Source organism: Salvelinus fontinalis, chromosome 13, assembly GCF_029448725.1.
Source record: "Salvelinus fontinalis isolate EN_2023a chromosome 13, ASM2944872v1, whole genome shotgun sequence".
Lineage (NCBI taxonomy): Eukaryota > Metazoa > Chordata > Actinopteri > Salmoniformes > Salmonidae > Salvelinus > Salvelinus fontinalis.
Genome location: NC_074677.1, coordinates 35,148,543 through 35,725,258, shown reverse-complemented (window position 1 = coordinate 35,725,258; position 576,716 = coordinate 35,148,543). Strand labels below are relative to the sequence as shown.

The following is a 576,716-nucleotide window of genomic DNA, read 5'->3' as shown; positions in this document are numbered from 1 at the left end:
GAATATGCCGATTTGGCTCTTGCCTTCTCTAAGAAGAAGGCGACTCAATTACCACCCCATCGACGGGGGGATTGTGCGATAAATCTCCTGGTAGACGCCTCACTTCCCAGGAGTCACGTTTATCCTCTGTCACAAGCGGAGACGGTGGCTATGGAAACATATGCCTCCGAATCCCTGCGTCAGGGGTACATTCGGTCCTCCACATCACCCGCCTCCTCAAGTTTCTTTTTTGTGAAGAAGAAGGATGGAGGTCTGCGCCCGTGTATTGACTATCGAGGTCTAAATCAGATCACGGTGAGATACAGTTACCCGCTACCTCTCATCGCCACAGCGATTGAGTCAATGCACGGGGCGCGCTTCACCAAACTAGATCTCAGGAGCGCTTACAACCTGGTGCGTATCCAGGAGGGAGACGAGTGGAAGACGGCATTCAGTACCACCTCAGGGCATTATGAGTACCTCGTCATGCCATGCAGGTTGATGAATGCTCCATCAGTCTTCTAAGCCTTTGTAGACGAGATTTTCAGGGACCTGCACGGGCAGGGTGTAGTGGTGTATATTGATGACATTCTGATATACTGCGCTACACGCGCCGAGCATGTGTCTCTTGTGCGCAGGGTGCTTGGACGATTGTTGGAACATGACCTGTACGTCAAGGCTGAGAGGTTCCTGTTCTTCCAGCAGTCCGTCTCCTTCCTAGGGTACCGCATTTCCACCTCGGGGGTGGAGATGGAGAGTGACCGCATTTCAGCTGTGCGTAATTGGCCGACTCCCACCACGGTAAAGGAGGTGCAGCGGTTTCTTGGGTTTGCCAATTACTACCGGAGGTTTATCTGGGGTTTTGGTCAGGTAGCGGCTCCCATTACGTCACTGCTGAAGGGGGGCCCGGTGAGTTTGCAGTGGTCGGCTGAGGCAGACAGGGCTTTTGGTCACCTGAGGGCTCTGTTTACCTCGGCTCCCGTGCTGGCCCATCCGGATCCTTCTTTGCCGTTCATAGTGGAGGTGGATGCGTCCGAGGCTGGGATAGGAGCCGTGCTCTCTCAGTGCTCTGGTACGCCACCGAAGCTCCGCCCCTGTGCCTTCTTCTCGAAGAAGCTCAGCCCGGCGGAGCGAAACTATGATGTGGGGGACCGTGAGCTGATGGCTGTCGTAAAGGCTCTGAAGGCGTGGAGACATTGGCTTGAGGGGGCTAAACACCCTTTTCTCATCTGGACTGACCACCGCAATCTGGAGTACATCCGGGCAGCGAGGTGGCTGAACCCTCGCCAGACAAGGTGGGCCATGTTTTTCACCAGTTTTGTGTTCACCCTTTCCTACAGACCAGGCTCCCAGAACGTGAAGGCAGACGCATTGTCCCGGCTGTATGACACAGAGGAGCGGCCCATGGATCCCACCCCCATACTCCCAGCCTCCTGCCTGGTGGCGCCGGTAGTGTGGGAGCTGGACGCGTGTCCCGCTGGGCGTCTGTACGTCCCGTCTGCTGTCCGTGACCGGTTGATCTATTGGGCCCACACGTCACCCTCCTCTGGTCATCCTGGGATCGGTCGGACAGTGCACTGTTTGAGCGGGAGGTACTGGTGGCCTACCTGGGCTAAGGACGTGAGGGTTTATGTTTCCTCCTGCTCGGTGTGCGCCCAGTGTAAGGCTCCTAGGCACCTGCCCAGAGGGAAGCTACACCCCTTACCCGTTCCACAACGGCCTTGGTCGTACCTGTCGGTGGATTTTCTTACCGATCTCTCCACTTCACAAGGTAACACCGCGATCCTGGTCGTTGTGGATCGGTTCTCTAAGTCTTGTCCTCTCTTCCCTCTGCTCGATCAGCCTTACTTCGGAGTTTCAAACAGAGAGTAATGGGCAGATGGAGAGAGTAAACCAGGATGTGGGCATGTTTCTGCGGTCTTATTGCCAGGACCGGCCGGGGAAGTGGGCGGCGTTCGTGCCCTGGGCCGCGATTGCACAGAACTCGCTTCGCCACTCCACTAACCTCTCTCCCTTCCAGTGCATACTGGGGTACCAGCCGGTTATTGCGCCTTGGCATCAGAGTCAGACCGAGGCTCCTGCGGTGGACGACTGGTTCAGGCATGCGGAGGAGACATGGGAAGCTGCCTGTGCCCCAAAAAAATAACACAGACGGTCACCGCAGTGAGGCCCCGGTGCGAACACCGACCCGAAACCTGCCCCCCCCGCCTTCCCTGCCGGAAGCTGGGTCCGCGGTTTGTGGGGCCATTTAAAGTCTTGAGGAGAGTGAACAGGGTTTGTTATAGGTTATAGCTTCCCCCCGATTACCGTATTAACCCCTCGTTCCATGTGTCTCTCCTCAGGCCGGTAGTGGCTGGCCCGCTCCAGGAGTCTGAGGTGCGGGAGGTTCCTCCACCCCCTCTGGACATCGAGGGGGCCCCGGCGTACTCTGTTCGCTCCATACTGGATTCGAGGCATCGGGCGAGGGGCCTTCAGTATCTCGTGGAGTGGGAGGTACGGTCCGGAGGAGAGGTGCTGGGTTCCGGTCGAGGACGTGTTGGACCCTTCAATGCTGCAGGAGTTCCACCGTCTTCCTCCGGATCGCCCTGCGCCTCGCCCTCCGGGTCGTCCCCGAGGCCGGTGTCGGCGCGCTGCTGGAGCCGTGCGTCAAGGAATGGGTACTGTCACGACTTTCTCCGAAGTTGGGTCCTCTCCTTGTTCGGGCGGCGGTCGGCGTCGCCGGTCTTCTAGCCATCATCAATCCACTTTTCATTTTCCATTTGTTTTGTCTTGTCTTCCCACACACCTGGTTTCAATCCCATCATTACATGTTCTGTATTTAACCCTCTGTTCCCCCCATGTCCTTGTCCGTGATTGTTTATTGTAAGTGCATGTGCACGTTTATCTGGTGTGCGACGGGTTGTGTACCCATTGATTGTTTGTTCTGATTCCGGTGTTTCTAATTATTAAACTGCTCCGTTGTAAACAAAGTTTTTGTTCTCCTGCGCTTGACTTCTCTGCCGCCAGTACGCACCCCTTACATGGTTTATAAGATTCATCCTTATTACCTTTACCTTGTATGTTATGCAACATGATTATAATGTATCTCCTTTGTTGCAGAACCACACACAAATCCAACTTTACCATGTCCCACCACAAGTCCTTAGTAAATATGTGGACTTTGGCACCGTCTCTGTTCTCTGATTGCTCTCTGACCGGAGCCCCTAGTGACATTTATCCAACCAATTACCTATCTTGGGTCTCTTAGCCTATTTTCCAATGGGCATATTGGAAATCACTGCCAGGAGGGTAATGGACTAAATCTGCAATCGCACTATAGCCAAAAATACTTATTTAGACATGCCCTTGCTGTGTGAATTGGGTAGCTCTATCACAAATTCCAAAACATTTTCAAGTAGACGTGATGACCTCTGAAATATTGTCTATTTTATCTGTGAGGTTTATTTAGTGGGTAGATAACTAACAGGAAGTTTGAATGTCAGCCATTTTATAAAAATGGCCACCCTGGTTAACTTCTTGAGAATACAGGGGGTGCTGTTTTCGCATTAGCATAATTTCCTCTACAGATTAAACTGCCTCTTATTTAATTATTGCTCTTACTATATGCATATAATTAATACCATTGGTTAGAATCTATAGTTTCTAAAACCGTTTCAATTTTGTCTCTGAGTGAAACAGAAGTCATTTGACAGCACTTTCCCTGACCAAGAAGAAGAATGCAAGATGTGTATGCTCGCTTCAACGCTCTGCCTATATATGGTCACGCCACCTATGACCCGAAACACACTTCATTTGTCTTCCTCTGGGTGTCAAGAGGACGTCAGAGGAGAATTTTTTTGTTTATCTTGTACTGACGTGAAATAAGACCTATTTCTTTGGCGTGACCGACAACTTCCGGTTCTCTGAATCGCGCGATTTGTAGGTGCGATTGTCTTCTGTTTTGCTGCCGTTACGGATGAAAACTATCTCCGTCTCGAAGTTTGTTTGATACATGTGACCATATCATCTTAATGTATGTTTTTTCAATATAGTTTAATCAGATTATTTGAATTTTTTCGGGAGTTTTGTCGTGTTCCGTTCTGTGACTTTTTTTACTTTGGCCAGTCGACCAGTACATATGCTAAATGAAGAGGGAAAGTTGCCATTATGAATGGATTGAACGACTCATCAGGACTAAGGACACCTTGATCAACATTCTGATGAAAGATCAGCAATAGTAAGACCCAAATTACGATGTTATTTCATATATCTGTCGTGCATGTGAACTGGTCGGGGGCGCCCAGCTGGTTCTGGCTGGCGTGGCTATGCTAATTTAGCGCTACATTTTGTTTTCGCTATAAAACATTTAATAAATCAGAAATATTGTTTGGATTCACCAGATGTTGGGCTTTCAATATCTGTACACTGTGTATTTTTTCTGAAATGTTTTAAGACAAGTAATTAGTTATATGACGTTGGTCTCTGTAATTGTTCTGGCTGCGTCGGCACTATTTCAGATTGCAGCTGCAATGTAGAACTGTGATTTATACCTGAAAAATTCACATTTTTCAAAAAAAAACTATGCTATACCATAAATATGTTATCAGACTGTCATCTTATGAAGTTGTTTCTTGGTTAGTGGCTATATATATTTTTATTTAGTCGAATTAGTGATAGCTACTGACGCAGGAAAAAACTGTTGGAGTAAAAAAATTGTGTCTTTTGCTAACGTGTTTAGCTAATAGATTTACATATTGTGTCTTCCCTGTAAAACATTATAAAAATCTGAAATGGTGGCTTTATTCACAGGATCTGTATCTTTCATTAGGTGTCTTGGACTTGTGATTTAATGATATTTAGATGCTACTATTTAATTGTGACGCTATGCTAGCGATGCTAATCAGTGTGGGGGGGGTGGGGGGTGCTCCCGGACCCGGGGTAGGTGCTCGGTAGAGGTTAACTGACAGTCTTCCCAGGCTGCCTCCAATCTTTAAAATGTTCCTTAAGGTATTTAATATTAGTGTACCAGGTTTGATACTTGTATCATAAAATGGAACAATTATTTCACCTGCCCTCTGGACTATCAGACCTAGCTAACTATTGTGTTTTGTAGCTAACTGAGTGCAACATTTGATAGCTTTATAATAATGGTCAACACAATTGTCAGTCCAAGCTTGTATTGCATAGGCTTCAGAATTGTTACATTGTGGAACATTTACAGTGTCTTCAGAAAGTATTCAAACCCCTTATTGTACTTTTTGTGTTACAGCCTGAATTCAAAAATGAATAAATATAATTTTCTCACCCATCAACACACTACCCCATAATCACAAAGTAAAAACATGTTTTTAGAAATGTTTGCAAATTTATTGAAAAAGAAATTTACACCCGTGTCAATTTCTAGAAAAACCTTTGGCAGAGATAACAGCTGTGAGTCTTTCTGGGTAATTCTCTTTCCACCTGGATTGTGCAACATTTCAAAATTATTCAAACTCTGTCAAATTGTTTTTTGATCATTTCTAGACAACCATTTTCAGGTCTTGCCATAGATTTTCAAGTAGATTTAAGTCCGGAACATTTACTATCTTCTTGGTAAGCAACTCCAGTGTAGATTCTGCCTTGTGTTTTAGGTTATTGTCCTGCTGAAAGGTGAATTCATCTTCCAGTGTCTGGTTGAAAGCAGACTGAACCAGGTTTTCCTCTAAGATTTTGCCTGTCCATTCCGTTAATTTTTTTATCCTGAAAAACTCCCCAGTCCTTAAGAATTACAAGCATAGTGATAATGTGATGCCAACACCACTATGTTTGAAAATATGGAGAGTGGTACTCAGTAATGTGTTGTATTGGATTTGCCCCAGACATTTTATTGAGGAAAAAAAGTGTATAGCTTTGCCACATGTTTTACATGAATACTTTAGTGCCTTGTTGCAAACAGGATGCATGTTTTGGAATATTTTTATTCTGTACAGGCTTCCTTCTTTTCACTTAGTCAATTAGGTTAATATTGTGGAGTAACTACAATGTTGTTGATCCATTGTCAGTTTTCTCCTATCACAGTCATTAAACTCTAACTGTTTTAAAGTCACCATTGGCAGCATGGTGAAATCCCTGAGCGGTTTCCTTCCTCTCCGACAAGTGAGTTAGGAAGGTTGCCTGTATCTTTATAGCAACTGGGTGTATTGATACACCATCCAAAAGTGTAATGAATAACTTTACCATGCTAAAAGAGATTATTTTTACCCATCTACCAATCGGTATCCTTCTTTGCGAGGCATTGGAAAACCTTCCAGGTCTTTGTGGTTGAATCTGTGTTTGAAATTCAATGCTCGACTGAGGGACCTTACAGATAATTGTATGTGTGGGATACAGAGATGAGGTAGTCATTCAAAAATCATGTTACACACTATTATTGCACACAGTGAGTCCATGCAACTTATTATGTGACTTAAGAACACAATTACTCCTGAACCTATTTCGGCTTGGCATAACAAAGGGGTTGAATACTTATTGACTCAAGACATTACAGCTTTTCATTTTTTATACATTTGTATAAAATGTGAAAAACATAGTTCAACTTTGACATTATGGTGTATTGTGTGTAGACCAGTGACCAAAAATCTACATTTTATTTTCAGGCTGCAACACAACAAAATGTGGAAAATGTCCAGGGGTGTGAATACTTTCTGAAGGCACTGTATTATTAATTATTCGTAGGCTAAATTCTTATCATTAAAATCACACTCAAAATGTATTGAAGTAACCTAATAATTAAATATTGTAAAACGAACACACTTTTGCTCTTGTTTTTACTTTGCAACTTGTATAATTTTGCCAATAAGTTAAGCACTTTTGTCTTATGTATTGAATACAAGATTGTATTTTGTTTGCAAGAATAAAAATGTATCTAACCAAACTGCTATATTCTCCCGCTGGCGCAAAAATGTTTGGGTTATTTCAAGCAACTATTGGATTTATAGACAATTTCATAGTGTGTTACGTTTTGTAATCATGCCTAGGTTATAGTTTTGACAGGTGAGGAACAAGAGTTATGCAATGGAGCAGTATATTGCTACCATCATTGTTAGATAGCCTTATGTAGACTTGATTCTAAACTGTTGTCTCTGCTGTAAACTTCAGTTCTGTCCTCTGTCTTCAGCAGACGGTCAACTGTTTACACACAACATTGAAAGTATGTGATGACTTTGTAACCCATCCCCTTCCTATTAACTACTTATAACTTGCCATAACCCCTTTCTCCTATTAACCACTTATAACTTGTTATGAGCTAACATTTAAACATTTCGTTCCAATGTCCCTTCAAGCCTTATGGACATGGAGGACGTATGTGGTGGTCTGTGATCTCTGTGCCTAACCAGCTGGGTGTGGACTGTGTTTTCCTCCTCTGTTAGATCAGCTTGACCTCGGAATGAGCCTCCCTCCTCACTGGAAGGTGATATGTTTTTTCTTTGTGTGGTGCATGAGGGAACATTATCTGACGTATTTCTGTCAGCTGCGGAATGTCCAAACATGCAACTGTATTGCCAAGATCAAGCTCCCTGCAAAATGATCCAGTTTCTTAATAGCTTATTAAATTTGACCATGCACTTTGTTGCTTAAACTAAAGTTATTAAACTGCCGTTCAAATATACACATGTGCGTAGAGTCACTCAGTTGCTTGTTTACTGTAGGCCTACAGTGCATCTGTTGGTGTTTTGTTTGTTGCTTGTGTTTGCATGAGCCATGTCCTATTTTTAGACATACCGCACAGTGTCTTTTTTATTTTTATTTATTTAACCTTTATTTAACTAGGCAAGTCAGTTAAGACGGCATTCCCCAGCCAAACCCTCCCCTAACCCGGACGATGCTGGGCCAATTGTGCCCCACCCTATGGGGACAGCCGATCACAGACGGCTGTGATACAGCCCGGGATCGAATCAGGGTCTGTAGTGACGCCTCTAGCACTGAGATGCAGTGCCTTAGACCGCTGCGCCACTCGGGAGTTTCTGTCTATGCACCGGTGCCGGATCTGAGCTCACTTCCTCCTCTCCTCTCTGCCAGTTCCTGTTTTAAGGCAAACCATGGTAGTTTCCTGAAACCTCAACCTGACAATGCCTGTAGTCACTCACCTCCATATGAGTTTGCGTGGTTTAAGCTAAATCTCTACATAAGTCAGATGGAGGCACACATAGCAAGTGTTGCACTGAGTGTCTCTGGAGGACAATCCCATGGACAGGGGGAGTGAATGACACTCCAGGAAATAGGCTTTTGTAGGGAGTGGGTGAGGCTTCAGAGGAACAGCTCTATTGTTTTGTCAGGGAGATGGTGCCTTAGGCTGAGTGGAGGTAAAGAGGGGGATTAAAAGGGAGAGGGAGCAGATGGGGGCTGTGGGAATCCAACACAGATGGACAGCGAGCAGTAGAAGGTGTGTGATACTGTAGACTCAGACTAGACAGAGCCACAGGCATAGTAGCAAAATTATTATTTTTGCGGTTTACACAACCTCACAATGACCTCCTTTCTAATGCACCTATAACCTTTTTTCTGGACAAAGCACTTCTCTCACAGAACACTGTTTAAGCTTCAGTGCTGTATAATACATTAACAAACTGGGTGAAGGGGAGTAGGAGTGGCAGAATAAAGGCTGAGAGAAAGGGAAAGATGTCTAGCAAGAGTTGGCATGTAGAGATCAAGATGAGCTTACTGCTCTGTGCCAGGGATTATACCCGATACTCATTAGTCTACCTCTTTTACGCTGTCACCACTCACCACACATACATTGTGTGTGTGTACTTGTGTTTGTGTTACTGACGTCCGTCTGGTCTTCCTATTAATATTTTATGTATAAAATATGTGTGTGTGTGTGTGTGTGTGTGTGTGTGTGTGTGTGTGTGTGTGTGTGTGTGTGTGTGTGTGTGTGTGTGTGTGTGTGTGTGTGTGTGTGTGTGTGTGTGTGTGTGTGTGTGTGTGTGTGTGTGTGTGTGAGAGAGAGAATGACATCCAGTGGGATAATCCCCTCTGTCCTTGCTCAGTCTTCCCCGCCCCAAATGATCATTATCATTCCTCCATGGTTCAGCATGCCAGTGATGGAAAACGGCAATAAAAACACAATGAGGGGAAAGAGCATGTCCTGCTGTTGTAGTGTAATAGACTATAGGCCTAAAGCCTATCAATGCTGTTTCATGTAGCTTTTATCAACATGTGTATTTGTTGGATATAGAGGCTACAGTATCATGCACAATGTTGCTGTTTTTGAGTTGGTCATGTAATTATGTGTCATTTCACGAGTTCCAGTCAGGCGGTTGGCAGACTATGCTACTAGGAGAAGGACTGAGCATAAAGATCAGGAGGTTATTTAGGCACTATTCTGTTATGTTAAAAAGGGTTTTAAAGCATTGTTGTTTATTGTTATTGCGTGAAAAAGGGGTGGAGAAATATCATGCACTGTGGGTCCCTTAGGATGGGGTGGAGAGATATCGCTCACAATTCTGCACACCACCCTTAAGTGACCCTGTTCAGAGGGGAACAGAGAGAGAGAGAGGCTCCATCTGGAATACATTATTCAAATTCCACAAGGCTGGATATCTGATGATGTTGGCAAGAGAGAGAGAGGGAAGTTGGGGGGTGTTGGGTAGAGAGAGAGAGAGGGAAGTTGGGAGGTGTTGGGTAGAGAGAGAGGGTAGTTGGGGAGTGTTGGGTAGAGAGAGAGGGAAGTTGGGGGTGTTGGGTAGAGAGAGAGGGAAGTTGGGGGGTGTTGGGTAGAGAGAGAGGAAGTTGGGAGGTGTTGGGTAGAGAGAGAGGGAAGTTGGGGGGTGTTGGGTAGAGAGAGAGAGGGAAGTTGGGGGGTGTTGGGTAGAGAGAGAGAGGGAAGTTGGGGGGTGTTGGGTAGAGAGAGAGAGGGAAGTTGGGGGGGTGTTGGGTAGAGAGAGAGAGGGCAGTTGGGGGGTGTTGGGTAGAGAGAGAGAGGGAAGTTGGGGGGTGTTGGGTAGAGAGAGGGAAGTTGGGGGGTGTTGGGTAGAGCCCGACCGATTAGCCTATATCCGTTCACTGCTGATATAGGTCTTTAGGACAATAATTCCACCGATAACCAATATTTAATAAATAGGATGAAAAAGGTAATCACATGCTTATCCAAACACTTTTCTAAAGATGTCATTATCACAATGTAAGGAATCATCATTTGAGCATATTTCTTGGACAATACCTCTTTTGGATGGCAATTTATTAGGGCTGGGAATTGCCAGGGACCTCACGATACAATATTATTGTGGTACTTAGGTGCCGATGCGGTATGTAATGTGGTTCTCATGATTCTACAGTATGTGTATTGTGATTAGTGATGGGGGGGAAATCGATACAGTTACATATGTATCGATTATGTTTGACGATGTATTGTATCATTTTGAAAATATCGCAATATTATTGTTGTGCTAGTTTGCTGTTCTTGCCCCAAAATTCCAGTATTTCTCCTTAATAGCTTGTTCTCCATCTTATTTTTAAACAGGGAGCCAATTTGTTATTCCCATGACTAATCAAAACTAGTTTTCTCATGGCTCTCTCTTGTCCATCTGCAGCAGCAATAAAAATAAAGCCTTTTGTATATTAACACTCACACTTGATTATTTTCCCTCTTACTAGCTAGCTCTGATAGCCGCTTTATTGAGGAAAAATGTACTTACTATGACAGTGCATTAATTTTAAGATCACAAACTGTAAGTCACTCTGGATAAGAGTTTCTGCTTAACGACTAAAATGTAAATGTAAAAGATGGAGAACAAGCTATGAATGAAAAATACTGACAAGTTTTTCCCCCATCACTACAATTTATGAGAACAGTGTGGGAAAATGACACTTTGTTATCAGAAGTTTTGCTCACCAAAAAATCTGAATCAGTATCGGACCCCAAAAAACATATTGGTTGGGCTCTGGTGTTGGGTTTTTAAATGATAGTATTAGTAACTGAAAATCATACCAGATATGGAGGCGCTGTCCTCAAATGGTCCCTGCTATCCGGGATCTGACATCACCACATTGAAGTTGACATTTAAAATAGTTAAGGTTATGGTTAAGTAAGGGTTATGATTAAGGGTAGGGTTTAGGTTAAGGATGTCCCAAGGATCCAAGATAGTACTAACCATCCTCAAACTGAAGTCAGGGGGTGAGGTCACTGTAGAGTGAAAGAGACTTTCAAATAAGTGCACTGCTGCTCCACTATGTGTATACTGTACATATGGGGTTAGTGGATATATCACTAACACACTCACAAAACGTGTGAACAAATGTGTGAATATATACCAGTACTCTACGAACATATTTCATATATATAGATAGTGGCAGAGTAGTTACATAAGCCTAAAGTAATGAGATATATCTGCGCTGGTGTTGTTGTAAGAGAGTGATACATCTTGTGTTTGCATAGTTTTTTTTCCATGGATGGGAAGAGAGCCAATGAGAGGGTTAGGTATGAAATTCATCTTGTTGGTGTGACAGTTCTATTGCTATTATCGCCTATGAATCTGTCTCAGCTTGTAAGAGAAGAAGAAGAGAAGGAGGGAAGGAGGGAGGGATAGAAAAAATGCACTCGAGCCACGTCATGTGATTTTTGTTTGTATCATTTTTTATAGAGTTTCAAAATGGTTACATGTTTCTTAACGTCCATGGGCTGTTAGCAGATTTTTCCAAACCTTTTGAACTCTTTTCTTTGGCCCGGCTCAGCCAGCATACTTTCCCTCGTCTTTTTTTTTCTCTCTCTCTCTTTTTTGGAAGGTGCTCCGGTCCAAGTGTGTGACGTGTTAGCGGAGTTACAGCCTGTGTTTCACAGTGGTGATTTAAGGACTTGCGGACGAATGGAGGAGAGGATGTTTACTTGACCTGTCAATGGGACTACAGGGCTGAAGTTGTAAACAAGTTGAACTGCTGGTATTTATTTAGGCTTGACGCTGTGTGCTTTGTCCTCATAGTGTGGCACAACGGACAGAGAGAACAGCGGGAGAGCATGGTGTGAGGGTGTGTATCTGTGTTTGGAAGAGAGAAACAGACTGACAGAAACAGAGACAGCATGTAGTGTGTGTGAAGGAGAGAGTAACTGTAACCTGGATCTATTGCTCATGGACAGAGGGAGGTAGATGAGCCACTAGAACCCCTAGGGAGTCTTCCTGATTTTGAGGGAGGACCACTGACGCCAGAGAGGACCAGAGAGGGAGATCAACAACACTAAGCTAGGACAGGATGAGGTACCGAGGCAGGGTAAGATCCTTATCCCTTCTCTACATGCTGCTCATAACATGTCATAGGTGTGTGTGTGTGTGTGTGTGTTGTGGGGGGGCATTTTGTCAGTCCCCACAAGCAAAAAAGTGGGGACATTTCATCAGTCCCCACAAGGAAAAAGGCTATTTTAGGGTTAGGTTTAGAATAAGGGTTAGGTTGGGGCTCCCGAGTGGCGCAGCGGTCGAAGGCACTGCATCTCAGTGCTAGAGGCATCACTACAGACACCCTGGTTCGAGTCCAGGCTGTATCAAAACCGGACGTGATTGGGAGTCCCATAGGGCGGCGCACAATTGGCCCAGTGTCGTCCAAGTTTGGCTGGTGTAGGCCGTCATTGTAAATAAGAATTTGTTCTTAACTGACTTGCCTAGTTAAATAAAGGTTAAATAAAATAAAACAATTAAATAGGCTTAAAGGTTAATGCTAGAGATCAAATCAAACTTTATTTGTCACATGCGCCGAATACAACAAGTGTAGACTTTACCGTGAAGTGCTTACTTACAAGCCCTTAACCAACAGTGCAGTTCAAGAAGAGTTAGGGAAAATAAGATTTTGAATGGGAATCAATTTTTTGGTCCCCACAAGGATTGTGAAACAAACATTTGGACTATAGTTCTCCCACCATTACTATGAGTCATTGCCTGGGTCTGGGACTAGGCTCTCCTGGGATATACTGTAGCTGGTGGCTGGTATTTTTCCACTCTGTCCAGTGCTAGCACATCCATGCTGGAGAGACAGCTGTGGAGCTGGTGTGTGTCCACCCATAGTAGGTATGTCTGGGGACGGAGCAGAGGGGCACCTTATAAGGAAGAGACTGAGGGGAATCAGCCCAGCGCTGCTGACTTAAGGGGCCCAGAGCCAAGTCCCGCTGAAGCCTCCCTGCTGCCTCTCATAGATGCACCACTCACAACCCTCTTGGCTCCATAGGACTACATAACCCTCAACCCTCACCTACTTGTTGTGTGAATGTACTGACATGTACAGTATGTGGAACTGATAGATGCACACACACACATACTACATGTTAATGTTTTTAAATGTATGTTAATTATGAAGTATTCTGTCTAATGCATTTCTCATTATGTGTCGGACCAGTAAGACTAGCTGTCGCCGTTGGCGTCGGCTAATGTGGATACTAATAAATCAAATCAAAATAGGACTACAACACCCACACGACTCTCTACTCCATAAGACTAAAACACTCACATCCCTCACTACTACGGGTGCGTTCATAAATTCTTGCTGGAGTGCCAGAGCGCCCTCAGAGTGTGCTCTGGGCGTTCGTAAATTCAGAGCGTTGTCAGATTGTCCGTTCGTAAATTCAGAGTGTTTCGCGCTCTGAGCGTTTAGAGCACACACTGGAAGCTCTGGCCAAGGAGTAGGGTTGATCCGAGCGTTCTGACCCCACAGCGGCAGTCAAGCACCCAAGTTAACTGGCTAAAGTTAGCTAACTGGCTAGCTACTTCCAGACATAAAGACAGAACTGACTTTGTCCATTTTATTTGCCCTAGCAGAGCTATTTAGGCTGTTTTCATGTTATCCAGAGGGTTTGTGACTGTAACTGTACTGCTGGCAACAATTTAATTACGCTTTTTTGCCAACGTTTAATGATACCGGCCATATTCAATGGGTGTTGAGCGTTCGTAAATTCATCAGTTATACGAACGCACCCTACATAGCACAGTATTGCAGCAAAAACAGCCCTCACCGCTCTATTGGACTACAACTTCCACAATCCTCACTGCTTTTCAAGACTACTCCACTCACAGCCCTCACTGCTCCATAGGATTGCAATACACAAAACTACAACACCAACGACTACAACACCTACAGTTGAAGTCAGACGTTTACATACACCTTAGCCAAATACATTTAAACTCAGTTTTTCACTATTCCTGACATTTAATCCTAGTAAAAATTCCCTGTTTTAGGCCAGTTAGGATTACGACTTTATTTTAAGAATGTGAAATGTCAGAATAATAGTAGAGAGAATGATTTATTTCAGCTTTTATTTCTTTCATCACATTCCCAGTGGGTCAGAAGTTTACATAGAAAAACTGAGTTTAAAATAGTATTTGGTAGCATTGCCTTCAAATTGTTTAACTTGGGTCAAACGTTTTGGGTAGCCTTCCACAAGCTTCCCACAATAAGTTAGGTGAATTTTGGCCCATTTTCTCCTGACAGAGCTGGTGTAAATGAGTCAGGTTTTGTAGGCCTCCTTGCTCGCACACGCTTTTTTAGTTCTGCCCACAAATATTCTATGGGATTGAGGTCAGGGCTTTGTGATGGCCACTCCAATACCTTGACTTTGTTGTCCTTAAGCCATTTTGCTACAACTTTGGAGGCGTGCTTAGGGTCATTGTCCATTTGGAAGACCCATTTGTGACCAAGCTTTAACTTCCTGACTGATGTCTTCAGATGTTGCTTCAATATATCCACATAATTTTCCTTCCTCATGTGGCCATCTATTTTGTGAAGTGCACCAGTCCCTCCTGCAGCAAAGCACCCCCACAATATGATGTTGCCACCCCCGTGCTTCACGGTTGGGATGGTGTTCTTTGGCTTGCAAGCCTCCCCCTTTTTCCTCCAAACATAACGATGGTCATTATGGCCAAACAATTTTTGTTTCATTAGACCAGAGGACATTTCTCCAAAAAGTACGATCTTTGTCCCCATGTGCAGTTGCAAACCGTAGTCTGGCTTTTTTTATGGTGGTTTTGGAGCAGTGGCTTCTTCCTTGCTGAGCAGCCTTTCAGGTTATGTCGATATAGGACTCGTTTTACTGTGGATATAGATACTTTTGTACTTGTTTCCTACAGCATTTTCACAAGAACCTTTGCTGTTGTTCTGGGAATGATTTGCACTTTTCGCACCAAAGTACGTTCATCTCTAGGAGACAGAATGCGTCTCCTTCCTGAGCTGTATGACGGCTGTGTGGTCCCATGGTGTTTATATTTGCGTACTATTGTTTGTACAGATGAACGTGGTACCTTCAGGTGTTTGGAAATTGCTCCCAAGGATGAACCAGACTTGTGGAGATCTACAATTTTTTTCTGAGGTCTTGGCTGAGTTTGAAGGTAGGCCTTGAAATACATCCACAGGTACACCTCCAATTGACTCAAATGATGTCAATCAGCCTATCAGACGCTTCTAAAAACATGGCGTCATTTTCGGGAATTTTCCAAGCTGTTTAAAGGCCCAGTCAACTTAGTGTATGTAAACTTCTGACCCACTGGAATTGTGATACAGTGAATTATAAGTGAAATAATCTGTCTGTAAACAATTGTTGGAAAAATGACTTGTGTCCTGCACAAAGTAGATGTCCTAACCGACTTGCCAAAACTATAGTTTGTGAACAAGAAATTTGTGGAGTGGTTGAAAAACAAGTTTTAATGACTCCAACTTAAGTGTATGTAAACTTCCGACTTCAACTGTACATCCTCAAAGGTCCATCAAACTTCATTACCCACAGGGCCGATGGATACTCTACACAGAGGCTTGTGCTTTTCTTATATTATATAGAACACTCATCTCTTCTAAGGGCCACAGGACCCTGTTCACGGGGCCACAGTAACTAGGCCTACACTACTTGAGAGTCCACTCACAACCCAACCTCTTAAGGATCGGACCCTTTTTTTCAGTTTTCGCCTAAAATGACGTACCCAACTCTAACTGCCTGTAGCTCAGGACCGGAAGCAATGATATGCATATTCTTGATGCCATTTGAAAGGGAACACTTTGAAGTTTGTGGAAATGTGAAATGAATGTAGGAGAATATAACACATTTAGATCTGGTAAAATAAAAAATCTTTGAAGTGCAAGAGAAAGGCCATAACGTACTATTCCAGGTTAGCCACAGTTTAGATTTTGGCCACTAGATGGCAGCAGTGTATGTGCAAAGTTTTAGACTGATTCAATGACCCATTGCATTTCTGTTCAAAATGTTCTATCAAGACTGCCTAAATATGCCTAATTGGTTTATTAATACATTTTCGAGTTCATAGCTGTGCACTCTCCTCAAACAATAGCATGGTATTCTTTCACTGTAATAGCTACTGTAAATTGGACAATGTAGATAGATTTAACAAAAATGTAAGCTTTCTGCCCATTTCAGATATTTCTATGTCCTCAGAAATGTTCTTTTTACTTCCAACCTCATGCTAATCACATTAGCCTACGTTAGCTTAACCGTCCCGTGGTGGGGGGGACCGATCCCGTAGAGGATGAGGCAGCATTTTAGAGAAACACACAAACAGCCAAACACACAAAAGACACATTCAGTGGAGATCCTTGAAGACCTGACCCTAAGCCTGACTCTAAAATGCCTTCGGGAAAATCACTATACGTGTGTGTGTGTGTGTGTGTGTGTGTGTGTGTGTGTGTGTGTGTGTGTGTGTGTGTGTGTGTGTGTGTGTGTGTGTGTGGGGATTCCTCTGTGTGTTTTACTTTCTGCAGGAAGGCCACCTGCAAGAACAATGCTCTGAGGTAGAGGGGGGCTGGGTAGGAGTGCAGAGTGGAAGTGTCTCCTGGCTTTCCCCTGCTCATAGTTCTTGGCTTCACTCCACTGTTGTCCTTGTGTTGTTTCAAGGATTTTCCACCATTAAGCGTTCAGAGATAACGACCAGTTAGTGACATTAACCAACCCCTAACGACACCCCTGAGAGGACTGTATGTTCCCAAAGCCCCTGGCCCCATTGTTCCTCTCCCAGTGTGTCTTGGTGTGTGTGTGTGTGTGTGTTAGGGGGCTTGCTTACGCACTTCAAATGATTACACCTGATACAGTGAGTGATCAAACAGACTAGAGGGTGATTGGTTGTAGTAGAATGGTACTGGAATGCAGGATGTAGCCTAGGCATTTCTGTTCTGTACTGGTGGATAATAGTAGTCATAACTGGATAATGCACACACCAATTCACGGTAGGTATATTTTTTGTGTCTGTTCTCTTCTAATATTTTCGGATTAACATGTCGGTGAATTTCTCTGGATATTATTTCCCTGTCTGTGCTCTGTTTGTCATCAGAATACCAGGGTTTACATGTACACACACCTCTTTAGCAGCATTGGTCAGAAGCTGATTGGCGCTAAAGCCTGTATTTACTGTATATACATCCCAATACGCTATCTCACAATCACACAATAGAGGATCTTAGAGACACTGTTTATATTAAGGATTATTGAAATGGCTTCATTGTTTGATTTATGTTCTGCATGTCTGAACATCCTCTGTGTGCTTTCCTCTGGTTGATATGGTTGTTCCTGCCTCTTGTGGAGGTGTTTATTTGCAGTGCTGTGGTGTTGTCATAATACGCCCAATCCCAACTCGACCCTCTGCCCTACCCTCCATGCACTTGTGTAGATCTATGAGGTATGGGTAGGTGTAAGCGATATGAGGAATTCCTCCTAGCCTATCAAAAGGGCAAGGTGAGGATTTTTACATATTGCTTATACCTATCAAATTATTTCAGGTCGGCCTCCTGAGTGGGCAGCAGTCTAATGCTTGAGGCGCCACTACAGCCTGGAATTCGATCTCAGCCGTCTGTGACCGGGAGCCCCAAAAGGCGGTGCACAATTGGCCAGCACCATCCGGGTTAGGGGAGGGTTTTGTCGGCAGTTCTTTCCTTGGCTCATCTCTCTCCTAATAACTCCTTGTGGCAGGCCGGGCGCCTGCAAGCTGACCTCGGTCGTCAGTCGGACGGTGATTTCTCCGACACATTGGTTGGGCTGACTTCTGGGTTAAAGCTGCAATATGTCACCAAATCTGACAAAATTCACAGAAATGTGAGTTAGAGATATGCCATTCTCATTGAACGCAAGTCTAAGAAGCGGTAGATCTGTTCTATGTGCTCTATTTCTATGCTTCCCATGCTTAAGTCTCGTTTTTGCATCTTTTACTTTTGGTTGTGTACACCAGCTTCAAACAGCTGAAAATACAATATTCTTGGTTATTGAAAATATATTTCACAGCGGTTTAGATGGTACAATGATTCTTTACACTCTGAATGCTTGTTTTGTCACATACACTGAAATTAGGCAAACTATTCGAATTTTAGCAACCAGGAAATGGCGGAGCGATTTCTGCATATTGCACCTTTAAGAGAGTGTGTTAAGAATCAGCTCGTCTTGGCGGATCATGTTTTGGAGGATGCATATCTCAATCTTCGCCTCTCCTGATCCCGTTGGGTTGCAGCAATGAGACAAGTTTGTAACTACCAATTGGATGTCACAAGATTGGGGAGAAAATGGGATAAAAATAAATAAAGAACAATTTTTCAGGTGTAGTTGAAGTGCATAGTGGTGGGTTTCAATTTGGATAAAAGCGTCTGCTAAATTGCATTTTATTATTATATTATTATAATAATATATATTATATTATTAATATATTATTGTATGTATCTGGGAAAGAGCGGCAGGCAATGATGTCTCCCCCTTCTATCCCCCTCCCTTTCTCTCTCTCTCTCTCTATAGGAGGTGGGAGGTGAGGGCAGAGTTCATAGAGTTATGGAGAGTACTCTGACAGCCCGGGACAGGGTGGGGGTGCAGGACTTTGTGCTGTTGGAGAACTACACTAGCGAGGCGGCCTTCATTGAGAACCTGCGCCGTCGCTTTGGAGAGAAACTCATCTATGTAAAGAATCATATAATATAGGCTATATGGAAATCTTATCATAAAAATGTCTCTGCATACAGATGTAGGATCTCAATTGGATCACTCTTTTGTTGCTGAGAATTTTCCCGCTCGGCAGGAATACAAACCTGTAGTGGATTCGAGGTTTAAAAAGGCTTCTAAAGTTTGTATTTTCCACTTAAATTGTTTTGACTTGATTTGCCTTGTACGCTACAAGAAATGTCCAATAATTATAATCCACAGAATAATTCACATTTCCTGTTGCCGCAGGATAGTTTTCCGGCTGAAATGAAGATCCTACATCTGTAGCTTTAACTTAATGTTTGCTATTGGTTGATTTTTTTTATATCAGTGTTTTTGTGGGTTTTGTATTAGAGGGGTTGGTGATTGTAGTGTGCGGGTCTTGTCTCCCTGTCAGACCTACATAGGGTCAGTGTTGGTATCAGTGAACCCATACAAGGACCTGGAGATCTACTCCAAGGCGCACATGGAGCGCTACCGAGGGGTCAGCTTCTACGAGATATCACCCCACATGTAAGTCACCCTCTGACCCCTGATTAGCCACAATTTAGATTTTGGCCACTAGATGGCAGCAGCGTATGTGCAAAGTTTTAGACTGATTCAATGAACCATTGCAATTCTGTTCAAAATGTTCTATCAAGACTGCCTAAATGTGCCTAATTGGTTTATTAATACATTTTCGAGTTCATAGCTGTGCACTCTCCTCAAACAATAGCATGGTATTCTTTCACTATAATAGCTACTGTAAATTGGACAATGTAGTTAGATTTAACAAAAATGTAAGCTTTCTGCCCATTTCAGATATTTCTATGTCCACAGAAATGTTTTTGTTACTTCCAACCTCATGCTAATCACATTAGCCTACGTTAGCTTAACCGTCCCGTGGGGAGGACACCGATCCCATAGAGGTTAACCTTTCTCTGACCCAGCAGGACTAGAATGAGTGTGTGTATATGTGAATGTGCTCTGGAACATTACATTTACAGTATGTAGTCTATGTTTACTATCAGATGGTGGTCCACTGTATGTGAATACACCAATATGAGCCCAATCACTAGCTGACATCATGTTTGTATCCCACCCCTCTGTTTCTCTATCCTGTAGCTATGCGGTGTCAGACAACACGTACCGAGCCATGCGGACTGAGAGGAGGGACCAGTGTATCCTGATCTCTGGGGAGAGCGGAGCAGGGAAGACCGAGGCCTCCAAGAAGATCCTCCAGTACTACGCCACTACCTGCCCTGTCACTGACCACATGAGTACGATCCGGGACCGGCTGCTGCAGTCCAACCCTGTTCTGGAGGTACACACCCCGCCCCCTCCCAAGATCCCCTTCCCAGGATCTCTTCCTATGAGCACCTCTATAGGCTCTGGAGGAGGAAGGACATTTATAGCAGGGTTACTGAGACTGGTGTAACATTAATTGGCCTCCCGGGTGGCGCAGTGGTCTAGGGCACTGTATTGCAGTGCTAGCTGCGCCACCAGAGTCTCTGGGTTTGCGCCCAGGCTGGGCTGGGTTCGTGCCCAGGCTCTGTCGCAGCCGGCCGCAACCGGGAGGTCCGTGGGGCGACGCACAATTGGCATAGCGTCGTCCGGGTTAGGGAGGGTTTGGCCGGTAGGGATATCCTTGTCTCAGTATGTAAAATGTAATGAAATGTAAAAATTGTAATAAAATGTATACACTCTACTGTAAGTCGCTCTGGATAAGAGCGTCTGCTAAATGACTAAAATGTAACTGTAAATTAATGAGATAAATGAATGGCCCACTACAAAATTATGTTCCTTCAAAGAATTAACTCTATAATTGGAAGGGGGAAAGCATGTTGATCCATTGCATATTTTGAACCAATCTCTGACAAAGCCATAACAATAGATAGGTGCTGCTGTGAAGATGCTATTACTGTACTGTTAATGTTTCCTCTCTCTCAGCTGTGTTTGATCTTATCTTTGTTGTTTCCCACACTGACTTCCTCTCTCTCTCTCTTTTCCTGTCTCTCTCTGCAGGCCTTTGGTAATGCCAAAACATTGCGAAATGACAATTCCAGCCGCTTTGGAAAATACATGGATGTCCAGTTTGACTTCAGGGTAAGCCTATTTTCCCTTCCTTTAGCTCCTGGATTGAGGGATTTCCCACACATAGGTCTACCATCGCTGACACTCATGCCATACTATCTCTACAGCACGCCATTCCATCAAAAGATTGTGCATGACTAATAAATGTGACATTCGTGGCTTACCATACAGCATATGAATCTAAAACATGATGTAGCTAAAGAAGCTCTAGTAGGACCACACTCAACAGTACCTTGACTGTCCCTGTCCCTGACCTCCCCTAGGGGGCGCCAATAGGAGGCCACATCCTCAACTACCTACTGGAGAAGTCTCGTGTGGTGCACCAGAACCACGGAGAGAGGAACTTCCATATCTTCTACCAGCTGCTGGAGGGAGGAGAACAAGACCAGCTCAGCAAGCTGGGCCTGGAGAGAAACGCTCAGAAATACCACTACCTGGTCAAGGTGTGTGTGTGTGTGTGTGTGTGTGTGTGTGTGTGTGTGTGTGTGTGTGTGTGTGTGTGTGTGTGTGTGTGTGTGTGTGTGCGCACAGTGATTTGAGCAGTGATGTCCTGTACCTCGCAGGGTTGCTGTCCCAGGGTGAGCTCCATCAATGACAAGAATGACTGGAAAACAGTGAGAAAAGCCCTGACCGTCATCGGCTTCCATGAAGAGGAGGTGGAGGTCAGAAACACTTTAGTGTACATCAGAGGAGGCTGGTGGGGGAAGCTATGGAAGAACGGGCTCATTATAATGGAATGGGTGGAACAATATCAAACATATGGAAACCTCATGTTTGACTCTGTTCCAATTGTTCACACCCAGCTATTACAATGAGCCCGTTCTCCTATAGCTCCTCCCACCAGCCTCCACTGGTGTACATACTGTATATCACTGCAAATACCCACCCAAAGTTTCACTCTGAAAACAGTGAGAATGTCATGGTTTAAATGTGTCTCTTCTCTCTCCCTGCTAGGATCTGTTGAATATAATCGCAAGTGTCCTTCATCTTGGGAACACTCAGTTTGGAGAAGGGGAGGATGGAGATACCCAGATCACCACTGAGCCACAGCTCACATATCTGTCCAAGGTTAGAACTTCTAACATGAACTCTACCCAGTCCTACAGACTGACACATTCCCTAATTCTCCATTTTAAAGGCAGATGCTGATTTTTTTCTTGCTTGTTCTGCAGCTGTTGGGTGTGGATGGACCAGCGCTGAGAGAGGCTCTCACTCATAAGAAACTCACTGCCAAAGGGGAAGAGGTGAGTGTCTGGTGGGATGTTTCACTTCATACAAAACTATGCCTATAGCCTGCAAATATAATTTTAATATAGTTTTATATATATTTGATATAATCTAATATCCCACTTACCAAGAAGTAATACAGTATGCCACTGATGTGTATGGCATGAATATTTTGATTAATTTGTTTAAAAGAGAGGGTACTGATATAGTACAGCTGAGCCCAGAAATAACATGAAAGTATTTTATTTCAATGTGTGTGTACGTATATGTGTGTACTGCGTACTTATGTGTGTGTATGTTCCAGATGATAAGCCCGTTGAGTTTTGAGCAGGCTGTGGCAGCCCGTGATGCCTTGGCCAAAGCAGTGTACGGCCGTGCCTTCACCTGGCTGGTGGCGAAGATCAACCAGTCTCTGGCTTTCAAGGTCTCTCACACACATCAATCATGATTCACTTATTATTTACTCTTAGTTATTGCTCTCTCTCTTTGCCAGCTACCGTAATGCTGCTTGCTACCTCCAAAACTGAGTGGATTGTGTTCTATTTACAGGATGAAGTGTACAACAGCAGTAAGGGCTCGTCATCAGTCATAGGACTGCTGGATATCTACGGCTTTGAGGTCTTCCAACACAATAGGTACCTGAAAAGATTCTAGCTGTCAACTTACTTTGTGTGTGTGTGTGTGTGTGTGTGTGTGTGTGTGTGTGTGTGTGTGTGTGTGTGTGTGTAATGTGTGTGTGTGTGTAATGTGTGTGTGTGTGTGTGTGTGTGTGTGTGTGTGTGTGTGTGTGTGTGTGTGTGTGTGTGTGTGTGTGTGTGTGTGTGTGTGTGTGTGTGTGTGTGTGTGTGTGTGTGTGTGTGTGTGTGTGTGCCATTTGTTTGTACAGTCAACCCAATTCTGATATTATTTCCTCTAATATTGGTCTTTTGACCAATCACATCAGATCTTTTCACATCAGATCTGATTGGTCTAAAGACCAATTAGTGAAACAAAGATCTGAATTAGGCAGCCTAATAAAAATATTGTAGCACAGTTGTTTTGTGCCATCTTTCTAATCCTAACCATCTCCCTGTAGTTTTGAGCAGTTCTGCATCAACTACTGCAATGAGAAGCTGCAGCAGCTGTTCATCAAGCTCACCCTCAAGTCTGAGCAGGAGGAATACGAAGCAGAGGGCATCACTGTGAGTCTGTGTACTCAGAGAAAAAGACAAAACAAGAATAGAGATATACTAGTGATGAGGTTGTAGTTCATTAAATGCAACTGTGTATTTCAGTGGGAGCCGGTGAAGTACTTTGACAACAAGATAATCTGTGACCTGGTGGAGGAGAAACACAAAGGCTTCATCTCCATCCTGGTGAGAATGACATTCACTTCAGTTTAGTAGTCTTTCTCCTCTCTCTAGTATCTCTCTCCCTCTGTCCTCTCCCTCTCTCTATTTGAATGTTAATGTATAAATGTGAAATGTGTTGTAGGATGAGGAGTGTTTGAGACCAGGGGAGCCCAGTGATATCTCCTTCCTGGAGAAGCTCGAGGACACTTTGGGAGGCCATGCCCATTTTGTCACGTGAGTCCAATCTTTCTCTTACACACACACACACACATGTCATATTTTGTTTGTGTATTTGCACCATCTCCCCAAAATGTATTTGTGTGTATATTTGTGACTCTGTATCTAAGATATGAATTGTCTCTATGTCTGTCAGTCACAAATTGGCGAATGGGAAGACACGCAAGGCGGTGGGCAGGGAGGAGTTCAGACTGATTCATTATGCTGGAGAGGTCAACTACACTGTCAATGGTGAGCTAGCTAATCAATCAGTCAATAGTAGAACTACTGGTTCCGTGTCAGAGGAACCAGTTCCGGTGGCATGCATTGAAACGCATCGCCTTATCGTGGCTTTCTTTTGCAAATGACTTTAAATTAACTGACTTGTTTCCTATAACTTGTCAATACTAAACATCATATAAAGGTGTGGGACATTCATTGTGTGACAAGAAATAACTAGCAGGTCTATTTCACTTCAGCAACTAGAATTTGTCCATCCACAATTCAACTGTGGGAACATGGCGGTTTTCAACACCAGACAACAGGAATAGCTGCTTACTAAACGAGAGATTGTTTGTGTGGAAATGACCTCTGCACTCGACTTACAATTAAAACCTGTAGATGAATCATTGGCAGTGCTCACTGCTGAAGTGGATACCTTTTCAACTAAAGTGAAAAGTCTGGAGAAGACAGCCAATGCGACAGAGGTACGACTCATGATCTGCAAAAAGCGCGAGCTAAGTTGGAATGGATAATCAAACTCTTAAAAGAGAAAACGGAATCACTCAAAAATGTACGGGTCACTGGACTTGAAACTGGTGTGAAAGCAGGCAACCCAACTTTCTTCATGAGCAGTCTTTTCTATTAAGTGTTCTGGTACTTTCTTCATGAGCAGTCTTTTCTATTAAGTGTTCGGGTACTTTCTTCATGAGCAGTCTTTTCTATTAAGTGTTCGGGTACTTTCTTCATGAGCAGTCTTTTCTATTAAGTGTTCGGGTACTTTCTTCATGAACAGTCTTTTCTATTAAGTGTTCTGGTACTTTCTTCATGAGCAGTCTTTTCTATTAAGTGTTCTGGTACTTTCTTCATGAGCAGTCTTTTCTATTAAGTGTTCGGGTACTTTCTTCATGAGCAGTCTTTTCTATTAAGTGTTCTGGTACTTTCTTCATGAGCAGTCTTTTCTATTAAGTGTTCGGGTACTTTCTTCATGAGCAGTCTTTTCTATTAAGTGTTCGGGTACTTTCTTCATGAGCAGTCTTTTCTATTAAGTGTTCTGGTACTTTCTTCATGAGCAGTCTTTTCTATTAAGTGTTCGGGTACTTTCTTCATGAGCAGTCTTTTCTATTAAGTGTTCTGGTACTTTCTTCATGAGCAGTCTTTTCTATTAAGTGTTCTGGTACTTTCTTCATGAGCAGTCTTTTCTATTAAGTGTTCGGGTACTTTCTTCATGAGCAGTCTTTTCTATTAAGTGTTCTGGTACTTTCTTCATGAGCAGTCTTTTCTATTAAGTGTTCGGGTACTTTCTTCATGAGCAGTCTTTTCTATTAAGTGTTATGGTACTTTCTTCATGAGCAGTCTTTTCTATTAAGTGTTCTGGTACTTTCTTCATGAGCAGTCTTTTCTATTAAGTGTTCGGGTACTTTCTTCATGAGCAGTCTTTTCTATTAAGTGTTCGGGTACTTTCTTCATGAGCAGTCTTTTCTATTAAGTGTTCGGGTACTTTCTTCATGAGCAGTCTTTTCTATTAAGTGTTCTGGTACTTTCTTCATGAGCAGTCTTTTCTATTAAGTGTTCGGGTACTTTCTTCATGAGCAGTCTTTTCTATTAAGTGTTCGGGTACTTTCTTCATGAGCAGTCTTTTCTATTAAGTGTTCTGGTACTTTCTTCATGAGCAGTCTTTTCTATTAAGTGTTCTGGTACTTTCTTCATGAGCAGTCTTTTCTATTAAGTGTTCTGGTACTTTCTTCATGAGCAGTCTTTTCTATTAAGTGTTCGGGTACTTTCTTCATGAGCAGTCTTTTCTATTAAGTGTTCGGGTACTTTCTTCATGAGCAGTCTTTTCTATTAAGTGTTCTGGTACTTTCTTCATGAGCAGTCTTTTCTATTAAGTGTTCTGGTACTTTCTTCATGAGCAGTCTTTTCTATTAAGTGTTCTGGTACTTTCTTCATGAGCAGTATTTTCTATTAAGTGTTCGGGTACTTTCTTCATGAGCAGTCTTTTCTATTAAGTGTTCGGGTACTTTCTTCATGAGCAGTCTTTTCTATTAAGTGTTCGGGTACTTTCTTCATGAGCAGTCTTTTCTATTAAGTGTTCTGGTACTTTCTTCATGAGCAGTCTTTTCTATTAAGTGTTCTGGTACTTTCTTCATGAGCAGTCTTTTCTATTAAGTGTTCTGGTACTTTCTTCATGAGCAGTCTTTTCTATTAAGTGTTCGGGTACTTTCTTCATGAGCAGTCTTTTCTATTAAGTGTTCTGGTACTTTCTTCATGAGCAGTCTTTTCTATTAAGTGTTCTGGTACTTTCTTCATGAGCAGTCTTTTCTATTAAGTGTTCGGGTACTTTCTTCATGAGCAGTCTTTTCTATTAAGTGTTCGGGTACTTTCTTCATGAGCAGTCTTTTCTATTAAGTGTTCGGGTACTTTCTTCATGAGCAGTCTTTTCTATTAAGTGTTCGGGTACTTTCTTCATGAGCAGTCTTTTCTATTAAGTGTTCTGGTACTTTCTTCATGAGCAGTCTTTTCTATTAAGTGTTCGGGTACTTTCTTCATGAGCAGTCTTTTCTATTAAGTGTTCGGGTACTTTCTTCATGAGCAGTCTTTTCTATTAAGTGTTCGGGTACTTTCTTCATGAGCAGTCTTTTCTATTAAGTGTTCTGGTACTTTCTTCATGAGCAGTCTTTTCTATTAAGTGTTCTGGTACTTTCTTCATGAGCAGTCTTTTCTATTAAGTGTTCGGGTACTTTCTTCATGAGCAGTCTTTTCTATTAAGTGTTCGGGTACTTTCTTCATGAGCAGTCTTTTCTATTAAGTGTTCTGGTACTTTCTTCATGAGCAGTCTTTTCTATTAAGTGTTCTGGTACTTTCTTCATGAGCAGTCTTTTCTATTAAGTGTTCTGGTACTTTCTTCATGAGCAGTCTTTTCTATTAAGTGTTCGGGTACTTTCTTCATGAGCAGTATTTTCTATTAAGTGTTCGGGTACTTTCTTCATGAGCAGTCTTTTCTATTAAATGTTCTGGTACTTTCTTCATGAGCAGTCTTTTCTATTAAGTGTTCTGGTACTTTCTTCATGAGCAGTCTTTTCTATTAAGTGTTCTGGTACTTTCTTCGTGAGCAGTCTTTTCTATTAAGTGTTCTGGTACTTTCTTCGTGAGCAGTCTTTTCTATTAAGTGTTCTGGTACTTTCTTCGTGAGCAGTCTTTTCTATTAAGTGTTCGGGTACTTTCTTCGTGAGCAGTCTTTTCTATTAAGTGTTCGGGTACTTTCGTCGTGAGCAGTCTTTTCTATTAAGTGTTCTGGTACTTTCTTCGTGAGCAGTCTTTTCTATTAAGTGTTCGGGTACTTTCTTCGTGAGCAGTCTTTTCTATTAAGTGTTCGGGTACTTTCTTCATGAGCATTCTTTTCTATTAAGTGTTCTGGTACTTTCTTCATGAGCAGTCTTTTCTATTAAGTGTTCGGGTACTTTCTTCATGAGCAGTCTTTTCTATTAAGTGTTCGGGTACTTTCTTCATGAGCAGTCTTTTCTATTAAGTGTTCGGGTACTTTCTTCATGAGCAGTCTTTTCTATTAAGTGTTCGGGTACTTTCTTCATGAGCAGTCTTTTCTATTAAGTGTTCTGGTACTTTCTTCATGAGCAGTCTTTTCTATTAAGTGTTCTGGTACTTTCTTCATGAGCAGTCTTTTCTATTAAGTGTTCTGGTACTTTCTTCATGAGCAGTCTTTTCTATTAAGTGTTCGGGTACTTTCTTCATGAGCAGTCTTTTCTATTAAGTGTTCGGGTACTTTCTTCATGAGCAGTCTTTTCTATTAAGTGTTCTGGTACTTTCTTCATGAGCAGTCTTTTCTATTAAGTGTTCTGGTACTTTCTTCATGAGCAGTCTTTTCTATTAAGTGTTCTGGTACTTTCTTCATGAGCAGTATTTTCTATTAAGTGTTCGGGTACTTTCTTCATGAGCAGTCTTTTCTATTAAGTGTTCGGGTACTTTCTTCATGAGCAGTCTTTTCTATTAAGTGTTCGGGTACTTTCTTCATGAGCAGTCTTTTCTATTAAGTGTTCGGGTACTTTCTTCATGAGCAGTCTTTTCTATTAAGTGTTCTGGTACTTTCTTCATGAGCAGTCTTTTCTATTAAGTGTTCTGGTACTTTCTTCATGAGCAGTCTTTTCTATTAAGTGTTCGGGTACTTTCTTCATGAGCAGTCTTTTCTATTAAGTGTTCTGGTACTTTCTTCATGAGCAGTCTTTTCTATTAAGTGTTCGGGTACTTTCTTCATGAGCAGTCTTTTCTATTAAGTGTTCGGGTACTTTCTTCATGAGCAGTCTTTTCTATTAAGTGTTCGGGTACTTTCTTCATGAGCAGTCTTTTCTATTAAGTGTTCGGGTACTTTCTTCATGAGCAGTCTTTTCTATTAAGTGTTCTGGTACTTTCTTCATGAGCAGTCTTTTCTATTAAGTGTTCGGGTACTTTCTTCATGAGCAGTCTTTTCTATTAAGTGTTCGGGTACTTTCTTCATGAGCAGTCTTTTCTATTAAGTGTTCGGGTACTTTCTTCATGAGCAGTCTTTTCTATTAAGTGTTCTGGTACTTTCTTCATGAGCAGTCTTTTCTATTAAGTGTTCTGGTACTTTCTTCATGAGCAGTCTTTTCTATTAAGTGTTCGGGTACTTTCTTCATGAGCAGTCTTTTCTATTAAGTGTTCTGGTACTTTCTTCATGAGCAGTCTTTTCTATTAAGTGTTCTGGTACTTTCTTCATGAGCAGTCTTTTCTATTAAGTGTTCTGGTACTTTCTTCATGAGCAGTCTTTTCTATTAAGTGTTCTGGTACTTTCTTCATGAGCAGTCTTTTCTATTAAGTGTTCTGGTACTTTCTTCATGAGCAGTATTTTCTATTAAGTGTTCGGGTACTTTCTTCATGAGCAGTCTTTTCTATTAAATGTTCTGGTACTTTCTTCATGAGCAGTCTTTTCTATTAAGTGTTCGGGTACTTTCTTCATGAGCAGTCTTTTCTATTAAGTGTTCTGGTACTTTCTTCGTGAGCAGTCTTTTCTATTAAGTGTTCTGGTACTTTCTTCGTGAGCAGTCTTTTCTATTAAGTGTTCTGGTACTTTCTTCGTGAGCAGTCTTTTCTATTAAGTGTTCGGGTACTTTCTTCGTGAGCAGTCTTTTCTATTAAGTGTTCGGGTACTTTCTTCGTGAGCAGTCTTTTCTATTAAGTGTTCTGGTACTTTCTTCGTGAGCAGTCTTTTCTATTAAGTGTTCGGGTACTTTCTTCGTGAGCAGTCTTTTCTATTAAGTGTTCGGGTACTTTCTTCATGAGCATTCTTTTCTATTAAGTGTTCTGGTACTTTCTTCATGAGCAGTCTTTTCTATTAAGTGTTCGGGTACTTTCTTCATGAGCAGTCTTTTCTATTAAGTGTTCGGGTACTTTCTTCATGAGCAGTCTTTTCTATTAAGTGTTCTGGTACTTTCTTCATGAGCAGTCTTTTCTATTAAGTGTTCTGGTACTTTCTTCATGAGCAGTCTTTTCTATTAAGTGTTCGGGTACTTTCTTCATGAGCAGTCTTTTCTATTAAGTGTTCGGGTACTTTCTTCATGAGCAGTCTTTTCTATTAAGTGTTCGGGTACTTTCTTCATGAGCAGTCTTTTCTATTAAGTGTTCGGGTACTTTCTTCATGAGCAGTCTTTTCTATTAAGTGTTCGGGTACTTTCTTCATGAGCAGTCTTTTCTATTAAGTGTTCGGGTACTTTCTTCATGAGCAGTCTTTTCTATTAAGTGTTCGGGTACTTTCTTCATGAGCAGTCTTTTCTATTAAGTGTTCTGGTACTTTCTTCATGAGCAGTCTTTTCTATTAAGTGTTCGGGTACTTTCTTCATGAGCAGTCTTTTCTATTAAGTGTTCGGGTACTTTCTTCATGAGCAGTCTTTTCTATTAAGTGTTCGGGTACTTTCTTCATGAGCAGTCTTTTCTATTAAGTGTTCGGGTACTTTCTTCATGAGCAGTCTTTTCTATTAAGTGTTCGGGTACTTTCTTCATGAGCAGTCTTTTCTATTAAGTGTTCGGGTACTTTCTTCATGAGCAGTCTTTTCTATTAAGTGTTCTGGTACTTTCTTCATGAGCAGTCTTTTCTATTAAGTGTTCGGGTTCTTTCTTCATGAGCAGTCTTTTCTATTAAGTGTTCGGGTACTTTCTTCATGAGCAGTCTTTTCTATTAAGTGTTCGGGTACTTTCTTCATGAGCAGTCTTTTCTATTAAGTGTTCTGGTACTTTCTTCATGAGCAGTCTTTTCTATTAAGTGTTCTGGTACTTTCTTCATGAGCAGTCTTTTCTATTAAGTGTTCGGGTACTTTCTTCATGAGCAGTCTTTTCTATTAAGTGTTCGGGTACTTTCTTCATGAGCAGTCTTTTCTATTAAGTGTTCTGGTACTTTCTTCATGAGCAGTCTTTTCTATTAAGTGTTCTGGTACTTTCTTCATGAGCAGTCTTTTCTATTAAGTGTTCTGGTACTTTCTTCATGAGCAGTCTTTTCTATTAAGTGTTCTGGTACTTTCTTCATGAGCAGTATTTTCTATTAAGTGTTCGGGTACTTTCTTCATGAGCAGTCTTTTCTATTAAATGTTCTGGTACTTTCTTCATGAGCAGTCTTTTCTATTAAGTGTTCGGGTACTTTCTTCATGAGCAGTCTTTTCTATTAAGTGTTCTGGTACTTTCTTCGTGAGCAGTCTTTTCTATTAAGTGTTCTGGTACTTTCTTCGTGAGCAGTCTTTTCTATTAAGTGTTCTGGTACTTTCTTCGTGAGCAGTCTTTTCTATTAAGTGTTCGGGTACTTTCTTCGTGAGCAGTCTTTTCTATTAAGTGTTCGGGTACTTTCTTCGTGAGCAGTCTTTTCTATTAAGTGTTCTGGTACTTTCTTCGTGAGCAGTCTTTTCTATTAAGTGTTCGGGTACTTTCTTCGTGAGCAGTCTTTTCTATTAAGTGTTCGGGTACTTTCTTCATGAGCAGTCTTTTCTATTAAGTGTTCGGGTACTTTCTTCATGAGCAGTCTTTTCTATTAAGTGTTCGGGTACTTTCTTCATGAGCAGTCTTTTCTATTAAGTGTTCTGGTACTTTCTTCATGAGCAGTCTTTTCTATTAAGTGTTCTGGTACTTTCTTCATGAGCAGTCTTTTCTATTAAGTGTTCGGGTACTTTCTTCATGAGCAGTCTTTTCTATTAAGTGTTCGGGTACTTTCTTCATGAGCAGTCTTTTCTATTAAGTGTTCGGGTACTTTCTTCATGAGCGGTCTTTTCTATTAAGTGTTCGGGTACTTTCTTCATGAGCAGTCTTTTCTATTAAGTGTTCGGGTACTTTCTTCATGAGCAGTCTTTTCTATTAAGTGTTCGGGTACTTTCTTCATGAGCAGTCTTTTCTATTAAGTGTTCGGGTACTTTCTTCATGAGCAGTCTTTTCTATTAAGTGTTCGGGTACTTTCTTCATGAGCAGTCTTTTCTATTAAGTGTTCGGGTACTTTCTTCATGAGCAGTCTTTTCTATTAAGTGTTCGGGTACTTTCTTCATGAGCAGTCTTTTCTATTAAGTGTTCGGGTACTTTCTTCATGAGCAGTCTTTTCTATTAAGTGTTCGGGTACTTTCTTCATGAGCAGTCTTTTCTATTAAGTGTTCGGGTACTTTCTTCATGAGCAGTCTTTTCTATTAAGTGTTCCGGTACTTTCTTCATGAGCAGTCTTTTCTATTAAGTGTTCGGGTACTTTCTTCATGAACAGTCTTTTCTATTAAATGTTCGGGTTCTTTCTTCATGAGCAGTCTTTTCTATTAAGTGTTCGGGTACTTTCTTCATGAGCAGTCTTTTCTATTAAGTGTTCGGGTACTTTCTTCATGAGCAGTCTTTTCTATTAAGTGTTCGGGTACTTTCTTCATGAGCAGTCTTTTCTATTAAGTGTTCGGGTACTTTCTTCATGAGCAGTCTTTTCTATTAAGTGTTCGGGTACTTTCTTCATGAGCAGTCTTTTCTATTAAGTGTTCGGGTACTTTCTTCATGAGCAGTCTTTTCTATTAAGTGTTCCGGTACTTTCTTCATGAGCAGTCTTTTCTATTAAGTGTTCGGGTACTTTCTTCATGAGCAGTCTTTTCTATTAAGTGTTCGGGTACTTTCTTCATGAGCAGTCTTTTCTATTAAGTGTTCTGGTACTTTCTTCATGAGCAGTCTTTTCTATTAAGTGTTCTGGTACTTTCTTCATGAGCAGTCTTTTCTATTAAGTGTTCGGGTACTTTCTTCATGAGCAGTCTTTTCTATTAAGTGTTCGGGTACTTTCTTCATGAGCAGTCTTTTCTATTAAGTGTTCGGGTACTTTCTTCATGAGCAGTCTTTTCTATTAAGTGTTCGGGTACTTTCTTCATGAGCAGTCTTTTCTATTAAGTGTTCGGGTACTTTCTTCATGAGCAGTCTTTTCTATTAAGTGTTCGGGTACTTTCTTCATGAGCAGTCTTTTCTATTAAGTGTTCGGGTACTTTCTTCATGAGCAGTCTTTTCTATTAAGTGTTCTGGTACTTTCTTCATGAGCAGTCTTTTCTATTAAGTGTTCGGGTACTTTCTTCATGAGCAGTCTTTTCTATTAAGTGTTCGGGTACTTTCTTCATGAGCAGTCTTTTCTATTAAGTGTTCGGGTACTTTCTTCATGAGCAGTCTTTTCTATTAAGTGTTCGGGTACTTTCTTCATGAGCAGTCTTTTCTATTAAGTGTTCGGGTACTTTCTTCATGAGCAGTCTTTTCTATTAAGTGTTCGGGTACTTTCTTCATGAGCAGTCTTTTCTATTAAGTGTTCTGGTACTTTCTTCATGAGCAGTCTTTTCTATTAAGTGTTCGGGTTCTTTCTTCATGAGCAGTCTTTTCTATTAAGTGTTCGGGTACTTTCTTCATGAGCAGTCTTTTCTATTAAGTGTTCGGGTACTTTCTTCATGAGCAGTCTTTTCTATTAAGTGTTCTGGTACTTTCTTCATGAGCAGTCTTTTCTATTAAGTGTTCTGGTACTTTCTTCATGAGCAGTCTTTTCTATTAAGTGTTCGGGTACTTTCTTCATGAGCAGTCTTTTCTATTAAGTGTTCGGGTACTTTCTTCATGAGCAGTCTTTTCTATTAAGTGTTCTGGTACTTTCTTCATGAGCAGTCTTTTCTATTAAGTGTTCTGGTACTTTCTTCATGAGCAGTCTTTTCTATTAAGTGTTCTGGTACTTTCTTCATGAGCAGTCTTTTCTATTAAGTGTTCTGGTACTTTCTTCATGAGCAGTATTTTCTATTAAGTTTTCGGGTACTTTCTTCATGAGCAGTCTTTTCTATTAAATGTTCTGGTACTTTCTTCATGAGCAGTCTTTTCTATTAAGTGTTCGGGTACTTTCTTCGTGAGCAGTCTTTTCTATTAAGTGTTCTGGTACTTTCTTCGTGAGCAGTCTTTTCTATTAAGTGTTCTGGTACTTTCTTCGTGAGCAGTCTTTTCTATTAAGTGTTCTGGTACTTTCTTCGTGAGCAGTCTTTTCTATTAAGTGTTCGGGTACTTTCTTCGTGAGCAGTCTTTTCTATTAAGTGTTCGGGTACTTTCTTCGTGAGCAGTCTTTTCTATTAAGTGTTCTGGTACTTTCTTCGTGAGCAGTCTTTTCTATTAAGTGTTCGGGTACTTTCTTCATGAGCAGTCTTTTCTATTAAGTGTTCGGGTACTTTCTTCGTGAGCATTCTTTTCTATTAAGTGTTCTGGTACTTTCTTCGTGAGCATTCTTTTCTATTAAGTGTTCGGGTACTTTCTTCATGAGCAGTCTTTTCTATTAAGTGTTCGGGTACTTTCTTCATGAGCAGTCTTTTCTATTAAGTGTTCTGGTACTTTCTTCATGAGCAGTCTTTTCTATTAAGTGTTCTGGTACTTTCTTCATGAGCAGTCTTTTCTATTAAGTGTTCTGGTACTTTCTTCATGAGCAGTCTTTTCTATTAAGTGTTCTGGTACTTTCTTCATGAGCGGTCTTTTCTATTAAGTGTTCGGGTACTTTCTTCATGAGCAGTCTTTTCTATTAAGTGTTCGGGTACTTTCTTCATGAGCGGTCTTTTCTATTAAGTGTTCGGGTACTTTCTTCATGAGCGGTCTTTTCTATTAAGTGTTCGGGTACTTTCTTCATGAGCAGTCTTTTCTATTAAGTGTTCGGGTACTTTCTTCATGAGCAGTCTTTTCTATTAAGTGTTCGGGTACTTTCTTCATGAGCAGTCTTTTCTATTAAGTGTTCGGGTACTTTCTTCATGAGCAGTCTTTTCTATTAAGTGTTCGGGTACTTTCTTCATGAGCAGTCTTTTCTATTAAGTGTTCGGGTACTTTCTTCATGAGCAGTCTTTTCTATTAAGTGTTCCGGTACTTTCTTCATGAGCAGTCTTTTCTATTAAGTGTTCCGGTACTTTCTTCATGAGCAGTCTTTTCTATTAAGTGTTCGGGTACTTTCTTCATGAGCAGTCTTTTCTATTAAATGTTCGGGTTCTTTCTTCATGAGCAGTCTTTTCTATTAAGTGTTCGGGTACTTTCTTCATGAGCAGTCTTTTCTATTAAGTGTTCGGGTACTTTCTTCATGAGCAGTCTTTTCTATTAAGTGTTCGGGTACTTTCTTCATGAGCAGTCTTTTCTATTAAGTGTTCGGGTACTTTCTTCATGAGCAGTCTTTTCTATTAAGTGTTCGGGTACTTTCTTCATGAGCAGTCTTTTCTATTAAGTGTTCGGGTACTTTCTTCATGAGCAGTCTTTTCTATTAAGTGTTCCGGTACTTTCTTCATGAGCAGTCTTTTCTATTAAGTGTTCGGGTACTTTCTTCATGAACAGTCTTTTCTATTAAATGTTCGGGTTCTTTCTTCATGAGCAGTCTTTTCTATTAAGTGTTCGGGTACTTTCTTCATGAGCAGTCTTTTCTATTAAGTGTTCGGGTACTTTCTTCATGAGCAGTCTTTTCTATTAAGTGTTCGGGTACTTTCTTCATGAGCAGTCTTTTCTATTAAGTGTTCCGGTACTTTCTTCATGAGCAGTCTTTTCTATTAAGTGTTCGGGTACTTTCTTCATGAACAGTCTTTTCTATTAAATGTTCGGGTTCTTTCTTCATGAGCAGTCTTTTCTATTAAGTGTTCGGGTACTTTCTTCATGAGCAGTCTTTTCTATTAAGTGTTCTGGTACTTTCTTCATGAGCAGTCTTTTCTATTAAGTGTTCTGGTACTTTCTTCATGAGCAGTCTTTTCTATTAAGTGTTCTGGTACTTTCTTCATGAGCAGTCTTTTCTATTAAGTGTTCGGGTACTTTCTTCATGAGCAGTCTTTTCTATTAAGTGTTCGGGTACTTTCTTCATGAGCAGTCTTTTCTATTAAGTGTTCGGGTACTTTCTTCATGAGCAGTCTTTTCTATTAAGTGTTCTGGTACTTTCTTCATGAGCAGTCTTTTCTATTAAGTGTTCGGGTACTTTCTTCATGAGCAGTCTTTTCTATTAAGTGTTCGGGTACTTTCTTCATGAGCAGTCTTTTCTATTAAGTGTTCTGGTACTTTCTTCATGAGCAGTCTTTTCTATTAAGTGTTCGGGTACTTTCTTCATGAGCAGTCTTTTCTATTAAGTGTTCTGGTACTTTCTTCATGAGCAGTCTTTTCTATTAAGTGTTCGGGTACTTTCTTCATGAGCAGTCTTTCTATTAAGTGTTCGGGTACTTTCTTCATGAGCAGTCTTTTCTATTAAGTGTTCGGGTACTTTCTTCATGAGCAGTCTTTTCTATTAAGTGTTCTGGTACTTTCTTCATGAGCAGTCTTTTCTATTAAGTGTTCTGGTACTTTCTTTATGAGCAGTCTTTTCTATTAAGTGTTCTGGTACTTTCTTCATGAGCAGTCTTTTCTATTAAGTGTTCGGGTAGGAGAAGCTGGGTCCCATGCAGCTGATAAACTTTGCTCACGCACTGATAAACATTGCACACGCACTGATAAACTTTGCGCATGCACTGATAAACATTGTGCACGCACTGAACATTCACAACGGTTCATTTGGAAGGGATGTGAATACAGCACTAATTTTCCTTTTATAAAAAAAGGTACGGACTCCATTCAGTGTGCTCACGATTGCCCTCTAACTTTGAACTATTTTCCAAAAATTCTGTCGTCCTGTCTCAAAACTTACTTACCCAAATTGGTACATCCAGACAAAAGCCAGTTTGTTAAAAAACAAGATAACCTACATGCTTCATCAGAAACCAAATGCAGTTCTATCTCTCAACGCAAAAAAAAAAACGTTTTATAGACTAGAATGGTCATAACTTTGTTCTGTTTTGGAGCATATGGGACTTGGCTCCAATTTCATTCATATGATTAAAATACTATATGCCAATTCCTTAGCCACAGCGATAACAGGCTATACCTGCTCTGCTCTGTTCAGAATAAGTAGAAGTAGCAAGGAAGGTGACCCCATCTAACCTCTGCTATTTTTATTAACTGGGGTGGGAAACATGGTTTCCGGGTGAGGAGGGAATATGTGGACTGGTGGATGGGGACTGAGGGGGGAATGGGTTGGGAGGGGGAGACTTTTTTGTTTATTTTCCTTGCATACAAAATATTACAAAACTGTTGATACTGTTCTTTATCTTTATATTCATTTCTGATGTGTTTTTTTCTTCTTTCGAGTGTCATGATAACTGAATATATCTGAATGAATATGACTTTGAATGCTATACCTGTACCTGTAACCCCCCCCTTCTGAAAAAATGACAAACTAAATAAAAAGTTGGTCACAGAAATATTTGGGATATAACTGCAAGAAATAATTCACTGATTTCAACCACACACATACGGTCTGTATTATTTTATGTTCCTCTGCATCACAGGTTTTCTGGCCAAAAACACAGACCTGCTCTACAGAAACCTGAAAGAGGTGAGGCTGGAGTAACAATAGAGAAATGAGAACACAGACCACACTCTCACACTCACCACACTCATCAACTCTCTCAGAACTCCCTCACACTGTTTATGTGTGTACACTACAGTAGGTATATACAGTATAGTGTCCATAGGTGTGGTGTGGTGTGTTTATATGGTTCTGTGTTGTGCTTTCTCTGTTCAGGTCATATGCCAGTCAGATAACCAAATCCTGAGTCAGTGCTTCCACAGAGAGGAAGTGACCACCCAAAAACGCCCAGAGACGGTGAGATACGCGCACACAGACATACACACACACAGATATACACACACAGCCGACTAAACTCAACTCCATGATTTACATTGGAGTTGAGCAGCGACTAGAGTGGGCGGACTGGATTTCAGCACCCAAATAATTATTTTACACAACAAAGAATAGCACACATTTACACGGGACAATGTCATGTGTAAATGCAGGCTTTTCTTTGGGTGCTGACATGCACACAAATACAAACAGTTTGATATCGCACCTCACTGCTGCCCTCTGCAGGCTGCCACTCAGTTTAAGAACAGCCTGGCCAAACTGATAGAGATCCTGATGTCCAAGGAGCCATCCTATGTGCGCTGTATCAAACCCAACGATGCCAAGCAGTCAGGTAATCATACACTGTAAAATCAGTCAATCAGTCAATCAGTCAATCAATCAGTCAATGTAATATTCTTTCTCAACAGGGAGGTTTGATGAGGCTCTGGTCAGACACCAGGTCAAATATCTGGGTCTGATGGAGAACCTGAGAGTCAGGAGAGCTGGCTTTGCCTACCGCCGACGCTACGAAGCCTTCCTACAGAGGTATGTTTGTCTGTATACAGTGCATTTTGAATGTATTTAGACCCCCTTGACTTTTTCCACATTTTGTTACGTTACAGCCTTATTCTAAAATGGGTAAAAAAATAAATTTAAAAAATCCTCAGCAATTTACACACAGTACCCCATAATGATTAAGCAAAAACATTATATTAGACATTTTAGCAAATGTATACCCAAAAAATATCTGAAATATCACATTTACATAAGTATTCAGACCCTTTACTCAGTACTTTGTTGAAGCACCTTTGGCAGCGATTACAGGATTGAGTCTTCTTGGTTATGACGCTACAAGCTTGGTATTTGGGGAGTTCCTCTCATGCTCTGTCAGGTTGGATGGGGAGCGTCGCTGCACAGCTATTTTCAGATCTCTCGAGAGATGTTCAATTGGGTTCAAGTCCGGACTCTGGCTGGGCCACTCAAGGACATTCGGAGACTTGTTCCGAAGCCACTCCTGCATTGTCTTGGCTGTGTGCTTAGGGTCGTTGTCCTGTTGGAAGGTGAACCTTCGCCCCAGTCTGAGGTCCTGAGTACTCTGGAGCAGGTTTTCATCAAGGATCTCTCTCTACTTTCCTTTGTTCATCTTTCCCTCGATCTTGACTAGTCTCCCAGTCCCTGCTGCTGAAAAACATCCCAACAGCATGATGATGCTGCCACCACCATACTTCACCATAAGGATGGTGCCAGGTTTTCTCCAGGCGTGATGCTTGGCATTCAGACCAAAGAGTTAAACCTTGGTTTCAACAGACCAGAGAATCTTGGTTGTCATGGTCTGAGAGTCCTTTATGTGCCCTTTGGCAAACTCCAAGCGGGCTGTCATGTGCTTTTTACCCGAGGAGTGGCTTCCGTCTGGCCACTCTACCATAAAGGGCCTGATTGGTGGAGTGCTGCAGAGATGGTTGTCCTTCTGGAAGGTTCTCCCATCTCCACAGAGGAACTCTGGAGCTCTGTCAGAGTGACCATCGGGTTCTTGGTCACCTGCCTGACCAAGGCCCTTCTCCCCCGATTGCTCAGTTTGGCCCGAGAGGCCAGCTCTAGGAAGTCTTGTGGTTCCGAACTTCTTCAATTTAAGAATGATGGAGGTCACTGTGTTCTTGGGGACCTTCAATGCTGCGGAAATGTTTGGTACCCTTCCCCAGATCTGTGCCTCGACACAATCCTGTCTCAGAGCTCTACGGGAATTAATTCGACCTCATGGATTGGTTTTTGCTCTGACATGCACTGTCAGCTGTGGGACCTTATATGGACAGATGTGTGCCTTTCCAAATTATGCCCAATAAATTGAATTTACTCCAATCAAGTTGGAGAAACATCTCAAGGATGATCAATGGAAACAGGATGCACCTGAGTTCAATTTCAAGTCTCATGGCAAAGGGCCTGAATACTTATGTAAATATTTTTTTTAAATGTTTTTATGGTTTTAAAATTTGCAAAAATGTTTAAAAAAAAACTGTTTTGGCTTTGTCATTATGGGGTATTGTGTGTAGTTTGATGAGGAAAATTGTTTTTTTAAATCAATTTTAAAATAAGGCTGTAACGTAACACAATGTGGAAAAAGGGAAGGGGTCTGAATGCTTTCTGAATGCACTGTATTATGTGACTGTTTACACGTTTCTATAACCACAGTTTCTATATTAACCACATACATTTATTTAACTACAGGTACAAGTCTCTGTGTCCCGGGACGTGGCCTAACTGGCAGGGCAGACTGACTGATGGAGTTGCCACTCTGGTCCAACACCTGGGCTATAAACCAGAGGAATACAAACTGGGAAAGTATGTACACACAGAGAGAGAGGGGGAGGGAGGGAGAACAGAAAGTAAGGGGACTTCCATTTGCCTTAGTCATGTTATGAGGAGAAACATGAGACGGTATGTTGTTGATGTGTAATTCCCTATATCTTTGCAGGACCAAGATCTTCATCCGCTTCCCAAAGACTCTGTTCACCACTGAAGATGCCTTGGAGGCCAGGAGGCCCTCCCTCGGTAAGACTATACAGCAGAGAGGATGATGACAAGGCTGTTTAGTTTGGGGAGAATTCATGTATTGAAGAAAATAACATGATTAACAGCAGAGTAGCAGTAGAAAACAGTGAACTGCCCTTGGCAGAAGTATGAGGATGTATAATACACTAAGCAAATGTAATAAGGATGTAATTGATATAGTCTGTTCTGTGGTCCACCATTTTGTCTCCTCTGTTCCTGTGCTGTTCTAGCTCTCACCCTACAGACCTCATGGAGGGGCTACAGAGAGAGGGCCAAGTACCACCGCATCAGAAACGCAGGTGAGGGATCAAACAGCTCACACTCTTACCTGCTTCTCAATTACTGCCTCCTCAAGCAATTACTCTGCAGCCACTTTCTGCTGAATGAAGTAAGGCCGAGAATATGATTTTGTTTGTTCTTCTGAGCTCTGCACAGTTGTAGCTTGTTGGGGTGTTTCTGGGATATGACTGATTGTTTTCTCTCTATATAGTGCTAGTGATCCAGTCTGCCTGGAGAGGGATGAAATCCCGCCGTAAGGCAAGGCGCCGCAGACACGCTGCTGAAATCATACGCAAGTTCATCAAGGGCTTCATCTACCGCCACTATGAGCGCTGTCCAGAGAATGAGTACTTCCTGGACCATCAGCGTTTCTCTTTCCTGATGACGCTGGTTAGGAACCCGCCCAAGAGTGTCCTGGACAAGAGCTGGCCCGTCCCCCCACCTAGCCTCACTGAGGTACTGCAGCCCCACAGTACACACACACACACACACACACACTGAAGGAAATGTAGCATAAGCTAAGGCTAAGGTGTGATGGTGCAATGCGTCTGACTGTTGTACATACAATGTGTCAATGTTTTATTTGTATCTGTCCCTATGTCTGTGTAGGCGTCAAAGCACCTGTGCAGGCTGTGTATGCAGAACATGATGCGGGCCTACTGCAGGAGGATCCAGCCAGAGTGGAAGAAACAGGTAGACTGTCTGTTACTGTCACTCACCTAACGGGAACACATAGAAAGGATATTTCTGTCCACTTTATTAATTTTATTCTCTCTTACACACACACACACTCTCTCTCACTCTCTCTGTCTCCCTACTCCATTCCTTCTCCCCTTTTCTCCTCCTGTCTCTTTCTCCAACTCCACATGTATCTCTTCTGTGTCTCTATAGATGGAGCAGAAGGTGGTAGCCAGTCAGATCTTCCAGGACCAGAAGGACAGCTATCCCCAGAGTGTCCCCAAGCTGTTTGTGGCCTCCAGACTAGGTAGGGCACACACACTCCCTGACACACTTGGTACACACCTCAGGCGACTGGTTGCACCTTAATTGGGGAGGATGGGTTCATAGTAATGGTTGCAACGGAATAAATGGAATGGTATCCAGCACATCAAACACGTGTTTGATACCATTCCATTTACTCCATTCCAGCCTTTACTATGAGCCGTCCTCCCCTCAGCAGCCTCCTGTGGTACACAGACTTCAAAACTTCACAGACCTGACAAACACACCACTGACAGATGCTCTTTCCTGTACACAGACAGTGAGGAGCTCAACCTCAAAGTGATACAGACTCTAGGCAATGACAAAGTGAAAGTGAGTAACATGATGTTGTAATACTATCCCCCTGAGTGTTTGTGTCAGTTTGGACTGGAGTCTACCATGACCCTTCTCACCTCTGTCACTCTCTTGTTGTTGGTTGAGTACTTAAATCCTGCTAATTGGCTGTTTCCTGTGTACTGTGTCTACAAAGTCATATATTGCTTTGAATCTATATTGATACAGAAACTTTGACAACTTTTGGTTTTTATGACAACCCCTCCCTCTCTCTCACTGTCACTCTTCTTTCTTTCTCTCTCCATCCCCCTCTTCTTCTGTCTGTGACAGTATGGAGTTGCGGTGACTAAGTATGATAGGAGGGGTTACAAGGCGCGGCCGCGCCAGCTGCTCCTCACCTCCTCCTTTGCCGTGCTGGTGGCTGAGGCCAAGCTGAAGCAGAGGATCGACTATGTGGCCCTGAGGAGTAAGTCTCTGCTGGGAGCCATAGGGGATTGAGGGACCGGGGCTGGTGGGCCAGGGGTGAGGGCAAGCCTGGAGCAGGGGGCAGGGGGGTTGAACTTAAATGGTTAGGCCTCAGGAGTTTTTAGTAACATTGCTTATAAGGTAGTGGTAGTGTGTTTGCAGTGTATAACAGGGTGCCATTCCTCTCTTTCCAGGCATCTCTGTGAGTTCTCTGACTGATGGGTTCATGGTTCTGCACGTGCCCAGTGAGGATAACAAGCAGAAGGTAACAGGATGACCTCATTCTGGTTATTCTATCAAGCAGTTGTCATGGGGACTTACTGCCATGGTGCCATAAAGTACAGTACCTAACCTCTGACCCCTTGTCTGCCCTGTAGAGTGATGTGGTGCTCCAGTGTGATCATGTGATCGAGGTGGTGACCAAGCTGGCCACCATGGCGGACAAGAAGAACAAGGTCAACATCAGCCAGGACAGGTGGGTCTGGCTCATAGAATTAGGAATTAGAATAGGATCTCTATGGTCGAGCTTCTCTGATCATCTGGACACTGGATAGCTTAATTACCTTTTTCAGAGAATTTTTGCCAATCCTTTCCAAATGTCATCCGCTGTTTGTGCTAATGACACCTTTCTATTTTATTCCCTCCTCTCTCTCATCCCATCTCACCGCCATCACTCCTTTCCTCTCTCTGATCCTCTCCTCCTGTCTGTGTGCAGTATTAAGTTTGCGGTGGCTCGGGGGAAGGAGGGGGTCATTGATTTCACCAGTGGACCAGAGCTGAAGGTAGCCAAAGGCAAGAAAGGACACCTGCTGGTGGTGAGTCAGGAGACGGGAGAGGAGGAAACGTATTATTATGAGGACAGTAGGGCTTGAGGAAGGGAGGGTGAGGACTTCTAGATGGAGGACGAGGTGAGCTGGGATTGTCAAATGGAAAGCAGTAGAGTATTAAAGATAGCTACTTCTTTCATCTCTATATTTTCACTGGAAGTTTTGACCAATAATCCACATTAGGGACTAACAATGGCCTTGTGTGAATTGACTTGTTTTGCAGACGGCCCCTCAACTCAACCCAAGATGATGACCTTGCTGTAATCCACAGAGAACCAATCATTCCACAGGATGATTTCCTGCTTTAGCCAATCAGATTATAGCCACACAGAAGTTATTTTTCTCCATTAAATGTGAGACCACAGCCATACACTGCCTACTACAAGATAATAATTATTTTCTCCATTAGCACAATTGAACTTATAAATCTTAATTTAGATAGTTATTGATTTAAATTACATTATCATATATAAATGGATTCAGAGGTTTTGCCGGGATTCATAATACTTTGTTGTTTATTAACAAAACTCGTATTAAATGAAACAACACATTTTCAATCTTATGCTTCATCTTTATTTTGTAGTCCTTTACAATATATTTGCTCTTGTATGTAAAAAAAAAAATATATATATATATTTAGATTTCCATAATAACAAAAATAAACACCATTTTACAAATAAATAAGTAATAAATAAGTAAATAAATAGGCAAAAAGGCATCTTTGGAAAGTACAGTGAAGTGAGGACTGTTGAGAAAGGGGATGTTGGGTAGTGTTTCTCAACACTCTTCCAGCTCTCAGCTGTTAGAGTCAGCGAGAGAGAGAAAGAAAAGAAGGAAACTCAGGGAGAAACCCAGAGTAGAGTAAGGCTGTAAGACATACAGTAACACTATGCGTAAACCTGGTTTCAGTCTAACAAAGTCAACCGAGCATCTCACAACAATGACAAATCATGATCTTAGGGAATAATAGAAATGATAAACCGGGTAGTTTGGCTCCTGGATGCTGATTGGCGGAAAAGCCGTAGTATATCAGACAATATACCATGGGTATGACGCAAAACTACTTGTTTCTGTTCTAATTACGTTGGTAACCAGTTTATAATAGCAATAAGGCACCTCTGGGGTTTGTGGTATATGGGCAATATACCACAGCCAAGGGCTGTATCCAGGCACTCTGGGATGCGTCATGCCTAAGAACAGCCCTTATCCTTGGTATATAGGGCCATATACTATACCCCCTCGGGCCTTACTGATTAATTGAACCCTATCATTAATGCAGTTGAAATAACAACAGCAGGTATTGACATCACTTGGCAATATTGAGTCACAGTACTGTATTTCTGTCATAGTAATACTGAATGAAATATATCATTATTATCACCTTATAATAACGCTGATTATTATCATCATAATGAATAATACTAATATCATTATTATTGGTGTTATTAGCTGCCTTGTTACTGCTGAAATAAACTGTGTGCATTGACTACATAAAATACTGTTGTGTTATAATTCATAATACTACAATTTGTAAATTCTCACATCCAACAATGTCCCTAGTCCACAAAATAAGTTAAAAGCCACTCTAACCACAACCCGTCACAGGCTAGTGCAGTACTAGTTTGCATTATGAATATGAATCCATGCATACCATGTCTATCTGCCCCTGGGCTAGGTACCTGGAGGACCTCTGTGTTTGGTCTTCAGGAGGATGAAGTCTCTGGCCAGCTTGGTGAGGTAGCGCTCCAGGTCCCTGAGGATGACGTAGCCCTCCAGGCGGCTGGTCCACAGGGACTTTGATGGGGCCTGGTGGCTGGAGGGAGGGCTCACTGCACGGGTCAGGGCTGGGGGAGAGGTGGGGCTCACATTGGAGCTGTTCACACATCTCAACTGTAAAGACCACAGAGAGGTTTATCAGACTGCGCTCATAACATTTCTCCACAGTGTATATACAGTAGCTACTGAGTAGCCATAGTGGGTAGCTACATTAACACCTAATATAGTGCGCAGAGAGAATAAGTATACACTTCGTTCATATATATGGCGCACATTGTCTGTACCTGAAAGTTGACTTTTGTCATGAGATCCCGCAGGTCTGTCTGAATGTGCTGTATTCTCTCAGGTATGCTGGGTTTAGGCTTGCCTCTGCTCCCCATCCTGTGGGCTGCCCCCTGTCCAACCTCCTCCCTCTCCATCTCCCTTCTCTTCATGTCCAGGTGAGCCCAGAAGGTGTGCAGGTCTAGAGAGGCAGCACTCAGACGCTCCCAGTCCTGTACATTGCCAGATCATAACATTATTCACAATATCACAATCTCCTATTCTATGGTAAATTTTTAAAGCATTAAACCACAGCAGGTTAACAGGTGGTACAGGTCACACACAAACCTTCATCTGAAGCCAGTGGTAGAAGTCTGTGGAGAGAGAGGGTAGGGTCTGCCACTCCAGACTTCTGTCCTCAAACTGCTTGTTATCCAACTGCTCCTCCTTCTGGCAAGACAAATGAAGATACATTATGATAACAGCCTGTAGCAGGGGAGGATAGCTGTTATCTCTGGGCATACAGAATCTCTAGCAGACTAGCCACCAGTAATAGAGGCTAGCAGAGGAGTCAACTCACATATCTCCTGAGCAGCTGCTGTACCCGAGTGTGGGTGCATCTGATGGATTTGAGGGAGTATGAGTAGGACTTGAGTAGGCCTGGAGGGGATGCACAACATGGGTACACACAGCTCAGGGTAAGGAAAAACTGGAGAAACAGAACCTGCCACCAAACAGACATCTGGAAGAGACAGGGACAGGATGAGTGATTGCTAAATCATGTCAACATTTGTCAATGAATGAAAGTCGACATGCAGAACAAATATAGCCAGCCTTATCTGAATCAATTCTCAATACATGTTGGTAACTTGTGGAACTCTCTTATATGTATTACTTAACAACCACAATACAAATGTTAGATCCAGGACAATTTAGCACCAGCCTTCAATCGAAAACTGGAGAATTTACCAAGCTCCATATTCCTTGCTTTCTAACCGGGGCTCTATTTAATCCATATCGCTGAAGTTTTAGTGTGATTGAAATTTAAAGGGAATGTTCCCGAGTTAGCAGACTGCATTCACGGTAAAAGCTGCATATTTCGGCTCAATTGGAAATTGCTTTTACATTTCTATTGCATAATCTGTCATGCTTCAACTATACAGATTGACTTGAGCAGCTAGTATCATTATCTCATCACACTAACACAGACTTCTTAGTATCTAAACCAGCCCTATAGAGATAAAGGAGTTTACCACCGGTGGTCCAGCTATGGAACATCTGTACTGCTCAACACTAGCTAGAGTGAGATGGACAGAGACAGAGTAGACTTACCTTGTAGAGATAGCAGTCTGTGATTGACACATCCTAGCTGCATCCTTTGATATTTATATATGTCTTCAGTTTCTGTTGTGGTCTGGAGTTTTTCTCAGCAGCTCGTGTAGCGGTTTCAGCAATATGATTCATTTAACCTGCCCAATTGCCTAAGTGTAGAGGTTAGTAAGCACATAATTACATTTTTCATTTTTCGCTATCATTTTGAGGTGAATAGGGCCTAATATGATGATTGTTCATTTACATTACATTTACATTTAAGTCATTTAGCAGACGCTCTTATCCAGAGCGACTTACAAATTGGTGCATTCACCTTATGACATCCAGTGGAACAGCCACTTTACAACAGTGCATCTAAATCTTTGTTCATTGTTGTAGAATTACTCAATGTTATCATATTTTTCTCAAACTGTTCTGTAACTTTTTACAGTGTAAATGCAATCTAGACAAATTAGTCATTATATATGATATTCTGCTGAGTTTAGTAGACATTTAACATTTTAGTAATTCCACAGATTCTCCTATCCAGAGCGACTCAAGGACACGTGAACAGATTTTTCCCCTAGTCGGCTCGGTGATTTGAACCAGCGACGTTTTGCTTACTGGTCCAACGTGCATAACAGCTAGGCTACCTGCCCTTCATCAGTTACTGGTCCAACGTTCCTAACAGCTAGGCTACCTGCCCTTCATCAGTTACTGGGATTCAAATATCTATAATCACTCCTTTATACTTTACATTAGTAGCGTGTGAAATTATTTTCTAACGGGTTTCTATTGTAGTATAAACTCAAAATGAATAGTTAACAGTTTATTTACAAATCCCTTCATACTTACAAACCCCTTTATAATAGTGTGTATGTATGTATGTATGTATGTATGTATGTACTATTATACCTTAATTTATATGGATGCTATAGAAGAAGATTATGAAACAACATTATTATCTCAATTACAGTATTTTGTTCCAGAAATAGAGAACTTACCACTGCCTAAAATAGTCCCGGAAATGAAAATCCCTTTGCGCAATCTTTTTGGTTGTTTCTTTTCTCTACTCTCATCGACGACACTTTGTGTTGTTGTGGCGTGCTCTATGGGGAAGCACCCCAATGTGTCAACTGTATAATCAAAACCACACTATCCTTGTGACATTTTTAATAAGTGGGTGGGTTGTCCAAGCTGAGATACTACACACTTTCTATATTCATTTTTATTCCTTCAGGTTAACTTTTTTTCCAAAGTGACTTATATTCAATAACACTTTGATGTATACTGCACAACCCACCTAGGCGGATATATAGTATGAAAAGCATTTCCCATACAATGCACACTAGAATACAGTAAGTCACTACTTTGAGACTGACAGCACAGTTAATCAAATGGTACACATGGCAAGTAACAGCAGTGTACGCTAGCCTACTGCACAAGTCATATTGAAGTCTGCCTGACATAGTCAAATCAATGTGTAGAAAGCAGAATTTTTGCTTCTGCTTTCTCAACATTGATTTGCACAAATTGAATCATTGGATTCATAAATTGAACTTGCATATCATGATTTGAATGAATATTGCATTTAGTTTGACATATATTGAATATATATTTAATATTTAAATAAAAAATGCATATATTCAGTTTCAATATGGTAGTCATTGCATTCATTGTCTGTGTATCAAGTTTACAATCTATCATTTGAAGTTTACCAAAGTTTCATATATTCAACTCCTCAGATGCATTAAGATTGGTTTTGAATCTGAATTTCGAGAACTGAATTTGAAAACATAGAGACAACATCCTGGTACTTTGCCAGCCAGGAATGGTAGAAGAGAACAGATACAATCAACCCGTCTCAAAATGAGTGGTTTCTAGAGGTTAGTGCCATCTTGAGATTGCATTGCGTCACCTCTGTGTGTTATACACAGTCTGACTGAGTAATAGTTGTCTCTCTTCCCTTTCTCTTCTCTCTCGATAGAGAGAGAAAGAATTAACAGGAAAAACTACAAAGCAATGATCTTTCAGAAAAAGTCCAGATCTCAGAAAAGTAGATCATTTCACCCTAGGAGAAACAACCCTGAAACACCACCAGCTATGCTTACCTTGGTCTGACTAGAAGATGATCTGGCCAGTTTGACATGGCCATAAAGTCTCTAACAGATAAAGCACTCAGAGCATATTTTGCAATTAGAAAGACCCTATATAAATTTAACCCACCAATTAGAATTTGGGTTAAATTATTTGATTTATTATTTGTCATAACTCCAATCCTTCTATATGGCAGAGAAATTTGGGCCCCCCTTTACAATTTAAAATATACATCATGGGATAAATGCCCCACCAAAGTTTTACACCTGGAATTTTGTCAAAATATTCTAGGTGTGCCCAGAAATGTCCCAAACCTAGCCTGTAGTGCAGATCTTGGGAGATTCCCCCTGGTATTCCAAATTGAGAAAAGAGACACAAAATTCTGTACTCACCTAACACACTGTGATCCAGAATATTAGAATTACAAGGCTTTTTTATACAAACACCGTAACCAGCGTGACCCTTCAGACTAGCAAACGCACCAACTAAATTCAACCATTCAACCACAAATAACAACATTAGATCGAATAGAAATCTCAATTTAATCACAAACTTCAATGTTACCAAATTCTAAATAGAGATATCAAATTTTCACAACACTTTGTCAAGATCAAAGAATTCAAAGAAAGACATTAGCAGTGTACAGACTCAGTGACCATAGCCTGGACATAGAGACAGGACACCATAGAAAAACATGAAAGGTTATAGAAGAAAGACTATGCAAGCACTGTGGGTCGGGTGATGTAGAAAATGAGCAGCATTTCCTACTCCACAGCTTCTAATATCACTCAATCAGAAGTATTTATCTCCTGAAATTTAAAGAAGAATTGCAGGTTTTCTTGAACTGCCTGTTGAGGAGAAAATCTTCGTTTCGTTAGGAGAAAACGTAGAGAAAGTAGATCTTGCAGCAGATTATGTCCTGGCCTGTCATAATATATGAGAGACAATAGCTCCCACCATGTCATACACATTAGCCCTCGTAGATTTACTTTCTCAATTGTTGCTGTTGTTTTCTTTCTGTGTATATTTGTCCATGTATAATTGCTTTGGCAACAGTGACAACCACCCATTCATGAGAGAGAGAGAGGCCTGCTTCCGTATCCAGAAAATGACTCTCTCTCTCTGGAACCGCCTTATACGTGACATGGTCAAAGGTATGTGGACACCCATTACAATGAGTGGATTCGGCTATTTCAGTCACACCCGAGCTCAGTGACTTTCAATGTGGCATCGTCATAGGATGCCACCTTTCCAACAAGTCAGTTCAGGAACTTTCTGCCCTGCTTGAGCTGCCCCGGCAACTGTAAGTGCTGCTATTGTGAAGTGGAAATGTCTAGGAGCAGCAATGGCTCAGCCACGAAGTAATAGGCCACACAAGCTCACAAAACGGGACCGCCGAGTGCTGAAGCTTATAGCGGGTTAAAATGGTCTGTCCTCGGTTGCAACACTGTTCATAGCTTCATGAAATGCCAAGCGTCAGGTGGAGCGGTGTAAAGCTCGCCGCCATTGGACTCCGGAGCAGTGGAAACGCTTTCTCTGGAGTGATTTAATCTAGCTTCATCATCCGGCAACCCGACGGTCTGACTGCGAGTCAGGCCTAATCGCCCAACATCAGTAACTGACCTCGCTAATGCTCTTGTGGCTGAATGGAAGCAAGTTCACGCAGCAATGTTCCAACATCTAGTGGAAAGCCTTCCCAGAAGAGTGGAGGCTGTTATAGCAGCAAAGGGAGGACCAAGTCCATATTAATGCCCATGATTTTGGAATGAAATGTTCAACAAGTAGGTGTCCACATACTTTTAGCCATGTCATGTATTTTCAGAGAATTTGGATAATGACTTTTCACTAGTTTTAATTTTTCAAATTGTGCATGACTGAACAGTTATTTTGGGGGGGCGGGTTTAGAGAGCGGGGGCAGAGGGCGAGTGATGATGAGAGAAAGAGCTTAGTCATTTTCTTGATTGCGGAAGCATGCCATTTCATCACAGTTGTGCAGAGAGTGGAAGGTGGTTACTGGTTGGCATATTCACCATTATTTCACCATGACAGAAATAGCAGAGAGAGGAGTTTCTGTGCTGCCGATCTCCTGGTGATGCCCCAGAATTAACCGCCTGGAGGGGGGCAGCCCTGGGAATGTCTCAGAACTTCATCGTCACTATTTTTACCATAATTACCGCCACCATCATGACCATCATGACTATCCATCCCACTTTCTGTTATTAAGAGCCATAGTAGAGATGAAATGGCACTCTGCCATTACCCTAAGGCCCATGGTCCTAAATCACTATAATCAAACGAGAGATATACATTTACTATTGAGATTTTGGAATAGGAAAATAAACAGAAGCTGCTTAATCGACCTAGGGATCAGTCAAAATCAGCCAAGTAGTTTTGTACACAGCCTTGGTACTATCTGAGTGTGTATCTGTGTAGTTACTGTTTATGCCCAACTGGCACATGCACACAGGTCAGGTTCAGACCTGGAGAGAGGAAGTGGGCAGTGAACTACAGGTCAGTGGTCTGGACAATAGTCCTGATGGACAGATACAGTACCTACTTCCTCTTTTCATGAGCAGAGAACTCTAACAGGGATGTGGTCTCGGGAGTATGTTGGTGTATGTTTGTGTGTGTTGTGGGGGAGAAGCTCTATATGCATCACATACTGTACATACTACCCCTTTCAAATCATGACTCTCCAGAAGGGCTTCCCTCACTCTGGTGACTTCCCCCTCTGCTCTCACAGTTAGGAGGAACACTGACAGATTACCCATCTCTTGGTCACTTTTTAGTTTCAGTACTTTTTTTTTTTTTCATTACCTTTCCTTCCCAATTTTAGCAATCGAGAGGGTACTCACGATACCACGGAACACTGAAACTTTTGCTCTGCTCTTGTAACGGATGTGAAATGGCTAGCTAGTTAGCGGGTACGCGCTAATAGCATTTCAATCGGTTACGTCACTTGCTCTGAGACCTAAAGTAGGGTTTCCCCTTGCTCTGCAAGGGCCGCGGCTTTTGTGGAGTGATGGGTAACGACGCTTCGTGGGTGTCAGTTGTTGATGTGTGCAGAGGGTCCCTGGTTCGCGCCCGGGTCGGGGCGAGGGGACGCCGTAAAGTTATACTGTTACATTGGTGCCGTGACCCGGATCACTGGTTGCTGCGGGAAAAAAGGAGGAGGTTGAAAGGGTGTAACGGATGTGAAATGGCTAGCTAGTTAGCGGGTACGCGCTAATAGCGTTTCAATCAGTTATGTCACTTGCTCTGAAACCTAGAAGTAGTGTTGCCCCTTGCTCTGCAAGGGCCGCGGCTTTTATGGAGCGATGGGTAACGACTACTGTTACACTCTGCTCTATTGCAGTGTGTGGACAGTACCTGACCACAGCAATCCATTTCCTTAAATCTCGGAAAAAGAGCGCCATCATGTGGTGGTCTCCGAAAGAGGTGCCGGTTTAGATCCCGTGACTGTCTCGGCGTCACAGTTTACATATATAGATCTACACGTGTTCGTGGGTGGAGTCTGTTTTTAAGAGTTGCGGACTCTTTTCGTTGCATTCCACCCAAAGAGGAAATCCGCCTTGTTTAGTGTAATACCACACGGCGCTTGGGGAGACTACCAAGCAAGCAGTGCTGAGGCATTCTTTTTGACTCTAGTTAGCGATGACATTTGAACTTTAGGCTGAGGTCAGGGTTTGGAAGTCTACCTCAGCTATAAGAAGTCCCAAAGTTAATCTCTAAAGGCTAGGGAGAGAGTTTGAGAGAGGGTTCTGAGAAGTACTCATGGCCAATTGTAAGGGTATTCTACAATCTCAATCTCCCACTGTACATCGATACTCTGCCATATTATTTGGAATAGAGAAGCCCTAAAGACCATAACAAGCATAAACTGTCCACATTCATTTGGATACTAATTTTGATCCCACTCCGGGGGCTTTGTAACAGTGAGAAATGTATTGGGAAAACGTTTAGTACAAATCATTGTGGAGTTTCTGTCAGTTGTTCTTCCAGTTGAGGGTCCAAATGCTGAAGAACAGTTGAGTCTAAATCCATTGAGGGGAGTGCTGGAACCATTTCAGTTTGATTGCATACCCGAGCCGAGATGCACTAAGATAAACTCTTCTTGTCCGAGAGATAACTTATTATTTGGACATGATCCATTCTCTCTATATGCCAGAGGCGACTGAATTTTTGATTGGCAGTACTGTCTGATATTTATCCTGTATAAACGTTGTACATGTACACATACTACTAACTATAACAGTATTTGTATTCCATCTATTACAATGTATGCAGAATTGAATCCAGAGTCATGTCAGATCATTGATTAAAGACCACTCAACACGCTGTGTTACCTGAGCTGTGGAGCAGTGAAATGTGCTGTACGTAAAAATTAGATCTCACCATTTTACCCACTTTTTCAACAAATCCTTTTAAGTTGAAGATTTAGTCGAATGTAACCCCTTCAGCGATGTGACAATAATCATCCTCTCAAAGGAAAAACAAATATCTTGTCTTAAATTGTTTAATATTGTTTGCTGTAGGGAAACAGAGGACAGACAGCAGGATGACAGAGGGCCGACCTCATTTGAACAGAGCCTTTAGTGTTTGGATTGGAAGCCCCCCTAAGTTCTTCAGAGGGGGGCTGGATCTTTCACGGCCACAGAGACAGAAACTGCACAGTAAGCACTATTAATATAAGGGCATGAAAAGGTTGTTATCAATAAACATCACATTGGTAAGGTTTTAGAAGAACAAAGGGTATGTATTTTACACAGTTACACAGTTCTATTTTGAAAAGTGCACCATGTTCTATGATACCACACAATTTATTGTTGAAAGGAAATCAAAATACATTTATGAGCAAGCAGTAAGCATTATTATAAATTGGTCTTTGTTGAACATGGCTTTCATTATGAGCTGAATATTGGCTCATGGCTTACAAACTAACTGGGTTGACTGTACCCAAGGAATCATAGCATAGGTTCTATAGCACTAGATGCTGACAGGACAGTGGATTCACAAGGACAGAACAGGAGACACAATGAAAAAGCAGACCATTGCTCCACAGTGACTCCATGTGGCTTGTCCTTAAGTCCTTGTTTATGCAGATGTTGTTTGTCAGGGTCCAGGTGGAAGAGTCAGCCAGTTTAAACCACCCCCGTCTCTTTCCACAACATCCTTCCATTGAGACAGACACTATGGGGGTTGGACCCATGGAGGTGTTCTGTTTAATCCTGTGGTTAGACCCGATAAAAAGGACCAGTGTGTCCATCCATCCTGTCACAGTACCTGAAACCACTTGGAGTCGTGATCATCCTTTCTGAGTTGTGCAGTTTGAGTGTTAACCTCAGTCTCCCTCCAAGAGAAGATGCAGGCCTTTGCTGTCGCTGCCCTCTCCATCTGGCTGTGTCTGGGTGCCACCACCCTGGCAGAGTCCCACGGCCCACAGCACTGCAGTAAGGATCATCTGCTTTATATCTTGTTGAGGCTCATGTTTGCTGTGCACTGTGTGGAAAACTGCTGTTACTTGTATGACTATTTTGGTAATATTGTCAAGTTTTATCAAATCAACAGTCTCTTCTAACTTAAACTATACCTATATGTCTACACATGATCTCTGAGTTTGAAAATCTGTCTAACTGCCGGCTTTGTCTTTTAGCATCACCTAATATGACTGGGGTCCTGACTGTGGTGAGTAGCCCTCTTGTCCATTAACCATTATCAATATCCAGTGTAATGTTAGGACACTGTGTGGCTATATTGCATTATTTCTAAACCAAACCAGACTCTCCTTTCAGGCAACCCTGGTTTTATCCACTGATGTTTTCTTCTAAAAACAACTCTATTGGCACAGTTGGCTTAGTTTTTGCAGGTACAGAATTGGGTCATATTAATCTCTCTATATATCGTTATCTCTCTCTTGATCTATTTTCTCTCTTTATAAAACAGCTGGCCCTTACAGGAGGTGAAATCAAGGCAACTGGACACTACAGCTACGACTCTACGGACAAGAAGATACGTTTCACTGAAAGTGAGATGCACCTCAACAAGACTGAACATCTGGAGGACTACCTGATGCTATTTGAAGAGGTAACACTGACAACTGACAGAAACATATAAGGCAAGATTTCAACCCAATTGTAATTCAGAATAGCTGCTTTATAACATCACATGGCCTACATAACAGTTGCATAACCCACTTGTTACTATGGTTATGACACAGCATCATCATAACCGATGCTTCCTCCATCTCTACCATCTCTCTCAGGGGGTCTTCTATGACATTGACATGAAGAACCAGTCCTGTAAGAAGATGTCTCTGCACTCTCATGCTCACGCTCTTGAACTCCCCGCTGGTGCAGCCCATCAGGTTGAGCTGTTTTTGGGGAGTGACACTGTTCAGGAGGAGAACATCAAAGTGAACATATGGACGGGATCCGTGCCAGAGACTAAGGGTGAGTATGATACGCATTAGGAGTCAACCTGTAAATGTGATTTTTATTAATGAAGTATAATGTTGGAAGGCAATGGTGTAAACATGGGTTTATATAGTGAAGCTATTAAGATGTATCAAAGCATCTGTCTGTCTTCCTGATCTCCAGGCCAGTATTTTTTGTCTACTACTGTGGGAGAATGTCTACCACTCAGCACTTTCTACTCAACTGATTCCATGACACTCCTCTTCAGGTGAGTGGCATACTTTTAACTTGTTTAATGCAGCTGTAGGGTCACTGAAACCTTCTTGTGCAATGGATAATAGCTACTACTATATACTTTGGTATATCATAGTACTAGATGCATTTGAGACATTTTGGAGATTTTGTTTTGTATGGTCTCCCACGGGAGAAACCAACATCTTGACTGTTAGACCTAGAGGAAATGTCCTATTGGGCTGAAGATGACACTGATTTTGAAGTTGCAGGGAGGGCTACTATATCACGAGACAATGAGCCTGACTCATGTCCGCTACACTTGCATGCCCAAAAAGTTAATGTTATTTTTCTCTTCTTCTCACAGCAATTCCGAAGTGGTCACTGAGGTGAAAGCCCCTGAAGTATTCAATCTGCCGTCTTTCTGTGAGGGTGTGGAGCTGGAGGAGGCTCCTGAGGGCCAGAAGAATGACTTCTTTAGTCTGTTCAACAGTGTCTAAGACAGTGGCACCAGGACCTCCAGCCCCAACCAACCAAGAGCGTGGCCAGCTAATCCTTCTAGATGTTTCTCTCCCTCTCATAACTACATTTGAGTGTTTCATTGCAATTTCTTCTCTTCTGTTAGACCAGATATATATCATAATATACTTTCTTTGATTATTCCTCTTTGAAGACATTGCATAAAGATTAATCAGATGAAAAAAGGAAAGTTAATGTCAAGTTGTCATGTTAATGTAATCTCTACGTTTGAACGGGATATAAGGGGATATAACGTTTGTCATTTACACTATTAATCTGTCACTTAAAGTTGCTAATGCGTAGGAGGTCTGCATAGGCAAATGAGATAATAAAAACTCAACATCTTTTCGAGTCTCCAAATGTATTTGTTTTATTGAAAGGGGCGGCAGATAGCCTAGTGGTTAGAGCGTTGGACTAGTAACTGAAAGGTTGCAAGATTGAATCCCCAAGCTGACAAGGTAAAAATCTGTCCTTCTGCCCCTGAACAAGGCAGTTAACCCACTGTTCCTAGGCTGTCATTGAAAATAACTTAACCGACTTTCCTAGTTAAATAAAGGTAAAATATATATATATTGTTTTACCAAAGTCATCCTCAAAGACTAGAAAAGGCCATTTCCTAAAGAAAATGTGTGCTTGATATTTTATTAAGGTTTGAGAGAATTTGAAGTGAGGATAGTTTCAAAGGTTTGCAGCTGAAATGGCCAAGGAGCTGGACCATTTTGGATAGCTACCACTCTACTCTTATGGTTCTCATTCAAACCCATGTTAATTTATGCAAATGTTTATAGTTCAAAAAGTATGAATAGTATCAAAAATCTTTGGCAAGCAATCTAAGTTGAGTCAGTCTGTATGTAGGTTTGGTGCTATTAGCTTAAACGGTTGAAGAGCAGTGCTAAATCAAAAATGTACAATTCTAGCCAATAGATCTTCTATGCCAATTTTAAATGGTTATAGTTCAAAAAGTATAAATAGTATCAAAAAGCCTTCGACAAACAATATAAGTTGGGTCAGTCAGAACATGTCAATGTTGGTTTGTTGTTGATAGCTTAGATGGTGTAAGAGGAGATGCGTGCCCAAAGTTTCTCCAAGTAAGTCTATGGCACTTTTATTGCAATTGAAATGCATTGTGAGCTCATTTAAATATTGTTGTAGTACAAAAAGTGTAAATGCTCTCAAAAACTTTTTCTCAAGAAGTCTAAGTGGGGGCTGTCTGCACATTTAAGTTGGTTTTGTGTTTACAGTTTAAATCATTTGTACTAGTGGGCAGAATAATATGAATATGTTAGAATTCTAATGGTCTTGCCTTCAGCAAGCACATTAAATAACTCAAGCTCGCTCTCTGAAACTCTTTGTCTGTCAGTATTTTTGGGGCTAGGTTTACACAAATGTATTTCACATTTACACACGGTCACTCGTGGCCTGCAGTAAATGGGATTTGAAAGAACTTTCAAACTATTTCTGGTTAATAGAGGGATGGATACTGGAAAACGTGATGCAGTCACAAAACCCAAAACAAGCACGGAGACAGTAAACCTTATCTGGGGTGAGTTTCTGAGGGAGGCCAGCTACTGCCCGTGGTGCTGCACATGCCGTGCCGGGTCTAGGATAGTCCAACACACTGGGGACCTTCAAACATTCTGAAACGTGTACCTGCCCATCAACACCATCACACGAGCCGCTGCATGGCAACAGTTGCAGCAGTGGAAAAAACACTATTCTGTGTATCAAATAAAACTGTCAATGCAACGCTAAGAATTGACCTACCTAATTTATTTCTGGAGAAGATAACACTCAGTCAGTGCATGGCCTTGAGTGCATATAAGGCCGTGGCCCTAGGCAAGGCACTAGCAGTCTGTCACTGCTCTTCCATTGTTAAAGAAGGATTGCCTATAGGCCCCTCAAATTCAACTCTGGACATCGAAGCCAGTGCCACTGCTTTTTTTCATTGATCCCCTCTAAATCAGTGACTGCTTTAGACCTGGGACACCAGGTGTATGCAATTAATTATCAGTGGAACAGAAAACCAGGAGGCTCCGAACCTCGTAGGTTAGAATTGATTACCCCTGCTATAGGCTGTGCATGTTGAGACGTGTCACTTGTCGATGGCTCCTTTGCCGGTAGCCCATCCGTGCAAGTCTAGACCATGGCTGTGTTTGAATACCCATACTAACATACTGTATACTACATACTTAATGAGTATATACTACATACTATTAGTTCATTTTAGTGTACTGTAAACGAACAGTATCCTTTCAGTTGAGCATACTAGTGCTACGCCTGTTGCTATGCCTGTCTACTGGAAGTTGATGCTGTTGCTATGCAGCTTCTTGCTAGATCTTTAGCATAAATAAAATATCGAAAATAGATTGTTAGCATAACAAATTACTAGATAGACATTTTATGAATTCGAGTGTGTTCTAAATTTAATCTGGAGTGCCAGAGTGCGCTCATATATTCAGAGCGGTGTCATATTGTCCATTCTAAATTCTGAGGGTTGCCCACACTGGCTGACACGAGCATTCTGACCATCACAATGGCAGTCAAGCACACAAGCTTACTGGCTAGCTACTTCCAGACACAGATGAGAGAACACCTCACTCTGACCATTATATTCGCCCGGGCAGAGCTGGTTAGGCTGTTTTCATGTTATCCAGAGGGTTGGTGACTGTAACTGTGCTGCTGGCAACAATTTAATTATGCTTTTTTGCCGACATTCACTGACACCGGCCATATGCCTAGTTAAATAAAACAATATATATATTCAATGGGTGTTGATCGTTCATAAATTCATCAGTTATTCTGCGCTGTCTGGCACACAGACGAGTATGCTCTGAAATCGGAGTACATAGCCAGAGCGAATTTATGTCCATTGAGAACGCACCACTATACCACTTAACTAAGAATGGCGTGAATAAGTAAATAAACGTTGGGTAGTTAGTTAGATAGCATATTGTTAATATACTGGCAAATTCGATTTATTAGTAGCCAACTACGTTAAAGGAGGTAACGTTAGATAACAAACTGGTACCTACTTCTGTAATGATATGCTATGCGGTTCTTACGGATAGCGTAAGCAACACATTGTCAGCCAACATAAGGTGTAGCATAACTTATTTAAAAAGTCATAACTTTTTTACATAGCTCAACATTTTCTTAACCTGTGTCACAATTAGTTAAGGCAATTAATTTGTATCCGCTGTAGTCGGATTTCGCTGCATATTTCCGACATTTTCTTCAAATCTGAAAACGTTGTGAAGCAACGCCCATTTAGGAAGAATTGCATTATGGGCCCTAAAAGCACGGAAATAGTGTCCACTGCTTGTATTTTTTTACTTAATTTTTTTTTTTTTACAACAAATCAATACAGAAAGTACATGAGGGAACACAAGTATATATAGATTATATACAATGGACAATCGAGCTAGGGGGTACAATATCACATTACAATTACACAAGGACCTTAAGGGACATACATACACTTATAATTCTAACAGCTTTTTTGTTAGTAGAGTATTTAATTGTCTTAAAATACAGTTCAATTTATTTTTGTAGATTAAGAAAATTAGTTTTTTTGTTTGTAAATTTATATTTGTGTATATGACATTTGGCCAAAAGAATAATGAAATGAATTACATAAAAATGTTTCAGCTTATTTCTATCGTATGTAAAGAATCCAAGGAGTACATCTCTCCGCAATAGTGTAAAATCTTCATAAATGTGTTCAATTATAAATCTACTGATGTCTTGCCACAGTTTTCTTACATGAATACAATGTCAAAAAAGATGCAACACTGTTTCTGGGTGGTCATTACAAAAAGAGCACTGCTTGTATACTTTGTATTTTCGCGAATGTAGTACGACATCCGGGAACTTTTGGTATACTAACTCTATCCATACTATGGCCAATAAGCATAATACATACTCAATTTACGTCACAAATAATACGATTAGTATGAGTATTCGAACACACTTAATGAGTCGGGCGTTATTGCATGCACTTTCGGCTCAGTAACATGTTTGTTAACTTCATTTGTCGAGATCTATATAGAAAATAATGTGACTAAAAACTTGGACAAAGCGCGGCTTGTTTTTTAGATAATAGATCAATTGTATTAACTGGATAACTATTAATTTTAAATTTGTTACACTGACTATTTCACATTGAATAATGGCGATTGCACACGTTGCAACAGAATACGTTTTCTCAGACTTTTTATTGAAGGATCCAACAGAGTCGAAGTACAAAGGGGTGCGTCTGGAGCTTGCGGTAGACAAAATAGTCACTTTCATTGCAGTTGGTCTCCCTTTGTTACTCATCTCCCTCGCGTTTGCACAAGAGGTGTCAGTAGGTGAGTTGAATTACTGATAGACTATCAGAACTAAAACTAAACTAACATGTTCAAATATATCGAATAAAAGCATCAGGGTCAAACAGAAATTGATAAAATAGTATTATCTCTAGCCAATTGAATTGAGCAGTAACAGCAGAGCAAATGATCGGTTTCTCTCACAAACTCTGGCTTTCTGTTTTTGGTTTGAGCAGTCAAGGACTGAATAAAAACCTACTTCAATTGTTTTAGTTAGTCTAAAACGAATGGATTTTTTGATTCTCATTAGATAAACTCGTAAACATGTCTAATCCCTGGGTCGTTCTTTGTCTGCTCAATAAACCTCATAACTGCAATTTCTACCGCCGTCTGTCAACGGGAAACAGGCTAATTGCATTGTATTTGTTTCGCCCCGGAATATCCTGCCCTGTATTGCAGAATTATTAATTTATTGGAAAAGCTGAGTTGCTTGTCTCTCAATATGCAGTTGTAGTAACATTGTAGCCTTCGTGTATTGTCTTGAGTTCGAGATTAGGCCCACAGCGCTGCCTGCCCCGGTGAAGAAACCGTTACATTGTAGATCTTTGAAAATGACTCCACAACAGGGTTGGCAGGTCAAGTTCCATGTTTAGCTCATTGACTACTGAAAACATGAATGACCGAAAACTAGACACCATTTTTTTTCACAGCAAGAGGGGTGTTAGCATATTTATATAATAAACCCATTTTCCATAACGTTATTGAGCCAATTAAGAAGGAATATGATAGTAATTTGGGTTCCAGGAGTACCTGGATTTAGCCGTGGTATTTACATGTTTTATTTTAGAAGGCAGTTACAGTTAAGAACAAATTCTTAATTACAATAACAGCCTAGTGGGCGAACTGCCTTGGTCAGGGGCAGAACGACAGATTTTTACCTTGTCAGCTCAGGGATTCGATCTAGCAACCTTTCGGTTACAGGCCCAACGCTCTAACCACTAGGCTACCTGCCGCTGCATATTGGCCATATACCAGACCAGACAGCTATACCCAAACCCCGAGTGTGCCATATTGATATTATAAACTGGGTAGCAACGTAATTAGAACAGTAAAAAGTCATGTTTTGTTATACCACGGCTTTCATCCAATCAAAATTCAGGGCTTGAACCAGGTTTATAATTGTAAATAAATCCCCATTACTTATGTGCATAACTATAGATAAATCCGACAGGAGAGTGATGAAAGTTGGACAGAGGTTCTCAATCTCTGAGTATAAAACACTAATGCTAGGTTATTTTCTGGCAATTGTGCTATTATTATGTGCCAGATGTTGAGACTACGAACCATTATAAATGGCCCATTTGCGAGATTGACTTGTCATTTCAATAGGCATAGGCTACAGTCTAAAATCTGGTTTATGATTGTCATTCAATTTTGCCATGGTTTGCTTGGATAAAGGCAGGTATCCTATAGGCCTACATCTAATTTCAGATAGTTTACATTAGCCTAGACAAGATGTAGGCAAGATGTAAATGGAACAATTTAGCAGCTTGCTTAGTTCAAATTAACAGACTAAATTATTCAACATGAATAGCGAGGTGATTTCGAGGTAGCTGGAATAGGCTACTGAGGATGGGGTCATCATTTCAATCCCTGAATTAAATATGAATAATATGTATATGAACTGAATATGCTTGTCAACAACAGCCAGTGTTAATTTTTTCAAATTTGTTTTACCTGTAGCCTAATCTGACCACTGTTTCATCAATCTAATCCGTTCTAACATCTGATTGGCAATTGCGATAGAGTTTTGATAATTTCCAATTTAATTAACTAAACATGTCCATTAATAATTGCATAATAACACAAGTCTACAACAACAACAAACTGAAGTTTATAGGCTATTTATTCAATTGGTTTGTCAGGTAGGTTACACAAGTGGCACACCACTCAGTCACTCAGCAACAGCCTGCCACACTGCCAGACAGTCAGCACCAGGTCACAGTGAAATGTTTTTAATGGGAAATGCCATGACGGCCACGGTGCAATTTAAAAGTAGACCAAAAACGCGCAACCAATACATTTTCACCTGAGACATCGTTTTCAAAGTTAGCCCAATTTGTACAAAAACAACGAACACAGCAACACTGCTCCACAACCTCACATATCCACGCCCCTCGGCTGTTATATTTTATCCTTAAAAGGTATTAATAGGGAATAGTGACTGAATAGAGGTAGCATAGGTAATGAAACAGGTTTGTGGCAGAAAGATAATTTGATTCATAAAATCACGTGAAGAAATAATTTCAAATCAAATTTATTTATAAAGCCCTTCTTACATTAGCTGATATCTCAAAGTGCTGTACAGAAACCCAGCCTAAAACCCCAAACAGCAAGCAATGCAGGTGTAGAAGCACGGTGGCTAGGGAAAACTTCCTAGAAAGGCCAGAACCTAGTAAGAAATCTAGAGAGGAACCAGGCTATGAGGGGTGGCCAGTCCTCTTCTGGCTGTGCCGGGTGGAGATTATAACAGAACATGGCCAAGATGTTCAAATGTTCATAGATGTCCAGCATGGTAAAATAATAATAATCACAGTGGTTGTTAAGGGTGCAACAGGTCAGCACCTCAGGAGTAAATGGCAGTTAGCTTTTCATAGCCAATCATTCAGAGTATCTCTACCGCTCCTGCTGTCTCTAGAGAGTTGAAAACAGCAGGTCTGGGACAGGTAGCACGTCCGATGAACAGGTCAGGGTTCCGTAGCCGCAGGCAGAGCAGTTGAAACTGGAGCAGCAGCACGGCCAAGTGGACTGGGGACAGCAAGGAGTCATCAGGCCAGGTAGTCCTGAGGCATGGTCCTAGGGCTCAGCTCCTCTCAGAGAGAGAAAGAAAGAAAGAATTAGAGAGAGCATACTTAAATTCACACAGGACACCGGATAATAAAGGAGAAATACTCCAGATATAACAGACTGACCCTAGCCCCCCGACACATAAACTACTGCAGCATAAATACTGGAGGCTGAGACAGGAGGGGTCGGGAGACACTTTGGCCCCGTCCAACGATACCCCCGGACAGGGCCAAACAGGAAGGATATAACCATCAATTTACCATCCTGAGACAAGGCCGAGTATAGCCCACAAAGATCTCCGCCACGGAGATAAGTTTAGCCTAATGCTGAGTCATAATTCTCACATGGCAGTGTGGGTATAGCCATGTATAAAACATTAGGACCACCTGCTCTTTCCATGGCAGACTGACCAGGTGAAAGCTATGATCCCTTATTGATGTCACCTGTTAAAGCCACTTCAGTCGGTGTAGATGATGGGTTAAAGAAGGATTTTTAAGCCTTGAGACAATTAACATTGGATTGTGTGTGTGCCATTCAGAGGGTGAATGGGCAAGACAAAAGATGTAAGTGCCTTTGAACTAGGTATGGTAGGAGGTGCCAGGCGCATCGGTTTGAGTGTCAAGAACTGCAGCACTGGTGGGTTTTTCACGCTCAAGTTTCCTGTGTGTATCAAGAATGGTCCACCACCCAAAGGACATCCAGCCAACTTGACACAGCTGTTGGAAGCATTGGAGTCAACGTGGGCCAGCGTCCCTGTGGAACGCTTTCCACACCTTGTAGGTGTTTCTAGTGTTTTGTACACTCAGTGTATATGTTCAGTTTAATTCTGTGGTATAAGCACTGTAAAGAGTCCCTGCTTTTTAATCTATTCCCCAGCAGACTACAGATATGATATTTGTTACATGACAGTTTGGGCAGAGGTCAATGGAACTTGGGTGGCAGTGACTGACTGTGCTTTCCATAGGCCATCCAGGCAATATGTTTCACCAAATTGATTTGTGTTGTGGATGTGCAGTCCAAACATGTGTAATAACATAGATAATAGCCTATTATTACTAACAATAATTAAAACATTTCAGTTGTTAAATAAAGGTTACACATCAAGCAAATAACAGTGAAATCACAAATTAATTATTTTATGCCATACACTATGGGACAACCACATAAATAACTGGAGGGGACAGTTACTCACAAACTCAATGTCCACTGGAAACTGGGAGTACATAACAGCTGGAGCCCACACTGGTCCTATTTCCTGTCTTAGGCTGTGTACACTTACTAGTCTTTCCACTCTGGACTGGCCCATTCTAACCCTGTCCAATCCCTTTGGCTGAATGCAGGTACCCAGATCAGCTGTTTTGCCCCTACCAACTTCTCTTGGCGACAGGCAGCCTATGTTGACTCCTTCTGTTGGGCGGCGGTGCAGGAGCAGCAACTCAGCGTTGATGGCGTCGAGGGTGCCCCCCTATGGCTGCACAAGGTACAAGCCCTCAGTTAGCCAAAAGGGCAGCTCCAGTCAGTGGCCAGAGGGCAGCTCCAGTCAGTGGCCAGAGGGCAGCTCCAGTCAGTGGCCAGAGGGCAGCTCCAGTCAGTGGCCAGAGGGTAGTTCCAGTCAGTGGCCAGAGGGCAGCTCCAGTCAGTGGCCAGAGGGCAGCTCCAGTCAGTGGCCAGAGGGCAGCTCCAGTCAGTGGCCAGAGGGCAGCTCCAGTCAGTGGCCAGAGGGTAGTTCCAGTCAGTGGCCAGAGGGCAGCTACAGTCAGTGGCCAGAGGGCAGCTCCAGTCAGTGGCCAGAGGGCAGCTCCAGTCAGTGGCCAGAGGGCAGCTCCAGTCAGTGGCCAGAGGGCAGCGCCAGTCAGTGTGAGATTGATCTGTTAATGTGGCTCTAACAGTTATGGCTGCCTGGGGAGTTGGGGAATAACACTCCTCATTGGCAATCATGGCGCAGCATCACATTTGGCATATTTATGATTGAGATCCCCTTTTGGAGCTCTCAGGAGTAAGCCATACTTTAAATCAGACCAGACTGTCAGAGTAGTCAACCTCTTCATCTACATGAAAGCCCTTTACAATTATAAATATGCAGTCTTTTCTCAGACGACTGGGAGAGATACTATTTCTTGACGAGGTGGATGATATCGCCATAGGTCCAGGTGTATAAGCATAGCCGCGGGAAGTAGGGGTGCTTATAAATAAAAAAATAAAAATCCCCCCGTCTACAAAATGAAAGCACACCCACCTCTAAACATCTTCCTGCGAACATGTGAATGAGTTTGGTTTACTTGGTATGTCACAAGGAAGCTCCCAAAAGCCTTGTCACCACAATGAACTTCTGTGTGTCATACCAATGTGTGGCACACCAATGTTCTGTATTTTCTACAATCAGTTCATGTGGATTGTAATCTTCCTGGTCCTTATTTCTCAGTCATGCAATTCTTGCTTTTGTCTTCTCTCTCTCACCCTCTTTTATTCCTCTGCCCTCCTCCTCCAGTTCTTCCCTTACATCCTTCTGTTGGTGGCAATCCTCATGTACATCCCTGCTCTGTTCTGGCGCTTCACGGCCGCCCCACACCTCTCCTCTGACCTCAACTTCATCATGGAGGAGCTGGACCGCTCCTATAACCGAGCCATCAGACTGGCCAAGAGCCTGGCCTCATCTATAGACACCAAAGATGTCTCTGACGACTCCCCCAGGTAAACACTATGAAGGGCCTTATTCACTTCCACTTTAGATGACTTGTCTTCTTTAGATTATTTATTTGTCTCTTCCACCTGAGCTCAAAGACTCCTAGTGGCCAAATTTACTAAGTGTTTGCATTAGACGTCGACCGATTCAGATTATGGCCGATTACATTGCAATCCACGAGGAAACTGCGTGGCAGGCTGACCACCTGTTACGCAAGTACAGCAAGGAGCCACGGTAAGTTGCTAGCTAGCATTAAACTTATCTTATAAAAAGCAATCAATCTTAACATAATCACTAGTTAACTACACATGGTTGATGATATTACTAGTTTAACTAGCTTGTCCTGCATTGCATATAATCAATGCGGTGCCTGTTAATTTATCATTGAATCACAGCCTACTTCGCCAAACGGGTGATGATTTAACAAAAGTGCATTCGCGAAAAATGTACGTAACCATAAACATCAATACCTTTCTTAAAATCAATACACAAGTGTATTTTTTTAAACCTGCATATTTAGTTAAAATAAATGAATGTTAGCAGGCAATATTGACTAGGGAAAATGTGTCACTTCTCTTGGGTTCAGTGCAAGCAGAGTCAGGGTATATGCAGCAGTTTGGGCCGCCTGGCTCGTTGCGAACTGTGTGAAGACCATTTCTTCCTAACAAAGACCGTAATTAATTTGCCAGAATTTGACATAATTATGACATAACATTGAAGGTTGTTTAATGTCACAGCAATATTTAGACTTCGGGTTGCCGCCCATTCGATAAAATACGTAACGGTTCCGTATTTCACTGAAAGAATAAACGTTTTGTTTTCGAAATAATAGCTTCCAGATTTGACCATATTAATGACATAAGGTTCGTATTTCTGTGTGTTTATTATATTATAATTAAGTCTAGGATTTGATTGAGCAGTCTGACTGAGCGGTGGTAGGCAGCAGCAGGCTCGTAAGCATTCATTCAAACAGCACATTCCTGCGTTTGCCAGCAGCTCTTCGCAATGCTTGAAGCACAGTGCTGTTTATGACTTCAAGCCTATCAAATCAAATCAAGTTTATTTTATATAGCCCTTCGTACATCAGCTAATATCTCGAAGTGCTGTACAGAAACCCAGCCTAAAACCCCAAACAGCAAGCAATGCAGGTGTAGAAGCACGGTGGTTCCTTTTAACATGAGTCTTCAATATTCCCAATATTATATCAACTCCCGAGATTAGGCTGGCAATACTATAGTGCCTATAAGAACATCCAATAGTCAAAGGTATATGAAATACAAATGGTATAGAGAGAAATAGTCCTATAATTCCTATAATAACTACTCAACTGGGAATATTGAAGACTCATGTTAAAAGGAACCACCAGCTTTCATATGTTCTCATGTTATGCCATTTTTTACATGGCACATATTGCACTTTTACTTTCTTCTCCAACACTGTGTTTTTGTATTATTTAAACCAAATTGAACGTTTGAGACTAAATTGATTTTATTTATGTATTATATTAAGTTAAAATAAAAGTGTTCATTCGGTATTGTTGTAATTGTCTATTATATGTCGGCCGATTAATCGGTATCGGCTTTTTTTGGTCCTCCAATAATCAGTATCGGCTTTTTTTGGTCCTCCAATAATCTGTATCGGTATCGCTGTTGAAAAATCATAATCGGTCGACCTCTAGTTTGCATCAGGTGCAGAGTTTACCCAAAAAAATCATAGTGGGAAAAGAACAAAAAAGTAAATAAAGGTTAGACTATAAGATGTTTAGTGATAACGGCTGGTACAGAATGACAAATAATGGAATCTAGAGAGATAAAATGAATTTTAATTTGCTTAGGCTAGCCCACTAGCTATGCAGTCAAACGGGTTGATCTAGTTAGAGTAGCAAAGAGAGGCCATGCTGTGTTTGTCTGCTGTTTCTACACCAAGCCATACTATTAATGAAACTAATGGGGGAGAAACCGCAGGTTCACCATCTATAGAGTGTAGTGCCATGAGAGGACAATGAGTTCATATCAGTAACCAGGTTTCCATCCAACATTTCTATGCGAGTAAAGTACATGTCAGATACAAAATGTCATGACAGGCCTGATGGAAACAGAACATTTGTCTGAAAAATGACCAAATGTCAACAAAACAAAATACGCTAGACAAGGTGGAATTTTTTTTGTCTGTAAAATAAATTCTGCGAGAAATGTCGGAAATATTGATATGATAACCATCATATCGAAGTAAACACATGTTGTGTGGTCCTCCCACTATGACTCGTCGGAAAAGCATGCAGTTTATTAGGCTACAGATTAAATTAATGATGAACTTCACAGGATGGTGAAGCTTGATGCTCCTTTCCAATAAATATAGAGGGTCTTATTCTGGTGACATGATCATCTATGCTTGGCTGCCGTTTGACAAATAAACAATCTCACTCTTTTGTCCATAATAATCTCATGTGGGCGATACCCGTACTGTTTTTGCCGAGCTGTTGGCCAGAGTGCACATGCCAATACCAGAGCGGGAACACTCGCTATATAATCACACAGAAAACACTGGTACATGGGAATAGAAGATGAGATCAAATGCTCTATTTTCATTGAGAGGCAGAGGGAGAGCGAAACCTTATTAGCTAGAAGCACAGGTAGTGACGAATGGACTAAATAGGGAATTTTTTTTAATCGTTTGACTTCGCACTGCTGGAGACTAATCCTGGCTGGGGTCAGCAGTCAAATACAGTGTGTATCTGTCTGAACTGTGATTATAGGCAGAGCTGTTTATCAGATCAGTAATGGGCAGTGGTAGAATATGCTCATTTATTTTCTTCAATAAACAGTTCTTAAAAGTGCAATAGTGCAATTATTTAAAAATGATCCAGCACTCACTTGAAGTTGACTTTTTCTTTATTTTTCTGTACACATACGTACATACGCTAAAATTAAGTTGATGTGTGTCTGCTCGGAGAATAAAAATACGCAAAATTGACGCAACTGCATCATGAGTGCTGGTCCCATTTTCTGGAACTTCTACTGTCCTGTCCCACCTAATCTCCCTGTGTGATGGCAGTGCCCTGGACCTGACCGAAGGCTGCTTTAAATACCCTCTGGTGGAGCAGTACCTGAAGACCAAGCGTTTCTCCCGCTGGCTGGTGGTGAAGTACCTGGCGTGTCGTCTGTTAACCTTGCTCACCCTGCTGCTAGCCTGCCTCTACCTGGGCTACTACATTCGCCTAGCCTCCATCACCGATGAGTTTGCCTGTGGTGTGCGGACAGGGGTGCTGAGGAACAACAGTGCGGTGTTGGTGCAGTGTAAACTGGTGGCGGTGGGGGTGTTCAGGCTGCTAAGCTACATCAACCTGGGGGTGTACCTCCTGCTGGCTCCCCTGCTGGTGTACGCTGCCCTGGGCCCGGCCAGACAGAGCTCCCGCTTCCTCCGGCCCTACGAGATGCTGCCGGCCTTCGGAGCTCTGGACCTGGACACACCCTTCTACAACGACCTTAGCGTGTACCTGCTCTTCCTGGAGGAGAACCTCAGTGAGCTGAAGTCCTATAAGTGTCTGCAGGTGGGTAACAACACTACTATACATGTTTAGTCATATGATAGGCCGGTGGTCATTCAGCAGTGACCATATGTTGCCCATTTTAGGTTTTTAAGTAATAACTTACAAGCATTGTGCTCCAACTAATTGAGTCATTGTAACCACAATGGACAACTTTGGGTAGTGTCCACTTGGGAAAATATGCTTGGAATTATGTTATCCCAGAGAGACATTATGTCTGGTATTACATTGAGGTATCGGCATGTCTATTTATGTGAGGTGTATTGCTACAGGTGCTGGAGCTGCTTAGGGAAGGAGGCGGTGAGGCCTTTGACACTATGTGTCTGCTGCAGACTCTGGGCCAGGTGAAGACAGATGTGGTGGATGGGAAAAAATCCACTTCATACAAGGACAGCAAAGACTGCACCAAGCCTGGAGAGGAGGACACAAACTCTTCTGAGCTGAGAGGTGTGTGAGTGGGTGGGTAGACTAGGTTATTGGTTCACAAATTGATTGGTATTATTATAGATTCCCCTGCCTGTGAGTTTTATAACTTCATGCAGTTCACTCCACCCATCTCCTGACGGTGCCAGAGAGACTATGAGGATCATACAACTGTCTCCCCAAATTCCCAGTGACCTCTGCTACTAGGGGGCAGGACACCTGACAGGTCTTCTGCCTGCTCAGGTCAGAGCCTCTTCAGTCTCTCTCCAAGTGGACAAGAGTGCGTGGATAGAACCAGATCCATCTCATATGTCCCGTAGAAATAAAGTTCTCTGAGGTTGCCTTGTTCTTCTGACCGGGAAAGGTGTCAGTGAGTCACAGACCAGCCCAACTGGATAGTCGCTCTCTTTCAGGTATGGTCAACCTCCTCACACCATAGGCCAGATTGAGATGTTCAGTCTGATCTTTTTGTTTCCTTTCAGATGTTTCTACATTGTGGCTGGACGACGGGCTGAAGAAAGACAACAAGGACAAGACCTGCTGTGGTGGAATAGACGTACGTCAGAGAGTGATCTGAAGTGTGAACTAGGGTCTTTATCTTTTCAGTCATTTAGCAGACGTTCTTCTCCAGAGTGACTTACAGAAGCAATTAGAGTTAAGTGCCTTGCGCAAAGGCATGTCATCAGATGTTTCACATAGTCGGCTTGGAGATTGGAACCAGCAACCTTTCGGTTACTGGCCCTAACCACTAGGCTACCTGCTGATCAATAGCTTGTTTATTTGTTATTTTTTTAAGTGCTGTGTTGCTATGTTACCGTACCTACCTTAGTACAATAAAATTGTACCTTTTGTTCTTATCAGGATCGATCAAGCCCCTACTAATTTGTTCTCTGGAATTTAAACAAATGTTGTTTATAGAACTCTGGTCCACAGTTTCCCCATAGAGATGCTCTCTTTCTGTGTTTACTGCCAGAGATACAAGGTGTTTGTCAGACTGGGTCATTATTTATTAAAGAAGCTGTGATTAGTTATCTAATATTGCTAGCGACATAAACAAAGCCTTGCCCTCATTTTAACCAGCAAACTTCAGCCTCGGTACCTAAGTGGTAACGTATTTATATTGAACCATTTATTTTCTAAGGAATAGCAGATTATTTTATTCTTTGGGGATCTGAGTAACTCAATACGTCTAAGGGCTAGATTCAATCAGTTCTGCGTTAACCCGCTTAACCGACAACTGCATAGCACTTTCATTGTTTTTAGGCGATGTCGGAGGTGTAACGACGTTGGAGGTGTCAAATCAGCAAGCGGCTCCCCGCATTCTACCTGTTGCGGACATTGCCATTGGATGCAATGAGTTGTATTAATAATAATCCCATGCAGGCTTGTTACAAATTCGAACACAGGAATGTGTGTTATAATCTACACCTTGATTAGGCTGATATACACTAAGTGTACTAAACATTAGGAGAACCTGCTCTTTCCATGACAATCATTTACCAAGTAAATCCTGGTGAAAGCTTACGATCCCTTATTGATGTCACCTGTTAAATCTACTTCAATCAGTGTAGATGAAGGGGAGGAGACGGGTTAAAGAAGGACTTTAAAGCCTTGAGACTTGGATTATGTATCTGTACCATTGAGGGTGAATGGGCAAGACAAAATATTTAAGCTTTTTAAGATTTTTGAATAGGATATGGTAGGTGCCAGGAGCACCAGTTTGTGTGTCAAGAACTGCCATGCTGCTGGGTTTTTCATACTCAACAGTTTCCTGTGTGTAACAAGAACAGTCCACCACCCAAAGGACATCCAGCCAACTTAAAACACCTGTGGGAAGCATTGGAATCAGCATGGGCCAGCATCCCTGTTGAACACTTTCAACACCTTGTAATGTTCATGCCCCGATGAATTCAGGCTGTTCTGAGGGCAAAGGGGGTGCAACTCAATATTAGGAAGGTGTTCCTAATGTTTTGTACACTGTGTAAATCCTTATTTAGTTTAATGATTTTCAATTTGAGTGTCATTAATTCTATATAGCCTACACTTTCTCCTTCTGAACTTCTAATGTAAGTGGGACTAGTGTGGCTTCGTGACAATGACCACACGAGCAGCCGCTCTGATTTGACAGCTCTAATGCAGTTCCACATCCGACACCGCGAAAAGACCAGCTATGTGGGTGTTAGCTATCGCCGGTCAACACGTGATCTGATTGAATCTAGGACTAAGTATCTAAGGCTGCATTCAGCCCAATTTGGATCTTTTTTTTCCACTAATTGGTCTTTTGAGCAATTGCATCGTCTCAACAAAACAAAAAAATCAGATTAGTTTAAAGACCAGAATTGGGCTACCTGTGTAAACGCAGCCAATGTGCATTGAAGTATAAAACATGTTTGTGTGTAAAGTGCATGTGGAATGGAAGAGACTGTAGAGAAAGTCGCTAGTGTTACTCTAATGGTGCAGTATATGTTAATAATGTTATTTAGCAATACTTCAAAGCAATCCTTGAAAATTAGTATGAGATGTTGCTGTTAGTCTGTTTTCATACAGTTTCATATTGATTGATGTTAGATATTAGTTGCTATTTATTTCAATTGCATATTAATGTAGATGAGGGTCCTGTTGGTTATTTTTGTGTCTTATATGCCACAGACAAAATTATGCACTGACTGTCCCAACTTTATTGTAAAGTAACATCACCACGCACTTTTGATTTCATAGGTAATGTACTGTATGACAAAGGATATTCACATGTTTTAAACATGTTTTTGTTCTTTTAAATAAAAATAGAGGCTTATTGAAGTCTGATTCAAGTTTTTCATTTTGATTATGAAATCACCCCACACAAGCATAAAACTGACAGCACTACAGCATATCAAAAGGGTATTTATGGTTGGATGTTCAGTTATTCATAAGGAATGATAAGACAGTGTTTGGGCAAATAAAATAACGGCAGATGGACTGAGAATACATCTCAAGCAATTTCAAATGTTATTAAAGCTACAATGAATTCAAAACATCAAAGTTGGGGGTAAAAAAAACATTTTGTTATAAGTTACAGTACCAGTCAAATGTTTGGACACACCTACAGTACCCCAAAATCTCAAATTTGGACAGATTTCCACCGGTCTAATGTCCGTTGCTCGTGTTTCTTGGCCCAAGCAAGTCTCTTCTTATTATCGATGTCCTTTAGTAGTGGTATCTTTGTAACAATTCGACCATGAAGGCCTGTTTCACACAGTCTCCTCTGAGCAGTTGATGTTGAGATGTGTCTGTTACTTGAACTCTGTGAAGCATTTATTTGGGCTGCAATTTGAGGTGCAGTTAACTCTGATGAACGTATCCTCTGCAGCAGAGGGAACTCTGGGTCTTACTTTCCTGTGGCGGTCCTCATGAGAGCCAGTTTCATCATAGCGCTTGATGGTTTTTGCGGCTGCCCTTGAAGAAACTCAAAGTTCTTGAAATGTTCTGTACTGACTGATCTTCATGTCTTAAAGTAATGATGGACTGTCGTTTCTGTTTGCTTATTTGAGCTTTTCTTACCATGATATGGACTTAGTCTTTTACCAAATAGGGGTATCTTCTGTATACCACCCCTACCTTGTCACAACCAATGGCGACCCGTCATTCAGGGTAGGTGTGGCTTGCCTGTTTGGCATGTTATGTTGGCATTAATACGTGTCACATATCAGTTTGCAAACAATGTAAAAAATAATATATATCATTGAAAGCCGCATACAAACAGGTCTCTTTTTTGTTTTCTTGAGTAAGGCAGCTCCAAAATGCAGGTGTTTCAGCCTAGCTCAGTGCTTTCTGTGGTGGTGGGGCAAGCCAACAGAAAATACGGAGCGTTGCGCTGTGATTGGCTCAGTGTTCTATCACTCATGGGGACTTTACATCACTGCCATGTGTAAGAGGAGACCTTGAACATTTTAGCCCTTTGGCTGCTGCCATAAAAGTGCCCATCCAAGAAGGCTCAAGGTCATTGGCCACAGATAAATGACGTCAAATCACGTTATATGTACAGTAGCTTTGATTGGACTGATCATATCAACATCATACTTTCACAATCTTAGCTAGCAGTCATCATCATGAATCAAGTCGACAATTTACTGGCAAATCCTTTTTAATCTGTGTCATATGAAGAGAAATAATGAAGAGAAATTATAGATAAAACGTATCATTGCTCATTGGCCATTGGACATTACACAACAAGTTGGAAATCTCAAATTCAACGAGTGGTTTGGAAGGAATCAGTGACAGTGGCTGTGTGGTCCCAAATCTGGGATAAAGGGGCTTTTTTCCAAGTTTAGAATGATAAACATTCAACATTGGCCATGCTGTCAATGAAGCAGGACTTGTATTGTATGCTGCTTCGTAAATGATGTAATATGCCAGGGAGATATGTATACTGTAGCTAAGAAAGTTACTAAGTGTATGTTGTGTAGTAAGATGTTAGTAGCCCATGTGCCTCACCCTAATAATTTGGTATATTTACCCCTCTTAATTTCGACTACTGTTCTGACTGTTCTACTGTAGTCTTGAACCTGTTTTAGAGAAATGTAATCATCAAATATTGTAAGAGCTTTCATTGTCTGCTAATATGCCCCCTTTATTTATCCTACGGTTCTGACTTAGTGTACAGGGAGAACACTGCAAGAATTGCCCATGTTCTGAATTCTGTCGCTGTACATTTCAAAAGTGGTAAATAAATAGTTATATTGATGAACATTACGTCCTAGCTCGCTCATTAATGTCTTAATCGAAATAACGGATTTCCTCTTATCCGCTTGTCATCCCCTTATGCCATAGTTTGTACATCTCTCTCAATTGTCTTCAGAAACCACATTTGTTTAAGCAAGTCAGCCATATCAGTAAATGAGGCTGATTGAACTGTCTCGCTGCCAGATAAGGCTCCGCTGATGGCCAGGTGTAGCAGCGGTAAGATGTTGGGGCAGCTTCATGTTGGGCCTAACAGTTTTTGGGGCACCGTTTGTCACCTTTATTGTGCAATTAATGTATTGTTTAGTGTTGTGTTGTGGCTTTTCTGGCATGCATTCCACAATTATTATTTTTTCCCCCACCAAGACTTACATGCCAAAATCGCCACAACATAACTGATTGGCTCAAACTCATTAAGAAGGAAAAAATTCCACAAATTTTTTATTTTATTTTTTAAATTTTATCCCCTTTTCTCCACAATTTTCGTGGTATCCAATCGCTAGTAATTACTATCTTGTCTCATCGCTACAACTCCCGTACGGGCTCGGGAGAGACGAAGGTCGAAAGCCATGCGTCCTCCGAAGCACAACCCAACCAAGCCGCACTGCTTCTTAACACAGCGCGCCTCCAACCCGGAAGCCAGCCGCACCAATGTGTCGGAGGAAATACCGTGCACCTGGTCCCCTTGGTTAGCGCGCACTGCGCCCGGCCCGCCACAGGAGTCGCTGGAGCGCGATGAGACAAGGATATCCCTACCGGCCAAACCCTCCCTAACACGGACGACGCTAGGCCAATTGTGCGTCGCCCCACGGACCCCCCGGTCACTGCCGGCTGCGACAGAGCCTGGGCGCGAACCCAGAGACTCTGGTGGCGCAGCTAGCACTGCGATGCAGTGCCCTAGACCACTGCACCACCCGGGAGGCCCCACAAATTAACTTTTAACAAGGCACACCTGTTAATTGAAATCCATTCCAGGTGACTTCCTCATGAAGCTGGTTGCGAGAATGCCAAGAGAGTGCAAAGCTGTCAAGGCAAAGAGGGGCTACATTGATATGTAAAATATAAAATATATTTTGATTTGTGTAACACTTTTTTGGTTACTACATGATTCCATATGTGTTATTTCATAGTTTTCATGTCTTCACTATGTAGAAAAGAGTAAAAATAAAGAAAAACCCTGGAATGAGTAGGTGTGTCCAAACTTTTGACTGGTACTGTATTTAAATTAGTTATTTCTGTATTTAATTTTCAATAAATTAGCAAAACATTCTAAAAGCATATTTTGAATGTGTCATTATGAGATTTTGTGTGTAGATCGGTGAGAGAGAAAAATAAATTTAATCCATTTTAAATTCAGGCTGAAACACGTTGAATAAATCAATTGGTATGAAGAAACAATTGGTATGAAGGCACTGCAACTACCTCAAATACTCCAGTATCCCTGCACAATGTAAATGTGGTACTGACACTGACCCTGTATATAGCTTTCTCTCTTATTTCTTATTTTATTACAATTGGTAGGGTTGGGTAGGGTTTGCAAGTTAAACATTTCACTTTACTTGAAACTTAATTATTATAATTGAAGGTATTATAATCTGACTCCAATTAATATCTCTGAATTTCAGTGACTCATTACCAAATCTAGGCCAGTGGCTCCTTCTGCAGGTATTTGTTCATTTTGATAGTCCAATCACATAAGTACACACACACACTGTGAAATATTGTAAATTGACTGACTTCACCATAACATGAATAAATCTAAATATATTACATGTATTTCATTATCCCATTAGATAATTGTACCAGGGAGGAGGACTAGTCACCTGCAGCTCAAAGCAGTGGACAGGTGTTGGAGTTTGGGTGGCCATTCCTATGAGGCATATTACATGTAATACAGTCGTGGCCAAAAGTTGAGAATGACACAAATATTAATTTTCACAAAGTTTGCTGCTTCAGTGTCTTTAGATATTTTTGTCAGATGTTACTATGGAATACTGAAGTATAATTACAAGCATTTCATAAGTGTCAAAGGCTTTTATTGACAATTACATGAAGTTGATCCAAAGAGTCAATATTTGCAGTATTGACCCTTCTTTTTCAAGACTTAATTAATGTCAGTTGGCTTTTCATAGCCGATCATTAAGAGTATCTCTACCGCTCCTGCTGTCTCTAGAGAGTTGAAAACAGCAGGTCTGGGACAGGTAGCACGTCCGGTGAACAGGTCAGGGTTCCATAGCCTCAGGCAGAACAGTTGAAACTGGAGCAGCAGCACGGCCAGGTGGACTGGGGACAGCAAGGAGTTATCATGCCAGGTAGTCCTGAGGCATGGTCCTAGGGCTCAGGTCCTCCGAGAGAGAGAGAGAAAGAAAGAAAGAGAGAAAGGGAGAATTAGAGAGAGCATACTTAAATTCACACAGGACACCGGATAAGACAGGAGAAGTACTCCAGATATAACAAACTGACCCTAGCCCCCCGACACAAACTACTGCAGCATAAATACTGGAGGCTGAGACAGGAGGGGTCAGGAGACACTGTGGCCCCATCCGATGATACCCCCTGGACAGAGCCAAACAGGAAGGATATAACCCCACCCACTTTGCCAAAGCACAGCCCCCACACCACTAGAGGGATAACTTCAACCACCAACTTACCATCCTGAGACAAGGCCGAGTATAGCCCACAAAGATCTCCGCCACGGCACAACCCAAGGGGGGGGCGCCAACCCAGACAGGAATATCATATCAGAGCACCAGTAAGCCAGTGACTCAGCCCCTATAATAGGGTTAGAGGCAGAGAAGCCCAGTGGAGAGAGGGGAACCGGCCAGGCAGAGACAGCAAGGGTGGTTCGTTGCTCCAGAGCCTTTCCGTTCACCTTCACACTTCTGGGCCAGACTACACTCAATCATATGACCCACTGAAGAGATGAGTCTTCAGTAAAGACTTAAAGTTTAAAACCGAGTCTGCGTCTCTCACATGGATCAGCAGACCATTCCATAAAAATGGAGCCTTATAGGAGAAAGCCCTGCCTCCAGCTGTTTAGAAATTCTAGGGACAATTAGGAGGCCTGCGTCTTGTGACCGTAGCGTACATGTAGGTATGTACGGCAGGACCAAATCGGAAAGATAGGTAGGAGCAAGCCCATGTAATGCTTTGTAGGTTAGCAGTAAAACCTTGAAATCAGCCCTTGCATTAACAGGAAGACAGTGTAGGGAGGCTAGCACTGGAGTAATATGATCACATTTTTTGGTTCTAGTCAGGATTCTAGCAGCCGTATTTAGCACTAACTGAAGTTTATTTAGTGCTTTATCTGGGTAGCCAGAAAGTAGAGCATTGCAGTAGTCTAACCTAGAAGTAACAAAAGCATTGATAAATGTTTCTGCATCCTTTTTGGACAGAAAGTTTCTGATTTTTGCAATGTTACGTAGATGGAAAAAAGCTGTCCTTGAAACAGTCTTGATATGTTCGTCAAAAGAGAGATCAGGGTCCAGAGTAACGACGAGGTCCTTCACAGTTTTATTTGAGACGACTTTACAACCATCAAGATTAATTGTCAGATTTAACAGAAGATCTCTTTGTTTCTTGGGACCTAGAACAAGCATCTCTGTTTTGTCCGAGTTTAAAAGTAGAAAGTTTGCAGCCATCCACTTCCTTATGTCTGAAACACAGGCTTCTAGCGAGGGCAATTTTGGGGCTTCACCATGTTTCATTGAAATGTACAGCTGTGTGTCATCCACATAGCAGTGAAAGTTAACATTATGTTTTCGAATGACATCCCCAAGAGGTAAAATATATAGTGAAAACAATAGTGGTCCTAAAACGGAACCGTGAGGAACACCAAAATTTACAGTTGATTTGTCAGTTAACAAGATAATCACTGACATGATGTCAGCTGGTCCTTTTGTGGCAGGGCTGAAATGCAGTGGAAATGTTTTTTGGCGATTCAGTTCATTTGCATGGCAAAGAAGGACTTTGCAATTAATTGCAATTCATCTGACCACTCTTCATAACATCCTGGAGTATATGCAAATTGTCATCATACAAACTGTGGCAGCAGACTTTTTGAAAGTTTATCTTTGTGTCATTCTCAAAACTTTTGGCCACGACTGTACACTGCTGAGATTGTAAATAGGAGATCAACCAAATGTAATTTGGCAGGTTTTTCTGCTGCTAATGTCATTGATATTATGCAAAATAATACAATACACAATTACCACAGGATCTGTGATACCACATGTCCTATCCGAGGAACAGCTGAGAGATTAGTGAATGATTGTGAACTTTGAACACTTAAATTAACGGTACAGAAAGAATTTGCCTCACCGCTTAACTGCCTAGCCAGTTGTAGTTCAATCTTGGGTGCAATGATCACGTTCCAGCACTGACTGACTGTGTGGAGGATCATTGATTTAACGTTACGTTAGACTACATGATACACCAGTAAAGTAATAAAATATATAGCTGTCGGCTATATTAGCCACGACTTACCGTTCTTTGTGCAGCTTCAAATGTCGAACAAAGTTGGAAATTGTTGCGCCTCCGTCTGTAATTTTCTTCCCGCATGTTTTGCAAGTCTTGCAATCCGTTTTTTGTTGATACAGCATCTTCTTTATATCCGAAAATAATAATTTTAGGTATCATCTTTCCAAGGGCTCCATCTGAATTCACCCACCAACGTTCCTCTGCACTGCCGCACAACTTTTTCTCAGCTGGCACAATTTGATTGGCTGCTGTCCGATTCAAACTGTAATCCGTTAAATGAAGAGTTGATGCGCTGCACACTTTTTTAAATATCATCATTTTTAGCATTTGGGCTTGAGGAGGGTATCAAGTCAGGTCGAGTCATAAGGCTCAAGTCCAAGTAAAGTCATGAGTCATTGGTGTTAAAGTCAAAGTCAAGTCATCATATTTGTGATTCGAGTCTGACTCGAGTCCAAGTCATGTGACTCGAGTCCACACCTCTGGCCTACGCTTTCTCGTACGGAAATTCTAACGTAAATGGGACTGGTGAGGCTTCGAGTATGACCTCCAGCCCCCTAAAGAAAGGGAAAGTGGTTGAATGAACCATCTGCAGTAAGCTGGTTAAGGTGTTTATTGTTGTTCCTCCCAGGATGCAATTACGTGTGGTAATCGATATCCACAAGGTCCATGCACACCAAAGAGTCTTGCTTTGATAGCAAAGTCCGAGAAGGACTATGGGTACTTCAGGGAGATTATAGAATAGGATCTTGAGTTTCTCATTTGGAAAGTTAATATGGTTCATATTAGGACAGTTCCCTCACTGTTTTGTGAAATGGCCATGGGATCCCGTAATCAGTAGCATACAATCTTGTTTAATGCCATGATAAATTATATATTGGGACTGGAACAACATGAATAGACATGGGCCGATTGTACATAGTCTAAATAAGATACTGATGATTTGTCGCCACAGATGGTTTGTTTAGGTTTTTTTTATGGTTGTGGCTAGATGGAGTAGCCTAAATCTACTACGCCATCTAGTGGGCGCATCGGGGACAACAGTTGTTGATAACAGCATTGTAGCTTTTTATAACATTTTTTTGTAACCTTTATTTAGCATTGTAGCTAACCCTAAACAATTTCCTAACCTTAACCCCATTTTCATAACCTGCTACCTTAATTTACATAACCAGCTGTTTTAGTTCTCTAACCTACCATGTTAGTTATCCTAACCTACTATGTAAACAAAGGAAAGGTCAGCATTAAGGTCGGACGGTCATTATTACAGCGTGATTGAAATTGAAAGGCAATGTTCCCACGTTAGCGGAGACTGCGTTCACGGTAAACGCTGCATATGTTGCCTCAATAGGAAATGACCTTCTGATGTCCATCGTGCAATCTATAACACTTCAGTGATACAGATTGAATAGAGCCTTAATCAGAGTTCAATCCCTACTAGGTGACACTTTTCTTTACCTTGGTGTGCCTGGGCAAAAACCAGTCTATGAGGAGTGAGGAGGTAATAGTAGAGTTTAATATGCAGGAAAAACATCTGAGTTTGTTGTGGTCTGACAGAGGGACCCAGGTAGTCGAGGAGGGACAGACATTAGATCACTGTGGTCTTACTGTAGCTCAGCCTTGATAACTCAGAAAGGGGAAAGGATACTGAGTTGGAGAGAGACCGGCCAATTGTGTTTCAATACAAATCATGGAATCCCTTTCCTTTTGTAATACTGAAGTACTCGGCTAAGAGACATGTAGTGTCTGGAAATGATTGGCTCTAAATTGGTAAACTTTAGCAATGACCTTGGTAGGAAAAACCCAACATTTCCACCAAATTGAATTTGTTTTAACATTTGATTTAACTGTAAGTTTAACAATTTCTTCGCTTTTTAATGGCATTGCTCCTACATCTAATTGGATTCTCTGCAAAGAAAGTTAATGTAGTGGTGATTGTCTTTGTAGAAATGTGTGTTTTGGTGAAAAAAAAGCTATTTGAGAAAAGCTATCCTAATTTCCCGGCTTCATTTTGAGAGTGCCAAGACGAATGTCAGAGAAAAACGATTAGATGGTTGCTGTTACCAAGGTAAAGTTGGTTTTGTTTGGGTATTGAAAGATACCAGAGGGTGGATAACAAAAAAAAGCACTATTATGGGTATTGAAAGATACCAGAGGGTGGATAACAAAAAAAAGCACTATTATAAGAGGTAGATGTTACATGTTTGGTTTTTGGGCTAAATGTATACATTATGATTTGCCTCTGAACTGTATGTGAACCCCGCTGCAATCTACTGGCACTAACCATTAAAAACTAGGACTTCAACCAGGCTGTCCCTATGCTCTTTGCTCTCTTAAACTGCTTGCACAAAGCCTATGTGAAATTTGTTTTTTCACAAAAGATCATGAAAAACAAAATCAACTGTCCCAAATCAGCTGTACATAATTCAGCAGAGAGGTGTGCAACTACCACACATTATACTACGTCACCTACATAGGTATTACCAAATCCCTTTCAATTCTCATTCCTTGCAGAAATAACTATTTGCAAACTTTTTAAAATGTCCAGAAAGACAGTGGTCTTAGAAGGGTATTTATACTTTAAAATACATATTTTATGTGAATGGATGTGGATGAAAGAATTCTGTCAGTGTTTTAATGTCCTAGTTTCATATTTTTTTCTTTACCTCCAAATCTATATATGAGTGAGCCTATGAGGATCTTGGGGATCATATTTACCATTATACTCATTGATCAAACGTATAACAGACAGACACTGGTCAAAAGGAGTTGTTTATGATTTCTACACTCAGTTGCCACTTTATTAGGTTCACCACCCTATTCACGAAAATAAATTGCTCCTACATACACCAAGTCCAGTGGTCTTGGCTTGCTAGACACTAAAGCATGAAGAGAAGTATTCAGGTATTCTGTTACTGTTTGAACTTTAGAATGTGCAAAACGACCGCACAGTCTGTGATGGTCTTTTGTGACCAGAAAAGTTCCAAAACTGTTGTAATAATTCCAACACTCAGTTTGTACTGACTGTAATAAACTCCAACTGGATGTCACAATCGTCTTGCTGAGAGAGAGTGGACCAAGGCGCAGCGTGTGCAAAATACATTCTCTTTTATTTTAGAGAAAGGAAAAAACACGCAACGAACACTTTAACAAACTGAAACAAAACAACAAACGATCGTGAAGCTATAGACGTAAGTGCACACACAAGCTACAAACGTACAACATAGACAATTACCCACAAAACCCAAATGCCTATGGCTGCCTTAAATATGGCTCTCAATCAGAGACATTAAATCACAGCTGCCTCTAATTGAGAACCAATCTAGGCAGCCATAGACATACAAACACTTAGACAAGACACTGACCCATATACCCTACAAAACCCCTAGACAATACAAAAACACATACATTCCCCATGTCACACCCTGACCTAACTAAAATAATAAAGAAAACAAAGAATACTAAGGCCAGGGCGTGACAGTACCCCCCCCCCCCCCCCCCCCCCCCAAAGGTGCGGACTCCGGCCGCACAACCTGACATTGAAGGGAGGGTACGGGGTGGGCCTTATTATGGCGGCGGCTCGGGTGCGGGACGTGGCCCCCACTCCACCATTGTCAATACCCGCTTTGGTGGCGCCTCTGGAGCGGCGACCCTTGTAGCAAGTCCCGGACTGAAGACCATCCCAGAGGGCGCCACCGGACGGATGGGTAGCTCCGGACTGAGGGGTGGCAGCTCCGGACTGAGGGACGGCAGCTCCGGACTGAGGGACGGCAGCTCCGGACTGAGGGACGGCAGCTCCGGACTGAGGGACGGCAGCTCCGGACTGAGGGACGGCAGCTCCGGACTGAGGGACGGCAGCTCATGGCTGGCTGACGGATCTGGTTGCTCATGGCTGGCTGACGGATCTGGCTGCTCATGGCTGGCTGACGGATCTGGCTGCTCATGGCTGGCTGACGGATCTGGCTGCTCATGGCTGGCTGACGGATCTGGCTGCTCATGGCTGGCTGACGGATCTGGCTGCTCATGGCTGGCTGACGGATCTGGCTGCTCATTGCTGGCTGACGGATCTGGCTGCTCATGGCTGGCTGACGGATCTGGCTGCTCATGGCTGACTGGCGGCTCTGGCAGATCCTGGCTGACTGGCGGCTCTGGCAGATCCTGGCTGACTGGCGGCTCTGGCAGATCCTGGCTGACTGGCGGCTCTGGCAGATCCTGGAAGACTGGCGGCTCTGGCAGATCCTGGCTGACTGGCGGCTCTGGCAGATCCTGGCTGACTGGCGGCTCTGGCAGATCCTGGCTGACTGGCGGCTCTGGCAGATCCTGGCTGGTTGGCGGCTCTGGCAGATCCTGGCTGGTTGGCGGCTCTGGCAGATCCTGGCTGACTGGCGGCTCTGACGGCTCGGGACAGACGGGCGGCTCTAATGGCGCTGGGCAGACGGATGGCTCAGATGGCGCTGGGCAGACGGATGGCTCAGATGGCGCTGGGCAGACGGATGGCTCAGATGGCGCTGGGCAGACGGATGGCTCAGATGGCGCTGGGCAGACGGATGGCTCAGATGGCGCTGGGCAGACGGATGGCTCAGATGGCGCTGGGCAGACGGATGGCTCAGATGGCGCTGGGCAGACGGATGGCTCAGATGGGGCTGGGCAGACGGGCAGTTCAGGCGCCGCTGGGCAGACGGCAGTCTCTGGCCGGCTGAGGCGCACTGTAGGCCTGGTGCGTGGTGCCGGAACGGGTAGTACCAGGCTGGGGACACGCACCTGAAGGCTAGTGCAGGGAGAAGGAACAGGGCATGCTGGACCCTGGAGACGCACATTTGGCCTAGTGCGTGGTGCCGGCACTGGTGGTACCGGGCTGGGGACACGCATCTCAGGGCTAGTGCGGGGAGCAGCAACAGGATGCACAGGACTCTGGAGACGCACAGGAGGCTTGGTGCGTGGTGCCGGAACTGGTGGTACCGGGCTGGAGACACGCACCATAGGGCGAGTGCGTGGAGGAGGAACAGGGCTCTGGAGACACACTGGAAGCCTGGTGCGTGGTGTAGGCACTGGTGGTACTGGGCTGGGGCGGGGAGGTGGCGCCGGAAATACCGGACCGTGCAGGCGTACTGGCTCCCTTGAGCACTGAGCCTGCCCAACCTTACCTGGTTGTATGCTCCCTGTCGCCCGCACGACCAGTGCGGGGAGGTGGAATAACCCGCACCGGGCTATGTAGGCGAACCGGGGACACCATGCGTAAGGCTGGTGCCATGTAAGCCGTCCCGAGGAGACGCACTGGTGGCCAGATGCGTTGGGCCGGCTTCATGACATCCGGCTCAATACTCAATCTAGCCCGGCCGATACGAGGAGCTGGTATGTACCGCACCGGGCTATGCACACGTACAGGAGACACCATGCGCTCTACTGCGCAACACTGTGTCTGCCCGTACTCTCGCTCTCCATGGTAAGTACAGGGAGTAGGCGCAGGTCTCCTACCTGACTTCGCCACACTCCCTTTTAGCCCCCCCAATACATTTTTTGGGCTGACTCACAGGCTTTCTACCGCGTCTTCGTGCTGCCTCTATTCGCTGGTGTCCCTCCTCGCACTGTGCCAGAGAATCCCAGACGGGCTCCGGCACTCGCCCTGGGTCGATCGCCCACCTGTCGATCTCCTCCCACGTAGTGTAGCCCATATCCTGCTCCCTTTGCCATAAATCCTGTGTGTATTGCTCCTGTTGCCGCTTGACACGCCGCTTGGTCTGATTCAGGTGGGTAATTCTGTCACGATCGTCTTGCTGAGAGAGAGTGGACCAAGGCGCAGCGTGTGCAAAATACATTCTCTTTTATTTTAGAGAAAGGAAAAAACACGCAACGAACACTTTAACACACTGAAACAAAACAACAAACGATCGTGAAGTGCACACACAAGCTACAAACGTACAACATTGACAATTACCCACAAAACCCAAATGCCTATGGCTGCCTTAAATATGGCTCTCAATCAGAGACAATAAACCACAGCTGCCTCTAATTGAGAACCAATCTAGGCAGCCATAGACATACAAACACCTAGACAAGACACTGACCCATATACCCTACAAAACCCCTAGACAATACAAAAACACATACATTCCCCATGTCACACCCTGACCTAACTAAAATAATAAAGAAAACAAAGAATACTAAGGCCAGGGCGTGACACTGGACTTAAAAACAGTCTATTTCCTTTCCCAGTTTCATCAACTGTTTTGAATTCACACTGTTCCAGATGCAAAGGGGGTTGTACCTAATAAAGTGATGACTGAATCTGTAGACTTTCCAGAATGTGTTCTGGGAATACCCAGGGTATTAAACATTTGGCTGTAAGTGTTGAACCGTTGAATCTATTACCAGGAAAAAAGCCTGAAAAAGGAAATACTGATACGGTTCAATTGTTGTGAAGAAGGCTTCAGAGCGCCCAAGAAAGTCCAGCAAGCGCCAGGACCGTCTCCTTAAGTTGATTCAGCTGCGGGATTGGGGAACCACCAGTACAGAGCTTGCTCAGAAATAGCAGCAGGCAGGTGTGAGTGCATCTGCACGGACAGTGAGACGAAGACTTTTGGAGGATGGCCTGGTGTCAAGAAGGGCAGCAAAGAAGCCACTTCTCTCCAGGAAAAACATCAGGGACAGACTGGTATTCTGAAAAATGTACAGGGATTGGACTGCTGAGGACTGGGGTGAAGTCATTTCTCTGATGAATCCCCTTTCCGATTGTTTGGGATATCTGGAAAAAAGCTTGTCCGTAGAAGACAAGGTGAGCGCTACCATCAGTCCTGTGTCATGCCAACAGTAAAGCATCCTGAGACATTCATGTGTGGGGTTGCTTCTCAGCCAAGGGAGTGGGCTCACTCACAATTTTGCCTAAGAACACAGCCATGAATAAAGAATGGTACCAACACATCCTCCGAGAGCAACTTCTCCCAACCATCCAGGAACAGTTTGGTGACGAACAATGCCTTTTCCAGCATGATAGAGCACCTTGCCATAAGGCAAAAGTGATAACTAAGTGGCTCGGGGAACAAAACATCGATATTTTGGGTCCATGGCCAGGAAACTCCCCAGACCTTAATCCCATTGAGAACTTGTGGTCAATCCTCAAGAGGCGGGTGGACAAACAAAAACCCACAAATTCTGACTAACTCCAAACATTGATTATGCAAGAATGGCTCCCATCAGTCAGGATGTGGTCCAGAAGTTAATTGACAGCATGCCAGGGCGGATTGCAGAGGTCTTGAAAAAGAAGGGTGAACACTGCAAATATTGACTCTTTGCATCAACTTCATGTAATTGTCAATAAAAGCCTTTGACACTTATGAAATGCTTGTAATTATACTTCAGTATTCCATAGTAACATCTGACAAAAATATCTAAAGACACTGAAGCAGCAAACTTTGTGAAAATTTATATTTGTGTCATTCTCAAAACTTTTAGCCACGACTGTATTTCTAAATCCCACATGGTGATCTCATGGAACCTTGCTGTTTTTATGTCTTGGCCACTAGGGGGATTTGTTATTTTTATTCTGCATTAGCCTAACAGGAAATATAGAAAAAAGGAGGGAGATTCTCAAATTTACAGTAGCTTACAACAAGATTGACTAGGTATTTTCCAGGTAAACTTTTGACTCCAATGGGTCGTATAAAACTGAAAGACAATCTTTGGCGAACCCTTTGCTACAGGGTGTGGGAAGGGGGCAAAGCACAGACAGTGAGAGAACAATGTAGTATGCAACTGTGAGGGACAGATTTTGTCTTTGAAGCACAACTTTTTGAACTATGCGTTCCAGAAAGCATCTTTAAATGTGTCAACAATGCATAAAAATGTGGTCCTCTTTTTTTCCAGTCTTCAATGCGAAGCAAGACTGCTCAATGTGTGCTTTGCATCATCCAGAGAAAACTGATGAACATCTGACCAAATGGGTTTGTTTTGGTGTAATATAACAGCAGGCTATGAAAACTCATGTAGTTTCATCCTTCAAGACATTTAGAAGTATGAAACTTTGTCTTGACACTTTTTTATCAGGGTTATCCTTGTGTTATTGCTAGGGTTGCACATTTTGGGGAATATTCAGAGGTGGAAACTTTCCATGGGAATTAACGGGAATATATAGGAATATATGGAAATTCACGGAAATATATGCAAATTAATATTAATACCATTTAAATGTAGATGTTTTTTGCATTGGATATATTTACTATATCATATGGAGACAAAAACATAAACCTTTAACCTTATCATAAGTAGACAAATTGCAAATTATTAAATCCTTCCAATAGAAAAAAAAACTATTTAGTTACGAATTGAACTTTAATTAAGTGAGTTGACTCTTCACATGGGATGATTTCACTGAACAACAAAACAAAGGGAATATTGAATGATCCCCAATGATCCATCGTATCTCCCAAAAACATTTTTAACATACATCTGTAAAATGATAGTCTCGAAACTAAAGCTTTGGTTGTCTTCCTCTCAGGCTTCCATGTCTTCTCCCTGGACCTCATCAATGTCCACCTCTTGAATATCAGACTCTGAGGCCTCATCTTCACTGTCACTTTCCAACCTTGTTGAGGATGGCTCGTTGTCAGGCTTAAAAAGCCTCAAATTTAACAGGACGGCCACCAATTTTTCAACCCTTGTATTGGTCAGCCTGTTGCGTGCTTTGGTGTGTGTTCCCAAACAAGGACCAGTTGCGCTCTGAGGCGGCTGATGTTGGTGGGATTTGGAGGATGATGGAGGCAACAGGGGAAAGAGCCTCAGATCCACAAAGTCCCTTCCACCAGGTGGTTGATGAGATATGTTGGCACAACTGCCATATTGCATCTCCATCCCAAAGCCCTTGCTTGGAAGTGTACTTTGCAAGAACCTTGCCCTCAACCAGGCCAAGGTGGCCAGACATGGTAGTAATGAAACCATAGGCCTTGTTGATCTCTGCACCAGACAGGATGCTCTTGCCAGCATACTTGGGGTCCAACATGTCTGCTGCGGCGTGTAGGCAGAAGTCTTCACGCTTTTTGATGTATTTCAGAACTGCAGTTTTCTCTGCTTGGAGCAACAGTGAAGTGGGCAGGGCAGTACGGATTTCTTCTCTTACATCTGCAAGCAGAGTCTGAACATCAGACAGGATGGCATTGTCTCCCTCAATCAGTGCAATTGCTACTGCTATAGGTTCCAGGAGTTTCAGGCTGCTTACAACTCTCTCCCAAAATACATCATCCAGGAGGATCCTCTTGATGGGGCTGTCCATATCAGTAGACTGTGATATGGCCATTTCTTGGAGAGACTCCTTCCCCTCCAGGAGACTGTCAAACATGATGACAACACCACCCCAGTGGGTGTTGCTGGGCAGCTTCAATGTGGTGCTCTTATTCTTCTCACTTTGCTTGGTGAAGTAGATTGCTGCTATAACTTGATGACCCTTCACATACCTAACCAATTCCTCGGCTCCCCTGTAGAGTGTATCCATTCTTTTCAGTGCCATGATGTCCTTGAGGAGCAGATTCAATGCATGAGCAGCACAGCCAATGGGTGTGATGTGAGGGTAGGACTCCTCCACTTTAGACCAAGCAGCCTTCATGTTTGCAGCATTGTCTGTCACCAGTGCAAATACCTTCTGTGGTCCAAGGTCATTCATGACTGCCTTCAGCTCATCTGCAATGTAGAGACCGGTGTGTCTGTTGTCCCTTGTGTCTGTGCTCTTGTAGAATACTGGTTGAGGGGTGTCTGCAACAAGTGACGAATAAACTGATTTGGACTTCAAAGACTGCCATTATTGTAATGTTTAATATTACAACATTGATGTGTGATACCTTTTTATCAACACATACGTTTTTGCAAATGTATGCCTTTATTACTATCTGATTTATATTGACTGAATTTATATTGACTGAACTCAACGATGATTAACACCACAGTTATGTGTGCTTCTGTCAGGGTTGTGGTCAAATGCATGTCATTTAAAGTCAATTGAACAATTTAACAAAAATCCAATTCAATATGAAAATGTTCCTAATTGCAAAATCATGTAACAGAATGTGGGTATTCCAGAACTGTAATTTACATGTAAATAAACATGACCCTGTTTTATGTGTTTAATACTGCAGATAGAATGCTCTGTGTGCCAGAGATGGTACCATTCAGTTTGTCTGGAGATGACAAAGAAGGACTTCAACAAAGGCAAAGTAGAAAATTATTGGAAGGGGCCTCTTTGCTGTTAAATTAGAGACGTATAAATAAATGACTGTTGTGCCTTGAAACTACTTTAAAATGTGGAACTGTTGCACTCAAAATGCGAAAATTGATTTGGCATACAATTTAAGATTGTAAATATTGTACAACTTTATGTAAACAGTGTCTAACTTCATATAGAACAAATTGCATTTGAAATTAAAATTTCTTTAAAGTTATTGCAAATGTATTTTCACTTTTTTTCTGAGACAATCACTGAATTAGATTTCTTCATCTTTAAATGCAATATTTGAGATTTTATGTATTTCTATCAAATCAAAACTGAAATTTATACTAAAAGCAAAAGTTTGTAAAAGTATACTAGACATTTATAGACTAAATCATACTTAGTTTGATATTTATTTGACAAACAGTGAATTAGTTATTGATTTATACCGCTTTAAATGGCATTTTATAGGTTTTATGTATTTATATCATGTCAAAACTGGAATTTCTACTCAAAATAAAGGTTGTAAAAGTATGCTAGACATTTATAGAATAATTCATACGTAGTTTGATGATTCTGTCATAATCAGTGAAAACATTATTGATTTATAAAGCTTTAAATGCCATTTTATTTGTATATATTTTATTTAAACTTTATTTAACTAGGCAAGTCAGTTAAGAACAAATTCTTATTTACAATGACGGCCTACCAAAAAGCAAAAGGACTCCTGCGCAGACGGGGGCCTGTAACGGCTGTCTCTCTCCTCATCCTCGGACGAGGTGAGGAGAGAGGGATCTTCAGACCAAAATGCAGCTTGAGGGAAATAAGCCATCTTTTTATTTATAACGCTGATGGCAAAACAAAACACTTTCAAAAATACAAAAACAAGAAAACGACGTAGACGAAACCTGAACATAAACTTACATAACTAACACGTAACACTTACGGACAGGAAACATACTACATCGAAACGAAACGAACAACCGAAACAATCCCGTATGGTGTAAGACATAACACAGACACAGGAGACAATCACCCACAAACAAACAGTGAGAACGCCCTACCTAAATATGACTCTTAATTAGAGGAAAACGCAAACCACCTGCCTCTAATCAAGAGCCATACCAGGCAACCCAAAACCAACATAGAAACAGATAACATAGACTGCCCACCCAAAACTAACGCCCTGACCAATTACACATACAAAAACAACATAAAACTGGTCAGGACCGTTACATAACCCCCCCCTCAAGGTGCGAACTCCGGGCGCACCAGCACAAAGTCCAGGGGAGGGTCTGGGTGGGCAGGTGACCACGGTGGTGGCTCCGGCTCTGGACGCTGTCCCCACACCACCATAGTCACTCCCCGTTTTTGTCTTCCCCTCCCAATGCCCACCCTAAAACTCACATCCCCTAAATAAACATCCAGCACCAGGAGAAGGGGCAGCACCGGGACAAAGGGCAGCACCGGGACAAGGGGCAGCACCGGAACAAGGGGCAGCACCGGGACAAGGGACAGCACCGGGACAAGGGGCAGTACCGGGACAAGGGGCAGTACCGGGACAAGGGGCAGCACCGGGACAAGGGGCAGCACCAGGATAAGGGGCAGCACCGGGACAAGGGGCAGCACCGGGACAAGGGGCAGCACCGGGACAAGGGGCAGCACCGGGACAAGGGGCAGGTCCCGGCTGATAAACTCTGGCAGATCCTGGCTGAGGGACTCTGGCAGGTCTATGCAGGCTGACGGCTATCGACGCTCATGGCAGGCTGACTGCTCTCGACGCTCATGGCAGGCTATCGGCTCTCGACGCTCATGGCAGGCTGACGGCTCTCGACGCTCATGGCAGGCTGACGGCTCTCGACGCTCATGGCGCTCTGACGGCTCTCGACGCTCATGGCGCTCTGACGGCTCTCGACGCTCATGGCGCTCTGACGGCTCTCGACGCTCATGGCTCTCTGACGGCTCTGGCTGCTCATGGCTCTCTGACGGCTCTGGCTGCTCATGGCTCTCTGACGGCTCTGGCTGCTCATGGCTCTCTGACGGCTCTGGCTGCTCATGGCTCTCTGACGGCTCTGGCTGCTCATGGCTCTCTGACGGCTCTGGCTGCTCATGGCTCTCTGACGGCTCTGGCAGATCCTGTCTGGTTGGCGGCTCTGGCAGATCCTGTCTGGTTGGCGGCTCTGGCAGATCCTGTCTGGTTGGCGGCTCTGGCAGATCCTGTCTGGTTGGCGGCTCTGGCAGATCCTGTCTGGCGGGCGGCTCTGGCAGATCCTGTCTGGCGGGCGGCTCTGGCAGATCCTGTCTGGCAGACGGCTCTAGCGGCTCCTGTCTGGCGGATGGCTCTGTAGGCTCATGGCAGACGGGCGGCTTTGCAGGCTCATGGCAGATGGGCGGCTTTGCAGGCTCCTGGCAGATGGATGACTCAGACGGCGCTGGGGAGACGGATGGCTCAGATGGCGCTGGGGGGACGGATGGCTCAGATGGCGCTGGGGAGACGGATGGCTCAGATGGCGCTGGTGAGACGGATGGCTCTGGCCGGATACGGCACACTGTAGACCTGGTGCGTGGTGCCGGAACTGGAGGCACCGTGCTAATGATAAGCACCTTCCTACTAGTGCGGGGAGCAAGGACAGGGCACACTGCATTCTCAAAGCCCACTCTATACCTGATGCGAGGTACCGGCACTGGTGACACCGGGCTGAGGACAAGCACATCAGGATTAGTAGGGGGAGAAGATACAGTGTGTTCAGGGCTCTGGAGACGCACAGGTGGCTTAGTGCGTGGTGCCGGAACTGGAGGCACCGGGCTAGATACACGCACTACAGGGCGAGTGCGTGGAGGAGGAACAGGGCTCAGGATACGCACTGGTAGCCTAGTGCGTAGTGTAGACACTGTAGGTACTAGGCTGGGGCGGGGAGGTGGCGCTGGAAATACCGGACCGTGGAGGCGTACTGGCACTCTTGAGCATTGAGCCTGCCCAACCTTACCTGGTTGAATGCTCCCGGTTGCCCGACCAGTGCGGGGAGGTGGAATAACCCGCACCGGGCTATGTAGGCGAACCGGGGAAACCATGCGTAAGGCAGGTGCCATGTATGCCGGCCCGAGGAGACGCACTGGAGACCAGACGCGTTGAGCCGGCCTCATGACACCTGGCTCAATACCCAATCTAGCCCTACCAGTGCGGGGAGGTGGAATAACCCGCACTGGGCTATGCACTCGTACAGGAGACACCGTGCGCTCTACTGCGTAACACGGCGCCTGCCCGTACTCCCGCTCTCCACGGTAAGCCTGGGAAGTGGGCGCAGGTCTCCTACCTGCCCTTGGCCCACTACCTCCTAGCCCCCCCCCAAGAAATTTTTGGGAATTACTTACGGGCTTTTTGGGCTTCCGTGCCAGACGCGTTCCCTCATAGCTCCGGTTCCTCTTTCCGGTAGCCTCTGCTCTCCTCAGTGCCTCCAGCTGTTCCCATGGAAGGCGATCTCTACCAGCCAGGATCTCCTCCCATGTGTAGACACCTTTTCCTTCCAATAAATCGTCCCATGTCCATTGCTCCTTCTTCTCCTGTCCCTTACTCCGTTTATTTTTCCCTTGCCGCTTGGTCTTAGCGTGGTGGGTGATTCTGTAACGGCTGTCTCTCTCCTCATCCTCGGACGAGGTGAGGAGAGAGGGATCTTCAGACCAAAATGCAGCTTGAGGGAAATAAGCCATCTTTTTATTTATAACGCTGATGGCAAAACAAAACACTTTCAAAAATACAAAAACAAGAAAACGACGTAGACGAAACCTGAACATAAACTTACATAACTAACACGTAACACTTACGGACAGGAAACATACTACATCGAAACGAAACGAAACGAACAACCGAAACAATCCCGTATGGTGTAAGACATAACACAGACACAGGAGACAATCACCCACAAACAAACAGTGAGAACGCCCTACCTAAATATGACTCTTAATTAGAGGAAAACGCAAACCACCTGCCTCTAATCAAGAGCCATACCAGGCAACCCAAAACCAACATAGAAACAGATAACATAGACTGCCCACCCAAAACTAACGCCCTGACCAATTACACATACAAAAACAACATAAAACTGGTCAGGACCGTTACAGGGCCTGGGATTATTATTATTATTTTTTTTTTAATACAATATAAATATATGACAAAACACACATCACAACAAGGGAGACGCAATACTACATAAAGGGAGACCTAAGACAACAACATAACAGCAAAACATGGCAACACAGCATTGTAGCAACACAACATGACAACAACATGGTAGCAACACAATATGGTAGAAGCACAAAAACATGGTACAAACATTATTGGGCAAAGTCAACAGCACAAAGGTCAAGAAGGTAGAGACAACAATACATCATACAAAGCAGCCACAACTGTCAGTAAGTGTGTCCATGATTGAGTCTTTGAATGAAGAGATTGAGATAAAACTGTCCAGTTTGAGTTTTTGTTGCAGCTCTTTCCAGTCGCTAGCTGCAGCGAACTGAAAAGAGGAGCGACCCAGGGATGTGTGTGCTTTGGGGACCTTTAACAGAATGTGACTGGCAGAACAGGTGTTGTTTGTGGAGAATGAGGGCTGCAGTAGATATCAGATAGGGGGGAGTGAGGCCTAAGAGGGTTTTATAAATAAGCATCAACCAGTGGGTCTTGCGACGGGTATACGTAGATGACCAGTTTACAGAGGAGTGCAGTGATGTGTCCTATAAGGAGCATTGGTGGCAAATCTGATGGCCGAATGGTAAAGAACATCTAGCCGCTCGAGAGCACCCTTACCTGCGAATCTATAAAGTATGTCTCCATAATCTAGCATGGGCAGGATGGTAATCTGAATCAGGGTTAGTTTGGCAGCTGGGGTGAAAGAGAAGCGATTACGATAGAGGAAACCAAGTCTAGATTTAACTTTAGCCTGCAGCTTTGATATGTGCTGAGAGAAGGACAGTGCACCGTCTAGCCATACTCCCAAGTACTTGTATGAGGTGACTACCTCAAGCTCTAAACTCTCAGAGGTAGTAATAACACCTGTGGGAAGAGGGGCATTCTTCTTACCAAACCACATGACCTTTGTTTTGGAGGTGTTCAGAACAAGGTTAAGGGTAAAGAAAGCTTGTTGGACAGTAAGAAAGCTTTGTTGGAGAGCATTTAACACAAAATCCGGGGAGAGGCCAGCTGAGTATAAGACTGCATCATCTGCATATCAATGAATGAGAGAGCCTCCTACTGCCTGAGCTATGTTGTTGAAGTAAATTGAGAAGAGCGTGGGGCCTAGGATTGAGCCTTGGGGTACTCCCTTGGTGACAGGCAGTGGCTGAGAAAGCAGATTTTCTGACTTTATACACTGCACTCTTTGAGAGAGGCAGTTAGCAAACCAGGCTAATGACCCCTCAGAGACGCCAATACTCCTTAGCCGGCCCACAAGAATGGAATGGTCTACCGTATCAAAAGCTTTGGCCAAGTCAATAAAAATAGCAGCACAATATTGCTTAGAATCAAGGGTAATGGTGACATCATTAAGTACCTTTAGGGTTGCAGTGACACATCCATAACATGTGCGGAAACCAGATTGCGTACCAGAGAGAATACTATAGACATCAAGAAAACCAGTCAGTTGATTATTGACAAGTTTTTCCAACTTTTTTGATAAATAGGGCAAAATAGAAATAGGCCTATAACAGTTAGGATCAGCTTGATCTCCCCCTTTAAATAAAGGACAAACTGTGGCTGCCTTCCAAGCAATGGGAACCTCCCCGGAAAGGAGAGACAGGTTTAAAAGATTGGAGATAGGCTTTGCGATGATAGGGGCAGCAACCTTAAAGAAGAAAGGGTCTAAACCGTCTGACCCAGCTCCTTTAGCACCTCGGACTCAGTGACTGCCTGCAGGGAGAAACTGTAGTGGAACAGGGGAAAAAGAGGGAGAAGCATCGGGGATAGTTGCATTAGAAGGGGTGGGAGATGAGGAAATGTTGGACAGGCAAAGAGGCATGGCTGAGTCAAATAGGAATCCTGACTTAATAAAGTGGTGATTAAAGAGCTCAACCATGTGCTTCTTGTCAGTAACAACCACATCATCAACATTAAGGGACATGGGCAGCTGTGAGGAGGGTTTATTCTCCAGGTCTTTAACAATGTTCCAGAACTTCTTGGGGTTGGACCCACAGAGAGAGAACTGCTCCTTAAAGTACCTAACTTTGGCCTTTCGGAAAGCCTGAGTGCACTTATTTCTCATTTGCCTGAACAATAGCCAGTCAGCCTGAGTATGCGTGTGCCGAGCCTTTCGCCAAATGCAATTCTTGATGTGGAGTAACTCTGCAAGATCACGGACAAACCAGGGGTTAAACCAGGGGCTGAACCTGTTCTTTATGGGGGTGTTTGTACCACTGAAAATATCAAAAAAGAAGGTCCAAGCGTCTTCGACAGAGGGGATCAAGCTGATTCTATACCATTTTACAGAGGCCAGTTCATGAAGGAAGGCTTGCTTATGAAAGTTTTTTTAGCAAGGGTCCATGACAAATCAGGACAGGTCATTTCACTGAGCAGCCATTACGAACACAGGCTGTAAAACAGTGATCACTAAGGTCATTACAGAAAACACCAGACTGATACCTATCAGGATTATTTGTGAGGATAACATCGAGAAGAGTAGCCTTTTCTGGGTGTTTGGAGTCATACCTTGTGGGATTGGTGATAATCTGAGAAAGATCTAGGGAGTCCCATTGCTTTAGGACTTGGTCAGGTTGTTTAAGCTTGTCCCAGTTTAGGTCACCTAGCAGGACAAATTCAGACTTAGTGTAAGGGGCCAGGAGAGAGCTTAGGGCAGGTAGGGTACAGGTCGGTGCTGATGGAGGACGATAGCACCCAGAAACAGTCAACAAAGAGCTATTTGAAAGTTTAATGCTTAAAACCAGCAAATCAAATTGTTTGGGGACAGACTTGGTAGAGACAACCGAGCACTGAAGGTGATCCTTGGTAAAGATTTCCCCTCCCCCACATTTGGAAGATCTGTCTTGCCGAAGAAGGTTTTAACCAGAAAGGTAAACATCAGTGTTCAAAACACTCTTCCTTAACCATGTCTCAGTAATGACCAACACATCTGGATTGGAGCTGTGAACCCACACTTTCAATTGATCCATTTTAAGTAATAAGCTTCTAGTGTTAACATGCAGAAAACCCAGGCTTTTACGAGAGCAGAAATCAGCGAAACAGGTATCAGAGCACAAGTCAGAATTGGGGCTAGCAACAGTAGAGGGGCCTGGGTGTACATGCACATTTCCAGATATCATCAACAGTAATACAATCAAGGCACGGCATAGTACAGGGAGAGCTCTGCAGTGCTGATTTATGATAATGTTCATCAGATGGCAACAAGATCATATTGTACAGCAATTTCACCAGGTAACATGAATATAAAAGTTGGCGAGAGGTGGTTAGAATAGGATGGGAGGCCAAAAGTCCATGTAACCAATAGAGAGTCTGAGTCATGGAACATAGTCTGTCCCACGGTTGGGTAAAGAAAGTTTGTAGTCAACAAAGTATGCAGGGGTTATGAGGCAAATAGCAAAATGTACAAGAAAAAAATATATATATAATGACTTGGGGCTAGCCAAGTTCAGAGTCACTCGCCCCAACAGTGAGTGTGTGCTGGAGGTGAGAGAAAGCTCGGGAGAGAGGGGTGAGTGTGGTGGAGGTACCTGTACCAGATTGGTGGAGACAGGCCAGGGCAGACGGTGAACAGATCCCCAGGTGGAATCCAAGCAGCAGTGCAGCAGGCAATGGGAGTAGGTGTGTCACACACCCACTTGGAAGAAGCTTTCATTTCTGGATGCAGATTTCTTGTAGATGTTATGTATTTCTATCAAGTCAAAACTGGAATTGTTCCTCAAAACAAAGGTTGTAAAAGTATGCTAGACATTTATAGAATAAATCATACATAGTTTTATGTTTCTGTGACAAACGGTGAATTAGTTATTGATTTTTACCGCTTTAAATGGCATTTTATAGATTTTATGTTTTTCTATTAAATCAAAACTGTAATTCTTCCTCAAAACAAAGGTTGTAAAAGTATGCTAGACATTTATAGAATAAATCATACATAGTTATGTTTCTGTAACAAACGGTGAATTAGTTATTGATTTATACCGATTTAAATGGCATTTTATATCTTTTTTTTTAAAGCAGCAAATCGTTTTATGATTAGTGATCATCCTTTGAGTGAAAGTGAAAGAGAACAAAAGAGAATATAATGATTCCTATACATCTGAGGACTGTGGGTATTAGAATACCAAAGATTATCAGTCAAAACTTTTTTCTGTTAAGTGACAAGGAAAAAGCATACTGTCCTCACCTACCAAAGTGCATGGTTAGAGAATAAACTGAAGTGAATTCGCTCTTATTTTATTTCCATTTCCTCTGAAAATGGTTGAAAACCTTGTTTACTAGGTTAGCAAAGTAACATTGTACATTTACTGAAAAACATAATTGAACAAACCAAAACATGGGTTGCATTCAGCCAGTAAACAATTTTGCTATGTTTCGCCAAAAGACATACTCCCATACTCCCGAAAACAGTGTGTACCATTCTTTACTACTACCACTGAAGTAAGTAGAAGATGAAAGCAGGAACCACATGGAATGAAGTCCAGAAAACCGCGTAGAACAGAGTTCACTGGAGTGAAGATGAACCGCTGAGGACCTTTGCTCCACTAGGAGCTGAAAAAGTATACTGAACAAAAATATCAACATGCAACAATTTCAACAATTTTACAGTTCATATATGGAAATCAGTCAATTGAAAAATTCATTAGGCCCTAATATATGGATTTACATGACTGGAAATAGAGATATGAATCTGTTGGTCACAGATACCAAAAAAAATAAATTGGCCTCAGGATCTAGTCACAGTATGTTTGAGCATTCAAATTGCTGTGTATGGTAGCTTATGGTAGAGAAATGAACATTCAATTCTCTGACGGACATTCCTGCAGTCAGCATGCCAATTGCATGCTCCTTCAAAACTTCAAATCCATCTGTGGCATTGTGTTGTGTGCCAAAACTTCACATTTTAGAGTGGTGTTATTGTCCCCAGCACAAGGTGCACCTGTGTAATGATCATGCTGTTTAATCAGCTTCTTGATATGCCACACCTGTCAGGTGGATTTCTTGGCGAAAGACAAATGCTCACTTACATGGATGTAAACAACTTTCTGCATAGAATTTGAGAGAAATACGTTTTTTGTGCGTATGGAACATTTCTGGGACCTTTTATTTCAGCTCATGAAACTAACACTTTACACATTGCAACCAACACTTTACATGTTGCGTTTATATTTTTGTTCAGTATATATACAAATATACAGATGCTTTCCATTTTCACCATGAGACAAAATTATTTCTGGCAAGTTTAAATTCACATGCGAGAAACCATACCTTTGCTCTAAAAAGACCATTATTCAGTGGGAACAGCTTAGCAGACAACAGTTCTCTTTGAATCTTTTAATGTTTCTCTGCAATGTTGAACTGTGTGGTGAACAATATCAGCCTGGTCTCAGACATTTACATTTTTACATTTAAGTCATTTAGCAGACGCTCTTATCCAGAGCGACTTACAAATCAGACTAGACATAACATAGCAAATATAAATCCGGGACACTCAAATTAGTATGTCACGTTACATTTAAGTTATGCAGAGCGACTTACAGGAGCAATCACGTTTAAGTGCCTTGCTCAAGGGGACAAAGATTTTTTTTAACATTTGGTTACATAGTTACATAAGACAGGTTACTTGAGGCAAAAACTAAAAAGGAGGGAGGTTGGTCAGGGCGGGGGCGTAGAAAAACAAACGTCTAGCAACCCAAAGGTTGCGTGTTCAAATCTCATCACGGACCACTTAGGAATTTCAATGAATTAATACATACAGTATGTAACATATACTAAATGTATGGAGACAGATTTACATTTATTATGTTACTTCTACCCCAGAGTCCTAATTCTGGGCTCACAGGCGTGGGCTTGATTCAATCAGATCCTCCTTAACCCGTGATAACTGACAACTGCATAGCAGTTTCATTGTTTATTATTTAGGAGATGTTGGGTGTGTAACTGTGTTGGAGCTGTGAAATCAGCAAGTGGCTCCCATTATACCTATCGTTGACATTGACATTGGATGCACAAGTCACATTAGGATAAATCCCACGCAGCCTGTTACAAGTTCAAACACTGGAATGTGTGTTGTAATCTACACCTCAATTAGGCTGATATCAACCCTTATTATGTTTCACGATTTCCATATAGCCTACACTTTCTCGTTCTGAACTTCTAACGCGAGAGGGATTTAAGGACGGATGTGGTTTCGTGACAATGACAAGAGCAGCCGCTCACAGATTTGATAGCTTCAACGCAGTTACACCTCGACATTGCCTAAATAATAACAATGCAACTGCTATGCAGTTGTCAGTTATCCTGGGTTATCTCCAGAACTGATTGAATCTTAGCCTAAATTGAACATAAACTTCACTTCAGTTAGACTTAACTTCCTCTACAGAAAGGCTTGAACCTCCTCTTCATCTCCTCAATTAAAAGCCCTTGTTTTTTTTAAAGGACAGAAAAAAAGGCTTGCTGCCGAGCTTTTAATGGAAGTCATTGCAGAATTCTAACCCGGGCACAAAGCTGAAATCATTGAAAAAAGCATCAAGGCCCTCTCACAGACATAGGGTTTTCTTTTTTGTTGTTGTTTATTAACATTGGCGCTTAAAAAAGGTAAAAGTTAAATAACAACAAGTTGACATCGATGATGTCACTATTGCAACCATTCCTTTCAGGGGTGGAAAATTATTATACACGAAACAAAACTAGTTGAAATTTGTTTTCAGGTCAGGCATTAGATTACTTTATATACAGAGGATTTTGTGCGTGTTCCATGTCAACGGATGACACCATTCTTCAAGCTCACTCAATGTTTTCAGACCAATCTCTATCACGTCCTCCTTGTCCTCTTAGAACTGGGAACAGAGCAGAGAGAAATGGAACACCTTCATAGCAGAGCTGCAAGTCCTACTTCACATATTTCTCCATGAATTTCTTGTGGAACTCGGAGCGCAGAGTGTCGTTGACAAAGCGTTTCTCCCGGCGTGCCTCATCCACTCCCTTTGCACAGTTCTTGAACACGACGTCATCGTCCCACCTTAGAGAGAAAGAGACAGGAGAGGATGTAAAACAACAGTCATCCACAGCCATGCCCTAAGCAGTGGTGTGTGTGTGTCTCTCAACACCTTCTCTTGACGCTGAAGGCAGTCGGGGTGGGGACTATCTGTTGTTGCTGCTGCTGCTGCTGCTGTCCAGCCAGGTTGAGCAGAGGATTCCCACTAAGGATGTTCTCCATGCGGATCCTCTCCTCCTCTGCTTTCTGCTCCCGCTCCTGGCACAGGACACGAAACATGTTGGTCAGAGAGGACCAGGTGCAAAGCTCTCATTCGCTGAAGTATTGCTCTTAGCAACGCTTTCTGATTGGCCTTGATTAAAGATGATCTAATAAAAAAATTATAAAAAACTGATCTAATAAAAAATTTAAATCTACAAAAAAGGTCAACATGTTTAACGCTAGAACTGCTAAAGCGGTCATTTGGACTGCTCATAAACTACAACTTTTAAAAAATAAAATAAAACAATTAATTTTACCCCCTTTTCTCCCCAATTTCGTGGTATCCAATTGTTAGTAATTACTATCTTGTCTCATCGCTACAACTCCCGTACGGGCTCGGGAGAGACGAAGGTCGAAAGCCATGCGTCTTCCGAAACACAACCCAACCACAACCCCCTGCTTCTTAACACAGCGCGCCTCCAACCCAGAAGCCAGCCGCACCAATGTGTCGGAGGAAACACCGTGCAACAGTGTTTGGTTAGCGCGCACTGCGCCCAGCCCGCCGCAGGAGTCGCTGGAGCGCGATGAGACAAGGATATCCCTACCGGCCAAACCCTCCCTAACCCGGACGACGCTAGGCCAATTGTGCGTCGCCCCACGAACCTCCCGGTCGCGGCCGGCTGCGACAAAGCCCGGGCGCGAACCCAGAGTCTCTGGTGGCACAGCTGGCGCTGCGATGCAGTGCCCTAGACCCACTGCGCCACCCGGGAGGCCCAAACTACAACTTTTTATTACTCTAAAATGTTTGAAGTCATGATTTTTCCTAAATAAGTCTGTATAACACACTGTCGTTAGAATATTAATATCACAAACAGAACTGGAGCTATAACCAGTTTTAGGAGGGCAAGTCATTTTTTTAAATGGGCCCAAAGGCACTCCACGAATAAAACTGATTGAACACTTGAATCTTTGTGTTTTTAAACATAGTCTACAATAACATAAACTAATACAAATACTAGTGTTATTTGAAATATATATATTTTTCAGATTCTAATGTTACCTAAGACCTTCATAAACACAGCCAAATTATTATTTCTGCGATAGCATATATGAAATGTATTAATTACACCGTTAGAATGTTACAGTTCACATGATCAAATTATGTTCGATATTTTCAGACCTCAAAAGTGATCTAAATCAATTATGATTTCACATTCCCCACAATCTGTTTTATAACTCTAGCTAAATGCCTCAATCCCAAATGAATAGGTAAAATAGGCTGGATCTACACAACAGATGCACATCTCTACATTAGATGACCTTTAAAGTCTGAAAATGTCAGAGATAATATCAAACAAAACAATCCATTAATTTAACAAGTCAATAGAGCCCTATTTGCTGCTCCTACTCAGCAACACCTGAAAAATCAATTTGCACTTGGTTGGACTCAACTGGCGTGACTGACCCAGCAGCGATTGATTGTCTTGTAGCAACTTACCTTGCGTTCCTGCTCCTCAGCCCGCTCCTTCTTGATTTTCTCCAATTCAGCCAGCAGAGCCGCAGTGTCATCGTCATCACTGTCCTCCTCAGAGTCATCATCCTCCTCCTCATCCTACACCACAAAACAATGAAGGTTAGAGGCTGAGCTTTCAAAAAAAGCACAGACTTTAAGGTGACTGGTGGATGAACAGGTGGCACCTACATCAGTGAGAGGGTCATCTGCATCCAGGTTGGCAGCAGGGATTTGATCTAGTCTGGGCCTCTTAGAGGATGAGGATGTGGTGTGTTCTGAAAATTGAAAAGAAACAAACCACCATTTTAATGATGCTGGTTTGAATCCCCTGCAGATGACCTATGTCAACAAAACAAAACAAACTTTGGGCATAATAGTATGTCAGATGCAAAAATCCCATTGATCTTCTTTACACCCAGTTAAACACAGACATATTTTACGTTCAGGTCAAAATGTATCTCGGGTCTGGGTTTATTTGTATGCCTGGAGACTCACCTCTCGGTCCCCTCTCTCTAGTCTTCTCCCGGACAGCAACACGCTCCCTCTCCTCCAGCTCCCTGCGGAAGTCCCGGGCACGCACCTCCTCGGGGGCATCCTGGGTGAGCTGCCTGAGGGGATCACACAGGGAGACATACTGGATGAGACAGCACATTATCTTTAACCAGAGGGACCTGTTCCCAACTACTGGTGCAAGACTTAGCCATAAGGGCAAAGACTGATGCCAAGATGCCACAAGGATAGGTGGTGTTGTGTCACTCACCTGTACTTGATCTTAGTGTGACCAGGCAGATCTCGGCTTGAGTACTGTTTGGACAACGCACTGAGATCGCCCTCTCCCTTCCCTCTCCCTCCTCTCGCTGGCTCAAACGTCGGTCTCGCGGCTGTTGTCATTTTTGGTGGCTCTGTAATATTGTGTAAGTGTATTATTTACGGTTCACTTTGTTTATCCATGTAACTTGCTTTGGCAATGTAAACATGTTTCCAATGCCAACAAAGCCCATTGAATTGAATTATAGCTGGCTGGAACAGAGGGCAACAAATATAAATAGATTCAATATTTTATCAACATATTATGTCACGTTAACAGAAATCAATCCGTATTTAGCTGGCTAACGTTAGCTAACTCGCAATGAGAAAAACAACCCGGTGGAAGTCTGCGATGAATTAGCTAGTAGCCAGACACTAACGTTAGCTAGCTAACGTTACTTAATCAAAATATCCATATAGGCTTGCTATATAGTTAGCCAATCGACCAAGCTAGCTATATTAGCTAATTTACAAACGATTTCACCATTGTGTGGGTTTTATTACAACATCGGTATTGATTATTGCTGAGAAAACACCAACACACTTGTCTACGCTAACGTTAGTAGTTACTGTAGTGTAGCAAGCATTCTTACATGCTGCCAGCTAACGTTAGTGTGCTGGAAGAATAACAGTCATAAGGTAATGCAAGTTACAGGTTTACTAAAATAATATCATAACTAGCTATATTTCTCTTTCAAAAACAACTAGCTAATATGGAATAGTTTTCTGGAAATGTACCTTTTTCCTCACACTATCAGAAGAAAAGGGCCCTTTGCTTTGGATTGTAGACGCTGTTATCACAGCTTATGAACAACGCCTACGGAACTCCGAAAGGTCAGACAGCAATATTGAAACGTGATTTTGCATTAGGCGTGTGAGAAACGTTTTTCAAATAGCCAAATTTGCATTCAATAGTTTCAGTGGTGGAAAAAGTACCCAATTGTCATACTTGAGTAAAAGTATAGATACCTTAATGGAAAGTTACTCAAGTAAATGTGAGTCACCCAGTATAATACTACTTGAGTAAAAGTCTGAAAGTATTTGGTTTTAAATGTATTTTTGTATCAAAAGTAAATGTAATTGCTAAAACATACTTAAGTATCAAAGGTAAAAGTATCAATCATTTAAAATTCCTTATATCAAGCAAAGCAGACGGCACCATTTAAAAAAAAATGTATGTATAGCCAGGGGCACACTCAGACATTATTTACAAAAATGCATTTGTGTATAGTGAGTTCGCCAGGCCAGAGGCAGTAAAGATGGCCACGTGTTCTCTTGATTAAGTGCTTGAATTTGACCATTTTCCTGTCCTGCTAAGCATTCAGAGTGTAACGAGTACTTTTGGTGGTCAAGGAAAATGTATGGAGTAAAAAGTACAATGTTTTCGTGAATGTAGTGTTAGTAAAACGTTTACTGTTGACAGGAGAACAAGAGGAGACAATAGGACGAGGTGGATAATTGTATAATAAGGCAGATTTATTCAAGTGTAAAGATATTAGGCAAAGCGTGCGGCACGGCTCTTTCTGTCTGATTTGTATGAAATCGTCCGGAAAGAGAAAGTTTCAAGACTCGTACAGTATTATATAGACAATAAGCAAAGTAGGTAGATCTGCGAGCCTGGCCTTCCGATTGGTCGATCTGGGTCTTGGGTAGTCCCGAACAGGCCTGGTGTCCACGTTCCATTGGTTCCTGAGACAGTTCTTTGTCCTGAGCTCCAAGCATGTGTTGTGAGTGTTCTGTGGTTATTATGGGGGAGGGGAATTATGTGTGTCTGTAGTCGGTGTCTTAATAAGTCCAGCATATATCCAAGAGAAATGAGGAGTATGTGTATTTATGTATAAAATATGGCTTATGTTGAAATGTAGTTATTACTAGTTTTCAATCTCTATTACAATTTCTTACAGTAGTGAAATAAAAGTAAAAGTAGTCAAAAATATAAATAGTAAAGTACAGATACCCCCAAAAAACTACTTAAGTAGTACTTTAAAGTATTTTTACTTAAGTACTTTACACCACTGCACAGTTTTTCGATCTCAAGAATGAGAAAGTGCTTTCCTCACATCCTTAAATAAGCATGCCCCATTCAAAGAATGTAGAACTAAGAACAGATATAGCCCTTGATTCACCCCAGACTTGACTGCCCTTGACCAGCACAAAAACATCCTGTGACGTTCTGCATTAGTATCGAATAGCACCCGCGATATGCAACTTTTCAGGGCCCACTGCACCCAGGATAGGAAACACTGTTACCACCGATAAATCTACGTTAATCGATAGTTTCAATAAGCATTTTTCTACGGCTGGCCATGCTTTCCACCTGGTTACCCCTACCCCGGCCAAAAGCTCTGCACCCCATGCAGCAACTTCCCCCCCGCTTCTCCTTCACCCAAATCCAGAGCTGATGTTCTGAAAGAGCTGTAAAATCGAGATTTCTACAAATCAGCTGGACTAGACAATCTGGACCCTCTCTTTCTAAAATTATCCGCCAAAATTATTGCAACCCCTATTACTAGCCTATTGAACCTGTCTTTTTTATTGACTGAGATCACCAAAGATTGGAAAGCTGCCGCGGTCATCCCCGTCTTCAAAGGGGGAGACACTCTAGAGCCAAACTGTTATAGACCTATATCCATCCTGCTCTGCCTGAAAGTCAAGTTAACAAACAGATAACCCACCATTTCGAATCCCACCGTACCTTCTCCACTATGCAATCTGGTTTCCGAGCTGGTCATGGGTGCACCTCAGCCACGCTCAAGGTCCTAAACGATATCATAACCGCCATCGATATAAGACTGTACTGTGCAGCCATCTTCATCGACCTGGCCAAGGCTTTCGACTCTGTCAATCACCTCATTCTTATCGGCAGACTCAATAGCCTTGGCTTCTCAAATGACTGCCTCGCCTGGTTCACCAACGACTTCTCAGATAGAGTTCAGTGTGTCAAATCGGAGGGCCTGTTGTCCGGATCTCTGGCAGTCTCTATGGGGGTGCAACAGGGTTCAATTCTCGGGCCGACTCTTTTCTCTGTATATATCAATGATGTCGCTCTTGCTGCTGGTGATTCTCTGATCCACCTCTATGCAGACGACACCATTCTGTATACATCTGGCCCTTCTTTGTGTAACAGTATAACTTTAAACCGTCCCCTCGCCCTGACACGGGCGCGAACCAGGGGCCCTCTGCACACATCAACAACTGACACCCACGAAGCGTCGTTACCCATCGCTCCACAAAAGCCGCGGCCCTTGCAGAGCAAGGGGCAACACTACTTAAGTCTCAGAGCAAGTGACGTAACTGATTGAAATGCTACTAGCGCGTACCCGCTAACTAGCTAGCCATTTCACATCCGTTACACTCACCCCCCTTTCGACCTCCTCCTTTTCCGCAGCAACCAGTGATCCGGGTCAACAGCATCAATGTAACAGTATAACTTTACGGCGTCCCCTCGCCCCGACACGGGCGCGAACCAGGGACCCTCTGCACACATCAACAACGGTCGCCCACGAAGCATCGTTACCCATCGCTCCACAAAGGCCACGGCCCTTGCAGAGCAAGGGGCAACACTACTTAAGTCTCAGAGCAAGTGACGTAACTGATTGAAATGCTACTAGCGCGTACCCGCTAACTAGCTAGCCATTTCACATCTGTTACACTTGGACACTTTGCTAACAAACCTCCAAACGAGCTTCAATGCCATACAACACTCCTTCCGTGGCCTCCAATTGCTTTTAAATGCTAGTAAAACTAAGTGCATGCTCTTCAACCGATTGCTGCCTGAACCTTCCCGGACGACTAGCATCCCTACTCTGGACGATTCTGACTTAGAATATGTGGACAACTACAAATACCTAGGTGTGTCTGGATAGACTGTAAACTCTCCTTCCAGACTCACATTAAGCATCTCCCATCCAAAATTAAATCTATTTCGCAACAAAGCCTCCTTCACTCATGCTGCCAAACATACCCTCGTAAAACTGACCATCCTACCGATCCTTGACTTCGGCGATGTCATTTACAAAATAGCCTCCAACACTCTACTCAGCAAACTGGATGCAGTCTATCACAGTGCCATCCGTTTTGTCACCAAAGCCCCATATGCTACCCACCACTGCAACCTGTATGCTCTTGTTGGCTGGCCCTCACTACATATTTGTCACCAAATCCACTGGCTCCAGGTCATCTATAAGTCGTTCCTTGGTAAAGCCCCGCCTTATCTCAACACCCACCCGTAGCACGCGCTCCAGCAGGTATATCTCACTGGTCATCCCAAAAGCCAACACTTACTTTGGCCGCCTTTCCTTCCAGTTCTCTGCTGCCAATGACTGGAACGAACTGCAAAAATCTCTGAAGCTGGAGTCTTATATCTCCCTCTCTAACTTTAAGCATCAGTTGTCAGAGCAGCTTACCGATCACTGTACCTGTACACAGCCAATCTGCAAATAGCACACCCAACTACCTGACTAAATACTTTTTTGCCCCACTGTATTTCACCTCTATGGCCTATTTATTACCTTACCTCCCTACTCTTCTACATTTGCACACACTGTACATAGATTTTTCTATTGTGTTATTGACTGTACGTTTGTTTATGTGTAACTGTGTTGTTGTTTTTGTCGCACTGCTTTATCTTGACCAGGTTGCAGTTGTAAATGAGAAGTTGTTCTCAACTGGCCTACCTGGTTAAATAAAGGTGAAATAAAAAATAAATAAAAAACATTTTTATGATATTAAAATGTTGACTGATGAAACAGATTTGATATGTAGCACACATACCGGTATCATAGATCAAGTTACCAGGATGTTGATAAATCAAATAAACAGAACACATATGTAGATGTATTTCTTAACTTCTTTATTGTTTTTTTATTTCCTTACAGGCACTGTGTGAAATATCGTTTCAGTTGTTCAGTTTTCATTTTACAGTTGTTTTAATTGAAAAATGACAATGTGGCTTTGATAAAGAAGACACGACCTCCCAAAACTATTGCAACAATCTTGAAGCACAATCTCGGTAAGAGAAACAAAAGTGCAGCTTTAAATTTCAGACCAGTAGATTATAATTTTGTCAAGTTTAGACAACTCAGTGTCCATCTTCATCGGTTATAATTCGAATGATACATTACCTAATTGTTCTTGTTAATACAAGTTGTTAATCCCCCCAATTAAAACACTATAAAATATAAGGTAGGTTGGCAAACAGTAAATAGTACTTTGGTGAATGGCATCTGAGTTCACAGAGATATATTTAAATAATTTGATCAATACATCTAAATGATCTAAACCTTCACACAAATGGGGGGAGGGGTGCTAATATTTAACACATTTCGCATGTGAGACATACAATGCAATGTCTTAATATTTGAGAAAGATTAGAGAGAAGGGAGAGAGGATTTAAGGAAATACAAAAATTTCTTGCATATTTCCAACTGGGAATTACCAACGTTCCAACGTGCAGATACAGATGTGCAAAGAGCAACAATCATTCACAAAAGCACCACGACTTTTCCAACCGTACACTGATGAAGAAATAAGCATCAAATAAATGCTGGTGAGACTCAAAGTTAATTAACAGTGCAAATTTTAGGGTTAGGCATTTGCACGTGGTGATTCTTCAAAACAAAACAAAAACAAAGAGCACATTCCCAGCACTACTGTAGCTTATCTCAGTTCTGAAATGTACTGTTCTTCCTAATGGAATATACATTTATTTTCATCTTAAATGCCTCATGGATCTAACATCTGTACTGTACACTGCATCTTTGAAATAGAAATATAAACAAGTAGGCAAGATGAATGTCTTACAGATCCTTTTAGAAACATTTGGCACAGAAATATGTCACAAACAGGATGAGAGAGGGAAAGCAATACCTCAATAAAAAAAATCATACAATTGCTGATAATGTTGCTTGTGCACTCCCCGCTGTGATACAATCTCTATTAGGACAAATATTGCAGAGAAATAATTCTCAATAAATATTTTAATTAGACAAATTTATTGACAAAGGTCTAAATATACTGAAAAGCATAAGTATTCTGTCACAGCCTTTTAAGTTGCAAAAAATAAAAAAAAAGGTAAGAAGAATGAAGACCATATTGCACTTTTTAAAGTATCTGAGTGCCACCAAAGGGCTTGCTCTGTCAACCAGATAACCTTCTAATCTTGTTTCTGATATTGGTGGCTCTGTCTCAAATCAAGGCATTACATTCAGAGGTATATTCTTGTGTAACACTGTTACTGGCTATTCATTATCCTCCTTAGAGCTGGATTTCAGTACTTTGTGAGGTTGCTTGGATAAACAATTTCCAAAAGTTAGTCATGAACTCCAACCCCTTCACTGCATGTCACTGAAGCCAAACTGCCATTATGATTTTGGCAAAGGAGGATGATAATAGTCAGTCATGTGCACCTGTTTTCACTTGCATACACTCACAATAGGATTTCCTTCATCTTCACAAACTTCCTCTTTACAAGGGCATTAAGCTAAAAAGACCTCAAAGTCCCCACCCAACCACACAGTAGGAGGCCAGTTTTAGAGTCATGTGCCTGGTAGAGAGACAATTTTCTGGTTCCAAGAGGCCTCGTTCCTGGGGCTGTGGAAAGGGGAAGGCCGGTCGTGGTGTTGGGGGAGGTGGGGTGATGAGGACTGTAGAGGGCTGGGGTTTTCTATTGGTCAGTTGGAGAAAGACAACCCGCTGTGGTCGGTCAGGTCATGTAACGTGTGATGGCGCGCAGGGTGTATAGCAGTTCTGCCTGCATCCTGGCCTCCATTAGGAGTAGGTTCACATGGACCTGGAGCGGGACAGGGAGGCTGAGGATTAACATACCATACAGTACATACTATAACACAGTACAGTTACTTTATATAACTGGCATGGTATGGACTGCATTATGGACAGCCACTGAGCTGTTAAAATGGATATGCATTCGCAGAAAATAGACTACAAAAGACATCTCACTGAGTCTCATATGTAAACGTAGTGAGAGATTTGGTTCAGACAATACTTTTTAATGGGGGCCAAAGAAAAAGCTGTTTGTACAGACATGATAATTACTAACTAAAGTGAATGCTGCTGTCCTCATTATGTCAGAGATTAGATGTTTGTTCCTGGTTGTCTTGACATGAGCTTTAAGAACAAGACAATGACCCTTCTACCCTGCTGGTCCTAATGATACACGGTGTAACTTTCTCGTCTTGCATCTCTTTCAGCCCAGTCAGATTCCAACAGGGGGCCTCTCTGCAGAACAACCCAAACACAATAACAGCATGTTCCTGCAGCCAAGAGCTTCATTTTCTTCAGCTCTGCTCAATAGTACTAGTGTACTCATGAGCCAAAGCCTCCTGCACAAACACAATCAAACAGCATGACCAGTCCTGCCACTGAACTCTGGCCTATTTACAAAAGCATATCAGGATTCACAATCTCATTTTTGTGGCTGTGGACAGTGAATGCTTGATTGCAAAGAATACAAACAACATAGGACTATGCTCTCGCACGAACACAAGCCCGAGCATTGACAGTTTTCTAACCTTCTCGGAGTGGCGGAACTGGCACCAGTAGCTGTCGTACATGCGGCGAGTGGTCCTCTCTGGATAACATGTTACCGTCTTTATATAGACCTTCAGACTGCGTTCCAATAGCTGATTCACCTCCCCATAGTCATAGTCATCATACCTGCAGACAGGACATCAAATAAATAATACAATAAATAATATAATAATATAATAATAATAATAATATAATAAATAATATAAATAATAATAATAGAATGGAGCATCACTTTACTGTCTACTAGGCCATTTATACTGTACTTCAGGGACTATTCTAAGGCTTCAACAATCACTTACACACTAATTTAAATATAATAAGTATCCCACTAACTTGACACTAAGTGTCCACACTTGATAGTGCATGAGAAGTGTATGTGACAAAGGATAGAAGGCGCTGTCTTACCTGATGCCATACATGCAGTGCACGTAGTTGAAGAGTGCACGTCGGAGCATGGTAGTGTCTACGTCCTCGTGACTGGCCATGTTGTAGTAGGTCAGGTCACACGCTGTCCGGAACTTGTCATCCAGCAGCAGCCCGATGTCTGAGTACAGCCTGTTGACCAGAGAGAAACCATGGTCCTCCCACGAGTAGTCCTGCAGGCAGGCAGGCAGGTAGACAGACAGACAGAGACATTTAGGTGTTAAGAAGTGACTGTTAAATCTATAGATCTTGCACTTATAGTATGATAGTGGAATTTACATTCATTTGATCTATAATTATCCCCCACCTGTGCTCTAAATGTTGGTGGGTTGTCCTCTCCATGTCGAGCAAAGTGCTGGTACCCAAAGGTGGCATCCTCTATAAACCGAGACACTTTGGATGTGGGCATCACCTCATCCTTCATATCTGCAGTCACAATGGAGATGTATTATAATCAGTCATGACTTCACTGACAGGTTTACATTAGTACTCAGTGAGAAACAGACAACAGGAACAGGTGTGGTTGCAGTACCCCCAGAGCCCACCAGGAGGCTCTCTTTCTTCTCTTTCTCGAAGCGTGTGGCCATCTCTTCCTGCGAGGCCTCTTCCTCCTCTTTGTCCTCCTGCATCCTCTTCATTCTGTCCATAAGTGCCTCTAACTCACTGACCGAGTCTGTGGTCTGAAAAACACACAACAAACCAGAACTCTATTAATGTGACAATAGAGTTAAACATACTTAGATACATTTCCAACACAATCCCTCCAAACACACATAGCTAAATCAACTCAGTAAAGCATAGATCAACAGTAAGTCATGTATGTCATTTCACCACGAGGCTGGTGCTGCTGAGGTCTCGGTCCAGGTGATGGTCGCTGGCCAAGTCACATGTACAGTAGTCACTGATGTAAACGGACTGGAAGCCATTGGCATTCTGTGGATCCACCTGGGGGTTGATACCACTGCCAAACACAAAGCTGGCCAGGGAATGGAAATGGGCCAATATGACCACAGCATGGACCAGCTCTGCCAAAGACCAACTGTGCTCCCCTGTCTTCACCAAGTTCTGAGGTAGAGGGAGGAGAGAAAAACGTTTAGTGGGAGTTACTTTATATGTGAGTACGTGGATAAAAGTCATGCATACGTGTGTGTGTGTGTGTGTGTGTTAGTGAATAGATATATATATATATTGTATGTGCATATGTAGATAATGTACTTGAATATGAGTAGGTTTTATGCACGTCTGTGTTCTAACCTGAATGTGCTCTTTGGTGATGAGCCAGGGCCTGTGTGCTAGGATCTTGTTGATCTCGTTGAGGTTCCTCAGTCTCTGAGGGGCGTACTGTAGACCCTTCAGCCAGTCTAGACACATCCCCATCCTGTAGAACTCACGCACATGCAGAGACACCAGGAAGGAACACTGGTGACGCGCTGCAGCCTGGGGACACAGAGGTTTTTTTATTTACATGAATTCTAGCTCACTGTGAAAACTCTTCCTTCACTGTATGAACTGTGTATGTTTATTACTGTCTAAACTGTCTTTATATTAATGTTCTATATACCGTCTTCTGGGTAGCACTCTATTCGACAGTCCAGTTTTAGCTGGCATTCAGCAAGTACTAAATCGTACAAAGTGTTGCTTGTTTCAAATAATTTCTCAAAAGACTAAAATGTCATCATTATGCAATTATTATTTTACTCTGTAATGTCTAAGTAAATAAGCAGACTGTAAAATAAAGCATGAATCTTTTCTGTAAAACGCATGACCTTTAAATGAACGTTTTACAGTATATGCATATTGTATTTGTCTAAATTCTAAACATGACCTATTTTACTCTGTACATTAAATGTTTCCACATGGTTCTTTAACACTGCATTGCATTCAGCTGTTCCTTATGACATAATATACTGTGTCTTTAAGAGTGAGGGGGCTGACATTGACCTAGTTGTGGAGGGGCCACATCAGGAAGAGGGTGAGTTGGAAGTGGGCTGGGGCCGGGGTCGGGGGGGGGGGTTGGTAGGACCATCTGAGTTTGCTGCATACCAATGCTCCACAGGTGTGGAGGCCAGTGTGTCTGAGCACAGGGCAAACACTGCCCTGCTTAATGTCTCCACTACAGAAGCGTCCTCAGTCCAGCACCACCCCAGGGTCATCTCAGTACTGAGGCGAAACTTTTAACATCATACGGAAAACATCATCCGTCACTCCGGGAAAGAGCCATTGGTTGTTATGGAAATGGGTCATTAGAGAAATATGAATATGGGTCAGCAGGAGATTTGTGTTAGGTAGGTCTCCTGAGCAGGGAGAGGGAGGCTTTAAGGGAGGATGTGTATATGCAGGAGACATTTTCTCCCAGCTATCCCGTACCATGCAAATGCAGGTAGAAGCTGCCCGTAGGATCAGCTTACCTTACCACCATTCCTGACCTCAACCCTTACAGCACAGGTGTCAAACTCATTCCACAGAGGGCCGAGTGTCTGCGGGTTTTCGCTCCTCCCTTGTACTTGATTGATGAATTAACATCACTAATTAGTTAGGAACTCCCCACACCTGGTTGTCTAGGGCTTTATTGAAAGGAAAAACCAAAAACCTGCAGACACTAGGCCCTCCGTGGAATGAGTTTGACACCCCTGCCTTACAGGGAACAACGGCTGCATTGGAAATGGCACTCTATATATTGTATACTCCTTTAGGGCTCTGGTCAAAAGTAGTGCACTATATAGGCTCCTGAGACCCAGCAATTCATTTTGTCCACTCTAATGGACATTCGTGCCACTGTGTTAAGTCCTGTTGTACCTTTGAGAGGCCATTCTGGGCTTTTCAATGATATCACATGTATGTATGATATCACATGTATGTATGATAACTTTCTCTCCCTGTGTTAGCACATTTATGGAAGGGGGAAAGGTAAATGTGTGTAATTATAAAAAATATATATATAGTTTTAACCCCTTTTTCGTGGCATCCAATTATTAGTAGTTACTGTCTTGTCTCATCGCTACAACTCCCGTACGGGCTCGGGAGAGACAAAGGTCGAGAGCCATGCGTCCTCCGAAACACAACCCAACCAACTGCTTCTTAACACACCGCGCATCCAACCCGGAAGCCAGCCGCACGACGTGTCGGAGCAAACACATTACACCTAGTGACCTGGTCAGCGTGCACTGCGCCCGGCCCGCCACAGGAGTCGCTAGTGCGCGATGAGACAAGGATATCCCTACCGGGAAAACCCTCCGTAACCCGGACGACACTGGACCAATTGTGCGTCGCCCCATGGTCCTCCCGGTCACGGCCGACTGCGACAGAGCCTGGGCTCGAACCCAGAGTCTCTGGTGGCACAGCGATGCAGTGCCTTAGATCACTGCGCCACCCGGGAGGCCGTGTAATTATAATTTATTTGATATTTTAATTGTTTCTAATAAATATCTCAGGAATAGTTTGCTAAGTTTTCAGAGCAGTGCTATCTTTTTTCACATGAAATAAGAGCTTTATAAATGTCCTCTGTAGTGGATATCAGGATGCGCTAATTAAACTTAACATGTGTAAATATTTGTATGAACATAAGATTCAACAACTGAGACATAAACTGAACAAGTTCCACAGACATGTGACTAACCGAAATTGAATAATGTGTCCCTGTACAAAGGGGGGGTCAAAATCAAAAGTAACCGTCAGTTTCTGGTGTGGCCACCAGCTGCATTAAGTATTGCAGTGCATTTACTCCTCATGGTCTGCACCAGATTTGCCAGTTATTGCTGTGAGATGTTACCCCACTCTTCCACCAAGGAACCTGCAAGTTCCAACAGGTCCCAGGCGTGCTCAATGGGATTGAGATCCGGGCTCTTCGCTGGCCATGGCAGAACACTGGCATTCCTGTCTTGCAGGAAATCACGCACAGAACGAGCAGTATGACTGGTGGCATTGTCATGCTGGAGGGTCATGTCAGGATGAGCCTGCAGGAAGGGTACCACATGAGGGAGGAGGAGGAGGTCCTCCCTGTAACGCACAGCGTTGAGATTGCCTGCAATGACAACAAGCTCAGTCCGATGATGCTATGAAACACCGGCCCAGACCATGACGGACCCTCCATCTCCAAATCGTTCAATTGCCAGGTCGCAATTGTAAATGAGAACGTGTTCTCAATTTGCCTACCTGGTTAAATAAAGGTGAAATAAATAAATAAATAAAAATCGATCCTGCTCCAGAGTACAGGCCTCGTGTAATGCTCATTCCTTCAACGATAAACATGAATCCGACCATCACCCCTGGTGAGACAAAACCGCAACTCGTTAGTGAAGAGCACTTTTTGCCAGTCCTGTCTGGTCCAGCGACGGTGGGTTTGTGCCCATAGGCAACACTGTTGCCGGTGATGTCTGGTAAGCTGTCCGTCCTGTCTCCCTGTAGCGCTGTCTTAGGTGTCTCACAGTACGGACATTGCAATTTACTGCCCTGGCCACATCTGCAGTCCTCATGCCTCCTTGCAGCATGCCTCAGGCACGTTCATATTTTTTTTGTTTTTCAGAGTCAGTAGAAAGGCCTCTTCAGTGTCCTAAGTTTTCATAACTGTGACCTTAATTGCCTACCGTCTGTAAGCTGTTAGTGTCTTAACAACCGTTCCACAGGTGCATGTTCATTGTTTATGGTTCATTGAACAAGCATGTAAAACCCTTTACAATGAAGATCTGTGAAGTTATTTGGATTTTTCCGAATTATCTTTGAAAGACAGGGTCCTGAAAAAGGGACGTTTCTTTTTTTGCTGAGTTTAGGGTTTTCACCTACTGTACCCATTTACTGTATGTTACATTTTTTATATTTACTATCAACCGATTCTTTATTTCCACTACAGTGCACATAAAATAAATAAAATGTTCCTTAAAAAAAAACAATTATTTGTCAAATGTGATTTTAAAAAATATATAAAAAAATATGAATTGTCGGGTCTCAGGAGGATAGGGAAATAGGATGTAATTTCAGACACACCCAATGACAATCTATAGGTTCATCCTATATCATCCTATACCATGATGGCAATGTAGTGTCGGCAGTGGAGAGGCAGGGGGCCGTCCATCCTCAGCAGGTAGAACTGGCTACGCAGGAAGGACTCCAGGTAGTGGGGGTGCAGTCCCATCACCTGGGTCAGATGGTCCACGTGGCCCGACAGAGAGTAGGCCTCAGCCAGGATCTGCTCTGTTTGGGGGTCCACCTGGGACGCCTCCACAATCTGGACCCAGGGAGGAGGGTTGGGGGGATGGATCAGACAGGACCGGGAAGAGAGGGGTTTCAGTCAGGCATTGTGTATTGAACCATTTTACAGTAAAGCTGCTGCTGCTGTAATCTGAAATGTGTTTTATACCTCTGAGTTCAAGGCAAGGTGAAGATAAAGACAAGGGGGGAAAAGCGAGAGAGATTAAACGGAAGTGACAGTGAGAAAGAACGAGAGAGAGAGTCGGCTGGACAGGAGAAATATAGCCTCAAGGCACAGAAAGAAAGTATTTCTCACCTCCTCTTCTGGAATGAAGGCACTGGGTCCACTGGAGAAGGGTCGCGGCACCCTGACTCCTTTCTGCTGAGACAAGACAAGAGCAGCAGAGAGGGAAACGGGGTTAGCTAAGGAACTATACAACACAAGGAGCTTAGATGTACAACCCCACTTTTGGCACAACCTAAATGAACTCTCAGCTATGTTGGCAAACACAAGAAAAAAACATCAAATTAAGAGATAAAAAGAGGGCATGTATTGAAGTGAGGTTTGATATGTAACAGCCAGGCCTTTGTGTGTCAGTCCGTTTGCTCAGAGGTAAAGTAACCCCCTCCTCCTGTTATCTTTTGAGATGAGCAAACAGCCTGTGTGCACACACATTAGCCAGGGAACATTGGAAACATGGCCTGGGCAGAGGAAAAGACGGTAGATTTATGGTTCACCGTCTTTTATGCGTGTGTGAGTGGGTGTTGAAATGTACATTTATATTAGGACAGTACATCTATTGAAGTTAATATACTGAGAGCCTGTAGGAGAAGGATGGTAAAAATATCTCTATAAGAGGCAGGAAGTCAGACAGGCAGGCATATAGCCAGATAGGTTATATGGAGTGATCAATGCTGGGCTAAGGAGAGTGAGCCAGTCCTCCTTCAGGTGCAGTTGAAATCGGAAGTTTACATACACTTAGGTTGGAGTCAGTAAAACTCGTTTATCAACCACTCCACAAATTACTTGTTCAAACTATAGGTTTGACAAGTCGGTTAGGACATCTACTTTGTGCATGACAGAGGTAATTTTTCCAACAATTGTTTAGACAGATTATTTCACTGTATCACAATTCCAGTGGGTCAGAAGTTTACATGCACTAAGTTGACTGTGCCTTTAAACAGCTTGGAAAATTCCAGAAAATTATGTCATGGCTTTAGAAGCTTCTGATAGGCTAATTGACATAATTTGAGTCAATTGGAGGTGTACCTGTGGATGTATTTCAAGGCCTACCTTCAAACTCAGTGCCTCTTTGCTTGACATCATGGGGAAATCAAAAGAAATCAGCCAAGACCTCAGAAAGAAAATTGGAGGCCTCCACAAGTCTGGTTCATCCTTGGGAGCAATTTCCAAATTCCTGAAGGTACCACGTTCATCTGTACAAATAATAGTACGCAAGTAAAAACACCATGGGACCACGCAGCCGTCATACCGCTCAGGAAGGAGACGTGTTCTGTCTCCTAGAGATGAACGTACTTTTGTGCGAAAAGTGCAAATCAATTCCAGAACAAAAGCAAAGGACCTTGTGAAGATGCTGGAGGAAACGGGTACAAAAGTATCTATATCCACATTAAAATGAGTCCTATATCGACATAACCTGAAAGGCAGCTCATCAAGGAAGAAGCCACTGCTCCAAAACCGCCATAAAAAAGCCAGACTACGGTTTGCAACGGCACATGGGAACAAAGATCGTACTTTTTGGAGAAATGTCCTCTGGTCTGAAGAAACAAAAATAGAACTGTTTGGCCATAATGACCATTGTTATGTTTGGAGTAAAAGAACACCATCCCAACCGTGAAGCACTGGGGGTGGCAGTATCATGTTGTGGGGATGCTTTGCTGCAGGAGTGACTGGTTCACTTCACAAAATAGATGGCATCATGAGGAGGAAAATGATGTGGATATATTGAAGCAACATCTCAAGACATCAGTCAGGAAGTTAAAGCTTGGTTACAAATGGGTCTTCCAAATTGACAATGACCCCAAGCATACTTCCAAAGCTGTGGCAAAATGGCTTAAAACCTCACTAGGGTACGCTAGCGTCCCACCTGGCCAACATCCAGTGAAATTGCAGAGCGCCAAATTCAAAAACAGAAATACTCATTATAAAAATTCATAAAACATACAAGTGTTTTACATTGGTTTAAAGATTAACTTCTTGTTAATCCAACCACGGTGTCAGATTTCAAAAAGGCTTTACGGCGAAAGCATACCATGCGATTATCTGAGAACAGCACCCAGTAGACAAATCATTACAAACAGTTACCAGCCAAGTAGAGGAGTTACACAAGTCAGAAATAGAGATAAAATTGGGCCTCCCGGGTGGCGCAGTGGTCTAGGGCACTGCATCGCAGTGCTAACTGCGCCACCAGGGTCTCTGGGTTCGCCCCCAGGCTCTGTCGCAGCCGGCCGCGACCGGGAGGTCCGTGGGGCGACGCACAATTGGGCCAGCGTCGTCCGGGTTAGGGAAGGTTTGGCCGGTAGGGATTTCCTTGTCTCATCGCGCTCCAGCGACTCCTGTGGCGGGCTGGGCGCAGTGCGCGCTAACCAAGGGGGGCCAGGTGCACGGTGTTTCCTCCGACACATTGGTGCGGCTGGCTTCCGGGTTGGAGGCGCGCTGTGTTAAAGAAGCAGTGCGCCTTGGTTGGGTTGTGCTTCGGAGGACGCATAGCTTTCGACCTTCGTCTCTCCCGAGCCCGTACGGGAGTTGTAGCGATGAGACAAGATAGTAATTACTAGCGATTGGATACCACGGAAATTGGGGAGAAAAGGGGATAAAAAAAAGAATTAAAGAAAAAAAGAAAAAAAAGAAATAGAGATAAAATTAATCACATACCTTTGATGATCTTCATATAGTTGCACTCACAAGACTCCCATTTACTCAATAAATGTTTGTTTTGCTCGATAAAGTCCCTGTTTATATCCAAAAACCTCCGTTTTGTTTGCGCGTTTTGTTCAGTAATCCACAGGCTCAAACGCAGTTACAACAGGCAGAGAAAAATCAAAATAGTATCCGTAAAGTTAGTAGAAACATTTCAAACGATGTTTATAATCAATCCTCAGGTTGTTTTTAGCCTAAATAATCGATAATATTTAAACCGGACAATAACGTCGTCAATATAAAAGGTAAACAAGAAAGGCGCACTCTCAGTCGCGGTTTTCACTCTCATGAAAAATCTCTGGGACACTGTAGGGTCAACTCATTCAGAACTGAAAAAGTGTGTGCGAGCAAGGAGGTCTACAACCCTGACTCAGTGACACCAGCCCTGTCAGGATGAATGGGCCAAAATTCACCCAACTTATTGTGGGAAGCTTGTGGAAGACTACCCGAAACGTTTGACTCAAGTTAAACAATTTAAAGGCAATGCTACCAAATACTAATTGATGCTACCAAATACTAACTTCTGACCCACTGGGAATGTGATGAAAAAAATAAAAGCTGAAATAAATAATTCTCTCCACTATTATTCTGACATTTCACATTCTTAAAATAAAGTGGTGATCCTAACTGACCTAAAACAGGGAATTTTTACTATGATTAAATGTCAGGATTTGTGAAAAACTGAGTTTAAATGTATTTGGCTAAGGTGTATGTAAACTTCCGACTTCAACTGTACATACATCGTCTGACCTAAATCTCTGAGAAGAGGAGAGAAAACACAGCTGCGTCTACAGGACAGTGAGAATTACATCACAAGTGGTCCAAAAAAAATTAAAAAAAATCTTGGTCACCCTACTTCCTTTTTAGAATTAGAACACTCATAAACACTTTACATAAAGAGAGTCAACATTCCTGACTTTTGAGTGTTTTAAAAGTGTGTCACTTCAGTAATAAAAATGCTTCTGCTAGAACATATAAATGGCTTGCAGGTGATATGGAGTGTGAGCTTGGAGAAACTGCCAGTTAGGGTGTATTTTATTGTATCTTCAATATACACTGAGAGTACAAAACATTAGGAACATGACAGACTGACCAGGTGAATCAGGTGAAAGCTGACCCTTATTGATTTCACTTGTTAAATCCACTTCAATCAGTGTAGATGAAGGGGAGGAGACAGGTTAAAGAAGGATTTTTAAATGAGACAATTGAGACATTGAATTGCACACACAAAATCTAGAGGGTGAATGGGCAAGACAAAATATTTAAGTGTCTTTGAACAGGGTATGGTAGTAGGTGCAAGGCGCACTGGTTTGTGTCAAGAACTGCAACGCTGCTGGGTTTTTCAAGAATGGTCCACTACCCAAAGGACATCTATCCAACTTGGCACAACTGTGGGAAGCATTGGAGCCAACATGGTCCAGCATCCCTGTGGAACGCTTTCAACACCTTGTAGAGTCCTTCCCCTGACGAATTGAGGTTGTTCTGAGGGCAAAATGGGGTGCACCTCAATATTAGGAAAGTGTTCTTAATGTTTTGTACCCTCAGTGTATATCAAACTAATGTATAATAACTTAGACAGTTATTTAAGCAATAATACATGAGAGGCCATGTGTTATGACATTTTTTATAGTGTTTACAAACTTTATAAATTGCATGGCTGGGTAGTGGATCTGTAAAAGCAGCAACAGTAGCAGCAGCAGTAGCAGTAGCAGTAGCGCGTTGCAAGGTAACGAAGTAAACAATGACACTTTTTATGAATCTACTGGCCATGTGTATGTTGTCTAGTATATCATGGGCAGGATAGGCTCTAACAATGGGAATTCCAAACCACCTGTTGTATAATAAACACTAGACTGTGGTTGTCTGTGTATTTAGCTGTCTTACAGTACATCTCCATGGTAATAATATTACATAATGGTTAAGGGCCTCAAGTTCAAAGGTGGGAAGAAGGTTTATAGTACAAATGGATAACAAAGTTACATAAACACCAAAATATACAGTAAGACAATGTAGTTCTCTATGGGTGAGAAAGTGTGTGCGTGCGTGTGAGAAAGTGGTGTTTGCGTGTGCGTGAGAGAGAGAGTCAGACAGAGACCCCTCTCTGTTCTAGTGGCATATGTCTTGCTACATAACAGACGTTTGAATGTGCGCTCTGTCAACAGACCAGCCATTTCCTGTGAATTTAGCTAATTGGGTTGAAGCCCTGTGACTCCCACTGCTACCATGACACAGACAGGCCTTCCCTGGGCTGCAGACAGTTTCACCCTGGTATTAATCCCTCCCTCTTTTCCTCTCTCTCCATCCCTCTCTCCTCCTCTCCTATCATATCTCCTCTGCACCCTCTGTCTGTCTGGCCCTTTGTGTGTGTTGGGTGATGAATGTCTGTTGTTGGGGCAACGTGGCTGATGCAGTTAACTGAGATTCCATAGAGAGAGGTGGCTCCAGTGCTCCTCTCTACCTGCCTGTGCAGATTTAAAGAAGAGCCTGGACCCGTCTGTCTCTATCATCTCCATCACAAAAAGCAAATAGCCTAAAGCCAGTTTATAAAAACAACAATGCTTTTTGAAGAAAGTTGTAATTGTGGAACTAGTATGATAGATAAGTAATAAAGCATCAAAAACCAGAATCTTACATCATAATTAATGATAAAGTATGAATTTACAGTGTCATCGCTCTCTCAGTATACTGTAATTTCCAACCAAGAGAGTTTCTGTTGAGAACAACCTGTATGAAACCTCTTGGATTCAACCTACAAAATTAAAGATCTATACTCTCTGCCTTTACCAGTATATTTCTATGTGATCGTGGCATTGTGTATTTACCAGTATCTATTGGTAACTGTAGACAGCAGACATAAAACAGTACTTTTTTCTGTCAGTGATGTTTGTCAGGAAAGGGCTGACTCTGGTGTGCAGACAGACAAAGCTGTCTCTAAGCATTGTAATCTATGGATGTCCACTCCTCATGTTTTGTTGTTACAGGGTTGCTCCACGTCAAAAAGCACAAGAAAGAGGATTTCGACACCCACCATCTCAGATTGCTCTGAAATTGTTTCTGTTGTTGGAAACAGATAAGATTGGCATTCCTGCAACATAATTTTGTGGAAATAGAATTTGATCTCTGAGAAATTAAGCTAATTGATTGTATCCAAGTTGGCCATTTTAATTTATAGAATTCATATAATATTCAATAAATGTTGTACCTAACATCCGATTTGGCCCAAACCTTTTTCGAACAATGAGTCAGACGTGAGGAATCTAAAGAAATTGTCAAAAGCCCCCCACGGACCCCCCACACTTCACGCCAATCCCACCCCAACAATGAATATATAGAATAAGTTCTCTATATTTGACTAGTAGTATGGAGCTCCAGCTCAGAGTATTGTCTCTTCATCCTATTTAATGTATTCTCAGTGAATTTGGTGACATTTTTCCCCCTGTTCAGTTAAATTAGTCATTGAAGTTGTTAGGTTGATGTCCCATCCTACATCCTGATATTACCAGGTTCTGACCACTAGATGGTGCTGTTCCTGCTGTTAAGTGAAATGAATCTCCCCCCATTGTTAAAGGGATGGTTAACCCAAATGACAAAATTACATATTGGTTTTCTTAACCTGTAAGCAGTCTATGGACCAGGTATGACAGCAACCAATGCTTTGGTTTTGTTAACCTGGCCACTGTTTCAAATGCAAACATTTTAGCATTTGTGTCGTAAATCCAATGCAAGTCAATTTGTACCTACGTTAGCATTTTCACGCTTCATATCCAAATCATCTATAAGTAACATAATTGAGTTACACATACGTTTTTTTAAACATTAGGATGCCTTGGACATGAAATGTGAAAATGCTAATATAGCTTTTTTTTGTTGCATTTTCACACTTCATGTCTAAATCATCCTAAAGTATCAAAACATGTATTGTGTAACTCAATGATGCCCTGGAGATGACAGAAACGGACCTCCTCTTCTGCCTTGAGACCATCCTACAATGACACCCTATCAAAAACTGGGTCATATGTACCTAGACTAATGGCTACTAATAATAGCAGTCAGACTCAGAAAGCAGGGCACTAGAGATATCCATGTTCTTATTAAATCATCAATCTATCCCCCAACTTTATCGCTATCATCCTGATTGACGACCATCCTGGGAATTAAATGAATCCAAATGGGGCAATCTGTTGCAGATAACTGTACATTATTAGGTTTGAGGTGGTTAAACTAGGCCTAATTGGAATTACAAACGATTCTGAAGCAATTCTATAGATGATGTTGAAATACAGAATGCAGTTGAATGCACAAATATCAGTAAGGCAAGGAATCGCGATCCTGCAGTCTGAATCACTAGATAAAATGAAAGTATACTAGGGCCTAGGCTACTACTCCTGCAGGATCGCAGTGACATCTTCATAAGATGCAACGATATTTTATCTAAATTGGAAGGAATAATAAATAGGCCTGACTGATCACCTTGATAAAACATGATTTTGGTCGACTAGTAAAAGTAACAATTGGAGAAATCAAATCAGGAAACATCATACCTTTTTCCTTATCACCTTCTGACAGATGTTACAGATGTGAAATGGGTTGGAGGTGAAAGACTCCGCGCTGACGTTCATACTGGCTGCCACTTTAACAGTCCTAGACACCGTATTTTGAAGTTATTACTCTAACATTACTTTTTCTGTACAGTTAAATTACAGTATATCCTTCACTTGTAGGTGCGGCGGCAGCGGCGGGTTGGAGATGGGGAGACCGAAGAGCTGTTAAATTACGAAGCCTTTCTCGAGAGTTCTATAGGCTCCGTCCTCCCCAGTCTCGCTCACCACACACAACGTCAGGCAGTTTTAGAGCGAAATTCTAATTTTGCTCTGCCGAAAGTAGGCACGCCCAACAGCCAATTGCCGCAAGAGGGGTGTGTTTGCTGAACAACAAAAAGGTTCCACAAACGGCACTTTTTAATATGCCCCAACAAAACTAAAAAGTACCTTGAATCCGTAACAATTTCAGCAAACAATTTCAGCAATAGAAAAACTATCATATGAGTTTTGTTTGTGTCACCCAGTATAGAATAGTCTTTAGGGTTAAATTGCAATAGCCTACATTTGCCATAGGTAATTTAAATTGGATAGAACATGATATATATAATATACTCAGGTCTCCAAGGTTGGTTTTACTAATAGGCTTCAGAAAGTTCACACCCCTTGACTTTTTCCACATTTTATTGTGTTACAGCCTAAATTTAAAATGGATTAAATTTAGATTAATAAAAAATGAAAAGCTGAAATGTCTTGAGTCAATAAGTATTTAACCCCTTTGTTATGGCAAGCCTAAATATGCCAAGGAGAAAACATTTGCTTACCAGTCACATAATAAGTTGCATGGACTCATACCATGACGAGATCCTGACGACATCACCTCATGTTTTACCATGATAATGCACGGCCCCATGTCACAAGGATCAGTACACAATTCCTGGAAGCTGAAAATATCCCAGTTCTTCCACTTACATTTTAGTCATTTGGCAGACGTTCTTATCTAGAGCAACTTAAAGTAGTAAGTGGATACATTTTCGTATTAGTTTTTTTTATACTGGCCCCCGTGGGAATCGAATCCACAACACTGGCGTTGCAAGCGCCATGCTCTACCAACTGAGCCATACGGGACCTATGGCCTACATACTCACCAGACATGTCACTCATTGAGCATGTTTGGGATGCTCTGGTGTGACGTGTTCCAGTTCCTGCCAATATAGAGCAACTTCGCTCAGCCATTGAAGAAAAGTGGGACAGCATTCCACAGTCCACAATCAACAGCCTGATCAACTCCATGCAAAGGAGATGTGTCGCACTGCATGAGGCAAATGGTGGTCACACCAGATACTGACTAAATTTCTGATCAAAACCCCTACCTTTTTTTAAGGTATCTGTAAACAACAGATACATATCTGTATTCCCAGTCATGTGAAATCCTGAGATTTTTTTGTTACTGGCCTACACACACACAATACCCCATGAAGTGGAATTATGTTTAAATATGTAAAAAAAAAAAAAAAAAAAAAAAAAAAAAAAATCTAATTAATAAAAAATAAAAAGCTGAAATGTTTTGAGTCAATAAGTATTCAACCCCTATGTTATGGCAAGCCTTAATACAAGTAGTGATGAAGTCAATCTCTCCTCCACTTTCAGACAGGAGAGATTGACGTGCATATTATTAATATTACCTCTCTGTGTACATCCAAGGGCCAACCGTGCTGCCCTGTTCTGAGCCAATTGCAATTTTCCTAAGTTCTTTTTTGTGGCACCTGACCACACGACTGAACAGTAGTCAAGGTGTGACAAAACTAGGGCCTGTAGGACCGGTCTTGTTGATAGTGTTGTTAAGAAGGCATAGCATAGCTTTATTATAGACAGACTTCTCCCCATCTTAGCTACTACTGCATCAATATGTTTTGTCCATGACAGTTTACAATCTAGTGTTACTCCAAGCAGTTTAGTCATCTCAACTTGCTCAATTTTCACATTATTTATTTCAAGATTTAGTTGAGGTTTAGGATTTAGTGAGTGTTTTGTTCCAAATACAATGCTTTAAGTTTTAGAAATATTTATGGCTAACTTATTCCTTGCCACCCACTCTGAAACTAACTGTAGCTCAGGACCTGAAGCAAGGATATGCATATTCTTGGCACCATTTGAAAGGAAATACTTTGAAGTTTGTGGAAATGTGAAATGAATGTAGGCGATTATAACACATTAGATCTGGTAAAAGATAATATAAACAAAAAACCATGCGTTTTCTATTCTTTTTTTTGTTCCACGATCTTTGAAATGCAAGAGAAAGGCCATACCTTCAGATAGGAGTCTAGGTGTAATTTAAATGTTGGCCACCAGATAACAGTGTGTGTGCAAAGTTTCAGACTGATCCAGTGAAGAATTACATTATTGCACAATATTATGTATCAAGTCTGCCAGGAGTTTGTCCAAATGTTCCGAACTGGTTAATTGATACATTTTTAAGTACATAACTACAGAGAACATACAAAAATGCTATGGTAAGATTTATTTTTAGTTTACACACTCCCAGGAATGTCATACATGATGGATCATTAGCTTACACACTAACTTTCACACATCTAGATGGCAGGGAGGGGTGGGTGTGGAGCAAGAGACAGCAGTGGGGTCAAACTGTAGACACCAGTTCCTACATTTAAACATAAACATTTATTTGATCAAACAAAATTATGCTACATTTTATCTTTGGGACCCTCGGGATGACAAATCAGAGCAAGATTACTGAATGTAAGTACATTATTTACCTTCAGAGGTGAATGTATCAAACCAGCTTCCGTGATAAAAGCTTGTTGTTGTGCACTCTCCTCAAACAATAGCATGGTATTTTTTCACTGTAATAGCTACTGTTAATTGGACACTGCAGTTAGATTAACAAGAATTTAAGCTTTCTGCCCATATAAGACTTGTCTATGTCCCGGAAAGTTGGCTGTTGTATACAACGTCATTCTAGTCATATTAGCGCACGTTAGCAACAACCGTCCCGGTTTAGGGACACCAATCCTGTAGAGGTTTTTAACAAGTCACATAATACGTTGCATGAACTCACTATGTGTGCAATAATAGTGTGTAACATGATTTTTGAATGACTACCTCATCTCTGTATCCCACACATACAATTATCTGTAAGGTCCCTCAGTCGAGCAGTGAATTTAAAACAGCGATTCAACCACACAAGACCTGGAAGGTTTTCCAATGCCTCGCAAATTTGCCAATGCATGTGCCAATGCACATTTGTGGCCTGCTGGAGGTCATTTTGCAGGGCTCTGGCAGTGCACCTCCTTGCACAAAGGCGGAGGTAGCGGTCCTGCTGCTGGGTTGTTGCCCTCCTACGGCCTCCTCCACGTCTCCTGATGTACTGGCCTGTCTCCTGGTAGCGCCTCCATGCTCTGGACACTACGCTGACAGACACAGAAAACCTTTTTGCCACAGCTCGCATTGATGTGCCATTCTGGAGGAACTGCACTACCTGAGCCACTTGTGTGGGTTGTAGACTCCGTCTCATGCTACCACTAGAGTGAAAGCACCGCCAGCATTCAAAAGTGACCAAAACATCAGCCAGGAAGCATAGGAACTGAGAAGTGGTCTGTGGTCACCACCTGCAGAACCATTCCTTTTTTGGGGGTGTCTTACTAATTGCCTATAATTTCCACCTTTTGTCTATTCCATTTGCACAACAGCAGGTAAAATTTATTGTCAATCAGTGTTGCTTCCTAAGTGGACAGTTTGATTTCACAGAAGTGTGATTGACTTGGAGTTACATTGTGCTGTTTAAGTGTTCCCTTTATTTTTTTGAGCAGTGTATATATATATATATATTTTTTTTTTACAAATGTTAGAATTTTTCTTCCGCCTTCATCCAAAATTGACAATTAAATCCATTTGAATCCCACTTTGCAACACAACTAAATGTGGAAAAAGTAAAGGAGTGTAAATACTTTCTGAAGGCACTGTAACTGTGCTAGAAACTTTTATGTAGTTGTGTGTGTGAATGTTTGTACACAAAAACGCTGAAAGATGAAGGCTAAGTCATTTTCAGAGCAAAGCAACACAGGCCTTCAGCCCAATAGATCTTCATGGTTACAACCATTCTTTTCATCTTTATACTGAAAAACTATGAACAAAGACATAAAGGAAGGATTTTGCTTTTGTTTTCGGTGTATGGGGCCATGGTAGTGCTGGTAGGCCTGGAGTGAGACACCTATTTTCTGCAGGTATGCTGTAAATTCTCTTTCATTTCAAACGAATTTATAGTTCAGAGGAAGCAGGAAACATGAACTGCATACAAACACAACATTGAGTCAGCAAACTGAAAGAGAGCAGTGGTGGTAACAGAACCACTCAGCAATAAATCCTGACCAAACCGGCACCCACAGACATGTAAAGACGTCACCTCATCTCTCTTTTTCCTTTCAAATGCCTCTCACCCAGCAACAACAACATCGTATCAGCTGAGACGCATCCTGTGACCAATTAAAGTGCTGGATAGCTGGCTGCATGCGCAGGGTTAGTAGTGGGCGCATTTGAGTGGTAAGGCGAAAGCAACCGACAGTAGACAAAAGATGAGTGAAGTCGGGGGAGGTGCATCTGCGACAGCCAAAAGTCAGACACTAATGTGGTTCTCCAACAGCAAAGCTCAGATTACTATGGCAGTGTTGCCATTATTTATAAAAGGTGTTCTTTATAATGTCAAAATTAACATGGCTCCAACCCCCACATCACACACTGAAATCGTATGTGTGTACATTGTACAATCAATCAGTGAGAGAGAGCATCAAATATCACATTCATGTGAACTATACACTGTATACATCGTGGCAAAGTTGGTTCACGGTTTCAGTCATGTCTTTGGTCACATTTGCGTGGGTCAAACAAAACACCCGAATGATTGGATTGCCATAGAGCCTCCCATAATGCAGGCGATGAAGTTGGTAAAGAGCAACTGCAGAATTTTGCAGTCGACTGCAGTCGAAACTTCATGACCTTTGATCACATGATTTTTGTAAAGTTCATGCAGTCGATTTGTAGGCTCAAGTCGGACAATTTTTAACCCCATAATGCAACACACTTTGAACGGCGGGGAACAACGATCTTCACCATCTTGACAAAAATGATCAGCTCGAAAATGCTCAGTGTTGTTTCCCTAGTTATGGCTGAAACACTGTCCTCTCACGTCCCCTTCACTCACCACAGAAGTCTTTTCTGTTCAAGAGTCACGCAAGTAATGCCTTACTAGTGTGATTTGACAAAATAGGTTTTGCACATTCAATACAAGACATTTATAGACACAGGCTGGAGTTATAATATTCCAAGAAAATAAACAATGTGTTCTTTGTGTTAAGTTTCTCTCTACATTGGACATTGGTGCCAGTACATTTGTAAAATAGAGTATTGACGTACTGTACATGATAAACTAATTGTGAAGAGTAATTTGACTCTTTTAATTTCTCTATGATATCTCTTACCACTGCCCTCTCTAGTTTACTGCCTCTTGCAGTAAACTAGAGAAATTATCATTTAAAAGGGATATGAGTTCACAGGCGTGATAATGAAAGAAAAGGCAGCTTACACTGAGGCTGAGCAAAGATGTGAGTCTTCATTTATGTTGAAATGTCATCTTCAGTGTTGGGGAAGCTACTCTGAAAATATAGTTTACCAAGTTACCTTCACAGAGGAAGAAGTTATGCTACACTAAAGCTACCCTAAATATAGTTTACTTAACTAAAGCTACTTAGCTAACTAAAAGTACTAAACTACATTCAAACTACCTTGTGAAAAATAATCTAAATCTGAAATGTCATAGGATACACATTTCAAGAACAGATCACAGAGTCCCACCTGTTTTGAGCCCCACATTTTTTGCAAAAACAATTAAATACATGTTTTTGGGGGGGCTTACCTTTTTTGCATGTTATTTTGGCATTAATACGTGCCACATATCAGTTTGCAAACAATGTAAAAAACAAATAAAAATCATTGAGTAAAGCAGCATACAAACATGGTCTCTTTTTTGCTTTCTTGAGTAAGGCAGCTCCAAAATGCAGGTGTTTCAGCCTAGCTCAGTGCTTTCTGTGGTGGTGGGACAGCCAGCAGAAAATACGTAGCGTAGGTATTGGTAATATTCTCTAGTTGCGCCATGATTAGCTCAGTGTTCTGTCACTCGTGGGGACAGTACGTCACCGCCAAGTCAAAGGGTAGACCTCGAAAATTCAACCCACCTGGGTGCTGTCATAGAGTTATATTAGAAGGCTCAAGGTCATAGGCCACAGATAAAATTAAGTCAAATCATATCTACAGTAGCTTTGATTGGACTGATATTTTCTAAATCTTAGCTAGCAGTCATCATCATGAATCAAGTCGACAATCTACTGGCAAATCATTTTTAATCCTTGTCATAATGAAGAGAAATAATGGAGAAATTATAGATAAAACGTATCGGTGCTCATCGGCCATTGGGCATAAACATTGCACAGCAAGATGGAAATCGCAAATTCAACAATGAGTGGTTTGGAAGGAATCAGTGACAGTGCTAACTGCAAGCTTTGCAAAGCAATCACTAGCCTGCTATTCAGTGAAGTTGCTGTGTGGTCCCAAATCTGGGATTAAGTGTCTCTTTTCCAAGTTTAAAATGATAAACAGTTAACATTGGCCATGCTGTCAATGAAGCATGATTTGTGCCACGCTCAAAACAACTGTTAACTCGGAACTGTGAAAACTTCACTTCAGTGAGTTCAAGACAACTGGGAATTTAGGAAAAAACGAGCTCTGATTGGGAAATAAGTTTTGAACGGTCATCCAACTCGGAATTGTAAGTCTGGAACTTGGGCCTCTTTCTAGAGCAATGACCTGAAGATCAATGACGTCATCATGATTCAACCTTGTTTTTTTCCGAGTTCACAGTTCTCTTGAAAGCACCATAAATCCAGAGAACGCCAGACTTTGATGCCAAATTTGCTCAAGAAAGACCCCAGTGCCACCTTCCTGTTCAAGTGAGCACAGCACAACAAGGTGAGTCCAAAAATGTCTTGTATGCTGCTGCATAAATTATACACTGCTCAAAAAAATAAAGGGAACACTTAAACAACACAATGTAACTCCAAGTGAATCACACTTCTGTGAAATCAAACTGTCCACTTAGGAAGCAACACTGATTGACAATAAATTTCACATGCTGTTGTGCAAATGGAATAGACAAAAGGTGGAAATTATAGGCAATTAGCAAGACACCCCCAAAAAAGGAGTGATTCTGCACGTGGTGACCACAGACCACTTCTCAGTTCCTATGCTTCCTGGCTGATGTTTTGGTCACTTTTGAATGCTGGCGGTGCTCTTACTCTAGTGGTAGCATGAGACGGAGTCTACAACCCACACAAGTGGCTCAGGTAGTGCAGTTCATCCAGGATGGCACATCAATGCGAGCTGTGGCAAAAAGGTTTGCTGTGTGTGTCAGCGTAGTGTCCAGAGCATGGAGGCGCTACCAGGAGACAGGCCAGTACATCAGGAGACGTGGAGGAGGCCGTAGGAGGGCAACAACCCAGCAGCAGGACCGCTACCTCCGCCTTTGTGCAAGGAGGAGCACTGCCAGAGCCCTGCAAAATGACCTCCAGCAGGCCACAAATGTGCATGTGTCTGCTCAAACGGTCAGAAACAGACTCCATGAGGGTGGTATGAGGGCCCGACGTCCACAGGTGGGGGTTGTGCTTACAGCCCAACACCGTGCAGGACGTTTGGCATTTGCCAGAGAACACCAAGATTGGCAAATTCGCCACTGGCGCCCTGTGCTCTTCACAGATGAAAGCAGGTTCACACTGAGCACATGAGCACATGTGACAGACGTGACAGAGTCTGGAGACGCCGTGGAGAACGTTCTGCTGCCTGCAACATCCTCCAGCATGACCGGTTTGGCGATGGGTCAGTCAATGTGTGGGGTGGCATTTCTTTGTTGGGCCGCACAGCCCTTCATGTGCTCGCCAGAGGTAGCCTGACTGCCAATAGGTACCGAGATGAGATCCTCAGACCCCTTGTGAGACCATATGCGGACACATGCACATTTGTGGCCTGCTGGAGGTCATTTTGCAGGGCTCTGGCAGTGCACCTCCTTGCACAAAGGCGGAGGTAGCGGTCCTGCTGCTGGGTTGTTGCCCTCCTACGGCCTCCTCCACGTCTCCTGATGTACTGGCCTGTCTCCTGGTAGCGCCTCCATGCTCTGGACACTACGCTGACAGACACAGCAAACCTTTTTGCCACAGCTCGCATTGATGTGCCATCCTGGATGAACTGCACTACCTGAGCCACTTGTGTGGGTTGTGGACTCCGTCTCATGCTACCACTAGAGTGAGAGCACCGCCAGCATTCAAAAGTGACCAAAACATCAGCCAGGAAGCATAGGAACTGAGAAGTGGTCTGTGGTCACCACCTGCAGAATCACTCCTTTTTTGGGGGTGTCTTGCTAATTGCCTATAATTTCCACCTTTTGTCTATTCCATTTGCACAACAGCATGTGAAATTTATTGTCAATCAGTGTTGCTTCCTAAGTGGACAGTTTGATTTCACAGAAGTGTGATTGACTTGGAGTTACATTGTGTTGTTTAAGTGTTCCCTTTATTTTTTTGAGCAGTGTATAATATGCCAGGGAGATATGTATACTGTAGATAAAAAAGTAATACTAAGTGTATGTTGTGTAGTAAGCTGTTAGTAGCCTATGTGCCTCACCCTAATAATTTGGTCTATTTTCAACTCTTAATTTCGCCTACTTTTCCGACTTGGGTGTGCAGATGTAGCCTATAACCTGTTTTAGAGAAATGTAATCATCAAATGTTCTAAGAGCTTTCATTGTCTGCTTATATGCCTCCTTTATTTATCCTATGGTTCTGACTTGGTGTACAGGGAGAACACTGTAAGAACAGCCCATGTTCTGAATTCTGTCGCTGTACATTTCAAAAGTGCTGAAAAAATAGTTATATTGACTACGTCCGTCCTAGCTCGCTCCTTAATGTCTTAATCGAAATAACGGATTGCCTCTTAACCGCTTGTCGTCCCCTTATGCCATAGTTTGTACATCTCAATTGTCATTAGGAACCCCATTTGTTTCAGCAACTCAGCCAAATGAGCTATGTTTTTTTGAAAGGCAGTAAATGTGGCTGAATGAACTGTCTTGCTGCCAGACAAGGCTCATCTGATGGCCAGGTGTAGCATTGGTAAGATGTTGGGACTGCTGTTGGGAGAGCTTTATGTAGGCCCAAACAGTTTGTGGGCATCATTTGTCACCGTTATAGTACAACTAATGTATTGTTTAGTATTGTGGCTTTGCTGGCATGCATCACTCATTTTTTTTTGCCCCACCAAGATTTACATGCTAAAATTGCCAATGAACAGAATGTGTAATTTATCCTATTAAACACAAAAACAATGTTTCAAGTGAGAATTAGGCAGATCTGATACCAAAAACGAAAGGAAATTATTGACTTAGAATTTAGTTCAACTACCACCAAGCTTCTACAAAATGTAGCTTAACTACTAGTTGACACTAGTCATCTTATAATGAGTGGCACTGTACACTCTTAGTGACAGTTGTGGCTGCTTCACGTGACGTATTGATGTCTCTACCTTCTTGCCTTTGTGCTGTTGTATGTGCCCAATAATGTTTGTACCATGTTGTGTTGCTACCATGTTGTTGTCATGTGGTGTTACTACAATGCTGTGTTGTCATGTGTTGCTGCCATGCTATGTTGTTGTCTTAGGTCTCTCTTTATGCAGTGTTGTCTTTCTTGTCGTGATGTGTGTTTTGTCCTATATTTTTACTTGTAATCCCAGCTCCAGTCCCCGCAGGAGGCCTTTTGCGTTGTGGCAGGCCATCATTGTAACTAACTTGCCTAGTTAATTGAAGGTTAAATAAAACATTTAAAAATCAGCTTCTCCCTCACATTCTCTTTTGAAATTACTGTATCTTTTTTGGAAATATCGACATTGTTTTTTTTACTTAACTGATTAAAAAGCAGACAGATCAAAAGGTAGCTAGGGACAATCTCCTCCACCTCAGTACCAGGGAGTCTCAGCAGGCAATACCAGGGCCCGTATCAACAAAGCATCTCAGAATAGGTCCTAGGGTAGCAAGCATGAGATTTTAATCACCAAAGTAATAACACAGTGTGGTAAAAGACTTAGTAACTTAGTTGTAGACACAGTCTGGTTACCTATAACTACAAACATAGTTATGTTTTTTGTTTTTTTACATACTTCTTAATGTATTACCCACAATGCACTATTTCTCACATCATATCAAGAATCTACTCTGTTTATTTTAAGATGAAAAAAAACTCTAAGCCAGGAGTAAAATCAACTCATAATAGTTTATCTCAGCTGGTAATCACAACAGTTTGAGGTAGCCTACTGCAAAGGAAAGCTAGTGATGATGCTCATTGAAATCTTTTTGTATTTTTTTTGTATTTTCACCCCAATTTCGTGGTATCCAATTGGTAGCAGTTACAGTCTTGTCTCATCGCTGCAACTGCCGTACGGACTCGGGAGAGGCGAAGGTCGAGAGCCATGCGTCCTCCGAAACACAACGCAACCAAGCCGCACTGCTTCTCTGACACAATGTTCATCCAACCCGGAAGCCAGCCGCACCAATGTGTTGGAGGAAACACCGTACACCTGGCGACCGTGTCATCGTTCACTGCACCCGGCCCGCCACAGGAGTCGCTAGTGTGCGATGAGACAAGGATATCCCTGCCGGCCAAACCCTCCCTAACCTGGACAACGCTGGGCCAATTGTGCGCCGCCCCATGGACCTCCCGGTCGCGGCCGGCTGCGACAGAGCCTGGACTCGAACACAGAACACATTTGTGGCCTGCTAGAGGTCATTTTGCAGGGCGCTGGCAGTGCACATCCTTGCACAAAGGCGCAGGTAGCGGTCCTGCTGCTGGGTTGTTGCCCTCCTACGGCCTCCTCCACGTCTCCTGATGTACTGGCCTGTCTCCTGGTAGCGCCTCCATGCTCTGGACACTACGCTGACACACACAGCAAACCTTTTTGCCACAGCTCGCAGTGATGTGCCATCATGGATGAACTGCACTACCTGAGCCACTTGTGTGGGTTGTAGACTCCGTCTCATGCTACCACTAGAGTGAGAGCACCGCCAGCATTCAAAAGTGACCAAAACATCAGCCAGGAAGCATAGGAACTGAGAAGTGGTCTGTGGTCACCAAGTGCAGAATCACTCCTTTTTTGGGGGTGTCTTGCTAATTGCCTATAATTTCCACCTTTTGTCTATTCCATTTGCACAACAGCATGTGAAATTTATTGTCAATCAGTGTTGCTTCCTAAGTGGACAGTTTGATTTCACAGAAGTGTGATTGACTTGGAGTTACATTGTGTTGTTTAAGTGTTCCCTTTATTTTTTTGAGCAGTGTATATTATCATTTTACATACATTCATAAGTGTAATAATTTTTTATGACATACTGTGAAAAACTCTTGGCTGCTGGCTCTGTCACTTTCAGATATGCGCAGAGCAGACTGAAAAGGGAAGGGTAGCTCTTGACTTGAACCACAGGGATTCTCTGTAAAGATAGAGTAATCCAAAAGGCACAGACACACCCCTTGACTTTCAACTGGCACCGTTGACCTGTATGTATTCTCTCCTGATTGGCTCTGTGGTGCACAGTCTGGCAGTCTGACTAAAGTGCCAGAGGTATGAGGAGAGACATCCTCCTTTGTATTTATGGGAACAAATATTTCCTAACACTTTGGATCCTATTCTTGGACAGTTAGAAGGCACAATGCATCAATACATTGTTTTACTAATTACTGTCCATAAGTAACCTCAACCTTGTGGGTCTATGGGTGTTTGGGCCAATAAAGTGCCAACTCAATTCTACCAGTGACGAGTCTCTCATGCCCCTATGAACGGGGACACAGGGCAGTAGTTTTTAATCTAAACCAGACCTTTTTTACTAGAGTACACTAACCCCTAATTGGGGCTCTTTTCTTGACACACAGTAGCAGTTTACCAAATAAGAAGTCAAGAAGATCAAAAAGTAGATTGTTGTTCAAAAAGTAGATTGTTGTAAGGGTGTATTATGTCCTGTGCTGGCCACATTGTCATATCCATTCTGGATTCTGAGTGGTAAAATCATAGCTGAAAAATGCCTCTATTTATGTGTATACATTTTCCCCCAAGACAGAACTGCCAAAGGGGGTGGAGTTGCAATCTACTGCAGAGTTCTGTCATGTTATCCAGGTCTGTGCCAAAACAGTTTGAGCTTCTACTTTTAAAAGTCCACCTTTCTAGAAATAAGTCTCTCACTGTTGCTGCTTGTTACAGACCACCCTCAGCCCCCAGCTGCGCCCAGGACACCATATGTGAATTAATTGCCCCCCGTTTATCTTCAGAGTTTGTACTGTTAGGTGACCTAAACTGGGATATGCTTAACACCCCAGCCGTCCTACAATCTAAGCTAGATGCCCTCAATCTCACCCAAATGATCATGGAACCTACCAGGTACAACCCCAAATCCTTCAACTCTGGCACCCTCATAGATATCATCCTGACCAACCTGTCCTTTAAATACACCTCTGCTGTCTTCAACCAGGATCTCAGCGATCACTGCCTCATTGCCTGCGTCCGTAATGGGTCCGTGGTCAAACGACCACCCCTTATCATACCACCCCTCATCATAGTCAAACGCTCCCTAAAACACTTCAGCGAGCAGGCCTTTCTAATCGTTCTGGCCCGGGTATCCTGGAAAGATATTGACCTAATTCTGTCAGTAGAGGATGCCTGGTTATTCTTTAAAAAGTCCTTTCCTCACCATCTTAAATAAGCATGCCCCATTCAAAGAATGTACAACCAGGAACAGATATAGCCCTTGGTTCACTCCAGACCTGACTGCCCTTGACCAGGACAAAAACATCCTGTGGCGTACTGCAATAGCATTGAATAGCCCCCGTGATATGCAACTTTTCAGGGAAGTTAGGAACTTATCGACAGACTCAACAGCCTTGGTTTCTCACCAACTGCCTCGCCCGGTTCACCAACTACTTCTCAGATAGAGTTCAGTGTGTTAAATCGGAGGCCTGTTGTCCGGACCTCTGGCAGTCTCTATGGTGGTGCCACAGGGTTCAATTCTCGGGTCGACTCTCTTCTCTGTGTACATCAATGATGTCGCTCTTGCGGCTGGCGATTCTCTGATCCACTTCTACGCAGACGACACCATTCTGTATACTTCTGTCCCTTCTTTGGACACTGTGTTAACTAACCATACAACTCTCCTTCCGTGGCCTACAACTGCTCTTAAATGCTAGTAAAACTAAGTGCATGCTCTTCAACTGATCGCTGCCCGCACCTGCCCGCTCGGCTAGCATCCCTACTCTGGACGGTTCTGACTTAGAATATGTGGACAACTACAAATACCTAGGTGTCTGGTTAGACTGTAAACTCTCCTCCCAGACTCACATGAAGCATCTCCAATCCAAAATTAAATCTAGAATCGGCTTCCTGTTTCACAACAAAGCATGCTTCACTCATGCTGCCAAACATACCCTCGTAAAACTGACTATCCTACCGATCCTTGACTTCGGCGATGTCATTTACAAAATAGCCTCCAACACTCTACTCAGCAAACTGGATGCAGTCTATCACAGTGCCATCGGTTTTGTCACCAAAGCCCCATATACTACCCACCACTGCAACCTGTATGCTCTTGTTGGCTGGCCCTCACTACATATTTGTCACCAAACCCACTGGCTCCAGGTCATCTATAAGTCTTTGCTAAGTAAATCCCCGTCTTAACACAGCTCACTGGTCACCATAGCAGCACCCACCTGTTAGCACTCGCTCCTGCAGGTATATTTCACTGGTCACCCCCAAAACCAATTCCTCCTTTGGCCACCTTTCCTTCCAGTTCTCTGCTGCCAATGACTGGAATGAATTGCAAAAATCACTGAAGCTGGAGACTCATATCTCCCTCACTATCTTTAAGCATCAGCTATCAAAGCAGCTTACAGATCATTGCACCTGTACATAGTCATTCTGTAAATAGCCCATCCAACTACCTCATCCCCATATTGTTATTTATTTTATTTATATATATATTTTTTTTTTTCTCCTTTGCACCCCAGTATCTCTACTTGCACATTCATCTTCTGCGCATCTATCACTCCAGTGTTTATTTGCTAAATTGTAATTATTTCACCACTACGGCCTATTTATTGCCTTACCTCCCTAATCTTACTTCATTTGCACACACTGTATATAGACTTTTCTATTGTGTTATTGACTGTACGTTTGTTTATTCCATGTGTAACTCTGTGTTGTTGTTTGTGTTACACTGCTTTGCTTTATCTTGGCCAGGTCGCAGTTGGAAATGAGAACTTGTTCTCAACTGGCCTACCTGGTTAAATAAGGTTTAAATAATTGTATTTTTATTTTATTTTTATACTGTATGTGGGAATGTCCGTCCTACATGTAGTGTTGGTACATGGAATATTCCTAAACTTTATATATCATAAATTGCTATTGCAAATAGAAGTATTATGTTCAACAACTGACTTTTTCAGATATTATTTTGACAAACACACTTTGGTGCTTACAATTCATTCTCTCTTGTCATAGATTTGGTGAGCACTGTCATCTGTGATCTTTGTGATATGACTTTCTTTAAGCACGTACTAATGAAACTGTCACTTAATTTATTTATTTTAAGTCTACAAACGCTCTACATTTATTCACTCTGTGATAGGGTTGGATCCTATATGCTACTTTTATTAATGTCCTGTAAATGGTTCAGTGCCTATAATTTAGGCTGTGTGTAGAATGGGACATAGAGGAAATTACCTCTACTACTAGATTACAGTGATAAGGAAAACAGCATACAAATTTGGCTTGTGTATTCATTTGCCTATAACTAATCAGAATTCCATTATGTTTACATAAAAAAGAGAATACTTCAAAATGAGAAGATCCTGCCATGGAAAAGACAACTGGGTGGACATAAAGTGGAAAGGAGGGGAAATAACTCACACCATGCAGCAGGACACCTTCAGCTGCGGGGTCTTTGTAATGCAGGTTTGATAGTTACACTTTCAATAATGAATGGTTAGCTGTTATGTGACAATTAGGTCAAAGGCGTTATTTTTTGGTGTAGATGGCCAAGGAAGTTGCACAGAACTTCCCCAACATCCCCTCCCAAATTGATATGGAACATTCAAAAACACATGGAGCAACTGTGAAAAGAAATGGCTGAGGATATACAAAAAATGTCTGGTATGTAATGACATTTAATTCAAAGTAAATGTACGTTTATTTTTATGTAGTTGTGTCGGACGGCCATATGTTCAGTTCATGCCTATGATTTCAGAGTTCAACAAAGCCAACAACTGCTTCATGTGTGCCACTGATAAAGAACCTGGATGTGGCCCAAAGACTGACTGGGTTAGTAACTTTATTTAACATGTTTATAATCTTTTGACAACAGTGACAGCATGTAAGACAATTTATGATATAACACAATGGATGGCGAATTCATCATTCGTCATACTGCATTGATATTTGATATTATTTATAACGTATTACGCTTTGTTTTGTTTTAGATTGAATGTTTTGCATGCCAACAGTGGTTCCATGTGCTCTAACTAGGAATGAAGATAAAAGAGTTCAACAGAGTAATGAACACAAACTGGAAGTGCTGTCTTTGTTGTTGAAAATGTATGCTATACCCCATCCAGACTGAAGAGGCTCTGAAATGTACATCAACCAGGGATAAAGAGAAAGTTAACACGGTGAAATGTTTCATACTTATTTGAAGTTGACATGTTGGAAAAGATTAAAGGTCTACAATTTCGGTTTAATTTGTCAACTTTACATTTTTATTCATTGATATACTGACCACCATTACTGTGGTTACATGTTCATTATATGTATTGACCAGCAAACCCACTGCAGCCTACATCACTAGTTCACTCTCCATCCCTGCTTTGGACAATTAATAACATGACTCTCGTACTTTGCCGTTTTCCTTTATGGTTGATATTAACGACGAAATGAGATATTATCTGTCTTTCTCCTATTGTGTACTGTTACGCTGTTAAATACTGTGGGGGAAAAAACTGGGAAAATAAGTACTTAGAACTACCATTTATTATAGATAAATATTAAAGAAAAGGGTAAACACAACACTGGACTGAACCCCTAATTGTCAAACTAATATTAATGTACAACAATATAGAAGAGACATAACTAGAGGTTATGCAATATGGGTGTATATCCCCTGCACACTTCTTAGGTGTGTAATTGACATGACCAAGGAGCTATTCATATTTAAAACTATGAAAAGTGTACGTTAAACCGCGTGATTTTACAGCACACAAACAAGAGTGTGCAATATAGAAGGGTACATTCTGTTTGAAGTCAGTAGGTCACATGACCAAAGAGCTATTGAAAAACAAAATTTAGAAAAATGTATGTAAATTCTTGTGAGATGGAAATGGACTAACTAAAGGGTGTGCAATATAGAAGGGTAGTCAGTGGACATTCTGAACCTTGTTTGAAGTCATTAGGTCACATGACCAATGAGCTATTAAAATTCAAAAATGTAAATAAATCATTTAAAATAGTGCAAGATGTAAATTGACCAAAAATAAATGTGTGCAATGTGTGTCTATGCCATCGGGTTAGCTAGAACCAGTATTGAAAGTTTTAGGAGTAATGGTTAAATAGCTATTGGAATTCGAAAAATGTGATTTGTCACTATTTTGATGGTCCCTAACTGCTGTTGGTGGACGTAAGGAAAACTACAGGCGAATATCCAACCTGAAACTGTCTTTACCTCGGTTATATCAACACACTAATCCCTCCCATTTAACAACTCTAAATCGCCTTGGCATAGTATGCATCAAGTCACCTGCCAATAAAGTTGCATACAACGTTTTAAAGGTTTATCATTTTCATCAAACACAATCAAAGTTAACATATGCCTTAGATGCCTTCAATTGCCCAATTTGTAGGCATCTTTTTTTTTAACAACGTGATGTTGCTCTCCAATGGGATACTTGAAATAACAATGTAGGTAATTAAATAATCAAAAGAAAAACATGTTCATTTATTAGCCTAGTGGTTATATGTATTTGGGCATAACATGTGAAATAGACATTACGTGAAATCACTGTTAAAGACACAAGAGGTCTCGATTATTTATGGTTTGATTTACATGTTACATATTAGACATTTAGCAGACACTCTTATCCAGTGCGATTTGAATAAGCATTGGGCTTAAGTGCCTTGCTCAATGGCACATCGTCGGATTTTCCGCCTAGTCGACTTGGGAATTCGAACCAGCGACCCTTTGGTTACTGGCCAAATGTTCTTAACCACTAGGCTATAGAAACATCAAAACGTTATTTTAACAACTCCAAAGCAATTGTTTGTGTATGGCGCAGGAACCACTGACTCGCTGTATTTTTCTATTATCAAGACACCTGCTGGTAACTTTTAACTAGTTAGGATAGCTCATGAGGTATCCTAAATACTGTATCTGCAGACTAGGTGTGACTCTTACGCTTGATCCGAAAATGTGATCGGAGGCGCGGTATGGATCATGTGAGGCAAAGCGGAGCCTCTGGAGGCACACAGAGGCCAAATTGAGCACAGTACCGCATCGCTGTGCGCCTCACATTGTGTAACAATGCAGAGGGCTCCATATAGCTCCGCATTGACATGATTGGTTGACGGTATGTGGGGCTTTACAACTTCCTTCACAGCAGCTCTGCAGGACTCCTATCAGCACAAGAAGTATGAATGCCCTGACTTCTGCAAAGGCCCAAGTAGTATGACCATTTACGATTAAAGAGGCTTCATGAATATCTTTCAGTGGTGTAAAGTACTTTAGAAAAAATACTTTAAAGTACTACGCAAGTTGTTTTTTGGGTTATCTGTACTTTTGCCAACTTATACTTCAATACTTTCCTAAAGAAAATGTTATTTTTACTCTATACATTTTCTCTGACACTCAAAAGTACTCCTTACATTTTGACAATTCACACACTTATCAAGAGAACATCCCTGGTCATCTCTACTGCCTCTGATCTGGAATACTCGTTAAACAAATGCGTTTGCAAATGATGTCTGAGTGTTGGAGTGTGCCCCTGGCTATCTGTCAATAAAAAAAGACAAGAAAATGGTGCCATCTGGTTTGCTTAATATAAGGAATTTAAAATTATTTATACTTTTCCTTTTGATACTTAAGTACATTTTAGCGATTCCATTTACTTTTGATACTTAAGTATATTTAAAACCAAATACTTTCAGGCTTTCACTCAAGTAGTATTTTACTGGGTAACGCAGTTTTACTTGAGTAATTTTCTATTAAGGTATCTTTACTTTTTCTCAAGTATGACAATTGAGTGCTTTTTCCACCACTGCTAGCTTTTATTATAGTAGTAAAATGTCTCTATTCTCAGCACTAATTTTCTACTCTGAGACACTGTGGATACTGAATGGTTTAATTAATGATCATGAAAACAATGTAAACCGCATGCCATGACCGTCTGCCACCAGATCTGAGCACAACTGAACACTTATGGGAGATTCTGGAGCGGTGCCCGGGACAGCATTTTCCACCACCATCAACAAAACACCAAACTATGGAATTTCTTGTGGAACAATTGTGTCTCATTCCTCCAATAGAGTATTACCTAGACAGTACAGGCTTCCACAGTTTTACAATGGAGTGTACCTTGTATCTGTACTTACCCTCCAGAAATGAAACATCCAGATTATTTCTATCTTTTCCTCAAGACTCAAATATAAACCCGTCTGGTGTTTAAGATGTGTGCTACACTATATAACCCCTCTATACGGTCAACACTGCTGTGTGTCTAATATAATCCCTCTGGCATTGAATCTAGTTTGTGCCTTCGTGTCCTTTTACCCTGTCACTATACACATGTGCTTCTCCATTTGATTCAAAAAGGTTGGTATTATCTGTCCACCTTTCTTCCAGTTCCTTTGTAGCTGATTTACTTTCCTGGCTGTGGCTAAAGCAACAGACTGATTCCCAGTCCCCTTTAACTAGGTGTTCTGAGGTTATATGGAAATGGCTTGGCTATATTGCAATTCGCGTGTATGCATTTTACAATCTGCCCCACAGATATGTAGTACAGTGACCATACCTAACTGCTGATTAAGATATCTTTTTAAACCAACAGAATCTTTTTTTCCCATTGCTTGACAGTGACACAGACAGGAAGTTCAGATTGGTTGCAGTTCTTATTATACCTCAGTGGCCAGTCCCCAAAGAGAGCCTGTGACTCGACTTCCGCTTTTGGATGTTAACAAGGAGACACTCCATCTTAACTCCTACTCCATATTTACTGGATTGGTTGAACAGTGCAGAAGAGAACCTCCCCTGACAGGCTCTCTTGTTCAAGCTGTGTTTAGAATCTTCCAAAACATTATGGCTTTTGTCAACGTGATTATGTGAATTCCTTGCCAGTAATTATCTTATTATTCTTACATTATTAGAAGGCTGAAAGAGAAAATAGTGTATGATCTAATCAACAGTAAATTGCACAACCACCATTGTAAAAGTGTGAAATGACACAGGTGGAACTCTTTCCATGAAGGGGGGATTTCTGGAATTGTAAAGGGCATTATAAAACAGCATCTAAAACCATAAATGTGGGACCACATATATTGATCGGGTCTAAGTCATATATAAATATACTTTACATAAAATGTAACTTATTTATTTTAAGACGCACAAAGAAAAAAAACAGACCTCCTAAAATCCCACGTATTGAGATGATATTATCATGTTCATCACAGAATGTGCCATTGACATCACCAATAAACTCTGACAGGAAGAATAGGAAAGACGAGAGAAGAGATAACCATCCATAGAGATAATACTACCTCATACAAGAGAACCCAGGTGCAAACCGTTATGCATTGTTCCACATTCATACTTGCATTGACCAACATTCTGGGCTGTTGACCCTTATTTCAGCCCAGCTGACCCTCCTGAAGCCTTCATGTCCTTCAACCGGGCAAATAACAGATTAAAACACACTGTTTTGCAATGAAGGTCTACAGTAGCCTCAACACTCTGTAGGGTAGCACCATGTTGTAGCCAGAGGACAGCTAGTTTCTGTCCTCCTCTGGGTACATTGACTTCAATACAAAACCTAGGAGGTCTGTGGTTCTCACCCCCTTCCATAGACTTAACCAGTAATTAGGACAACTTCCAGAGGATGTCCTCCAACTTATCAGAGCTTTTGAAGCATGAACTGACATGTTGTTCACCCAATCAAAGAATCAGAGAATGAATCTAGTACTGAAAGCATAAGCTACAGCTAGCTAGCACTGAAGTGCATCAAATGTGATGAGTAGTTGACTCAGAGAGACAAAAACAATAGTTACAGTTTCATTTCTTAAAATGAGGTGCAAGAGAAAGAGAGATAGCTAGATTTTGTTGTATTTTTTTCACTTTCACTTACTTAGCTAGCAAATGCATCTAGTGCAGGAGGTTGGTGGTACCTTAAATGGAATGGTATCAAATACATGGTTTCCCTATGTTTGATGCCATTCCATTTGCTCCGATCCAGCCATTATTATGAAAAGTCCTCCCCTCAGCAGCCTCCACTCACATCTAGCTAGTTTAGCCTACTCAAACACCGAGCTCAAACAGAGAGGGATGCTATGTTAGCTAGCTGGCTGTGGATCTTCAACACTGGAACTCTTTTAAGTCAAGGTAAGCTTTTTGTTTTATTAATTTATTAACACCGGGGGCGGGGGTTTAACTACTAAACCGCTTGCTGACTGTACACTGTACTGCGTGATTGTAGCAGGTTTACTAATGCATTAATTCTATTAGCTATGTTGATTATGACTTTAGCTAATATGGTGACAACGATGTAGTCTGTGTGTAGCGGTTATAGGTTATGATATGAAGGTTTGGCTTGGAAAGGTTTTTTCGCCTGGTCACAGACATCTGATGTGGTGCACTGAAGTCCACAAGCAATGGGAAAAGGTCAGAGGAGGAGAATGCGTAGATGCAAAAAGGAATTATACAACAATCAAAGGGATCATGCTGTTTGTATGTGGCTGCTATGAAACTGTTTGCATGTGATCAGGGATCACACGCAACAGAACAAAATGGGGATAAACATACTTGAATTTGTCCACTAGAAACTCTAGTTTGCAACTGTTGGACTAATGACTTGCCTAGATCAGCTAGATGCAGGCAAGAGCGTGCAAGACGGTATTAAATGTGTCAATGTCTGTCACCTTGATTACACAAATTTCTCTCGACCTGTTCACCTACGTTGTAAACGTTCATTCAAAAGCTAGGTTGTAGCAACCTCATGATGGGGTATAGGGAACATTTGAGAATCAAGTAGTAGCCTAAACTAATCAATGTTACATTGAACTGGGGGAATGGAATATGAATGACAGTCATTCAATATGCTGTAAGAGAAATAAGGCCATACTCGTAAAAAAAAAATCATCCTCGCTCATCTTAAGGGCTAGGCCCCTTTTTTCTCAATTTCCGCCTGAATGACATGCCTGAAGTAAACTGCCTGTAACTCAGGACCTGATATGCATATAATTGGTACCATTGGAAAGAAAACACTTTGAAGTTTATAGAAATGTTAAAATAATGTAGGAGAATATAACACAATAGATATGGTAGGAGAAAATCCAAAGAAAAACCAACCAGAATTATTTTTGAGAGACCATCCTCTTAGAAATGCAAGAGAAAGGTCATATTGTAAATTCTCCCTTGATGCAGTTCCTATAGCTTCCACAGGGTGTCAGCAGTCTATGTTCAAGGTTTCAGGCTTGTAACTTCATAAACGAATAAGAAATAACAGTTTTAGTAGAAGGACACAGTCTTGGAAATCCGTGTTTGCGCGTGCCCTGAAGAAATTACGCACTAGCTAAAATCGGTTTCCTATTGAACATACTTCCGGAAGAAATATTATAGTTTGATTACCTTTTATGGTATCTGCTGAGTAAGTAGAAATGTATTTTCACTTGTTGAAACCAAGTTTAGGGGTAGATTTTTGGATTCCTTTCTCTGCAAGTTGAACGTGTGGATTACTCAAATCGATGGCGCCAACTAGACAGACTTTATGGGATATAAAGAAGGATTTTATCTAACAAAACAACACTACATGTTATAACTGGGACCCTTTGGATGACAAATCAGAGGATGATATTCAAAAAGTTAATATTTAATCTTTATATGTGAATGGATGAAACCCGAGCCGGTGAAAAAATATTTTGATGTGGGGCGCCGTCCTCAAACCATTTTCGCTGTAATAGCTACTGTAAATCGGAGAGTGCAATTAGATTAACAAGAATTTAAGCTTTCAGCCAATATAAGACACTTATATGTACCTAAATGTTTAAAAACCATAATATTTATTTGAATTTATTTGAATTGCGAGCCCTCCAGTTACACTGGAAGTTGTCCCGCTAGCAGGACCCCAATCCGTACTAAATGGCACCGACCACCACTGGTTTGCACATACCATTTAGAACACCAACTCATTCAAGCGTTTTATTTTTTACTATTTTCTACATTGTAGAATAATAGTGAAGACATCAAAACTATGAAATAACACATATGGAATGTAGTTACCAAAAGTGTTAAATCAAAATATGTTACTTTTGAGATTCTTCAAATAGCCACACTTTGCCTTGATGACAGCTTTGCACACTCTTGGCATTCTCTCAACCAGCTCCATGAGGTAGTCACCTGGAATGCATTTCAGTTAACAGGTGTGCCTTAAAAGTTAATTTGTGGAATTTCTTTCCTTCTTAATGCGTTTGAGCCAATCAGTTGTGTTGTGAAAAGGTAGGTGGGTATAATGAAGATGGTCTTTTAAAAAATAAGGCTAAGTCCATATTATGGTAAGAACAGCTCAAATAAGCAAACAAACGACAGTCCATCATTATTTTAAAACATGAAGGTCAGTCAATATGGAAAATTTCAAGAACTTTGAAAGTGTCTTCAAGTGCAGTCACAAAAACCATCAAGCGCTATGATGAAACTGGCTCTCATGAGGACCGCCACAGAAATGGAAGACCCAGAGTTACCTCTGCTGCAGAGGATATGTTCATTAGAGTTACCAGCCTCAGAAATTGCAGCCCAAATAAATGCTTCAGAGTTCAAGTAACAGACACATCTCAAAATCAACTGTTCGTGGTCGAATTGCTGCAAAGAAACCACTACTAATAGGACACCAATAAGAAGAGACTTGCTTGGGCAAAATAACACGAGCAATGGACATTAGTTTGGTGGAAATCTGCCCTTTGGTCTGTAGTCCAAATTGGAGATTTTTGGTTCCACCCGCTGTTTCTTTGTGTAACGCAGAGTAGGTGAACGGATGATCTCCATATGTGTGGTTCCCACCATGAAGCATGGAGTTGGTGTGATGGTGCTTTGCTGGTGACACTGTTGATGAATTACTTAGAATTCAAGCACACTTAACCAACATGGCTACCACAGCCTTCTGAGCTATACGCCATCACATCTGGTTTGCGCTTAGTGGGACTATCATTTGTTCTTCAACAGGACAATAACCCAACACACCTCCAGGCTGTGTATGGGCTATTTGACCAAGGAGAGTGATGGAGTGCTGCATCAGATGACCTGGCCTTCACAATCAAACCACCTCAACCCAATTGAGATAGTTTGGGATGAGTTGGACCGCAGAGTGAAGGAAAAGCAGCCAACAAGTGCTCAGCATATGTGGGAACTCCTTCAAGACTGTTGGAAAAGCATGTCAGGTGAAGCTGGTTGATAGAATACCAAGTGTGCAAACTGTCAAGGCAAAGGGTGGCTACTTTGAAAATTCTCACATATATTTTGATTTGTTTAACACTTTTTGGGTTACTACATAATTCCATGTTATTTCATAGTTTTGATGTCTTCACTATTATTCTACAATGTAGAAAATAGTACAAATCTAGAAAAACCCTTGAATGAGTAGGTGTCCAAACTTTTGACTGGTACTGTACACAAACGTGACCTAAGACTTGACTGAAACAGGAACCAACTTTGCCGCCATTCATGTTTAGTGGATATATACACATTAATGTGATATGAAATACTCACTAATTGATTGCACAACATACACACATTTGATTTCAGTTTGAACGTGATATGGGGGTTAGAGGCATGTTTATTCCGACATTCTAAAGAAAACAACATTGCCATGTTGATCTGACCCTTGCTGTTGGAATACCAGTGTCTGACGCTCGGCTGTCGCAGATGCACCGCCACCGACATTTGTCTAGTCAGATGCTTCAACCTTACCACTCAAACAAGCCCTTTGAGTCAGCATGTCAGATCATATAGAGTAAAGCAAATTAACGAGTGCTACCTAGTGGTCAAACATGGAATAGCCATTGACAAAGAACCCAACTCTGGTGGAAGAGGAAAAAGTACAGGCAAAATCCAGGCTAGAATGGGGTTTGTGTGGGGTTGACACTATTATAAGAGATTACTACAAAGGCCCAATAGTAGAGCCACTCCTTGAGATAATGGTAGTAAAATAAAAACACAACATATGTTTAACCAGATTTAATATTTTTGAAACAATGGGTTTGGAAAAGTACAAAAGTGATCAGTACGCCACAGTATGAAACCAGCTCAGTTTGGTGCAGAGCTGAAACGGTACGTTCCTTTAAAAAGCGTATTCTACAGATGTATTTATATCATTAACCAGCCTTACCTGACACACACACACTCACTAAAACCGATACAAGTTACACATTTTAAATACATAGGCTGATCCCTGTAATACCTTTACACTTATTTAAAAAAGGCTGAAAAAGTACATTACAGCAGGGGTTCTCAACTTTTTGGGGCCGGGGACTCTTGTCATAGCAAATTCATCAGGGACCCCCTCTTAACCAGAACACAACTCGAGTGAGAAGTAGCAGCATACAAGCTAATACCCTACAAGCTAATGTCCTGCAATTCTACACATTTTACTGAGGCAGAGAACTTTAATTACAGTGCATTTATGTTCTGCATTTTCTTGGGTGAGAAGTAACGAGTTGAAAAATAGATCACTGGTGGAGTACTGTGGATACCAATATCCCTGTGAGCCTCCCAAGGCCATTCTGCCCAGAGTTAACAAACCGTAGATTAATATTACATTTTATAATACCCTCTAAACTTAATCCACGGATCCCGTCACCAAACCTAATTTAATAATTAATCTGTTAGTAATATTAATGATTTTTTTAAATTAAATTTAAAACAAAAACTGTTATTTTGAGATCTGGCCGCAGAACTCCTGCATTACCACCCCAGGGGCCCCGTGAACCCCAATTTGAGAAACCCTACATTATAGTACAGGAGACCACAATGCTAACCTGTATATGTCAGTAAGTCATGCAGTATTACAAATCGTTCCACTACAGAAGAACAGCAAAGCACTACAGCTGTCACACAGTGAGAAAGAGGGCAGCCGTGAAGTGTCTCTACAAAACAAAGTTTAAAAATCTCTCAGAGTTGATGGTTTTTGGACTTTAACATCTAGAGAGAGCTCTGCTGCTGTCAGTCACCCTTTTGACATTTGCATACATAGGAAGTTGAGAAGGGTCTCCAATAAGAGGAGGTTCTCTTCCATAATTACGTCCATTTAGAAAAATATAATTAATATGTTACGAGAAAGTTGCTGTTGAAGAAAACAATTCTCCCAAATCTGGGAAACGCTCTGAGTATGTGGTGAGAAAAAGACCAAAAGCTACAAAATTTAATTGAATAAATAAAATTGCATGACATCCGTAAAAATCAAGTGGGATCTGTGATGTTGACAGAATCGTATCCACCTTGCGCAAAACATGCTGCTGGACCCGGGCAGTGTTAACGAGGCTCTCTCCTCACCCACAGTCACATCACATCCAGTGGCAGAGTAAAACTCAGGGTTAGAACATTAAAAACATGTTGAAATTGAGGATGCGTCCTTATTTTCATGTCAACATGAAAGAGGATTTCCATGTATAGCATGGTCACCTGTTTTCCAACCAATAACATAACTGAAAAGATCAAAATGATTGAGAAAACACAGGAAGGAGGGAGGGAAAGGTAGAATGGCATCAGGCTTTCACAGTGTTAAAACAAAGAAGCCACTGAGCCGTGGTTGGGTGGGCTTGTCGTTACGGTAACAGTAGTGAACTCCCTGTCCTGTCAAACTTCTTGCCCTTTGAGAGGGCGGCCACTTGTTTCAGCAGCTCCCGGTTTTTAGCCTGTGGTAAAAGAAAATAAGTGAGTATGTGACCATCTATGTTTAATGAAAGCCTTTACCACAAGCTAGGAGCGCTTGATTATAGTGCCTTCAGAAAGTATTCACACCCCTCGACTTTCTCCACATTTATGTTGTGTTACAGCCCGATTTATTTTATTTTTTAAATTTAGTCTTTAGTCAAAAAGTATTCAACTCTTTTGCTATGGCAAAAATGTGCTTAACAAGTCACATGGGCTCACTGTGTGCAATATGTGTTTCACATTTTTATTAAATGACTACTAATCTCTGTACACCACCAGAGCATGTGAGGGGAGTTGAGCAGTTGGAAATCCCACTCATTGGAGTGGTGCACCACTCCGGTGCTCCATGTCTTTCCCTACCGCTCCGCTAAAAACCACTCCGCGCTCACAGAAAAACAAACTGCCGCTCCAAATTCACTCCATTCAAATCACAATTTAACCAACACCCATCTATTTTTGTGACTACCTAGATCTACCAATTGGTTTGTAAGTATTGAAACCAAACCATATGGATTTTAATGAAAAGCATTTGAATAAATATGAAAAGGTGAATGAAAAGAAGCTAACATTTCAAATAGACTAAATGTCATATTAAACAGCATATAAACACTAAATAGGCCAGTAGCCAGACAGGGAGCCTAATAAGGAACTAAAATGAATTTTTTAAAGCCATATTATTTCAAAGCTATAGCCTACAAAGAAATACATTGTGAAGCATTTGCGAGTGCGACATAATAGGCTAGTAGGGACAAACATTTTGTTGTATTAAATAATCAATCTATAAATTGTGCATATAGGCTGTGACTTACTTAGAATGAAATAAAAAATCTTATTAGAAACAAGTTACGCCAGTCTGTGGCTTCAGGCTCATGTGATGACTGGAGAGCCGGCCAGCAGCTGAGAGTATCCTCTCCACACTTTCAGAGCCACTGGGGATGCTAAACACCCTTTGGCCACTCTTGCCAGGCTGGACAGAGATGCAGAGTTTTTTTCTGGAATATGCCACGTTCAATTATGGCCTATTGCATAGATAATAGAACGCAAAGTTTAAGAGATCTGATTTTTAGGTAATAAATACTTTGCTACAATTACAGTTATTTATCAACCTCGTTCGTTTCTTTTAGCATGTGTACGTAGTTAGTACACCATCATGCTTTCGGGATACGTGTCTTTTCAGATTCCACATGGATTCTTTAGTTGTGGACACTACATCACCACACTCCCTCTCTTGGTCCTCATCTTTGTAAGTCACCTTGACTTTACACCAGTGTGTTTTATCAGTTTCTTTATGAAAATATTTAGTGAACTCCATGACAGTAGCTAAAGCAAGGGGCTATAGCAGCACAGAAGAAGACTACAAATGCATGTTAGGCCAGCCATGTCCTGAGTTCGTGAAGTGAGCGCTACTGGAGCGGGCGAGAGGGCCGACACTCTAGCCTTTGCTCCACTCCGCTTACATACTCTGTATCCTACACATACAATAATCTGTAAGATCCCTCAGTCGGGCAGTGAATTTCAACCACAAAGACCAGTGAGGTTTTCCAATGTCTCAAATAAGGGTAGATGGGTAAAAATTAAAAAGCTGACATTTGAATATCCCTTTAAGCATGGTGAAGTAATTAATTACACTTTAGATGGTGTATCAATACACTAAGGCACTATAAAGATACAGGCATCCTTCCTAACTCAGTTGTCGGAGAGGAATTAAACCGTTCAGGGATATCACCATGACAGTTACCGAGTTTAAATGGCTGTGATGGGAGGAAACTGAGGATGGACCAACATTGTAGTTATTACTCCACAATAGTAACCTAATTGACAGCATAAAAAGGTGGACGCCTGTGAAGAATTTTTTTCTCTTTCAAAACATGCATCCTGTTTACAACAAGTCACTAAAGTAATATTGCAAAAAATGTGGCAAAGCAATTCAGTTTTTGTCCTGAATATAAAGTAATGTTTGGGGCAAATCCATTTTTATTTATTTACATTTTTTATTGAACCTTTATTTAACTAGGCACGTCAGTTAAAAACAAATTCTTATTTACAATGACGGCCTACTCCGGCAAAACCTGGACGAGGCTGGGCCCAATCATGCGCCACCCTATGGGACTCCCAATCACAGCCGGATGTGATACAGCCTGGATTCGAACCAGGGACTGTAGGGACACCTCTTGTACTGAGATGCAGTGCCTTAGACCACTGCACCACTCGGGATAGCGCCATAGTATTATTGGAGACCTGGATAACTTAATTTCTGTCAATTTTTTTGTGGTACATTTAGAATGAAAAGTTAAGATTGTAAATGTGGTGGGTGCTCCTGGGTGGGTGGTAGGATGGGAGGTAGGGGCTACAATCAAATGTGATAAACTTTTCCAATCTTTCCTCTCTGTCTAGCCTATGTGAAAGTGTTTTCTGGTCAGAAAGAACAGTGGTCATGATGAAGCTGTATGCCACGAAGGTGCTATCGTCTTTGACATTGTCTTAATATAACACATTACCGAGTACCACTCTCTATATTTTTAAGCATAGTGGTGGCTGGATCATGTTATAGGTGTGCTTGTAATCATTAAGGACTGGGGAGTTTCAGGAAAACATTTTTACAGAATGGAGGTAAGCACAGGCAAAATCCTAGAGGAAAACCTGGTTTAGTCTGCTTTGCACCAGACACTGGGAGATGAATTCACCTTTCAGAAGGACAAAAACCTAAAACACAACGCCAAATTCTACACGAGTTGCTTACCCAGAAGACTGAGTGGCCGAGTAATAGTTTTGACTTAAATCTGCGGCAAGAACTGAAAATGGTTGTCTAGCAATAATCAACAACCAATTTAACAGAGCTTGTAGAATATGGGGAGGGGAAAAAAGAAAAAAAAAGGGCAAATGTTGCACAATCCAGGTCTGCAAACTCTTACAGACTTACCCAGAGACTCAAAGCTATAATTGCTGCCAAAGGTGCTTTTACAAAGTATTGACTCAGGGGTATGAATAATTATGAAGAAACATGTTTTCACTTTGTCATTATGGGGTAATTGCGTGTCGAAAATCTATGTAATCCATTTTGAATTCAGGCTGTAACAACAAAATGTGGAATAAGGGGTATGAATACTATCTGAAGGAATGGTTCATCCTACTGTGTCTAACTTGTTGGGAAGTTGTTTAAATCCCATGTGCTTGAGAAGCAACAGGTCAACATATGAGGTCCTCCCACGACAACTCAGGAAAGCATGCAGTTTATTAGGCTACAGATGAAATAAGATGAACTTCACAGGGTGGTGAAAGTGCACGGTGATGAGCTTGATGCTCCTCTCCAATAAATGTCAAGGGTCTTATTCTTTGACTAATAAAAATGATCTTGCCTGCATTGTATCTGCAAACTGTTGGCTAGAGTGCACATGCCAATACCAGAGTGGGCACATTCACTATAGAGTGCAAAATGTTGAGAGAGAAAACGATCAGTAGAGTTAAAAATGCAATGGAAACCCATTTAACTTGTATTTTTAATCGGTACATGGGAATTTAAACGCAAAAGGTATTTTTATGTGCACTACGTCATCACGCACAGCCTTTTAGACCAACAAGTCAATTTGATGGAAACATTTCGGATGGGAAATTGTGCGTATTATTGTTATGCAGATTTTAGAATATTCACATGAAACTGTGTTGCCAATTGGATGGAAACCTAGCTAGGTGCCCACAAGATGTCTGGGATTTTTTCATGTCTGTATGGTAATTTTTACTCTACCTGTTGCTGTTCCATGGCCTCTTTGTGCGCCTTCTCCATGTTGTTCATCTTTACCCTCATGTTGGATTCCTGGTACTGGAAGTCTGCCTTGAGTTCTGTGAGCTGGAAGTACAAAACAAAGAGACAATCTGGTGAATACAACCAAAAGTCACATTGAACATAGCAAAACGGATAGTTTGTCAAATCAAATCGTATGTCACATGTGCCGAACACGACAGGTGTAGTAGACCTTACTGTGAAATGCTTACTGACAAACCCTTAACTCTTTTTTCTTAACTGCGTTGTTGGTTAAGAAAATATTTACTAAATAAACTAAAGTAACAATAACGAGGCAATATGAGTCAATGTGCGGGGGTACAGGTTAGTCATGGTAATTTCAACATGTAGGTTGACTATGCATAGATAATAAACAGTGAGTAACAGCAGTGTAAACGCAAATAGTCAGAGTGGCCATTTGAATAATTGTTCAGCAGTCTTATGACTTGGGGGTAGAAGCTGTTAAGGAGCCTTTTGGTCCTAGACTTGACGCTCCAGAACCGCTTGCCGTGCGGTAGCAGAGACAACGGTCTATGACTTGGGTGGCTGGAGTCTGACAATTTTGAGGCCTTCCTCTGACACCGCCTAGTATATAGGTCCTGGATGGCAGGAAGCTTGGCCCCAGCGATGTACTGGGCCATACGTACTACCCTCTGTAGCACCTTACGGTCAAATGCCAAGCAGTTGCCATACCAGGCAGTGATGCAACGGGTCAGGATACTCTCGATGGTGCAGCTGTAGAACTTTTTGAGGATCCATGCCAAATCTTTTCTCCTGAGGGGGAATAGGCGTTGTCATGCCCTCTTCACAACTGTCTTGGTACAATGATAGTTTGTTGGTGATGTGGACACCAAGGAACTTGAAGCTCTCGACCCACTCCACTACAGCTCCGTTGATGCGAATGGGGGCGTGTTCGGCCCTCCTTTTCCTGTAGTCCATGATCGGCTCCTTTGTCTTGCTCACATTGAGGGAGAGGTTGTTGTCCTGGCACCACACTGCCTGGTCTTGGACCTCCTCCCTATAGGCTGTCTCATCATTGTCAGTGATCAGGCCTACCACTGTTGTGTCATCAGCAAACTTAATGATGTTGGAGTCATGCTTGACCACGCAGTCGTGGGTGAACAGGAGGTACAGGAGGGGACTAAGCACGCACCTCTGAGGGTTCCCCGTGTTGAGGAACAGCGTGGCAGATGTGTTGTTGCCTACCATTACCACCTAGGAGCAGCCAGTCTCAGCAGTGGTCGTTTAGGGGCATGAATTACTGTGAAGATACAATTAGGTGTGTACCTTTCGGTCCTTCTCCAGTATTGTCTGATCCCTCTGTTGAAGCATTCTCTTTAATGACATCACTTCTTCTTTCAGCTGACTGATCAGAATGAAGTTGTCCGTTCCTCCAGAATCCATAGATTGGGTAATGGAACTACTGATGGGAGAGAGGACAAAGAACAGGGAAGAAAAGTTAAGATGTTAGAAGAAGGAAAGTACCTTAACTCAGATCTTTCACACTGACCCACTTTGTACCATTCCCTGCTCCAACACACCTTGATGGCATCTATCACAGAGATGTGTGTTAGAACAATGAAGGTCAAAAAAGTGTCAGTAGGAACCTACTGGATGTTTTCCATGTTTACTTCAAAAGTTAGAGCTGGCTTGTAACTCCTTACATGTGATTGAAACTCCTCTCGTACCTGTCCCCGTTGGATGGCTTCACCTCCAGTTTTGGCTTCTTCTTTGGGGTCTCCTTCTGGATCGAAGACGATTTATGGCTGAGGGGAGAACCCAGACACAACTTTAGCCACTGAGGCTCTCCATCAGACCTGTGAAGTGTCCCAGAGTATGCCATAGCTGTATAACTAGGCAAATATACTTGTCATAACAGTCAATCAAGACTGGGGGGGTGGGGGGAATACACATCTTACCTCTGCTTCCACAGTCCCTGCTCCTGCTCTGGACTTAGGCTCCCACTGAGTCTACAAAAAGACAACAAAGAACAAACACCAAGTTATCAGATTTTTTCCCTTCCAACATGTTCCTTCAAATATCTGACACATGCATCATTACTCAGAGACCACAACATCACTCCAAAAAGTGCCCGTTCAGCACAATATATATACAGTATTGTGACAGAGTAGAGACCTGCAGAAGATCCGCATCACAGAGGAAGTAATGGTCTAACAGTTAGAGGATAGGGCTGTGGCACAATGGCCTACTTATGTGAGCTGCTGTGTCTGTGCTGCTGGTGGTGTTGATGATGATGCTGCTGTCTGGAGTGGTGGTCCTTCTCATTGAGCGAGGAGTTAGAGTGGGAGGAGCTGAAGCCTTTCCTTTGCTCCTTGGTCTTCTGCAGCACACGGCGGTAGGACAGAGTGCATAGCCAGCACAGCAGCTTCCCATCCACCTGACAACACACACAGGACAGTGGAACATGGTAAATACGCAACCCCATGAGTGCTGGACAAAGTGTGTTAGGGTATCAATGCAGCGGGTGTGCGTGCCTACCTTCCTCCTACCCTCTTCCTTGCGGTCAAATGCACACTGTTGTTTGCACTGCTCACAGGTCTGTGGAGGTCCATACTTCTTCTCTGAGTTAGTGCAACGCTGACACTTTGTTCCGATGAAAGCAGCAATGATGTTACAATACTGGCAGGGTTTAGGCTGAGTGGGGAACAGAAGAAGATTTGGCAAACATAACCATAACGAGGTCAATACATGCTGTAAAATTATAACAGAGGCGTCAATTCAAGTCAAAACTTACCGTCCCAAACTGCTTTACATTCTGGGCACATTTCTTGCAAATTGTATTTGTTTTGCTGGAATAGAGAATGTGAAAAAGAAAATCGCATCAACATCCTGGAACCAATGTTATCACTATATTACATGGTGATGCCTTTGGAATAACAATACCATGCACAGTAAAGGTGATGGCGCAAAACTCACCTCTCCTGCTGAAACTCTGATCTGCAGTACGTACACTTGACGATGGGATGAGCGATGCGACACTCCTGTTGACACAAGAAACAAAGCATTTGAGGGATTCATCTGTTGGAGTTTATTCAGCCCTTTCAAGTCCATTTGCTTAAAAATAAATGCAAACCGATACAATGTAGGACATAACATTTTAAGAATTCACTGAACTCTAAATCATGAGTTTGGTTTGTCTCAAATGTCAAAACCCCTTTGTATGGCGTTATTTAGTGTTATGCATTTGTTTACAATAATTAACCATGCATGGAATAGTGTTCTTACCTTTTATTCAGACACAGGTTTTCAAGCCTTCTACAGTATGTGTGTGGTGTGCTTATTATGGCAAGGTGAAATATGCATTTCCAACGCACCAGCATGAATAGAAAAATGTGATCATTTGCAACGAATTATAACTTGATTTTTGCCCATTGCATGAAGAATTTATGTGGAACATAGCCTACACTACTGGCCGAAGAGGGATGCTACACTGAGCCCCTAGAATTCAATTTTGTAGCTGCCGGTAGGTTAAAGACACCGACGCCGTGGCTAAATTGATGATAAATTATACGTATTTGTAAAGGGAATGAAGTGTAAACAAATGCTAAATGAACAGGTCATGGGAGGCGTAATGTGAAAAGATCTAGCTAGCTAGTTAACCAATGTTCATCTGACGTTATTTTGTCTGCTACACCCAGCAGACACTGCATGAATAGAAAAAACATTTCTCGAATAAATTATATCGTCCTGCGTGTGACATTATCTAACAAGGTGGCCATTTGCGTCCCAGACAGGTTGCAAGGATAATAGTTAGTTGTTACATAATCTATCATCAAAGCCATCGCTTGCGATAAGTGCTGAATGTGGCCAGAGACCTTATAATTAAACATCTAGGGAGCAGTCGAAATGCATATGAGCCTGTAGCAGTTGCTTTGTAATCTATTCATATTGCAAAATGTGGTGCTAGTTAACTAGCTAACTATCACCCAAACACTTCCAGTCCAAACCTTGCACAGTTGCTGTCCCTGCGACAGTTCTTCGAAAGGATACCGCTGGTTACACTTCGTACACGCGTACAGGGCCGATGTTGCCATTATCACCAAGATCAAGAAAGAGTGAAAGATAAAAACAAATAGAGTGAAATAGCTAGTCACCCAGACAATGTGTTGTCAAACAATTTCCTGGTAGCTAACGTTAGCTAACTAAGCCTGTAGCTAGCCAATAATAGCTAAGCTAATGCTAAATAAATAGCTAAATATTCTTAAATATCTATCATCTCTCTCTGCTGTCTAGCTAACATAAGTTACTTGACATAGGTAGTCAAAAATACTGATCTAGCATCCGCAAAATAGATAAACAAGAGTAAAATGTCAATCTTTTTTTCCGCTGTTCTTAGCTAGCTATTCCTATTTTCCCTTTCTCTTTTTTGTATCCGCAGCGTCGTCATTCAAACCGGATGCGGCCAACTACAGAAGAAAGAAAAAGAAGCCAATCATGACATATCATTAGTGCGCGGGACTTTGTATTTTGAAACACAGAAGCCAATCACAGTGCAAAACAACACAGCGATTAGGTTCCATTAAGCTGCCTCAATTTGTATCACTGTGATAAGAGGAATATGGAAACAAAGTAACTAGAATGTACATGTGCAGTGTTACTGTTAAATATTTTAATTATAAAAGCTAGCTACATGTAATTAAATGTCACTGTCAGGTGGCTGGGGATAAAAGAGAACAATATATTCATACCATTTTGTACATTGTCAGAGTCATTCTGAAAATATTAGGCAATGCAATGGTACTATGAATTCTCATGAAGATTGTGTTCACAACACACATTTAATTTGTGGTGATCTTTTATTTATCATTAAATGAAGTCAACAGCAACCGGCGTCAATCCCGGATCAAAGAGCAAAGTAAATCCAGGCTGGATAAACTGCTGACGTGCTGGGCCATTTGCTGTGGTTCACAGGCAATATAAAGTACTTCGTCATGTTGTATCTACCTACCTACTAACAATCTATTGGTGATCATAATATATAAGGACAAGAAAAAGGTTTATTTCCTATTTTGCAAATTAACATTTAAACAAAAACAAATAAATTATCAAAATATCATGGTCAAACGTGTATTGTTGACAGGCATGGGTTACAGTCCATGGTAGTCACCTTGCTCTAAGTTAATAGCCTGCAATTAAATTGACCATAACATTCTTACCAAATTAATTATTCTACTAACACATAAATATTAGTTAAACAGTTACTGATTTATATTGATTAAGGATGTGCCCTTGTGAGGCCATGAAAAAAGCCACTTCATCATTGCACTAGTGGGGAATGAGCCTCAATACTTTTCCTCTGGTTAGTAATCAGATCACCTTTCAAAGACAAAACCCTGTTGTGACTATTTATTTTAAACAACAGTGCAAAGCTCTACATCACTGTGCCTGTGAGAGGCGTTGTTGGCGAGTCTTAACATCTTCCATGGAGAAATGGTTAGTGCCATCTGTGGCATTCAGTTTCTAGTTTCTGTAGAATTTGTTATTCTATACATATGCAGCATTTATTAACAACCTGTGGGTATGACCTTTCAACTAAACCATGTCATGCACATTGTCAATTTTACTGATCTGTTTTCGGTAAACAGTCTGCAACGTGACGTACACGTCATCACCAAAGCCCTCAAGTTATCACCTAATTATAACGGAGACTCAGAGCTCAGTATTAACCTAAAAGTGTATGGTATAAACTGTACACACAATCTAGGCTAAGGGAATGGAAATAATATGTAGTTAATTTGCTAGTAAAAATAACTCAACAGCTTAGAAAACATCAACATACTGATCAGATGGAATGTCATACATAACTATACACCCACATTCATTCATACCTATTTGGTCAAAATATGTGTCCATTCAGTAACTATTTTCTCAGCTTCAAAACCATTTGCAGACATTAATGACCTCAAAACCTATGTCAAGTAGAAATAAACAGAAAATTGCTTAAATAGCATGTCTTTTTTTCTTTCTTTTACAATTCTCCACCTCGCTTTCACGACGGAGAAATTCATTGAGTATGTTCGCTACTTGTTTTATCCTATTAATAATTTAGTTTACTTATTACTTTAGAATAAACTAATGCATTAATACTGGATGTAGTTAAGCCGATATGCAATAGCATACTTGTGAGCGATTATTTGATGATCATTATATGTTACAGTACTCGTGACCCTGGTAGCAGAGGTCAGCAAAGTATAGTATGGCTATAGTGAGGTGGTCTCAGAGATAAATAGAGGACTCATCTTTATATATGTGCCATTATAGCATGCGTGACAGGATAGGCAGTGCCATTGAGGCTACAACCCATAGGAATCCCCACCCTATTGAAAACGTTGATTACTTTAAAATGGCAGAAGCATGGTGGAAGCCCTTAATGATGTTACCCATGCTAAAACAGCCTTTTGGCTACTAGAGGCCTCTGTTATTGTCTATGGGTGGTCTGAAACAGAGGCAGCACTTCTTTTTGGTGCATAGACAATATAGGGTTCTGACCATAGGCATATAAATTCATATTCTTATTCTATTTCTATGGGTCTGACCCTGTACGACCTCAGCTGTTGGACAGTGATATGGAACAGCCAAAGGCCAATACATGGTTTCTACAGACACTTGGTGGTTGCGTTGCTTCCTACAGGAGTATGTCATGTTAAGCAGGAATGTGTGACATAGCAAGTCCCCTGCAGTGCAGTCTATTAGTTATGGGCATGGCACCTTATCGTTGTGGGGCATCAGTCCTCAGCCTTACTCTATAAGCCCCCTGTCAAACAATGTTTGTCAAACAAAGGTCTGAACGGGAGTGATGGAGCGGGTGGGCGAGCCCGCCCTCTCAGTGGAGGAGGCAGAGCGATTGGTCACGTCTCGCTGCAGCTCCTCCACCCTCTTCTGAAGCTCCGCCCGCTTGGCCAGCAGCTCCTTGTAGCGCTGGTGAACAGGCTCCTGGGAAGAAGGTACACAAACAGTAGTGGTCAACACTAGAACATAACTGTGCTATAAACAAGCATATAAACTGCCATTTATACTCATAATAACAAGGCAACAGTAAACATGTCGTCCCCCACAAATTATGCAGCCCCCCCCCCCCCCCCCCCCCCCGGCCAATTGAGATACTGTGTGTGACTAACAGAACCCGCCTTGGACCAGTCAGTGTAATTTTGTAAATGCCGGATCTTTATGGCAAGACGCAACATTCACCCAACTTTGGTCAAAATTGGGCTAGTGCTGTAGGAGATATCGCGTGTGACTAACATACTAACGGGCAGAGAGAGATCCATAGTTCCCTTCTCAATTTCATTCAGGGGGACAATTATACAAGATAGCATAAATATTACTACTATCAACATCATTACTACTACTATGAAAGTGAGGTAGTTTGCCCAGACCTGTGGCCTCATGCGAGGGTTCCAGCGGATGTAGTAGCCCACCCAGAGCTCCAGGTGGCGCATGCTGACCACTGGGAACAGCACATGGTTGGAATAGTTGACATAAAGAGGGTTGGTGAACTCTTCTAGCTGGCTGTTGATGTAGGCCCACAGAGAAACTGTCTTCTTAGGCAGCTCCTGCAGAACAATTAGATGTATGAGATGTTGGTTTTAATGTTAGCAAATAAAACATATTCCTATTAGCACTGTTATGACAACTGTGTATGAAATGTCATCCATGAGAGACAGTCAAATAAACATTGAGTTTAGTTTCAGGTTTTCTGAATTGCACTCCATCCAAGTGGTGTTTAAACCTAACATAGTCTGCACTCTCACCTCCTTCACCCTTTGCTGTTCACTGTTACACATGAATGTCCCAAACAGGCAGCTGTACATGTGGTCCAGGATGGTGACCAGGAAGTACTCGTTGAACTCAAAGGCTGCAGGAAACTAGACAGGAACAGTTAAATTATAATCCATATACGATCAGGAGAATCCGGAGGGATTATGTACATCAGTAAAACATCCCGTGTAATGTGTGTACCTTATTACTAAGCCTGGATTTTTTGCTGGTCAGGTCACATGACTACCCATCAACACCCCCTACCAGTGATGTCCCTCACCTGTCGGGTAATCTGCCACACACAGTCAATGAACTGCAGGAAGACAGGCGAGCGGTCTGCGTCTGTGTGGTTCTTATCCCCATGACCGATCCTCTGGAAGGAGAGTGGGGAAGGAGGGAGAAGAACAGAAAGTCAAGTGACCGTAACGGCTGAACAAAACACAAGAAGGGTAAAGCTGTGCCATGGCGATGGTTGACCCATGTGAGTCAGGAAATTAGGAAGTTTCAAACCATTTTAACTTCTCTTACCACATTAGAATATCCCGAGCATTTCCAAAACGTAAATGAGGGTTTTAGCTTGGTATAAGGAACACTACACAGTGAGAGGGAGTAAAGGCTTATTTACTAGCTGGAAGCGGTGGCCAAAGCTCAGCCACTCTTTCTCCAGCAGCACCTGGAAGCCACGGATGGTGCGGTAGTGTCCGTCCAGCATCAGCATAGCCAGAGAGGTGAGCTGGGCAGTACGGTCCCATCCATCACTGCAGTGAACTACCACTGAAGTCTTCCCAGACTCTACCTTGTCTGCAATACGCAGCGCCCCAGCCAGGATCAGCTACACAGGGAACAGAGAGACAGGTTCAACAAATAATCACAACCTTGATTTTCTTCTCTCCCTTCTGTCCTCACCTTGATGTGCTCCAGCCAATGAGTGGACTCGAGGTTGGAGAGCCAATGGGACTCCTCGATGTTGGGATAGACCACCTCCTTCAGCTTGCGCAGTGACTCTCTCATCACATGGATGTTGTGGATGTCCAAGAACACCAGCTCTGCATTCTGATAGGCATCCTCACTCTCATAGCCACCCCCTTTCATCTGAGGAGAACACAGGGAATGCAGTCATCTCTTGGAATTGAATATACTCTTTGAATAACACTGAATAGTTTTCATACTTACAGAATGTAATTATCTGTGAGAGGAGATCAAAATCAAATCCAAAGAAAATAACGCTATGGGTTGAGCATTGAACTGTATAGGCATTGTGTGTGGGAAATGCACTTTGACTCGAAATAAAACATGATTATTATTACTAACTACATACCTTGTTGGCGGCAGCATTGACGCTAGGCCTGGCATCGAAGATGAAGAGCTTGTGGGACTGAGCATTGGCATCCATGATGGCCTGGAGGTACTTCTCATCGTCTTTGCTACGCTTGCCGTTGACCCCGACCATGGGCTGACTACAGCGGGTCACTGTGGCCTGGCTCTCTGGGTGGATCCAGGACAGCACCTGCAGAGCGACAGCAGAGGCATTGGCACGGACATTAATACAAGACCGCAGGCACTACATCAGCGTACTACTACAGAGGTACCGCAGACAGTTAAAGAGTGGGGAAAGTGTGAAGTGTAAATGCTAACTCACAGGTATCCTGCCCTTGGCTCTGAAGGCAGCCACTCTCTTCAACTCCTCATCTGGTATGTTGACAGGCACCACCAGGTTTGATGGGTAAGTGTCACACACTTCGTAGTGATCATTCACTTTAGTTATCCTCCAGCTCTCGTTGGGTAATCCCTACACACACATACAAGCATAAAAACATTTAAAAATAGCTTAGACCTAAAGCCCAGATTTTTTAAATCTTCCAAATACCTGTCTTTTGTATTCCGCTTGAGCATCATACACTTTCCAGCCATTTTCAGGATAGACCTGCCCATACTCAAAGGCAAAGGTTGGCTGTGGATGACAGAGGGGAAAAAATAGTCGGTCAGTTGGCCCTGGGCCTTTATAGTACACAGTAGCAGAACATGGGCAACAGACCTAGTGACTCACTCACCAAACCATTGGAAACAGGAAAGGCAAATTTCATCAGGATCTCGAAAATTGACTTCCTGAGTGAGTCCTCCATCTGCTTGTGTGCAAACCGCAGATTACGGATATCCTGAGAAGACAGAGTGACAGGTCACTGTAACCATTGTCATTTACACTCAGGGAAAGAAGAAGCACTAGAATGCAGTGATTAGAGGCTGAAGCATAAGCAAAATGCCTGTTCTCTTTGAGAGCAACAAAGATATTATATATTAGTATAAACATCAGGTAAGGGATGTTCCAGACATTTTTTGGGTGGTCACTGCTCACCTTGCAGACCAGCCCGTAGGAGACCTCACCACGGCTAGATGCACCTCCTATCTTCTCCACGCGGCTCACTACCCCCAGGGGCAAGTCCAGCACAAACGCTGGTTCCTAGGAGACAAAGGAAATAATAAGAACACTGATTTGACATCCTGAAGATTGGAATGGAGACAAATCGAAAGCTGAAAAGCATACCCTGTCCATGCATCTGAAGAACAGTCTGTAGTTAGTGACAGTCAATGTCCCCCTCAGTGCACCGATGTAAGGACAGATGTAGGTGACGTCTTTGGCTGTTAGAAAATACAAATAAAAGTTTAAGCAGGTCATTCCATTAAACCCAAAATAACCCATAGCTGGGGGGTGGGGGAGATGACCTACCCATGTCTTGCACACTTTCCTTTGGTAGTAACTGTGGTTCTTCTTTGTTTGAATCCCTGAGCACCTGAATATAAAACAATATCCAATGTATAGGTAAAACATACAGAGTAACCAACAGCACAAATCAAGTTGATTATTTTTACTTAAACACCAACGCAAATCTTTGAGGGAAGAGGGATGGAAGACTATACCTTGGCAGCTGCTTTAGGTCTGCCCTGAAATCATTAGGAGAAAAGCGAGAGGGTTAACCGCAGACATGCTTAAGATGCTATTGCTACATTAGTAGAACTGAATCTATGTAAAGTTGTAGGTAAAAATCCATGTACCAACCCGTAGTTCTGGGGAGAACTCTGTTGAGGTGGACACATTGTCAGAAGACATCGCATAGGGGGTCTTGGCACCGTGAGTGGACCGGTCAGAACGAGACGTGGACGTACTGTCAACAGAATTGCAGAATACGTGTACTATAGGATAATGAGCAGTGAGAAATAATACCATACCAAAATTGCTTGTTAATTTGACAGCCGTGTTCGCTAAAGCAGAAACTAAATGGCTGGCACCTAGCCCAGGGGACTGGAGAATAGATCCACTCTGTATGTCACAGACCCTCTCTGATTTTCAGTCCCCTGGGCTATTTGTACCCAGACTAGATGGCTATGGAATCTGACATTATGTCTAGCTAACTAGATGACGTTAGTAGTATAAACTAAGGCTTGCTTTCTTGGGCAAACTGTTTACCTTCTCGGCTGCCTGCTATAGCGACTATAGCGACTTGTGTAACCTGAATCTCCCAGTAAGGTTTAGCTGATACTTCAACATCTTTCATTGAATTACACTAGTATAATTCAATATCTTCATTATCGCCAATTTTTAGCCACATTTAGATAGCAAGTAGTTAGACAACTAAAAAGCTCCTGTCAATCGACTACACAGGGAGCTAGTTGAACGAGACCCACCTGGACAATGAATCAACACTGGCCTGCCTTGACGAGGAATGCTTCGAACCCAGACTATCAATGCTTCCGCTCTTCTCCATGGTAAATCTTAGTAAAGTTTTAAAATATATGAATTTGAGGCGATTGGGCAGATATCTACATGCAACTGTTTTGATTCCGTCCCTGGTGAAAAGTAAATCCCAAGTACAGACAGGAAGCTGCCATCTTTTCCCAGAGTTCCCAATCCATAATAAACAAGGGAGTGGTGTTTGGAGTTGGGGTAGCGCCCCCTGCCGCCATTACTGGTTATTACATGTAGCCCAACACTATCTTCATTATTAACAACAGCAACATGCTTCAGGAATACAGATTTTTAAAGATAAATATGTGGAGAGAAGGTGAAGATGTGGATTGAGAAAGGACACGTACTCAATACATTGTGTGAACAATATTTTACTTGTCCACAACTATTAATTAAGAACAAATGTAAATATCCAGTGCATGATGTTAACATGTAGATTCAGAATTCACAGAATTATCTCTATTATTTGGAAATAGGAAAATGCAAACATACATACTGTACAGTACATCAACATAATAACTGAATATAGCTGTTCCAAAAACAAAAAGCATATAGACCCTATGCCATTTGTACCTGTCACACATTCAAAAAGCAATGTCCAAAGGGTGAGATGATCAGTCCCAGATTTAGACCAAACCCTGAAAACAACATTTGGGGTTCTACAGGCAATACAGGGAATCCCCAAAGTGGTGGTAACGCCAATTCAACCATTTACATGTTAAGACAAATCTGTGCGCTATCAACTAGTACATTTCTAACAAAAAATATACAGTTTTACAGTATTATGTATTCCAATCACTAACATTGTTATATACACAATACCACAAAGTATCAATCCAGCAGTTTCTCACATTGAAGGCAACTTAGACAAAGTAAGGCAAGCTTGTAACATTCTGTTTATAATGTACATGTTTTGACCTGGTAACCTTCAATACCTGCCTGTAAAGATTCACACAAAGTTAAAATATCATTGATAGAAACTCCAGGCAAAGGGGAAAAAAAATAATTTGAAAAATTAGATCAAAGCCATCAGTATTGTCTTCTACAATGATGTGTAATCAATCCTTTTCTGTCTCCCCCTGCTATCTGCATTGTGTTGCTCTATACCTGCTGCAATGTGACACACTCTAATGATCATTTAGATTTCTGTATCAGCAACAACACCACACAACAACCTGTAAAATAGGTGTATTTTCAGGGGGAGGTAATACATTACCGATGATGTAGTTGTTAGTTTGTCTTGCTGTGTCGGAGGGCTACCATTGGTCTCATCGTCCCTTCCCTGCTCTGTCTGTCCGTCCTGTTCTCCCTGCTCTGTCTGTCCGTCCTGTTCTCCCTGCTATGTCTGTCTGTCCGTCCTGTTCTCCCTGCTCTGTCTGTCCGTCCTGTTCTCCCTGCTCTGTCTGTCCGTCCTGTTCTCCCTGCTCTGTCTGTCCGTCCTGTTCTCCCTGCTCTGTCTGTCCGTCCTGTTCTCCCTGCTCTGTCTGTCTGTCCGTCCTGTTCTCCCTGCTCTGTCTGTCTGTCCGTCCTGTTCTCCCTGCTCTGTCTGTCTGTCCGTCCTGTTCTCCCTGCTCTGTCTGTCCGTCCTGTTCTCCCTGCTCTGTCTGTCTGTCCGTCCTGTTCTCCCTGCTCTGTCTGTCCGTCCTGTTCTCCCTGCTCTGTCTGTCTGTCCGTCCTGTTCTCCCTGCTCTGTCTGTCCGTCCTGTTCTCCCTGCTCTGTCTGTCTGTCTGTCCGTCCTGTTCTCCCTGCTCTGTCTGTCCGTCCTGTTCTCCCTGCTCTGTCTGTCTGTCCGTCCTGTTCTCCCTGCTCTGTCTGTCCGTCCTGTTCTCCCTGCTCTGTCTGTCCGTCCTGTTCTCCCTGCTCTATCCGTCCGTCCTGTTCTCCCTGCTCTTTCCGTCCTATCCATTCTGCTTTTCCTGTAGCTGCTCAAACTCTGCATCTAGGTAATCCAGAGAATCGTTTCCCGGCTTGTGAGAGACCTTGCCCCACTGTTCTCTATTGCTAGCCACAGTGTCATACAGCTCTGCCGACCTGGGGAACAGGTCCTGGAGGAGTCTGCAGGAGAAGGGAGCAAAGCCGGGAGGAAAGTATAGTCAGACACAAGCTAAGTAGGGACCACTAATATGCATATACAACACACAACAGTTCTTATTGTCTGATATAACAATTACACCACTCATCTCCTAGATATGGGGGTTACAGATCAGTCAGAGGCTCACTTGTAGATGGGCATGGCTATGTGCTCCATGAAGCCTGTCTGTAGCTCTGGGATGTAGGCCTTCTCTCTGTCCATCATCTCACTGGGACGGTTCCCCATAGCCTTCTCCTGCAGCCACAAGCACAGGGACACATACACACAGGAAATTGTAAAGGTTCCTGTACTACATGGACACAGAGAACAATTCGATGGATACAATGTTTGGCATTCATAAAAAATTGCATACATACCAGATCTCCTTGAGAAAAGAATTCCTTGTAAATGAGCCCCTGTCACAAAAACAGACATGAGTTTCATGTTAGCATACTACATGGAGGCAATCTTACTAAGAACAATAAAATGTATGTAAATGAAATAAGGAGGAGGAGTGAACACAGTTGGTTTAGCGGCGGCAGGTAGCCTCAAGGTTAGAGCATTGGGCCAGTAACCGAAAGGTTGCAGGTTTGAATACCAGAGCCGACAAGGTGAAGCATTTTTTAAATCTGTCGCTGCACCCTTGAGCAAGGCACTTAACCCTAATGGCTCCAGGGGCGCGACCCCACTTCCTCCAAAAACATTTCCATTACATACAAGTATAAAAGGACAAATATAAGCACCCCCAAAATTCTTATTAGAGGAGTCAGATCTGAGTGGGTACTTACTGCAATCTTCCAGGTGGTCTTCCAGTCCTTGGTCTGGTCAGAGAGGTCACAGGAGGTCATGATCAGGCACAGTAGCAGGTTATGGTGCTGAGGTTCTTTGGTGTTGTAGCCCACTGGAAGACAAAACAGACAATATGATCTAATTAAATTTTTATTTAACCTTTATTTAACAGTGGGGTGGCAGGTAGCCTAGTGGTTAGAGCGTTGGGCCAGTAACAGAAAATTCTTATTTACAATGACGGCCTACCCTGGCCAAACCCTAACCCGGACCAATTGTGTGCCGCTCTATGGGACTCTCAATCACGGCCGGTTGTGATACAGCCTGGAATCGAACCAGGGTCTGTAGTGATGCTTAGAACACTGCACCACTCAGGAGCCCTAAAAAGAACTGGAAGAGCTGTAGAAATGAAGATATACCTTCCTACCGCTCACAAGACACTCAGACAGGATGTATGGGCCGGGGGATGACTTACCATCTGCCATTTTCTGTAGATCCTTCAGGATCCGTAGGTGATGAGCCAAGTCTGTGGCCAGGATGATGTCCCTCATCAGGTCAAGCATCCTCTGGTAGTCCTGGCAACCAAAAACACAACACAGAAACAGAGTCAAAATAGTACAAAACCAACTAGAAAAGAGGAATGTTCTTACATTGCCTTTGTCTTACTTTTCTGGAGAACTTCTCAAAGATATTGCAGCCCTGGGTGTTGAGGATGGCGATCGCCTGAGCAAAGTGGTGTCTCTGGAAATGAAAGCCAATAGTCAGCGGTGAGGCTGCAATTACATTTCATATCCACTAGAGTACAGCAAATACCCAGTGCGCAATCAACTCATGTTTTTACCTTTTACCTTTAAATGAAGTACACACATAATACATTTCTGTTCATGAAACTTTGTGTTTACCTCCAGCACAGATCCCTCAGAACTATACAGGCCAGCCAACACAGATTTCTGGAGAAGAGAAGACAAAACAGATTGTTTTTTGTAATGCATGCTTCTGTGGCAGTTTGTGTGACTCCAGTAAGCAAAATTATGTTTATTTGTTGGTCATTGATTCTATGGCTAAATTTAAAGGGAAACTCCGGCGCTTTTAACATTTGGGTTGTTATTAAAAAGTATTTAGTAATGTCTTACACAGTGTGTAGTATTGTGATTTCATGTCTATTGGCTGTTTAATGATGAGCAAAATTGGAAATTGTTTCTCTGTGAAGTTTTCAAGTAGAATCTCTGAGATGACTAATAAAAGTTTTTATGGTCAGCCATTTTCAGCTATCTATATAACTCATCTGCAGTTTTCTGATCATATTGGAACTGCCTGCTATATGTTGCTCTGGTTGTCTTAAAAACCTATATAATTATATTTATAGTCAGCTTCCTCCAATAAACTCCCATGACTCCATTTGGCCAAACCACTCTCACCATCACAGATAAAGTTGCAACTCCGGCCATTGCATCCTTTCCAAATAGCCTATATTTTTGTAGTGAATTACTTGTTAACTTCATACTTTTTATTAGTTCTACAGTGTGGTATTTGGCTGTTAATGTTGAAAATACTTTAGATGCAGCAAGGTTGGCTACTTTACTTAGCTAGCTAGCATTGCTAATGTTAGCATCAAAGATACAGGCTTCAATCATTAGAGACTAGGATTCTGTAATGATTAGCCTGTAAATGTCATGATAAATGTTGTGTTCTAACAGGCCTACATGTTGTTTAAGACAGTCACTAAGATTAAGCTTGGCTGTTATTGTTGCAAACACTATTATTTTGGGTGTAGCAGTCGGGCTAGCTAGCATGCTAGCTAACCATCAGATACAGTAACGTATTGTTTAGCTTTTGTTTGCATCTAAATTTGAATGGTTCTTTATTGTAATGCAGTTGATTGGTGACAATACATAAACATATATTCAGCATGATATGCATGCAAGCATTATAATATGATTACAACACAAAAGTAATGTGAAATGCACTCATAATTTATGACATAAGCTTAAAGCCAATATATGCTTGATCTGAAAATGTGTTCTGGAGGCACCATATGATGTGAAGCAATTTCGAAGACTTCGGGGGGTTGCGGAGGCCAAATTGAGCTCTGTACCGCATCACCATGTACCTCCCAAATTTTGTAACAATTACATGTGTAACAATATAACTTTAAACCGTACCCACGCCCCGACACGGGCGCGAACCAGGGACCCTCTGCACACATCGACAACAGTCACCCACGAAGCGTCGTTACTCATCGCTCCACAAAGGCCACGGCCCTTGCAGAGCAAGGGGCAACACTACTAATAGGTTTCAGAGCAAGTGACGTAACTGATTGAAACGCTACTAGCGCGTACCCGCTAACTAGCTAGCCATTTCACATCCGTTACACATGATTGGTTGACAGTAGGTGGGGGCTGTATAAACACACATTCACTTCCTGACAACTTCCTTGATGATAAACATGGAACTTTGACCAAAGGCTATCAGAACAAGTTCACAAATAAAAAACATATTCATGATACCTTGTGTAAGGAATTTCAAAGACACAGAAATTTAGTAAAGATCGGGGATACAGTAAAGAGGTCAATGGAATGCAGGCCGTGGGATAGAAGAACACTGGATTGGTGCACATTCAACCAATCTGATCTGTGGTTATTTGTCAAATCCGTCATAATTTATGTATTGTAACAGGCCCACAATGTGGTTTCTAAAATCGGATTATATTTGGCTGTTTTCACTGCATAACATTTAGAAGTTGTCCCTTTTCAGGTTTAGAAAAACGAACTCCCATTCGTATCAGCATACAAAAATCGAAAGTGGTAATCAAAGTCGTTTTTACCCGTAATGCAGTTGATTGATGATGATGACATCAATGTATTTGGGTTGACAGATTTGGACCTCAACATAGTGTGGAATACACATATAAACAATAGCCTAAATTTAGAATTGTTTTGCTGTGGAGCTATGAGGAGATTCGTGGTGGGGAAACGGTGGTCGTTTTACATCATGCTATCTTGGCTGAACTCCTGAACTGGGAAACGGACTCCAACATCTCAGAATAGGTAAGGTCTGGTCTTTTCGTTTAGCTAGTTGCTTGTAGCTGGATGGCTATAGAGATTAGCCCGGAATCACTAGGAGTGGTGCAGTGCAGAACAATTTATTGGCTGCGTATGAAGAGCTCTCTGAAGCGCAAGAAGTATGAATGCTTTGACTTCTGCGGAGGCCGCATCTCAGTAAATGCTGTACGGCCACTGCAGATGTTGGATTGACCATGCATAACCTTTTAGTTTGGGCTTGCTAGCTAGCTAAGCTAACTGCAGACTGGGCAATGCATTGCATCCTGGGAGGTGAAATGCACCCTGGGAATTGTAGTATACTGTATATGAGGGCAATACAGAAGCTTAAAAAAATGACAAAAACAAGAAATCGTGCAGAATGACTAACAAAAACGATAAAACGTCAAAACGCGTATTACATCTTACAGTAGCGCATATACACCGAGTGTTCAAAACATTAAGAACACCTGCTCTTTCCATAACATAGACTGACCAGGTGAATCCAGGTGAAAGCTATGATCCCTTATTGATGTCACCTGTAAAATCCACTTCAATCAGTGTAGATGAAGGGGAGGAAACAGGTTGCGTTACAGGATTTGTAAGCCTTGAGACAATTGATGTGTACCATTCAGAGGGTGAATGGGCAAGACAAAATATTTAAGTGCCTTTGAATGGGGTATGCTAGTATGTGCCAGGCGCACCAGTTTGAGTGTGTCAAGACCTGTAACGCTGCTGGGTTTTTCACGCTGAACAGTTTCCCATGTGTATCAAGAATGGTCCACCACCCGAAGGACATCCAGCCAACTTGACACAACTTTGGGAGGCTTTGGGTCCACATGGGCCAGCATCCCTGTGGAACACTTTCGACACCTTGTAGAGTCCATGCCCCGTCAAATTAAGGCAGTTCTGAGGGCAAAAGGGGGTGCAACTCAATATTAGGATGGTGTTCCTAATGTTTTGTACACTCAGTGTATACAGGTACTTACAGCATAATAACTGGTTATAAAGTGGTGGAATTGTCCTTCAAACTGCAAATACATTCTCAATGAAGTAAGCATTATATCACAATAATAATGTTTAAATCAATTTAATATAGGAAAGAGGAGCCAACTGAAGAGTGCAACATATAATATTTATTATTGCTCCTATCTGTCACATGCACTTATGTTAAAACTGGCAGCGAGGATGTTCAAAGTAGTCCAAGCTACAAAATAAACCAACAGACCACTTCAAATACAATAAAACTCTCATTTACGGTTACAGAATTTTTTTTGACTGTGATATGTTATTGTTTATCTACCTTAGTTGAATGCACTGACTGTAAGTCACTTTAGATAAGCACGTCTGATGAATTAACAAAATGTAAGTGTAGAAACAAACACTTGCTGGTCATGCTGGATATTATTATAATGAGCTCAGTCCCCAAATAAGTACAAATTTGGTCGGTCCGGACCAGACCAAATCTGAACAAATCCTAGACATGTAGGCTATGTTTCACAAGTTGAACAGCATAGTACAGTACGGCACAGTTCAGTACAGAAGAGTACAGTAGAGTACGGTACAGTGCAGTTTAATTCAGTAGAATAGAGTACAGCAGAGTACAGTTTAGTAGAGTAGAGTACATTAGAGTAATGTAGGGTACAATACACTACATTATACTGTACTATACTGTGCTGTACTATACTGAGCTATACTTTACTTTTCCTTACTTTACTGTACTGTACTCTACTGTGCTCTACTGTACTGTGCCGTCCTAACTTGTGAAACATAGATGTCAATGATTGGTTCAGATTTGGTCCAGACCAGAGCAAATCTATGTTTGGGCCAAATATAGGCCAGTTCGGACTGAACGTGTCCGGATGTTGAAATGAAGGCTAGTCCGGACCAGAAGAAATCTGAACCAAACATAGACGTCTATGATCTACTTTGGTGGACGTTGAAATCAAGGCTTGTCAGGACCGCACCAAAAAAAAATAATAATAAAGACGGTTGGTCCAGACAGGACCAAAAAAAGACATCCAAAAGATGTCGGTGTCAAACTGTGCTTAGTGGGCTATAGAACGGCTACATATAACATAGGAGTCTGTGTGTTTGTGGTATGTGGGATCTTACCGATGCCACCTGGAAGGAGTTGTTGGTCCCTCTGTGGTCCAAGTCATGACACATGCAGGACACAAAAAGAGCAAACATCTCGATGTCCCTGAAAGAGGACGATGCAGTGTGAGTTGAAGTGTTAATGAGGGTGTTTCACTTTACCCTAACAACGTTTTTAAATGCATTTCTCTGTGTGTTCTTACTCTAGGTAGTTGGAGAGCTCCAGGTTCTTGCAGAGGAGGTAGCAGAAATGAGAGACTGAGAACGCGTGCATCCAGTTGTGATATGGAGGATCCCTGTAGCCTCTCTTCACCATCAGACAGAACCTGGCCAGCGTGTGCATGTTGATCTTGTAGGTGTTTATGAAACCCATGTCCTCAAACATGCTGATCACGGCCTAGGAACAGGAGGTATAATCGAGAGACATGAGAAAACAGAAATAATACACACTACCAGTGTCTTTCTCCAAGAGTGTGTGTTGATTGTCTCACTGTGGGTGTGCTGTCGTCTGACAGGGAGCGAGGTGTGTAGGTGAAGCTGGAGAAGCTGGGGTGTATTTCTCCTACAGCCTGGATGCCCACAGTCAGTAGCCGGGTGACTTCCTCGTCTGACACCTGAGAGACAGGGTCAAAGGTCAGGAAATTAACTGCCAAATATAACAAAATGGCTGGATCTACATTAATAGATTTAAGAGACAAGTTGAATAGGTTGAAGAAGAGCTCTGATTGGATGCTTTACCATCATGTGGTACTTCATCATCTCATTGGCCAGCTGACTCCTAAACTGTGCTTCATCGACCCTCTTATACAGGAGGGACTGAGGAGGAACAGAAAGCACAGGAGTCATTCAACATGATGACAATATTGTTGATGACAAATTAGTGTTAAACAATTTATCAATATCCACACTAAGAACGATAACTTTAACTTTTTGGTATTTATTATTGTTCTAATTCAAGTGAACAGGAGCGTTCACAGTACAACGACAACTACAAAAAGAGTGGGGAACGATTACAAGAGCTATCGTTTGGATCACTTTCAGAGCGATTTCTTTTCCATATCCCTCTGATGATAAAAAATTGACAACCAATCGAAAAAGCATTCTATTGAACTATTCTTGGTTCTAGGTGCGCGAGGCTGCTCGGGGAGGAGAGAGGGCTGAGTGCATGGTAAGCTTGCCTGAATAACTGGGCATGTGTGAGTATATTGGTGGCCACATTAATTATAGGACATCTTGGGAGAATGATGATCCACGACAAACAGCGCATGAGAAGTCCATATTTTAAAAAACATTTATCATATTTTACAATACACTCTTACAAAGTACACACTATGACTGGCCTACTAATATGCCTTTCTGGACTTTGTAAATGTCACGCCCTGACCTCAGAGAGCCTTTTTATTTCTCTATTTGGTTAGGTCGGGGTGTGATTTGGGTGGGCATTCTAGTTTTTCTATTTCTTTGTTGGCCGGGTATGGTTCCCAATCAGAGGCAGCTGTCTATCTTTGTCTCTGATTGGGGATCATACATAGGCAGCCTTTTCCACCTTTAGTTTGTGGGATCTTGTTTTTGGTTAGTTGCTGTGTTAGCGCTACAAAACTTTACGTGTTGTTTATTCTTTCTTGTTTTTGGTGTTCATTTAATAAATTTATGATGTACACGTACCACGCTACACTTTGGTCCAATCCATCTCTAAACGAACGTGAAAGTAAACTGTTGAGAATAGACCAATAACTAATCGAAAGGGTTGCATAATCAATGACATGATGTAAAAGATGTGCAGGCTAAACGGTGTTTGTTGTTGAATTACTACATTTAAATATGAGTTTCAATATTACATGTACACCACCATTCAAAAGAGTCACATACAAATTTCCTTGTTTTGGAAAGAAAAGCAAAAAAATGTTGTCCATTAAAATAACATAAAATTTATCAGAATTACAGTGTAGACATTGTTAATGTTGTAAATGACTATTGTAGCTCGAAACGGCTGATTTTTAATGGAAGATCTACATAGGCGTACAGAGGCCCATTATCAGCAACCATCACTCCTGTGTTCCAATGGCACGTTGTGTTAGCTAATCCAAGTTTATCATTTTAAAAGGCTAATTGATCATTAGAAAACCCTTTTGCAATTATGTTAGCACAGCTGAAAACTGGTGTTCTGATTAAAAAAGCAATAAAATTGGCCTTCTTTAGACTAATTGAGTATCTGGAGCATCAGCATTTGTGGGTTCGATTACAGGCTCAAAATGGCCAGACACAAATAACTTTCTTCTGCTAATCGTCAGTCTATTCTTGTTCTGAGAAATGAAGGCTATTCCATGCGAGAAATTGCCAAGAAACTGAAAATCTTGTACAACGCTGCGTACTACTCCCTTCACAGAACAGCACAAACTGTCTCTAACCAGAATAGAAAGAGGAGTGGGAGGCCCCGGTGCACAACTGAGCAAGAGAACAAGTACGTTAGAGTGTCTAGTTTGAGAAACAGACGCCTCACAAGTCCTCAACTGGCAGCTTAATTAAATATTACCGCAAAACACCAGTCTCAATGTAAACAGTGAAGAGGCGACTCCGGGATGCTGGCCTTCTTCTTCATGCTTCTAGGCAGAGTTGCAAAGAAAAAGCCATATCTCTGTCCAGTGTCTGTGTTCTTTTGCCCATCTTAATCTTTTATTTTTATTGGCCAGTCTGAGATATGGACAAAAAAATTGCTTTTCTTTCAAAAACAAGGACATTTCTAAGTGACCCCAAACTTTTGAACGGTAGTGTACATTGAAGCACTGAATGGTCTTATGTTACTACCTTATTACCAGGCCTACAGCGTGCAGTAGTATGCGTTAATCAGCTGATCCACAGGTGTACTGTAGAACGATTAACGGTCCGCTGGTGTGGATGCTCAAAATATAGTTATGTATAATTTATCTTTATAATTATTGTCCTTGGTGTGGATGGCCCTTTACTCTATACAAAGAAACATCATGCCAGGTAATAATCAGTTATAAGGTCAATAGGATAAGCAAATGGGATGCCTGTGCACTTACATGAGCGATGCTGATGCCACAGTATATGGAGAAAGCTGTGGCCAAGTCCTCATCCAGGCGGGTGAACCATGGTCCATTAGTCTTGTTGACCAGCTCAGCCACGCCAATCACTTCTGAACAGAGAGAGAGAGCGAGATAGATGAGCGATATACAATTATCAGTAGATAGATCAGAAATAGGGAGATGGGGAAATGGAGAGAGAAAGAAAGATAAACGGGCAGAAAAAAAGAGAGACGGAGAGACAGACCTCCATGTTCGTCCTTTATGGGGAAGCAGAGGATGTTGCGTGTTCTGAAGCCTGTGCTGTCGTCCACGGCGCGGTAGAAGAGAGGATGGGAGTAGGCATCTGTGATGTTGAGGATCTTCCCTGTGGTGGCCACATGGCCTGCTATGCCCTGGTCAGCAGGGATACGCAGCTCTGTCTGAGATGACAAGAAAGAGGCCATTACACTATGGAAATAACAGTCATATACAATACCATTTTGTCTAAGATAAATCTGTGGATTAGAGATTTGGTGGGAGTGAGTTTCGGATGATGACCCACCTCCTCATCGATAACCACTCCTCCATTAAACACCTTGGCAACCAGTTCATGACTGACACTGTCCAACAGGAACACAGAACAACTGGAGGAGAGATAGAAGGGTCATATTAGTCAATGTTAATAACGCTTTTGTTACCATCCTTGTCATAGCCTTATGGTAATACAGTACTTACATTTCTGCACTGGTGAGACTCCTGGCTTCTGCAATAATCTCTTTCAGCAGGACTGATACATCATCTGGAGACAGAAATAAATAACCGCTATTATAACAACTGACATTGTGCCACTAAAAATAGGTTAAGTATGATACTCACCCAAATGTGTGAAGAGGTTTTTGGCGACCTGAAGCAGTGCCTATATGAACCCAAACAGACACAGGTAACAGTTGAGAAGACCTGAAGTGTATTTGTGCGTTAGCTAAAGATTCACACCAGGTTATGGATTGTTATAGACAAAGGTCAGTCGAGCAGAGCGAGGCTAGCACAGTACAGTATTGGCTCAGTGGTCAATGAATGCAGTCAGGTAGCGTCTCCTTACCTGACATTCATACTTCAGTCTCTGTTCCTTCTGGAAGGCCAGTGTGCTGGTCAGTACTGAGGATGTGTAGCGGAAACAGTGCTGCACTATGTGTTCATCCACCTCTGTGTGTCTGAAGGATGACACACACACACACACACACACACACACTATTTTACAGTAAGACACAGATGCAGCTATCCATGCACACAGGCATACACTCACAGGCAGCAGTATGCATGCTTACGCTAACACACATAGATATATACCTGTCTGCTCCTTTTTTGTTGAAGGCACAGGCGAGGGCCACAACCTTGGTGGTGGCCCGACACTCAACAGGAACACACAGCATAGAGAGAACTTCAAATCCCAGAGTGCTGTTCAGCTGCTGGTGTTCCTCCTACAGTATCAGCCCAGAGAAGAAGGGAAAGGGGCAGAGATGTAGAGAACACAAGCATCAAAGACATCCAAACCTACTACTTACTGTAAGACTTCAAAACACCACAATACTGATCAGGAACATTTCAGTGTTCTTACTGGAGTGACGTCTTCCAGGGAGGTGCTCTTCCTCTTCTCCACAGCCTGACCAAGGTGGCCAAACGTCAGCTGGACCCCAGACAGATAGACAGGGTCAGGCTGAGTAAGGGGCAGCAGCAGGGGCACAGGTGGTAATGTCAGAGGGGAAGAAGGGCTGTGTTGTGTAACTTACTGGGAAACTGATCTCCGCCTTCAGAACCTTGTCTCCAACTACCTGAGGAATAACAAAGACATCCAACAAACTTGTTTTTGTTGTTTATTTTTGCAACTTTTGCTTCATTTTAGAATATTGAATATTGTGTGTGTATGTGTACCTGACAGAACAGCTGTTGGTTATCCTCTGATACCAGAAGTAAACAGCAGGACAACGATTGAGTCTGCTCCTCCAGCTGTGAAAACAACAAACAATCAAAAAATCAACCAGCTCTGATAATTCACAGTTTATTTTTGTGTGTAGACTCACATAACGAATTACTTTCAGTTGTAGAGAGGCAGCGTCCAGGTCATACAACTCTCCTATAGTAAGAAGGTGAAAGAATCAACATGAAGTCATTACTTTATATTATTTTATAATATATTCTTATCTATCATTATCCAATACTCAGCATTGATGTATCTACATTGGCAAGAAAAAGTATGTGAACCCTTTGGAATTACCTGGATTTCTGCATAAATTGGTCATCAAATTTGATCTGATCTTCATCTTAGTCACAACAATAGACAAACACAGTGTGCTTAAACTAATAATACACACATTATTGTATTTTTCTTGTCTATATTGAATACAAAATTTAAACATTCACAGTGTAGGTTGGAAAAAGTATGTGAACCCCTAGGCTAATGACTTTTCCAAAAGCTAATTGGAGTCAGGAGTCAGCTAACGTGGAGTCCAATCAATGAGACGAGATTGGAGATGTTGGTTAGAGCTGCCCTGCCCTATAAAAAACACTCACAAAATGTGAGTTTTCTATTCCCAAGAAGCATTGCCTGATGTGAACCATGCCTCAAACAAAAGAGATCTCAGAAGACCTAAGATTAAGAATTGTTTTTGAATAAAGCTGGAAAGGGTTGCAAAAGTATCTCTAAAAGCTTTTATGTTCATCAGTCCACGGTAAGACAAGTTGTCTATAAATGGAGAAAGTTCAGCACTGTTGCTACTCTCCCTAGTAGTGGCCGTCCTGCAAAGATGACTGCAAAAGCACAGTGCAGAATGCTCAATGAGGTTGAGAAGAATCCTGGAGTGTCAGCTATAGACTTACAGAAATCTCTGGAACATGCTAACATCTCTGTTGATGAGTCTACGATACGTAAAACAGTAAACAGGAATAGTGTTCATGGGAGGACACCACGGAAGAATCCACTGCTGTCCAAAAAAACCATTGCTGCACTTCTGAAGTTTGGAAAGAGCACTTAGATGTTCCACAGCGCTTCTGGCAAAATATTCTGTGGACAGATTAAACTAAAGTTGAGTTGTTTGGAAGGAACACACAACACTATGTGTGGAGAAAATAAGGCACAGCACACCAACATCAAAACCTCATCCCAACTGTAAAGTATGGTGGAGGGAGCATCATGGTTTGGGGTTGATTTGCTGCCTCAGGGCTGGACAGCTTGCTATCATCGAAGGAAAAATGAATTCCCAAGTTTATCAAGACATTTTGCAGGAGAATGTAAGGCTATCTGTCCGCCAATTGAAGCTCAACAGAAGCTGGGTGATGCAACAGGACAGTGGCCCAAAACACAGAAGTAAATCAACAACAGAATGGCTTCAACAGAAGACAATATGCTTTCTGGAGTGGCTCAGTCAGAGTCCTGACCTCAACACGATTTAAAGTGCTGTGGCATGACCTCGAGAGCTGTTCACACCAGACATCCTAAGAATATTGCTGAACTGAAACAGTTTTGTAATGATGAATGGTCCAAAATTACTCCTGACCGTTGTGCAGGTCTGATCTGCTACTACAGAAAATGTTTGGTTGAGGTTAGTGCTGCCAAAGGAGGGTCCACCCTACACTGTGAATGTTTACACGGTGTGTTCAATAAAGACATGAAAATAATTGTTTGTGTGTTATTAGTTTAAGCAGACTGTGTTTGTCTATTTTTGTGACTTAGATGAAGATCAGATCAAATGTTATGACCAATTTATGCAGATATACAGGTAATTCCAAATGGTTCACATACTTTTTCTTGCCACTGTATAGACAACAAAATACAGGTGCATGTCTCCCATCCCACTATCATACCGCAAAGCCTCAGGATCTGATGATTCAGTGCACTGTAGTCCACATCAGGTGTTGTCCTCCTGTTCAGGGATAGACATGGTGTCCTGTTGACCTCTGACCCCTGGGTGAGCTTTTGGCCCTGCAAAGCCTGGACTTTCTTACAGGCTATGGTGACCTGTGAGGGACAATCAGAGTTATACCAGCAAATGTCAGCTACATTCAGAGCAGGCCTGCTGTCCCCGAATGTGATCCCATGAAAGGACCAGTGGTTCTGGAGAAGGCATTTCAGACTCACATGTTTCTCCAGGACATCAAGGCTTTGTTCCTGAGCTATAGTGGGCAGTGTACAGCAAACCTTTTAGAATAGAGAAGACACAGAGTCTTTAGAAAGTATTATCTTTCACACTGTAAGGCAGAGAGGTGAGAGGGTTCAGTGGAGCATGCTCACCAGGAGGAGGGCGGTAGCTACGCCTTGGTCCCGGTCCAGAATTGGAATGATCAACACTGGGGTGGAGGGGGAGAAGATGGAGAGAAAATTATAGAAAATGAGAGGGTGGAGAGGAGGGAAGTATTAGCCTGGAGGAGGACTGTGCACTGTTTTGAACTCTCTCAAATTGTTTCAAGTATATTTGCTGTTGTTCACGCTGCAACCCACACAGATACTGATACTGGGAGGTAGGCAGCCTAGAGGTTAAAGCATTGAACCAGTAACAGAACGCTTGCTAGTTCAAATCCCCAAGCCGACAATGTGAACAAATCTGTAGATGTGCCCTTTAGCAAGGCACTTAACCCTAATTGCTCCAGGGTCACCCTCTCAGAGAGTCTCTCAGGTAGATTTGGTATATGCAAAAATCATATTTTAAATTTACACATGTGTGAAATAGGACAATTATAAGCACCCACCAAATTATTATGACAGATAGACAAAAACAAACACACACCTCTTTTGTCCTGCTGCAGTGGTTCTGTTAGTCTCTCTCTCTGTTGCTCCTGCAGCTCTGAGGAAGGAAGACCCTCCCACTGTACTCTCCTCTGCTGGACAACCACATCCCTGAGAGAGACAAAGATTTTATTGATTGGTCACACTTTATTTGGATAGTCCGGATTTTCCATCTATAGATGCCCTACAGATGGTCATACTATCTGCAAACTATCTGTTGATGAGCAACTGCTTGATAATGTTACGGTTAGGTTTAGAATAAGTGTTACGGTAAGGGTTAAGTTTAGGTTTAGGATATGGGTGAAGGTTAGGATTAGAGCTAGGGTTAGGGTAAGTAGATAGCTCGTTGAAATGTTATTGATAGTCAAATAAAGTATTCCCAATTTATTTAAAGGGTAGGAAGCATGAGTTTTTACTCACCAAAGTAACAACACAGAGTGGTCAAAGACTTAGTAACTTAGTTGTAGTCATGATCTGGTTACCTATAACTACGTTTTTACATATTTATTAACTTATTTCTGGATATCTTCAGAACTACCCACAACGCACTATTTCTCAACGTCATATGGAGAACCGGTGCTACCTAGCTAGTTCCATCTGGCTAACGTTAGCTACTAGCCATGCTAGCATGTAATTACATTCCAAACCAAGTGTTGGGGCTAGTGAGCTACTATGTACATCCACGCAGAAGAAAACATATAAATAATGCAAAAAACTGCATCTACTCTTCTCCTGTGCGTTTGGTAGTAGTAGTCGAGTGAGCAAGTAAGTGTTGTAGGTTTTTGCTTTGTCCGTAGCTAGTGTTCGTTTTCATTTCAGACCAAACAGCTTTTTTTAAAGTGCAACCCAACATGTTTTTTAGAAGCTAAATATTCCAAGTAGGTGTGTTGTTGCTGGGTGCAGTAATGCCCACAAGGACTGTCACGATCGTCTATGGGTGAGCGAGAGGACCAAGGCGCAGCGTGTGAAAAATACATCTTATTTTATTTAGAAGAGAGAAAACACAAAAACTATACATAAACTAACAAAATGACGACCGTGAAGCTATAATGAAAAATAGTGCTGACAACAAACACTACACATAGACAATTACCCACAAACACCTAAACGCCTATGGCTGCCTTAAATATGGCTCCCAATCAGAGACAACAATTAACAGCTGTCTCTGATTGAGAACCAAATCAGGCAACCATAGACTTTCCTAAACACCTACACTGAACACTACCCCATACCTACTACAAAAACCCCTAAACAATACACACACCCTAAACTAGACAAAACCCACAAACATTCCCCATGTCACACCCTGACCTAACTAAAATAATAAAAAAAACAAAGAATACTAAAGCCAGGGCGTGACGAGGACAAGGTTATGACTAATTTGTGGCCCAAAAACAAGAAGCTAGCTTTGAAGTGGGACTGGTTTGTCCGGTTGAAGCGAGCATATTGGAGTAAGGGAACCGGGGGCATGTCTACTGTATGTTGTACTTATTTCACCCCAGAGGATTTCGATGGCTATAACCAGTGGAAGACAGGATTCGGTAATGAGACCGACTGAAACCAGGTGCTGCGCCGAGCGTGAATGTGAAGCCTGCAACCTGTTTCCTACCGACCTTCAGCAGTGATGGAGATAAACCGGGTAAGTTCATTGTGGTAAACCTCTAATATAGGTTATCTAGCTTGTCAACTTGTGACTGTGTTCCAAAAACATGTTGACACATTGCTGGGATTGAGACATGGGAGCCAGCTTGCCTAGGTAAATAACTTCATCTTATTTTTGACGATGGTTCTGTTGGTCAATGTCATTTCATTGGATTCCAAAAAATTGTCCCCTGAAAGTTGAGTGCCAAAAATTGTCCACCAAATTTGGTCAATATCATTGCATTGCATACCAAAAGTAGAGCACCTAAAATGTTCTGCCAAAATTGTCTGCCAAATTAGTATACCAAAAGTTGGCTGGCTATCTAGGTCAATCGGTAAGTTAGCTAGCTAATTCACTTTTAGCCAGTTAGGTAACAACCAAAGCCATCTAGATAATATAACATATTATTAGAGATATTTCCTATATTATAGAATATTGCTTGTATGTCATAAATGACAGGGAGTCTTTATAAAAAGACACCATGCGTTTGGCTGATATATTACATTACAAACAATGTCCCTAGAGGGAAAATGAAGACTCAATTATGACTGTCTGAAGTACAGGTCAACTGGGCACCACATCAGCCTGTTACCTGAGTTTCCCCTCCTTCTGTAGCTCATGAGGTGGTTCTTCACACCACAAGCATCCTGTCTCTGCATCTAATAGATAGACGTATACACTGTCCTATAAGAGAGAGGGGGGGAAGTCAGCCTGTTAATGAGGGGGTTAAAAACCACATGCACTCCCCTCCGTCAGATTTTGTTTGAGGGTATTTTCAAACATATCTGTTTTGAAAGCACTTTCTGTTTCTAGTCCCCCCCATTTCAGGAAGTCTACAATTATTTGGACAAATTCACTTATAGTGTATTACGTTTAGTCAAAAGTTTGTATTTAGTCCCATATTCCTATCATGCAATGACTACATCAAGCTTGTGACTCTACAAACTTGTTGGATGCATTTGTGGTTTGTTTTGTTTGTATTTTGGGTTACGTTTTGCCCAATAGGAACTGCATGATGAATAATGTCTTGTGCCATTTTGTAGTCACTTTTATTGTGAGTAAGAATCGAATGTGTTTCTGAACACTTCTACATTCATGTGTATGCTACCATGTGTATGGATAATCACGAATGGGTTGTCAATAATGATGAGTGAGAAAAATGTTACAGAGGCACAAATATTATACCCCCCAAAAATGCTAACCTACCATGTTAGTGGTAATGGTGAGAGGTTAGCATATCTTGGGGGTATGATATAAAATGCTAACCTACCCTGTTAGTGGTAATGGTGAGAGGTTAGCATGTCTTGGGGGTATGATATAAAATGCTAACCTACCCTGTTAGTGGTAATGGTGAGAGGTTAGCATGTCTTGGGGGAATGATATAAAATGCTAACCTACCCTGTTAGTGGTAATGGTGAGAGGTTAGCATGTCTTGGGGGTATGATATAAAATGCTAACCTACCCTGTTAGTGGTAATGGTGAGAGGTTAGCTTGTAACATTCTGACTCATCATTATTCACTGTTCATTCTTAATTCTTCTTAATCATGGCATTATCATGATTCATTTAGTATTCAGAAACATCTTATCTACTCACTTAGAAAAAAAATGACTCCGGTCATCATTCACCGCAGTTCCTATTGGGCAAAACATAATCCAAAACAAACCGCAAATGCATCCAACAAGTTTGTAGAGTCACAAGCTTGATGTAGTCATTGTGTGCAAGGAATATGGGACTAAATACTAAAGTTTTGACTACTTTAATACCCTGTAAGCACATTTTTCCAAATACTTATGACATGGGTGGAGTAGATACTGTACTTAAAGTGCTTTCCTTTCTAAACAGTGAAACAGATATATGAACATACCCTGAAATAAAGGTGACATTCTGTACTGTTGTCTGATATTAAACATTTTATCTAAATTCCAAAATGTTGGTGTATAGAGCCAAAATAAAATAAAAATAGCTTCACCGTCCAAATACATATGGAGGGCGGTGTATGTATGCTTTAAGCAGGAGAAAATATGGTTGGAATATTTCTGACATTTTCTTCATTACTTGGTCAAACATGTAGAAGTGGATGGTATTTGGCCTGTTTTGTGTCATTCACTTGGTTTCCTGTTTCTCTGTAAGCCCTACCCCAGGGAGAATACAGTATGTTGGTGAGTAGGATGGAGAGAGACTTTAGATATAAATCATGACGGAGACAGTAGAAACACACCACTTCAGAAAGGACAGCCTGGAGAGCCTTTCTGATGGCATCCCGCAGGGAAGAGGAGTCTGTGACTGAGGCCAGTCGGAGCAATGCATCCTGGGAAATAAAGTAAAGGGAAATAATCATTTATCATGGTGACTTTGATGCAAAGATACACAGAGGAGAAGGAGCAGGAATGGGCTCTGGATGTTACTCACACAGAACTGCCTCTCCAGTATCTCATAATCACTGGAGACACATGCACTGTAGAATACAGCCAGACCGACCGGTGACACACTCACTCACAACACACTCACTATTACAGCAATCAATGCTAAATATTAGGATATCTCTCAAAGGATGTACCCGGGTCAATTCTCTAACTGTCAAACTGTTACTGGCAACCAAGCCAGTAGATTTGGTCATGTGTCAAGGGAAGAATATTGTATGCCTGTTGAAGGGAAATGCTGCATCTGTGGAGGTGAACATGAGCCTAAATTCTTTGAGTGTCTTGTTAGGGTGAGTGAGAATGGGGTGGCAAGGGTAAGAAGTGTCCAGCGTGTCTCCTATCTGGAGGCGGTGAGAAGATTGGAAGGAACGAGTGGCGGGGAAGAAGCAATGGTAGTAGAGCCACCAAGACCAGTGAAGGTTTCTCATAAACCGAGGGATAGTGAAATGATACATGTTAAAAAGTGGACTTTGTATTATTTATTGCAGTGTTCATAATCTGTACAGCACAAGTGGAGAAGAAGTCGAAGTAAATAGGAATCATTGTGAATGCCGCTGAACATTTTTTGGGTCTTCAGGATTTCACAGCCGAGGCCGTGCAAGAAATCGTGTCCAAATCTAATTTATTGGTCACATACACGTGTTTAGCAGATGTTATTGTGGGTGTAGCAAAATGCTTGGGTTTCTAGCTCCGACAATGCAGTAACATCTACAACTAATGTCTAACAGTTTCACAACAAATACCCAAAATACACATAAATCTAAGTAAGGAATGGATTAAGAATATATATACATATACTGTATGTCAGAGCGGCATTGGACTAAGATACATTGGCATAGTATAGAATACATATGAGATGAGTAATGCAAGATAAAGAGACATTATTAAAGTGGCTAGTGTTTCATTTCCTTAAAGTGGTCAGTGATTCCTAATCTATGTCTATAGGCAGCAGCCTCTGATGTGCTAGTGATGGCTGTTTAACAGTCAGTGGTGTAGTATAGAATACTATACAGTATATACATATGAGATGGGTGATGCAATATGTAAACACAATTTAAAAGTGACTAAGATACCGTAGAATAGTGTGGAGTGCAGTTTATACAAATGAGATGAGAAATGCTAGATACGGAAACATTATTATAGTGGCTAGTGATCCATTTCTAAAGTGTCCAGTGATTCCTAATCTATGTCTATAGGCAGCCGCCTCTGATGTGCTAGTGATGGCTGTTTAGCAGTCTGACAGCCTTGAGATAGAAGCTGTTTTTCAGTCTCTCGATCCCAGCTTTGATGCACCTGTACTGACCTCGCCTTCTGGATGATAGAGGGGTGAACAGGCAGTGGCTCGGGTGGTTGATGTCCTTGAGGATCTTTTTGGCCTTCCTATGGCATCGGGTGCTGTAGGTGTCCAGGAGGGCGGGAAGTTTGCCCCCGGTGATGCGTTGTGCAGACCGCACCACCCTCTGGAGAGCCTTGCAGTTGCTTGCGGTGCAGTTGCTGTACCAGGCTGTGATACAGCCTGACAGGATGCTCTCAATTGTGCCTTTGTAAAGGTTAGTGAGGGTTTTAGGTGCTAAGCCAAATTTCTTTAGCCTCCTTAGGTTGAAGAGGCTTTTGCACCTTTTGCGCCTTCTTCCCCACACTGTCTGTGTGGGTGGACCATTTCAGGTTGTCGGTGATGTGTACGCCGAGGAACTTGAAGATTTCTACCTTCTCCACTGCAGTCCCATCGATGTGGATAGGGGGGTGCCCCCTCTGCTGTTTCCTGAAGTCCATGATCATCTCCTTAGATTTGTTGACGTTGAATGAGAGGTTATTTTCCTGGCACCACACTCCCAGAGCCCTCACCTCCTCCCTGTAGGCTGTCTCATCGTAGTTGGTAATCAAGCCTACTACTGTTGTATCATCTGCAAACCTGATGATTGAGTTGGAGGCGTGCTTGGCCACGCTGTCATGGGTGAACAGGAAGTATAGGAGGGGGCTGAGCACGCACCCTTGTGGGGCCCCAGTGTTGAGGATCAGCAAGGAGGTGTTGTTTCCTACCTTTACCACCTGGGGGCGACCCGCCAGGAAGTCCAAGACCCAGTTGCACATGGCGGGGTTGAGACCTAGGGCCTTGAGCTTGATGATGAGCTTGGAGGGTACTATGGTGTTGAATGCTAAGCTATAGTCAATGAACAGCACTCTTGCATCCCCCATAGTTAATGCCGTCTTTATTTTATTACTCATCGTTAATGCCGTTTGTGACTCATCGTTAATGCCGTCTTTTGTTTTCTTTGGTGTGCTTATCAATGCGCAAGCACCTTTTTTCCCCATGCCTATTGCTATGTTATCATTATTAAGTCATACAAAAGTGTTACATTATTTGAAGTTTAAAATGCATTCTGTCATGACTAAATGTGTAATATGATACATTTTAACATTACTATTTTTTTTACACACAAAAAACATTTAGTTAATAAAATATTTAATCAGTCTTCCTCAAATTATATTTTATTTTATTTATCTAGGCAAGTCAGTTAAGAACAAATTCTTATTTACAATGACAGCCTAGGAACACTGGGTTTACTGCCTTGTTCGGGGGCAGAACAATAGATTTTTACCTTGTCAGCTTGGGGAGTCGATCCACCAACCTTTTGGTTACTGGCTCAACGCTCTAACCACTAGGCTACCTGCCTCCCCCACGGGGATGATGATGCAATATTTGCAAGAGGGAGGGAATCTGATTTCATTGGTCCTCGGCTCAGGTGAGCCACTTTCGTAACACTGTTTATTCCGAGTTGAACTCAGAGTTGACCAAAATTACCTTGCTAATTCCTTAAACCTGCTTCATAGAACACTCCTCTGGAGTTTGCTAAACGGCGCAGGCACTTGGATTAGAACCGGGTGCTATGGTCAGATGAGACAAAAATAAAGCTCTTTGGCCACGCACACCAGTGGTGGGTTTGAAAGAAGGATGCATATCAGAAAATAATCTCATATCTACTGTATAATATGGTGGTGGATCTTTGATGTTATGGGGCTGTTTTTCTCTTGTTAAGGTTAACGGCATGGTGAACTATACCAAGTACCAGGACATTTTAGCCAAAAACCTGGTTGCCTCTATCAGGAGGCTGAAACTTGGTCGCAAGTGGATTTTCTAGCAAGACAGTGACCCCAAGCACACAGCAAAATCCACCACGAAACCACAAAATCAACATGCAATAGCCATCTCAGTCTCCAGACTTGAACCCCATTGAAAACCTGTGATTTGAATTGCAGGGGGCAGTCTGTAAGCGCAGAATGAAGCATATCAAGGATCTGGAAAGACTCTATGTATGAATGGTCTAAGATCCCTCCCAATGTGTTCTTCAATCTCATAAAACGTTATAGAAAAAGGCTAAGTGCTGCTATCCTCCCGAGGGGAGGATGCACAAAGTATTGAAAACGGGTGCCAATAATTTTGACATCTTTTTTAGATTTTATTTTTTTACTTTTGTATTAGTATAATATAATTTTGTTTGAGCATACCATATAGCTCAGTATTTGTATTATTTGTCTTTTTTGCCATCTTTATGCCAATCATTTCTGTTGTGGCTGTATGTTCCCTTTCATTGCATTACCAAAGAACATGTGGCTTTATCCGTGCCTTCATAATTTTGCACAATTAAAATGGAAGCTGGTTTTAATATTCTTTTATAGCTATGTTTTTCAGTAATATCAACAACTCTTTAATGTTCACACGCATAGGGAATGCACCTGGAGAGGATCCCTGTTTTATAATGCATGATCATTTATTGATGAAGTTCATAAACTTGGACTTATATCAGCTCTCTGGGCCAGAAGAATATGGAACACCAAGAATGATTTAATATTTGTAGTGAAGTGATAATTCGTTTCAATCTTCCACATATACATACACACCACAGGAGGCTGCTGATGGGAGGAAGGCTCATAATAATGGCTGGAATGGAGTGAATGGAATGGTAGCAAACACATGGAAACTATGTGTTTGATGTGCTGGATACCATTCCATTAATTCCGTTCGAGCCAGTACTATGAGCCCGTCCTCCCCAATTAAGGTGCAACCAGCCACCTGTGGAACACACATACTTGCCACACAGGAAACCTTCACTTGCCTTAGTCTAAGTTACAAACAGGTCTGGAGAAACAACAACATCATACACAGTGATCATCCTTAGTCCCAGAAACCAGACTTCATGACGGGCCGCCCCCAGGTGGTGAGGGTAGGAAACATCTCCACCCCGCTGATCCTTAACCCTGGGGCCCCACAAGGGTGCGTTCTCAGCCCTCTCCTGTACTCTCTGTTCACCCATGACTGCATGGCCATGCACGTCTCCAACTCAATCGTCAAGTTTTCAGACAACACTACAGTATTAGGCTTGATTGCCAACAACAACGAGACGGCCTACAGGGAGGAGGTGAGGGCCCTCGGAGTGTGGTGTAGGAAAATAACCTCTCAATGTTAGCAAAACAAAAGAGATGATCGTGGACTTCAGGAAACAGCAGAGGGAGCACCCCCCTATCCACATCGATAGGACAGCAGTGGAGAAGGTGGAAAGTTCCTCAGTACATATCACCGACAAACTACAATGGTCCACCCACACAGACAGCGCCTCTTCAACCTCAGGTGGCTGAAAAAATGTGGCTTGTCACCAAAAGCCCTCACTAACTTTTACAGGTGCATAATTGAGAGCATCCTGTCAGGCTGTATCACCGCCTGGTGCGGCAACTGCACCGTCCACAACCTCAGGGCTCTCCAGAAGGTGGTACGGTCTGCACAACGCATCAGCGGGGGCAAACTACCTGCCCTCCAGGACACCTACAACACCCGATGTCACAGGAAGGCAAAAAGATCATCAAGGACAACAACCACCCGAGCCACTGCCTGTTCACCCCACTTCCATCCAGAAGGCGAGGTCAGTACAGGTGCATCAAATCTGGGACAGAGAGATTGAAAAACAGCTTCTATCTCAAGGCGATCAGATTGTTAAACAGCCACCACTAGCACAGAGAAGCGGCTGCCTACCTACAGACTTGATATCATTGGCCACTTTAATAAATGGAACACTAGTCACTTTATTAATGCCACTTTAAGAATGTTTACATATCTCGCATTACTCATCTCATATGTATATACTGTATCATTCACTATCTATTATTTACTATCTATTGCATCTTAGCCACTCTGTCACTGCTCATCCATATATTTAATACTTACATTGTAATATATTCTCATCCCATTCCTTTACTAGATTGTGTGTATTAGGTTTTGTTGTGGAATTGGTTAGATATTACCTGTTAGATACTGCTGCACTGTCGGATCTAGAAGCATAAGCATTTCGCTACACTCGCAATAATGCCTACTAACCATGTGTATGTGTCACGCCCTGACCTTAGAGATCCTGTTTATGTGTCTATTTTGGTTTGGTCAGGGTGTGAGTTGGGGTGGGTATTCAATATTCTATTATTTTGTATTTCTATGTTTTGGCCGGGTAGGGTTCTCAATCAGGGACAGCTGTCTATCGTTGTCTCTGATTGAGAACCATACTTAGGTAGCCCTTTTTCCCACCTGTCTTTGTGGGAAGTTGTCTATGTTGTTGGCACTATAGCCTTTAGCTTCACGGTTGTTTTCTCGTTTGTTGTTTTGTTGGCGTAAAGAAAATGTACGCTCACCACGCTGCACCTTGGTCCTGTTCATTCAACAGCCTTGACAGTATGTGACCAATAAAAATTTTGAACAATTTAAACAAATGTATGGCGATTTGTTGGCTCAAATCGCTTAGCACATTTGCGAACTTAAAAGCTTTAACAAAGATGTGAAAACATGAAGCTGACAGAAATCACAGTTTGTATTAATGAAAGCATGTGCTAAACACTTGAAAACAACATGTACCAACTTACAGACATCTTTCCAAGGCCAAAACAGGAGCAGATGGGAAAGATGAAATCTAAATAAGAACGATCTAAATGAAAATCACTTCATTTTTTTTTTTACCAATAGAATTGACCAAATAGGTCTATCTTCTGTATACCACCCCTAACTTGTCACAATACAACTGGTTCAAATGCATTAAGATGTAAAGAAATTTCCCAGATTGCCTTTTAACATCGCACACCTGTTAATTGAAATGCATTCCAGGTGACTACCTCATGAATCTGGTTGAGAAAATCTGGCCAAGTGAATCTGGCCAAGTGAATCTGGCCAAGTGTGTGCAAAGCTGGCTACTTTAAAGAATCTCAAATATAAAATTTATTTTGATTTGTTTAACACTTTTTTGGTTACTACATGATTCCATATGTGTTATTTCATAGTTTTTATGTCTTCACTATTATTCTACAATGTAGAAAATAGTAAAAAAGAAAGAAAAACCCTTGAGTGAGTAGTTGTGTCAAAACCTTTGACTGGTAGTGTATATACGTATAATACATTTTTACACACTTGTATTTATTTTACCTTATATTTCTTTGTTGTAAATGTTTTGGCGCCAAACTGGTGTCAGTTGTGAAAAACGTCTATATTTGGCAAAGTTAATTGAAAATAAGTTAATTGAAAATAATGCCATTGTTGATTAGATGCTATTTTCATTAATTAGGTTATTTTCTCTTGAACCATATGGTCCATTCAGTAGAATTATGGACACATAAATACTATATAAGAATACACTTTTTAAAAGTTATTCAAGTAGAAATTACCAAAGTTAACATGGATTACCTGTTAATTACCAAAATGACTGAAGATTCCAGTAACTTTAGTAAATTACCAGTAGCTTTGCAACCCTAAACCAGAGTGAGTTAAGGCACAGTGCATTCGGAAAGTATTCAGACCCCTTGACTTTTTCCACATTTTGTTATTTTACAGCCTTATTCTAAAATGGATTAAGTTAAAACATTTCCTGATCAATCTACACACAATACCCCATAATGACAAAGCAAAAACATTATTTACATAAGTATTCAGACCCTTTACTATGAGACTCGAAATTGAGCTCAGGTGCATCCTGTTTCTACAACTTGATTGGAGTCCACCTGTGGTAAATTCAATTGATTGGACATGATTTGAAAAGGCACACACCTGTCTATATAAGGTCCCACAGTTGACATTGCATGTCAGAGAAAAAACCAAGCCATGAGGGCAAAGGAATTGTCCGTAGAGCTCCAAGACAGGATATTGTCGAGTCACAGATCTGGGAAAGGATACCAAAAAATGTCTGCAACATTGAAGGTCCCCAAGAACACAGTGGCCTCCATCATTCTTAAATGGAAGAAGTTTGGAACAACCAAGGCTCTTCCTAGAGCTGGCCACCCGTCAGTAATGCATCTGAATTCCCCCAGTAGGGTGGGTGTGTGGAGGGAGGGAGGGAGGATGTGGAGCGGAGCACCCATTGCGTCTGGAGTCATGTGTCTGCTGGGTGAATTGATCTATGCTAAAGGTCACAGTAACCTTACGGAGAATATAAGCACTGAGTAATCACATCACCTGGAAAGAATAGGCCTCCACCTACACTATATGGCAGGCCTCTGCTTTACAATACAGTCCTGCTTCAACTCCTGAGCTGCCTCATCTGAGGTAATTAACATCCGACTTTCGACCTGTGGCTACGCAGGCCAGCCTGGAGGTTACCTCTGTCCGAGTTTGAGCAGAATTGAAGTCTCTCTTCTGTCACTTCATAGGTAGCATAAACACTATCATTGCTGGAAAACAAATTTCAAATAATTTATGAAAGAGGGAGTGCTTTTGTTCGCTCTACATCTCAACACTTTCATATCAAAGCCTAATCATATTTATTGACTGCTGCTACTAGAGCCAGAGTTGGCTGGTAGAGGTGTCGGATGAAACAATTATAACACAAGACCATGCAAGACCTACTGTGACGATTGAGTGAGCATTACCTTTTCTGATTACACACGTTCGTGCACACGCACACACACAGAGTAAATGAGTCCACTCAGTGTTTATCTTAAGACAGTGTTCAGACTTTGTCCTATAAACAGTAGCGATGTGTCTTGTAGTCTGCTCCCATTAGACTCCACTCTAGTAGGATAACACTGTATGGAATAGGATTCATACAAGTATTCCCGCTTTGGCCTCAGTGGACCTTTGTTCACTGTGTCTGCTTTATGTTTGGTACTGTGTGTATAGAAATGTACATAAAATAGGTCACGGGTCAGGAGGTTGCTGCTATGAGATGTGTGAAGCAGGCTATGTATGATACGTTAATAAATGAGACACACAGAACTAGGGCAGACTTCGGGGTGACAGAGGGATCCCACTTGTTAAAAAAGACTACGTTGGGATGAGAGAGAGCCTGTCCAGTATTATATACATGGCTATGATATTATAATTTTACAGTTATTTGAGTGCATTACACCTATATCTAAATAGGCCATCAGGAGGATAAACAAGGGGACATTCACCATACTACAGTCTGCCTACGTAGGATACTAGCTTAATCCACTGGGAAGTTGTAAACCAGATGTATAGTGTATACGTGGTGAAATACCTCTTTCATCACATACAGACAATAACAGTGGCACACAGACATGCCAAAACATCCCCACCATCCTCATTGGGAATGTCAACACTATGACTCTGGCCTGTATTAATTTGCTTGCCAGATGCACTCATCCCTGGACATCAAACACCTGTCTTTTACCCTTTGACAGGTAGCTTACACTCACAATCTGCTCTTTTCATCAGCCACAGTTTATTACACTTAGCGTTATCTGCTGCTAATATGTCAGTGTTAATATGGGGTGTTGAGACCTTTGGTTCAGCCTTATGCCAGTGGAGGACTGCCTGAAAGCACTGGGACTGAGCAATCTGAGGGTGTTCCTATAGAAATAGCATAGTAGTAAAAGCATAAGTAGCTCATTTGAATGGTTTTCAGCCTCATTCCATGTGAATAAAATATAGTTGTGAGAGAATGTACTGTGGATACATACAGAACCAGTCAAAAGTTTGGACACCTACTCCTTCAAGGGTTTTTTCTTTATTTGTACTATTTTCTACATTGTAGAATAATAGTGTAAACATCAAAACTAGGAAATAACACATATGTAATCATGTAGTAACCAAAAACGTGTTAAACAAATCAAAATATATTTTATATTTGAGATTCTTCAAAGTAGCCACCCTTTGCCTTGATGACAGCTTGCTTTGCACACTCTTGGTATTCTCTCAACCAGCTTCACCTGGAATGCTTTTCCAACAGTCTTGAAGGAGTTCCCACATATGCTGAGCACTTGTTGGCTGCTTTTCCTTCACTCTGCGGTCCAATTCATCCCAAAATATCTCATTTGGGTTGAGGTCCGGTGATTGTGGAGACTAGGTAATCTGATGCAGCACTCCATCACTCTCCACCTTGGTCAAATAGCCCTTACACAGCCTGGATGTGTGTCGGGTCATTGTCCTGTTGAAAAACAAATGATAGTCCCACTAAGCGCAAAACAGAGGGGATGGCGTATCGCTGTTGAATGCTGTGGTATCCATGCTGTTTAAGTGTGCCTTGAATTCTAAATAAATCACTGACAGTGTCACCAGCAAAGCACCCCCCCCCCCCATTCTTTACAGTGGGAACCACACCTGCAGAGAACATTCATTCACCTACTCCGCGTCTCACAAAGACACAGTGGTTGGAACCAAAAATCTCAAGTTTGGACTCCTCAGACCAAAGGACAGATTTCCACCAGTCTAATGTCCATTGCTCGTGTTTTTTGGGCAAAGCAAGTCTTTTCTCCTTATTGGTGTTCTTTAGTAGTGGTTTCTTTGCAGCAATTCGACCGTGAAGGCTTAATTCACAGTCTCCTCTGAACAGTTGATGTTGAGATATGTCTGTTACTTGAACTATGTGAAGCATTTATTTGGGCTGCAATTTCTGAGGCTGGTAACTCTACTGATCTTATCCTCTGCAGCAGAGGTAACTCTGGGTCTTCCTCTCCTGTGACGGTCCTCATGAGAGCCAGTTTCATCATAGCGCTTGATGTTTTTTGCGAATGCACTTGAAGAAACTTTACAGTTTACGGATTGATTGACCTTCATGTCTTAAAGTAATGATGGACTGTCGTTTCTCTTTGCTTATTTGAGCTGTTTTTTCCAATATATGGACTTGGTCTTTTACCAAATAGGGCTATCTTCTGTATACCACCCCTACCTTATCACAACATAAGTGATTGGCTCAAACACATTAATAAGTAAAGAAATTCCACAAATTACCTTTTAACAAGGCACACCTGTTAATTGAAATGCATTCCAGGTGACTACCTCGTGAATCTGGTTGAGAGAAGAGTGTGCCATGTGTGGGCAAGAATGTCATCTAGGCTAAAGGTGGCTACTTTGAAGAATCTGAAATATAAATCATATTTTGATTTGTTGAACACTTTTTTGGTTACTACATGATTCCATGTGTGTTATTTCATAGTTTTGATATCTTCACTATTATTCCACAATATAGAAAATAGTAAAAATAAAGAAAAACCCTAGAATGTTTCGGTGTGTCCTAACCTTTGACTGGTACTGTATACTGTAAATATCAGTGCTCCAGTGATGCAGATTTAGGAACTTTATCTTAACAGGGAAGTCTGAATATATACACTGCTCAAAAAAATAAAGGGAACACTTAAACAACACAATGTAACTCCAAGTCAATCACACTTCTGTGAAATCAAACTGTCCACTTAGGAAGCAACACTGATTGACAATAAATTTCACATGCTGTTGTGCAAATGGAATAGACAAAAGGTGGAAATTATAGGCAATTAGCAAGACAACCCCAAAACAGGAGTGATTCTGCAGGTGGTGACCACAGACCACTTCTCAGTTCCTATGCTTTCTGGCTGATGTTTTGGTCACTTTTGAATGCTGGCGGTGCTCTCACTCTAGTGGTAGCATGAGACGGAGTCTACAACCCACACAAGTGGGTCAGGTAGTGCAGTTCATCAAGGATGGCACATCAATGCGAACTGTGGCAAAAAGGTTTGCTGTGTCTGTCAGCGTAGTGTCCAGAGCATGCAGGCGCTACCAGGAGACAGGCCAGTACATCAGGAGACGTGGAGGAGGCCGTAGGAGGGCAACAACCCAGCAGCAGGACCGCTACCTCCGCCTTTGTGCAAGGAGGTTCACTGCCAGCGCCCTGCAAAATGACCTCCAGCAGGCCACAAATGTGCATGTGTCTGCTCAAACGGTCAGAAACAGACTCCATGAGGGTGGTATGAGGGCCCGACGTCCACAGTTGGGGGTTGTGCTTACAGACCAACACCGTGCAGGACGTTTGGCATTTGCCAGAGAACACCAAGATTGGCAAATTCGCCACTGGCGCCCTGTGCTCTTCACAGATGAAAGCAGGTTCACACTGAGCACATGAGCACATGTGACAGACGTGACAGAGTCTGGAGACGCCGTGGAGAACGTTCTGCTGCCTGCAACATCCTCCAGCATGACCGGTTTGGCGATGGGTCAGTCATGGTGTGGGGTGGCATTTCTTTGTGGGGCCGCACAGCCCTCCATGTGCTCGCCAGAGGTAGCCTGACTGCCATTAGGTACCGAGATGAGATTGTCAGACCCCTTGTGAGACCATATGCTGACACATGCACATTTGTGGCCTGCTGGAGGTCATTTTGCAGGGCGCTGGCAGTGAACCTCCTTGCACAAAGGCGGAGGTAGCGGTCCTGCTGCTGGGTTGTTGCCCTCCTACGGCCTCCTCCACGTCTCCTGATGTACTGGCCTGTCTCCTGGTAGCGCCTGCATGCTCTGGACACTACGCTGACAGACACAGCAAACCTTTTTGCCACAGTTCGCATTGATGTGCCATCCTTGATGAACTGCACTACCTGACCCACTTGTGTGGGTTGTAGACTCCGTCTCATGCTACCACTAGAGTGAGAGCACCGCCAGCATTCAAAAGTGACCAAAACATCAGCCAGGAAGCATAGGAACTGAGAAGTGGTCTGTGGTCACCACCTGCAGAATCACTCCTGTTTTGGGGGGTGTCTTGCTAATTGCCTATAATTTCCACCTTTTGTCTATTCCATTTGCACAACAGCATGTGAAATTTATTGTCAATCAGTGTTGCTTCCTAAGTGGACAGTTTGATTTCACAGAAGTGTGATTGACTTGGAGTTACATTGTGTTGTTTAAGCGTTCCCTTTATTTTTTTGAGCAGTGTATATATAAACAAAGTTGTAGAGGGCTTAATGGGAAGACGGAAGTGAGATGTACACAGTGAGACAGGACATTAGAGTGCCTCTAGCCTCCACTGTAGTCAGAAAAACACTGTTTGTTGGTGTCTGTAAACAGCAGAGGGGTTTGAGGGTAAAGACCAGGGGTCTGACAGATGGTTGCTGATGTAAATTGATCCTTATTGATTAGCAGCATGCTAGTTGTGACCAGAAATACCTTCCCTATTTTTACCCTATTGCATGCGCACACAGTACGTCAGAGAACTGACAGTGACAGTCAAAAACACTGAGCGCTGTCCTCACCCTAACTGTGCTTTGACGAGCAGCTCAAATGCCAACACCAGCCTCCCAGCAGGCCTGTCTCCATCAGCAAACAAGGCTGTGGAGGATCTTAGTTAGAGCTGAGCATCACCCGCATAGAAAGGCACCCCACTGACAAGTGCTGTGTAGAGACAGCTACGCATCAGAGTTAAGAGTCCACTGTGGCATCACTAATGGGCAGAGACATCATGGGGCTCTATGGTCAACAACATCCCTGACTATCTCTGAAGCTGAGCTGCCTTGATGCCTTGCACAGACACAGGCCTGCCTGTCTGTCTGTCTGTCTGTCTGTCAGTTTGCATAGAAGACCAACTGAAACTGACAGAGTACTCATGGGAGGATGCTGTGGACATATTCAGCGATTACAGTGCTGAGTGGGAAGAAGACAAGTCGCTGATATAAGTTCTACACAAATAAAATGAAGTGCTTCGTAACACTAAAACTAGTGGCAAATGAGCTACCACCACCTTAAAGGAGATGAAACATAAACTTTGCTGGAGTATTTAAACATACGATTGTGAGGGTATTGGGACAGATTTAAGGTGTACTGAAACATTCATCCTGAGGTGTTCTGAAACATGACATGGTGTTTTGTAACCAAATAATCAAAAAATGTGCAGCACCTTGTCAGAGACTGGGAGCACGAACACTGAGAAGGTTGAAAACACTATTATGGCGTTTTGAGTTCTGTTTAGTGCAGAATTAGATCCCTTCTCTTCTGGTGCTCTTTCCTCTCTCTAAAGCTTCTAAACACTATTGTGGTGTTTTACATCCTGTCTAGTGCAGGAGTTTCCAAATACTGTAAACGAGAGTCCCTTTTCTCAGTGTATATTCCCTGATCTTATATGGTGCATTTACAAACTCATCAGTAATTCCAAAAGGTCAAAAATGTTCATTATTATGCTCAAAGGACAATGTATTAATTTGTTTTCACAAAACTAAGTTTGTCCAGAATAATAACTAATGAGTACAAAATTACTTTTCAATAAATAATTTTGAAGCTTCAAATGCTTTATATTTCATTGGCAAATTATCAAATGAAAACATTAACAGGTATACAATGTTTATATTGATAAAGTAAGACAGTTCAAAGATCGTTTTCAGTATAATAACACAGAGGCTGTCTACTTACCTGGAAAGGAACAAGTACATTGATACATCTGTACAGAAAGCAGGCATTCCTGGTTTCTCTGGTTGCCTGGAACATACTAGTATGATTTGGCACCAGATCCAAACAGCTAAGAAGAACAAGAGAGACCTCTGTCATCTTCCTCGACCTGGCCAATGCCTTTGGCTCAGTTCCCCATGAACTCCTCTGGGAATCCTTCAACTTTTTCCACGTACCAGAACCCATCACTACACTGGTAAAGGCCTATTTCCAAGACCTGCAATTGTGTTTCACAACACCTGACTTCACAACAATATGGCAGCGCTTGGAAGTGGGCATAGTGGCAGGCTGTACAATTTCACCTCTGGCCTTCACTATGGCCATGGAAGTCATCATCAGGGCATCGAGATGGGTGGTCGGCGGTGAGAGAACTAAGGAAGGGCTCCGTCTCCCACCTATCCGAGCATACATGGATGACATGACTACACTGACCACCACTGCAGCATGCCCCAGGCGACTACTTGCAAAACTGCAGGATAACATCAAGTGGGCCCAGATGAAAATCAAGCCAAGCAAATCTCGAAGCATCTCCATAGTCAAGGGACAGCTTAAAGATGTGAGGTTCTGCATTGGAGATGACCCAATACCAACGGTGTCTGAGCAACCCGTCAAGAGCCTGGGTAGATGGTACAACGAAAGCCTCCGGGATAAAGATCAAGTGCAGCAAGTAAGACAGGACATCGCCGACGGTCTTGAGAACATCAACAAGACCCTACTGCCTGGGAAGCTCAAGCTTTGGTGCCTACAGTTTGGACTTCTCCCCCGGGTAATGTGGCCACTTACCGTCTATGAGGTCCCAATAACAACAGTGGAGAAGATGGAGCGAACCATTACCTCATACGTGAAGAAATGGCTGGGTGTCCCACGATGCCTGAGTAACATCGGCCTCTATGGCAAAGGGGTCCTTGAACTACCTCTTACAAGTCTAACGGAGGAGTACAAGTGCTCTAAAGTAAGACTTCAGATGACATTGAAGGACTCCAAAGACCAGACCATTAGCAAGGCTGCACCTCCTCTACAAACTGGACGGAAATGGACATCATCCAAGGCTGTGCAGCAAGCAACATCAGCCCTGAGACACAAAGACATTGTGGGGAATATCCAGCATGGAAGAGGAGGCTTTGGCCTGGCAGCAAGCAAACCAACGTTCCATAAGGCAACAACATCTGAACGCAGGAAGCTGGTGGTCGAGGAGGTGCGCAGACAGGAGGAGACTGCAAGAAGTGCAAAGGCTGTCTCTCTTGCTAAACAAGGGCATTGGACGCGGTGGGAAGGCCTGGAGAGGAGAAAGATCAACTGGAGTGAGCTTTGGCAAATGGAGGCAAGCAACATCAGCTTCATCATAAGAGCTGTTTATGATGTGCTTCCATCACCAAAAAACCTACATCAATGGTATGGCGAGGACCCAACCTGCCCCCTCTGCCCAGCTCCAGCGATTCTCAGGCATATAATGACAGGTTGCAAGACCAGCCTCTCACAAGGCCGCTACACCTGGCCGCTACACCAATCATTGGCTGATTGCTCCCAACTCATAGGAATCCCCACCCAGTTGACTACTTTAAAACGGTGGAAGCCCTGAATGACAATGTCCATGCTAAAACGGGTTATAGCAATGATGAGTCCTCTATCTATGACAACAAGCACAATTCCGATATAAAGTTGTTTTGGGGTAAGTTGACGAAATGCTACATGCGTCCTCTTATATCAGTGCATTTGTAACAACCTAACCATTACAAAACTTATCTTCGATCAAATAAGCTTCACGTAGCAAGTTAGCAATTCCCCCCAAAAATGGACCAAAACACTCTCTCATTGACCACCATACAAAAATTCCTCACTTCGTGGGCTAATTTTCATGGACAGATTTTGGGCAGAGTAAAACGTCTCGCTTCACCTTTTCCTGTGAGCATTTGGTGTGCTCTCACCTGTCTGAGTTCATGAAGGACCCGAATACAAGGGAGGCATCCACAAACGTGCCTGTTTTTTACTCATCCGTAGAGTTTGCTAGAGGGCACAGCTGCCACGAATGCCCTTTCTTCACCTCCATGCCTCAGACTGGGGGAATTCTGACAACCCAGTATCACAGATTATTTTGAAATAGACACAAATAGCTAATTGGACATTTGTGACAGGTACACAAAGAAAAAAACATATTTTGTGTGCTGTACACAATTTTATATAGAGTGTGCAGTATAAGATTTTGTATACAGTGCATTTCAATCACAGATAGTAGGTTACTTCAGATAGGAGGGAGGTTGGTCGAGAGCCTAACGTGAATGTCTAGCAACCCAAAGGTTGGGTGTTCGAATCTCATCATGGGCAGCTTTAGCAATTTTACAACTACTTTTAAAAAATCTACTTTGCAACTACTTAGCATGTTAGCTAACCCTTTTCCCTAACCTTAACCATTTAACCTAACACCTAACCTTAACCATAACTCTAACTCCTAACCCTAACCGTAACCCTTTAACTACTTAGCTACTGTAGCATGTTACCTAACCCTAACTTTAACCCTAAACCTAACTTTCACCCCTAACCCTAATCTTAACCCTTAGCCTAGCTAATGTTAGCCACCTAGCAAGCTTAGCTAATGTTAGCCACAACTAATTGGAATTTGTGTAATGTACACAAATACGTTTTGAAGAAAGAAAATTGTGTAATACACAATGGACTGTTTTGTGTGTGTCACAACTTTCGCCGAAGTTGGTGCCTCTCCTTGTTCGGGCGGCGTTCGGTGGTCGTCGTCACCGGATTTCTAGCTGCCACCGATCCACGTTTCTTTTTTCCATTTGTTATGTCTTTATTGTACACACCTGGTTCCCATTACGTTATTATCATTTCCCTATTTAACCCTCTGATTCTCATTATGTTAATTCTGTCACGTTCGCTGGAATAATTATCAGACCAAACTGCAGCGCGATATGGTTTCCACATAAGATTTATTTGAAAAGGCACAAAACAACAAAGAAAGAACCAAACAAACAACGAACCGTGACTACAGAGGTGCTACGTGCACTAACTCAAAACAATATCCCATAAACACAGGTGGAAAAAATGCTACTTAAATATGAACCCCAATTAGAGACAACAATAGCCAGCTGCCTCTAATTGGGAATCATACCAAACACCAACATAGAAAAACAAAGGCTCTCTGTGGTCAGGGTGTGACAGTGTGCCTGCCTGTCATGAATTTCAAATAAGTAATTTGTGTCTTTCACAATAAGCTATGATAGTGTGTTGAATTCTGAACAGCATGGCAGCACAATGGTTGGAGTTTACATTTTTCCTTTAATCTAAACATTTGTATTCTGATATGGGGGACCAAGTTCCTCATATGGTATGAGGCTGTCTGGTTGTGGGTAACATTTCAAATACATTTGCCATCTTACTGCCCCAGCATTCAGGGGTTACATTTCTTGCCTCCCCTGTCCAACTTTCACTCCATAATAAAGGTGGAATTTCACAAAAATCTATTCTCTATAGGCCCTATTCAGACTTGAGATAAGGTGATTTAACATGACTTGAGTCCATGTTATGTCTACTCAACTCAAGTCTGGAACGGGCTCCAGTGCTCAGTGTAACAAGGGTGGTTTAGCACACCAGTTTAGTCTTGAAGATTGGCTGAGTGCACTTAGGCAGTGTTTTGACAAGTTGGAGACCCAGTTTCACAACTACCTTCTTACATGAATGCCATTAATGAAGGCCCACTATACACATGTGACCTCTGCTATAACCTACATAACCCTAAACATTTTGATTGTAACATTATTTATAATCTCACAATGGGCCTGGCAACGGTAGCCTATAATTAGTGCCAAAGTCTACCCTGGAAAAATTATTCAATTCCCAGTGTCTTCTTTAAAATGTTAATCAAAATATTTAATGAAATCCTCAATCAATATTTATGCTATAAACCATTTACAATTTGAAACCATTTGATTGTATGGGAGACAGTCTGCCAAAACGTATTCTTAATGTTTTAATGTTGCCTTTTAAATGCACTGAAACACCAAAAGTGTTTTCCCAACACTCACTTAAGAACACAATTATTCAGATTAAAGAACCAATTTGGGTGTTTCAGAGTACTTCCAGTCTATTTTTATATACATTCAGTGTATCATAACATTTACATTAGGTTTACATTAAAACAGCAGATCTCACCATAGGTGCACTACTCTTTATGGTTTTACTACACAATGATGGTGTTGTGAGTCTTTCTATTTTAAGTGTACACTCCCAAAACAAGAAAACAGACCAGTGAAGAGATTGTAATACAAGGGTGGGGTGGAAAGGTTATGATTATAATTGCCCAAATGAGGTAGCCTTGTAATTACAAGACTGTGCAGTGAACATTCATGTAAGCTTGCGAGATCGGGAGGCTTGCGAGGCTAGAAATGAGGCTGAGAACAGATGAATCCATTGCTCTGTTGACTTACTGGGATACTTCAAAACAGAATCAATGTACAGTAAGCCCTTTCATGAGTAAGTACATGTTTGCTCTCAGGGTTTGATACTCAGTTCAATCACAAATAGAAATGTCATGTGTAAGTGGCCCTCATGCTAATATCCTTGCTTCTGTGCTAAACAAACTGTCCTTCCCTAGACAATGAGCTCTACCCTGTAGGGAGAATCATAATAACAGCCTGTCAGCCAGTCATGGATAATTAACCTTTCCTGGTTAATTCACCTTGCCTGGTGGGACCCCAGGGACTGAGGATACTATCACTGTCTGACTATCACTGCTTGTAAAACTAATAATATCCTCCATCACACTGACTGCTGCATTTCAACCAGCCACTGTTCACTATGAATAAAGCTAAAATAAACACAATCGCCCATGCAGACACACACAAACACTGAGCCAAAGCTGCTTTCTTATCTGACAGCTATGAACGCCCACTAGCCAAACAAGTTTCCTCAGCACAGCAATAAGGACCAGGCTAATGATGCAGACAGTCAATATGGAAGAGGGGCAGCTTCTACACTAAATGTACCAGAAAGAGAGAAGGATGACATTAAACAAGTTTTAAAAAGCTGAAATAAATTACGAAAAACATTACCAACACTGAAAGTTCACTAAAATATTATTCTGTGGCTGTAAAAGAGCTGGATCTGATATGTTCTCCTGCAGCTCTGAAGCCTGTGTATGAGGGTCTGACGAGAGTTCCTTGTGAATTCTCCTAAAACTAAAATAGCATCAGAGGGCCGAAGGAAGTCATATGCAATATTTACACTTCACAATGTTACACTGTTAACTTCAAATGAATGTTACAATAACTACAAACACAATAACTACATACAATAATAGCTTTGCACACTCTTGGCATTCTCTTAACCAGCTTCATGATGTAGTTACCTGGAATGCATTTCAATTAACAGGTGTGCGATGTTAAAAGGCAATTTGTGGAATTTCTTTCCTTCTTAATGCATTTGAGCCAATCAGTTGTCTTGTGACAAGGAAGGGGTGGTATACCGAAGTTACCCCTATTTGGTAAAAGACCAAGTCCATATTATGGCAAGATCAGCTCAAATAAGCAAAGAGAATTGACAGCCCATTATTACTTTAAGACATGAAGGTCAGTCAATACGGAAAGTTTCAAGAACTTGGAAGTTTCTTCAAGTGCAGTTGCAAAAACCATGAAGCGCTATAATGAAACTGTCTCTCATGAGAACCGCCACAGGAAAGGAAGACTCAGAGTTACCTCTGCTGCAGAGGATAAATTCATTAGAGTTAACTGCACTTCAGATTGCAGCCCAAATAAATGCTTCACAGAATTCAAGTAACAGACACATCTCGACATCAACTGTTCAGAGGAGACTGTGTGAATCAGGCCTTCATGGTCAAATTGCTGCAAAGAAACCACTACTAAAGGACACCAATAAGAAGAAGAGACTTGCTTGTGCCAAGAAACACGAGCAATGGACATTAGACTGGTGGTCTGATTTTTGTTTCCAACTGCCGTGTTTTGTGAGACGCGGAGTAGGTGAACGGATGTTCTCCGCATGTGATTCATGGAGGAGGAGGTGTGATGGTGTTGGGGTGCTTTGCTGGTAACACTGTCAGTAATTTATTTAGAATTCAAGGCACACTTAACCAGCATGGCTACCGCTACATTCTGCAGTGATACGCCATCCCATCTGGTTCGCGCTTAGTGGGAGTCATTTGTTTTTCAACAGGACAATAACCAAAAACACACCTCCAGGCTGTGTAAGGGCTATTTATTTGACCAAGAAGGAGAATGATGGTTTTGCATCAGATGACCTGGCCTCCACAATCACCCGACCTCAACCCAATTGAGATGGTTTGGGATGAGTCGGACCACAGAGTGAAGGAAAAGCAGCCAACAAGTGCTCAGCATATGTGGGAACTCCTTCAAGACTTAGCACACTCCAAGAGTGTGCAAAGCTGTCATCAAGGCAAAGGGTGGCTACTTTAAAGAATCTCAAATACAAAATATATTTTGATTTGTTTAACACTTTTTTGGTTACTGCATGATTCCATATGTGCTATTTCATAGTTTTGATGTTTTCACTATTATTCTACAATGTAGAACATAAAGAAAACCCCTGGAATGATTAGGTGTGTCCAAACTTTTGATTGGTTCTGTACATTTGGGGTTGGGGGCCCTCTGAAGGTCGCCCCCATAGAATTAGGAATTAGAATACTAGAATGGCCATGAAACTTCTTATGATGGGATTAAGGTCAGCCATTTTGGTCAGGGAGTTGTTCAACCATGGTTTGCCAGTGCTGTGATAAGATATTGTGTAAAATAATGAATTTGAAGAATTTATCTGCACTGTATGTTTGTTAGCTAGGTAGCCAGCCAGTTTTATAGGAATGATTCCATTAAGTTTTCAAATTAACTGCCATTATGACAACATTCCATTAAAACAATGCAGTCAATCCACAGCCATACACTGGCTGGAATCAGTAGATGATAGGACTTAGATAAGTACTGATATTGCATCATATAATAACTCTCAGCTTTCCAAGAATACAAAAATGTGAACATTTATGGTCTTTGTTTTACTTTCCTGCATAAATCAAATCTGGATTATGCCTCTACTGCCATTTATTCCAATTAGACTGGGTTGGATTTCTCCCTGACCAATATGGCTGCCATTTTCACCCCATTCTGGAACTTTGAGGGTTTATGACATGGCCCCTCTAGTATTTGAATTGGACTTCTATGGTAGGCCCCCTCTCCGAACAGACGTAAGAATATAATAACAATTGCTGTAACACTGTAAAATGTTCTCTCAGCATCATGGCAACATGTGTAGAATAGCAGGAAAATATCTTTAGAAATGCTCAATTATCTCTGCCTCATTACAACATGTGTAGAATAGCATGGGATTAACTATAAAACTGCACGTGTTCCTCTCTGCCCCATGGCAATATGTGTAGAATTGCAGGAAATTAGCTTAAAAATGCACAACTCTTTTAGAATAATCGCAAAATATGTAGAATAGCATGAGATTAGCTATAAAACTGCAAATTGTTATCTTTACCCGATGGCAAAATGTGTAGAATTTTAGGGGGGGTCTAACAGGTGGCTAACGTCCCTCTAACACACAGACTAAGACATAGATACACAAACACTCCACATTGCCACCAGTAAAACATGAACCATTTGGTCAAATCGGAACGTCCACCTGCATTTGACAAATCTAAACAGCACAGACATACCAGATGCCTCTACCAATCAGCTGAGCATGGAAATTATAAACACTTCCAACTCTGAGCTGGTGAGAATCATCTCTCTCTCACATAGATTTACTCACTACAGCATGCAACGGATTTTAGTTGAAACATTATAAAAAAGAAGAAACCCGCACACTGCTGTTGACTGACAGCTGTCACTATGGTGACTGATCATATCTCACAGAGACTGTCATAAGCCAGTCCTTAAGTTTGTGGACTACAGATACTGGTGGCAGGAGACAGACGGTGTGAGGCTGGGACACTGGTTAGTACTGTATGTCCTGGTGCTGGAAGAGGGCTGATAAGGAGAGCAAAGTCTTACCTGTACGGAGTTTGAGTACGCCGCTCTCTCCTCCACTGGCGGGAACACCTGCCGTCCTGCTCCCCTGAAGAAGCGAAACAGGGCAATAAGAACCCACCGCAGCATAATGCCTGTGTTTCTATTACTTCCTCCTATCTCTCTGTCTCTCTTTCTTTATCTCGTTTTCTATGTCTCTGTCCTTCAGCCACTAATAATATCTTTCTATCAGTCTCTTTGGCTCTCTTCATCTACAACTCTGGTTGTCAGAGTAAGTGGAGACAGTCTCAGTACATAAACAAGCCTACACATTTCTGTGCATGCTCCAGGTTTCTCTCTCGGTCTACCCCTCTCTCTGTCTCTCTCTCAAGACTCTCTTCAAATCTCCTCCCCTCCAACATTCTCTCCACTCAGCCCCGCCCCCCTTGTCTGTCATAATAATACTGTGAGTGGGGTTATTATGTTGTGTGTGTGTGTGGTTTAGGCAATCCGTATGTGCACACTTGTATGGAAACTGCATGTTTGTGTGAATGTCTGTGAATATCCTCAATGTCATCCCCACCTGCTCCAGAACAACTGCAGGGTTCCAAAAACAGACAGAGGGGCAAAGGGGAAATACCTTCAGAAGTATCTCTCTCTCCCCCCTCTCTTTCGCTCGCTCGCTCTCTCACTCACACACACACACACACACACACACACACAGTGATATTGATCTTTAAATGCCGGTGAGTGAGAGAGATATTGTTTCAGAGCGGCTTGCTGGCTCAGTGGGGGTTGCCTTTGTGCAAGCTCCTGCAACAGAAGGCTTCATGGAGCAACATTCTATCACACACACAAGTCTATTAGGTTAGAATAGCACTATCAGGTTGGTCTGTAGTGTACTGTAGGTAGCCTATGATAACTGGTTGGTTTTAAATTTAATTAAATGAAGGTATTAACTAAGTTTTAATAAAGAATTTAATAATCCAGGAGGATGATTGTTACATCAATGTGACATCAATGATGATGTTTGGTCCCATGATGAGGCATCTCTATTGACACAAGATCCATTTGACTCTGAGTCATGTTAGCAACAAAACAGTCAAGAGGTGGTAGCATCACATGACTTTCTAGATTAAAGGTTTGGTTAATGATAGGCAAAAGCTAGAACATCGGGGGAATAGTATGCAACACAATGTCCTTTATATGATAATGAGGGCAAATAACAAAGACCCTGATATCATAACGGGCCTGTCCCCTGTCAAGACTTATTGAAAAGATTTTGAGTTACCTAGTGAAAAGCACAGCAAAGAAAAGAACCATAAATCCACCAGCATGTGGCATAACTTTGAAATGAGACACAGAAAATAAGACAAAGAAAGGACTCCCGAGTGGCGCAGCGGTCTAAGGCACTGTATTGCAGTGCTTGAGGCGTCACTACAGACCTGTGTTCGATCCCATGCTGTGTCACAACCGGCCATGACCAGGAGTCCTATAGGGCGGTCCACAATTGGCCCAGCGTCGTCCGGTTAGGGGAGAGTTTAGCCAGGGTGGCTTTATGTAGCTCATTGAGCTCAAGCGACTCCTTGTGGTGGGCCGGGTGGATGCAGGCTGACGTCAGTTGAACAGTTTTTCCTCTGACACATTAGTCCAGCTGGCTTTCGGGTTAAGTGGGCAGGTGTTAAATGTTCTTATGGCTCGGGGGCAGTATTGAGTAGCTTGGATGAATAAGGTGCCCAGAGTAAACTGCCTGCTACTCAGGCCCAGAAGCTAAGATATGCATATTATTAGTAGATTTGGATAGAAAACAATCTGAAGTTTCTAAAACTGTTTGAATGATGTATGTGAGTATAACAGAACTCATATGGTAGGCAAAAACCTGAGAAAAAATCCAACCAGGAAGTGGGAAATATGAGGTTTGTAGGTTTTCAAGTCTTTGCCTATCCAATATACAGTGTAGAATTTGGTCCGATTGCACTTCCTAAGGCTTACACTAGATATCAACAGTCTTTAGAACCTTGTTTCAGGCTTCTACTGTGAAGGGGGAAAGAATAAGAGCTGTTTCAATCAGGTGTCTGGCAGAATGCCATGAGCTCAGTCAGGCGTGCGCCCGTGAGAGTTAGCTGCGTTCCTTTTCCTTTCTAAAGACAAAGGAATTGTCCGGTTGGAATATTATTGAAGATTTATGATAAAAAACATCCTAAAGATTGATTCTATACATTGTTTGACATGTTTCTACGAACTGTAATAGAACTGTCGTCTGAACTAAGTGCCTGCGCTGTGTGAATTCGGATTTGTGAACTAAACTTGCAAACAAAAAGGAGGTATTTGGACATAAATTATGGACTTTATCGAACAAAACAAACATTTATTGTGGAACTGGGATTCCTGGGAGTGCATTCTGATGAAGATCATCAAAGGTAAGTGAATATTTATAATGCTATTTCTGACTTCTGTTGACTCCACAACATGGCGGGTATCTGTATGGCTTGTTTTGGTCTCTGAGCGCTGTACTCAGATTATTGCATGGTGTGCTTTTTCCATAAAGCTTTTTTGAAATCTGACACAGCGGTTGCGTTAAGGAGAAGTTTATCTATAATTCCATGCATAACCCTTGTATATTTTATCAATGTTTATTATGAGTATTTCTGTAAATTAATGTGGCTCTCTGCAAAATCACTGGATGTTTTGGAAGCAAAACATTACTCAACATAATGCGCCTATGTAAACTGAGATTTTTGGATATAAATATGAACTTTATCGAACAAAACATACATGTATTGTGTAACATGAAGTCCTATGAGTGCCATCTGATGAAGATCATCAAAGGTTAGTGATTCATTTTATCTCTATTTCTGCTTTTTGTGACTCCTCTCTTTGGCTGGAAAAATGGCTGTGTTTTTCTGTGACTAGGTGCTGACCTAACATAATTGCATGGTATGCTTTTGTCGTAAAGCCTTTTTGAAAAATCGGAAACTGTGGTGGGATTAACAACAAGTTTATCTTTAAAATGGTGTATAATACTTGTATGTTTGAGGAATTTTAATTATGCACTTTCATAGTGCATAATTAAAAGTACCCGCCAAACCCTGCACTTTCACTGGCTGTTGTCATATCGACCCCGTTAATGGGATTTCAGCCAAGAAGTTATTAAGGAGCATGGTTTGGTAATGTTTCGGAGCACTCTTGTCTCAACCTTCGCCGAGCCCTTTTGGAAGTTGCAGTGATGAGACAAGATCATAATTGAAATTGTGAGAAAAAGGGGGTATAATTGTCAGGTATGCGTAAGTGGCTGCAAGGAAGTCAGGCGCAGGAGAGCAGGTAGCTATTTGGTAGCACATGGAGCCTTTTATTCAGGCGAACCAAAAGCACACAGCACAATGAACACGAAATACAAAACGGGTACACATAACCCAGCGCAACCAGACTAACGTGCGCATACATCAACACAGATAAACAATACCACACAGAGACATAGGGGAAACAGAGGGTTAAATACACAACACATAATGAGGGACAATGAGAACCAGGTGTGTGGAAAAATGAAACAAAACAAATGGAAAATAAAAAATGGATCAGCGATGGCTAGAAGGCCGGTGACGTCGACTGCCGAACACCGCCCGAACAAGGAGAGGGGCCGACTTCGACCAAAGTCGTGACAATAATAATAAGACAAATAAAACGTTATAGGCTCGTGTGATTCTATTAGCTCTGAATAAAATAAACTCAATCTTCCATCAAGCATAAAAACTGAATTACAGTATATGGGTCTTTCTATAAACTAGATTATCAGTGACGATTTCCTACACTAGACAACTTGTTACAGCTGTTGATAAGTAATTGATAACAATCTGACAATTTTTTTCATGTCATTACATTAAGACATAAGGGGGGATCATAGCTATATTCAATGAAATTCCCAAGTTGATTTAAAACCTGTTTAACCCTTTATCATGGTTGGTGTCTTGGCAGATTTGTCCAAAATCGTGTGACATAATGTCACGTTCTGACCTTAGTTCTTTTGTTATTTCTTTGTTTTAGTATGGTCAGGGCGTGAGTTGGGTGGGTTATCTATGTTCGTTTTTCTATGTTTTTTTTCTTTTTCGTTTGGCCTGGTATGATTCTCAATCAGAGGCAGGTGTCGTTAGTTGTCTCTGATTGAGAATCATACTTAGGTAGCCTTTTTTCACCTGTGTTTCGTGGGTGCTTATTTTCTGTCTTTGTGTATGTCACCAGACAGGACTGTTTCGTTTCATTCTCGTTTATCGTTAGTTTTGCTGTTTTGTTCGAGTTTCGTTTTCATTAAAAGGCATAATGAATACTTACCACACTGCACCTTGGTCCTCCGATCCTTACTACTCCTCCTCATCAGAGGAGGAGGAAGACAGCCGTTACAGAAGCACCCACCAACAAAGGACCAAGCAGCGTGGTAACGGGCAGCAGCAGCGATCGCAGGACTCCTGGACTTGGGAGGAGATTCTGGACGGAGAAGGACCCTGGGCACAGGCTGGAGAATATCGCCGCCCCAAGGCTGAGCTGGAGGCAGCGATAAAACCAACTATTTTTGTCATTGCATTTATGGCAGTGTAAGTATTTATTTCATACAGTATATTAAGCATTCATTAGTTAAATTAGACATTGAACTTGAACCCTGTAACACATATGGAATCATGTAGTAACCAAAAAAGTGTTAAACAAATCAAAATGTATTTTATATTTGAGATTCTTCAAAGTAGCCACCCTTTGCCTTGATGACAGGCAAATAAATCACTCCACAGAGCTGGGATTTATGGAAGAGTGGCCAGAAAAAAAGCCTCTGCTTAAAGAAAAAGGCATGTGGGAGACTCCCCAAACATATGGAAGAAGGCACTCTGGTCAGATGAGAAAGAATTTAGCTTTTTGGCCATCAAGAAAAACACTGTCTGGCGCAAACCTAACACTTCTCATCACCCCGAGAATACCATCCCCACAGTGAAGCATGGTGGTGGCAGCATCATGCTGTGGGGATGTTTTTCATTGGCAGGGACTGGGAAACTGGTCAGAATTGAAGGAATAATGGATGGCGCTAAATACAGGGAAATTCTTGAGGTAAACCTATTACTGTCTTCCAGAGATTTGAGACTGGGACAGAGATCACCTTCCAGTAGGACAATGACCCAAAGCATACTGCTAAAGCAACACTCGAGTGGCTTAAGGGGAAACATTTAAATGTCTTGGAATGGCCTAGTCAAAGCCCAAACCTCAATCCAATTGAGAATCTGTGGTATGATTTAAAGATTGCTGTACACCAGCGGAACCCATCCAACTTGAAGGAGCTGTAGCAGTTTTGCCTTGAAGAATGGGCAAACATCCCAGTGGCTAGATGTGCCAAGCTTATAGACATACCCCAAGAGACTTGCAGCTATAATTGCTGTAAAAGGTGGCTCTACAAAGTATTGCCATTGGGGGGTGGATAGTTATGCATGCTCAAGTTTTCTGTTTTTTTTTTGTCTTATTTCTTGTTCGTTACACAAGAAAAAATATTTTGCATCTTCAAAGTGGTAGGCATGTTGTGTAAATCAAATGATACAAACCCCCCCAAAATCGAGGTTGTAAGGCAACAAAATAGGAAAAATGCCAAGGGGGTGATTACTTTCGCAAGTCACTGTATGTGTTGTATAGGTGAGGCCAATTTGCATATATTCACATTTATTCCTCTGGGTACACATGTGGAACTGCATGAACATTTTTATTTTTGTTTCAAACCATTTTGAAATGTTTATCTCAATGTCACACATTAGCCCCATTGTTTTTAGAAAGGCCCATATCTCTAAATGGTTTAGTGGAAATGATGTGCATGATAAAAATAAACCAACTACCCCTGAATGAGAGCTGACTAGCAGAGAGTTAATACAAATATTCACTTGAGCAGTAAGCAATTTATTGACATGACCAAACATGAGATTTATACAAGCAATACAAATTATTATAAAAGCTGAGAAAACATTTGATAAATGTTTTTCTTCATCTACCGGTATTACATTTAACTGTCTCTCTATTCTGGACAGTACTTTGTTATGAGTGGAAACTGAGTGGAATACGTCAGTATTGTAACGGAAATGGTTAGCATGCCATTAGATAAACACCTCACTCTTATTTTGTCCTTCAGAAAGCCTTTAAAGATTCATGACACCAGAACACTACCAGAGAGATCTATTCCTTCTTTGGTTTCTAATCTAGCTCCATGATGGACCACTGAAAAAGTTATTCTAAAACATTTTGTACCAGCAATTGGCATGCAGGGCTTCCACTTCCATTAAACATAGAGACATTTTTAAATCAATGTCAGGTAATTAAATGATAGACCAGTCAGCAAGATCTAAATGTCTGCAGGATGGGGAAGTGAGAAAAGTTGCTCTAAAATCTAAGATTCCATAATGAACGTAGCATTTGTGTGTCAAGTATGAGCAGGTTATGGTAACGTTGAAGCTTAATGGGGGTGGTGATGTAAGAACTGGGGGTGAATGGGAGTGCATGGTTGTTACCAGGGGTGACTGAGCCACTTCACCAGCCCTGAGTTCCTAATGTAAAGCCATTACCCACACAGCCTCACATCTAATGACATACAGCTGAAAAATAAAAGGATATTAGAAAGCCTTTTTATTGAGCGAGAGGCACTTAGCCCCACAAGAGCACCAATAAAACTTTATGGGCGATTGAGAATGGTGGTGGTTGGGGGGCGGGGGGGTTTAAATGTGCTGTAGCAACATGCCAGAGACCCAGTCTTAAACCCTTTAAGGTACATTAACATTACAATATAACCTAAGAGAATAATAATATAATGACTACCTAGTACAGTGTTTTAGGAGAGCCATATTTCCACACATAGACATATCAAAGGCTAACACAAACAATTTGCCAACAGAGATCTAGGGTGTGCCAATAATCTAATTTTGTGTTTCTATGATGATACAGCTCTGAAGGAGAAATCCTCAAAAACTATCTGACAGCCCTTTTATTTCTGAGCATCTTCTACAGTAGGACTGGATATATTAAATTGTCAATGCTTTGGCTTTTTATTTTATTTTATTATTTCACCTTTTATTTAACCAGGTAGGCCAGTTGAGAACAATTTCTCATTTACAACTGCAACCTGGTCAAGATAAAGCAGTGCGACAAAAACAACAACACAGAGTTACACATAAACAAACGTACAGTCAATAACACAATAGAAAAATCAACCAAACAAGTCAAACAGGATGTAAAGTGCCAAAGCATCCTGACTTCAGACATCAAAGGAATGGTAGGATCAGGATTTTAAGAAATATAAAAACTATACACATTGTATTCAAAAGACACAGTTTAAATGTTGAATGACATACAATGATATCAACATTGCTTAATCACAATAAGTTATTCAGATAACAATTCATAATCAGCCTAGAGAAAGAGAAACCTCTTGGGGATCGACCAGCCAGGCACTGGACAACAGCAACAAGATCAGTCTTCTTTCCCTGATCTGGCTGCTCTAAGGGCGGTGTCTAGCTAGCCTTCCCTCAGATTCATTTTTATGTTAAGGTACTGTTAAAGGATTAGTCAATGAATGAAAGTGATATAAAGTGCACATCACTGTAATGCAACAAGCTGTGGTCTTGAGTAATGACAGGGTTAAATCCTGCTCTCCAATCATTACTGACCACCACTGTTACCATAGTAACATGAACAGAATGCTCTGTGTCTAAACTTAGAGGGCTTTACGACTGCAGCTCTCCAACCTTGTCATTATGTCCCAATCAAAGGGAACTTCAAAGTCAACATGGCGTTTAGATTATTTTTCTCACGTGCCTCTAATATTTTTGTTTGAGTTTGTTGTTGTAGTGTAGTTCTATACTGCCTCCCCTACTATTACCCTCAGGCCTGTATGTTTTCATTTCAATATACTGTAGAATGAAACTGTCGCTGCTCTTGCTGAGTATAATGGGTGTGGGTGAGGGCTATACTGTAGAATGAAACTGTCTCTGCTCTTGCTGGGTATAATGGGTGTGGGTGAGCGCTATACTGTAGCTGTGGGTTATAAATAGGGTCAAATCAACCATTATAACAGAGAAAGACATACTTTGTGGTTATTAACTTAAAATAAAAACTTGTTTAAAAATTGTTTTGAGAAGAATTGAAGATGCGAAAAAGTATCTGGAAGATACTTCTGGGATGGAAAACCAGGTTTAGGTTATTTCCCCTTCTGCCTCAGATCAGGAATCTGGCCTGGAAGCTGCAGGCCACAGGTCACTATTGTGCTATATGAAAAAAGAAAATGAAAAAAAGAAATCAAATAAAGAGCTGAGGAAAGTAGAATGTTGTAGTGCACACAAAAGGACACTACCTGGAGGTTCATAAAAGTGGCCAGCCACTCGATCAATTCGTTCTTTGATTCACAGCACAGGTACCTAAGAAGATTGCGAGAGGGAAGACGGAGGGGGTGAGAGATAGAGAGGCTATACCTTTACCATGATCCTCAGTGCACTAGTCACTAGGTTTTACCTATCTTTAGTTGCTACTAAAGATACCCACCACTGCTGTTTGTCTCGTTCTGCCTGCTCACACACTACAGTCATCCCCCAGCTAGAAGAGGAGGAAACCTACATGATATGGACAGCTGATATGGAACAACAAATAGCCAAATGGCTAAGAAAATAGACTAGTAGTCATTGGAGGGTTGCTGGTTGACTCTCACCATGATGGTGGCTGTAGCCTCTTCTTGATGCCATAGTAGACTTTCAGAGCATGGACTTGACATTCCCTCTCAGGCTGAGTACTCTAGTAAAGAGTAAAGATGGACAATTGTAGCTATACTGCCACATACTGTAGGTACTTCATACAGTCACAGAATAGGCCAACACATCCTCCTTACTTCCTCTATTACCTTTACTTCTTTGTAGAGCCTGAGAGAGGTGCCATCGAGTACACAGAGGCGTCTGCTGAAGGTTCTCTTCCCCCTTTGACCCTTCTCATCCCTGAACTTAATCATGCTGTTTCTGGACACGTCTACCATGCCAGCTGTGAGAGGGGACATCCAACTCTAATTCACTTCACTGTGCTGATTTTCAACCATATCATTAATGAACATGTTGCCTTCCCCCTTCCCTCCCTTCGGATTCCTTTTCTGTTGTCAATACTATTCTTTACAGAAAGTATCTACAATATGTAATTTATTCAAAAGTGCTCTTGACTGGGCTGGAATAATAATATATACACCGGTAATCATGCATTTACCTATGTAGATTAACATGGCATCCATGTAGCAGTTCCTCTTGACCACCAGGTGGCAGTCTTTACCCAGAGAGAAATAGATGGCCAGCGCTCGTTCCTGGTAGTGCAATGGACGCTCTGTTGGGGGAATCAGAGAAGACATATCGCATTTTACCACTAGTTTGCAGTTGAGCATTAGCGTTCATCGTCAATATAAAGATATCACACTTCATTAACAACAGCTGTCCTACTTCAGCTTATACATTTAAAAAGGGACTTGGCAACTTTAACTGAGGTGTTCTAAACCATTACCCATCTCCTGGTTGTCGTTGACCAGGAAGCAGCTCCAATACTCCTCCTGTTGTGTAGGGATGTTCCCGCGTCTCAGGACCTCACACACTAGCTCCTCAGCACTCACTGCCTGGGAGATCTGAGGGAGAAGAACAGGCAGGGTTAGCGTTAGGAGCGTGTAGGGTTAGGAGCGGGCAGGGTTAGCGTTAGGAGCAAGCAAGGGAACTTATATGATCATCTGGGCACAAAGCATTGCAGAAGAACACCCCATACTGTCGCATTTGGATTCTAAGGTGAAAGGTGAGAGTGCACATGGAGCTGACCTGAACCAGCAGCTCAGAGCCCTCCTCCTTCCTCTCCAGGTAAACCCCACAGATGGTGAGAGGTGAGGGGGTCCCCTACAGAACAGAATGAAGAGAGACACATCAGGCCAACAGCCATCCTCAATCCAGCAAATAGTAAGAGATAGACAGGTCATAGAAGGATTTAATCATTTCAGTTGGGTGGGAAACTGCTGCAAGGGGTTCTGAAAATGTCATCATGCCATAGGTATATGCTCACCTCCTCGGTGTGTTCTTCTTGTGCTTTGATGACATGAGAGATCATGTCCAGCTGCTTCTGAAGCTGCTCGGCATTCACCTGCCACACAGACAGACACATCCATCCAATTGAACAGAACATTTAATTTTGCTTCTTGTAACAACACAGTACATTTCCCTCCATTTATCTTCTATAAATCAGTGATGTCATCAGTGTGAGACAGACCCACTCACATTGAAGATATCCTGGTAGTTCTGGATGAGCTCCTCTACCACCTGTCCTGCGCTGTTATCAGTGCCGTCCGTCTGGAAGAGCGTGGGACCAAACACAATGGCCAGGTTGTGCATGTTCATCTGATTCTCATCTGCAAAGCACTGGACGCTTTGGGAACAGAATCGACAGATTTGTACAAGAGATTTCTCAACAGCGATGCATGTCTTGAACTTTCAAAGACAAAGTAGTCAATTATCTATATATAAACAATAAAAATTCTACATACAGGTCAATAAAACACAACTGTCCCATATGTAAACTCATATTCTCATCAGGTTCAGTGGAAAAGAGACAAACAAGAATGAAGGGAAGAAAAGAGAAGAGGACAGGCGGACAGAGGTGGCGAGTTGAGGCTAACCAGTAGAGGTGGTTGATGACAGCCCCCAGAGTGGCTCTGTTGACTAGGGGGAGGCTGTGGAGGAGGGCCTTGTACTGGGACACTCTCTCTCTTCTCTCACTGACAGCTGGTGAACAAAAAGAAAAACACCTACACATTACAGCACAAAACTCCTTGTCATAGGGCTACCAATGATACGACTACCAAGACGAGCAGTGAAAAGCAGTGGTGTGGTCATTGTGGTCCACCAGTATTAGAATGAGGGTAGGCCAGACTCACTAGTGGTATGGAGCCATGGCAGAGAGGCCTGATGGCCATTGAAAACCCCCTCTCCCACTTCCCTGAGGAACCTCTTCAGGACGTTGGCCACATTATCCACCTGGCGCTCCCCTTCACTCAGACGAACCTGACGGGGGTCATGGCGGAGAGAGAACAGCAGGGCGGCGATCTTAGAGTTCACACCAGACCTCCGATAGATGCCCTCTGACTTCAAACCTAGAAAGGGGGAGGAAAAACCCCCATAAACAAACACATAACCACTATATCATTAACACAGGCTTACAAAGACACTGATAGAATCAAATAATGGAGCTGGTAAGAGCACATAATTTGTTAGGTATCTGTCCCAACCGATGCCATGCTAGGTCCACTTACCATGCTGTGTGATATAGCTAATGCAGCAGTCCACAATGACAGGGACTTCTGTCTCAGTAAGCTGCTGCTGGTCCAGGGGGCCGTCTCCTCTCCCTAAGCCCTGCTGGATGCCACTCAGCCAGCCCTGGAAGTCAGGCCTCCTGTCCCCCTCCAAACGCAGCCTCCTGCCTCTGTCCACCAGCACCACAGCAGCAGCTTCTTGCTCCACGGCTGGGACAGCACATCACATTACATCACACACTGTCTACATCAATTGTCAACAAAAGTAGTTCTATTAAAAAGTTATTTATATGTCACTAACATTCTTGGTCCACCTAAATAAAAACACTTCTCCCTCTACAGTACTTCCTTAACCTACAGTTAGGGAAAATATTCAGACCCTTTGACTTTTTCCATATTTTATTCCATATATATATATATATATTATATATTATATATATATATTATATATAATATATTCCATATTTTCTTACGTTACAGCCTTATTCTAAATGTTTTTCTCTCTACACACAATAACCCATAATGACAAAGCGAAAATCGTTATTTTTTGTTTATTTTTCAGCTCATTTATTTTTAAAAATGGAGCTCAGATGCATTCGGTTTCCATTGATCATCCTTGAAATGTTTCTACAACTTGATAAATGTCCACCTGTGGTAAATTAAATCGATTGGATATGATTTGGAAAGGTACACATCTGTCTATATAAGGTCACACAGTTGACAGTGCATCTCAGAGAAAAAAACAAGCAATGAGGTCGAAGGAATTGTCCGTAGAGCTCCGAGACAGGATTGTGTCAAGGCACAGATCTGTGGAAGGGTACCAAAACATTTCTGCAGCTTTGAAGGTCCCCAAGTTTGGAACCACCAAGACTCTTCCTAGAGCTGGCCGCCCAGACCAAACTGAGCAATCGGGGAAGAAGGGCCTTGGTCAGGGAGGTGACCAAGAAATCAATGGTCACTCTGACAGAGTCCAGAGTTCCTCTGTGGAGATGGGAGAACCTTCCAGAAGGACAACCGTCTCTGCAGCACTCCATCAATCAGGCCTTTATGATAGAGTGGCCAGACAGAAGCCACCCCTCAGTAAAAGGCACATGACAGCCCGCTTGGAGTTTGCCAAAAGGCACCTAAACACTCTCAGACCATGAGAAACAACATTCTCTGGTCTGATGATACCAAGATTAAATGATTTGGCCTGAATGCCAAGTGTCACGTCTGGAAGAAGCCTTGACCATCCCTACAGTGAAGTATGGTGGTGGAAGCATCATGCTGTGGGGATGTTTTTCAGAGGTAGGGACTGGGACACTAGTCAGAATCGCGGGAAAGATGAATGGAGCAAAGTACAGCGAGATCCTTGATGAAAACCTGCTCCAGAGCGCTCAGTACCTCAGGCTGGGGCAAAGGTTCACCTTTCAACAGGACAACGACCCTCAGCACACAGCCAAGACAACGCAGGAGTGACTTCTCGGAATGTCCTTGAATGACTGCGCCAGAGCCCGGACTTGAACCTGATCAAACATCTCTGGAGAGATCTGAAAATAGCTGTGCACCGATGATCCCCATTCAACCTGACAGAGCTTGAGAGGATCTGCAAAGAAGAATGGGAGAAACTCACCAAATACAGGTGTGCCAAGCTTGTAGCGTGATAACCAAGAAGACTCGAGGCTGTAATCGCTGCCAAAGGTGCTTCAGCAAAGTACTGAGTAAAGGGTCTGAATACTTACAGTACCAGTCAAATGTTTGGACACACCTACTCACACCTACTCACTCAGGGGTTTTTCTTTATTTTCACTTTTTTCTACATTGTAAACGAATAGTGAAGACATCAAAACTATGAAATAACACATATGGAATCACGCAGTAACCCAAAAAAGTGTCAACCCACCCATTGTTTTTATTTTTAGATTCTTCAAAGTAGCCACCCTTTGCCTTGATGACTTTTGCACACTCTTGGCATTCTCTTAACCAGCTTCACCTGGAATGCTTTTCCAACAGTCTTGAAAGAGTTCCCACATATGCTGAGCACTTGTTGGCTGCTTTTCCTTCACTCTGCGGTCCAACTCATCCCAAACCATCTCAATTGGGTTGAGGTCGGGTGATTGTGGAGGCCAGGTCATCTGATGCAGCACTCCATCACTCTCCTTCTTGGTCAAATAGCCCTTACACAGCTTGGAGGTGTGTTGTAATCTTGAAAAAGACATGATAGTCCCACTAAGTGTAAACCAGATGGGATGGCGCATTGCTGCAGAATGCTGTGGTAGCTATGCTGGTTAAGTGTGCCTTGAATTCTAAATATATCACTGACAGTGTCACCAGCAATGCACCCCACACCTCCTTCTCCATGCTTTACAGTGGGAACCACACATGCTGAGAACATCTATTCACCTACTCCGCGTCTCACAAAGACACGGTGGTTGGAAACAAAAATCTCAAGTTTGGACTCATCAGACCAAAGGACAGATTTCCACCAGTCTATTGTCCATTGCTCATGTTTCTTGGCCCCAGAAAGCCTTTCTCCTCATTGGTGTCCTTTAGTAGTGCTTTCTTTGCAGCAATTCGACCATGAAGGCCTAATTCACGCAGTCTCCTCTGAACAGTTGATGTTGAGATATGTCTGTTGAACTCTGTGAAGCATTTATTTGGGCTGCAATTTCTGAGACTGGTAACTCTAATGAACGTATTCTCTGCAGCAGAGGTAACTCTGGGTCTTCCTTTCCTATGGCAGGCCTCATGAGAGCCAATTTCAAACGACCTGCCCTCTAGGACACCTACACCACCCGATGTCACAAGAAGGCCATAAAGATCATCAAGGACAACAACCACCCGAGCCACTGCCTGTTCACCCCGCTATCATCCAGAAGGCGAGGTCAGTACAGGTGCATCAAAGCAGGGACCAAGAGACTGAAAAACAGCTTCTATCTCAAGGCCATCAGACTGTTAAACAGCCACCACTAACATTGTGTGGCTGCTGCCAACATTCTGACTCAACTCCAGCCACTTTAACAATGTAAAGATTTATGGAAAAATGTATCACTAGCCACTTTAAACAATGCCACTTCATATAATGTTTACATACCCTACATTACTCATCTCATATGTATATACTGTACTCGATACCATCTACTGCATCTTGCCTATGCCATTCTGTACCATCACTCATTCATATATTTTTATGTACATATTCTTCATTCCTTTATACTTGTGTGTATAAGGTAGTTGTTGTGAAATTGATAGGTTAGATTACTCATTGGTTATTACTGCATTGTCGGAACTAGAAGCACAAGCATTTCGCTACACTCACATTAACATCTGCTAACTATGTGTATGTGACAAATAACATTTGATTTGATTTGAGCATAGCGCTTCATGGTTTTTGTGACTGCACTTGAAGAAACTTTAAAAGTTCAAAGTTCTTGACATTTTCCGTATTGACTGACCTTAATGTCTTTTAAGTAATGATGGATTGTCGTTTCTCTTTGCTTACTTGAGCTGTTCTTGCCATAATATGGACTTGGTCTTTTACCAAATAGGGCTATCTTCTTTATACCACCTGTACCTTGTCACAACACAACTGATGGGCTCAAATGCATTAGGAAGGAAAGAAATTCCACAAATTAACTTTTAACAAGGCACACCTGTTAACTGAAATGTATTCCAGGTGACTACCTCATGAAACTGGTTGAGAGAATGCCAAGAGTGTGCAAAGCTGTCATCCAGTCAAAGGGTGGCTACTTTGAAAAATCTCAAATATAAAATATATTTTGATTTGTTTAACACTTTTTTTGGTTACTACATGATTCCATATGTGTTATTTCATAGTTTTGATGTCTTTTGATGTATTTTTCAATGTAGAAAATAGTAAAATTAAAGTAAAACCCTGGAATGATTCGGTGTGTCCAAACTTTTGACTGGTACTGTACATAAATGTGACATTTCAGTTAAATTTTTTATAAATTAGCAAAAATGTCTAAAAACCAGTTTTTGCTTTGTCATTATGGGGTATTGTGTGTAGATTGATGAGGGGAAAAAACTATTCAATCCATTTTAGAATAAGGCTGTAACGTAACAAAATGTGGAAAAAGTCAAGGAGTCTGAATACTTTCTGAATGCACCGTATGCCCCACTGTGCCAGGTTCAGGTGTGACTCACAGAGCTCCTGTAGTTTTCGCAGGTCGATGTTATCCGCGTGGTCTTCTCCGTGGAGGAGGAAGAGCAGTCTGGAGCCCCCCAGGGAGAACCAGCCCAGGCAAGGACAATGGAAGCTCTGGCCCGCAGTGTAGCGCAGCCGGCCCACCCGCTCAAAGGACCAGCCCACCAGGTCCTCTGCTACAGGGGGGACCAGGGCCTGACACACAACAAGACAAGGCAGGAGATATACATAACTGTATAGCTATACAGTAGCTATACATAAAACTACCATTTACCAATCTATCATAATACTAATTGAAATCTAGTTTTAAAGAGGTGTGGTTACCTTGCCAATGGCCTTGATCCACTCCCTCACCGTGTCAGGGGAATCCTCTCCAAACAGGTAGACTCTCCCAGAGTCATGGTACAGCTCAAAGGAATGACCATAACTGACTCAGCAGGAAACACAAATAGAATATATACTGTACAAATATAAACATTCTTCTGAAGCTCACACTGTTTTGGATTAAAACACTATTGTGTTGTCTTACCCATGTTTCCCTTGGGGATTGACCACCAGACAAAGGACATCCCTCATCTTCATCTGTCCACTCTGGCTGGAGCTCTTCTCACTCTCATAGTAGCTGAAGTTACCTTGGTTCAAAGAGCACCAGCGACGACTAAAATCTACATGTTCCAAAATGCTACAATTAGCTTACGGTAACTGAATTTACATTAAAACAATGTCACTTACCAAAAAGGAATATCAAGTTCGAAATTTGCAAGTTGCTCACTAGTTCATCTGAAATTCAGATCTAAAGCATGTCCAAACAATTCACAAAAAATGTAGTTTACAAACAGAATTTCAAGAATGACCCACCTCCTTTAGATTTGCGCTCTGTAACTGCTCGTGTTGAGGAGGCAGTCTTGAACAGATAACCAGTGTGTGAGATGGGGAGAGCAGCCTCTAAGATTGTGTGATCTCCAGCCCTTGACCCTGGGAGCTCTGGAGAGAGAAAAAACATATAATACTGATGATGTCACCTCTAATGAACAATGACATACAACCCATACATTTGTGTTCAACACAAGTATATGATTGATGTAACATTGCAGGCATGGATTACAGAGAATTTGATGAATGAGGCTGGTTTCATTGCTCCTACCTGTGTTGTGGTTGTGAGTGAGGAACTCCACCTGAAGTGTCTGTCCATAGTGCTGGGCAATGGAAACAGGGCTGGGCAGCTCTGGATCACCTGTATAACAGTTCACATCTGCTCCACAGAACACCAGCGACAGAGTCTCCAATACATCACCTGTCTGAATGATGTTGCACAGAGCCTGAGAGATAGGGAGAAGGACAGAGAGGGGAGAGAGAGGAGGAAGCCAGAGAGAGAGAGTGAGAGATAGAGGGGGAGGTAGAGAGAGAATCAGGGAGCAGAGAAGACAAGTCTGAACTTTTGAGAGCAACAGATGGAGAGAGAGCAAATTAGAGAAAATCTGAGTGCCTCACTTTGTTGAGGGCTTCCTGTTGGCCAAACAGTGCATGGTAGCGGCGGTATTTCCCCTGGCAGTACTTGGCAGTAACAAAGCGCTGGCGCTCCTCACTGTCACTTGATGGACAGAGCATCTCACTTGGTGGAATGTTAGCTGCCCAGAAAAGGTTTACTTTGTCGTTACCTAGCAACAGGAACCGCTGGTGAACAGGGAGTGACATTAGAACCTTGACCTGAAAGACTAGTCCTTTTATTAACAGGGTGAACAATGACAAGATCTAATTTTCAAAGACAACATTTAATACAATTATACAAATAAGATAGAAAGCATAGTGTGAGGAACATAAACAGAGGAAACCAGTCATATGGGTGGTGAGAATGCAATGTTACTAATCCATGTAATAATATAATAGAATACAAATATGAAACTGTACCTACCTGATTTTCAGTCCACACCTTTTCATCCATCTTCAGACTGCGGACTTTGGACACACTCTGACCCAGACCCCTGTGCACCCCTAAACCACAGAGAAATGGATTAAAGAGTTAGATTTCAATATCCTCTACCAGGCACTGTTATCTAACATACCAATGTGATACCATTTTTGTTAACCTGACATATTTGAATATGATCATTATAGCATCTAATCAAAGCTCTTGAGTCTTGATCCATTAGTTTCCGAGGCTGGACTGACCTCTGGAAATGGTTCTGTACCTGCACAGCATTTGCAGAGGACCACACACAGGTTGACAGAGGCCCAGTCTGGGTGGGGGGCGCCACAATCTGCACAGCGCTGGTTGGCCTCCTCCGACCAGATCTTCTGGGCCACCGCGTTGCTGGACAGAGAGTGACTGACACAGGCCTGCAGGGCCTCAACCCACTGCTCCCGCTGCTGCTCCGACTCGGCCACAAAACTAACCACACAGAACAGAGGTCACAGGGGTTTCACTGTGGGATGTCATTAAAGGGTCATAGGTCAGTTTCACTCACCTGAATGTCCTGTAGAAGGTGGTGAGGTTGAAGGACCGTTTGTCTGTGCCCTTCACAGTACTCAAATTCATCTCAATGGAGGTGATGCCAACACCCTGGCTGTGCTCCTGATGACATGAACATCACAGTTAAATTTTTTTTTTAAATTATCAACTCAAAAATGTAGCTAGTCTTAGCTGTTTGAATGGCAGCCTCATCACATAAATTGGGAATTCACTGACTGGCTATAGCTAGATCATCTATATCCTTATCTGCATGAGTAATCATTATTGATATCAATGTTTATTCCCCAAATATACAAGTGTCTCCTCACAGTATAACTTGTTTAATTTCTGATCCAGAAAATTACTCATAAAAGCCATATCTGTAGCTATGTCATCCTTGAATTGTACAGACAGAAAATGACATCTTCATCAAAAAGTACAAATGACAGCCAAAATGTAGTGATAAACAAAAATGTTGTTGAGGCTAATTTAATTAAGCCTAAATTAGCATTATTATTAAGTGTTAGGATTTATATGGAGACCTTTGCCTGTCACCTTTAAGAATACATAAAGGACTTTCATGCACGTTACAAAAAATATATTTCAGAACAAATGCATGCACACATGCACCATGGATACACACCTCAGCGTTCCTATAGAGGAAGACACTGTTGGCACAGATGACTACATAGAGCTTGGAGCGCAGTCCACTCATCTCCAGGTATCCTTGCTTACTAATGAGTGAGACTCTGCTAGCACGCTGTCCACTCGTATCACTGAAGTTCATAAGGGACATCTCCATGCTGTTACAACGCTGCTGAATAGTCTCTTTCAGTACTGACACCCATTCCTCCCTGACGGCTGAAAACACACACACACACACATCAAATCAAATTGTATTTATCACATGCATCGAATACAACTGGTGTAGACTTTACATCAATAACGCCCACAAAGTACTCATATTTCCTCATTGTGACCATTGTTATTTAAGGCTGAACACCTACTGTTGTTCTCAGCACGGAACAAGAATGTCCTGTTCCTTGTCACCACCTCAAACTTCTGCCCTCCAACATTAAGCACTTCAGTGACAGACAGTATGGCTATGATCCGCTTTGAGTAGACCCCCTGAGGAAAAGAGAGAGGACGAGGAAGAAGAGGAGGGGCTATAATAAGTAAGGTATTACACAGTAGACAGTGTGATCTGTGAACCTATGTGTGGCTCTATGGAAGACGTCTGGACCTTCTCATTTTGAAAGTATCGAAGATACTGTGCATCCAACATCACCCAACGCTTCTGGAAAACAAGGGTCCTGCAGATAAAACAGAGATTACTTACACTCTCATGCATACACACACACATGCATGAACCAACACACAAATGCACGCATGCATGTACAAGGCACACACGCACACACCCGCCTCTATCTTACCCCTGAGGCGGGGTCTTGTGCAGCCAGCCCATCTTGATAACAGGAGAGTGGTGAAAATCAGAGTCATCAGGGTTGACTGATCGTGACAGTGTGCAGCCAAGATAGATACTGTCTTCATCAACAGATGTTCTCCTGAGATATTAGACACCCACAAAAGCAGAAAGGACATGAATGTTCCCCTTATCTCATCATGTTTGCAATAACCAAAACATGTAGACGAAGGCTTCATACACAAACTCACACGTAAAACAGTTCAATAGAAACACACCTGTTTTCCTCAATGTCCTCGTACTCAGCCTCATCCACACTAAACTGACTGTGGAAACAGTTCTGCATGGCCCGCAATGCATCCTCCTATGGTGCAGAATACAAAATGCAAACAATGGATCAAAATATCATCCTTCACACTTTAATAACTTGTGTACAAAAATAACTCTGGCATGTGTACAATCGCTAACATAAACGCCCAACACTCAATCACTCTAAACATCTGTAATCACACACAAAAGAAGAGGCAAATAGTACATTCAAGTAGTACATACACACCCACACATACAGATGTACAGTATAACTTACATTGTTTGCCATGACATCTGTGTCTGGCCTCTCTTAACTCCAGAACAGCTTTACAGGTTAGCTGTGACAAAGAGGTGGAGACGAACAACTGACGCCAAAGGATTACAGTAAAGGAATCGTTTCTCTGTTATGCTGCGTCACAGATCCCAATGAAAAAATGTGCCCGGACAGGTTTACCTGACGATACTGAATAAACTGTATTACATACATCACATGTCAGCTAAAGTCGATTGTTTACATTTTACGAAAGACAATAGCTGTATGACACGTATTACCCCTGCATTTTGACTCTCACCAAATAATCATACATAAAGTCAGAACTATGAACAAGTGTAGTAACCTCACAACTGCTGGTAAGGAAGTAAATTAATACAGTAACTTTATACAATAATTCAATAATTATTCCCAAAGTCTGAGAATAGTTCAAATAGATAAACTAACGGGGTTCAAGTAAGAAATGGGTACTATAATCTGGCCACCTGCTTGGGATGGTGAGCCCCATCCCTGTGACAATGGCCCTTTCATCACAGCAGGTATAACAGGAAATGGGCTTAAGAAACTGGCATCAGAGAGACTAATCTTCCTCATGAAACTGCAATAACCCTGAACAAAGAGACTTTATTTGATATTTACAGCAGCTTCTCCATGACTCCTAATTCATGTCATGGCACAGGACCACAGGCATAAGAGTAAGGTATAATAATTTACATATTGAGACAGTGCAACTACAGGTGAACCTGTACAGTCTGACCTGTCCTGTATCTTCTGTAAATTCTACAGTATATTATAAGGAATATAACTCATTTTAATTCTATGAAGAATACCACTCGTTTTTGAAAGTGCATTCATGACAGTCAATTTTCATCAGAAAATATATGATTATTATAGAAGCAGATCTGCGAACACAGCAGGCAGGTAAAGCATAGCGGCGAGGGGCAATCTGTGACCTTACCTGTAGCTCTTAGACTCTTGTAACTCTCTGCTGAACTGCTACCTTTGTACATAAGATGTTGGCGATGCAATGACAAATGCTCAGTAATATCAATGTACTGGAGTGATAATATATCCCCCAAAAAGTAATTTTCCTTTGCAATAGTAAAGTTTAGACTCACCGACCTTAATAGTCTTCTTCCCTCTTCTCTGGTGAGTGACATGAGAGAGGTGAGAACATTCTTCTCTGTCTAAATTAGGAAATTATGGTAGTGTATTGAGAAAGAGGGTGTGTGCGTGAGAGAGAGAGAGAGAGAGAGAGAGAGAGAGAGAGAGAGAGAGAGAGAGAGAGAGAGAGAGAGAGAGAGAGAGAAATCAATGTCATACCATAACAATAAATAATAGCGTCATCTTGCTGTCAGTTGGGATAGCTGGCCAGATGTTCGAATATGACTACGATAATGCCTTTGGCTGCTAGACAATGAAAGAAAGTTGAAAGAAAATCAATAGAACAGGAGAAAGCGTATGAGTAAGTCTTTATAAAAAAAATCATTGCTTCTATGGTGAGATTTTTGCTATAGGCTACCTTCAAGTAAGGAAAGACATGCCTCATAAAATGAAGTAAAACGTCCAGGTTTAAAATAATTAAGGAATATAAAAAATACAGCTATGTTAATGGTAGGCCTAACCATCTTCTGGTAAATGGAAAGGCTTTCCCAAACATCTTCTCTATGAAATGCTAACTACAGTAGCTACAAAGCAGCCTAGCTACCTGTCAGTATGATATCATAATTATTTGCATCAATCCAGTAGCCATTTATTTTTCAAACTCCTGTACTTTACTTTACTATTTATATTTTTGACTATTTTTACTTCACTATATTCCTAAAGAAAATAATGTACTTTTTACTCGATACATTTTCCCTGACACCTAAAAGTACTTGTTACATGTTGAATGTAAAATGGTCCAATTCACTCGCTTATCAAGAGGTCAACCCTGGTCATCCCTACTACCTCTGATCTGGTGGACTCACTAAGTGCTTAGTGAGTATTTCACAGGGTGGTAAAGTGCACAGTGATGAGTTTGATGCTGCTTTCCAATAAATATCTAGGGTCTTATTCTCATGACATGATGATCAATTCCTGACTGCCGTTTGACAAATAAAAATATTATCGCTCTTATCCATAATAATCTGATCATGTAGACTAGCCCACCAGCATTGCCATACCAGCACTGTATCTGTGAATTGTTGGCTAGTGCTCACATGCCAAGACCAGAGTAGGCACCACTGCTATTTAATGCAACAGTTTTTGTGACAAAACAATCAGTAGAGTTGAAAATGCTATGGAAACACGTTGAACTTTAGATTTGTATTTGGTGAATGAAAATTTAAGCGAACATTTTAAAGTTGCGTGCACTACGTCATCAGGCACTGGTTTTTATTTGGTGGAAACACCACTAATGGGAATATTTGCATATTTTCTATATGCAGCTTCTAGAATATTCGCATGAAAATGTTTCGCCAACTGGATCGAAACCTACCTTTTGACTGTGATTTTTCATAGAGAAATTCCTTTACCTTGGCTGGTTCCTCCCACTTAAAATATTTTCCACTTGATAATACACCGCGCATGTGCAAAATCGATTCAAAATGCGATTCGTTTGAAATATGTGGCGGGGAGGTTCGTTGGCGTTACGCAGTCAAAGCGAAGCACAGGCGAGTCCCAATGCAACACAAATGAAATAATCCAAACAAAACGAACTGGCAATACAATGGACAACTCAAAACACCTAATTGCGAAGATGTCGGAGAAATTGGAGAAGTAAGTTTCTAAAGAAAAAAGCCTGCTGAATGCTAACTATTGCACGTTTAGCATCCCGTCCAATACAATGTTAGCTAGCTAGAGAAGTTCACCCTCGCTAGAAATGATGTTGCTAACTTGTTAGCTACTGTAGTTGTTACTAGATAACTTATTTTTTTGTTAGCTACTGTAGTTGTTACTAGATAACTTATTTTTTTGTTAGTTACTGTAGTTGTTACTAGGTAATTAACCTTTTTGGTTTAACTTAAGTATTGAATAATTCAGTACGGCTAAATGGTTTGTAACGTAAATTTGAGCTGTTTAGCTAGCTAAATACGTTAGCCAGGGAGGAAGAGGCGAAGTCAGTAGCTAACAACGTTAGCTATAGATAAATCAACTTTCTTACACTATAGCCACATTCAGTCAAATATCCAGATAGTACTGTAAAGCTGACCAACCCACATATTTGCCAGCATGGCCGACCCACTTGTTTACAGCTGCACTAGGGTCAGACAGGCTTCCTGTGTAGCTTAACTAAATCACTGCTAACCCGGCATGGCTCAGAAAACATGCATCAATCCAGGGATGAGAAATGTGTTGTACTCCGAATTTTCCTATTTATCCCAACTGTGTCACTGGCAAGATTGAACGACTGCTAGTTTATTCTCGAAAACTGACCTCATTGTCCTCATTCTAGGTAGAAGCCACAGCAGCCGTTTTGGCTCCTTTGTTGTTCAACACCAGGTGCCATTCCTTAATGCAGGGGTGTCAAGCTCAAATACCCAGTGGGCCAAAATGTAAAACCTGAACAAAGTCGCGGGCCAACATTGAACAAATGAACCTTTTAATATAGACCCAAACAAGTTTTGCTTTAACATTTAATATGGAACAAGCATCGCTTATTGCCATACAATATATAATTTAATAGTGGAGACATGCAAAATCGAATTTCAAATGAAAAAACACATCAATGGCATTAATTTATTAAATAAATACAATTGTAATAAAAATCGTATGCCTCTTTTCTATTTGGAGCCTTCTGATTTACATACCAAAATAAACTTTTTCCACTGGCTAATAATTTTACAAATAAAATGATAATAAATCAATCAACCATTCAAGCCCATGCCTTGTAGCAAGTAAAAGTGCACAAAGAAAACGTTAATTATTGCACACTGATCTAATCTGATGTGCCCAAGCCAGATACCTGGCATCTCTTCTTGGATGCTAGTTCATCAATGTCTGGGCTCAGGCTCTGAGCTGAAGAAATCCTCAGTATCGAGCGAAGGTGTTCGTCAGTCAGACGTCTCCTGTGAGTTGTTTTGGTCATCTTCATCGAGGAGAAAAGTTGCTCGCATAGATAAGTGCTGCCGAACATGTAGAGCAGCTTGGGTGCGGAGCTGAGGCATTGTGTCAGGGATGAACCGTGGAAACTGTGCGGCGCCCACAGCATCATACTTTGACTTCAGCGTGTCGTTGCACTGGAGTTCAATCAGCTCCATTTGGGTGTTGGTTGGTGCATTTTCCACATCAACTGCGAAGGGATTACTAAGCAGTTCAAACCTACATTTCTTGACATCGAAGTCGGCAAATCGCCGGCTAAACTCAGCGGCGAGAACACTGAGTTTTTCAGCAAACTGTGCGCATGGGAACACGGCGGTAGAGATTCATCATGCACTTTTTCACCAACTCTCCCTCATTAAAGGGCCGGGCTGATTTTGCGATCTCTGCTGCCACTATATAACTAGCCTTTACAGCAGGCTCACTTTGATGTGGCTTTTTTGAACATATTCTGTTGTGAAACCAAACTTCTTTTCATCTCCTCTACTTTCTGGCTCCTTTGAGTCATGTCCAGGTCCTTGTATTTGTCATGGTGTTTCGTTTCATAGTGTCGTCTAATGTTGTACTCCTTACTTACAGCCACGTTGACTCCACAAACAAGACAAACAGGTTTGTCTTTTACATATGTAAACAGATATTCTGCCTCCCACTTGTCCAGAAAGCTCCTGTTTTCTGCCTTTCTTTTCGCAATTTTTGGGAAGGGGTAGCGCGCTAACAGTTGTAGCGTCTATGTTGCTATGACTACTGTCACAGAGGAGAGGGCGTTTCTGGGTCCTGTCCTGATTGGCGCGCGAAAACAACAGCAGAGCATTATGGGATTCGTAGTATTAGCGGTGAATGCGCTGTATAATACCGGCGAGCCAGCTCTAGTAGTAATCTGGTATTGTCTCGCGGGCCAGAGTTTGACACCCATGCCTTAATGGCTACTGCTAGCTAGCATGAGGACGAAAACTATAGTTTACAACAAAAAAGTAATTAAATCTTCTCGGTGTAACAGTTGGGATAATGGCACAATTCGAGTACAACACATGTCTTATTCCTGGATTGAGGTACGTTTTCCAGACTGTCTTTATCTACAAAGAAAGCCTGTAGAAACCTAGTGCAGTTTTAAGCAAGCAGGGCAGGTTTGCTGGCTAAATCCATAATATTAAGGTGTTGGGATGTAATGTTTCAGCGACGTGCATCGGTCCCCGATTCAAACGTTTGAGATACTGCATCTGTCCGCGTACCCCAAACCGAACCAAATGTAGCACACATTGGTCAGAAAATACATTCAAACGTTACGAATCTCCGATTCACTAACCGAGGTAAAGACAGTTTCAAGTTTTGACAAGATATTCGCGATTTCAAACCTCAATAGCTTCCAAACCACTTGAGCCACAGACTCCAAATAAGTGTCATGATGTTGGAAAAATTTCGCATACCATTGCACAGGTCTTATTTTCACGATTTGGACATGAATTTGCTTTCCAAAGCTAATTAAAATGTGGCAATGTGAGCGGAATTTTGTATTCCTAGTTGAATTAGTTAGGGAGCGTAAACAAAGTAAATCTTTCTGAAATCAATGTTAGTGCATCGAATCACCTCGATTCATTCTCAAATAAAACCACATCGCACTAAAACGTATTGTTCCTGTATCGGGGCCCATGTATCTAGATAGGTATCCAGTCGTCTTGAAAGGGAAAGATGCACATCCCTACTAAGGTGCTAATATTATGCTTATTTTATAGGTCATTGTCAATGGACACCGAGGAGATGGAGACCTACCAGAGGTATGTGGGAGGAAGATTATCATTTTAATGTCTTCAGAACACAATTCTGAAGAATTTACACAAATATTGCTGTTGTAGCTCTTATTGCGGGACTTTGTGTGTGGGAAAATCACCTCACTAGTCAGCCTATTATATGTATTGAACATTCATATTGCACTGTACACACAGCCTTACCTTTGGATTGTGGATCTATGAAATGGGGTATCACTGTCTCCTCAGTTACACCCGCAGAACACAATTCTGAAAAGCTAAATAATGTTAGCCTAGTAGTAGTGCTTTATTTTGGGACTATGACTGTGGAAAATCACCTCTAATCAGTCTATTAATTTATATGTATTGAACATTCATATTGCACAGTACAGCATTACCTATGGATTGTGGATCCATGACATTGAGTCAGTCTACTCAATGACACCCACAGAACACAATTCTGAAGAGTTTACACGTATTAGTGTCGTAGCTCTTACTTTTCCTATGGGAAATCACCTCTCTAGTGAGCCTTTTATACGCATTGAATGAATGTTCCATATGGTATAATGTGTATAAGTATGCCCCTTTGCAATTATGGAGTCCTCCAATATGTCCACAGTGAGAATTCAATAAAAAAAATACAGTTTAGACTATACATTGAATTTACTGTAAAACGGATGCCCCGCTTCACATTTCTGAAAATAGTAAAACAATTATTTATTTCATATGAATCGATTCTTTTTGACAAACCTAATGATTCACTTTGTTCAATCGTGGTGAATCAAATCATGGGAATCAAAATAATAATTTCTGAATTGAAAACAGTAAAAGAAAAAAAAAAGTTGGATTGTGTCATAGCAAAACTTATTTTGTAGATATTTTTAGTTGATTGGGACATTCAGTTTATTGGGCACTGCAACTAAATATATGCTAATAGTCAGCCTAAAGTAAGACAAATATAGGGCCCTATAAAATCTGTGATGCAGAAACTCATGCTGAAACAGTAATTTCTAAAGGTTGTCCACCAAAAACTTCCCAATTAAATGTTGACTGCAAAATAGGCCTACCTGGCAGAATGATGTCTATCAATTGGGTACGCATTTGTTTAGCAAACAATGCCATTGCATGTGCAGTACAGAGACACTGCTAGTAACGCAATGGTCTCTTGCTAGGTGCACAGTTGAATTAAAGGGAACTACACCCTCAATAATTTTCAGAAATATTTTTCCCATTCCTCAACTGGTCTTCTGATGTGGTTAAATCTTATTGTGTACTTAGAACATCTACTTTTGTTATTGTTAATGAAATTAAGAGTGAATCTGAAAAATGCCAAACCTGGTAAAATCAAGCTGAATTTGGGTGATAATCTATTGGGTTTTATAGGGCCCTATAATTGACTAAAATAGAATATGCACATTTCCTGAAGAAAATGTGTGCTTGCTTCACCTGTCAAAGCCTTTGTATGGTAGTTTGCTTTGCCTCTTCTTTGTCTCTTGACGGATTTTTAAGGAAGTTCCTTTCCATTGGCAGGTTGTTGTTCTTTCCATTTGACAATACACAGCGCATGTTCAAAATCGAAACGTGATTTGTTTGAAATATGTGGCGTAGAGAACTGTTACGCATTCAAAGCACAGGCGAACAGGAAATGCTGAGTCCCAATGCAACATCCAGGCAACACGTAAGTGAAATAATGTACACAAAATTAAACGGCAAGACGGACATCTCAAACTACAGCTGTCTATTTCTCAGAAAACTGTCATTTTCGTGCTATGTAGCAGAAGCCACAGCAGCCATTTTGACTGAAACTGCCTTTCCAATCAGCTCCTTTGTTGCTCAACACAACATGTTAGCATGAGGACGAAAATGGCAGTTTACTTAACAAGCGGTCGTTAAATCTTCTCGGTGTAACAGTTGGGATAATGGGACCATTCTGAGCCGCCGTTACTATTCCCACCAAGTATGTCAACCCTATTGATGCGATGTGGATGGTGTTTGCCTTTCACATCAGTGACTTGGGTTCTATTCCCTTCCCTGCCCTGCGTTCGCTTGAATACCAAAAGGCAAACATTTGTTGGTGAGGTCTCTAGATGTTGTACTAAGGTTTAGTATTATTACAAAGGGTACAACTTAATTTATTATGCTATAATTAGTATTTCTGCTTGCCCCACATCTCAAAAAATGAATTTTATTTTACTAGGCAAGTCAGTTAAGAACAAATGATTATTTACAATGACGGCCAAACTTGGACGGCGCTGGACCAATTGTGCACCGCCCTAGGGGACTCCCATTCACGGCCGGATGTAATACATCCTGGATTTATGCCTCTTGCACTGAGATGCAGTGCCTTAGACCGCTGCACCACTCAGGAGCCCTTAAATTGGTTACAGTTAATACATTTTGCATGTCTTTCTTGTAAAATTTGTGCATTAATTATGTAACGACATTCTGACCTTGTTTAGCATTTTCTAGTGAGCCCAATTGTGGCATGATTCCATTATTTGTATCTGTTTGCATCAGTTTCGGTGGCAGACTTATTTTGAAGGCAAACCGCTAATTCCACTATTTTTACTAATCACTAATGTTTTTCACATCGGGGTTCTTCATACCACCTCAGTGGTGAAGATTTTGAAGTTAACTATGCCCAGGGTAGGGGCAGCAAGTCAGGTACAGACAGAAAAAGCATTGTTAAAGGCCCAGTGCAGTCATGTGCGTTTCCTGTGTTTTATATATATTTCCTGAGGTTGGAATAATACTGTGAAAAATGTGATAATGCAATTTTAGTGTAATGGACCATCTGACATTTCTGCCTGTTGTGGTGGGATGGAGTTCTGGTCTGCCTGATGATATCACCTGGTGGTAAATTAGTTAACAGACCAATAAGAAAGAGTTCTAAACCTCTGCCAATAGAGGCTAGGTTTCAGTTTTCCCCTCCTCACTCAAACCAAACCCAGACAGTCCTAGCAGAATTTATTTGATATTGAGATAAAAATGGCTGTATTGGACATTTTTTAAGCAACAAAGATAGTGGTCCTCTGTAGCTCAGTTGGAAGAGCATGGCGCTTGCAAGACCAGGATGGGTTTGATTCCTGGGACCACCCATGGGTAAAATGTATGCACGCATGACTAAGTTGCTTTGGATGAAGGCATCTGCTAAATGGCTTATTATGGTTATACACTACCGTTCAGAAGTTTGGGGTCACTTAGAAATGTCCTTGTTTTTGAAAGAAAAGCAACAACAACAAAAAAGTTAATTTTAAAATAACATCAAATTGATCAGAAATGCAGTGTAGACATTGTGAATGTTGAAAATGACTATTGTAGCTGGAAACGGCTTTTTATTTTATTTTTATGAAATATCTACATAGGCGTACAGAGGCCCATTATCAGCAACCATCACTCCTGTGTTCCAATGGTGCGTGGCTTTTTCTTTGCAACTCTGCCTAGAAGGCCAGCATCCCAGAGTCACCTCTTCACTGTTGACATTGAGACTGGTGTTTTGCGGGTACTCTTTAATGAGGCTGTCAGTTGAGGACCTGTTTCTCAAACTAGACACTCTAATGTACTTGTCCTCTTGCTCAGTTGTGCACCGGGGCCTCCCACTCCTCTTTCTATTCTGGTTAGAGCCCGTTTGCACTGTTCTGTGAAGGGACTAGTACACAGCATTGTATGAGATCTTCAGTTTCTTGCATGGAATAGCCTTCATTCCTCAGAACAAGAATAGACTGATGAGTTCCAGAAGAAAGATCTTTGTTTCTAGCCATTTTGAGCCTGTAATCAAACACACAAAAATGCTGACGCTCCAGATACTCAACTAGTCTAAAGAGGGCCAGTTTTATTGCTTCTTTAAAATCAGCACAACAGTTTTCAGCTGTGCTAACATAATTGCAAAAGGGGTTTCTAATGATCAATTAGCCTTTTAAAATTATAAACTTGGATTAGCTAACACAACTTGCCATTGGAACACAGGCCCATTTATCAGCAACCATCACTCCTATGTAGATATTCCATTAAAAATCTCCAGTTTCCAGCTACAATAGTAATTTACAACATTAACAAGGTCTACCCTGCACTGATCAATTTGATGTAATTTTAATGGACTAAAAATGTGCTGCTTTCAAAAACAAGGACATTTCTAAGTGACCCCAAACTTTTGAAAGGTAGTGTTCCGTCTTTCGGATGGGACGTTAAACGGATGTCTTGGCTCTCTGTGGTCACTAAAGATCCCATGGCACTTATCGTAAGAGTAGGGGTGTTAACCCCGGTGTCCTGGCTAAATTCCCAATCTGGCCCACATACAATCATGGCCACCTAATCATCCCCAGCTTCCAATTGGCTCATTTATCCCCCCTCTTTAACTATTCCCCAGGTCGTTGATGTAAATCAGAATGTGTTCAGTCAACTTACCTGATATATATATATATATAGGGGAGGAGAGACAATACAGTATGAGGCTTTGTAGAGGAATGTAGAATTTTTGGGGGGAATGCAATTGACATTTGAGTCAATTAGCAGGTGCTCTTAACCCCAATTGCTCCTTTAAGTTGCTATGGATAAGTGCCTTGCTCAAGGTTTTGCTGCAGTGCTCCAGACAATTTTTTCTTCTTCCATTGCTAGGTAAGTCAACTGAAAAATATGGCTTTCATCTAGCATAATCCAGGGAATGCATGATTGATATTTTGTTTGTCAACCTGTCAAAATAGTATCCAGAATGGTCAGAGTGCTTTTTGTGCATATAAGGCTTAGGGCTATGCTACATAATTAACCACCTGAGGAAGTGGGAACTTTTGCAAACTTTAAATATGAACCATGTAATTAATTCATCTCTAATGTCCTACAAAACCTTTCCAGCGCTAGGCCTGAGTTACTAGATATAGTCACTGTAAATGTCCTGCAAAACAAGCCTACTCAGATTGTAAGGTGGTGCCATTTTCTTAATGTTGAGAAATAAATAATATAGTCACCGAAGGCATATATGTACCTCTAACAAAAACAACCGTAGTTGTATCTCTCCCTCTCTGTGCGCGCAGCACCTCGCTCACACAGCAGTGGAACAGGGACCGGCTTGGGCTGCATGATAAGGGCAAAAATATATAGAGATTTTTATTTGGGATATAGATCAATACACTTGGGTGAACTGTTGGAATCATTGAAATGGAATGATTTATATTAAGGAGCTAGGTGGAATGCAGCATTGTTCTGGTTTGGAACAATCTTTTGACTGCATTTGACCTAACCGCATGCAAATTTATAATGAATCTAATAGCAAGGAGAAGGAACTGTGCTGCTTGATTGACAGGGGGCAGGGCTTGGTGTGTGTGTGGGAAGCAGCCGCAAGAGGAGAGGGCTGACATGCGGAGTAAACTATACTGTCACACATGGCTTGGTGGTGTTTCAAAATATTGCATGGAATTTGAATCTCTTGCTATGTAGATATTACATGTCAATATTGCGATTTCAACGTAGTTCTAATTCAGCCTTATACAGGCAGATCATTTCATAGCAGGAATCAATATAATGCACAAGGCTACTGGTGACCAAATAATGTTTTTTGAGCAAACAAACCTGCAATAACTTTCTATAGCATAATCAACGAAAATTACAGATCAAAACAATTTTGCTTGTGTAAGAGGAAGGCAATGTTGGTAATTTACGGTATATCCTTCCGGCTCTAGGCTGAGAAGTGGAAACTGGTCTTAATGACGAGATGGAAATGTCTGCACTGCAGACATTTTGTCATACATTCTTTCATACCAAGATTTTAACTGCTGCGGAGCAATGCTTTTTGTGCTGTTTTTCAACAGCGGTATCATACACGAAATACTATTATGATATAGATTACTGACTTGTCTAATTCAACACATTTACAAGTGTTTTCTTTCTTTTAAAGGTACATCAAGGATGGAAAAGATGCTGCCAGACAAGGAAATATGACAAAATCATTGGAATTGTTCAAGCTGGCCCATGACATCCACCCTGGTGATAAACTTTGGAGCAGGATAAAGAAACTTCAGGAGGCTATAAAAGAGATGGCACAGCAAGGCTCAGAGAGTGAGGATGAAGATTTTGTCAATGTCAACAACAGTGGTCTAATGCTTTTCAAAGAAATATATGACAAACTGTATGATCATCAGCAAGAGGGGGTTGCTTTTTTGTATGGTCTCCACAGAGATGGTCGTCAAGGAGGAATCCTAGCTGATGACATGGGCTTAGGGAAGACAATTCAGGTCATATCGTTTCTCTCTGGTATGTATGATGCTGACTTGGTAAAGCATACCCTGCTCATCATGCCAACCTCACTCATCAAGAACTGGACCAAGGAATTTGCCAAATGGACTCCTGGAATGAGAGTCAAAGAGTTTCATGGCACAAGCAAAGTGGAACGCAACAGGAACTTGGAGAAGATTCAAAGAAGAGGTGGTGTCATCATCACTACATACCAAATGCTGATCACTAACTGGGAACTTCTCTCGTCTTACAATGGTAGAGAATTCAAATGGGATTATGTAATCCTAGATGAGGCACACAAGATCAAAACCTCCTCAACCAAGACAGCCAAAAGTGCACATGCGATTCCTGCCAGGAATCGTGTACTTCTTACAGGCACCCCTGTACAGAATAACCTGAGAGAAATGTGGGCTCTTTTTGATTTTGCTTGTCAAGGGGCACTTCTTGGTACTTCTAAAACCTTCAAAACAGAGTATGAAAGTCCCATCACCCGTGCAAGAGAGAAGGATGCCACCCCAGGTGAGAAAGCCCTGGGGCTCAAGATGTCGGAGAACCTCATGGCCATCATAAATCCATACTTCCTAAGGAGGACAAAGGCAGAAGTACAGAGAAAAACACAAAACCGTGTGATAGCCTGTGAAAAGGACCTTGAAAACGAAGTCCCAAGTAGTAGTCGTGGTGGTGGTGGTGGTGGTGCAGAAATGCCAAACCTCACCAGGAAGAATGACCTAATCATTTGGACATACTTGAGCTCAGTTCAGGAGGAAATCTACAATCAGTTCTTATCCCTAGAGAACATCAAGGAGCTGCTCATGACCACCAGGTCACCGTTGGCTGAACTGAATATCCTGAAGAAATTGTGTGACCACCCAAGACTTCTCTCCGCCAGGGCTGTCGCTCAGTTAGGCCTAGAAGAAGGAACAAGTGCAAACTATCATGATGATGAAAATGAATCTGCTGCACACAGAATCGACAACATATCTGATAAAACACTAATATCAGAATCTGGAAAGATGATGTTTCTCATTTCACTTTTGGAAAGGCTTAAGGAAGAAGGCCATCGCACACTTGTTTTCTCTCAGTCAAGGAAGATGTTGGACATTCTTGAACGGGTTCTAGTGAACAAGCGTTTCAAGATTGTGAGACTTGATGGCACAGTAACACACCTCACAGAAAGAGAGCGGCGCATCCAAATGTTCCAGACCAACAAGCAATACTCAGTCTTTCTCCTAACCACCCAAGTGGGAGGAGTTGGCATTACATTGACAGCAGCAAACCGAGTAGTTATTTTTGACCCCAGCTGGAATCCAGCCACTGATGCCCAGGCCGTTGACCGGGCCTACCGCATTGGACAAACGGAGAACGTTGTCATCTACAGACTGATCACTTGTGGCACAGTGGAGGAGAAGATCTACAGACGGCAGGTCTTCAAAGACTCCTTGATCAGACAGACCACCGGGGACAAGAAAAATCCATTCCGGTACTTCAGCAAACAAGACCTGAAAGAACTCTTCACGCTACAAGACACTCGATCCTCATCAACACAGCTGCAGCTGCAGTCATTGCACTCGAGACAAAGACTCACAGATCCAAAATTGGATGAACACATCGCCCAACTTCACTCCATGGAGATGTTTGGAATATCTGATCATGACCTCATGTTCTCACATGAAGTAGAAAACAACGAAGATGACCCTGAGGATCAGGAAGCTCACAAGTACATAGAGAACAGGGTGCAGAAAGCTCAGGAGCTGATGAAGGTGGAGTCTGAGTTGCAACAGCAGCTTGCTGAGCGCATCGAGTCGAACACTGAGCCGGCACATCTGCGGAAACCACCTCAACACAATACAATTGGGTCAACTGAGAAGAAGCCAAAGTATGAAAAGCCCAGCCCCTCCTATCCTAGCCATAACCACAACTTCAACTCCCCTGTGTTGGTGGATCTTACCCATTCTGGGTCTAGTGACGAGGAAGATATCCACAATCTGAGTAACAAATTCATTGATCTAGCTGTAGATGAAAGCATTGAGATTATAGGGCACACTGTGACACTTGCGACTGAGGAACAGTTCATAAAGAGCAACCATCTTTCTCCCATAGACAAGTCTCTTGAGGTGTTGTTGGATGGTGAGCCAATTTACACTTCCGCTCAAGAGATTTTGGATGTGTCATCAGAAGCAAAGGATGATATTGTTGCCGTAGGATATGTTATCTCTGAAGTTGAACAAGACAACCAGCCAAATGGCAATGGTTCCCCACAATGGCAGAACTTGTCACTTCACCAAGACTTGACAATGGACCAGAAGATCTCACCTGTCAAATCCCAGAAGAATCAAAGACTTTCTATGCTACTACAGATGTCCAACAAGAGCCTAGAAAGTCATGCAGAAACATCCTCCAAAGTTGATGAACTTGAGTCTTTTGAAGGAAATTTCAATCTACAGTTAGAGGACAGCGCTAGTGATATGTTTCCAGAGGAGGAATCCGAGTCCATCGTGGGAAATTCAGGTTTCCAGCTAGAGATGGATGTCAGCTTAAATGCAGATGACAAGCCTTCTGTGACTGGAGCTGTTGAACAGAATGGAGCAGATGTTCATGTCAATTCCCCTGTTTCTGAAGCAGATGACACTGTAGATAACTCATTCATTACTTCTTTCAAGAAAAAGAAAAAAGTTTTAATTTACAATAGTGAGGAGGATGACATTGATGAAGATGAGAGGCCTCATTTGATGAACAGGAAATTGGATGAAGAATTCCATGGTATTGGGTCCTCCACACCAAAATCTGTTAAATCTGGATCCATTTCCTTTAAAACCAGGAAAAGCTTTGGAGTGAACACATCTGTGGCCTCAAGACGTTCCTTTGTGGATTCCGTGATTGAGCATGTAGAGGACCTTGATGAGGATATGAAAGCTGAGGTTTTACAGGTGCACACTGATGCAAGTGAGGAAAGTGAGGTGACTGGATCTTGTGAGGCAAGTGAGGTGACTGGATTTCATGAGTCTCTCATGGAAGAGGAACCCACAGGGGAAACCTTAAACACTGAGAACGAAGAGGAAAGTGAGGAAGGTGGAAGTGAGCCAATGCATGTTGAAGAATCTGAAATGGGAGAGGAGGAAGAAAGTTCTTTAGAGGAATCTACCGGTGATCATGAACTTGTTTCTAGTGAAAGAATGGACCAATGTGCCAGTGGAAAAGATTACACATTACAGACTGTGGAATATGTCAACAACAACAGGGATTCCTCAGCTATGACTGAAGAAAAGATGTATGAAAACTATGTGGAAAATGGAAAACAATCTTTCTCTGAGGGGAAACTTGATGATGCCTTGAACTTCCTTTTGAAAGCAATTGACATTAAAAGTGGTGATCCTGAAATTCAGTTAATGACAATTAAATTGTACCGTCGGCTCGGTGAGAGAGGAAAAAAAGTGAAATATTTCTGAAGTGTTAACTCATTGCTGTCATCTACATGTACACACAATGTATCACTCACTGATAGGGGTGTCTTTTTGAAGGTTTGTTTTGGAAAACTATGTTGAAACACATGGTTAAAATATTAGGCTAGTTAGAAATGTTTTTTTGATCAATTATTTTCTTAATTGTATTTTTGCATGCTTTTGTAATGTGTATATAATTCATAAATGCAAGTAAAAACTAATGTAAAAGTCTCATTTGTTTTGAAGTTTCATTGTGTAGTTGCACTGTGGAGGTTTCAATCACTACTCAGCCCATTAAATAGTCAATGGAAAATGGCATTGCATTTAGTGCTTGCTATTTTGGTTTGATGTGTATGTTTTGTGAAGCTAAATACTCTTATTACTTGAGCTCTTATCTGAGCCAAATATTGTATAATGATGACCATATCACACCATCAAACAGCATGTTCGGTTTCCAATAAATTGAGCAATATCATTTTATTTATATATTATAGTACCAGTCAAAAGTTTGGACACCTACTCATTCCAGGTGTGTGCAAAGCTGTCAAGGCAAAGGGTGGCTACTTTGAAGCTACTAAAATATATTTTGATTTGTTTAACACTTTTGGTTACTATATGATTTCACATGTTATTTCATATTTTTGATGTCTTCACAATGTAAAAAATAGTACAAATTAACAGACCCTTGAATGAGTAGGTGTGTCCAAACTTTTGACTGGTATTGTCAACTGTGGGACCTTATATAAACAGGTGTGTGCCTTTCCAAATCATGCCCAATCAATTGAGTTTACCACAAGTGGACTCCCAAGTTGTAGAAACATTACAAGGCTGATTAATGGGAAAGGGATGCACCTGAGCTCAATAGCAAACCTCAATAGTTATTTGTAGAAATGTCTATTAACCTGCTTTTGCTTTGTCATTATGGGGTATTATGTGTAGATTCAGGATAATTTATTTAATACATTTTAAAATAAGGCTAACATAAAATAATGTGGATGAAGTCAAGGGGTCTGACTACTTTCCGAATGTATTGTGTGTAGAGCAGTAATTTTTTTATATATATATTTTTTTTTACCCCCAGTTGTGCTCCCCGTGGGTCTCTCGGTCGCGGCCGGCTGCGACAGAGCCTGGACTCGAACCCAGAATCCCTAGTGGGACAGCTTAGACCACTGCGCCACTCGGGAGGCCAGCATTAGTTTATATACACTGCTCAAAAAAATAAAGGGAACACTTAAACAACACAATGTAACTCCAAGTCAATCACACTTCTGTGAAATCAAACTGTCCACTTAGGAAGCAACACTGATTGACAATAAATTTCACATGCTGTTGTGCAAATGGAATAGACAAAAGGTGGAAATTATAGGCAATTAGCAAAACACCCCCAAAAAAGGAGTGATTCTGCAGGTGGTGATCACAGACCACTTCTCAGTTCCTATGCTTCCTGGCTGATGTTTTGGTCACTTTTGAATGCTGGCGGTGCTCTCACTCTAGTGGTAGCATGAGACGGAGTCTACAACCCACACAAGTGGCTCAGGTAGTGCAGTTCATCCAGGATGGCACATCAATGCGAGCTGTGGCAAAAAGGTTTGCTGTGTCTGTCAGCGTAGTGTCCAGAGCATGGAGGCGCTACCAGGAGACAGGCCAGTACATCAGGAGACGTGGAGGAGGGCAACAACCCAGCAGCAGGACCGCTACCTCCGCCTTTGTGCAAGGAGGTGCACTGCCAGCGCCCTGCAAAATGACCTCCAGCAGGCCACAAATGTGCATGTCTCTGCTCAAACGGTCAGAAACAGACTCCATGAGGGCCCGACGTCCACAGGTGGGGGTTGAGCTTACAGCCCAACACCGTGCAGGACGTTTGGCATTTGCCAGAGAACACCAAGATTGGCAAATTCGCCACTGGCGCCCTGTGCTCTTCACAGATGAAAGCAGGTTCACACTGAGCACATGTGACAGACGTGACAGAGTCTGGAGACGCCGTGGAGAACGTTCTGCTGCCTGCAACATCCTCCAGCATGACCGGTTTGGCGATGGGTCAGTCATGGTGTGGGGTGGAATTTCTTTGTGGGGCCGCACAGCCCTCCATGTGCTCGCCAGAGGTAGCCTGACTGCCATTAGGTACCGAGATGAGATCCTCAGACCCCTTGTGAGACCATATGCTGACACATGCACATTTGTGGCCTGCTGGAGGTCATTTTGCAGGGCTCTGGCAGTGCACCTCCTTGCACAAAGGCAGAGGTAGCGGTCCTGCTGCTGGGTTGTTGCCCTCCTACGGCCTCCTCCACGTCTCCTGATGTACTGGCCTGTCTCCTGGTAGCGCCTCCATGCTCTGGACACTACGCTGACAGACACAGCAAACCTTTTTGCCACAGCTCGTATTGATGTGCCATCCTGGATGAACTGCACTACCTGAGCCACTTGTGTGGGTTGTAGACTCCGTCTCATGCTACCACTAGAGTGAGAGCACCGCCAGCATTCAAAAGTGACCAAAACATCAGCCAGGAAGCATAGGAACTGAGAAGTGGTCTGTGATCACCACCTGCAGAATCACTCCTTTTTTGGGGGTGTCTTGCTAATTGCCTATAATTTCCACCTTTTGTCTATTCCATTTGCACAACAGCATGTGAAATTTATTGTCAATCAGTGTTGCTTCCTAAGTGGACAGTTTGATTTCACAGAAGTGTGATTGACTTGGAGTTACATTGTGTTGTTTAAGTGTTCCCTTTATTTTTTTGAGCAGTGTAGGATGAGTCATGACTAGAATACAGTATATACATATAAAGTGGGTAAAACCATATGTAAACATTATTAAAGTGACCCAGTGATCAATTACTCTATGTACATTGGGCAAAGCAGTCTCTAAGGTACAGGGTAAAATACCGGGTGGTACCGGCTATTAACCGTGACTAAGGGCAGGGTACTGGGCGAAGGCCGGCTAGTGGAGACTCTTTAACATTCTGATGGCCTGGAGATGGAAGCTGTTTATCAGTCTCTCGGTCCCAGCTTTGATGCACCTGTACTGTCTCCTAGACCTAGATGGTAGTTTGTGAACAGGCTGTGGCTTGGGTGGCTGAGGTCATTGATGATCTTGGCCTTCCTGAGACACCGGTGATGCGTTGTAGTCTACTATCAGCTTCTTTGTTTTGTTGCTCTTGAGGGAGCGGTTATTTTCCTGCTACCACAATGCCAGGGCTCTCACCTCCCTGTAGGCTGTCTCGTCGTTGTTGGTCTTCAGGCCTACCACTGTTGTCATCTTCAGCACACTACACAAAGGTACATAGGTGTCTTCAGATACTATAACATTCACAACTTTTAAGTTAAAATGACTACTGATACAACTTCTCTCTTCTGCCAGCATTTACTATTTCTTTCAGTAATTTACACACTCAAGTTGGCTGCTTTCAATATATGTGGGAGATTGATCATTCAAGCAGCTGTTTAATTTTCCTATGTTGAAAATTTGAGGGAGAGAAATGTCCTCCATTACCAGTATTTTCATTCACAATGCAGCAGAGTGTAATGTCTGAATATCGACTTAACTGCAATGTATATTTCATACTGTAAAATGTATTGCTTAGTCTACAGGGATCTTGTATTACATTATGACCCACCTCATTCACAAGTGTAGACTAGAGTCAGATGAGATTATTTACTTATAACTGGTTGATATGCTTATGCGTATAAAGTGACAATATTATCAAACCTAAATTAAACCAAAGCGTCAAATAGGCATGGTCTTCAGACCCATTCTCATTGGCTCCGAGAGATGGACTCATATGACGTAAAGTTTCCGGGTTGTCTCCTCTTCGTTGGAGGTTACTGTCGGTCATTCATCCTGGCGTGGTCCCGCTGACGTCTCGGGTTCTGAGGTAAGTATACTAGCTAGGGAAATGTCTAAGTAAACTGCTAGATCATCTGTTATCATCATCATCTTATTTACATACATTTGGCAATATTTTATATATCCAATGTAAGAAAGCTATCTATGCCAACTTCATTCATATATTTGTTTATGATGCTCGCCCCAATGGTAACTTATCTGGCCAGCACACGCTGCCTCGCTAGAAGCCACAATGTGACATTGTTGTTGCTAATATGTTTTATTTGCTAGGCATCCGACAAAACGTCATAGTAATTTTCTCGGAAATGTCGTTTACATTTTTATTCAGCAACGACACCTATTCATATCAAGTACATGAAGCACATCATGGGTGTCTTGCACAGTGCCGCGTGGGTCTCAGTTTTCAAACATCTCATTGGAGTATAACAGTTGCCCGTTTCTTTTTAGATATGAGAACAATGATCGTACATTTGTTGGGATTAATAGCACGACTATTAGATACGAAGCTATGTCAAGGGAGTTGACAGAGATTACTCTCGGTCAGACACGGATATGGCTACACTCACTGGACCTTTTTTTAATGTATATTTTATAGATGTCCATCTCAAAGTCATGTACCATTTCCCAATAGTATACAACTAATGAACGTTTGAACAAACGATTTGATGTGGGTTATATACAGGTTTATATATGGGTTATGTATACACCACACGTGATGATGATATGGTTTATTCACCAAGAACAAAATGTGATATCAATAAATGAATTTGCAGTACCAGTCCTAATAACAGGAGAGAAAATGAATGCCATGGTCTGGTGGGCACACTTAAAATCAGTCATCACCCTCAATTGTTTTGATAGGGTGTTTGTGTTACAATTCCTACTGATGTTTGATGTAGACTTGTGTTTAAAGGCTTGAGCTACAGTACAAGGCTTGCATAGCTGGTTTTGTCGTTTTTCTGTCATGTGTTTTTATAGACACAGCAGTAGCATTGATTATCCTTTCTTACAACACAGCCTTGCTATGAGTCTTGGTCACATGTTTCATGAGTCACACAGTATTCTTCAGTGTGTGAAAGGTCATTGACATCAACTCAAGGTGAATATATTTACCAATGACATGCTTTTACGCAGTGGTGTAAAGTACCTAAGTAAGTCTTGTCCTGTTGTCCCCTCTACGACTGTAGAGAGGAACCTCATCACTTCCTGTCCAATACACTCCTATTGGATTAGAGTAGTTGTGGGTGGTAGCAGAAGAATGTATGTTAGCTCTGTGAGTGCAGCTGAGTTGACCAAAGAGCTGAGACCAGGGGTGAAGAATCTACAGTCGTCTTGTGTACAATAAACATTGTCTGGACTAGGCTATTTGTTCAGGAAAAGAGGAAGACCTGTGTTTTGTTAGCGTGCCTTGGAACAGTAGGTAAGGTAACCAATTTCTTCTCTTGTTCATTCTCTTGAAAGGGTTGCACTGTTTCGGGCTGCTCTTCACTGGTGTAGTGTTTTTCAGAAGTGTGTGCATGTGGTCAGAAGTGTGTGCATGTGATGCTCTCCCACAATTCTGATTCTGTTTCAAGGGCTGATATACCTGATACCTGCCTTTTTTATAATGGATATTTGAAAGTGGTAGGAAGATATTTTTTTTCTCACTGAATAAAAAATATTGATTGAAGAAGGAATTTGTCATGGCTGATTCCTTTCGGGGATGTTATGCCTGAGCTTTGTTGTGCCTATGTAGTAAATGGAATTAGGCAGATCAGTGGCACATGAGCACTATAAGCACTTGAGCCTTCATTAGTACATCAACAGGGACTGTCTGGAGGGATGTCAAGTGACAAGCATTTCATCATCAGGGCAACATAGCAGATCATGATGCAAGCATTACAACATGAACATTTGTACAAGTTCTGATCCTGTCGAGGCATGCTCAGCTGCTAGTTACAGTAGCAACAGTAAGATCAATTCGATAACCTTTTCAATGGAATGTGGGTCTTTTGGCACTGTGTTCCCCTTACCTCTGATGTCAAGCTGACCTCCATTAGGCTACATTGTGGCTCTCATTGTATTATACGTGGTTTGATATGGTTTAGTCTAAATGTTTTACTGAGTAGTGGATATAAAGAAGAAGATGGACTTGAGGATGGGGCTCAACTCTTTTTTTTCTTTGTTCAGGGCTTAAAATACTATTTTTGTTTAGGCTAGGATAAAGTCCTGAATAACATTCTGTGACACTTTTACACTTTCTAGTGTGCTGGTATTGCTCTTGCCAGTTGCCATCTTAGAATCTTGCGCAATGAAATAATCTGTTCTTTGGCTTACATGGAATCTGCTTTTGATATACTTGTATTTCCTTTATTTTGGCAGTTACCTTTAGGTCCAAAGGGTTGCCAAGTGGCACCAGAAATTTGGCGAAAGTAAAAGCGAAGTAAGAAAGTAAATGAATGTGTTACTGATATTACTTACATGTTTAAAATATTTTACTAGTAAATGGTTAAGGTTTCATGTTATGCTGTCAATCTCCCATTTAACTTAACCTAGCTTAACCTCTTTGGCTTTATAACCATTCTGCTGAGCTCTGTCTTCTTTGTATTTCAGTCTTTTCATTTAGGCCTACGTCATTCTCAAGGGGTATTTTCCTAGGGTAGGCTAGCGGTTAAAGCATTGTGCAAGTAACCGAAAGGTTGCTATTTCAAATCCTAAATCCAATAAGGTGAAAAATCTGTCAATATGCCTTTGAACAAGGCACCTAATCCTAATTGCTCCAGGGTCTCCGTTGATAATGGCATACCCTGGCCGTGGCCCCAACCTCTCATGGAGAGTTGGGATATGCAAAAACACATTTCCAATTCACACATGTATAATAGGGCAAATATAAGCACCCAAATTGTTATTAATATTATTTATTTACAACTTGTGTTGATCATTCTGATTATTCTACCTTATAATTGTTTCTCCGTCTTAACCAAGGCACCACCAATTGGCATAAATAAATACAGGTGTTCATTCAGCTTTTTAAAACACTGACCTAACATTCTTCCAGTGCTAGGAAATGATTGCACACTGCACGCATCAATTATAGATAAGATAAAAGATTGGTCAATGTTACTTAAGATTTGACAAACATGGGCCTAGATGTTTGTGAACAGCTGCATCAGCCATTGCAGTGCTCCATTGAAACTCAGCTATTTTGTCCAGCAATATAAAAACTATAATGATATATATATAAAATGCAGCTAGGTTTGATGCATTGGAATATATGCCTTGACATGAAACGCATTCAAAAAGCTTCTGAAAACAAATTAAGTCATTCAGTGTGGCTAGTCTATAAATTAGATTTTGCATTATGCACAGTGCATACTTGTGGCAACTAGCTAGCTCCTAGCTGTAGTGCTTCAATATGACTAACATGCTTCTCTCTCTCTCCAACTCTCTCTTTCTATCCATTTTTTTTTCTTCTTCCCCTATGCTGAACAATTTTTGACCAATCACCCTGCTGTCTATAGAGCTAGCATCACAGACCTCTTGTGTCAAGCCTTTCCATTGAGTCGTCTGGGTGCATGTGCTGCTACCTGTCCAATCTGTAATTACCGCCACCTGCCGTGGCAATCTTTCCATGACCTGAGAGCTGAACCGTCTGAACTCTCCCTGAAGCAGACACTTCTCCCTCAAGTCTCTATTTCTCTCCACTTCTGCCTCACCTTCAACCATGACGTTCAAAGTTGACATGCATTACGTAGTCTTCTTGCCTGTGTACCTATTGATGTGGCTGTACACTCTCATCACGTTTATCCCATGGTATTTCCTCACTAATGCTGGGAAGAAGAAAACCATGGCCAAGCGAGAGAAAGCCAAGTCCACCACAGGCAAAGCAGAGGGCCCCTATCGTTGTGTGGAGAACTTTGACAACCTGGCCCGGGAGGACTTTGAGGGAAAGGACACTCTAGACAAGCTGTTTGAGCATGCAGTGCAGCGCTTCGGCAACGCAGACTGCCTGGGAACCAGGGAGCTCCTAAATGAGGAGAACGAGATGCAACCGAGTGGCAAGATCTTTAAGAAGGTAGAGTGATCACACCCACTCCATCGCACAAGAAACTAATTAGAGTGCAGTGAAGATTCTGTGAAATAAGTTACTTCAGTTATGCAACCTGAAGTGGGTTTGTATAACTTCATATAAAATCTAACTGTCCTAGATGAAATCCCCTCTTGTAGAGTAATTGACTTGAATGTCATAAACGGTTTCACTGGAAATAACTTGATTTGACTCTCCAGTGGGATATTTTCCCCAGTGAACTGAAGGCCCTTAGTAGAACTAACCCTAATAGCCTGTTCCTGTGCTCTCTCCTCTGCTGCAGCTGATCCTGGGGGAGTACAGGTGGCTGTCCTATGATGAGGTGGACCAGATCATCAGTCATCTAGGTAGTGGACTAGCAGCCCTGGGCCAGCAGCCCAAGAGTACCATCGCCATCTTCTGTGAGACACGGGCAGAGTGGATGATCACTGCACAGGCCTGCTTCAGACGCAACTTTCCATGTAGGCGTTGACTGCAACATCTCCCTCTTTGATAATCTAACACTAGCAGATAAAGTGCCACTATATTGCATTATAAAGATATATCCTGTAAGAACAGTAATATATGTGATAACATTGTGCTGTGTGTTTGCATTTAAACAACATGTTTGGTTGTGTTGCAGTGGTCACTCTGTATGCCACCCTGGGGGAGGAAGCTGTGGCCTATGGGCTTAATGAGTGTGGGGCCACACACCTGATCACCAGCGCTGAGCTACTGGAAACTAAACTCAAGGTAGGAGTTATTAGTGGAAATTAATGGTTCACATTCCAGCCTAACTACACACTGCTGTTCTCAGCTCCTCTCTGCGGGAAAGAGAGCTGGGTCGTTCCACGAAATGGGTGCCTTTGCGTCCCTTTGATATTTTAAGTAGAAATTGTGCACCACTATTACATTTTAAAAGCCTGTTATATTAAATGAAGTGCCCTTTAATATAGACCACATGGATAATTCAATAAATCTGAATAAAGGCTTGCTAAAGTGCCAAAATTATACATTTTGACACGTCCCTCTGTCCACCCTGTGCCACATCTAGGAAGATTTCAACTCATGTAATCCAAACATTTCAACAAGTTTCACCATCAGCCCTACTTATTTCTGTTGCTTTGATAAAGGCCCAGTGATTCATTTGTTTTCCTAATTTTAAGGTGAACCCTATTACATGAACTGAACTCTTGTTTTAATATGGTGAAAAAATTACTTATTTTCTTTTTTAAAGAAACATTGAACATCTAATAGATATATCACAGTGTAAAAGCAGGTGAGCTGGTTCTACTCTTTTTGGCCATTTTCTGATGTTTTGTGGTGGAAAACTGAGTGGGTCGATCACACCACATCAACCCTGTTATCATTAGATAGACTAGAGATGTTTTAGCAATATTTTTTGGGGGGTTGAAACTTGCATTCAATTGCCACTCAGTGTTGCACGCAAGCTTCCATTCCTCCTGTCACGAGGGGATTTATGGCTGATTTAAGATGAAATCGTCAACTCTGTTGCAGTCAACCCTGTTACTTTATTTGGCCCTTACTATTGTAATGTTTGTTATTTAACCTCTTGAGATGGAAAAAATGTGTTTTTTTAATGAATTTGAATATGTGCTCTTTATTACAGAATGTTAAAATTAGGTGAAATCCAACATTTTTTTTGTTTTACCAAGTTACACTTCTCAAAACGAATGACCCAGCTATCTTCAGACAGGATGTGTGTAATCACCTCCGTAGGTGAAGGAGGAAGTTAAAAACACATGGGGTGTTTGTGTGTGAACTGAGATGTGTTGTTCACCTGAAAAACAAACCCCTGATATCATAAAAACTTGAATGAACCCTAAAGGGCTGAGATTACTCATGTCCAAAGTCATGCCAAATAATGTCTTCCTATGTGTCTGACAGAATGTTTTGCCAGATATGCGCAACCTGAAGCACGTTATATATGTGGACAACAAGAGCATCAGCAGGGCGGGCTACCCTGAGGGCATTCAGATCTACAGCATGCAGGCAGTACAGGAGTTGGGAGCCAAACCTGACAACTGTATGTGAAAACACATCAACAGCACTTTTCATATACAAAACACACAGGTCATACTGTTGGGTCACTGTTTTAGGACACCCTGTTATGTCAAACAGTGTTTGCACTGAAACTTGAGTTTACATATGGCCCAAATGCCATTGTAGAGATGGTAAAATGTATAAGCAGCTAAACAAAGTCTGATGAAGTACAATATGCACATATGCTGGAAGTTTAGTTTCCCACTGTGTAGTAAAGCATGTACTGGCTTGGACTGTACCATTTATTTTCTAAGTATTATTAAGTGATGTGTCCCCCTGTGCTCCTGGCAGTGAGTGTAGCTGTGCAGCGCCCCCAGCCCACAGATCTGGCCGTGGTCATGTACACCAGCGGCTCCACAGGACGACCCAAAGGAGTCATGATCATCCACAGCAACCTGATCGCTGGCATGACGGGCCAGTGTGAGAGGATCCCAGGACTGGGGTGAGCAGAGCACTCTACTGCAGCGACTTTATCAGTATATAACCAACATTTAACTAGGCTAGTCAGGTCTCTGCGTCACATTCCCATGTCAGACACAATGTTTTGAAACAGCAGACAGTGTAATGTACTGATGATACCCTTGCCTGAACATGATTAATCATGCACTCTTTTGACTAAACTTGATAATTAGATAAACAGTATTGTCGAAGTGCATAACCACTGTGGTGCAGTGTTACAGATATTGATGATGTAAAGTGTTGTCTCATCTTCATATTGCCAAGTTGTGTTTGTGTCCATGTGCAGGCCAAAGGATACCTACATTGGCTACCTGCCTCTAGCTCATGTGCTGGAAATGACTGCTGAGATCTCATGTATGACGTATGGCTGCAGGATTGGCTACTCTTCTCCACAAACACTCTCTGACCAGGTAATAGACTCAGCAGTTTGATCTAAACCGATAGAATTGATCATGCATATTTAAAACTAAAACTATATATTTGTTTTTGCAATGTGGGCAACAATCTAATGTTATTTTTATATCTTCTCTTTTGCAGTCAACAAAAATCAAGAAGGGCAGTAAAGGAGACTGCTCTGTGTTGAGGCCTACTCTGATGGCAGCTGTACCGGTAAGAACTAGCATCCTTCCTTTAAACTTTCTGCTTATCGCTGATGTGTTAGTGTTCTATGAAAAGGCTGGCTCCTTTAGAGATTTTTAGAAGTCTGCTTTAGAGGACATCTTCTAACAGGTAATTATGTTGGTTCTTTCATAACTATCCTGCAGCATTTATGTCCTCTGTAGACAGTGGAAGCAGAGATATAAGATGTTTATCTGTTATCTGTCAGGAAATAATGGACCGAATCTACAAGAATGTGATGAACAAGGTGCAGGAGATGAGCTATGTGCAGAGGACACTCTTTAAACTGGGCTACAACTACAAACTGGAACAGATCAAAATGGGCTACGATGCCCCACTCTGCAACATGTGAGTACACAAGGACACACACACACACACACACACACACTGCAGCATGTTTCTATCTACCATACACAATCCTGTTACATGCACATAGCTGTCTCTATAGGTCAGATCCCTGATACAAGATTAGTGCATAAATAAAATGTAATTGGTCATATGCGCCGAATACAGCAGGTGTAGACTTTACAGGGAAATGGTTACTTATGAGCCCATTCGCAACAATGCAGAGTTAAGAAACGAAGACAAATATTTGCTAAATAAAAAAAACGAAATAGTAACACATTAAAAAACAGTAACGAGGCTATATACGAGGACTACCAGTACCAAATCAATGTGCAGGGGTATGAGGTAATACAGTATGTACATGTGGGTAGAGGTATAAGTGACTAGGCAGTCAGGATAAATAATAAACAGAGTAGCAGCAGTTTATGTGAAAGTGTGTGTGTAAGCATATTTATGTTGGAGTGTGTGGGTAGAGTCTAGTGAGTATGCATAGAGCCTGTGCAAGGGAGTCAGTGCAAAACAATTAAGATAAAGAAAATAAATATTAAAGGAGGTCGAGGTAAATTGTCCGGGTGGCCATTTGATGAACTGTTCAGCAGTCTTATGGCTTGGGGGTAGAAGCTGTTCATCTGGGATGATGGTGTTGATGTGAGCCATGACCAGCCTTTCAAAGCATTTCATGGCTTCAGATGTGTGTGCTACAGGGCGGTAGTCATTTAGACAGGTTACCTCTGGAATCTGTGTATTTTAAGTGTACTGTATGCTTGTGTGTATTTTGACTGGTTTTGGAGGAAACCATATTTTTATGTCTGCCAGTCAATGCTGCTTATCAGATATCAGGGTGTCCTTCTGACTGATAAGGGTTGATTACGAAATAGCTCTATTTGATATCAGAGTGAAATTGCATCAGTAAACATGAACTAATGGTTAAGTTCGAAGTTGATTTCCTTCCTCTGTCCTGTCCGTCAGGCTGCTGTTTAAGAAGGTGAAGGCTCAGCTGGGAGGGAACATCAGGATGATGCTGTCAGGAGGAGCGCCCCTGTCCTCCGCCACCCAGCGCTTCATGAACATCTGCTTCTGCTGCCCCGTGGGACAGGGCTACGGCCTCACAGAGACCTGCGGAGCAGGTACCATCACAGAGGGTGAGTCAGGGCAGGCACAGCCATGGACTACTACTACTGGGGTCAGGGCATAAAATTAACACCTGTCAAATGTGGGTAGATTTTGGTATTGGTGGGTAAGAATGTATATTTCACCAGCCACATTGGTGGGTGGTCAATGTGCAGGGCTCTATAGTGAGAGCATTACATTTGCGATAAAAATAGTAAAAAGTCAAGGATGAGCACATGTAGAGTTAGGGTTAGAAAAATGCTGCAGTATCTGTTTTCAAAGTATTTTTTCGGTTTTGTTTCATAGCTGCTAATTGCATGAAGACATAGGAAACCTGTATATCCCATCTCGTGTAAAAAAACATTGCCTGGCAGGGGAGCTGTGCGCAATGGGTGAAGTGCTGATATATTCAATTTTGGAGGCGCTACAAGTTTGTCTAATTTACTCAAAAAGTCTACAAAGTAAAGTGAGACTTTGTCCTTGTGTTTCTTGGCTATTTACATTGTGTTCACAAGCTTGGTTGTTTTTAAACATTAGTTTGAGTCTGCTGCATCAACTTATAGCAAAGAGACGCCCTAGTCAGATCCTAAATCTCACAGACACGTGACAGGACTCGAGTGGTCACGGTACCACTGTAACCCCCCGCCCTTAAAGGGGCAGCTGAACATTTTGATCCTGATATTTGGATTGAAAGACTCGGGTCACAAAAAATGAACTGAAATTGAGCAATATACCACAGTACTTCTTACTAATACATTTCTTGTTTTAGAAACATTACAGAGCATGGTCATCTGTTTGTGTTTGTTTATTTATGTAATTATGGGGGGGAAATATTTTGGTTGGTAAAAAATCTGAGTGGCAGGTAGATGTTTTAATCGTAGTAGTAGTGTGTAGGAGAATGGTGGGCGCTCTGTCATTTGAGAGTCTTCACCATTGTGTTTTTTGTTAGGAAATTATATTATGCATAATTATGCATGCTATGGCAATTTGGGCTTTAGCCAAGACAGGTCTTTGAGAGCATGCTATTGCTCAGGCTTCTTTTTAATCTATTGAGTTGCCCTGAGAGTTTCATGTCTTTAAACACACATACTCTGAGGTAAATGTCTTTGTTCAAGCCCCAACCTGTGAAAGGTTCTGTGATACTGGGATTGTTGATGGCAGAGGAATGGCAGCTATACTAATTATAACTATTTTGCTTCAATCGGCTTTGCCGTTTAGGTCACGCAGGTATTTCTCACTTTTCAGTGGATTCTGAATGTGGAAGGATATGCTTGTGAGACGCTATGCAGCAGTATTTGAGTGTGAAACAGTTTGTCAAATGATGCCAAATAACCACTGGGGCCGATAAGGCCATATCATTTAACAGGACTTCAGGACATTGATTCTTGGAACTTTCTTGGAAGGCAGAGGACAATGTACAAGTTCTTAGTTTAAAAACAAACACAATATTATATTTGATAAAACAATGTATTGTGTTTGCTATGATTTGATTTTCCTCATAGATCAAAGCAGTGTATGAACTTAACATGACAGTGTTGAAATTGTGAGCTTCCGCTCTCTGGTCAATCTGAAGCACAAGTATGTCTGTTGCTTTATGCCCCAGGTACATGAGCACTGATGCTTATTCTTTAATAAGAAAATCTTGATTTGAGAAATATTCCGAGACTCGTTTTTAGTAGGCCATGTTACAGCCTACTACTGGCATCAAGTATTAAACTCTACGTGGTGTCTTTATTTATCTGTGATTGTGTGTTTTGACTCCAGTTGCAGACTACAGCACTGGGAGAGTAGGAGCCCCCCTCATCTGCTGTGAGGTGAAACTACGAGACTGGGTTGAGGGTAAGACATTAAGCCTATAGAAACACACACTTATTTATGAACATTTTTGATAAAGTGTACTGCACTGTTGAGGAGAGCTTTCAAGTAAGAATTTTACTGTATTGTTTACACCAGTTTTCAAACCTTTTCAGCAGGGACCCCAAATTTTTTGCCATTATTTCTCGGGACGCCATTTTTTCCCGCCAGATCTTCTGGCGAACACAACCAAAATCAAATAACAAAGCCTTAAAATCTGTACATTTTGATTTTCACATCAACAAATAACGTTTGATTCATTACATTTTCTCTCTAAGAGAACCAATACATACAGTGACTTTAGAAGGTATTCATACCCCTTGACTCGTTCCACATTTTGTTGTTACAGCCTGAATTTAAACTAAAATAATTCTCACCCATCTACACACAATACCCCATAATGACAAAGTGAACACATATTTTTGGACATTTTTGCAAATGTATTGAAAATTAAATACAGTTATCTAATTGACAGAGTGAAAAGAAGGAAGCCTGTACTGAATAAAAAATATTCCAAAACATGCATCCTGTTTGCAACAAGTTCTAAAGTAAAACTGCAAAACATGTGGAAAAGCAATTCACTTTTTGTCATGAATACTAAGTATTTGTTTGGAGCAAATTCAATGCAACACATTACCGAGTACCACTCCATATTTTCAAGCATAGCTGCACCATTGGCCTCATGGTAAAAATCCATGAGCGGTTTCCTTCCTCACTGAGTAAGGAAGGACACCTGTATCTTTGTAGTGACTGGGTGTATTGATACACCATCCAAAGTGTAATTAATACCATGCTCAAAGGGATATTTAATGTCTGCTTTATTTTTACCCATCTACCAATACTACAGGTGCCCTTCTCTGTGAGGCATTGGAAAAGCTCCCTGGTCTTTGTGGTTGAATCTATGTTTGAAATTCACTGCTCGACTGAGAGAGCTTACAGATAATTGGATGTGTGGGGCACAGAGATGAGGTAGTCATTAAAAAAATGTAATAACACTATTGCACACACTGAGTCCATGCAACTTATGTGGCTTGTTAAGCACATTTTTACTCAACTTATTTAGGCTTGCCATAAAAATGGGGTTGAATACTTAATGACTCAAGACATCTCAGCTTTTCATTTAAAAAAAAATTGAATTTGTAAAAATGTCTAAACATATTTCCACTTTGACAATATGGGGTATTGTGTGTAGAACAGATACCAAACATCTCTATTTAATCCATTTTAAATGCAGGCTGTAACACAACAACACGTAGAAAAAGTAAAGGGGTGTGAATATGATGTTTTCCACACACATATAGTATGCATATCATGGATGACCTGGACACCCTCGTTCAGTAGCTGCCCTGTTTGCCTCCTTTGCTTGTTGTTACCGTATTTGCATGTGGCTCTCATTATGTGCCTTGATTAGTTTCCATGTGGTTAGTTTCTTCCTGTTCCAAACAATCCTTTTATTCAGCTATTCTCTCCCACCATGCCTCACTCTTATCTGCCCACTGTGTTTCCAAGGCGGATACACCAGCCAGGACCAACCCCACCCCCGTGGAGAGATCATGATTGGTGGGCCCAACGTTACCATGGGTTACTATAAGAGCGAGCACCTGAACAATGACTTCTGGGTAGATGAGCAGGGCCAGAGGTGGTTTTGTACCGGGGATGTGGGGGAGATCCACTCTGATGGCTGTCTGCAGATAGTGGGTGAGTGGCTGAGAGGAGGTGGAGAACATCTGAATAATATCATCAGTGCTCACTGTTCATTGCACAACAGCTGCCTCTCAACACTTTATGACCATGAAGTAATACTGTCATAAACTATTCAAATTGATCTAAACAATGCTAACTGCCATAAAACCTCTCAGTGCTATCCTGCCATATTTCAGTCTTCTCACTGACCCTCTCTGCTTTGTTTGTAGACCGTAAGAAGGACCTGGTCAAACTACAGGCTGGAGAATACGTGTCCTTGGGGAAAGTGGAGTCTGCTCTGAAGAACTGCCCCCTTATTGACAACATCTGTGCATATGCAAACAGGTAACTCTTCTGTCTGCTTTATTATACCACATACACTACTGGTCACTTAGAAATGTCCTTGTTTTTTAAAGAAAATCTAATTTTTTGTCCATTTAAAATAAGATAAAATTGATCAGAAATACAGAGTAGACATTGTTAATGTTGTAAATGACTTGTCGCTGGAAACGGCTGGTTTTTAATGGATTGTCTACATAGGCGTACTGAGGCCCATTATCAGCAACCATCACTCCTGTGTTCCAATGGCATGTTGTGTTAGCTAATCCAAGTTGATCATTTTAAAAGGCTAATTGATCATTAGACAACAATTTTGCAATTATGTTAGCACAGCTGAAAACTGTTGTGCTGCTTTTAATGAAGCAATAAAACTGGCCTTCTAGACTAGTTGAGTATCTGGATCATCAGCATGTGTGGGTTCGATTACTAGCTCAAAATGGCCAGAAACAAAATTCTTTCTTCTGCTACTCGTCAGTCTATTCTTGTTCTGAGAAATGAAGGCTATTCCATGTAAGAAATTGCCAAGAAACTGAAGATCTTGTACAACGCTGTGTACTACTCCCTTCACAGAACAGCGCAAACTGGCTCTAACCAGAATAGAAAGAGGAGTGGGAGGCCCCGGTGCACAACTTAGCAAGAGGACAAGTACGTTAGAGTGTCTAGTTTGAGAAACAGACGGCTCAAGTCCTCAACTGGCAGCTTCATTAAATAGTACCCGCAAAACACCAGTCTCAACGTCAACAGTGAAGAGGCGACTCCGGGATGCTGGCCTTCTAGGCAGAGTTGCAAAGAAAGAGCCATATCTCAGACTGGCTGAAAAAATTAAGATGGGCAAAAGAACACAGACACTGGACAGAGGAACTCTGTTTTCAGCTGTGCTAACATAATTGTAAAGGGGTTTTCAAATGATCAATTAGCCTATTAAAATTATTAACTTGGATTGGCTAACACAACGTGCATTTGGAACACAGGAGTGATGGTTGCTGATAATGGTCCTTTTTAAAAATGTATTTATTTCACTAGGCAAGTCAGTTAAGAACAAATTCTTATTTTCAATGACGGCCTAGGAACAGTGTTTTTTTTTTTTTTTTTACCTTGTCAGCTCGGGGATTCGATCTTGCAACCTTTCAGTTACAAGTCCAACACTCTCACTTGGCTACCTATCTACATAGGCCTCTATACGCCTATGTAGATATTCCATAAAAAAATATGCAGTTTCCAGCTACAATAGTCATTTACAACATTAACAATGTCTACACTGTATTTCTGATCAATTTTATGTTATTTTAATGGACAAAAAATTAAATTAGCTTTTCTTTCAAAAAACAAGGACATTTGTAAGTGACCCAAACTTTTGAACGGTAGTGTAGGTTTTACATTGATACCAAATGCATTTGTGGTTATGTTTTAGTAGTTATTCTACATGTATCACCCCTAAAACATATTCAATGTGCATGCTCAAGTCTAGTCTGTATCATTTTATTTTCTCTTGCTTTTAGTGACCAGAACTACGTGATAAGCTTTGTGGTACCGAACCAGAAGCAGCTGACAACTCTGGCCAATAACAACGGCATAAGTGTTGCCTGGGAGGAGATCTGTAACCACCCAGCCATGGAGAAGGAGGTCCTGAAGGCCATCAAAGAGGTGGCTGCCTCAAGTAAGGCTGAAACCTACTCTGACACATATCTTGTTAACTTGACTAACCAGATGGACAATAACCTAGAATTAATAGACACATAATTTTAGTGTGTGACAAGAGGGCTTTGCTCATGCCATGCATATCCCTTTTATATTAACCATTTTGCGCCCCCCCCAGTCAAACTGCAGCGTTTTGAGATCCCAGTGAAAGTGCGTCTAAGCCCAGAGCCCTGGACTCCTGAGACTGGCCTGGTGACAGATGCATTCAAACTGAAGAGGAAGGAGCTGAAGAATCACTTTCAGACTGATATAGAGAGAATGTACGGAGGAAAGTAGAGCCACCATCTGATCTAACCAAAGAACGGTTTCCTTACAACTTTCACCAGTGATGTGTGTCTGAATAATAATACTATTTATTTGTATAGCGCTTTTCATAAGAGTTATCTCGAAGCTCTACAGAAAAAGCAACACTTGAGTGTAAAAAACATTAGGAACACCTTCTTAATATTGAGTTGCATCCCGTTTTGCCCTCAGAACATTCTCAATTCGTCAGGGGAAGGACTCTACAAGGTGTTGAAAGTGTTCCACAGGGATGCTGGCCCATGTTGACTCCAATGCTTCACACAGTTGTGTCAAATTGGCTGGATGTCCTTTGGGTGGTGGACCATTCTTGATGCACACAGGAAACTGTTGTGTGTGGAAAAACCCAGCAGTGTTGCAGCTCTTGACACACTCAAACCGGTGCGCCTGGCACCTACTACCATACCCCATTCAAAGGCATTTCAATATTGTTCCTTGCCCATTCATGTCTCAATTGTCTCAAGGCTTAAACATTTTCTTTAACCCGTTTCCTCCCCTTCTTCTACACTGATTGAAGTGGACTTAACAGGTGACATCAATAAGGGATCATAGCTTTCACCTTGATTCACCTGGTCAGTCTGTTATGGAAAGAGCAGGTGTTCCTAATATCTGTACACTCTGTGTTTAAAAACAACATACATTTAGAATCAAGGCAGGTAAAATAGCAATAGTGGGCTAGGTGCGATTTATTATTTTTTGCTTCGGACTAGGACTGAAAAAGACACTGTAGAAGTGGAATTTAAGGCCCGTTTTAAAAGTTTAGAGTGATGGAGAGGCTCAGGTCGTCAGGGAGAGCATTCCATAGGAGAGGGGCTAGGGAGCAGAAGGCTCAGTCCCCTTAGTTCGGAATGTGTGTAAATGTGTCTGAGTGTGTGTGTGTATGCTCGCGTGTGTTTGCATATGCTTCAAAGCATTATGCCTGTGAACTGTAGAATTGTTGTTCCACGCCATCTTTTTTGTCAAATTATGAATGTCAGTCCATAAAGTCCAGCACAGAGGGATCAGCTGGTTAGTTACAGCTATTTGTGTACATGCAGTTGTCTCCATGCTTGGGGGACCGCACAGCGTTGTGCAAAACTGCAATTTGAATGCAAGTCTTGTATTTGCATATTGTAATTTGCCTTTGGAATGTATCATTTTTTTGTCTAAGGGAGTTGGGTGTCATGTCTTGTGAATTGGCCATTGTCAATTTTAGAAATTTCCTGTAGCTGTAAGACAGGGTTGGGCAATTGGTGACCCCCTATTGTAGGCCCGAGGATCAATTTCCAAACATAGGGCAGCCCCCCCCCCCCACCCAAAAGTACTTTCATTATTTAAAATAATGTAGGAACTCATTCGGAGGCCACACTTACTGTTGAGCGTTAGAATAGTAAAATACACAAGGTGCAATTTCTAAATGTGATATAATAACAGAAAAACTGCTGATGCACACCAGTCACTCAATTAGCCATGGCAGCTAACAATTTTTAGATTGTCTTGCCAGCTTTCTAAACTTGTAGTAATCATTGTCGAATTCCGATCAGGCACGTGACCAGGGCCCCTATTGATTTAGTTAATTACTCTCACTCAGATACAGTTATAGCTGATTTCGGGATTGTATATCGATTCGCAAAATGTGTACAATTTCAGGAAATTAGCTTTAAAATTGTAAAGATTTCTCTCCCCCATAGCAAAATGGTTAGAATTGCAGGAGATTCGCTGTAAAACTGTCATTTTTTTCTCTCTCTGCCCCATGACAAAATGTGTAGAATTGCAGGAAATGTACTTTAAAATGTACATTTTTCTCTCCACCGTCAAATCTTGCTTAGGGCCCCCAAAAGGCTAGGTCCGGCCCTGGAATAACGTGGTGAGGAGGAGCTTTGTGGACCCATACACTCCGGAAGTAATTTATCCAGCCAAACTTGCATAGTTAGCCAGCTAGTTTAGTCAAATCAAATGTCACATGCGCCGACTACAACAAGTGTAGACTTTACTGTGAAATGCTTACTTACGAGCCCTTTCCCAACAATGCAGAGTTAAAAAGTAAGACAATATTAGCAAAAAGGGAAAACCGTGGAAAACAAGCTCTGGACAGGATATAGCTGGGCGCACATGTGCACTAGGCTAATTCAGGACACAGAGATTGTAGTTTTTATGCCCTAATATGGTGGGGGAAAGTTAGATTAAAACAATTCAGACACTGAAACGAGTACATCAGATGACACAAATTTAAGGAGAGCAAATCGATATACAATCCCAAAATCAGCTGTAACTGTCAATAGTAAAACAAAGTTTAAAACGATATTTGAGTAAAACTGAATCCATAAAATGAATGGTGAAGTCGCTTACGGACACGGTAGCGTTCTCCTCCTCACCACTCTATAGTTAAACTACTTAACTCTCTTAAGTAAATTATCTGCACAAATGGATTGATTGAACAAATCAGTTGACTGCATGTATGGGTATGGATGTGAGTACGCAGATCCGCAAGCAACTGTGGCCCATCAGGATATAATCCGATTTTTTTTGTGTCCACCACTCCCATCAACGTTGCCCTAACCTACTGGTAGTTTGATGAAAATAAAACAATATGCTGCCCCCTAGTGTGCAAGCCCCCACAGTGCTGCTGTATACATTTGCTTGTTCTATACATAGGATCACATTACTGCCACAAGACTGCCGTGCCCCCACAATCGTTAGGCTATTGCACATAGTTGAAACATGAGTGTAATTTTGGAAATTTCTGTCACCTGTGCTTGTTTAATTTTGGTTTTCGTGTTTTGAACCTACTCATGACATTGTCATAGTGACACAACCCAACCCAAGCATGTCACGTTATGTTTTGGATTTTTCAGGTACTAGGTCTGGTATTGTGAATATCATTCTTGCTATGTTACAGAATGGATTATCATTTCTGTTTGAAGATGGTCCTTTAGCCTCTGTTTCATGCTGATCTCTACCTACACCTCTGTTTTTGTATACTGTACAATATTTATAGACTTCGGTTATATTGTTTCAAGTCATCTTTATAATGTAATAGTTCTACATTTCTGACCTCTGGATCTGCCAATTTAATAGTCTGTATGCTCTTGAATAATTGTATATTTATCAAGATATGAAATACTCAATATAATTCAATGCAATTTTTAGATGATATGCTGTTAAATCCAATTGAGTACCATGTGTAAATAAAACTTGAATGTAAAGATTTTGTATGCATGTACATTAAGGTCAAGTTAAATTTTGAGCCATTTGATATTTTTTTGTTGATGAATTTGATACTATTGAATTGTTTAAAGGTCACAATTGTGCTTCTTGAAACTTTGTGTGGAACGTTGACAAATGCTGTGAATAGGCAAGTTTGCTTCAGCAAATGTACCAACATTCAAAGCTAATGAGTTATAGCATTCTGAAGCTGTTTAACCTGGCATATAATGCAGTAAGAGGGAATTTATGGTGTAGTGACCAAATGAAACATGCAAATTAATGCCAAAAATGTATATTCCAGGATGCATTCGTATCATAAAATACAATTGAACTATTATGCACATATCCTCAATGGCCAACACATTGGGATAAAACATAGACACTGTTACAATTAGCCATGATATGACTAATCTATTGTCATATCACGGCTATGTTCCAATAGGAGTTAGAAAGGTCAAAAAGCCACTACATGTTTTTTGTCAATGTTTTATAATTTTTTACACTCAGGGTTAACTATACATCAACCAAGAATGCACTGCAGTAGTAATTATTTTATCTTATGTTAATTGTGAAACACTGACCTTCATATTTTGTCAGCTCATTTGTATTATTTATAAAAATCTGTTACGTGTATGAAACAGTGTGTTGAGGGATGGGCAGTGTGTACATTCTGGTTAAGTCATTTTCTGTACATGTACTTTTTATATGAATATATTAAAGCTTTCTGCCCACTGTAAAATGTTTTTTTTATTATTTGAAGAAGTGTCAGTCAGATGAATATTAAGTATTGTTCAATGATATACAATTAGGTTCACTAGTTTAAATCTACCACATTATTTCACAGTTCTGTAAAGAAAGAGATATTCTCCCTATCATTGGAGCAAGCTTTGCAAATCTTTCAAGCAAGGATAATGACTGAATTTAAACCATGCCCAAGGTATGAAGTGATGAACGAGTCTGGTTCCTCATTTAAATAGGTAGTGTAGGGCTCACTTGGAGTCATGGCAGGTAACAGAAATTAAGAAAAAAAATCTGATACAGTCCAACATGATTTCTGATTCTGTCCTACAACCTGACATGATTGTTTAATTATGTGAGAGGTAAGAGAATGGAGTTTATGGTTGTGGAAATTGGTAGACTAGAGATGTAAAGCCCTTTTCAATATAATTCAATGATCTGTTATGGTTCGTACATAAAACGTGTGTAAAAAGCTATTCCTATTTTCGCTGTGCAAAACCTATACCATTATGTGTATACTGGTTCTCAGTGGTTTATGTATCATCAACAGTACGTGTTATGGCAATGTCCTATCTACATGATTGTTGTACGAAAATTAGGTTGCGGTCAAGTGTAGTGTTCAATTTCACCGACAGGTGGTGCGACATCAGCAACAGGAATCCATCGACAACAAACTGAGCCATGCTAGTTACGTTAGCTAGCAGTAAAAAAAAAAGAGTAGCCTTAGATCAGGAATCAGATCGACCAAATAAAAAATTCCGAGTGTGATGAGTAGCCAAGTATATATTGAATAATTAACAAAAGTTCGAGCGAGACAACTTTAGAAACATCTGGACTATTTTGAGGATTGATTACAGTGTTTGATTCAAACAACGAGGTAAGTTGTAAAATGGCGGATACGATTCTGGCAGTTTGTCGTTTTATCTAGCTAGCTCACGTTAGCTAGCTGTGTTGCTATTAATGTTGAATACACTAGCACGTTATTAGCTATATGTAGGACAATTCATGTTAGTTAGCTACAATAAGGAACTTGAATTTGGAGTAGCGGTTACATCGCAAATTAGCCGTGTCGTGTTAGCTAACTTAGCTTTCATCAAACCATATAGACGTTTCACTTGACTATAACAAGGATAAATACATTTGCTGTGAAGTTAACTATTAATGTTAGTACGCTAACAGTAGTAATAACACGGTAACGTTAGCTATTGTAGTTAGCTAACCTAGCTAGGTTATGTTGCTCTTCTACGATTGTGTGCAGCGACTTTGCCTGATTTTGAGTCGGAATCGTTACCTAATCGTCTTGCTCACCAAAAACCCATCATGCGAGTGTTTGTTTATATCTAACGTTAACGTGCCTGGGCTAACGTCAACATTTTCCTAGTTAGATAGCCAGCTAGCTAATAAGGATAGTTAGCCAGCTAACGTTAGCTAGCTGCTGGCAAAGATGGAGGACGTCGAACATTGTTTACACGGAAGCTAGTTAGGTAGCTTGTTTTTGGGAGTAGCTAGGTAGATATTGGAAATTTGTCTAGCTAACTAGTATGACAACAAATACATGTTCGTACTTGTTGGATAGTTTGTGTTAGCTATTAACTTAGTTACATTTACTGTTACCAATACAGTTCTGACAACCTAAGAATGTTAGACTACTGTTATGGGTTTAAGATGGCACAGTGATGCCATCTGTTGGTAAATGTTTATTACTGCAACTCATGTATTTATACCGGGGTGCTTGAGATACCCGGAGGTGTCATGATGTACAGAACAAGGCTGGTTACTCGCATGAATGTCTCTGTCTCGTCATTTACCATTGGAACAAACATGGTGTCAGAAGAGGGATCACTAACCATGCTTTCCGCAAATTAGAGTAACCTGTTCTGGTTTACCAAACAATTGTTTATTTGAGTAAAATTTCGCCGGAATTGGCTTTAGCTAGAGTGAGTTTGCTAGTTAGCTTCAGTGTTGTTAGCACCGGTTAGACATGGCAGCGAACATTCCCCCTCCCGCCGTTATGAAGCTCAGCGGGGATTGGAGCACGAACTGGGATACGTTTAGAGGTGAATGGGAAGACTATGCGCTAGCAACGGGACTTCTGGAAAAGGACGAAGAGGTAGTGGCTGCCACTTTGAGGACTATAATGGGAACTGAATGCCGACACGTATACAAACACAACCTGAACCTAACAGCAGCTCAGCAAGGTAACGCTATAACTATTCTTGATGCTCTTGAACATTACTTTAAGCCAGCAAAGAACGTCATCTACGAGCGTTATGTTTTTGGTTGTTGCAAACAGGAGAACGGGGAGTCCATTGACAGCTTTGTCACTAGGTTAAGGGAAAAGGCAGCTACATGTGACTATGGTGCTTTAAGAGATGAACTGATCAGAGATAAGATTGTGCTTGGCATAACTGATGAGGGCACCCGCAGACGTTTGCTGAGAGAACGTGACCTGACGCTGGTCTTGGCAGTGGAGACATGCCGTGCAGCAGAGCTTACTGATATACGGATAAGGTCCATGGAGCTAGAAAGGCAACATATGGACAATGTCAATGCTACATTCAGGCAGCCAGTAAAGAAATTCCCCTTTGCCACAGCTAATGCTAATACTACAGCCAACTCTGCAGTAGACAACCCCAATACATGCCGATATTGTGGCATTTCTCATGGACGAGGAAAAGAACACTGCCCAGCCTATGGAAAAATATGCAAATCCTGTGGTACAGCTAATCACTTTGCAAGGGTCTGCATGAAAAGCAAGAGAAAGGAGGGTAAGGTGCACTCTATTGAAACAAACCCAGATGAAGGGAACAACAGCACGGAGGATGTATATGCTAGCGAGTGCATAGGGGCAGTGAAGGCAAAAGGGAAAAAGTGGTTCGTCACTCTGCTACTTAATAATAAACCACAGCAATGCCAGATAGATTCAGGGGCCACATGCAACGTTATGAGCCTTAAAGATAAAAGGAGGCTCGCGCCCAGAGACAATCTCACACAGAGTAGCACCAAGCTGAAACTGTATTCAGGCCAGTTCATGACCTCTTTAGGCCTGTTTGTGACAGAGTGTGTTTTACGTGGCCAGAAACACACCCTTGAGTTTGAAATAGTTGAGGCTAGTCAACAGCCATTACTGTCAGGTTCTACATGCGAGCGCCTTGGGCTTATTAACTTTACCATCCCAGCTGATCTTAACATTATAGATAAAGTCAAGGCTGGGCCCCTGAGCAAGGAGACACTCCTAAGCAAGTACCATGATGTCTTCAACGCCCCGGTCGAGTCAGTTCCCGGGGAAGTCCACTTTGAGTTGGACGCAGCAATCCAGCCTGTCCAGTGTGCACCCCGTAATGTACCAGTGGCCATGAAAGCAGCTACGAAGGCTCAGCTTGACAAATACGAAGCAGATGGCCACATGATATCCGTCACTGAGCCTACAGACTGGATAAGTAATATGGTTATCATCAAGAAACCAGACAAGCTACGGATATGCATTGATCCTAAACACCTCAACCGGGCTCTGCGACGTTCACATTACATTATGCCCACGTTGGAGGATGTTCTTTACAAGCTCCCAAAGGCCAGAATCTTCACGCTCGTGGACGCTAGAGATGCCTTCCTGCAGTGCAAGCTCGACGAGCCCAGCAGCTACATGACCACCTTTTGGACACCCTGGGGCAGGAAGAGGTGGTTGAAGCTTCCGTTTGGTGTCTCCGTGGCTCCAGAGGTGTATCAGCGGAAGCAGCACGAGCTGTTGATGGGACTCAGTGGCGTGGAACCCATAGCAGATGACATCCTCGTAGTGGGCTGTGGGGACAGTGATGAGGAGGCAGAATGTGACCATGACGCCAAGCTGCTGGCCCTGATGGTCAGATGCAGACAGGTCAAGCTAAGACTAAGCATAAAAAAGCTTCAGTTTAAAGTGCCAGAGGTCCGCTTTCATGGGCACATTTTGTCCTCCATCGGATTGAAGGCGGATCCTGAAAAAGTGAAGGCTGTCTTGGAAATGCCCCACCCATCTGACGTGAAGGGAGTGCAGCGCTTCGTCGGATTCGTCACTTACCTGGCCAAATTCCTACCGCGGCTCTCTGAAGTGTGTGAGCCACTAAGGAGGCTCATGGACAAGGACGCCATCTGGCATTGGCTCCCAAAACATGACGCAGCGGTGAGGGAAATAAAAAAACTGGTCACCCAGACACCTGTACTGCGTTACTACAATGTGTCAAAACCTGTCACGATTCAGAGTGACTCAAGCCAGTATGGACTTGGCTGTTGCCTCATGCAGGAGAGCCAGCCTGTGGCATTCGCCTCTAGGGCACTCACCCTAACAGAGCAGAACTATGCCCAGATAGAGAAGGAGTGCCTCAGCATTGTGTTTGCATGCCAACGCTTCCACCACTACCTGTACGGGCGTGACAATATTACCGCAGAGACAGATCACAAGCCCCTTATTGCTATATTCAGCAAGCCTCTTCTGAATGCCCCAAAACGACTGCAGAGCATGCTACTGGCCCTACAAAACTACAACCTCACGGTGGTGTATAAGCCAGGGCCAGAGATGTATGTGAGTGACACGCTCAGCAGGGCTACTGCATCAGGCATTCACACACGCTCCATGCATGAACAACACGCAGTGTGCAGCTTACAAAGAGAGCAAGTGGATGTTGAACACATCAACCAGGCTGACTACCTCAATGTTACGGACCAGCGCCTTATACAAATCAGACAGCACACAGACAGGGACGGACAACTCCAGGAATTGAGGTCTGTGATTATGATGGGCTGGCCCGACTGCAAGGAAGAAACTGCTTTAGCCGTCAGAGAATATTGGCAAGTCAAAGAGGAGCTCAGTGTTCAAAACGGAGTAATATTCATGTGTCAGAGAGTCGTTATTCCCCGGTCTCTGCGCCATGAGATGTTGGCGCGTGTGCACTCAAGTCACATAGGAGGTGAGGCCTGTTACAGACAAGCACGTGACACACTGTATTGGCCAGGAATGCAGAGTGAAATCAAAGACTATGTCAGTAAATGCACAATCTGCAATGAATATGCCATTGAACAACAGAGAGAGACGATGATGTCCCACGAGCTACCGATGCGCCCCTGGCAGATAGTAAGTTTAGATCTCTTCCAGCACAGTGGCAAAGACTTTCTGCTGGTAGTTGATCATTATTCAGACTTTTGGGAGATTGACCTCCTCCCCGACCTCTCAGCAGAGACAACGATCAAACGCTGCAAGGCTCAGTTTGCCCGCTATGGCCAGCCAGATAGGGTAATTTCAGACAATGGACCCCAATTCTCCGGTGTTGAGTTCCGAAAATTTGCTGCAGGATGGGAATTTGAGCACGTCACTTCATCACCACGATACCCAAAAGCTAATGGGAAGGCGGAGTCCGCAGTAAAAAGGAGCCAGATAGATGATCACAGGTCGGCTGCTCCCTCGCCCATCAATACTCCTCTTAGACTGTCAGGTGACACGCCTGTGCGGGAACCCGCAGTCCTCGCAGACAAGCCCCCTGTCTTTTCACGCTACGGGCGTTTGTCTCAGCCACCAAAAAGACTTAATCTGTAGGTTTCCCATCAGGGTTGACAGAAAGAGATTAAAAGAAAAAAAAAAAGTAAAGAGACTATCAAAATGTGTTAAGTTGTTATCTGAGAAAAAAAAAAAAAAAAAAAAAACTAAACTGTTCATGTTGGAAACTATTACTAGGTTTGTTTTGTTAATGAATTGACACCTCCTGTCCTATTTTATTAAAGGGAAGATGTTATGGGTTTAAGATGGCACAGTGATGCCATCTGTTGGTAAATGTTTATTACTGCAACTCATGTATTTATACCGGGGTGCTTGAGATACCCGGAGGTGTCATGATGTACAGAACAAGGCTGGTTACTCGCATGAATGTCTCTGTCTCGTCATTTACCATTGGAACAAACAACTACGTTAGCCAACCTTGTGTTCGCCGACGTCAACCAATGAACAAAGATTGAGTATTTTAAGAACGTCTATTGCTGGCCTTACATGGAGCAGGCCTCAAAATGGAGGGAAAGCCGACGTGTATATAGCTAGTTCGAACTAAGTTCGTTCATTCTTCTCATTTGCAAAGAAATTTGCTAACGCGGCTTAGCGAATGGCTATCAAAGCAACGAACTAGGCTGGCTAGCTACATCAGGGTTCCCCAAAGGGCGGGCCGAGTTGGGCCATCTGGCGATTTTATTTGGCGATTTTATTTGGCCCCTCAACTTCCTGAGCAAATGTGTGTGTGTGTGTGTGTATGTATGTATATATATATATATATATATAATAAAAATCACACACACATTCATATATATTTGCTGTTGAAACTAAAATACTGTAAAATCACCAGCAAATCATCTTACATCTGTTCCCAAGTATTCCCACGCAAGGTTTGAAATTGTAATTATTTTGTCAAATACTATATCTGTTTGTGCTTCTTGCAATCACATGCTTCGTAAACAACAGGTGTAGACTAACGGTGAAATGCTTACGGCTCTTTCAAACAATGCAGAGAGAGAAATAATAATAATACCCAATGAGGAACGATAACTTGGCTATATACACAGGGTACCATTACCGAGTCGATGTGCAGTGGTACAAGGTAATTTAGGTAGATATGTACATATAGGTAGGGGTAAAGTGACTACGCAACAGGATATAATAAGTAGCAGCATATGTGATGAATCACAATAATTGGTCTAAATGGTTGGACAAAAGCAGTCTAATGATGGTTTTACACCTATATTTTATGTTACTGCATTTGTCCATTTGAAAGTTTGAAACCTGTCCATGAAGGAAAATCTGTTCAGAGGAGGGCAGTGTGTTCCACTCAAAGTATGTACTCTGAAGAGCTCTTCTATGAAACACAATAGATTTCTCAATTGAACTAACCCCTCATTTCCTTTCATATACTAGGTTGTATTACCCTACGTTTTGGTGGATCCTGAGAAGGGGAGAAGTCCATACTTACTAGAGTGGGTCCAGAAAATGTTAAAGAAATGATAGCAGCACAGGAGTTGCACACAGAGTTTCAGTTTCCTCAGTAAGTATAACACATGTGTGAAAAGTGTCACCACTTTAAAAAATGTAAACGGTGAAGATGCAGTGGACAATAAGTGTTGTATTGCATAGATAGACCTTCAAACTAGTTCAGTGTGTATAATGATAATAGATTTATTTTATATAGCGCTTTTCATACAGAATCTTAGTTGCTTGAAAAAAAAAAAATATATATATAAAAAATATATATACTGAACAAAAATATAAATGCAACATTTAAAGTGTTGGTCCCATGTTCGCAACATGTAAGAATATCAACGAATTTACTGAGTTACAGTTCATAAAAGGGAATCAGTCAATTGAAATGAATTCATTAGACCCTAATCTATGGATTTCACATGAGTGGCACAGCAATGGGTGGGCCTAGAAGGTTATAGGCCCACCCACTTGGGAGCCAGGCCCACAAACTGGGGAGCCAGACCCAGCAAAGTGGAAATAGTTTTCCCCCACAAAAGGGCTTTATTACAGACAGAAAACTCCTCCATCTGCTGTCCGGGTGGCTGGTCTCAGATAATCCCGCAGGTGAAGAAGCCGGCTGTCGAGGTCCTGGGCTGTCATGGTTACACGTGGTCTGCAGATGTAAAGCTGGTTGGATGTACTGCCAAATTCTGTAAAACAATGTTGGAGGCGGCTTATGGTAGTGAAATTAACATAAAATTCTCTGGCAACAGCTTTGGTGCACGTTCCTGCAAATCAAATGTTATTTGTCACATGCGCATGTGTACTTCACCTTACCGTGAAGTACTTAATTACAAGTCCTTAACCAACAGTGCAGTTCAAGAAATAAGTTAAGAAAATATTTACTAAATAAACTTTGAGTAAAAAAAATATTTTTTATAAAATAAAATCTAAAAGTAACACAAGAAATTATATAACAATAACGAGGCTATATACAGGGATAGGGAAAGGGGGATACCTAGTTGGTTGTACAACGGAATACCTTCAACTGAAATGTGTAACCCAACCCCTCTGAATCAGAGAGGTGCGAGCTGCCTTAATCGACATCCACGTCTTCGGCGCCCGGGGAACAGTGGGTTAACTGCCTTGCTCAGGGGCAGAACAACAGATTTTTACCTTGTTAGCTCGGGGATTCGATCCAGTAACCTTTCGGTTACTGACCCAACGCTCTAACCACTAGGCTACCTGCGGGTACCGAGTCAATGTGCGAGGGTACAGGTTGGTTGAAGTAATTTGTAAAGTGACTATGCATAGATAAACAGCGGGTAGTGTCAATGTAAATAGTCCGGTTGGCCATTTGATTAGTTGTTCAGCTGTCTTATGGCTTGGGGGGGGGGGTAGAAGCTGTTAAGGAGCCTTTTGGTCCTAGATTTGGCGCTCCAGTACCGCTTGCCGTGCGGTAGCAGAGAGAACAGTCTATGACTTGGGTGACTGGAATATTTGACCATTTTTTGGGCCTTCCTCTGGCATCGCCTAGTATATAGGACCTGGATGTCAGGAAGCTTGGCCCCTTGTGATGTACTAGGCCGTACACACTACCCTCTGTAGCGCCTTAAGGTCAGATGCCGAGCAGTTGCCAGCCAGGCAGTAATGCAACCGGTCAGGATGCTCTCGATAGTGCAGCTGTATAACTTTTTGAGGATCTGGGGACCCATGCCACATCTTTACAGTCTCCTGAGGGGGAAAAGGTGTTGTCATGCCCTCTTCACAACTGTCTTGGTGTGTTGGTACCATGATAGTTTGTTGGTGATGTGGACACCAAGGAACTTGAAGCTCTCGATCTGCTCCACTTCAGCCCTGTTGATGTTAATGGGGGTCTGTTTGGCCCTGCCTCTCCTATAGTCCACAATGAATTCCTTTGTCTTGCTCACATTGAGAGGTTGTTGTCCTGGCACCACACTGCCAGGCCTCTGACCTCCTCCCTATATGCTGTCTCATCATTGTCGGTGATCAGGCCTGCCACTGTTGTGTCATCAGCAAACTTAATGATGGTGTTGGAGTCGTGCTTGGCCATGAAGTCGTGGGTGTACAGGAGGGGACTGAGCACGCACCCCCAAGGGGCCCCAATGTTGAGGATCATCATGGCGGATGTGTTGTTACCTACCCTTACCACCTGGGGTGGCCCGTCAGGAAGTTCAGGATCCAGTTGCAGAGGGAGGTGTTTCGTCCCAGGGTCCTTTGCTGAGCTGTAGTCAATGAACAGCATTCTCACATAGTTCCTTTTGTCCAGGTGGGGAAGGGTAGTGTGGAGTGCGATTTAGATTGTTATCTGTGGATCTGTTGGGGTGTTATGCGAACTGGACTGGGTCTTGAGTTTCTGTTATGGTGGTGTTGATGTGAGCCATGACCAGCCTTTCAAAGCACTTCATGGCTACCGACGTGAGCGCTACGGGGCGATAATCATTTAGGCCGGTTACCTTCGCTTTCTTGGGCACAGGGACTATGGTGGTCTGTTTGAAACATGTAGGTATTACAGACCCGGTCAGGGAGAGGTTGAAAATGTCAGTGAAGACACTTTCCAGTTGGTCCGCACATGCTTTGAGTACACGTCCTGGTAATCCGTCTGGCCCCGCAGCTTTTTGAATGTTGACCTGTTTAAAGGTCTTGCACACATCGGCTACGGAGAGCGTGATCACACGGTCGTTCGGAACAGCTGCTGCTCTCATGCATGCTTCAGTGTTGCTTGCCTCGAAGCTGGTATAAAAGGCATTTAGCTCGTCTGGTAGGCTACAGTCAGCATGCCAATTTCACGCTCCCTCAAAACAGAGCATTATGTTGTGTGACAACACAAGGTGCCCCTGTGTAATGATCATGCTGTTTAATCAGCTTCTTGATATGCCACACCTGTCAGGTGGATGGATTATCTTGGCAAAGGAGAAATGCTCACCAACAGGGATGTAAACACATTTGTGCATAACATTTGAGAGAAATAAGCTTTTTGTGCATGTGGAATATTTCTGGGGTCATTTATTTCAGCTCATGAAACACTTTACATGTTGCGTTTATATTTTTGTTCAGTGTACAATGTTTACAGAGCTGTCTGCCAAGGCTTCCTTACAGTGCCATGGCAACCACGGAACTCAATGAATGGTTGCTATGACCTCATTTTGGTTTCTGAACAGGGAGGCTGATACACAGTTGTCCTCTGACACAGACCTTGAGGACCCTGATGTCAAAAATGCAAAGCTTGGGAAAGGAAAGGTGAGACTTGCATCTAAAATCCTCTATCAACACAAGAAACCCATAATAAGTTGGCTATGGCCACGTACTGTTATTCATTTGTGCACACACAATGTACATTGACACTTTACATGGTATTCTTGTCTGTTCTAGGCGAGTAAGAAGGGGAAGAAAGCCACTGGAGAGAAGGGAAAGGGTGGGGCAGCGAAGGGTGCTGGCCTTGGCCGGGTGAATGGCCACCACCAGGAGAATGGGATGGAGAACATGACCCTGTTCGAGGTGGTGAAAATGGGGAAGAGTGCCACACAGGTTGGTACAAACTTTTTTTATTAGACAATGTAATTCTCAAAGCATGTTGGTGATAGTATTATTTTCATATTAAAGTGATGGTGAATGGGTGTCTTTTCTTTTAGTCTGTCGTTGATGACTGGATTGAGTCTTACAAGAATGATCGAGACATTGCACTCCTGGACTTGATCAACTTCTTCATCCAGTGCTCCGGCTGTAAAGGTAGGCACCCAGAGTGGATTGAATAGAATACTAAACCCTGAGAAGGTAGTTTCTAAATCATTTTGCGTCCATTACTCGTGATTATTGAGCGAGCTAAGATTTTATGGTTATTCTGTTTTATTTTGCTACAGGTGCTGTCAGTGCAGAGATGTTCAGGCACATGCAAAACTCTGAGATAATCAGGAAGATGACTGAGGAGTTTGACGAGGTACTGTCTGATGATACAGTTACTGTACGTCTTTATTTATGCCTCTGTCTATAGGGTCAATCTAAACGTTATTCTCTATTTTTCTCTCTCTCTGTGTGATCATATAGGACAGCGGGGACTACCCGTTAACCATGGCAGGGCCACTGTGGAAGAAGTTCAAGTCAAGCTTTTGTGAGTTTATCGGGGTGCTGGTGCGGCAGTGTCAGTACAGCATCATCTATGATGAGTACATGATGGACACGGTTATCTCGCTGCTCACGGGCCTGTCTGACTCACAGGTCCGAGCCTTCAGACACACCAGCACACTGGCAGGTCAGTACTAACACAACGTAGACACTGGGCAGTTGAGGGAGGGCTGCAGTTAAAGCACTGTTAAACTACTAGCTTGATGTATGTAATGCTATCTTTTATGGGGGATATGTTGTGTGTCCATATGTAGGCCTGTTCAATATGCCTTGACTTGATGGCCAGTCTGCATTAATAGTGCCTTATTAATTAGTAGATGTCACTCAAGTCAGTTGTTGTCTCTACCAGCCATGAAGTTGATGACTGCCTTGGTGAACGTGGCTCTGAACCTGAGCATCAACATGGACAACACTCAGAGGCAGTACGAGGCAGAGAGGAACAAGGTCATGGCCAAGAGGGCCAACGATAGGCTGGAGCTCCTTTTACAGAAGCGTAAAGAGGTGAGTAGGTTCCTCTTATGGTGCCTGAACTGTTACCTGGTCTTAAAAATTCTAACCTGACCATTTAAATATGTATATTTCAAAAGGAAAAGGCGCATCGCTTGCTCACCAATTAAAGCATATTATTTTATTTTAACATCTAAAAGCTTGACGTTTTTGGCCTTCATTAATTGCCTTCATCAGAACCAGTTTCTGATGAACTCCTGAACGTCAGACTTTTAATAGTGAGCGAGCGATGCGCCTTTTCAATTATGATTTAGTTTTTTTGTTGTTCCTTGACTCACGTTGGGTTGTGCACCCTCCACTTCTTTCCATTTTAGAAATCTTAAAGGCATTTTTAATTTTAAATGTCTCCATTTTCAGCTTCAAGAAAATCAAGACGAAATTGAAAACATGATGAATGCGATTTTCAAAGGAGTGTTTGTTCACAGATATCGGTATGTATTGTAATTTGTCATCTTTCTACATGCAGAACAATGAATCCAATTAGAACTGTCATGGATTATGCGTTATACACTGCTCAAAAAAATAAAGGGAACACTTAAACAACACAATGTAACTCCAAGTCAATCACACTTCTGTGAAATCAAACTGTCCACTTAGGAAGCAACACTGATTGACAATAAATTTCACATGCTGTTGTGCAAATGGAATAGACAAAAGGTGGAAATTATAGGCAATTAGCAAGACAACCCCAAAACAGGAGTGATTCTGCACGTGGTGACCACAGACCACTTCTCAGTTCCTATGCTTTCTGGCTGATGTTTTGGTCACTTTTGAATGCTGGCGGTGCTCTCACTCTAGTGGTAGCATGAGACGGAGTCTACAACCCACACAAGTGGCTCAGGTAGTACAGTTCATCCAGGATGGCACATCAATGCGAGCTGTGGCAAAAAGGTTTGCTGTGTCTGTCAGCATAGTGTCCAGAGCATGGAGGCGCTACCAGGAGACAGGCCAGTACATCAGGAGACGTGGAGGAGGCCGTAGGAGGGCAACAACCCAGCAGCAGGACCGCTACCTCCGCCTTTGTGCAAGGAGGAGCACTGCCAGAGCCCTGCAAAATGACCTCCAGCAGGCCACAAATGTGCATGTGTCTGCTCAAACGGTCAGAAACAGACTCCATGAGGGTGGTATGAGGGCCCGACGTCCACAGGTGGGGGTTGTGCTTACAGCCCAACACCGTGCAGGACGTTTGGCATTTGCCAGAGAACACCAAGATTGGCAAATTCGCCACTGGCGCCCTGTGCTCTTCACAGATGAAAGCAGGTTCACACTGAGCACATGAGCACATGTGACAGACGTGACAGAGTCTGGAGACGCCGTGGAGAACGTTCTGCTGCCTGCAACATCCTCCAGCATGACCGGTTTGGCGATGGGTCAGTCATGGTGTGGGGTGGCATTTCTTTGTGGGGCCGCACAGCCCTCCATGTGCTCGCCAGAGGTAGCCTGACTGCCATTAGGTACCGAGATGAGATTGTCAGACCCCTTGTGAGACCATATGCTGACACATGCACATTTGTGGCCTGCTGGAGGTCATTTTGCAGGGCGCTGGCAGTGAACCTCCTTGCACAAAGGCGGAGGTAGCGGTCCTGCTGCTGGGTTGTTGCCCTCCTACGGCCTCCTCCACGTCTCCTGATGTACTGGCCTGTCTCCTGGTAGCGCCTGCATGCTCTGGACACTACGCTGACAGACACAGCAAACCTTTTTGCCACAGTTCGCATTGATGTGCCATCCTTGATGAACTGCACTACCTGACCCACTTGTGTGGGTTGTAGACTCCGTCTCATGCTACCACTAGAGTGAGAGCACCGCCAGCATTCAAAAGTGACCAAAACATCAGCCAGGAAGCATAGGAACTGAGAAGTGGTCTGTGGTCACCACCTGCAGAATCACTCCTGTTTTGGGGGGTGTCTTGCTAATTGCCTATAATTTCCACCTTTTGTCTATTCCATTTGCACAACAGCATGTGAAATTTATTGTCAATCAGTGTTGCTTCCTAAGTGGACAGTTTGATTTCACAGAAGTGTGATTGACTTGGAGTTACATTGTGTTGTTTAAGCGTTCCCTTTATTTTTTTGAGCAGTGTATTTAGAATTATGTATTGTTTTAGGGTGGAAATTATGAATGTTTTTTATGTACCGGTAGTCGATTTTTATTGAAGTTAGGGGTTCTAAAAAGAGAACTGTGGGTGCATTCACTAGATGTCAGAGAGTTCGATCTCTCAATGTGGAAATCAACTTCAGTGGCATGGAAGGCATACAGCAGCTGAGATGTGCAGACTGGTCTTTCACTGAGCTGTTCCAAGGCTCTGTGGCGCCCTCTTGTGCTAAACAGGCAGCGACGGTTGCTAAGGCAGAACAGCTCATCATGGCACAGCATGTGCCACTGATATCTGATCTAAGTAGGCTTTTAAAACTGCCTCTGGCTGTACCACTTAAGCTTTTCTAATGAATCCTCTTTTACTGCCCTGCCATAAGGTATCAAATAATTGAATTGACCAGTGAGCATGATGGGTCTGTGAATAAGTCTGGACATTTCTTCTCTGTTTATCAGTGATGCCATAGCTGAAATCCGGGCAATTTGCATTGAGGAGATTGGGGTATGGATGAAGATGTACAGCGATGCTTTTCTCAATGACAGTTATCTGAAATATGTTGGATGGACCATGCATGACAAGGTGAGCCATGCAATATGTCAAATCGCATTTGTGGGAGTTGTAAAGCGTTGCCAGTACAGTCTCTTGTATTCAAGTAAGATGTACTGTGTATTTCAATAGTAGGTTTATTATCAGAGTTGAAATGCTACAGCAGGGGTTCCCAAACCTTTTCACTTGGGGCCCCCCTTCCAGCATTGGGGAACATCCCGCGCCCCTCCCTAAACACACGCCATCTCTATTTCTATGGGCACAAGCACTGTTCATGACACACACTGTTCACCCCCTTCTTGTTGGTGGAGAGAATTTTGCAGATTTAAAAGCTTATTTCCTGCAATTCCACACATTCTTTATGGGGAGTAAAGATAATGTTGCAGTTTTAAAGCTAATTGTCTTGCAAATCTATATATTTTGCTATGTCTAATGTATATTTGTGATATTTGAGTGACTAAAACATTTACAGTAACAAAAACATTAGCTGACATGGGCTTGTTGATCTGGACAAGTTATACATATCTCTCTAAGGTGTTAGGTTCTAAATGAACCTATTAAAACTCACTGACGATTAGTAAAGCTTAAACCAAGTTTTTTCACCCATTATGTCATACAGCTGCATAAGGCAAAATACATATTCACACAAGCACTGATATTTAACCCTTTCTCCTATGCTGAGTCTTCTACACATCTGAACAGCCAATGCATCTCTGTTGCTAGAGAGAACCTTAGGGATATCTGTTCTTCCTCACTTCATCTGACCTGACTTCGGCCCCAAATTTCTCACTTCTCCCCTACTAACGGCTGTCATGTTGACTTGCACCAGACTGTGTCTCTTCTCCTCCCGTAGGATCCCTGATGGTTAACAATTACATTTTCGGACAGAATATAAATGTTACACATTGCCTTCTCTCCCTCAGTGACATGAATAAGTATATTTCATATTTTCAGAAGCCAACAGAGGTATGTAATGACTAACATGACAAGAGGAACTGATGATGCGCTACCTAATTTAGAAATTGCACCTTGTGCATTCTACTATTACAACTTTCAAGAGTCAGTTTAAAGCCGGACTGAGTTCCCGCGACCCCCTTTCCGACCCCCCCCCCCCCCCACACACACACAGTTTGGGAACCACTGAGCTACAGCATTCAGATTTGAACGTTGTGGCTACAACATTGTCTTCCCTGTGACTGCAGCAAGGTGAAGTGCGTCTCAAGTGTCTGACTGCGCTCCAGGGCCTGTACTATAACCGGGAGCTCAACACTCGGCTGGAGCTTTTCACCAGCCGCTTCAAGGTAGGTCAGACACTCAACCATCTCACCACTGACTGGGAAATCCTGTACATAACATACGCACATCATGGTTGGCCAGATGTTGACTTTCCTGTCATCGACAGGACCGCATTGTGTCGATGACTCTGGATAAGGAGTATGATGTTGCAGTGCAAGCCATAAAACTTCTGACTCTTGTCTTGCAGTAAGTATTCTGCAAAACATGTTAATATTGCAAATGTATTAGTGTCCAGATTCCGTGACTGCTGACCCCGTTGAGACCTTAAAGCCCTGTCTTTGTTGTTGTCACATTGCAGTAGCAGTGATGAGGTCCTGACAGCAGAGGACTGTGAGAGTGTCTACCATCTGGTCTACTCTGCTCATCGACCTGTGGCTGTGGCTGCAGGAGAGTTCCTCTATAAGAAGTAGGTCTCACACCGGCTGTCTGAAGCTGTGGTGGAAGCTGAATTGTGATTAAAGCCCTATTTGGGTTGGAAATGCCTCCATGCTGAGAAACTGAAGTTAGTTTGAGAGTTATCCAGCAGCTTTTAGCCTGATCTCAATGTTGTCCTGTTCTTAGGCTCTTCAGCCATCGAGGTCCAGAGGAGGAGGGGATGCCCAGGAGGGGCAGGCAGAGCGTCAACGGGAACCTCATCAAGACCACCGTCTTCTTCTTCCTGGAGAGTGAGGTGTGTTCAGGCTCCATTTAGAGTCTCTGTCTGAAGTGACCTACACGGGGCACGTGTTTCGGTTGTGAAAATCTCTGAACGTTTGCAGCTCCATGAGCACGGGGCCTACCTGGTGGACAGTCTGTGGGAGTGTGCAGGGGAGCTGCTAAAAGACTGGGAGAGCATGATCAGCCTGCTGCTGGATGAGCCCATGCCAGGGGAGGAGGGTAAGGAGGAGCACCAAGCACTTGCACACAAACACACACTGTTGTTCACACTGTCATATCTCATCAACATGTTTGTCCCTGTCCAGCCCTGACTGACCACCAGGAGACTGCTCTGATAGAGATCATGCTGTGTGCCATCCGCCAGGCCTGTGAGTGCCACCCTCCAGTGGGCAGAGGCACAGGGAAGAGGGTGAGTGCTGCTTGGCATATACCAATGTAAGCCCCTCAGCGGTCAACTCCAGTACTAGTGAGCTCTCAAGGCTCTATTCTCAGAAGCCATGTTTGAACATTCACTCCGATGACTGAGGTTATATGAAAACCTTTCATATAACATGATTGTGATGTAATTGGGCTCTTCTGAAAATTATCCTAGGTCTTGACAGCGAAGGAGAAGAAAACCCAGCTGGATGACCGGACGAGAATCACTGAGATTTTTGCTGTGGCGTTGCCTCTGTTGTTGGCTAAGGTCAGTTATCAAGTCATCTACACGACTGTCACTTGACAGTCTACACACAGCTGCTATATAGAACTCAGCCCCTGGGACCGCCAGATAGATGACCTCTTACTCAACCCTCAGTATCTTGTAGCTCCCCTCACCCTATCTTTTCCTCACAGTACTCTGTTGATGCTGAGAAGGTGACCAACTTACTGCAGCTGCCGCAGTTCTTTGACCTGGAAATCTACACCACTGGTCGATTGGAAAAGGTTTGTGAATCGTCTGATATTCCTGGACTTCAACTAATCCTACCGTACCTTAGATTGTTAACGGTAAGTTATTCACACGGTTATTGTGGCCGAATGTAGTTTGAGACTTCACATCCCTTTGCCCTCTGTTTGTGTGCAGCACTTGGAGTCGTTGCTGCGTCAGATCAGGGAGGTGGTGGAGAAGCACACAGAGACTGACGTGCTGGAGGCGTGCTCCATGACCTACCACGCTCTCTGCAACGAGGAGTTCACCATCTTCAACAGGGTGGACATCGCCAGGTCCCAGCTACTGGACGAGTTGGTGGACAAGTTCAACAGACTCCTGGAGGACTTCCTACAGGAGGTGGGCTCACATGGCTTGGTGGTTCAGGGACTGTTTGAGATCAGATTTACAACTGTTCGTCAGATTTAATGATATTTAAAGACTACAGGACACTGAACCTTCAGAGTATTTCTCGTAGGGTTTTGTAATTGTAATTTTTTAAGGTAATACTTGTGTTCTATTGAGACTGGAACTGTACATTTGAGTGGGATTTCACTAGACAGTTATCTGCTGTTTCAGGGTGAGGAACCAGATGAGGATGATGCCTACCAGGTCCTGTCCACACTGAAGAGGATCACTGCGTTCCACAAGTAAGGCCTTGATCAAGATTTAATGAGTAATGTGTAATCCAAACATTTGCCAGTGAATGGTAGCTAAATCAGAACTCCTTATCTGACTAGATTGTGTTTCTCTCTCCTCTGCAGTGCGCATGACCTCTCTAATTGGGACCTGTTCACCAGCAACTATAAGCTACTAAACACAGGACTTCAGAATGGTGATATGCCTGAGCAGGTACCTAAAGCATAACCCTGTTATCCCTTTAAACTCATCTAATCTCAATTCTTTACTATCACTTACCTTGTAATACTCTCTTTCCCAGATTGTCATTCATGCAATGCAGTGCACACACTATGTCATCCTGTGGCACCTATCCAAGGTTTCAGAGGGCAGCTCCACAAACGTAAATACACTGTTATCAGTGACTAATGACTATCCGGTTTCTACAAATACTAGTGACAATTATGCCTGGATAATGAATGTGGTTTACTGCTTAAATAGTGAGCACTGAATACTGAGAATATCTGTTGTGTTTCCAGGCGGACATGGTGACCCTGAGGAAGCAGATGAGGGCTTTCTGTCTGATGTGCCAGAGCTACCTCACCAGTGTCAACACCACCGTCAAAGAGCAGGTGGGTTGTCCTACATCATGTCGGATCCCTGGACTTAGACACATTTTCCCCTAAGGTGTGTGTTCACTATTCAGTGAGTGCTAAAATGTTGCTGTGTTGGCTGATTACTGTAATGCCTCGATCACACCGACAGCGTCATTGCGTAAAACGGTACGTAGCATCATCTGGATATGTGTGCAACAAAAGTTCAACATTCACCTGCTACCATTTCTGTCAAGCCGCCTACACATACAGTTTGATGCATGTGTTCAATAAATCCAACGTATGCACCGCACAGAATGCACTGCAACTGCCACTGCAACGCATTGCTGCAAGGTTAGCGCAGTGTTCCATTGGAGAGGAATGTACTTCTGCTGTACCAAACACAATGACGCTGTCGCTGTGATCGAGGCATAAAGCACTTAGTGTTTTCCCTTTAGTACATGGAGTAGCCAGCCAAATAGAAAAAGTAGCCAGCCGGGGAGTTCTGGGCTGGGGGGTGCAGGGGGTACATGCCTCCCTGGAATTTTATTTTTCAGAACTATCTCTACCTTCTAATGCCTTGATTCCATCTAAAATACACAGCTAAATTATTGAATACTTTAATGACTTTACCTCCCAGATTGGTAAAAATGTGTTGTGGTATTGAGTAGAAAGACATGACTGAAAATGTATGAGTTTAGTCTGTTAGTTGTTTTGGATATCGCCTAGGCCTTTATGATCAGGACTATTTTCTAAGTAAGATAACCTTTAACATTAAACCTGTCTTCTCTTGATGAAAGTCATATTTACAGTTTTACTGCAAGATATGAATTTCCACAATGATGTTTGTTATTCAAATTATGTATTTTATTGGCTCTGCTGCTGTGGACACTTAGGGTAAGGAAACCAGCGTGTCATTTTGTAATTTGAGTGAACTATCCCTTTAACAGTTTGGCCTGTCAGTCAATCACTGTGGGTGGGATTGTCAGGGGAGGGGGCAGGATATTTGTGAGTCACAGAGTTAGTAGGGTTTCAGACCTGTCAATCAATCACTGTGGGTGGGACTTTGAGGGAAAGCGTTAGATTAGTAATCTAGTCAAACTAGTTTAGATTAGTATTTCAATTTAGTTTTTTGTGGCAAAAACCTAAGAAAAAAAGTTTGTTCTGTCAAGTCAACATGGGCTCCCTATTGAGAAACAATATAGAATTGTGGGGAAATGGTTTTTGTAGAATGAAGCAGGTGTTAAATATGGGCTTTGCTACACAGAGAGCAGCAGTTAACTAGGCTACTCCATTGTCGACACTAATCAAATCAATAGGCCTGTATTCATATTTTTCATAATACCATATCATGTGTCATAAAATGTGCTATTATAGCCTTCAATCTGTTTTCTTGTATCATATTTTGGACCAGAATGAGGCTCTCTCCACTACCTATTGTTCCTGCAGTGAGGAGTCAACATCTTTGTCTATTATTTTCCAAATTTATCTGCAGATAATCGCCAAAAGCATTAGTAGTCTACCAGTATGGAAGTTAGGGAACCAAATGAACGGCTCTAACTGATGCGATTCGGTCTGGTGATCGACTAGGTATTCCTAGTCGGTCACCAGACATTTCTATAGAAAAGTCAATGACAAAAGCTTGCGTTCCTTTATTATAATTTTATTTTTTTGACTTTGTGCTTGATTCAGAAGGTGCACTTGATTCAGAAACCCTTTGCGCCGGGTAGGCAAAGGGTTTCCATTCTGAACCATTTCATTTGTCTGAAGGGACAAACTCCGCCTACCCAGAAGAGCAGTGGCTAAATCAAGTGCGCCTACTGCGCTGACCAATCGAATAGCTCAAATCACTGTGCCAAGCAAGTACAGCTTATTTAAATTCATGCTCAGCTGTGCCTCGCAAGTGATACAACTGATCTATTTTGTTTTCAAAGCTCGAGTTTTTAAATATAATACGGTCTGAGAAGAAAACAATATTGGCAGGCCAAGCATATAGCCAATAGGCCTACTGCACAAACATCATTCCTGCAGACTGTTTTTATTCATGTTGCATTGGTTTACATTTTTCATGTTTTTATTTTATCTGAGCGGTAGCTCTCTGCTTGCTTTTTGACTGCGAAAGTGATCTTGACTCAAAGGTTGGTTACCGCTGACCTGACATCTGTTAAAAAAATTGCCATTTCTTCGGGAACAACCCATCACTAGGCTACACTGACGAGTCATTTTAGCGGTCACTGGCAAGTCTCAACATGGGCTTTGAATTTTTGGAAAAAACATACAAGATCTTTGGTTTACTCCTGATGTGATACCATGAACATATCACTACGTTGTATGATTTAAGCAAAGGGATATAGGAGATTGACTTAATTCAGTCAGTTTGACACCTTTAATAATAAACTAGTCAACACTTGTTCTTTCTGTCGTCAATCAAACCACAGTAATAGCCTATGCACCCCGACTCCGAGGCTGTATAGGCCTATGAAACACGCAAAAGAAAAGAAATGATTCAACCACAAAACACTAAGTGGATTTCAACTCATCATTACATCTTACGTTACATGGGACGTGTCAATTCACTCACAGGAAATGATGAAGCAGCATCACCCTCTGTGAAAAGAAATTTGACTGCAGCCAACCACAGCGTACATAAATAACATGGGTATCGAGAGGCAGGACAGAAGGCAGACTGACAAACCAGCAGTTTCCCTGTCATCTCCCACTTTATTACTGACAGGTGTCTGTTCTATCAATAGATCACTAGAAGATGTATATCGTTCATTTTAGTGGGAGAAGGCTATACAGACCTTTCTGACTAGCGAATTGAAACGTTTTAATGAAGAAAAAAAAGCCTAGTTAATTTAGCAAGTAGAAAAAGTAGGCAGCTTACAACGAGTCTGATATCGGCTATTTAGCCGATGGCCAGCGCCTATGGACAACACTGAGCCCTGTGTGGCAACTGTTAACGTGAAAGGGCTTTCTAACTAAATGTGATTGATTGATTGACTGTGTTCCAGGCCTTCACCATCCTGTGTGACGCCCTGATGATCTTCAGCCACCAGATCGTGTCGTCGAGCCGGGAGCAGCTGGAGGCTCTGATCTACACGCCAGACTCCTCCCTGCAGGCCGAGTTGCTCAACTTCATCCTGGACCACGTCTTCATCGACCAGGACGACGACAACAACAGCACAGGTCAGACACTGCCCCCTGGCAGACAGTCACCATACAGGCCAGACAGAGCCCACCCTCAGACAGTCACCATACAGGCTAGACCGAGCCCACCCTCACACAACCCCTTGGCAGACAGTCACCATACAGGCCAGACAGTGCCCACCCTCAGACAGTCACCGTACAGGAAAGACAGAGCCCACCCTCAGTCACTGTACAGGAAAGACAGAGCCCACCCTCAGACAGTCATCGTACAGGCCAGACAGCCCACCCTAACACAGCACAAGTCAGACATCCACTCAGCCCACCTGGCAGCTAGCTAGTCACAACACGAGGAGACAGCTGAGAAGGGCTTTTAATGTGAACACACATCTTAAATATGTAGTAAAACACCAGAGCTCTTTCTGAGTTGAAGTGAACACCTTATATGGAGACCTGAATGATGACATTTTGCAAAGGGTTACTTATCGCAGTTGTAAATGAGAACTTGTTCTCAACTGGCCTACCTGGTTAAATAAAGGTGGAATAGAAAATAATAAAAAGTGTGATTTTGGTTTTCTTAATTTTATCAGATGGGCAGCATGATGATGAAGCCAGTAAAATTGAGGCTTTACACAAGAGGCGGAACCTGCTGGCAGCGTACTGCAAACTGATAATTTACAATGTAGTGGAGATGAACACTGGAGCTGACATCTTCAAGCAGTACATGAGGGTATGTCTGGCCTCCTACAATATTTATCCCTTAAAAAAAACATTGATGTTGTGCTATTCCCAATCGATTACATGTGCTTTTCTCTAGTACTACAACGACTATGGAGATATCATCAAGGAAACGATGAGTAAAACAAGACAAATTGACAAGATCCAGTGTGCCAAGACCCTCATTCTGAGTTTGCAGCAGGTAAGAGCCTTGGAGGCATTAACGTTAATTTAAAGTATTGTCTTCATTTTGTACATTGTGAGTGTTTTGATGATCAATTTTAAAGTTGCAACACTTCTCTTTCAGCTTTTCAATGAGATGTTATCTGACCTCGGCTGCAACTTTGACCGCTCGTCGTCATCCTTCTGCGGCATTAAAGAACTGGCCCGACGTTTCTCGTTGACCTTTGGCCTGGATCAGCTGAAGACCAGAGAGGCTATCGCCATGTTACACAAGTAAGCCTGCAGAAAATGTAAAACTCATCCTCTGAGTAGAAATCAATAAGCCCAAAGGTTTAACAGCTCCCGAAGGCATGCTTTAATTTGAGGCTTCTCAACATCCCAGAACTGTTCAAGTATTTACAGCTCAATACTTCAATCAATTCCTTCCTAAACATGTTGTCTTGTGCTGCACTTGCTGCAGGGATGGAATCGAGTTTGCCTTCAAGGAGCCCAGTCCCCAGGGAGAGGGAAACCCTCCTCTCAACCTAGCCTTCCTAGACATTCTCAGCGAGTTCTCCTCTAAACTGCTTCGTCAGGACAAGAAGACTGTGTAAGTCAGAGGAAACTGTTATACTTATTTTTATGTGCAGTCGGTGACTGTTTTATCCGAAGCCAGACAGACCACAGCTACGCTAGATCAGGCCTAGTCATTGCGTGGCTCACGAGCCACATGCGTCTCTCTGCGACTTAATTGGCGGCTTGCGGCAATAATGTAAAAACATTTTTTTTTCTTTTTCTCATTCGGCTGAATGTGCTGCTTAGTTCTTAGAACCGTGGTTACATGAGTTACCTTATTAGCAACTGGGACAAACGGAGCTGTAAAATCAGTTTCTAGCGCATATTGAAATAACTTTCCAATACTTTTATGATGATCACTCCAAAGCGTACTTCGTTCGGACTGAAGTTTGCCATTACCCGTTTTGACATATCTTCTGCTATAACTTTTATTGAGATAATAGCGATAAGGTCAGATTCTAAAGATTCACCAATTGTCCTAAAATAGAGAATCAGATAATCAAATAGCTTGATGGTCCATGTTAATAGTATCTTAAATATCATGTATAAATCTATTTAATATCAAGTATGAATCAATTTGACTTTGGGACCTCCCAACCCCCATCCTCCGATGGGTATGGGAGCTTGCACGGTGATTTTGTTTTACAAGAGTGGCTCCCTCAGATATTGGTGACTACCACTGCACTAGATGATGGATGTTGAGTTGTGGTCCTCTGTCCCCTGCAGTCACCTCTACCTGGAGCGGTTTATGACCTTCCAGATGGCCTTGCAGCGAGAGGACTGCTGGTTGCCCCTCATCTCCTACAGGAACTCCCTGCAGGCCGGAGGGGACGACGACACCATGTCCGTCATCAGCGGCTACAGCAGCCGAGGTTCCAGCATCAGGAGCAAGAAGGCTAAGCCAGCCAGCACCGGGAAGAGGAAACTGCCTGAAGGTGAGGGTCCGACACAGAGCCACAGAACAGCACGGGCAGCATACTATGACACACTGGCATTTAAACCTGAAAGCTCAATGTTTAGTGATATGAAATACACAACAACTTGTGTTCCTGAATCTGGCACATGCAGCACAATGTCAGATCATTGATCAGGGACAAACAGATGCTAAAAGCCCGTCTAAGCAATACAATAAATCTAGCCAAATTATCAATTAGATTTTCACTTGGGAATAACTTGTTGAATGGAAATGATATTTATGAATTGAGGCAAGTGTTTGCTAGACGTTATGAGATGTTGGCATTATAAAAAGCCAGTCCGTTAAGATTGGGATCATCAACTAGATTCAGCTGCGGGCGTTTTTTTTTTTTTTCTTCTTCTTCTTGAGCGGATGCTCCGGGGCAGGAACATAATTACAAATAATTTGTTGGCAGCAAATTGACCGCAAGAAGCCCAAACAGATCTAATGTTTCACTAAAACATAAAAATGTCAAACGTTGTCTACATTTGTATACAATCATATTTCTCTCTATTTTGCATGGGAATACTTGGGAACAGATATCTTAAATTAAGATCACTTGGAGCTGATTTCCTAGTGTTTTTAGTCTGTCCAACAACAAAAATATATATATATTTTGCTCAGAAAACTTGGGGGGGCCAAATAAAAACACCTACGGGCCAAATTTGTCTCATGGGCCGCCAGTTGGGGAACACTGAGCTAAGATGTCTCGATCTGAGCAGTAAGTAGTCCGTCCACTGTATAACAACCTCATTAAACTCTATGAAACCCTTGCTATTGCAGCAGAGGAGAGTAGCAGCTGCAGCACAGACGCTGTGTGGATGAACCGGGAGCAGAATGTGCAGACGCCAGTGATGATGCCCTCGCCGCATCTCAGCTCCACTGTGCTGAGGGACCCCAAGAAAATGAGGCCGGAGGAGAGTTACATGGGCGTCTACAGCATGACATCCGAGCAGCAGCAGCAACAACCGCTTCCCCCCCAGCAGCAGCACCATCAGACCCCCATGGACTACAAGTACAGAACACCTTTCTATGGCTCAACACCTTTTGATTCTCATGAGTATCTTTGGCCATTCATTGTAGGGTGTCCACCACTCTGCCCAGAGTGGGTGAAAATGCGCTTTGGTGATTAAATTTAACTTTCTTATGTTAGTTATAAAATATGTTTTACCAAGACAAATATGATTATTCATGTTCATTAGCAATATATCCAAAAACTCTGATGACCTAATACATCTGATAATAAGCACTGAGCTCTGTTGACATAGTGGTGCAGGTTTCTCATAACAAATTGAGGATTTAACTTTTTGTGGTCGTCGTCTTCAAAGTTGTTTCCGAAGGGTCACAAAAAGCTAAATTAGCATGACACGAGCTGAATTAAATGTAAAAGGCTTTGTAAATAAATGGCTAGGTATAGGCTCAGTGTTCCGTTGACATTTCAGAGACGCTTGTTTTTGTGAGAGATCTTCTAAAATTAACAGGAATTTTTATTAATATGAAAAGCATATTCTAAAATATGAAAATACATGTCACATCTGAATATCGATATCCATCTTACCTCTATATTGTTTTATGTCCTGCGGATTCGAGAAGAAAGATGAGGAGTTCAACGGGAAAGTGAGCCTGTCAGGTAGCCAGTAGCCTTAATTTTTGCATAGAATCCAGCCTATTTTTTACGCGATGCAATTTTCCATATTTTTTTTCTTGGTCACTTTTTTTCTCTCAAAAGATGCAGTTTTGATTGGACACCCTAGCCATTGTAATGTTACTTATCTACGAATGCGATGTTCTCACAATTAATGATATATTCAATGAAACCGCTGAAGTTAACCTCTTGTTTGAATAAGTATGACTGTCTGTATTAATGCGTCTGTCTCTGTTTTCAGTACCCAGGTGACCTGGATGCTAGCCCAGAGACAGCAGGCAGAGGCCCGGCAGCAGCAGGAGCGAGCCAGCATGCAGTATGCCAAGATGAGGAGCCACATGCAGCATGCAATGTAAGACGGCACTTCTCTTCCAGACCACAGTGGTGTTTCAACCCCAGTGTAGTACATAGTCATTTGCTGCCATGTGTAATGTATTTAGTTATTCCATGGCCATGTCTTTGACCCTCTAGACGTCGCAGTTCAGGACTCATGGAGGACGATGAGGAGCCAATAGTAGAGGATGTAATGATGTCATCAGAGGACCGTTTGGAAGATCTCAACGAGGGCATGGATTTCGACACTATGGATATTGATCTGGTAAAATACACTCCATGATGTTTATTTTCTCACTAGTAGTGCATTTATGAATATTACTGCTTTGGTGTTTCTTCTTACTCTGCTGTTATTATTTAGCCACCATCGAAAAATCGTAGAGAGAGATCGGAGCTGAAGCCTGACTACTTTGACCCTTCTTCCATCATGGATGATTCGGTGGGTATTGGTTTGTTATTGAGAGTGAAATGATATCTACATTGTTAAAGATAATGTATAACAAACAGTATGATTTACAATAATAGTGGCAGTGCTGATGTGAAGTCCAGATACCTAGTTAGTTAGTGTCTTTGGTATACATATGCTCATGGAAACGCTATACTCATATTCTTCAATTCACTTTTCCATAATATACATCAAGTAATTAAAAACTCTAATGGATTTTCCTTCCTTTTAGGTCCTCAATGTTTCAATGTTCTAAGCTGATCTGCATGAAGAGGACACTGTGTTGTTACCGAAAACCTTTTTGATGACGAGAAGTATTCTCTGTAGAGAACTGTTTTAAGATAAGCTCATGGGACTATTTGCTTGTGAGGCAGCAATGGAAGCCATTTTGACATCATGTTTGAATTTCACCTTTACTTTTGTCAATTAATGGGCAGGTTTTTGTGTCATGTAAATACGTAGTGTCTGACATACTTATAAAAGATAACATCTGGCATGGCATGTAGCCATATATTAAAATATATACAGTAAGAGAAAATGTGAAATGTCTTCATATTGTTGGAAGGCCTTACCGCAAATATTGTTGGATCTCCTTACCGCAAATATGAAATACCAGTCATGGTATTTTTTTAAAGGTTAATCTGTTCTGCTTTTATAACTTATAGAAGACTTTGATTTATAGATATTTTGTAATGACAATCAGATGTAAATCAGTACTTTATAATCATGTTATTACTCATAGAGAGTACAGAAATTACCTTTGTAATGGAATTTATGGTGGGTAACAACGGATGTGGCCTGCAGTTTTTCTTTTTTTTCAGTGTTATAGGTGAGACCTCTTGATGAACTGATAATGCCCAAATGCCATTTGACCAATTGACAGGCTTAGTTTGAGTTCATTCTGATTTGCTTTTAAAGGTTTGATGATTTGAATGCTGTGTGACTTTTTGAAGAGTGGTACAAAAGTATACTGTGCAGAGGGGTTGTATAAATGAGCGGTCGAAATGTTCTGTTGTCTGTAAGAGAAAGCTTAAGAGTTTGGATTAGCGATCATGGTATCATAATATATTATATATAAGTAAATATTATACAGTTAAAAAAATGTGTAATATATTGTGAATCGGTGCTCATTTTATATTTGTTCAGTTTTTGTTAATTTGAAATACAATTTAGGAAAAGGTTCAATAGAATGTAAACTGGTTTAAATTAACCTCCTAACTAATGTGCAGTTATGTATAAGAATTTACATTTGTATTTGTATGGTTTTGTTTGTCTTGTCTTTTCTAAGGATTCTTGTTTGAATAACTTTTCTTTACCTCTATGTACATTAGGTTGGTTTGCAGGTTCCCAACAAGCTTTTCTGGGGGAATAAAATTGTAATCATGAATATTGTAAATTATAGTTTTATACCGCCAAAACAGCTTAAAACACAGCCTCCTTTTTAAAAGCAAAAATGTCACATTAAATCTAAATACGAAACTACAAACCAGAGTTTCATATTTTTCATTATTTAGATTGTAGCAAGGTTAGACAGTAAATAAATAAATCATTGAAATGCATAGTTTCACTTAAATTTGATGTAGGTGTCATACTTTCATTTTGATATTTTCCTTTCTGTTGTCCTTGCATTGAACTGCTGAAAGTGTGCATACGTCTGGATGTGTATGTATACACACATAGATATATATATATTCAAATGTATATACATATGTGTTTTTTATTCTATTTACAAAGTGTCCACTGTACCATTTATGGTTTGTATTTATGTCTGGAGACAGTAACTTTTTGAACAAAATAAACCCCCTGCAATTGTGTGATGATTTGAGTGTTATCAGTTTTTAGTAGGCCTATAGAGCTTGCCAGCTTGTATTCCCAAAACCCAGAAATGAGTTACCTCTAGTTTGTTCAGCCATCCCTATGGGAAAAAATAATGGGGAAAGAATAGGGTTTTGGAATATACACAGGAAATAAACTCTGAGGTTAACACAGGTTTAGGAGATCTTATCTGTTTTGTTTTATGAGATAATAGCACTCGACATTAACTTTATTAATTATGAAGCCTTTGTTGTTTTTAATAACATGATTCAAAATTCACAATGTGACGTTAGCTGATGAAGATTATCTTATAGGACTAAACGTATAAGATCTCCTAAGCCTGTTTACCATAGACCTTATTTTCTGTGTTATTCTAAAACACATACAAAAATACAATTGTCTCTATAGGCTTTGTCCAACGAACCATGGTGGAGTTAGTGCCTACAAAAAGACGCCATTACTATTTCTCTCTTACACTTAAATGAAATGACTACGGGACAGAGTGCAGTATAGTCACTGGTTGTGTGACCCTGGTTTGAATCACCTGCCTCAGGGGTTGCTACACTGGTGTCAGCACTGGGATGGTGATCATGTAGATCACTAAAGGATGAATGTGGGTCTTTTTAAAGAGTAAGGAAGCCAATGTTACAATAATGGGGTATGGGTAATGGGTAACTTTGTGGTTAAATTTGACTGGAAGACCTGAAATTTATTCGGCGTCCCACGATGCACTGGTTTGCATACTTTGACCCGGCATTCAGCTAGACATCCGGGCTATGTGTGGTATTTTGGGGAAGATGGCGACACTTATACTGCCTGCTGATTGGATCAAAAACTGGGAAAAATCTGGAAAACATGAGTTGTAAGTTGTATTATATAGTTAAATTGGGAAGACGAATGTCTTGTTTCATTTTCCATAAGGGTTGTTGAGCCATGCAACCAGTTCCCATCGTTATCCTCGTACGAGACCTGGGCAATGTGAATTAGCAAACCTAGCATGCTAACTAGCTAGCTAACCCTACTTCAAACAGTGAGGCCATTTCACAATAGCAAGATACAGTTGGCTGCGGTTCAATAATTATGTTAGAAATTATAGTTTGGTACAGAATTCGACAGATTCCATATGGGATTGATATAACAATTAATTTAACACAGTTGGCCTGGGTCATTCGATACGAACTAATTAGTTAGCTAACTTTCGAGTCCGCCGCCAGTCCTCCGAAGCAACTAGCTACAGTAGCTTATTGCTGTGAAAGCCAGTAGGCTAGCTAGTTAACGTTAGCTAAGCAGCTAATGATGCAGGTTAGCCTGGTAGTTGACCCTGTACATTATAATGTTAGCTAGTAGTTACCCAATGTAGCTAACTAGCTAGTTGGTAAGATAACTTAATGAACAGTGAACTAGCTACTGCATCACACAACGTACAGTTGGTGATCACATAATAAGCTAACTAGCTACCGACGCATACCTAGCAAGCTGATTATGCTGGCACCACAATCTGATTCTTGCTACACGAAACATTAGCAAGCTAGCTCGTTGACCACTTTGTTTAGAATAGCCACCAGCTGTATGGATTAACGAGCAAACTACTGATATTTTAGGTAATACATGGTTCCCTGGCAGTTATCACTTTGTCTCCACATTTTCTATCATCATGGTAATTCTTATGGTAGTCCCTAACTATCTAGATAGCTAACGGTACTGAATTGAAAACATGTCGTAGACTGAGTTAGCTAGTATGGGGGGCGATTTCAACTGATTTAATAATTGGCAACAGTTACAATTAACGTTACATTTCAGATATTTAATAGACGCTCTTAACTGACTTACAGGAGCAGTTAGGGTTAAGTGCATTGCTCAAGGGCACACCAGTTGGCATTGGTCAGTATTTAGTCTTCAAGCTCTCTAGTAACTGGACATTCCAGTTTTGACAATGTTTTAAATTGCCATATGAAAAAATGCTCAGAACGGCGTCCTCATAAAACAATAACGTCTGTTAGTTACAGTATTATATGCAGTGTTATTATTAGAGGCGGATATTAGGCTGTCTGCAACACACTACACATTATGTATGCATATACTACTGTACACTACTACTAACTGTACCAGCTATGATCATTTAGATAACTATTCACTGAAAATACTAGTATCCTAGTCATTGAAAATAAACTAGCTAATATAAAGTATAAAGTCACCTTTTCCCCTTCTCTGTGCAGTGTACAACTATGTAAGAATCTTGCAGACAAAACCAATCATGACAGCATAATAAAAGGTATGTACCGCTCTGCTATTTGAAAGAACAGTATGCATGTTAATTTTGATACCATTGAGTACAATTGCTACATGAAATGAAGATGTACTATTCATTCAATGATGGTTTCTCGCTATGTCAGGTGTCATCTAATGTTCTTATAGCATCATACCAAGCTTACATCTCAACAACTCTTCGGTTGACTGTTTGTGAGTACGTCTAATACTGACACATTGTATTGGGAATAATTCTCTTCCCGTTTGCCTCATCCCTTCATTCTTTAGATATACAGGCTGCTTTGTATGAACTCTGCTGGCATGTCGTACAAGGGAACTTCAAGCTGGACCTCGCTGCTAGCGTCCTCAGTGACATGATGGTATGTATGGCCTTGTTGAAGTCCTCTCATTGTCTGCAATGTCTGTCATCCCAGAAAACCTGCATACTTTTAGAGGATTTTGTGGCCTATACGATAGTCCTTTTAGTGAAAACATTGACTCGCACAGTATCTGGAGTGATGTGTATTTAGTTCTTATTTTCTGGTTAGTAAAGATGCACTATACAGAAATCTTGCCGCCATTACCTTGTTACTAAAATTCAAATAGTACTTATAATTTCAGTTTGTGACAAAACAAGCAAGTATAGTGTAGAGAATCATTGTACCATCTAAACCGCTGTGAAATATATATTTTTAGGGCACTCCCCGAAAAAAAGAAAGTGTGTTGAAATTATAGACATATCTGATGTTTTAATCAAAACTTGCTGAGCTATGTTAAGGAAAAATGACAGCGAGTGACTGTGACTAGCACCCATTGTCTCTCTCTCCTCCCTGTTGCAGCGACCACCACAGAACATCAACAGTGTTTATTGCGCTGTCCTTGTTGCTGAAACTGCAACATACACTGAACCGAAATATAAACAAAACATGCAACAATTTCAAAGATTTTACAGAGTTATAGTTCATATAAGGAAATTCTTTAGGCCCTAATTTATGGATTTCACATGACTGGGAATACAGATATGCACCTGTTGGTGACAGATACCTTAAAAAAAGGTAGGGGCATGGTTCAGGAAACCAGTCTGTATCTGGTGTGACTACCATTTGCCCCATGCAGCGCGACACATCTCCTTCACATAGAGTTGATCAGGCTGTTGATTGTGGGACTGTGCAATGTTGTCCCACTCCTCTTCAATGGCTGAGCGAAGTTGCTGGATATTGGTGGAAACTAGAACACGCTGTCGTACACGTTGCTCCAGAGCATCCCAAACATGTTCAATGTGTGACATGTCTGCTGAGTATGCAGACCATGAAAGAACTGGGACATTTTCAACTTCCAGGAATTGTGTACAGATCCTTGCCAAATGGGACCGTGCGTTATCATGCTGAAACATGAGGTGATGGCGGCAGATAAATGGCACAACAAAGGGCCTCCGGATATGATCACGGTCTCTCTGTGCATTCAAATTGCCATCAATCAAATGCAATTGTGTTCGTTATCTGTAGCTTATGCCTGCCAATACCATATCCCCACCGCCACTATGGGACAACGTTGACATCAGCAAAACGCTCGCCCACACAACTCCATACACACTGTTGCCATCTGCCCGGTACAGTTGAAACCGGGTTTCATCCGTGAAGAGCAAACTTCTCCAGTGTGCCAGTGGTCATCAAAGGTGAGCATTTGCATACTGAAGTCGGTCAAGACCCTGATATGGTTTCTTACAGTTTATGCAGACATTTTTCAGTTGTGCAAACCCCCAGTTTCATCAGCTGTCCGGATGGCTGGTCTCAGACGATGCCGCAGGTGAAGAAGCCGTATGTGGAGGTCCTGGGCTGGCGTAGTTACACGTTGTCTGAGGTTGTGAGGCCGGCTAGACGAACTACCAAATTCTCTAAAACGATGTTTAAATGTCCCTTATGGTAGAGAAATTAATGTTCAATTCTCTGGCAACACCTCAGATGAACATTCCTGCAGTCAGCATGCCAATTGCACGTCCCTCAATTTGAGACATCTGTGGCACTGTGTTGTGACAAACTGTACATTTTAGTGGCCTTTTATGGCCCCCTGCACAAGGTGCACCTGTGTAATGATCATGCTGTTTAATCAGCTTCTTGATATGCCACACCTGTCAGGTAACGGATTATCTTGGCAAAGAAGAAATGGTCACTAACATGGATGTAAACAACATTTGAGGGAAATAAGCTTTTTGTGCGTACTGAACATTTCTGTGAGCTTTTATTTCAGAGCATGAAACATGGGACCAACATATGTTGCATTTATATAACTAATCCCTCATTTGTTTAGGGAAAAACATTCACTATTCCTTCAACCCTTGCTCTCTATACGTAACATGTATGCATCGCATGCACCTGACCAATAGGGCCTGACTTATAGCCTATCATAATCACATCAATAAATTGGTTATAACAAATTCCGAACACTGTAAAACATTGACAGCAAAATGGATTCAAAGGAAGTGACAAACTCAAAACAGGTGAATGTTTACTGGTCGCTCAGGAGGTAATGGGGAAGTCAGAAGTGTGGAATAAATGTGACTCGTGGAAAATACTGGAGATCAAGAAAAATAAGGTAAGGAGCAAGCGCTGCGTACATATTATTTGGTGTTCGATAACAATAATATTTCTGACCCTTTGGAACATTATAAACGACACTAAATACATTTAGAAGTGTACCAGAGAGTCTGTTGTAACGATTTTTTGTAAAGCCTTTGTTATAGCAACCATTTCCAGGATGGAATTATGAATTTTTTGTTATTTTAAAACTAAAATGCTTGATTGCATTTCAAATCATGAATGACTCATGTGCTGTGTGATGACATTAATGAATGATTGATTCAGTAGCCTATAGAAGTATTGAAATAAAGGCCTAAGTAAGTTATGGTATTAAGGACTCAACAGGATCCGCTCTTAGGCCTACAGCTTGATGGTGGTTATACAAGGCTTCTATACTAAGCGGACCCCTTGGTCTCACAAGGGGTCTGAGGATCTCATCTCGGTACCTAATGGCAGTCAGGCTACCTCTCGCGAGCACACGGAGGGCTGTGCGGCCCCACAAAGAAATTCCACCCCACACCATGACTGACCCATCGCCAAACCGGTCATGCTGGAGGATGTTGCAGGCAGCAGAACGTTCTCCACGGCGTCTCCAGACTGTCACGTCTGTCACATGTGCTCATGTGCTCAGTGTGAACCTGCTTTCATCTGTGAAGAGCACAGGGCGCCAGTGGCGAATTTGCCAATCTTGGTCTTCTCTGGCAAATGCCAAACGTCCTGCACGGTGTTGAGCTGTAAGCACAACCCCCACCTGTGGACGTCGGACCCTCATACCACCCTCATGGAGTCTGTTTCTGACCGTTTGAGCAGACACATGCACATTTGTGGCCTGCTGGAGGTCATTTTGCAGGGCTCTGGCAGTGCACCTCCTTGCACAAAGGCGGAGGTAGCGGTCCTGCTGCTGGGTTGTTGCCCTCCTACGGCCTCCTCCACATCTCCTGATGTACTGGCCTGTCTCCTGGTAGCGCCTCCATGCTCTGGACACTACGCTGACAGACACAGCAAACCTTTTTGCCACAGCTCGCATTGATGTGCCATCCTGGATGAACTGCACTACCTGAGCCACTTGTGTGGGTTGTAGACTCCGTCTCATGCTACCACTAGAGTGAGAGCACCGCCAGCATTCAAAAGTGACCAAAACATCAGCCAGGAAGCATAAGAACTGAGAAGTGGTCTGTGGTCACCACCTGCAGAATCACTCCTTTTTTGGGGGTGTCTTGCTAATTGCCTATAATTTCCACCTTTTGTCTATTCCATTTGCACAACAGCATGTGAAATTTATTGTCAATCAGTGTTGCTTCCTAAGTGGACAGTTTGATTTCACAGAAGTGTGATTGACTTGGAGTTACATTGTGTTGTTTAAGTGTTGCCTTTATTTTTTTGAGCAGTGTATATTTCCCAAAAAGTTATGGGGTGGATCAGCTTTAGTAGATTGTTGCTTCCATCAATGTAATTGTCTGCATCATTTCCAATCCCCCATATATATTTTTGGTGTGTGTGTGTGCGTGTGTGTATACAGTTGAAGTCGGAAGTTTACATGCACTTAGGTTGGAGTCATTAAAACACATTTTTCAACCACTCCACAAATGTTTTGTTAAACTAGTTTTGCCAAATCCGTTAGGACATCTACTTTGTGCATGACACAAGTAATTTTCCCAACAATTGTTTACAGACAGATTATTTCACTGTATCACAATTCCAGTGGGTCAGAAGTTTACATACAATAAGTTGACTGTGCATTTAAACAGCTTGGAAAATTCCAGAAAATGGTGTCATGGCTTTAGAAGCTTCTGATAGGCAAATTGACATTTGAGTCAATTGGTGTACCTGTGGATGTATTTCAAGGCCTACCTTCAAACTCTTTGGCTCTTTGCTTGACATCATGGGAAAATCAAAATCAATCAGCCAAGACCTCAGAAAAAAAATTGTAGACCTCAACAAGTCTGGTTCATCCTTGGGAGCAATTTCCAAACGCCTGTACAAACAATAGTATGCAAGTATAAACACCATGGGACCACGCAGCCGTCATACCGTTCAAAAAGGAGACTCGTTCTGTCTCCTAGAGATGAACGTACTGTGGTGCGAAAAGTGCAAGTCAATCCCAAAACAACAGCAAAGGACCTTGTGAAGATGCTGTAGGAAATGGGTACAAAAGTATCTATATCCACAGTAAAACGAGTCCTATATCGACATTACCTGAAAGGCCGCTCAGCAAGGAAGAAGCCACTGCTCCAAAACGGCCATAGAATAGCCAGACTACGGTTTGCAACTGCACATGGGGACAAATATCGTACTTTTTGAAGAAATGTCCTCTGATCTGATGAAACAAAAATAGAACTGTTTGGCCATAATGACCATCGTTATGTTTGGAGGAAAAGGGGGGAGGCTTGCAAGCCGAAGAACACCATCCCAACCGTGAATCACAGGGGTGGCAGCATCATGTTGTGGGGGTGCTTTGCTGCGGGAGGGACTGGTGCACTTCACAAAATAGATGGCATCGTGAGGATGGAAAATGATGTGGATATATTGAAGCAGCATCTCAAGACATCAGTCAGGAGCTTAAAGCGTGGTCGCAAATGGGTCTTCAAATGGACAATGACCCCAAGCATACTTCCAAAGTTGTGGCAAAATGGCTTAAGGACAACAAAGTCAAGGTATTGGAGTGGCCATCACAAAGCCCTGACCTCAATCCTATAGAACATTTGTGGGCAGAACTGAAAAAGTGTGTGCGAGCAAGGAGGCCTACAAACCTGACTCAGTTACACCAGCTCTGTCAGGAGGAATGGGCCAAAATTCACCCAACTTATTGTGGGAAGCCTGTGGAAGGCTACCCGAAACGTTTGACCCAAGTTAATCAATTTAAAGGCAATGCTACCAAATACTAATTGAGTGTATGTAAACTTCTGACCCACTGGGAATGTGATGAAAGAAATAGAAGCTGAAATAAATAATTCTCTCTACTATTATTCTGACATTTCACATTCTTAAAATAAAGGGGTGATCCTAACAGACCTACGACAGGCAATATTTACTAGGATTAAATGTCAGGAATGATGAAAAACGGAGTTGAAATGTATTTGGCTAAGGTGTATGTAAACTTCTGACTTCAACTGTACATGCATGCATCTTTTTTTTTAATATACCTTTATTATTCCCCGCAAACCCTACAACCCCTCCCCCAATTGGAGTAAACTAATAAACAATAGTTATATTTTTTGTTTTTAGTCCTGGCCTTCCTCTATTTCTGATGTCAATCCAGTTTGATATCTATTTGTAACTATGCTATTTCACGAAATGTCTGAACCTTTGTTATCTTGTTGTTATTAGTCACCCCCTTCAGCTCCGTTCAACCCCTCCCATCTATCTCTGAACACCATCCATTTTGGATTTCTATTTGCCATATATTTTTCAACTGTGCTGTGATGCTTCACAAAAGTACTGAACCTTTCTTTTCTCATAGCTTCTACAGATTGTAAATGAAAGAAACATGTTTGCTAAAATAGTAATTATGTTATTGATTGACTGACTTTTCAAATAACCCAGCATTGCTATCTGCAACGTTAGTTCTAGGTAAATGTTGCAATTCTTCAGCCATTCTTGGACCTGTGACCAAAAACGAGCTACATATGGACAATACCAAAATAAATTATCTAATGACTCTGCCTCCTTGCAGCAAAATCTGCAGAGCTGGGAAGGTTGTATCCCCTATAAATATAATCTGAATAAAGGGAAAAGGGCCATTCTTGAACATGGGGTGAGACATTCGTACTAATTTACTAGAGAACCATTTCGCATTTAAGTATAACTTTTGTATGACTGATGCCTTTAGTGAGAGGTCTAATGCTTTAATATTTAACCATTTCTGCCCTCCATATTTGTTATATAAATAGGCCCTTTTAATTTTGTCTGGCTTGCCGTTCCAAATAAAATTGAAGATTGTTTGATCATGTAATTTAAAAAGCAGGTCACTAGGTGTAGACAACCATAAGCAAATAGGTCAACTGTGATATGACTAAAGAGTTAATCAGAGAGATTTTTCCACAAATAGACAGGTATTTTCCTTTCCATGGTAGAAAGTTCTATTTTTGCTAACTTTCTATAAAAATGTGTTTCTTTCGGGATATGTATACCGAGTATGTCCACATCCCCGTCAGACCATTTTATTGGTAAACTACACGGTATTGTAAAAGTTGCATTTTTTTTTTGTGATGTAATACTTATCATAATTTGGTTTTAATCCAGAGAGGTTAGAGAAAGTATCTAGATCCTCTGAGGCTTTGGAGTGATTCTAATTGTGGTTTTAAAAGGAAACATAAATCAGTGTACAATGACACCTTTGTTTTTAAGCCATGGATTTCTAACCCCTAATATTATTATTGGATCTAATTTTAGCTAACATTTCGATAGCAATAACAATGAGATATGCCGAAAGTGGACAAGCTTTTTATACTCCTCTTGACAGTTTAAAACTACCTGAGATGTATTCATTATTTACTATTTTACACCTAGGGTTACTATAGATAAATTAAAATGAATTGTCTCACCCTTGTCACTCTGTCTTTGCACAACTCAGTGAAAGGCATTTGCCTGCTTCCCATATATATTTGTTGTCTGTCTGTCTATCTATATTTTTCAGGACCCTGTCTTTTTCATAGATCATTCGTAAAAATCCCAAACTTTAAAAGCTATTTTCCAAAATGTATATATAAACTCCAGTTGTACTTTATCTAAAGCCTTTTCAAAATCCGCTATAAAAACCAGGCCTGGTTTCCCCGATATTTCATAGTATTCTATTGTTTCTAGTACTTGCCTTATATTATCTCCAATGTATCGTCCATGTAAAAAATATGTCTGATTTAGGATGAATAATATCTGACAAAACCTTTTTTAATTTTATGCGCCAAGCATTTAGCTAGAATTTTTCCATCACAACACTGAATTGTAAGAGGCCTCCATTTTTTTTAAGTGGACTGCATCTTTATATATACCATTTGGAACCTGTTTCAGTAATAATGAAATCAGACTCTAATCTACCGTTTATATAGGAGTGGTTAAAACATGCTAATAATGGTCCTCTGAGTTCATCAAAAAAGGTTTGATATACTACCTTAACTGGTAATCCATCCAGCCCTGGAGTTTTCCCAGACTTAAAGGCTTTAATTGCGTCAAGAAGTTCCTCCTCTGTAATTTGGCATTCACATAGTCTTTCTGTACATATGTTAATTTTACATCATTAATAGGGGGGGGGGATCCATACAATTAGCTTTGGTTAGTGGAGATGGAGGAGACTGAAATGAAAACATTCTTAAAGTACTTTACTTCCTCTTTCAAAATATTGTTTGGTGAATCATGAGTGACTTCATCATTTGTAACAAGTTTCAATATTTTTGGGGGTAGCATTTCTATGTTGAAGATGGAAAAGGAATTTGGTACATTTTTCCCCATATTCCATCCAGTTTGCTTTATTTTTTATAATATATTACACTGGATCTTTCTTGAATAAGTTCCTCTATTTCTTTTTGTTTTTCCTCTAACTTATTCTCAGCCTCTATGGTACAGTTTTTATTGCTTTCTATCTGCTGTTAGTCCTTCAATTTCCTTTGTTAATATGGACTCTCTTGACCTAAATTGCTTTTGTTTAATAAGTGAGTACTGAATTTCAAAGGCACTTGTAAAAGTGTCCCATACAATAAGGGCTGTACCTATGTTGTGGGAAAAAGTCAGTTATAAATTATTTTGTCCTAGTTAAAAACATGTTTATATCCAGTAGGCTTTGATTACATTTCCAATATCCTCACCCACGTGGAAATTATGTAAGAGTAATATATATGCCAATTATGTGATGGTCTGACCGCATTCTGTCCCCTATCAACACTTTTGGTGCCAGAGAGAATGACATAAGAAAAGTTATCAAGATGACTAGTTTGATTAAGCCTCTGCCATGTATATCTCACTAGGTCAGGGTATTTAAGCCTCTCTATATCCACTAATTCCAATATATCCATGACATTCATGAATTCCTTAAGTGCGTTAGGGGGATAGTTTGTAGTGTGATTTCCTTTACGGTCCATGTAGATATTTACATCCTTATTAAAATCTCCCACCATAATAATAAAGTCTAGTGTATATACTACCTCAACGAATCGGTGCCCCTGCACATTGACTCTATCGGTACCCCCCTGTATATAGTGTCTTGTTATTTTACTGCTACTTTTTAGTTACTTTTATCTCTTATTCATATCCCTATTTTTTTTTTACCTGCATTGTTGGTTAGGGTCTCGTAAGTATTTCACTGTAAGGTCTACACCTATTGTATTCAGCGCATGTGACAAATACATTTTTTATTTGATTTAGTGTTGCTTGTGTAGTTGATAAATTATTATATATTTTCAAAGAAGCTTGGATCATTATTTGGACCATATAGGTTAATAAGCCATATCTGTTTATGTTCTAATAACATATTTAAAATCATCCATCTACCTTGAGGATCTGTTTGCACAATGTGCACATTTGGATCAAAATTACTGTTAATTAATATCATCACCCCTTTTGAATTTCTTTACCCATGGGAGAAATATATTTTGCCCCCCCCAGTACTTTTTCCACAAAACTTTATCTAAAATTGTTGAATGAGTTTCCTGTAAACTTCTCTTTTAGCCAGGTAAATACTGATCGTCTTTTCTTGTTATCTGCTAAGCCATTACAATTATAACTGGCTATACTTATTTCACCAATTACCATAATGAGACCCAAGTTTCAATTCTATTTGTCATGATATATGTTTGTAAACGTACCATTAAAAAGTAACATGATGATTGAGTGTCTATATAGCTGTACCATGATATTTGCGTTGCTACTAAGTAAATCTCCAATTGGTCCCCATTATTCCGCCCACTAAAACCACCCATCATCCCGAGTTGGGTTGTCATCCCAATGCCCGGCAGACCGCCCTGGAGAGACTGGGGCCCATCCTTGGAAACGAGCACACAGTGCCACCCACAGAACAGAAGCAGATCAAACGCATTTCCATCGCCCTCACCTCGATTTGTATTTTATATATAGAGCCATTAAAAAATATATGTATTTTTAAAAATTCTGTTATTTTCCTAAATTAGCCATTAATATTTGTAGTAGTCTAGGCGGTTTATGCAAAGGATTTTTACCACTCACCAGTCTCACCATTACCAAAATTGCATTATGGCAAGCAATTATTGTGATTCATCCTATATTGTTCCTAACATCTTTTACTCCCTCGCAACAGTTGTGGCACACACACACCACCCACACACACAACCAACCGTAGTCTCAAATTCTCAACAGTTGCACCATCCCAGAGCCCAACTCAAGAAAGGTCTTGATTTACGAATGCATATACAGTTGCAGCTGTTTGAGAAGGCAGGCAAAACTGAGCAAAAAGTTGGCAAAAAATGGGTAGATTTGATTAACCATTTTCAGGTCCTAGATGATAGAGGTCAGATATATCCCGTTCCCTTGAAACACCCATACATGGTCCCCCGTTGTTACCATATTTCCAAGCATCTCTGTGCAGTCAGTTCTTTGATTTTGTGCCACCAGGGACACAATAATATGCTCCCTCTCTGAATGTCCGAGTGACCCCCTGCCCATTGGTTACTGCAGCTAGTGTTGCCAGCACTGCCACTGCCTGGGTGGGGGCACCCGGAATCCCCACCGGCTAGGTACAAGGTCATCAAGGTTCTTATTAGCAGCTTTGAGAATTTAAATATTATGCTCTCCCATCAGGGGGCTCTGGCTTTGTAGGACCAACCCGCCAGGCAGGCTCAGAATCTTGAGCGGGCGGTGCTGCTCTAGAAGGTCTCTGACCACATTTTGGCTGCATACAGGCCGCTTACAGCAGGCCCATAAAACAGATAAGGACTTCTCCTTAGTATCTTGGTCGTTCAGGTGGGTGTATAGGGATGTGGTCCGTTCCATCAATATAGGACCATAAATAAATTAGATGTATTATTTATTTTTTAAATGTAGTTCCCCATGATGGGAAATAAATAAGATGTATAATTCATTAAAATGTATATCCCTCACTTGCACAAAATCGAAAGCTCTCTCACAACCCTTGCTCACAGACATACATTGGTTCTGGGATATGCAACCATTTCCTTTCTCACTCACTTAACGCCACACTTTCTCAAACACCAAAAAACATACACCACCCATCTCAATACATCCACACATATCCACATACATATACACACACATATATTTGAAGATTATTTTTTTTATCTTTTCTATTATTACAATCCACAACATGGGTAGAATTGTTTCATTATTTGCCTCTATGCGAACTTACATGTTTAGAATAGCCTTATTCTAAAATGTATTAAATTGTTAACCTCTCTGGTACAAGTGGGACGATAGCGTCCCAACCTAACCAACAGCCAGGGAAATTGCAGGGCGCCAAAACAACAAATCTCATAATTAAAATTAAAATTAAAAGTATTATACACCATTTTTTTTATACACCAAACTTCTCGTTAATCCAGCCAGTGTCTGATTTCAAAAAGGCTTTACGGCGAAAGCACACCTTGCGATTATGTTAGGTCAGCACCTAGTCACAGAAAACCATACAGCCATTTTCCAGCCAAGGAGAGGGCTCACAAGTCAGAAATAGCGATTAAATTAATCACTAACCTTTGATGATCTTCATCAGATGGCACTCAGGACTTCATGTTACACAATACATGTATGTTTTGTTCGATAAAGTTCATATTTATATCCAAAAATCTCAGTTTACATTCGCGCGTTATGTTCAGAAATGCATTGTCTCAAACAAACATCCTGTGAAAGTGCAGAGAGCCACATCAAATAACAGAAATACTCATCATAAACATTGATAAAAGATACAAGTGTTAAACATACGAATAAAGATAAACTTCTCCTTAATGTAACCGCTGTGTCAGATTTCAAAAAGGCTTTACGGCGAAAGCACACTTTGCGATTATGTTAGGTCAACACCTAGCTACAGAAACCCATAGAGCCATTTCCCAGCCAAGGAGAGGGCTCACAAGTCAGAAATAGCATTAAAATCACTTACCTTTGATCGTCATCTGGTGGCACTCGCAGGTCTCCATGTTAGACAATAAATGTTTGTTTTGTTTGATAATGTCCCTCTTTATGACAACTGTCCAGTAAAAACGAAAAGTCCAATAAAAGTTGGTAGAAACATGCCAAACGATGTTTAAAATCAATCCTCCAGTTGTTTTTGTCATAAATAATCAATAATATTTCAACCAGACAAAAGCTTTGTCAATAGGAAAGGAGAAACAAGAAAGGCGCGTTCCCGATCAGGCGCATGGCTGATGTGTGGAAATTTCCACTGGCTTCTCATTGAAAGTGCTGTATCTCCCTCATTTTTCAGAGTAAAACAATGCCTGAAGACTGGCCTGAAACAATGCCTAAAGACTGGCCACATGCCATAGAGCTTCCTCTACAAGTCTTTGTATGGTGGATAGGCTTTCAATGAAAAAACAGTCTTTCAAAATAATAGTACTTCCTGGTTGGATTTTCCTCTGGTTTTCGCCTGCCATATCAGTTCTGTTATACTCAGACATTATTTTAAAAGTTTTGGAAACTTTAGAGTGTTTTCTATCCAAATCTACTAATTATATGCATATCCTAGCATCTGGGCCTGAGTAGCAGGCAGTTTTTAATTTGGGCACGCTTTTCATCTAAAATTCCGAATGCTGCCCCCTACCCTAGTGAAGTTAAGCAATACCCCATAATGACAAAGCAAAAACAGGTTTTTAGATATTTTTGCTAATTTATTACAAATAAACTGAACCCTTTACTTAGTACTTTGTTGAAGCACCTTTGGCAGCAATTACAGCCTCGAGTCTTCTTGGGTATGACGCTACAACCTTGGCACACCTGTATTTGGGGAGTTTCTCCCATTCTTCTCTGCAGATCCTATCAAGCTCTGTCAGGTTGGATGGGGAGCATCGCTGCACAGCTATTTTCAGGTCTCTCCATAGATGTTTGATCGGGTTCAAGTCTGGGCTCTGGCTGGGCCACTCAAGGACATTCAGAGACGTGTCCCAAAGCCACTCCTGCGTTGTCTTGGCTGTGTGTTCAAGGTTGATGTCCTGTTGGAAGGTGGACCGAAGCCCCAGGTCCTGAGCCCTATGGAGCAGGTTTTCATCAAGGATCTCTGTACTTTGCTCCGTTCATCTTTGCCTCGATCCTGACTAGTCTCCCAGTCCCTGCCGCTGAAAAACACCCCCACAGCATGATGCTTCACACCATGCTTCACCGTAGGGATGGTGCCAGGTTTCCTCCAGAGGTGACGCTAGGCATTCAGGCCAAAGAGTTCAATCTTAGTTTCATCAGACCAGAGAATTTTGTTTTTTTCTCTGACATGCACTGTCAACTGTGGGACCTTATATAGCCAGGTGTGAACCTTTCCAAATCATGTCCAATCAATTGAATTTACCACAGGTGGACTCCAATCAAGTTGTAGGAACATCTCAAGGATGATCAATGGAAACGGGATGCACCTGAACTCAATTTCGAGTCTCATAGCAAAGGGTTAGAATTCTTATGTAAATAAGGTATTTCTGTTATTTTCTTTTTAAATAAATGTGCAAAGTTTTCTAAAAACCTGTTTCACTTTGTCGTTGTGTGTGGATCAATGAGGAAAACAATTAATTTAATAGATTTTAGAATAAAGCTGTAATGTAACAAAATGTGGAAAAAGTCAAGGGGTCTGAATACTTTCCGAATGCACTGAATCAAGAGAACATCCCATGTCATCTCTACTGCCTCTGATCTGGCTAACTCACTAATAAACACATGGTTCATTTGTAAATGATGTCGGAGTGTTGGAGTATTAAATGGTTCCGTCTGATCCTGTCTAATATAAGGAATTTTAAAAGATGTATACTTTTAATTTGACTTTTTATCTAAGTATATTTTATCAATTACTTTTGATACTTAAGTATATTTAAAAGCAAATACTTTACTTCTACTCGAGTAGTATTTTACTGGGTGACTTTCACTTGAGGCATTTTCTATTAAGGTATCTTTTACTCAAGTATGACATTTAGCCACTTTTTCCACTACTGCAGACAAGGTACACTTGCACCTGTGCTAGAAGAAAACAGTGTTCCCTTTTGCTGACCAGCCAATTCATTAATCTGACTGAACCTTGTGCTTTGCTTGTAGAGAAAGCTAAATGATACTTCTGGAACTTCTCTATCAGCAAACAAAAGTAATTGAGAATTTACCTTTTTTAATAATGTATGTCTTGAATGCTTCTGATTTCTTGTTTATTTCCAGGAACTGCGCGATGACATGCCATCCATTTTAGCAGATGTTTTCAGTATACTAGGTGGGTATAACTTCAGTTTGGGCATATTGTGACAGTCATTTGAAATTGTATGCCTAAATGTAAAAAAAAAATGAGTTGGCCAATTACTGTAATGTTATCATGATATTATGTTTTAATAATTCATTTTTGACAGACATAGAGACCAGTTCTTTGGAGGAAAAAAACAAACGCGACCATTACACCCAGCTAGTGGGAGCATGTCTGGTAGGTATATTTAAAGTTTTTACTGCAAGGAGCAAAAATCCGTTATCATGAAATTATGTCAAACTTTCACTAGGTGGTAGTATTGTTCAAACAAAACTCAACCTTTGTTGTATTTCCCATTGTAAGGCCAAAACACAGTATTTGTTTCAAGCTTAAATAAGAACAAACGTTTTTTAAATTGGTTCTGAATTTAGAATATTATAGTAATGTTTGATTTTCTTCACAAATGTTAAAGGTGCAATCAGCAGTTGCTAAAAAAAAATTAACTTATGAATGATACTGTATGTAGACATTGATTCTTATATATATGCCTCATTAACTTTGTTCAACTGTCGTATCCCATCAGAATCCAAAATATATACGCTTGTTTTACTCCAATGTTTGTAAACAAAGTAAATGTAAACAAACATTATATAGCCTCAAAACATGTTTCAAACTATAATTTCAAATTCAAAGCAAATCGAATTATTTACAAGCCCTCAACCAACAATGCAGTTTTTTTTAAAGAAAATGTTTGCTAAAAAAATAACATATTTAAATAATCTAAAGTACTTTTAAAAAATTAACACACTAAAATAACAATAACGAGGCTATATACAGGGGGTACCGGCAACGAGTCAATGTGCAGGGGTACAAGTTAGTTGAGGTAATATGTACATGTAGGTAGAGGTGAAGTGACAATGCATACATAAAAAACAGAGTATCAGCAGCGTAAAAAATGGGTCAATTTGCAAATAGTCCAGATAACCATCTGATCAACTGTTCAGAAGTCTTATGGCTTAGGGGTAGAAGCTGTTAAGGAGCCTTTTGGACCTAGACTTGGTGCTCCGGTACCGCTTGCCGTGCGGTAGCAGAGAGAACAGTCTATGACTGGAGTCTTTGAAAATTATTAGGGCCTCTGACACCGCCTGGTAATGAGGTCCTGGATGGCAGAAAGCTTGGCCCCAGGAAGCGTGGCCCCTGTGATGTACTGCGCCGTTTGCAGTACCCTCGGTAGCAACTTGTGGAAGGATGCCGAGCAGTTGTCATACCAAGCGTTGTTGCAACCAGTCAGGATGGTGCAGCTGTATAACTTTTTGAGGATCTGAGGACCCAAATCTTTTCAGTCTCCTGAGGGGGAATAGGCATTGTCGTGCCCTCTCTATGACTCTTTGTGTGTTTGAACCATGATAGTTTGTTAGCTCTCTATCCGCTCCACTACAGCCCCATTGATGTGAATGGGGGCGTGCTCGGCCCACCTTTTCCTGTAGTCCACAATCAGCTTATTTGTCTTGCTCATGTTGAGGGAGAGGTTGTTGTCATGGCACCACACTGCCAGGTCTCTGACCTCCTCCCTATAAGTTGTCTCGTTGTCGGTGATCAGGCCTACCACCGTCGTTTTGTCAGCAAACTTATTGATGGTGTTGGAGTCGTGCGTGGCCAGGGAGTGAACAGGGCGTACAGGAAGGGTCTAAGCACGCAGCCCTGATAGGCCCCTGCATTGAGTGTCAGCGTGGCAGATGTGTTGTTGCCTACCCTTACCACCTGAGGGCAGCCCGTCAGGATGTCAAGGATCCAGTTGCAGAGGGAGGTGTTTAGTCCCAGGGTCCTTAGCTTAGTGATGAGTTTTGAGGGCATGAGCTGTAGTCAACAAACAGCATTCTGTTTTGTCCAGGTGGTAAAGGGCAGTGTGGAGTGCAATAGAGATTGTGTAATTTGTGGATCTGTTGGGGCGGTATGCGAATTGTAGTGGGTCTAGGTTTTCTGGGATGATAGTGTTGAGCCATGACCAACCTTTCAAAGCACTTCATGGCTATAGTCATGAGTGCTATAGGGTGGTAGTCATTTAGGCAGGTTACCTTGGCTTTCTTGGGCACAAAAACTATAGTGGTCTGCTGGAAACATAGGTATTACAGACTCGGTCAGGGAGAGGTTGAAAATGTCACTGAAGACACTTGCCATTTGATTAGCGCATGCTCGTGAGTACACGTCCTGGTAATCCGTCTGGCCCCGCGGCCTTGTGAATGTTGACCTGTTTAAAGGTCTTACTCACATTTTGATATCATGTATGGTCAGTACTTGCATCCGTCGTGCTGTTTATGATTTTAAGAGTAGTTATAGTTCTCCAGCCCCATCCCTCAGCTTTTTACCGAAACGGGCGGGAGAACGCTTTGTTTTTGTTTCAACTGCTGATTGCCTCTTTAAATTTGCTATCATTCATAACCATATAAGATATATTTACCAGTATTTATATGACACTTGTTTGTTTTCCTCCTGCCATCTCTTCAGTTATTTGTGCCAGATGCCATCCTGAAGGAGAGACTGGACCCAGAGACCCTGGAGTCCCTAGGACTCATAAAGCAAGCCCATCAGTTCAACCAGAAAATCGTCAAAATCAAGACCAAGCTATTGTAAGTGGAGCAGTGACTTACTTTCATATGTAAAAAACAAAAATCTGGTCATGTTCAGTGTCAAAAGGTCAACAGCGTAGTAAATTGGTCTGTCCATGTAGCCAAATTAAAAACAGTGTTAAAGGTTAAAACCCACATCGTCACCCTCCAGAACCTGGGTTAGCTGCTGTTATCCCCAGGATAGGTCCGGGCACATCTGTTACTCAGCTGGGCTGACTGTGCTGGAGAGGCTGTTAACTCAAGGTTGCATCTCCACCCATGTTTTATCCACCTTACAGCCTGTGGCTGTGGTGTTTAATACGTGACTATTTACACTATAGGATGAGAGCTTTGCCATGAATGCCACATTTAATTAATGTCAGCACAGAATGTAGATCAATTGCAATACTTTAGTTTTTTAATATTCTCTCAGGCTGTTGTTCAGACACTACTTTGTTGCAATACATGGTAATTCAGGCCGTATAGGGTTCTATTACTCTGTAATACACTAGAGACACAATAAATAATATTTTCATTCACATTCAAATGTGGGCCTAAAATTTTGTCTCATGGTTGTGTAGTGTGTGGCCTCATATATTATTTTCAACTCTGTCCCCTTAGTTACAAGCAGCAGAAGTTCAACTTGCTAAGGGAAGAGAATGAGGGCTATGCCAAGCTGATCACTGAGCTGGGCCAAGACCTCTCAGGCAACATCACTAGCCACGTCGTCCTAGAGAGCATCAAGTCCCTGATAGGTATGAAACCCCTCGTCTTTTTACATTGTCATCACATTCTCTACAGCCAAGACACAACTGCCCCTTGTGGCACTCTTTGATTTAGTTTGTTTTCTGTGACGGTTATGAATCATTTCTGTAGATATTTGTAGAACTTTTAAAAACAATACCTGACCAGTTAGACTCCCAAATAGTATTTACATAACACATCTCCATATTTGGTACCCAAGTTATTTGGATGTCATTTGTACACTTACCCCGTCTCCACCCTGAAGGATGCTTCAACCTGGACCCCAACCGCGTTCTGGACATCATCCTGGAGGTGTACGAGTGTCGCTCTGACCAGGATGACTTCTTCCTGCCCCTCATCAAGTCATACATGTGTGAACCCCTCACCCTCTGCCACATCCTGGGCTTCAAGTTCAAGTTCAACCAGGTGAGAGAGAGCAGACTCCCCACTGGACATTGACTGTCTGCACTCTGCAGCTTGTCTGAAACCTGCCACATAGAAACTGTGCAAATGGGTATTTGTGAGGAGCTACCTGCACAAGAAGCAGAGAAATCCATAAACAATTTAAATGAAAAGACTTCGAGGTCTTATTGATGAGAACATAAGTCTTGCCCAGGTTTGGAATTTTCTCCATCTATTCTCCCTTGACCTGCAGGAATGAGCAAAAATGGTGCATTCAGACCAGATGTGAATAGTAATGCTGCCCGGCACTGAAATACACACTTTAGCTCCAAGTTGAGGAACAAAGGACAGCCGAGTGAATTTCTATATTGATTTGTACTAGACCCCCCATCCGTTAGCTGTTCCTCAGTACATAATGAGTATTCTCTGACTGTCCCTCTCCCCCAGGAGCCTAATGAAGAGACCCCTACGTCACTCTACCACATTGCTGCTGCCCTCCTCCTCCACAACCTCATAGAGCTGGAGGACCTCTATGTGCACGTAAGCATCTCTCAATTCACACTTTGTATTACATATAAATATAATTTTATATACAGTGCATTCGGAAAGTATTCTGACCCCTTTTTCCACATTTTATTACGTTACAGCCTTGTTCTAAAATGTATTAAATCATATTTTTCCCCTCATCATTCTACAATATACACAATACCCCTAAATGACAAAGCAAAAACAGGTTCTTAGATATTTTTTGTGTGCAAATTTAAAATAAAATTATCAAACTGAAATATCACATTTACACAAGTATTCAGACCCTTTACTCAGTACTTTGTTGAAGCACCTTTGGCAGCAATTACAACCTCAAGTCTTCTTGGGTATGATGCTACATGCAGATCGTCTCAAAGTCTCAGGTTGAATGGGGAGCGTCGCTGCACAGCAATTTTCAGGCATCTCCAGAAATGTTTGATCGGGTTCAAGTCTGGGCTCTGGCTGGGCCACTCAAGGTCATTCAGAGACTTGTCCCGAAGTCGCTCCTGCATTGTCTTGGCTGTGTGCTTGGATTGTTGTCCTGTTGGAAGCTAAACCTTCACTCCGGTCTGAGGTCCTGAGCGCTCTGGAGCAGGTTTTCATCAAGGATCTCTCTGTACTTTGCTCCGTTCATCTTTCCCTCGATCCTGACTAGTCTCTCAGTCCCTGCACTGGAAAACATCCCCACAGCATGATGCTACTACCACCATGCTTCTCCATAGGGATGGTGCCAGGTTTCCCCCAGACGTGACGCTTGGCATTCAGGCCAAAGAGTTGAATCTTGGGACCCATGAAGCGGCGCACAATTGGCCCAGCGACGTCCGGGTTAGGGGAGGGGTTTTGCCGGCCGGGATGTCCTTGTCCCATCGCGCTCTAGCGACTCCTGTGGCGGGCCGGGCGCATGCACTCTGACAAGGTCTCCAGTTGGATGGTGTGTACTCTGACACATTGGTGCGGCTGGCTTCCGAGTTAAGCGAGCAGTGTGTCAAGAAGCATTGCGGCTGGGCAGGGTCGTGTTTTGGAGGACACATGGCTCTCGGCCTTCGCCTCTCCCGAGTCCGTACGGGAGTTGCAGCGATGGGACAAGACTATAACTACCAATTGGGGAGATAAAGGGGGTAAAGAAAAAAAGAATAATAAACATTTAAGAATGATGAAGGCCACTGTGTTTTTGGGGACATTAAATGCTGCATACATTTTTTGGTACCCTTCCCCAGATCTGTGCCTCGACACAATCCTGTCTCGGAGCTCTACGGACAATTCCATCGACCTCATGGCTTGGGTTTTGCTCTGACATGCACTGTCAACTGTGGGACCTTATATAGACAGGTGTGTGCCTTTCCAAATCATGTCCAATCAATTGAATTTACCACAGGTGGATTCCAATCAAGTTGTAGAAACATGTCAAGGATGATCAATGGAAACAGGATGCACCTGAGATCAATTTAGAGTCTAATATCAAAGGGTCTGAATACTTATGTAAATAAGCTATTTCTGTTTTTTTATTTTTAATACATTTGCAAAAATTTCAAAACTGTTTTTGCTTTATTGTGTGTAGATTGATGAGACAAATAATGTAATCCATTTTAGAATAAGTCTGTAATTTAACAAAATGTGGAGAATGTCAAGAGGTCTGAATACTCTCCGAATGCACTGTATAAGGTTTAAGACTAACATTGTTTGTCCTCAGTGAATGCCCGATTGTGCAGCAGGTGATCCAATAAGAAAATGGAATCGCATTGTACTGTAAGCTGTGATCTGACATATGACTGAGTCTGTCCTGTCCTCTGTGCCTCTGCCTTGCCCTCCCAGCTGATGCCACTGGATGCCAGCATTGTAGAGGAGCACAAGAGAGAGATCACGGAGGCCAAGCAGATCGCCCGCAAGCTCACCATGGTGGTGGTGCCCTCCGAGAAGATGGAGGACAAGGAGAGAGAGAAGGAGAAAGAGGAGGAGAAGAACGACAAGGTAAAGTAATCTCATGACCATTACTCAACATATATTTCTACCATTGGAAAAACATGTCTGCACGTTTGGGTTCAGCTTCTGTACCAAAGCACTACTTCTACTTCCATCAAGTGTCCTTCTTTGTTTTCCATGATGAATCCCAGTCATTGTAAGGCTGCCTCAGTGTGTAGCTGAAGGCAAAGGAAATGCTTTATTGTTGTGTGTGTGTTAACGAGGTGCTAATCAGTGTCTGTCTGAGGCAGAGCGTGCTGCTGAGGACCACAGATAGACTGCACAGGCGGTGATTGATGGACCAGAGGAGGTCTGTTAGGTAGCGCTGCAGCGGTCAGGCCACAGCCGCAGACGTGTTAAACGTGCAGACTCCACACGGCCCCCTTTTCCACCCCCTATCACCATCCCGCGCGCTAACTCTAACGAATAGCAACACTGAAGGCTTTTGTGGGCCATGTTTCTAAAATAACTCCAGCCTCCAGCCCAAGCTCCGGATTGTCAGATTGCATCTCAGTCAACTGGGTGCCCACGTCATGCTAATGCTAAATTGCGTGAATATCTGTTTCAACAATAGTTTTTCTGTGGCTTAAAAAACATTTCAAAATTAACCCCACAGTGTGAGATGAGGGCACATTTTGAGAATAGCCTGGTCGCAAAAAGAAGACAGTGTGACATTGACGGAGCAGAATATCCACTCGTCCTCTAGCTAGCTCTCTCATCCCACGGTCACAGCCTCTCCCTGACAGCACTGCCTTGTTACTATGCTGTGTCACAGTTGGTTGTGTCAGTCACACATAAATGAAGTGCAGCGTCAGATAGGATGAGGGATTTCTACACTTCCTTGTTCCCATCCATTGCTGCTGGAGTAAATGACGTCTCGGGGTTTACTGACTTGGCTTTGTGTTTGCAAATCCTCCGTAACCTCTTTTAATGGGCCTGCTTTGTACTGTGTGAGATCCCTCAGCTAGTTTATTACTGACAGTCATAAACTAAGGACTTAGGAAGAGCTGCTCTCTAACTACTGCTTCTGTTGCTCCAATTGCCCTGAGCTTCACTCAAACACACACACATTCACACTCAGTATCTCCCCCTCTCCGCTCAGCCTCCAGATAACCAGAAGCTGGGCTTGCTGGAAGCGCTGCTGAGGATCGGAGACTGGCACCATGCCCAGAGCATTATGGACCAGATGCCTGCCTTCTACGCCACCTCTCACAAGGCCATCGCCCTGGCACTGTGCCAGCTGCTGCACCTGACTGTGGAGCCGCTGTACCGCAGGTGCCTGCCCGCTCCCACAGGTTCACTTAGTGCTCTTCACACACTGGTGGAACAAAGAGATGCACACACATGCACCTAAATACACTGCAACACGACATGCCAGAGTGTACATACACAGCCAGCCAGACTATAACCTCCTCTGATGCCATCCTTTCATTCAATTGTAGGGGGACACACCGAAAACACACGGAAAACAAACACATAATGACAACCACAAACAGAACCACTTCCTGTTCACACTAGAGCAATGGAGGCTCTATGTTGATGTGTTTAGTATGCCCTGTCTCACTTGTGTTTCCCTTGCAGAGCCGGGGTCCCCAAAGGGGCCAAGGGCTGTGTGATGAGGCCCCTGAGGAACAAGCGGGCCCCCAGGCCTGCCGAGAGCTTTGAGGACTTACGCAGGGATGTGTTCAGCATGCTCTGCTACCTGGGGCCTCACCTCTCCCACGACCCCATCCTCTTTGCCAAGATAGTACGACTGGGCAAGGGCTTCATGAAAGAGGTACAGGCCCCACCATCAGTTTGTCATTTGATGATAAGTAATGCTTTAATTGATCCCCAAAGGAACATTATTTGGCATAACCTCTCATACTCTGGCTTCATCTCATTAATTGTCCTCTTTTGTTCCTACAGTACCAAAATGAGGCTAGAAATGACCACATCAAGGACAAAATGGTGAGTTATCAAAGTAAATGAGACCAAGAAGTGACTTAGAACAGCCTTGTTGTGCTAATCAGTAAGAGGTATGCACAGAGAATAAATAGAATATGAGCATACACGCACTGTGGTTTGTGCTCTGGTAGTTGATGTGCTGCTGTTCCCTCCTAGGACACATTGCTGAGTTGTTTCCTGAGCATTGCAGACCAGGTGCTGCTGCCCTCGCTCTCTCTAATGGAGTGTAACGCCTGCATGTCAGAAGAACTCTGGGGCCTCTTCAAACTGTTCCCTTACCAGCACAGGTGAGACGTATATAAACTCAGCAAAAAAAAGAAATGTCCTCTCATTGTCAACTGCGTTTATTTTCAGCAAACTTAACATGTGTAAATATTTGTATGAACAAAACAAGATTCAACAACTGAGACACAAACTGAACAAGTTCCACAGACATGTGACTAACAGAAATTTAATAAATTGTCCCTGAACAAAGGGTGGGGTCAAAATCAAAAGTTAGTCGGTATCTGGTGTGGCCACCAGCTTCATTAAGTACTGCAGTGCATCTACTCCTCATGGACTGCACCAGATTTGCCAGTTCTTGCTGTGAGATGTTACCCCACTCTTCCACCAAGGAACCTGCAAGTTCCCGGACATTTCTGTGGGGAATGGCCCTAGCCCTCACCCTCCAATCCAACAGGTCCCAGACGTGCTCAATGGGATTGAGATCCGGGCTCTTCGCTGGCCATGGCAGAACACTGACATTCCTGTCTTGCAGGAAATCACGCATAGAACGAGCAGTATGGCTGGTGGCATTGTGATGCTGGAGGGTCATGTCAGGATGAACCTGCAGGACGGGTACCACATGAGGGAGGAGGATGTTTTCACTGTAACGCACAGCGTTGAGAATGACAACAAGCTCAGTCCGATGATGCTGTTACACAACGCCCCAGACCATGACGGCCCTTCCACCTCCAAATAAATCCCGCTCCAAAGTACAGGCCTCGGTGTAACGCTCATTCCTTCGACGATAAACGCGAATCCGACCATCACCCCTGGTGAGACAAAACCGCAACTCGTCAGTGACCGGACTGGCAAAAAGTGCTTGTCTCGTCCAGCGACAGTGGGTTTGTGCCCGTAGACGACGTTGTTGCCGGTGATGTCTGGTGAGGAACTGCCTTACAACAGGACAACAAGCCCTCAGTCCAGCCTCTCTCAGCCTATTGCGGACAGTCTGACCACTGATGGAGGGATTGTGCGTTCCTAGTGTAACTCGGGCAGTTGTTTTTGCCATTCTGTACCTGTCCCACAGGTGTGATGTTCGGATGTACCGATCCTGTGCAGGTGTTGTTACACATGGTCTGCCACTGCGAGGACGATCAGCTGTCCATCTTGTCTCTCTGTAGCGCTGTCTTAGGCGTCTCACAGTATGGACATGGCAATTTATTGCCCTGGCCACATCTGCAGTCCTCATGCCTCCTTGCAGCATGCCTAAGGCACGTTCATGCAGATGAGCAGGGAACCTGGGCATCTTTCTTTTTGTGTTTTTCAGAGTCAGTAGAAAGGCCTCTTTAGTGTCCTAAGTTTTCATAACTGTGACCTTAATTGCCTACCGTCTAAGCTGCTAGTGTCTTAATGACCGTTCCACAGGTGCATGTTCATTGTTTATGGGTCATTGAACAAGCATGGGAAACAGTGTTTAAACCCTTTACAATGAAGATCTGTGAAGTTATTTACATTTTTACAAATTATTTTTGGAAGACAGGGTCCTGAAAAAGGGACGTTTCTATTTTGGTGAGTTTCTATATAGTATCAGTCAAAGGTTTGGACACACCTACTAATTCAAGGGTTTTATCTTTATTTTACTATTTTTTTTACATTGTATAATTATACTGAAAACATCAAAACGATGAAATAACACATGGAATCATGTAGTAACCAAAAAAGTGTTAAGCAAATCAAAATATATTTGAGATTCTTCAAAGTAGCTACCCTTTGCCTTGTTGACAGCTTTGCACACTCTTGGCATTCTCTCAACCAGGTTCATCTGAACTGCTTTTCTAACAGTCTTGAAGGAGTTCCCACATATGCTGAGCGCTTGTTGGCTGCTTTTCCTTCACTCTGCAGTCCAACTCATCCCAAACCATCTCAATTGGATTGTGGTCAGGTGATTGTGAAGGCCAGGTCATCTGTTGCAGCACTCCATCACTCTCCTTCTTGGTCAAATATCCCTTTCACAGCCTGGAGGTGTGTTTTGGCTCGTTGTCCTGTTGAAAAACAAATGATAGCCCCACTAAGTGCAAACCAGATGGGATGGCGTATTGCTGCAGAATGCTGTGGTAGCCATGCTGGTTAGTGTGCCTTGAATTTTAAATCGATGTCACCAGCAAAGCACCATCACACCTCCTCCATGCTTCATGGTGGGAACCACACATGTGGAGATCATCCGTTCACCTACGCTGCATCTCACAAAGACACGGCGGTTAGAACCAAAAATCTCAAATTTGGACTCGTCAGACCAATGGACAGATTTCCACCGGTCGAATGTCCATTGCTCATGTTTCTTGGCCCAAGCAAGTCTCTTCTTATTATTGGTGTCCTTTAGTAGTGGTTTCTTTGCAGCAATTCGATCATTGAAGGCCTGATTCACACAGTCTCCTCTGAGCAGTTGGTGTTGAGATGTGTCTGTTACTTGAACTCTGAAGCATTTATTTGGCTGCAATTTTTGAGGCTGGTAACTCTAATGAACTTATCCTCTGCAGCAGAGGTAACTCTGGGTCTTCCATTCCTGTGGCGGTCGTCATGAGAGCCAGTTTCATCATAGCGCTTGATGTTTTTTGCGAATGCACTTGAAGAGACTTTAATAGTTCTTGAAATGTTCCTTATTGACTGATTTTTATGTCTTGAAGTAATGATGGACTGTTGTTTCTCTTTGCTTATTTGAGCTGTTCTTGCCATAATATGGACTTGTTTTTTTACCAAATAGGGGTATCTTCTGTATACCAACCCTACCTTGTCATAACACAAGTGATTGGCTCAAACACATTAAGAAGTAAATTCCACAAATGAACGTACCCCTTTTACCAATTTTTGCCTAAAATGACATACCCAAATCTAGCTGCCTGTAGCTCAGGACCTGAAGCAAGGATATGCATATTCTTGATACCATTTGAAAGGAAACTCTTTGTGGAAATGTGAAATTAATGTAGGAAAATATAACACATTAGATCTGTTAAAACATAATACAAAACAAAATTATTTTGTATTTTTTCATCTTTGAAATGCAAGAGAAAGGCCATAATGTATTGTTTCAGTTTTGGGGCAATTTAGATCTTGACCTCTAGATGGCAGCAGTGTATGTGCAAAGTTTTAGACTGATTCAAATGTTCAATCAAATTTTATTTGTCACATACACTTGGTTAGCAGATGTTAATACGAGGGTAGCGAAATGCTTGTGCTTCTAGTTCCGACAATGCAGTAATAACCAACAAGTAATCTAACCTATCAATTCCACAACTACTACCTTATACACACAAGTGTAAAGGGAAAAAGAATATGTACATAAAGATATATGAATGAGTGATGGTACAGAACGGCATAGGCAAGATGCAGTAGATGGTATCGAGTACAGTATATACATATGAGATGAGAAATGTAGGGTATGTAAATATAAAAGTGGCATAGTTTAAAGTGGCTAGTGATACATGTATTACATAAAGATGGCAAGATGCAGTAGATGATATAGAGTACAGTATATACATATACATTATATTAAGTGGTATTGTTTAAAGTGGCTAGTGATACATTTTTTTATCAATTTCCATTATTAAAGTGGGTTGGAGTTGAGTCAGTATGTTGGCAGCAGCCACTCAAAAAGACTACCTAAATGTGCCTAATTGGTTTATTAATACATTTTTGAGTTCATAGCTGTGCACTCTCCTCAAACAATAGCATGGTATTCTTTCATTGTAATAGCTACTGTAAATTGGACAGTGCCGTTATAATATCAAGAATTTAAGCTTTCTGCCCATATAAGACATGTCTATGTCCTGGGAAATGTTCTTGTTACTTACAACGTCATGCTAATCACATGAGCACACGTTAGCTCAACCGTCCCGTGGGGGGGACACCAATCCCGTAGATTAATTGAAATTCATACCAGGTCTCTACCTCATGAAGCTGGTTGAGGGAATGCCAAGCGTGTGCAAAGCTGTCATTGAGGCAAAGGGTTGCTACATTGAAGGTTCTCAAATATAAAATATATTTAGATTTGTTTAACACTTTTTTTGGTTACTGCATGATTCCGTATGTATTATTTCATAGTTTTGATGTCTTCTTCTATTTTACAATGTAGAAAATAGTAAAAATAAAGAAAACCCCTTGAATGAGTAGGTGTGTCCAAACTTTTGACTGGTACTCTATGCATGTACACACACACACACACACACACACACACAATCATAGCGGTGCCATTTGTTTACTTGAACTGACATGTTTGGCCAGCTGTTTTGAATCCATCTTATGGAGAAAGCAAAGTCCACACAGAGACAGGAGTATGTGCGTTTATACGAATTGTTCTATTCTCCGCCCTGTTGTGTTCTGGTATTGAAAGGTCCTTGTCCCAGGCTGGTCCTCGTGTGTGTACTATTAGATACGTCAGTGTTAACACACCCACCTGTGTTCTACCTGTGGTCCCCAGGTACCGGCTATACGGGCAGTGGAAGAACGAGACGTACACCAGCCACCCACTGCTGGTCAAGGTCAAAGCTCAGACTGTGGACAGAGCTAAATACATCATGAAGTAAGTCACGTTGCTACGCCTACCTACCTACCGCCATACCAGTTTTTTACAGTGCCTGTTTTATCCAATGTGTGGTTGTGGCACTTAGAAGTCACGTTTCTACACCCACTACTCGTTGGTTCCTTTTTTTAAATTTTTTATTTTACTTTTCAGGCATCCGTTGTCTCTTCCTTTTTGTTTTTGTGCTGTTGTATGTGCCCAATAATGTTTTTGTACCATGTTTTGTGCTGCTGCCATGTTGTGTTGCTACCATGTTGTCGTCAAATCAAATTTTATTGGTCACATACACATGTGGTGTCGCTACCATGCTGTGTTGCTGCCATGCTATGTTGTCTTAGGTTATTTTTTTAAATATTTATTTCACCTTTATTTAACCAGGTAGGCCAGTTGAGAACAAGTTCTCATTTACAACTGTGACCTGCCCAAGATAAAGCAAAGCAATGCGACAAAAGCAACAACACAGAGTTACACATGGGATAAACAAAAGTACAGTCAATAACACAATAGAAAAGTCTATATACAGTGTGTGCAAATGGAGTAAGGAGGTAAGGCAATAAATAGGCCAAGTGTAGCGAAGTAATTACAATTTAGCAAATGAACACTGGAGTGATAGATGTGCAGATGATGATGTGCAAGTAGAAATACTGCTGTGCAAAAGAGGGAAAAAAGTAAATAAAAACAATAGGGGGATGAGGTAGGTAGTTGGATGGGCTATTTACAGATTGGCTATGTACAGCTGCAGCGATCAGTAAGCTGCTCAGATAGCTGATGTTTAAATTTAGTGAGGGAGATATGTCTCCAACTTCAGCGATTTTTGCAATTCATTCCAGTCATTGGCAGTAGAGAACTGGAAGGAAAGGCGGCTAAAGGTGTTGGCTTTGGGGATGACCAATGAAATATACCTGCTGGAGCGCGTGCTACGGGTTGGTGTTGTTATGGTGACCAGTGAGCTGGCCTATAAGGCGGAGCTTTACCTAGCATAGACTTATAGATGACCTGAAGCCTGTGGGTCTGGCGACGAATATGTAGCGAGCGCCAGCCGACGAGCACATACAGGTCGCAGTGGTGGGTGGTATATGGGGCTTTGGTGACAAAATGGATGGCACTGTGATAGACTGCATCCAGTTTGCTGAGTAGAGTGTTGGAGGCTATTTTGTAAGGTGCCCCTTTATTTAGTGTTGTCTCTTGTCGTGATGTGTGTCCTATATATATTTTTTTATCCCCGTCCTTCAGGAGGCCTTTTGGTAGGCCGTAATTGTAAATAACAATTTGTTCTTAACTGACTTGCCTGGTTAAATAAAATCTAACCGAAATCAGGTGTCCAACCCGTGCCCCTTGAGTGATGTAGCAGCATCTCTAGGAAACCCCTCTAAACCAGTCAGTGTTTCTCACAAATGTCTGTAGGAGATGAACTCCGTTACTTTGTCCATTAGATTTTTCAGTGGTTGCTATTGGAAACTTGTCAAAAAAGGTGTATGTGTGTTTCAGGGTTCGTACGGTCATGAAAATCCTGGAGAAGTCATGGAATTTTACAATTGTGTTTTCCAGGCCTGGAAAAGTTTTGGGAAATTGTCAAACCCGAAAAGTCAGGGAAATTAATAAAAATATATATTTTTTAAACATATCAGCCAGGATCGGAATATGACACTTTAGAGTGTCTGTGTGTGAGTGGGCCGTTGCTCAAGGAGAGAGGCAATAAAATACGATAGAAAACAGACTAACTAGGTAGCCAATTCAAAACTTGTTTTGTAGATCAATTTATTTTGGACATTCAATGTATGGGACATTGCAACTCAATAGATGCTGGTCAGCCTGCAACGTAAACACTTCTAAGATAAATGACTAAACAAGAAAATATACATTTTCGGAAGAAAATATACATTTTCTGAAGAAAATGTTTGGGCTTGCTTCAGCTGAATAAAAAATATTTGTATCCTACCATAGCCATTTGATATATTGAATGAGCTAATTATTTTATAAAGGCTTAAAACGTCTTTGGATGTAATGTCGCAATGTTTTACATCAAGGGTGGTCAACCATCCTCCAGGAGAGCTACTGGGTTTTATTCCCTCTCTAACAAACCACATTTTAGAAATGAGCTGCTCAACCGGACCTTGATAAATGAACTCTGATGTGTTTGAGCAGGGCTGTATCAAAAGCCTGCCCACCCAGTAGCTCTCCAGACTGAGCCACTGAGGGTTGACCACTTGTGTTTTATACAGTTGTCTAACAGGTGTTCTACTTGGTGCGAGGGTTAAGTGCCTTGCCCAACGATAGGAGATCGTACAGTGGGTCAGAGAGTAGTCTCCCAGTAATGATACCACATTTATCTTTACTTTATTTATACGCACATAGACGCTGCCAATTGTTGGTCATGGAAATTTGATTAAAAGTCATGGAAAATTCGTGAAATTGGATCTGTCTAAATGTATATGAATCCTAGTGTTTGTGTGTGTGTGGTGGGTGCTGCTGAGAAGCGCTAACATGCAGCCATGGTTACCATGGTAATTTTTTAGGTTGGCACAGCTAGGACTGTTCTGTCACTTTCGTGGTGTCGTGTCTTTGCTATGGATTAAGTGATATATGACATGCTATTTTATCAAATCAATTCTCTGTAATTAATATTACCTGATTTAAACTAATCATGTAAATGTAATTAACTAGGAAGTCGGAGGACCATGAAAGAATGTGTGTCTTCCGAAAAAACTCTTGGAAAGCCCTTGGTTAACGTAGAGAGAGTCTGGTAACATCAAAAGGTTGGGAACGGGACCATATTTTGTTAATCCAACCAATTGAAAATATCCGTTGGTACTTAAAACCTCTACCACTTCTCTCTCCCGGATCCGGGATCGTCCTCATCAAAAAAGCTGACTAGCATAGCCTAGCCTAATGGGACAGGGATATCATATAATATAACTTTCATGAAATCACAAGTCCAATACAGCACATGAAAGATAAACATCTTGTGAATCCAGCCATCATTTCCGATTTTTAAAATGTTTTACAGCGAAAACACAATATGTATTTCTATTAGCTAACCACAATAGCCAAACACACAACCGCATATTTTCACCATGTTTCCACCGCATAGGTAGCTTTCACAAAACCGACAAAATAGAGATAAAATTTGTCACTAACCAAGAAACAACTTCATCAGATGACAGTCTTATAACATGTTATAGAATACATTTATGTTTTGTTTGAAAATGTGCATATTTGAGGTATAAATCAGTTTTACAATGCAGCTACCATCAAAAATAGCACCAAAGCAGCCAGAATAATTACAGAGAGCAACGTGAAATACATAAATACTCATCATAAAACATTTATGAAAAATACATGGTGTACAGCAAATGAAAGATAAACATCTTGTGAATCCAGCCAATATTTCAGATTTTTTAAGTGTTTTACAGCAAAAACACAATATAGAATTATATTAGCTTACCACAATAGCCAAACGCACAAACGCATTTATTCACCGCAAAGGTAGCTTTCGCAAAAACCAGCAAAAGATATAAAATGAATCACTAACCTTTGGACAACTTCATCAGATGACGACAGTCTTATAACATCATGTTATACAATACATTTATGTTTTGTTCGAAAATGTGCATATTTAGAGCTGCAAATCGTGGTTATACATTGTGAATACGTAGCAACATTTTCCCAGAATGTCCGGAGATATTTTGGACACTCACCTAATCTGACCAAAGAACTCATCATAAACTTTACATAAAAATACTTGTTGTATGGCAAATGAAAGATACACTGGTTCTTAATGCAACCGCTGTGTTCGATTTAAAAAAAATACTTTACCATAACATACAGCTTGCGTTATTGTGAGACAGCACTCACCAACACGGCGGAGAATAGGAGTCAACATTTTACACAGAAATACGAAATAACATCATAATGTTTTCTTACTTTTGCTGAGCTTCCATCAGAATGTTGTACAAGGAGTCCTTGGTCCAGAATAAATCGTTGTTTGGTTTTAGAATGTCCATTTCTTCTGTCGAATTCGCGCCACAATGCTAGCCAAGGTTGCTAACATTCCCATCCTCTCTTGGCGCAAAGAACGAAAAACTCCAAAAGTCCCAATAAACGTTGAATAAACTGATAAAACTCGGTTGAAAAACCCTACTTTATTATGTTATTATCATATGTATCAAATAAAATCAGAGTCGGAGATATTCGCCGTGTAAACCGAATGCTTTTCAGAAGACAATGTCGAGCTCCGCCGCGCGCCTTCGAAGACAAAGAACATTCCGGACCTGTCACTGCAAAAGCTCTTGTTCGGCCTCAGATCAAGCTAGACACCCCATTCCACCTTCCACTGCCTGTTGACATCTAGTGGAAGGTGTATGAAGTGCATGCATATCGATAAATAAAAGCCAGTTGAATAGGCAGGCCCTGAAACAGAGCCTCGTTTTCAGATTTTTCACTTCCTATATGGAAGTTTGCTGCAAAATGAGTTCTGTTTTACTCACAGATATAATTCAAACAGTTTTAGAAACTTCTGAGTGTTTTCTATCCAATAGTAATAATAATATGCATATTGTATGATCTAGAAAAGAGTACGAGGCCGTTTCATTTGGGCACGATTTTTTCCAAAGTGAAAACAGCGCCCCCCTATTGACAAGAAGTTTAAAGAATATGATGTTGGATCAGTTGTCGTCTGAGACATTATTACTGATGATAGGACGACATAAAGTGCATCTTGGGAAGTCGAGTCGGGAAGTCAGATTCACATGGAATTGTTGTGCAATTAAAATGTTTAAATATGAAACTATTTGTGAAAAGATTAAATGTTATTTTAGCTTCGAAATGAGAGAATTGGATTCACAAGTGAACTCAGCTCACTCGTTTAAAATGGCGAATTTCATCGTGGAGGTAACGATCGCCACGCTGGAAGGATGAATGTGACTATACCAGCCAGAATATAGTATGGCAACTTGGTATGAACTTTGAACTCTTATTCACTAAAGAAGTGATACATCCTAGACGTCGAGTTAGCAGCAGCTGTAAACGTGGGCTAGGAAAGAACATACAATCTCTTCAGAAAGACAGGGTACTACAACGTGTCCATTCTACCACACGGCGACGGTACTACAACGTATCCGTTCTACCGCAAAGGACAAGGGAGATCTCTGCTGGGCAACACAGCCTTCCATCTTCGACCAATCTATCGAAGCGCAGCTCAGAGTAAATATTTCTTGCATTTTCCTTTTCCAAATGGGCGGTTATTAAGAATGCATAAGATTCTGTATTTACGATAGCATAGCTTCATAAGGTCCGATAGAGACCCAATCCTTTTGTCCCTCATTCTTCCTGCGCTTTCATTCAAACCCAACCCCCTTTCTTTGTGTAACCAGCTGGCATATCAGTTCCGTCCGCTAAGGACGTTTTCATGTATGACATAATTAGTAATCAATGTATGATCCATCCTGTGTATATCTAATTCTGTGTGATTATTTTGGTATTTAGTAAATAAATAATTAAACCAAATGTTGTATTGCTGATTCAACTTGTTAGCCAGTGTTCGTGAAGATAACGAATAATTTTATGACATTCAGATGAGACTTAATAAGGTGACCATTGATAATTGACTGCTATTATAAAGGATTACCAGGTCTTTTAAGAGTTTATTCGGAAGACAACCGCTCTATAAACATTCTTTCGTGGTGCCCCGACTTCCTAGTTAATTACATTTACAGTATTAGTTTAATCAGGTAATATTAATTACAGAGAATTGATTTGATAAAATAGCATGTCATGTATCACTAACTGGGCCAGTAATATTTCATTTAATCCAGTTCTCAAAAAAAAAATTACTCCCACTGCCAAAAAGACAGTTCTCACACGCATGAACGCACACACTCGTAATAGCAGATGTGGGCTGGTGTAGGTGCCTACTTTGGAATGGGCCCCAGGCTTGTTTTATTTCTGAAACACTGGACCTTGTGGGGTCAGTGCTGAGGTTCAGCCACTCACACCCTACTGAATATCAGGACTGCATGTTCACTCTATTCAACACATCTCTTACGGCTGTAATACTTGGAGAGCAATATGATATTTTAGCACAGTAAAAATGTTGTACACATGTCCTAAGAGCAACTGTCTTCATTGCATGAGGAATGATAAGCACCTGATCAGCACACTTGCTGTAAAACATCCTTAGTGTATTTGAATTTGGCACAATTGTGTTAATGGAGGCAATCGGGACTTAAAACACAGTGGTCACCCTGTCACTTGCTTTGGGAAACGGCTGAAGGATAGAATATACTAATTCCGGATTGTCACTTTAAAATTAAATCCAATGCATTTCCAATGGCACTTCATGGTAGCTTGTACATGCATAGTATTTACTGCTTTTCACAGTAATTTATTTTATTTATTTATTTTACCGTTATTTTACCAGGTAAGTTGACTGAGAACACGTTCTCATTTGCAGCAACGACCTGGGGAATAGTTACAGGGGAGAGGAGGGGGATGAATGAGCCAATTGTAAGCTGTATGATACATGTTTTCCATGAGTGGAAGTACATGTTTATTCGATGTTTGTGCCTGAGGCCTCACGTTTCACTGTACTGTACCAGTGGACATATTCCCATCACTGCTGCCACACACAAAGCCGAGCACCTCAGGGCTGTGTGATACTGTATGACAGAGCAGTCACTCTGGGAAGCCATGGTTTGTTTCCTACCCTAAGCCTACCCCCCCCCCCCCCCCCCCCCCTAACAGAAGAAAATAAAAGGTCATCCCTCCATTAATTTTAATGGAAGCTGGCAGCTGGGTATGGAGCAGGCGTCCTTTCCCCCGAGTCATCAATATTCTGCTGGATCCCACCCGGCAGGAACAGTGCTCGGCCAGCCAGGTTGTGCTCCCCCTACACACACGCGTTTTGTAAACGCTCTGGCTCCTGTGAAGCTGTTTCCACTGATTGCTTGTGTGTGTGTGAGCACCTTGACAAGAGGAATTACCCTGAGGCTGTGTGGTGGTGGTGTTGGTGATAGGGAATATAACCACACCAGCGTGCATCACTCTGTCTGATGGGGGAAGGAACAGTTTATTCTGTAAGATGGGAGACTAATGGATAAAGTGGTGATGGAGGGCTGACATCCTGCAGCTCTGGAAGGCAGGGGGGATTAGAGAAGATTGCTCTGCAGATGCACTCAAGCGGACTACTCCCATCTATGTCAGATTTATGAGGCTAGCGTAGCAGCACTCCAACCCTGCTCCTCTGGCCTGCTGCCCTGCCCTGCTCTCATAGGTCCTTGACCCTCTCACCTAGCCCCATGTTGTACAAACCATTGTTACATAAGTTGCTGCTACTGAATACATTTGCGTCTTAGTCTTGTGTAATTAACTGAAGGATGTCAGTGCTTTTAGTCCAGTGCTTATTAATCTTGAAAATGGAACATTGCCTGGATGTCATTAACCATAGCTTTTGATATGGATACAGCTCTGCTGAGTGACATGTCACCACTGCTCTGTGTCAATACAAGGTGGCTAACGAAGACGAGAACAAGGAAGTTAATGAATGTGTCTTGCCTGTCCCTGGCCTGCATCATGTATACAGTATATGTGTGCAGTGCACTGTGCAGCACCACAGTAGGAAAGGAGTCCCTGGTGGTGGTGCTTTTGCTACCTACTTTTTTTAGTTACATTTTTTTTCTCATTTACAACTGCGACCTGGCCAAGATAGAGCAAAGCAGTGCGACAAAAACAACAGAGTTACACATGGGATAAACTCTGAATCACCAATTACATATAGGGCACACAGTGTACATGACTTTAAAAGTATGGATTCCTGCACAAAATTTACCTTTCCTTAGTTTTGTTGACGTGAAGTATAATTTTGTCAATACTGCTGTGTGAGAGTGGGAAAAAATATAATTTTGATAAATGTATATCAGCATGAAGCACGCAACCATTGAGTGCAAGTTCATTAGTTGTAAATTCTTCTACTAAATAATATTTTTCAATCTAGCCTAACCATCAAACCAGTGGTGCCACATAATTTACAGGGTTAATGTATATTTGCAAGATATTTCAATAAATGTGTTAAATTGCTCCCTTCCTTCCTTCTTTCCTTCTTTTCTTTGCTTCTTTTCTTTCCTTCTTTCTTTGCTTCTTTTCTTTCCTTCTTTTCTTGCTTCTTTTCTTTCTTTCTTTCTTTCTTTCCAGGCGATTGACCAAAGAGAATGTGAAACCATCTGGGCGGCAGATAGGGAAGCTGAGCCATAGCAACCCCACCATCCTCTTTGACTATGTATGTATTCTCAAAAATGTTCTGATCTTCTATTCACCTACTTTACAGTTGAAAGCAGTGTTATAATACGGACACTAATATAGCCTTATTTTGAATGATATCTTCAGATTTGTGTTAAATAGTTAATGCCCTACTCCTACTTTAAAGGGGCTCTGTGTTCTCTACTATCTCCATGGGGCAGAGATACCTTCTTTGAAGGCGGCTGTATAGATACTGCCATTGTAAATTTGATACACTGCGACTGCTTACTCTCTATCAGGGCCTGTCTTATCTTGCTAGAACACCCCTATCCACTTCCTCTCCCTCTCTACGGCATAAGCACTACTCCCTAACCTTCACCTAAATCTCTCACGTCTCAAAGAATTACTTTAGAAAAATTGTTGGTCAAACAGAAAATGGAGAGAAGTGGAGGGGGCTGTTTTTGTGTTGCCTCAGCAGCAGGACATTGATAGAATGAGAGAGGGCCTGGCTCTGGCTGACAGTGGAAGGAGGAGAGAGAGGAGGACAGGAACTGACTGAGTCAAGAATGAGCTGTACTGTTCCTCTTAAAGCCTCCACTCTCCATCTCTTCGTCTCTCTGCCTGAAGTCTGGCTGAATGGCCTCTGAGGGTGTTTTCACATATAGTCCTCTTTAAAGTGAACTCGGAGGTAAAAAATAGATCAAAAACTCAGTTCTCTTTGTATTCACGCTGCCTTTTCCTTTGAATGAGGACCCAACTCTTTTGCCAGTTCACTTCACCTATTTTGCAGTCTGAGTCCTCTTAGCTTTCACTTTGCTATGTTTTGAAAGGAACCAAAATCTTTTTCCAACATTCACTCAATGCACTCTGAGTTTTTACAAAGTGCAGGATAATCCATTCCGTGTTATTGGACAGCTAGATGTACCTACTTACATTTTGGAAGCTAATAGATTGCATTTAGTTAAAATATGAGACATAATAATTAGAATCCAAACATAATATTAACATGTGAATAAATAGCAGAAGAATAACTGCAGATTTAATAATGTCATTGAAAATTGTACACCCAATGTAGGCTACTGCTCCTTGAAGAGCTAGCATTGATTTTGGATGTTGTGATTCTTACCAAATGTTGACTTCTCACACTATTCAAAGCCCACAATTGAATAAACAGCTTATGAAGCTATCTTAGCCTATAGACCACATATTGCAAACAAATAATCTGAACATCGTGTTGATACAAAACTCTACATATTTTGGAGAATTTCTATGCAGCTTTGACAATCGCTAATCAATATCCAAAACATCACACGCTTTTTCCTCGTACCGGCACATCATCATCTTCGCTCTTCTGTGGCACCAGTGTGAGGGGTTATGCCAAGGGAAACATTATTGCAATAGCCTAATGTATGGTGCCGGAATAATGATAAGACAACCTGAGAGCTTTGTGTTCCCTAAAGAACGGGACCGGACCGCGCAATTCAAGCGAACCGAACTCAGACCACCTCTCGACATGGTCTCAGTTCGGTTTGCTTCAGGGGCTCTTTTGAGGGGCCTGAGTTCCTCTTGGAGCATTCACACTGCACAAAATATTAAGCTGACCGCACTGTCTGAAAGGGACCTTTCTTTCCCCCACCTCCACCCTACCCCCGGTCTACCTCTTCCTCTCCTACCTCCTTCCTATTCGGCCTCATCCCCGTCTCTCCCATTTATATATTCTAACACTTGGCTTTATAACAGTGTTTTCCACTTGCGCCGGCTGTCGGCTATACAGCCGATTCGTCATTTTCACCCGGGTACTTTTTCCACTTAAATTAGCTAGGCTAATTTTCAATTCGCTAGTCAGAAAATAATTAGCCGAGCCCGCTCCTGCTTGAATGAACGATATGCATCTTCTAGCATCTATTGATAGGACAGGCGCCTGTCAGTCACAAAGTGAGCAATGACAGGGAAACACTGCTGGTTTGACAGTCTGTCGGTCCCGTCTCTCGGTACGTTGGTGTGTCTGTGTGCTCGGGCATTCCCAGTCTTCTCAGTGAGCCGGCTCATTTGGCTCCTCCGTTCACCTGAAAGAGACTGCTCGTTTGGCTCCTCCGTTCACCTGAAAGAGACTGCTCGTTTGGCTCCTCCGTTCACCTGAAAGAGACTGCTCGTTTGGCTCCTCCGTTCACCTGAAAGAGCAGGCTCATTTGGTTCCCAAAGTTCTAAATGCTTAAAAATCGTCCTAGAACCATGAAGAAATTGCAAACTCCAATGTAAAGCCCAAAGGGTAGGCTCCCATTATGTCATGAAATGCACGTTCAAATAAATGTTTACTTGGCCAATTATTAGATGGCCTGCAAATCAGCATGGGCATTGACCCGCTCAAATCAGCATCATATTGACACGCTCTCCCCACTATTTATTGTTTCTACAGTGAGGATTCACCCTCTTTAGGGTGCACAGGGAGTTTTGTTGTCTTGTTGTTGATGGACCTAGCCTGGAGTGTAATGGCTACCTTGTAGTGTGTTCATATAGTATAGTAAACTTTGTTAAACTGGAACCTTGTTGTTGTGTCATTTCGACTTAACAGTAGCATTATGCAAATCAGGAAGCCAAATGTACGTCTCTTTCACCGATGCAGCTCTTTCACCAATGCGATTCGGTTCCCGACATTCACCAAAAAGATCCGTACAAAAAAATTAAGCAGTTAATTCCTGAACGACCCATTTAATAGTGCGCTGTGGTCGCGTCGAACTACACGGCGAGAGAGCGCATGAATTTGCATGGCCCATATGATGTGAGGGACATGCAAATTACCATATAATTTGGTAAAGATTAATCGAAATCGACTTAGCCTATGGTTTTCTGACACATTAATTTATTTTCTTTTGTGTGCAGGGTCCAACATTAATGATGCCCCGGAAGCAGTAAACACGATCTCGTCAGTGAATGGCCCTGTCCGGCCAGTAACTTTTTCGCGTATTTTTGCATTCCAGTTCAACATTTACCTACTCTACATTTTGAAGACTACCTGCCATAAATGTCATGCTATTTGTATTTTAGCAATATGATTTGAGGTTCCTTCAAGCACCACCCCGCTCCCGCGTATCACAACTTCTTGAGCAGTAGCCTACATTAGGTGCCTTACCATGCGAGCTGTCCAGAGCAAAAAGAAGAGCCCATTATCGATGCACGGTTTGACTCATAACCTTCAGTCCTTGTGGTTATATCGGGGGCGTGAGGGTTTACTCTCATTAAATATTGTGTGGATGAAGGGCGTGTGTGGGTTTACTCTCATTAAATATTGTGTGGATGAAGCGCATGTGGGTTTACTCTCATTAAATATTGTGTGGATGAAGGGCGCGTGGGTTTACTCTCATTAAATATTGTGTGGATGAAGGGCGTGTGGGTTTACTCTCATTAAATATTGTGTGGATGAAGGGCGTGTGGGTTTACTCTCATTAAATATTGTGTGGATGAAGGGCGTGTGGGTTTACTCTCATTAAATATTGTGTGGATGAAGCGCGTGTGGGTTTACTCTCATTAAATATTGTGTGGATGAAGGGCGCGTGGGTTTACTCTCATTAAATATTGTGTGGATGAAGGGCGTGTGGGTTTACTCTCATTAAATATTGTGTGGATGAATGGCGTGTGGGTTGAATAAAGAGAAAACAATACTTTTAAAAAAATCCATAAATGTATCATTCTTGTTCAATGTACAGTCGTGGCCAAAAGTTTTGAGAATGACACAAAATTTGCTGCTTCAGTGTCTTTAGATATTTTTGTCAGATGTTACAATGGAATACTGAAGTATAATTACAAGCATTTCATAAGTGTCAAAGGCTTTTATTGACAATGACATGAAGTTGATGCAAAGAGTCAATATTTGCAGTGTTGACCCTTCTTTTTCAAGACCTCTGCAATCTGCCCTGGCATGCTGTCAATTAACTTCTGTGCCACATCCTGACTGATGGCAGCCCATTCTTGCATAATCAATGCTTGGAGTTTGTGGGTTTTTGTTTGTCCACCCGCCCCTTGAGGATTGACCACAAGTTCTCAATGGGATTAAGGTCTGGGGAGTTTCCTGGCCATGGACCCAAAATATCGATGTTTTGTTCCCCGAGCCACTTAGTTATCACTTTTGCCTTATGGCAAGGTGCTCCATCATGCTGGAAAAGGCATTGTTCGTCACCAAACTGTTCCTGGATGTTTGGGAGAAGTTGCTCTCGGAGGATGTGTAGGTACCATTCTTTATTCATGGCTGTGTTCTTAGGCCAAATTGGGAGTGAGCCCACTCCCTTGGCTGAGAAGCAACCCCACACATGAATGGTCTCAGGATGCTTTACTGTTGGCATGACACAGGACTGATGGTAGCACTGACCTTGTCTTCTCCAGACAAGCTTTTTTCCGGATGCCCCAATCAATCGGAAAGGGGATTCATCAGAGAAAATGACTTTACCCCCGTCCTCAGCAGTCCAATCCCTGTACCTTTTGCAGAATATCAGTCTGTCCCTGATGTTTTTCCTGGAGAGAAGTGGCTTCTTTGTTGCCCTTCTTGACACCAGGCCACCCTCCAAACGTCTTCGCCTCACTGTGCGTGCAGATGCACTCACACCTGCCTTCTGCCATTCCTGAGCAAGCTCTGTACTGGTGGTGCCCCGATCCCGCAGCTGAATCAACTTAAGGAGACAGTCCTGGCGTTTGCGTGACTTTCTTGGGTGCCCTGAAGGCTTCTTCACAACAATTGAACCGCTCTCCTTGAAGTTCTTGATGAGCCGATAAATGGTTGATTTAGGTGCAATCTTACTGGCAGCCATATCCTTGCCTGTGAAGCCCTTTTTGTGCAAAGCAATGATGACGGCACGTGTTTCCTTGCAGGTAACCATGATTGACAGAGGAAGAACAAGGATTCCAAGCACCACCCTCCTTTTGAAGCTTCCAGTCTGTTATTCGAACTCAATCAGCATGACAGAGTGATCTCCAGCCTTGTCCTCGTCAACACTCACACCTGTGTTAACGAGAGAATCACTGACATGATGTCAGCTGGTCCTTTTGTGGCAGGGCTGAAATGCATTGGAATTGTTTTTTTGGGATTCAGTTAATTTGCATGGCAAAGAGGGACTTTGCAATTAATTGCAATTCATCTGATCACTCTTCATAACATTCTGGAGTATATGCAAATTACCATCATACAAACTGAGGCAGCAGACTTTGTGAAAATGTATATTTGTCATTTTCAAAACTTTTGGCAACGACTGTATATATCAAAAGGCTACTTTTAGCCTAAGATTTTACTTTCATTATTTATCTGGCATTGGTGCATAAGCCTAAGCTTAAGGGCCTAACTGTAAGCGCAAAATAGCATACATGCCAATCGCCAAATGCATTTGGGAACCGGCCGATAAAGTCAATTCATGGAGGCAAAAAGGACAATGTCGGAGTAAAAAAAAAAGGGGAGGGCCAGATAAGTAATGTTTGTGAAAGATTTGGTAAGTGGTCAAAGAGGATGATAGCAGTGCTGGCTGCGTTATGTGTGATGATTATAAGGCACTATACAAATATGACCGTCACAAGACGGGACTTCAAATAGGCCTATGGCATGTCAAGGGAAATGTAGACTACTATTCAGATGGTTTAAATGGATACTAAAATCTGTACCGTGACGGAAGGTCTGAAACTTGCCACAGCCTTATTATTAACTCCTACAGAATTACACATTTCTTGCAGTAAAATGATACACCAAATGTAGGTAACATTTTGTCTCGGGTCAAGGGTGGAGAAGGTATATCTTTTTCTTTCAGCATCTTGAGAGAATGTGCAGTTAGATACCGTCTGTAGAGATGCTAAGTTTATCAGCATCATAAAAGCTGATAGTATTTCAACCACATAAAATATGCAGTCAAGCTGAACTGAGATCTTCACCAAAACATGTTGGGTCGTTTTCACTAGAGGTCGGCCGATTTAATCGGAATGGCCGATTTAATTAGGGCCGATTTCAAGTTTTCATAACAATCGGAAATCTGTATTTTTGGACACCGATTTGGACGTTAATTCCTATAATAACTACAACCTAAAACTTCTTACCTGGGAATATTGAAGACTCATGTTAAAAGGAACCACCAACTTTCATATGTTCTCAGGTTCTGAGCAAGGAACTTAAACGTTAGCTTTCTTACATGGCACATATTGCACTTTTACTTTCTTCTCCAACACTTTGTTTTTGCTTTTTATTTAAACCAAATTGAACATATTTCATTATTTATTTGAGGCTAAATTGATTTTATTGATGTATTATATTAAGTTAAAATAAGTGTTCATTCAGTATTGTTGTAATTGTCATTTACAAATACATTTTACAAATCGGCCGATTTAATCGGTATCGGCTTTTTTTGGTCCTCCAATAATCGGTATCGGCGTTGAAAAATCATAAACAGCGAAGTCATGGAAGTCATAAACAGCGCAATGCTTGAAGCATTGCGAAGAGCTGCTGGCAAAACGCACAAAAGTGCTGTTTGAATGAATGCTTACGAGCCTGCTGGTACCTACCATCGCTCAGTCAGACTGCTCTATCAAATCATAGACTTAATTATAACATAATACACAGAAATACGAGCCTTAGGTCATTAATATGGTCGAATCTGGAAACTATGATCTCGAAAACAAAACGTTTATTCTTTCAGTGAAATACGTAACCGTTCCGTATTTTATCTAATGGGTGGCATCCATAAGTCTAAATATTCCTGTTACATTGCACAACCTTTAATGTTATGTCATAATTACGTACAATTCTGGCAAATTAGTTTGCAACGTGCCAGGTGGCCCAAACTGTTGCATATACCCTGACTCTGCGTGCAATGAACGCAAGAGAAGTGACACAATTTCACCTGGTTAATGTCGCCTGCTAACCTGGTTTTCTTTTAGCTAAATATGCAGGTTTAAAAATATATACTTCTGTGTATTGATTTTAAGAAAGGCATTGATGTTTATGGTTAGGTACAGTCGTGCAGCGATTGTGCTTTTTTTGCAAATGCGCTTTTGTTAAATCATCCCCCGTTTGGCAAAGTTGGCTGTCTTTGTTAGAATAAATATTCTTCACACAGTTCTCAACGAGCCAGGCGGCCCAAACTGCTGCATATACCCTGACTCTGTTGCAAGAGAAGTGACACATTTTCCCTAGTTAAAAGAAATTAATGTTAGCAGGCAATATTAACTAAAAATGCAGGTTTAAAAATATATACTTGTGTATTGATTTTAAGAAAGGCATTGATATTTATGGTTAGGTACACCTTGGCTCAACGACAGTCCTTTTTCGCGAATGAGTACCGCATTGCTTATATGCAACGCAGGACACTCTAGATAAACTAGTAATATCATCAACCATGTGTAGTTAACTAGTGATTATGATTGATTGATTGTTTTTTACAAGATAAGTTTAATGCTAGCTAGCAACTTACCTTGGCTTCTTATTGCATTCGCGTAACAGGCAGGCTCCTCGTGGAGTGCAATGTAATCAGGTGGTTAGAGCGTTGGACTAGTTAACCGTAAGGTTGCAAGATTGAATCCCCGAGTTGACAAGGTAAAAATCTGTCGTTCTGCCCCTGAACAAGGCAGTTAACCCACCGTTCCTAGGCCGTCATTGAAAATAAGAATGTGTTCTTAACTGACTTGCCTAGTTAAATAAAGGTGTAAAAAAAAAATGGGGCCAAATCAGTGTCCAAAAATACAGATTTCCGATTGTTATGAGAACTTGAAAGCGGTCCTAATTAATCGGCCATTCCGATTAATCAGTCGACCTCTACTCCTAGGGCAGTGGTTCCCAAACTTTTAATAGTCCCGTACCCCTTCAAACATTCAACCTCCAGCTGCGTACCCCCTCTAGCACCAGGATCAGCACACTCTCAAATGTTGTTTTTTGCCATCATTGTAAGCCTGCCACACAAACATATGATACATTTGTTAAACATAAGAATGAGTGTGAGTTTTTGTCACAACACGGCTCGTGGGAAGTGACAAAGAGCTCTTATAGGACCAGGGCACAAATAATAATATTATAATAATCAATTATTTTGCTTTAAGCCATCTTACATATAAAACCTTATTTGTTCATCAAAAATTGTGAATAACTCACCACAGGTTAATGAGAAGGGTGTGCTTTAAAGGATGGGATGCACAATGTTTGGTGAGTCTCAGTCTTAAATCATTTTCCACACAGTCTGTACCTATATTTAGTTTTCATGCTAGTGAGGGCCGAGAATGCACTCTCACATAGGTACATGGTTGCAAAGGGCATCAGTGTCTTAACAGCACGACTTGCCGAGGCAAGAAACTCTGAGCGCAGACCAATCCAGAAATCTGGCAGTGGCTTCTGATTAAATTACATTTTCACAGAAATGCTTGTTGCAATTTCAATGAGGATCTCTTGTTCAGATATCGGTAAGTGGACTGGAGGCAGGGCATGATAGGGATAATGAATCCAGTTGTTTGTGTCGTACGTTTCAGGAAAGTACCTGCGTAATTGCTCACTCGGGTGCTTCGCTATATCACATTTGACATTGTCTGTAAGCTTGAGTTCATTTGCGCACAAAAGAAATCATACAATGATGGAAAGACCGGTGTGTTGTCCTTGTTAATGCAGACTGAAAAGAGCTCCAACTTCTTAATCATAGCCTCAATTTTGTCCCGCACATTGAATTTAGTCGCAGAGAGTCCCTGTAATCCTAGATTCAGATCATTCCGGCGAGAAAAAACAGCACCCAGATAGGCCAGTCGTGTGAGAAACTCATCATCATGCAATAGTGAAAATGATGGGCAGTAAAGAAAATTTTAAGCTCGTGTCAATACCTTTTCTCTTGATAACCAGTGTACTGCATTATTTGCGTTAGAACACTAGATGGTTTCATTTTATTTTTTGCGGTGAAACGAGGCTACTCCGGCGAGAGAAAAACCTCACCCAAATGTATTGGAAAATGTAAATGTACTGTTTGAAAATGTGAAGAGAAAAGAGAGGAAGAAGTGAAGAGAAAATCACATTTGGATCACATTTTTACTTGGTGTACCCCTGATGGCGTTGTGCGTACCCCAGTTTGGGCATAGCTGATCTAGAGCAACATATAATGACAGAAGAGAAGCTGCATGTATCTATTTATAGACAAGTTGACTAACACATAGCTTACCAAAATATCAGAAATTATAAGCAGAAACATATTGAAATCAGGCCCAAAAAAACATGCACCCTCTGTCAAACTCGTTCCGCCCTCTGACTGTAGCATACAGCACATTTTCTATATTAGCGGGTTAGGGTCTGGTGGGGGCCTCAGATTTTAACTGTTTTATATATAGTCGTGCAGTTGCTGATGAGTTATTAGCAATAGCAATCTACTCGCTAAATGTTTGTCTTAAATGGGCAGTGTCCTATTTTAAAATCTCAAAACAACATACTTTAGAATTGCATTTGTTTCTAAAGAATAGAGTAATGACTTGCATTGCTAAATTATATTACACAGCTTTTTAATACATACATAAATACATATCATAATAACCAAAAGAAGTCTATTAATAGCTGAATATTGTGAGAACGCATGCCAATCTATTAGCCCTGCATAACTGCAATGCATTTAAGAACTACACCATGTCTGGACCAGTAGAAATTCTGTTCAGGCCAGCGAGGAAGAAATTTAACATTGGACCCTGGCGTGTTTCACATGCCGCTACAGAGTGGTGACGCATAGGCAATTTACTGTGCTTTGATTGACAAACATCAAGCTTGACTAGTTTCTAAAAGGTGTTGAACCGACTGAATAAAGTCGATCCCTTATATCCTTGCCATTCATAAATCATACAACCTAGTTAAGTCCATGCTATCTCAACTGGACAAGTAAACTAAAGATCTTGTTTGTATTATATTTTTTGATTTGAAGTCCCATCAGGACTTGCCAGACAGTGACGTTAAAGTGAGTGACTCGTCAGTAGCCTATTGAATTGGTCATTTGTCTCCCTAATTTGCATACGGGTAGGCTTTTTGGCGATTCTCTGCAGATAAATGATGAAAACATTTGATGAAGATGGTGAATCCTCCTTACTGCAGGAACAATAGGTAGGCTAGTGGAGAGAGCCTCACTCTGGTCTGTGTTGTATTAACCAGGTATTATTGTTCCTCTCTCAGATCCTATCTCAGATCCAGTGGTATGACAACCTCATCGGTCCAGTGGTAGACTCCCTCAAATACCTCACCTCACTCAACTATGATGTCATGGCCTGTATCCTTACTCTTCCATTTTGTGACTCATGTATTTATACACATTCAGTACTTTAACTATGTATTTGGAATGCTTTAGTCCAGCCGTAGCAGTCAGAATCTATTAAGACTTGCCGTGTTGTGCCCCTTAACTCATTGACAATAGATTGCATTATTGAAGCGCTGGCCAATCCAGAGAAAGAGAAGATGAAACATGACGACACTACGATATCCTCCTGGCTTCAGAGTGAGTTCGCTACTACAGCAATGTGGGGGGTTATTTGACTTGGGTTGTGTTCAGGACAAAATATTTAGAAATGGTGTGAAAAAGGGAGGTACCACCTGAACTTGTCCAATAAGAACACAGATTTTCGTTTTACGGTACAAAATGTTTTACTACAGTGTGCCCTACCGAATATGACCCTGATGTCACAAATCAGCTTTATTGTCAAAGGGGCATTAGGGTGTGCTTTTGTTCCATGTAGGTCCATCCCAGTACAACTCTAGTTGACTGTGTTTATGCAACATATGTCTCCTTGCTAACTAATGGACTGCTGACCTTTCTCCTGTCTCCTATCCAGGCCTGGCTAGTCTGTGTGGAGCGGTTTTCAGGAAATACCCAATCGAGTTGGCCGGCCTCCTCCAGTATGTGACCAATACGCTGAAAGCAGGGAAGAGGTAAGAATAACTCCTCATCAGGCAGACAGCCACCTCATTGGCTTGCTGGCTCTGATGTGATTCATAGTGATGGAGTTTGTTGTTCGTAGTCAGTCAACTGGTTCCCCTCCGTCTCTGTTTGGCTAGACTCTGGGCTGAGAGAGAGGGGCCTTGGCCATTGTTGTGCCTCCCTGCAGGGCCCTGGCCTGCTGAGTAATGTGGTGTTGATGAGGAGGCTGCTGACTGTGTGGGTGTTTGGGCACCCATAGAGGAAGGAGGAGGGGAGGGTAATTATCACAGCCCTGGTCTCCCTGTAATGGCTGGAGTCAGCAGGTAGTGAATCACACTGGGCTCCATGGCAACTTTCTCTTGTTTCCTCCCTCCCTCTCCCATCAGTTCAGATCAGTCCTTCTCCAGGGCCAGGAATGCAGGGGAAGTAAATAGAGGTGGCACTCTGCCATAGTGCCCATGAAACAGCATGGAACAGAATGAATTATGTAGATTTGCTGGAATCTACTATTATTAGTGTGCTGTCCTTAGCTACTCCTACGATTATTTTCGCCCAACACGTGTTTATTTTTGTGTATGTGCACATATTATTTGTTTGTACGCATTCACAAATATACTTCTGTTGTGTTTTCCCCCACTGCAGTTTTGACCTGCTGATTCTAAAAGAGGTGGTGCAGAAGATGGCCGGCATCGAGATCACGGATGAGATGACATCAGAGCAGATGGAGGCTATGACTGGAGGGGAGCAGCTCAAAGCTGAGGTACTGGGCCATCTTTAGTCTGACTTAAACGTTGAAACTATACACCATGACCAGCTCAAAGCTGAGGCACATTATATTAGTTGGCTATTGCTAAGCATGACTTAAAAAAGTTCAATTCTATTTTCTTTATGTCCCCAGGGTGGTTACTTTGGTCAGATCCGTAACACTAAGAAGTCGTCCCAGCGTCTAAAGGATGCCCTGTTGGACCATGAGCTGGCTCTGCCCCTCTGTCTCCTCATGGCCCAGCAACGCAATGGGGTGGTCTTTCTAGAGGGGGGCGAGAAACACCTCAAACTGGTGGGAAAGCTCTACGACCAGGTATGAACTCATAACCCGCAGAGGGTAACTTCAAGTCTTGTCCATAAGCTACATCAGGGGAATGGAGTTCTCCTTTTTCCTCATTACTACATTTCTTAAACATTACACAGCTGACAATTTATGTTTAGTTTAATTCCCCCAAGTTGCCTGGAAGCTGTGAGCTTTCCTCGTCGATAATCTCACAAAATTGCCTCTGTGTGCCGTATTGGGCCACATTGATGGATGGTTTTAATGACCCAGGTTGTGTCCTTAAACAAATAAGGAACTGTGGGATTAATAACACACGTACATGGCTGTGTAATAAGGGAGAATGAACTTTCTGGGATGTGTCAAAAATAGAACCTTATTTCCTATACAGAGCACTACTTTCAACCAGAGGCCATGCAGGCCCTTGTCAAAAGTAGTGCACTAAAGAAGGATTAGGGTGCCATTCTGGACACACTCTGACTCCCCGCCATGTCCCCTGGCTACAGTGTCACGACACCCTGGTCCAGTTTGGTGGCTTCCTGGCCTCCAACCTGAGTACTGAGGACTACATCAAGCGTGTTCCCTCCATTGACATCCTGTGTAACCAGTTCCACACCCCCCACGACGCTGCCTTCTTCCTCTCACGCCCCATGTATGGACATCAGATCCTGGTGAGTAGTCTCCTTCCCTCTGGTAGTTCAACTTTAGCTTGTACAGTATGACCAATGGATACATCCACAGTGAGTATATGTATCCAGGACACTACAAATAAATTCAATACAAACTCATACGACTGCAACCTTGAATTGATGTGCACTGTAATGCTTTGAGAACACTGGCCACGTAGTGTCCTGGAAGAAGAAGGGTTTAGTTCCAGAGAGCGACAGCCACCCTCCTCTCATGTGCTGTGTAACCTGATTTACTGTCCCCCTGGCCGGGCGTGAAACATGCTGAGTTCCCCCTCTGCTGTCGTCACACGACATGGTCACGCCATCTGAACAATCACATCTGACACACATTCCTCATGAGGAGACCGACTCAGTCAGGTTTTGTGTCTGGGAACAGATCAGACCCACTGTCCTGCTGGGAGTCATGTATAATGCAGAACCACAGATCAGGCTGATCCAGGCTGCTGCTCCCACAGCCAGGGAGAATCCGACTGTGTAATCTCCTATACTGAAACATACTGTATATCAATCCGTTTGTGAATCTTACTATGTAAAGGAGACCGTAACTGAGTGTCCCCTCCTCTCTCCCCAGTCTAAGTATGATGAGCTGAAGAAAGCTGAGAAGGGCAACCGGCAGCAGCAGAAGGTCCATAAGTACGTGGCTGCGTGCGAGCTGGTGATGTCGCCGGTGCATGAGGCTGTGGTGTCCCTGCACCCGCCCCGCGTCTGGGACGACCTTCGACCCCAGTTCTACGCCACCTTCTGGTCGCTGACCATGTACGACCTGGCCGTGCCACACAACGCCTACGACCGCGAGGTGAAGAAGCTCCAGGTCCAGGTCAAGGCCATCGAGGAGAACCCTGATGTGGTGAGTCACATCATCAGGGGTGTGTTCATTTAGAGCACACAATGGACAACAGTTGAAAAGGTTTTGCTACGGAAAATGTAAATGAGCATTTCTTATTTAACCATGTTGTGGACAAGTCCAAGTAGTCCCTCCCTGTTTCAGTCCGTTTTCTTCTGTTTGGTGCCTAATGAACAGGACCCCAGGCATCTATCAGACCCCTTGGTGACAATACTGCAGCACACAGAGAATTTTCTCATCTTCCAGTTAATCTCTCCCTCATCAATAGCTCATTAAATGCCCTCCAAACACAGTCACACAGTTCATTGTGGTGGAATTGCAATGGTCTCCAATTATCACTTGACTTGGAGAGTTATGGTAATTGCACTGTAATTGTATTGTGCTTCAGCTCCAAGTTGTTATTAGTGTTCTCTCTGTGTATGTGTTCACCCCATCCAAGCAGCAGCTTGTCTGTCTTGTGTCTGCTGTGTGTCTGCAGCCCATGAACACACACTAACCAGTCTGTCTGTCTGCTGTCTGTCTGCAGCCCATGAACACACACTAACCAGTCTGGTGTCTGCTGTGTGTTTGCAGCCCATGAACACACACTAACCTGTCTGTCTGCTGTCTGTCTGCAGCCCATGAACACACACTAACCAGTCTGGTGTCTGCTGTGTGTCTGCAGCCCATGAACACACACTAACCAGCCTGTCTGCCTGGTGTCTGCAGCCCATGAACACACACTAACCAGCCTGTCTGTCTGGTGTCTGCAGCCCATGAACACACACTAACCAGTCTGTCTGTCTGCTGTCTGTCTGCAGCCCATGAACACACACTAACCAGTCTGGTGTCTGCTGTGTGTCTGCAGCCCATGAACACACACTAACCAGCCTGTCTGTCTGGTGTCTGCAGCCCATGAACACACACTAACCAGCCTGTCTGTCTGGTGTCTGCAGCCCATGAACACACACTAACCAGCCTATCTGTCTGGTGTCTGCTGTGTGTCTGCAGCCCATGAACACACACTAACCAGCCTGTCTGCCTGGTGTCTGCAGCCCATGAACACACACTAACCAGCCTGTCTGTCTGGTGTCTGCAGCCCATGAACACACACTAACCAGTCTGTCTGTCTGCTGTCTGTCTGCAGCCCATGAACACACACTAACCAGTCTGGTGTCTGCTGTGTGTCTGCAGCCCATGAACACACACTAACCAGCCTGTCTGTCTGGTGTCTGCAGCCCATGAACACACACTAACCAGCCTATCTGTCTGGTGTCTGCTGTGTGTCTGCAGCCCATGAACACACACTAACCAGCCTGTCTGCCTGGTGTCTGCAGCCCATGAACACACACTAACCAGCCTGTCTGTCTGGTGTCTGCAGCCCATGAACACACACTAACCAGTCTGTCTGTCTGCTGTCTGTCTGCAGCCCATGAACACACACTAACCAGTCTGGTGTCTGCTGTGTGTCTGCAGCCCATGAACACACACTAACCAGCCTATCTGTCTGGTGTCTGCTGTGTGTCTGCAGCCCATGAACACACACTAACCAGCCTGTCTGCCTGGTGTCTGCAGCCCATGAACACACACTAACCAGCCTGTCTGTCTGGTGTCTGCAGCCCATGAACACACACTAACCAGTCTGTCTGTCTGCTGTCTGTCTGCAGCCCATGAACACACACTAACCAGTCTGGTGTCTGCTGTGTGTCTGCAGCCCATGAACACACACTAACCAGCCTGTCTGCCTGGTGTCTGCAGCCCATGAACACACACTAACCAGCCTGTCTGTCTGGTGTCTGCAGCCCATGAACACACACTAACCAGCCTGTCTGTCTGGTGTCTGCTGTGTGTCCGCAGCCCATGAACACACACTAACCAGCCTGTCTGTCTGGTGTCTGCTGTGTGTCCGCAGCCCATGAACAAGAAGAAGAAGGAGAAGGAGCGCTGCACGGCCCTACAGGAGAAGCTGCAGGAGGAGGAGAAGAAACAGCTGGAGCACGTCCAGAGGGTCCTGCACCGCCTCAAACTGGAGAAGGACAACTGGCTCCTCGCCAGTAAGATTCTCTCTCTCTCACACAAGTGCACACTGCTTACTGCCCCTCACAGCACTCATCCCAGAAGACCCTCCCTCACCCAGCCTCCTCTTCCCATTTAGAGCAGGCTCTGTTGTTGGGACAGTAACACCACAGAACTGATAAGCCCCCTCAGCTCCCAGGAGGCGCCTCAAAACCAGCCTCATCTTGTTTGTTTTAGCCCAGTTAACAAGCATGACCATGACCGAAGTAATTACATTAATATGGAGGAGTTTGATGTAATGGTGTCATAGTCCGTTTTGGTGGATGTGGGTTATTGGCAGCTGTCAAATCTCCCATTTCATTAACAAACACGTCTGTCATATTTAACGATATATTTGTACAGCTAACCCAAGCTAATGACATTTTAAAGGAGTTTGTGTTTGAGCCTTCTCAAATCTTGTTTGAAGAATTAGTGACTCACAAGATGAGTCATGGGAGTTAGTTGACTGCAATTCTAATTCACTGTTCTTCTCCCATCCTCCTTTTTATAAATAATTTTCCTCTCCCTCCCTTTCTTTTCTCCCTCGTTCAGAATCCACCAAGAATGAGACCATCACTAAGTTCCTACAGCTGTGTCTGTTCCCTCGCTGTATCTTCTCTGCCATCGACGCTGTGTACTGCGCTCGCTTTGTGGAGCTGGTGCACCAGCAGAAGGCTCCCAACTTCTGCACCCTGCTCTGCTATGACCGGGTGAGACATCTCTGTCCCCTTTCTGCCTCTTTGCCCTCTACTGTCTCTGGTTGTCACATGTTATTATACCATGGGATTTTCAGCACTTCATTACCCTGTCCTGACCTCCTAACTGTGTTGCGTGGTCTTCTCTGCAGGTGTTCTCTGACATCATCTACACGGTGGCCAGCTGCACAGAGAACGAGTCACGGCGCTATGGACGTTTCCTGTGCTGCATGCTGGAGACTGTGACCCGCTGGCACAGCGACCGTGCTGTCTACGAGAAGGTACCCACTACTCACCTCTCTCTCTCACACACACTCTCTCTCTCACACACTCTCTCTCTCACACACTACATCTTCTCAGATCTCAAGTGCATAGGGTATCGGCCTCCTAGGGGATAGGAGTTGATTTGAGGCTGGGCAACATTATCTACTGATATTACTAACATTCACACAAGTGTGGAAACTGTGCAATGCAAATGTAATCATTGTTAACACTTCATCTTGTCTGTGTGTTGTCCCCTCTTCATCTTGTCTGTGTGTTGTCCCCTCTTCATCTTGTCTGTGTGTTGTCCCCTCTTCATCTTGTCTGTGTGTTGTCCCCTCTTCATCTTGTCTGTGTGTTGTCCCCTCTTCATCTTGTCTGTGTGTTGTCCCCTCTTCATCTTGTCTGTGTGTTGTCCCCTCTTCAAGGAGTGTGGTAACTACCCAGGCTTCCTGACCATCTTCAGAGCCACAGGCTTCGACGGAGGGAACAAAGCCGACCAGCTGGACTATGAGAACTTCAGACACGTGGTGCACAAATGGCACTACAAGCTGACTAAAGTGAGTTCCTCCTTTTGTTTCAAAGCCTTCTGAAGAAGTCAATCTGGTCTATTTGTCTTATTAACTGCTATTCATTTAGCAACACGCATGCCCCTCCAACCTAAGGAGCTGTCTTTCAGCCATCTATTTACTGTGTGTGATGGATGCAAAATCCACTTGTCACAAATCTTGCCGGATTGATTGCTTTCATTTTACTCCTACTACTCTTTCATACTCTTGTTTGTGCCTGTCGTTTTTTCCCGTTAAGGTTACGACTGCCAAAATGTTTGTATTGACCTGTCAAACGCATGCCGGTAATGGCTGAAATGGCCTCAATGGATTGCGTTGTCTTTCTGTAACATCTATAAGAATGCTGAAGCTTTGTCTGGGATTTAACGCATCGTGTTGACAATTGCATCACAAGAAAGATCACTTTATTTTGATGGCTGTTTATTTATTGTGGAATTGAAAAAAGTACTAATTTAATACAGTTGACATGTTTACAAGTTAGATGCGCAGAAATGAAAGCAACTTTGAATATGAACACTTGGATTATAGGGATATTATCAAGGGAAAGGGGGATACCTAGTCAGTTGTACAACGGAATGCATTTAACCGAAATGTGTCTCACACATTTAACCCAACCCCTCTGAATCAGAGCAGTGCAGGGGACAGCCTCAATCGACGTCCACATCCTCGGCACCCGGGGAGCAGTTGTTGTTGGAGGTTAACTGCCTTGCTCAAGGGCAGAACACCAGATATTTCTACCTTGCCGGCAAGGGGGACCTTTCAGTTACTGGCCCAATGCTCTTAACCGCTAGGCTACCTACCACCCTAGGCTACCTTATGTCTGATCTCACAATGTAAAGTATGCATAGATGGGTGTAATCTAGAGCCAAGCCTGTTGATTTTTAATCTGAGGGTACCCTGCTATTGAAACACTTGTGTTATGCAACAGAAGGTGACGACAACAACAGTAGTGCTGATGCGGTGACTGTATTACTGCAACACTGGCAGTCACGAGTCATGACTGCAGTCAAATTCCCTGTGACCATTGGTCAAGGTAATCCCAATCCAAAACTGTGCAAATGAATGGCCCTGATGAGTAGCCTAACAAACTTGCTAATGGCCTGGTACTCAGCACTCTATTGTCCCTTTAATCACTCTCTAAACACTTCATGATTGAATTTGGGAGGCATAAGGCGATGCCGTACGGAGCTCGATTTGTACTCTGCAAGCCTCCGGAGGCTCCACAATTGCATCAAACCCTACGTACGGAGCCTCCGGTTTGGATTCCCGGAGCAAGCATAAATTGGCTTTTAGACACGGGAGGCTTGAGCAGGCTCGGCGGGAGAGACCGTAACCGCTTATCTCGCACTAAACTAACTTCTTGTTAGTTATTTATCATCCCATCCGATTACATAGTACCTGTCTTTTATTTTTACCTTTATCTTTTTTTTCACCTTTATTTAACCAGGTAGGCTAGTTGAGAACAAGTTCTCATTTACAACTGCGACCTGGCCAAGATAAAGCAAAGCAGTTCGACACATACAACATACAACCACACAGAGTTACACATGGAATAAACAAACATACAGTCAATAATAAAGTAGGAAAAAGTCTATATACAATGTGAGCAAATGAGGTAGGATAAGGGAGGTAAGGCAATAAATAGGCCATGGTGGCGAAGTAATTACAATATAGCAATTAAACACTGGAATGGTAGATGTGCAGAACATGAATGTGCAAGTAGAGATACTGGGGTGCAAAGGAGCAAGATAAATAAATAAATACTGTATGGGGATGAGGTAGTTGGATGGGCGATTTACAGATGGGCTATGTACAGGTGCAGTGATCTGTGAGCTGCTCTGACATCTGGTGCTTTAAGCTAGTGAGTCTCCAGCTTCAGTGATTTTTGCAATTCGTTCCAGTCATTGGCAGCAGAGAACTGGAAGGAAAGGTGTCCAAAGGAAGATTTGGCTTTGGGGGTGACCAGTGAGATATACCTGCTGGAGCGTGTGCTACGGGTGGATGCTGCTATGGTGACCAGTGAGCTGAGATAAGGCGGGGCTTTACCTAGCGTAGACTTGTAGATGACCTGGAGCCGGTGGGTTTGGCGACGAGTATGAAGCGAGGGTCAGCCAACGAGAGTGTACAGGGCGCAGTGGCGGGTAGTATATGGGGCTTTGGTGACAAAACGGATGGCACTGTGATAGACTGCATCCAATTTGTTGAGTAGAGTGTTGGAGGCTGTTTTATAAATGACATCGCCAAAGTCGAGGATCGGTAGGATGGTCAGTTTTACGAGGGTAAGTGAAGGATGCTTTGTTGCGAAATAGGAAGCCGATTCTAGATTTAATTTTGGATTGGAGATGCTTAATGTGAGTCTGGAAGGAGAGTTTACAGTCTAACCAGACACCTAGGTATTTGTAGTTGTCCACATATTCTAAGTCAGAACCGTCCAGAGTAGTGATGCTGGATGGGCAGGCAGGTGCGGGCAGCGATCAGTTGAAGAGCATGCATTTAGTTTTACTTGCATTTAAGAGCAGTTGGAGGCCACAGAAGGAGAGTTGTATGGCATTGAAGCTCGTCTGGAGGTGAGGTAACACAGTGTCCAAACAAGGGCCAGAGGTATACCGAATGGTGTCATCTGCGTAGAGGTAGATCAGAGAATCACCAGCAGCAAGAACAACATCATTGATGTATACAGAGAAGAGAGTCGGCCCGAGAATTGAACCCTGTGACACCTCCATAGAGACTGCCAGAGGTCCGGACAACTGGCCCTCCGATTTGACACACTGAACTCTTTCAGAGAAGTAGTTGGTGAACCAGTCGAGGCAATCCTTTGAGAAACTTAAGGCTGTTGAGTCTGCTGATAAGAATGTGGGGATTGACAGAGTCGAAAGCCTTGGCCAGGTCGATGAATACGGCTGCACAGTAATGTCTCTTATCGATGGCGGTTATGATATCGTCTTGACTGTATCAAACCCGAGAGAAGCTAGCTAATTGAGGCTAGCCATCCCGTTACTGTGCTTCTCACCGTCGTACAGTGAGTCTCCACACAGATTGTAGTGTAAATAGCAGCCTACCTGTTGGCTTTTGGTTGTTGTAGCTTTTCTTTCTCATTTCACTTTTTAATTCTGTCTTCCATTGATTCGATACCCCGTAACTTTCTTGCTATACAAGCAGCAATGCAGTTGTCTCTCTCTCCACTGGAAGGATCAGAGTGCATCCCTTTTTTTGCAACTTTTTCCAAATCATTGTTATAAAGTTGCATCATGCAGCCCTTATGTTTTCATTTCTAAGACATTCCCAGGTTTATAGGCCTATCACAACTAAATAAATAATATGTTTTATTGTGATGGCTATATTAAATGGATTTATTCCACTTTTTAAAATGTAGATGCTCCATGGGGCCGACAGGTAGCCTAGTGGTTGAAGCGGTGGACTAGGCAGGTAGCGTAGTGGTTTGAGCGTTGGACTAGGCAGGTAGCCTAGTGCTTGGAGCGGTGGACTAGGCAGGTAGCCTAGTGCTTGGAGCGGTGGACTAGGCAGGTAGCCTAGTGGTTTGAGCTTTGGACTAGGCAGGTAGCCTAGTGGTTGGAGCGTTGGACTAGGCAGGTAGCCTAGTGGTTGGAGCGTTGGACTAGGCAGGTAGCCTAGTGGTTGGAGCGTTGGACTAGGCAGGTAGCCTAGTGGTTTGAGCGTTGGACTAGGCAGGTAGCCTAGTGGTTAGAGCGTTGGACTAGGCAGGTAGCCTAGTGCTTGGAGCGGTGGACTAGGCAGGTAGCCTAGTGCTTGGAGCGGTGGACTAGGCAGGTAGCCTAGTGGTTTGAGCTTTGGACTAGGCAGGTAGCCTAGTGGTTGGAGCGTTGGACTAGGCAGGTAGCCTAGTGGTTGGAGCGTTGGACTAGGCAGGTAGCCTAGTGGTTTGAGCGTTGGACTAGGCAGGTAGCCTAGTGGTTTGAGCGTTGGACTAGGCAGGTAGCCTAGTGGTTTGAGCGTTGGACTAGGCAGGTAGCCTAGTGGTTAGAGCGTTGGACTAGGCAGGTAGCCTAGTGCTTGGAGCGTTGGACTAGGCAGGTAGCCTAGTGGTTTGAGCGTTGGACTAGGCGGGTAGCCTAGTGGTTTGAGCGTTGGACTAGGCGGGTAGCCTAGTGGTTTGAGCGTTGGACTAGGCGGGTAGCCTAGTGGTTAGAGCGTTGGACTAGGCGGGTAGCCTAGTGGTTGGAGCGTTGGACTAGGCGGGTAGCCTAGTGGTTGGAGCGTTGGACTAGGCGGGTAGCCTAGTGGTTTGAGCGTTGGACTAGGCAGGTAGCCTAGTAGTTGGAGCGTTGGACTAGGCGGGTAGCCTAGTGGTTTGAGCGTTGGACTAGGCGGGTAGCCTAGTGGTTTGAGCGTTGGACTAGGCGGGTAGCCTAGTGGTTTGAGCGTTGGACTAGGCAGGTAGCCTAGTGGTTAGAGCGTTGGACTAGGCAGGTAGCCTAGTGGTTTGAGCGTTGGACTAGGCAGGTAGCCTAGTGGTTTGAGCGTTGGACTAGGCAGGTAGCCTAGTGGTTTGAGCGTTAGACTAGGCAGGTAGCCTAGTGCTTTGAGCGTTAGACTAGGCAGGTAGCCTAGTGCTTTGAGCGTTGGACTAGGCAGGTAGCCTAGTGGTTGGAGCGTTAGACTAGGCAAGTAGCCTAGTGGTTAGAGCGTTGGACTAGGCAGGTAGCCTAGTGGTTAGAGCGTTGGACTAGGCAGGTAGCCTAGTGGTTAGAGCGTTGGACTAGGCAGGTAGCCTAGTGGTTAGAGCGTTGGACTAGGCAGGTAGCCTAGTGGTTTGAGCGTTGGACTAGGCAGGTAGCCTAGTGCTTTGAGCGTTGGACTGGGCAGGTAGCCTAGTGGTTGGAGCGTTGGACCATTAACTGAAAGGTTGCAAGATCGAATCTCCGAGCTGACAAGGTTAAAATCTGTCGTTCTAGGCCGTCATTGTAAATAAGAATTTGTTCTTAACTGACTTGCCTAGTTAAATAAAGGTTAAAAAATAAATGCCTATTTATTTTTAAAGGTGGGCCAAACATGTTTGTTAATTAACGGTAAATTACCGTGAGACTGGTAACAATTTGCATGACAATTATCGTATGACAATTTCTTGACTACCACATCCCAGTAATTACTGTAATAACAGTCATTAATGGGTCAGTCTAGACGCCGCAGGTGAGTGCAGGTAGGCCTAGATGGAGCACGTTTGTTGGTCGTTGCTCCCTATTCCACCCCTTTATGTTAATGTTTCATATATGTAAATACACCCGGTGTATTTATGAAAATGAGGCACATATAATTGTCTTTATTTTTACACAAATTATATCATTTTAATCGTGATACTATTAAAAAATGTATATATGAGTGCATTCTAAGAAAACTAAGGTGAAATTTGACAATAAATAGAATACCATGAATTCCCACCAAACTCCAATCATTATTTGTCCGTGTCAGTACAATGTCTTATGTGCTATAATTTTGTCAATATCTGATGGATTTTAAACATTCTAAAAGTTTGCAGTCTCATCATCCATTGTCAAACTGTTGCATTTATTATAATTGTTTTTTAAACCTTTTAACAATTTTGATGACTGTTGCTAATTAATTTACTACCATTGTTCAGAATGTAATACTTTAATTGAAAAATAAACGTAACAAACGATGCTAGGAGGAAATTGTACCCGCTCTGAGTGAGAAGCTCCTGAAACATGAAGACTCCTGTCTCCTCTGTATGTACAGTATAATCAGAGGTCAGTGGAATATGTGGATGCAGCAGTAACAATATACCCCTCGCTCCCTCTGTGTCCTCCAGGCATCAGTCCACTGCTTGGAGACGGGGGAGTACACCCACATCCGGAACATCCTCATCGTGCTGACCAAGATCCTGCCTTGTTACCCCAAAGTGCTGAACCTGGGCCAGGCGCTGGAGTGCCGCGTCCACAAGATCTGTCTGGAGGAGAAGGAGAAGAGGCCAGACCTCTATGCGTTGGCTATGGGGTAACACAGAGTCCACCAGCCATGTTGTTTCCAGTGCAGCACAGTCAGACAGTTCACTAGCATTGTGGGGTTTTAGTTTATTGTGGGGTGCAAATGGCAAGTGTTTTGCTGTTAGGTTTGTCAGTTTGTTGTGTAGCTAGTACCCACAAAGGGTGGTGATAAATAGAGGTGTGTACTTTTAACTACAGGGATATAGATGACGTGGTATTGGATGAATTATTGTTAGGGAAGGTTTAGTTGCACTTTTATCCAGATGTTATTTACAATGGGAAGTACTTGTTGTGGATTATCTAAACAGAGTTTTGAGATCAGATATTTGATCTAGGTACTTTGTCTTGAGGTCAGTAGTAGAGGATGAGGCTTAACCTGTCTAGGATCAGCGTGGCGCTAGCGGCACACCCCCCCCCCCCCCACTGAAAAACCAGTGCCGCGAAATTCAAAAAAAAAATTTTTTTTTAATATTTAGCTTTCACACATTAAAGTCCAATACAGCTAATGAAAGACACAGATCTTGTGAATCCAGTCAACATTTCCGATTTTTAAAATGTTTTACAGGGAAGACACAATATGTAAAGATGTACATCTATTACCTAAAAACACATTAGCATAATCCACCATCTTTTATTTGTCCACCAACACCAGTAGCCATCACCAATTCGGCTAAACTAAGATATTTATAGCCCCTAACCAACAAAAAAACTCATTAGATGACAGTCTGATAACATATTTATGGTATGGGATAGGTTTTGTTAGAAAAAAGTGCATATTTCAGGTAGATGGCATAGTTTACAATTGCACCCACCATCACAAATGGACTAGAATAATTACAATGAGCAACGTGTGTACCTAACTACTAATCATCAAACATTTCGTAAAAATACACAGCATACACGAATCGAAAGACACAGATCCTGTGAATACAGACAATATTTCAGATTTTCTAAGTGTCTTACAGCGAAAACACAATAAATCGTTATATTAGCTTAGCACATAGCAATTAGCAGCCCAGCATTGATTCTAGCCAAAGTGAGCGATAAAAGTCAACATCGCCAAAAGATATTAATTTTTTCACTAACCTTCTCAGAATTCTTCCGATGACACTCCTGTAACATCACATTACAACATGCATATACAGTTTGATCGAAAATGTTTATATTTAGCCACCAAAATCATGGTTAGACAATGTGAAATGTAGCTCAGCTGGTCAGAAAATGTCCTTGCGCCACTTAGACAGTGATCTACTCTTATACATAAATACTCATAAACGTGACTAAAAAATATAGGGTGGACAGGGATTGATAGACAATTTAATTCTTAATACAATTGCGTTATTACATTTTTTAATTTATCCTTACTTTTCAATACAGTTTGCGCCAAGCGACGCTACGTCAAAAAACATGGCGTCCTAAGCCACTAAAATGTTTCGACAGAAACACGATTTATCATAATAAAAATGTCCTACCTTGAGCTGTTCTTCCATCAGTATCTTGGGCAAAGGATCCTTTCTTGGGAGAAATCGTCTTTTGGTGGAAAGCTGTCCTCTTGCCATGTGGAAATGTCAACTGCGTTCGGGATGAACTGAAAAGCGTGCCCAACTTTTCACATCGTTGCAAAAATAAATGTCCCAAAATCGCACTAAACGGATATAAATTGCTATAAAACGCTTTAAATTAACTACCTTATGATGTTTTTAACTCCTATAACGAGTGAAAAGATGATGGGAGAAATATAACAGGCTAAACTAACGCTTGGAACAGGTGCGCGCCGGTGTCCTCTAGGCTCATGACGCAGCTCCCAAAGAATGACTAGCTTCAGGGTTTTTTCATTTGTAGGGCCTGTGAACGCGCAATCGACCCCGTTGGAATCGTCATCACGTAAAGGCATCCAGGGGAAGACGTAAGAAGTGTCCGTATAGTCATAGCAACGACAGTGCCCTTTTAAATGACTTCAGAAGAGTGGCCAACATTTCTCAAATCTGACTCCATGTCAGGGAAATTGCTGTAGAATGGGCTCTGTTCCACTTAGAGACAAAATTTCAACTCCTATAGAAACTATAGACTGTTTTCTATCCAATAATAATAATAATATGCATATTGTACGATCAAGGATTTTGTGGGAAGCCGTTTAAAAAATTAGCCAAATTAGCATAAATAGTCTAAACAGCGCCCCCATCCCCAACAGGTTAATGGGACTCAATTAGTCACGTGATGCTGCTGTAAAGCACTGGAGACAGAGAAAACAATCCTCTACAAAGCTTTATGGGATGTACCTGTCAAATCCTCACTTAGAGACACACACGGGTCCCGTGTATATTTGTGTGTGTTTGGAAAATGTGGCACCGGCCATTTGACGGCAACATTTTAATTTGCATTGGGTGCGTAACCTGATTAGGGTTTCCACCTACAGTGCTCAGAATGACAGAAATCACCTTTAGAATATGGTAATTCATATTAACAGAACATGCAAGTCGAGGATGCAACGATGTGCTGTCCTTCTTAATGAATTCTGATGTGTACTTTGAACATGTTAGAATAACTGTCCACATTTACTTTTCATCAGCCAATAAGATGAGTACCGGTAACAAACAGCAAAATCATTAGCCTATATCAATTTATTATCATAGAAAAGTTTAGGCTGCCTATTCTGTTGGTCAGCTTGTCGAGAAAGAAATTGCAAGTTTCAAACAATCTCTGTAACAGTTGTGGAACGATAGATCCCAGATTCATACAACCAGTAGGCCCTAGGCTACATAAAAAGATGTTAAAAAGCAATGAGTCTGATGCAACAGATCAGAACGTTTAGCTTAAAATATGAAAAAAATATTATTTCGTCACATTATAAGCGCAGCCATGCTCACAAGGCAGTAGGCTACGCACAAATGTTTGTTCTATACTGCAATTAGCGGGAAAACACTGTTGTCAAAAGGGCACTGGACATGTGAGCGGTTTCAAATGACAGAGATGAAAATATCTGTTTGAAATTTAGAAAGAGAGGAGATCTAATAGCCTACTTTGAAGCGAGGTAAGACATGGCTCATATCAAAACGTTCAGGTTTCAAACAATTAAGTATGTTTTCAAAATGCGTACTACCTCCAGCTCATTGCAAATTTGTGTGTGATGCGCTGATGAAGCCTGCCTGCCTTTGCAGTTTGATGTTGTGTTAAAAAAAAATTACCTCGGACTTCTGACTTTCAGTGTGTTCAAGACAACTGGGAAAATAAAATCTTTTGAACGGTCGTTCAACTCGGGCCTCTTTCTTGAGCTCCGACTTTCCGACCTGAAGATTGCTGGCGTCATGATTTGACCTTGTATTTTTCCAGAGTTCCCAGTTGTCTTGAAAGCAGCACAAGATGCTGTAGCAGCAGCTCTTCCGCTGTCTCACAGAACTTCCACTCAAAGCCTCTATCTGTATGTTGTACACATGTGATAAGATACATAATGAATATACTGTACACACGCGCCAATTTCATTCCACTAAATTATGCAAATGAACCTATAGACCGATAATCATGACCAGTCAAATGTATTTCCATCAATTAATAGGCTAAAAAGCGTTCTTTTGTAATGGGATTTATTTTATTTTTTCAGACAATTGGCTAGCACCAATTTTATTTATTGTGTTTTCAAATGTTGTATTAGATAAAAGCTGGCCATTACCGGCTAACGGAAACCCTGGTGTGTGTGTGTGTGTGTGTGTGTGTGAGAGAGAAAGTGGAAAGATATTATCTTATTAATTGCTTAGGTGGGAGTGTTGTGTTTCTGTGCTGTGTCTATGGGAGTTTTAGTTTGGCATCTGTATGGGGTGTGATGCTGTGTGATTGCCCTGCCTGTACCTTGTGTAAACTCTCCATGCATCTTACAGCTATTCTGGCCAGTTGAAAGGCAGGAAGGTGCACATGGTCCCTGAGAATGAGTTCCACCACAAGGAGCAGCCGGTGCGTAGTGCCACCACTGCCAGCCAGCTGAACGGCCCTGGCACCACAGCCAAGCCTGCCACCAACGCCAGCAAGACGGAGGAGGGAGCCTGCGAGGACACTGGTGAGTGGGTCTGCCCTTCTGTCACAAGATAAGCTGAAGGGGAAATATTAGAACCCCCCCCCCCCCCCCCCCCCCCCCGACAGGTGTTATAGTTTGAATTAGCATGGGGACTTTTGTTTTATTGAAAGGGCCATTGTGTTCATGCTGTTGCTGCTTTGTGTTTTGGTAGACCGATCCAAGGATAAATCTCAGGGGGCGGCGAAGCCGGTGAGCAAAGCCAACAGCACAGCGGCCAAAGTGACCACCAGCAATGGGAATGGTGCTCCTAACAGGTAAGCATGGAGGCTAGCCAACAGAAGCGAACAGCGCTGGGAAACAACTATATTTATTTACTTGTTCTCAACTATTACACTATTGCTCATTAATAAGTTAAAAAAAGGAGAGAAAAAAAGAAAGCTGAATAAGATAATCAATTGTTTGAATATTAATCAGTCAGTGAATCCCCAGACTGGAATCTAACAGCACTTTTAACCGGTGGATATTGTTAGGTTCTAAATGAATCTTGTAAAATTTCACAGACAGTTGGTGAAGCTCAAACCAAGTATATATTCACCCATTGGGTCATTCAGCTACACAGTCAAAGACATATTTCCACCGGTGGTAGTATATACAGTGGGGCAAAAAAGTATTTAGTCAGCCACCCATTGTGCAAGTTCTCCCACTTAAAAAGATGAGAGAGGCCTGTAATTTTCATCATAGGTACACTTCAACTATGACAGACAAAATGAGGAAAAAAAATCCAGAAAATCACACTGTAGGATTTTTAATGAATTTATTTGCAAATTATGGTGGAAAATAAGTATTTGGTCACCTACAAACAAGCAAGATTTCTGGCTCTCACAGACCTGTAACTTCTTCTTTAAGAGGCTTCTCTGAGGCCTCCCGGGTGGCGCAGTGGTCTAGGGCACTGCATCGCAGTGCTAACTGCGCCACCAGAGTCTCTGGGTTCGCGCCCAGGCTCTGTCGCAGCCGGCCGCGACCGGGAGGTCCGTGGGGCGACGCACAATTGGCATAGCGTCGTCCGGGGTAGGGAGGGTTTGGCCGGTAGGGATATCCTTGTCTCATCGCGCTCCAGCGACTCCTGTGGCGGGCCGGGCGCAGTGCGCGCCAACCAAGGGGGCCAGGTACACGGTGTTTCCTCCGACACATTGGTGCGGCTGGCTTCCGGGTTGGAGGCGCGCTGTGTTAAGAAGCAGTACGGCTGGTTGGGTTGTGCTTCGGAGGACGCATGGCTTTCGACCTTCGTCTCTCCCGAGCCCGTACGGGAGTTGTATGGATGAGACAAGGTAGTAATTATTAGCGATTGGATACCACGAAAATTGGGGAGAAAATGGGATAAAAAAATTAAATAAAATAAAATAAAAAAGAGGCTCCTCTGTCCTCCACTCGTTACCTGTATTAATGGCACCTGTTTGAACTTGTTATCAGTATAAAAGACACCTGTCCACAACCTCACAGTCACACTCCAAACTCCACTATGGCCAAGACCAAAGAGCTGTCAAAGAACACCAGAAACAAAATTGTAGACCAGCTTGGTTTGAAGAAATCAACTGTGGGAGCAATTATTAGGAAATGGAAGACATACAAGACCACTGATAATCTCCCTCGATCTGGGGCTCCACGCAAGATCTCACCCCGTGGGGTCAAAATGATCACAAGAACGGTGAGCAAAAATCCCAGAACCACACGGGGGGACCTAGTGAATGACCTGCAGAGAGCTGGGACCAAAGTAACAAAGCCTACCATCAGTAACACACTACGGCGCCAGGGACTCAAATCCTGCAGTGCCAGACACGTCCCCCTGCTTAAGCCAGTACATGTCCAGGCCCGTTTGAAGTTTGCTAGAGAGCATTTGGATGATCCAGAAGAAGATTGGGAGAATGTCATATGGTCAGATGAAACCAAAATATAACTTTTTGGTAAAAACTCAACTCGTCGTGTTTGGAGGACAAAGAATACTGAGTTGCATCCAAAGAACACCATACCTACTGTGAAGCATGGGGGTGGAAACATCATGCTTTGGGGCTGTTTTTCTGCAAAGGGACCAGGACGACTGATCCGTGTAAAGGAAAGAATGAATGGGGCCATGTATCGTGAGATTTTGAGTGAACACCTCCTTCCATCAGCAAGGGCATTGAAGATGAAACGTGGCTGGGTCTTTCAGCATGACAATGATCCCAACCACACCGCCCGGGCAACGAAAGAGTGGCTTCGTAAGAAGCATTTCAAGGTCCTGGAGTGGCCTAGCCAGTCTCCAGATCTCAACCCCATAGAAAATCTTTGGAGGGAGTTGAAAGTCCGTGTTGCCCAGCAACAGCCCCAAAACATCACTGCTCTAGAGGAGATCTGCATGGAGGAATGGGCCAAAATACCAGCAACAGTGTGTGAAAACCTTGTGAAGACTTACAGAAAACGTTTGACCTCTGTCATTGCCAACAAAGGGTATATAACAAAGTATTGAGACACTTTTGTTATTGACCAAATACTTATTTTCCACCATAATTTGCAAATAAATTCATTAAAAATCCTACAATGTGATTTTCTGGATTTTTTTTCTTCTCATTTTGTCTGTCATAGTTGAAGTGTACCTATGATGAAAATGACTGGCCTCTCTCATATTTTTAAGTGGAAGAACTTGCACAATTGGTGGCTGACTAAATACTTTTTTGCCCCACTGTATATGTCCCAATTTGAGTGGAGTCTCCCCCTTCTCTCTAAACATAACTTCCTGCCTAGTAATAAATATGTAAAGTGATGCAGGAAATAAACTGTTCCTTCTCCCTTAATGTGACCTGACCTCGGCCCCCCATTCCTCACTAAACCACATCTCTCCATCAGTGCCTGCCAACATGTGATTGCCTTTCCTTTACTCAGTACCTTCCAGCTTAATTGCCTCCACCATATACATTCTTCCTACAGATATTAACTTCTGGTGTAGAAACCAGACTATGGCACTCAATATTTCAATAGGATAGATACCTGATAATTAACAATATTTAAAGTTTAGGAGTCAGAACCCATCAATAGGTATTAAAGGAAGAAGGACTCTGTATGATTCTATCCAGGTATTAAAGAAGGACTCTGTATGATTCTATCCAGGTATTAAAGAAGGACTCTATGATTTTTTTTTCCTCTAAGTGTAGGGGTAGAGGCAGTTGAATCAGTCTCAGATTTTGCTTATCTGTACATCATTGCATGTTGTCAATGTTGAACTCTGAACAATGTCCATTCTGTTTCCCTCGCAGCACCAAAGCAATCAAAGAGAGGGATGACAAAGAAAAGAGTGGGAAGGAGAAAAAAGAGAAGAAGGAGAAGACTCCAGGCAGCACTCCAGAGACGAAGGGGGAGAGCCGGCGGGAGAAGCAGAGGGACGAGAGGGGAGCAGCCGGCAAGGAGGAGCGGGCGCCACGCGAGGGTAAGGAGAAGACGCCCAAGGCAGACCGGGACAAGCAGAAGGCGGAGGAGAAGAGCAGCAAAGAGGACAACAAAGCCAAGGCCGGCAACGGAGAGCCCAAGGAGCTGTCCAGGGAGCGCGACACTGGAGCCAAGGAGTCCAAGACTAAGGAGAAGGGAGGAGACCAGAGTAAGGAGAAGGGAGGAGACAGGAGTGCTGTGTCCGGGTCCCTCAAGTCTCCAGTTCCCCGATCTGAATCTGCTGAATCTGAGAGGGGTAAGCAGCCTGACTGCCAACACTGGCTCTGCACTTATACTGTTTCTGCTGATTGGCAGTGGGTAATCACAGCTACTAGTTTGAATGTTGAAATGAGAACTCAATTTAATCCTCTTTTTTTTTTTCAGATCACAAAAGGCGAAAAGTCGATACCCACTCTTCACCATCCCACTCTTCCTCTGTTAAGGTTAGTATGGCCTGAGGAAAGCTGAGCCCGTGTTTCTTCCCTTTCCGCCGGAGCGTTCCCAACTGTTGCGTGTTCCATCGGCCCTCAAGATCACCGAGGAGAGTTCTCATGCACACAGGAAAGCCCCGTCTGGCATCCCCCTTCGTAAACCATGGGAGTTTGGAAAGAATTCCATTTGGACTTTTCCTTAATATATTTCCTGATTGGTGATAATCATCAAGGACTTAGCCAAGAGAATAATGTATATATCGATTATTTGAAATATAAATTTATTTTAATGTGAAGGAAAGCAGTAGAAGTGCCTTGGAGAAGAGAGGAATTTTTGTGTTTCTATATTCCCCACCCTTTTTCTCTTTTTGAGAGCAATATTTTTCGTCAAGTAAAGTTGCTTCCAAAGTCATGAGATTTTTCGTTTTTTTGCTGGCAAAGCTGAGAAGATTTATTTAGATTTTTCCCCGTGTAAGATCCCCTGGTATTTTTCCCATTCAAAATGGCACCCAAGATTAAGAGTTTTTCCCCCCATTTTCTGCAAGCTGAGAAGATTTCTTGGTTGAAATGGCGTGACGTGTTTTTCTTTTCCTTTGAATCTGCGGGAATCCAGCGGGGGGGCTGAGTCCGGAGTCGCACAGTGTCTTCAGAAGAAGTCTCAGTATCTGCTGTTAGCTCTGATCTGTTAAAACAGCCCGCATGCAGCCTCAGTCTGTACCTACGCTTCCACTCAAGATGTGTATGCAGTCAGTCGCTCCTGTGGCCCCCCCTACAACCACCAACCCCCCACCTCAACACCCCTCAGCACCTTGTCGCACGCGCAGTGGGAACCCCAGGCACCACCAGCACCCAGGCCCACAGAGAGCAAGAGAGAAGAGCCAGAGCCTCAGTTTTGCACCAGCCAAAAGTACAGGAGGAAAATAAAGCCTGCCTACCGTCACAGAAAGTACGAGAGGGAGAGAGAAAGTGTGGGCGAAGCCTTCTGGATCTGCTGGAGCGTTGCCTAAACCGCTTGAAGCTTGTGATAGGTCTTAATGTTTACTACCAACCAGAGAGATAGGCTCCCTGTGTCTTATCCATTCTCAACTGTAAGTGACAACAACAGAGTGCTAAAACCTAGGAGAGCAGAGCACACATGAAATTCAATTCATTTGTCAGATACACACACTCAGTTCAGTTGTTTTGTAGTTTTACACCACATGCACTATAAACAGTGTTCTGTAGGCCTCTTTGAGATGCTGCATTTAATTCCAGACAATTTTTTGTAGAAAAAAAATCACACACTTTCATCTCACTTCTCAGGGTTTTTCTAATATAAAGCTGATGAGATGACCCCTGTTAAAGATAAATGAACTCTCCTCTCTGTTAATAACCTTGTGAAAGCCTTAGTCCTTGAAGGTCAAGGGGGAAGGAAGTGTGACGTCGGTCCGTCCAGCCCCTGAAACCCCCGTCCTCCTGACTCACCTGACCTGCTGTCTGACAACCCCCCCAGCTCATCTGTCATCTCCATTCATTCCTACAGGACAATAGCAACGAACCCAAGGACTCTGCATCCAAGGTTTGGACTCCTCCTAAACATTACTCTATCACTATTCACCTTGACTGTTATCTTCATTCTCTTTCTCCAAGTGCCATGAGGGGGTCAGTTAGAAGGACTTTGATGATTACACTTATTGAATGTGAAAATGTACCATTTTGCAGACAGTGTCCAAATAAATCTGACTTGCATAAGAAGTCATTGCTGAATAGTGAAACCTGAGATATCACCTTAGATCAGGCTTGCCTGTTTAAGTCCACTCTGTACCAGGCAGCCAGACCTCCACACTAAATGTTGATGTGTTCAGTGTAGTCATGGGAAAGATTAGAGAGACTGTCCAGGACGGCAGACTGTTGTATGAAAAGGTCCTGATTGTGCCACCGGGGAGAAGAGACGGGGAAAGGGCAGAGTTTTAAGCAGGCAGCGTTTCTTCCTCTGCCTGTGATCACCTTCTAAGGCCGTCTCTGATGCCTGCCCAGGCGGGGGCTCATTAGCTATGCGTGTGATGTGCTGTCTATTGAGCCCACATTACGGACCTGTCTCTCTAGTTCTCTCTCTCACACGCCTTCATCCACCCGCCTCTGTTCCATATTGATTTCTGATAGACGTTTAAAGCAAAACATTAATTGTCTTTATTAAACTCTAGGTTTTTTTTAGCTTGTTTTAAGACCAAAGCCTGCCATTCCTTTTCAGCACCTAAACCCCTATAAGCCTTAGTCCATATGTATTGGGTTCTTCTCACATCAGTAGCCATAGCTCAGTTGTTCCTCTGTCTAGATTCTCCCTCTCTCCCCCTGCAGACAGAGCTAGAGATGGTCAGATGAATCATTCATACAGCAGGTACACGGTTGGCTTGTTAAATTTGTATCGAGTTAGACAGCAGCACAGATAGCAGTGCTCTGCTGTCAGCGGACAGTGCTAGTCTGCTATTTTGATCTACCGCCCACGGTCCAGACTCACATCCCCGTTCTACATGGTTCACTGTGACGTTATTGGGATGATGTTAATGCTCTCTTGATAGAGCTGCAGTCACTGCTGACCTGGTTATTGAGGAGGGAGATGTTTGGTGTTTGTTTGGGGTCTGAATACTGATGATGATAGACCTTACTTCTCCTCTGACCACCGAGTTAGAGAGAGAGTTTAACTTTGACACTACAATCTTGTTAAAATGTTCCTGATGTTCCATTGTATTACACTGAACAAAAACATAAACGCAACATGTAAAGTGTTGGTCTCGTGTTTAATGAGCTGAAATAAAAGGCACCAGAAATATTACATACGAACAAAAGGTTTTCTCAATTTCCCACCTGAGAGGTGTGGTAAATCAAGAAGCTGATTAAACAGCATGATTATTACACAGATGCACCTTGTGTAACCGAAAGGTTGCTGGATCGCATCTCCGAGCTGACAAGGTAAAAATCTGTCGTTCTGCTCCTGAGCAAGGCCGTTAACCCACTGTTCCCCGGCCGCCGAAGACGTGGATGTTGATTAAGGTACCCCCCCCCCCGCACCTCTGATTCAGAGGGGTTGGGTTAAATGCGAAAGACACATTTCAGTTGAAGGCATTGTTGTACAACTGACTAGGTATCCACCTTTCCCCTTTGCTGGGGACAATCAAATGCCACTGTAAAAGGTGCAGTTTTGTCAACAACACAATTCCACAGATATCTGAAGATTTGAGGGAGTGTGCATTTGGCATGCTGACTACAGGAATGTCCACCAGAACTTTTGCCAGCAAATTAAAGGTTAATTTCTCAACCGTAAGCCGCCTCCAACATCGTTTTACAGAATTTGGCAGTACATCCAACCAGCCTCACCACCACAGACCACGTGTAACCATGCCAGTCCAGGACTTCCACATCCGGCTTCTTCACCTGCGGGATCATCTGAGACCAGCCACTCAGACAGCTGATGAAACTGTGGGTTTGCAATACTGAAGAATTTCTGCACAAACTGTCAGACACCGTCTCAGGGAAGCTCATCTGAGTGCTCGTCGTCCTCACCAGGGTCTTGAACTGACTACAGTTCGGCTTCATAACCGACTTCAGTGGGCAAATAGTCACCTTTGATGGTCACTGGCACACTGGAGAAGTGTGCTCTTCACGGATGAATCCCGGTTTCAACTGTACCGGGCAGATGGCAGACAGCGTGTATGGCGTCGTGTGGGTGAGCGGTTTGTTGATGTCAACGTTGTGATCAGAGTGCCCCATGGTGGCATTGGGGTTATGGTATGGGCAGGCATAAGCTACGGACAACGAACACAATTAGCATTTTTTCGATGGCGATTTGAATGCACAGAGATACCATGACGAGATTCTGAGGCCCATTGTCGTGCCATTCATCTGCTGCCATCACCTCATATTTCAGCATGATGCAAGGCCCCATGTCGCAAAGATCTGTACTCAATTCCTGGATGCTGAAAATGTCCCAGTTCTTCCGTGGCCTCCATACTCAACAGACATGTTACCCATTGAGCATGTTTGGGATGCTCTGGAGCGACGCTGTACGACAGCGTGTTCCAGTTCCCGGCAATATCCAGCAACTTTGTACAGCCATTGAAGAAGAGTGGGACAACATTCCACAGGCCACAGTCAACAGCCTGATCAACTCTATGCAAAGGAGATGTGTCGCACTGCATGAGGCAAATGGTGGTCACACCAGATACTGACTAGTTTTCTGATCTACGCCCCTACCTTTTTTAAAGATATCTTATCAATTTATTTAAAATGACTGATTTCCTTATATTAACTATAACTTTTTCTATGCGTTTCCTAGTGATTTTCCTCCAGGAACGGTCAGCCACCTAGCGGTTCATTTTATATGATCAGCAACCCATAGTATGTACAGGGTCTGCCTCGGCATATGGACTTATATTTTAAAGTTATTGGCTTGGTAATAGGCACACACACACTGAGGAGAACAGGCAGATTTCAGCACACACATTTCAAGGTATCCTCAAGTAAATGCACAATGCCATACAATGTATATAAAAAAAATTATATATATAATATATTTTAGTCTGTGTTTGATTTGTATGCTCATTCCTTACAGCACCACATCACCTACAATTCGGTCGCGCGGTCCAAGAGCAGAGAGAGGGAGACGGACAAGAAAGAGTCAGAGAATACCCGGGGCCGTTCCAAAGAGAAGAAGACCGAAGACAAAGACCGAAAGGACAGGAAGAGAGTGAGTATTTGAGAGAGCAAGGGAGAGATTTAAAGGTGGACTTCAATGGGGAAAGGAGTGTTCTTATCTGATATGGTGCTTGCTCTCATCTTGATTTGATATAGAACTTAAAAGCCAACTACTTCTAACTTATATGTTATAGTTTTGCATAGATTGTCAAGACTGGTGAGATTCTTATGGTTGACCGTCCTTAAAGTACCCCCCCAGAGGAAGTTGTTGCTCCGATTTTGACTTAATTTCCTGTCCTAGAGAGTTTAGGTTCCACCTCAGAAGAAGTCAGTCCATGCTCATGGTTCTCACAGGGGAAGTGAAATGATGGGTTATAATGACTTGGCTCATGATCATTCGCACCTCAAATGACATGACTTCAGAAAGTATTCAGACCCCTTGAAAGCCTGAATTTAAAATGGATTAAATGGAGATTGTGTCACTGGTCTAAACAATACCCCATGTCAAAGTGGAATTATGTTTTTAGACAGGTTTACGAATTAATAAAAAATGAAAAGTTGAAATGTCTTCAGTCAGTAAGTTTTCAACCCATTTGTTATGGCAAGCCTAAAGTTCAGGAGTAAACATTTGCTTAACAAGTTCCATAATAAGTTGCATGGACTCAAGTTGTGTGCAATAGTAGTGTTTAACATTATTTAAATGACTACCTTATCTCTGTATCCCACACACATAATTTTCTATCGAGCAGTAAATTTCAAACACAGATTCAACCACAAAAGACCAGGGAGGTTTTCCTATGGTTTGCAAAGAAGGGGAAATATTGGTAGATGGATTTTTTTTAAAGCAGACATTGAATATCCCTTTCAGTATGGTGTAGTTATAAACATTACATTTTGGATGGTGTATCAATACAGCCAGTCACTACAAAGATAGACACCCTTCCTAACTCAGTTTCCGGAGAGGAAGGAAACCACTCAGGGATTTCACCATGAGGCCAACATTTTGGTTTAATTGCTGTGATAGGAGATAGAACATTGTAGTTACTCCACAATACTAACATAAATTACAAAGTGAAAAGAAGGAAACCTGTACAGAATAAAAAATATTCCAAAACATGCATCCTGTTTGCAATAAGGCACAAAGTAATACTGCAAAGAAATTAACTTTTTGTCCTGAATACAAAGCGTTATGTTTGGGGCAAATCCAACAACACATCACTGAGTTACCACTCTTCATATTTTCAAGAATGGTGGTGGCTGCACCATGTTATGGGTATGCATGTTATCGGCAGGGACTAATGAGTTTTTTAGGCTTGAAAGAAACGGAATAGAGCTAAGCACAGAGGAAAACCTAGTTCAGTCTGCTTTCCAACAGACATTGGGAGACAAATTCACCTTTCAGCAGGCCAATAACCTAAAACACAAGGCCAAATATACACTGGAATTGCTTACCAAGATGACTTTGAATGTTCCTGTGGCCTAGTTACAGCTTTGACTTAAATTAGCTTGAAAATCTATGGCAAGACTTGACTATGGCTGTCCAAAAATGGTAAATGGAGCTTGACTCATAAAAAATAAAAATAAACATTTTGGAAAAAAAGAATAATAGGGAAATATTGTACAATCCAGGCGTACAAAGCTCTTAGAGACTTAGCCAGAACAGACTCCCAGCTGTAATCGCTGCCAAAGGTGATTCTAACTTGTATTGACTCACGGGGTTGAATAGTTATCTAATCAAGATATATTAGTGTTTTCTATTTTCCTTTTATTAAAAAAAAAAACATTTATTTTTCTCCCACTTTGTAAGACAACAAAATGTGGGAAAAGTAATGGGGTGTGAATACTTTCAGAAGGCACTGTAACTATATGTTCCTTGAATTTTCTTCTTGGTGGCTTTTCATTATCTGCCTGTTCATTATCTGGATAGACACTAATGGTACTATATTTATTTCTCAACTTTCCTAATATTAAGCGCATTGGTTATCTTTACAACAGGAGTATAGCCTACCTGGCTGGTATGAAAATTAACCACGAAAAAAGCGTCCTCCATTCACTATTTAAGTGCATAGATGACATGTAATTTTTCCTCTGCCCCTGTTTCGAGACAGGTGCATGATAATGGTCCATTCTAAATCAAAACTAATTTCACACATATATTATTTAGTATATGTAAAGACAAGATTAAATCAAGAATAGTGTGATAGGTGACAGTATTAGCCTATCACTTGTGAATTATATATTATCACTTGTGAATGATGCCCAGTTTAAGGCAAGAAGCAATGTATTTTTTTTGCGACTTTTTCGAATTATAGTCGCACGCTTCATGTAGCCTGTTTTGATAAGGTTTGTATCACAACTAAAGATGCCAAATAACTTCTTAATATTAAGCACATTAATCCGCTTTAAATGGGGTGTAGAGCCTAACTGCAGTGTGTGAGTTTCAAGGTTGTGGAAGATAATTTTCACCATTAAAAAAATGCACCTTTATAATAAAAGCATTACATGCATAATTGCATTTGCGGTCACTTTAGATAATGGTGTTTTACGCTAATTGTTACTTTCGCGCTTATAGCCTACTGCCATGTGCGCATTGCTGCACTTATCATGTGAAGAAATAGCTTAATAGCTTATCAACATTTTAAGCTAAACGTTCTGATCTGTTGCGTCAGCCTCACAGCCTTATTGATGCTAGTGGTTGTATTGATTTGGGATCTATCGCATCCCACAACTGTCCCAGACTATGTTTGGAATATTTATTTCTCGCACAGAATATAATAGTTTGGCCTCCTGAGTGGCGCAGCAGTTTAAGGCACTGCATCACAGCGCTTGATGCGTCACTATAGGCCCAGGTTCGATCCCGGCTGTGACCGGTCGACCCATAAGCCAGCGCACAATTGGCCCAGCGTCGTCGGAGTAAGGGGAGGTTTTGGCCGGCCGGGATTTCCTTGTCCAATCGCGACCTAGTGACTCCTTGTGGCCTGCCGGATGCCTGCGAGCTGACTTTAGTCGCCAGCTGAAGGTGTTTACTCTGACACATTGGTGCGGCTGGCTGCTGGGTTAAGCGAGCAGTGTGTCAAGAAGCATTGCGGCTTGGCAGGGTTGTGTTTCGGCTCTCGACGTTCACCTCTGTAGGGGAGTTGCAGGGGAGTTGTAGGGGAGTTGCAGCGATGGGACAAGACTAACTACCAATTTGGATACCACGAAAGGGAGAGAAAAAAAGGGTAAAGAAAAAAACCTTGTGAACTTTGGAGGATCATAGATTGACATAGGTTAGTGCTTTTGCTGTTCGTTAGGCCGACTCACCTTGTTGGCTGATGAAAATGTTGACAGTTCTTCTAATATCTTCAATATGCACCTCGGAATTGGATATGGAAGCGCGCAGTTGCGTCCCCAATGTGTCCGTATGCACTTGTAGCCTGTGAGAGAGACCCGATCACCTGATGGAGAGCCGTGTGAGTGAGATGAGAGGTGTGAGATGAGAGGTGCTTCGGAGCAGGCAGCACTCAGGGAGAAGGGCTCGAAAAGGCATGGATTTTTGGGGGGGGTGCATTATGGCCACACAGGGGATGCCACCGGGAAATTTGAGGCATTATCAAGTGCTTCTCAAAAAACATCATCAGAGTCGCATCATGCAGCCTTACAATGTATTAAAAATCAAAACATATAGCCCAACTTTTGTAGAACAATTACAGTTATATTAATAACTAAATTAAGCATGTGGGAATACCTATTTCTTTGTTAACCTTTCAACACAGAATAGTCGCATGTGCGCACTCCCTCAAATCTTTTAGAGAAAATATCCTTTCTATTTTATTCAGTTTTGTTCATTTGTATTCTTCATACTATAAAATAATGTCACGGAATTCTAAGCAAATCTTGTCTGCTAAATGAGCTAGTGTAGCCCACAGCCATATGGCATAGCCAGATCAAGACCTAACATAAGGACAACTCAGAGTATGCTATTCTGTTCTTCTAAAATAGACTACATTTTCTTCATGTCATGCTTCTTTAGACCTGTCTAAAATAATTAATGGATTTATTGTGAAGGTGTAGGCTGTATTACATGAATTTATTAGACGTTTTATAATGTAGATGTTCCAAAGGTCTGCATCAGTGGCTTGTAGGCTGTGTGTGGAAGCCTGGAGACGCTAAATGTGTTTGTTAATTAACGGTCAATTACCGACAGTTATCTGCTTGACCGCCACATCCCTGCTGGTGTGGGCATTTTAATTATTTTACATCTTTTTTTAGGACCATGTGACCACTGACCGTGAGATGAGCCTAGAATCCAAACGCAGAAAAGATGAAAATGGAACCAGTAAGTTATCTCCCTGTACATAACAACCATAGATTACAACTTAAATATGGATACGATCAATATTCATACTGGGTTCTTCCTCTTCTCGCCCAGATTCCTCCAACAAACACAGCAAGAGCGCCAGTCCCTCCTCAGACTCCCCGGTCTCGGCTGACAAAGAGAAGACCAAGAGGTCCAAGTCCTCCAGCAAGGAAAAGGGAGAGTCTGCTAAACCTGAGAGAAACTCTTCCGGGGGCAAGAAGGTACGTAGTACTGCCCTTGTCCTGGACCCTAGCAGAACACAACACAGTGTTCCCGGGGAGGGGCCGTAGTCTCTCATAGTTTTTTTGTTTTTGTTGCTGCTCAGTCAAAGCGGTTAAGCTGTTTTTGTACAGCTTCTCTGTCCCTTTTAAATAAGTAAAGAAACTGGGCTGCTGCTGCAGATTAATAATTGAACCAGCACCAACATCACATATGTGCATATAGGAACTATTGGCCAAATGTGCTGTACATACATAGTTTGTAGCCAACACATTGGTGCCCCGGTGTACTCTGTGCCACTGGTGGCAGTAATGATGTTTTGATTGACATGTGTGTTTCCTGTCTGCTGTTAAAGGAGTCTAGGCATGACAAAGACAAACCTGACAAGAAGGAGAAGAGGGACAGCAGCGGCGGAAAGGAAGAGAAAAAACAATATCCTTAAATGTTTTGAGTAACGCTTTAAAACTGAAATTATGGAATTAACTTCTGGAGCCCTAGTATTTGGTGTAATGAGTACTGTATATATTTTAATTTCATTTATTCAAGGCAACGACCAGCACAAAATATTGTGTCTTTAAAGAAACGGCTATTATCTCACAGGGGCATGTTTATTACCCAACTACCTTGTGCTAGATTTTCTGTTGATCTTTGTAGTAGGTATCCAACAAGTGAAATGAAGGAAAAGGTTTTCCTTAATGGTGGTACTCATAAGTCCTCCGACAAGCACAGATAATGTGTTCTAGGTCAGTCAGCGAAGGTAAGTAGTAATGGAATATTACACTGAACAAAAATATAAACGCAACGTGCAACAATATAAAGATTTTACTGAGTTACAGTTCATATAAGGAAATCAGTCAATTGAAATAAATTCATTAGCCCCTAATCTATGGATTTCACATATGTATCTGTTGGTCACAGATACCCTAAAAAAAATAAGTAGGGGTGTGGATCAGAAAACCAGTCAGTATCTGGTGTGACTACCATTTGCCTCATGCAGTGGGACATCTCCTTTGCATAGAGTTGATCAGGCTGTTGATTGTGGCCTGTGGAATGTTTTCCCACTCTTCAATGGTTGTGCGAAATTGCTGGATATTGTCAGGAACTGGAACACGCTGTCATACCCGTCGATCCAGAGCATCCCAAACTTGCTCAATGGGTGACATGTCTGTTGAGTATGCAGGTCATGGAAGAACTGGAACATTTTCAGCTTCCAGGAATTGTGTACAGATCCTTGCGACATGGGGCCATGCTGAAACATGAGGTGATGGCAGAGGATGAATGGCACAACAATGGGCCTCAGGAGCTCGTCACGGTATCTCTGCATTCAATCCGCTCGCCCACACGACACCGTCTTCCAGGTATAGTTGAAACCGGGATTCATCTGTGAAGAGCTCACTTCTCCAGCGTGCCAGTGGCCGTTGAAGTTGGGCATTTGTCCACTGAAATGGGTTACGACACCAAACTGCAGTCAGGTCAAGACCCTGGTGAGGACGACGAGCACGCTGAGATGGTTTCTGACAGTTTGTGCAGAAATTCTTTGGTTGTGCAAACCCACAATTTCATCAGCTGTCTGGATGGCTGGTCTCAGACGATCCTGCAGATGAAGAAGCCTGATGTGGAGGTCCTTGGCTGGCGTGGTTACATGTGTTCTGCGGCTGTGACGCCAGCTGGGCGTACTGCCAAATTCTCTAAAACAACGTTATGGTAGGGAAATGAACATTAAATTCTCTGGCAACAGCTCTAGTGGACATTCCTGCAGCCAGCATGCCAATTGCACACTCCCTCAAACTTGAGTTATCTCTGGCATTGTGTTGTGTGACACAACTGTACATTTTAGTGTGGCCTTTTATTGTCCCCAGCACAAGGTGCACTTGTGTAATGATCATGCTGTTCAATCAGCTTCTTGATATGCCACACCTGTCAGTTCGGTGGATTATCTTGGCAAAGGAAAATACTCATTAACAGGGATGTAAACTAATTTGTGCCCAAAAATGCTTTTTGTGTGTATGGAACATTTCTGGGATATTTTATTTCAGCTCATGAAAAATGGGACCAACACTTTACATGATGCGTTTATATTTTTGTTCAGTATAATTGAGAAATTAATTTACATCATCCCAATTTAACATTATTACCTTTGACTTTCAAATGTTTGTGTGATTTGGTCAGTGTCTAAAACGTATCTTATTTCTTCCTCTCCTTCCTTTCCCTCCCCTTCCCATCTGTGGGCTGCAGCAGACCTGGAGAAGCCGTGCTTTTAACCCAGACAGTCACCCTCCCTCATCCTGTACCACGTTGTTAACTAGTGCTCTATTTTCTCTGCCTTGTTCATTCTGAGAGGAGGCCGCATCTCAAATGTTACTCTCATTTCTGCCTGTGTTGTTTCTGTTGTAACTGCCCGCAAGTCATGTTAGTTGTAGTGTTTGGAACTTGCAGATCTATTCTTCTTTTTTTTCGTTTCAGTAACCAGGTATTATTATCATTTTTTTTACTTTTGAATATTGGCACAATGTGCTATTCAAATCACAAAATGATATTCTACTCAGAAAGAAAACTGGTAACTGTATTAAACGCTCTCTTGAAATCATCAGGTCATACATTCGATAATCACAAACGCTTGATGAAAAAATGCACCTGTTTTATGTTGTCAGGTTCCTCCCCTACGGCTTGTTTTATTGGCATTAATAGACACTCTCCATATTTGCTTTTGCCTCATTTAGGGTTACATGTCTATTTATTTCTCCTTTTTATCCAAGCAAGTCTTTAGGCAAAGATTGAGTGAAATGATACAAATGACCAGTTTGTATATTATGTGTACAATAATAAAGAAGGTAACATGGAAGTCATGTCATATCTGTTATGTTTATTTTTTGATGTCCCCTTGCTATGTCCATTATGCGATTGTGTGTTATCAGGTTTTTAAATCATTTGTAAAATGACAGTTACTCCTTGAAGCAAATATAATTGTAAAAATGTCAAAGCTTTGTACTCCAAATACAAATGTTTCAGAAACAACTTTTTGGAGTTTTTATCTGCTGTACTCGACAAGTGTATGCTTTTTTTTAACTAATAAATGATAGTTTTCCTAGTGAGCCATTCGTGTCTGGTGTTATTTTTTTTTTTTACTAGGGTTATGTGCCATTCCACACCACTTCTTAGTTAAGCTGACGTAACAGACTGTTCAATAGGTCAGCTGCTGATATACTACAGTTCTAAAATCAAGTATTTACTCAAAAGTATTGCCTTCTACATTGACACAACTCTAGACTTCCTCTAAGTTAGAGAGTGTCAAGTTCCCACACTGAAATTGTCCACAGAGAAAGCTCTAAACTTTGCACGAAGAGAAATCTCCAGTGTTCAGCAGGGCAATACAGCCTTATAGGGAATGCTGCTACAGTTTATTTTCTGATATGTACAGAAAGCTCTCAAATACATTACAAATGTATTAGTCTAGTGTTCAGACAAGGCTTCCAGTCTTGTTGATACTTTACAGTGGAAAGCATTCTCTTGTTCCTCTTTCCCTCAGTGTTTTAGCTTGGTTGTAAATCATACATGAGTTATTTGGCTTTACATTATTTATCACACAAAAGCCCCAGACCAACTTCTGTCCAGTCTGGCAATCCTGCTATTTTATACCTGGCTGGCAAGGCACTCTGCTATTCCTCTATACTGGAAATACACCTTTCTCACTGGAAATATTCTTTGCAATATAGTGCATTGTCATGAAATAATTGCTCACATATACCATTTGACTGTACGTCAGGGCAATCCATATTGATTGTCCATATTGCGTTATTCTCTGCCCGTTTCAAGATAATGCTTGGAGGCTGGCAAGTTGGCTGGGTAAATGAACATATTTCCTGGTTTCTTCCTGTGTGATATGTGGTGCAGTATGATTGCTGGAGATATGAGGATGATGAAATATATTGTTCCTGTATGACAAAGAATACCATTCAATATCTTAAGAATATTCCAAAATAACCCATTTTAAATCTGTTTTTATTTACAAAATGTAATAAAATTCTTTGTACAGGACCTCACTAACAAGGTTCAGTATGTCCGCACATGCAGTTCTTGTTATCACTATGCAGCTTGGCAGTTCTCATTGCTGCGGTGCAGTTACAAATAAAAGAACCAAAAGGATCAAATGAGTTCTAAAGTTGAGATTGTTAACTTCCTAGGGTCTGCTTTAGGTTGCAGTTTGGTAAAGCGATCACCAATTCCACATGCATTTTACTTGGGTAAAAATTATGAGAAGCCTTCATTTAATAAAATCAACTAAACAAATATACGTTTCTTAACATTTATGGTCCTCCGTGGTTCATAAAGAATTCTCATATTCATCATCAGTTTTGTCTTGGTATGTCTTCAAAGTGTAGTGGATCACAGTTTTTGCAGAAACATTAAAACATAAATACTCGTATTCTTCTGATCTCTCTCTCTCTCCACTCTCATTGCTCATCATTCACTACATAACCCAATCTCAACAGAAAACAAACGGGTACAAAAAAAGTAATGTAAATTACAACCAGATACAGTGTGCTATTATTTACCCAACATGTTAATATAATAGAGAGCTCCCTCTTTAAAGATATCATTGGATTGCATTGCAATAAGACTTACATTTATAAACCTTTTTCCATTTTAATGTGTAAGAAATGTAGCAGATTTTGGTTAGGAGTACTTAAACCTTTTATATATTGTTAAAAGGGGTGTACTGTTTATAACCAAACACCTATTATGCTTGGTACTCCTATACTGTAAATATCCAAGTGTTCTCTACAACTGTTTGTACTCTGTTCAATCAAAAAAAACAATAACAATAAGACACCATATGTGTTTTAAAACTGATCACATCTTCATAAAATCTGTTTTCAATTTAACATTTTTGGCAGTAGTGACAAGTGTGACCCAAGTTAAATATTGCATTTGTTTTAACCAGTCATGTTATGCTGCTGCCATGATAAAATGTCAGTTTGTCCATCAGGCTCTGAGAAAATTGACAGCACCTAAGACCTTTTGAATAACCAATGGTTTCAAATTATGCAAAAAAAATTAAATACAGAATGAGGGTACAATATTGTCATTTTCTATTGATCCTATCCTATTGATTGAAGTTTATCTTAGATTATTATATGACATTGAACATAATTGTATAGTAAAATAGGCAGATGACTAGTACGTTAAATAAAACGAGGAAAAAATTGTAAATGTTTTACCACTAAAATATGCCTGTAAAGGATTGAAATGACTTAAAATGTTCTCTGGGATAAGTTTCTTAATGGCAAGTAATGGCATTTTTTTCGTCAAAATAATTAAACAAAAACTTTCCCACGTATATAGATTACAACAGTATCAATGTTTTCTTTCTTTCCTCCCCTATATTATTTTTTGATTCTGTATTTTCAAGTGAACCAAAATGGAGTTGCATTGCTGTGACGCTAAATGCTCCGTAAGGCACTAAGAGAGGCAGGTCCCATATTTCAATAAACAAGTCCTATTGTGTCACTGTCGTTGATTATCGTGCCAGGTTTGGCATCCCAAGATGGGCATTTGTTGACTGTGGGTTTGGGTCCAAGCTGATGACCATGTCTGTCGCCTCCAGGGTGCCAGCCATTGCGGGTTGTATTCCTCCAGAGTGACTGTACCTTCCTGCAGAGACACCAGCGGAAGGGACAGACTTCAGATCTGTAAAACTGGAATGGGATTCCCCCCAAAATTTGTGACACTATAAAAGGTTATATTTTTCAGTAATAGGGGAACCTACATAAACATTTGGGTATTTGGGGCCCTTGAAGGCTAGAATTCAACAGCATTCAAAATTTGTATTTGTAGCCTATACTCGACATAAAAATATTATAGAACTACTATACAATACATGCATTACCCATGTTGAAAACATTATCAGCTTATAACATTGTATTGAAATGGCATACAGTTACAGGGTGACACATTCAGAGACACTGCCCAACTGGGACAAAAGGTTGGAGACACATACCCCCTAGATTTTAACACTCTCTGTTCCATACACATTATAGCCTTCTCGGTACGTGGCAAAATTCTGGGTGTTTGCCGGAGGAGCTGGTTTAAAATTTTGGGCATTCTTAGCCAGTTTCAGTCTTTTGGTTTCTGCCCGTGACTTATAACAGAACTCTATCAAAGCCACGGTCATAGCCAGCCCTAGCCCTCCAACCAGAATATAGAAGACTCCCGCCACATTGCTCAGGCTTAGAGCACTTGTCTTGTCCTGGGGAAGGTAAAGAACAATGTTAAGAATTTTTTACAGACATTTTGGTTGTGACCTGATCTAACAAGACAGGCAAAATCTCCCAAAGAGGCTTCTGACTCAAATCCAGCTCTAATGTAAACGACACCCCCACTATTTGTCTGTGTTTACACAGGTAGCCCAATTCTGATCCTTTCACTAATTGGCCTTCCGAACAATCAGATCAGAGCTGAAAAAAAGCTGATGTGAAAATCTCTGATGTGATTGGTCAAAAAAAGATAAGAATGGGGCTGCCTGTGTAAACACAGCCTAGTGATCTAATGGATTACCCTAACAACTCTGCATGGTTCTATCAACTGTGTAGGCAGTGAATCCCATGGAGACATGCCTACTGTGGGGTAGTACTGAGGTAAACGGCAGAGGCTGACCTGCAGAATGACTTCCCTACAACAGTGGAAAGCTGGGAGCAACTTGGGACTGTCTGGTAGGTCAGTCAACCCTCAACAATAGCAGGAGAGGTGGTTCAACTCTGCAGGTAGTTTATAACATAGCTGGATTGGTGAATGTCGAGAAAAAGGTTTCTTATACCCTACTCTGTAGCTCATTTACAAGGCCACCCTAAAGGAAGGTGGTCAATGTCGTACAGGTCGAAAAACTGTTGATAGGCCCTGACTTCACTATGATACTGTAGTTTTTCAAACGTACCATTATCTGACTGTATCTCACAATTTCAATCAAAGTGGCAAGCTATAGGAATTGTGAATTGAACCATTTTTCTGCTACTAACATCCAAACTTAGATATTGAAATTCATTTATAAGAGTTTTACCATTTGCATTTTAACCCTATGAGTGTGTCCTTTAAAGTGTGTTTTGTAGACTATCATAGGGGAGCCCTGATGTTGGCTACAGGGCATGTGTGTCCTGTGCTATGACTATCTCAGAGGGTTAAATAACTGGTTTATATTAGATCCTTTAACTTCATGAAGTGTGCAAACAAAATCTCCTTATTGTGACATTCCACAGTTCAAACATAACCTTCAGATTCCATCTGATCACTGTATGACCATCTGGAGTTTGAAAGTTAGTTTGTAGTGTATCAGAGTAAGGAAGCTTGAAGTCAAACTGCATAATGTTAATAGATTCAATATACTCGATTAGCACGCAAATAAGCAAGGACATTAATAGACAATATTTCAATAAAAGTTTGGTTAACAAAACTGCAGCATAATGGTTACAATTCAATGGTTGTCATTTGTCTATGGTAAGTATGAATACATATGTAATCTTACATTTTTCCAAGGCATGCTACACCTTCTCAACTATCAATACATACTGTATGGCTAAACTATGTGATGAGATCTTAGGAATAATCATTATCATTATTATAATATTAATGTAAACACTAATAATGTCGACAGTATTGTGGATAATGAAGTATGTGTAAGGCAAACTATGGGATGGATATTGTTTAGACTGTTTTCACTTGCATTCTATGAAAAGGAAAACAAAAATTAAAAAATTGAAGAAAAAATATATGTTTTTGAAAATGTATGGTATTTACGTATTTGCATATGAACAGTTAGGTCAAAATGCAATTTGCAATCAGTATAAAAAGACCTGCAGCGACTGACCTTACTTCCAGAGTCCTTGGTTCCACATTCACCCTTATCGTACCACCATTTGTTTTTCAGCTTGTCTAAGATGCCTTGTTCACTGAGTTTCAATACGGCAAGGTTTACAGGAGTTCTTCACGTGGGAAATAACATAAATAACATTATATTATGTTATTTTATGTTATTCAAGCTTTAAACTACTTCATACATTACAAAGCGATAGAGCAGGGTCCTGGCCAAGACAACACAGAGAGCAGGCAAAACTAACTGTTACCTTTCATACACCAGGACTAACCCCTACCGTGCCGGACCCTACCTGTATCGCTTTGAGTAATCGGCACACACTGTTTAAAAAAGTAGAAAAGATTGGATCGAGCAGAATGAGTAGCTGCTGTAATATAGCTCTATACATTCATAAAAGAAGAGGTGCAATTGTTATGGGCACATGTAGCTTTTTTAGCAAGGTGGATCTAACAGGAACCCTTCCTTGACTAACAGGCAAACAAAAACCAGCCGTCTGATTTTATTCTAACTGAGGGCAGCCAATGCCTCACAAAATACAGCCCCCCACTGCATATGCATCGTGCTCAGAATAGGCTTACGTAGGCCTATACTGTGCAAATAAAATCAATCACACGTAACGTTGAGAGCTACAAGAGAGCGGTAGATGCCAATATAGGTACCAATATATTGATTCTATGTAGCTCTGTGGCTGCATGGTTTGTGTTATATAGCTAGTTTTTCAACTTCTACCTGCAATGAGATCAATGAGATCTACAGGTAGATTTGACTGAGAAATAAAAAAGCCAAACCGTTTCTAATTAGTCCTCAAGTAGGGCGTTATGTTTGTAAGACATTATGCATTCTACATGACTGCTAGTTTTCTGTGTTTATTTTCTTTCAGAAATAGTATCTGGGTTTGTAATTTAAATTCATTAAATATATTGTATTCACCACTGTTGTCTGCTTAATGCATAATATCGAATATTTACATAAAAGAGGAGTGTAGAGAACTTGAGGTTATTTGATCTTATCTGGCTATATGGCTTATTTTCACAGCAATTCAGACAAAAAATACTTTGACAACATTTATGGTTTGCAACTAGTCTCAGAAAATAACTATGTTAATAAGGATGAGGTTAGTTACAGCAGCTTTGGACAATAAGTACTGTCTCCTGCTCGTACTGAGCTGTTGCTATGGACATGCAAGTCACATCTGTCAAGGTTCCAGTATTGGCATCAGTATGGAGAATAGCAGCTACATTATGGGCGTAACATCAGGACAAACTGGGTGTGCTGATTTCTGTTTCCCTACCAAGTCCCCAAGCAAGAAGACTCCCTGGCAATGGCATGGCTATTTGGTCTGGAACTCACTTTGTAGAGTATAGCAACGACAGAAACAGGGAATAACAGTGTTATAACAGTGCCATAACATAACATTGTTATTAATGTATGATGTAGTCATGGAGCTAAAGATGAAAACAGGCGATGATTTAGTTCCCTCTTGCATTACACGTATCCAGGGCTGGCGGGGGGCGTCCTATGAGGGCATGCAGGCACAGGAAGTGACCCACAACAGGAATGACAGCAACTGAGAGGTCAACTGACTGAGAGAGCTGACTGGCTAACAGCGAGCTAGAGGACTGTACTATCCTAGCTAATGTGTCACAGAGGGTCTGTCTGTCTGTCCAATAGTGGCTGACACAACACTGACACATGCTGATGTGCGTGCTGTACTGAGCATGCCTCTCAGATGGCTATCACCTTGTGCCTGTGATTTCTGCTGGCTGCTAGGTAGACATGCTGGGACCCATCCAGTCTTGATCCAGTCCAACAACAAGGAGGAGCAAAGTAAAAAAAGCAACGTTCAGTTCTTTCTTGAGAGTATAATTTCAATGTCTGTGGTGGGGGAGGTCTATGGACTATGTCACTGTTACCACCAACTATGATTCAGGAGTGCTTATCATATGTGTGGTTTATGATATGTTGATGTGACAAAACAAGAACTGGAAAACAATGCAAACAGAACACTCCCAAAACATACACAAAGACAAAACTATCAAATCAAAATACACAGTATGAACAGTTCATGCAAAATATAAAATAACATCAAAACAAAAGATGAGGACAAAAGATGCACAACTGAGAAAAAATGATACACAGAAGAAACATGATTTACCCATGGAGGAGTAAATTATGTCTTTACACCGCCTGATTCTCATACATCCAAGTATATTTTTCACAAATAGTTACTAGTTCCAGTTCTTAACCTGCTGTATGAAATTTCCTTGAGTATACAGTTGAAGTTGGAAAGTTACATACACCTTAGCCAAATACATTTAAACCCAGTTTATCACAATTCCTGACATTTAATCCTAGTAAAAATTCCCTGTTTTAGGCCAGTTAGGATCACCACTTTATTTTAAGAATGTGAAATGTCAGAATAATAGTAGAGAGAATTATTTATTTCACCTTTTATTTCTTTCATCACATTCCCAGTGGGTCTGAAGTTTACATACAATCAATTAGTATTTGGTAGCAATGCCTTTAAATTGTTTAACTTGGGTCAAACGTTTCGGGTAGCCTTCCACAAGCTTCCCACAATAAGTTGGGTGAATTTTGGCCCATTCCTCCTGACAGAGCTGGTGTAACCGAGTCAGGTTTGTAGACTTCCTTGCTCTCACACGCTTTTTCAGTTCTGCCCACAAATTTTCTATTCCTGACTGATGTCTTGAGATGTTGCTTCAATATATCCACAATATTATCCTCCCTCATGATGCCATCTATTTTGTGAAGTGGACCAGTCCCTCCTGCAGCAAAGCACCCCCACAACATGATGCTGCCACCCCCGTGCTTCACGGTTGGGATGGTGTTCTTCGGCTTGCAAGCCTCCCCTTTTTCCTCCAAACATAACGATGGTCATTTTGGCCAAACAGTTCTATTTTTGTTTCATCAGACCAGAGGACATTTCTCCAAAAAGTATGATCTGGCTTTTTTATGGCGGTTTTGGAGCAGTGGCTTCTTCCTTGCTGAGCGGCTTTTCAGGTTATGTAGATATAGGACTCGTTTTACTGTGGATATAGATACCTTTGTACCTTTTTCCTCCAGCATCATTGATTTCCACTTTTCTCACCAAAGTATGTTCATCTCTAGGAGACAGAACGCGTCTCCTTCCTGAGCGGTATGACGGCTGCGTGGTCCCATGGTGTTTATACTTGCATACTATTGTTTGTACAGATGAACGTGGTACCTTCAGGCGTTTGGAAATTGCTCCCAATAATGAACCAGACTTGTGGAGGTCTACAATTTTTTTCTGAGGTTTTGGCTGATTTATTTTGATTTTCCCATGATGTCAAGCAAAGAGGCACTGAGTTTGAAGGTAGGCCTTGAAATACATCCACAGGTACACCTCCAATTGACTCAAATTATGTCACTTACCCTATCAGAAGCTTCTAAAGCCATGACATCATTTTCTGTAATTATCCAAGCTGTTTAAAGGCACAGTCCACTTAGTGTATGTAAACCCACTGGAATTTTGATACAGTGAATTATAAGTGAAATAATATGTCTGTTAACAATTGTTGGAATCATTATTTGTGTCATGCACAAAGTAGATGTCCTAACCGACTTGCCAAAACTAGAGTTTGTTGACAAGAAATTTGTGGAGGGGTTGAAAAACGAGTTTTAATGACTCCAACCTAAGTGTATGTAAACTTCCGACTTCAACTGTATGTGCTAAATATGAGGAAAACGTAGCCTACTTTCATTTGTGAGCTAATTCCCATTGGTATTTGTAGTATAATTAGAGATTCATTTGCCAATGTCAGATTGAGTTATATTTATAGTGTTTTTAGAAGCTGTGTGTCTAGAATATATTGGGTTTTCCTCTCTCAGTGGTTATTACATACAATATATTTGAAGCACATTGTTAAAGTACCAACACATGCATTTTTAGGAATAAAAGAATAAACCAGAAATGTAGCAGGTGCGATATAACATGGCTGAGTCTACCCTCTCTCTACCAAGGATTCAAGGCAGATTGCTTGCAGGACGAGGCAGCTGCTTTGTGTGGCTCTGCTGATAGTATTCATGTCCTGCTTACGCTCAGGAATGAATAACTAGAGTCAACAACATCAAAGTCAGTCTGCCTGGTCTTCTACAATGTGTCAAGTGTACTGTGGTCAAGATGCAAGCAGAAGTGTAGAGACAGAGACGGATCCACAGTCGGGTTGTCGCTGTGCCCTCGTGTTCTGAACCCCAAGATAAGGTCATATTTTCCACCCTCTTGCAGCGTTTCATTGGTCGGGGCAGGGCCGGCCATGGGTAGGTAGACTTTGACTGGTCTTGGAGACTAAGACCAACCAAAGGAATCTGTCAGGGTGACAAGCTAACACTGGTTTACAGTGATGTTATTGGTATCAGACAAAAGTTTGGAACATTTGGTGTCACTTTGTCATTAGAATTCTCACGTTTGCCTGCAATGCTTAGTCCCCTCAAGACTACGCTGTTCGCCTCGCCTGTCCTAGCACCCAAGGTTGAGGCAGTTTGGAGAGTGCTACCGTACACCTCGGTGCTAGGGTTCATGGACACCGCCATGTTATTCTCTTACTCAATACTTCACTCAACATAAATGACAAATTATTCATCCACTTTCAGTGAAAAGTGAAAGTACGTCTAAGTGAAAGAGAGCATTATAATTCCACCATGTTTGCCCTGTGGACATAAAAAGCAGAGGAAATGTACAATCACCCCTTCTGTACATTCTGCCTTTCACAACCACAGGGCAAAGACCTAAACTAAAAAGTCTCTGGAGAAATTCAAGAAATATCTCACTAAACAGCCCTGCTGTAGAACAGAACACTAACTTCCCAAAAGAGGTCTCACATGCTATCTTACCACAGTGGATGTACTTAACTACCATCAGGAATAATAATCAGCTTCAACTCTTCCTCTCTTCTTCTGTACGTACAGTAAACAAATACCTCGTCTTTTTCTCAGAAATATCTTCATTGTTACTGTTCTTTTTCCTCCATTAGCCAAGTAAAGGGTTCCCAGTTTGATCTCAGTTGCACAATAAAATAGAAAAAGCCGCACAGTTTTCTGTTACAGGGCCATAGTGAGCTGTGGTTTGGGCCTATAGGTTACAGTAGTGATATAACAGCCTTGCCGATTACTCTATTCTACGATACCCGACTTTGGTGACATTGAGGCTGACCTTGGAGTCACCTCCCCCGCTGCCGCACTCTCCCTTGTCGTACCACCATTTGTTTTTCAATTTGTCCAAGAGGCCTTGCTCATTCAGTTTTAACACTGCCAGGTTAACAGCATTTCTTGAAACGATAAAACATAACTTGTAAGAAAATGAACAGGTCCGTGAGAAATCTAATACTATAATATTAGTAAATTGTAATAATAGTAATAATATCAAATTATTCATAAGGGGGAGCACGAAAAGGACAAATCGGTAAAGAATTGCACCGGTGTGGAGAGGTAAGAAGCGTTTTACAGCAAATAAAGTGTTAAATATTAGAGAGGTGGTATGGAGGATTACATTGCTCAGAACTGAAGTGTGCGGGATGGGGACACTTTGTCATTGAGAATTGAAGAATAATGACAACATACAGCATGCACGTTAACATTCATCACAAGTGACAATGCAGCTTTTAGCAAGTTAATTGAAAGAAACACATTGAACTGTTAAATTAGAAGCAATACAGAACTGCCAGAGAGGGACACCAAGGAGAACAGAGGGAGGAAAGATTGAGGGGAGGAGAAAAACAAACAACAGAGGTGGGTGGGGGGCACATCAACATACAAATTAATTTAGTAAATATGTCTAATATACCAAGAGTACTTTCCCTTTAAAGAGAAAGAAAAAGAGCAACACAGAGAGAAACAAACCATACAGATAGAGAGAACATGATCGAAACGGCTTTACGTCTAGACGAGAGTTAAAGAAACACATACTGATGTCCGATCTTAATTTGACCAGTTTCGTCGCAGGAGAAAAATAATCCTGCAGCAGGAGGATTTTAATATCTGAAGAAATATTTAGAATCGGGTGCAGCTGGAAGAGGTGTTTGTATACAACGCAGTACCAAACGTACGTGGTACCTTATGTAGGTTACGTACAGGCTACATCTTACGTGGATTATAATACATTTACATATTTGTAGGGGGTAGATGTATTTTTCGCTAGGAAAAATCTTTTTTTTGTGCTTGTTACAGCATTGTGACCTGGCATAGTTCAGTGGTCTAAGTAACTCGCTCCACCTGCAAGCTTTGTGAGTTCTCACCCAATGCTGTGTGATCTATTGACCAGCCTGAGCCTGGTCACTAGATCAAAATGAAACATAAAATGAAATATTAAACAATATTACACAATACAGTATTTTAATCCACACCAAAGACCATAACTAAATTGACTAATTATACATAGTTCTACTATAAAACATGGATGAGCATCCACACTGGAGGAAAGTTTATCATTCTACAGTCAATCATCTGTCAATCAACTGATCAGCTCAAATCAGCTCATCAACTCAGCCAGGGAAACACAAACAGTAGGGTAGCCTATTATCGGTTTTCATATCTTCAATTATGTGACAATGGATAGGCTAACGGGTAGCCTATAGAATGTAGCCTATTGGAATATAATCAAATAACAAGGGGGCTATTGCAACCATCGATGGCACTAGACTAGGATGTACCAGTGACGAGGACCATTCAACGCTGGTCCGACCAATCGGAAACCACGCTTCAAGATTGTTTTGATCACGTGGTCTGGAATATGTTCCGGTCAGCCTTAGAGAACACCATCGACCTTTACGCTGACTCAGTGAGTGCGTTTATAAAGAAGTGCATTGGAGATGTTGTACCCACTGTGACTATTAAAACCTACCCTAACCAGAAACCGTGGATGAATGGCGGCATTCGGGCAAAACTGAAAGCACGATCCACTCTGGGAATATGACTGAATATAAACAGTGTAGTTATTGCAAGGCAATCAAACAAGCGAAATGCCAGTACAGGGACAAAGTGGAGTCGCAATTCAATGGCTCAGACACGAGATGTATGTGGCAGGGTCTACAGGCAAACACGGACTACAAAAAGAAAACCAGCCACGTCACGCTTCCAGACAAACTAAACAGCTTCTTTGCCCGCTTTGAGGATAATACAGTGCCACCATCGCGGCCGGCTAACAAGGACTGCGCCCCCCCCCCCCTCTTTCTCAGTGGCCGACGTGAGTAAAACATTTAAACGTGTTAACCCTCGCAAGGCTGCTGGCCCAGACGGCATCCCTAGCCGCGTCCTCAGAGCATGGGCAGACCAGCTGGCTGGTGTGTTTACGGACGTATTAAATCGCTCCCTATCCCAGTCTGTTGTCTCCACATGCTTCAAGATGGCTACCATTGTTCCTGTACCAAACAAGGCAAAGATAACTGAACTAAATGACTATCGCCCCGTAGCACTCACTTCTGTCATCATGAAGAGCTTTGAGAGACTAGTCAAGGATCATATCACCTCTACCTTATCTGCCACCCTAGACCCACTTCAGTTTGCATACCGCCCCAACAGGTCCACAGACGACGCAATCGCCATCAAACTGTACACTGCCCTATCCCATCTGGACAAAAGGAATACCTATGTAAGTTCATTGACTACAGCTCAGCATTCAACACCATAGTACCCTTCAAGCTCATCATCAAGCTGGAAGCCCTGGGTCTCAACCCTGCCCTGTGCAATTGGGTCATTGACTTTCTGACGGGCTGCCCCCAGGTGGTGAAGGTAGGAAACAATATATCCACTTCGCTGGCCCTCAACACTGGGGCCCCACAAGGGTGCGTGCTCAGCCCCCTCCTGTACTCCCTGTTCACCCACAACTGCGTGGCCAAGCACGCCTCCAACTCAATCATTAAGTTTGCAGACGACACAACAGTAGTGGGCTTGATTACCAACAACGACGAGACAGCCTACAGGGAGGAGGTGAGGGCACTCAGAGTGTGGTGTCAGGAAAACAACCTCTCACTCAACGTCAACAAAACAAAGGAGATGATCGTGGACTACAGGAAAACAGCAGAGGGAGCACCCCCCCTAACCACATCGAAGGGACAGCAGTAGAGAAGGTGGAACGTTTAAAGTTCCTGGGCATACACATCACAGACAAACTGAAATGGTCCACCCACACAGACAGTGTGGTGAAGAAGGCTCAACAGCGCCTCTTCAACCTCAGGAGGCTGAAGAAACATCGCTTGTCACCCAAAACCTAGACAAACTTTTACAGATGCACAATCGAGAGCATCATGTCGGGCTGTATCACAGCCTGGTACGGCAACTGCACCGCCCTCAACTGCAAGGCTCTCCAGAGGGTGGTACGGTCTGCACAACGCATCACCGGGGCAAACTACCTGTCCTCCATGACACGTACAGCACCCGATGTCACAGGAAGGCCATAAAGATCCTCAAGGACATCAACCACCTGAGCCACTGCCTTTTCACACTGCTACTAACCAGAAGGCGAGGTCAGTACAGGTGCATCAAAGCTGGGACCGAGACTGAAAACAGCCTCTATCTCAAGGCCATCCGACTGCTAAACAGCCATCACTAACTCAGAGAGGCTGCTACCTACTTTGAGACCCAATCACTGGCCACTTGGATCACTAGTCACTTGGATCACTAGTCACTTTATACAATGCCACTCTAAATAATGCCACTATAATATTGTTTACATATCTTACATTACTCATACCACATGTATATACTGTATTTTATACCATCTATTGCACCTTGCCTATGCTGCTCGGCCATCGCTCATCCATATATTTATATGTACATATTTTCATTCACCCCTTTAGATTTGTGTGTATTAGGTAGTTGTGGGGGAATTGTTAGATTACTTGTTAGATATTACTGCACTGTCGGAAATAGAAGCACAAGCATTTCGCTACACTTGGATTAACATCTGCTAACCATGTGTATGTGATAAATAAAATTGGATTTGATTTGATTTAGATTATCTTTAGCTGAAGTCTTGTTAATCCATCAATACTCTATTTCACCCACACAACTGATCTCAATTGCAACCATTATTGGTCACCTCATTATTGCTCCCTAAAAGATGATGTCGGTGTTACCTAGTCCTGCTTGTGCAGCGGACATGAGTCGGTCATGGTCACGTGATGAGGTAGGCCCGCCTGTGAGTGTTTAAACCAGTGTCAGCCCTCGGCCCAAGAGTCTAAAACTATCTAAGATGTTGGTTGCTCCTGTGGGAGACCGTGGTTCATATCCCTCGTGTTACACTTGCAACCAAAGTCTGCCAAGATACTTTGTATGAATGGAAACTAATGTAGGTGTATCCTAGTGCTTTTATTTTATTATGTTATCCAAAAGTGGTATGGTCATTTCTTATCAAGATCAGAGGGAGAATATCCCTGGACTGTCCATAGTTGAAATGTGTAATTTCATCAAGTCAATCGGGGGGAGTGAGTTATTTGTGCCAGAATGGCGTTGGTCCAACACGGTACGCCTATTATGTGCGCGCTGAAGGCAGCGGCCCGAACCACTAGACCACCCCAGTCAGCGTCCCTAACCACTAGACCACCCCAGCCAGCGTCCCTAACCACTAGACCCCCCCAGGCAGCGGCCCGAACCACTAGACCACCCCAGCCAACGTCCCTAACCACTAGACCACCCCAGTCAACGTCCCTAACCACTAGACCACCCCAGTCAACATCCCTAACCACTAGACCACCCCAGTCAGCGGCCCTAACCACTAGACCACCCCAGGCAGCGGCCCTAACCACTAGACCACCCCAGTCAGCGTCCCTAACCACTAGACCACCCCAGTCAACGTCCCTAACCACTAGACCACCCCAGTCAGCGGCCCTAACCACTAGACCACCCCAGTCAGCGTCCCTAACCACTAGACCACCCCAGTCAGCGTCCCTAACCACTAGACCATCCCAGGCAGCGGCCCTAACCACTAGACCACCCCAGTCAACGTCCCTAACCACTAGACCACCCCAGTCAACGTCCCTAACCACTAGACCACCCCAGTCAACGTCCCTAACCACTAGACCACCCCAGGCAGCGGCCCTAACCACTAGACCACCCCAGTCAACGTCCCTAACCACTAGACCACCCCAGTCAACGTCCCTAACCACTAGACCACCCCAGTCAGCGGCCCTAACCACTAGACCACCCCAGTCAACGTCCCTAACCACTAGACCACCCCAGTCAGCGTCCCTAACCACCAGACCACCCCAGTCAGCGGCCCTAACCACTAGACCACCCCAGTCAGCGTCCCTAACCACTAGACCACCCCAGTCAGCGGCCCTAACCACTAGACCACCCCAGTCAACGTCCCTAACCACTAGACCACCCCAGTCAGCGTCCCTAACCACCAGACCACCCCAGTCAGCGGCCCTAACCACTAGACCACCCCAGTCAGCGGCCCTAACCACTAGACCCCCCCAGTCAGCGTCCCTAACCACTAGACCACCCCAGTCAGCGGCCCTAACCACTAGACCACCCCAGTCAGCGTCCCTAACCACTAGACCACCCCAGTCAGCGGCCCTAACCACTAGACCACCCCAGTCAGCGTCCCTAACCACTAGACCACCCCAGTCAGCGGCCCTAACCACTAGACCACCCCAGTCAGCGGCCCTAACCTCTAGACCACCCCAGTCAGCGGCCCTAACCACTAGACCACCCCAGTCAGCGGCCCTGACCACTAGACCACCCCAGTCAGCGGCCCTAACCACTAGACCACCCCAGTCAGCGGCCCTAACCACTAGACCACCCCAGTCAGCGGCCCTAACCACTAGACCACCCCAGGCAGCGATTCAACTAAATTTTGACAGTTCATTCGTAACCTTAGAATACACTTGACACTTGTATGTCGTAGCCTATTGGAGATCAATATCTATCTTGTGTTATTAAGCTATATAAAACGACGGTTGTTGATGTGAATGGCTGCATTTCAGATACATTTTTGTACATTTGAATGTAGCAGTAATAGGAATAGGGCCTAGCGCTGAGCGATACTATTATTTTGATAGCAAGCCCTGATCCCAATGACTTGACTGCCCCTGCATGGAGAGAAAGAGAACTGATTATTTTCCGGGATTCACAAGGCTCATTTGAATTTCCTGATGCCGCAGGAAGAATCTATGCGACAAAAGAGTGATCAAGTTAAGATCCGACATCTGTATTAAATACCTTTACCTTCCTGATGAACCTCAAAAAATAAAGTGAAGAATGAGGAAGAAGAGAAATGGGACACGAGACATCAGGGTAGGTGGAATACTATAACAACATGGACAATATTGTTATATTATCCCACCCACCTTAATGCTGAGCCTTTAGGTGTGGCCACACCGTATCCCTTAGAGTCGAGGTTGCCGCCAACTTTCATGGTGTCACAAGGTTTCCGCTGCTCAATGTACTCGTTCATTGTGGATTCAAGAAGAAAGGCAAATTTGCCTTTCGACTTTCGCACTCGGGCAACCCCTTCTGGTGTGGTCTTGGCGAACACTGACGGTTCAGCTGATTTCATGTAAGACCACATTTTTTCATAAACTGCTATTTTGGAGCGCTGCATTTGGGGAGAGAAGGAGAGAGAAGACAAAAACAGGTTAGTGGTGTATTTAAAAAATGTAAACCATAGCGTTCAGCGCCTAAATAACACACTTTAAACACACACATACACCTCCATATACAGTGTACATCTTTGCCATGAGTCATTAGAGTGCTGTGCTCCCACAGAGCTGAGTAAAGAACCGGTTGTAGTGGGCGTGTTGCCAACAGCAGATCTGAGGTCTGACAAGCTGGCAACACACTACAAACAAAACTGCAGGTCCATGTTTCTCCTCAGCATTCATCGACAGGATGACCACTTGACTGACCACCTGCTCCCTTTCAACATCCCCCCTTCTCCACATGAGGTCACAAGACAGGAAGTGAGTCAGTGTGCCGTTTGACTTTGGGGTTTTGGAGGTGTTACCTGGATGGATCAGTGGGGCTGCAGGCACCTGGAGCAGCAGGATGACATGCTGAGAGGAGAACAGAGCCCTGCCATGCCCTGGTCTGCCTTCTGCCCTGCCCTGACTGACTCACACCCAGGGAGCTGCTGCTAAAAATGGCCTCTGAGTGGCTGGCTAAACTAGGTTAATGTGACCTTCCGCCGAGTGACCGACTGAGTGGGGAAAACACTGACTGCCTGGGAGGAAACTTTGCGATGGAAGTTTTCACGGTCAAAAAAGAATGTGTCCGGGCCTCCCGAGTGGCGCAGAGGTCTAAGGCACGGCATTGCAGCGCTAGAGGCGTTACCAGGTTCGATCCCAGGCTGAGTCACAGCCAGCCGCGACCGGGAGACCCATGAGCCACACAATTGGCCCAGCGTCGTCTGAGTTAGGGGAGGGCTGGGATGTCCTTGTCCCATCGCGCTCTAGTGACTCCTTGAGGCGGGCCGGGCGCATACACTGCATACAACTGGTGACAGATTGGTCACCAGTTGTACGGCGTTTCCTCTGACACATTGGTGCGGCTGGCTTCCGGGTTAAGCGAGCAGTGAGGCTTGACAGGGTCGTGTTTCGGAGGACACGTGACTCTCGACCTTCGCCGCTCCTGAGTCCGTACGAGAGTTGCAGTGATGGGACAAGACTGTGACTACCAATTGGGGTAAAAAGTACAAAAAAAAGTACAAATTATAATGATGTGTATAAATAGCCTATACATGGATGTATACATGGATCTGACAAAACAGAGTCAACTTGGCAATTATTGCCCAGGGTTCCAAATAACATCATATAATATTGATAAATAGATAATACGATTTAATCTGAGGGTCCATTTCTGGCACGTCTTTGCTTGGTCATATCTTTTTTACTTTTTAATGGATCATGGGCAATAAGCCCACCATTATTAGCTGAAAAGCTAAATCTCACATTCCATATCAAATGACAGTATGTATTGGATACAGTGGACTATTGTGAATTGTAGTGTGAAATGTATGACTGTACTAACCAGAAAAAACGATTGATCATATACAGCTGCACACGCACGTCCAACCATACACACGCACGCATGCACGCACACACCCACATTAGCATCTCTAATTCCTCTCTTATTCATATTGATTGTTCATTAAGCACCAGTTCTGATGTGCTCTCCAAAATCACTCGACAGACCCAGCAGGAGCTCTGAGGGGGAAGAAGTTTCCTAAGTTCCTGCTGGCTATTGACTCACTAATTAAGCTTCGGGGATATAATTAGCTGGACGTTCAGCTGTTTCTTCTATCAGGTGGCGGCACACCGGCGCAAACATAATGAACACTTTCTCATATTGCTCTGAATCCGGTAAATCCTCATAGAACGTGTCAACCTGTTTAACAGAGGTGGCTGTATACAGAAACCCCAATGTCACTTCATTTCATGCTGAGTTAACTGAATATGAATATATTATAATTATGACACAAGTGCAGATGGAGTGCTGTGGTTCTGGGAGGTGATTTGGGATGCTGATAGTCTACAGAACCCCTAACGGCCTCAGCCCCTCTTCACTGCTCCTCTGCTCTTTACATTGCAGGGATGAGCTTGACTCCTGATAAACCTGATGATTCCATCATTGGACTGTAATGTAAATTATAAATAGGGCTGTTGAACACAATGAACACCTTGGTGGCACTGTATCCTGTAGAGATGGCTGGTGTTCTCAGAACAACTGATATGTATAAGGGGGTAGGTAGGATCAGATCAGGGGTATTCAATTAATGAGCCAAATATGAGTCAACATGTTCATTATTACACAAGAGAAAAACAATCAATGCTGCAGTCAAAACATGAGTCTCTGATATGCATATACACCATCTGCTGCTATGTTGGCATCGGCATCACTCTGCTCACATATTTCACCTAATATTCACAAATGTCAAGACTGCCATATCATTCTCATCAGTGACAGTTTCTTTTACACTCACAGCACACCAATGAATTGACTGAAATTGAGCTGACATGCGCTGACTTGTAATCTCGAACAATGGCGAGTCAGCTTCCATTACAACTTATTCCCAATATCACAACCCCAGAGAGCTGGATTTTATCCCCTGCATCACACACTCATTTAAAGAGTACAGGGAGAGACCATATGGGAGGTGATAGCGGGGGTGGGGTTGCCCAGCGGTTTTATTCACCAACAGATGTTGAACCCTTATGGGTGTCTAGATGAAGGGCAGATATTTTCCACTCTGACAAAATCAGTGGAAATCTGCAGTACATTCAGCTCCTATTGCTGCTACTTACACCTTCATGATTTTCTGGCCAAAGGAAGATCAAAATATTTTTGAAAAAGGGACCTTTTGTGCAGCTGGGCCCTTAGCCCAGGTCTCAGAGAGAGAAGCCATAATAGACTAGAGGGGAGGGGACCTGAGCTGTCTCCACTGAAGGTCAGAGGGGAGAGGGCATTAACACAATACAGGTGACATGAATGAATGTGGCCAGAGAATCCAGTAAAATGTCATAGAAGGTGCTTTAAATGTCAATACTGAAACCCTTGTGAGAGCACTTTTGTTATCACTTAAAACATATCAAGACAAATTATTTTTGCTATTATATCAGATGGACTACAAGAGCCATTTATAAGACACCTGACCTGATCAGACTGATATTATGGATGTTATATATTATAGCATATCCGTTATTATAATATCTGCTCAATCCATTCTGAAAGATGGATGTATCTAACAGAACATCAATATCTGTCACGCCCTGACCTTAGAGAGCTTTTTATGTCTCTATTTTGGGTTTAGTCAGGGTGTGATTTGGGTGGGCCTTCTATGTTCTATTTTCTATGTTTGTGTATTTCTTTGTTTTGGCCGGGTATGGTTCTCAATCAGGGACAGCTGTCTATCGTTGTCTCTGATTGGGAACCATACTTAGGTAGCCCTTTTCCCTCCTTTCTGTGTGGGAAGTTGTCTTTGTTTGTGGCACTATAGCCTTAAGCTTCATGGTCATTTTTGTATTGTTTATTGTTTTGTCGGCGTCATCCTAATAAAAAGGAATATGTACGCTCACCACGCTGCGCTTTGGTCCTCTTCATTCGACGGCCGTGACAATATCAATGCATTTCTGAATAAAATAAAGCTGTCTCTCTCCCTGCATTGTATCATGAACATTTCAGCAGTAGCTGGATATGTAATGAATTCGGGACCGTGATTGAATCATGCTTGACATCTGCACAATGTCAGTGGGAGGGACCGTTCATGTAAATAATGGTAAATGAGTGATAGTTCATGACAGGCTTAGCCATGCTGTGTAAACAGAGGGTAATGTCTGGGTAAAGATGCAGCTCCTCTGCTTGTGTTATTTGGTGTCAGCAATCATAAGTGGGCTAAAATTCTCTTTTGTTCAAACGCAAATCTATATTAATCTATACTACAACATAAAAAAAGCACATTGTGAGTCATTTTTCGGCCTCAGAATCCATTTGCAAAATAAATAAATATTAATGAGCAGATGAGCTGGCTCCCACAGTGCAACACAAACAGCTCCAGCTGTCAGTCCATCTATCAACTCTCCATGTATGTGCTCTGAAGGCTTCACGGCTGTTTGCTCAGGTCCATCCCACTGGCAATCCAAAGTAGGGATGAGTTGGCAAATAAATCATTTGCATTCTGTCTGTATGCAGAGTGCCTGTCCACATGCAATTCTTGGATGCTCTTCTGGACAGGCATAAGACTGCCAAAAGTATTCAGATTTACTCTCTGGAAACAACATCTGTAACTCAAACAAAAACCTGCAATTTCATTGGATTCATAATTAATTTCCCAGCTTACATCAGGATCTATAACATGCACATGCCTGCTTTGGAAATGGGCTAAGTTCATTTCTCTCCATGTATCACATACAGTACCTAAGATTATATTTTACATATTTTTTAACATAGATTTTTTTACCCCAGTTGGCTTGGATATCCGAACCAGCGGTTCTGGCCCAACGCTCCTAAACGCTAGTCTAGCTGCTGCCCTATATGAATAAATGGAGATAAAAATGCAAGCACTAAAAATCTATTTGATGTCTGAATATTATTCTTCTGAGACTTTGACAACAAAGGTGAGTGAGCAGTTGGGAGAGCATGTGATGTACTACGGTAACCATGAGAGGAGTAAGGGAGAGGAGGGAAAGTGAAGCTGAGCCGTTTGAGGGATGACCTGCCAGTGTGTCATCAGAGCAGATTTCCGTTTGCCTAGTGGCTATATGACTCTAATTAAGCAGCACATCTTTCCTGAAGAACATATTTAAAATGTATCTGGAGCCTCTATTAATCAGACAGTCTCTCTCTCTCTCTCTCTCTCTCTCTCTCTCTCTCTCTCTCTCTCTCTCCCTCTCTCTCTCTCTCTCCATCTCTCTCTCTCTCTCTCTCTCTCTCTCTCTCTCTCTCTGTCTCTCCATCTCCATCTCTCTCTCTTTCTTTCCACCTCTCTCTCTCTCTCTCCATCTCTCCCTCTCCCTCTCTCTCTCTCTCTCTCTCTCTCTCTCTCTCTCTCTCTCTCTCTCTCTCTCTCTCTCTCTCTCTCTCTCTCTCTCTCTCTCTCTCTCCACTTCTATCTCCTAGTTTTAATTAAAAGTCCCCTGGAATGTCTGCTCAGTCGTGACATTTGCAGTTTATGAAGTCCCTAAACACCTGTCAATTGTCTTCCCAGAAAGACCTGGGACAAATCACTAGGCAGTCAACCAGCCTGCCAAACTAATCACATCTGCATTCACATCCTGTGGCTGGCAAAAGTGGTTATATTTTTAATGCTTTGTTCCTTCTTTCTCTGGAGAATCATTCACATACAGTAGTATAGACTCTGATAGCCACCTGTTTTGCTTATTGTAGCATTACTTTCTTAAATACTTATTATCATAGCTACTTCCTATGCCTATGCCTATGCCTATTCCTATGCCAATTTATATAGTGTTTTCATACCCTACATTACTCATCTCATATGTATATACTGTAATCTATACCATCTACTGCATCTTGCCTATGCCGTTCGGGCATCACTCATTCATATATTTTTATGTAGATATTCGTATTCATTCCTTTACACTTGTGCGTATAAGGTAGTTGTTGTGAAATTGTTAGGTTATATTACTTGTTAGATATTACTGCATGGTCGGAACTAGAAGCACAAGCATTTCACTACACTCGCATTAACATCTGCTAACCATGTGTATGTGACAAATACATTTGATTTGATTTGATTTGCTCTTCTGCCAGGTATCAAACAGAATTAAATATCTATACCATTCCCTGTGCTCCTTCCTTTGATGTCTTGTCTTTTTTTTTAACTATGTTTTTTTCTAACCCTAAAGAGACTTAAGTTGTCACTCACCCTAAAGAACTCCTTAGTGGAGCCTGAGTCTAGGGTCCCGTAGGCAATCTCTGTCTGCTTGGCCAGGTCCTCAGCACTCTCTATGGGAGACACCATCCTCTCCACTGTGAGGAAGGCAGCCAGGTTGGCCGTGTAGGAGGAGATGATGATGAGGGTAAAGAACCACCACACACCCCCCACGATTCTGCCCGACAGAGACCTGAGAGAGAGGGAAGGAGGAGGACAGAAGGACGTGAGAGCAGGGTGCTCAATCCTACACACTGACAAAGGGATGGAGGCTGCCATGCCTTTGGAGTCCACTGAATCCTGTTTAGAGTCTGTGTATCTGCAGTCTGGGTATCACACACCACGTATTGACATAAATGCACCGCCTCAGAGCATTGCCACGGAATGATCTTGGATTTATGTCAAATCTCACCCACATACCTCAACGATAATGCTCTTCACACAGAGAAAAACATGGTGTTGCTGTAAGAGATGCTGTACCCGCCTGGTTGCTCTATGATGCTTGCCTTGGAGGGCTGTGTTGTGGCTGAATGACACCACACACGAACACAGCAAGCAGAGGTTATTGTGCATCTGCTTCAATGAGGCTGACGATCCCCATTGGCAAGGTAACTACTAACCTTAAGCTTACTGTAGTCTATCACGTAAACTGATACTCCAAGCGAGAGAGTGACATTTACTAAATCGTCTTCATTAAATCCGTGTCATTGACTCTTTGGCATTTTATGGGCTCTTCAAATAGTACCAGACAGAAATGAACTCGCCATAGAATGTTTTGTGTTTTTTTCTGGTATTATGTTACATTATGTTATGTTATTATGTTATGCTTGCATTTTATTTAGAGGGGACTTTATCCTACTCACATTGGAGGCCACCACTCAGCTTTCAGTACACAACACACTTTAATTCTTGAGTAATGCTTCAAAACAAAAATCATTTTATCATGGAGACAGCAAGGTAAAAATAACAGGAAGGAATCCGAACAATCCATGCTTAAGTGTTGATGTCAGAGGACTGTTACCCACCCTATAGCACTGTAGTCAGAGGACTGTTACCCACCCTATAGCACTGTAGTCAGAGGACTGTTACCCACCCTATAGCACTGCAGTCAGAGGACTGTTACCCACCCTATAGCACTGTAGTCAGAGGACTGTTACCCACCCTATAGCACTGTAGTCAGAGGACTGTTACCCACCCTATAGCACTGTAGTCAGAGGACTGTTACCCACCCTATAGCACTGTAGTCAGAGGACTGTTACCCACCCTATAGCACTGTAGTCAGAGGACTGTTACCCACCCTATAGCACTGTAGTCAGAGGACTGTTACCCACCCTATAGCACTGTAGTCAGAGGACTGTTACATACCCTATAGCACTGTAGTCAGAGGACTGTTACCCACCCTATAGCACTGTAGTCAGAGGACTGTTACCCACCCTATAGCACTGTAATCAGAGGACTGTTACCCACCCTATAGCACTGTAGTCAGAGGACTGTTACCCACCCTATAGCACTGTAGTCAGAGGACTGTTACCCACCCTATAGCACTGTAGTCAGAGGACTGTTACCCACCCTATAGCACTGTAGTCAGAGGACTGTTACCCACCCTATAGCACTGTAGTCAGAGGACTGTTACCCACCCTATAGCACTGCAGTCAGAGGACTGTTACCCACCCTATAGCACTGTAGTCAGAGGACTGTTACCCACCCTATAGCACTGTAGTCAGAGGACTGTTACCCACCCTATAGCACTGTAGTCAGAGGACTGTTACCCACCCTATAGCACTGTAGTCAGAGGACTGTTACCCACCCTATAGCACTGTAGTCAGAGGACTGTTACCCACCCTATAGCACTGTAGTCAGAGGACTGTTACCCACCCTATAGCACTGTAGTCAGAGGACTGTTACCCACCCTATAGCACTGTAGTCAGAGGACTGTTACCCACCCTATAGCACTGTAGTCAGAGGACTGTTACCCACCCTATAGCACTGTAGTCAGAGGACTGTTACCCACCCTATAGCACTGTAGTCAGAGGACTGTTACCCACCCTATAGCACTGTAGTCAGAGGACTGTTACCCACCCTATAGCACTGTAGTCAGAGGACTGTTACCCACCCTATAGCACTGTAGTCAGAGGACTGTTACCCACCCTATAGCACTGTAGTCAGAGGACTGTTACCCACCCTATAGCACTGTAGTCAGAGGACTGTTACCCACCCTATAGCACTGTAGTCAGAGGACTGTTACCCACCCTATAGCACTGTAGTCAGAGGACTGTTACCCACCCTATAGCACTGCAGTCAGAGGACTGTTACCCACCCTATAGCACTGTAGTCAGAGGACTGTTACCCACCCTATAGCACTGTAGTCAGAGGACTGTTACCCACCCTATAGCACTGTAGTCAGAGGACTGTTACCCACCCTATAGCACTGTAGTCAGAGGACTGTTACCCACCCTATAGCACTGTAGTCAGAGGACTGTTACCCACCCTATAGCACTGTAGTCAGAGGACTGTTACCCACCCTATAGCACTGTAGTCAGAGGACTGTTACCCACCCTATAGCACTGTAGTCAGAGGACTGTTACCCACCCTATAGCACTGTAGTCAGAGGACTGTTACCCACCCTATAGCACTGTAGTCAGAGGACTGTTACCCACCCTATAGCACTGTAGTCAGAGGACTGTTACCCACCCTATAGCACTGTAGTCAGAGGACTGTTACCCACCCTATAGCACTGTAGTCAGAGGACTGTTACCCACCCTATAGCACTGCAGTCAGAGGACTGTTACCCACCCTATAGCACTGTAGTCAGAGGACTGTTACCCACCCTATAGCACTGCAGTCAGAGGACTGTTACCCACCCTATAGCACTGTAGTCAGAGGACTGTTACCCACCCTATAGCACTGTAGTCAGAGGACTGTTACCCACCCTATAGCACTGTAGTCAGAGGACTGTTACCCACCCTATAGCACTGTAGTCAGAGGACTGTTACCCACCCTATAGCACTGTAGTCAGAGGACTGTTACCCACCCTATAGCACTGTAGTCAGAGGACTGTTACCCACCCTATAGCACTGTAGTCAGAGGACTGTTACCCACCCTATAGCACTGTAGTCAGAGGACTGTTACCCACCCTATAGCACTGTAGTCAGAGGACTGTTACCCACCCTATAGCACTGTAGTCAGAGGACTGTTACCCACCCTATAGCACTGTAGTCAGAGGACTGTTACCCACCCTATAGCACTGTAGTCAGAGGACTGTTACCCACCCTATAGCACTGTAGTCAGAGGACTGTTACCCACCCTATAGCACTGTAGTCAGAGGACTGTTACCCACCCTATAGCACTGTAGTCAGAGGACTGTTACCCACCCTATAGCACTGTAGTCAGAGGACTGTTACCCACCCTATAGCACTGTAGTCAGAGGACTGTTACCCACCCTATAGCACTGCAGTCAGAGGACTGTTACCCACCCTATAGCACTGTAGTCAGAGGACTGTTACCCACCCTATAGCACTGTAGTCAGAGGACTGTTACCCACCCTATAGCACTGTAGTCAGAGGACTGTTACCCACCCTATAGCACTGTAGTCAGAGGACTGTTACCCACCCTATAGCACTGTAGTCAGAGGACTGTTACCCACCCTATAGCACTGTAGTCAGAGGACTGTTACCCACCCTATAGCACTGTAGTCAGAGGACTGTTACCCACCCTATAGCACTGTAGTCAGAGGACTGTTACCCACCCTATAGCACTGTAGTCAGAGGACTGTTACCCACCCTATAGCACTGTAGTCAGAGGACTGTTACCCACCCTATAGCACTGTTATATATAGCACTGCTCTGATCAACATGGCCTGGAACACTCTCTCACTGATCTTCATTCAGATGGACTAGAATGGCCTGACATCCCAGACAAGATGAAGAGGGACAGCTTGAACAATGACAGTCCCCCGAGAAGAAACAAGGGACACACCACAACAGTGATGATGAGTGAATAGATGGACTGATTGAATGAAAAGAGGGGGAAGAGGACGTGACTTTTGTCTATATAAAAAAGAATGAAATGAGTCATGAGGTGGGGCAGAATCGAATGCTGTTAAGGTGCTTCATCAGAGTGCAAATGCATCAAAATGTCTTCCACTTTAAATACATTATATGCACCAGGCTGATGACCGTAAAATGGGACATGCAGCAAAAACACGATAGCCCTCCAAGAGTCATGGGGAATAGGGGAAACTACTCTCGGATGTAATGACCCTGTGCATTTTACAGTCCCCGGTATGGTGGATATAAGTTATTTTATGGATGCGATGCATCACTGCTAGCATGCAGCCTGGAGAGAACAAGTGAAGAATGGTGGTGGTGTGTTTAAAGAGTATGAGGGAGAGATCGCGTGTAGGTGGATGGGGTGGGCTGGAGCGCAAAAAAGCCAAGACCAAACCCAAAAATAACATTTATGCACCATGGCATTATGGGAGTTGTAGTGATTATGACCATAAAATGCAGAGGGATGGTACAGTATGTAGATGATAGGATGGCTGAGTTTGAGGTGACGGAACATGGAGTACATTAACCAACCTTGGCGAGATATCGCATCCTTGCTGCATGAAGGCGCCCAGGGAGAACCACAGGCTATTAAAAATCCCAAAGTCGTTTGGTGGGTCTGGAGGGCTCTGGGGGTCTTTGGCCTCGTCGTTTTCATCCAGATGCCACTCATAGGGACTGAAGCGGCTGACCAGGAAGAGCACCACGCTCACGCCGATATAGGCAAACACTATACACATCCAGATCTCATAGGCCAGCGGGTCCAGGAAGGAGAACACGCCCGGCTTTGACTTTTGAGGCTTCTTTATCATAATGGAGATCCCCAGGCTCATAAAAGGCTTAGAGAAGTCTATCACCTCCTCTCGTACCAATGTTATAGTTAGAGGAGCCACTGCTATATCGGCTCTCTGGAAACATGGGAACAGGAGGAGGAGGAGTTAGTGGTTCAAAACAGAGCACAGGCACATCACATCAAACTGCCTGTGTTATCAAAGCCTGACTTTGACATTTTTTAAATAGAATGCCAATAATAATTCCTTGATCAAAATCTAGTCATCAGGTATTTAAAAAATATATCATTATGGCTATAACGTATTTATAATGTATTGATGAAACCAATGAGTAGAGATGAATGTTAAAATTAAATTGTGGATTAGAATGCATGCAATATCAGATATGTTTAAGAAGAAAGTGAGACCCGCCAGTTTAAAATGGGCCAATCTCAGTTAACGTTAGTATTGGCTAATGTCTCTGCCTTAATCCAAAAGAGCCCATTACTCAGTCAGATCCATCAACGAAGTAGAAGGTATGGAAACAGGAGATTGAAGAGCTTATGCAAACACCCCATGATATTTCAATCAGCCTGGAAAAATCAACTCCTTTATCAGATTGTCTTCAAAGCCTCCTATCCTTATTAGTGAATATCTCAGCTAGGTAATACATGTTCCCAGTGATAGCGTCTCAGTTCCCAGAGTCACAGCCGGACCGGCCTTGTCTTATAAATATATTTACATTTACATTTAAGTCATTTAGCAGACGCTCTTATCCAGAGCGACTTACAAAATGCCATACAAGGGCTGGGATTATCTTATTGAGGGTTAGGCAGAATCCCTGTGAAAAACACAGCTCCCAGCCACTCCTTGTCTCAATACAGTGGGGCAAAAAAGTATTTAGTCAGCCACCCATTGTGCAAGTTCTCCCACTTAAAAAGATGAGAGAGGCCTGTAATTTTCATCATAGGTACACTTCAACTATGACAGACAAAATGAGAAGGAAAAAATCCAGAAAATCACATTGTAGGATTTTTAATGAATTTATTTGCAAATTATGGTGGAAAATAAGTATTTGGTCACCTACAAACAAGCAAGATTTCTGGCTCTCACAGACCTGTAACTTCTTCTTTAAGAGGCTCCTCTGTCCTCCACTCGTTACCTGTATTAATGGCACCTGTTTGAACTTGTTATCAGTATAAAAGACACCTGTCCACAACCTCAAACAGTCACACTCCAAACTCCACTATGGCCAAGACCAAAGAGCTGTCAAAGGACACCAGAAACAAAATTGTAGACCTGCACCAGGCTGGGAAGACTGAATCTGCAATAGGTAAGCAGCTTGGTTTGAAGAAATCAACTGTGGGAGAAATTATTAGGAAATGGAAGACATACAAGACCACTGATAATCTCCCTCGATCTGGGGCTCCAAGCAAGATCTCACCCCGTGGGGTCAAAATGATCACAAGAACGGTGAGCAAAAATCCCAGAACCACACGGGGGGACCTAGTGAATGACCTGCAGAGAGCTGGGACCAAAGTAACAAAGCCTACCATCAGTAACACACTACGGCGCCAGGGACTCAAATCCTGCAGTGCCAGACGTGTCCCCCTGCTTAAGCCAGTACATGTCCAGGCCCGTCTGAAGTTTGCTAGAGAGCATTTGGATGATCCAGAAGATTGGGAGAATGTCAGATGAAACCAAAATATAACTTTTTGGTAAAAACTTAACTCGTCGTGTTTGGAGGACAAAGAATGCTGAGTTGCATCCAAAGAACACCATACCTACTGTGAAGCATGTGGGTGGAAACATCATGCTTTGGGGCTGTTTTTCTGCAAAGGGACCAGGATGACTGATCCGTGTAAAGGAAAGAATGAATGGGGCCATGTATCGTGAGATTTTGAGTGAAAACCTTCCATCAGCAAGGGCATTGAAGATGAAACGTGGCTGGGTCTTTCAGCATGACAATGATCCCAAACACACCGCCTGGGCAACGAAGGAGTGGCTTCATAAGAAGCATTTCAAGGTCCTGGAGTGGCCTAGCCAGTCTCCAGATCTCAACCCCATAGGAAATCTTTGGAGGGAGTTGAAAGTCCGTGTTGCCCAGCAACAGCCCCAAAACATCACTGCTCTAGAGGAGATCTGCATGGAGGAATGGGCCAAAATACCAGCAACAGTATGTGAAAACCTTGTGAAGACTTACAGAAAACGTTTGACCTCTGTCATTGCCAACAAAGGGTATATAACAAAGTATTGAGATAAACTTTTGTTATTGACCAAATACATATTTTCCACCATAATCTGCAAATAAATTCAGTAAAAATCCTACAATGTGATTTTCTGGATTTTTTTCCCTAATTTTGTCTGTCATAGTTGAAGTGTACCTATGATGAAAATGACTGGCCTCTCTCATATTTTTAAGTGGAAGAACTTGCACAATTGGTGGCTGACTAAATACTTTTTTGCCCCACTGTATATCACTGGCTTATTTGCATGTGAATGGCTAATTCATGGTCTGGAGGCTGTATTGTTGATGCAGAGAGGTGTCTCAAGGGCAATTATTGGTCTGGAGGATGTATTGTTGATGCAGAGAGGTGTCTCAGGGGCAATTATTGGTCTGGAGGATGTATTGTTGATGCAGAGAGGTGTCTCAGGGGTAAATAATGGTCTGGAGGATGTATTGTTGATGCAGATAGCTGTCTCAGGGATAATTAATGGTCTAGATGATGTATTGTTGATGCAGAGAGGTGTCTCGGGGCTAATTAATGGTCTAGAGGATGTATTGTTGATGCAGAGTGGTGTCTCAGGGATAATTAATGGTCTAGACTCTAGACTCTAGAGGACGTATTGTTGATGCAGAGAGGTGTCTCAGGGATAATTAATGGTCTAGATGATGTATTGTTGATGCAGAGTGGTGTCTCAGGGATAATTAATTGTCTAGAGGATGTATTGTTGATGCAGAGAGGTGTCTCAGGGATAATTAATTGTCTAGAGGATGTATTGTTGATGCAGAGAGGTGTCTCAGGGCTTGTACAAAGCGTGTCAATTATAACAGGGGATCATCTCGCTCTCTGAAGAGGCAGGGCTGTCATTTGGCAGAATGGTTGGTAAATGTTCATTACGATGGGAAAATGCTTTTTCATGCTAAATGAAGATGCCTTAAAACTAACAATTTTCTAACAATTAACTAACAATTAATTTTCACTTCACAGTCTGGCTTTCATCTGCCCTTAATGGCATCTGTCCCTTCATGTCATCTGTCCCTTAATGGCATCTGTCCCTTCATGTCATCTGTCCCTTCATGTCATCTGTCCCTTCATCTCATCTGTCCCTTCATGGCATCTGTCCCTTCATGGCATCTGTCCCTTCATGGCATCTGTCCCTTCATGTCATCTGTCCCTTCATGGAATCTGTCCCTTCATGGCATCTGTCCCTTCATGTCATCGGTGCCTTAATAATGTCATCTGTCCTTAATGTCATCTGTCCCTTAAAGTCATCTGTCCTTCATGGCATCTGTCCCTTCATGTCATCTGTCCCTTCATGTCATCTGTCCCTTCATGTCATCTGTCCCTTAATGGCATCTGTCCCTTAATGGTATCTGTCCCTTCATGGCATCTGTCCCTTCACGTCATCTGTCCCTTCATGTCATCGGTGCCTTAATAATGTCATCTGTCCTTAATGTCTTCTGTCCCTTAAAGTCATCTGTCCTTCATGGCATCTGTCCCTTCATGTCATCTGTCCCTTCATAGCATCTGTCCCTTCATGTCATCTGTCCCTTCATGTCATCTGTCCCTTCATGTCATCTGTCCCTTAATGGCATCTGTCCCTTAATGGCATCTGTCCCTTAATGGCATCTGTCCCTTCATGGCATCTGTCCCTTCACGTCATCTGTCCCTTCATGTCATCGGTGCCTTAATAATGTCATCTGTCCTTAATGTCATCTGTCCCTTAAAGTCATCTGTCCCTTCATGTCATCTGTCCCTTCATGGGATCTGTCCCTTAATGGCATCTGTTCCTTCATGGCATCTGTCCCTTCACGTCATCTGTCCCTTCATGTCATCGGTGCCTTAATAATGTCATCTGTCCTTAATGGCATCTGTCCCTTAAAGGCATCTGTCCTTCATGGCATCTGTCCCTTCATGTCATCTGTCCCTTCATGGCATCTGTCCCTTCATGTCATCTGTCCCTTCATGTCATCAGTCCCTTCATGTCATCTGTCCCTTAATGGCATCTGTCCCTTAATGGTATCTGTCCCTTAATGGCATCTGTCCCTTAATGGCATCTGTCCCTTCATGTCATCTGTCCCTTCATGTCATCGGTGCCTTAATGTCATCTGTCCTTAATTTCATCTGTCCCTTAAAGTCATCTGTCCTTCATGGCATCTGTCCCTTAATGGCATCTGTCCCTTCATACATCTGTCCCTTCATGTCATCGGTGCCTTAATGTCATCTGTGCCTTAAAGTCATCTGTCCTTCATGGCATCTGTCCCTTAATGTTATCTGTCCTTTCATGTCATATGTCCATTCATGTCATATGTTCCTTCATGTCATCGGTCCCTTAATGTCATCTGTCCTTAATTCCATCTATCCCTTAATGTCATCTGTCCCTTAATGTCATCTGTCCTTAATTTCATCTGTCCTTTAATGACATCTGTCCCTTAATGTCATCTGTCCTTCATGTCATCTGTCCTTCATGTCATCTGTCCCTTCATGTCATCGGTCCCTTAATGTCATCTGTCCTTAATTTCATCTGTCCTTTAATGACATCTGTCCCTTAATGTCATCTGTCCTTCATGTCATCTGTCCTTCATGTCATCTGTCCTTCATGTCATCTGTCCTTCATGTCATCTGTCCCTTCATGTCATCTGTCCCTTAATGCCATCTGTCCATTATGTCACCTGTCTCTTAATGTCATCTGTCCCTTAATGTTATCTGTCCCTTAATTTCATCTGTCCCTTTATGACATCTGTCCCTTAATGACATCTGTCCCTTAATGCCATCTGTCCCTTAATGCCATCTGTCCTTCATGACATCTGTCCTTCATGTCATCTGTCCCTTCATGTCATCGGTCCCTTAATGTCATCTGTCCCTTAATGCCATCTGTCCATTATGTCACCTGTCTCTTAATGTCATCTGTCCCTTAATGTTATCTGTCCCTTAATGTTATCTGTCCCTTAATGACATCTGTCCCTTAATGTCATCTGTCCCTTAATGTCATCTGTTCCTAAATGTCATCTGTCCCTTAATGAAACATTAACCAGTTGGGGTTTTATGAAAGAAGAAAATGGGCTCATACTTACATGTAGTGAGTGGTTCATAACATACAGTAATCAATCTTTCAATTAAGATCTGATTTATGGAGATACATATGGAGAAAATCACACACCCAGTCAGTAGAGGATTGCGGGCCAGATCTGGTTGCTCGGTGGCACATATGGATCAGTGCTGCCACCGTAACAGTAATGGGCCAGATCTGGTCCGAATGTGGGAGATGCGACCAGGGCGAGGGCAGGCACACTTTGCTTTTGAGCCAGCTCTGGCTTGTGATATGTGACCCTAACAAGTACCCGTAGTTGCTGGGCCACTTTTGAATAAATGTGGGCCACATTCACCCTGCTGGGCAAGGTCTGTCCTTAGCATGCAGAAGATCTGGTTTAGGTGTGTAAACCAGATCTGGCCCACATACCTCAAGCCAGAGCTGGCCAAGCCCCCGTCCCTGTGTTGGTGACAGTGCTTCAGTACGTCGAGACTGTCACTTACCCCATATACCAGTTCACCCACCATCCCATTCCACGTCTTGGTCTCTGGATCCCTTGCACCATACTTCCCGTCCGCAACTACTGACAGTTTGTATCTTATCCCCACATGTTTTGCAATTTCAGCAGCTAAATCGACACAGTAGCCTTCATATCTGTCATTCCCCTCCAGCGACAAGTAGTTTCGCTTGTACATCACATAAGGAGACTCCTGTTAATTAAACATAATGTTGAGTTTATAGCATGCACACATTCCATTCACAGAGGCCAGTCCTCTTTAACCTACATGCATACATGCATGGATGACACACACACACACACATACACACACACACACACACACACACACACACACACACACACACACACACACACACACACACACACACACACATACATACATACATACATACATACATACATAGACACAGACACAGACACAGACACAGCGCACACAGACAGGAATTGCAAACAGAACAGCATGGACAAGAAGCGCCATATGGAGATGGTCACACTGCATGTTGGGGTGTTGACTCGATCCACAGCCAAATGCAGCCAGATAGAGGCGGGGCCCGGCAGGGCCAGTGGGGACAGTAAGGCTTGTGACTGACAGGCTTTAAGGGGGAAGGAGTGGGGCTGGTTCTCTCAGCAGGATTGCTCATGCTAAACCCAGCTATACTCTAAGGAGGTAGGGGCCGGGTGGAGGGTGCATACGCTTTGCATCGGCTTACTAGGACAGGGGCAGGTTGAACGGGGATTGGGAGACTTTCCAGTTCATCAAGTAAATGGCAGTGATTGGCGAGGGATTAAAGTACTGGTAGTTCTTATTGCAACATCATCAACCACATGTCATCGATGAATGTGCTGGGAGGCTGCATCCTCCAACTAATCAAACCAACTCCTGAGCTTATTTTCCATACAGAATACACTGGGAGGAGTTAAAACACGTGCTTGGCTCGTCAAACACTGAGGTGTGGTTGGTTTTCTTTTAGGCTTGGCTCCAAAATCAAATGTGCCGGGAACGTAAGGGACGCCAGTGAGTAAAACAATGGTCAATTTTTTTCTTTCTGTGCTGAAGGTTTCTTTTCAAATCTCTGTGTTATTAGGACTGGGCTTCCAAAAGTCAAATACAGCTAATTCTGATGCAAAATGAGATGACCACTGTCAATTTACAATGTCAACAGACTAACGCATGATCACTATATGAGTGGTGTAACGATATTACTATCAAAACATTACAATGGTCCTACCATTTCCCTGTGTCTATCAGAAGTAACCTTACTAATTATGAGTATGATCATGACATGCTTACATCTAGATGATAGTGCCTGACTTTCGTATTCTGAATTTGCCTAAGATGAGGACATAATAGGCAGAGTCAGAAAGAAGGCCATCGTTTTAAATGTAAGATAAGGCTTACCTTATTTTACATTTAAAAAGGACCAATGTCTTCTTACTAACCGTATATACATCCATCATTAGCTTTATTAATCTCTCTGCTTGAACAAAAAATACCTTATCTATAATATCTCTAACTATCCCTGACCTTTGACCCCTAATATCTCTGGATTTTGGAGGAAGCCACAGAAGTTATACTTCAGTACAGAACTCGTAATGGTTGATCCAAAATAGATTTTAACAGGGGGATAAACAAACCAAAGCTTTTTATGTCCTCCTCAAATGGCAGTTATTTTGCATCTCCAGAGAGAAACAATTTATCATTACAGGTAGTTTTGTTGTATCTATCCCCGTCATCATTGACCATTTACTTAATGAGTAAGAAACAGGTTTTTACTTACGTACGTATGCACTGAATGTGTATTAGATGAAGTATATAGGCTCTAACTAGTTTCATTACCAAAGCCGTTATTGTGATGTCACTGCTACAACAGGCCACCGTAATATGGAAAATCAAAATGCTTTATCACCCACACGGATACAGTTGAAACACTCTTTGTGAATCGACTGTTTCAACATGTAGTGAGTGGATGGAAAGCAACTCAAAAGAAAATAGTTCTACCCTCCCAGGACAGAATGTAACAATGGACACCTTGACCTTGAGTGGCAGAATTTTTTAGAGGTGGAACATTTAAAATCTGCTTGGAAAGTGTACCATAATAGTAGTGACCACAATCGTTCGGTTTTCCACAGAAGAGGACTCGTTGGTGACCTGCGCATCCACAATAAATACATATTTTTCGTATTCATTCCAGTACCCGGTCTGAAAGTGACAGAAACATCATAGTTATTACAAGAAACAGCCATTTAAAATACATTTGTAAGTAAAGCAGTTGGCAGGTGAGCAAGGTGAGCATGTCTGATGAGAGTCTTGGCCTGGCGGGGGTATCTGATGATGTGTGAGATAAAAAGCCCTGTGCTGGTGCTGTGCTTGGAGATGAAGCTCTAACCTCTGCTACAGATCCAGTGGGGGAAAAGAGCATTCAACTCTCAGCTAATCTCCCTCTCAGCACCTTTACTGCCGCTGCAACGGCACTGGTCCATTACACAACCATACATTAGTACCTATCAAATCCCACTGGGCAAAACTGCTTGAATCATCGTCATTTTTCACCTAACTTTAAACCTAAATCCAATGAGATGGTGAAATGTTTTGTTGATTTCACGTTGAATTCACATTAGTTGACAACTTAACGTTGAACTGACGTCTGTGCCCAGTGGGATGCTCGTCGCACGCTGCTTGGCAATATTAGTAACGGAACAAAATATGGAATAAATGTGTCTTGTTCAGCCGTAAGTCATTTCAGTTGCAATTTACAAAGTGAGGGCTTCTGCTCACGTCTAAACATTAAGCGTAAGTAGAGCTGCTACTAAAAATGTACATCTGACATCTGTGAATCTATTCAATAACTGCTGAGATTTAAAAAATGTCTATTCCATTTCTTCCAGCTATCTGTTCTCCTGTTCTTTTTACTTTGTTTCTTTTCCGTTCTGTTGTATTCTGTTCTTTTCTCTGTTCTGTTCCTCTCCTACTGTTCTATTCCACAGTGCTCACTCATCTTTCACTGCAGATTGCCTCACAGGGTGTGTTGCAGTGGGCCAGATGAGCTGAGCTATGTGGACAGTGTGGGGGCACCTGCTTTTAGTGCCAGATTTTGTGGACACCCCGTCAGAGTTCAGAGCCAAAGAGCTACCATGGCGACAGCGTCAGAATTGTAGGCCAGTATGTGTGGGGGGTAGTGGCTAATATAATATCACTACTCCTGACAGCCTTGGCGTATCCCCTCTCTGGCCCCCTCTGCCCCAGGTATGACGGAGCATAAAGGGAGCATGCAGGGCGAGGTCAGCCCTCAGTGTCTGGAGCTAAATCAATAGTGTAGGATCCAGTACAGGTGAAAGCTGTTAGGTAATCCAGTAAAACAGTCAGCTCTGCCCTGGTCCCTGTTCAGAGCTGTGTGAAGAACCCTATCTACATGGAGGGAATCCGGTTACATGCACACTTATGTTATGGAGTCATGCTAATGTTTAACTACTTAAATATTGAATGTGTAATTACTTGAATATTCATATTTTCAGTCCATATAACTGAGCTAGCTTAACGTGTACTCTCAGTTATAAAGAAAGAAAGAAGGAAAGTAGAAAGAAAGAAAGGGTACTGGTATTACTAAAACTGCATACTGTGTACTAATCCTATTACATACTATTCAGAACATACTGTTTAGTTAAATTGAAACAACAAATATCAACATTCTAGGTTTATCCATACTGAGAATGCATCATCTAATGTGCAGTTGTGTTCATTCCCACCATTCATTCATTTTGGTACAGCACATCACCATATCTGATTATCAGCTGTTGTTAAACACACGTGGGTAAAAAACAACAACTCTTCTCTTCCTTAAGTGTGCAGCAAATTCTACTAGACGAAAAGCTGAAATGACTGTGACATCCTGGCATTTAAAGCACACTAAATTTTCACATACTTTAAAACTTACCCCGACTTCCTACTATTTAGAAAGCAAGTATGGGTATTGGAGAACATTTGTTTATTCATTGTAATCCGCATGTTGAGCCACTGTGCTGTTTTCTACTTACCTTCTTGGGCCCCCCTACTTTCATCTCATACACATCGACGCTGTAGTTGGCTCTCCGACCAAACGAGTCAAACTGGATATTCCCTGTCATACCTTGTACCTGGACCTGCCACGCACACCATGACACAAGGAACCTCAATAACCTCCACACAACAACCACTTTGTGAAGGTTTGCTAGAAGAATTCAACTAAATAAGTAAAGATAGTCAAGATATCCTACTATATTTTAAAGACATGGTAACAGGGGTACACCTGGGTATCTGTGAAGATCCCTCCTACCATTTTGAGTGCTCTCTCTATGTCAATGCCTTGGCTCCAAGGTACGGCTGGGTTGGCCAGGCAGTCCCCAGCGCTCCCCCTCCGGGACACGTCCACCCTCTGCCTCCGCAGGTACCGGAAGGCCTCTGCCAGTACCAACACGGCGTCATGGGTCAGCGCTGACGTGTACTGAAACACAACCACCACAGCAGATCATGACATTATAAGAGCAGTCCAAAGGCTACTTGCTGGTTTGTGTAATGAGCCCACTTACAAACAAAGCACAATGTTAAAAGGGAATAAATGGTAAAAATGAGTCTATCAATGATGAAGTAGGTACAGCAGTAGCTGAACAGCCCACTGCTACTCTGCCTCAAGGTTTGTTTCATTCAGCAGTAATTGGCGATTGGCAGTCTGTTGCTGCCTGATATGCCAAAGCTAGTTCATACTGTTGTACTTTCAAACAGAAAACCTATTTTTTCTCTTTGATTTTACTATTGCCTCACTGACAGTTTATCTGGTTAAATTTGACAAAAGCTTTTAAGTAGAATAGTACAGCCTTCATTTTGACAAGTGAGTGAAAATGTTATGTCTTTGATACTGCTAAAAACACAGATATATGAACAGCTAGGCAGAGAGAAAGGGACAGAAGTAGATATGGGCAGAGAGAAGGATGTGTCATGCTGTAAATATAACTTACACACAACATTGACAGCTGTGTGGTACTGTACCTTCAGTGGAGTGCCCTTAGCCTCAGGAAACTCCCTCTCGTCTAAGCGTTCCCAGCGCTGGAGGAATTGTATGACTATTGGGTTCTCTGGGTTGATGATCTGGAAGCCTGTTATATTGGCTCCTCCAGCAAACACCTTGTCCAGGGTCATGTTAGCGAAGCCCTGCAGTGAAACCAGAGGTCCCCAACAACATGCAGGCATCAAACAATCTGTCCCCAACAACATGCAGGCATCAAACAATCTGTCGCCAACAACATGCAGGCATCAAACAATCTGTCCCCAACAACATGCAGGCATCAAACAATCTGTCCCCAACAACATGCAGGCATCAAACAATCTGTCCCCAACAACATGCAGGCATCAAACAATCTGTCCCCAACAACATGCAGGCATCAAACAATGTGTCCCCAACAACATGCAGGCATCAAACAATCTGTCCCCAACAACATGCAGGCATCAAACAATCTGTCCCCAACAACTGGGTTCATCTGTACTGAGAGCTTCACCTTTACAGTTAAAAAAGGAATGTGTTAGATATTGTTTTCTGGATAACGGTGCAAGCTAGGCATAAAAAGTAAAAACTTTCTTGTTGGTGCAGATAATGTGTGTTCTTATTTGTTCGTAAAAGTACAGTTTGTTCAAGTTCCAAATCCCATTTTCTCCTAAATGTTTGAGAGTGAGAGGAGGACTGTTGTGTTGTGCTACTCTACTCACCAGGTTAGCCAGGATGTAGTGGTAGCCTCTGCTGTTCTTCCCCAGGGTCACTACCTGCAGGAGAGGGAAACAACACCACAGTTAGAAGAGGCATCAAATGACATCACATACTCTATTCATCTACTGTTCCAAGAAGACACAATGGAACCTGAAAGCATCTATTAGTTCTCAGTAGTAGAGCGTAGATCCACTTGGTCAAAGTTGTGGGTCTCCATCTATTTGCACAAATGAGAAAATATAGTGCACCTTCACCATCCCCATCAGTGGCATTTGTTGAGCAGCAGAAACCGCACAGACTCAACTGTCATCTTTCAGTTGAAAAACAAACAAACAAACCAGAATAATTGGCTTTCCTAAATAATGTTCCTTGGGTAATGTATATGAGTGTGTTTCTCTAACAGGGTCCGGGTATGTGTTTGCATGTGTGTGTGTCGGAGTGCTTGGGTGTTCCGGTGTGTGTGTGTGCGTGTGCGTGTGCGTGTGCGTGTGTGTGTGTGTGTGTGTGTGTGCGTTGCGTGCGTTGCGTGCGTGCGTGTGTGCGTGCGTGTGTGCGACTTGTGCTGCGATGACAATGCTTGTTCCTTTGCATTACCATCAGTGTGTAAAATAAGGTCAGGATTTAAGGCGCGCAGAAAAAATTCCCCTTTCATAACACAACTGCCTTCTCAAACGAAAAGTGCTCTCTGCCATTTTCTGCTGTAGCTGTATATGCCACAGGGCTGTATTATAGATTTAATTAGGACCAAAACTGTTCTCTCCCAGTGATAGCAGGCAGGCGGGCATGAACAACCAAAGCTAGCTGTTGTGTTTACTCTAATGACTAGTTCAGGCTTAGTTACCGCACCAAAGTTACTCCCAGAGTAAAATATTCAAACCCCTTGACTTTTTCCACATTTTGTTACGTTACAGCCTCAAACTACACACAATACCCCATAATGACAAAGTGAAAACAGGTTTTTAGACATTTTTGCAAATGTATTAAACATACAAAACAGAATGCCTTTTGTACATAAGTATTCAGACCCTTTGCTATGAGGCTCGAAATTGAAAATATAGCTGAGCAGCAACAAAAAAAAATAGTATAGCTGAGCAGCAACACTGTCTTTGGAGAGAGGACATCCTCCATCCTCCAAGGTTGCAGCTCAGTCCCTCTCCCTATCCTCCCCATCCACTTTCCACACTAAATCCCATTACCATGGGAGGCGGTGCTCAGTGATTTCATTGTGTTTGACATTTTCAGCCTCCACCAGGAATCCCTCCCTCAGGTTCTGCCTGCTCCCCCAAACTTCTCCTCTCTCAGAGGGAGGATATTTGCGAAGCTGGAAGGTCTTCCGACTTATCGTTTTAACGGAGCCAGGTTCCCAATGTGCGGGATAGGGTAATAACACCTGTAATGGCTTTCATAGCCATTTGACTGCCATGTAGGAAGACACAGAGATACCGACAGGCTCCTTGACAGTGGGACTCTGTCTGCAGTGGAGGATCTGATCTCACATGCAAAACCAACCTGCCGCTCAGCCTCTCATCGTCTCTCCCTGCAGCAGGCAGGCAGCCAGGCAAGGCACCATGCGTGAGAAAGTATGCATAATCAAAAATATCAATTAATAAAGAACAGGGAACAAAAAGCCCCATGTGAGAGGGAAGGAGCCACGGTGGTCCAAGTGTGACAACACAGCAAGCACATAATGAAGCTGCAGCGCCTGGAGCCAGCAGCTAATATTCTCCTCTGAAGAGTCACAGAAAGAAAGGATCAGGCCAACTGTATCACACAGTAAAACGCAGGCCATTCGCTTATATGCACGCCTCTAAAAATGTGCCACTTGAAAAGTTATTTTTGGCTCAAATATTGAAGTCTGTTTCATTCGTAGTAATTCATGAGTAACTTAATATTGCGCTGTGATCTGAAATACAGAAAGCTGGAATACCTCTGTGGTCCTCTGTGCTGGTTCTCTGTTGAAGAGATGTATGACTATGCAAATCCAATTTCAGTCCTTGCTAATGAAAAGTCACTCTTCAGTGTGTGTGTGTGTGTGTGTGTGTGTGTGTGTGTGTGTGTGTGTGTGTGTGTGTGTGTGTGTGTGTGTGTGTGTGTGTGTGTGTGTGTGTGCCTACGCGCAAGCACACACGCAAGTAGGGCGAGTTGAGGTATTTCAGTGACTCATACGGATTACCATTCAAAGGAGGCCAGTTCCAGTCTAGGAGACATAATTGCTGTATATGAAGACAGTATGCATAATAGCTTGTGGATGCATAATGTGCTGTCTTATACGTCTTGTTCTCTAGGCCAGAAAATATCAAATAAAAATAAAGCATGTGATGTGTACATAACAAATATTTATAGGATCCTGGCGCTCCAGTTTCCTGCTTCCCCTGGGATGATAATATGTATAGTTTGCACCTAAAACAGACAGTTGGGAACGTTTGTGGGGTCATCCTCATTTCTCAGTCACATCAGTTCACTTCCTGATCTGAACCAGTCTCTGTTGTTATTGGCCTGGTTGGTTGGTTAGGGGCTAGGTGGGGCAGGCCAGTGTGTTCTAGACAAATAGAATGTCACTCTATTCTATTTCTATGGTTCCACCTCCCTAGTCAGGGCGGACAGCTCACCATTATTCCCTTTGGGGATGGAAATACTCTTCAAAGGCCTAGTGAAAAAGAAGAACTGTCAAACAGTCTAGACACTATCCAACTGCACAATTGGAGAGTGAGAGAGGAGCTCCAGTATCGACTGCATTGATTGGTTCCTCCATTTTGTATGAACAATAAATGCAATAGATAGCCTGGGTGCCATAAAGGAATGCTCATAGTTATTGTCCTCTTATTAACAAATCAGACTCAAATATTAGCCAGTGATGTGTGGTCAATGTGTGATGCATTACATTCATTGAGGATGAATCTTATGGTTTGTGGAGGAACAGGCTAACAGGAGGGAGCCACACCCTCTCTGAAAGTCAATCCATCACAGTGGGACCATATGTCAGCTGTTAGCTGTGTCTGCAGCCGGAGCCAGAGGGTGGAACATTCATATCATGGACAGGAGAAAACAGCTACAGATGTACGTTCTTCATTTGATCACCCTGTTGCAGGAAAACATTCAAGCAATGCAGTTAAACATTCCAGCAATGAAGGAAATGTAAAACGTGTAGTGTATTAGAGATTTAAAAAGACTTCTGAAGTTTGTAATTTCCATGTAAAAATGTATCAACCCTTACAAAAATTCCATGAATTAAAATCCACATAACAATTCATATTTCCTGTTGCTGCAGGATTTTTTTTCCTGCTGTAGCAAATTGGCTCAAATTATGGTCCTACATCTGTAGACATTTAGTCAATTCCCTTTGTGATTAAAAAACAGGACGATTGATAATAAATCATTCTTACCCTTCATGTCACGCCCTGACCATAGAGAGCTTTTATTCTCTATGTTGGTTAGGTCGGGGTGTGATTTAAGGGTGGGCTATCTAGGTGAATTATATGTCAATGTTGGCCCAGTATGGTTCCCAATCAGAGGCAGCTGTTTATCATTGTCTCTGATTGGGGATCATATTTGTGGTCCCGTGTGGCTCAGTTGGTAGAGCATGGCGCTTGCAACGCCAGGGTTGTGGGTTCATTCCCCACGGGAAGACCAGGATGAATATGTATGAACTTTCCAATTTGTAAGTTGCTCTGGATAAGAGCGTCTGCTAAATGACTTAAATGTAAATATTTAGGTAGCCATTTTCCCATTGGGCTTTGTGGGATCTTGTCTATGTATAGTTGCCTGTGAGCATTATTCTAGCTTCACATTTCGTTTGTTCGTTTTGTTGTTTTATTTCTTTGAAGTTTTCTATTCCGAAATAAAGGATGGAAGCATACCACGCTGCATCTTGGTCTACTCCTTATGACGAACGTGACAGAAGATCCCACCACAAACGGACCAAGCAGCGTGGCCAGGAGGAGCAGGTATCCTGGGCCTGGGAGGATATCCAGGAGGTAAAGACATCCTGGAATTGGGAGGAGATAATGGTAGGAGACGAAAGCCTTCCATGGAAGCAGACGCAAGCGGTGAAGGAAGGACAACGACGACACCGGGGTTCGCGGCCACAACGGAAGCCCGAGAGGTAGGCTCAAAAAAAAAATTGGGGGTGGGCACAAGGAGTGGTCGGCGAAGTTGAGGTGTCAGTCAGAGACCGAGGAGTTATTGGACAAATTGGAGGAGAGTGAACGGAGGGGAGAGTTAGAGACCTTCGAGGAGTTGTTGGACAAATTGGAGGAAAGTGAAGCGAGAAAGCTATTGGTTTGGCATAGTATGGACGGCATTTGTTCTGAGGAGCATGTAGCCGTCCGATGTCACCTGTGCCTGCTTCCTATACTCGTCCTGAGGAGCGTGTCATTTGTCCGGCACCTCTGTGCCAGGTCTACGCACCAGGTCTCCAGTGCGCCTCCACAGCCCAGTACGTCCTGTGTCTGCTCCTCGCACTCTCCCTGAAGTGCATGTCCCCAGTCAGGTATGTCCTGTGCCTCCTCCCCGCACTCGCCCTGAGGTGTGTGTCATCAGCCCGGTGCCACCTGTACCGGTCCCATGCATCAGGCCTCCAGTGCGCCTCCACAGTCCAGTACGTCCTGTGCCTCCTCCCCACACTCGCCCTGAGGTGCGTGTCATCAGCCCAGTGCCACCTGTACCGGTCCCACGCAACAGGTCTCCAGTGCGCCTCCACAGTCCAGTACGTCCTGTGCCTCCTCCCCGCACTCGCCCTGAGGTGCGTGTCATCCTCCCGGTGCCACCTGTACCGGTCCCACGCATCAGGCCTCCAGTGCGCCTCCACAGTCCAGTGCGTCCTGTGCCTCCTCCCCGCACTCGCCCTGAGGTGCGTGTCATCAGCCCGGTGCCACCTGTACCGGTCCCACGCATCAGGCCTCCAGTGCGCCTCCACAGTCCAGTGCGTCCTATGCCTCCTCCCCGCACTCGCCCTGAGGTGCGTGTCATCAACCCGGTGCCACCTGTACCGGTCCCACGCAACAGGTCTCCAGTGTGCCTCCACAGTCCAGTATGTCCTGTGCCTCCTCCCCGCACTCGCCCTGAGGTGTGTGTCATCAGCCCGGTGCCACCTGTACAGGTCCTACGCATCAGGCCTCCAGTGCGCCTCCACAGTCCAGAACGTTCTGTGCCTCCTCCCCGCACTCGCCCTGAGGTGCGTGTCATCAGCCCGGTGCCACCTGTACCGGTCCCACGCCTCAGGCCTCCAGTGCGCCTCCACAGTCCAGTGCGTCCTATGCCTCCTCCCCGCACTCGCCCTGAGGTGCATGTCATCAGCCCGGTGCCACCTGTACTGGTCCCACGCAACAGGTCTCCAGTGTGCCTCCACAGTCCAGTACGTCCTGTGCCTCCTCCCCACACTCGCCCTGAGGTGCGTGTCATCAGCCCGGTGCCACCTGTACCGGTTCCTACGACGGTTCACGGTCCGGAACCTCCTGAGATGGTCCGCGATCCGGAACCTCCAGCAACGATCGGCGGTCCGGAACCTCCAGCGACGGTCTGCGGTCCGGAGCCTCCAGCGACGGTCTGCGGTCCAGAGCCTCCAGCGGGGGTTCCCAGTCCGGAGTCCCCGGCGACGATCTACGGTCCGGTTCCTCAGGCGACGATCCACGGTCCGGAGCATCCTGCGACAATTCACAGTCCGGTTCCTCTGGCGACAACCCACGTTCCGGTTCTTCCGGCAACGAGCCATGGTCCGGTTCCTCTGATGACGTGTCCACGAGCGGAGTGGGTACTTCGCCCCGCACCGTAGCCGCCCCCGACGGTAGATGCCCACCCGGTGTGATTTAAGGGTGTGTTATCTAGGTGAATTATATGTCAATGTTGGCCTAATATGGTTCCCAATCAGAGGCAGCTGTTTATCGTTGTCTCTGATTGAGGATCATATTTAGGTAGCCATTTTCCCATTGTGCTTTGTGGGATCTTGTCTATGCATAGTTGCCTGTGAGCATTATTCTAGCTTCATGTTTTGTTTGTTCGTTTTGTTGTTTTTGTTCTTTGAAGTTTTCTATTTCGAAATAAAGGATGGAAACATACCACGCTGCATCTTGGTCTACTCCTTATGACGAACGTGACACTTCAAAAGGCATAATACCTCATTACTAAGAAAAACAACAAATCTATGAAGATTAACCTAAGATTCCAGACTGAAACACACTAGTTCTTCATGACATCCTTAACATTAAAATCGAGTAGTTGGCACGATGGCCAGCAGGCAAGGAAGATTTGATTCTGGGTGATGAGATTAGACACACTAACTATTAACATTCAGATGAAGTTCTAGCTGAAATGTGGTGCAGTATTCCTCTGCAGTAGAAGTTATAAACCAGCCCATCCGTCTGTCTGAGAGAGAGAGGGCTTTCTGTCTTTCCTGGCCATCGTGTAAGTTATCTTCATCTCTTCCCTCCTCCTGATTGTGCTGTTCTGTACTGGGTTGTGCTGCTGCTGGACCATTAGCCTAAGTATTCCTAGGGGAATCTGTTCTAATTAAGCAGACTGGAGCCGCGGCTCTGTGCAGGGCTTCATCTATACCCCGGTGTCTTCCAATGGATTTGGCTACCTTAAAAGCATTCCCACTGATGGAGCCTTTTCTTTGTTGTAGCTGTATTAGAGTCATTTGTCATCCAACTCCTTCAGAATGGGAACTGGCATCTCTAGGATTCAAATCCTCCCCTTTCCCCTTCTACTTAAACCTCTTTCTTTGCTTAATTAACGGGTAAAACAATTCAGTAGGAAAAGGTAATACAAATGTGTATTAATAATACTACAACTACAGTACCACTACAAAGACAGTGTATCACGTCATACCGTTGACACTGATATCTATGTAAAACAAACTATTTAGCAATACGGTAATTCACACACAGTCAGGTTCCCTCTACAAGCTCCCATTTCCCCCACCAGCAGAATCCAGCTCATCCTCCCTCCTCTCCCTCTTCTCCTCCTCTCCTCTGTGGGTGTGGAATTCTAGTCCACCAGTGGGCATTATGCCATTTCTCCCACTCCATCACACAGCAGAATTCAGCACAGCAGAGGGAGGCTGCAAGCATGGCTCCATTCCCACCAGCATTCTATTCTCTCTCTCTCTCTCTCTCTCTCTCTCTCTCTCTCTCTCTCTCTCTCTCTCTCTCTCTCTCTCTCTCTCTCTCTCTCTCTCTCTCTCTCTCTCTCTCTCTCTCTCTCGCTCTCTCTCTCGCTCTCTCTCTCTCTCGCTCTCTCTCTCTCCATCCACTTTAGTCTCTAGTCTACCCACTATCCCTCTCTCTCTTTTTTTCTCCTGTGGTAAACTGGTCCTGTGGCCAGGATTACACACGTGTCACTTTATAATTTATGAGCAGCTTGTGGGAGTGAGGTCTCTCCCAAGACCCATCCATTCATGCCTGGGCCCATTCTTTAGTGAGAGGATGAGCAGGTTGATACCTTGAATATGGTGAGAGAGCCTGCAGGGCAGGGCAAGCTCCCAGACCCCACAAATCAACACATACAGAACCTCAGCCCAGCACACCCTCTGGTCTGTCTAGCACCAAACTACCACACTGAGAGAAAATATAATGAGCAACGACTATATGATTGAGTAGGAGGAGCCACTGTGCTAGGCATGCTTTTTGAATTACAAGGCATCGGGTTCATATTGAGAGATAGGGAGCCCTCCTCTCTGTGCATCTCTCAGATACTGTGCCTTCAGTACTGCACACAACTCGAGGAGTACAATACAAAATGGCTGCTGGATTCTGTTGGCTTCTCCTTATCCCATCCAGCCAAGTGCATCGTTGAGTGATTATGGTTGTGTTGAGGCTCATGCCTGCCTTTGTGTGAGATCTTCCCTCAGGCTAGGAGGCTAGGGCTATTTTTAGCAGGCTGATTGTATGCCGTTATTGGACGGCGTGTGTCCTACTTACACTGGGAGCTGCTGATATTAAAGCAAAGTGTTGATGTGATGACCCACATAATAACCGTCCTTGAGAGATGCAGACCCAGTGCCCTGCCAGTCTCAAACACCAGAGCCACCGCTGGCTTCAACATTCACACTGGGACTGTGACTGTCAGGACTCAGAAAGCAGAGATATCATACTTATAATTGCGTGACGTTAAACAGAATGACCATTTTGGTATTTATAGGACAGCTCAGAATAAAATAAGCTGAATTCTTCTAATACATGTCCAGAACTCAACCTCTCACATTAGTCAGGACAGGTATACATTTATCCTGACCTGAATGAGAAAGTGATATCCTGTCACTTTTAGATACATCCTTCAAGGTCAAGTGGCAATGAACACAAATCTGTCTGAAAGGTCACAGTAACACTCTTTAGCGCATCATAATGAAGGATCATTATAGGAGAGCCAGAGGCCTGTATGCACATACACACACCTCAGCAGAGGACAAGAAGGTCAGCGTTCAGCCATGATTAATGATGAATATGAGGGCCTTAACACACACACACACACACACCATCATATGAACCTTGTATGTTTGTGTAAAATATTAAGGAAACCTAGCATGGGTGAAACAAACAGTGTCATTATGAAGAGCGGAAGTCCTGTGTGGGTTGAAGGTCCTGGGAGCCAAGTCCTGTGTGGGTTGAAGGTCCTGGGAGCCAGTCAGTCAATCTCATTCCTTTGAACCGTCTGCCCCTGGCCCTCCATCTCATTAGAGCTCTGTTACATTTTCAGAGAAAACTCTGCAACACATTACATTTTACATTTAAGTCATTTAGCAGACGCTCTTATCCAGAGCGACTTACAAATTGGTGCATTCACCTTATGATATCCAGTGGAACACCGCTGACTAAAGATGACAAATTGTGGAATTACTTCAATTTCAATTGACAGATTGAATATTAGAAAAAAGGCCTTTGACCAATGTCACTGATAAGGGGATATTTCCAACATATCAACTATGTTAGAAAAAAACTAGTGGGATACATGTTTTATGAAAAAACCTAAAGCATTTAGTTACAGTTGGGAATTACATCACTAGTTAATCAAACTCTGTATATCAGCATTAAATGTCATCCTGAGTGTAACAAGCAAAAAATAAAACAACTGGGATGAAATTAAATTCTTGACAATAGCATTAGTGAACCCATTCCAAGCTTGTGCACAGCAGACATAAACAAATACATAAAAATCAACACTAATGGCCAACTCAGTGGCAGATCACCTAGGAAACGGGGAACCATTGTTAATAATAGTTGTTATTCCTAAGTGAAAATGTAGCCCAAGAGTCGACCTCAAACAAGAACCAACAAGCTTTAATTGAGTTTTCCCTGTGTTTTTGTTATGTTGCACAAAAACCCCTTTAAAGAGAGAATGTTCCCTCTGTTTGTGGTGTGTGAGGTTATTACAAGGCTCTAAGTAAGGGGTTTTGCCTTACTGCCCTGTTAAACGTGTCTGAGGTTAATTTTAAAAGCCCTGGTAAAAGTCTTAGAGGCTAATAATGGAAAAGGAATAAGAAGTACAAAGCTGAAGAGGCCAAATGGAGATGGCCTACAAATGGAGATGGGACTTTCAGAGGTATTGAAGGAATGGAGGCATTCTGAATGGCAGATTGAGGCTCCTAAAAGGCTTCTTTGAAAGGATGGAACACAGCCAGAGAGCTACGTGGGTGAATCAGACTCTCTTGAATAAAGTCCTCTTTGTATTTGAAAACAAACAAGAAGTGCACAACCAAACTTTTAATAATCTTTTGTAGAATCAAGATTATCAAGATTAAATTCATGCACACAAACTAAACAAGTGGTGTCGCCACCTAAGATCCAAAGCTCATAAACTGTGTGTGTGTGTGTGTGTGATAATTCTTCCCATAGGTATAAGAGTATAAATATGATAGCAAACCTTGGTTGTCTATTCATTCAGTTGATCCACAAGCACCCAATACAACCAAACTCGGGTTGCAACGCAATTAGCTCTTACATCAGTCTTCAGGTTTCAGGTAAGGTAACTCATCATCCAAGTGGAGTTCAACGAACCCCCTCAGCTACAGCAGCAGTGTATTAGTGTTAAACCCCACTGTACTGTACCTGATCCAGGATGGCATTGATTCTTCCCACTTCACAGTCGATGAGGAAGCGTTTCTCCTGCCTACGGTCCATCTCCTCTATGATGCGTTTGTACTCTGTAGGGTCTACTATGCTGCCCACCGACCGGGCCGTAACCTGCCAGTTATTGGCCACCGCTGACTCCATGATGGCCTGGAGGATAGAGAAACCTGGAGTGGAGAGAGAGGGGATCAGTCACATACTGTAGAATGGTGAAAGGTGGCATTGTGGTTTGCAGAGAACAGTGAACTTAATCAAATAATTTCAGTTAATGTAAAGTCAAAATAGAAAGCTCTTTGAAAATCACTTTTTGGCACAGTATATCACGTTGTGTCATAGCCCATTTAAAAACAAAACTTATTGAGGTAATTTTCTGCTGGTTCTGTTCGTTACTTTTTCTTAACCAACCAGTGGAGGGCATGAACATTTTATGTGAATGATTTCTGTCCACTTGAATGGTATCATTACGTATCATTAGTAATTCTAGTCTGGAATTTTTTTGATGGGAGTGACAGAGTTTAGCAGAAATACTACTTGCAATGTGCCAAGAAGCTTTGGAGGGACATTTTAATTGAATAGGATTTCATTTCAACTCCCAATGTCTCCGCTGACACATTGTGTAATGACTGAATTAATATGATTTAAAATTCAAATTGTGAAGTACATCATGTCAATGATATTGCCCCTCCAACTTATAGGTCAAAATGGATCTCACAGTCCTCTAGGGCTGATGAGCAAACCTCATTTAAACACTCTAAATGGGGCCTGGCCAGTGACACAGTGATAACCAGGACATGTTTCCTTTTCAGGAGATAAATGCATCGTCTATTATGCCAACTCAAGGTCAAAAGCTATAAATATAGACGAGGTAGAAATGCGGGTGTGAAATGGGGGTTATGCTGCGAGACAAGAGTAGCACCCCTTTACAGGTAATAGCCTTATCGAAATATGAATGTTATTTAATAACCACAATGAATAATGATGTGCTACCACTGGATTATTTATTCATAGCAATATACAACCCTAGAATAGGGTAATGAAAGAAAGCATGGATGGACAAAATCAATCAGACATTTGCATAGTTCCATTATCTGGCAGGAAAACGTGTATTAATTTCAGCAATGGTGGAAATGTGTGGTGGCAGTAGCTCATTATGTGATAGGCTGTAAGTAATAGACAGAGAAAATGGTGCGGTTGGGAAAAGCTTTTTTACTTCTCCTTCATCCCAGTACGAGAGCCAGCATGCTAGTCGGCTTGGCTAAATGGGCAGAGCCAGCATGCTAGTCGGCTTGGCTAAATGGGCAGAGCCAGCATGCTAGTCGGCTTGGCTAAATGGGCAGAGCCAGCATGCTAGTCGGCTTGGCTAAATGGGCAGAGCCAGCATGCTAGTCGGCTTGGCTAAATGGGCAGAGCCAGCATGCTAGTCGGCTTGGCTAAATGGGCAGAGGCAGCATGCTAGTCGGCTTGGCTAAATGGGCAGAGCCAGCATGCTAGTCGGCTTGGCTAAATGGGCAGAGGCAGCATGCTAGTCGGCTTGGCTAAATGGGCAGAGGCAGCATGTTAGTCGGCTTGGCTAAATGGGCAGAGCCAGCATGCTAGTCGGCTTGGCTAAATGGGCAGAGCCAGCATGCTAGTCGGCTTGGCTAAATGGGCAGAGCCAGCATGCTAGTCGGCTTGGCTAAATGGGCAGAGGCAGCATGCTAGTCGGCTTGGCTAAATGGGCAGAGGCAGCATGCTAGTCGGCTTGGCTAAATGGGCAGAGCCAGCATGCTAGTCGGCTTGGCTAAATGGGCAGAGGCAGCATGCTAGTCGGCTTGGCTAAATGGGCAGAGCCAGCATGCTAGTCGGCTTGGCTAAATGGGCAGAGGCAGCATGCTAGTCGGCTTGGCTAAATGGGCAGAGGCAGCATGCTAGTCGGCTTGGCTAAATGGGCAGAGCCAGCATGCTAGTCGGCTTGGCTAAATGGGCAGAGGCAGCATGCTAGTCGGCTTGGCTAAATGGGCAGAGGCAGCATGCTAGTCGGCTTGGCTAAATGGGCAGAGGCAGCATGCTAGTCGGCTTGGCTAAATGGGCAGAGGCAGCATGCTAGTCGGCTTGGCTAAATGGGCAGAGGCAGCAGCACGTGTTCGGCTATCCTTTCCTTTTAGAGCTGGGGATAAAATCGCTGATTCAATAAAATGATGAATATCATTACTGATGCTGAAGCAATCCGTGTATATTATGCTAATGTAGATTCGGTCTGTGCAGTGCACTACAGAGCAGGGGAAGAAAACACCCTGTCTCACTTTGATGGCCCAGTCTAAAGACACCTGTAGACCAACACACCTCACAGCACCTCCACTAACAGCCAGCCATCACAACCTCAGCATATTACTTTCCATGTGAATGGGACATTTTGATTCATGTCAAATGGAGAAAACATGTTATGAGTGTCATGAATACTTTAAACAGGATTGAATGCTGGCCGTATGCGGGTCTACTATATGCATAGATATATAGCGCTGTAAACTGAAGTGCTACCATAGACTAGCTAGCTAGAGCACATAAGAATTCCGAGCACAGCCACAGACTCAGCCATCCACTCTCCTCTCCTCTAGCTCCTCTCCTCTACCTAAGTGACCTTCACACAGCAGAACACTGCAGAAGGCTGTCCAACCAGGCTTGGCCTTTTATAAGACAGGCGGCTGTGAAGAACTGAGCATGGCCACATCATCATCGCCCACTCAGGTGGCGACTGGAGGAGCAGTGAGGAGCAGGAAGAGCTGTTTATAAACGTCTGATATTTCCAAAGGCTGGGAGACTCATCAAGGGGTTTCATGCGTCTGGCGTATCGCAGCACAGTGTGAATGACAGTCAGATGTAAGATAAAACCAAGGAGCTGACCCCTGGATGAAAGGACATTGTAAAAGCACCATCAGGGCACACTGAATAACACAACACTTTTATCATCCATCCCCATAGCATGTTAAGAGAGAAAAAACACTCCAGTCTATGTCTGATAGCAGCACAGAGGAAATTAAAAAGCAAATGCTGAAATATGAGGTGTTTTTTCTGCAGCTTGCCTGAGACTTGATATTGAATAGAGTAAGCTGGGTAATGCCTGATATTTTAAGCATGTTACCAGGTGCTTATGAAGAAAAAGGATTTGGGAGGATTTAGAAATGATTCCCTCATGAGTTTTATTGTGTATCCATTTCCTGCTATAAGCTGATTTGGAAGTTTTGGGATTCAGATGTTATTGTGTACATCTCAATGTTAAACGTGTTGTGCACGTTGACAAGTTAAAATACTGAAGAGACAAAAAGAAATTAGCAAAAATTCTGACAGAAAATATAAACAGGGGATGAACTGTAATTCAAAACACTTTGACTTTCATTTCAATGTGAAAAGAAGAACAATTTTGGACATTGGCATAGCCTGTCTGCTGTGTGTAAAATTAAGATAGTGTCACTCTGTGGGGAAAACAACAAAGTGAGTAAATGTTGGTTCAAGCTTTTTAGTCACATTCTAAACAGATGACACATATCACAGAAGTCAGAGGGCAAGGCAACCATCAAGCAAATTTTTTAAAACGGTCAATTATACACTTCCAGGCCATAATAAAAGAGCAAAGATGATCCATCTTGACAGACACTCAAGGGTTGAAACCGGTTATGGGAACAGAAGCAAAAACCGGAAAATAACTAAATTATTAGAGGAATAAAATCCGGAACAGAACTGTTATTTTAAAAGCACGAGAACCGGTTAATAACGTTATTTTACGTTCTGGCCATTTTTTTTCAGTCCCACTAAAATCGCAACAAAGCACATATGCAAAGCCCTCACTCTGTCACTCAGAAACGGATTCAAGCGTCTGCCTGCCAGCTGGAAATCTTTACCATTGGATGTGCGTGTGTGTAGGCTACCTGCCCCTCCCCTCTGAACCATATGTTACTGTAGCCGCCTGAGGACGTTAAACGCGTAATTCAGATATTAGGGAGAGATGTTTAATTACAGAAGAATGGATAAACTTTTTCAAAGCTAGTTAAGAATACTACACAACTCGGAAGTTCAGAGACTTTCCAAGTTAGAAGCTGCTCCTCCGTAGGTATAATTCTGTGGGCCCAATTCAGATAATGCAAGATGACTGGCAGCACAGTGTGTTTGTCTTTCATTGTGATTAAACCATGCTGTTACCGCAAAATACAATTTGCTCTTAATGACTTTCCTATATAGTGTAACGACCCTGGGTTTATAAGCGGGGATATCAACTCTGCCGCTCGAGCATGCTTTTGGGGCACAGTCAATAGCGCGCTGGACTCCGGACTAGAATGTCAAGGGTTCGAGGCCTGCTCCCTGCCCGTTTCATTACGTTGGTGTCAGAAGTTGGATCGGACCTTGCATCCACAACAGTGCATGTGCTTGGCCAGTGAGCGCGTTCCTATAAGGCGTAGAGTCGCAAGCTAGCGCGAGGACACGCTCTTTGAAAGGAGGGAGTAGTGTAACGACCCTAGGTTTATAAGCGCGGACATCGACTCTGCCACTCGAGCATGCTTTTGGGGCGCGCTAAACTTCGGGCTAGAAGGTCGAGGGTTCAAGGCCTGCTCGCTGCCCGTTTCATTACAATAGATTCAATCGCTTACCTGCTCCATAGCAAACTGCTCTATCCACACTGATTGGTTAATTAATTTAATGGCTGGAACAGTGGAACAGACATGCGGGAAAAATGTTCAACGAAACGATTGGAAAATAATTTCAGTTCCAACCCCTGATTGTACTACATTTCTTTAAAACATTTGATACATATTTGTGTGGAAATTAGTCCCAGATACAGAACTCAGGGACAGGGTTGACACCTTCATTTAAATCAGGTTCTCAACACTGGACGTCTATCATTTGAACTACTCTGACATGACAGACACTCTATTCAAGTGCAATATCTGACTTCCTGAAAGATGATGCAGTAAAGATGGAAGTCTGAAAAGCTCAAAGAATCTCTGTCTGACGCATGATACTCAATTGAACCAATTTTTGTCAGAGAGAAAAACATAAATGCTTCTACACACTATTTGATCTTTGAAAACTAGACATGGTGAACGAACGAACAAGGAACGTTCAAAACATAATTTTAATGGTTGCGATGTTGACTGGAAAATAAGATTTCTTGGCTCTTCACACAAATCTCATTTACATTTCTCCATATGAGCACAATTCCCTGACTCAGTATGGAGGGTGAAAGGTCAAAATAATTATGCAGAAAACAGAGAAAACAATTACAACCCCTGATACTTGTCAGTGGCCATTATCATAATTGGTCTACTTGAGTAGAGTAAAACATTTACATTTTCCTGGCGCTTCTTGTCTATTTCTCTTGCTCTAATTTTTTCTTCTTCTTGGGATCCTTTTACAGTCAGTGAAAGCTATGTTTACAGTATTACAAACTTTTTTTAACGAAGAATATGTAAGAATTAAAGGCTATTACTCACCATTTAAAATATACAGTTATAAACAAAATAGACTACATCTGAGACTGCACAAGCTCAAAGCAGTGTGATTTGAATGCCGTCCTTGTATGTGGGAAAGATGGATAGAGAGCAGTCTTACTGTAGGTGGTGAGCAGTATCAAATCAAATTTTATTGGTCACATACACGTGATTAGCAGATGTTATTGCGGGTGTAGCAAAATGCTTGTGTTTCTAGCTCTGACAGTGCAGTAATATCTAACAAATTACACAACATATACCCAATACACACAAATCTAAGTAGGAATGAATTAAGACTATATACATATAAGGATGAGCGATGTCAGAGCGGAACAGACTAAGATATCGTAGAATCGTATAGAATACAGTAAATACATATGAGATGAGTAATGCCAGATATGTAAACATTATTAAAGTGACCAGTGTTCCATTCCTTAAAGTGGCCAGTGATTTCTAGTCTATGCCTATAGGCAGCAGCCTCAAATGTGCTAGTGATGGCTGTTTAACAGACTGATGGCCTTGAGATAAAAGCTGTTTTTCAGTCTCTCGGTCCCCGCTTTGATGGATCTGTACTGACCTCGCCTTCTGGATGATAGCGGGGTGAACAGGCAGCGGCACAGGTGGTTGATGTTCTTGATGATCTTTTTGACCTTCCTGTGACTTCGGGTGCTGTAGGTGTCCTGGAGTGCGGGTAGTTTGCCCCCGGTAATGCTTTGGGCAGACCACACCAATTGTGCATCTGTAAAAGTTTGTGAGGGTTTTCAGTGACAAGCCAAATTTCTTCAGCCTCCTGAGGTTGAAGAGGCTCTGTTTCACCTTCTTCCCTACACTGTCTGTGTGGGTGGTAGGTATCAGTTTGTCAGTGACGTGTACGCCAAGGAACTAGAAGCTTTCCACCTTCTCTACTGCGGTCCCGTCGATGTAAATAAGGGGGCTGTTTCCTGAAGTCCACGATCATCTCCTTTGTTTTGTTGATGTTGATTGAAAGGTTGTTTTCCAGGCACCACACTCCCAGTGCCCTCCCCTCCTCCCTGTAGGCTGTCTCGTCATTGCTGGTAATCGAGCCCACCACTGTAGTGTCGTCTGCAAACTTGATGATTGAGTTGGAGGCGTGCTTGGCCACGCAGTCATGGGTGAACAGGGAGTACAGGAGGGGGCTAAGCATGCACCCTTGTGGGGCTCTAGTGTTAAGGATCAGCGGAGTGGAGGTGATGTTTCCTACCTTCACTACCTGGGGGCGGCCCGTCAGGAAGTCCAGGACCCAGTTGCACAGGGCAGGGTTCAGACCAGACTAGAGCTTAATGATGAGCTTGGAGGGTACTATGGTGTTGAATGCTGAGCTATATTCAATAAACAGCATTCTTACATAGGTATTCCTCTTGTCCAGATGGGATAGGGCAGTGTGCAGAGTGATGGCCATTGTCTGTGGATCTATTGAGGCGGTAAGCAAACTGAAGTGGGTCTAGGGTGGCAGGTAAGGTAGAGATGATATGATCCTTGACTAGTCTCTCAAAGCACTTCATGATGACAGAGGTGAGTGGTACGGGGCAATAGTCATTAAGTTCAGTTACCTTTGCCTTCTTGGGTACAGGAAAAATTGTGGCCATCTTGAAACATGTGGGGACAGCAGACTGGGATAGGGAGAGGTTGAATATGCCCGTAAACACACCAGCCAGCTGGTCTGCGCATGCTCTGAGGACGCAGCTAGGGATGCCGTCTGGTCCGGCAGCCTTGCAAGGGTTAACACATTTAAATGTTTTACTCACATCAGCCACGAAGAAGGAGAGCCGGTGGAAATGTGTTATCCTCAAAGCGTGCAAAGAATATGTTTAGCCTGTCCGGAAGCAAGACGTCGGTCTCGGCAACGTGGCTGATTTTCCTTTTGTAGTCTGCCACATACGACATACGTCCCTGCCACATACGTCTCGTGTCTGAGCCATTGAATTGTGACTCCACTTTGTCTCTATACTGACATTTAGCTTGTTTGATTGCCTTGCGGAGTGAATAACTACACTGTTTATATTCTGCCATATTCCCAGTCACCTTGCCATGGTTAAATGTGATAGTTCGCGCTTTCAGTTTCGCGAGAATGCTACCATCTATCCACGGTTTCTAGTTAGGGTAGGTTTTAATTTTTACAGTGGGTACTACATCTCCTATACACTTCCTTATAAACTCAGTCACCGTATCTGTGTATCTGTGCTACCCGGAACATATACCAGTCCACGTGATCAAAACAATCCTTAAGTGTGGATTCTGATTGGTCAGACCAGCGTTGAATAGTTCTTAGCGCGGGTACCTCCTGTTTAAGTTTCTGCCAATAGGAAGGGAGGAGCAAGATGGAATCGTGGTCAGATTTGCCGAAAGGAGGGTGGGGGACTTGAGGACTTGAGCTTACGATGTACTGAGAATCCTGCTGGCTTTATCGACCATGTTTCCGTGAAACAAAGTATGTTACAGGCTCCGATGTCTCTCTGGAAAGAAATCCTTGCTCTAAGCTCATCAACTTTGGTATCCAAAGACTGAACATTAGCGAGTAATATACTCGTGTCACGATCGTGTGGCGGATTAACGGACCAAAATGCAGCAGTTGGAAAATATGCCATCTTCTTTTATTTTAACACGAAGATGAACACGACACAAAAACACTTTAACAAAACAACAAAATAACAAAACGATCGTGAAGCTACAAACGTTGTGCACAAACATACAGGCTACTAACGTTCTTACATAGACAATTACCCACAACCAATGAGAGCCTATGGCTACCCTAAATAAGGCTCCCAATCAGAGACAACCGAAATCAGCTGTCTCTAATTGGGAACTCATTCAGGTAACCATAGACTCTCCTAGATAACTAACCAACATAGACAACGCTAGACATCTACACTCAACACAAAACCATATACTACACCCCATAACCCCTTTACCATATAAACACCCAACACCAACAAAACATAAACATTCCCCATGTCACACCCTGACCTAACGAAAATAATAAAGAAAACAAAGAATACTAAGGCCAGGGCGTGACATAACCCCCCCCTTGAGGCGCGAACTCCGGGCGCACCATACACAGTCTAGGGGAGGGTCTGGGTGGGCTTCCCTCCACGGTGGCGGCTCCGGCTCTGGTCGCGGTCCCCACGTCACCACAGTACCTAACCACCTCCTAGGCTTCCTCCAAACGACCCCCCTCCACATTAACCCCATTGTATTAAGGGGCAGTTCCGGACTAAGGGACAGCTCCGGACTAAGGTCCAGTACCAGGGTAAGGGGCAGTACCAGGATCAGGGGCAGTACCAGGGTAAGGGGCAGTACCAGGGTAAGGGGCAGCACCAGGGTAAGGGGCAGCACCAGGGTAAGGGGCAGCACCAGGGTAAGGGGCAGCACCAGGGTAAGGGGCAGCTCCAGGGTAAGGGGCAGCTCCAGGGTAAGGGGCAGCTCCGGACTGATGAATGGCAGCTCCGGACTGAGGGACTGCAGCTCCGGACTGAGGGACTGCAGCTCCGGACTGAGGGACGGCCCATGGCTGGCTGACAGATCTGGCTGCTCATGGCTGGCTAACGGATCTGGCTGCTCATGGCTGGCTAACTGATCTGGCTGCTCATGGCTGGCTGACGGATCTGGCTGCTCATGGCTGGCTGACGGATCTGGCTGCTCATGGCTGGCTGACGGATCTGGCTGCTCATGGCTGGCTGACGGATCTGGCTGCTCATGGCTAGCTGACGGATCTGGCTGCTCATGGCTAGCTGACGGATCTGGCTGCTCATGGCTAGCTGACGGATCTGGCTGCTCATGGCTAGCTGACGGATCTGGCTGCTCATGGCTAGCTGACGGATCTGGCTGCTCATGGCTAGCTGACGGATCTGGCTGCTCATGGCTAGCTGACGGATCTGGCTGCTCATGGCTAGCTGACGGATCTGGCTGCTCATGGCTAGCTGACGGATCTGGCTGCTCATAGCTGGCTGACGGATCTGGCTGCTTATGGCTGGCTGACTGATCTGGCTGCTCCTGTCTGGTTGGCGGCTCTGGCAGATCCTGTCTGGTTGGCGGCTCCGGCAGATCCTGTCTGGTTGGCGGCTCTGGCAGATCCTGTCTGACGGGCGGCTCTAGCGGCTCCTGTCTGGCGGACGGCTCTAGCGGCTCCTGTCTGGCGGACGGCTCAGTGGGCTCATGGCAGACGGGCGGCTTTGCAGGCTCATGGCAGACGGGCGGCTTTGCAGGCTCATTGCAGACGGATGGCTCAGATGGCGCTGGGGAGACGGATGGCTCAGATGGCGCTGGGGAGACGGATGGCTCAGATGGCGCTGGGGAGACGAGCAGTTCAGTCATCGCTGTGCAGACGGCAGACTCCTGCCGGCTGAGGCGCACTGTAGGCCTGGTGCGTGGTGCCGGGACTGGTGGCACCGGGCTGGGGACACGCATCTCAGGGCTAGTGCGGGGAGCAGGAACAGGGCATACTGGACCCTGGGGACGCCCATTAGGCCTAGTGCGTGGGGCCGGAACTGGTGGTACCGGACTGGGGACACGCATCTCAGGGCTAATGCGGGGAGCAGCAACAGGATGCACAGGACTCTGGAGACGCACAAAAGGCTTAGTGCGTGGTGCCGGAATTGGTGATACCGGGCTGGAGACACGCACCATAGGACGAGTGCGTGGAGGAGGAACAGGGCTCTGGAGACACACTGGAAGCCTGTTACGTGGTGTAGGCACTTGTGGCACTGAACTGGGGCGGGGAGGTGGCGCCGGAAATACCGGACCGTGCAGGCGTATTGGCTCCCTTGAGCATTGAGCCTGACCAACCTTACCTGGTTGAATGCTCCCCGTTGCCCGACCAGTGCGGGGAGGTGGAATAACCCGCACCGGGCTATGTAGGCGAACCGGGGACACCATGCGTAAGGCTGGTGCCATGTAAACCGGCCCGAGGAGACGCACTGGTGGCCAGATATGTAGGGCCGGCTTCATGACATCCGGCTCAATACTCAATCTAGCCCTGCCAGTGCGGGGAGGTGGAATAACCCGCACCGGGCTATGCACACGTACAGGAGACACCGTGCGCTCTACTGCGTAACACGGTGTCTGCCCGTACTCTCGCTCTCCACGGTAATTACAGGGAGTAGGCGCAGGTTTCCTACCTGACTTCGCCACTCTCCCTTTAAGCCCCCCCCAAAGAAATTTTTTGGGTTTTCCCACAGGCTTCCTACCGCTTCGTCGTGCTGCCTCCATTCGCCGGTATCCCTCCTCGCACTGCGCCAGAGAATCCCAGGCGGGCTCCGGCACTCTCCCTGGGTTGATCGCCCACCTGTCGATCTCCTCCCACGTAGTGTAACCCAGATCCTTTGTAGGTTCCTTTTCCTGCCTCCGAGCTAGCTCCTCATATCGCCGCCTCTCTGCTTTCGCTGCCTCCAGCTCAGCTTTGGGGCGGTTATATTCTCCTGGTACCTCCCGGTCTAAAATTTCCTCCCATGTCCATAAATCCTTGTATTGCTCCTGTTGCCGCTGGTCATGCCGCTTGGTCCTAGGGTGGGTAATTCTGTCACGATCGTGTGGCGGATTAACGGACCAAAATGCAGCAGTTGGAAAATATGCCATCTTCTTTTATTTTAACACGAAGATGAACACGACACAAAAACACTTTAACAAAACAACAAAATAACAAAACGATCGTGAAGCTACAAACGTTGTGCACAAACATACAGGCTACTAACGTTCTTACATAGACAATTACCCACAACCAATGAGAGCCTATGGCTACCCTAAATAAGGCTCCCAATCAGAGACAACCGAAATCAGCTGTCTCTAATTGGGAACTCATTCAGGTAACCATAGACTCTCCTAGATAACTAACCAACATAGACAACGCTAGACATCTACACTCAACACAAAACCATATACTACACCCCATAACCCCTTTACCATATAAACACCCAACACCAACAAAACATAAACATTCCCCATGTCACACCCTGACCTAACGAAAATAATAAAGAAAACAAAGAATACTAAGGCCAGGGCGTGACAACTCGGAAGCTGTGGGTGGTGTGCGTGCCTCCTAAGTCGAACCAGCAGGCTGCCTCGAGTGCCTTTCCTCCGCTGGGGCGTGTGAACAAAGGTTCTGCTCCAGGGAAGTCGTATTCCTGGTCGTAATGCTGGTAGTTCTGGTGAGTTACCACTGCTCTAATTTCCAATAGTTCTTCCCGGCTATATGTAATGACTCAAAACATTTCCTGAGCTAATAATGAAAAAAATAGTACATAAAAAAACAAAATACTGCAAAGTTTCCTAAGAGCTAGTCGCGATGCTACCATCTCCATCGGCACCATCATACAGGCTAGTGTGTAGTGAGGTTATGACAGTGTTTTGTCTCAGTTGGAGAGCTCTAAAGTGTGACCATGCGGCTAAACATTTTGGTGTGCAACCAATACTTCTATTTTAGGAGCACCATGAGGAAAAATAATTATCCAATAAAAAAAGTCAAGGCGTAACAATATTTAGTCGCAACACTCTTCTCTTCACTGCTCAAACAAGACAGGCTGATACACTGATTACAAATCAGAACGAAGGTTAATGGGAATTGTAACTCAGCATCGCATGAGAAAATGTATTATGCACGCACCTTCAGCCAAAGATGATTTCAGTGACTGGCTCAGCTAACGTTAGCAAGCTAACATTAATGTAGGACACATTTATGCTAGCTGTTGTGCCCATTGTCAAACTTCAAGTCAAACACTCAAATACTGCTCAATGAAGCACAATAATCCTTAGCTATATGTAAAATTGGGCCCACTGGGCACAGGCAATACAGCCATTCCTTTCTCTGTTCCCTGTGAGGAACAGAGAGTCTGATCTGTAGGAGCTCTTGACAATCTTAGGCAAAAAAGACAGATTAGGACGAGCTCAAGTCACGGCGAGACAGTTGGGTCGCGTTGACAGAGCCCCAAATCACTGATCTGCTTAGCGGAGGTCAGGGCAAGTAACAATACAATTTTAATAGACAACATTTTAAGAGGAATCTGATCCAAGTGCTCGAATGGCAGCTCACAGAGCGCATCGAGCACCAATGTCAAATCCCACTGTGGAACTATAGTTTGGGTTGCTGGTCTCAGTCGCAGTGTTCCCAAAAGGAAACGTTTGAGGGGAGGATGGCTGAACGAAGACACTCTACCAAAACCCTCATGACAAGCTGAAATCGCTGAGGCGTACACCTTGATTGTGAGAACGAGTTCCTGTTTGAGAATCGTTTCCACCTGGCAGCATGCTGGGTCAACATTCTCTTCCACGCACCATTGCATAAACATTTTCCATTTGCTGGCATAAGTTCTGGATGTGGAACCACCACATCCAGAACTTATGCCAGCAAATGGAAAATGTTTATGCACTAGTGCTACCAATGGAAATAGTTAATGTAGAGCCCTGTTTGGAGGGTATGAGGGTATATGAGGTTTGTGTAGATAGTATACTGTGCCATTTAGAGGGTATGAGGGTATATGAGATTAGTGTGGATAGTATGCTATGTTATTTAGAGGTTATGAGGGTATGTGAGGTTAGTGTGGATAGTATGCAGTATGTTGTCTCATGTGAGTGTTATGTGAGGTAGAATGGACATTATGTTGTCGCAGGTGGTGGATAGCATCATGGATGCTGTGTGGTCTTAACTCTGACTCAGTCGTCCCTGCTGCCTCACAGGAGATGGTGACCTCTTTTAAACTCTCTCTCAGGCCAGGAATCTGAGTTACAGTATTTGCTGTGAGGACTTGCCCAAAGCTGAGCAGTGCACCACCATGTTGAAGTCACACAAAGCTTCTGAACCCACTTTTAGAGAAAGGTCACAATATCTCAAAGCTTAAGTCAGAGAGAAAAAACAACAAGGACTACTCCAGAGAGAGACATTCCAATTCCCTGAACCAGATTTCAACAAAATTGAGTTTGTTGGCTGGCTTTCTTCTTGAGTTTAAAGCTTCACTTACAATACTTCAATGCCTTCCCTGTTTCTGCCCAGATGCCTAGAGAACACCCATCTCTTAAACAAACAAAAATGGCCTTTCATCTTGGGCAAACCATGAACTGAACACAGCACATGAATCTTTTTCATAATGCAGAAAGACCACTGTTCAAATGGGCCTTGCATTATCCTGAAAGCTAGTTCCCAAAAATAGATGAAAGGCATTGGAGAAAGGCGGTCAGAGACAAGTGAGCAGAGGACTGTGCCATTTTAAGTCATAGGGTCAGGGTCAAATTAGATGTGACAGACTGTGAGTCTCCTTCGGAGATGTTTAGAATTCATAAAGTAAATAATATTTGGTTGAGCTGCTACCGGGCGTCTGACAGAGTTTGACCCCATGTGCCATGTTGCTGTTTTTCTGTTGAGGCAGAGGCACAAAGGCTTTGCTGACTCCTACATTATTTTCCCCAGGCTACGCCTTCCTACTGTTTTGTATTCTATTAAAGTTGCTGCTATTTCTCCTGCAAACAACTGAGACTAGTGCAGTCAGCTAGAGACAGAGAGAGAGAGAGAGAGAGAGAGAGAGAGAGAGAGAGAGAGAGAGAGAGAGAGAGAGAGAGAGAGAGAGAGAGAGAGAGAGAGAGAGAGAGAGAGAGAGAGATAGTGAAAGAACGTGAGAGAGATAGTGAAAGATTGGGAGAGAGAGAGATAGCGAAAGATTATAAGAGAGAGATAGGGAAAGATTGTAAGAGAGAGATAGTGAAAGATTGGCAGAGAGATAGATAGTGAAAGATTGAGTGAGAGATAGTTAAAGATTGGGGTAGCGAGATAGTGAAAGCATGTGAGAGAGAGAGAGAGTGAAAGATTGGGAGAGTGAGAGAGAAAAAACAGATCCTGGCCATTATAAGGCTCCTGGGCTCCTCTCTTACTATTGTTTACAATGGATTTGTGTACATTTCTCCCCTAATGTCAGGTTTTCACATACTACGGTATTGTAGCAGAGAGGGCACTGGAGGATACAAATGCAAGGGTATTATTCTGTTTGGGATACAAAAGCTGTATAACAATAGGGTTTAAATGCTAACACCTTGTAAATATTTACATACCTAGGATAATACTGAAATAAGTCACATTACATGTCGATGTTAGAGGTATGCACATTGTTCCGACCTGGCTCATAGTTCCTAACAACAAAGGGAGACCATGCATGACTTAAATCTAAAAACGAATACATTTATTATACTAAATAATAATAAATACAAAAATGTAACATAAGCTGTGGACGTCTGTAGGATCAGTAGCGTATGCAGTGTGTGGATGAGTGGAGAGGGTGTTGTATGGTGAAACAGACAAAAAACTATAGTCAGGGAAGAGGAAGAGAGAGAGTGTTGGCTGATGTGGCCATCCTTTATAGCCTGCAGGCCAAACATTTTAAGGTCTGTGACTGTGCTGGTTTTCCTTTTTCTCTGCACCTGCCTGCATCATGTGTACCGATTTCTGTATTTTTCCCCAGCAGCAGTAGGGGTGGTTGCTACATCAACCAGGCAGGCAGCAGAGAAAGGAGAAATGTCCAATGCTGAAAGACTGATTTCTGCAGTCAGAGCCAGTACTGTAGAGTAGAACTGTCCAAGGTTCTGAAATATTATCAGCTTAGAACAGAGAGCAGTGGAAAGCAGAAGAAAGATCTGAGAATGGAACTGAAGCACTCAAGGCTGCTGCATTGGGAGAAGTGTTAGGAGCTGTTTCAGCCCAGTGCTGAAATACTAGCTGCTCAAAGAAAGATGAGTACACACCAGTCTGAAATCCTGAGGTTTGTGATGGTGGGATGTAGTATCCAACGCAGATCGCAGACCAAACTAGACTGATGTGCTGAGTAGCATACTCTAATGTGCTCCCTGGATAATAATGGGAATGTAGACTAGGTGTGCACATTATGGAGGACTCTAATATATCAGGCGGAAAACAAGCTGTTGTTACAGCAACACTATGGACTCTTGTGATTTCATATTTGACACTGACTTATATTCAAATATACATTTTTACTGTTGGTTCTCTAACTCAATGTCCTTTGTTTGTCACTCTGAAAACCGCATAATAACTGTTCCTCATTTGTCTTTGTGCTTTATGATTGAGAACATTCCTTTTTTTTTTTACAATTGTAATGATTATGATCTTGTCTCATGTCTGCGACTCTCCAACTGGCTCGGGAGAGGCGAAGGTCGAGTCATGCATCCTCCAAAACATGACCAGCCAAACCTCGCTTCTTAACACCCGCTCGCTTAACCCAGAAGACAGCTGCACCAATGTTTCGGAGGAAACACCGTTCAACTGACGACCGAAATCAGCCTGCAGGTGCCCGGCCCGCCACAAGGAGTCGCTAGAGAGCGATGAGCCAAGTAAAGCCCCCCCCCACCCCAACCCACCCCTAACCCGGACAACGCTGGGCGAATTATGGGCCGCCCTATGGGACTCCCGGTCACGGCCGGTTGTAACACAGCCTGGGATCAAACCCCAGGTTGCAGTGATGCTGCAAAACTGCGATGCAGTGCCTTAGACCGCTGCACCACTCGGGAGGCACATTTGACATTTTAGTCATTTAGCAGACGCTCTTATCCAGAGCGACTTACAGTTAGTGAGTAACTCCAAAATGCATCAAGAGTGCAAATTACTCAGCCTGAAAGTACAGAAATCAATGTGTCATTCTTATCAATACCAGAACAACTCATTCCTTAGTTAAAAAAGCTCCCCTTCTCCCTCTTCTAACCTGCATGCTCCTGATACTGTATTTCCTTTGAGGAAATGTCAATAGCAAGATTAAACATAAAGCCATAACACATTCTATATTCATAATTAAGGCATTTCAATTCTGAAAATGTTACCGCAGGGGTTGGAACTGGTTCAGGGAAGCGGTTCAGTGGACAGGGCCGCGTTTCCCAGAGCCCTCGTAGCGTTAAGATCATCATTAGAACCTTCTTACCATGCATCTTTAGTAGCCGAGGTGTTTCCCAAAGACTTCGTTAGTAAGGTAGCTCTTAAAACCTTTGAACCTCTGAGTGATCCAGACCACTCGTACAGCAGCCAAAGTGCAACGTTAGATACTTTGTTGCCCTTTTTCACAGAAGATCTCTGCTAAATATTTAGGCTATCTGTCTGACTGTGTCTGCTGATAACTTCATAAACAAGTTGACTACAAATACAAAATTGCCAATATATTTGCAATTGTTACAAACAAGTTGAAGGATAAAATGATGCTTCAAATGAAAACTGAGATGACTGCAAGATACATAGGCTACATTGGCTTAAAGTTGAAGTCAGAAGTTTACATTCTGACCCTGGGAATGTGATGAAATAAATAAAAGCTGAAATAAATCATTCTCTCTACTATTATTCTGACATTTCACATCCTTAAAATAAAGTGGTGATCCTAACTGACATAAAACAGAATTTTTACTAGGATTAAATGTCAGGAATTCTGAAAAACTGAGTTTAAATGTATTTGGCTAAGGTGTATGTAAACTTCCGACTTCAACTGTATATATAAATAATCATATTGAAATCAGGCCGCTATGTGTAATTTCTGGCTCAATGTGTTTCATGATGTGTGACAACATGTGCGCAACGATGTGCCCAATCTGTGATTCAGTGCATTATTATTGAGTAAACATAAAATGCCGCCTCAATAGCCTATATACAGCCATAGGTGGTAATATCTCTCTAGGAGCTGATCCATTGTCAGTATTGCTGAATAATAATATTATAAGGTAAGATTTGGATGGGGAAAGCTGATCTGAGAGCAGCAATGCTTTTCTTTAGACCCCATTAGTATCAACACATGGTCTAATGACACGGTCTCTCTATACGTGCTTGTTTGGAAAACACTCTTATAAATTTGCCTTGTATATAACGATGCATCTGGTAAGAATCATCATAATAGAGCGCATTCGGAAAGTATTGAGACGCCTTGACTTTTTTCACATTTTGTTACGTTAAATCCTTATTCTAAAATGTATACAATACATTTCTTTCCTCATCAATCAACACACAATACCCCATAATGACAAAGCAAAAACAGAAATACCTTATTTACATCAGATCCTTTCCTTTGAGACTCTATATTGAGCTCAGGTGCATCCTGTTTCCATCGATCATCCTTTGATTGGCTGTCCACCTGTCGTCAATTCAATTGATTGGACAGTATTTGGAAAGGCACACACCTGTTTATATAAGGTCGCACAGTTGACAGTGCATGTCAGAGCAAAAACCAGCATTGAAGGTCACCAAGAACAGAGTGGCCTCCATCATTTTTAAATGGAAGAAGTTTGGAACCACCAAGACTCTTCCTAGAGCTGGCCACCTGGCCAAACTGAGCAATCGGGGGAGAAGAGCCTTGGTCAGGGAGGTGACCAAGAACACAATGGTCACTCTGACAGAGCTTCAGAGTCCCTCTGTGGAGATGGGAAACCTTCCAAAAGTACAACCATCTCTGCAGTACTCCACCAATCAGGCTGTTATGGTAGAGTGGCCAGATGGAAGCCACTAGTCAGTAAAAGGCAAATGACAGCCTGCTTGGAGTTTGCCAAAAGGCACCTAAAGGACTCTCAGACCATGAGAAACAAGATTCTCTGGTCTGATGAAACCCAGATTGAACTATTTGGCCTGAATGCCAAGAGTCGTGTCTGGAGGAAAACTGACACTATCCCTACGGTGAAGCATGGTGGTGGCAGCATCATGCTGTGGGGATGTTTTTCAGAAGCAGGGACTGGGAGACTAGTCAAGACTGAGGGAAAGTAGAGAGAGATCCTTGATGAAAACTTGCTCCAGAGAGCTCAGGACCTCAGACTGGGGCGAAGGTTCACCATCCAACAGGACAACGATCCTAAGCACACAGCCAAGACAATGCAGGAGTGGCTTCGGGACTGTACATCGCAATTGGGAAACGAGGTCCAAAACCATAACTGGAAAATAAGGGCATTTTTGAGGAACAGCAACAGAACCAAGTAGTGATCTCTACTGTTCTGGAACATAATTGTTATTTTAAAAGCATGGGAACCAGTTAATACATAATTTTTTACCTTTCTGACATTTTTCCACTCCTACAGAAAAATGGCAACAAAGCACCTTTGGAAAGCCCTCCAATGTCTGTCTGCCAGTTGAAAATCTTTGCCCGTGTTTGTAGGTGTTTAGGCTACCTGCCCTCCGAAGCATAGCCTACTGTACTGACATTACATCAGGCCTTTACTAGCATGATTCAGAAGATAGGGAGAGAGATTTTTGTTAATTAGAGAATAATAGATTTATTAACTACAAAAAGATAAGTGTTTTTAAGTCTGTTGTTCCTCTGCACACACAAGCTTGTTGGCTAGCTCTGGTCCAGCGTAAAGCCAACTGTGGCAAGTTCAAAGACATTCAAAGATCCTGTATAGAAGCTGCTCCTCTGCAGGTATAATTATGTGGGCCTAATTCAAATAATGCATGTCATAACATGATGTCCAGCACATCATGCCAAGCCGCCTACCTTCACCCTCTCTTGCTCTCTGCCCACCCATGTTTGTATTTGTCTTCGTATTTATTATGGATCCCCATTAGTTCCTGCCAAGGCAGCAGCTACTACTTTTCCACATTAAGGCACTTACAGTACATTACACATAAAATAAAACAGTACATCACATAACATTATTACAACACTACATATCATGGGGACATGCATTTTCATGCTGAAACATGAGGTGATGGCTGCGGATGAATGGCACGAAAATGGGCCTCAGGATCTTGTCACAGTATCTCTGCACATTCAAATTGCCATCCATAGCTTATGCCTGCCTATACCATAACCCCACTGTCACCATGGGGCACTCTGTTCACAATGTTGACATCAATATCTGCCCGGGGTACAGTTGAAACCCGGGATTCATCCGTGAATGTTTTATTTATTTTATTTGACCTTTATTTAACTAGGCAAGTCAGTTAAGAACAAATTCTTATTTATAATGACAGCCTATCCCGGCCAAAACCTAACTCGGACGGCGCTGGGGCAATTGTGAGCCTCCCTATGGGACTTCCAATCACGGCCGGTTGTGATACAGCCTGGAATCGAACCAGGGTCTGTAGTGACACCTCTAACACTGAGATGCAGTGCCTTAGATTGCTGCACCACTCGTGAAGAGCACACTTCTTCAGCGTGCCTGTGGCCATCAAAGGTAAGCATTTTCCAACTATCGATTACGACGCCAAACTGCAGTCAGGTCAAGACCCTCGTGAGGAAAACGAGCACGCAGATATGCTTCCCTGAGACGGTTTCTGACAGTTTGTGCAGAAATTCTTCAGTTGTGCAAACCCACAGTGTCATCGGCCGGATGTGGAGGTCCTGGGCTGGCGTGGATTAGTATTACATACATAGTATGCGGTTGTGCGGCCGGTTGGACGTACTGCCAAATTCTCTTATGGTAGAGAAAATAACATTTAATTCTCTAGCAACAGCTCTGATGGACATTCCTGCAGTCAGCATGCCAATTGCACGCTCCCTCAAAACACGAGACATCTGCACATTTTAGAGTTGTCACATACTGATCTGTTTCACCTGTCCTTGTGCTTGTCTCCACCCACTCCAGGTGTCAACCATCTTCCCCATTATCCCCTGGGTATTTATACCTGTGTTTTGTCTGTCTGTGCCAGTTCATCTTGTTTTGTCAAGTCAACCAGTGTGTTACTCTGTGCTCCTGCTTTTTCCTCTTCTCTGTGTTTTGCTAGTCCTCCTGGTTTTTGACCCTTGCCTCCCTTGACTCTGAACCTGCCTGCCCTGACCTCAAGCCTGCCTGCCACTCTGTACCTCCTGGACTCTGAACCTGCCTGCCCTGACCTCAAGCCTGCCTGCCACTCTGTACCTCCTGGACTCTGAACCTGCCTGCCCTGACCTCAAGCCTGCCTGCCACTCTGTACCTCCTGGACTCTGAACCTGCCTGCCCTGACCTCAAGCCTGCCTGCCACTCTGTACCTCCTGGGCTCTGAACCTGCCTGCCCTGACCTCAAGCCTGCCTGCCACTCTGTACCTCCTGGACTCTGAACCTGCCTGCCCTGACCTCAAGCCTGCCTGCCACTCTGTACCTCCTTGACTCTGAACCTGCCTGCCCTGACCTCAAGCCTGCCTGCCACTCTGTACCTCCTGGACTCTGAACCTGCCTGCCCTGACCTCAAGCCTGCCTGCCACTCTGTACCTCCTGGGCTCTGAACCTGCCTGCCCTGACCTCAAGCCTGCCTGCCACTCTGTACCTCCTGGACTCTGAACCTGCCTGCCCTGACCTCAAGCCTGCCTGCCACTCTGTACCTCCTTGACTCTGAACCTGCCTGCCCTGACCTCAAGCCTGCCTGCCACTCTGTACCTCCTTGACTCTGAACCTGCCTGCCCTGACCTCAAGCCTGCCTGCCACTGTACCTCCTGGACTCTGAACCTGCCTGCCCTGACCTCAAGCATGCCTGCCACTCTGTACCTCCTGGACTCTGACCTTGTTATGACTTAAATGTAAATGTTATGATCTTTTGCCTGTCCACGACCAGTCTCTTGCCTGACCCTTGGATACTAATAAATATCAGAGACTCGAACCATTTGCCTCCCGTGTCTGCATCTGGTCTCGTTCTGTGCCCTTATAAGAGTGGCCTTTTATTGTCCCCAGCACAAGGTGCACCCGGGTAATGATCATGCTGTTTGATCAGCTTCTTGATATGACACACCTGTCAGGTGGATGGATTATCTTGGCGAAGGAGAAATGCTCACTAACGAATGTAAACAAATTTGTGCATAACATTTGAGAGAAATAAGCTTTTTGTGTGTATGGAACATTTCTGGGATCTTTTACTTCAGCTCATGAAACATGTATGTTGTTGTGGCACAATATCGTAGCCTACTATCATACTATTCCATGTGGTCAGCAGCACAGCACAATCAAAATCACAATATTTTCCTCCCATTCCACTACATGCTTGAATGTGCCTGGACACATGGTGACCATTTGGGGCCTCTGGCGGAGTGGGCAGGCTTGGTTTTGTTCAGGGGGAGAGCAGGGGCACTCAGGGAGAACAGATGCCCCAGCTGTAGAGTCCCCATCTGCTGTGAATGCACAATGCTCTATGAGTCAGCGCTTTTCACCAATGAGGTCATCCCACAGTCCATGCACACAGAGAGAGCCTTACAAAAACACAAACAACAAGACCAGGCTCACCTTTTACAAATGAAAAGCCCACCCACCCATACAGTACAATACACCACCTCGTTTTAACCTTCATCTCATACTCTGACTGAGAACTCTGACTGAGCGTGCCATTTTTAAAACACACTGTACAGTACCTCCAGTACCTCTAAAGCTTCAGTTGATCTAAAGCTAGACCTGTATCATCTATCTCTAGAGTAAATATAGTTGGGCACTCAAAAAGGATTTGTTTGCCATCATAGAATCGTCCAAGGACACAGAGCTCCAAATTGGACCGACCCAATGTTCTCCATGTTTCGTGTCAGGTTGGGCCCCCCTGAGAGAGACACACAGGTCCTATAGAGAATAAGGACTTGACTTGGAGAAGTTGAGAGCCAATTGAAGTCTTGAAGTTTCAAGGAAGAGCTAACAAGAGCGGGAGAGAGGGACCACACAGACAGACGGCAGGCAGAGCCAGTGATGGGGAAGAAGAGATAAACAGCGTTTAGCCACAGCAGGCTGCCTGTGCTCATTGATTTGTACAGCGGGGCCCGGCCCGGGCTGGAAGTGAAGATGGAGTAGAGAGATCAATGAGATGGAGAGGACAGGAGTGGCTGGTTTGTGCCGCTCTCTCTTTCTCTTTCTGTTTCTCTCTGTCTGTTTCTCTCTGTCTCTCTCACTCACCCACACTGTGTTAATGAGCCTGTGCCTGACTGCTGAACGCAGCCATTTAGCACTGTGCAATTAATCAGACTTTTTCCTGCAGAGAGGAAGCCAGTGAGACTTCCAGCAGGGGAGCACTGTGATTTTACTCCATACATGCAATTTCCACCTCAAACCCTACCTTCCCCTACTGTCAGGGTTAACATGGGGACCAGAGAAAAGCTGTAATTTTGCCTGTACTATTGTAGTCTTTGTTTAAGATGATTTCATAAGATTATTCCAAAGCAAGGCAACAAAAAGTTTACTACAAAGACCTATATCCTACAAGAAATAGGTCAGTCAGTAAATATTACAGTATTTACACAGTATCTTAGTCACATAAAATTACTAATAAAAAGTAGACCCTCTCACAGCAGTGTGTGTCTGTTTGTGGATATTATATGAAAAGGGTTTTTGATTACTCATATAAAAAATGTATCCGCTTTAGGGCATATTCAACAATATATTATTCAAAACACAAACACTAACAGGTTCTAGCTCTGAGTCAAAGGCACAAATCAATTCCATTCAAACACACACTTAATTGATAATTTTTCTTAAGGACTTGAGGTGCAGGGTATAAAAACCAAACCCCATTTCTGTAAACAAGAACTAGTGGTGAAGGACTCAAAACACTCTTCAAGGTCTCAATAGCAAAATCAATGGGATTTAGATTCAACACAACAATGGATATGGAATTTTCTAGGCATTTCCAGCATGATGGTGAGGTGGAATCAATGTGTTCAGAGGTTAAAAGAAGAGAATATGACTGCCGGTGTGAGAGACACTCACTGAGAGGCCAAATCACATTTGAAATGGAATGCTCCATGGACATGGAAGGCAGGGTCGGAACCTCTGGGTGTTTATTTTCCTCCACACTCAGTCTCACAATCCCAGTGAAAATGTAGGCGGGAGATTGTTATTTTATTGTACCTTGCCATAGTAACAAATCTCCCTATTACAACCCAGTGTCTCGGAGCCTAAGCAGAGCTTACAGCCATGATGGGGTTAACCTCACTGGGATCCAGGAGAGTGGATTTGCATCCTTTACTATTTCCATTTTCATGCCTTTAGTTGTTATTTCAAGCTTGAGAGAGGAAGGGACTAGACTCACTAGAGTTATGTATATTTTTCTTCCTTTGATTTCTTGGCTCCTTTTGTTTGAGTGTCTCTGTTCAGGTGTGTTTGATGGCTTTGTCATCAGTGATGGAGAAATCATCCCACTGAAATTTGAGAGCCTCCCCAACTTCCAAAAGCTTCCTCTTGTTTTTGTAACAGGAAGTCCATATCAATGTTACCCAATAGTAAAGTGCCATTTAAAATGTCATTTTTAAAAGGTGGAATTTAGATGAGTAGTGATCACTGTCGAGCCTAAACATCCATGTGGGGAACAGAACAGCGAAGGGTTGGTAAGAACAGGAGGAGCAGGAGGGCTCTCTAGCCTTTCTTGCCTCAGAGCAAACACAAGCTGTGTGTAAGGCATACACAGCACAGCATGTGGGGTAAGAATCCAAACGACAGTGGCTCAAGTGCCAATGTTGCTGTCAGCCAAAGGCCCATTGGACCGAAAATCCATTTCCTATGACACAAACACTGCAGCGAGTTGATGGGGCTCTCCACTCCTGTCATCCGTTGGGCGGGTTGGAGTTATGCTTTTTTCTTTACTGCTTTCTTGTCATGCTGTGGAAATGGGGAGTGTGTTACAGATGGTAGCGATCTAGCCCAGACACAGCAGGGGGAAGGGCCTCCATAAGTCAAGTAAAGCTGTAAGGGGAGAATCAGGAGGCACATGGAGGAAGGTTGATTGTGCCCGAGAGAGACAATAAACCCCGTAATCACCTTTCCTCCAGCATGGCAGCCAACCAATTATCAGCTGGTACGGCCTGCCGCAGATACACAGACACTAAGAAACACCCCAATTTCAAAGCAATTGGCAGTTTATTATTATGGTTTAGGAAGGGATAGACCATAAAGAAAGGATGTTAGCTACTACCATCTCAGTTAGGATTGTGTGCTGTTGTGGTTTTAAAATAAACCTATTCAATTATTTGAGAAAATATGTTAGAAGTGAGCAATCTTTTTTTCTAGTTGAAAGTTGAACAAAATGTTTTGATGAGAACCATTGACAATCCTGTCAACGTGGGTGATGGATAAAGCACCCACCATACTGGAGTTAATGCAAGCCAGCAAGGAAACCTCTTGAACGCACTGTAAAAGCTGGCTCAATGTAGGCTTAAAAGCACTTTGAATGCACTCTATATAAACCAGTAAACGATCCCAATACAATGAATAGCCCTCCCCATCGCTATAAATCTAAAGTGGTACAGAATATGGTCTATTCTTTGAGAAAATATCTTATGTTTTGATAAAGCTCAATGGTATTGGTGTAAGGAATCTCCCATGAGCCACAGAGGATAAAGACTACAACTAAGATCTCCTATAGCCAGATGAAGAAGTGGGAAATGGTTTACACTTTAGTTTTACACTATAGTGAATGGTAAATAGTGGTTAGAGCATTGGACTAGTAACCGAAAGGTTGCTGGATTGAATCCCCGAGCTGACAAGATAAAAATCTGTTGTTCTGTCCCTGAACAAGGCAGTTAACCCACTGTTCCCTGGGCGCTAAAGACGTGGATGTCGATTAAGACAGCTCCCCACACCTCTCTGATTCAGAGGGGTTGGGTTAAATGCGGAAGACACATTTCAGTTGAAGGCATTCAGTTGTACAACTGACTAGATATCCCCCTTTCCCCTACCCTAAATGATACACAGGAGACAAATGCTGTGTAATTGTTAGCCTCAGCCTTTTTTCCTACCACCAGTATCTAATTACAGCAACAACATGGTACTGTAAACAGAATACCTGTTCCTGTACAGTATGTCTCTCTCTACAGCCAGCTTTACAGTACAGTATGTCTCTCTCTACAGCCAGCTTTACAGTACAGTATGTCTCTCTCTACAGCCAGCTTTACAGTACAGTATGTCTCTCTCTACAGCCAGCTTTACAGTATAGTAGCTTGGTCCAGGACCAGGAATATCCCACTCTGACAGATTGGAGTGTCATTAGTGTTCTGTCTTAAGGCTGAACTCTCCAGATGTTGACCTTCACAGAGCAGGATGGAGACCTCTGCTAGCTCCCTCCATCAGCCCGTGGCTGCTGCTGGGGTACAGTGGAGAGGGAAAGGGGGGGGGGGGCATGAAGGACGTGTAAAAGTCACATTGTGTTGTGGCTCCTTTATATAATCCAATTACAGTCTAAATTATATTCAGAGGATTACACTACAGCACAGCAACAGTCACACAGACAGAAACATCACCTGCCTTGGACTCATTTACTGAAGCAGCCAGCGGCCTGTTTAATGTGGAAGCCAAGGAAAAGCCTCCAGACACTAAAGCACTTTAGGCATCATTACAGGCCCAGATTTAAAGCTTTTAGATCACTTAAAATGAGGACTGGGGATCAGAGGATTTCCACACTGAGGGTAAATAATTATATACTTCATGGCTTAATGTGAGGTGACATGAGTGGAGGAGAAAGGAGCTATAGCTTTACAAGCCAGGCTATGGCTTTACCAGAGAGCCTCTATGTACAGTATAGTACAGTATCTCATGTGTGTTGCCAATGCAATGAAGTTTGTCAGACTGTTAGCCAGGCTGTTTCTTACCCCTCTCAGTGTCGTAGAGGTAGACAAACTTCTCCCACTTGTAGTGGGCCAGCAGGCTGAGGACAGCTCCCCGTAGAGGAGGCCTCATCTGGATGACAAACTGCACGTCGGCATCGGCGGGGAAGCTGGGTGTGATGAAGGAGGTGTGCAGAGCCCCACAGAACGAGGTTAGCGTGTTCATGGACTTCTGGTCGTAGAAGCCGAAGATGGCGTACACTCCTCTGGAGAACTGGGAGCAGACTGGACAAACAGACAGACAAACAGACAGAACAGTCAGTTCTGGGTCGGAACATAGTCAGTCTAGAAATACAAACAGTCTGTTTGAGTAAGTTCAGGTGAGGTCCAGAACTCAGAACACAGTCAACCATAACAGGTTGGTTAGGATTAGGACACAGGCAATCAAGCCTCCAGGCAGACCACAAGCAGTCCAATAAGGTCATCTCTTCCCACATTCAGACATCCAGGTGAGGGCCAGAACACAGTCAACTACACACACAGTCCAATAAGGTCATCTCTTCCCACATTCAGACATCCAGGTGAGGGCCAGAACACAGTCAACTACACACACAGTCCAATAAGGCCATATCTCTCCCTGCAGTCATAGAACATAACACATAGCCTGACATTTATTTATTTATTAATTTATTGACTGAGAACACATTCTCATTTACAGCAATGACCTGGGGAATAGTTACAGGGGAGAGGAGTGGGGATGAATGAGCCAATTCGAAGCTGGGGATGATTAGGTGGCCATGATGCTATGTGGGTTGGAAATTTGGGATTTTTAGTGACCAGAGTCAGGACACCTGTTTAACGTCCCATCCGAAAGAAGGCACTCTACACAGGGTATTGTCCCCAATCACTGCCCTGAGGCATGGGGATATATTTTTTGGGACAGGAGGAAAGAGTGCCTCCTCCAACATGATCAGATCTCAAAATAATAGCTACCAAGCAGAGAGAGAGAGAATGGATTAATCAGAATATTGTAGGATGTAGATGTGATGGTGGAGTAATAGAGAATTCAAGGGAGTTCATGTGTAGAAAATGAACTATTACTTGTAAGGTTGTGAAGGGAATTTAAACAGGCATTAATCTATATAAATAGGGAAATAAATGGTGACTATTTGAATAAATGACAGGCGTGTGGGATGTGCGTTCCCATGGCAGTGCTCTCTGCCTCTGTGCCCTTCACTTCTCCTTGGACTCAATGTATCTGCTTGGTTAATCAACTAGAACTAATGGGGGAAATCAGTGCACTGGCCACTGCTCTTAATGGACAAATACCTCCTACCACCATGCAGGATGCAGGCAGGCGTTGTTGCAGCATGGGCAGTGCTCGCTGGTCGCTGCAGTATAAATTGATTTATAAGAAGCTGCTATATTGGGCCATCTGTGGGGCTGATGAAAATTAGCTCCGGCTATAAACACTATGTACAATGCACCGGGTACTTGGTCTAACAAGGTGTAAATATTCGATTTTTACACAACAAAAAGGTGAACAAACCTCTCTTGTGAATGTACAAACGTTTTTAAACAAGCTCCTATGTCCCTCCTTATCTCTGTCTCCTATAAATGTTTGTTTTAAGTGGAATGGACGTTTGTGAACCCTGAATAACAACTCTACTGATAACTCCACTGTCCCACAGCATCTGGCTGATTCCTCAAGCCCTTTGCCCTCCGTCCACTGTGCTCCTCCTCTCCTCTCTTCACCTGACTGACTTCTTTATTAGAAAACAAAAATGTTGCTGAAAATGTTCGTTTTTTTTTCACAGGGTGGTCTGCTGTTGTTTTCAGCATGCAAAATTAGAAAATGAAAGAAATAACCATTGAAAAGGAATGCGGTACTAGAGCTTTTAGAATAAATAGGGGCCTAACTCTCAAATAAATCTCTTGGAAACCTTGAAACACCACAGCATTGTTGCTGCATAAAACTAGAAAGACTGACCTTTGGAGTGGATTGGTAAAAAGAGAACAGTCCGGAGACACACCTGACTCATTTCGCGCTTCTGTGATCTTCCAGTATTATTTTCAAGTTCAATGCTGCATGTTACACAACACTGGTTTAAAGGCATCTCAGCATCATTCTTCCATCAAGCCAACCATTCACTACACATTTCTCTACCCATCTATCATGCTTCAATTCAACCACTTATCCATCCATCAATGAATCATCCCTCCCTCCATCCATCCGTTCATGGCCTTCTCCTTTGGTCTGGGCACACATCAGATGAATGTGTGTTTGTTCTGGGGCCAGGGGCAACACCAGCATAATGACTCTACTACAGCAGGTGTCTGTCTGTGTGAAGGTAAAGCATTCCATCTGCTTGGAATAACTAGCGACAGATGAGGCTGAAACCACTGCACGTGGCAGGAATCGACATGAGGCTGTTGTGGCATTGTTTCATAGTCTAATCATATAATTTTTTCCTGCAGACTTGAAGTACCTTTTTTAATTGAATGTGTTCTCCTCCCTCTCCCTTTGAAGAGGCTTAAGAAATAGGCATATGAGAAAATGCCAGAGTAGATTCCCATGCACTGCTAGTCCTCATATACAGTACCACAGCCTCTCTCAAAGCCAGCCCATGGCCTAAACAATAACAACCACACACTCCTTAGCTTACAAACCTGACATACCACAGACCTGATATATCGACTAATACACACATGCAACTGAGACACATTTATTTTTAAAGACAACCAATTCCAAGTCTATGGATTTTAACTCAAGACAAAGGCTGTTTTCTCCACTACATACCAAGGGAGCCAGGCTCTGGTGATAAAAATAGAATCCCTTCCAAGCCTTGGCTATCAATGCACGGAAAATATTGGATTTGTAATTTTCCACGACAAAGGGAAGGCTTTAACTCATGTTATCAATACATACTGTAGCATGGAACAGCCACATCATAATAATGCAGTGTTAGCATGTTTGCTGCACAAAATGGTAATAGCTCCTGTTTCGTCAAGGTTCGTCTGCACTAATGAGATCATACATCTGGCTCTGGGAGTGGATTAGCTGCTGGTATAACAGCATCATCTGGGCTCCGGGAGTGGACTAACTGCTGGTATAACAGCATCATCTGGGCTCCGGGAGTGGACTAACTGCTGGTATAACAGCATCATCTGGGCTCCGGGAGTGGACTAACTGCTGGTATAACAGACTCATCTGGGCTCCGGGAGTGGATTAGCTGCTGGTATAACAGCATGATCTGGGCTCCGGGAGTGGACTAACTGCTGGTATAACATCATCCCTGTGATCATGGCCTGGTCTGGCAATGGGGATGCACAACATTTTCTTTATTACAGGAGTGAATCAAAGCCCCGGGTGACAGGCCCTGTTCTACTGTTCTAGGGTAATTCACAGCTCTGTTCTATATGCTCACTAGCCTGGTTGCCATCTCTGTTCAGCTATTACATTCCACTCTTTGCCACTCCTGTCATTAGACAAAGACACTGGCCTTTCGGCAGTATGCAAATATGACTATTCTATCATTAATGAGCTCAAGGAGATGAGAGGATTTGATCTTGATTCGATAACCCTCAATTCAACGTCTATTCCACGTTGATTCAATCACAATTTCATACAAATTAGACTGATAGGAAAACGTTCTAACTTAATTCATACATTTGATTGGAAACATTCTAACATTGGGCATTCTTTGACGTAATACATTTCATTGTAAAAACGTGGGGAGTACAGAAAATCCCCCTTTATTGCATTTTTACCACCAGCCAATGTGAGCACAACATTGTGTTATGTTATATCCATCAAGCAAGAGCAAGGCAAGGTGCCTCTTTCCTCGAATATATCATTTTTTTTATTGATCAAGTGACCTATCTATATTGCTACTTCTGGGACACGCATTGGGCTAGGATATTGGTTCAAGAGCTATAAAGGATTGAACGTAATTTGTAATAAGGGTTACATGGAGAAAATAGGACCTCTCTGAAATGAAAATGATTGGCCCTCTCTTCAGCCAAATATATTTTACTTAAACCCTCCCTGAACGCTTGAAAGAAAACAAGTGACCCTCCCCTACACCCCAAATAATAATTAAAACAAAGTGGATAACACAGAACACCGTTTACCCTCATTTCTTGGACAGACCAGAGACTTATTTATGCAGTTTTAGAAACTCTTCTTCGTCCTGTCACCATTACATGGAAATGTAGGAATTTCGATAGCGCACAGGGCTGTGGGCCAGAAGGTTGTGCAGGTTCACAGACCACCACAGACAAGAGTAGGGGTGGAAAGATCTCCTTTACAGTAAAAGCATTGCATGAATCTATCATCGTATTTACAGGTCCGACAAAAAAAAATGCCTTTTAGAAATATTGAAGGCAATTCTACTTATTTTTACATACTAGCAGAATCTTTTTAATACCACACAAATTACCGGAATTACAGGCTAAGAATGGAAAGAGAGATAGGCCTGTGTTCATAGTACCATATTTGTCCAATGACAAATAAGTGTATCTTGTTTGCAATGAAACTGCCCCTGTTTTGAAATAATTAAATTTGAGACGTCATTAGGAATCTGAGCATGGTATTTTTAAAAGTTAGGCCTACCTTCCATCCCAGACAGTAGACCTACCTTCCATCCCAGACAGTAGGCCTACCTTCCATCCCAGACAGTAGGTCTACCTTCCATCCCAGACGGTAGACCTACCTTCCATCCCAGACAGTAGGTCTACCTTCCATCCCAGACAGTAGGCATACCTTCCATCCCAGACAGTAGGCCTACCTTCCATCCCAGACGGTAGACCTACCTTCAATCCCAGACAGTAGGTCTACCTTCCATCCCAGACAGTAGACCTACCTTCCATCCCAGACAGTAGACCTACCTTCCATCCCAGACAGTAGGCCTACCTTCCATCCCAGACAGTAGGTCTACCTTCCATCCCAGACGGTAGACCTACCTTCCATCCCAGACAGTAGGTCTACCTTCCATCCCAGACAGTAGGCCTACCTTCCATCCCAGACAGTAGACCTACCTTCCATCCCAGACAGTAGGCCTACCTTCCATCCCAGACAGTAGACCTACCTTCCATCCCAGACAGTAGGCCTACCTTCCATCCCAGACAGTAGACCTACCTTCCATCCCAGACAGTAGACCTACCTTCCATCCCAGACAGTAGACCTACCTTCCATCCCAGACAGTAGGCATACCTTCCATCCCAGACAGTAGACCTACCTTCCATCCCAGACAGTAGGTCTACCTTCCATCCCAGACAGTAGGCCTACCTTCCATCCCAGACAGTAGGCCTACCTTCCATCCCAGACAGTAGGCCTACCTTCCATCCCAGACAGTAGACCTACCTTCCATCCCAGACAGTAGGCCTACCTTCCATCCCAGACAGTAGGTCTACCTTCCATCCCAGACAGTAGGTCTACTTTCCATCCCAGACAGTAGGCATACCTTCCATCCCAGACAGTAGGTCTACCTTCCATCCCAGACAGTAGGCCTACCTTCCATCCCAGACAGTAGGCATACCTTCCATCCCAGACAGTAGGCCTACCTTCCATCCCACACAGTAGGCATACCTTCCATCCCACACAGTAGGCCTACCAATGCAGAGAAATGAAAGCTTTAACTGCTGGCTACTCTTCTTCCGTGGCTTCACCCAACAAGAGAAGGTCACACAGAAGTGTTTCCCTAAAAGCTGTCTGGGTTTAAACATATTCTATTGTACAGAAAAGCTTAATCAATTGATAGTGACAGAATTTGATTACTCCCCAAGCAAAGTATTTTTTTTGTCTCCTGGCTATAGAAAGTCATAGCTCGGCCTCAATGTCAAAGAAACAAAACAATGATATCCCCATATGCATCAGAGTCACGTCTTTTCTGGGTATTTTACAGCTTGTTTCTAGCATAAAGCATCGCGGACCAAAGCACTGTTACAGATCACTTTATATAATCGGATATTTTTTATATTCTTCAAAATCTTGAGCTAACAATGGGTAGGCCTGTGCTTTTTGCCATTTTCTTAAGTAAAAGGTAGGCCTATGGCATTCCCTCTCATACCCCCTCAATTCAAGTTCTGGTTTTAACTTAACAGCCCTTCACTGACACGGAGGTAGGCTATTTAAAGAGTGCATGGTGGGTGGAGGAATTGGCCAACTAATCTATGTATAAGTGCCTTCAGAAGGTATTCCTACCCTTTGACTTATTCCACATTGTGTTGTGTTACGGCCTGAATTCAAAATAGATGAAGTAGATGTTTTCCTATCTACACACAATACCTCATAATGACAAAGAGAAAACATGTTTAGATAAATGTTTGTAAATGTATTGAAAATTAAATGAATACATATCTAATTTACATAAGTATTCACACCCCTGAGTGAAATCACCTTTGGCAGCGATTACAGCTTTGAGTCTTTCTGGGTAATATTTTGCCAGTGCTTATAGCTCCATTTCATTCTTATTCTGAAAATCTCCCCAGTCCTAAACGATTACAAGCATACCCATAACATTTTAGTAATTTAGCAGACACTCTTATCCATTTGTTTGTGTGGGGTACAGAGATGATGTAGTCATTCAAAACTCATGTTTAAACATTATTATTGCACACAGAGTCCATGCAACCTATTATGTGACTTGTTAAGCACATTTCTATTCCAGAACTTGGCTTGCCATAACAAAGGGGTTGAATACTTATTGACTCAAGACATTTCAGCATTTCATTCTTATTTTTTTTTTTTTTTGGGGGGGGGGGGGGGGGGGGGGGCGACATAGTAACACTTTGACATTATGGGGTATTATGTGTAGGCCAGTGACAAAAAAAAGTTAATTTAGGCTTTATGTGGAAAAAGTCAAGGGTTGTGAATACTTTTTGAAGGCCCTGTACATAGCAGCCTAAAGCCTATTTTCGTCTGTCAAAGGTAGGCCTACCTTGTATTTCTTAAATAGGAAGAAATAGGTTCAAACACAAACCCCTCTTGTTGTTAGCAAAGTCTAAATAAAATGAAAACGGTTTAAATGAATTATGCCTACTCGAATTTGCCTACTTTCAGCACCATGAGCTGTCCATTTCCGTTTGATTGTGCCGCGATTGCTGCTTCAAATTTCAGTACCACAATGTAAATTACTAGAATCTGGCTTATTGTGAGGTCAATAACTCTGATAAATACAGTGCATTCGGAAAGTATTCAGACCTCTTGACTTTTCCCACATTTTGTTACGATACAGCCTTATTCTAAAATCAATTACATTTTGGGGGTTTTCCTCATCAATCTACACACAATACCCCATAATGACAAAGCAAAAATAGTATTCTATACATTTGTGCAAATGTATTAAAAGTAAAAAACTGAAATATCACATTTACAACGATTGTAAATGTAAATGTATATCCATCCTTAAGAGGAATAGAGAGAGGACGGAAGAGAGAGAGAAGCCAGTGGAGATGCCATGAATTACGCGAGAAGGGAACAGTGAAGACAGAGATGTGTAAATTAAAAGTTAATTCATAGGCTAGGATATTAATCTTCCATTCGTATGCTAGCCTATATATTAGCCCTAGCCTACTACAGTGAATTCAGGCGACTACCACCTGTGCTACGGAATGACAAAAACAATATTTTTTTCAGACGCATGTTTTGTGCTAATGAATTGAAGTTCAACACAGCCAAATGTGTCAGTTTAATTAAATGCGCAATAAAAAGGTATAGTGCCTAGGCATATTTAATGATACCCTGGCTGTAGGCAACAGATCGCAAGGCAGGCAATCCCCAATTCCCCACTGAGTTAATGACAAGTTCACTTTCTCATCCATAAACGCATATCAAGTGCAAGTAAACTGTCCAGAAGCTCACACCAGCAGGATGGGGGGCCTTTTCATTACGAGGAAAGTCTACCGTGGATCGCGAAAATAATTTCCACAATTTTAATATTATGCCTATGGGGACACCTATACATTTGGCAGCCAAGCACGAGTGATCAGTGTAGCCTTTTATAGTCTAGACATGATGTTGAAATATCTTCACTCCTATAATAAAAACCAGCAGGCTTCATCATAGACTCAATTGAATTAAAGAAATTACAGAGGGCAGTTTGGAAAAACGAATGTCCATCAGAAAGTATCCTAAAGTAGCCTGTCTGGACTCCATCTTAATAAGAGAGGAGGGACTAATATTATAACTGAAATGAGCATAACAAAATTGTAAAAATGTCATGATGATTAGCAAATGCAAGGAATGACGACAGGTGCCAGTTTTGCGTTTCTTCCCTCTCATGGGATGAAACTGAAGCAAAAGTAGTGTAAGGTTCTGTATTTATTTTCTTAGTCAACCATGTGTTCTGTTTCGTTGTGTTCTTGAACGTAGCCCTGTTTCTTTGTGTTCTTGAACGTAGCCCTGTTTCGTTGTGTTCTTGAACGTAGCCCTGTTTCGTTGTGTTCTTGAACGTAGCCCTGTTTCTTTGTGTTCTTGAACGTAGCCCTGTTTCGTTGTGTTCTTGAACGTAGCCCTGTTACGTTGTGTTCTTGAACGTAGCCATGTTTCTTTGTGTTCTTGAACGTAGCCCTGTCTTTAATTTTTGTTCATTGATTTCACCTGTGTTAGTTACTCAACTGGTCTCATCAGCTCCTTATTTAGCTCAGTTCATTCTGTTTGTGCCTTGGTGAGGTATTGTTCGTTTAGATTCTAAACTCTAAAGACCCTGTCTTCCAAAAATAATTTGTAAAAATGTAAATAACTTCACAGATCTTCATTGTAAAGGGTGTAAAAACTGTTTCCCATGCTTGTTCAATGAACCATAAACAATTAATGAACATGCACCTGTTGAACGGTTGTTAAGACACTAACAGCTTACAGATGGTAGGCAATTAAGGTCACATTTATGAAAACATAGGACACTAAAGAGGCCTTTCTACTGACTCTGAAAAACACCAAAAGAAAGATGCTCAGGGTCCCTGCTCATCTGTGTGAACATGCCTTAGGCATGCTCAAGGAGGCATAAGAACTGCAGATGTGGCCAGGGAAATAAATTGCAATGTCCGTACTGTGAGACGCCTAAGACAGCGCTGCAGGGTGACAGGACGGACAGCTGATCGTTCTCGCAGTGGCAGACCACGTGTAACAACACCTGCACAGGATCGGTACATCCGAACCTCACACCTGCGGGACAGGTACAGGATGGCAACAACAGCTGCCCGAGTTACACCAGGAACGCACAATCCCTCCATCAGTGCTCAGACTGTCCACAATAGGCTGAGAGAGGCTGGACTGAGGGCTTGTAAGGCAGGTCCTCACCAGACATCACCGGCAGCAACGTCGCCTATGGGCACAAACCCACTGTCGCTGGACCAGACAGAACTGGCAAAAAGTGCTCTTCACTGACGAGTCACGGTTTTGTCTCACCAGGGGTGATGGTCGGATTTGCGTTTATCGTCGAAGGAATGAGTGTTACACCGAGGCCTGTACTCTGGAGCGAGATCGATTTGGAGGTGGAGGGTCCGTCATGGTCTGGGGCGGTGTGTCACAGCATCATCGGACTGAGCTTGTTGTCATTGCAGGCATTCTCAACGCTGTGCGTTACATGGAAGACATCCTCCTCCCTCATGTGGTACCCCCCGTGCAGGCTCATCCTGACATGACCCTCCAGCATGACAATGCCACCAGCCATACTGCTCGTTCTGTGCGTGATTTCCTGCAAGACAGGAATGTCAGTGTTCTGCCATGGCCTGTTGGATCGGAAGGTGAGGGCTAGGGCCATTCCCCCCCAGAAATGTCCGGGAACTTGCAGGTGCCTTGGTGGAAGAGTGGGTTAACATCTCACAGCAAGAACTGGCAAATATGGTGCATTCTATGAGGAGGAGATGCACTGCAGTACTTAATGCAGCTGGTGGCCACACCAGATACTGACTTACTTTTGATTTTGACCCCCCCTTTGTTCAGGAACACATAATTCCATTTCTGTTAGTCACATGTCTGTGGAACTTGTTCAGTTTGTCTCAGTTGTTAAATCTTATGTTCATACAAATATTTACACATGTTAAGTTTGCACGTTTCTCTTTTTGATGAGTTTACTAAGCCTTTTCCTAGCTCATTTGTGAGAACCAGTTATAGCCTTCAGTCCTAGTTTTGATTCACCTGCCTGTTTGCCTACCGGTGTATGACCATTGCCTGCCTTCTGCGAAGGCGAAATAAACACCTGCCGCGCTCTGCACGTGAATCTACACCTTTTCCTCCCGAGTATTCATTACACGTAGCTAGATTGAATCTTGTAAACTAATATTTTCCGTATCATTCTAGCCACTTTGAACAATATGCTCTTACTGTCACGTTCCTGACCTATTTATGTTAGTTGTTATGTGTGTTAGTTGGTCAGGACGTGAGGTTGGGTGGGCATTCTATGTTTTCTGTTTCTGTGTTGGTTTTGGGTTGCCTGGTATGGCTCTTAATTAGAGGCAGGTGTTTGGCGTTCCTCTAATTAAGAGTCATATTTAGGTAGGCGTTGTCACAGTGTTCGTTGTGGGTGATTGTCTTCCGTGTTTGTGTATGTCGTTGCACCACACGGGACTGTTTTCGGTTTGTTTTGTTCATCGTTGTTTTTGTGTAGCCTGTTTTCTCTATTCGTGCGTTCTTCTTGTTTCATGTAAGTTCGTCGTCTAGATCTGTCTACACCGTTTGTTGTTTTGTTAGTTTATTCAAGTTCGTGTTTTTTCGTTAATAAATATGTGTTCAAACTCCACTGCGCCTTGGTTCAATAAATACTCCTCCTTTTCTGATGGAGAGAAGGAGGACCGCCGTTACACTTACATTGACACTGACTTTCTGTTTTTACTCAATGACATTCAAATTAGCATTGAAAAAAAATCACTAATGTAAGTTTGTTCCGCCTGAACGAGTCTGACCAAAAGTCAGAGACCACTATGATACAAATGCATTTGGATCGCAGGAATAGAGCAGAAATAGGCTTTTGTATGCTACAGTCCAATCTATCTCTTCCAATGGCTCAACTACTATCCGTATACAAAGATTATCCCATTTGAATTAACGCTTGGAGGTAAGGACGACAGCAGTGGTGTAGCCTACGGGTTATAGAGATATCACAAATATACACTGCTCAAAAAAATAAAGGGAACACTTAAACAACACAATGTAACTCCAAGGCAATCACACTTCTGTGAAATCAAACTGTCCACTTACGAAGCAACACTGATTGACAATAAATTTCACATGCTGTTGTGCAAATGGAATAGACAACAGGTGGAAATTATAGGCAATTAGCAAGACACCCCCAATAAAGGAGTGGTTCTGCAGGTGGTGACCACAGACCACTTCTCAGTTCCTATGCTTCCTGGCTGATGTTTTGGTCACTTTTGAATGCTGGCGGTGCTTTCACTCTAGTGGTAGCATGAGACGGAGTCTACAACCCATACAAGTGGCTCAGTCAATAAGTATTCAATCCCTTTGTTATGGCAAGCCAAGTTCTGGAATAAAAATGTGCTTAACAAGTCACATAATAAGTTGCATGGACTCTGTGTGCAATAATAGTGTTTAAACATGAGTTTTGAATGACTACATCATCTCTGTACCCCACACAAACAATTATCTATGAGGTGAATTTCAAAACACAGATATAACCACGAAGACAAGGGAGGTTTTCCAATGGTTCGCAAAGAAGGGCACTATTGGTAGATGGGTGTAAAAGAAAAAGCAGACATTGAATATCCCTTTGAGCATAGTGAAGTTATTAATTACACATTGGATTGTGTATCAATACACCCAGTCACTACAAATATACAGGCGTCCTTCCTAACACAGTTGCCGGAGAGGAAGGAAATTTCACCATGAGGTCAACTGGGGATGGATCAACCCATACAAGTGGCTCAGGTAGTGCAGCTCATCCAGGATGGCACATCAATGCGAGCTGTGGCAAGAAGGTTTGCTGTGTCTGTCAGCGTAGTGTCCAGAGCATGGAGGCGCTACCAGGAGACAGGCCAGTACATCAGGAGATGTGGAGGAGGCCGTAGGAGGGCAACAACCCAGCAGCAGGACTGCTACCTCCGTGCGGTCCCGTGTGGTGGTATGAGGGCCCGACGTCCACAGGTGGGGGTTGTGCTTACAGCCCAACACCGTGCAGGACGTTTGGCATTTGCCAGAGAACACCAAGATTGACAAATTCCCCACTGGCGCCCTGTGCTCTTCACAGATGAAAGCAGGTTCACACTGAGCACGTGACAGACGTGACAGAGTCTGGAGACGCCGTGGAGAACGTTCTGCTGCCTGCAACATCCTCCAGCATGACCGGTTTGGCGGTGGGTCAGTCATGGTGTGGGGTGGCATTTCTTTGTGGGGGCCGCACAGCCCTCCATGTGCTCGCCAGAGGTAGCCTGACTGCCATTAGGTACCGAGATGAGATCCTCAGACCCCTTGTGAGATCATATGCTGGTGCGGTTGGCCCTGGGTTCCTCCTAATGCAAGACAATGCTAGACCTCATGTGGCTGGAGTGTGTCAGCAGTTCCTGCAAGAGGAAGGCATTGATGCTATGGACTGGCCCGCCCGTTCCCCAGACCTGAATCCAATTGAGCACATCTGGGACATCATGTCTCGCTCCATCCACCAACGCCACGTTGCACCACAGACTGTCCAGGAGTTGGCGGATGCTTTAGTCCAGGTCTGGGAAGAGATCCCTCAGGAGACCATCCGCCACCTCATTAGGAGCATGCCCAGGCGTTGTAGGGAGGTCATACAGGCACATGGAGGCTACACACACTACTGAGCCTCATTTTGACTTGTTTTAAGGACATTACATCAAAGTTGGATCAGCCTGTAGTGTGGTTTTCCACTTTCATTTTGAGTGTGACTCCAAATCCAGACCTCCATGGGTTGATAAATTTGATTTCCATTGATACTTTTTGTGTGATTTTGTTGTCAGCACATTCAACTATGTAAAGAAAAAAGTATTTAATAAGAACATTTCATTCATTCAGATCTAGGATGTGTTATTTTAGTGTTCCCTTTATTTTTTTGAGCAGTGTATATGTGTGTGTGTCTTTTAACCCAATAATGGTTGAATTGAAGACGTTTAAGCTGCCTATCAATCATTGTTTTTGCGAACTGTGGGCAGCCATTGAACAATGTGCATAGTGCCGATCCAAGCCTACGGAATAACAGTTTGAGGGAGTTCCTCCCTTCAAAACTCCTCAGTAGTATTGTGCACCTTACTGTCAAAAACAAGTTTAATTTAAGAAGACCACAAGTGGGTTTTTTATTGCTCAATCTAATGTGCTGATAAATGTCCATAGGCCTAACGAACACATGCTCAAATTTGCGACATTTTGAAATCATAAACAGCTGCAAATTATCGAGATATCTCTAGGCCTGTATCAAACGCAGCATACGACATGCAAATAGCATTTTCTGGTATAGTGCTAAAAACATGCCATTTCATGAGAGCAGTATTTTATTTTTAACTCAAAGCAATGAGCCCAATCAGTCCTCTATGGCAACAAAACCAGAGACAACAGAGTAGGCTAATTATTCCTTCGTTTTGGGGTTATGAAAAGGGAAAACAATTTGGATAATCTATAATTCCATATTTCCAAATCCTATTCTTGAAGATCAATGGATGTTACATTTATTGGAATGACTGGAAATGTGTCTGACTTTGGTTTTTAATGTAAAGACATAGCCTAATTGTATTATTATCTGTAGTAGAAAGAAATAGGTTAAAAGAAGCCTATATAACCAAACCGTCAAGTAAAATGCAACATCTATTCATGGCCAGCTATGTAAACTAACATTGATTTATCCTGCAATATGTCGTTCAATTGGTAATACTCATTTTTGTCTTCTTCAAATTCTTCTTAAGGAAAAGTAATCTAAAAGTAACGGAAAGTAATCGAAAAGTTGTTACTGATTACAATTTTGGACAGGTAACCTGTAACTATAGCAGATTACATTTAGAAAGTAAACTACCCAACCCTGGTTCTATAAACCCACAGCTCTATTCTACAGTCGCTCCTAGCTCTGTGCACCTCTGCTCAGAATAATACCACAGAGGTGTTAATCGCATGATTAACTCACAGTTAAAAATGAAGCATCCTTTCTCTTCACTTTCTCTAAGTATTCTCTGACATTATGTCTTCCTCCTCTCTCCTCTCTTCTAATTAGGCCCCTCACCTTCTGACGTGGTGGTCTGTCATTCATTACTGCTGACGTAGCTAGCACTGCCTCCCCCTTCTCTCTCTGTTGGTCCCCCTCTCTTGACAACTCATTAAACGTAATGGGTGGTTGCTGTGGTCCCAGTGGCCCCAGCGTTATATCATGTTTCCCAGAAACCTGGGGATTTGCACATCAGAAGGTCTCCCCTATAGGCAGCTGTTGGATCTATTGAGTCTTACACACCACTCAGTGAGGTGAGTATTAAGCTGTATGAACGCTGTGCACTGCAACACACCGCACCGCACAGCCCAGACAGCCTGCTTGTCTGCAAAGTGAATTCTTAAAGTGCTAGCTAGCTGCTATCGCTGAAGACTGGGTGAGGAGAGGCTAACAGAACAGAAGCAAAAGGCTTTCTCTCCAGGTTGCTGCTACTTTCCTTGCCCAGACAAGGTAACAAAAGAAGCATCAGTAAGGCAGTCAGAAAATCAATCCCCCATCCATGTGACTGAGTAGAGTGGTAAGAGGGCGTTACGGGCTAACTAAGGCAAACCAAAGCTCCTTGACATTGCTGAGGCCAACCTCCTACACAGGTTATTATACCTCTGATGGAGTAAGGATGAGCGTAGAGAACTTAAGGGTCCTGGGGTCTGACGGCAGACTGACAGTGGATGTGGGCCTACTATGGACAACTGCATCACCCTCTGGGGCACTGGATGATTAGAAATGCTGTTGCCTGAGGGTGAGGTTATTAGATTATTAGGTTATGAGGTAATGCCTAAGACAAGTAACCTCTGATGGTACTGGGCTGGCTGTACTCTACTGTGGTGCTGGGAGCCAGCAGGGGGGAGAGTGTTGACTGCTGTCCAGGGAAACTTCCCCCTTCTTCAGAGAGGCATCCTGGGTGAGAGGCAGGCCAGGGGCCCAGGGAGAGGCTCGAAGCACCATGGGAATACCTGTACAAGGGCCACATGTTCAGGGACAAAATAGAGCAGAGCCCACAACAGCTGCTGACACACACACACACACACACACACACACACACACACACACACACACACACACACACACACACACACACACACACACACACACACACACACACACACACACACACACACACACACTATACACAATATTTTAAATTATATGAAATAACAACAAAAAAGCTCCAAACAGCTCCAAAATACTAATACTGTAGATGAAAGACATCATAATACTCTTATGGTATACTTATTGAGAAAGAGAAACAACCGGCACATGTTCAAAGCCACAGCCTTACTAACTACTGGATGGGAAATTGTTTTGGCGGTGGAAAATACTGTATTTATCCTACTTTAATGTGGGAAGCACTGTTAGGCAGACAACATAACCAATGGTACAATATGCTGCTGTTATGCTTCAAATGGATTTCACTGCTCTCAAGACTGTTCAAGCATACCTAAAGCATGCCTGTGGCCACAGCACCCCTGTGTTTCAAAATAAATGCATACTTCCTTCTCTTATCCCAGAAGAGGACATTTTTTTGAATAATTATTGTGTTTTTTGAAAACTTTTTTTTTCTGTTCAACCTTTATTTTTCCTGGTTGTCCCATGAAAAGAAATCTATTCCATGAGATTGATTCCAGATCGACTGTCTTTATATAATTGACTTGTATTTTATAGATTGCATGCATTAAACCAAATTAAATTGTGCCTAATCAGATCAATCTGTAATGCCATAATGAGCAGTGAGATAACATATAATGAGGGAATGTGAGTGTTTTTGTGGTTGTAACCGGCAGTAACTTCATATGGACCTGATATCTAATCTAGTTTAAAAAAAATGAATACATGAATCAAATCAAAACCTAATTTTATTCGTCACATGCTTCGTAAACAACAGGTGTGGACTAACAGTGAAACAGTGCTCGGCCCCCCGCTTCCTCTATTCTACTATCAGCTACTTTGTCTTGGTGACATTGAGGGAAAGGTTGTTGTCCTGGCACCACATTGTTATGTCTCTGACCATCCTATAAGTTGTCTCATCGTCGTCGGTGATCAGGCCTATCACCGTCGTTTCGTCAGCAAACTTAATGATGGTGTTGGAGTGCGCAGCCAGGGTGCGAACAGGGAGTACAGGAGGGGACTAAGCACGCACTCCTGAGGGGCCCCCGTGTTGAGGGTCAGTGGGGCGGATGTGTTGTTGCCTACCCTCACCAGGCGGTCCATCAGGAAGTCCAGGATCCAGGTGCAGAGGGAGGTGTTCAGTTCCAGGGTCTTTAGCTTAGTGATGATTTTGGAAGGCACTATGGTGTTGAATGCTGAGCTGTAGTCAATGAACATCATTCTCACATAGGTATTCCTCTTGTCCAGGTGGGAGAGGGCAGTGTGGAGTGCAATAGAGATTGCGTCATCTGTGGATCTGTTAGGGCGGTATGCAAATTGGAGTGGGTACAGTGTTTCTGAGATGAAGGTGTTGATGTGAGCCATGACCAGCCTTTCAAAGCATTTCATGGCTACAGATGTGAGTGCTACGGGCAGGGCATTTAGACAGATTACCTTGACGTTCTTGGGCACAGGGACTATACATGTACATATTACCTACATGTACATTACCTCAATTACCTCGACTAACCGGTGCCCCCGCACATTGACTCTGTACCGGTACCCCCTGTACAGTATGTAGCCTGGCTATTGTTATTTTACTGCTGTTCTTTAATTATTTGTTACTTAGATTTTTTATTTTTTACTTAACACTTATTTTTCTTAAAACTGCATTGTTGGTTAAGGGCTTGTAAGTAATCATTTCACTGTAAGGTCTGGCGCATGTGACAAATACAATTTTGATTTGATTTGATATGGTGGTCTGCTTGAAACATGTAGGTATTACAGACTGGGTCAGGGAGAGGTTGAAAATGTGATAAAAAATGTAAAAGGAACAGCCTTCCGTCTAATTCCCCAGGTCTATCGGCTGATATGGTTATTCATCAGATACAGCCGACAAGCACAGAGACATTTTATGACTCATTTTCTGTGCCTTGTGCTCATTCCACCCAGAGGCTAGTTGTCATCGCTAGTCCAATCTTATCATAGTCACAAATGACCAAAGTTATTATGAGTCTGAAAAAAGTCCCTGAATGCAAACAAAACGTGACATACTATACAAATACAAAGAGGGTGCTTCTGCTTCTGTTATACCCATGATGTTAGAGCTGTGTACTAGTACTAGGGAAACTGTACGTTAGCAAAACTGGTCCTCTGTTTATAATATTGAAAACAGAAATTCAGTGAGTTTCCAATGTAACATCCAATGTAAGATGTTGGTTGGGATACATCTTCCAACAGGTAAGTAAATAACATGAAGTTGCACCAATGGTCTTCCTGTGTTTTCAGTTCTGTCCTCAGAACACATCTGAGGTGGATTACCGGTATGCCTAATCTCAGGCCTACTGGTGTATCTATGCAGCCCACAAGTAAAACAAAATAATTAGGTGGAAATCAGCCTGAGTGAGCAACGGTCAGGCCCACTGACTATTATGGTCCTGTATGAGAGAATTATGCTTTAATATTCCAACATGGTGGAACAGCAACACAGCTAACCCTCCACCCACACATACATTTGCATATTGCAGGAACAACAGCCCCAGACTGTTTATGAAGAGCAGGGGAAGGAGAGGAGAACATGCTGGATACAGATGTCATGTTCTTTAAAGTCAATGCTTTTTAAATGCTGCTAGCTTTGCATCAAAGCCCTTGATTGGAGAGTTGAAAGAAATCACAAGAGAGCCTCACAAGAGAAATGTTGCACTCTGATGATTTTCAGTGTGTTGTATGCTTTTTGTGAGGAAAGGGTTAGGGGATTCAATAATTACGCATGCGAAGCAGCACTGTAGCAGCCCCACCACTGACGTTCAGACGATTGTAATGGGAGGAATTCCATCGTGACACCAGAGGGCTGTGCATCATCACCATGAAACCCAGTATGAAAAGTCTCCTTGGAATATTGCCTGCTAACCTCACAGGATCAAGTACCTTCCCTAATCTCTTTAAAATCCACCAACACACCCCTCTATAGACAGACAGTATAAGAGTGAAACCCATAGTTCTACTGTATATAAAAGATGATATGACACAAGTGTCAGCTTAGACAACTAATTTCAAGCAGATGCTTGTTCTGAAAATGTACTGAAAGATTGAATAAACTGACAAACTGCCATGGGGGATTATAAATGAACATGAAGTGATTCTTGTACGATTACCTTTCATCAAGCACATGATAAAATGTTCATCCTCTTTGTGGTTTCACAATTCATCATCATTTAATTTGTCTTTGAGGCAGTAGTGTGATGCTCAATTAACTGCTTTTGCCAATTCAGTAGAGATGTAGGATCTTAATTTGATCACCCTGTTGCAGGAGAACTTTCCTGCAATGCAGGAAATGTAAAACTTGTAGTGTATTTGAGGTTTAAAAAGGCTTCTAAAGTTATTCCTTTCCACTTTGAAATGTCAGACTTGAATCTCCCTTATAAACATTTGTATCAACCCCTACAAAAAATGTCCATGAATTATAATCCACATATTAATTCACTCTTCCTGTGCTGCAGGATTATTTCCCTGCTGTAGCAAACTGGCTCAAATTAAGATTTTACATCTGTACAAATGCTGAGTGGAATTAAGAACGAGGTACAAGCAAGTCCTTGAAAGCTATAAATATAGCACCTTTAAATTATTCACCGGCTCAATGGTGTGGTTGGTTCGTTTTTCATTAGGCTTCTAAATGTGAAGCACATAGCTTGTTGTCCTTGAATAATCTCAGGTAATAGTGAATCACAGCACAGCACAGCACAGCACAGCACAGCACAGCACAGCACAGCACAGCCTTCAGTTCAGAGCTTCATTGTGCGCTGTTTTAGCTAGCTGTTGTGTAAGAGTGCAAAATCTTTCAGCGGCGGAGGGGGCCATTGTGACCTGTCAGTAGAGATCACTGTCGCTTGGTTGCCACACTAGACATGCATGCACATTCTGACGCACAGGTTGAAAAGGGGCACTGCACATCCCAATGACTAGCCCTCAGGATCATCCAACACTGATGCCATTTTACAACCTCACCATTACCACCAAGTGCACTGTGGGCAGAACATACTGCCTGCTGCATGTGTTGGAACTGGGTGTTCAGTACTGGGGATTGGGTTAAGCACAAAATGAAATAGAACACTACTGTGTTTTGTATCTCCATGGGGTTAAGTCTTTCATTTAGATATTAATTTGAGACTGGCAAGGTGACATTCTATTCAGAGTGTATGTTATTATCTTTGTTTATCAATTACCGTGATTCAATGCACGGATGCCAAAATCCATCTGCCACTTTGTTAATTTTCTATACAACTTAATTTACCACATGCTGAGGAGAACCTGTTAGTCTAGTCAGGTGTGAGAAGTGACCTCCTCCAATGTAGTCCAAGCTGGGGATGTTTAAATGTGTCAGGATATCAGGCACTATCTCTGTAGTGCTCCTAATGCACTGTCTAGAACAATAATCTCCTGATACAGACGTCCTATGCTGCTTTCATCTATTTTAAACACTGACAAAGGAAATTGAGAAATGTTGATTCATATATACACTACCGTTCAAAAGTTTGGGGTCACTTAGAAATGTCCTTGTTTTTGAAAGAAAATCATATTTTTTTGTCCATTAAAATAACATCAAATTGATCAGAAATACAGTGTAGACATTGTTAATGTTGTAAATGACTATTGTAGCTGGAAACAGCTGATTTTTTATGGAATATCTACATAGGCTACAGAGGCCCATTATCAGCAACCATCACTCCTGTGTTCCAATGGCATGTTGTGTTAGCTAATCCAAGTTGATCATTTTAAAAGGCTAATTGATCATTAGAAAACCATTTTGCAAATATGTTAGCACAGCTGAAAACTGGTGTTCTGATTAAAAAAGCAATAAAATTGGCCTTCTAGAATGGTTGAGTATCTGGAGCATCAGCATTTGTGGGTTCGATTACAGGCTCAAAATGGGCAGAAACAAAGCACTTTCATCTGAAACTCGTCAGTCTATTCTTGTTCTGAGAAATGAAAGCTATTCCATGCGAGAAATTGCCAAGAAACTGAAGATCTCGTACAACGCTGTGTACTACTCCCTTCACAGAACAGCGCAAACTGGTTGTAAACAGAATAGAAAGAGTGCCCAGCTTTTATTTTTATTGGCCAGTCTGAGATATGGATTCTTCTTTGCAACTCTGCCTAGAAGGCCAGCATCCCGGAGTCGCCTCTTCACTGTTGACGTTGAGACTGGTGTTTTGCGGGTACTATTTAATGAAGCTGCCAGTTGAGGACTTGTGAGGCGTCTGTTTCTACCTAGACACTCTAATGTACTTGTCCTCTTGCTCAGTTGTGCAACCGGGGCCTCCCACTCCTCTTTCTATTCTGGTTAGAGCCAGTTTGCGCTGTTCTGTGAAGGTAGTAGTACACAGTGTTGTACAAGATCTTCAGTTTCTTGGCAATTTCTCGCATGGAATAGCCTTCATTTCTCAGAACAAGAATAGACTGACGAGTAGCAGAAGAAAGTTATTTGTTTCTGGACATTTTGAGCCTGTAATCGAACCCACAAATGCTGATGCTCCAGATACTCAACTAGTCTAAAGAAGGCCAGTTTTATTGCTTCTTTAATCAGAACAACAGTTTTCAGCTGTGCTAACATATTTGCAAAAGGGTTTTCTATGGATCAATTAAACTTTTTAAATTATAAACTTGGATTAGATAACACAACGTGCCATTGTAACACAGTGGCACGTTGATGGTTGCTAATAATGGGCCTCTGTAGCCTATGTAAATATTCCATAACAAATCTGCCGTTTCCAGCTACAATAGTAATTTACAACATTAACAATGTCTACACTGTATTTCTGATCAATTTGATGTTATTTTAATGGATAAAAAATGTGCTTTTCTTTCAAAAACAAGGACATTTCTAAGTGACCCCAAACTTTTGAAAGGTAGTGTATATATTTTTTGGGGTCATTCTTAACCATTGAGACGATTGAGACATGGATTGTGTTTGTGTGCCATTCAGAGGGTGAATGGGCAAGACAAGGTGGGACTTTTTGTGTCAGTAAATTAATTATGCAAGAAATGTCGATGTATGCGCAAATATTGATATAATAACCATCATATCGAAGTAAACTTTGAGTTACGCTATGGCATGTTGTGTGGTCATCCCACTACGACTCTTCGGGAAAGCATGCAAGTTTATTAGGCTACAGATTAAATAAACTATGATGAACTTCACAGGATGGTGAAAGTGCAAGGTGATGAGCTTGATGCTACTTTCCAATAAATATAGAGGGTCTTATTCTGGTGACATGATCATCGATGCTTGGCTGCCATTTGACAAATAAAAATGAGTTTGCTCTTTTGTCCATAATAATAATATCATCATGTAGGCTATACGCACGCGCCGATACCAGAGTGGGCACACTCGCTATATAAAGTAAAACATTTTGTGAGAAAACCTTCAGTACAGTGGAAAATGCGATGGAAACCCATTTAACTTGTATTCTTTATTCGGTACATGGGAACTTAACTGCAAATGGTATGTCATCATGCACAACCTTTTATCTGCAACAAGACAATTTGATGGAGACATCTCTGGTGTGAAAATGTGTATATTGTTTTTGGGGAGATTTTAGAATATTGCATGAAAATCTTTCGCCAATTGGATGGAAACCTAGCTACTGTCTGTCATTCATGGTGCTAGATCTACCTCTGGTATTTGCGGGTGGGTGTAGTACTGGAAGCCAGCATCAATATTTCCTTTCTCCAATGACCCACAGGCAATGATGGCAGAGTAGTGCAAACGATGGTTACGGATAAACACAGAGTATAAAGTCAAGGAGATTGGTGCTAACGAACAGAAAATGTTGTTTCTGCTAAACAAAGAGCAGAAAATCTTTCATAACACAATACTTATGCTGCAGTCTCAAAGTGAAACTCATAGCGAAGGTCACAAAAGCACAGCATGTGTCCATAGTGAAGTTTGAACAAACTGTAGAAACCAATTTGGATTGTCTTGCAAGGCATTCCTGGAAGGACTCAAAATCATTTGAATATGCTCACTGCTTGGAAAATAAACACAAGAGGGTAAACATAGTGTCTGTTCACTGCTGAAGACTGATGTTTGCTCAGACACAATGATTATAAAGAGACATCCTGTGTTCCACAAAATGATTTTCAGTCAGAACAGATTCTTCTGAATTTTTTAAGCTCTTGTATTTATGTCATGCTACCAAATGATAACCCCACGACAAAACTGAGGATGACTGCTTGTCAACCTGGGGCAAGACATCCAAACTGACAGACTGTGTTTTTTTGTCAGTACATTATAACAAAAATGACACGTTTTGGGAAATTTTTGCAGTCTGTCCAAGTGCTCCACAAATCCAGAGGGTACACTTTCAACTTTCAAATGAAACAAAAGAACAGAGGCAGACTGTCACATTATTCTCCAATAGATACGCCCGTGCCTTCAGGGGAATTTAATTTTATCCATCTTTATCCACTGGGTCAATTGTCAAAAATCTCAGAACTCAATCATTCCACAAGGACAAATTCTTGACCATTACCAATACAAGCATGTAATAATACTAATATTATTACAGTGTTAATCACCCACCAGATTGAGAGTCAATGATCATGATATGATACTGTTGTGGGTGGAAGTTTCTAGCTATAGAGAAATTTACGTTTTACAGTAGTTTCCAGCACTCTGACCCGGCTCGGATTAAATCAAATGAATAATATATCCAAACATTATTATCTGCTCTCTGTAAATACACTTCCTACTCTGCCACCAGATCATAACCTAAGTTAGTCCGGTTCTAGGTGAAACAGACAGACATTCTATGGAGGCTGTTCTTCTCTGGGGTCAACATATTTGTCAACACTGGGCCATCATTCATGAGGTTGTCTTTATAAATGAGCAGCACTCAGAGTAGCAATGGAACTATCTGTTCCACCTGTGCTTTCACGGAGCTGGGAGAATAATTGACATTAGATTGAAGACATACAATTTTCCTCCAAACCATTCTATTGGTAAAATAGGCACTGCGGATGCTGTGCTCTCTCTGCCATATTGTAAAATGAATTTGAATGCAGTTGTCCCATCATTACCCCTGGTATGTCTGATCTATATCTTATATAGGGCATGCTGCTGCAGGGAATAAGTGTTTCCATGGGTTCCTGCTTTTTCTGGGACAAACAGCAATTGCTGCAATGAAAGATCCCAACGGTAGATAAATAGGCAAGCAAGAATAACTCTGAGTGGAGATATGGGATCATCTCTGGTCAAGAGCACACCTAGGTTGGAGGTCAGATGTTTTAAATGGAATAACAAGACCACCAAACTGTTGTTTAGCATAAAACATTATATATTTCAAAAGACAAATATATCTTTGACAGCAGCCTCCATGTTCAAGTTCACTCTAAGTGTGTCTTTTGATATTGGTATTAAATATGCAGTTTGTTGAATTTGCCCTCCAGTGAACAGAATGGATTGAGCTGTATCTCATTAGCATCTATTCTCCACTACGCTCTTAGAAAAAAGGTCTCCAACAGGGTTTTCGGCAGTCCCCGTAGGAGAACCCTTTTGGTACGAGGGAGAATCCTGTTTGGTTCTACGTAGAATGGAAAGGGTCCTACGTGGAACCCAAAAGGGTTCTCCCTGGAACAAAAAGGGTTCTTCAAAGGGTTCTCCTAATGGGACAGCTGAAAAAATATTTTAGGTTCTAGATATAACTTTTTTCTCTAAGAGTGTAGATGAAGACTAAAAATTGGCCCTCCATCCTCTATGAACAAATAAATATCACACACACAGTTAAGGATGAACAAAACACCAAGAAACATTCCCCTGAATGAACAAAAAGTACAGAACATTCCTTCTTCTTCACAATGGGTTGTAGTGTTAACAGCACCAAAGGTGTTTTATCAGTACATCAGTTTACATCTCCACTAGTCTCTCTCTCATCCCTGGTGTCTCCTTCCTAGTAAACCTCCACATAACTCCACATGTAGCTAGTATTTTGTTGTGTTTTATCTAATGGCACCAGCTCCCTCTCCCAGGTACCCAGGGCAGTTAAATAGGAGGAGGTGGTGTGGTACTGGCCCTGTGCTGTCTCTGTGCTGCTGACCTGCTTTGCTGTCTCTACAAAGCTGAAGCCAGGTGGCGTTCAAACATGACCCTAGAGCTAAGTTATTGTCCTGGAGCTATGCCCATAGACGTACTATTGAAGCTCAGCTAGCGACAAACCATATGGCCACTGATCAGGAAAGGTTCGCTTCAAACATGGTCATCATGAGAGGAATTCTCTATGAAGTTCTCAAAGGTAAATTAATTGCATACCTTTGATTTTGGCTGAAAGATTGCTCAGCGCATGTAACTAACAGTGAACATTACTTCTGAGTGGATGAGTAACATAGTTACTCTCTTGGAATGGCCTATTTTGGAATTGTCCACAGTCTGACCCGAAGGTGGTTTAGCAGGGGCAGTCTAATTCCAGAGGAATTGTGAGCAGATCTCTCTCGGCGCTCCGTCCAACACTTCTAATCAAATACCTGATGTTGTTTCAGCCAATAATCATAAGTCTGATGTAATGTTATTCATTATGACCCAGATCAGATGACAATCAGATGGTGCTGCTGGTAGTGGTGCATCAGCGGGACTGCTCAGTGCCATATGTACTGTGATAGAGCTTTATGGTGCTTCAATAGCACTGTGCTGGTTGAGTCATATGAAGGGCAGGGAGAGATTAGGAGCTGCTTTTTAACGCTATATAAATAATATACTGATATAATAACATCTGATAAAATAGAAGTATATCTCTGAAGAAATTGGGGTGCATGAAGACCCTGCTGCTTTTACTTCAGATATGGGGCATGGAGTAAGTTCTAAAAGATGCATGGTGGGGCTTTTTACTGTGGTTATACTGTATGTTCACAGAGCAGCTTGGGACTATTCCTCCTTTTAGGGTCAGATGCACAGACAGCCATGCAAAGTGTTTGTACATTATCTGAAGATATCAGCTTGAGTTTGTCTTTACTTATTTCAATATAACTGACAGAGTGGTGCTATTATAATAAAACATGCATAAGTAAATGCATGGTGGCTATTAACCCAGTTCCACTAGTGTTTAATACATGGTGAGATGGAGGAGCTCGGTGTTGATTTATGTCCACTGTCCTGTCCACCCTCCCCACCACAGCACATCTAAACTTCCATCCCATTGTAACTCAGTTCACCTCCACATTGACTAGCATGATATAGTCAGCGGACCCCAAGGCCAATGTTTTGGCATACGTCTGTCTCCCTCCACCTCCCTACTTCTGTCTCCCTACTTTTCACTGCACAGACAATATTCCTATGAAAAATACCAAAACAATATATTTATTTCATATCGCACAGTGATAGTCAGTTCTTTAAGCGTGTGTATATTTGTAAATGTGTCTGTGTGTTGGTTGTGTACCGTACAGCCATATGTGTCAAGCTCTCGGGGGCTTATATTTTTCCTAGAAGTCTACACTCTTTGAAGTAATAGAAAGCTCTGGTGAAATTAATTCTGTTCTGTCACATATCAGGAAATATTGAGAGAAAGATATGGGCCGTGAGAGCTGATCTCTCCATAGTCTTCACCACAGTGAAGCACTGGCCTTCAGCCTATTGATCTTCTCAGGCAATAACACAGTCATGGCCGATGGGGATGTGTGACTATCATTACATCCTGACCCAACCAGGGGAGAGCTATAGAGCGACGGACGTTATTCTAATCTGACTGGCAATTCTAACAAGTGACTCCTAATCGATAAATAATTTACACATGTTATGACTCCCTACCATATATGTAATTGATCGCCTGACTCGATCATGTCATTCAAAGACATTGGTTTAACCCTTTGTAGATGAATGGGCATTTTTTTAAGATACAAAGTCTCCACAGACAACAAAAAATCCCAAAACGTGCCATTTACAAAAGAATAACATCTAAAAACAAGCTATTATAGCACTCTCTATAGTGAGACACCATATGACTTCTCTCACTAGAGAAAAACCCCTTGAAAAGCATTTAAATAATGCAACTCATTTTCTACCAGCTCAGTTGATTGTATTGTTAGCATTGTCCCACCGTTAACATGACGCATCCTTATGTTACAGACGATCCTGTCTCATAAATAGAAGAAAAATAAAACAGATTTTTCGTTAAGTGGGAGACATCTGCTATGTTCCATCTTCAAACGGAATATCCATCTGTTATGCAGGTGTTTTGAGGAAGCATGAGAATGCATTAAAGAATGAGTAGCAGCAGACCCATGTAAAATCCCACATTAAAGGGTTATGGAGTGAGGCTGAGAGAATAAAGAGTATCTTCTGAGATGAAAGAACATACACACATACAGAACCAGTCAAAAATTCTGACACACCTACTCATTCAAGGGTTTTTCTTTACTTTTCTACATTTAAGTCATTTAGCAGACGCTCTTATCCAGAGCGACTTACAAATTGGAAAGTTCATACATATTCATCCTGGTCCCCCCATGGGAATTGAACCCTGGTCCCCCCGTGGGAATTGAACCCACAACCCTGGCGTTGCAAGCGCCATGCTCTACCAACTGAGCCACACGGGACCACAATGTAGAATAATAGTGAAGACATCAAAACTATGAAATAAAACATGGAATTATGTAGTAACCAAAAAAGTGTTAAACAAATCAAAATATATTTTTGATTTTAGATTCTTCAAAGTAGCCACCCTTTGCCTTGATGACAGCTTTGCACACTCACATTGTGAGTGAAGCTGGTGAAGCCAGGTGAAGCTGGTTGAGAGAAGAAGTTCCAACATATGCTGAGCACTTGTTGGCTGCTTTTCCTTCACTCCGCGGTCCAACTCATCCCAAACCATCTCAATTGGTTTGAGGTCAGGTGATTGTGGAGGCCAGGTCATCTGATGAAGCACTCCATCACTCTCCTTCTTGGTTAAATAGCCCTTACACAGCCTGGGGGTGTGTTTTGGGTCATTGTCCTGTTGAAAAACAAATGATAGTCCCACTAAGAGCAAACAGGATGGGATGGCGTATCACTGCAGAATGCTGTGGTAGCCATGCTGGTTAAGTGTGCCTGGAATTCTAAATAAATCACTGACAGTGTCACCAGAAAAGCACCCCCACACCATCACACCTCCTCCTCTTTGCTTCACGGTGGGCATCACACATGCAAAGATCATCCGTTCACCTACTCCGCGTCTCACAAAGACACGGCGGTTGGAACCAAAAATCTCACATTTGGACTCATCAAACTAAAGGACAGATTTCCACCAGTCTAATGTCCATTGCTCATGTTTCTTGCCCCAAGCAAGTCTCTTCTTATTATTAGTGCCCTTTAGTAATGGTTTCTTTGCAGCAATTCGACCATGAAGGCCTGATTCACGCAGTCTCCTCTGAACAGTTGATGTTGAGATGTGTCTGTTACTTGAACTCTGTGAAGCATTTATTTGGCTGCAATTTCTGAGGCTGGTAACTCTAATGAACTTATCCTCTGCAGCAGTGTTAACTCTGGGTCTTCCTTTGATGTGGCTCCTCGTAGAGCTTGATGGTGTATGCGTCTGCACTTGAATAAATTTTCAATGTTATTGAAATGTTTTATATTGACTGACCTAAATCTCTTAAAATAATGATGGACTGTCATTTCTCTGTGCTTATTTGACCTGTTCTTGCCATAATATGGACTTGGTCTTTTACCATTTAGGGCTATCTTCTGTATACCTCCCCTACCTTGTCACAACACAAATGACTGGCTCAAATGCATTAAGAAGGAAAACAATTCCACAAATTAACTTTTAACAAGGCACACTTGTTAATTGAAATTCATTCCAGGTGAACACCTCATGAAGCTGGTTGAGAGAATGCCAAGAGGCAAAGGGTGGCTACTTTGAAAAATCTCAAATATAAAATATATTTAGATTTTTTTAAACACTTTTTTGGTTACTACATGATTCCATATGTGTCATTTCATTGTTTTGATGTCTTCTCTATTATTCTACAATATAGAAAATAGAAAAAATAAAGAAAACCCTCGAATGAGTACGTGTGTTCAAACTTTTGACTGGTACTGTACATGTTACTGAACAAAAATATTAACACAACAATTTCAAAGATTTTACTGAGTTACAGTTTATATGAAGAAATCAGTCAATTGAAATAAATTAATTAGGCCCTAATCTATGGATTTCATATGACTGAGAATACAGATATGCCTCTGTTGGTCACAGATACCTTAACAAAAAATGGGCATCACAATGGGCCTAAGGAACTCGTCACTGTATTTTTGTGCATTCGAATTGGCATCGATAACATGCAATTGTGTCCGTTGTCTGTAGCTCATACTATAACCCCACCACCACCATGGGACACTCTGTTCACGGCATTGACATCATCAAACCGCTCACCCACATGACGCCATAAACATGGTCTGTGGTTGTGAGGCTGGTTGGACCTACTGCCAAATTCTCTAAAATTACGTTGGAGGTGGCTTACGGTAGAGATCAACAGCTCTGGTGGACATTCCTGCAGTCAGCATGCCAATTGCACGTTTCCTCAAAACTTGAGACATCTGGGGCATTGTATTGTGTGACAAAACGGCACATTTTTACTGAGCAAGATGGCGCCGATAGAGATGGCAGCCTCTCTTCTAGTCCTTAGGAAACTGTGCAGTATTTTGTTTTTTATGTATTATTTCTTAAATTGTTAGCCCAGAAAACCTTAAGTGTTATTACATACAACCAGGAAGAACTATTGGATATCAGAGAGACATCAACTTACCAGCACAACCAGCACTACGACCAGGAATACGACTTTCCCAAAGCGGATCCTTTGTCTGCACCTCCCAGGGCATTTGAACTGATTCCAGAGGCCGACCCAAAACAACGCCACCGGAGGAAAGGGTGCTGGAGTGGTCTTCTAGTGAGGCTTCGGATGCGCGCGCACACCACCCAATCCCTTCCAAGTATATTACTCGCTAATGTCTGGTCCCTAGTTAACAAAGTCGCCGAAATCAGGGCAAGAGTTGCTTTCCAAAGAGATATCCGGGATTGGAACATACTCAGTTTCACGGAAATATGGCTAGCTGGGGACATGCTGTCGGAGTGAGCACAGCCAACAGGATTTTCAGTGCATTGCACCGACAGGAATAAACATTTCTCTGGTAAGAAGAAGGGCGGGGTGTATGTTTCATGACTAACGACTCATGGTGTAATTGTAACATCATGCAGGAACTCAAGACCTTTTGTTCGCATGACCTAGAATTCCTCACAATCAAATGGCGACCGTATTATCTCCCAAGAGAACTCTCCTCGGTTATCGTCACAGCCATGTATATCCCCCCGCAAGCGGATACCAAGACGGCCATCAAGGAACTTCACTGGACTTTATGCAAACTGGAAACCATATATCCTGAGGCTGCATTTATTGAAGCTGGGGATTTTAACAAAGCTAATCTGAGAACAAGGCTACCTAAATTCTATCAGCATATCGATTGCAGTACACGAGCAAGTAACACACTCAACCACTGCCACTCTAACTTCCGTGATGCATACAAGGCCCTCCCCCGCCCTCCTTTTGGCAAATCTGACCATGACTCCATCTTGTAGCTCCACTCCTATAGGCAGAAACTAAAACAGGAAGCGCCCGTGCTTAGGTTTATCCAACGCTGGTCTGACCAATCGGTTTCCACGCTTCAAGATTGCTTCAATCACGTGTACTGGGATATGTTCCGGGTAGCCTCAGATAATAACATTGATGTATACGCTGACACAGTGAGCGAGTTTATAAGGAAGTGTGTAGGAGATGTTGTACCCACTTAAAACCTTCCCTAACTAGAAACTGTGGATTGATGGCAGCATTCGCGCAAAGCCGAAAGCATGTACCACCAGATTTAATCATGGCAAGGCGACTGGAAATATGGCCAAATACAAACAGTCAAGTTATTCCCTCCGTAAGGCAATCAAACAAGCAGAGTGTCAGTATAGAGACAAAGTGGTCGCAATTCAACAGCTCAAACACGAGACATATGTGGCAAGGTCTACAGACAATCACGGATTACAAAAAGAAAACCAGCCCCTTCGCGGACATCGACGTCTTGCATCCAGACAAATTAAACAACTTCTTTGCGTGCTTTGAGGACAATTCAGTGCCACCGACGCGGCCCGCTACCAAAGACTGTGGGCTCTCCTTCTCCGTGGCCGACGTGAGTAAAACATTTTAACGTGTTAACCCTCGCAAGGCTGCCGGCCCAGACGGCATCACTAGCCACGTCCTCAGAGCATGCGCAGACCAGCTGGCTAGTGTGTTTACGGACATATTCAATCAATCCCTATCCCAGTTTTCTGTCCCCACATGCTTCAAGAGGACCACCATTGTTCCTGTTCCCAAGAAAGCTAAGGTAACTGAACTAAATGACTATCGCCCCGTAGCACTCACCTCTGTCATCATGATGTGCTTTGAGAGACTAGTCAAAGACCATATCACCTCCACCCTACCTGTCACCCTAGACCCACTTCAATTTGCTTACCGCACCAATAGGTCCACAGATGACGCAATCGCCATCACACTGCACACTGCTCTATCCCATCTGGACAAGAAGAATACCTATGTAAGAATTCTGTTCACTGACTATTGCTCAGCATTCAACACCATAGTACCCTCCAAACCCATCATTAAGCTTGAGACCCTGGGTCTCAACCCCGCCCTGTGCAACTGGGTCCTGTACTTCCTGACGGGCCGCCCCCAGGTGGTGAAGGTAGAAAAAACATCTCCACTCCGCTGATCCTCAACACTGGGGCCCCACAAGGGTGGGTTCTCAGTACCCTCCTGTACTCTGTGTTCACCCACGACTGCGTGGCCATGCACACCTCCAACTCAATCATCAAGTTTGCAGACAACACAACAGTGGTAGGCTTGATTACCAACAACGACGAGACAGCCTACAGGGAGGAGGTGAGGGCACTCAGAGTGTGGTGTCAGGAAAACAACCTCTCACTCAATGTGAGGAAACAGCAAAGGGAGCACCCACATATCCAGATCGACGGGACAGTAGTGGAGAAGGTGCATATCACCGACAAACTGAAATGGTCCATGCTCACAGACAGTGTGATGAATAAGGCGCAACAGTGCCTCCTCAATCTCAGGAGGCTGAAAAAATGTGGCTTGTCACCGAAAACCCTCACTAACTTTTACAGGGGCACAATTGAGAGCATTCTGTCGCGCTGTATCACCGCCTGGTATGGCAACTGCACCGCCCACAACCGCAAGGCGCTCCAGAGGGTGGTGCGGTCTGCACAACGCATCACTGGGGGCAAACTACCTGCCCTCCAGGACACCTACAACACCCGATGTCACAGGAAGGCCAAAAAGATCATCAAGGACAACAACCACCCGAGCCACTGCCTGTTCACCCCACTTCCATCCAGAAGGCGAGGTCAGTACAGGTGCATCAAATCTGGGACAGAGAGATTGAAAAACAGCTTCTATCTCAAGGCGATCAGATTGTTAAACAGCCACCACTAGCACAGAGAGGCGGCTGCCTACCTACAGACTTGATATCATTGGCCACTTTAATAAATGGAACACTAGTCACTTTATTAATGCCACTTTAAGAATGTTTACATATCTCGCATTACTCATCTCATATGTATATACTGTATCATTCACTATCTATTCTTTACTATCTATTGCATCTTAGCCTCTCTGTCACTGCTCATCCATATATTTTATACTTATATATTCTCATCCCATTCCTTTAATATATTGTATTAGGTTTTGTTGTGGAATTGTTAGATATGACCTGTTAGATACTGCTGCGCTGTCGGATCTAGAAGCATAAGCATTTCGCTACACTCGCAATAACATCTGATAACCATGTGTATGCGACCAATAAAATTTGATTTGGCCTTTTATTGTCCCCAGCACAAGGTGCACTTGTGTAATGGTCATGCTGTTTAATCAGCTTCTTGATATGCCACACCTGTCAGGTGGATGGGTTCTCTTGGCAAAGGAGAAATGCTCACTAGCAGGGATGTAAACACCTTTTTCCACAAAATTTGAGAGAAAAAAGCTTTTTATGCGTATGGAACATTTCTGGGATATTTTTTTCAGCTAATGAAACATGGAACCAAAATGTTACACATTACATTTATATTTTTGTTCACTGTACATACATATCATCCATTTGGTCATTTCATCTGACAGTAAAAAGGGTGAGTAATTAATTATTGTGTTATTGTCCAATAATGTTAATGGACAAAATTTGCCCACTGATGCTAAATAGATGCAATTAATTATCTGATTTAATAAATGTGAAAATGAATATTATAGAAGTGCTGCGCATTGAAATGTCAGGCTTTGTAGCCTCTCTGGTCTAAGTCAAAGGTAATCCATGTTGGCTACTCTCCCCCTTCTTCTTCTGATGTCAACTTCAAAGAGGAAGTGACAAATAGAATCCCATTATATCTTGGCACTGGGTGTTATGAATGCTTTATGAAGGCTTCGTGGAAGTCTGACTGATATTCATTTCTGATTTTATTTTGTGTCATGCTTATAACAGACATGGTTTCCAAAAACTAAGATCACTATGATTCAGCATGGAAATACTGCAATATTATTGGGAAAAACAAAACACAAAAATCACACAGAAGGACAAATGTCCATTTGTAACTACAAAACCATTACAATGAGAGAGGTGGTTTTGTATTTTTATAGACAAGCCCCCCCAAAGGCATCAAGCAAGCTCCAGATTTCCTTGTCTTTTTTTCTCTTTATTGAGTTACACAACCATCTGAGCAGCTAATTCTGTTTGCTGACACAGATTTGAATAGTCTGACTGATCCTTAGAGAAGTACAGTTAGAGAGAAGTTAGCCTGCCAAACGAGTGCTTCTGACACTCAGATGCATCCAGTGCTGCGAGAGGTAGTCAGCAAGACTTTGGAAGCCTGCTCACTGTCTACAACCATTCTCATCTTGAATGAACCAGAGGGTCCCATTGCATGCCATTCAACAAAAACAAATGCCAAGACCTGACATTAGAATACACTCTCAGCTCCAACATGTTGAATATTAAATAAGCAAACAGATAAATATATTTATTTTCAGGTAAAAAGAAAAGCTATCCATAGCTAACTGTCTTCCATAAACAATGCAATACTGAACTGAACTGCAGGGTGCAGATATGGTAAATTACATCTAAGAAGGTTCCATGCCAAAGCAAAAACATTGTATCCTGGGGTAGCTATGTAGCACCAAACTGATGTTGGCATTGGCTCCTCTATGAACTGAAGAGAAAAATACTCACACTAGAAACGGCAATACTGTATCTAATCACAATGGAATATGCTACTGAAATGTGCTCATACCTGCATGTCAGTCATGTGACAGACCCATATTCTGTCAGATTGATCAATATAATAGAGCATCTGGAGGCATTTCCTGAAATAACTCAAACCCATCCGCTCCAATTAAAGGTCTATATCTCCCATGGCAATCAAATTAAATAGTCTGTTCCAGTAATTCATGAGAATTCATTCTACGAATCTAAGAGAGGAAAATTATTTTAACAAAATTATTTTATCACTGTCACAGCAAATGGATTTTGATACATCGTAAATCCAACAACTTGCAGCACAGGCTATAGCAATATGATGCAACCAGATATAGGGGGTTAAATAAAGCCCAACACTGGGATACACTGCAGGCTTATCCATGTGCACCCTCATTACAGTCCTATCGCTGGGATCTTACAATAGTGCCTCAAGTGAACAGCAACTAAGAGAGAAGACATAACACTGTCAAGTGCCATAAATTAACAATGTTTTACACCCAGGGCAGAGAGATGCTTCTCTGCCAGAGGAATGTGGAATTGTCATACCAGATAAATATTAACATACAGCTTTTCAACAGAACAACAGCCACCTCTGTTGAATTGTATCCAAGGAAGGAGTAGCATTTCCTACATATGATGACCGTGACAATGTCATGCTATTGTTTAAAGCCTTTATCTCAGCTATAGACAGACATGACAAGTTTACTGTGCTTCATCGTATACATTACACATTTGTACTGTACCTATGCACCACTGTGTTTCATAAACCAGGCTGACCCTAACCTCCTCAACCCTGGAAAAAAATGTAAAATGCTATTATTGTATACAATAGTGTACATCTGTCTGCTACAGTGTGTAGATTTACAAAAAGCAGTGATATAACAGAGACCTGAATCTGTCATTTGGATTATTAGGCTATATAGAAATTACTGCAACAAACACCTATTTGAAATATCAATGGCTTCATCTAAAAATAAACTGGGGCTTGTATAGACAAACTTACTCCACACCTACACACAACAGTATTTCTATAGAATCATCTATTCTATGGTATCCTCCTAAACAACTCAAGCTCTATTCACAATCATAGTGGTGTGAAAAAGTGTTTTGTATACAAAGGAAGATATTATATCCAGAAAAAAAAGAATTAACAGTTAAACTATATATATGTTTTATTCTCAATATTTAATCACCCCAGCTTAAAAGAAGCTGCATTGACACAACAGCTTTATAATGTTTCTATGTGAGTGGGTGTACTGTTGGGCTAGAATATTTTCTCATGAATTTTGAGCGGGGAGGGAGGGTGAAGCAGTTTTGGTAGTTGTTGAATGAAATACATTGCCATAATTGAGTATCGTGGTACTCACACGCATGTGTGACGGAGAAGCTGTTCGAGGATTCGAGATTGTCTACATTGTAATTGAGATGGAAAGGTTTTTCCGTCACATTTTGATTGGTATTATACAGCTGGACAGCGAATCTGAAAGCGCTGTGCTCCTGCACTGTAGAGCGCATAAAGAGACCACCTATAGAAGAAAGAGAGGAGGAGATTACGAAGAATGTGACTTTTCATTGCCTAGTTGCTCTTATAATGTTTCATGAAAATACAGTATGACGTCAATATCAGTCCTTATAAATCATCAGTCCAATTTTACGCATCACATAACTAACTGGATGACCCTTACTTTATCTAGAATAAACACCACGCATTTAATTATACAGAGATTAACTTGTTAATGTATTATCTACACTGCCCATTGCAGTCGTGGAAAGTTATGTAGGAAGATACAGTACTTAAATAGGCTATGAGGAACTTTGTGCCATTTTCACACTCCACCACTCTAAAGCGGTGTTTCTCTTAGGTGGCTATTACCCTACCTGTCGTTAGTGTAGGCTATTACTGATCAATTTGACAATGAATTATGCAAATATAAAATTAAGTCAACACCACACAACACTCTCTTAATGTACATTGATCTCGTTTTATTTTCAGGCTAAAGAAAAAACATGTTAGTTATGCTATTTCAAATATAACTTACCAATATTTATCTGGTTTGGAAACGCTCCATGCGATTTCCCAAAAAGCCACAACAAAAAAAGGACAATGGCTATTACGCGTTGCCTCATTTTCTCCGGCCTCTGAATTTAACTCCTCAGACGAATCTGATATAGGAAAACCATGTACACAAGCCTATGCGCACAGAAAATCCGCCAGATGTGTAAGCAGCTCTCACTGTGTGCTACCAGTGATATACTACAGGTACGTTGAGGTGCGAGCGGAACTGCAGCAGAGCGAATCTTATGCCGTTGAGAGGGGAAAAGGCAAAGACTTATCTCAAAGATGGTGGTGGAGCGAGAAGCGGATCTTATTGTGAATAAGGTTCATCCAATTGGGCCAGCAGGGGGACGTTGATCAAACTTGATCTAACGTTGAATTATAACATCATCCTCCCCATCCCGCCACTGCAGACCTTGTTGGCTGGGAAGAAACCGCGCGGGCGCAGTGTAGTGTTTGTCCACATGGTGTAAAGAGAGTCAAGATACCATGGTATCATCTAACATCTGATCTACTCTACTCAAGTGTGCTAGTTGAGGGAATATCAAATTACTGGTAGACTTTAATGCATCATCTATAAACTATCCGGTGAAGATTAAATTCGTTTACATGAAAAAAATTGCGTTAGGCTAAATTATATTTCTAAATATATTATTGACACTGATATTAAATTATGGCCAGGCAAATTGGTCACCCTCTCATCGCCTGTGTAAGTGGTCTTTGGAGATATTCCTGAAGACATGCCAATGTATTTAAAACATCTACAGGCTTGGTGGGTCCCCCACGGGACGGTTGAGCTAAAGTAGGCTAATGCAATTAGCATGAGGTTGTAAGTAACAAGAACATCTCCCAGGACATAGACATATCTGATATTGGCATGAAGCTTAAATTCTTGTTAATCTAACTGCACTGTCCAATTTACAGTAGCTATTACAGTGAAAGACTACCGTGCTATTGTTTGAGGAGAGTGCACAGTTATGAACTTGAAAAGTTATTAATAAACCAATTAGGCACATATGGGCAGTCTTGATACAACATTTTGAACAGAAATGCAATGGTTCATTAGATCAGTCTAAAAATGTGCAAATACACTGCTTCCATCTAGTGGCCAAAATCTAAATTGCGTCTGGGCTGGAATAATACATTATGGCTTTTCTCTTGCATTTCAAAGATGATGATACAAAAAAAAAACATTTTTTTTTGTTGTTTTTTTCTTTGTATTTTCATTTACCAGATCTGATGTGTTATATTATCTTACATTCATTTCACATTTGCACAAACGTCAAAGTGTTTCCTTTCAAATGGTATCAAGAGTATGCATATCCTTGCTGCAATGCCTGAGCTACAGGCAGTTGGATTTGGGTATGTAATTTCAGGTGAAAATTGAAAAAAAGGGGCGGATCCTGTTAAAATTCCCAGAACTAAACCTGTAACCCAGGCCAGGTATACTTCAAGTCCTATGAGTCAGTCAAATATGCCCCAAATTAGTTGAGTGTCACTTGAAGTTTTCATAATTCCTCCCATGATTGCAGTCATCTGCACTGCCTGCCTGTGGGGTATGTTTAGAGCGAATGTGATTGAGTCTGTCTAATTCATTCTGGGGTTACGGGATAATGTGAAACAGGTGCTGCTGCAGTGCCCCATCAAAGCCCAGGACTTATCAGACCCCTCTTCATCAAGTCCTACTGTGCCTCTAGTCACAGGAAGGCACCCAGAGAAAAGGGATATGATGTTCCATCCTGGGGAATGAAATCGCTCCCAGCGCTAGAGTGCTCTCGCCTCCACTAGGTTGGAAATGCTCATTAGTATTGCAGAGGAGTTGCACACTGTTGCTTGTCGACCTCAGGTGTAAACGTAACATTGTAAACGTAAATCCGGGACACTCCAATTAGTATGAAACGGTATGTTACATTTCATATGTTATGTATTCATTTGTGGATGTCCATCGTTCATTTCCTATGAAATGTAAGGAATTACAATTCGTATGATACGTTACGAATGCAATTGCTGTGGCTAACATTAGCTAGGCTAGGGGTTAGGGTTAGCGGTTAAGGTTAGGGTTGAGGTTAAGGTTATGAGTTAGGTTAAAGATTTAGGTTTAGGGGAAGAGTTAGCTAACATGCTAAGTAGTTGCAAAGTAGCTAAAAAGTAGTAAGTCTTTGCAAAGTTGCTTATATGCTAAAGTTGTCCATGATGAGATTCAAATAACGTTTGCGTTATATGCCTACCCATCCACCCCAACCAACCGACTTAGTGCAGTTATAAAGGTATTAAACCATCTTCTCTAACCACTATACACACGGTAGCATACAGCCTCTCACTATACTGTCGGGATGTGATCCTTCGAAACAATGAGAATTCACACACCAGCACATCTCTATCAAACCACTATGAATAAGATTATATAGATTGCATTAGAGAAGCTCTTTGTTCAGAGAGTCAGTGTGTACAGTGGAGAGCCAAAGGCAAGTCAGCCAATCATTACGGCTTCCTGTCAGGACGAGGCCGATGCAGAATAGGTCAGACTGTATTGATCCAGATCAATCAGAGGGATTTAAATGCTTGGCAATACAACTCCGATGTTAATTTACAGTTCACTCACTGATCTAGGGCCAGAACAGTGGTGCTGTGCTGCACAACTGTTGGGTAATTCCATTCCAGGAGCAAATTGTTTTAGCTTTAGAACATCTACAGTATATTTCCTCTGTAAGACATCACAGATTTGATGAACTGCACAATTTTCCATTTAAATGGCATGTCCCTTTCGGCTCGGCTGTGGAAAATTATTCAATTTGTTCCTGTGCACTCGAAAACAAACAGACTTAATTTGATAGAGCTTGTGGCAAATCTGGCACTTTACAGTCACTGAGGTGTGTCTGTCATCATGATGAGAGCCAACTCATCCAGAGGTAATATACAGGAACACCCTGAAATGAACCGTTTCTATACGACATCTCCCTTTGAAAAGAGAATGGTGTGGTGATGATGTTACTAGGTCTAAAACATCTCAGCAGGGAAAAGGGAAGCAAGGACTCCAGGGTCAAGCTAAATAGGTTGGGAAGAGAACGGAAGGGAGATGAGCAAGAGGTGAGACAGGCCGTCAGGGAGAGATGCAGCATGACGCTAAGGCCTGTCTTTACTCACACGCTCTCTGAAGACATGGAAATGTGCTTTAGGCTTTTAAACAATGAGCAGCCAGCTGTGCATTCTTTCCACGCTAAAGTGAATTCAAGATCTGAATGTATGTACTGTTGGTGTTGATTCATTATATGCTGTTATTACTCTTATTATGTGCTGTTTGTATTCATTACAAATAGGTTTGGTGAAGACAATGGCTTGCTTGAGACATTTTCTTTGAATTATCCTAAGCATGCAAAGGTGTTGCAAATATCTGGCGCAGCTATCTTTTCATCATATTATAATGAGACACGCACACACAATGTGTGTGAATTCAACAAGACCCCACTGAGTGGAAATGCCAGTGGGCCATTCCAGCACCTCCTAAGGACTTTAAGTGAACATGCCATTTAGACACTGTTGACCATATGGTACAATTCATGGCACATTCTAATTTTGGCATACTCTCAATGCTAGCTGTATTTAGCTCTGTGATGACATCACACAAACAAACCATATCCCCCAGGGAAATATTTACATTTTCTTTAAATGTCAATATGTTTTATGCAATCCAAATTTACCAGCAGAAGAGACACACATGAATTTCGTCATCCATAGAGAAGTAGAAAGAACATCACCACTATGTGACAGATATCTACCATGTCTGACTGCAAACTTTAGAATGTATTTCTGCAGGCTGGAGGCCTGACTGGCTGGTGGAGACGTAATCATCAGAAGTTGATCACAAGCTGTTTCCATAGTAAGACTTTGTGTGCAAGGTAGTAATGTCTCTAGGGATACGATTCTTAAAAGTAGTGGCCACCTTTCATCAGTGAGAGCTTCTGATTTCTAACTCACATAGGCAAATCCCTGTTCCAGGATATTAAATCTAATTCATATTGACTAATTCATATTGACTAAAGCTGTCAATATACTGTAGATGAAGTGAGATGTTTTTTTCCTTTGGTAATGGATTCTTAGAACACACAGAATTACACACAAGTTGTAAGCCTGAGGGAGTGGACTGGCCTATATACAGCCAGCCAGGCAAATGCAGTGTTCCACATTTGTACAATGAGCAGAGTGCAAAGCGCTACAGTCAGACTCAGACCCATCTGCAATCTACAGTAATTAAATCAGTAAAAAGTAATTTTACTTCCCACTTGTTTCTCCAGCCTGTTTATTCTAAATAATTTGCCCTTTAACTTAATGGAACATGCATTGTAATGTAATGAGACTGCAGTCTAGGGGTGGACAATAATATGGTTTGCTATTTTTGTCAACTTGTTTAACTGTTTTTGAAGTAACTGTTTGATTACTCTCCCAGAAAAGCAGTTGACATATAGAAGACATGCAAATATTTCTGTCTGAATCCTCAGCTTGGAGGTGCTGTCTGTGTCAGGATGAAGGCTTGTTTATTTTACATCACATCTCCTGTTTTGCCTTCATTACTCAGAGCTAGAGCCTGTGAAATTGGATGTGGGCCGTGCCAGGCATGTGACTGTTTGCAGCGGCTCTGTCTTTCACATTCAAGTTCACATTAGGGCCAAAGCCTGCCAGAGAAACTGGCAAGTGCACGGCAAAAGTGTTCTGATGCATGAGCAGCCTAATTTTCCTCGGTCAGATAAAGCAAATTACGGTTGGCATTGGCTAATTAAAGATGAAAAATCCACAGGTAAACAATGTCTCTCTATGTAAACAGAGCACAGTGGATCTCCTGTCATACAGTTTAACTTCGGTATTAGAGATCAAGAGATGGGGTAGAAAATCAAAGTGAAGAGAACGTGACATAACCAGTGGTGTCGTCTGATGGGGGGGCTGTCCAGCAGAGCAGAATATGACCCACTTATTTGATTTTTGATATGCCACTTGTGTTTGGTTGGTTGCTAATATTGGAAAGGAAAGTCATATTAGTAGCCTACTGATGCATCTCAAAAACGCCTTAAATCCATAGACTGTACAAGGATAGGTTTACATCCGATGTATTCCATAGTTTTCCAACAAATACTGTACATTGTCATAGACGTCCTAATGTGGAGTTCATGTGTCTATTAGTCCATTTTCCAGTTTGTTGCATGTACCCATGAGAGGAATACATTTATTTTTGTGTTCACCTGATACCTGTGTTTAACATTAACATTATGGTGTCTTTTCTCTTTTACAGTATTTGACATCAGAACAACAACAAGAGGAGACATGTCCTCTGTTTAGGGTACTGTACTGAAAGGTCAGAGGATAAAATAACATATTGAATCAGATGAAAGGCTATGGTTGGGATTCCTCTCGGTCTCTGAACTTCCTATAAACTCCTCTGGTAAATTAGCTGGACTTAATACAGTGCCTTCAGAAATGATTCATACCCCTTGAATTATTCCACATTTGTTGTGTTACAGCCTGAATTCAAAATGGATTACATATATTTTCTTCTCACCTATCTACACACAATACCCCATAATGACATTTTAGCAAATGTATTGAAAATAAAATACAGAAATATCTAATTTACATAAGTATTCACACCCCTGAGTGAGTACTTTGTAGAAGCATCTTTGGCAGCGATTACAGCTTTGAGTTGTCTTGGGTATGTCTGTATCAGCTTTGTACATATGGATTTGGGAATTTTCTCCCATTCTTCCTTGTACATTTTCTCAAGCTCTGTTAAGTCAGATGGGGAGTGCCTGTGAACAGCAATCTTCAAGTCTTTCCACAGATTTTCAATTGGATTCAAGTCTGGGCTTTGGCTGGGCCACTCAAGGACTTTCACATTCTTGTTCAGAAGTCATTCCAGCATTTCTTTGGCTGTATGCTTAAGGTCATTGTTCTGTTGGAACGTAAATCTTCACCCCAGTCTAAGGTCATTTTCAATCTGAAGCAGGTTCTCATCAAGGATGTGCCTGTATTTGGCTCCATTCATTGTCCCTCAAACCTTACCAGTCTCCCAGTCCATGCAGCTGAAAAGTATCCACGTAGCATAATGGTGCCACCACCATGCTTCACGGTAGGGATGGTGTTAGATGGGTGATGAGCTGTGCCTGGTTTTCTCCAGACATAGCGCTTTACATTCAGGCCAAATAGTTAAAATGTTGTGTCATCAGACCACAGAGTCTTTCACTTGCCTTTTTGCAAAGTCTAGGTGTGCTGTCATGTGCCTTTTTCTCAGGAGTGGTTTCCATCAGTCCACTCTCCCATAAAGCCCAGATTGATGAAGTGCTGTAGAGACTGTTGTCCTTCTGTTCTCACATCTCAGCCAAGGAACTCTGTAGTTCTGTCAGAATGGTCATTGGGTTCTTTGTCACCTCCCTGACCAAGGTCCTTCTTGCCAGTTGCTCATTTTGGTCAGATGGCCAACTCTGGACAGAGTCTGGGTAGTTCTATATTTTTTCAGTGAAGACCACTGTGCTCTTGGACATTTTAAACACTCTATAAATAGTTTTTTACCCTTCCCCAGATATATCTCGGAGATATACGGATAGTCCCTTGGACTTCAGGGTATAGTTTTTGCTCTGACATGCACTGTCAACTGTGGGACCTTAGACAGGTGTGTTTCCTTCTAAATCATGTCCAAACAATCGAATTGGCCACAGGTGGACTCCAATCAAGTTGTAGTGACATTTCAAGGATGACCAAATGAAATTGGATGTATCTGAACTACATTTTGAGTGTCATAAAAAAGGGGTGTGAATACTTATTTAAATGTTATATTTCTGTATTTCATTTTCAATAAATTTGCTAACATTTCTAAAAACATGTTTTAACTTTGTCATTATGGGGTATTGTAAAATATATTTACTCCATTTTGAATACAGGCTGTAACACAACAACATGTGGAATAAGTCAAGGGATGTGAATACTTTCAGAAGGCCCTGTATGCTCCCTCACCAAAGTGCTCTGGACAAAAAAAAATCAAATGTTCACTTTCCATGAAAAAGTATTTAATTGTTTCTGCAGATAAGATGAAAGAGCTGACCACCAGGTTGTTCTTGACAGTTTAATAACTTAGACAAAATGTGTTCCTTTTTACCATTTATCTCATCGCTGGCAGTGCCCCGGATTTCAGGAGTGGAGGCCTCAGGCTGATTCACTAATGTTCATTATCATGTATTCCACTCCAGGTCTGGACAGACTGAGACTGAGATACTTGGGAAGGATTCTTAAAAAGGCTTTTAACAAGTATCCTGGCTCGTCTGTACAACCATACCGGTATTCAATATAGAAATATATATATTTTTAAACAAAATGGCATAAATGAAAGTCAAATGTCAAGGCATATTTCAGTGGCAAAAATATGTTATATATTTTATCAGTAGTGCTGCCAGGAAATATCCTGGAAATGCCAAAACTGCAAGGGGTAAAGATCCCATTAAGTGAGGTAAGGTAAGTGCATGCATATTTGTTTCAGTTTATATGTATGCTATAGTATGTATGAGAGGGAGAGGAGCACCACAAGTGCTTGCCCTGTCTCAATAATTCAATAGAAACAACAGAGTAGATGTGTCTTGTGAGATGCTGCCTCACACTTTTGATTAGCACATCAGCATGAGAGCTGGCTGTACCGTTGGATGCAGATACTGCTGCGTTTCAGCAAGGCCAGAAACAGGGTGGCGGCATTACTTGCCAAAATGTTTTTCAGCAGCCAGCCAAATGGACAAAAGTAAGCCACAGGTGTGTCCTATCAGGGCCCTTGTTTGGTTACACAGCTCAAAGTAATCACTCGGTTGTGCCTGTTCTTCAGAAGAACACAGCTCTCATATCTGTTCTGGGGAGACAACAGAGAGCATAATAAAGACGTCCTGAAGTAGTCCTCCATGTAAGCAATTGAATCCACCTAAGGGACTGTATACCAGCCTAAGGCATGGTAATAATGAAATGGCACTGTTATAACTATTCACAGATAGTTTAAGTCGGATCATAAGCTCTCATCCATTTATATGCAGATGATACAGTCTTATACTCAGCTGGCCCCTCCCCGGATGTTGTGTTAAATGCTCTACAATAAAGCTTTCTTACAAGCTTTCTCTGCCTTTAACTCCAAAACAAAGATTATGTGGTTTGTAAGAAGAATGCCCCTCTCCCCACAGGTATGATTACTACCTCTGAGGATTTAGAGCTGTCCTTCTGTCCTTCTGTGTACTTCTCTCAGCACATATCAAAGCTGCAGGCTAAAGTTAAATCTAGACTTGGTTTCCTCTATCTTAATCGCTCCTCTTTCACTCCAGCTGCCAAACTAACCCTGATTCAGATGACCAACCTACCCATGTTAGATTACGGAGGCGTAATTTATAGATTGGCAGGTAAGGGTGCTCTCGAGCGGCTAGATGTTCCTTATAAGACACATTGAATCACATACAGTATGCAGCTCAAAAGTTGTCATGAGATTAGGTCCAAGGCAGAATGCTGCTTTATTAGCATTGTCAGTGTATCCAAAAGAGGGCAGCTCAAGGCTGTGTTTTCTGTTTTTGTTTTCCTTTGGAGATGTGCAGCAGAAACACTGTTGACATGAGCCTCATCACTCTAAGGCTATTTACTCTGAACGCTCCCCAGCTTCAGATGATAGGATGACCTTGCAGCCTCTAATATGTTGCTTCCTGGCAGAAGGAAGGCACAAATTGTCCTCCACGCCATTTCTCAGTATTTTTTAATAGAGGAGCAATTGTAAGGATGCATTCATTGTTTGGAACAACATAATTTCCCCCTATAATTCATGCAACATCCTCTAATGGAAGAGAATGTGCCACTTCATGGTACAGTTCCATTTGACAGCAAGATGCACTCACAATTTAGCTCTAATTGCAGATGAATACCTACAGTAATGCAGTACAACTACCACTGTGTATGCTATAATAATGAGACGATCTCAGTATATTATAGAAGTTGGAGAGCCATTTTATCCTGTACTAGCATGCTGGTAACTTCAGGGAGCTAAGGTGCTGCAGCACAAATTAATATTAACGGTAATTTGATTCCAACATCCTTGTGTCTTCAGCTGCAGAATATCCCACAGGCAAACTGTCAGTGCTTAGAGAGCGGCGCAAATTAGCCTGGCAATTTTAATTAGCGAGGTTCTGCTTTCTCAAAAAGCCCACCGTCTCCCTCTTCCTTTTGATGAGATATCGACTATGCTCATACTGTAGAAAAATTACAAAAAGGTAAAACTGTGAGTCACAAAAGGAGGAACTGTATGCATGGGAGAGGCAGTAGACTGTGTTGTTACCAGTTTCCATGTGAATCTAAGAACATTTTGCTGGGGTAATTAGAGTGACCAAGCTTCAAAAGACTCCTGATAAGAGGAAGTACTGTAGCCTATAGCATGGAGAGGAGATAAACTAGGTCTGGTTGTACTGCTGCTCATACCAGCTCACAGGTTTATATGATCACGATTCAGTGTGAAGCCAGTGTTACATTGCTACGTTTTGAACAGGTTATACATGCATGACCATCTAAATAGCTATTTGTGAGGAAGAGGCATAGCTAAAAAACAGATCATAGTCAGTGAAACCAGAAATAACCAAATCATATATATATATTTTTTCAATACATTTAAAAATGATAAATTAGTGTATTGTATAATACTGTAGTGTAGCATGATTTTGTGCCAGATCAAAGTCAAATGTTCAATTCAGTGAACTGATTCAACCCCCTTTGGGGACTGCAGGTTCCTAGATTACCTTCAGGAACTTTAGGTTGGCCGCCCTATACGTTCTCTCAATCAGGGGCCCACAGGGCCAAATTATTATTGTCATGTCAGCCTGAGGTCCATGTGACTTGACTAAAACATGTCTGACAAAACAGAAAGACCATGAGGACCAACCTCATTACAGCTTCTCTACCTACAGTGCTGTATACGTCTACTGCAGACCTGGGTCATATATGCATTTCTTCCATTTCAATTAGCCTCGAATTCTCTACTTATCCATAATTACCACAATGTAATCTGTTTGATTGTTATGACCAAACTACACTGAACAAAAATATAAACACAACATGTAAAGTGTTGTTCCCATGTTTCATGATCTGAAATAAAAGATCCCAGAAATGTTCAATATGCACATATGCATGTTTACATCCCTGTTAGTCAGCATTGTTCCTTTGCCAAGATAATTCATCCAACTGACAGGTGTGGCATATCAAGAAGCTGATTAAACAGTATGATCATTACACAGGGGCACAATGTGCTGGGGACAATAAAAGGCCACTCTAAAATGTGCAGTTTTGCCATGTAACACAATGCCACAGATGTCTAAAGTTTTGAGGGAGCATGCAATTGGAATGCTGAACTGCAGGAATGTCCACCAGAGCTGTTACCAGATAATCTAATGTTAATTTCTCTACCATAATCCACCTCCAACATCGTTGTAGAGAATTTGGCAGTATGTCCAACCGGCCTCACAACCGCAGACCACGTTGTATGGTGTCATATGGGCGAGCGATTTGCTGATGTCAAAGCTGTGCACAGAGTGCCCCATGGTGGCGATGAGGTTATGGTATGGGGAGGCATAAGTTACGAACAACAAACACAATTGCATTTTATCGATGGCAATTTGAATGCAGAGTTACTGTGACGATATCCTGAGGCCCATTGTCGTGCCATTCATCTGCCACTATCACCTCATGTTTCAGAATGATAATGCATGGCCCCATGATAATGCACGGTCGCAAGGATCTGTACAAAATTCCTAGAAGCTGAAAATGTCCCAGTTCTTCAATGGCCTGCATACTTACTAGACATGTCATCATTGAGCATGTTTGGGATGCTCTGGATCAACGTGTACAACAGCGTGTTCCAGTACCCGCCAATATCCAGCAACTTCGCACAGCCATTGAAAAGAAGTGGGACGTTCAACAGCCTGATCAACTCTATGCGAAGGAGAGGTGCCGCACCTCATGAGGCAAATGGTGGTCACAGCAGATACTGACTGGTTTTCTGATCCACACCCCTACCTTTATTTTAAGGTATCTGTGACCAACAGATGCATGTCTGTATTCCCTGTCATGTGAAATCCATAGATTAGGGCCTAATTTATTTATTTCAATTGACTGATTTCCTGACATGAACTGTAACTCAGTAAAATCTTAGAAATTGTTGCATGTTGCATTTATATTTTTGTTCAGTATATTTGAAGATGTTGAGACTTGTTTGAAAATGTAGTACATGTAGCTATCTGTACTATGTTAGAGTTTCCTTCTTATCCATGCAAAAGTTAGATTTCATTTTAAGCCAGTTCAGTACACTGCTGCCATTCCCTAAGGTGGTGCCCCAGACTTACTGTATCTATAAATATGGTTACTGGGCTGCATTCCCCCAGTTGCACAGCTCTTTTATGCATACTGCTGCACCCCTTAACATGGCCTGCCACAGCACTAAGACATCCACCATGTCCAGATCCAGCATGGAGCGCTGCTGGTGGTGAGCACTGCACTGACTGACTGAATCACATCAGCTTTAGCCTCCGCCTCAGATAGCTAACCCTCCGTGCCTGTTATGTCCCCAGGTCAGCCTGAACGTCCCTAAACATCCTTGGCCAAGACACTGACATTCTGAACTGTTTTTGCTAGAGATATTATTACAACAAAGGCTTGGAGTTTTTCTCATCAGTTTGTGTGGTAAGTATAACACAACCTAAACAGCCTATTCAAAATACACAGAACAGGGCTGCTAAGATGTGGATGTCTGATGGCAATACTCAATCTGAATGACATTATGTAAACTAGATGACATGCTGAAACAGGAAAGTTGGAAACACATAATCGTCTAGAATGTCATTGTATGCTGTAGCATTAAGATTTCCTTTTACTGGAACTAAGGGGCCCGAACCATGAAAAACAGCCACAGACTATTATTCCTCCTCCACCAAACTTTACAGTTGGCACTACGCATTCTGGCAGGTAGTGTTCCCCTGGCATCCGCCAAACCCAGATTCGTCTGTCGAACTGCCAGATGGTGAAACGTGATTCATCACATCAGAGAATGCGTTTCCATTGCTCCAGAGTCCAATGGCGGCGAGCTTTACACCGCTCCAGACGCTTGGCATTGCACATGGTGAACTTAGGCCTATGTGCGGCTGCTCGGCCAGCAAAACCCATTTCATGACACTTCCGACGAACAGTTATTGTGCTGATATCGTTTCTAGAGGCAGTTTGGAACTCGGTAGTGAGTGTTGCAACCGAGAACATACCATTTTAAAGCGCTACACGCTTCAGCACTCGGCGGTCCCGTTCTGTGAGATTGTGAGCAGTTTTTGCTCCTAGAAATTTTCACTTCACAATAACACCACTTACAGTTGACTGGAGCAGCTCTAGCAAGGCAGGCATTTGACAAACTGACTTGTTGGAAAGCTGGCATCCTATGACAGTGCGATGTTTAAAGTCACTGAGCTCTTCAGTAAGACCATTTTACAGCCAATGTTTGTCTATGGAGATTGAATGGCTGTGTGCTTGATTTTATACACCTGTCAACAGCAGGTGTGGCTAAAATAGTAAAATCCACAAATTTGAAAGGGCGTCCACATACTTTGTACATAGTGTATGTGTGCCATATGGTCCAAAGACAACAGACAGTTTTAAGTTTAAGATGTTTTCCTTTTCCATTTCCACTAGATTTTATCATCTTCCTAATCACAAAACAGCACTGAGTGCCATAGCAGACACTTTTCCCCCTGGGCCCTTGTCTGTCCCTCCTCTCCAATAGATCAGCAGCTGCTTACAGGGAGGCTGCCCAGCATCGTTAGGTAAGGAAGGTAGGTGACTGAGCCAAGGAGGTCAGCACCTTCCTGCTCGTCTGAATCTCGTATTTTACATATCATTAATTCTGAATTGCTAATAAAAAGGTCTGTGAGCTTATTGACAGCTTTTTATCGCCTCAATTATTTCATGTCTTGTTTGGCTTGCAATAACCTATACAATTATTCATAAGTTAGCTACCACTATGTTGCCTTGCTACTGTGCCACAATACTCTTGCCAAGCTGCTGAAGCAACTGAAATTTACTGAAACGGTTCAGGTAGGTTATGCATGTTTGGTTATGAATAGAGGGATCATTTGTTGCCTTCTGCAGGTCTTTCATCAGATCCTTGTTATCACTGTGCTGACATGAAGATTGCACACTTGGCTATGTGTGGAGAAACAGAGATATAAGGCTTTAAGTGCTGGTGGGCGAGTCTCCTCTCTCTGCCTAAGTGCTACATGTTATTTCTGTTTCACAAGGAGGCATTTTATTAAGCCCAATAAAGTAATGGACTGCTATGGGAATTGTCACTTCCTCAGGGAAATGTGCAGTAGGAACATGGTACAAGATGTAGTAGAAGCTGACATAAAATATTTATTTGGAAGTACTCACTGAATCAGTTTCTTTCAGTGCAAAAAACAGCACACTCCCCACAGCCAATAGTAATAGCGGTTTTCTGTCACTTTGTTTGTTACTGTGAATGTGTCAGTGTCTCAAGTGTAATAACAAATAAAGCCCACTGAAACACTCACATGACATCATCTGCAATGTCAGCCATCGTTACTGGACAGCAATGCCCTCTGCTGTTTGAAAATGTTGCTGCAGGTGGAAATGGGAATGAAATAGAAGAGTTGAATCCAGAGTACTTGTGTTTATCTTTTTAACCTTTATTTAACCCTTATTTTACCAGTAAGTTGACTGAGAACTCATTCTCATTTACAGCAACAACATGGGGAATAGTTACGGGGGAGCGGAGGGGGGATGAATGAGCCAATTGGAAGCTGGTAACAAGCCATAAGTCTCCTGAACATCTAATCAAATGGCTACCCAAACTATTTGCTTACCCCCCCCCCCCCCCCCCTTTTACACTGCTGCTACTCTCTGTTATCTCTGCATAGTCACTTTAATAACTCAACCTACACGTACATATTACCTAAATTACCTCGACTAACCGATGTCCCAGCACATTGACTCTATACCAGTACCCCCTGTATATAGCCTCGCTATTGTTATTTTACTTCTGCTCTTTAATTATTATTCTTTTTTTTAACTACATTGTTGGTTAAGGCTGGTAAGTAATAATTTCACTGTAAAGGTCTACACCTGTATTTGGCGCATGTGACACCTAATTTGATTAGGTGGCCATGATGGTATGAGGGCCAGATCAGGAATTTAGCCAGGACACCAGGGTTAACACCCCTACTCTTACGATAAGTACCATGGGATGACAAAAAATGACCAGGGGAAAAAGTGACTCCTACTGGCCCTCTAACACCACTGGTCTCCCATCCAGGGACCGTCCAGGACCAACTCTGCTTAGCTTCAGAGGCAAGCCACCAGTGGGATTACATTTGTTATTATACTATAGATCAGTACATACATAGTTGTGTTAGTATTTGCCATGATCCAAAGTTGTTTATGGGCATTCCACTCAATCAGATGGATTGGTAGTCCTCTTGTCACATTCCTGATCTTGTTTTCCTTTTGTATAGTTGTGTTTAGTGGGTCAGGACGTGAGCTGGGTGGGCAGTCTGTGTTGTTTGTTCTATGTTAAGTGTCAGGTTTAATTGACCTTGTATGGCTCTCAATCAGAGGCAGGTGTTTTAAGTTTTCCTCTGATTGAGAACCATATATATAGGTAGGTTGTTTCACATTGTTTGTTGTGGGTGGTTGTCTTCCGTGTCTGTATGTCTACCACACGGGACTGTTTCATTTTGTCGTTCGTGTATGTAGTCTGTTCCTGTTCGTGCGTTCTTCGTCATTTGTAAGTTCTCGAGTCCAGGTCTGTCTACATCGGTTATTTGTTTTGTAGTTTGTTGAAGTGTTTTCGTGTTTCGTCTTTACTTTAATAAACATCATTATGTCATATAACTATCAAGCTGCACATTGGTCCTCTGATCCTTCTCGCCTCTCTTCGTCTGAGGAGGAGGACGAAGTAGACGATCGTTACACCTCTAGAGATACAGGCCTAATCAGAATAGACAGTCCTACATTGATTATGTCAGAAATGTTCATCATTATAGTACTAACATGCAGAGAAAAGAGAAGACTATTCATGTCAATCTGTGTACATATACATGACAACACCAATACATAAATTAAAGTAATTACAGTGTCAGTGAGACCCGTAGTTAAACATACACTGTGATAACAATAACCTGACAGAGAGGGAGGACACTGGAATGAAAAATGGAACCCCTAACTGCATAGGATACACGTTATGTCAGGGCTCCTCTTTGCACCAAACCAAACAATGCTTTAGAGCTGCTGGAGTCTGATGAGGACACTGATGAGGACACTGCTGGGCAGAAAATACATTAAATCAGTCTTGTTGCTGCTGTACAGCCTTCTGGGGAGAAAAAAATAATAAATCACCCTGCATTTCCTGCACACTGACAAACTCGCACTGCCTTTACGCTGGCCAAAATAATCTTGCATCTAGCACATCACCTACTTACTGATGGTAAATACTGCAGATAGCTTGGTTATCTTAGCACTTCAACAACAGGGTTTGTTTTGTGCCTCAGACAGATATGCTTGATCGAGCCTCAGACCCAATTAGTGCTGAATAAATGTCATGACACTAATGGTGTTCTGTAAAAGGAAAACAAGAAAATATGATTGCTAGGGACACAAGCAGGAACTAGGGTTAAACACCTTACATTTATTCAATTTCTCATCATAATCATGAATGCCTACATAAACCTGTGTATTTTTATCTTCTGCATTTCAGGTTGTTTTTCTGGTTGGTCACTACTTTAGCCAGCTACTGCAGCTTCATAATGGATATAGAATTGAACTTAGAAAAGGACATAGCTACTTTCATAACACTAAATGTAATCACTAAATTGAACATCTCTTCCATTTACAGTAATAACCAGACGATGGCAGCTGCTGATTGGCTGTGAATTTTGAGGTCACTAAGTAAGAGCCATCTGAACATCTCACAATCTGCTCCTGATTCTCTGGAATGAGTTCTTTATTGTCATGACCTCTCCATTCCTAATGGAGCAAACACACCTCATTTTCATGAAATGCTTTTTAGGTTCTAAGTGCTTTCAAAACAGCACTTCAAAAGACACAATTAAAGTTCAAAATATTACATTATGTCGTCACACAAAACAATACACAGATTTGTCCAAGAAGATGCTGATTCATGTCTTTATAAACACAACCAATAGCAAGACTACAAAACCATCAGCAGAGGTCAACCTTTCTCCAGTACTACAGTTGAGAGCACTTAGGGTCATAACTCAGCCTGTTATTTAGTCTTCTTCAGTGGAAGGCAGCACGCGGTTTTGATCGAGGCTATCCATTCATTTTCCTGTCATGCTCCTCCTTGCTGTGAGGCCCTGGGAGAAAACACATTGACTTATTGATTAGACTGAGAGCACAGGCCACATGCCCGCCTACCTTATATGAACTCATCAGCCCGTCAGCTTCTCCCCTAGCCGTAGCCTGCCAGCCAAAGGTGAGGAATGGTATCTCTCACTGGTATAAGCTAGAGGACATTACTTTACTATTCAGCGCTAATTAACAGTAAGAAAATTCATGAAATCTTACAAAAGCAAACAAATCAATCCAATGCATTTCATCTTGGCCAATCAAGACCTCAAGTCATGCACCTTCAAAGTGGGAACATTGCTGTTGTGTCAACAGTGTTATTTTATAAAAAGAGTCTGAGTTACATAAGTATGTAATGGAATGTCATAAACAAAGATTTGAAACTTGAAAAGTTCCATTTCAAAAGAGAAATGGATTGTTCAAAATTTGCAGTAATAGCAAAAAAGTTCCCAGTACTTTTTTGCGAGTTGTCTCTTTTGGCTCTGGACTGTCCCACCCCGTCCCTCGTCCTCCTCTACATCGTCCTCTGAGCTGAGGACCACTGAGTCTAACAGGGAACACACAGAACAGTTCAATGGTTATTACTATGTGTCTATAGATATGTTATCTGTAGTCAAATTAGTTTCATTCTGTTTTATAAATGTGTTATAAATAGTGCCTTCAGAAAGTATTCACACCCCTTGACTTTTTCCACATTTTGTTGTGTTAAAGCCTGAATTTAAAATGTATTGAGATGTTGTGTCACTGGCCAACACACAATACCCCATAATGTCAAAGTGGATATTTTTTTTTTTTTTTTACAAATGAATAAAAAATATAAAATTGAAATGTCTTGTGTCAATAAGTATTCAACCCCTGTTATGGCAAGCATAAAAAAGTTCAGGAGTAAAAATGTGCTTGACAAGTCACATAATAAGTTGCACGGACTCACACTCTGTGTGCAACAATAGTCTTTAACATGATTTTTGATAGACTACCTCATCTCTGTACCCCACACATACAATTATCTGGAAGTTCCCTCCGTTGAGCGGTGAATATCAAGCACAGATTCAACCACAAAGACCAGGGAGGTTTTCCAATACCTCGCGAAGAAAGGCCCCTATTGGTAGATACATAAAAAAGCAGATATTAAATATCCCTTTGATGAAAGGGTGAAGTTATTAATTACACTTTGGATGGTGTATCAATACACCCAGTCGCTATAAAGATACAGGCGTACTTCCTAACTCAGTTGCCGGAGAGGAAGGAAACCACTCAGGGGTTTCACCATGATGCCAATGGTGACTTTAAAACAGTTGCAGAGTTTAATGACTGTGATAGGAGAAAACTGAGGATGGATCATCAACATTGTATTTACTCCACAATACTAACCTGAAATGACAGAGTGAAAAGAAAGAAGTCTGTACAGAATAAAATGATTACAAAACATCCTGTTTGCAATAAGGTACTAAAGTAAAACTGCTAAAAATGTGGCAAAGAAATAAAGTTTATGCCCTGAATACAAAGCGTTATGTTTGGAGCAAATCCAATACATCACTGAGTACCACTCTCCATATTTTCAAGTATGGTGGTGGCTGCATCATGTTATGGGTATAGGGAGTTTTTTAGGCTAAAAAGAAACAGAATAGAGCTAAGCACAGGCAAAATCCTAGACGAAAGCCTGGTTCAGTCTGCTTTCCAACAGACACTGGGAGACAAATTCATCTTTCAGAAAGACAATAACATAAAACACAAGGCCAAATATACACTGGAATTGCTTACCAAGACAAAAATGAATGTTCCCGAGTGGCCTAGTTACAGTTTTCACTTAAATCAGCTTGAAATATATGGCAAGAATTGAAAATGGCTGTCTAGCAACGATCGACAACCAACTTGACAGAGCTTGAAGAATTTTTTAAATAATAATCCAGGTGTGCAAAGCTCGTAGAGACTTACCCAGAAAGACTCACAGCTGTAATCGCTGCCAAATGTGATTCTAACATGTATTGACTCAGGGGTGTGAATACTTATGTAAATGAGATATTTCTGTATATTATTTTTAATAAATTTGCAAGAAATGCAAAAAACATTTTAACTTTGTCATTGTATGTAGATGGGTGATAAAACATATTTAATCCATTTTGAATTCAGGCTCTAACACAAGAAAATGTGGAATAAGTTCAGGGGTATAAATACTTTGTGAAGGCACACTACTTGTATAACATAATAGAAGAGGGTATTCAAATGAAGAGGCAATGTGAGAATATGGTGTGTAGGTGGAAGTTTACCTCCGGTCTGTAGCTTGTCTTTGGCATTCAGAGTGTTGTTCTTCCCTGAGCATCTCTGCTGCTGCTGCTCCTCCAAGGCCACAGAAGTCTGCAGGGCTGTGGTCCGAGCGGCCTTATACTCACTCATCAGACCCTTCTCACGCCTGGGGACAGTCGTCAGTTGTCAGTTTGACAAAACAATAGCAGAACATTTCTTAACATGGTAAACTTGCAATTAGTCTCACGGGGTCATCCTTCCAAATCTTGTCTCGTTAACTCTTTTGCATTTAAATGGCATTCAACCCTAGCATTTGATTGGCTCTGTGTAGAAAATGACGTTCCCCCTCAGGAGAGAAATGTGTTTGTTTTTCATTTTATCTTGTTCTGTCTATCCCTCTTTTCCTACAATGTCAGACAAAAGTTTTAATAGCCTATGCAGCGTTATTTTTTGTTGTGCAATATCAAGGGTAAGCTCTAACAATCGTCTTTCACCTTGAAAATGTGGATTTCTACTGGTGTGGGCGTTTAATACTGATTGGTGGTGCGTAACAAATGTTTTAATGAGAAGCAGCACCCTCTGCTGTGCTAACATGGCATAGGTAATTGGCACCTCCCTGTGGCAATGGCAGATGCATCCTGTTTCAACAAAATGGAGGAAAGACATCCTATGAAGGGATGCATTGAGACAATCTCACAGAAGCTGTTCCCTGTTCCTCCTCACCTCCCTGGCCACCCTCTCCAGGTCCAGTTCAGTTGTTCTGTCCTGCAGGCTGTGCTGGAACACACTAGACTGGTACTCCTCCTTCACCTCCTGCTCCAGAGACGAGATCTGAAACAAACGGACACACAATAGACTCATGGATGTTTCGAAAATATTCCTTATCACAATTCGCCTATGAACAGACTGAACATTATTTTATAGTGGATGGTCATTTGTCTGTTTGAAAAATACACTGCTCAAAAAAATAAAGGGAACACTAAAATAACACATCCTAGATCTGAATGAATGAACTATTCTTATTAAATACTTTTTTCTTTACATAGTTGAATGTGCTGACAACAAAATCACACAAAAATTATCAATGGAAATCAAATTTATCAACCCATGGAGGTCTGGATTTGGAGTCACACTCAAAATTAAAGTGGAAAACCACACTACAGGCTGATCCAACTTTGATGTAATGTCCTTAAAACAAGTCAAAATGAGGCTCAGTAGTGTGTGTGGCCTCCATGTGCCTGTATGACCTCCCAACAACGCCTGGGCATGCTCCTGATGAGGTGGCAGATGGTCTCCTGAGGGATCTCCTCCCAGACCTGGACTAAAGCATCCGCCAACTCCTGGACAGTCTGTGGTGCAACGTGGCGTTGGTGGATGGAGCGAGACATGATGTCCCAGATGTGCTCAATTGGATTCAGGTCTGGGGAATTGGCGGGCCAGTCCATAGCATCAATGTCTTCCTCTTGCAGGAACTGCTGACACACTCCAGCCACATGAGGTCTAGCATTGTCTTGCATTAGGAGGAACCCAGGGCCAACCGCACCAGCATATGGTCTCACAAGGGGTCTGAGGATCTCATCTCGGTACCTAATGGCAGTCAGGCTACCTCTGGCGAGCCCATGGAGGGCTGTGCGGCCCCCCAAAGAAATGCCACCCCACACCATGACTGACACACCGCCAAACCGGTCATGCTGGAGGATGTTGCAGGCAGCAGAACGTTCTCCACAGCGTCTCCAGACTCTGTCACGTCTGTCACATGTGCTCAGTGTGAACCTGCTTTCATCTGTGAAGAGCACAAGGCGCCAGTGGCGAATCTTGGTGTTCTCTGGCAAATGCCAAACGTCCTGCACGGTGTTGGGCTGTAAGCACAACCCCCACCTGTGGACGTCGGGCCCTCATACCACCCTCATGGAGTCTATTTCTGACCGTTTGAGCAGACACATGCACATTTGTGGCCTGCTGGAGGTCATTTTGCAGGGCTCTGGCAGTGCTCCTCCTGCTCGTTCTTGCACAGAGGCGGAGGTAGCGGTCCTGCTGCTGGGTTGTTGCCCTCCTATGGCCTCCTCCACGTCTCCTGATGTACTGGCCTGTCTCCTGGTAGCGCCTCCATGCTCTGGACACTACGCTGACAGGCACAGCAAACCTTCTTGCCACAGCTCGCATTGATGTGCCATCCTGGATGAGCTGCACTACCTGAGCCACTTGTGTGGGTTGTAGACTCCGTCTCATGCTACCACTAGAGTGAAAGCACCGCCAGCATTCAAAAGTGACCAAAACATCAACCAGGAAGCATAGAAACTGAGAAGTGGTCTGTGGTCACCACCTGCAGAACCACTCCTTTATTGGGGGTGTCTTGCTAATTGCCTATAATTTCCACCTGTTGTCTATTCCATTTGCACAACAGCATGTGAAATGTATTGTCAATCAGTGTTGCTTCCTAAGTGGACAGTTTGAATCCACAGAAGTGTGATTGATTTGGAGTTACATTGTGTTGTTTAAGTGTTCCCTTTATTTTTTTGAGCAGTGTATATAAACCTCTTAAAGGAACATACTGTACAATTGAGTGAAGTTTGTCCTTTTCTCCCCTCAGTTCAATGTCCTTTGAGCGAAGCTGGACCAACAACATGAAGACCTTTCTCTCTCCAGCGGCGCAGAACCCGAGTGCCTTTAGGCCCAGCCTTCAAGAGAAGGTCTGACCTAGTCTGTGGACATGACTAAGCCTTTACTTAACCCTCAGAGCTCTTAGATAGTCATACACATGGGGGAATGGATATTAATAAAATATCTGACAAAAATAAGTGGATTTTACATCAGCTATGGCACTGTTAACAATTGATCACTTACCTTCTCAACCCACTCCTCCTCTTGTAGGGCCAATATGTCGTTCACAGAGTTGAGTCTGACCGTCATAAACTCTGTTGTCACCTGCAGAGCCTCCTTCTCCAGCTTCTATAGAGGAATTAAGATTAGAATACTGGAGACTACTTATTATATAGTAATATGCAAATATGCTCATACCATACATTCATATTAAAATCAGCCAAGATACACCTTGTTCTACAGGTGTAACAGTTTAACTTTAGACCGTCCCCTCGCCGACACGGGCGCGAACCAGGGACCCTCTGCACACATCAACAACGGTCGCCCACGAAGCATCGTTACCCATCGCTCCACAAAAGCCACGGCCCTTGCAGAGCAAGGGGAAACCCTACTTCAGGGACTCAAAGCGAGTGACATAACTGATTGAAACGCTATTAGCGCGTACCCGCTAACTAGCTAGCCATTTCACATCCGTTACACAGGCAACACTGTTTGCTGGAGGAACAACCAATTTCTCTGCTCAGTTAAAGCACCAACTGTCCTTTTCCTTGTGTGTTTCCTTAGAGCAGGGGTTACCTTTTTCACTCAAGCCCCCCTTCCAGCATTGGGGAACATCCCACACCCCCTGTGTGTGCCACGTCTATTTTTATGGGCACAAACACTGTTCACAACAACTGTTCACACCCCTCTTGTTGGCAGAGAGAAAATGTTGCCGTTTTAAAGCTAATTCTCTTCCAATTCTACATACATTTTGCCATGTGTCAAATGTGTATTCATGTGATATTTGATTGACTCAAGCATTACTACAAATTCTATGGGCTAAAAGTAACAACATGTGGAAAAAGACAAGGGGTCTGAATACTTTCTTTAAAAAGGTCTAATTGGGATGTTAAATTGATATGCAGCATGTTTGCTCAATTGTTCAGAAAGAAATTCAAACAATCTGAAGAGGTCTTGTTACCTGCGTTTCATGTTTCCTGTTGGATTCATCCAGTTGCTTCTTTAGTTTCTGCATTTCCTGCTTGACTTCCTCCCAAGGCTGCAGCCTAGCTGTCTCAGCTTCCCTGGTCAGCCTCTAGGCCTCCTGTCTGCTCCTCTCCACTTCACTCCTCAGCCTCTCCACCTCCCCAGACTCCCTCTCCAGCTGCATACCACAGACAGCAAGCATCGTGTAGTACAAAGTTAATGGAGTACATAAAGAGGTTTGAATGGAAACCTGGGAGCAGGGAATTTATATTTAAACAATAAATGGGGTGAGCCTCCTGGATGGCGCAGTGGCCACCAGAGATTCTGGGTTCGAGCCCAGGCTCTAAATCGCAGCCGGCCGCGACCGGGAGGTCCATGGGGCGACGCACAATTGGCACAGCGTCGTCCGGGTTAGGCCGGCAGGGATATCCTTGTCTCATCGCGCACTAGCGACTCCTGTGGCAGGCCTGGGAGCAGTGCACGCTGACACAGTCGCCAGGTATACGGTGTTTCCTCCAACACATTGGTGCGGCTGGCTTCCGGGTTGGATGTGCGTTGTGTCAAGAAGCAGTGCGGCTTGGTTGGGTTGTGTTTTGGAGGACGCGTGGCTTTCGACCTTTGCCTCTCCCGAGTCCGTACGGGAGTTGCAGCGATGAGACAAGACTAACTACTACCAATTGGATACCACGGAATTGGGGAGAACAAAAAGGGCTAAATAAATAAATGGGGTGAAGCAGTGATTCACAAAGGCAGTCATTGGGGACTACAAGCATAACTGGCGAGGCTTCTACACCATTTTTTTGGACAGTCAATATACAGTTTTGCAATCATGCCATTGTTGCTGTTGGTAGATGCAAACCAACTGAAATATCCCCCAGTTACTATCACATATAAAACAGAGGTGAGCTGGGTTGAAAATAAACAAAAACAGAGTTCTTGTGAATAACTGTTACTTGGGTGCTGAGGCTCTCTTTTTCCTCTCTCTCTTTTGAACCAGCTCCCCAGTGACTTGGCTGAGCTCAGTCATACATAGCTCCTCCCACATCACCTTCATTTAATGACTCTGCCTGCAATACAAGATGTAAGGAGGGAGGGAATATCACTGGCAAAACTTTATTTCAATTAGGCCTACTTCAAATAGAAGCAGGATACACATTTGTCAGTAAAATATTCAATATTGAACGAGGCATGTAACATCTAGGCTACTTACACAGTGTACAAAATATTAAGAACACTTTGCTAATATTGAGTTGCACCCCCCTCACTCTTTTGCCATCAGAACAGCCTCAATTCATCAGGGCATGGACTCTACAAGGTGTCGAAAGCGTTCCACAGGGATGCTGGATGTCCTTTGGGTGGTGGACCATTCTTGATACACACGGAAACTTGTGTGAAAAACCCAGCAGCATTGCAGTTCTCGACACAAATCAGTGTGCCTGGCACCTACTACCATACCCTGTTCAAAGGCACTTAAATATTTTGTCTTGTCTTTTGTCTTGCCCATTCACCCTCTGAATCATAGCATGGCTCCGACAGAGATCGCTTTGAGTTCTGAGGAAACTATGCAGTATTTTATTTTTTTAATGTATTATTTCTTACATTGTTACCCCAGGAAATCTTAAGTCTTATTACATACAGCCGGGAAGAACTATTGGATATAAGAGCAACGTCAACATACCAACATTACGACCAGATAAACGACTTTCCCCGAAGTGGATCCTCTGTTCGAACCACCACCCAGGACAATTGAGCTAATTCCAGTAGGCGATCCAAAACAACGATGCCGCAGAAGGGGCAGACGAAGCGGCTACCTGGCCAGGCTCCATAGACGTGCACGTCGCACATCACTCCCGAGTATACTACTAGCCAATGTCCAGTCTCTTGACAACAATGTAGACGAAATTCGATCAAGGGTTGCCTTCTAGAGAGACATCAGAGATTGTAACATTCTGTTTCACGGAAACATGGCTCCCTCGGGATATGTTGTCGGAATCAGTTCAGCCACCGGGCTTCTCCATGCATCGCGCCGACAGAGATAAACACCTCTCTGGGAAAAGGAAGGGCGAGGGTGTATGCTTTATGATTAACAACTCATGGTGTAATCATAACAACATATAGGAACTCAAGTCCTTCTGTTCACCCGATCTAGAATACCTTACAATCAAGTGCCGGCCATCTTACCTACCAAGAGAATTCTCATCAGTTATAGTCACAGCTTTGTACATTCCCCCTCAAGCAGACACCAAGACAGCCGTCAAGGAACTTCACTGGACTATATGCAAACTGGAAACCATACATCCTGAAGCGGCATTTGTTGTAGCTGGGGATTTTAACAAAGCAAATTTAATAACAAGTCTACCTAAATTCTTCCAGCATATTGATTGCGCTACGTGCATGCGCAATACCCTCAACCACTGCCACTCTAACTTTCGCGATGCATACAAAGCCCTCCCCCGCCCTCCCTTCGGCAAATCCGACCACGACGCCATCTTGCTCCTCCCGTCTTATAGGCAGAAACTCAAACAGGATGTACCAGTGACGAGAACCATTCAACTCTGGTCCGACCAATCGGAAGCCATGCGTCAAGATTGTTGTTCTTTGAGGCTGACGGGAACATATTCCACTCCGCATGATCAAAACATTGACCTATATGCTGACTCGGGGAGTGTGTTTATAAAGAAGCGCATTGGAGATGTTGTACCCACTGTGACTATTAAAACCGTGGATGGATGGCGGCATTCGCTTAAAACTGAAAGCACAATCCACCACATTTAACCATGGAAAGAGGTCTGGGAATATGTCTGAATATAAACAGTGTAGCTATTCCCTCCGCAAGGCAATAAAACAAGCGAAATGCCAGTACATGAACAAGTTGGAGTCGCAATTCAATGGCTCAGATACGAGACGCATGTGGCAGGGTCTACAGGAAATCACAGACTACAAAAAGAAATGCAGCCACGTCACGCTTCCAGACAAATTAAACACCTTCTTTGCCTGCTTTGAGGATAATAAAGTGCCACCGTCGCAGCCCGCGAACATGGCCTGCACCCCCCCCCCCCCTCCCCTCCTTCTCTTTGGCTGACGTGAGTAAAACATTTAAACCTGTTAACCCTTGCAAGGCTGCTGGCCCAGACAGCATCCCTAGCCGCATCCTCAAAGCATGCGCAGACCAGCTGGCTGGTGTGTTTACGGACATATTAAATCGCTCCCTATCCTAGTTTGTTGTCCCCACATGCTTCAAGATGGCTACCATTGTTCCTGTACCCAAGAAGGCAAAGATAACTGAACAAAATGACTATCACCCCATAGCACTCACGTCTGTCATCATGAAGAGCTTTGAGAGACTAGTCAAGGATCATATCACCTCCACCTTATCGGCCACCCTAGACCCACTTCAGTTTGCATACCGCCCCAACAGGTCCACAGATAACGCAATTGCCATCACACGGAACACTGCCCTATCCCATCTGGACAAAAGGAATACCTATGTACGAATGCTGTTCATTGGCTCCAGCTCAGCATTCAACACCATAGTACCCTCCAAGCTCATCATCAGGCCTGAGGCCCTGGGTCTCAACCCCGCCCTGTACAACTGGGTCCTGGACTTTGACAGTCCGCCCCCCCCCCCCAGGTGGTGAAGGTAGCAAACAACATCTCCACTTCGCTGACCCTCAAGGGTGCGTGCTCAGCCCCACCCCCCCCCCCCCCCCTCATGCACACCTCCAAATCAATCATCAAGTTTGCAGATGACACAACAGTAGTGGGCTTGATTACCAACAACGATGAGACAGCCTACAGGGAGGAGGGGAGGGCACTCGTAGTGTGGTGTCAGGAGTTGACCTCCTCCTTTTCCGCAGCAACCAGTGATCCGGGTCAACAACATCTACGTAACAGTTTAGCTTCCGTCCCTCTCCTCGCCCCTACCTGGGCTCGAACCAGGGACACTCTGCACACATCAACTTCCGCCTCCCACGAAGCATCGTTACCCATCACTCCACAAAAGCCACGGCCCTTGCAGAGCAACAACTACTTCAAGGTCCCAGAGCGAGTGACGTCACCGATTGAAACGCTATTAGCGCGCACCCCGCTAACCAGCTAGCCATTTCACATCGGTTACATATGCAGCTCGGCCATCGCTCATCCATATACATACATCTACATATTCTCATTCCCCCCTTAAGAGTTGTGTGTATAAGGTAGTTGTTGTGGAATTGTTAGATTACATGTTAGATATTACTGCACTGTTGGAACTAGAAGCACAAGCACTTCGCTACACTCGCATTAACATCTGCTAACCATGTGTATGTGACAAATAAAATTTGATTTGAATGGCACACATACACAATCCATGTCTCAATTGTCTCAAGGCTTAAAAAACCTTCTATAATGTCTCCTCCACTTCATCTACACTTATTGACATAGATTTATCAAGTGACATCAATAAGGGATCATAGCTTTCCCCTGGAATCACCTGGTCAGTCTATATGCCATGATGATAAATCACTGCTCACCTCTCTCTCCAGATCTGATGTAGGGGGTGGAAGAAGCAGGTTCGGTGTTATGTCAATAAATAGACATTGGTAAAAGTGAATTGTGTATAGGGCAGCACTGGACCCTGCCCTGGAATTAGCATAATCCTCTGAGGACTTCAGTCCTCTGGAGCTGTCTCCATGTAACATCAGAATCCTCTGGTTTTCTCTTCGCAGTTCCAGAATTTCCTGTTTGGTCCGAGTGTTGGTGGGCCATGGGTTGGCAGAGTCTGATGGTGGTGTTGTGGCAGGGTGGACCCATGTTATTGGTGTGGTCCCTCGCCCCTTTGCAGTCCCTGGTACTGTGATTGAGGCAGACTGGATGCTTGCTGTGAAATGGGATGCGGGCATCTGTGTCTTCTGACTTCCCTCTGAAAAAAAATATGCAATACTTAATACATGAGGATGATTAACTTGCAAAAAGCCCATGACAATACATCTGCAAGATAGGTTCAAGATAATAAATGTTAACATAATAATTCCATACAGAATGATTATAAACACATTCATTGAACCATCGTCGGAGCTAAAATTACTGGGAGTGAATGGTAGCGTACAGAAAGTTTGCCATCAAGGTGGAAAATTAGCACAATCGAAAATTAACACAATCGTGGTGAATTTCAGCTGTCTACTCAGAAAACACAAGTGTTTTACTGTCATTCTATTAATTTAAAAGTTTTTCAAATGATCTACAGCCACTTTATTACCTGATTTCCCCACCGCTAGTCACGCTTTCAATGCTAATCCTGTAGAATTAGCAACTGTGCTGGTTCAATGAGTGTTATTTCTCAACGCTCCTAATAGAAATATTTAGAAGGTTGTGATTGCGGCGCGTAATTCGGGGCGTTCCTGCATGTGCAATTCCTCCCCTTTATACTTCTATTAGTCAATTTTACAGCAAGAACTCCGGTACTAGCACTGCTTTCCCGAAGTTAACGTTACGGCCCTCTCATCTCATTCCATCTTTCCATCAGAGAATCGTAACATGACCAAAGTTCTACAACGAGTTACAAAAGACGAGTCTTTCTTTTACTCACCAACATTTTGAACAACACTTTCATGGCAATGCCACGCCTGGTTCCCAAATAAATTTATGACGTATCGCGCGCAGCGATAGTCGAATGGATTCGGTTAAGTCAGTTCCAGTGTTGCCAATTTAGCTGCTATATTTTCAGAGCTCTCCGGCGACTTTTATTTGTAAAGGATTCTAGATACAAGTTCAGCTACTTTTCAGGCAACCTTTGGGGAGTTTTGACACTGAAGGTTTTGATGGCATTTAGCGACTTTTCCTTATCAATTCTGCCGCAAACGAGAGTTGCAGAAGCTTTATATGTAACATAAGTCGCAGCATTGCGCACACACAGGATGGGAAGTAGAAGAGGAGGTTGCGAAAACGCTACGTTGGGGACCACAGTCGTGCTGCAGCAAGGCAAATTGACGACGTCGTTGCGGCAACGGCGAAATTCAGCAGATCACACTGAAACATAGTTGGCAACACTGGTCAGTAAAGTCAGTTGTCATGATGAGCCCTTCCTTCCCAGCCATCTATAGATGTGACTAGAAACTTAAGAGATAATTAGAAACTTGTCTGCCGAAGTTGGGACTTGGGAGTGTGTTCACAATCATTTCGTTTTTATCGGAGTAGCTCATTTTTTGTTTATTTTACAAACATTGTTAGATGTTAATGCCGTAGTTGTAGCCTACCTTTTCGGTGAAAATCACTACAATAATTGTGCTTTAGATGTCACACTGGCCTGAAATTGGCTACACTATCTAGCTACTTCCCTCGCCTTACTGCAGCAAGTGGATGCAAAGGACATGTGCACCATGTATCAAATCAAATTGTATTGGTCACATACAGACAGACGGTTAGCAGATTTTAATGCGAGTGTAGCGAAATGCTTGTGCTTCTAGTTCCGACTATGCAGTAATATCTAACAAGTAATCTAACAAATTCGCAACAACTACCTTATACACACAAATGTAAAGGGAATAATAAGAATATGCACATATAAATATATGGATGAGCGATGGCTGAACGGCATAGACAAGATGCAGTAGATGGTATAGAATACAGTATATACATATGAGATGAGTAATGTAGGATCTGTAGACATTATTAAAGTGACTTGTGATACCTTTTATTAAATCCATTTATTAAAGTGGCTGTAAGAGTCTGTATGTTGGCAGCAGCCACTCCATGTTAGTGATGGCTGTTTAACAGTCTGATGGCCTTGAGATAGAAGCTGTTTTTCAGTCTCTTGGTCCCAGCTTTGATGCACCTGTACTGACCTCGCCTTCTGGATGATAGCGGGGTGAACAGGCAGTGGCTCGGGCGGTTGATGTCCTTGATGATCTTATTGGCCTTCCTGTGACATCGGGTTCTGTAGATGTAATGGAGGGCAGGTAGTTTGCCCCCGGTGATGCGTTGTGCAGACAGCACCACACTCTGGAGAGCCTTGCGGTTAAGGGCAGTGCAGTTGCCGTACCAGGCGGCGATACAGTCCGACAGGATGCTCTCGATTGTGCATCTGTAAAGTTTGTGGGTGATTTAGATGACAAGACAAATTTCTTCAGCCTCCTGAGGTTGAAGCCTTCTTCACCACACTGTCTGTGTCAGTGGACCATTTCAATTTGTCCATGATGTGTACGCTGAGGAACTTAAAACCTTCCACCTTCTCCACTACTATCCCATCGATGTGGATGAGGGGGGTGCTCCCTCTGCTGTTTCCTGAAGTCCATGATCATCTCTTTTGTTTTGTTGACGTTAAGTGAGAGGTTATTTTCCTGACACCACACTCCGAGGGCCCTCACCTCCTCCCTGTAGGTCGTCTTGTCGTTGTTGGTAATCAGGCCTACCACTGTAGTGTCATCTGTAAACTTGATGACTGAATTGGAAGCGTGCATGGCCACGCAGTCATGGGTGAACAGGGAGTACAGGAGAGTGCTGTGAACGCACCCTTGTGGGGCCCCAGTGTTGAGGATCAGTGGGGTGAAGATGTTGTTTCCTACCTTCACCACCTGGGGGCGGCACGTCAAAGTCCATGACGCAGTTGCACAGGGCGGGGTCGAGACCCAGGGTCTTGAGCTTAATGACGAGTTTGGAGGGTACTATAGTGTTAAATGCTGAGCTGTAGTCAATGAACAACATTCTTACATAGGTATTCCTCTTGTCCAGATGGGATAGGGCAGTGTGCAGTGTGATGGCGATTGCATCGTCAGTGGACCTATTGGGGCGGTAAGCATATTGAAGTTGGTCTAGGGAATCAGGTAGGGTGGCGGTGATATGATCCTTGACTCGTCTCTCAAAGCACTTCATGATGACAGAGGTGAGTGCTACGGGGCGATAGTCATTTAGATCAGTTACCTTAGCTTTCTTGGGCCAGTAGATCTAATAGTTGCAACCCAACACTTTACGTTGCGTTTTATATTTTTGTTCAGTATACTTAGCATGTTAGCTAAACCTTATCCTAACCCTTTAACCTAACCCCTAAAATTAACCCTAACCCCTAGCCTAACAAACATTAGTCAGCTAGTTAACGTTAGCCACCTAGCCACTTAGATAGAGTTCGTAACATATCATACGTCTGGCAAATCGTAACATATAGTACATTTTGAAAAAAATCACAACATGCTGTACATTTTTACAAATTCATAACACATAATACATATTGTAATTCATATCATATGAAATGTGTGATGGACATCGACAAATGAATACATACCATACGAAACATAACATATCAGACTGAATAGTGTATCTCAGATTTACATGCAGAATAATACGAACTGCTTTGAGACCAGGTCGCGTAGTTGAGTGGAGCCTGGCTCTAGAGCTTGTAAGAGGAGTCCGACAGTGCATTCTCAATGGTTATGGTAAAAACAAAAGGCAATGGATAAAAGTAATTGATGTATATCGATGATAAAAAATACAGAGGCCACAGCAAAGAACAGATTGCTCTGCATTATACTTTCTGGAGAGACAGCATTTCTCTGGCTTTGCAAAACTGTCATCTATGTGAGCCTACATGTATAAAGGTGAAATTACTCTCCTAGGAAGAATTCTTGTGATTGTAAAACATCGTTTCCCACTCAAGTGGCTCAAGTGGTATGTAAACTCACCACAAGAGGGAGGTGTCCAATTTAGCGTCAGTACCAGATATCACAAATGGGGAGTTCTGTGTTTGGGTGGGTGATGCTGAGCGCCTGTTACTGAGGCCTATTACTGAGGCCTATTCTTGCTTGGAACTTATTTTACAACTATTCACCATTTACTAGGCTACAATTAATTTGGCTACATTAGACCATTCACATGTGAAAGCCTTTAATTTGATTTCTATTAAAACAAACTTCCTTATTCAATACCTGCACCATTTTTCCATTAAAGCGTTGAGATTTAGCAGTTTTAGCAGAATGTGCAGAATCTTTTCAAATGATTTCCATTGGAATATCAGGAAGAATGCAGATTATATGTCTATCCATAGAGATCCTATTCAATTATTAGTATTGTAATTCCTAATTCTATGGGCCTATCCGTAATGAGCATCGGTTATGCTTATCACACACATATAACATCATTTTAAATTAGAAGAGACCTGAGTCTGCATCGCGGTCTTTCGTTACACAAAGTACCCAGGGAAAGCCATAGCTCATGTCTATAGGCTACCTGATGCGTTATGTACTAAATAGCCTAATCATTATAATAAAATATGCATCATTTTGATTAGACCAAGTTACAAATACATTCCCTTTTCTTATTACGCTCACGCTTATCCCCATCGTTGCCTAGAAACGCGCAAGGCAGTGGGGGCTCCTGACCTTGCCGTCGTGAACGAGCTGCGCGCGCACAAAACGAGAGGGCTAAGATATTAATTTTAATCAAGAAGACTAAATAGAACATATGAATTGAAAGGAAAATATTTACATTCGATTGTATTTAAAAAAAATAATTGTGATCATCGTTGCAGTGCCATGAAATCGAAGTGATATGGAGAAGAGCAAGCCGGGGATGAAGAGGAGTCTCCGGTAGAGCAGGTGAGTCGAACATTTCCATTTCCATGAGATGGTTTGGCAAGATCTTGGTACACCACATAGCAGGATCGGGGCTGTTTTTTTCAGAATTTGATGTTTAATTGTAATACGTTTAAACTGAATTGAAATATATTATGGGTGTTATTGAGATGTTTTGCGTGTGATAATTAGGTTAAACAGTTGCAACGTTTTATTAGGCTAATCTACGGCATCCTTGGTGTTTATTTGGACATTTGGAGGACCATGGAAGTGGCTTCGTATTTTGTCTTAACGTCTGATTTTCAGCCTCTTATTCACTCTGACATTTTAACGCATCGTTGCCTACCTACATCACTGGTGAATCGATGCCACCAGCTCACCTTCAAAGAGGTGTACAGTGACGTTATCATTATCTTGACATTTAACTGTGCATGCTTTAGTTTTTACATTAAAACGAGTTAAACTAATCGAACGATTTGAAAGGATTACCACTGATTAATAATTTGCAAAAGGGCGCCAGATTTAGCAAGAGCACCTCAGAGGAGCGAGAGACTGCTTTACGCCGAACTCTCGTTATCTTTTACCCATCACCATCTGCCAATGGTCAGAGGCTGCTGCTACCTTGATACAACTGGGATTTATTCATACCAATTTAGGAGAGATGTCAAAGCATGTTGTGTGTCCAATTAGACCCCCGTATAGAGTTATAACAAGTTGTCATTTGGGTTGTAGTTGTAAATGTGCTTATGACTGGCATAGCCCATAGAGCTACTGATAACATTAGTGGGCCTGTAGCCGCAATAACGGCCCGAAACCATGTTATTTTTTAAAATGCTTACAAATTCATAAATATATTTGTTGTCCAGTTTTGGCCCTTAATTGCAACATTTGTAACCTATATTCGTGACTTAAACACACCTGTTGTGAGTGTAGCTAATTTATGGTTAATTGTATGCATTGGGCATATTTTATTATTCGAATGCATAAGACCGATGGCCTGCCATGACCGTTCAAGTGCACTGGGAAATGACCATTGTCCAAGTTCACTCTGTATTTTGTGAATCAATAGCCTTTTTTATTGGGACTGAGAATTGCGCACAGCTCACGAAAATAGGACATGTTGCGGCCGTGCTAAATTAAAGACTTTGACATGTCAGTATTTTGAAGTGATGGTTTCAATCTAAGGATGATGAGGACTCGGGATAATGTCTTTATTTTTAATCTAGGCGCATCAGATAGCTCTTACAGCTCTTACAACAGACAGTGGAGTTGTAATCTATTCGTATTCCTGTCTCGTCGCAAAGCCTCTTCCATCTCCCCTGCTGGTCTAAACACAATCCTATGTGTTGAGGGAATACAGGTCTTCAGCTTTGACTGGCTTCCTAATTAATGGCTGAAGAAATGCTTAACCTGCTCAAAGAATAAGTAGCCAAGGCTTACTTTGTCAACCTTTAGCCTTTTTTCTCTATCAATACATTGTGCAATAAATTGCAATCATTGCGCAAGTTGAAAAGAAAAAAGAGAAACATGACCCTATATGGGTGATAATGAGGCATAATAGACATGTTGACTACCCCCCACCCTCAGACACATGAACACACATGTGTCTAAATGTACTACCCTTTTCTATTCGTCTTTTCTAAAGCTGTTGCTGTTATGTTTTCACAACACAACTCTTACACTTTTAAAGAGTTAGAGGACTCAGAGATATTTCAGTTTTTGATAGAATCAATATCTGTTAATTCCAGCAAAGAGTAGCTGTGACTTTCAGGCGACTCAATATGCAGCTCTATCAGTACACACTAAGGAAATAGATTTTAGGGAAACAAGCTTGTTCTTGGAGTCATCCATATTGACCAGCAAGTACCCAGCCTGATGACCCAGGAGGCTCATTACTCTCTGTTTCTATTGCCTGGGGCTCTGCAACACTGTTGTTGCACTATTTTCATACGATTATATTAGCTGTTACTGAAGGGCTGTTGTTGCCATGCTGTTGTGGATCTTAACCAGGGTGACTTTGATGGGGGCCACAAAAAAGCTGAACTCATCATGAGGGGCCACAGTTGCTCCTGGGTCTGCCTACCCACATCCATCACATTGCGAGCAAAACATTTTAGCAGCCCCCCTCTTGACTGTGAACAGAAATTTGTTACATGTTAGAGTTGATTTTGTGCAATTCTACACACTTTGCCATGGGTCGTAGGTAAAATGTTTCCGTTTTAAAGAAAGTTTGCAATTTTGGAGAGAGTAATCTTTGCAGTTTTTAATGATATCTGATTGAGACTGACTAAGAAAATCAATGGGTGCCCTCCTGGCCGGTAATTTGACCATGATCACTAGGTTTAGATAGCTGTCCGCTAGACTAACCTAGCAATCTAAAAAAATGTATTCACTCAATTATCCAATGTCAGCTATCAGTGACTGACATAAGATGAGAAACTGCTGATGCACAGCCAAATTTCAAAATTGCACCTTGTGTATTCTACTATTCTAACTCTTAACAGTAAATTGAGACCCCGACTGAGCTCCTAAAATTGATCCGAGGCCTTTCAAAAGGGGGGCTGCGTGCCGGCAGTTGCCGTGATGATATGGCACTGTACTTCCATCACAGCTTTCCATCTTTCCACTCAAAGGTTACATCAGTGTCGTTAATGATTTAATACTGAAGAACCCAGAACAAACATTCTTAATGTAGTGGCTTTTTTTTACATTTCTGTCTCAAAGATTCATTACTGTCCTTTTACATGAGACAAAGTGAACGTACAGTACACTAAAGCCCTCACTTCCAGATGCATTGCAGCATACACAGCGTTCCGCCTACATTGATGCAGATGCTTTTTCAGATAGTTCAAATCCTCTCCCCATGGTGATATCAGCCCACACTAGAACCATGAAGAGGTGTTAACACCAAACATGCTGGAAATTATATTGTCTGTTTGTAGAGTAAACTTATCCCTGGTGAAATCGTTGTGAGATATAAAGACAATTGAGGGCAATGAGTATGTTCTTTGTGATATTAACATTTGCATATATTTACATTCACATTCTGCTGGATTACCGACTCACCACCGTAGTATGTTCAAATGGTCCCTTGAGTTCTCCCAAGTGATTAGATTGCTTTGAAATTATTGTGTGGGTTTTCTACAGGGAGCCAATCTTCTGTGTAAGCATACGAATGATGAGCTACTCTAGCACTATATATTTAATAGCCCCAGTTTTCAATTAATCTGGCAACATAGTCCCATCAAAATACTCAGCGGCATTGCAGTCAGCAACCCACACTTTTTTGTTGAAACGCTGATTTCGATGTTTGCTCACCTGACCATTTGTCTCTCTTGTTTGCAGCTCTGGGTTCTGAACATCAATGAGAGTTGAAGCTGGAGATGAGTGAATACCTGGCCTTTGTTTATTTGTTTTTAGTAACAATTGGAGCCCAGGGCAGGTTGAGCAATGCCTGGTTGAGTGGAATACAGTAGGTTATAAGGCTTGAGAGGACACTCGAGTGTACATTGGCGTGGTGCAGAGGCACTCACTTGCCCAGACCATGTGGTTGGCAGAGTTCAGGCACCATCGGTTGCCTGCACACCTATCAAATCGGCGAGGAACCGCAACCATCGCCGCCCGCCGTGTTCTTTTCATGTGGATGTTATGTTCCTACTTGCAATTCACAGTGGCGACCAGCCAGAACTTCAACCCAACTGTTAACACCCAGTTTGGGAAGCTGAGGGGCCTCCGGGTTGCAGTGCCAGGTGAGGTCCTTAAACCCATTGACCAGTACCTTGGGGTGCCGTACGCTGCCCCTCCCATTGGGGAGAAGCGCTTCATGCCCCCAGAGCAGCCCTCCTCCTGGTCAGGGATCAAGAATGCTACCCACTTCACACCAGTGTGCCCTCAGAACATCCGCAACACAGTGCCTGAGATCATGATGCCCATATGGTTCACCTATAACCTGGACACAGTGGCCAATTACATTCAGGATCAGAACGAGGACTGTTTGTATTTAAACATATATGTTCCAACAGAGGATGGTGAGTGGAATGGGTAAAATGGACCAAAGGGACAATCCATGTTTACTGTATTGGCCTTGCTGTCACCTTGCGATGATCATGTTTTGAGCATGCAGCAGTTGTCATTGTGCATCCCATTTGTGCCAGCCCAAGTTCTTTTCCCATCCAAAGTCGTCATCAACTCTTCTTCACTGCTTACGCGTTGCCTCCCTTCCTTGTGTTCTGTAAGAGGAAAATGCATTCACACACTGATATAAAACTTATTAATGTGTCAGACAACTAATCATTTAAAGTCAGAATATAGCCTACAGCATTTCCGAACCTAACTACTGGGAATAGGTCAATAGGTGTGATAAATGAGATTCAAACACGTTAGGCTGATTAAATATTTAGTCTTGTGAACTAGATGTCTGTTTACAATGTGAGCGCCTTAACAGTATAAGAATCTGAGGTGCAATACATTTCTATATTTGTATGCTATGGATCTGTTGATCAATATTAACTGGACAAAATCAGAGCTGCCTGATCTCCAGTAAACACTATTGTGATTGATTAACACATTTTCGTTCCTTCATTTTTTTGGGACAGTATTAGGGCTCACACAATCTATAGACAGAGTGCATGTGAAATCATTATGCTTATTCTTTTATGAATATATCTAACCCCCTATCTCACTACCTCCCTTTCGTTCCTAAGGTGATGAGAAGTGGACCTGGTTGGTTGGGTTCCTGCATGTTTCTTACATTTTTCAGAGGCTTCTGTTATTTTGTAGTCTTTCATTCATTTTTCAGTCAAAAGAATATCCAAGGAATGTGCCAGAAAACCCAACAAGAAAGTATGTAGAGAAGAAGGTATGTAAGCTAACAAAGAAATTTAAAGGAGCAGAGTGACTTGGGAGTTGGCTCAAAGCCAAAATCACAGCTTCATCGTCTTTGAAAGTTAAACCCAGTAGAGACTAATAAATGTCGGTCAGAGGTGTGTGTGTATGTGTTTAGAGATTAAGTGTTTTCCTGAGAGTAAGATTTTCCACACAATAACATCCACCCATGACATGTTTATTTGAACAGAATAAAAAAAAATATTTCATTAGAAAACAAATCAACATATTGACTTCAAAAAGTTGTTGTTGGTACAATATGTAAACAGCCTAGTTTTTTTTCTTAACAAGACAAGGAAAAGGAGACTAGATCATATTTCCTCTCTCTGCTTAAAGAACAGACATGCTTCGTTCTTTTTACAGTAATGCAATTTTGGACAGATTTTCTGAGGCACTGATTGGATATCACTGTCTTCCTTGGCGGTCAATCGTGTTATTTTTGAATTCTCTTGTTCTTTCTTGTTTTTTTCCTCCCTCATGTGAATCCTAGGGAGCCAAATCAAGAGTCAAGGAGCGGATTTCTCTCACAGTGACAGTGAAGGTATTTTTTTGTGCTCAAAGTTTAATACACAACATTTAGATTTTTGACATTTCCACAGACCTTCATCTTCGATTTCTTGACAAACCTTTTACACCTCAGAAGTAGTTCAACCTTAGTTTATCAGTTTGCATGCAAAGTCAATATCAAGTCACTTGATTCTCTCAGCGCCTTCGCTATTTCACTCTTAATTGATTTGATCTGGACATCCATATCATATCTACAGTATTTTTGGTGTCATGGATGTTTTTGGAGGACACTTGATACGGATTTCGCCCTCTAACAGCCCCCTGAAGGTAAATGCTGGTCAATTTGTCATTGATCCCAAATGTACTGTACTCTATTTGTACAATGGATTATTGTATGGGTTATTTTTTGTCTCTCTGTCTCAGAGAAGTCAACCCTGTTCCTGGAGAGCCACAGGGTATGCACGATTTGGCTTTAACCGCCTGGAAGACCAGGGCCCAGATTCACAAAATGCTTATTTTATTTTTTAACAATTGTAATTATTATTATTTCTCCCCAATTGGTAGTTAGTCTTGGCTCATCGCTGCAACTCTCATATGGACTCGGGAGAGGCGAAGGTCGAGAGCCGTGCGTCCTCTGAATCACAACCCAGCCAAGCAAGTCACACCAATGTGTCAGAGGAAACACCGTACACCTGGTGACTCTGTCAGCGTGCATTGCGGCCGGCCCACCACAGGAGTCGCTAGTGCGCAATGGGACAGGAACATCCCTATCAGCCAAGCCCTCCCCTAATCCGGACAACGCTGGACCAATTGTGCGCCGCCCCATGGGTCTCCTGGTCGCGGCTGGCTGCAACAGAGCCTGGACTCGAACCAGGATCTCTAGTGGCACAGCTAGCACTGGGATGCAGTGCCTTAGACCACTGCTCCACAAAATACTTCTTACGCAAAAACTTAAGAAGCTTCGTAAGAAAATAAGAAGTTCATAAGATAGTTCATAAGTGCAATTCCTCAACAATATCTTAAGATGTTTGTTGTTAGGCAACCATTATAGGTAGCTATCTAGCTAGCAATGGCAATCATGTTAGCATATTTCTTAATGAGATTACTGTTCTAAAACATGTTCTTAGGTTTAAAATAATCAATACTGAAACTTTCAGATGAAGTTTGAGTGAATTAAACATGTTAATTAGCTTTTATGAGCTTTTTTTCTCACTGCCCTGAGTTTAAGACAAGGGTTTAGCTATCTTGGAAAAATAATATTTCCAATAACTGGATTTTCAAGAATCAAATTTCTTCGTAACTTTTTGCTTAAGGAGAAACATAAGAAATAGCGCAATACATTTTCCAATAACCTTTTTGAGGAATAGCAACTTTGCTTAACTTTCTTATCAAGTCTTTGGTTAAGGGAAAAAATGGCAGTTAAAAATAAATATATTGTTAAGAAGGTTTTGTGAATCTGGGCCTTGGTGTGTTGAATTTAGTCGATCACTGCACGGATCAATTAGCTCAGTTGTCAGTTAAGTGATTGACTAAATTCATCACACCTGATCTTTCAGTTTGGTTAAAGCTCCTGGCTCTCCAGGAACAGGGTTGCAATTCCCATGGCCTATACCAATCAACAAAGAGCTTATTTTTTCAGCACTATAAATTGAACGTGAGTGCAATAAATGTACCTCTTCATGTTTGAAAAAGTGACAATTTTGCTGTGTCTTCTAGGGATCACAGACCGTGATGTCTATAACCAACTGCATCTTATCTCAGTCTCCTCCACTATACTCTGTGGGTCTCATGGGAAGACCGTACGAGGGACTCATGAGGATGAAGCTATTACTATTCACTACATACTGTGCTATTCAGGAGATTGACTGTGGTGTAGGAGATTTGTGTCGTTTGTTGTTTTATGGCAACTCACGCCTCTCACATTGACATGGAACTTACAATTCAGGTCATATGCCTTGTTCTGACAAACTAGATCTAATTGTTGTTTTCGACGCAAAATAAGTCGGGTACTGCAATTGAACCACTAATATGACACATGCAATGCCTGAAGCAGCATGCTCTGTTGAACACACAATGAGCAAATATAGTATGAACCAGATACACTTTAGGGATACTACATGTGTAAAAAGTATTGCTAATAATAGAATAGTAGTAAATGGCTCTAGTATGAACACAAATTTGTGGGGGCAAAAGACTGAGCTTGACATAATATAGCGATTCTTCTTTTTTTTCTACTGCACGTTCCCTGTTAGGCCTGTATGATGAGTATCCTTGCTTTGCATTCTTGTCTCCATTGGTTCGTCACAACCACGACCTTAATCACCCAAGCACATCTGCTAAAATCGATGCCATTACCTTGAGCTTACCTTCAGCTTTAGTGGTGTAAATGTTGCTGAGTCTAGTTTCTGGGAGGGGTTACAGTATTCTGATGTTGCATTGCATTACCTTGTCCTTTAAAGCTTTACTGTACAAAGCGTAAATGGCTGATTCTCTCTGCAGACATTCGGGACACTGAGGTTAGGCCCGTGATGGTCTACATCCATGGAGGATCATACATGGAGGGGACAGGGAACATGATTGATGGGAGTGTGCTGGCCAGCTATGGGAATGTCATCGTCATCACTCTCAACTACAGGGTCGGAGTACTAGGTGATGCGATTCTCTTACTGTCTCTGAATGGTGTTTGTGGACATTCATTTCAGCCTTGAACAGTACATACAGTACTGGCATAGGATTGATAAATGTTCTTCTCATAACGTTGATCTCCCCACAGAGATCCTATTTAAGTTAGAGTTCTAATATGTTATTCTATGGATCTCCCTCCCACGAGAGTTTGAATTTGTTACATTTCTATGACTTGCTATATAACTAATTTTCTCCTGATGTATAATCCCAGGTTATGAAGGCAAGGCATTTTTTAGTATGTTGATATTGTATTGATGGGAGTAAGATTAGAAATGCAACAACGTAATGTCCTCCGTCAGAGGGCCAATTGTTGTGAATATCCATCACCTTCTACTTGTCGTATACAAGCTACAATATTCCAAAACACTGCTTCAATTAGTTGTTTTTTTAGGTGAATTTATCTAACCTGCGGAGAGATTGAGCGCTTTTGGCAGCCTATATGATTTTAAATAAGAAGGGATGCAGGAGTCACAGCCAAGGTCGAGAGTCTTTCTTGTAGGAGTGACACTTCATCTATCTCTGTGCGAGGGGCAGAAAGGGCCTGCCCCCCTCTCCGTGATTGATACTGGTGCTCTCTTGGCTCTGCCCCAAGGTAGACTGCCTCTATACACACAGCATAGTGGAGAAAATGACAGGTTGCAACTCAAGGAGCCGTGCAGCGAGAGTGTCCTTATGAGAAGGGTCAATGGTGTCAGGATCAGAAGAGGTTTGTGGAGGCAGAGGAGAAGAATGATGGTATGCTAAACCACAGAAGTGTTAAAGAAATCACATAAAATAACACTGATATCCTCTTCTGTACATTCCAGGGTTCCTCAGTACAGGTGACCAGGCAGCTAAAGGGAACTATGGACTCCTGGACCAGATCCAAGCCCTGCGTTGGATCAGCAAGAACATCGGCTATTTTGGAGGAGACCCTGGTCGCATCACTGTCTTTGGATCTGGAATTGGAGCCTCCTGCGTCAGCCTGCTCACACTGTCCCACCACTCTGAGGGTAAGCCTAAGACTCAACCTGGAGAGACAGGGCAGGAGGGATGGGATAGTCACCAGTGAATCGCATGACCAATGCAGACGCCTTCATATATATATACTGAACAAAAAATGTAAACGCAGCATGTAACAATTTCAAAGATTTCACTCAGTTAGTTTCAATAAGGAAATCGGTCAATTAAAATAAATAAATTAGGCCTTAATCTATGGATTTCACATTACTGGGAATACAGATATGCATCTGTTGATCACAGATACACTACTTTACCAAAAGTATGTGGACACCTGCTTGTCGAACATCCTAGCTATAACAGCCTCCACTCTTCTGGGAAGGCTTTCCACTAGATGTTGGAACATTGCTGCAGGGACTTGCTTCCATTCAGCCACGAGCAGTAGTAAGGTCGGGCACTGATTTTGGGTGATTAGGCCTGGCTCGCAGTCAGTGTTCCAATTCATCCCAAAGGTGTTCGATGGGGTTGAGGCTCTGTGCAAGCCAGTCAAGTTCTTCCACACCGATTTCGACAAACTATTTCTGTATGGACCTCGCTTTGTGCACCTGGGCATTCTTATGCTGAAACAGGAAAGGGCCTTCCCCAAACTGTTGCCACAAAGTTGGAAGCACAGAATTGTCTAGAATGTCATTGTATAGTGTAGACTCCATTGGAGTCCAATGGCGGCGAGCTTTACACCACTCCAGCTGACGCTTGGCATTGCGCATGGTGATCTTAGACTTGTGTGTGGCTGCTTGGCCATGGAAAACCGTTTCATGAAGCTCCGGACGAAAAGTTATTGTGCTAACTTTGCTTCCAGAGGCAGTTTGGAACTCAGTAGTGGGTGTTGCAACCGAGGACAGACCATTTTTACACGGTTCAGCACTCGGTGGTCCCGTTCTGTGAGCTTGTGTGGCCTACCACTTTGCGGCTGAGCCGTTCTTGCTCCTAGACGTTTCCACTTGACAATAACAGCACATACAGTTGACTAGGGCAGCTCTAGCAGAGCTGAAATTTGACAATCTGACTTGTTGGAAAGGTGGCATCTTATGACGGTGCCACAATGAAAGTCACTGAGGCCTTCAGTAAGGCCATTCTACTGTCAATGTTTGTCTATAGAGATTGCATGGCTTTTTGCTCTATTTTATACACTTTTGCTCTATTTTAACCACAACGGGTGTGGCTGAAATAGCCGAGTCCACTAATTTGAAGGGGTGTCCACATACTTTTGTATATAGTTTACCTTTTAAAAAAAATAGGGGCGTGGGTCAGAAAACCAGTCAGTATCTGGTGTGACCAACATTTGCCTCATGCAGTGTGACATCTCCTTCGCATAGAGTTGATCAGGCCTTTATTGTGGCCTGTGGAATGTTGTCCCACTCGTACTTCAATAGCTGTGCGAAGTTGCTGGATATTGGTGGGAACTGGAACACGGTGTCGTACACATCGATCCAGAGCATCCCAAACATGCTCAATTTGTGACATGTCTGGTGAGTATGCAGGAGGGAAGAACTGGGACATTTTCAGTTTCTAGGAATTGTGTACAGATCCTTTCAACATGGGGCTGTGCATTATCATGCTGAAACATGAGGTGATGGCTGCAGATGAACTAGCACGACAATGGGCCTCAGGATCTGGTCACGGTATCTCTGTGCATTTAAATTGCCATCGATAAAATGCAATTGTGTTTGTTGTCCGTAGCTTATTTCTGCCCATACCTTAACCCCACCGCCACAATGGGGCACCCTGTTCACACTGTTGACATCAGCAAACCGCTTGCAAACAGAACGGCATTCACTCTGTCTGCCATCTGCCCAGTACAGTTGGAACTAGGATTCATCCCTGAAGAGCCCACTTCTCCAGCATGCCAGTGAACATGAAAGGGGAGCATTTGCCCACGGAAGTTGGTTATGAAGCCGAACTGCAGTCATGTCAAGACCACGATGAGGACGACGAGCACGCAGATGAGCCTTCCTGAGGCGGTTTCTGACAGTTTGTGCAGAAATTCTTCGGTATTGCAAACCCACGGTTTCACCAGCTGTCCGGGTTTCTGGTCTCAGACGATCCGGCAGTTGAAGAAGACGGATGTGGAGGTCCTGGGCTGGCGTGGTTACACATGGTCTGCAGTTGTGAGGCCAGGTGGACGTACTGCCAAATTCCCTAAAATGACATGGTAGAGAAATATACATTACATTATCTGGAAACGGCTCTGGTGGGCATTCCTGCAGTCAGCATGCCAGTTGCATGCGCCCTCAACTTTAGACACTTGTGATTAAACTGCACATTTGAATGGCCTTTTATTGTCCCCAGCACAAGCTGTTTAATCAGCTTCTTGATCTGCCACACCTGTCAGGTGGGTGGATTATCTTGGCAAAGGAGAAATGCTCAATCACAGGGATGTAAACAAATGATTGCATGACATTTTTCAGGGATAATTTATTTCAGCTCATGAAACATGGGACCAACACTTTACAAGTTGCGTTTGAACAAAAATATAAATGTAGTTCCATCACATAATAGACACACACACGGCCCAGTGATTCATCAGCCTGTAGTTATCACAGACACATACTAGATACTACTTTATATGACACTTGATCTCGTAATATAGCTTCACGTGGAGCATTAACATGAATGTGTTTTGCTCTCTCGTTTTGCTTCAGGGAAGTGGCATTATTCACTCTGTTATACAGATCTACTGTATTATCAGCTTTTCTCTTCACCTTGTTGCTTTTATGCTAAAATTAAATATGATATTTCTGTATTATTTAGTGCTTTAGATCAACTGTATACAACCCCTATCCTCAACTAAATCTGTATGAATTGAGGTTTTATCACAATCTATCATCTACTATATCAAGTGCAACTCCAAATGGGTCCAATTGAGTCCTTCAGAGGAAGTGAAGTGTTTGGATATGTGGCTAGGGTGGTGGGGGTAGTTGTGGAGTTAAGTGATGGCTATTGTTCCCCTCTCGTCAATCTAATCAGACTAAAAGCTTTCCCTCTTATAGCATGAACCTGTTTAACAGAAACGCCTATAAATTTAAGGTAATGCATGGATGGAGTCTATCTAGCGCACTACACTATCTATCAATTTAACTTTATTTATTTACATCTATACATCAAGAGATGTGTACACAGCACATACTGTGCATTATCTATTAATCAATACCATGGTCTTTAAACCTCACTTTGTTTTACACTCACTAATTTACCCCCGGTGTTTTAGAGAGATTTGCTGATATCTTTTCTTACCCTCACCGGAGTATACGGAAGGAGGGTTGTGAATGAATTAATGACACTCAATCTAAAACAAAAACAGTGGCATCTGTGCCTTTACATCACTCTCTCTCACTCACACACACACACACACACACACACACACACACACACACACACACACACACACACACACACACCACCTCATCTCCTCTAATCAATCAGCCCTTTATTACATCAGGCCACAGCTCTAACGGGAGCAGCACAGCCAGCTTAGGTCCCTCACTGAGATTTGTGTGAGCCAGCGTCATACTGTGGTATACAGACAGACTACCCACTCAGTCTTTATATCATGCATTTTTTCAAGCATTAATCAAGACCGATGATGACCGTTGCCGATATAAAATAATACAAATCACTTGGAGAATGTACAATTTTTAGACATACAAAAAAGCATCAATTGAAATGTTTTTCTACTGCCTGGCTTTATAAAATGAGCTGGTTTCACAACAGGCCATATTTGGTTTGGTGGGTTCATAACAAAGTCAAAAACAGGAGGGTCAGTGAAGTGAATCATACAGTACAATCACAGTGAATTCTTTAAGGGACTGAAGAGCAGTGGGGTTTGTCCTTTGTTTTCCAGACATATCTGCTTGGGTTAGTGGATGTGCTGTATGGCCTGGTAGCCTGATGCTACACATCAACTCAATGCTCAGGGGTTTGCACTGCTACTATTATACCACTACTATTGCACATCCATTTTGACCTTGCAAACATAGTGTCTTCAGAGAAAGTAAAAAAAAAACACTCTTCAATTTGAAGACACACCTTGCAGTCATGTGATTAACCAAATTCGAATGATCACAAAAATATTCATACACAGTTTCCCCACACCGCCTGGCGTATCCCCACCAAAACCACCCCAATGACCGTCAGAGGGGTATGGTCATAGATTATCCATTATATTGACAAGATGATCAAGTGACCGCTCTAACAATGGAAATACATGTCCTCAAAGATGGAAGGCGGGCGAGATCAGGTGGGACCATTCTAGTCAATGAGAGGGCAGATGCACATGTGAACAACAGGCACAACTCGGCTATAAAGATGAGGGGTGTTAAATATTCAGTGAAGGGTGTCGTCATCAACCGCCTGAATTTCATGGTATTTCAAATTCATCGACTTCCTGAATATGCATAGCTCGTCTTGAATTCCAACAGGGACAACTCCGATATAAAGTGTTTTTTCTCAAAGTTGCTGGGATGTTAGACTTATATCAGTACACTCGTAACAACCTAAGCATATTCTGAGCGGAAATGGAGGAAAACTAAACTTCAGGAGGACCTATCATCCTTCAACTCCCTCCTCTCTACCTTCTCTTCCTCTATCTAGTCTAAAGCCGTTTTCTATAACTACATTTCAAGCTTCTTCCTCCAACCCTGGGAAACTCTTCTTCACTTTGTTCTCCCTCCTTAATCAACCACCTTTTCTTCCTCCCTCTCTTCGGACAACTTTGTCAACCACTTTGAAAAAAAAGTTGACAACATCCTCTCCTCATTCACTGTTCCCACTCATACAGAACTACCCTACAGCTTGACCTCTCCCCTGTCTCTCCAGATGAAATTCTGCGACTAGTGATGTCCGGCTGCTCAACAACCTACCACCTTGACCCCACCCCCTCCTCTCTTCTCCAGACCATCTTTGGAGACCTTCTCCATTCCTCACTTCCCTCATCTCATCCCTGACCACTGGCTGCACCCTCTCTGACTTGAAGATGGCCAGAGTCGCTCCCCTCCTCAAGAAACCAACACTCGACCCCTCTGATGTCAACTACAGACCACCATCCCTTTTTTTATTTTTTTTTCAAAACACTGGAGCGTGCTGTCTCTGACCAATTCTCTCATTGTCTCTCATTATCTCTCTCAGAACTATCTTCTTGACCCTAACCAGTCAAGCTTCAAGGCGGCTCACTCAGCTGAAACCGCTCTCCTCTGTGTAAAAGAGGCTCTGCCAAAGCTGACTCTCTCTCCTCTGTTCTCATCCTCCTAGATCTATCCACTACCTTCAACACCGTGAACCATCAGATCCTCCTCTCCAGCCTCTCAGGGTTGGACATCTCAGGCTCTGCACACTCCTGAATTACGTCCTATTTCTTTATTTTTATTTTTATTTAACCTTTATTTAACCAGGTAGGCTAGTTGAGAACAAGTTCTCATTTACAACTGCGACCTGGACAAGTTACACGTGGAATAAACAAGTGTAAAGTCTATAACACAATAGAGAAAAAGAATGTCTATATACAGTGTGTGCAAATGGCATGAGGAGGTAAGGCAATAAATAGGCCATAGTGGCGAAGTAATTACAATTTAGCAAATTAACACTCCAAACGAGCTTCAATGCCATACAACACTCCTTCCGTGGCCTCCAACTGCTCTTAAACGGCCAGCAGCATACCACCCTGCATACCACTGCTGGCTTGCTTCTGAAGCTAAGCAGGGTTGGTCCTGGTCAGTCCCTGGATGGGAGACCAGATGCTGCTGGAAGTGGTGTTGGAGGGCCAGTAGGAGGCACTCTTTCTTCTGGTCTAAAAAATATCCAAATGCCCCAGGGCAGTGATTGGGGACACTGCCCTGTGTAGGGTGCCGTCTTTCGGATGGGACGTTAAACGGGTGTCCTGACTCTCTGAGGTCATTAAAGATCCCATGGCACTTATCGTAAGAGTAGGGGTGTTAACCCTGGTGTCCTGGCTAAATTCCCAATCTGAAGCGCGTTTTCAGGTTTGTTAACACAGTGTCCAAAGAAGGGCCAGATGTATACAGAATGGTATGGTCTGCGTAGAGGTGGATCAGGGAATCATCCGCAGCAAGAGCGACATCGTTGATATATACAGAGAAAAGAGTTGGCCCAAGAATTGAACCCTGTGGTACCCCCATAGAGACTGCCAGGGGTCTGGACAACAGGCCCTCCAATTTGACACACTGAACTCTGTCTGAGAAGTAGTTGGTGAACCAGGCGAGGCAGTCATTTGAGAAACCAAGGCTGTTGAGTCTGCCGATAAGAATACGGTGATTGACAGAGTCGAAAGCCTTGGCCAGGTCGATGAAGACGGCTACACAGTACTGTCTTTAAAAAGGCAGGGCAGGATGGATAGAGGTCTGTAACAGTTTGGGTCTAGAGTGTAACCCTCTTTGAATAGGGGGATGACCGTGGCAGCTTTCCAATCTTTAGGGATCTCGGACGATATGAAAGAGAGGTTGAACAGACTGGTAATAGGTGTTGCAACAATGGTGGCGGATCATTTTAGGAAGAGAGGGTCCAGATTGTCTAGCCCGGCTGATTTGTACGGGTCCAGGTTTTGCAGGTCTTTCAGAACATCTGCTATCTGAATTTGGGTGAAGGAGAAGCTGGGGAGGCTTGGGCAAGTAGCTGCGGGGTGGGGGGTGCGGAGCTGTTGGCCGGGGTTGGGGTAGCCAGGAGGAAATTGTTGTGCTCTGACATCCTTGGGTATGTGGAGGGAGTCTGGAAGGGTATCTAGGAATCTTTGGGTTGTCTGAGAATTTATAGCACAGCTTTTGATGCTCCTTGGTTGGGGTCTGAGCAGATTATTTGTTGCATTTGCAAACGTAATAAAATGGTGGTCCGATAGTCCATGATTGAGGAAAAACATTAAGCTCCACAATATTTATTCCACGGGACAAAACTAGGTCCAGAGTATGGCAGTGAGTAGGTCCGGAGACCTACTGAGTCGATGATGGCTCAGAAAGCCTTTTGGAGTGGGTCTGTGGACTTTTCCATGTGAATATTAAAGTCACCAAAAATGTTAATATTATCTGCTATGACTACAAAGTCCGAAAGAAACTCAGTGAGGAACGCTGTATACGGCCCAGGAGGCCTGTAAACAGTAGCTATAAAAAGTGATTGAGTAGGCTGCATAGATTTCATGACTAGAAGCTCAAAAGACGAAAACGCAGTAATAAAATAATATATATATATTTTGCTATCGTAAATGTTAGCAACACCTCCGCCTTTGCGGGATGCGCGGGGGATATGGTAACTAGTGTAACCAGGAGGAGAGGCCTGGTTTAAAAACAGCATAGTATGTCTAATTTTCCACGACAGTGTGCAGTCAGCTATTACTGAAGCATGACACTAGATATGCACAAAAAAAGTGAATATTACTTATTTTATTTATTTGGACTTTTACCCCTTTTTCTCCCCAATTTCGTGGTATCCAATTGGTAGTTAGTCTTGTCTCATCGCTGCAACTCCTGTACGGACTCGGGAGAGGAGAAGGTTGAGAGATAAGCGTCCTCCGAAACAAAACCCAGCCAAGACGCACTGCTTCATGACACAATGCCTGCTTAACCCGGAGGCCAGCTACACAAATGTGTCTGAGGAAACACCTGGCGATCGTGTCAGGAAACACCTGGCGATCGTGTCAGTGTGCATTGCGCCCGGCCCACCACAGGAGTCGCTAGAGCGCGATGGGACAATAACATCCCTGCCGGCCAAACACTCCCTTAACCCAGACGACGCTGGGCCAATTGTGCGCTGCCCCGTGGGTCTCCCGGTCATGGCCGGCTGCGACAGAGCCTGGACTCGAACCAGGATTTCTAGCATTTCGCTACACTCACATTAACATTTTTACCCACTCCATAATGTAATAATCAACACATCAGTAAAAACATTTTTACGTTATGCATTCAGAATGTTTATTACGTTATTGGCAGTTCATTACATTATCAGTTGCTATCCTCCCTGATGTAGTATTGATTTTTGAACATAGAGAGGGAGAGATTTTCAACAAGGTTACTGTGTGGAGTCATTGAATTTTCCTCTTTCCCAAAAGCAGTGCTCTCACAGATGAGTTTCCTCAAATGTGTATGCAAATATGATCCCTTTGTGTTGAGTGAGTTTAATTAATTCAAATCCCTTTTTAGCGCAGCCAATGTTACATATCCACCACTTAATAAGCATTATTTTTAATTGTGAATTATACACTATCAATTAGAATAAATACGATTTTCAGAGTTCCATCCTCTCCATTTATATTATTTAAGGACTTATCTGACATTTTAAGGAAAATTACAATTAACTGAGATGCACAGATTGAACAGACCTAAATTACATTTTTATGATTTTAAAAGGGATGTTGATGAGGTTTGTCTCTCTCCATCGCAGATAAAACTGTGCAGTAAGCACAAAAAACTCTAAAAACTTTAACAATATGTTAAACTGCAGGCCTACAAATGTTCTGTATCAGATGGTTGTTGACCAGACAGCACTCATCTGATCTATGTTTGTCTGTCTGTGCCATGATCTCCCCAGGCCTGTTTCACAGAGCCATCATCCAAAGTGGCTCAGCCCTGTCCAGCTGGGCCGTCAACTACCAGCCTGTCAAGTACACCCGCATGCTGGCCGAGAGGGTGGGCTGCAACGTGCTGGACACCCTGGACATGGTGTCCTGCCTGCAGAAGAAGAGTGCCAGAGAGCTGGTGGAGCAGGACATCCAGCCAGCCCGCTACCACGTAGCCTTCGGCCCCGTCATTGATGGTGACGTCATCCCCGACGACCCCGAGATCCTGATGGAGCAGGGCGAGTTCCTCAACTATGACATCATGCTGGGCGTCAACCAGGGGGAGGGGCTGCGTTTCGTGGAGAATGTGGTGGACCTGGAGGATGGAGTGTCCGGCAGCGACTTTGATTTTGCCGTGTCGGACTTCGTGGACAGCCTGTATGGCTACCCGGAGGGGAAGGACACTCTGAGGGAGACCATCAAGTTTATGTACACGGACTGGGCTGACAGGGACAACCCAGACACCAGGAGGAAGACGTTAGTCGCTCTGTTCACTGACCACCAGTGGGTGGAGCCCTCGGTGGTGACGGCTGACCTGCACGCCCGCTACGGCTCGCCCACATACTTCTATGCCTTCTACCACCACTGCCAGAGCCTGATGAAGCCTGTGTGGTCGGACTCGGCCCACGGGGACGAGGTGCCCTATGTGTTTGGCATCCCCATGGTGGGAGCCACTGACCTGTTCCCCTGCAACTTCTCCAGGAACGACATCATGCTCAGCGCTGTGGTGATGACTTACTGGACCAACTTCGCCAAGAGTGGGTGAGTACAGCACCCCGAGACCTGGTCAGACTCACAGGTCAGTACAGCACCCCGAGACCTGGTCAGACTCACAGGTCAGTACAGCACCCCGAGACCTGGTCAGACTCACAGGTCAGTACAGCACCCCGAGACCTGGTCAGACTCACAGGTCAGTACAGCACCCCGAGACCTGGTCAGACTCACAGGTCAGTACAGCACCCCGAGACCTGGTCAGGGTCAGACAGGTCAGTACAGCACCCGAGACCAGGTCAGACTCACAGGTTAGTACAGCACCCCGAGACCTGGTCAGGGTCAGACAGGTCAGTACAGCACCCCGAGGCCTGGTCAGGGTCAGACAGGTCAGTACAGCACCCGGAGACCTGGTCAGACGGGTCAGTGCAGCACCCCGAGACCTGGTCAGACAGGTCAGTACAGCACACCGAGGCCTGGTCAGGGTCAGATGGGTCAGTACAACACCCAGAGACCTGGTCAGACGGGTCAGTACAGCACCCCGAGACCTGGTCAGGGTCAGATGGGTCAGTACAGCACCCGGAGACCTGGTCAGACGGGTCAGTACAGCACCCCGAGACCTGGTCAGGGTCAGATGGGTCAGTACAGCACCCGAGACCAGGTCAGACTCACAGGTTAGTACAGCACCCCGAGACCTGGTCAGGGTCAGACAGGTCAGTACAGCACCCCGAGGCCTGGTCAGGGTCAGACAGGTCAGTACAGCACCCGGAGACCTGGTCAGACGGGTCAGTACAGCACCCCGAGACCTGGTCAGACAGGTCAGTACAGCACACCGAGGCCTGGTCAGGGTCAGATGGGTCAGTACAACACCCAGAGACCTGGTCAGACGGGTCAGTACAGCACCCCGAGACCTGGTCAGGGTCAGATGGGTCAGTACAGCACCCGGAGACCTGGTCAGACGGGTCAGTACAGCACCCCGAGACCTGGTCAGGGTCAGATGGGTCAGTACAGCACCCGGAGACCTGGTCAGGGTCAGACGGGTCAGTACAGCACCCGGAGACCTGGTCAGACAGGTCAGTACAGCACCCCGAGACCTGGTCAGACAGAATCCATTCTGAGTCTTCATTGTGGTATGCTTGTATAGTAAAATTATGGGGTCATTCTTTCATATTTCCCATCTGTGTCCCTGTATTTGCCTAAGAAATGCTATAAATGATAGATGGAAAGAGTTTTCCTAATCATATTCTATACTGTATTGAAGCCTGTGCAGAAGAACCAATATTTATAGACATATAGACACACTTCACTTATATCTTAAAATGGAGCCATGCTGCATTACACCTCTGCTTAAGTCTCAGCAGAAAACGGGAATTAGCACCTCTATAAAAATGTTACAGTAAACACTGATGTAGACACAGATGCTCAGTAGAAAGTGGGTTTTAGATGGGCTGAAATGAAAGATGTAGGGCAGGGATGGGCAACTGGCGGAGTCTCAACTTACTGTTGAGAGTTAGAACAGCAGAATACACAAGGTACAATTTCGAATTTTGGTTGTGCATCAATCACTGACAGTGCCTCAATTAGCCTGAGTCAGGATTTAAAAAAAATTGATTGGTAAATTAGTCTAGCCAGTTTTCTAAACTTGTAGTAATCATGGTCGAATAACTGACCGGGGGCCCCCCATTGATATTGTTAGTCACTCTCACTCAGATCTCATATTTAAAACTGCAAACATTTCTCTTCACCCTATAGCAAAATGTATATAGTTGCAGGAAATTAACTTTAAAACTGCAATTTTTCCCCTCTGCCCCATGATAAAAATGTGTAGAATTGCAGGAAATGTACTCTACAACTTAGTTTTTTTTCTCTCCACTGTCAACACAAGGGCTGCTAAAATGATTTGCTCGCAAGGTGTTTTACACGCAATTTCACTTCCGCGCCTCAAAAGGCTAGGACCGGCTCTGACTGCATGTGTGGGTATGCAGAGCCACTGCGGCCCCACAAGAAGAGTTCAGATTTTTTTGTGGCCCCCACCCCTATCAAATTTGCCCATCCCTGATATAGGGAATGCTTAGCACTTGAAAAAAGACTGTGACATTATGTACATCAACCAGTCTTGTCAGCTTACAACTGGCCTTGACCAGCAAAACTTGCCTGTTGACATCTAGCCTCGCAAAGCTGCCGATCTCGCAAGCTTACATTAAACGCTGAATGGATATCCGTGCAGCGTTTAATGTAAGCTTGCGAGATCGGCAGCTTTGCGAGGCTAGTTGACATGTCCCGTAATGAAGCAATTGAAAGAATAACTTCTCCATGTATGTTATCAATGATGCCTTGTCTTTGACCCCTGTCTTCATTGCATGTCTGCAGTGACCCCAACAAGCCAGTGCCCCAGGACACTAAGTTCATCCATACCAAAGCCAACCGCTTTGAGGAGGTGGCCTGGTCCAAGTACAACCCCCATGACCAGCTGTACCTGCACATCGGCCTGAAGCCTCGCATCCGCGACCACTACCGCGCCACCAAGGTAGCCTTCTGGAAGCACCTGGTGCCCCACCTGTATAACCTCCATGACATGTTCCATTACACCTCCACCACCACCAAGGTCCCTCCCCAGGACACCACCAACTCCAACGGCAAGAGAACCGGCACCACCAAGCGTCCACCTGTCTCCACGGCCCACAGCAGTGATGGGGAGGAGACGGGTCCTCTGATCGTGGCTAACCCCAGAGATTACTCCACTGAGCTGAGTGTCACCATCGCTGTGGGTGCCTCGCTGCTGTTCCTCAATGTGCTGGCCTTCGCCGCGCTCTACTACCGTAAGGACAAGCGCAGCCGGCAGGATGGCCACGGTGGCCCCCACCAGGCCAGCCCCCAGCGGCAGAGCAATGGCAACGACGTGAGCCACACCACCACCGACGAGAGCCTGTCCCATCAGATGACCCAGTGCAGCCAGATGAACCAGTGTGACACCCTGCATGACCTCCATGACCTCCCTGACCTACACGACCCCCTGCACCTCTCCCCCAACATGGACTACACCCTGACCCTGCGCCGCTCACCAGACGACATCCCCCTGATGACGCCAAACAACATTACAATGATCCCCAACTCCCTGATGGGCCTGCCCAACATGCACCCCTACAGCACCTTCCCAGCCGGGTACAACTCCACCGTCCTGCCCCACTCCCACTCCACCACCCGGGTCTAGACCTAGCCTGGGACAGAAGATATACAGACCACAGTCGACAGTGATTGTAGAGGTGAGCTGAGGGGCGAGCTGTGCTGTGCTGTACATTCATTAATACAAAGCAGTAGTTGGGTTGGGATGCGTGGGTAAGATAAGTTTGAGTTTATGTTCATACTGCAAGAGCCATGCAAAGCTTTTCCTGGTCAAAGGGTGCAGAATCGCCGCCAATATACTACTGCCTCCTCTCCTCATAGAGGGAGGTCTATAAGCAGTGTCATTTTTTAAATCATCAATTTCAAGACTTTTGTGAGCTGGTTAAAATGAGAAGTGCTTTTTATTTCCCATTGTCTTTTGATGGTAACATTTTTGGGAACATTCTCTTGTACGACCTCAGCATAATGTTTGTACAGTTGGATTTGTACGGGAAGCTTTTTTCTTCCTATGATATCTGTTTTGATCTTCAACAATTCTGTGTGGAACAAGTGTCATCTGGACTCATCACTGACTGAAATAACATTTGTAAAAAGCAGAAAATCAGTGTTATTAAGCAATTTTATACATATTCCTCATGTTAAACTCAACTTAAAAGGGTATTTTTTACTGACTAAAGAATTGCAGAAATACTATGTTACTGTGATCATTTGAACCTTTACTACAACATTGATTACAATTTGTAGTAAAAGTATCACATTTATCCAACAATATTTCTATTTGAATAAGAACAATATATCACCCCTATATACAGTATGTGTGTGCGTGTGCCCGAGTGTGTTTACACTCTGAAGTGTAATGTAAAGCTGTAAATTGTTAAGAAATTTGTTTGACATTTTGTTTGAAGTATTGGCTTTCATCATATTTAGTGTTGTACTCCAATCTATGCTTGTCTGTCTAAGTACCTTTGTTCATTTTCAGTTAACTGTGTCTAATTTTGCTGAACACGTTGTGGGAATACAACTTTTGCTTTGTTATAAAAAGATAATAGCTTAAGATGGCACATACTCTAACCAACTGATATGATTCCATTGGCTTGGCTTGTTTGTACACAATAAACTTAGACCAGCACTTTTTTAAATTGTTTGTTTGTTTATATGAATTATATAGGTATTGACATAGTTTATACAAACAATTGCAGACTAAGCAAGCTGAATTTCCCCCATGCGCTTCATCTAATTACACAAAACACAGATTTTGGAGCATAAAATGTTTTCAAGCATTACTATAAGAGGCTCTTTTGAATGTAATGGGCACACTTCAGTGTTTTTCTGGGAGAAAACACATCCCTCTGAGAATTATTAGCACCTGGCTTTCCTTGATACAATCATAGATCAATATCAATGGGCTTATTTTTAAAGATTTGTTTGGAACGGAGTGGTCGTCTTGTCAAAATACATCAACATCTTTATAATGAGTCAGATGTGGCTAGATGGCCAATCTTATTAAATTGTATTACATACAGTATCAACAGGATTTTTCAACCGCAAACAAAGAAAAACATTCATCTTAGATTTTGGGCATCGGCAGGGCAATACTCCATTTTGACTGGGCCCAGTGGAGATCAGATGTTATTATGCTACATTTGTAACTGTGTGATGGTCATGGGCTGTAAAGGAGGAAATCCAAGGAAGATAAGAGGGTACAGGCACACTCCAAAAAGACAGTGTGTTGTTTTCTCCTGCTGCACACTGGGAACATTGTAAGGAGTGTGCTTTGACATCAACTGGGTCAGTGATGAAGGGAGAGCAGCAGCTGGACCCAGCCCTCAATGTCCCCTTGTTAGTCTACTTCCTCAATGTCAGTCCAGTGGCATGTCCACGGCCTGCTTTTTGTTTTGCTCCTTTGTCTGTATATTCTTCATATCTCTATGTTTTCTGAAGAGTCAAACACACCCACCAGCCAGCATCTGCTTTAACTGACCATATAGCGTCCTTTACGTGCCTCAGACAGGCAGCACAGGTACTATGCAGACCATGAATAGCCTGGCCAATGAGAAAGAATGAACTGGCCATGCAGCGGCCCACAAACTGAATACGTTTCCAACAGGCATCCAGCACACATGATGATCACGCTTACAGTGGGGTCTGAAATTATTGACACCCCTGATAAAATGAGCAATAATGACTGTATAAAATAATTCAAATACTGAGCTATATTGTAAGCTCAAAAACATTGGGAAATTATATATTATACTAATACAATTGCTCAGAGAGTCTTTGTGTTTTGTGTGAACTTGGTATGCATGAGAGTGATTGAAATGCAAGTGTAAACTCATTAGGGCCTTTGACCCCTGCACTGTCCCTAATGTTGAACCCAGGGCTGTATTAGTGATGGTCGGTGGCTGAAAAGGGACTTTGTGTCTTTAAGATCTGTCTCTGTGAGCTGGTGGTCTGTCTATTGTTGGTTAGACAAAAGCGCAAGTCAGATTCATCTAGGAGTGGTGGGGAATAACTTCTCATATCACAGTCACAAAGCCGCCAAGCTAAACCTCAATAACCCCATACTTCTCTCTGAACATGGGTAAGTGGTCATCTAATGAGTCTTTCATATTTTCTATTAATATCTTAAAAGTTAGTCTGTGGAATATGATTAATCTACTTTTGAAATATAATTTTTCTGAGAAGTTTTGTGTTCCTTCACTGGAGAATAATATGAAGCCTTCATTAATATTGTGATAATTACTGGTTGCAAGTTGGTTGTATTATATGATTGTCTGATAATATTATGATGTCCACTTGTGGGTACCTCATGAGTTATTCATATTATAACACAACATTGGTAATATCGCAACATTGGAATCGTAGGCAGGATTGATAGAATTTGATTCCAGGTAACACATAGATAAAGGAATACATATGTTTTATTACTAGTATTGTAGACTAAACAGTCAGTTTTGAACGTTTTGATCAGCTAAGCGTATTGATACTCGTTACTCTTCATTTTAATTGACATTTCTTGAACATAAAACATGTTATTCAAATAAATTCAATATAATCATATCAATTATGTTCAAATGTTAATCAAACCACCTCTCTCACACAGCTTATATCTGTGAAACATTTCCTGAAAGGTGGCTTGAACTAATTAGGGTTCAGATAGACAGATGACCAGCATAGGCAGCACAGAGGTCATGCAAGGTCGATCGTGTCAAAGGTTCTCACACTCCCACACTGTGCAGGGCATAATTAGCAAATTTGCATGAAATCCTTTGTTACACGCCTTCCATCTGACCCTGGAGCCAAGTTTAAGCCGGCTATTCTGCCATCACTACTATCCGTCAAAAAAAATACTTTCTCTGCACAAAAGTTAATTCAGATTTAGTATTCCGTAAAGACTTGGTTTGGTATGATCCTTCAATGCATTCCGGTAATATCTGTGCTGTGATTTTATTCATGGGTTATCATGGCACATTTGTCATTCTAACTGGCGTTTCAGAGCACAGCTGAAGAGGGGGTGTCTGTAGCCTATATAGTTTCCAGAGACTCAAACAACCTCCAAGCTGTTGCTGTTTTTATCTAAATGACGGTTTGTTTAATTTATATCCTCTGTTCATTCCTACCCACTAAAATCACACAAACCTTAAGATTACAGGAATGTTTAGTCTGCGTGGAACATTTGCCGCAGCTCAATCATTTATTATGTATGATAATGACACTGTTTGCCCTTCCCGAATGGGGTTTATAGATCATACAACTTTAATGAGCAACATTGTTGTTGTTGTGAAGATATTTCAGTTCCAGCTCCCATTTATTGTGCTTCCTCCTACCCTTGAACACTTGAACTGCGGTCCCCACCCCCTGCTGACATAGAAACTCATTCAGCGCCATGGTACCAGTCCCAGCCAGCTGTAGCCGGAGGCTGGCCTGGGCGCATAGTACTGACATTGCCAGTGATACTGTGAGAATCCTGGTGGTGGAGAAACCCCCCTGACCCCCGCCCCACCCACCCAGATGCTCATGGCTTGTTTATTAGATTGTTGGTGTGTGTGTGGTGGTGCTAGTGTGGTCTTTGTTTGTTTGACATCACTGGCCTTTGTTCTCCTCCACTCCTAGCTAAGACAAAAGGCATTGTGTCTCCTGCCACAAAGACAGGCTCTCTCTCAAGGCCCCTGGAACCCATCCTTCAGTGCCCTCTCCTTTCTCTCCTCTCTCTCCTCTCTCTCCCCTCCCTCCTCTCCTGGTGACGCCTGTGGTGGATGGCAGTTGGTGGTGAAAGAGGGATGAACTCTGGAGAGTAGAGGGGCTGAGGTGTGAGGCGTTGGCTGGAGCTGAGGAGCTTTTACACACGGATGAAACCATTGCAGACAGAGCAGTTTTTTGGTTAAAATATCCTGCAGCTGCGCCTTTAGCATCACCGGTTCATAAACTCTTTGCTTGTTGTTGAGGAGCACAAGATCGAAAGGAACAGATGTTTCCGGTCAGACAGCCTTGGCTTTGCAAAGCCCTAGGTGCATCTCTTTCTCTGATTCCTATACCAATACAGCCATTAACAGTCTGGATGTTTGTTATCTGCTTCCCCAGCACAGCTTACATTGGAGGAAGTGTATGAGAATGCTGTGAAGTCAGTGGTGGCTGGTTTTGTATAGACACTTTAACATTGTTTAATTGGATACACTGCACTTGGTTTCGCTGTTGATTTTCGCTGTAATTCTTCTATTGCTTTCATGCCTGTTGATGGAAGTTGATGGTGGCTGTTGTTGGATTTTTGGCAGAAGCAGTGGAGTCTTTCTGTTTAACAGCTCCCCGAGCAGGGTGACTGAGAGATGTCTGGACTGTGTCGTAGATGTGCTGTGTGTTGGTGTGTGCCGCCAGTGCGTTGATGTATTGTGCCCCCTCACCAGGTTGTTATGATTGCTGTATCCGATGCCTGGGGGCAGTGCCCTACCCCTCCCTGGTTGCCACTCTGCTCTGCTTCACCGGCATGGCACTGTTCTGTGGCTGTGGGCACGAGGCACTGGCCAACACCGAGGTGCTCGTCGAGACTTACTTCGCTCGTAACATACAAGACTATGTTATCCTGGCCTCGTTGTGAGTGACTCTTTAAAACTATTCTGTTTTAAGTGCAATAATCTAATTTAATTGTTTGTATTTATAGATAGGTTGTGCAAATCAAGCAACAGAAATGTAAAGGCTCTTGCAGAAGTAGTAGTAGTATTGGTAACCCTTCCTTTAGATAGGTTAAGAGAAAACACCTCTCAACAGCACCTTTTGTCACCATGGAATCTCTGACTTTTCCTTATTATGATCTGTCCTTGTCTCCCAGTATCAAGTACTTCCAGTACGTGATCTATGGCCTGGCCTCTTTCTTCTTCCTCTACTGCATCCTGCTGCTGGCCGAGGGATTCTACACCACCAGCGCCGTCAAGCAGACCTTCGGAGAGTTCCGGAGCACCAGATGTGGCCGCTGCCTTAGTCTGACGGTGAGGAGGGAGGAAGGGGGGAGAGGGAATGACATCACCTCCTTCTTAGGTTGCTAAAATAATATTGACACTATAGCCTACTCTAGCTTGTAATCTACCCACTGGTTGAGAAACAATCCATAAACAATTTATAGATAATTATCCATAAGTTAATTATCCATGAATCCCTGTTGTATTGCTTCAGAGATATTAGGCTCATGTTAGAGTATTTACCCTCTATAGTGTTGTATGGCTGCAGTAATGAAGCCTTATAGGACATGTTGTGTCACATCCTGTATCCCCCCTGGAGTTTGACCAATAACTTCCTGTGACCTGCTCTGCTTGCTGCTCCACAGTTCATCATTGTGACATACGTCCTGGCAGTGATCTGGCTGGCGGTGTTTGCCTTCACAGCCATACCCGTCTTCTTCTTCTTTAATATGGCACAGACCTGCCACACCATCAACATCCTGGCTGAGACGACACCCAGCATCAACCAGCACGGCTGGGTCTGCATGGATGCTCGGCAGTATGGTACGTTTAGCTTATGATTGAGCTTATGATTGTTAGTCTTTTTTATTTATTTTTTACATTTAAAATGTACAGTATTTAATTTCACATTAATGAGACAAGCTTCTCGTTAGGTCTGCTGCCTTGGAATGCAATGCCAGGGAAAGCTTGTGGAATGACCTTGGCATCCATTTGCAAAACAAAAGAGGTGAGTTGCTGTTCGCGTTGTCTTAAAACTACTTTGAAAGAATTAGTGTGTTTCTGGGTTATGTAACCTTTCATAAACCCACAAAATACACAGCTAAATTATTATTCTGAATAGCAAATCAATGTACAATGCATGCGCTATTTAAGAAACCTTTTTTTCTTTTTGCAGTTCTTTGTCACCTATGACCTGTACATCGCTGCCTTTGTTGGTGCAGGGATTGCTCTCTTGGCTCTGGTGAGTAAGAATGTCCACCCAGACTGATGAGTCTATGGGGTTTGTCATCGTCTTTGTTTAGGTTCAGAGTATGACTTGATTTTGCAGCTCCAACTGGGTTAGTTTTAGACATACCACCAGAAAGGTATGGGGGTTCATTTTAAGTCTCTTTGGCAGAGAAAAATTTAATTCAGAGAAATAGAACAATCTTATCATACTGTCCATCAGTACAGTAAATATTTATTGATTTTCAACAATGATTAAGCTGACAAGACCAGCTAGGTCGTAATAGAAAAGCGAACCAATCCCTAGAGAACTGACTTAGAGTATTCTAAAGGCCTACTGTAGGGGCACCTAAGCGAGTGATAAATGTGTGCACAAACAAAGAGATCATCTTGTGATGCCCTATAGGCTACTGAATAATTGATATGTCGTCTGAATGCAGCTGCACTTTTGTGAAAACCTTTTTTAAAATGTTTTAAAACTCCTTTCTCTTTTGTCCCGCTCTCCTTCTCTCTCTCCATCTTTTTCTCTCTTTAGTTTCTGTATGTGGTAGCTTCCACCTATAACTATGCAGTGCTGCGGTTCCTGGGCAGAAAAGGGCTACGCTGTTAAAAACGGTGCCCTGTCACGTCTCCATCCGCCCATAGACTGGGCCTGAGGAGAGCCGTTACACATCACACTACTGAACATTCATCCATCCCCTCAGACACGCCTGCAGCCTGGATCCCCTACCTACTGCTGGCTGCTTCCCTGGAGGGCTCTGCTAACTGACACATGGTTCATCTTGACCATCTGATTTATCACTTCAACAACAGTCTAAGAGATGAATAGAACTCCTGGTCATCATAACTTCAAGCCCATCCCCCTGGTCCTCATAACTTCGAGCCCCTCCCATCCTCCTGCTCACCAGTCTTATCCCCTCGTTTCTCAGTCCAGGAAGATGACTCTCTGATATCTGTTGCTAATTTTTTTTTACATTGGATGTAGCGTCTCTGGTTTTGGTTTGCAATTATACTTTTTTTGCTTTTATAAAGTGTCCCTGACATGATTGTCAGATTGTGTTATGTGGACACCATTCAGTCCTCTAAATCTGAGTGACTGAAAGGGATGACTGCTCACCATGCTTATCAGAACTAAGAATTACACCCCAGTCCCCTCGCTTACTGATATCTATATAGATTGTGAACATGATCTAGCTGCTTTTGCTTTAGATTGTGTATGTAAATGAGCTGTCCGTTACTGTAACCAAAGCAAACAGCTGAATGTGCCAAAGTGCTGTACATTCAAGTGAAATGTGAGAGTCTCTCTTGTCTAAGTGTGTCAAAGGACTTATGGCATCTTTTTTGCACTCACTCTTGATGTATAAGTATCTATTGTTTGTCCTTTTAAATGATTACCGTGTGGAGGGTGAAAGGAAACCCAATTCTATGGAGGTGCTAAAGTTCTAAGATACCTAGTTTTCATTCTCCACATGTATTAATGCTCTCTGCTTTTAAACCATAGGGTTGCTGTGTTGATTTTGAATTGAGCAATTAAACTTAATCAAAGCCATTTTAAACCCAAGGTATTAAAATATTGTGCTTCATTTCATTGTCATTGTAAAACAAAACTTCCAGTGAGGTTGTCCATTTGGGTAATATAATGCACATCAATAAGAGGGGTAAAATGTTATTCATATTTTATTTACAGTTCAAATATGTTGACATAAATGATGGAAACGGTCATAAACTATTTACATATGTTTTTGTTATTACAGATATACAATGAGTATTCAAAACATTAGGAACACCTTCCTAATATGAAGTTGCCCTCAGAACAGCCTCATTTCGTTGGGGCACGGACTACAAGGTGTCAAGCATTCCACAGGGATGATGGCACAAGTTGACTCCAATGCTTCCCACAGTTGTGTCAAGTTGCCTGGATTTCCTCTGGGTGGTGTACCATTCTTGATACACATGGGAAACTATTGAGCGTGAAAAACTCAACAGCATTGCAGTTCTTGACACACTCAAACCGGTGTGCCTGGCACTTACCATACCTTGCTCAAAGGCACTTCCATCTTTTGTCTTGCCCATTCACCTTCTGAATGGCACACATAAACAATCCATGTCTCAAGACTTGAATAGATTCAGTGTCAGCAAAGAAAACAAGAACTGACGATAACTTTGGAAATATAACGCATACAAAAAACCTTTAAACATAAAGTTAGCAAGTAATCTGTCAGAATGGTTGTTTTGGTGACCATGTTCCAGGGGTGACACTGTTGTGCCCTCTGTTCCAAGGTGATGAGAAGTCCTGGGGCCTACATGGTTTTAGTAAAGCAGCCATCACAGTGGATCACTCTCCCATGCAGAAACCTGGCAGTCATCACGTCCCCCAAGGCCTTACTGCACACCCCGCACTGGAAAAAGGAAATGTTCCGCTCGAGAAAGAGAGAGCGAGTATATGTATGTATACACTTAGGCTCCCGAGTGGCACAGCGGTCTAAGGCACTGCATCTTAGTGCTAGAGGCGTCACTACAGACCCTGGTTTGATTCCAGGCTATGTCACAACCGGCCATGATTAGGAGTCCCATATGGCGGTACACAATTGGCAGTGTCGTTAGGGTTTGGCCGGGGTAGGCCGTCATTGTAAATAAGAATTTGTTCTTAACTGACTTGCTTAGTTAAATAAAAATTACAAATGTATGTACGTATCAAATAACTTAACCCAATGAGTCCCACTATCAAGCTGGCTTGATTTCCGACTTCTAACCCCTTTTAAACATTGTGTGTTTGAGCTACAGGCTTCTGAGTTGTACTATTGGATTCGTCTATGTCTTCTATTTCTTGGTCTTTGAGATTAATGGGAACCGTGCTAGAGCGGTGTTTGTGAGACAAGGGTGGATCCTGAAGGGATTTAAAAAAAACTTCTGTAGAGTCAATGTTTTGAGCTACGCACACGCACATGTAACATGTATTGCTCATAAGCTACACAAGAGTAGTTAAAAGGTAAAGGGTTCTTCTACATGGAAGATCAGAAGAAATTCCAGGACATAGTGTCTACAATACTGTAAATAGCTTACATCGTTGCTGTCACAAACTCCACACAGTTGTCACTGACTAGTTGGATATTAATTTTAGACTGAACAGACAATTTCTCTACTTAACAGCATTCATATAAATGCATTTTATCTTTGGCGGACCTTATTTTGTTGACATTCTTTAATAAAACTCATGAATAAAACTCTGTCAAATTGTTAAAATGTAAATGTACCACTGCATCGCAGTGCTAACTGCGCCACCAGAGTCTCTGGGTTCGCGCCCAGGCTCTGTCGCAGCCGGCCGCGACGTCCGTGGGGCGACGCACAATTGGGCTAGCTTCGTCCGGGTTAGGGAGGGTTTGGCCGGTAGGGATATCCTTGTCTCATCGCGCTCCAACGACTCCTGTGGCGGGCCGGGCGCAGTGCGCACTAACCAAGGGGGCCAGGTGCACGGTGTTTCCTCCGACACATTGGTGCTGCTGGCTTCCGGGTTAGAGGCGCGCTGTGTTAAAGAAGCAGTGCGGCTTGGTTGGGTTGTGCTTCGGAGGACGCATGGCTTTCGACCTTCGTCTCTCCCGAGCCCGTACGGGAGTTGTAGCGATGAGACAAGATAGTAATTACTAGCGATTGGATACCACGAAAATTGGGGAGAATAGGGGAGAAAATTTGAAAAAATATATTTAAAAAAATGTTTATGTAAATGTACAGTTGAAGTCAGACGTTTACATGCACCTTAGCCAAATACATTTAAACTCAGTTTTTCACAATTCCTCACATTTAATCCTAGTAAAAATTCCCCGTCTTAGGTCAGTTAGGATTACGACTTTATTTTAAGAAAGTGAAATGTCAGAATAATAGAGAGAATGATTTATTTCAGCTTTTATTTCTTTCATCATATTCCCAATGGGTCAGAAGTTTACATACACTCAATTAGTATTTGGTAGCATTGCCTTTAAATTGTTTAACTTGGGTCAAACGTTTTGGGTAGACTTCCACAAGCTTGGGTGAATTTTGCCCTCCTCCTTGCTCGCACACACTTTTTCAGTTCTGCCCACAAACCTTCTATGAGATTGAGGTCAGGGCTTGTGATGGCCACTCCTTGACTTTGTTGTCCTTAAGACATTTTGCCACAACTTTGGAATTATGCTTGGGGTCATTGTCCATTTGGAAGACCCATTTTCGACCAAGCTTTAAAACCTTTACCGCTTCTCCCTCCCGGATCCGGGATCCTCCTCATCAAAAAAGCTGACTAGCATAGCCTAGCCTAGCGCCACAGGGATATCATATAATATAATTTCATGAAATCACAAGTCCAATACAGCAAATGAAAAATAAACATCTTGTGAATCCAGCCATCATTTCCGATTTTTTAAATGTTTTACAGCGAAAACACAATATATATTTATATTATCTCACCACAATAGCCAAACACACAACGGCATTTATTCACAGCCAACATAGCTTTCACAAAACCCACAAATAGAGATAAAATGAATCACTAACCTTTGAAAAACTTCATCAGATGACAGTCTTATAACATCATGTTAAACAATACATTTATGTTTTGTTTGAAAATGTGCATATTTAGAGGTACAAATCGTGGATTTACATTGTGAATACGTAGCTATAATGCACCAAATTGTCCGGAGAAATTTTGGACAGTCACGTAATCTAACCAAAAAACTCATCATAAACTTTACTAAAAAATACATGTTGTAAAACAAATGAAAGATACACTGGTTCTTAACGCAACCGCTGTGTTAGATTTAAAAAAAATAACTTTAGTACAACGTACAGCATGCAATATTGTGAGACAGCGCCCAACAATTCTCTGCCATGTTGGAGCCAACATAAACCACAAAAATACGAAATAACATCATAAATATAATCTTACCTTTGCTGATCTTCCATCAGAATGTAGTGCAAGGAGTCCTAGTTCCAGAATAAATCGTTGTTTTGTTTTAGAATGTCCATTTCTTCTGTCGAATTAGCAACTTTGGCTAGCCATGTGGAGGGCACATGCCCAAGAACTATTAGCGCATGGAATGAAAAATTTCAAAAGTCCCAATAAACGTTGAATAAACTGGTCAAACTCGGTTGAAAATCCAACTTTGATGTTTTTCTCATATGTATCCAATAAAATCTGAGCCGGAGCATTTCGTCGTGTATACCTAACGCATTTCAGAAGACAATGTGGGGTTCCCTGGTGCGCAGTTGAATACTGCCAATAGAGCGGACCTGTCACTCCAAAAGCTTTCATTCGGTCTCACATCCCCATTCAACATTCTACTGCCTGTTGACATCTAGTGGAAGGCGTATGAAGTGCATACAGATCCATAAATATAAGCCAGTTGAATAGGCAGGCCCTGACACAGAGCCCCATTTTCTGAATTTTCACTTCCTGTTTGGAAGTTTGCTTCCAAATGAGTTCTGTTTTACTCACAGATATAATTCAAACCGTTTTAGAAACTTCAGAGTGTTTTCTATCCAATAGTAATAATAATATGCATATTGTGTGATCTAGAACAGAGTACGAGGCCGTTTAATTTGGGCACAATTTTTTCCCAAAGTGAAAATAGCGGCCCCTATTAAGTTAACTTCCTGACTGATGTCTTGAGATGTTGCTTCAATATATCCACATAATTTTAATTCTCATGATGCCATCTATTTTGTGAAGTGCACCAGTCCCTCCTGCAGCAAAGCACCCCCACAACATGATGCTGCCACCCGCGTGCTTCAGGATTGGGATGGTGTTCTTCGGCTTGCAAGCATCCCCCTTTTTCCTCCAAACATAACGATGGTCATGATGGCTAAACAGTTATATTTTTGTTTCATCAGACCAGATGACTTCTCCCCGAAAAGTATGATCTTTGTCCCCATGTGCAGTTGCAAACTGTAGTCTGGCTTTTTTATGACGGTTTTGGAGCAGTGGCTTCTTCCTTGCTGAGCGGCCTTTCAGGTTATGTCGATATAGGACTCGTTTTACAGTAGATATAGATACTTTTGTACCTGTTTTCTCCAGCATCTTCACAAGGTCCTTTGCTGTTGTTCTGGGATTGATTTGCACTTTTCTCACCAAAATACGTTCATCTCTAGGAGACAGAATGCGTCTTCTTCCTGAGCGGTATGATGGCTGCATGGCCCCATGGTGTTTTTGCTTGGGTACTATTTTTTTGTACAGATGAATGTGGTACCTTCAGGCATTTTGAAATTGCTCCCAAGGATCAACCTGACTTGTGGAAGTCCACAAAAAAAATTCTCAGGTCTTTGCTGATTTCTTTTGATTTTCTCATGATGTCAAGCAAAGAGGCACTGAGTTTGAAGGTAGGCCTTGAAATACATCCACAGGTACACCTCCAATTGACTCAAATTATGTCAATTAGCCTATCAGAAGCTTCTAAAGCCATGACATCTTTTTTTGGAATTTCCCAGCTGTTTAAAGTCACAGTCAACTTAGTGTAGGTAAACTTTTGACTGACTGGAATCGTGATACAGTGAATTATAAATTATAATCTGTCTGTAAACAATTGTTGGAAAAATGACTTGTGTCATGCACAAAGTAGATGTCCTAACCGGCTTGCCAAAACTATAGTTTGTTAACAAGAAATTTGTGGAGTGGTTGAAAAACGAGTTTTAACTTCTACTTGGTCACAATCCCGGATCCGGGAGCACCCCCATCAGTAAAAAAGCTGACTAGCATAGCCTAGCATAGCGTCACAAGTAAATACTAGCATCTAAATATCATTAAATCACAAGTCCAAGACACCAGATGAAAGATACACATCTTGTGAATCCAGCCATCATTTCTGATTTTTATAATGTTTTACAGGGAAGACACAATATGTAAATCTATTAGCTAACCATGATAGCAAAAGACACAACTTTTTTTTCCCAACATTTTTTTCCTGCATAGGCAGCTATCACAATTTCGACCAAAAAAAGATATAAATAGTCATTAACCAAGAAACAACCTCATCAGATGACAGTCCGATAACATATTTATTGTGTAGCATATGTTTTGTTAGAAAAATTTGCATATTTCAGGTATAAATCATAGTTTTACATTGCAGCCACCATCACAACTCTCCCCAAAGCAACTAGAATAACTACAGAGACCAACGTGAATTACCTAAATACTCATCATAAAACATTTATGAAAAATACACAGCGTACAGCAAATGAAAGACAAAGATCTTGTGAATCCAGCCAATATTTCAGATTTTTTAAGTGTTTTACAGCGAAAACACGATATAGCATTATATTAGCTTACTACAATAGCCAACCACACAACAGCATTGATTCAAGCCAACAATAGCGATAACGAATAAACCAGCAAAAGATATACATTTTTTCACTAACCTTCTCAAACTTCATCAGATGACAGTCCTATAACATCATATTACACAATACATATAGAGTTTGTTCGAAAATGTGCATATTTAGCGGCACAAATCGTGGTTATACAATGAGAATAGTAGCCAAGCTGCCAACAAAATGTTGGGGGAAATCTTGCGAGAGGCACCTAATCTAATCAGTAACTAATCATAAACTTGACTAAAAAATACAGGTTGGACAGCAAATGAAAGATACATTAGTTCTTAATGCAACCGCTGTGTTAGATTTTTTAAATTAACTTTACTACGACATACAGCGTGCGTTAAAGCGAGACCGCACCGAAATTAATGGCGGAATAGTATTTTTACATTTTCCAACAGAACAACGAATTAACATCATAAATACTTCTTACTTTTTGATGAGCTCCCATCAGAATCTTGGGCAAGTTGTCCTTTGTCCAGAGGAATCGTTGCTCGGTTGTAGATTGTCGCCTTCAACTTTGGAATTAACAGTAAACATTAGCCATGTGGCAAAGACGTGTCCAACTCACTATAACGCAGCACTAAGAAATATCCGAAAATCGCAATATACTGATATAAACTGATATAACTCGGTTTAAAATAACAACATTATGATGTCTTTAACACCTATATCGAATAAAATCAGAGCCGGATATATCTAAGGCCTATAACGGGAGCTTTCCAGAACGCAATCCTGAGGTCTGTCTTGCGTCATGGCGAATGAAGAAAAGAATGGACCCCACGTTCCCAGACCATTTATATGGCCTCAGATCTGCCTAGCAACTCCATTCCAATTCTCACTATTTGCTGACATCTAGGGGAAGGCGTATGCAGTGCATCTCAACCAATAGAAGACATGCAAATTAATAAACTGACCTCAGAACAGCCTGCCTGATTTCAGATTTCTCACTTCCTCACAGGAAAATTGCTCCAACTTGAGTTCTGTTTTACTCACAGATATAATTCAAACGGTTTTAGAAACTAGAGAGTGTTTTCTATCCAATAGTAATAATGATATGCATATTGTACGAGCAGGAATTGAGTACGAGGCAGTTTAATTTGGGAACGAAATTTTTACAAAGTGAAAACAGCACCCCCTATTGAGAAAAGGTTTTAATGACTCCAACCTAAGTGTATGTAAACTTCCGACTTCAACTGTATACAGAATTTTTCTGAATTTCTCCGCTATGAGGAAGACGGAAATTGCAACAGTATTCAAAACAAATCTCCTCTGGACACTCGCGCTTGAGCCTTTTAATCTCGGTTTTGGTCCACCAGCTTCCAACAGCTGTAAAAAGGATATTTTTGGTTATTACAGCGATTTAGATTCCCTACACTATTCAGTGCTTGTTTTCTCACATAACCTGCAATTGAGCGAACAGTGTAGAATTTTTGCAAACAGGAAATGACAGGGCGATTTCTACATTGGCCGCTTGCCCGTGTTCCCACTAGATAACACAGCCACAGCTTTCCCATTTTGACGACAGAAGCCAGCCCGGTGGGATAAATCAATAGGTAAATATCACAGACACAGCCACAAAGTCAAAACAACTTTCCCATTTTGACAACAGAAGCCGGGCCGGTGAGAGAAATCAATAGGTAAATATCACAGACAATCACAACACTGGCAGGTAAGTAATACTGTGAAGCACTATACTTCCACTATTACTGCAGACATATTATGGACATTTTCTGAAATTACAATGCAAAAATTCTAAGCGGGTTTCTTTGGATGTTCTGGCTCACTTGGGAGAGAAAAATTGTGGGGGTTGGGGAATGTTAGTAGACCAATAGACTAATCGACTAAGACAAGCGCCATTAATGTAAAATCAGACTCAATTGTTAATCGTGATTAATGCTTTCAATAAATCACTAGCGTAGCACCCCGTATTATCGTCATGTTCAACAGCGTTTAAGAAATATATTACCCACAACAGTATTATCTTGTGATCAAGCCATCAATGTTTTGTGATTATTGGTGTTGTAAAAATGTTAGCTAATGGGTTAGCAATTAGCATGTTTGACATTTCAGTGGAAATACTACTACTAGCAGCTTTTTGATAACCGATTTAACAAAAAAAACAATGTCCCGTATTATCGACATACAGACCCCAGTTATTGGCCACCTTACTATTTTGTTCAATTACAAGATATATCCGTTTAATTTTGTTAAAAAAAGAGACACCAACCTTGTATCCGAAGTGTTAACTAGATAGTTGGCTAGCCTTCCGGTTAAAAAACTAAATTACTTGCCTGAAATCCGTTAGCTACATTTCAGAGGTAAAAAGTTGGATATTAAATGGTGTGTGGTTTGTCACGCAGTCGAATTTTACAATATACAGTCGTGGCCAAAAGTTTTGAGAATGACACAAATATTAATTTACACAAAGTTTGCTGCTTCAGTGTCTTTAGATATTTTTGTCAGATGTTACTATGGAATACTGAAGTATAATTACAAGAATTTCATAAGTGTCAAAGGCTTTTATTGACAATTACATGAAGTTGATGCAAAGAGTCAATATTTGCAGTGTTCACCTTTCTTTTTCAAGACCGCCCTGGCATGCTGTCAATTAACTTTTGGGCCACATCCTGACTGATGGCAGCCCATTCTTGCATAATCAATGCTTGGAGTTTGTCAGAATTTGTGTGTTTCCTGGCCATGGACCCAAAATATCGATGTTTTGTTCCCCGAGCCACATAGTTATCACTTTTGCCTTGAGGCAAGGTTCTCCATCATTCTGGAAAAGGCATTGTTCGTCACCAAACAGTTTCTGGATGGTTGGGAGAAGTTGCTCTCGGAGGATGTGTTGGTACCATTCTTTATTCATGGCTGTGTTCTTAGGCAAAATTGGGAGTGAGCCCACTCCCTTGGCTGAGAAGCAACCCCACACATGAATGGTCTCAGGATGCTTTACTGTTGGCATGACACAGGACTGATGGTAGCGCTCACCTTGTCTTCTACGGACAAGCTTTTTTCCGGATACCCCAAACAATCGCAAAGAGGATTCATCAGAGAAAATGACTTTACCCCAGTCCTCAGCAGTCCAATCCCTGTACCTTTTGCAGAATGTCAGTCTGTAACTGAGAGAAGTGGCTTCTTTGCTGCCCATCTTGCCACCAGGCCATCCTCCAAAAGTCTTCGTCTCGCTGTGCGTGCAGATGCACTCACACCTGCCTGCTGCCATTCCTGAGCAAGCTCTGTACTGGTGGTGCACCGATCCCACAGCTGAATCAACTTTAGGAGACAGTCCTGGCGCTTGCTGGACCTTCTTGGGCGCCCTGAAGCCTTCTTCACAACAATTGAACCGCTCTCCTTGAAGTTCTTGATGATCCGATAAATGGTTGATTTAGGTGCAATCTTACTGGCAGCAATATCCTTGCCTGTGAAGCCCTTTTTGTGCAAAGCAATGATGACGGCACGTGTTTCCTTGCAGGTAACCATGGTTGACAGAGGAAGAACAATGATTCCAAGCACCACAGCTTCCAGTCTGTTATTCAAATTCAATCAGCATGACAGAGTGATCTCCAGTCTTGTCCTTGTCAACACTCACACCTTTGTTAACGAGAGAATCACTGACATGATGTCAGCTGGGCCTTTTGTTGCAGTTCATTTGCATGGCAAAGAGGGGCTTTGCAATTAATTGCAATTCATCTGATCACTCTTCATAACATTCTGGAGTATATGCAAATTGCCATCATACAAACTGAGGCAGCAGACTTTGTGAAAATTAATATTTGTGTCATTCTCAAAACTTTTGGCCACGACTGTACAGCGTGTCCCATAAAATGTGTATATATAAATATGTGTAACTTTTTTGAAAACTATCAAAACCTAACTTAACTTGCATAAATTGCAATGAAAATCGGTGCTCAGCTGGCTAGAAGGGTGTCTTTAGAAGCAAAACGTACTGTTATTTTCAAGTCCATTTAAATGTGGAGCTCGAGGTGATTTAATCCTCTAACCGCTAGATAGTGTCTGAAGTTAGGGGGTGTCCGATTTTGGGGGGAAATTAGCTAATGTCTTAAACAGAGATAAATGTGTCTGTTGTCTCCTAAAACGTAAAGTGGGTAGCTTTTTGTTTGGGCTGGGTTACCGTGTTTTCCCCTTCTCTTCATCAGGGTCGAGCGCTGTATGGATCCAGCTGTCCTCTCCCTTGAGGGAAGTATGCAACTTCATGTTCCAAACCACCTGCGCTCTGTTGACTTCTACAACACACAAGCACACTCATTCTGCGTTGATATACCACTGTTGCTCATGATGGAGGAGTGATGTTTTACATATCGGCTAGTGTACAGTTTTAGAATCATGGAGGTCAACACACCCTTGGTGGTCATGGTCCAGGTCTCTGCTTCCAGTTTAACAACTTATTGAAACAAAGAACATGGACATTGGCTAATTGGTTGGGTATACTATGTACAGAACATAAGTGTTTTCCAACTAGAAATCACATTACTCAGTAGAGCCCTGGGGGAAATATATAGAGCTTTGATTATGTCAGTCATCAATATTCTTAGCATGACTTCACACACAATTTATGGGCCAACATGTCACGAGCAACCAGTGTTACTGTAACGGGAGTCTAGTTCTTCCTCCTCCTCGGACGAGGAGAGGAGAGAAGGATCGGAAGACCAAAATGCAGCGGGTTGTGAATACATAATGAATTTATTGAAAGACGAAGACGAAGACGAAAAACCACTTGGAAAATTACAAAACAACAAAACGACGTAGACTGACCTAAAACATGAGAACTTACATAAAAAATGAAGAACGCATGAACAGGTACAGACTACAACTAACGAACGAACAAACCGAAACAGTCCCATGTGGTGCGCAGACACAGACACTGAAGACAATCACCCACAAACAAACAGTGTGAACAGCCAACCTATATATGGTTCTCAATCAGAGGAAAACGTCAAACACCTATCCCTGATTGAGAACCATATAAGGCTAATTACAAGTGACCTAAACATAGAAACACAAAACATAGAATGCCCACCCCAACTCACGCCCTGACCAACTAAACACATACAAAATAAACAGAAAACAGGTCAGGAACGTGACAGTTACTGAATTCTATGACTCTAAATGATAAAGAAAATGTATGCTTAATCTAGTATAAACTAATGTATAGAATGTATTATACAAGAGACAAAATTCACAAATTCTACAGCACAATGGCAGAGTCATGTCTTAAGTGTAAAACTAACAATGACTCAATAATCCATGCCTTCTGGGAATGCTTTAAAGTCCAAAAGTTATGGGCGGAGTTCGAAATTTGGCTGTAGTAGTATTACAATGTAAATTTGCTTTTAATCTGTCTGTCTGCATATTTCAAGACACGGCATATGAGGGTACAGTGAGATACCCCAAAGTGAGGATGCTGGAAATGTAATGTGATCTGTGTGGTGGAATTATTGTAATCAAAAGGAGTGACCTTGAGATTTCTTAAACAATCAAACTTTATTATTTCATTACTGCAGTAATGAAGCTGGTTGGTAATCACCCCTGGAGGTGATCACTGAGAACTCAACCAGCTGGTCGGTAATCACCCCTGGAGGTGATCACTGAGAACTCAACCAACTGGTTTGAGCCACAGCATTTTATAGCAAAGTCCATCCTCCTTCAGTCTACATGACAAACAACAGATGTATGGAATGGGTCACAAGGTTAAGATTAGTATGAAAGATACTTAGAATTCACAGCAGACAGTATGTCATTGTGTAGAGACCAAGGTCTGGCCCTGGAGTCATCTCTCCATGATACCTTATAGAACAGAAACATTAACTCATGCTCTGGAATGCGGTATCAACCAAAGACATCGTAAAACTTCCAGAGGCCCATCCTCAGTAAAACACACACAGATGAGCGTTCTAACAACCCCTTATTATGTTGCATAAAACAACCATTTGAAGCAATAACAGCATTATAACACAATCTTGTAATTTCCACCATATCTACTCCAAAGAATTCGACACATGCCAAATCTTACTTTAATCTACAACCAATTGTAAAATATATTCTCTATTTTCTGGTAAAATCATTGTGGGCAACTGTGTATGCATTCACACACACATTATACACACTCTCCTGAGTAATGGACTATTCATACACTACTGATGGTCAAGCAGAACCAAACAAATGCAAGTCTATGGACCTGTAGTTAAACCTCTTGAAAGTGTTTCTCAAATGCAACAGTCTCAATAAACTGTATATGTATGAGTCAATCATGTAAGTATTCTGCAAGCTGTCTTGTGTCTGAATTAGCAACACACTCTCCCTTCCAGTATCCAATAATGGTCTCCAGATTGGTGTCTAAAAGATCAAAGGCGGACAGAACTCACCTGTTGGATTCAGTACTGAGGATGCAGTGCTGCAGTACCTGGTCTGGTCAGTGACAGATCCTCCTCTGGTTCCACTCTCACAACACAGGTGCCTTTCATTGTGGGATGGTTGAGACTACAAACTCAGGATTGAACACAAATAGCTTTACCCAACAGAAAGATTTTGCCCACCCCCTAACACACCTACGCACCCAGCCCTTGCCTTACACAACAGGTACCACCCCTGGATGCTGGTATGCCATGCAGGGGGCTCGGAGTGGGCCAGAGGGATGACCATCACTGTCATTTTTGGTCTATAAGTCATGGGAAGCACATTCCCAGAGAGAAGCACATTCCCAGAGAGAAGCACATTCCTAGAGAGGAAGCACATCCCTAGAGAGGCAAAGAGATTCCAGACAAAACCTAATCGTAACATGCAGCAACAATTTTTCTTACTAATTGACAAGAAGGCACATCATTCTTGCTTTTAAAATGTTTAGAGTGAAACCCAACTGCCATTACAGCTAAACTTGACACAGATGCTACTGTAACCCATCATTTGTTCTCTCTGCATATCAACACAGTAATGTTTATCATTAGAAAGTAAATGGCTAAAGGCTCAGGTGAATAAATTAAGCAGTTCAGATATCACAAAGTCTTCTCTTAAATAGCGCACGGATCCCGTTACCGGGATCAAAATCGACAACATCCGGTGAAGCTGGAGCGCGCCAAGTTCAAATGACAAAATTGTAATATTAAACATTCATGAACATACAAGTGTCCTACATAATTTAAAAGTTTAACTTCTTGTTAATCCAACCGCATTGTCAGATTTCAAAAAGGCTTTACGGCGAAAGCATACCATGCGATTATCTGAGGACAGCGCCCCACACCAAAATACTTTTCCAAATCAGCACAGGCGTCACAAAAGTAACAAATAGCGATAAAATAAATCACTTACCTTTGAAGACTTCCTCTGTTTGCAATCCCAAGGGTCCCAGCTACACAAGAAATGTTTTATTCGATAAAATCCTTCTTTATATCCCAAACATTTCTGTTTAGTTGGCGCGCTTGATTCAGTAATCCACTCGTTCAACATGCATACAAACAAATTTAAAAAGTTATCAGTAAAGTTCGTCCAAACAAGTCAAACGATGTTTCTAATTAATCCTCAGGTACTCTAATATCTAAATTAACTATAAAATTTAAGATAGAGAATAGTATGTTCAATAGGGAAGATAAATAACGAAGAGCGCGCACCTCATTGCGTGCAACAAGACTACATTTCTGAGTGACACCTTGGAAAAACTACAACTACTCGTTCATTTTTCAAAAAACAAGCCTGAAACCCTTTCTAAAGACTGGCTTCTAGTGGAAGCCATAGGAACTGCAATATGGGAGGAATTCCTTTGAATATCCCATAGACAAGCATTGAAAGGGACAGTGACCTCAAAAAAACATTTTCCGGATGCATTTTCCTCGGGTTTTCGCCTACCATATCAGTTCTGTTATAATCACAGACATTATTTTAACAGTTTTAGAAACTTCAGAGTGTTTTCTATCCAATGCTACCAATTATATGCATATCCTAGCTTCTAGCTTCTGGGCCTGAGTAACAGGCAGTTTACTTTGGGCATGTCATTCATCCAAACTTCCAAACACTGCCCCCTAGCCCTAAGAGTTGAGTCTTGATGAGGAGGCATCAGAATGTTAGTCTGACAATAATCTGTTGTGGAAAGATTCTGCTGTAAATCGAGCAACTGTCAAGTCAACACCTTAACTATTACACCAAGAGACCTGTACCTCTTGATAATCTCTTGATAGTGCTGGGAAGGTCGCTACAATATTAATTATAGCTCTTTATTGTCAAATGGTCTTATGTCAGCCTTATGGCAGCAGACATCCTCAAACTTTATTTAATAAAGGTGCAATATGCAGAAATTGCTCAGCCATTTCCTGGATGCTAAAATTCTAATAGTTTGCCTAATTTCAGTTTATGTGACAAAACAAGCAATTTATGAAATAGAGAATCATTGTACCATCTAAGCCACTGTGAAATATATTGTTTCAATAATCAAAAATATTATATTTTCAGCTGTGTGAAGCTGGTGTGTAAAACCGTAAGTAAAAGATACAAAAACTAAACTTAAGAACAGCAAGCATAGAAATATAGCACATAGAACAGATCTAGCTACCACTTTTTAGACTTGCTTTCAATGAGAATGACAGATCAAAAACTCGCATTTCTATGAAAATTTGGTCGAGTTGCCCAAAAAGTTACATATTGCAGCTTTAAAAGTGCAATATGCAGAAATCGCTCCGCCATTTCCTGGTTGCTAAAATTAAAATAGTTCACCTAATTTCAGTTTATGTGACGAAACAACCAATGCAGAGAACCATTGTACCTTCTAAACCACTGTGAAATATATTTTTTAATAAACCAAACTATTTTCAGCTGTTTGAAGCTGGTGTACAAAATTAAAAGTAAAAGACGCAAAAACAAAACGTAAGAACAGGAAGCATAGAAATAGCACACATAGAAAAGATCTACCGCTTCTTAGACTTCCTTTCAATGAGAATAACAGATCTATAACTGACCTATCTTAGTGAATTTGGTCGGGTTGCGCAAAAAGTTGCAGCGTTTACATAAACAGACCACTTAAACTGTTACAACACTATCACTCATGGGTGGTGAAAAATAACTAACTGAAAACCACGCCCCCACTAAACCACACCTCCAATATAATGAGGCCCTTCTGTTACAATATTTAAATCGTGTCAAAAAGATGGCACAGGTGGATTCATCATTGTACCTTATGGTGGGTACAAATATCTAAAGTACCTTTCTTCAGTACATTGTCAATTTGTAGCTTTTTTGCTAAGAAAATGTACCGATCAGTACCATAAAGAATCATTCGTGCACCCTTGAGGGTATACAAAATACATTTGTACTCTGGGAACCAGAAATCTACCTTCACCGTACCCCTTTTTGTGTGTGATGATTGTACCTTTATATTAAAAATGTTCAGTACACAAATGTACCATTATACTAGATCAGCCGCATATCCGAACAGTACCATGTGAGATCAATGTGTTCCTCAAAGTACATTATGTGTATTTTTAGCTTTTTGTACTCCAGGGAACATATACTGTAGCCTTTTTTTCTGAGTGTATAGATGCCAGGACTGACCATTCATGACCATTCAAAATGACAGTTTTAACCATGTTTTGAGGCTATACCTTTACAATTGCATTGTTTACAAACAAAGGAGTAAATCAAGATTTTGGGTTCTGATGGGGTTAGACAGTTGAACTAAGCTCATGAGGCATTTATAAGTTATATCCTTCCAGAATAAATGGCTATATATCATGGATTTAAAAGTAAAACAATTGATGTAGCAATTGCAGATTGTCCCTTTAACAGATCACAGTCATTCCTGTATTAAGTAACCACTCTCTCCCCTTTATACATAAGGAACTTGGCCAAAGTGTCACGCCCTGACCTTAGAGATCCTTTTTATGTCTCTATTTTGGTTGGTCAGGGCGTGAGTTGGGGTGGGCATTCTATGTTTTTGTTCTATGTTGTCTATTTCTATGTGTTTGGCGGTTGTGGTTCTCAATCAGAGGCAGCTGTCTATCGTTGTCTCTGATTGTGAACCATACTTAGGCAGCCTTTTCACACCTGTGTTTTGTGGGTAGTTGTTTTCTGTTTTTGTGTCTGCATCAGACAGAACTGTTTCGCTTTCGTTCTCCTGTTTGTTGTTTTTGTTCGATTTGTTTTTTGGATTAAATTATGAACACTTTAAACGCTGCACCTTGGTCCACTCTTCCTTCAGCCTACGAGAATCGTTACACAAAGAGTGTATGCTTTCCCTCTTTGTATGCATTACACAGTCACACTTGCTCAAAAATGACCAGGCCTGTACACCATGAAAAGTGGATCTACTGGGAGTTTTCTGGCTATGCTGTCATAGCTAAGCTTTATTATTTTACCAATCAACATGAGTCAGTTCACGCTCTAGTGGGTTATATCATTAAATGCACCTGCTAACTTGAAACCCTCCACCACCCACACCCACCCATCTAAGCATCATATGGAACCAGAACCTCCTCTGTCAGTCTACCCCCCTCTGCCTCCACCTCACCATATTCAAACATGACAGAGGAAAAAAGCACAATTGTATGAAAACAAAGTTTGGCATCTGTGGACTCATGTCAGTGGACAATAATTCGCAGAAAGAGTACAATAAAGATTGTTTATGACACACAAGAAGGCTGGAACATGCTGATGATATGTTCTCTGTTTATGTTCCAATTCCAAAATACATAGGCATGCAAAAGAACAGACAAAGGAGGGAGGGCACATTGCGTGACACAGGACGGTATAGCTATACCTTGCATGTAGAATAATGTGGTTAAGACTAGTATCACCAGACAGTCAAAGCCCTTTAGGGATAATCATAATACCGGAAAGATACTCGCCCATAAAATGCAGTGAGAACACATTGTTTTCACCACAGGCTTTGAGAGTCCACGCCGGGGGTAGGCTACCCTGTTCCTAACCCTGTTCCTAGAGTGATGCAGGTACTGCAGGATTTTGTTCCAACTAGGCACCACACTGGACCAACTGAGATAATTGATCAGTTCAGTGATTGCCTAAATTCAACACAACTGCTCTTCCATGTCAGGTAAATCAAAAACATGAAGCGCCTGTGGCCCTCCAGGACCAGGGTTACCTACCCCTGGTCTACGCACTGAGTTGGAGTATCACTTTTGTCTGATTAATATTGTCAAGTTACTTCCTTTTATGTGACACAGATACTTGTAAAGCCATCATTATTAAATGGATAGTTCACCCAAATTACAAAATGACACATTGGTTTCCTTACCCTGTAATCAGTCTATGGACAAGATACACTATATATTCAAAAGTATGTGGACACCCGTTCAAATGAGTTGATTTGGCTATTTCAGCCACACCCATTGCTGACAGGTGTATAAAATCGAGCACACAGCCATGCAATCTCCATAGGCATTGGCAGTAGAATGGCCTTACTGAAGAGCTCAGTGACTTTCAACGTGGCACCGTCATACGATGCCACCTTTCCAACAAGTACTAGAGCTTCGCTGACAACTGTAAGTGCTGTTATTGTGAAGTGGATACTTCTAAGAGCAACAATGGCTCAGTCACGTACGTAATGGTAGGCCACGAAAGCCCACAGAACAGGACCACTGAGTGCTGAAGCGCGTAACGTGTAAAAATCGTCTGTCAAATCAAATCAAATTTATTTATACAGCCCTTCTTACATCAGCTGATATCTCAAAGTGCTGTACAGAAACCCAGCCTAAAACCCCAAACAGCAAGCAATGCAGGTGTCGAAGCATGGTGGCTAGGAAAAACTCCCTAGAAAGGCCAAAACCTAGGAAGAAACCTAGAGAGGAACCAGGCTATGAGGGGTGGCCAGTCCTCTTCTGGCTGTGCCGGGTGGAGATTATAACAGAACATGGCCAAGATGTTCAAATGTTCATAAATGACCAGCATGGTCAAATAATAATAGTCACAGTAGTTGTCGAGGGTGCAGCAAGTCAGCACCTCAGGAGTAAATGTCAGTTTGCTTTTCATAGCCGATCATTAAGAGTATCTCTACTGCTCCTGCGGTCTCTAGAGAGTTGAAAACAGCAGGTCTGGGACAGGTAGCACATCCGGTGAACAGGTCAGGGTTCCATAGGCAGAACAGTTGAAACTGGAGCAGCAGCACGGCCAGGTGGACTGGGGACAGCAAGGAGTCATCATGCCGGGTAGTCCTGAGGCATGGTCCTAGGGCTCAGGTCCTCTGAGAAAGAGAAAGAGAGAATTAGAGAGAGCATACTTAAATTCACACAGGACACCCGATAAGACAGAAGAAGTACTCCAGATATAACAAACTGACCCTAGCCCCCGACACATAAACTAATGCAGCATAAATACTGGAGGCTGAGACAGGAGGGGTCAGGAGACACTGTGGCCCCATCCGATGATACCCCCGGACAGGTCCAAACAGGAAGGATATAACCCCACCCTCTTTTCCAAAGCACAGCCCCCACACCAGTAGAGGGATATCTTCAACCACCAACTTACCATCCTGAGACAAGGCCGAGTATAGCCCACAAAGATCTCCGCTATGGCACAACCCAAGGGGGGGCGCCAACCCAGACAGGAAGATCACGTCAGTGACTCAACCCACTCAAGTGACGCACCCCTCCTAGGGATGGCATGAAAGAGCACCAGTAAGCCAGTGACTCAGCCCCTGTAATAGGGTTAGAGGCAGAGAATCCCAGTGGAGAGAGGGGAACCGGCCAGGCAGAGACAGCAAGGGCGGTTCGTTGCTCCAGAGCCTTTCCGTTCACCTTCACACTCCTGTGCCAGACTACACTCAATCATATGACCCACTGAAGAGATGAGTCTTCAGTAAAGACTTAAAAGTTGAGACCGAGTCTGCGTCTCTCACATGGGTAGGCAGACCATTCCATAAAAATGGAGATCTATAGGAGAAAGCCCTGCCTCCAGCTGTTTGCTTAGAAATTTTAGGGACAATTAGGAGGCCTGCGTCTTGTGACCGTAGTGTACGGCAGGACCAAAACGGAAAGATAGGTAGGAGCAAGCCCATGTAATGCTTTGTAGGTTAGCAGTAAAACCTTGAAATCAGCCCTTGCATTAACAGGAAGACAGTGTAGGGAGGCTAGTACTGGAGTAATATGATCAAATGTTTTGGTTCTAGTCAGAATTCTAGCAGCCGTATTTAGCACTAACTGAAGTTTATTTAGTGCTTTATCCGGGTTGCCGGAAAGTAGAGCATTGCAGTAGTCTAACCTAGAAGTAACAAAAGCATGGATTAATTTTTCTGCATCATTTTTGGACAGAAAGTTTCTGATTTTTGCAATGTTACGTAGATGGAAAAAAGCTGTCCTTGAAACAGTCTTGATATGTTCGTCAAAAGAGAGATCAGGGTCCAGAGTAACGCCGAGGTCCTTCACAGTTTTATTTGAGACGACTTTACAAACATCAAGATTAATTGTCAGATTCAACAGAAGATCTCTTTGTTTCTTGGGACCTAGAACAAGCATCTCTGTTTTGTCCGAGTTTAAAAGTAGAACGTTTTCAGCCATCCACTTCCTTATGTCTGAAACACAGGCTTCTAGCGAGGGCAATTTTGGGGCTTCACCATGTTTCATTGAAATGTACAGCTATGTGTCATCCGCATAGCAGTGAAAGTTAACATTGTGTTTTCGAATGATATCCCCAAGAGGTAAAATATATAGTGAAAACAATAGTGGTCCTAAAACGGAACCTTGAGGAACACCGAAATGTACAGTTGATTTGTCAGAGGACAAACCATTCACAGAGACAAACTGATATCTTTCCGACAGATAAGATCTAAACCAGGCCAGAACCTGTCCGTATAGACCAATTTCGGTTTCCAATCTCTCCAAAAGAATGTGGTGATCGATGGTATCAAAAGGCAGCACTAAGGTCTAGGAGCACGAGGACAGATGCAGAGCCTCGGTCTGACGCCATTAAAAGGTCATTTACCACCTTCACAAGTGCAGTCTCAGTGCTATGATGGGGTCTAAAACCAGACTGAAGTGTTTCGTATACATTGTCTGTCTTCAGGAAGGCAGTGAGTTGCTGCGCAACAGCTTTTTTATTTTTTTTTGAGAGGAATGGAAGATTCGATATAGGCTGATAGTTTTTTATATTTTCTGGGTCAAGGTTTGGCTTTTTCAAGAGAGGCTTTATTACTGCCACTTTTAGTGAGTTTGGTACACATCCGATGGATAGAGAGACGTTTATTATGTTCGACATAGGAGGGCCAAGCACAGGAAGCAGCTCTTTCAGTAGTTTAGTTGGAATAGGGTCCAGTATGCAGCTTGAAGGTTTAGAGGCCATGATTATTTTCATCGTTGTGTCAAAAGATATAGTACCAAAACACTTGAGTGTCTCTCTTGATCCTAGGTCCTGGCAGAGTTGTGCAGACTCAGGACAGCTGAGCTTTGGAGGAATACGCAGATTTAAAGAGGAGTCCGTAATTTGCTTTCTAATGATCATGATCTTTTCCTCAAAGAAGTTCATGAATTTATTACTGCTGAAGTGAAAGCCATCCTCACTTGGGGGGGAATGCTGCTTTTTAGTTACCTTTGCTACAGTATCAAAAATAAATTTCGGATTGTTCTTATTTTCCTCAATTAAGTTGGAATAATAGGATGATCGAGCAGCAGTAAGGGCTATTCGATACTGCACGGTACTGTCTTTCCAAGCTAGTCGGAAGACTTCCAGTTTGGTGTGGCGCCATTTCCGTTCCAATTTTCTGGAAGCTTGCTTCAGAGCTCGGGTATTTTCTGTATACCAGGGAGCTAGTTTCTTATGACAAATGTTTTTAGTTTTTAGGGGTGCAACTGCATCTAGGGTATTGCGCAAGGTTAAATTGAGTTCCTCAGTTAGGTGGTTAACTGATTTTTGTCCTCTGACGTCCTTGGGTAGGCAGAAGGAGTCTGGAAGGGCATCAAGGAATCTTTGTGTTGTCTGAGAATTTATAGCACAACTTTTGATGCTCCTTGGTTGGGATCTGAGCAGATTATTTGTTGCGATTGCAAACGTAATGAAATGGTGGTCCGATAGTCCAGGATTATGAGGAAAAACATTCAGATCTACAACATTTATTCCATGGGACAAAACTAGGTCCAGAGTATGACTGTGGCAGTGAGTAGGTCCAGAGACATGTTGGACAAAACCCACTGAGTCGATGATGGCTCCGAAAGCCTTTTGGAGTGGGTCTGTGGACCTTTCCATGTGAATATTAAAATCACCAAAAATGTGAATATTATCTGCTATGACTAAAAGGTCCGATAGGAATTCAGTGAACTCAGTGAGGAACTCTGTTAATGTCCCAGGAGGCCTGTAAACAGTAGCTATAGGCTGCATAGATTTCATGACTAGAGGCTCAAAAGACGAAAACATCATTCTTTTTTTTGTAAATTGAAATTTTCTATCGTAAATGTTAGCAACACCTCCGCCTTTGCGGGATGCACGGGGGATATGGTCCACGGTTGCAACACTCACTACCAAGTTCCAAACTGCCTCTGGAAGCTACGTCAGCACAATTAAATAATTGTTAGTTGGGAGCTTCATGAAATTGGTTTCCATGGCCGAGCATCCGCACACAAGCCTAAGATCCCCATACGCAATATCAAGCGTCGGCTGGAGTGGTGCAAACCTCATCATCATTGGACTCTGTAGCAGTGGAAAAGCTTTGAATCACATTTCAGCATCTGGCAGTCCGACGGACTAATCTAGGTTTGGCAGAAGCCAGGAGAACGCTACCTGCCCCAATGCATAGTGCCAACTGTAAAGTTTGGTGGATGGGGGAATAATGGTCTGGGGCTTTTTTACATGGTTTGGGCTAGGCCCCTTAGTTCCAGGGAAATCTTAACGCTACAGCATACAATGACATTTTAGATGATTCTGTGCTTCCAAATTTGTGGCAATAGTTTGGGGAAGGACCTTTCCTGTTTCAGCCTGACAATGCCCTCGTGCACAAAGCGAGGTCCATACAGAAATGTTTTGTTGAGATCGGTGTGGAAGAACTTCACTGGCCTGCAAAGAGGCCTCTAAGACCTTTGGGATGAATTGTAACGCAGACTGTGAACCAGGCCTAATCGCCAAACATCAGTGCTTGACCTCACTAATGCTCTTGTATCTAAATTAAAGCAAGTACCTGCAGCAATGTTCCAACATCTAGTGGAAAGCCTTCCCAGAAGAGTGGAAACTGTTAGGGCAGCAAAGGGGGAGACCAACTCCATATTAATGCCCATGATTTTGGAATGAGATGTTTGACAAGCAGGTGTCCACATACTTTTGGTCATATAGTGTATGACAGCAATCCATGCTTTGGTTTTGTTTACCCGGCCACTGTTTAAATGCTAACATTTTAACACAAATCCAATGCAAGTTAATTGTACCTATAGCATTTTCACTTTTTATGTCCAAATCATCTATAAAACGTAATTGAACTGCACAATCCATTTAAGATACTTTATGATAATTTAGACATGAAGAGCAGAGTATGGATTGCTGTCATACCTTGTCCATAGACTACTTACAGGGTAGGGAAACCATATGTCATTTTGTAATTTGGTTAAGCAACAAGACAAAATGTGGCAATATAGGGCTAGGTATCACATTGGAATACTTCATTTTTAATACCTAATTAGAGTAGAACAAACCACATTAGATTCCTCCTCATCCTGCTTTAACAGTAAACATAGTATTTAAGAGCGTGCATGGCAGTTTTATTACTCAAAACTAATGGCTGAGCAAAAAATTCCTAGACTGTAATTCACAGAGGAACACATAAATAGGCTAAAACATACAATGATGAATACCAATTACAGTGTTTAATTTCCAACGCCAGCCAGTGGCCATACTTATGGCACAGTTTCACTTGAAATAGATACTCTTCAAATGATAGTGTTGGCATCCATGACAGTAGGGGCTAAAGGTACACAAGAGCAATGTGGATACACTGAATTTACACACGTTTTTCACAATGCAATTTCCTTCTTTCATCTGTTCATCTCTCTCCTCTGGCAACATCTCAACAAATAAAGTGTTACTCCTCCTACCACTTACAGTTGAAGTCAGAAGTTTACATACACTTAGGTTGGAGTCATTAAAACTTGTTTTTCAACCACTCCACAAATTTCTTGTTAACAAACTATAGTTTTGGCAAGGCTGTTAGGACATCTACTTTGTGCAGGACACAAGTAATTTTTCCAACAATTGTTTACAGACAGATTATTTCACTGTATCACAATTCCAGTGGGTCAGAAGTTTGTATACACTAAGTTGACTTTGCCTTTAAACAGCTTGGAATATTCCAGAAAATTATGTCATGGCTTTAGAAGCTTCTGATAGGCTAATTGACATCATTTGAGTCAATTGGAGGTGTACCTGTGGATGTATTTCAAGGCCTACATTCAAACTCAGCGCCTCTTTACTTGACATCATGGGAAAATCCAAATAAATCAGACAAGACTTTTGAAAAAAATGGTAGACCTCCACAAGTCTGGCTCATCCTTGGGAGCAATTTCCAAACGCCTGAAGGTGCCACGTTCATCTGTACAAACAATAGTACGCAAGTATAAACACCATGGGACCACGCAGCCATCATACCGCTCAGGAAGGAGACGCATTCTGTCTCCTAGAGATGAACGTACTTTGGTGCGAAAAGTGCAAATCAATCCCAGAACAACAGCAAAGGACCTTGTGAAGATGCTGGAGGAAACAGGTACAAAAGTATCTATATCCACATTAAATCGAGTCCTATATCAACATAACCTGAAAGGCCGCTCAGCAAGGAAGAAGCCACTGCTCCAAAACCGCCATAAAAAAAAAACAGACTACAGTTTGCAACTGCACATGGGGACAAAGATCATACTTTTTGGAGAAATGTCCTCTGGTCTGATGAAACAAAAATAGAACTGTTTGGCCATAATGACCATCATTATGTTTGGAGGAAAAAGAGGGATGCTTGCAAGCCGAAGAACACCATCCCAACCGTGAAGCACGGGGGTGCCAGCATCATGTTGTGGGGGTGCTTTGCTGCAGGAGGGACTGGTGAACTTCACAAAATAGATGGCATTATGAGGAATTAAAATTATATGGATATATTGAAGCAACATCTCAAGACATCAGTCAGGAAGTTAAAGCTTGTTCGCAAATGGGTCTTCCAAATGAACAATGACCCCAAGCATACTTCCAAAGTTGTGGCAAAATAGCTTAAGGACAACAAAGTCAAGGTATTGGAGTGGCCATCACAAAGCCCTGACCTCCTATAGAAAATTTGTGGGCAGAACTGAAAAAGTGTGTGCGAGCAAGGAGGCCTATAAACCTGACTCAGTGGGAAGCTTGTGGAAGGCTACCCGAAACGTTTGACCCAAGTTAAACAATTTAAAGGCAATGCTACCGAATACTAATTGAGTGTATGTAAACTTCTGACCCACTGGGGATGTGATGAAAGAAATGAAAGCTGAAATAAATCATTCTCTCTTCTATTATTCAGACATTTCACATTCTTAAAATAAAGTGGTGATCCTAACTGACATAAGACAGGAATTGCGAAAAACGGAGTTTAAATGTATTTGGCTAAGGTGTATGTAAACATCCGACTTCAGCTGTAGATATGATACATAACAGTTTATAGGTGTGCTGGTATGTATAACGATTACGATTAAAACAGACAGGAAATCGTGATAAATGTGGCGGTGTCCTCCTTGCTGTCAGTGGGAACGTCCATTAAGACCCGAGGATATATTTTGCTGCTTGTGCTTTTCTACACCACTAGATGGTGGTGATGATGTTGTTGCCTCCATGAGAGAAACCAGGGTGTCTGGCCCCTTCTCAGGCCCATCGTGTGGAAGTGTAGCTCACAGCTCTGAGAGGATGTTGGACGTTTATTCCAGTCTGAGCAGATGTTAGACGTGTATTCCAGTCTGAGCGGATGTTAGACGTGTATTCCAGTCTGAGCGGATGTTGGACGTTTATTCCAGTCTGAGCGGATGTTAGACGTGTATTCCAGTCTGAGCAGATGTTAGACGTGTATTCCAGTCTGAGCGGATGTTGGACGTTTATTCCAGTCTGAGCAGATGTTGGACGTGTATTCCAGTCTGAGCGGATGTTAGACGTGTATTCCAGTCTGAGCGGATGTTGGACGTGTATTCCAGTCTGAGCGGATGTTGGACGTGTATTCCAGTCTGAGCGGATGTTGGACGTTTATTCCAGTCTGAGCGGATGTTGGACGTGTATTCCAGTCTGAGCGGATGTTGGACGTGTATTCCAGTCTGAGCGGATGTTGGACGTGTATTCCAGTCTGAGCGGATGTTGGACGTGTATTCCAGTCTGAGCGGATGTTGGACGTGTATTCCAGTCTGAGCGGATGTTGGACGTGTATTCCAGTCTGAGCGGATGTTAGACGTGTATTCCAGTCTGAGCGGATGTTGGACGTGTATTCCAGTCTGAGCGGATGTTAGACGTGTATTCCAGTCTGAGGGGATGTTAGACGTGTATTCCAGTCTGAGCGGATGTTGGACGTGTATTCCAGTCTGAGCGGATGTTGGACGTGTATTCCAGTCTGAGCGGATGTTGGACGTGTATTCCAGTCTGAGCGGATGTTAGACGTGTATTCCAGTCTGAGCGGATGTTAGACGTGTATTCCAGTCTGAGGGGATGTTAGACGTGTATTCCAGTCTGAGCGGATGTTGGACGTGTATTCCAGTCTGAGCGGATGTTGGACGTGTATTCCAGTCTGAGCGGATGTTGGACGTGTATTCCAGTCTGAGCGGATGTTGGACGTGTATTCCAGTCTGAGCGGATGTTGGACGTGTATTCCAGTCTGAGCGGATGTTAGACGTGTATTTCAGTCTGAGGGGATGTTAGACGTGTATTCCAGTCTGAGCGGATGTTGGACGTGTATTCCAGTCTGAGCGGATGTTGGACGTGTATTCCAGTCTGAGCGGATGTTGGACGTGTATTCCAGTCTGAGCGGATGTTAGACGTGTATTCCAGCCTGAGCGGATGTTAGACGTGTATTCCAGTCTGAGGGGATGTTAGACGTGTATTCCAGTCTGAGCGGATGTTGGACGTGTATTCCAGTCTGAGCGGATGTTGGACGTGTATTCCAGTCTGAGCGGATGTTAGACGTGTATTCCAGTCTGAGCGGATGTTAGACGTGTATTCCAGTCTGAGCGGATGTTGGACGTGTATTCCAGTCTGAGCGGATGTTGGACGTGTATTCCAGTCTGAGCGGATGTTAGACGTGTATTCCAGTCTGAGCGGATGTTAGACGTGTATTCCAGTCTGAGCGGATGTTGGACGTGTATTCCAGTCTGAGCGGATGTTGGACGTGTATTCCAGTCTGAGGGGATGTTAGACGTGTATTCCAGTCTGAGCGGATGTTGGACGTGTATTCCAGTCTGAGCGGATGTTGGACGTGTATTCCAGTCTGAGCGGATGTTGGACGTGTATTCCAGTCTGAGCGGATGTTGGACGTGTATTCCAGTCTGAGCGGATGTTGGACGTGTATTCCAGTCTGAGCGGATGTTGGACGTGTATTCCAGTCTGAGCGGATGTTGGACGTGTATTCCAGTCTGAGCGGATGTTAGACGTGTATTCCAGTCTGAGCGGATGTTGGACGTGTATTCCAGTCTGAGCGGATGTTGGACGTGTATTCCAGTCTGAGGGGATGTTAGACGTGTATTCCAGTCTGAGCGGATGTTGGACGTGTATTCCAGTCTGAGCGGATGTTGGACGTGTATTCCAGTCTGAGCGGATGTTGGACGTGTATTCCAGTCTGAGCGGATGTTGGACGTGTATTCCAGTCTGAGCGGATGTTGGACGTGTATTCCAGTCTGAGCGGATGTTAGACGTGTATTCCAGTCTGAGCGGATGTTAGACGTGTATTCCCGTCAAAGCCCTATTTGATACCAAACATCTATTCTGAATATTCACTGTACATTCAACTCAAAAAGACTACAGTGCATGGATAAGGTCATGGTATCTGACAGGAAAAATACAATGTTTCCTCTGTACTGCAAAGGTTGACGTAGGACTCCTGGCCCAGTCACAATTTTGGCAGGAAGAATGGCCCATCATCTGATGAATGTGTTTGTACAATAATATCAGGATTTCTGGTCTGTGTTACTCAGTCCATCTAGTCAACAATAGCTACGTTGGGTAAACAATTCAATCTAATAGAGTTTTACAGTGACCACAAAACAGTGTAATGCAGCTCTGCTGGTAAACAGCATATTTAGATGAATGATTAAAACAACTTTAGAGATAATTAAATCCAATAGCTTTGTGGAATATGACTGTTAGATGAGTAAGATGTTTTTATTGTCATATACACCGGATAGGTGTTAAAAGTGTTAAAAGTGTTGTTTTACCATACTATACTATACTACTGTTTCGTGTGTGTGTGTGTGTGCATGCATGTGTGCGTGCGTGCGTGTGTGTGTGTGTGTGTGTGTAACTAAAAGCCTGATGAGAGAGTTAGAATCTGAAACACATCCCCAGTGGCCAGCTGTCCTTGTGTCATCCACCTTGGAACAATAACAGGAACCTCAGGGCCTTTACATCTCTCTCTTTCTCTCTCTCGCTCTCTCTCAATATATTTGAATTCAATAAATCTCTCTCAAATTCAAAAGTGAATTGTTTTATTGGCATGAGAAACATTGGCAAAGCGTCAATGTATATAATATACTTTGTAATCAAATAATCAAATAAATAACAATAATATAACTAAATAGTAATAATAACAAAATAATAGAAATAACAAACAGTAGAATGATAACAGTGGATAGTTATAAAAATGTAAAACAATTGGGACTCTTATTACTACTAAAATGATTGCTACCACCACTGTTATTTACACTAATACAGCTAACCCTACTATTACCATATCATATTACTCTCTCGCTCGCTCTCTCTCTCTCTCTATTGGCACGGGAAACAAATGCTTACATTTCTAAGCAAGTGAAATAAACAATAAACTAAGGTGAGGAGAAAGAAAACCTAACATAAACAACAACAAAAAACATTACAAAGTGTACAGTAAACATTGCACTCATAAAGGTTTCAAAAGGATAAACACGTTTCAAATGTTATATTATCAGCTATCTACAGTGTTTCTAACAATGTGTAAATAGTTGCAGTAGGAATAGTAGGGGAATATAAGTAAACAGATAAATATAGGTTGTATTTACAATGTTGTTTGTGCTCCACTGGTTGCCCTGTTTTCATGGCAACGGGTCACAAATCTTGCTGCTGTGATTGCACATTGCAGTATTTTTTCTAACATACAGTTGAAGTCAGAAGTTTACATACACCTTAGCCAAATACATTTAAACTCCGTTTTTCGCAATTCCTGTCTTAGGTCAGTTAGGATCACCACTTTATTTTAAGAATGTGAAATGTCAGAATAATGGTAGAGAGAATGATTTATTTCAGCTTTTATTTGTTTCATCACATTCCCAGTGGGTCAGAAGTTTACATGCACTCAATTAGTATTTGGTAGCATTGCCTTTAAATTGTTTAACATGGGTCAAACGTTTCGGGTAGCCTTCCACAGGCTTCCCACAATAAGTTGGGTGAATTTTGGCCCATTCCTCCTGGCAGAGCTGGTGTAACTGAGTCAGGTTTGTAGGCCTCCTTGCTCGCACACGCTTTTTCATTTCTGCCCACAAATTTTCTATAGGAGTGAGGTCAGGGCTTTGTGATGGCCACTCCAATACTTTGACTTTGTGGTCCTTAAGCCATTTTGCCACAACTTTGGAAGTATGCTTCGGGTCATTGTCCATTTGGAAGACCCATTTGCGACCAAGCTTTAACTTCCTGACTGATGTCTTGAGATGTTGCTTCAGTATATCCACATAATTTTAATTCCTCATGCCATCTATTTTGTGAAGTGTACCAGTCCCTCCTGCTGCAAAGCACCCCCACAACATGCCACCCCCACAACATGCCCCGTGCTTCACGGTTGGGATGGTGTTCTTCGGCTTGCAAGCCTCCCCCTTTATCCTCCAAACATAATGATGGTCATTATGGCCAAATAGTTCTATTTTTGTTTCATCAGACCAGAGGACATTTCTCAAAAAAGTACGATCTTTGTCCCCGTGTGCAGTTGCAAACCATAGCCTGGCTTTTTTATGGCGTTTTTGGAGCAGTGGCTTCTTCCTTGCTGAGCGGCCTTTCAGGTTATGTCGATATAGGACTCGTTTTACAGTGGATATAGATACTTTTGTACCTGTTTTCTCCAGCATCTTCACAAGGTCCTTTGCTGTTGTTCTGGGATTGATTTGCACTTTTCACACCAAAGTATGTTCATCTCTAGGAGACAGAATGCGTCTCCTTCCTGAGCAGTAGGATGGCTGTGTGGCCCCATGGTGTTTATACTTGCGTACTATTGTTTGTACAGATGAACGTGGTACCTTCAGGAGTTTGGAAATTGCTCCCAAGGATGAACCAGACTGAAAACCAGGTTGAAAAACAAGTTTTAATGACTCCAACCTAAGTGTATGTAAACTTCTGACTTCAACTGTATATGGTTTATCCATGTTTGATTTGTTTTCAAATTCTTTGTGGGTCTGTGTGATCTGTGGGAAATATGTGTCTCTAATATGGTCATACCTTTAGTAGTAGGTTAGGAAGTGCAGTTCAGTTTCCACCTCATTTTGTGGGCAGGTCTGCCTATACTGTAGCAAGGCTATGCTCACTGAGTCTGTTTATAGTCAAGGATGTTCTACTGTACATTCTCTGTTTAGGGACCGATAGCATTCCAGTTTGCTCAGTTTTTTTGGTTGATTCTTTCCAGTGTGTCAAATAGTTATCTTTTTGTTTTCTCATAATTTGGTTGGATCTAATTGTGTTGCTTTCCTGGAGCCCTGTGGGGTCTGTTTGTGTTTGTGAACAAAGCCTGAGAACCAGCTGGCTGAGGGGAATCTTCTCTAGGTTAATCTCTCTGTAGGTGAGGGTTGTGGTGGAATGTGTGGACATCGCTTCCTTTTAAGTGGTTGTAGAATTTAACAGCTGTTTTATGGATTTGGATAATTAGCGGGTATAGTCCTAATTCTGCCCTGCATACATTGTTTGGGATTTTGCGTTGTACATGAAGGATATTTTTGCAGAATTCTGCAATGCGTGTCTCAATTGGGTGTTTATCCCCTTTTGTGAATTATTGGTTGGTGAGTGGACCCCAGACCCACAACCATAGAGAGCAATCGGTTCCATAACTGATTTATCTTAATTGGGATGTTGAGTTTTATGTTCCTTTTGGTGGCACAGAAAGCCCTTCTTGCCTTGTCTCTTAGATTGTTCACAGCCTTGTGGAAGTTACCTGTGGTCTCTTTCTCCCTCTGTCTCTCTCTCTCTTTCTCTCTGCCAGGAGAAATAGCCTGTCAGACCAAACCGTCTCTGCTTAAGGAATCCTTCACAATTTGTCCTACTCTCCATGCAATCAAATAGTCTATGCCAGGGCTTTTTCAACAGTTGGGTCATCCACTGGTCTTCCCCTGGCTATGTGACTTTTGGAGAGCAACATTAGGTTTTGAGTTTTAATACCTCACACCAATATTTGGGATTTTGATAGGGTTTCTCTGAATATGTTAATTATCATACACTCTACTCAGAAAACTGGATGCAGTCTATCACAGTGCCATCCGTTTTGTTACCAAATCACCTTATACCACCCACCACTGCGACCTTTATGCTCTAGTCGGCTGGCCCTCGCTACATATTCGTACCCAGACCCACTGGCTCCAGGTCATCTATAAGTCTATGCTAGGTAAATCTCCGCCTTATCTCAGTTCACTGGTCACGATAACAACACCCACCCGTAGCACACGTTCCAACAGGTATATCTCACTGATCATCCCCAAAGCCAACACCTCATTTGGCCGCCTTTCATTCCAGTTCTCTGCTGCCAGTGACTGGAACGAATTGCAAAAATCGCTGAAGTTGGAGACTTTTATTTCCCTCACCAACTTTAAACATCAGCTATCTGAGCAGCTAACCGATCGCTGCAGCTGTACATAGTCCATCTGTAAATAGCCCACCCAATCTACCTACCTCATCCCCATACTGTTTTTATTTACTTTTCTGCTCTTTTGCACACCAGTATCTCTACTTGCACATCATCATCTGCTCATTTATCACTCCAGTGTTAATCTGCTAAATTGTAATTATTCGCTCCTATGGCCTATTTATTGCCTACCTCCTCATGCCTTTTGCACACACTGTATATAGACTTTCTTTTTTTTCTACTGTGTCGTTGACTTGTTTATTGTGTTATTGGCTTGTTTATTGTTTATTCCATGTGCAACTCTGTGTTGTCTGTGTCACACTGCTTTGCTTTATCTTGGCCAGGTCACAGTTGTAAATGAGAACTTGTTGTCAACTAGCCTACCTGGTTAAATAAAGGTGAAATAAATAAATAAAACCATAATTATAGTTCAATAGATTTGAACAATGCATCCTAATATCACCTGTATGTAGATCCGCCTTGCCATCTCTTTCAAATCTTTACTCCTTAGTGGAAAACATCATTATCTACAGCCAATCATTGCTCCTGTGATTCTATCAAAAACCTCTTGATACAGGAGATGCCACCTCCACCAAACCAAAACAACTGACATTCTTACCACCACAGTTCAATGTGTATCAAGTCTTTAATCTGATTACTGGACAAGAGGTGTCTTTACCTATCACCTGAAAGGGTTAAGTTAAACTTTTTCTCAAGCATATCAGTATTGTCCTGCGCTCCACAGATACTTGGAGGTCTTATTGTGTTTACAATAAACCAATAGCTGACTAATTTGCCTCAACGGATTTGGAGATAGACCTGGAAGGATAAGGTACGGCTTTGATTTGGTTGAATCCCGATCAGTCATGTAGTCTGTCCTGAGTTCAACCTCAGTCATGAGGGATGCATTGTCACATGCATAACACATGACTTATCCTATAGAGAATGCTTTGGAGAAGGCAGGGAGCAAAGGCCAGGAGAGACTATCTATTTATATGTTTCCTGTTTGTTTCTTGGTCATTGAGGACATGTGTCACGTTCTGACCATAGTTCTTGTGTGTTTTGCTTGTTTTAGTGTTGGTCAGGACGTGAGCTGGGTGGGCATTCTATGTTGTGAGTCTAGTTTGTCTGTTGCTATGTTTGGCCTAATATGGTTCTCAATCAGAGGCAGATGTTTTGTGTTGTCTCTGATTTGGAATCATATATAGGTGGCTTGTTTTGTGTTGGGATTTTGTGGGTGGTTTTTTCCTGTCTTTGTGTTTTCTCTGCACCCGCTAGGACTGTATTGGTTTGCCACATTTAGTTGTTTTGTTATGTGTTAAGTGTTCACGTTTATCGTCATCATTAAACATGTTGAGCACTGGCTACGCTGCGTGTTGGTCTGATCCCTGCTACACCTCCTCTTCTCTTGAAGAGGAGGAAGGCTGCCGTTACAACATGAGAGAAGGTATTTGGGAAGAATTTGTTATTTTATGGACTTTTATGAATTTTATATTTTGTATGGACTTTAAGTACTTTTAGAAACCAGTCTTGCCCTTGTACAAAACAAATGGGGCAATTAGGTCAGAGATCAACCCATTTTCAGATAAATTACATCCTTTTATCAAGATTAGAGTGTCTCTGTACAGAATGTTTATATTATTTTGTGTATTTAATGTTTTCAAAAAAGCTCTCTTTCCTCATCTCTTTCCCTGCCATGATAAGTTACTGGGAAGTTCCCAGGAACCCAAATAATAGGGGTTACAGAGCCTTGACTAATCAAAACTGTGCCATGTGGGCACGCCCCATTTGGGCTCAATAAAACCCCTCCATCAGTCCCCCTTCACAACACAGCATAGATCCCAGATCTCAGCAGGCTCTGGGTTATAAAGTCATGTCTCCTGGAGATTGTTTAGCCCTGCCCTTGTTTCTATTATACAGCACAGAGGCATTTCCTTGAATTCTGTGCCAGGAGTGCTAATGCCTAAGTATTTGAATTAAGAGGGTTGCTTCCTGAGCTGGTTTACTCTGGCTATGTGAAAGGAGGGGGTCTGAGGTATGGAAGGAGATTCCAATCATGGGGCTTTCTTATTTTGCTTTTGTAAATATCTGGCTAGAAGGAAGTCAGGGAGTGGGAAGCTGTGTATTATGTCTAGAACACTTTCACAGTGAGAAATCAGTCCAGTACATAGATTTCAAACATGACGTCCACAGAGTAATTTTTTTGTCCAGTCCAGCCCGGGCCATCATTTCAGCGTCCACAGACGTCCGGTCCAGACATGATTCGGTACCGTCCGGACCGGCCTTGTTTTGGCCAAAACATAGACGTCTATGTTTGGTTCAGATTTGGTCCGAACGGGCCTTGATTTGGTCCCCCCAAAAACAGCTATGATTGGTTCAGATTTGGTCCAAGTTTGGA

The 576,716-nt window shown here is 42.6% G+C and overlaps 16 protein-coding genes, 2 long non-coding RNA genes and 1 pseudogene across 53 annotated transcripts in view; 10 read left to right on the top strand and 9 right to left on the bottom strand.

The window, feature by feature from the left end:
* Positions 1-43,076, top strand: part of LOC129868538 (unconventional myosin-Ic-like) — a 53,261-nt gene extending 10,185 nt beyond the window's left edge. Inside the window, exons 2-32 of one of the 2 annotated variants that reach the window (XM_055942624.1) lie at positions 7,368-7,408; positions 18,686-18,844; positions 19,263-19,378; positions 19,970-20,168; positions 20,870-20,950; positions 21,202-21,381; positions 21,502-21,600; positions 21,893-22,006; positions 22,111-22,182; positions 22,470-22,589; positions 22,715-22,800; positions 23,241-23,346; positions 23,440-23,520; positions 23,639-23,730; positions 23,870-23,964; positions 36,792-36,838; positions 37,028-37,108; positions 37,373-37,478; positions 37,555-37,672; positions 39,350-39,463; positions 39,597-39,673; positions 39,904-39,972; positions 40,164-40,408; positions 40,562-40,645; positions 40,844-40,937; positions 41,211-41,266; positions 41,558-41,693; positions 41,887-41,957; positions 42,070-42,167; positions 42,408-42,507; positions 42,743-43,076. In XM_055942624.1, coding sequence (XP_055798599.1) covers positions 7,385-7,408; positions 18,686-18,844; positions 19,263-19,378; positions 19,970-20,168; positions 20,870-20,950; positions 21,202-21,381; positions 21,502-21,600; positions 21,893-22,006; positions 22,111-22,182; positions 22,470-22,589; positions 22,715-22,800; positions 23,241-23,346; positions 23,440-23,520; positions 23,639-23,730; positions 23,870-23,964; positions 36,792-36,838; positions 37,028-37,108; positions 37,373-37,478; positions 37,555-37,672; positions 39,350-39,463; positions 39,597-39,673; positions 39,904-39,972; positions 40,164-40,408; positions 40,562-40,645; positions 40,844-40,937; positions 41,211-41,266; positions 41,558-41,693; positions 41,887-41,957; positions 42,070-42,167; positions 42,408-42,507; positions 42,743-42,769 — 3,147 coding nt within the window. In that variant the 5' untranslated portion in view covers positions 7,368-7,384 and the 3' untranslated portion in view covers positions 42,770-43,076. Of the gene's footprint in view, positions 1-7,367; positions 7,409-11,577; positions 12,202-18,685; positions 18,845-19,262; positions 19,379-19,969; positions 20,169-20,869; positions 20,951-21,201; positions 21,382-21,501; positions 21,601-21,892; positions 22,007-22,110; positions 22,183-22,469; positions 22,590-22,714; positions 22,801-23,240; positions 23,347-23,439; positions 23,521-23,638; positions 23,731-23,869; positions 23,965-36,791; positions 36,839-37,027; positions 37,109-37,372; positions 37,479-37,554; positions 37,673-39,349; positions 39,464-39,596; positions 39,674-39,903; positions 39,973-40,163; positions 40,409-40,561; positions 40,646-40,843; positions 40,938-41,210; positions 41,267-41,557; positions 41,694-41,886; positions 41,958-42,069; positions 42,168-42,407; positions 42,508-42,742 lie in introns of those variants that run through there. The other variant, XM_055942625.1, reaches the window with a different exon arrangement.
* A 1,005-nt stretch (positions 43,077-44,081) lies between these two features.
* LOC129868547 (uncharacterized) lies at positions 44,082-45,346 on the bottom strand (annotated as a pseudogene).
* A 7,881-nt stretch (positions 45,347-53,227) lies between these two features.
* On the top strand, positions 53,228-55,474 carry epd (ependymin). The gene is made up of 6 exons (XM_055942637.1): positions 53,228-53,414; positions 53,618-53,649; positions 53,908-54,048; positions 54,227-54,413; positions 54,561-54,645; positions 54,976-55,474. Exons 1-6 carry the CDS (start codon positions 53,327-53,329, stop codon positions 55,106-55,108), a joined length of 666 nt encoding a protein of 221 aa, XP_055798612.1. The 5' UTR covers positions 53,228-53,326; the 3' UTR covers positions 55,109-55,474.
* Positions 55,475-59,024: 3,550 nt separating this feature from the next.
* Positions 59,025-71,733, top strand: LOC129868541 (pannexin-1-like). 2 transcript variants are annotated; one of them, XM_055942631.1, is made up of 6 exons: positions 59,025-59,476; positions 63,622-63,761; positions 64,770-64,972; positions 68,019-68,514; positions 68,784-68,970; positions 69,417-69,498. In XM_055942631.1, the coding sequence occupies exons 1-5, from the start codon at positions 59,296-59,298 to the stop codon at positions 68,964-68,966; spliced, it is 1,203 nt and encodes a 400-aa protein (XP_055798606.1). In that variant the 5' UTR covers positions 59,025-59,295; the 3' UTR covers positions 68,967-68,970; positions 69,417-69,498. The 2 variants fall into 2 exon arrangements, with proteins under 2 accessions (XP_055798606.1, XP_055798605.1); XM_055942630.1 differs by having other exon boundaries at positions 59,029-59,476; positions 68,784-68,958; positions 69,417-71,733.
* A 24,985-nt stretch (positions 71,734-96,718) lies between these two features.
* Positions 96,719-102,861, bottom strand: LOC129868543 (protein CWC15 homolog). 2 transcript variants are annotated; one of them, XM_055942634.1, is made up of 7 exons: positions 102,767-102,861; positions 101,970-102,111; positions 101,705-101,817; positions 101,399-101,484; positions 101,195-101,308; positions 99,608-99,753; positions 96,719-99,519 (listed from the first exon to the last, which is right to left on the bottom strand). In XM_055942634.1, exons 2-7 carry the CDS (start codon positions 102,098-102,100, stop codon positions 99,390-99,392), a joined length of 720 nt encoding a protein of 239 aa, XP_055798609.1. In that variant the 5' UTR covers positions 102,101-102,111; positions 102,767-102,861; the 3' UTR covers positions 96,719-99,389. The 2 variants fall into 2 exon arrangements, with proteins under 2 accessions (XP_055798609.1, XP_055798608.1); XM_055942633.1 differs by having other exon boundaries at positions 102,755-102,860.
* Positions 102,862-106,847: 3,986 nt separating this feature from the next.
* On the bottom strand, positions 106,848-122,939 carry LOC129868534 (sestrin-3-like). 3 transcript variants are annotated; one of them, XM_055942617.1, is made up of 10 exons: positions 122,654-122,939; positions 115,488-115,553; positions 115,008-115,208; positions 111,242-111,424; positions 110,819-111,052; positions 110,520-110,667; positions 110,295-110,413; positions 109,970-110,160; positions 109,546-109,690; positions 106,848-108,806 (listed from the first exon to the last, which is right to left on the bottom strand). In XM_055942617.1, the coding sequence occupies exons 1-10, from the start codon at positions 122,729-122,731 to the stop codon at positions 108,720-108,722; spliced, it is 1,452 nt and encodes a 483-aa protein (XP_055798592.1). In that variant the 5' UTR covers positions 122,732-122,939; the 3' UTR covers positions 106,848-108,719. The 3 variants fall into 3 exon arrangements, with proteins under 3 accessions (XP_055798592.1, XP_055798594.1, XP_055798593.1); XM_055942619.1 differs by having other exon boundaries at positions 110,295-110,436; positions 110,516-110,667; positions 115,488-115,550; XM_055942618.1 differs by having other exon boundaries at positions 115,488-115,550.
* Positions 122,940-147,254: 24,315 nt separating this feature from the next.
* Positions 147,255-157,449, bottom strand: LOC129868535 (protein FAM76B). Of its 4 annotated transcripts, none has more exons than XM_055942620.1 (10): positions 156,711-157,449; positions 155,680-155,744; positions 155,498-155,552; positions 155,242-155,397; positions 154,953-155,140; positions 154,662-154,712; positions 154,407-154,559; positions 154,030-154,165; positions 152,707-152,808; positions 147,255-148,945 (listed from the first exon to the last, which is right to left on the bottom strand). In XM_055942620.1, the coding sequence occupies exons 1-10, from the start codon at positions 156,795-156,797 to the stop codon at positions 148,856-148,858; spliced, it is 1,083 nt and encodes a 360-aa protein (XP_055798595.1). In that variant the 5' UTR covers positions 156,798-157,449; the 3' UTR covers positions 147,255-148,855. The 4 variants fall into 4 exon arrangements, with proteins under 4 accessions (XP_055798595.1, XP_055798596.1, XP_055798597.1 ...); XM_055942621.1 differs by having other exon boundaries at positions 154,407-154,508; XM_055942622.1 differs by having other exon boundaries at positions 154,431-154,508.
* A 91-nt stretch (positions 157,450-157,540) lies between these two features.
* LOC129868533 (myotubularin-related protein 2) lies at positions 157,541-164,441 on the bottom strand. Its single transcript, XM_055942616.1, has 16 exons — positions 164,203-164,441; positions 163,577-163,682; positions 163,438-163,461; positions 163,247-163,310; positions 163,064-163,158; positions 162,875-162,979; positions 162,573-162,677; positions 162,389-162,472; positions 162,161-162,310; positions 161,840-162,028; positions 161,428-161,613; positions 161,147-161,353; positions 160,802-160,894; positions 160,515-160,628; positions 160,140-160,316; positions 157,541-159,696 (listed from the first exon to the last, which is right to left on the bottom strand). The coding sequence occupies exons 1-16, from the start codon at positions 164,280-164,282 to the stop codon at positions 159,535-159,537; spliced, it is 1,941 nt and encodes a 646-aa protein (XP_055798591.1). The 5' UTR covers positions 164,283-164,441; the 3' UTR covers positions 157,541-159,534.
* Positions 164,442-165,467: 1,026 nt separating this feature from the next.
* Positions 165,468-206,129, bottom strand: LOC129868531 (cGMP-dependent 3',5'-cyclic phosphodiesterase-like). Its single transcript, XM_055942615.1, has 29 exons — positions 205,814-206,129; positions 183,922-184,011; positions 182,294-182,385; positions 180,061-180,170; positions 179,568-179,623; positions 179,415-179,474; positions 179,141-179,294; positions 177,361-177,413; positions 177,212-177,286; positions 177,070-177,111; positions 176,898-176,966; positions 176,630-176,760; positions 176,382-176,493; positions 176,159-176,198; positions 176,018-176,081; positions 175,845-175,926; positions 175,548-175,722; positions 175,301-175,413; positions 172,995-173,072; positions 172,748-172,870; positions 172,460-172,653; positions 172,275-172,362; positions 168,024-168,071; positions 167,788-167,862; positions 167,597-167,696; positions 167,124-167,236; positions 166,713-166,751; positions 166,484-166,590; positions 165,468-166,319 (listed from the first exon to the last, which is right to left on the bottom strand). Exons 1-29 carry the CDS (start codon positions 205,916-205,918, stop codon positions 166,163-166,165), a joined length of 2,745 nt encoding a protein of 914 aa, XP_055798590.1. The 5' UTR covers positions 205,919-206,129; the 3' UTR covers positions 165,468-166,162.
* LOC129868532 (uncharacterized) lies at positions 169,505-173,920 on the top strand. The gene is made up of 2 exons (XR_008761771.1): positions 169,505-170,168; positions 172,465-173,920. It is a non-coding gene; the product is annotated as an uncharacterized LOC129868532 (long non-coding RNA).
* Positions 206,130-211,666: 5,537 nt separating the features above from the next.
* Positions 211,667-225,949, bottom strand: LOC129868530 (arf-GAP with Rho-GAP domain, ANK repeat and PH domain-containing protein 1-like). Its single transcript, XM_055942614.1, has 28 exons — positions 225,694-225,949; positions 225,386-225,471; positions 225,118-225,249; positions 224,928-224,997; positions 224,692-224,812; positions 224,328-224,545; positions 223,701-223,807; positions 223,425-223,624; positions 223,148-223,227; positions 222,727-222,909; positions 222,380-222,554; positions 222,094-222,219; positions 221,765-221,900; positions 221,560-221,662; positions 221,235-221,430; positions 217,089-217,298; positions 216,714-216,929; positions 216,456-216,561; positions 216,058-216,205; positions 215,846-215,923; positions 215,608-215,682; positions 215,306-215,423; positions 215,018-215,131; positions 214,668-214,801; positions 214,479-214,561; positions 214,316-214,366; positions 214,128-214,191; positions 211,667-214,041 (listed from the first exon to the last, which is right to left on the bottom strand). The coding sequence occupies exons 1-28, from the start codon at positions 225,703-225,705 to the stop codon at positions 213,997-213,999; spliced, it is 3,387 nt and encodes a 1,128-aa protein (XP_055798589.1). The 5' UTR covers positions 225,706-225,949; the 3' UTR covers positions 211,667-213,996.
* Positions 225,950-228,290: 2,341 nt separating this feature from the next.
* ercc6l (excision repair cross-complementation group 6-like) lies at positions 228,291-241,408 on the top strand. 3 transcript variants are annotated; one of them, XM_055942597.1, is made up of 3 exons: positions 228,291-228,447; positions 231,498-231,539; positions 237,397-241,408. In XM_055942597.1, exons 1-3 carry the CDS (start codon positions 228,398-228,400, stop codon positions 241,178-241,180), a joined length of 3,876 nt encoding a protein of 1,291 aa, XP_055798572.1. In that variant the 5' UTR covers positions 228,291-228,397; the 3' UTR covers positions 241,181-241,408. The 3 variants fall into 3 exon arrangements, with proteins under 3 accessions (XP_055798572.1, XP_055798573.1, XP_055798574.1); XM_055942598.1 differs by lacking the exon at positions 228,291-228,447 and adding an exon at positions 230,475-230,816; XM_055942599.1 differs by lacking the exons at positions 228,291-228,447; positions 231,498-231,539 and adding an exon at positions 233,033-233,187.
* A 3,534-nt stretch (positions 241,409-244,942) lies between these two features.
* Positions 244,943-263,458, top strand: LOC129868528 (long-chain-fatty-acid--CoA ligase 4-like). Of its 12 annotated transcripts, none has more exons than XM_055942604.1 (16): positions 244,989-245,046; positions 247,380-247,440; positions 248,519-249,072; positions 249,368-249,545; positions 249,707-249,816; positions 250,972-251,110; positions 251,419-251,569; positions 251,873-251,996; positions 252,124-252,195; positions 252,413-252,552; positions 253,519-253,691; positions 255,424-255,498; positions 257,023-257,211; positions 257,427-257,541; positions 259,035-259,192; positions 259,352-263,458. In XM_055942604.1, exons 3-16 carry the CDS (start codon positions 248,722-248,724, stop codon positions 259,507-259,509), a joined length of 2,133 nt encoding a protein of 710 aa, XP_055798579.1. In that variant the 5' UTR covers positions 244,989-245,046; positions 247,380-247,440; positions 248,519-248,721; the 3' UTR covers positions 259,510-263,458. The 12 variants fall into 12 exon arrangements, with proteins under 12 accessions (XP_055798577.1, XP_055798579.1, XP_055798584.1 ...); XM_055942609.1 differs by having other exon boundaries at positions 244,990-245,046; positions 248,839-249,072; XM_055942606.1 differs by having other exon boundaries at positions 244,990-245,046; positions 248,836-249,072.
* A 633-nt stretch (positions 263,459-264,091) lies between these two features.
* On the top strand, positions 264,092-291,574 carry LOC129868527 (cohesin subunit SA-2). Its single transcript, XM_055942600.1, has 34 exons — positions 264,092-264,334; positions 270,380-270,506; positions 273,604-273,682; positions 273,815-273,970; positions 274,075-274,171; positions 274,303-274,379; positions 274,487-274,691; positions 274,914-275,065; positions 275,429-275,502; positions 277,619-277,742; positions 278,912-279,010; positions 279,112-279,191; positions 279,304-279,411; positions 279,567-279,675; positions 279,764-279,881; positions 279,968-280,071; positions 280,255-280,347; positions 280,497-280,586; positions 280,726-280,929; positions 281,149-281,219; positions 281,334-281,421; positions 281,510-281,590; positions 281,727-281,819; positions 284,795-284,969; positions 285,518-285,657; positions 285,745-285,846; positions 285,952-286,100; positions 286,288-286,416; positions 287,109-287,317; positions 288,121-288,352; positions 289,224-289,334; positions 289,454-289,580; positions 289,677-289,754; positions 289,993-291,574. The coding sequence occupies exons 2-34, from the start codon at positions 270,463-270,465 to the stop codon at positions 290,014-290,016; spliced, it is 3,822 nt and encodes a 1,273-aa protein (XP_055798575.1). The 5' UTR covers positions 264,092-264,334; positions 270,380-270,462; the 3' UTR covers positions 290,017-291,574.
* Positions 291,575-292,322: 748 nt separating this feature from the next.
* Positions 292,323-372,137, top strand: LOC129868522 (THO complex subunit 2-like). Of its 4 annotated transcripts, none has more exons than XM_055942588.1 (39): positions 292,323-292,437; positions 293,792-293,847; positions 294,111-294,202; positions 307,709-307,760; positions 307,894-307,964; positions 310,233-310,354; positions 310,955-311,088; positions 311,343-311,503; positions 311,927-312,019; positions 313,817-313,972; positions 315,066-315,238; positions 315,545-315,740; positions 315,872-315,913; positions 316,067-316,197; positions 320,589-320,690; positions 328,878-328,962; positions 339,067-339,160; positions 339,305-339,385; positions 339,720-339,816; positions 340,448-340,565; positions 340,704-340,883; positions 341,357-341,521; positions 342,111-342,386; positions 344,275-344,416; positions 344,970-345,127; positions 345,265-345,393; positions 345,802-345,933; positions 351,749-351,933; positions 355,796-355,971; positions 356,141-356,243; positions 359,217-359,641; positions 359,770-359,828; positions 361,339-361,374; positions 364,405-364,539; positions 368,739-368,805; positions 368,899-369,047; positions 369,401-369,477; positions 369,751-369,788; positions 371,284-372,137. In XM_055942588.1, exons 1-38 carry the CDS (start codon positions 292,352-292,354, stop codon positions 369,776-369,778), a joined length of 4,764 nt encoding a protein of 1,587 aa, XP_055798563.1. In that variant the 5' UTR covers positions 292,323-292,351; the 3' UTR covers positions 369,779-369,788; positions 371,284-372,137. The 4 variants fall into 4 exon arrangements, with proteins under 4 accessions (XP_055798563.1, XP_055798562.1, XP_055798561.1 ...); XM_055942587.1 differs by having other exon boundaries at positions 371,281-372,137; XM_055942586.1 differs by having other exon boundaries at positions 369,751-369,802.
* An 890-nt stretch (positions 372,138-373,027) lies between these two features.
* On the bottom strand, positions 373,028-482,617 carry LOC129868524 (glutamate receptor 3). 9 transcript variants are annotated; one of them, XM_055942593.1, is made up of 16 exons: positions 482,163-482,614; positions 481,491-481,649; positions 446,602-446,841; positions 420,633-420,820; positions 410,595-410,648; positions 409,881-410,042; positions 409,171-409,338; positions 408,893-408,997; positions 406,953-407,060; positions 404,844-405,050; positions 398,849-399,222; positions 394,263-394,461; positions 388,234-388,481; positions 382,101-382,215; positions 375,044-375,292; positions 373,028-374,697 (listed from the first exon to the last, which is right to left on the bottom strand). In XM_055942593.1, exons 1-15 carry the CDS (start codon positions 482,248-482,250, stop codon positions 375,047-375,049), a joined length of 2,661 nt encoding a protein of 886 aa, XP_055798568.1. In that variant the 5' UTR covers positions 482,251-482,614; the 3' UTR covers positions 373,028-374,697; positions 375,044-375,046. The 9 variants fall into 9 exon arrangements, 7 of the variants coding, with proteins under 7 accessions (XP_055798568.1, XP_055798566.1, XP_055798567.1 ...); XM_055942591.1 differs by having other exon boundaries at positions 409,881-410,057; positions 410,598-410,648; XM_055942592.1 differs by lacking the exon at positions 382,101-382,215 and adding an exon at positions 376,904-377,018 and having other exon boundaries at positions 482,163-482,613.
* Positions 482,618-499,038: 16,421 nt separating this feature from the next.
* Positions 499,039-501,699, bottom strand: LOC129868521 (uncharacterized). Its single transcript, XR_008761768.1, has 3 exons — positions 501,548-501,699; positions 500,848-500,990; positions 499,039-499,127 (listed from the first exon to the last, which is right to left on the bottom strand). It is a non-coding gene; the product is annotated as an uncharacterized LOC129868521 (long non-coding RNA).
* A 12,231-nt stretch (positions 501,700-513,930) lies between these two features.
* Positions 513,931-536,751, top strand: LOC129868519 (neuroligin-3-like). Of its 3 annotated transcripts, XM_055942580.1 has the most exons (8): positions 513,931-514,173; positions 517,495-518,177; positions 518,948-519,007; positions 519,524-519,574; positions 522,040-522,189; positions 523,032-523,217; positions 531,751-532,540; positions 534,860-536,751. In XM_055942580.1, exons 2-8 carry the CDS (start codon positions 517,694-517,696, stop codon positions 535,698-535,700), a joined length of 2,562 nt encoding a protein of 853 aa, XP_055798555.1. In that variant the 5' UTR covers positions 513,931-514,173; positions 517,495-517,693; the 3' UTR covers positions 535,701-536,751. The 3 variants fall into 3 exon arrangements, with proteins under 3 accessions (XP_055798555.1, XP_055798556.1, XP_055798557.1); XM_055942581.1 differs by lacking the exon at positions 518,948-519,007; XM_055942582.1 differs by lacking the exons at positions 518,948-519,007; positions 519,524-519,574.
* A 1,301-nt stretch (positions 536,752-538,052) lies between these two features.
* LOC129868520 (myelin proteolipid protein-like) lies at positions 538,053-543,563 on the top strand. Of its 2 annotated transcripts, none has more exons than XM_055942584.1 (7): positions 538,053-538,193; positions 540,514-540,700; positions 540,936-541,092; positions 541,428-541,605; positions 541,716-541,789; positions 541,958-542,023; positions 542,543-543,563. In XM_055942584.1, the coding sequence occupies exons 1-7, from the start codon at positions 538,190-538,192 to the stop codon at positions 542,615-542,617; spliced, it is 741 nt and encodes a 246-aa protein (XP_055798559.1). In that variant the 5' UTR covers positions 538,053-538,189; the 3' UTR covers positions 542,618-543,563. The 2 variants fall into 2 exon arrangements, with proteins under 2 accessions (XP_055798559.1, XP_055798558.1); XM_055942583.1 differs by lacking the exon at positions 538,053-538,193 and adding an exon at positions 539,816-540,120.
* Positions 543,564-576,716: the final 33,153 nt, after the last annotated feature.

What these genes read in the sequence shown, in the direction of transcription:
- epd (XM_055942637.1), top strand. Translation starts at nt 53,327, where the DNA reads ATGCAGGCCTTTGCTGTCGCTGCCCTCTCCATCTGGCTGTGTCTGGGT. An exon ending in ATCCGTGCCAGAGACTAAGG is followed by an intron (nt 54,414 to 54,560) that starts GTGAGTATGATA and finishes CCTGATCTCCAG; the next exon opens with GCCAGTATTTTTTGTCTACT. An exon ending in TCCATGACACTCCTCTTCAG is followed by an intron (nt 54,646 to 54,975) that starts GTGAGTGGCATA and finishes TTCTTCTCACAG; the next exon opens with CAATTCCGAAGTGGTCACTG.
- LOC129868541 (XM_055942630.1), top strand. Translation starts at nt 59,296, where the DNA reads ATGGCGATTGCACACGTTGCAACAGAATACGTTTTCTCAGACTTTTTA. An exon ending in TGCACAAGAGGTGTCAGTAG is followed by an intron (nt 59,477 to 63,621) that starts GTGAGTTGAATT and finishes GGCTGAATGCAG; the next exon opens with GTACCCAGATCAGCTGTTTT. An exon ending in GTCTCTGACGACTCCCCCAG is followed by an intron (nt 64,973 to 68,018) that starts GTAAACACTATG and finishes GTGTGATGGCAG; the next exon opens with TGCCCTGGACCTGACCGAAG.
- LOC129868543 (XM_055942634.1), bottom strand. Translation starts at nt 102,100, where the DNA reads ATGACAACAGCCGCGAGACCGACGTTTGAGCCAGCGAGAGGAGGGAGA. An exon ending in CAGATGACCCTCTCACTGAT is followed by an intron (nt 101,309 to 101,398) that starts GTAGGTGCCACC and finishes TTTGTGGTGTAG; the next exon opens with GATGAGGAGGAGGATGATGA. An exon ending in CTGAGGAGCAGGAACGCAAG is followed by an intron (nt 99,754 to 101,194) that starts GTAAGTTGCTAC and finishes GTCCTGTGCCAG; the next exon opens with GAGCGGGAGCAGAAAGCAGA.
- LOC129868534 (XM_055942619.1), bottom strand. Translation starts at nt 122,731, where the DNA reads ATGAACGTCAGCGCGGAGTCTTTCACCTCCAACCCATTTCACATCTGT. An exon ending in CCTTCATTCCAGAAGAGGAG is followed by an intron (nt 115,209 to 115,487) that starts GTGAGAAATACT and finishes CCCTGGGTCCAG; the next exon opens with ATTGTGGAGGCGTCCCAGGT. An exon ending in CACCAACATTTAGAGCACAG is followed by an intron (nt 110,161 to 110,294) that starts GTGGGGGATAAT and finishes GCCTGCCTGCAG; the next exon opens with GACTACTCGTGGGAGGACCA.
- LOC129868535 (XM_055942620.1), bottom strand. Translation starts at nt 156,797, where the DNA reads ATGGCAACATCGGCCCTGTACGCGTGTACGAAGTGTAACCAGCGGTAT. An exon ending in AGACACAGCAGCTCACATAA is followed by an intron (nt 154,713 to 154,952) that starts GTAGGCCATTGT and finishes GTCTTTTTGTAG; the next exon opens with ACTCAGTGGGAGCCTAAGTC. An exon ending in GAGAGGAGTTTCAATCACAT is followed by an intron (nt 154,166 to 154,406) that starts GTAAGGAGTTAC and finishes CTCTCCCATCAG; the next exon opens with TAGTTCCATTACCCAATCTA.
- LOC129868533 (XM_055942616.1), bottom strand. Translation starts at nt 164,282, where the DNA reads ATGGAGAAGAGCGGAAGCATTGATAGTCTGGGTTCGAAGCATTCCTCG. An exon ending in TCAATGCTGCCGCCAACAAG is followed by an intron (nt 161,614 to 161,839) that starts GTATGTAGTTAG and finishes TGTTCTCCTCAG; the next exon opens with ATGAAAGGGGGTGGCTATGA. An exon ending in ATTGGCTGGAGCACATCAAG is followed by an intron (nt 161,354 to 161,427) that starts GTGAGGACAGAA and finishes TTCCCTGTGTAG; the next exon opens with CTGATCCTGGCTGGGGCGCT.
- LOC129868531 (XM_055942615.1), bottom strand. Translation starts at nt 205,918, where the DNA reads ATGCTGCGGTGGGTTCTTATTGCCCTGTTTCGCTTCTTCAGGGGAGCA. An exon ending in GTGGCATCAGCATCGCTCAT is followed by an intron (nt 173,073 to 175,300) that starts GTAAGTGCACAG and finishes GTTCCTCCTCAG; the next exon opens with TCCCTCCTGTATAAGAGGGT. An exon ending in AGACCACCTGGAAGATTGCA is followed by an intron (nt 166,752 to 167,123) that starts GTAAGTACCCAC and finishes TTTTTGTGACAG; the next exon opens with GGGCTCATTTACAAGGAATT.
- LOC129868530 (XM_055942614.1), bottom strand. An exon ending in AGGCTACAGCCACCATCATG is followed by an intron (nt 214,367 to 214,478) that starts GTGAGAGTCAAC and finishes CTCCTCTTCTAG; the next exon opens with CTGGGGGATGACTGTAGTGT. An exon ending in CCACTTTTATGAACCTCCAG is followed by an intron (nt 214,042 to 214,127) that starts GTAGTGTCCTTT and finishes TTTTTCATATAG; the next exon opens with CACAATAGTGACCTGTGGCC.
- ercc6l (XM_055942597.1), top strand. Translation starts at nt 228,398, where the DNA reads ATGGACAACTCAAAACACCTAATTGCGAAGATGTCGGAGAAATTGGAG. An exon ending in ATGTCGGAGAAATTGGAGAA is followed by an intron (nt 228,448 to 231,497) that starts GTAAGTTTCTAA and finishes CTTATTTTATAG; the next exon opens with GTCATTGTCAATGGACACCG. An exon ending in GAGATGGAGACCTACCAGAG is followed by an intron (nt 231,540 to 237,396) that starts GTATGTGGGAGG and finishes TTTCTTTTAAAG; the next exon opens with GTACATCAAGGATGGAAAAG.
- LOC129868528 (XM_055942602.1), top strand. Translation starts at nt 248,722, where the DNA reads ATGACGTTCAAAGTTGACATGCATTACGTAGTCTTCTTGCCTGTGTAC. An exon ending in TACTGGAAACTAAACTCAAG is followed by an intron (nt 249,817 to 250,971) that starts GTAGGAGTTATT and finishes TGTGTCTGACAG; the next exon opens with AATGTTTTGCCAGATATGCG. An exon ending in CAAAGAGGTGGCTGCCTCAA is followed by an intron (nt 259,193 to 259,351) that starts GTAAGGCTGAAA and finishes CGCCCCCCCCAG; the next exon opens with TCAAACTGCAGCGTTTTGAG.
- LOC129868527 (XM_055942600.1), top strand. Translation starts at nt 270,463, where the DNA reads ATGATAGCAGCACAGGAGTTGCACACAGAGTTTCAGTTTCCTCA. An exon ending in CTTCTGACTCTTGTCTTGCA is followed by an intron (nt 279,192 to 279,303) that starts GTAAGTATTCTG and finishes GTCACATTGCAG; the next exon opens with TAGCAGTGATGAGGTCCTGA. An exon ending in CTTCCATCATGGATGATTCG is followed by an intron (nt 289,755 to 289,992) that starts GTGGGTATTGGT and finishes CCTTCCTTTTAG; the next exon opens with GTCCTCAATGTTTCAATGTT.
- LOC129868522 (XM_055942588.1), top strand. Translation starts at nt 292,352, where the DNA reads ATGTGTGGTATTTTGGGGAAGATGGCGACACTTATACTGCCTGCTGAT. An exon ending in AAATCTGGAAAACATGAGTT is followed by an intron (nt 292,438 to 293,791) that starts GTAAGTTGTATT and finishes TTCTCTGTGCAG; the next exon opens with TGTACAACTATGTAAGAATC. An exon ending in GGGAGCAGCTCAAAGCTGAG is followed by an intron (nt 340,566 to 340,703) that starts GTACTGGGCCAT and finishes TTATGTCCCCAG; the next exon opens with GGTGGTTACTTTGGTCAGAT.
- LOC129868524 (XM_055942591.1), bottom strand. Translation starts at nt 482,250, where the DNA reads ATGAGGCAACGCGTAATAGCCATTGTCCTTTTTTTGTTGTGGCTTTTT. An exon ending in CCTCTACGACACTGAGAGGG is followed by an intron (nt 420,821 to 446,601) that starts GTAAGAAACAGC and finishes TCTCCACTCCAG; the next exon opens with GTTTCTCTATCCTCCAGGCC. An exon ending in GGATGCGATATCTCGCCAAG is followed by an intron (nt 394,462 to 398,848) that starts GTTGGTTAATGT and finishes CCTCTCTCTCAG; the next exon opens with GTCTCTGTCGGGCAGAATCG.
- LOC129868519 (XM_055942580.1), top strand. Translation starts at nt 517,694, where the DNA reads ATGTGGTTGGCAGAGTTCAGGCACCATCGGTTGCCTGCACACCTATCA. An exon ending in CTCTCACAGTGACAGTGAAG is followed by an intron (nt 519,575 to 522,039) that starts GTATTTTTTTGT and finishes TTCTCTCTGCAG; the next exon opens with ACATTCGGGACACTGAGGTT. An exon ending in ACCAACTTCGCCAAGAGTGG is followed by an intron (nt 532,541 to 534,859) that starts GTGAGTACAGCA and finishes GCATGTCTGCAG; the next exon opens with TGACCCCAACAAGCCAGTGC.
- LOC129868520 (XM_055942583.1), top strand. Translation starts at nt 540,081, where the DNA reads ATGTTTCCGGTCAGACAGCCTTGGCTTTGCAAAGCCCTAG. An exon ending in TTGGCTTTGCAAAGCCCTAG is followed by an intron (nt 540,121 to 540,513) that starts GTGCATCTCTTT and finishes CCCCCTCACCAG; the next exon opens with GTTGTTATGATTGCTGTATC. An exon ending in CATGGATGCTCGGCAGTATG is followed by an intron (nt 541,606 to 541,715) that starts GTACGTTTAGCT and finishes GCTTCTCGTTAG; the next exon opens with GTCTGCTGCCTTGGAATGCA.